This window comes from Vicugna pacos, chromosome 19 (genome assembly GCF_048564905.1).
Source record: "Vicugna pacos chromosome 19, VicPac4, whole genome shotgun sequence".
NCBI classification, from domain to species: Eukaryota; Metazoa; Chordata; class Mammalia; order Artiodactyla; family Camelidae; genus Vicugna; species Vicugna pacos.
In genome coordinates, this window is record NC_133005.1 from 39,633,677 (window position 1) to 40,113,569 (window position 479,893).

Below are 479,893 nucleotides of genomic sequence, written 5' to 3' on the forward strand. Positions count from 1 at the left end.
TCATTGCTTAATCTCCTGGACTAGGGTTCTTGGAAGCTCAAAAGTCAAGGGTGACTGTTTCCTGTTTCTCTCAGCATTTTGGCCATACTTTTCCTTCTCTGGGTGCATCAAAGGCTGTGGTCTAGTCTGAACTTGGAAGGCTGATGAAAGCCAGTAAAGGTATTTCTTTTCCCCTTTGCTCATTTGCTAAGTTAAGTGCATGAATGTCACAACTCCACTATATACTTCTGTATGTTGAGATTTCCCCCTGAGCTCTGCTGAGGGACCTGGATTAGAAAAGATCATTTCAAGCCTTCCTTATATGGAACATCCAGGCTCCTCGATGTGGCAGCCACTACTCACTGGCTAACAAGTTGCCTTGGCTGCATGCCGTGAGAACTACCAAACGGTGGTCAACCAATAGGGTATTTTTGTCTTCACATAAGATGTCTTAGATTCCAGGGCTGGTGGAACACTCCAAGGAAGTCACCACGGATGCAAACTCCTGCCTTCCTGGTCAACCATCCTTTGCACATGGCCCCTAACTTCATGATTCCAAGATAGTGGTTCCATTGCAAGAATGGGGACATACTCCACAGGGGAAGCAGAAGAGAACATGCATACTGGCAGAATCCATGCCTTTTTATCAAGGAAAAAAAAATTACTAAAAAGAGAATAACAAAAATTTGGGGAGAGGATATAGCTCAGTGGCAGAGCACATGCTTAGCATGCACGAGGTCCTGGGTTCAATCTCAAGTACCTCCATTAAAAAAAAGAAAGAATAAGAAAAAAAAAAGTATTACAAGGGAATTTGGGAAATCTTTTTTTTTTTAAGCTGGGCTTAATGGCACCCTGAATAATTTTAAGATTCTGTTAATAAAAAAGAAGAGAAAGTATATTTGCTGAGCAACTAGAAGTGTCTACCAATTACCACCTGACTATTCCCTTCTGCCTAAAAGATATCTATGTTCCTCGGGGCAGTCATGCTTCAGAGAATAGCTGTACCAGCCCCTGGAGGTGGGCTCTGATTAGCTATTAAGCTATTCAGGGCAACCTCCCCTTCCTCTTATCGATGATTAATTGATGTACTGACAGGTGACATCATTTAGGGCAATGAGATTTGAGGGAAAGGGTGCCAAGGGGTCTTAGGGAAAGGGTTCTTTCTTCCTAAAGACAGACTCAAGGAACTGAAGAGTTACTTTCCGCCTCTGGATGTTGCTGTGTGCCGACGTGATGGCTGGAGTGACACTGCACACGTGACGACAGGGAGCTTGGTACAACAAGGCCAATACGCTGGGGCCGGCACTGTGGAAGATGGGAAATTCCCGTCTTATTTAAGAGGCTACTGAGCTGCTGAATTAGCCGGAGCTACTTTGCCTCCAGACTTCTTTTCTATGTGAGACGATAACCTTCCTTATTATTTAGCTTTTTTGAGCTGGATTTTCTGCTCCTTGCACCCAAGGGGATTCTAATTGAGACTTTTGTATGATGAGACCAATGCAATAGGTCAGTATTCGTGTGTGTGCACATGCTTCTACATAACAGAAATGACTCTGACTTGGTTCTCTCTCACTTCCTCCTAATTTGCCGCTGTTCTTCTACCAGGACAAGGGCGCTCCTGCCTCAGGGCTGTCCTCCTAGTGCTGTTCCCTCTGCCTGGAATGCTTTTCTCCCAAATAGGCATTTAGCTTCATCCATCACTTTATTTTGTCTCGACACCTCATCAGAAAGGCTCTCTGACTGCCGTACCTGAAATACGGCGCAGACCCCTTCCCCGCCCCGCCATCGCCTCACTCGGCTTTATTCCTCTTCGCCTCCACCATCAGTGCCCAGAACACATGCTGCCTGGCTCTTTGCTTCTTGACTGTCTCCTTACCCAGTGGGTAAGCTTCCTGAGAGCAAGGGCTTTTTGACTGTTAACTAGATCCAGGTCCTCATAGTGACTGGTACACAGGGGTTGCTCAACATATATTTGATGAATAAATAGAAGTCTGTTCAAAGATTCATTTCTAGGACTTCCATTTTGACAGAGGCCGTAGACTCTGGTGGTGATTAAGAGTGCAGGATTTGGAATCAGACACACTTGACTTTGAACTCTGACTCTGCCACTTGTGTGTAAAGCCTCCATTTCTTTATTGATAAAATGTTTGTTTTTTTTTTAAGAGATCTCATCCACTTGCCCTTAGAGACGAGTAAGCTCATGAATATGACACATCACGGATGCCACGTGAGGTGAGCACGTCAGTGGTGGGGGGTATCACTATGCAATCATGAAAGGCAGTCGCTCTGTACCCGGGGGCCAGTGTCTTTACTTTTCCCAGGTGAGAGCTTTGAAATGAGACTGGAAATATTTCATCAGGCAGAACGTGGGAGGATGGTGAGAAACATCAAACTCAACAAATATCTCGAAACTGCTGTCCGCCCAGGTCAGTGGTAAGAAAACGGGAACATTCTGCAGAAGCAGCTGTTATTAAAGATGAAGTTTGCCAAAGCCGAGGATCGCGAGCCACCTGCCACCGCAAATCCTGCTTCCCTTTGAAGAAAAGCTTATTTCCTCCTCCTTCCCTCCTAAGGTTGACCAGTACAAATACTGCTAATAGCACCATAGTGAAGGAATAATCCCACTCAGCTATTTTCAGTTTCCCCTTGAAGTCTTACATTTCGTATTTTAAGTTTGTTTTCAAAATTCTCTTCCAACTCAAATAAACCCAGGCTCAGGAATGAAAGGACTTAGGCTATTACTTTCTGATTCTCCGGGGAGTAGGCAAGGAGGCCAGCTTCCCTTGGAACCCTCGGCCAGCGTGTCTGTCTTGAAGAGGGTCCTGCCGGCCACACCCGCCACGGCGCCGTGCGGGGCCTCCGTCCCCAGCTGCTCCTGGAGAGGGGAGCCCCCTTCCTCTGACCTTTCACAATAACCCACTACAATATAATCTTTTGGGATTTTCTATTCTGATTCTGTAAAACCTTCTGTTTGGATTTCCCCATCCCCTGCTGATAAAAGGAAGCCCTGCACTTGATACAAAAAAACACAGCATTTCATAAATTCATTCATTCTTTCATTCATTCATGCCACAAATAATGATGAGGTGCCTACTGTGCGCCCAGTACTGTGCTCAAAAGTCCCTGCTCTCAGGCCACTTCTTTTCTACTAGGGGAGCTAGGAAAATGCTAATAAGTTAAAAAAAAAAAAAAGGGAATGAATTTCTAAGTCAATATGGAATTGAACAGATTGCCCTGCTATATTTATTATAACTACAGTGAACAGAACTACTGTATTTATCAGCACGTGACAATCTTGACGTAGCACTTATTATGTGCTGGGTGGTACCCTAAGCTCTTTATACGGTAACTCGTTTCAGGTTTCCCTATTTTACAAATGGGGAAACTCAGACCCAAAAGGTTAAGTACCTTTTAAAAGTCCCAGAGCCAGTTGAGTGGCCAGAGGGATCTGAAGGTCATGTGGATTTAGGGTCCATCTGGTGACCATACATTCCTCAGTCTGATCTTTAAGATGCCCATGAACAAAGGGACGGGACGATGGCAGGAAGTGACAAGTGTCACAAAGGAGGGTGAGCTGGGGGAGGAGGAGTGTGATGGTGGGTGGGCCAGGCAGAGCCCTGCGGGACAAGAGGGACACACGATGTCAGAGAGAAGGCCTGCGTGTAACTGGGACAAGCTAACTTATGGGGAGTCCGGTGAGGGGACGAGTAGGCAGTGGGGCAGATCCTGGTGGGTTTTCAATTCAAATACTGTTCAAACAAGGAAGTTCCTTCCTGGAACATCTCACCCAGGGTTTTGTGGGGGCTTCTGGGGGCTGGCATTTGTCACCAAGCTCAAGGATGTGCAGAAAACCTAATTCACATCATCCCTCGGGGCTGAAAACCTTAAGCATTTTCGAATCTTTCCTCCCTCAGCAAGTCTCTGAACAAAAGTGAGTCACTTGAGTGATTGGCGGTCTGACCTGGGTTACAATTCAGGACCCAGTGACCCAGATTTAGCTCCAGTGAACTTGTAACCATTTGACTGGCACTTACACTCACCTTAAGACTTCCCCGCAGCAGTGTTTCCTTGGTTGTGGTACAAAAATAAATTCTGAAGATTAGGTTATTTTCCTATGATTTACATAATATCTAAAAATGGGGCAAGCGACCCAAAAATAAGAACAAAAGGAGGTGGACTTTATGCAATCTGTTTCCAGTGAATCAGGATTTTTTCCTGTCATTTGTGTGTGCCTTCACAGCAGGGACTCTCTACCGACCTACGGCTTGGGCAGAGAAATAAAAGACTTGAGTTAAAGGAAGATAAATAGCCAGTGACCAAATACTTGGTAACAAAAATGTATGCACTGGCACCGCCTGGAATGGATGCCATTAGTTAACAGTCTGAACGGGGACAACTGGTACACACCGCAGTCCTGTTAGTTAAAGTGCCTTGGCCAAATCCTTCACTCTGCGGGGCAAGAGAAGTCCATTTTGGTTCCTCTTCAGAGGGAAATGCTGGGGGATTTTCACAGAACATTCATCATCAGGAAACGAAGGGTTCAGGCCAAATTCCTGACTCCTTAATGTGTGACATTGGGAAAGTGACTTCACCTCCCTGGGCCTCAATTTCCTCATCTGGAAAACGGGCACCTACTAGATGCCGGTGTCTCCAACCCCCCAGCAGTTGTGGCACCACAGATGTCTCTGGACATTGTCAAAGTCTCCTGGGGGTGGGGGGAACCTCATGGGACATTTAAAATTTATTGTTTTTTAAAAAATCATTAAGTTATATACCCTTTTTGCTTTGGAAAGAGAGGAAGAGAGGGAGAGAGGGATGGAGGAAGGATGCACAGGAAGGAAGAGAGGGAGGGAGGAACTGTGCACAGATAGAGCAAAAATGGAAGAAAACACTCCTATATATCAGCACAAACGTTTTATAAAACGTTCTTGAAAACTAGTTTTCCTATGTGTGAATTTATAGATCAGATTATCTCTGGACCCAGCTACCACACGGATGTTCAGAGCACAGGCTCCTAGATCCGAAACTGATGGGCTTGAATCTTGGCTCCACCCCCAGGAGCCCTGGGACTGTGGCCGAGCTGCTTCACATCCTCAAGCCTCAGTTTCTTCATCTGTAAACAGGAACCATCATAGCACCTAATTCAGCAAAGTGTCCGAAACAGTCCCTTCTCGTGGGCTCTTTATATTTGCAAAATATGTACAGCACATGCCAAGTGCCAAACACAGCCCTGAGTGCTCTTACAAATCAACCCATATGCTGATCAAATAACCGTATGAAATAGGCATTATTTTGTTCCCAGTTTATAAGTAAGGAACCTGACCGAGTAACTTGCCGCGGGCCACACAGCCAGGAGAGGGGAAAGCAGAGCCTGGCAGTCAGATCTCTCACCTGCCCCGCTAGCCTGCTATTGTCCAGAATTCTAAACCTTCTCAACCACAGCAGAAGACAGTTCAGTTTTTCTTCATCTCCAGGATCTCTTGTCTTGTAAAACTCCAGGAATCTTAGGGCACTTTCTCTGTTGACAGGGTCAATTATCTTCTGTTGTTACCTGCTGAAGACAGGCCACTTGGGAAATTCAAGGACATATCCCTCATTCAAAAAGGTGGCAGAATCTTTGGAGATGCCTGTGCCCTGGGATTTGCTGCAGTGGCTTTGATAACCTAATCCTGGAAGGGACATCCTATCACTTTTGTATATTCTGTTGGTCACATGGACCAATCCTGATATGATGGGGAGGGGGTTACACAAGGATGGGGATACCAGGAGGAAGGGGTCCATCTCAGAGGCTGGCTACAGCACCAATTGTACACTGGTATGTAGAAAACCTTTAAAAGAAAACAGAGTTTGGAAAATGGGCTTTTGTGAAAGATTTAGCTTCACATTGTAGATGATCAGTTCACTTGGAAAGCTACTGCTAGGAAACACTGCAAACTCCCTGCATGTGAAAGATAAGAAACACGATATATTAGATTAACCTCTGTTTGAGTTTAGATCTGGAAAAGCAAATTAGCTAGAAACCTTGACGCTGATGAGCAGATACTGAGGCTAACATATGTGGTTCTAGAATTTAATATCTGTTTAAGAATAGAGGGAATTTCTAACTATTGGTAAACCCAAATCCTTTAAAAGTGTATGTTTGGTCGACCTTTGAGATTCTTTTAGAATGTCCAGGGTTAAAGTTTAGATGTGCACCTCTACTGAGAGGAAGAAATAATTTTTTGGAGTTAACACCCTTAATTTTTCATAAAGTATTATTAACCTGCATGATCTGGTGTCTGCTTGGTGGTGAGACATAATCTCACCACTACAGTCTAGTTACAGTGGGCAACTTTCTGATCCTCAAACACAAGCTGTTTCCTACCTCAGGGCCTTTGCACTTACTGTCCCTGTGCTGGGAATGCTGGTTCTGAGGACTACCCATCACTGGCCTGGCCTTATTGGATTTCTGTACATACATGACTTCTCCAGAGAGGCCTTCCTCCAGCCCCCTCAGTTATTCTCTTTTCCATTATCTGGTTTCATTCCTCATACACTCACCACAACTTGATTTATCTTTATTTTTTAAATTGTTCATTGCCTATCTGCCCCTAAAAATATAAGCTTCTCATCAAACATGCTTGATTGTCTATCCCCAGTACCCTCGCACAATATCTTGCATACAGTAGGTGCTAAATAAATTTCCTCTGAATTTGTTTTTGACTCTGAATTTATAAATTGGTGATCAATATTTGGTTGCAATCAAAATTTTGATTACTTCCAGCTGCCGAAGGTTGCCTTGTTTGGGGATGACAATTCCCAAACATTTGCTGTCACGGATGTGAAGCTGAAATGTCAGGTGACAGCAGAGGAAGAATCAGTCATGGCAGCTCTTTAAACACATAAACAAACATATTAAACACTCAGGGCATCGGTACCTGGCTCCTGGAGAATTCCATCCCTTCCTTAGCACAGGACAAGTTGGGGTTTACAGTCAAAGTCCACTTAGCAAATGTTTATTCTACGAGTGCTTTCCTTTTGTTTCCTGTAAGTACAGCTTCACGCCCTGCCAGGATCTGAGGTCAAAGAAACACGAGGAGGTTATTAACATATCAATAGAGGGATCTCTTTGGCATCCAGAATTTGGAATAATATTTGCATCTCAAGCTCAGAAGCTGCCCAGGCAAGCCTGCTTATTGATTGCCTTTAATTTCCCCTTAAAACTGTGTCTGTTTCTGAATAAAAGATTAATAGAGGAGAGCTCCGTTTGTCGAGTGATTTATACTCAAGTTCGGCCTCCTCTCCAATCAGAAGCACGTTGCACACACGTCCCCACCCCCGAGACGTTTGGATTCAGTTCTCCAAGAAGAATAGCTGCTGGTCACCAAAGCCTGCAGCTTAATTGAATTTGTCTTTGTCCACTTAATCTTCCTGCATACAGGGAGTGAGGTGGGTGGGATTTGTGCAGGAAACACACACCTGAGAAATGTAGATGATCACTGGGAGGACGGGCTGAGAAGAGAGACGAAAATGCACTGTAACAAATGAAAACCAAGGATGCCAGTGGGAACGTCCCTGCTCTCTTCCCTTTGCTTTAGTACTAACGGATACACCAGTATCGCCCCAGTATAAACATGGTGACCTAAAAAGTAAACTATTGCACCAACTTGGAGCAGTTCTATCATTTTTGTCTTGGCTGCAAATTTTTGTTTCCTTTTGGGGAAGAAAACACAAGAGAGCAAAGTGAAGATTTCTGTTTTGTGTAACGTTTGGAGACCTCTTTCTATAAATGAATGGTTGTTAGTAACATTAATAGTAGCAATCATTTATCAAGCACTTTCCCCCTCTAACCATTGTACTAAATGCTTTATACTCTTCATCTCATTTAATCTTGGCTCCCACACTCTAAGGAGGTCCTATTAATAATTCCATACAGACAAGGCTTGGAGGACAGGAAGCCCAGTTTGTAAAGTGGCAGAGTCTGATACTGAAGCAGGATGCAGCTGAATTGAAAAATCCCAGACTGTAATCCTACCAAGAGAAGTGCATTCCTATGGGCTTGCCTCCACCTACATTTATTTCCTCAACATAGCAGATGTCACGGCAGTGGGGGCGATGAGCTTTCTAGGTGGGCAGCCAGTTAGGACTCAAAGGCTTGAGCTTTGAACCCCCAATCTGTTTCTTGCTACCTGTTCTTAACCGCTAGGCAGTATTATCTCCCAAGGCCAAGCAGGACTCCTGGAGCCAGCTTTCTTCCAGGCTTTTCCTACCACAGTCACTTTCTGTGCAAGTGACTTATGATGCTGCAGAGATGCGGGGAGCAGGGGGGAAAGCTGGGTCAATAAGAATCAGCATAGGACAGCGACCCACAGCAGAATGCGTCTCACCCCAGAAACAAGAATTACATCCCGGGCTCTGATGAAGGGAATGCCGCTCCCAGGATGTCACTTACCAAGAGGTTAAGGATGTTACTCTAAATAGACCTAATGACATTCCACGCTGGAGTTACGAGTGTGGCTGGCTGTTTCTTAGTTTCCCTCTTTGATCGGATGCATGCAGAACAACTTTTGATCTAGGAATCAACATGAAGCTAGAACAAAGTTTCTGGAAGAATGCGATCGGATTTTGGAAGGCAGGAAGTGAATGTGCCTGCTTTCTAGTTTGGAATGATGACTCCCTAACTTTGTGACTCTCCACACTTCCCTTTCCAATGATTGCTTCCTTGACTCCAACCAAAAAAACCAAAAAGCAAAACAAAAGACATGAGTGGAGCACTGACAATGCACTGGCTCTGTCATAGGCACTGGGCCCAAGACAGTAAGCGAGACAAGATTCTTACAGATAATTAAGTGGAGACATACACTGAATAATTCCTCAAAGGATAATTTAATTGCCATTTCCCTACTTGCTAGGATAAGAAGCCAGCATAGGATGCAGTGAAGTTCTATCTGAGCTGCATCTAAACTTGCATCTCATCTCCTGCCTCCCTCTGCTCCCTTTTCCATTTGCTCACTGCAGGGGACTGGCCAAGTATGTAAACTCTGCAGCCCCACCCTAGGGTTTCAAACCCCGTATTATTGCTAAGTGGCTGTGTGGTCCTTAGAAAAGTTACTGAACCTATCTGAGCCTTAGGTTCCTTAGCTGTAGAATGAAAATACTAGAAGTGCCTACTCTTGGAGTTATCAGAATCAAATGAGACGATCTAAGTGAAGCGCTGAGCCTTAGAAATGGGCAAACAGAGGGGGTCCAATTAAGGCTAGTGATCATTAGCCTCTGAAAATGAGATCTCTGTTCTTCTCTCTCCTGTGCCCAGAGGTACTGGATTGTTTGCTCAAGATGTGACAAGGGGCATGATTTGGAGAATGACTTGCCAGGGTCAGAAGCCTGGACACCCTTCAATAGCTGTGTGTCTTTGGGCAAGTCAGGCGGCCTCTCTGGACCCATTTCCTTCATCTACAAAGGGAAGCTCTCAAATCCATCCGAGAATTAGGGCTAAGGCACATAGAACACTTAGCTCGGTAAACAACAGCTGCTATTACTATTACCTGATTATTATTTTTAGACTTTATATAAAACATAATAATGCCTATCTATGGCTTTTAATCCCACAGTGTTAGTGGTGTTTAGACATCAGTTTCACAGTGGGATTCTTTCCCCCTAGAGTGAATGGTCTTCATCCCCATAACGTTTCCCCTGAAAGCTCTCATTTGGTGAGTAAAATTTACAAGGAAGGGAGATAAGGGATTCATGTGGAGTTTGTCCTTAAAACACTTCTTTAATGTCCACAGTTGCCATGGAATTTGTGTCATTTTTTGCTTGGGTGATTAGATTACGATTCATAAACAATATCCCCTATGTTTAAAAATCTTTAAACAGCCACTTGGAAGTGGCTTGACGTGGACCACAGTTAATGCCTTGTCTGACGTGGATCTTTCACTGTCGACGGGCTGACAACCTACTGTTTATGCCAGCATCGGACTCCAAGTGGAGACCTGTGTTCTTCTGAATATTCTTTTCTTATTTGAAGTATTTCCTTAGTTTTCTGCTATCCTCTTGTTGGGAGAGTTTGCACACACCGACTGTCTCTTGTAACCTTCCCAAACTGGAGTTACTGCTGCCTTTTTAGACTTCTTAACTTCCCCAGTGCTCATCTTCGCTGTCTTCATTCCAAGTTTCAGACAAAAACTGCCAGCTCCCCCTGTTCCATCCTCTGCCTGGGGCAACTGGGGAAAACTGGATATTTTAAACAGCATTTTTTAAAGACTCTTTTTTTGGGGGGTTGTTTTTTGTTTTGAGGGGAGTGGTAATTATGTTTGTTTACGTATGTATGTATGCTTACAGGTGTTACCAGGGACTGAACCCAGGACCCCGTGCATGCTAAGCATGAGCTCTACCACTTAAACTATGCCTGCCCTCACCTCTTAAACGGCATTCTGAAGTTCGGTTTTAACTAAATTATAACTTGCAGATTGAAGGACTAAAACCCCTTTTGCTTGTCGGTGCTTTTGTCTACAGGGTGCTCCTACAGGTGACTCGGCTGATCTGCGCTCTCCAACTAACTCTCTTCTCAACTGAGTCCCAGTGCGTTTTACCTCCCAAAATCTCTCTCAGATCATTTCACTGGTGTCCCCCACCCCTCATTTGGAGGGTGCGTCTACCTGCTTTTCTTTTTGTTAATTTTTTTGGGGGAGGAGGTAATCAGGCTTATTTATTTGTTTTAATGGAGGTACTGGGGGTTGAAGCCAGGACCACGTGCGTGATAAACACATGCTGTACTGCTGAGCTAGACCCTCCCCCTCTGCCTGCTTTTCTTGCTTCATTCTTGCCCTCCTTCAATGCATCATTCACAGAAATGCCAAAATGTCTTTTGAAAACATACAGCTGATCATGCTACCTCCCTATTTAAAATCTTTCCGTGGATTCCCCGCTGAACTTCAAACAAAATGCAAAATTCTCAGCAGGTGGTCTGGCCCCCGCTCCTCCCCGCATCCCCTCCAGCCCCCTCTGCTCACTCTATTTCAGGAAAGTCTCCTTCCTTCTGTTTCTTGAACCAGCCAAGCTCAGGGAGTTGCCCTCCCTTTCCTCTGGGCCTCCAGTGCTCCCAGACACCAGTTTGCCTGGCTCCTTCCTGTCAGTGTTCAGCCAAAATGTCCTGTCCTCAGGGAGCCTTCCCTGACCCCCTCTGCTCCCCCGCCCCAGCTACAATAGATTTCCAGGTCACTCCAGCCCATTCCTGGGTGTACTGACTTCGTAGCACAGAGCAATATCACAAATAGTCTTTTATTTGTTTATTCTAACTTTGTTTTCTCTTTCCCCTTCTAGAACAGGGTAGGGCAGGGGCTCTCAGACTCGGCTCTGTTGACATTTGGGGCCAGATAACTTTTCGTGGTGGGCTGTCCTTTGCATCGCAGGGTCTTTAGCTGCATCCCTGGTCTCCACCCACCAGATGCCAGCTGCATCTTCCTCTGCTCCCCAACCCTGAGTTGTGACAACTGAAACATCTCCAGATGTTGCCAGTGTTTCCTAAAAGGCAAAACTGCTCTCTGTTGAGAAGAATTTAAGAATTTAAGGTCTTGTCTCACCCCAAACCAGAGCCTGGCACATTATTAGTAGTTAAAGGCTCACATGGTGAAGGAATGAATAAACAGCCCCCATTCATAGTACGTAATGATCCCTACGACACGCAGCTTCCCCGAGGACCTGGAATTGACTTGACCTGCTCCAGGTAACACCGCCAGCGAGCGTTGGAGCAGGATGCCACTCAGGCTGCTACGAAATCAAAGTTCAGTCTCTTTACTGGAGGCCACATTAATACACAGAGAACACGGTGATAATGCTACCCAGGCGCCTTCCTTGTTGATCACTTCTAGGTGCTGCCGCGAAAGGCCTCAATTTATACTCCTTTCTGTGCAGGAGATACCACTCCAAGCACGTTATTCAGCTGATTTCATCTAATTTTTAACACAGTGCAGAGAAATAAAGGTATTTTCACATCGAGCAGTAACATTCCCTTAGAAAATTATCATTGTTCTAAACACCTTGATAGCTTTTTTAAAAAATTCAAGCTTTTGAACAGTTAATGCATTCACTTGGTTTGAAAAGTAAGCAATATAAAAAAGGACATCGTGAGAAGTCATGTTCCTGTTTCCATCCAACCCATTACTACCTCCGTGGGTCTCTTTTTATTAGTTTCTTGAGTGTCCTTTCAGAGTTTTCTTTTGTATGTGAAGCACACATAACATTTTCTCATTCAATCTTTCACCTTCTCAAGGCAAACTGTGGTGTAACATACACCCTCCTAGACACCTTGCTTTCCCCACTCATCCTGGTGTCTTTCCACATTAGAGCAGAGAGCTGCTTCCTTCTTTTTTGCAGCTGCAAAACATCCCACTTTGTGATCACACACAAGTTTATTTAACCAGTTCTCTGTTGCTGGATATTTGGGTGGTTTCTTTCTCGTCTGTTATAAACAGTGCTGACAGGAATTGCTTCAATGTACAGTATTTTCCTGAACCTATCAGAGAGAGAAATCTTTGTATGCTATAGAGTTGCTAGGTCAAAAGGACAATGCTCTTGATGGACACTGAGATGATTTCTTCGAGTAGAAGAGTCCAACTATGTAGGTATGGTATCAGCGGGGTCAAGGGAGATGGAGAATTGATGAGGATCATTTCGAACAACAGAATGGGAAGGAGGTGGGATTTCCAGGTGGGTGGAAGTCTCATGAACTTAGGGGAGATAGAGAAAGGAGAAAAGGTCAGAGATGGGAGGGAGTGGTGGTGGTGGCGGGGTGGTGATGGGAGGCAGGGTAATGAGCACCACAGACTAAGGAAAAATCTCCAGCGGCAGAGATGGGTGAGGGGCTTCTGGAAACACCTCCATTTCCTCCAGATGCTTCGAGAATTTCCACTACACTGGGGGTAAAATCTAGCATCTCCGCAAGATTGGAGAAATTGGGAACACCTGGTGGTATGTACAACACTAGTGACCCAGGTTCTATTCATATCCCCATTTTACAGATGAGGAAGATGAGGTTCAAAGAAGCTGGGCTCACTCCACAGCTGAAATCCACCAAGTGGCAGAGCTGAGATTTGCACTGTCTGATGTTGGCTCCTGCTTTCTTAAGCACTTGGCCATAACACATCTATTAAAGGCTATTAGACAACAAATAAACAAGTCTTATTTTAGCATCAAAAAATTAATCAACCTGATAAAAGACGTCCAGGGCTTTTGCTATTGTTACCTATGTCTTCTTGTGTCATTAAAACCAGCCAGTTTTTACTGTTTATATTTTTTATGTATCTGAAGGTTAAAGCAACCTACCAGTTGGCCTGAAAACTGTTAACGCTGAGAGATTTCAGGTTAAGCTGGCCGGAGATGTACAGGACAGCCTCGCCTACAAAACGCCCAGTGAATATCTCCAGTGCCTGCATTTCCTGTTTGCAGGGGGCTCCGTCTCTGGAAATGCTCACCTTCTCTGGGTCAGCATTAAATGCCTGTTTTGTTCTTTTCAACTTGCTCAGGTTCGTATTGCCCTGGTCCTGATTTCTTTCACCTGTTCTTCAAAATTGTGGGTGAGTTCTTCCCTGGTCACAACCCCTTTATCCTGCCACAGGACATCCATTATACCTGAATCAATCTTCACTCTTCTGGTGCCCGGGCCATTTCCTTGTTTTCACTCTAACTTCCAGTAGAACTCTCTATTTTTTGGTTTTGTTTGGTTTTGGTTTTTTTTTTAAATGCACGTGAGAGAACAAATAGGACTCATTATCAGTACAGCACTCAGGTCTGCATCGTAGAATGCTAAAATGCCCTGGCCAGAGGGGAAGAGTGTGGCCACCAGGAAGCTGAGATAATATGCTTGGACTCAGAGCAAGGGGAGGGGTGTGTGTGCGTGCGTGCGTGCGTGCGTGTATGTATTGGATTGTTATAAATTTACCTTGGGGATTTGTAGAAAAAGGTATCAAAACAAATGGCCTTACAAGGTATTACTGCCATTCAGGGCAGCACGAAATAGGAAATGAATGGATCTTTATGTATTTTGAAAGTTGTCAGTCTTGTTGGCTCTGGCTCTGATCTCCATTTAGCCAGTAACTCAAAGTTCTTCAGTGAGATAAACTGACCTACCAAATCAGAAGGCATGATGGCCGAGGATGGGTTAGCAGGCTATGATCCATGAAATCTGGTTTAAAATCCATAAAATCTGGTTTATGTCTAGTTTTGTAACTTAAAGGTCACATTTGAGCTGCAGGTTTGAGTAGGATTTTGCCATGCAGATTTGGAAGGAAGAACATTCTAGGATGGGTTGGTAAACTATAGTCCATGAGCCAAATGGGGCATTCTGTAATTAAGCTTCATCTGAACACAGCCTGCTTTGGTAAATAAAGTTTTATTTGAACGCAGTCACACCCACTTGTTTATGCATTGTCTACAGTTGCTTTCATTCTACAAAGGCACAGATTGTACAGTCCCTAAAGTCCAAAATGTTTGCTGTCTGACCGTTAACAGAAAAAAATTTGCCCACCCCTGGTGCTGGGATTAAGAACTTAGGCTGTGAACCAACAGCCTACATTCAGATCTCAGGTCTGCTGCTTATTCCTGTGCAGCCGTGGCTGCTCACCTGTAAACTGGCAACACGAGCACCTCTGGGCTGATGCGAGAGGGGAGTTCCCTAATGCCAGTAAGCGCTGACTCAAGGAGCATTATTATAATTCTTCTGAATTAAAGACGTCCAGAGGCTTTCCCAGAGCCTCGATGCCCTGGATTATAATCATCCTGGATGTTTTCTGTCCTTACAAAAATTAAACATCAGAAATATCAGAGGAATTTGCAAAGCCACCCTTCCTGTTCCAGGAATATAAGACCGTAAAATACTTGCAGCATGTTTTCAGTATATTCGACGTGGACTAACAGAGCCATGGTAACTGAGGAAGGGTTCGCTGGTGTGCAGTGGGGCAATGATTTAGGTCTATTTTGAGTATCATTTTGGTTCAGGACTGAAAAATGAAGATATACAGATGAAGTTTCTAGCAGACAAAAAATTGATATAATGCGATCAAGATTCACAATGGTCTCCGTAGCGCCAAATGGGGGACTGGAAGAAAGAAGAGAATATTTACCAGGGGCTGATGTGGATTCTGGCATCAATTATTAAAGTCTGGGAATGGGGAGACTTGGCCAGACAGCAGTTCCTGGGAAGTAGATCTGGGGCTTCTAGTTGGCCACAAGCTCAATTTGAGCCAGATGTATACAGCTGCCAAGGAAATGATCTTAGGCTGCATTAACAGAATCAGTACATGCCTTGTGGGTCTAAGGAAGGTAAAGGAAGAAAACAATTTAAATGAGCTAGACAGCCCACGTTTGGAGAAGGGAGGTTAGTTATGGAGACAAATTACAAATTTGAACGAGGATGTTGCAAAGTTGTGCAGGCTGAGGGGGCCGGCGGGGGGCGAGTAGTCAGGTTAATGAGTCATCTGGGAACTGTCTTGGTGAGGAATGACTGACGGGTTTAGGGATGTTTCCCAGGAAAAGAAATGACCACAAGGGAAGAGAGCTTTTTGAAAGCTTCAAAGTTCTTCCACGTGGAGGAAGCTGCCTTACTATCTCTATTGCTTTTTCGGCAAACCTTGGGGAGATAAATGCAGTATCTCTTAGAGTATCAGCTCAGCCCACAACGACTCCTCCGTCGCTCCCCTGTGCACCCTGAGTCCACTGTCTCCAGCGAGATGAGTCTCTGGAAGCCATATTTGTTCTTTGCAGCCCTGCCTGCCTGTTGATAGCCGATCATACAAGGGATGGATGCCTGCTAGAAGCCAGAACAATCCAATCCTTTCTCTGGGGAATGCAGAATTCTCCTTGAGGACTGCCAGGCTGCCTCTCTACACGACTGGGTCTGCAATGAGTAAATCTGGGACAGCTAGTTGCCACCAAGACAGTGGCGTAGCCGAGAAAATCAGTCTACAGAGAGAAATGCAGAGAGGCAGAGGTGGGAGATAGAGGGTCTTGCTTGGCTGGATTATTTTCAGCTTCCCGTTTCTTGGTATTAGTTCTTCCAGAATCTTAACTGCCTTCTTGGACACAGGCCTCATGAGATAGCTTTGTGTCCTTGTAATAGACCCCCCACTCCCCTTTTACTTCCACTAGTTCAGCTGAGCTGCTTCACGTGTAATTAAAAGTGTCTTACCTCCTGCATTGTGCAGCAGAAAGTAGCTCAGCACATGGAAGGCATCATGGTGGATCCTATTCTGCCTCTGAACGAGCAGCCTCGGAAAGTAAGGATATTTCTGTTTCTGGGATTATTCAAGTAGAAGCTGAGTGATCCTAGACAATTGGGAGGTATAAGGAGAGCTTGGACTTGAGCTTCAGAAAGAGCCAGAATTGACTCTGGGCCCTGCCACTCTCTTGCTGTGAGTCCCTGGGCCATGCTCCTAATCATTACTGAGCCTGCTTCTTCTGCAGAATGGGGAGAAGAGGCACACCTCACAGAACTGCTGTGAGGATGAAATAACCTATCAGTTTCCTATTGCCCTGTAAGAAACCGCAATAAACTTAGTGGCTTAAAACAGATCAAATTCATTATCTCATGTTTCTGGAGGTCAGGAATCCAAAATGTGCCTCCCTGGGCTAAGATCAAGCTGTCAGCTGAGCTGTGTCCCACTGGAGGTTCTAGAGGAGAACCCACTTCCTTGGCTCTTTCAGCTTCTAGAGGCGATGTGCCTTCCGTGACTCACAGCCCCTTCCTCCATCTTCACAGAGCATCACTTCACTCTCTGGCTTCCATCATCACATCTCCTTGGATACGGACAACCCCCACCCCCCTGCTCCGCCTCCCTCTTTCACTTACAAGGACCCCGTGATTATACTGGACCTACCTGGATAATCAGACATCCTCTCTCCTTTAAAAATTCTTTACTTCATCACACCTGCAACATCTCTTCTGCCACGTAAGGGACCCTACTCACAGCTTCCAGGGGTTAGGATGTAGACATCTTTTGGGGGCTGTTACTCTGCCTCCCACGTCTAATGACAGAAAGAACTGATTTTTATCAAACGCTTTCTATGTGTTAGGCACTACATGCTAAGTGCTTTTCTGCAGATTATTTTGTTTAAGCATCACCACGGTTCCAGGAGAGACTCAAAAAGGTGAAACGATTTGTCTCAGGCCACCCAGCTAGGAAGCCACAGTGCCAAGAACCAAGACTTGTCATTTCACTCCAGAGTCCTCTCTCTTAACCACCAGTGAGAAATGGTAAACCCACAGGCCTTCCTTCAGGCAAGCAGAGAGCCTGTGGTGAACCAGAAAGGACTCATGCTGTCTTGTGAGGTCAGTGGCCCCACAGCCCCAGCCCATAGGCGCCAGTTTTCTGGGAGATGCCATGCGTTTAGATGATGCATGTGAAATGTCTCAGTTTTGAAATGTCAGAAACCAACTCAAATGTTTAAAATAACATTGTGCAGCCAAATAATACAGGTTGATCAGTAAACCTCACCCCTACACTATCAACTTAAGATAGCTTCAATAATACACTATATATATTTGTACAATATACAATATTGTATATATACTATATGTGAGTGTGTGTGTGTATAGTGTATATATATAGTATTTGAAAATACTGGCTCAGCATAGTGACTAACAGTTGGCAGTTACTATATGCCTGGCACAATGCTACATGCTTTACTGTCTTATTTCATTCCTAGTGTGTGGAGGTTTTCTTTGCTTTGAGTTCTTTATTACTGAGGTATAACTGACATACAACATTATATTTGTTTCAGGTATACAATGTAAGGATTCAATATTGTATATGTTGCAAAATGATCACTGCAATAAGTCTAGTTACACCTGTCTCCATTCTAGTGTGTGTTCTTAATTAAGAATTTAATCCCCGAGTTGGGAAATTATTTTTACTTTTAATAGTACTCTTATTGGCAAGCGTAAGACTTTCATGAAGGGTCTTAGCGAGCAAAGGTTCAGTTGATCTTGGTTTGCAAACATGGCCTCCTCGATTTAACTAACCATGTGACGGTGGGCAAGTTAATGCACCTCTCTGAAGCCATTTCCTCATCAGTAAAGTTTGTTCATAGTTTTCTGGTAGGGTTTCTATGACACTAGGATTGTAGGCGGAAGCACTTGCCAAAGCACCATACAGATACCACTTATGATTCATAGATAATTCACTAAAAGAACTTAATTAGGAGGTAAACCGCACAGAGATGGTGGCCCCCGTTATAAACAGTTATCATTAGATACGAAGTTTTCAGCTAGAACTAGTCACATATCAGGCCCCAGGGCTGGAGGGAGACCCCGTGCACACCTTCAACTGTTCTGGAACAAAGAGGGATATTTGCTGGCTGGGAAACAGCTCCAGTTTCGCCTTGAGACAACTATTACCTTCTTGAGTTTCTAACTCATTGAGAAGGTCTGTTTTCTACAGCAGAGACTTCCGTGCCCGAGGTGGCAGCGAAGACTGGGTCTCAGGGAATCTGGGTGCTAGTTGCAGACTGATCACTAATCACGTGGCCTTAGGACTTTTTCATTTTCTCAACTCAGTTTTCCCACCTGGCAAATGTGGCAAACTGGAAAAAAAAAAAATCATGTAATCTATGCTCTATCCTGTTACTTTAAAAAAATAGACCAAAAGGAGACAAGAGGATTCTTTGTCAATTGATCTTTTTTTTTGTATTTTCTGAAGTTGTCTCTGTTTTGGAGAGTAGAATGGTGGTTACCAGGAGCTGAGGTGGGGAGGGGTGATGGACCAGGAGAGATGTGTAAGGGTGCCAATTTGCAACTAGGAGACAAGTACGTCCCAGTCACCTGATGCGCAGCGTCATGATTACAGGCAACAATGCCGTGTTATAAATAACAAACTTGCTAGGAGACTAGATCCTAGTTATTTCTGCCACACAAAAAAAGAAACGATAATTATGTGACTTGATAGAGGTGTTAGCTAACACTACAATGGCAATCATATTGCAATTCTAAATTAATCAACATGTCGTATATCTTCAACATATATAATGTTACATGTCAAACATATTTCAGTTTAAAAAAGCGGTTTCTGTTTTGAAAGCATCTGGACACCAGAAAAAAAATGTAAATGAAACTGTTTTATAACATTTATGTGTTAAAAGTTCAAACAGGTGAAAATAAAGTTTCCCTTCCTCTTTTGGTCATGGTCCTCTAGTTTTCATCTTCAGAGAAAGCCGCAGTTACAGCTTTCTGGTATATTCTTCCAGAGATGTTCTGTGCTAGTGGTTCTCAACTGGGGGGTGATTTTCTGGAGACATTTTTGGTGTGACAACAGAGGGATAGTTAACTACTGACCTCTGGGGGTCTTAACAATGCACAGGACAGCCCCCCATAGCAAAGAATTCTCTGGCCTCAAATGTCAACAGTGCTGAGGTTGAGAAAGAAACCTTGCTGTATGAATACATGAGCAAATACAAGTGTGCGTGCGCACATGCACACACACACACTTTGTATATACAAATGGTAGATACATCCCACACTTTCATCTTCTCCTTTTCACTTAACCACAGAGATTGTTCTGTCTGCACAGATCCTTTCAAGCTGCAGAATCTCTCTCTGTATAAATGATCATTAATTTACTCAGTCTCCTATTGAGAGACATTTAGATTATTTCCAGCATTGCTGTTCGTAACTGCCCACAGGCTAGCGTATCCATCTGATAATTCCTCTAAGTGGGAAAACCGGATCAAGGAGTATGCGGCTTTGAAACCCTGGTAGGTGTTACTGAAGCTTCTGCAAGGGCAACTCATTTACATTCTCACCAACGATGGAGAGAATCTTGCTGGCACCTAACCAACAGAATACAGCCCTTCAGTCTTCCAGTTGACTTAGCCTCAACTAATTACACACTTTGAACCAATTGTAATTTCTAACCATTCATTTTTCAACAAATATTTATTCTTTGTGTCAGGCACTGGGGCGGGGTGGGCGGGGAAGAATAAATCTTAGTGTCCACTCTCAAAGGAGCTCCCAGGAGACTAGAGGGATGGTGCGGACAGGAGTGTGATACATTCTATGGGCTTCTGGGGGGCTCAGGGTGGGTCCGATCTTCTAATTTTTCAAGAAATGCTTAGAAATTTAGGGTTTTATGTGACAGCTCCTCATTTTGAAGTACAGACAAAAAAAAAAAAAGAAAGAAATGATTTAAAAACATTTTGGGAGACAGAAATCAGGTCTGAAGGGCGGATCTAACTTGTGGACTGTTAGCTGTCAACCTCCAATGTTCGACTCTTATGCTTCTCAAGGAGACTAACGGATGCAAACCTTCCCTCCACAGGGACCAAGGCTGTGGTATGTACGTTTGCATGCATCCAGATTTCTTCAGGATAAATTCTCAGAAGTAGAATTGCTCAATGAAATAAAAGGTTCCAAGGCATTTGAGATACACTGCCAAAGTGGCTTCCAGAAAATGCTGCTAACTCACATTTCTACCATCAGTATTTGAGTGCTTTTCCCTGTTCCCTTGCCAACACTGGGTATTAATAATGAAAACATTCTCCTGCCAGTTTCACAGTTAAAAATATTCTCATTGTTATTTTATTATTTATGATATTCTTGGCAAAAATTAAAATACTGACTTTACCAAACGTGGGTGACAATGCAGAGCTGGAATGCTCTGCCACCACTGGTAGGAAAGCAAAAAAGCAGTGCAACCACTTTGGAAAATAGTTTTCCAGTTTCTTAAAATGTTAAACACACCCAATATCTATGACTCAGCCATTCCATATTTAGGTGTTTATCCAAGAGGAAAGGAAATAGGTCCACAGGAAGACTTGTACAAAAATGTTTATAGTGGCTTTGATTGCAATAGCCCCAGACTGAAAATAACCCCACATAAATGTCCATCAACAAGGCCTGGATAAACTAATTATGGCTTATCCATTCAGTGGCATACTACTTGGCAATAAAAAGGAATGAACTATTGAGACATGGGATAATATGGATGAATCATGAAGTCATTATGCTCAAAGGTGCTAGTCAAAAAAAGAGCTCTATACTCTCTGATTCCATTTAACTCCACAAACGGAAGTACACACTCACCTGTAGTGACAAAAAGCAGATGTGGTTGCCTGGTGATGGCAGGGGGCAGCAGAAAAGTGGGGTCACAAAGAAAATTTGGGAGGAAAGGAAATGCTCGCTGCACTGTTGGGTGGTGATGGTTTCACAGGATATACACGTAGGGCTGAACACAGCAAACTGCACTCTGAAAATGTGCAGTTTTGGGCGGAGGCTCAGGGGTAGAGCACATGCTTAACACGCATGAGGTCCTGAGTTTAATCTTAGTACCTCCACTGAAAAGTAAAGCGAAAGAAAAAGAGAAAAAAGTTTCTTAATTGCAACTCCTTTTCTCCTCCCAACCCCTCAAAAATCTTTTTGAAGTAAAAAGAAAAAAAATTGTGCAGTATATTGTGTCTCAAGTACATGCCAGTAAGGCTGTTTTTTTAAAAAAAAAAACTCCCCCAATATTACAATACTTATTGTTGTTTTGTTACTATTATTGTTGTTGTTCCCTAAGCAGGGACACCGAGTATGATCAAGCTGGCTATGAACTGCACAACTCCGAAGGTGCAGTTCAAATAGGTCAGGGTGTGAGCATCGCCCCCTAGAGGTGTGCAATGAAGGCAGCAGCCTCACTAGTGAGCTGAATGAACACCATGGCGTTCATTAACAGCCTCTTCTACTTCTTATGAGAGTCACCTTTTAAAGCCATCTATGGGCTCTCATTGCAGACTCAGGTTCTTGAAAGAGCGTCTGCCGTACAGGAGGCAAAGCTGTTCTCCAGCTCTGCGTCTGGAGCTCTGTTCTGCTGCTGCTGAACCAGAGACATTTACTCCTGATCTGATAACTCACATCTCGGCAGAGTGCTGCCCTGTGAACTCCTTTCTTGGCACCTAGGAGCATGGCGTCAGCACCTGTTATTTTAGCAAACAGGTTTGTCCAGCAACTGGTATTTGTAACCTTCCTTGCAATTGGTTTGATCAAATCTACTGTCGCTGAAGTCAGGGTGCCGCTGGCTTATAGGTCAAGTGCACTGAGCTTCGATGGGCATTCTGAAGTGGTTACCAAAAAACCCGGCTCTTGCTAGAATAACTGTCAAGGGTGCTTCTTCTTTTCTCTTCTTTCATTTTAATTTCAATTACAGTGATCAGCCTCGTTGATCTTGGTACCATTAGCCCTGTTCTTCTCATAGGACACTAACTTTAGAAGTGAAGAATCTTATTCAGGATCAGATGCAGAGGAGGTGAGGAAGCTGAGCTTTGTACTCACACTGGTTAGACTCCAAATCTCAAACTGTCTCCCATTTACACCCTGGGTTTCAATCTGTTTTCCTTTATCTTGAAAGACAAAAATAGAAACATGCTTCATCTTTGAACCCTGATAACAAACCTAAGGTCTTGTGCACAATAGGTCTTGAGATCGAGTGGGCCTGAAGAGGAAAAGTAACAGTTTGTGTGGGGTGCGGTGAGGGGGGTTTCCTAAAAATGTTTTCATTTCGGTCACACACAACAACATCTCATGGATAAAAGGTAGTGAGACAATAAGCTCCTTTGACCCCACAGGCCTCCAGTGGTCAGATCTTGCGTGATAACAGCAGGAGTGGAGCTTCTCAGCCTCAGCCCTGCTGCGCTTCGGGGCAGATGCTTCTCTGCGGTGGGAGCTGTCCTGTGCATGGGAGAACGTTTACAGCACCCCTGGCCACTCCCTGCTAGAAGCTCTGTTGTGAGTACCCTCGACCCCACAGGCCTCCAGTGGTCAGATCTTGCATGATAACAGCAGGAGTGGAGCTTCTCAGCCTCAGCCCTGCTGAGCTTCGGGGCAGATGCTTCTCTGTGGTGGGAGCTGTCCTGTGCATGGTAGGATGCTTACAGCACCCCTGGCCGCTCCCCACTAGATGCTCTGTCGTGAGTACCAAAATTGTCTCCAGACTTTGCCAAACGTCCTCTGGGTGGTGGGGGAGGAGACTGTCCCCAGTAAAGAACCATTGGTCTGTGATTAATAAAGGCTTCAATGATTTTTCAGAGCTCCAACGAAGTCTCTTTAGATTACAGGGCCGGTAAAAACGCGGGGCATTTCCCTCTCTTTCTCTCTCTCCCTCTCTCCGCCCTCACCAGCAGAACTTCCTAGTGGAAGCTGAATGTTTGATTAGCATACTCAGAAGCCTGAGAAATGTTTACTTAAGCATATGGTTGACTCAGAGAAATCATCTGTATCATCCTTTTCTCATTACAGATGACACTTACTGAACTCCGACTATCAGCCAATCTCAATGCTAAGTCCCTTAATGTGTATTATCTCATTTAATACTCACAGCTTTTAAAAATAGGCATAAACATGATCCCCATCTTACCGATGAGGAAAGAGAGATTGAGGGAGATGAAGTAACTTCTTCAAAGTCACTCAGAAGAATGGGTGCAGCTGGACTCTGCACCCAAATCTGTTTTATGCTGGGGTTCGCTCACCGTACTCCTTTCCAAAATTATACTCATTCACTGTAGGGCATTAAAAAAAACCCAAAATGAAAAGAAAATAAAATCACTGCTAATCTCGTCATCTAGCCAATTGCTGTGCCGACATTTTGTTGTGAATCTGTCCAGCCTTTTTCTCCGTATTTAAGAGCATATGTACTTTAGAAAAGGTGGAGCCTGTTTAGTATTTTGCTTTTCAAACATGATGTTCAGTATTCTCCACCAGCCTCCTTTAAAAGGCCTGCAGCATATTCCAGTGGGGAAAGTGTAAACAATCTCCAGTGTTAAAGACATTCGGTCGTATTTTTTTCTCCTTCCTTTTCCCCTTCTGTCCTCCCTTCCTTTCTCTTCTTCCTTCCTTCCATGAATTCTGGCCAGTTGAATCCTGGAGTAGTGGTTGTCGTGTTTTTAAGGTTCTTGACGCATGCTGCCAAACTGCACTCTCCCCTCGGGCTGTGCTGATTTACAGTTTATCTGCACTATGTGGCGGATTTATTTGTTTCTTCCAAGAAACTCGGGACTTTCAACTTAAAACACACACACACACACACTTGCAGATATCAAAGAGGAAATTGCATTTGGTTTTTATTTGCATTTCTTTGACTACTAGTAAGTTTGAAATTTTTTTATGAACATATGAGAAATGTCTACACTTAAAAAAGACATAGTGGGGCAGCAGTGGTGAAAGGCAGATTCTGTGAAATATGAGTAATATTCAGACCACTTTCAAAGAAAAAAAGTCTTATAGACTCAAAGTGTTAACATATATATTTAATTACACAACATAAGTGCACAGCAACGTAAGAGAAGGCTTATTATGCTCCTTACACTGACACCAGTTCTTAAGATCAAAGCAAATTGACAGATTAATACAAACAAAACTATGAAAACTGTTAAACCCAAATCAGCCACAAGAACTTAATATGGTGGTTGAAACAACTGCACAGAAGTGAAATCTGGAAATCTCGGCAGACAGCATGGACTCCTAGTCACAGGCACTTTCTGACCCGCGGTGACTCAGCCCGCCCACCACTTTTCTCCTTTGGAACCAGAGAGAGAGAAACAAAGCCATCCAGGGGAACAAATGTACCCTTTACACATTCAGCCTGATTCTCTTTTCTTTCCATTCACTCCACAAATAAAGTAATATAACTCCAGGGCCAGTGATTATCAACCCAAGTACAGGAGCAAGCGGGATGCTCAGCTGAACATGGAAAGATTGTTCTTAGATGATTTGTAAAAGGAAACATGAAATGTAACTATTTTCATACAGGCAACTCCAAAATCTCACTTTGCTAAACTTTGTAAGCATAGAGCAAGCATCAGACAGACTGAGAGCAAGTCAGAGCCACAACTTTCTCATCTGTAAAATGGAACAATAGGATTCGAGTGGGTTGAGTGAGAATAATGCAGGCAGGCTGCTCAAAACATGCCAACATGTTCTCAGTTCCTCAGTTGGTTTCTGAGGGATTTAAAAATGACTCAGACTATGTTGTCTTTATAGGAGAGAGGCTGCATTCCAAATTGGGACCATGAGTTATTAAAAAAAAAAAAAGTCCCCAAAGCAAAAATACACACCACAAGGTCCCCACTTTGCCCCAACGCAGCCTGGGGGTAGCTTGCAGGTCCTGCACCAGGATTTGTGTCCATTTTTATGGTACAACCCAATTCGAGCACAGAATGCTCCTTCGTCCCCCTGATCAAACAGCTGGATGCATTCTGAGTGATGTTCTGAGTGAGAGAATCATTGGCTTCTACGCAGCACAAACACCAGGAAACTGATTCACAACTTTCTGCGTGGGGTCTGACTCCTACAGAAAGCTCCCCGCAGATCTCTGCTCTCCCTCCTGCCATGGGACTCCAGGAAGGCGGCGAGTCAGCCTCCTCCTGCCAGCAACCTCCTGGGAAAATAAAACCAGCCTCCCTGGAGGCTAGCTAGCTGGAGTGAATTTACATGCACATTTTGTTGACGTTTCCTGCGTGTCTCTAGAAAATATAAAAGAAATCATCTCCCTTTCTGTAGTTGCAGGAGCAGGTGAGGACACATTTAATGCCTGCAGGTTTCCCTGCGGGCCCCCAGGCCCCCTGCTCAGGTTTCCCTAATGCTGTGACTCATGGAGTCTCACGCTCACAGTGAAACCCTGCTGGTTCCTCCAAACCTTTCTAACAAAGCCTTTGATAGCTTGACTGTATTATTATTGCTGTTGCTGTCACTTGGGGTCCAATTTTCATAAAATAAATTGAAAAGATTTTTAGTACAGTTTTATGAAGTTTGACAAATGTCTACCACCTTGTAACCACTGCCCTAAATGAAACAGAACTTTCCAGGGCCCCAGTACACTCTCTCATGCTTCTTCCCAGTAACAACCCGCCCACCTCTGTGGTTTTGATTTTCTGTCCTCACAGCTCAGGTTTGCTCAGTAGAGCTTCTTGTAAACAGAGCCAGACAAAACTTACGCTTTTGTGTCCGGCTTCTTTCAGTATTACAGCGCTTCTGCGACTCACTCATGCGGCTGTGTGCATCCTTAGTTCGTTTTTAAATTGCTCCTGGGTCAGAGTGCATTGTGTGGATGTACAGTTCTCTGTGTACCCACTCATCTGCTGATGGACATTTATTACTTCTTTTCCAGTTTTTGGCTGCTATGAATAAAGCTGCTACGGATGCATCCGTCTAACTCTTTTTGGAGACATGCATGTCTATTTCTCTTGGATAAATACCCAGGAATGGAACTGGGTTTTAGAGTAGATGTATGCTTAATGTATACATAAGAAACTGCCAACTGTTCTCCCAAGTGGAGAACTTACTTGGTTTTGAGATTCCTGGTTAAACTGTGTGCCCCATTACCTGCCCCTCAGTAACACAAGAGCTTGTATTTTCCTTTGTCTGGGTAGAATGATTGCAAAAAAAAAAAAAAAAAAGGCTGTATCTCTTTACCCCTCCTTACATTCATACCCTTTGCAATATCATCTTTGCAATGCCATCCATCCAGAGGTGGAGTCCACACAGACACAGAAAACAAACTTACGGTTACCAAGGGGAAAGGGAAGAGGAATAAATCAGGAGTTTGGAGTTGGCAGACACAAACTACTATATACAAAATAGATAAACAACAAGGTCTTACTATATGGCACAGGGAACTATATTCAGTATCTTACAATAAACTATAATGGAAAAGAATCTGAAAAAGAATATATATGCAATATCTGTATGTAGGTAGGTATAACTGAATCACTACACCAGAAACAAACACAACATTTTTAAAGCAACTATATTTCAATTAAAAAAAAAAAGAGATGAAGTCCATTTGACACTTCTTGAATATCAGATTTGTTGCTCTGACCAAAATGCAGTGGAAGTAACAGTATGCCATTTCCCAGTCTATACCTCAAGAGGTCTCATCTCTTCTGTGCATACTTGGAACCTTGCTACTGCCATCTGCACAGACCTGGTGTGGCCTGCTGGAGGATGGCAGACCACACGCATCAGGGCTCAGGTGTCTCCATGGAAGCCATCATGGACCAGCCTACAGCCAGCCTACCTCCTAACATGCGAGAGAACCCACTTTGCATTGGGAGGGACCACCTACTGAACACACAGATGACTACAGAAGCCTGAGTGAGTTTAACTTTGAAAAGAAGAACCATTTGACAGAAGCCATAGACTCATTGACAACAATAAATGCTTATTACTTTAAGTTATTGCATTTTGGGGTGATATGTTACACAGCCATGCCTGACCAACACATTTCTATTAGGACAGACCTTCACCTCTTCCTCTACCACTTACTACTTGCATAAACGTGGTCAACTTAGTTAATACCTCTGAACCTTAAGATACTTCATCTGTAAAATGAGTATTGTAATGAATTGTTTTGAAGATTAGATGAGTAACTGAAATGAAAGAACTTAACAGTGTCCAGCAGACAGTAAGTACTCAATGAATTCTTGCTACAGTAATAACAATAATTTTTTAAAAAAATCACCACATGCTCTTTTTGCCACAACACATTTTCTTGTAGCTGAATATTCTGTGATTTTAGAAATGGAAGGGTCTGGACATTCTAAAGATTTGTCCTTCCAGGTTGGAATATGAGCTCTCTCTTTTTTTTTTAACCAGACATTTCAAAGTTACATGATATAGCTGAGCTATTTGTTTTCATTGATTGAGAAAAACACAATGGAAAATGCAGAATTGTAAATTCTCAATCACTTTTACAAGTGGATTTGTATTTTGGGAAATTACAATAGCATTGCCAATACATTGAAAAGCTAGTGGTACATGAGAAACGAGATGATGTATTTAGTTGACAGACACTATTTTGTATATATACCAAATCATGGGATCTTTATACTAATTTATACTAATTTCTATCTTGTGAGTCCATCAACTTTCGCCACCACTGGGGACTGTGGCCAGGTTGTCAGAGATTGGAAACTACTGATCAAGGGCAACAGTGGCCTGTAATACAAGGCCCTGGGTGGCCTTCAGGTTGCTTACTTTTGATCCTTCTTAGGTCTCTGTATTCATTTCTATATTCATTCATGTCTCCCACTTACCATCTTGTTCCATCCGCGCTAGCCTTCTGGCTATTTCTCAACCACCCAAAATTAGTTCTTTGCTTTGCTGTCCCCTTGCCTGGGAAGCTTGTTTTCCAAGTCTTTAGAAAGACAGCTCATCCTTTTATACAGACTGATGCTGAAATATCATCTCCCTAAAGAGGCCTTACTTCCAAGCTAAGTACGGAGACCTCCTTCCCCTCGTTCTTCTGTTTCCTCTGGTTTTGCCTCCTTTGTGCACTTCTCCAGTATTATTTCAGTGGTGTATCTTCTCTGTCTTTTTCTTGATGATTTCACCCTGCTACACAATAAGCCAGGAGAAAAGTCAAGCACCGTTTAATGCCTGACATGTAGTGGTGCTTAGTAGATTTTAATTTAATAGCGTAATCTTGTTTTACAGATGAGGACCCTGAGGTCCAGAGAGGAAGAAGACAAAGTTATATCACCTGAGAGTGATTAAAATTGAGGCTTCTAAATCTCTCGGTAATGCCTGCTCATACTGTCACCCAGCCTCATTCAACCTGAATTAGTAAGGATTCAGTGTAGATGCAAGACAAGTAATAGTTCCAATGATTTAAATGTAGTAGAAAAATACTGTTCTTTCATAAAGAATTTTGAAGGTAAGCAGTTGTTCTGGGTAACCCTGAGATACCCAGATATCCATATCACAAAATGTCTACATTTTGTGGCTTAAAAGAATTTTTTTTCCATGATTCTGAGGTTGTCCAGGCTCAGCTGGACAGTGTTCCTGCTCCATCATGTCAGCTGGGGCTTCAGCCACTGAATACAGAGTTGGAAGGAGATGTGCAATAATACCATGTATTATTTTCACCATGCAAGTAACCTCGAGAGCAAGGGTAAAACGTAGGAAAAGCATTAGAAAGTGATCTTTGAGTGTTTGTTTTCTTAAGTTATATATATACGTGTGTGTGTATTATATAAAACACACATATATTATTGTAAAATACACATTAAAAATGTACTTTAGCCATTTTAAGTCTATAATTCAGTGGCATTAAGTACATTTACAATTGCATAACCATCACCACTATTTCCAGAACTTTTTCATCATCTCAGACAGAAACTCTGTCCCCATCAACTAGTAACTCCCATCCCCCCCTCCGTCCCCCAGTCCCTGGGAACCTCCGTTCTTTCTTGCTCTGTGAATGTACCTATTCTAGGCACCTCCTAAAAGTGGAATCATGTAATATTTCTCCTTTTGTGTCTAGTTTATTTCATGTAGCTCATCCTTTGTGTTTGATATCATTTATTTAATTGTAAGTTTGCAGAATTTAATTTTTTCAAAGGCTGTGTTTAACAACCAGCTTGTGAGTTTCCTGAGAATGTTAACCATCCGCTCTCATGCTCCAGTAGAGACTGGCTGCCCCACAGCCCTGGGCCAGCCCGCGGTCCAGCTGCCACGGACCCAGAACTCCAGCGCAGGACGCGCAACCCTACAACCCTGCTCTTCGTCACTGGCCCCAGAGGACGTCCTGACCCCATTCTGTCTCATCTTCAGTGACTTCATCACAAACCATGGATGGCAGAACCCACGTATCCCAACTCTCCTTTAGAATGTGGCTGAAGAACACGTGGGAATACTGAGGGTGCTGCATGTAGCAAGGCCAACCCTCACCGACTCACATTAGGCCAAATACATACTAACTCCCCAAAGCCATTATGCATTTTTAAGGGAAGAAGATTGAGAAATTGAGAAAATGACTCGTTCTTGAAATTGCAATGTCACATAAGATTTTTCATCACTTAGAAATTGAAGTTTCTCACCAGGAAACTCTTCGCTCATCAGTCATTCACTTAAACCTAACTAGTCTGGGGGAGAAGTCTTTTAATACACACAGACTGTGCATCCACCCTAGTGTTATAAATCTTTGAACAGAAGATGAGGACACAACTCACACATTACACTTTAATTTTTTCCCCCCATTTTCTTTGCAAAGGTTCAGCCACTTTCCTCATAGGAACACACCTTCATAGTGAAATGACTCAGTTAGTGACTGTGACAATGAGATTAGGAGGGATGGACAACCTGTAAGACAGCAAAGGACGGATGACACCCTGCACAGGGGCTGGAACTCAAGACTGGGCACCCACTCAGCACAGATCTTCAAATCGGTGGGGGATTCTTATCCGTGGACTCCAGGCAGGTTTCCCAGCCCCTCCGAGCTTCTCTTCGGTCATCGTCCCAAGGTCATCTGGGGTAAGTGGCGGCCACGCCAGCCTCTCACCGGTTTTCCCTCTGCCCCAGCCACACATGCTCCTTGCTGGTCCTTAACACAACCACACGCTCCTGCCACGGGGCCTTTGCCCTCAAGGTGCCCTCGGTGGACACTCTTGCCCCAGATACACGCGAAGCTCATTCTCTCACTTCATTCAGTCTTGGTTGAGATGCCACCTCTTCACCCAGGAATTTCTTGACCACTTCGTCTGAGAGAGCACCTCTCTCCACCAAAATCACTCTCTCCCCCTTTCCTGCTCTATTTTCTCCATAGTAATTTTCTCTGTGATGGGCCAGGATGTAGTTGTTTTGTTTTTAACAGACTTATTGAGATATAACTCACATACCATATAATTCATCCATTTAAAGTGTACAATTTAATGGTTTTTAGTATATTCATAGCTTTGTGCAACCATCACCACAGTCAATTTTAGAACATTCTCATCGTCTCAAAAAGAAACCCAGTACCCTTTAGGTATCATTCCTTATTACCCCCTTTCTCAGCCCTAAGCAACCGCTCGTCTACTTTTTGTCTTAGACTTGCCTATTATGGACGTTTCCTATACATAGAATCATGTAATATGTGGTCTTTTGTGACTGGCTTCTTTCACTTAGAATGGTGTTTTCAAGGTCCACCCACGGCGTAGCGTGTGCTGGTACTTCACTCCTTTGTACAGCCTAATAAAACTCGATTGCACGCTCCCACTTAATTCTCACAACTGCAAACAAATCTATGAACTCACATCAAGGCCACAGAGACAAGGAGGACAGCACACGATAACCAAGGCCACTTTCGAGCGCTCCACTCCCCCATCATCCACTGCTGGGACAGAGCGGCCTTAAAGCGGGGAGACGTGAACGCCTGCAAGCGCGTTGGCACGGACGGGCTCCTCGCGCTCATTTCTTAGTCCAGCTCCGAGGATCTTCAACCTTGCACGCGTATAAAAAGGAGCCCAGAGCTGCACATGCCAGGCCCTACGCACACCACAGGAGACCTAGGCAAGTGATTTTCAAGCGTAACTTGGCTAATGTGATTTTAGGTTAATCTTGACTCCTCAAAAGTATCTTCCACCCCACATCCTGCCTCCAAAATGATGCCTCTTCACTGTCCCTCCAGAAATGCGCTGGTGCTGGAGATTGAACCCAGGACCTCATGCACGCTAAGTACGAACTATATCCCTCCTACCAAGTCTTTCATTTGTAAGCGATACGGCACCTGCCGGTCACACTGATAAGTGAACTGGCAAGTCTCACGTGATGCACACACAGGTACCAGCAGACCCTCCCGGCACTTTCCCAAAGAATTACAGAGGAGCGGCCACAAGGACGGATACCACTCCCTGAACTCAGAAGGCCCTTTTGCTGTGTAGGATGTGTTCATTTCTTTCAAAAAGTCCTGCTAGCTCGTGCCCTGTGCTGGGCACTGTTCAAGGCATAGGGGAAGTGCAGTCAGTGATTCAAAGCAGGTATATGCTTCAGGGAGTTTACAGACTGATGGAGAAACCGGGCAAGAAACAACTAAATGTGATTTATAATATAGTATCCAGTGGTGACCAACACTGTGAGGGGCAGAACACAGGGTGTAAAGGAACAGGGGGTGATAGGAGGAATACGCTATTTCAGCTGGTGGGACCAGGGAAGATCTCGCTGCAGAGATGTCATCGGTGCTAAGGCTGTGATGAGGACGTCTACAGCAAGTGCAAAGGCCCGGAGGAGGAACGAGAGTGGTGTGCAAGGACCAGCGTGCAGGCCAGTGCTTGCAGCAAAGGGGTCAAAGGGAGGCAGGAGACACGAAGGATCAAGTTGGAGAGGACCCAAGGGCCAGACTGTGTAGGACATCGTAAGCCATGATAAGGACTTTGGGTTTTATTTTAGGTTTTATTTGGATGGAAGTCACTGGAGGGGTGATTATATGGTACTTCCCTTAATCCTTACGGAAAATATTATCTTACTTAATCCTTATAATAATACTGTGGGGGTAAACATTGTTATCCTCACTGGGATGTCAGAAAAGTGAGGCTCAGAGAGAGAAAAATAACACGTTCAGGGTCACACACATGGTAAACAGTAGAGTTAGGATTTGATTCCAGATAGCATGACCAACCAGCCCAGTTTTGCACTGAAAATCCTGCATCTTGGACAAGCTCGCAGTCCGAGGCAGAGCGCAATGGTTGGTCACTCTAATTTCAGGTTTCTTTGCCTCCAAATCCCATTTGCAGTAATAATTTCAGAACCCTGGAAGAAAAGGACCCGAATTTCAGGGGCTGTAAGCTTCCTTTCTGAATTCTGCCAAGGAGGGGAAAATACATTATATTAACTGTCTCCTCAAAAGAATCTCATCAGGAGCTTGGCCACTCAGAGAGAAGGGGGCTCCGTCTCTATAGTGACCATCTGATGTATCACACCAACTGGGATGCTCTTAAGAGTGAAAGGGATGTTATTAACAGGCACATGGAAACTGCAAGCATTAGCCAGGGCAGTGCCAGGCAGGTCGGGCCGGAAAATCACCCAATCTTTATCTGACTGCAGAATCTGTAGGGTGGATCTCCTTGGCAAGGCTCCAGCCCTTGTGTGTGTTTCTCTTTGGCCTTTAAGCTCCAGAAACTCTGACCAAACTGTTTTTCTGATAAAAAGCTCAAAGTCCTTTAGGAATCGGTTGAGACACATGGGCCTTGGTTCTGTCCCATGTTACAGTTTTCAAGCTTCAATGGTCATAAGGATAAGATCTCTTCCTTAAGTCACCATGGATGCAGTTTGATTCTTTTGAAAGCCCTGGAGTTTCCCAGGTCAAAAAGAACAGGCAGAAGTAAACCAGAAATAGTAGCTACTATTTTCTGAGCGTCAGTTACATGTCAGGCGCTGTTCTACATCATTTAAGCATCGGAACGTTTCTTGGAGGTGGCTGCCAGTAGCCCCATTTTACAGATGAAGGCTCTTAGGCTCAGAGTAATTAAGGAACACGCCCAAGGTCACACAGCCTGTAAGAGGTAGGCATAAGAATCTGAATTTGGAAAGGATCTGACAGCAAATCCTGGCTTTTCATCTGCAGGCCTCTTTCTTGTGTGGATATCTTTGCTCTATATCCCCTGCAACCCTTGGGCTAATTGGTGTCTCCACAGGAATCCTTAACCCAGTGTCCGTGGGTCTTCCCAAGTGATACTTGGATAAAATTCAGGATAAACAAACAAACACATAAACACTAACCCGAGTGTTGTTACTATTTTTTCTCATTTTGAAAATGAGTAAAAATGAGCAGTCCTTGAAACTTTGTCAGCAATGGAAACCAGACACTTTCATATCACATCAGATAATCTGAAATATCTCTTATGGTTATTGCCACTTCAAAATTACAGTTGTTAGCAGACTTCCCATTGGATTTTGTCATTTAGTGAGTTAATAAAAAAAGTACATCTATTATAGTATTATACATCTGTTTAAATTTTTTTCAGTAACTGTATTTTAAGATAATTGGTTTTCTTTGCAAGCCTATGCATTTTTTTTGTACATTTAAAAACAATTCTGAGAAAGGCATCACAGGCTTCCCCAGACCCCAACAGGGTCCATGACATAAAAGCCATAAAAGCAAAGAGCTGGAAAGTGGGCATTTGTTTAATAAATGATTCACTCTTTGGGCACAAAATTTTACATAATTTCTTTACAGTGTTACCAACACTTGCACATTTAAGAGGTAGGGAGACTCTTAATGGAAATATCTCATTCATTCATGCATTCCTTAAAGAAACAACGGACACCTACTGTGTACCAAGCCCTGCGAGCGCATGAGAGACGGGACAGACCAGAACTCTGCTTTCACAGAGAGCTGACCTTGTAAAGGGTCAAGACAACAATAAAACAATCATCACACGTATAATTAGGTAACACAAGGGTGATAGGGCCTGGGGTGGGGTGTACTGAGAATTCTCTGAACAAAGACTACTTGGCTGAGATCTGAGGGGTGGGCAGGCATGAAATGGGCAAAGAGGAGGGTGAAAAGTGAGCTGGAGGTGACTTACACAGGCTCACTAGAGCTGACAGATCCACTTTCAGGGATTTTGTGATCTGGCTGTTAAACACAGCCATTATCCAAACTTAAGCTATAAAACTTAACAATTAAATGAATTATAGTTAAAACAAAGAAAAGAAATACCTCTAGCACTGCTCTAGAAGTTATACCCCGCGCGGCCCACTGCATTCCTACGTCACTCAGCGATGGCAGCGGTTAACGCTACTCATTTCAAATGTCCCCTTTCCACCGAGAACCCCCTGAAACCCACCCCACTCCCATCACTTCCTGTTTCACTCTCCGGCTTACCTTACTTTCCCCCATAATTTTCATCACCTTCTAACGTGCTGTATAACTGGATTATTCATTTCCTGTCTCTACCACTCTAAGGTTAAAATCCATGAGGGTGAGGATTTTTTTTTTCCCTGTTACCTTCCTTGTCTGGTCGCTAGTTCTAAAATGGTCCTGGTCTAGAGGAATCTAACACAAATATTTATTGGACAAATGGATGATGGGATCTGAACGCTTGTTTCGAGTTGACTGACAATTTCAGAGTCTTGTTTCCTTAACCCCTGTCCCTTCCTGGCTGACTTGAATTTGAATCCCAAATCTTCATCACCAAAAAACTAAAGATACAGATCCAAAATGCTTTACAGAATTTTGAAGGGAAAAAAAAAGTCAGAAATGTGACCAAATGGCTCCTAATGTCAACTGCTCTTGACATCAGTTGTGCAGGTCCTTAGTTGGAAGGACAGGAAGGACAGGAGTCCGAGGACAGCCTGCCGGGGTTCAAATCCCCTCCATGCTGTTGGCTTTGCAACCTGGGGGAGTGAATTAACCTCCTCCAGCCTCAGTCTGCTCATATGCCAAATGGGGAAAATGATATTATAGTCAACCACTCCAAGAAGCCACCGAAATGCAATATTATGAGCCAGGAAGAAAGAAAAAAAATTGTTCCGAATTATAAAACAACCCACTGACTCTAAGACTTATACGAATTTTAGAAATGTTTTAAGTAGCATTGCCACATAAAATACAGGACGTCCAGTTAAATTTGAATTTCACATAAAAAATGAAGGATGTTTTAGGATCAGTTTATCTCATTTGGGGGTATCCGACTTGGGACATCTCTAGACTAAAAAATTATTCACTGTTTATCTAGATTTTAAATTTAATTGGGATGCTGCATTTTATTTGCTTACTCTGATAACTCTATTTATAAAGACCACAAATGTGTCTATGTCCTAGGCTCAGTGGAACATGGTAGTGTATGTCGCATTAGAAGGTGTGGGTTGAATGGGTTAATGTAGGAAAAATGTTAGAGCAACACCTGGCACATAGTAGGCCCTCCGTAAATGTTAGGCGTCATTATAAGATACCTCCTACCAGTTCAACAGACTCGTTTCCACTCACCTGTAGGTCCTGGAGGCTCCCTGTTCCATCCCCAGGCCTTGGCGCAGGTCTTCTTACCCTGAAAGAATCCAATGTATTTATTCAGTGAAGGGAGACTTTTTTTTCTCAATGAATGGGGGAAAAAAAAACAAGTTAAAAAAATTTAATGAATGGAGAGCTTTCTCTTTGTTTTTCACCTCTTTTTTGTACTGATTCATCCATGGTCTCAATCCTTTGAATGCCTTGAGGGTGGGGCGGGGAGTGCAGTCTGTTTCAAATCTTCTCTGAAGTCTGGAAAGAGAATACTTTTCGATGCGCCCCTGCACTGAGTCCCTCTCCTCAAGGATATCTCCTCTTCTCCAGGAGCCTTCCAGCAGCTCCCTCTGAGAGCTCCGGTGTCTGCTGCCAGGTACACCCCCATCCAACTGGTGAAACTGCTTAATTAGCCTAACTGCAGGCAGCCTGCGAAGGGGTATTAACCCTGTTAATATGCAGGCTCCCAGAGTCCTCTGTGGCCAGAACATACTACAGTTTGTCCAGAGTCTCTTTCAAAACAACAACAGGGGGAGGGTATAGCTCAGTGGTAGAGCACACGCTTAGTATGCACAAGGTCCTGGGTTCAATCCCCAGTACCTCCATTAAATAACAAGTAAGTAATTAAACCTAACTACCTCCACCCCCAAGGAAAAAAACTAAAAATTAAAAACTAATTTAAAAATAAATAAGCAAAACTTAAAAAAAATTCCTGGGAAATAAAAACAGAATCTAGGTAATAAAGTCTAACCTTCTTTTTCCTTTTCCTTGGCGCTTGGTTCCGTCTCACTCGCTCGCCGGCGGCCGCTGCAGACAACCTGCACCTGGCACTTCAGACTGGCGTTCCTAGCGCCAAACGGCCGTGCACGACACTTCTGCCGAGAGGGCCGTGTGCAGAAGCGCCGTTTACGACACTTGGACACCCAGCGCTGTGAGCAGGACAACTGCGCCTGCTCCGGAGAGCTCCGCCCCAGCGAGCTCCGCCCCAGCCCCGCTAACCCTATAAATTTGCCTGCGGGGGACTACATGTGTTCTAGATTGAGAATTTGGGCTTGTTCTTTCATCAAAGAATGAAGCTTTCCTTTGCTTCTGGACCAAACTTGATCTTGCTCACTTGACTCGAAGGATACCAGGTGGGAGGGCTCTTGATGGGGCCTGACTCAAAAGGTGGGTGACAGATGGTTTTCCATTGGTCACTATTACAGTGCAGTTTGGCATTTAAAAATACCTGTTTACCAAATGGAATGGTGCCTGGGGGAAGGCCTCGTGAATATTCACGTGCTTTTGTTTTTGTTTTTTTTTTCTATTTTCATTATCATTATTGGCTCATTCGATCTGTTGCTCTCTTGGCCCTGACCCCATGGGAAGTGTTTTGAGGGCAAATATACTCCCTAATTCCTTCCTTGAGGTCCCCCAACCGCAGTAAGACACTGAGCATAAGGTGGGCACTCCGTGGAGGAGGACAGGTGCAATACCCCCATGGCTAGTAGCTGATTGCTATAGCTTCTTTTTTTTTTTTTAATTAAAAAAATTTTTTAAATTGAAGTACAGTCAGTTTACAATGTGTCAGTTTCTGGGATACAGCATAATGTTTCAGTCATATACTTACATATATATCCTTATCATATTCTTTTTCATTATAGATTACTACAAGGTATTGAATATAGTTCACTGTGCTATAGAGAAGATACTTGTTCTAGCATCTTAAAAACATCGCACAGTGTGTAGTTTTTTTTAAATTAAGAAGTAGGTCATTGAGATAACTATATTTATATTATTTAAACATTTTATTATGCATACATACATTTGATAATGTGTATATATCATAAATGTATAGCTCGATGGATTTTCACACCTGAATAAGCCCGAGTAAAGAACAACCAGATGCAGACATAGAATATTCTAGCATCCTAGAAACCTCTCTTGTACTCCCTGACACTCTGTACATTGGTTTCTATTTGGCTTTGTTTTGTTCTGTTTCGCTTTGTGGTCCTTGTAGTTGCTTTTCTTTTTTTTTTTTTTCCTTTTCTTTTTCCGATTCAACTTTAGCAAATATAATCTTACCTATCGCCTTCGGAGAGCAAGCCCTCCTCGTTGTCACTTGCTGGTTCAGGGCACCCTGGGCCCATCAGGGGGGCTGCTGATGCAAGAAGGCAAAATTTTAACAATAACAAAAAATTAACTCATTTACAAGAGCTGATGAGATGCAGTTGGAGGCTAAGAACATCTACAGGAATGTTGTCCTTCTAACCTCTTAGTGCAGACCTCCGTGGGAGAAAATTTATATTTGGCCTTATATGGTTCTGAATTTAGTAGTCAATCATACATTCATTTCATTTTCATTCATGCATTTCATCCAACACGTATTTTGACTGATTGCTTCCTACAGGTATTAGACCATTTTGCATGCTGGAGAGCGAGCAGGAGTCAAAATCAATAAAGCCCCTGCCCCCAGGCACAGACCAGCAAATGGATAAGAAACGCGTATTGCATGTCAAAAGGATGCGGTGCTACCTAGAACAATGAGGTGGGGTGAGGGGAGAGGGAACGCCAGCAAGTGGCTCTGTTTTCTGCAGGCAGTCAGAGGAGGCTCTCATACAAGGAAGACCTTTAGAAGACAGTGTGGGGCCACACTGGGGAAGAGCATTCCAGGAAGAGAACCCAGCAAGGCACAGGCTCTGAGGCTAGAGCTCCTGGACGTAATGGTTGGAGCCTGGGCTTGAGGTTAGTTTTGTTTTTTTGTTTTGTGTGTACGTGTGTGTGTTTTTTATTGGGTCTAATTAATGGCTGGGATTTCTCCTTCTCCGGAGAGGGGGAGGGTGAAATATGACATCGGGATGTTCTAGGCATGCCTTCAGTGTGAAAGCACAAAGGGAAAAAACTATGCTTCGTTTTGGGGGCTCAAGTATATTTCACTGCATGGGTGGAGAGGCGTATGGTGGCGGTGGGGAGGGTGGGGTTCTTAGAGTTGTTGTGGAGATTTTGTTCGCTCTGAGGAAAATAGGGAGCCATGGGAGGCTTGGGAGCATCACATTTACATGACCTGGACTAGATTACAAAGATCAGTCTGACTGCTATTGAGATATTTATAGGGGGTAAGAATGGAATCAGGAAAACCATTTTGGAGGCCAGTACAACAATCCAGAGGAGAAAAGATATATGTCTTTTTGGTTTTTTTTCCCCAGTTATTTATTATTGTTTAACAAACCACCCCAAAATTTGTGGCTTAAAACATCAGTAGTTTATTATTTCTCATGGTTCTGGGGGCTGCCTGGCAGTTCTTTTGCTTCACAAGTATCAGCTGGGTCCTGTTTTCCTCCATCTTTGCCTGCCTGGCAATTTTTCTTTTTGCTGTTTGCCAATATGCATTTGACCTTGTTGAGTGTGGGTGTTTTTATGTTGTTTCCATGAATATTCTCAAGCTTTGTTCTGGGATGCAGTTAAACGACCCGGAAATAGTTTGATCCTTTCAGGTCTTGCTTTTAAGATCTGTTAGGCAGGATCAGAGCAGCAGTTAGCATCCGGGGCTAATTATTCCCTACTACTGAAGCAAGACCCTTCTGAGTGTTCTGCCCATTGCTGGGGAATTAGGAGGTCGTCCAGTCTGGCTCTGTGAGCCCCAGTATGGTTCCCTCTAATCTAGTGGTGGTTCTCTCCGAAGCCTCGTGACGTTTCTCCTGGTGGGTGTGCTGACCAGCAGTCAGCTGAGGACCTCAGGTGGGTCCTTGGCAGATCTCTGGAGTTCTCTCTCTCTGGCCCCCTCTTCTCTCTGGTACCCAGCCTGCTGAACCCTAATTGCCTCAGCCTCCAAACCTCTCAGCTCCATCTCTTCAACTCAGAGAGCCCACCCTGCTCCTCCTGGGTTCTCTCTCCCCAAACATGTTGACTTTGAGATGCCTCTTAACCATCCCAGTGGAGATTCCTTGAAATGTTGTCTAGAAGAGGTCCCTTACAACGCCCCGTACTTCTCTTGTTTGAGATGAGTCAGAGAGACTCAGGTGGGTCTCCTCTGGAACGGAACGTTTCCTGTCAAGTGATGGCCTTCATACTTCAGATCTGACTTTGGGCTCACACTGGCAACTGTGACTTCTTAAATTATTTCAAATACTAGGTCGATGAGCTTCAAACCTTAGCTTTGTGTCTTCCCTGTTCGGTAAAAGAAAACAATACATTGATGATTCTGGTTATCCCTTACTTTAAATGCACGTGGAAGAGACTTTACTTCTGACTAACGGACTGCAGTGCTATCTGTTAGCAGTAGTAGCCGAAGTACTGCCATTGGTGAGTGATATGCTCTTAAAAACATTGGTTAGAAATTATTTACGATAGTCTTATAATAATATTACTCTCACTTGCCGCCTTCTGCATTAGCCAAGACTCTTACTTGCAAATCACAGAAGTCCACCTCAAACTAGCTTAAGCAAAACTCCTAAGAGAAATCCCTTTATAAAGAATTTATAGGCTCACATAGTTCAAAAGCTTAAGAGGTAGGGAGGCAGGACCTGATTCAATAAAGTCTTTAGATCTCTGTCTCTGTCTCTGTCTCTGTCTCTGTCTCTCTCTCTCTTTTCTTTCTCTCTCCCTCTTGGTTCTGCCTGCCTTGTCCTCTCCATTCTCAGTCTAGTGGGACTAAGATTTTGTTGGCCTTAAGCTTTTGATCTGAGAGAAATAGAGAACACTTTCCTCGTTGTCGTTGGGAAAAGTCCTGTGGGCAAGGAGATCCCAGCTGGCCAGGACTGGGTCCTGTGCCTGTCTTTGGTGTGGGATCAGAGGACAGGCCCCCAGGATGATGGGACTGGAGCAGGAGTCCTGTGCAGCAAGGTTCCTCACCCCCAGCCGCATTGATATTCTGGGCTGTGTCATTCCTTGCTGTGGGGCCGCCTGTGTGTCACTACGTTTAACAGTACCCTCGGCCTCGATCCACTAGACGCCAGTACTAACCCCTACCCACCCGCCCATTGTGACAACCAGAAGTACCCCCAGCTGTTGCTAGATGTCCCCCTGGCAGGCAAAATCACCCCCACATCTATGCAGTGAGAGTAGTTTTCTACAGGAAGAGATGCTGGCTGGGAAAATAGGCCTGAGACCCGTTCCAGGGTGTTTTCTGAACAGAACAGAAGGAGGTGGGCCGGTTGTTGGCATCTGATACTGTGCTGTGAACCACTGCAGTGCTTACAAGTTAGTGCAGTGCTCTGATTCTTACAAAATAATTTTGTGTCCAGGTTCAGAAAAATTGCGGGATACCTGTGAAAATGTGAGCAATGCAGGAATGTTATAGCATAAACAGAAAAAAACCCCTCTGGTGTCATGATAAGGAATGTAAACTAAGACTAAAATACCAAGGTCCGCTCTGGCTCAGCCTAGTGTTAGGTGCGTGATCTTCCTTAAATGATTCAGCCTCCTTTAATCCTTGGCTTTCTTCAATATAAAAGATGATTAATGGTACCAGACAAAACAATTAATAATAGATGTGAAAGTCCCGGATAAACTCTAAATGGCATGAAAACTAGAGGTATTACTTAAACATACTCTTGTATTAATTGAACATGGTAGCTACTGGAGTGACTTCTGAGTTTTTAGACTAGTCCACCCAGATGTTGTCTCTGGGTTGTGTATTCTGTAGCTGTGAATCATTGTATATATTTTTTAAATTTATGTATTTAGTGGGAGGAGGTAATTAGATTTATTTGTTATTTTTTTTTTTAATGGAGATACTGGGGATCAAACTCAGGACCTTGTGCATGCTAAGTATGCGCTCTACCACTTGAGCTACACCTTCCCCCACATTGTATTGGTTTTCTTCTTGTCCTCTCTCTTCCTCCCTCCTTTCCTTCCTCCTCTCTTCGTTTTGGTTGACTGATGTAGAGATGTCAGTGTTGAGATGTCGAAGTTATAAGAAAGAGGATGATTACTTTTACTTTCTAGTATGTTCCAAGAGGCAGAAGAGTTGCTTACCTGGTTAATTACCAATCTCTTCTATTCCTGCTGTTTAAAAAGAAAAAAACAAAAAACAATAGGAAAGAAAAACATTCTCAGCTCACTGAGCTAACTGGTGGGTGAGAGTTCTAGGAACGATACTACCTTTATGAAGGCAGACAGTATGTCCCAACAGAACATGCTGTGTTACGTTTTCAGCTTTCTGGCTCTGTTCCACTTTGGTAATAACCCAACCGGTTAATTCAGTGGGATTGAAGCTTCCGGTCTTTGTCTGAGCAAATCAGAAATTGCCAGAAAATGTTTGAACAAATTGTGGAACCGAGTCGTAGTCAAGGGTAGACTATATCCCAGAAACAAACGAATGACCTAATCCCGTTTCAGATGCAGGGGCGAAGTGATTCATCTCTTAAAAGGGACTTATAGCCAGTGTTTACTTCCCAAGTGAAAAGAGAGAAAATTTGCTTCTTGATCTAAACCAGTTGTAGGAAAATTTCAGAGTGTCACCTTTTGGAGCAAACATGGTTTGACGTTTGGATTAGATTCACCATTTATTATGCAGGACTGTCTTTAGAGTTTTGGGTTAAGAATGCTGTGTTTGTTCCTTTTCTGTTTGTAGAGACAGGCTTTCCTGGGTGATTTCTCTTGTGATCACTATTAGTGGATGGTGTTTTCATATTCTTGCTTCAAATCTAGCAATTGCTGAAATGAACACACAGATTTTTCGGCCAGTCAAATAACTCCTAAAAGATGCTTTCTTCTCTGCAGGAAGCTTTGGAAACTTCCAGACAAAATGCAGCATCAAGTCAGAGACCACACTAATAATCATCACGATTTACATGTGAATAGTATGAACTACAGGAAATCAGAGCGAGAGACCACATGAGCCGTGCGCGCATGCGCACACACACACGCACACACGGAAGAAATTTTTATTATGTGCTTGGCTAGGAGTCTCTGAATGTTTATAGTCTGGGAACGGATACTGCGAAAGTCTTTCTGTTGTTAGGGAGGGCCCACGTTCCCACCCCACACCCTCATCTACAACCTTGGCTTTGGAGTCAGAACAGCACTCTTTCTCTACTTAATAGGACTAGGAGAGATGTGTTTTTTTCCTCTTGGCATATTTCTACAACTGGAAATCAAGGAAGCAAAGAGGCTGATTAATCGCTTTCTAGCTGAGCACGTTAATCTTTCTGGGCCCTTTGGGGTTTCCTTTTTTAGCAGAGGAGGTAATTAGATTTCTTTATGTATTTTTAAATTAACTTTTTATTTTATTTTTTAGTGGAGGTACTGGGGACTGAACCCAGGACCTTGTGCTTACTAAGCACACACTCTACCGATGAGCTATACACTTGTCCACCTTGGAGTTTCTTTTATCCTTATTCTTTTTGACTGGAGAGCTAATCATATATACCTGTGGGTTCTGCCGACACAGGAATCGTGGGCAAGTTAGAAATGAGATATACCAGTGTGTGGTGTGGGGAAAAGGAGGAGTTAATCTGTGTTTCCAAATCAGCCCTCAAACCCACGTGGCTGTCCATTCATGGCGCATAGATTTCCTTATTCCAACTGCTTTCAAGTTTTGAAGGGCCAACATACAGAAATACTAACATAAATCATTCTTCCTATTCAAGGGTAACTGGGAGCTCTGGCCACAACCTAATTTTTAAAAGTGTAACATATTATTGATTAGAACAAAATTAATGCGTCCCTAAATAATGTCTCAAATGCATGAGTCAGTCTCAGGAACTGACCATTAAGCCACTGGCCATGCGTCAATTTTTAAGAATCACTAGGAAAGGGAAACAGTTTGAGAAAACAAAGGAAATACTGTGTTTTCTTTTTTTCTTTTTTGTCCTTGTGGGGAATGAGAAGAGACAGAGTCTTTGATTCATGTACGGCCAAGATCTAGGAATAAAACAAATACAGTAGAACTCTTTCCTAAGTGGTAGGCACGGTCCTCATTCCCACGTTTAGGGATCTGGTCTACATCAGGATTTTAGTGTGTGGGGCTTGTTGTCAACAACACAGTGTGATCTGGGTATGCATACTTAAGGTTCACTCAATATGAAAGCAAAAACTTTGAAATAACTTATTTTACTGGATTTGAATCCACTGAACACAGCACTTGAGTCAGTCATGTACACAGTCTCATTGTTCCATTATCAAACACAGCGTCCATTGTCAAGTTTAATTAAAATACAATGAACCTGTGGCAACCGTAGATGACGGAATCTGTCAACCAGTAAACAGCTCTCTGATCGCGCACACCTGACATTTTAAGGGCTTCCTGATGATCAAAGTTCAACCACGTTTTATAGCTTCAGCAGTTGCACTGCTTCGATTTGTTTATTTTCATTTCCCCTGGGCAGAACTCTCTAATCTGGGCTTAAGTTTTTATACTGTACTTTTGAGAGGGGCTCAAATTACCCTACTTTAGTAATAGCAATACTCTTCCACGGGAGATTTTAGACATGGCTCTGCCCACTTGAAACAGACTGCTGTGCATTTACTCTGTAGATACAGGAAACAGTTGTTGTTTGGAACTGAACTAGGCCCTTGAGGGACGTGAAGCTCTGGTGGTGGTCCCCCCCCAACCCCCATCATCAGACATGAGTTTTGTTTTATCAGAATTAAATAAAAATGGATGATGTGGTTGCAAATAGAGACAGGGAAGGGAAAATCTATTTGTAAGATATTTACTACTTGTGCCCAAATAAGATTGTTCTCTGATTGTTTGCTGACTGTTTGTAAGAGAAAATCATTATTCCTGGCTCCTAAGTTTAGAAGTCATTCATACCAGGAGGAACAAAATATTTCAACTGTTTTTATTCCCTCAGTTTTCCTATGAGTATTCTTTCAATATTTTGGCTAATAATACAATGAAAGAACAGGCTTATCTAAGCAGTCTTTTCCTAGAAAAATCCAGATTTAACTACTACTTTGGATAATCAAATATTACTTCCTCAGAAGGGGGCATTCCATGAACAGCCTTTATGAAGTATTGCCAGAGTCCCCCCTCCCATCTCTCTGCATTTTCTTGCCCTGCTTCACTCCTCTTCAAAGCAGTCGTCAATACAAGCTATTATATTACCACTTGTATGCATCCACTAGCTTAGAAACCCCTCGGACAGCACCACCCAAGAGAAATACGATGCGAGCCACACAGGACATTTAAGATTTTCTAGGGAATACATTCTAAAGGTAAAAAGAAACAGGCAAGATTAATTATGACAGTGTTACCAACCCAGGCCCTTGGACTCTTTAATCCATAGAAATTGATAAGGGGCCAGATGAGAATTCCTGCAACACTTTACTGGGGCTTGTGCTACAGCACGAGGGAGCAAAACCAAACAGGTGCCCTCACTCACTCCCTGAGAGGAGCCCCGTGGGTCCGTAACTGGGGTAACAACAGGGGCAGGTGCTGGATTGGGCAGGAGGGGTGGCTTAGGTGGTCTGTGCACCCCCTTGGTGGTGCCGTGTGCAGGGATCACGCACAGTGCCCTGCTTTAGCTCCTGGCACCTCAGAGATGGCAGTTGGTTTGTGGCCTTTATGTATCCTGTTGTTCATAATAGGTTGCGTGCAGTTACTTTTAGTCCCTTAGAGTTTCTTTATATCCTGTTGCTCAGGGAGACGTTAGTCCAAGTGCAAACACTGTGGTAGAGGGTCCCGGTTCCCAGCCTATCTCAACAGTATGTTTTATTAAATGCAATACATCCATAATATTATCATTTCAACATCAAATCGATATAAAATGATTGCTAATGAGATAGTTTAGATTTATTTTTTGGACTAAGTCTTCAAAATCTGCTGTCTGTTTTATACTCCCAGCACATCTCAGTCCCAAGTGGCCACCTCTCCAGTGCTCAGTGGCCTTGTGCGGCTGCTGTGTTGGGCTGTGTGGCTCTAGAATATACTCTCCAGGTTGTTAGTGACTTTGTTCGCTTTTTTATTTATTTGCTTAGAAAGTAAATACTAAGCACATATTAAGTGCATAGTAAATAGTCAAATAGCAAATGAATATTAAAATTATACAGACCACAATTATTTAGCCAGACGTCTGTGGATCAGATGTCATCCAGCATATTCCAATGCCTCAGGTTTTCTCTTTCTCCTAACATTTCCCTCCTGCCTACTACTCTAAGAGTATCAAAATGCAAGAAATGTCTCTGTGACCATTTATTCCACCAGTGACCTACTTTTGCTGGGGAGAGTCAAACGCTATATCCTGTGGTGACACTCTCTGCCCACACACCCCGCAGAATGGGCTCATTAAAGCCCCATTCCTGCTTGCTTTCTCCCCTCTTAGTTCTGTGCTCCCTCTGTTTAAATCAGTTCTCGAGCTGCCTAATCAGCACTGGTTCAAGACGTCTTAAAAAAGATCACACACCCCTTGGTATTGGGGCGGCACCTCCTTACCTCCTCTTCCTCTGTCAAGTCCGGTAAATAAAAAATGCATTTGGCACCTTCTTTGTGCCAGATCCCATTGAAGGAGGCACCGCACGTACACCTCAGGCAAGCGTAGACACTGGCCCTGCCTTTGAAGAACTTTCAGTCCCGGGGAGGCGGGGAGACAACAGTCATTACAATGAGGACACAGGAGAGTGTGGTGGGAAAGGCATGGGCTCTGGAAAAAGACAGGATTCGAATCTTGGGGCTGCCACTCACTAGGCACGTGGGCTTGGGCTGATCACAACATATTTCTTTGCCTTAGCTTTGTCATCTGTAAAATGGAACTAATGGAAGTATGTACCACATAGGGTTGTTGTGAGGATTAAACTGTTTTACTGTTGTTGTGCACTTTGTTCTTTGCAGATATTGCATTTTTTTGTTGTTGTTTTTGGTTTTTTCCCAAATGGAAGGTTTAAGGCAACCCTGCATCAAGCCTGTCTAGTGGTGCCTTTTTTCCGACAGCTTTTGCTCACTTCGTGTCCCCGTGTCACAATTTTGGTAATTCGGTGATTGTTGCAATATTTCAGACTCTTTCCTGTTTGTATTCATTATGGTGGTCTGTGACCAGCGACCTCTGCTGTTACTACTATGACTTGCTGAAGGCTCAGATGATGGTTAGCATTTTTTGGGAATTAAGTGTTTTTTAATTAAGGTATGTACATTGCTTTTTTAGACAGAATGCGATCGCACACTTACTGGACTACAGTGTGGTGCAAATATAACTTTCATATGCGCTGGGAAACACACTAATTCATGTGACTTGCTTTGTTGCCGTATTTGCTTTATTCCGGCGAGCTGGAACTGAACAGGCAGTATTTCCGAGGTGCCTGGAGATATCTTCATTGCACCATTATACTCTTGTAAAGAGGTGGCCTGGGATCGTTGCCAGCTATGATTAAGAGACATGCATAGCTAATATATTAGACTTACTAGAAGAGTGTCTGGCATCAGTGTGTAGTAAATTCTATAATAAGTAAATAAATGTTAGCTGTCATTATCTATATTGGAGGAAGATGGCCCTTTTGAGAGAATTCAGGGGACACAGCAGCCCTGACAGTGAAGTCAGGTGACATTTCCTGGAGGAAACTTCATCACCAGTGAAGTCTGGGGAGTAGTTTAAGGGGGAGGGAACAACATTTGTAAAGGCCTGGAAGCAAGTGCTCTGATGGCAGTTTGAGGAACAGAAATAAGTTAAAACTGCCTAAAACACAAGCCCAAAGGCCTCGGAGGGCCGGATAGAAAACATTTTAGGGTGAACCGTATGAAACTTGACGCTCAACCATTTTCAAACTATAAAAATGGCAGTTGTATGTGGTTTAGCCTAATAGCTCAGCTAAACAGAGCTAGCTATGCGTTAAAAAACCAAACCATAAACCAATACAAGAGCGAGCTCCTTGATAACACAGCATGTCATGGGGATACACACCGGATCTCGCTGGGACACCTGCTGCCCCTGGCCTGGGAGGGCTTGTGGGGAAGAGGACAGTGTGCAAAGGTGACCTGGGTGCATGGCCGGCTACAGGTGCCCCGTGGGATTACATGTGCTGGGCGGTGCCTATTTTAAAAGAAAAGTCCAAAAAGTGAACTTTCACAGGTTGTCTTTTGATTTTAAGAGGTTAACTCAAATTTTGGGAGGTGGGCATAGTAGGAACCAAAGTATTTGTCAGCTGAACGTGGCTCCTTAACTACTAGCTTCTAACCTTTGGCCTGAGATTAGATGGGAGGTGGCAGGAACGAGGCTGGACTTCCAAGTCAAGGTGATCATTTAGGAGGGCCTTACTGAATGTCTTCCCCACTTTCCCTTACCCTGCCTGCTGCTCTCCTCATTCAAAGTCATTTTCTTCTGAAGCCTTACAGTTGCTTCCCACCCTACTTAGAATCACATTTAGATTTTCCACCTGGTTTATCAGACTCCACCTGACTTGCCACCTCTCAACTTCCCCTGCACGGTGCTCCAACTACACTTAATTTTGTTTTTTTAATTTCTAAAACCCACCAAGCTCATTTTGGCCTCAGGGCCTTTGCACAAGCTGTTCTGTCTGCTTGAGATACTTCTGTCTTAGATCGTCCCAGGGTTGGCTCTTTTCTCATTTAGGGGTCAGCTTAAATGTCACGTCCTCAAAGAGGCTATGTTGGGATCTGAGGACTCGCCAGGAGGACTCCCAGGACCCAGCACGGCCATGATTTACTACAGTGAAAAGATACAAAGAAAAGTCAGCCAAGAGAAAAGCCGTGTGGGGTGAAGTCTAGGGGATCCCAGAAGCAAGCTTCCGGGGTCCTCTCCCAGCAGTGGGAGGCAGAGCCGGCTTAATTTCACCCTCAGTGAGGAGTGACATCCTGTGTGGAGTACTGTCCAACCACAGAAACTTACTAGAGACCCAGTGCCCAGGGTTTCCAGTGGGGGCTGGTTAAGGCAGCACCCTGTGCCTAACAGGTACCCAGGTTCCAGATCCCCAGGAAAAAAACAAGTGTGTGTCACAAGCCACCTTTAGGCACAGCGAGCCATTCTCATTGGGACTCAGTGGGGGATTCTCCTGAAACTAAGGTCCCAGAGGCAGCCCAGGGCCAGCGTGCACACAGGCCTCTGTCAGGACAGCAGTCTCCGCCCTGCCAAGTGAACCCTTCTGCTCCGAGGGCTTTTCTAAGCTCGCCACCTGAAGTTACTGTCCTGAGTCACTCCTTCACGTATAATCTTGTCTCATTTTCTCCTGTGTCCTTGCTAGGACCCAGTGTTATCCCATTTATTTCTTGGCTTACCTGTGGACTGTCTCCCATGTCAGGATGTGAACTTCCTGAGAGAGAGAGCATGCTCGTGTCCACAGCAGTGCCTGACTTGGGCAGCCAGCGAGTAGTCACTGGATGGACGGATGGACAGATGGATGATTTTGCCTGTCCCGTTGCTCAAGGGCACGGCTTGCTTCTCCGTCTTTACTGTCCTAAGACTTGTCTTTCAGGCTTGTCCCTTTGGCCTGTAGGGGTTCTGTCCCAACGCCCGTGCCGAGCTGAGAGGCAGCTTTTGTGAGTGAGAACAGTTAGGTTTTATCCCGTCCCTGACCAGATTTCAACTTTCCAGGCTGAAGGCTTTCAGTGTATTTCTCAGCAGCATCCTAGCATCCCTCTGCCCTCAACCATCCCCTCCTCCCTCATCCCTTTGATCAATGGCATTATCCTGCTCTGGCTGAGTTGCTGACACACACTTTACAAGCACTGAAGCAGTAAAAGGCAGAACTTTGACCCTTACTCTGTCTAAAACTTCAAACTTTTCCTAAGAGATTCAGCTGAAGCCGTTTCTATGAAACTCATTCCTTCCTCCTTTCCTCTCCCCGCCCCTCCCCCCTCTTTTCTTCCCTCCTCCCTCCCATCGCTCCCTCCTTCCATCCTCCACCTTCTTTCCCACCCTTTCTTGAAACCCTCTGAGCCAGGCACCTTGCTGGGCCTGGGAGACAGGTGTGAACAAGACACACACCTGCGGTTTTCATCTTTTAAAATCTGGCTTTCAGATTCTGTGGGCATGGACACTAACAGGTAAGGAAACAGCAAGCCGACATCATTTTGCAGATGGTCCCAGAGGGGATGGAGCTGCTGAGGTTATAACTGCTGGGCCCTGCCCTGCACTGAAGGTAGGGCCACGCGTGTCTGGACTGGCCACGCGAGGGAGTAAAAATAACACCTCTTTCCGGCTGGGAAGCTTAAGCCAGCACAGCTGCCTGCGGCCTGCTTGGTCAGTCTGGGTCCAGAGCCCAGTTTCCCCACCGGAGAGGGGTGGTGCTTTCCCAGGCTGTGTGTGCAGTAGGCTGTGTGGCTGTGTTTCTTGCTTCTTTCAGTGGTGGCCCTAGAATTTGCAATATACACTTATGCACATACACATTTACACACACATATATATACATTTATAATTGATCCAAGTCCAACTTTCAAATAACACTACACCACTTCACAAGCAGTACAAGTACCTCGTAACATGCATAATCCTGATTGCTCCCCATCCCTTGCGTCATTGCTGTCATTCACTTCACTTATACATGAGCATGTATATACATACAGACACATCTATACATTGTTGCTGTTATTATTTTGAACAATCTGTTATCTGTTAAAGCAATTAAGAGTAAGAAAAATAAACATTCTTATTTTACCTTCACTTACTCCTTTTCTGATGCTCTTCTTTCTTGATGTAGCTCTGAGTGTCTGACCTATTTTCCTTCTCTCTAAAGAACTTCTTTTTACATGTCTTACCAGGCTGCTCTGCTGGCAACAAGTCTTCTCAATCTTAGGTTGTCTAAGAAAGTCTTTATTTCTCCTTCACTTTTGAAGGATAATTTTGCCTGGGACAGAATTCTTAGGTGTTTTGTTTTGTTTTTGTTTTCTCCCCTCTCAAACCCAGTATTTCCCTCTACTATTTTTGCTTGCTTGGTTTCTGAGAATGCAGATGTCTTTCTAATCTTTGTCCCTTAGTCAGGTGATTTTCCCTCTGACTTCCTTCAGGGATTTTTTTTTTCTTTGTTTTGGTTTTCTGCAGTTTAAATATGATATGCCTAGAGGTGGTTCTCCATAGAAATATGATGTAGCCTGGACATAGGCACTGATCCTGTTTGATGTCTCTGGGCTTCCTGGATCTGTGGTTCAGTGTCTGACATTGATTTGGGGGCAATTCCCTTCATTAGGGTTCAGATATTTCTTCTGTTGCATTTTCTCTTTCTTCTCCTTACCCCCTCCACACGTTCCCCCTTTTGCAGTTCTCCCGCAGTCCTCAGACATTCCATTCTGGTTTGTTTTGGTCTTCATTCTCTATGGTTTTTGGTCTATGAGGCTCCTATTGATACATTCTCAAGCTCAGAGATTCTTCCGTCAGCCATATCCTGTCTACTGGTGAACCAATTAAAGACATTCTTCATTTCTGTTAGTGGTTTTTTTTATCTCTAGCATTTCTTTTTAATTATTTCTCAGAATTTCTAACTGCATACAAGACCCATCTGTTCTTACACGCAGTCTACCCACTGAAGTCCTTAGCATCGCTTAATCATAGTTGCCTTCAATTCCCAGTCTGAGAAGTCCACCATCCTGACCACATCTGAGTCTGCTTCTGATGCATACTCTCTCTGCAAACTGTCTTTTTTGCTTTTTAGTATGCCTTGTAATTTTTTTTTTTTTTTTTTTTTTTTTTACTAATAGCCTGACTTGATGTGCCAGGTAAAAGGAACTGCTGTAGGTGCTTAGTGATGTGGTGGTGAGGCGGGAGGGGAGGGGGAGCGTTGTGTGGTCCTCTGGTCCAGCCTCAGTCTGTTTTGTGAGCCTGACTCCTGCAAGTGCCTCTCAGTTCATCTTCCTCACACCCTTAGGTGGGGCGGGTGGCTGGAGTGGGCTTGAGTTGGCCATTTCTCTCTCTCCCTGTGGAAAGCTACAGGGACCTGAAGTTAGGTACTTTCCTTTCCCTATGCCAGTTAGGCTCTGATAAAATCCCAGCAGGTTAAGCCCTGCTTAAATAGTTTCTCCCGAGGGCAGGACTGGTTAAGGAGAACAGACTGCCCTGGCCTGGTTCAGCGCGGCCCCTTTTCCCTCCCCTGCTGAGAGCCCGAGGGAGCTTTTCACAGATATTCAGTGTGAGAAGCTGGTCAACTAAGACTCACAAGATGTGCCCCCCCCCAACTCCGTGGCTGGGTACCCCTGGAGCTTTTGAGTCTCAGATTTGTCCACATGAAGCTGCCCACAGTTCATCAATTTCAATTCTGGTTTCCCTACCCTGGCACTGGCTCCCGAGAAGATCGGTGGTCTAGTAAGTTGTGATTTTCTGTGTTCACCTGTCTGTCCCTCCAGTTTGGGGGCAGTGGTTTGCCCTGTGATCTCACTGTCTTGCTGATCTAAGAAGAGCATTAATTTTTCAGTTTGTTCAGGTTTTACCTGTTGCTATGAAAAAGTGGTGACTTCTAAGCGTCTTACATGCTGGACCAGAAACTGGAAGTCTGCTGCCAGTTTCAAGAACCAAAGAAGTCAAAAAAAATGTTGAGAATTTTTTTTAGGAGGCGGGGCATTTGTTGGGTTAGAAATAGAAACTTTAGACTTCTGCTGGAAGTTTCAAGGATGCCAGAAAAAGGTTTTTTGACTAATATTCTGGCCACATGTGGAAAATGGTGTTACTGCAAATCATGTGAGTCCTGGGAATAGTAAAAGGGGAGCTTGAAATCTGCTTCTGTCAATACTCCGTTGTGTGTTCTCAGGCCAGTCACTTCCCTTTTCTGAGATTCCTTTTCTTATCTGAAACTGAGTGTCAGGACATTTACCGGAAGCTGTCAAAGGGATTAGAGATAATTTGTGTAAAGTGCATAGCTGAAGGCATATTCCTGGTTATTTCATACATAACAGAAGAGAAATATTATAGATCCTTATAGACATGAAGTTTTTTCTTCCCTTTACTATGGAAAAAACCCTAAAAGAATGTCCACTTAATTCTCCAAGAACACAGGAAGCGATTCAGGGTTAACATAATACAAGCCACGCTAAAGAAGAGCATGTGGAAAAGCAAATCTGAGCAACATAGAAAGCACAGTTCATGATTTAAATCTGGTGGGAGATCCTGGGCACCTCTGGCAAAGTGTGAGAGGGTGAGCTTTTCCCCTTGGAGTCTCGTCTTCGCTGGGACGTTTTCCCCTTGAGGGAATCACTTTATAATATAGTAATAGACTAGGAAGAGAGAAATCTCTTGCTAAAGCAGTAAAGTAAATGGCCGGGCAGCAAATCTTAATCAGGTATCAGAAGCACCACTAAAAGAAAATTCTGTGTGCTACTAAGCTCCAGGCTCCTCTTTTGTGGCTAGGAGAATAAACTTAGATAAAACACAGAGGTACCCCCTCCCCCTTTAAAAAATCTCCAACTTCTGTTTCCTCCCACTTTGAGGGAAGTGATAGACTAAAATTAAGCGGTGGCTTCTCATTGCGGTTAGCAGCATACACTCGGAGCCAGTCTGTCCTGGATTTGCAGCCAGGCTGGCCACCACATGTCCTCATGTGACCGGGGGTGAATTAACCGACTTCTCCGAGCCTCCAGTTCTCACCTGTAAAATGGCAGTTGTTGAAAAAATGAAATATTGACAATCCTTGAAAAGAACCGAGCTCAGTGCTTGTGAAGGTTAGCCATCTCGATTTTCTAGCTGGTTTAGGACGTTTTCAAAGTCTGAATCCTTCTCTGGGAACAGTGACTCAGAAGGACCTTTGAAATTAAAGGAACGATTCAGAACACACTTTAAAAGCTGGGAAAAGTACGGAATTAGGGATGAGGAGGAGGAAGGAATCTTGCCACCTGGAAGAGAAACGGACATTGTCCTGTGGTTTTACTTTCCTAGACTCACTTCTGCTTCTAGTCTGTAAGTGGACAACGATGGAGAGAGATTGAGGAAGAGCAAAATGAAAGTAAAATTTTCCATTTTCAAGAAGGGGCCAGTAGAATAATGCAGCTTCCCGGTTCTGGGTAAGCCCGGAAATCAGCATGTGAGCAGAGGGCCGGGCGAGGTGCTGCCAGCAAAGCTCCTACAGCAGCGCCGGGCCCCAGCCCAGCCCCGTTTCATACTCTGCTGCTGCCACCACCCCGACACCCACGTTCCCAGGGGACACGCAACTGCCCTCAAGGGGGCCACACTGTTTCTTGATTTCTCAAAAATTATAGTCTTTTTACAGATCACACAAATATGCACAGTACATGAACAGATACACAGTGTATCTGTGGTATTAATGTATCGAGGGGGAGGTAATTAGAAAAAATGTCTAAAACTATTCCTTGGTGGGGGGATGCAAATGAACAACATGTTGAGTAACACTGGCTAACATAGCAGGGTGCGGGGGTGTAGATGTGGGGGAGAGGCAGGTGCCTAATAGAAGACTGAAAATGGAGGAGCTCAGCCGGCCGGAAGGTGGTGGTGGGGATGGGAGGAAGGATTTTATGTGTGCAGGAAGCTTGTTAAATAAAGTGAGAAATTTCCCCTGAGGAAGCAACATCACTCTCCCCGCTGCTGTGTCTTCCCGGTTTGGAAGGCTGTATTGTGTAAAGAGGAGACGGCAAGCATCTTGGAAATTCTGGCTCTGCTATTTATTTGCTGTGTGGCCTTGGGCGAACTACTGACTTCTCTGAGCCACATCTATAACCTGGGACTAGCAATGTGAGAGTCCGAGTGAAGTACCTGAGAAACAGCAGATGTTTGGTAAATGTGACGTCGTTTTCATACCATCCTCCTGGTCCTGTAAAACTGCAGATGCCCTGGTAGTAGTTGAAATTTTTAGGAAGAGAAATTAATTCCTTTGAGGTGAACTCCTCTACAGTGACATTTTATTCTGATTTTAGTCCCTCTCTCTCCTTTCTAGCCTTCTCTTCTAAAGCTCCGGTTCTTAATTTTCTTTTGAAATTTTCAATAATGTGCATTAGGGATGTGTTATTTGCCCCGTATCAAACGCATTATTTTATTTAATAAGACATCAGCCCTATTAAAACTAGCACTTGATATATCCGTTTTTTTTTTAATTTTAACCATTCTGATAGGTTTGTAGTCTCTCTACATAGTGACTCAAGATGTTGAACATTTTCTCATTTGCTTGTCATCAGTAAGTATTCTTTTATTCACGTCTGGTCAAATTTTTTTCCCACTTAAAAATATTAGGTGGTTTGTTTTCTTCTTATCTTAGAAAGTTTCTAAACAGACATTCTGGATACAGATCCTTGGTCATATATGTGATTTGCAAATATTTTCTTTTAGTCTGTGGTTCATCTTTTTATTGTCTCAACAGCGTCCTTCACAGAGCACATGTTTTAAATATTGATGTTGTCCAATGTATCAAAATTTTTGTCTGTGAGCAGAGGTTTTGGTGTTGCAGCTAATTTTTTTAGATTGAAGTATAGTCAGTTTACAATGTGTCAATTTCTGGTGTGCAGCATAATATTTCAGTCATACATATACAGACATATATTCCTTTTCATATTCTTTTTCATTATAGATTACTATAAGATACTGAATATAGTTCCCTGTGCTATACAGTATAAACTTGTTGTTTATCTATTTTATATATAGTAGTTAGTATCTGCAAATCTGGAACTCCCATTTTATCCCTTCCCACCTCCTCCCTCCAGTAACCATAAGTTTGTTTTCTATGACTGTGAGTCTGTTTCTGTTCTGTAAGTTCATTTGTGTCTTTTATTAAACACCACAAGCCAATCAAAATGCATCTGCAGACCATGTTCATCCTGTTGGCCCCACATTTGGGTGGGATTTTTAGACTAAAAGGAACCCCAGGGGACGTGGAAGCCATGGACATGTGCCTCTCGGGGCTCCCAGGGCAGGGGCTGTAATTGCCCGGGGGCCCGGATGCCTGCTCTGAAATCCACATTTGTGCTGAGCCCACGTCTCCTTCAGGTTACTCCTTTCCAGCGGCTGCTTGCGACCCGGGTACTAAAGCAGGCTCCCTTCTGGGAGGCATGGGCTTTGCCAGAACTCTCTTAGAACTGCGCCACAGTCTCAGACTCCCCCTACCCACCGGTTCTCTCTTCTTCTCTCCTCTGCAGGGGTCAGACCAGAGCTGCGGTCTCATTCCTCCCCTCTGGCTCCCTCCCCACGTTCCTGTCCTATGAGTTTCCCCCAGGAAATGTCTTGCGTGTTTTCCCCCAACTTGGCGTCTGCCGGTCTGCTCCTCAGAAGAACCAGCCTACTGCAAGGGGTCATTGCTTCAGGACCACGGCCTCACCTGCCATGCCTGATCCGGGTGAGGCCTGGGGTGAGCGGAAACCCCATCCCTGTTCATGAGGACAGTGTCTGTCTAATACTGATTGTTGCTGAGTAGAATGTGAGCCCAGGGTGGAACATCACAAGACTTTTAAGGAGAAAAACTACAGAAAATTACAATCCCCAATTTAACCCTTGTCTTTTATAGAAGAAGAAATTGAGGCAAGAAAGGGAAATGCCTTTTCTAAGACCACTGATGTAGTTGGGTGGCAAAATGTGGCCAGAGTCCAGAGATGCTAGCTCCTGATCCAGCTCTTTCCTTTCTTCCTCTTTATTATGGGTTGACTGGGTTGGTTTGTATTCGTTATCTTTTGCTGTGTAACAAAATATCCTCCCTGCCCATAGCAGCTTATAACAAGGCACAGTTATTTTCTCACGGTTTCTGTGGATGGGAATCTGGACCCTGCTTCACTGGGTCTCCCACAAGCCTGCATTCAAGGTGTCGGTGTAGTCTGAGGTCTCATCTGAAAGCCCAGCTGGAGAAGAATCTGCCTCCAAGTTCTTGTGGCTGTTGGTACATGGGCTTCCTCGAGGGCTGTTGGATTAAGGACCTCAGGTCTTTTCTTGCTGCTGATCAGAGGCCTCCCTCAGCTCTTTGCCACAGGAGGTTCCCAGCAGGGCCACTTGCTTCATCAAAGCGTACAAGCTGAGCAGATGATGGAATCTGTGAGCAAGGTGGACGTCCTGGTCCTCGGTCCCCTAATTACGAAGTGATGCTCCACCATGTCTGTCTGTTAGAAAGTCACCAGGCCAGCCCTCATCCCAGGGGACATGAAGACCGGGGGGCCACGTTCAAAGACCACAGGTCGTCCTTGGAAATTAGGGAACCGCCGGCTGTGTTCAGTCTTTCTCCTATAAACCAAGACACTACTTTTGAGGGGTGAGATCAGGCATCTATTTTAAAACAAAGTGCTGGTGTAGCCGCAGAACAGGCTTGAGAAGGGAGAACCAGGCCAGTGAGGACAAGAGGGGAAGTGGTCGCAGGGGACAGGGTGGGGTAGCAGAAATAACCTCCCAGCCAGGCCAGCAAAACCCTCTGCTCTCCACCCCCAGGCATCCTCACCGTGTTCTCTTTGCATTTTGTTCTCTGCCGTGGGTACAGAAAACAGATTGTTTTTTAGCAGAATTCAGGCCATTTTGCTTTTGCAGAGATCGTTTGCTGTCGGGTTATGACATATTCCTTCTAGTACCGAGAGCGCACCTAATTGTCGAGAAGAAATACCCAGATCAAAACAAAACTGTCTCCGTTGCATAGAGGGAGGAAATATGGCGCAATGATTACAATAATGGTAACCGTTAATACTCGTCGAGGGCTGGCTGGGCAGCCCACCGGGAGCCCAGCAGCTTTGCCCCATGGAGTCCCCAGAGCAGTTCTAGGAGGTTGTATTAATATTCTCTCCATCACATAGAGGAAGAAACTGAGGCTGAGAGAGACTGTGAGATCTCCCTAATGTCACAGCTAGATGGGGCTGGAGCAGGAACTGACCACCAGAGCATTTCCCAGACTTTATGCATTCATGTATAAACTGTCAGAGTTGCTGCCGTGTCCAGGACGATTTAGTCTACTATCACATACGGGACCCATTTTACTGTTCCCTCCCCGTCCGCTGCAGTGGTGCAGGCTCTGGGCGATGGCAGGGCTGAGTTTAACCCTGACCCTGCATCCTTATCTCTAAAATGGAAACTGAGATAATAGGAGTAATTGAGGAGGCACATTGTTGATGCCCCATATTTTCCTGAAGGGACCCTCAAGGAATGGGATCTTTATTAATTTCCTCTGAAAGATAAATCCATGGTTAGCATATTTCAACAGCATCACCAATATTAAAGAATCCCTCAGCACTTTCTATGGCCGCCCAGAAATCTGTAATTAAGTACTTGTTAAAACTGAAATGTGGATTGAATGTCCTAGAGTTTGAGGCAACATCAAGTAGTCTAGTTACTCTATCTGGAGCGAATACATTTGCTCAAGTGTTTCTGCTTACTAGTGGAAAACCACAGTGACAATGTAACATCATGATGAAGAGTCTAGATTTCAAGGTCAGTTAAATCTGGTTTTTCTTTCGGCTCGCTCCACTCATTGGCTTTGTGACCTTGGCTAACGAATCGTTCTCTGCTTCGATTTTATTAGATCAGTTGGGAATGCCTTCAGATGTAAGTGGCAGCCACCACCACAAAACCCTATGAGAGACTTAAGTTATCTTCCCCCTCACTTAAAAGGAAGTCCAGATGCAGGAAGTTATTGTTATGTTTCAGTGGCTTGAGAATGTCAGAGCTTTGCTATTCTTTCTTCTGTATGCTTCCAGGAAGACTCACCGCTTTCCTCTCAAGGCAAGGAAGACGGGCAGGTCGAACCAGGGACATCTTTTCCTTTGTGAGACAACGGACCTGCCCAGAAGTCTCACAGAGATCTCCTGCTCACGTCTCGCTGGCCTGAAGTGTGTCACGTGGCCAGGTTGCAGGGGAGCCCGGGAAGGGCTCCAGCGTGGAGGTGGGTGAGGGAGAAGGGGCTGTGGTGGGGATTAACTCAGATAATGCACATACCTGGGAAACGGAGGCGTGGTTCCAGCATCCTGCAGTGAGTGAGCATCAGCGACAGAGCAGAAACCTGGTTTTCTACCAGACTGGAAGCCCCATGAGGGGAGGGTTTTTCTTTCTCATTTATTGTTCTAGCTTGATGCCTAGAACACAGATCAATATAAGGTGCAGCTCAATAAATATTAGGTAAACGAATGGATGATGATAATTTGATACATTTATTTAATTTACTGTCATTCATCAATTTCTCAAAAAACGTTTATTCAGTGCCCATTGAACAAACATCAGAATGTGAATCATGAAGCCAGGACTCTTGTTGGTGTATTTATCTCTTGCTATGTAACAAACAACCCCAAAACTTAGCAGCTGAAAAGAACAGACACTTCTTGCCTCCCACACTTTGAGGTCAGGAGTCACTGAGAACAGTCTGGATGGATGGTTCTGGCTCAAGGCCTCTCGTAAGCAGTCACGATACAGTTGAGATGTTGGTCGAGGCTGCCAACATCTGCAGGCTTGACTGGCGTTGGAGGACCTGCGTCTAAGATGCACGCTCACATGGCTGTCGGCTGGAGGCCTCAGTTCCTCCCCATGTGGACTTTTCCATGATGCTGATGCCTTCCAGAGGGAAAGAGCAAGGAAGAAACTGCAGCGTATCTTAGGGCTAGTCTTGGATGTTGCCCAGTGTCATCTGCACGGGATTCTGCTCCTTAGAAACAAGTCCCGAGGTCCAGCCTGAACTCAAGGGGAGAGGACTCTGCCTTTCAAAGGCGTGTCAGCATGTGGACATGTGTTAAGGCCAAGTGTCTGTTCCATTCAGGGCTGTATTTCTAGCATCCAGATATGTCTGGCTCATCTGGTAGGTGCTTAATCAGAGCTCATTCCAAGTCGGTAGGCCTTGAAGATTTTACAATTTGAGGGCTCTCTAAGAAAAAGGACATAGTTATGAAAAAAGTTGTAAAAGTTAACATTTATTTCGAATAAGGAATACATTACAAATTACAAATTTTTTTTATTATAGTGTAGTCAGTTTATAATGTGTCAGTTTCTAGTGTACAGCATAATGTTTCAGTCATACATACACATACATATATTCGTTTTCATATTCTTTTTCATTATAGGTTACTACAAGATATTGAATGTAGTTCCCTGTGCTATACAGAAGAAAATTGTTTATTTTATATATAGTAGAATCTGCACATCTTGAACTCCCAGTTTATCCCTTCCCACCCCGTTTCCCCCCAGTAAGTATAAGTTTGTTTACTATGTCTGGTGAGTCTGTTTCTGTTTTGTAAATAAGTTCATTTGGTTTTGTTTTTTTAGATTGCACATATGAGTGATATCATATGGTATTTTTCTTTCTCTGTCTGACTTACTTCACTTAGAATAATAATCTCCAGGTCCATCCATGTTGCTGCAAATGACATTATTTCATTCTTTTTATGGCCGAGTAGTATTCCATTGTATAAATATACCACAGCTTCTTTATCCAGTCCTCTGTTGAGAGACATTTAGGTTGTTTCCATGTCTTGGCTATTGTACATAGTGCTGCTATGAACATTGGGGTGCATGTGTCTTTTCAAATTAGAGTTCCCTCCAGATACATACCCAGGAGTGGGATTGTGGGATCATATGGTAAGTCTATTTTTAGGGCAGTGATGAATCGCAAATACTCTGAATGATGACACCCATTGACTGGCTGCCACTCTCTTTGTAAAGATGGAGCATTCCTTTTATCTTTGCCAGTATTTCTCTTTCCTGGGTGATCATATCATTTGCTCCTCTTTAGCAGATTGTAACGGTCAATTTTATGTGTCAGCTTGACCAGATCATGGGTTGCCTGTAAACTGGTTAAATGTAATCTCTGGGAGTGTCTGTGAAGGTGTTTCCAGATGAAATTAGCGTTGGAATCAGTGGACCCCGTCAAACAGTGTGCCCTTCCCAGTATGGTGGCATCACCCTACCCAGGAGGGCCTGAAAGGAACAAAAAGGGCAAGGAGGGAAGGGGTCAGCCCTTCCTCACCCATTGTTTGAGCTGGAACATTGATTTTCCTGCCCTTGGTGCTCCTGTTTCTCAGGCCTGCGGACTTGGACTGAACTACAGCACAGGCTCTTGGGGCATCAGCCTGCAGACAGCAAACTGCAACTTTTCAGCCCCCTCATTGCATGAGCCCATTCCCTCATAATCTCTTCCTACACCTATACATCCTATTGACTCTGTTTTTCTGGAGAATCCCGATTAATAGGATGATTAAATAACCCAATAGCCTAGTCATTACTTTTATTCAAAATTACCTCTTGCTTTTACTGGTGTGACTTATATTTTGACAGAACCTACCCGAGTTCCAAGGTCGATGCGTCAAATATAATAAGAGATTACCTGCTCTGTTGGAAATGTACCCAGTGCGACTATCCCATGTGTCTAAACAGACATACGTGCCATTTGTGGAACTGTGAAATTTAAACTTCAGTGTCTGTACATACAGTCTTTTTGGAACACAGACACGTCATCCATTTTTTGTGTACAGCTGCTTTCACGCTACGGTATCAGAGCTGAGTCACTGTGAGGCAGCCCACATGGCCCCCGAAGCTTAAAATATTTACTGTTTGGTGCTTTACCAAGAAGTCTGTTGACCAGTGTCCTCCCACCCCCATGGCAATGAGACGCACTCACCCTGCTGGCCTCTGGAACTCAGCAATGGCCATTTTCCAGTCTCTAAAACACAGCAAGCCGTGTACTGCCTCAAGACCACCCGTCTGCTGAACTGTCTTCTCTCCCAGCCATGTTGCCATTTTGTGTCTGATCACATTCATCCTTGAGACAATTTCACCTACATTGAGAAGCCTTCTCTAGCTGCCTGTCTGAAAGTGTCTCCATTATTCTTAACCACTGTTTCCCTGTCCTTTTCAAACCTGGTCCTGCCCATGGTTTGTAATGACTGACTGCCTCCTTAGTTAAGGTTGCTGCCCCTTTTTACTCTGTGGACTCCCTGTCTGTATCTTACCAGGGTGGGTAAGCATGTGAGCTCTGAACCCAGACAGCCTAGGCTTCAGTCCTAGCTTTGTCAGTTACAAGTCGTGGAAGCTTGGGTGAGTCACTGATCCCCTTGGCTCAATTTTCTCACCTGCAAAATGGGGATAATCATAGTACCTAATACTGAACCTAGTACCACATTAAGTTTTGAGGATTCAGATAGTTGATGTAGATGAAGCACTAAGAACAGTACCTGGCCTCTGGTAAGTGCTTGCTAAGGGTTAGCTATTAATATTCAGTGCTGTGTCTTCAAGGTCAAGCACAGGAGTACAACTAGCATCTCCCTGAACACATTTTTGGAGTGAAGCGTTTGTGGAGTGAGCGCTTAATCTGGTGCTAAGTAAATAAATGAGTGCCTGAAGCCACTTAATCTTCAACCGTATGTTGCTACGTTTAAACATCACGAGCCCCTAGCAGCACTGTTTACAACAGCCAAGACATGGAAGCAACCTACATGCCCTACACGCCCACCTACAGACGACTGGATACGGAAGCCGTGGCATACAGGCACGACGCACTACTACCCAGCCGTAAAGAATGCAGCCGTGCCAGGTGCAGCAACACGGACGGACTGGAGATCGTCATACTAAGTGAAGTCAGTCGGACAGAGAAAGACAGATACCATATGATACCAGTTACATGTGGAACCTAAGAACGTGACACAGATGAACTTTCTTAACACAGAAAGACTCACAGACAGAACACAAACTTATGGTTCCCAAAGGGAAAAAGGGAAGAGGGATAAATTAGAAGTTTAAGATTAGCAGATATAAACTACTAGATATAAAATTAATAAGGCCCTAATGTAGAACACAGGAAGCTATATTCAGTATCTTGTAGTAACCTATAAATGAAAAAGAACCTGAAAAAGAATATATATATATAATTGAGTCACTATGCTGTACACCAGAAACTAACATTGTAAATCAACTACACTTTGATTTTAAAAAAATATAAATCAACTATACTTCAATAAAAAAATAAATTTAAAAAATATTATGGGCCTCAAGTTTGATTTAGTCCATGAAAGGCTATAATTAATCTTGATATACATAACAGTGTCAAATCAGTAAGGAAGGCGTTCAAAGCATCTTTTAAAAATGTTTTTTGTTTTGGTAATTTAGTATCTTGTCTTGGTATGCCCACAGACAGATTAAGACCCGTAAATGTTCTGGGGACTACACCAGTCAGCTATTGCCATAATAATGTCACGTAACAAATCACCCGAAGCTCAGGGGCTTAAAATAGTAATTATTTAATCTCACAAAAGCATCTACAACTTGGCTGGTTTTCAGATGATCTAGGCTGGGCTGGGCTTCAAGGTGTGGGTTGCAGCCAGGTCTGCTCTAGGTGTCTCTCATCCTCCTCAGATGAACAGGCATGTGCTTCCCAGGGCAACGTGGGACCCGCAAAAAGGGGAGACCCACGGTGCGAACGCCTTTCAAGGCTTTGCTTGCGCCCTGCAGGCTGACAGCCTATTAGCCAACAAAGTCACATGACCGAGCCCGGACTCAGTGGGGCAGGGAAGTATGTCCCATCCAAAGCAGGAGTGGGAGGGGAGTATTTCCTGCATCACACACACCATCCAGGACCTGTACCCAAATGAAAATAAAAAACTAAAATGAAAAATAAAATTGTTTTTCAGAGACAAAAGCATATCCATGTTGAAATCTAAAATAGCTTTTCTGGTCCTTCAAGTGTGCGTCTAGCTTTCATTTGGGGTTGGCCAGCACTGATGACTACTGTCTGTATCCTGGTGCCTTGCACACAGTAAGTAAGTGATAAAGTCTGTTGAAGGCAGTTGTTGAATTCTGTAAGTGTATGGAGACGGCATCAGTGCGCAATAGCTCTATTTGCTTTACGGAAATCCAGAGGCACTGAAGTTACTGCACGTTTCTACATCAAAGCTTCAAAAGGAGTTCTGGGGTGTGGAGGTGCACACAGCTTCTAACACTCCGTGCATACCTGGGAGGCCTCCACGCAAGTCGCCGCCTCTGGGTTTTCTGTTTGACTCCCCTGCAATGGAAACGAACTCACTTTCTCATCTGATGTTGCTCAAGGGAAATGCATGCCTGGAAAATAATCAACGGGGAGGAGAGGGTAGGCAAGCAAATAAACAGTCCAATGAATATAAGATAAAACGCAGACTAAAGCCAGCCTTCAGAACCTCACGTTTTCCTTTCATCCACTGTTTATTCGATAATTGCACAGTCAATTACAACGTGCATAACTGATTTTACAGACCCATTAGTCTATAAATATCTACAGCATATATGTATTTGTAGATAAGGAGGGTGGAGACAATCATGGCTGAACAAACATGTTCTGACACAGAAATAACTTTGCAAACACTATCCACTTCAGATTTTACCAATGCTAGTTTCTCCTGGCCCAGAACTCAGTGTTATGAATTTTGGTAATCGTAACTGCCTTTAAGTGAGAGCACAGCATATGCCTCGCATCAGGGTGAGAAATATCTATGTATGTATGATTTTTAAACCACATTACAGTCCTGCCATATTAAAACATCCCCATTGTACAGAAGGGAACACAGAGACTCAGTAAGTAGCCTGAGCCTGTATTTGAACTCAAACACACTTCACTAGAAAATAGGGCTGTTTTGAAAGCTGGCCACTTACCTGTGTACAGACAGGGCCACCCGAGGACCAAGGAGGCACACAGATATCCGGATGACTGTCACATCTTATATCTTGCAACAGGATTAACGTAACAGAACAGCCAGTGTGGGAAGCCACCCTGCAAATCTCTTTTTCTCTCTCCACCATTCTATTTTCCTTCAGTTGTGGAGTGCAGAGCTGCTTTTATTAGCTGACTAGACTAGGCGTGGTAAACATGTCACCTGGATTATCAGGTGCCTCTGGTTTGGAAATGTTCACTCTCAGAGCCATCAATGAAACTCAGAGATGACATCTGACAAGCTGGTGATAAAGCTTCAAGGAGCTCCCACTGGAAGAAGGGCTTAATTACGTGTGATTTTTCAAGCAGTATCTGTAGATTACACAGATAAGATGTCTCCTTTCTGTCTGGTGGGTACTTTGGACTGGTAAGCTTATTGAATCATGACTGTTAGGTCTCCTTGGCTGTGAATTCGGGCACCAGATACCTCCAAATCAGGTTTAGCCATTGTCCACGCAAAGCTCCTTATTGCTCTTTTGGTTGAAATTTGTAGGAAAGAACACTTAGGTAACTGCAATGTCAAGGGAGCAATTTGGTTTGAAAAAAATCTCAAAAAGAGCCTTAAGAAAAAGTCCAAAACAACCTTCTAGGGCACTTCCTGCTTTTTTGAAAACGTTTAGGAGTACAAATAAAATAAGTTGTTTTTTTTTTTAAAAAAATGAAAACAAATATATGCGTGTATATGCATGACTGGGACATTGTGCTGTACACCAGAAATTGACACATTGTAACCGACTATACTTCAATCAAAAAAAAAAAAAAGAACCATAAGAGTTTCTGCCTTTCCAGTTACAAGCAATCTTTAAAGGCATCCAAAAAAAAAAAATTTGGCTCTGTTTTCTGAATTGCTAGTTGGGAGAACAAAAGAAGCAAGGGAAAGTTTGACTTGACTTCCTCTGCAATTTGTTTATATCATCGGAGCAGAAAGAATCTCAGGGCTCAGCTTGCCACTTCCTGAATGAAGAGAGAGACAGAGAAATAAATGCCCAGTGTTGGATTCGCTGAAGAGTGCAAAGCAAATAGCAGAAATCCCGACTAACCCACTGGAGGGGCCCAGAGGGCAAAGGAAGGACATGTGTCCATTCAGCTACAATCTGACGAGATAACTGCAGAGCCCCTGTCACTCACAGCGAACGTCCCCACATACTCCCCCAGCCCCGCCCAGTGGCCACACAGAGGCCAGCTGGGTAGAAGGTGCAGTCTTTCCTGGCTTGTTCCTATAGAGTCGGTTTCATCCGAGACGGTGTTGTCAGTCAGTCCAAAGACAGTAGAGGGGGTAATGGAATAGCATTGAAATTACCAGTGTTTACTTGAAAATCATGTCCAAGTCAGATGTAACTGCCGTGATAAGGTTCTATTTACCTCTCCAGTTAGTAGCCAGGAAACAGCCAAACCAGTTAGGTAGGAAATTTTCTTTTTTGGGGCAGGTATGGACTGAATCACTGGCGGCCAACTTCAGGGATTTCTAGGAGAGTGCATTTCTTTTCTCTCTCGCTTCTCCTGGGCAGAGAGCCTGTAATTCCTCCCCTCCACACACACACTTTTTAAAAAGAACCACTTTGAGGCTGGCTGAGCTCATTCGATTATCGCTGTTAGCTTCCTGCCACTTGTCTTTGTGGGGCTGGAGCGAGGCCTAAGGATTCAGATGAAAAACATCAGGCTGCTCTCCTCTTCGCGAAATCGCCCCAGTGCGGGTTTTCCAGCTTGCCTTTTCCTCGCTCTGTTCGGGTGAGGTCTGCCATGGCTGGCCTGTTAAACAGAAATTTGGAATCAGTGGGTGAAAGGGCTCAGAAAGAGGAAAAATACAGTTGAGCAGTGAATGTACTTGGCTGAGTACCCTATGGGGGACCAATTTCATTGGCCTCTGGAAACGGGAGGGGATTGCAACATGCAGATAGGAGAGGGAGATAGAACGCAGATGGGAGGCAGAGGCAGGATGGGGCGACGCAGAGGTTTTCCTTTCCTCTGAAAGGGTGGGTCCTTGTTACCAAAGTACATTTCTTGGGGCAGCTCAGAAGCCCAGAGAAAATGCCATGTAATAAGGCCGGAGGCTGTTTGAATAATGAATAATGTAACCTGCAGTGATTTCAAACCTCAGTTTATTGGAAGTTTTTCTCCAGTTCAGAGGACAGGTTTCCATCAGTTCTCTCATCTAATTCCTGCTTCCTGCCAAGCTGCTGCTGTGGGTGTTTTCAAGAAAAAAAACCGGGGTCATCATTTGAGAGCTTCAAAAACCTCAGCGTTCAAATTAGCCTTCTTTTGAATCCCTCTGGACAGTTGGTTAAATTTGGGTCCAAAGTGCTGTCCTTAAGTGGAGCTGATCTTCGGGTGAGGCAACTTAATTTTCTGAGGGTTAAGAAACTGAAAAATAATGTTTTAACAGCACCATTGCTAGAAAATTGGAAACTGCATTCTTCTAGGCTGTCCTGTTCAAGTCTATTTTATTGACATCTGAACATTTCCAAGTACAAAGGGCTATTATGTAAAAAGGACACTTGGATATCCTTCTTAAAGGTTCCCTTGTACTTTCATAGAATGTTTACAAGGTTACTAAGCATGCTTTCTCATCTCGGTGTATTTTAAATGGCTCAACTATCACTCCCACGTTTATTTGAGAATCATTGAAACCTGCTTGAATGGACCGGGAGATATCCTTTGTTCCCCATTGATTTGAAAACAAAAGACTCAGGGGAAAAAAAAGTTTCCTTTGCTGTTGAATGCCATATGCAGATGAACGTATTGTTGATTAAATTAAACCAAGGCTCTGAAGACTTTTTCAAGTCTTAGAACAGAAAGAATGAGATTTGCCCCCCAGTTCTGGTTTATCCTTTGGGCTTAGGTCTAACATGGGGTTATTTAAGTCACACGCCCAAGTCTGCAGGAATAATGTAATCAACAGAGGAGAATCAGCGTTGAAAAAGACAAAGTTGTTACGTTGTTTCTTGGGCGGGAAATGCCAGGTGGATAGAGGTCGGCAGCGTCCTCCACTCATTTTCCAATTTCTCTAGACCCCAGGCTCTCATTCTGGCACTGCTGACATTTGGACTGGATCACTCCGTGTTGTGGGGGCCTGTCCTGCACATTGCAGAGTGTTTCCCAGCTCCCCTGGCCCAGACCCACGAGGCCAGCAGCTCCCCCTCCACAGCCGTGACGGGCAGAGGGCAGACTCCTCACCCACAACTGCCAACTGTCCCTTACAAGCGAGGGGGCGAGCATGGGTGGGTTTGGATCACCTCTGGTTGAGAACCACCGTTCTAGAGCCACCCACCCAATCCTGTTTAAAGAAGGAAGAGAAGATTAACCTGGTGCCCAGCCAGTGACTGTGAAGGATCACTGGTTACAAAGCAGTGATTTTAATCAAAATTCATACAGTTAGAACTGAGTATGAGAAAGGGAAAGAGAATGCATCCAAGGACTTAGAATCCTTAGGATCCAGCCCTTCATTTACAGCTGAGGACCGGAGCAGGAAGTGCATTCCGAGGGACGCAATTGGCCAGTGAGCTAAGCTTGGGACTATTTTTCTCTCGTTATTGTAAGAAGCGCATGGGTTCACTTACCTGCCAGCGTGCCCCTCCCGCTGGTAAGCATTTCAGAGCTGACCGGAAACAACGCGTCCCAGCATCCTTTTCCTTAAGATCTTGAAGTAATAGTTACTCATTTAATTTTCAGTAGATAAAAATGGGCACATACTGTAATAATAAAATACATATTTTATGAGATTAGAATAATAAAAACGTAATGAATGTGAATGAGTATGGATAAAGAAGTTTAAAACATGTTTTTTATATATAAAGATGTATCTATTTCTCTAGGATGTATAGTTCACATTGACAATTTTTATTAACTGTTGAAAAAAAAAGCAATGCTCAGAACCACGTAACCTGAGTCCTATATATACGAAAATAATAAAGCTATCAGTGCTCATTTTTACTGTTTTTTTTTAAAGTTTTAAATTGTGTTTAAATGTTTTGAACAGTGTGATAAGTGAACAGAATAAACAGCACAATGGTTGTACTCCTGGCTAAGATGGACAGGTTTCCAGCTCTCCCACTTCAGGGCCATTCCTGGTCCTTTTGGCAGAAAATCGTCTTCCTTCACGTATCTGCGTGATTCATTCCTTCCTTCCCTCCACCCAGGTCGCTACCAAACGACACCTCCTCACTTGGGCCTCCCAACCTGCCTTTAGTGATGCAACTACAGAATGTATTCTGTATAAAGAACAAAAGTACCATCCAGCTCCCCTGCTTACTTGGCACCCAGCTGGACTTTAATTTTTTTTATAGCACTTATATACTTGCATAGAACATACATTATATACTTGGTTTACTTATGTATTGTCTGCTTCTGCCAACTCGAATCTAGTCTGACTTCCCGAGGGCTTTGTTTTATCTACTAGGACTCAGAATAGTGCCCGGTACACAGCAGGCGCTCCGTAAATACCGGCTGAATGACAGTGTTATTGTCCAGGCAGACGTTGTAGGCACGAGCAGGCTGGTAACAGTTTGGTGTGGGTTGATGAATTCTTGCACCCTCGTAAACGACCTTTGTCTTTTCAAGTGTAATATTATATTTAATATTTAATTGGTTTGGCATGACAGGTTAACTATTTCAAGCAGTTAATCATTTATTTTAAATAACAGGTTTTGTTTTTTAATAGAGAAAAGTCTAATGAAGAAAATAAAAATGGACCCTCACCCCATCGATCAGGGAAGCCCTACTGACATTTAAACAAGAACACAGATAATAAAAATGCATGCTTATAGTTACAAACTTCGAATTATATAGAAAAGTTACAGAATAAAAAGTAGAAGGCATTCCCTTATCTGTTTTTCTGGTTCGTATCACAAAAAGAAACCCTTGAAACCAATTTCTTTTCTTTCTTTCTTTTTTTTTTTTTTGCAGGAGGTGTTTAATTAGGTTTACTTATTTATTTACTTTTTTCATGGAGGTACTGGGGCTTGAACCCACAACCTCATGCATGCTAGGCGTGCACTCTACCACCTGAGCTATACCCTCTCCTTGAAACCAATTTCTTGTGAATTGTTTCAGAAAATTTTTCTATGCCTATAGACATAAATTTACTAGCAAAATATACGTTCTCTTAAATTGCTTTAAACACACACACATACATACACACACACATACCAGAATAGTTTCTTCCCTACCACTTGCCGTTTGTACTGAGACATTTATTTGCTCAACTATATGTTGAACGTCTGTCTCTCTTCCACCCGGCCCTGCCTGCCTATCCACCATCCAGTCCCCAGGGCCTCACACACACAGCAAGCCTCATGCCCTATTATTACTGGTTGAGCAATTGGTTAAACTGGTACACACTCTCCAACAGCAGGCACTATGCTTTTATTCATGTACTTTAGCCAAGACAGTCTTCTTACACCACTAGTGAAGTTCTCTAAGATTCATATTTAATGAACATTTATAGATTTTTAAAAATTTTTAGCATTCTAGGTGTTTTCACATGAAATATCTCCTGTGATCCTCGGGCAAATCTCCTGAAGTGATTATTTTCATTCCTGTTTTTCAAAGGAGAAAACAGACTCAGAGATGTCAAAACTGAATTATAGATGAAGATTATAATATTAGGGAAAAGTTCCAGGCTCCATGCCCCATTTATATTTGTAAGTGTCTTCTTTTTTACCAATCTCAACAGTCAGAATTTTATCAACTTTTCAGCTGAACTCTAAATAACACGTATTTCTGTATAGTTTGTCATGTCACAAAGATGTATTTCGTCTCTAATTAGCTCAGCAGATGCAACAAAGATCTGAGGGCTAAATACTAACAAAACAAACAAACAAACAGAAAATTCCTCTAACACGAGAGAAACTTCTTGACAGTGTAAAAACTAACCCACCTGGCTTCTAAGAAGCAGGCCCGAGCAGCTCAATCAAAACACAGGAAGTAAGTTGTAAATGGCAGAATGAATAAAACAACTATTTTGGGGAGTGAAACAGAATCTGCTCTCTGCTCCTTAGATGTCACCTTTCAAAGTGAGGAGGGAGCACATGGGGTCAAACCGTTCACCCAGTGGCTCCATTTTCAAAAAGAAACAGCCTATATACAACTGGGTAAATAAACTAAAAACCATTGAATGACACGCTTGAAATGGGTGAATTTTATGGCATGTAAATTATATCTCAATTAAGGTGTGAAAACAGAAAGAAGGAGCCAAATTAACAGCTAAGAGTTGTTTTATTTTGCTAGCAGTCAGCCAGTACAGATTTAGGTTTTGTGTGTGTGTGGTTGTGTGTGTGTGTGTGTGTGTGTGTGTGTGTGTGTGTGTGTGTGTGTGTGTAAAATGTGGTCTGTGAGGCAGGAGCATACCAGGATGTGGGAGGCTCAAAGGTCTGTGTGCGGAGCCAAAGGGGCCAGAACAGTTCTCTAATAAAAAGACCCTGGGACTGGGGTCTCCTGAGAAGTGAAAATAAACGAAAAGATGAACCTTTTGTTCTGGCCCTGTCACCACGTCTTCCGACGAGGGCGAAACCGCAGAGCGTAAAGCTCGCCTCCCACTTGCCGCTTGCCTGTTGATTCCGTTCCCTCCTAATAGCAGCCTTGTTCCATCTGCTGGGATTCAGAGATTTATGGAGACAGAGTGAGAGGGGAATTATTTCCAAAAGAAATAATCAGAGGAATAGGGAGAGGGGAGGAGGGGGAGAGAGAGAGACGGAGGGAGGGAAGGGAGAGAAACAAACAGAGAGAGGAGAAATTAACTTCCAAGACAGAATAAAATTGGCTATAATGTCATTAAAATATTAAAATGAACACTGCAAGAACTATAAACTGACAACGATGCCTTAAGAAGAACCATCTGTTGGGTCTGGACCAGGAAAATGAAACTCGAGGGGAAGGGGGTGGGCGGGGCGGGAGGAGGACCTGCTTACTGCAAGGAGCAGGCTTTGCACTTAAACCTCGTGGTGTGATCTGATGCCCCTCTGACTTACGGAGGCAGGAGGAAGGCTCCCCGCCCCCTCGCCAGCCTGGGGTCAGGCGAGCCCTCACTCACACTGCTCATTAGCGCCTCCTGTGGGGAGAAGGAAGAAAGGACACACAAGCAAACCTCAAAATTACTAATGAAAAAAGAAAACCCAACAAAACCTTATTTAGTCTTAAAAAAAAAAAAAATGAGGTAATTTTCTAAGAATTACCTAAGCAAGTGCCCCACACGTACCTCTGATTATCATCTCTTAATCGTAGGTTTTAAAATGTCAATAAAACGGATCACGCCAGTCTAGGACAGTGGTTACCTGGGCGAAAGAAGAATGACTGGGAGGGGGCACATAGGGACTTTCGGGGTGCCGATTACCCGGATTTGTCACTTCGGGAAAATTCATCAAGCTGGATATTTCCGATCTGTCTGCTATTCTGTATGTATATTTTATTAACATTAAAAAAATGACAATATGAGCTCCCTGTTGGTAGTTCCTCATCCATTTCAAACTGAATGTGACCAAAGAGGACCTGGATTCTTCTTTTGCTGTGTCTCCCCTCACTTAGCCCACAGTAGCCTTCAACAAGGGACTCCCTCCAAGACTTGAGCAGCATCCTGGACTCTCCCTTCTCTCACCCTCTCAACCGACGTCTATCCTGTGGTCTCTGCCTCCAAGACAGGCCCTGAATCTCCCCAGTTTACTGCATCTCCCCCGACCTTCCGAGTTAATGTCCACTGGGTCTGGACAGTGGTTACCAGACTGACAATCACTCCCCTGCTTGTCTCCCTCTGATGCTAATCCATTCTCCAAAGTTACCTTTTTAAAAAATGGAATTCAGGTGACCGCATCCCCCCTCCTTACAGCTTCCCGATGACTTCCCGTCACACTGAAAGTAAGACTCAGCCATTGGTAAGTCTTCTGGAGTTGCCTTCGTTCTGTTCCTCAAACTTGCTAAGCTCAGTCCTTCCTCAGGGACTTGGCTGTGCTGTCCCCTGGTTTGGGTCTCAGCGCACCTTCTCACCAACCCCCCCCCCCATCACACCTACGACACGGTCACCACTCCCCATCACATTACCTCCGTGGTGCCTGGCCCTGTTTGACATCTTATGTTATCTCTTTGTTTTGCTGCTGACTGGATTTCTCCCTCACTAACATATAGGTTCCCTGGGAGGCAAGGACTGTGTCTGTCTTGTAAATATCTCCACTTGGATGTTTAGAAATAGTTTCAAACGTCAAATGCCTGAAACCCAGCTCCTTGAATTCCCACTCCCCACCATCCCCACCTCCCTGCCACGTGCTTTCCTCTTCAGTCTTCCTCTGCTCACAGCAACTCTGTTCATTCAGTAACTCAGGCCCAAAATATTGGAGTCATTCCTGACGCCCGACTCTCATCCCACACCCAATCCATCAGCACCTTCTGGTGGCTTTACATTCAAAGAGCCTGACAAGTCATGACCACGTCCTGCTCCTGCCCTGGTCCAGGCAGAAGAAGGATTCCCAGCACTTCTCGAGTGTCCCCTACATCTCCCTGGGCCTCCTTCCATTTCAGTCTCCTGTGTGGGATTATTTGAAAATAATTTAAAATCCCACACTGCTTTCCAGATGTGTCTTTCTGATGACTCCCCATCTCGGAGCAAAATCTAAAGTCCTTCAGTGAGCTGCACGCATCTGCTTCTCCCTGATCCCCTCCCCTACCCACCGTCTTTCCCTTGCTTTCTCCACTCTAACCTCAGTAGCCAAGGACACACCCCCTCAGGCCCTTTGCACCTGCTGCTCTTTCTGGAATGATCCCCTAGATGTCCCACGCTGCCTCAACTCGCCTTCAGGATCTCTGCTCAAGGAGGTTTTTTCCAGCATCTCTCTTCAAAATTGCTCCCCTCCATCCTGACCCTATTTCTCTCTTCTACTTAATTTTATCCAAAGCACTTGGGACTCCTCGGACATATGTCACAACGTAAGTTCGAGGAGGGTGGAGATTCTTACCTCCTTTTGTCATGGCTGTTTCCTCATTGCCCACATTAGTGCCTGGCAGATAGTAAGCACTTACAGGTGATTACTTTGAACGAACTAAAGATGAGATTCATCACTGAAAAGTACATGCTAAAGATTTAAGTCCTCACTGAATGAGTGAATGAACAATAACAAAACCACCAAAGTCATTATTCACTCAACAAAGACATATAGAGTTCTTACTGTGGGTCTGAAACCAAGCTAACCTGATTTACAGTTGTATATACAACAGAGAAGATCTCTGGTCACCTGGAATTTGCAGTCTACTTGGGAAAAGCAACAGACGCAACAATTACAAAAGACACACCTCATTACAAACTTGGTACTGCTGGGGAGAAAAAGAATGCTCTGAGAGTGTAGCTCTATTAGAGAGAGCTGGGAAGGCTTCTTGGCGGAGGTGACATTTGAGTGGAGATGAGAAAGTTCAGGTGTACAGGGGAGGGAGGGGCCAGGGAGCTGGGAGAACATTTGTGGAAGAAACTTCCCATGCAAGGGCCTCCCAAAACTTCCAAGCCAATGGGTATGGATTAATCATTTATATCTTACTTTTTCCAGGATCCTAGTGAGGCTTGGTATTTTGTTTCAGATATTTACCATTAGGTTGACTTTTTAGCTGCCGATAGAATGTAGTGATAGTCGTGATTTTTTTCTCTAATGGAGGTGGGAACCACCTCCAAACTCAGGAATCTGATTAAATTCAGAGACCTCAGAGTTTATGCAGTGCGTGGGGTTGGATTTTTACTTCGTCCTTGTTTGTTTTCTTCTTTTTTCCAGTCCTTCAACACTGGCTGGTCATTAAAATTTAGAGCTCACCCTGGGTTAAGTGGATGATTTCCTGGAAAACAGCTGGTTGAGCTTCCCCCTGTATGCCTCTGAAATAAACATCCCCTTTGGAGAAAGGCTTTCTTTAGTGCCTTCCTGCTCAGAATCTTTTTTTGCAATTTACATTCCTGTTTTGCATGACTTCTCAGAAGAAATCTAGAAGAATAATCACTGAAATAACAACCAAAGGTTATTGTGCACTTCTCTGCATTACCAGCCCTGGGAGCTGGGCGCTATTATTATCCTCTATTCAGAGACGAGGACCTGAAACTTGGGAAGTGAGTAATAGGTCTTGTATCCATCAATAACTAAACGCGGCAGAGGTGGGTTTTGTGTCCAGACCAGTGGACTCAAGAACTTGTGCTCCTAACCATCAAGCCTCAAGGCCTCCTTGACCCCTAATTTGAAAGTGTCCTCTGAAGTTTAATTTCTCCAGCTGTCAGATGAAGGCATGAGCCCAAGGTTCTAATTCTTACGGTCCATGCGCAGACAGATGGGTTGATATTTTCTCTTGCTAAGGCAACCAACTCTGACTTGTGCTGAGAAGAGTTTAATGGATTGATAGTGAGTAACTTGCAGGCGGGGATTTGAGAACTAAGAAGGGAAGAGAAGTAGGGAGGGAGGGAGAGACAGAGAGAGACCTAGAGCAGTCCCATGCATCTGGGGAGCAAGCAGACATCTCAAAAATTTTCTTCTGAAGTTGGGGAGCTGCACCGTGCTTCCCACACCCTGCCTCACTGTGGGGAAGACTGACCATCCCAGCACCTAGAGTGTGATGATTTACCTTGGCCGTGGATTCATCCCTCGGATAGGAAAGGGCAGGGTGCCCTGACAGTCCCACTGGGGTGACTAACAACGGGGTGGGTAATTCCTCAGCAGAAAATCAGGGCACTATAACCGCAGGAGCGGGAAATGGATGCTGGGCTTCTCCAGAACTGCTGGCCCCACTCTAGCTTCCTCTTGCTCACCTCCTATAGAATGGCTGGGGGTGAAAACTCCAGTCTTGCCCCCACTTTGAATGGCTCACCCTTATCTGAAGGATGCCTAGTGCAGCACCAGGCCTGGGGTAGGTACTTAGCAAGTAGATGTGGAATAAATAAGTGAACTGAGAAGAAAAAGCACATCCCCAGGGCCGAATCACTGCTCCTGCTCAGAGACCAGACCTCACACCTCACTAAAACTCGCATCCTCTGCGATGGGCTTTTGGGGGGAAGTCCCTTCCCTGCTGGCGTTCTTAACCAACTGAGAAACAAGACAAAAGAATAAGCAGTTTGTCTCGGTCCTTTCGAGCTGCTATAACAAAAATACCACAGACGGCGCAGCTACCAATAATAAAAACGTCTCCCTCACTGTTCTGGAGGCTGGAAGTTGGAGATCAAGGTGCGGCATGGCCAGGGGAGGGTCTCTTCCTAGGGACTGACCTCTCACCGCATCCTCATGGGATGGAGGGCCGAGGGCACACTTGGGGTCTCTTTTATAAGGGTGCTGATCCCACATATGAGGGCTCCACCTTCGTGACCTACTTCTTTCCCAGAGGCCCCCACCTCCTAATCCCGTTACATTGGGGGTTAGGTTTCAAGACACGGATTTTGGGAGGGGAGGGACACACAAAGAGCCAGCCTATAGCAGGGATGGGCGCCAAAATGTCGCCTTTATTTCTGATAAGTCTAGGTATCTGTGGGCTCCTGGGCTTCCAACACTGACCCCAGAATGAAGTGAGCCTTCCAACCCTAACACGGGAGGAGAGAACAGCTCCCTGCCCCACAAGGAGACAAGAGCAGAGGACAGCTCGGTTCCTCCCCAGTTCTCGCCTCCCCGCCTGCAGGGGAGTGGGCGAAGGGCAGAGAGGGCACGGGGCGGGGGGGGGGGGCTGGGGAGGCTGCACAGCGGGTGCTGATCTGGGCTGATAACATCTACTCCACTCCTAATTCCTTGCTTCCCTGCTGATTGCGTTTTTACAGCGCTGGCTAGAGGTTTTCCCCACACTCGGGAGACACCCAAACACCTGGTTTTGAAAAGCGGAAAAGTTTGTCCAATCGCAGTGAAAGTTCTCTTAAAATAGAAATGTTAAAAGCCCCAGAAAGGAAGATATAGTAATTATGATCATCATCAACTCGGTGACATTCGAAGGCCTGTCTCCCTGACGCTGAGGTGACGGGCCCGGAGAACAGCGGACGCTGAGCTCCCCGAGTCTGAACTTCGGCTCGCTCCTTGCTCACCGTGTGAGCTGAGGCTGGCTGGTGCTTCTGGACCTCGTTTCTGCAACTATAAAATGAGACTAATAGCTTCCATTCTGAAGTTTTTTTTTGGTGACGATCCACAGAGATAACGCACTTCAAATACGCAGACCAGGGCCTGGCACAGCGTGAGCTCTTAACACATCGCAGTTAATGCTATTATGACAATTTTTTGGTCGTTGCTGATGACAGTTAGGGTCCTTGTGTTCCCAAGAAACATTCTTTTTATTCTTTTGCACTATCCTCTGGTTGTCTGTTTGCTAACGTGCAACAGAAACAACGCTGGGAGAGGAATCTGGGGGAGTCTAAGTTCAAATCCAACCTCTGACACTTTCTAGCCACGTGGTAATTGACAGAAATCACAAACCATCCCTGTACCTCAGTTTCCTCATCAGTTGTGGGTGACAAAGAATAACAGGAAAGCTTAATCTGAACTTGGAACATGAACTTTTCCTTCCTTGGAACGTTCTTTCCTCGCCTATTCAGAAGAGTTCAGCCGGGGTCTCAGTTCACCCAGCCCCGCTGCGGGCGGCCCTCCCCCGACCCGTCGTATGTACCCATTCACGCCACAGAGTTTAACCCCGTGCGCCAGACACTGCCCTAGAGCCAGAGCGATGACCTTGGGCCTTCAGAATCAGGAGGAAAAAGTCAGGGGACTCTTCTCTGTATTGTGTCCCCCAGGGTAACCCCCTCTCCTGGGTCAGGCTTGCTCTAAGTTGTGGACACAATCAACATGACCCAGATCTAGAAACACACACACACACACTCTCTCTCTCTCTCTGCTCCCTGGACCAGGGCCTTGTAAATCTACTTATTGGATACCAGCTGACAAGACATTGAATTTCCCCAACAACAGGTTCTCCAAGCCTCAGGCCTCCTCTTCACCCTACAGGGGGTTATTCAGGCTCATTGACAAACTTCTCTCTCAGAGTATATCCGGGCAGTCATGATGTTATAGGGGCACCAAGGTCCTGACTCATCCGAGAGGCCTTGCCATAGGCAGACACATCCAGAAAAGCAACCAGAAGTGGGTAGGACCTGTCCTTTCTCACTGTGCCTGCTGAGAGGCCCTGGGCCAGCTTCCCCGGGCAGGCAGGCTGGTGAGCTGAGCTTGGACAGCACGCACTAGGGCTCCCCCTCTCTTGGTGCCAGCGTGACCTTGGGCAAGCAACTGACTTTTTAGTCCTCAGTTGCCTCATCAGTAAAATGGGGATGATGGTATTTACTTCCCCTGATCATCATGAATGTTAATGGAGGTAAAGTATGAGAAGTGTCATGCTTGGGGCACAACTACTCAATAAATATTAGCTCCTATTGCTGTGCAGACACATGGCATTATTCTCACACAGGGAACAGACCAACATGGTTTGCTAAAAATACATGAGGCAAAGTGCATGGCCTGCAGCGAAGCCTTCTCCTCCTCCCCTCAGGGCTGAATCCTATTCACCTTTGAGGTCACAGCTGTAATGTCACCTCCATTATTCTCAACTTTGGCTACACGGTGGAAGCACCTGGGAGCTCTTACAATTAGTGATGCCTGGTCCAACCTCCTGAGGTCCTGATTGAACCAGCCTGGACATGGGGATTTTTAAAAGCTCCTCCAGGAAATTTCCCTTTTTTATGTTACTTCAGGTAAGTAGAATCATACAATATTCGTCCTTTTGGGTCTGGCTTATTTCACTCAGCATAATGTTTTCAAGTTTCATCTCTGTTGTAGCATGTGTTAGGATTTCATCCTCTTTATGGCTAATTGCACTGTATATATATACCTATATATAGGTATATATATACACCTGTATATTCACTTATCTGTCAATGGACATTTGGGTTGTTTCCACCTTTCGGCTGTTGTGTGTTGTGCTGCCGTGAGCACTGATGTACACATATCTGAGTCCTTACTCTCAATCATTTGGGTGTATGTCTGGATGCTGAATCATATGGAAATTCTATGTTTAACTCTCTACTGTTTTCCTTAGGGGCTGCAGCATTTTACATCCCCACCAGCAAGGCACAAGGGGTCTAATTTCTCCACATCTTCCTCAACCTTTTTTTTTTTTTTAATAATAGCCATCCTAATGGGTGTGAAGTGGTATCTCCTTGTGGTTTCGTTATAATTCCTTTTGATCTCATCCAAAGGAGATTATCCGTCCCCTATTATTCTCTCCCCCACAGAACACAGCCCTTTACTTTCACGCTGTTCTCACAGCGTGTCCTTCTGTTTGTTGAACGTCTGTCTTGCTGTGTTGCCCAGGACTTGGCAAACTCTGGCTCGAGGCTGCGGGTCATATCCGGCTACTGTTTTTGCATAGCCCACGAGCTAAAAATGATTTTCACAGTTTTCATTGGTTAAAAAAAAAATAAGTAGTTCGTGAAATGTAAAAACCATAGGAAATTCAAATCTCCTTGTCCGTGATTAGTTTCCTTGGAACGCAGCGACGGCCGCGTGTTTACACATTGTCTACGGGCTAGTGCACTATGCGTTTGCACTATGAAGGCAAAGTTGAAAAGTTGCAACAGGGACCATCTGGCCTGTAAAGCCAAAGACAGTCCCTACCTGGCCCTCTTTCTATGTAAAGAAAAGATCTGCTGAATCCTGCACTCGACCCTGAACTTAGGAACAGCCATTCTGATGTCTGCACAGTGCTGGCCGTGGAATTTGTTGATCCGGATCTCCCACACTAACTCCAGACACACAACTTTGAGATGGGTCGGAGAACCAAATGTAAAAGCTAGAACCAGTACTCTTCTGGTAGAGAAGAAGACAGAAAAATAGCTTTGCAAACTTGGGTCAGGCAATGACTTCTCAGGACACAAAATGCACTAATCATAGTATAACTTGGACAACATCAGAAGTTTTAAGTTTTTGCTTGTTCAAAGATACTATTAAGAAAACAGACCAAGCTACAGATTGGGAGAAAACTTTTATGTCTGCATGTGATCAAGAACTTGCCTCTAGAATAAACAAAGATTTCCGACACCTAATAAAAGACAAAGATAACCTATTTTAAAAACGGGCAAAAGACTCAGGCATTTCACAAAAGAAGATGGAGGCACGGCCAATCAGCACATGAAAAGGTGCTTAGCGTCATTAGTCATCAGGGAAATGCAATCTAAACCCGCAATGAGATACAATCAATTTCACACACGTTAGAAAAGCGGCAAGAAAAAAAAAAAAAGAACACAAAACAGTGAGTGTTGATGATGGGAGAAGCGACTCACACCTTCACTATGGCTCTGTTATTTAACTGCTGCAGGAAGCACGGCGGCTTTGGGGAGCTCTGGCAGTTTCTTACAATTCTACTCCTAGGTAATACTCAAGAGAAATGAAAACAAATGTCCACACAAAAGACCTATACATGAATGTTTATGGCATTTCTATTCACAACAGCCACAAGCTGGAAACAACCCAAATGACATTAACAAAACAGATTTTTAAAAAATAAGGTGCATTCATTGGACAGACCTACTCAGGAATAGAATGGAAAGAACTGATAAATGAAAGGACATGGATGAATCTCAAAATTATGCACAGCAGGAGAAAAAACACCAGACACACAGGAGCCCAGGCTGTATGAAGTCATTTATATGAAGCTCTAGAAAAGACTAATTTTCAGCAACAAAAGCGGATCAGTAGTTGCCTCTGGAAGGTGGGTGGTGGTCAGTATTGCTTAGAAAGGGGGTTTCTGAGGTAATGAGCACTTTCTATCATTAGTTTGGGGTGGATGTTAATTACAGGGGTGTACATAAATCGTCAAAACTCAGACCAGTTAAGATCTGGGCTTAGTATGTAAATTTTACTGCTATTTAAATAATGAGTGGACGGCTGAACTTGAAAGGGAAAAATACCCCTTTATAGTGACCAGTCCCTAAGGGTCAGCCTCTCCTGCCCCCGATGAACCCAGTCAAATCTGCAAAGGAAAAAGAGAACGCCGGTGCCCCGATATCTGTCAGCCCCCACAGTGTCCCAACAGCGCGTTTCCTGTTTTAATCTGAGCTCTCGTATGAAGGAAGTAACAGCCACCGCTCCTCCTCTAAGCCTGGAACTGGGAGACTGGAAAGCCATTTCCTAGTCTTGCAAAAAGACAGCTCCCTGGGCAGGGCTGGAAACGCCGTCCACCTGCTCCCACATGGAAACTGCAGGTGGCTGGGGCCCCACCGGAGGGCAGCCTGGCCGCTCCGGCTACAGAGACCCCCCTCCGCCCCCCAGCGAGCACGCGGGTCCCCACGCGCAGGGCGGTGGGAGAGGCAGAAGCAGTGGCTGTCTCTGTTTTTTTTAGAGGACAAGTGAAACCCCAGCTGCCTCCGGGAGACCAATGGTCCAGACCCTAATAAACCTGGGGCTGGAGTCTGAATCCTTCCTTCTGAGTAAGTTTCCTAGGCTGCTGGAACATGTGACCTTAAACAGAGTCGCTTCAAACAATATCAACGTATTAACTTACATTTCTGGAGGTCAGGCTTCCCGTGCAGGCCTCCTCAGGTTAAAACTAAGGTGTTGGTGGGGCTGCGTTCCTCCCGGAGGTTCTAGGGGAGAATCTGATTCCTCGCCTCTGCCAGCTTCAGAGGCCTCCACATTCCTAGGCTCACCACCCCGTCCTGCATCTCCAAAGCCAGCAACATCGACCCCACCACGACTCGCTTCCATCGTCCCCCCGCCTCCCTCTTTTAAGGACCCTGTGACTACATTGGACCCACCTGGATAATCCAGGCTCCGCGCCCTACCTTCCACCTACTCCGTACTTTGAGCTGATGAGCAAGCTTAGTTCCATCTGAAACCTTTATTACCGTTGCCATGCAAGGCGCCGTATTCACAGGTCCTGGGGATTAGGATGTGGACTGTTCTGGGAGCCATTAGTCCGCCAGCTCCACCTCCTGATGATCAATTCCAACGTCAGCTCCCAGCCTCTTCACTCCCTTATAGTGGTCCTGGATGGATAGTTCAGTTCCGAGATTTACAAGTTGTGTGCATGACAACAGCCACAACAGCAACAGTTACAGCGACCCTATATTGAGAACGTGCGGTAAAGCCGGCACAGGGGACACCAGGTCTCATCTGATCCTTCCAGGACCCCTGTGGAGCAGATAGCACCATCCCATTAGAGATGGGGAAACTCAGGCCCAGGCAGTATAAATAGCCAGCCCAAGCTTTTAAGTGGCAGATCCAAGATTGGTGCTCTCGTTTATCTGACTTAAGTGTCTTTGGTCTTAACGGCAACTGTCTTAATAGCAAACCTCTACTACATCTCCAAGTCACCTTTTCTCTGGGCAAAGATTTTATATGAGGATTAAAGGTGATGTCTGCTCAATGCTTAGCACGTGGTAGACCCATGACATGGAAATTTTACAGGTCGCTCAAAGATAGCCCCGTTGCCTCTTTATGCCTCTCCTATTCCTTCCTTCCATCTACCCAACCACTCATCCATCCGTTCATCCATCCAAGGCACCTTTTAAAGTGGATTCAATGTTGTGTAATAGGATCTAGTCCAGCAATCCCACTCCTGGGCATCTATCTGAAGAAAACACTAATTCTCTGATTTGAAAAGACAAATTCACCCCAATGTTCATAGCAGCACTATTTACAATAGCCAAGACATGGAAACAACTTAAATGTCCACCGAAGATGTGGTATACATAAACAATGGAGTACTACTCAGCCATAAAAAATAATTAACAATGCCATTTGCAGCAACATGGATGGACCTGGAGATGGTCATTCTAAGTGAAGTAAATCAGACAGAGAAGGACAAATATCATATGATATCACTTATATATGGAACATAAAAAAGATACAAATGAACTTATCTACAAAACAGAAAGATTCACAGACATAGAAAACAAACTTATGGTTACCAAAGGGGAAAGATGGGGGGGGAGGGATAAATTAGGGAGTTTGGGATTAGCAGATACAAACTACTATATATAAAACAGATAAACAACAAGATCCTACTATATAGCACAGGGAACTATATTCAATATTTTGTAATAGCCTATGATGAAAAAGAATATGAAAATATATATGTAACTGACTCTGTTGTACACCTGAAATTAACACAACATTGTAAATCGACTATACTTTAATTTTTAAAAATGTTTAATTAAAAAATTTTTTTTAAAAACTGGGATCTGGGCTCAAAGTTTAGACTACTGTCTAGCTTCAGCTGCCAGTTTTAGCTGCTTCCACCTGGGCCCACGTCACCTCTGCAAGCCTCAGATTCTTCCCCATTTATGAAAATTGGCATGTAATTATATCTACCTTATCAAGTTATTGGGGGAATTAGGAACAATCATGCATTCATATAACACACGGTAAACCATCATGATTACATCACTCCCGCGTGTCCACTGCTGACGCAGGGAGTGTGCATAGGGAAAGAAAGTATGATCTTTGTTCACAGGAATCTCTCCCTCTTTCTTTCACACACACACATGCCAGTTAATGACATAAAGTGGGAAGTTAGGAAGGACTTAAAATAGGAGCCCAAGACAGTTGATAACATAGTTCTAATTTGTGGTTAGGAAATCCATTAAGGGCAAGGTTGATGTGTACCCAGAGAAAGGAAGGATTCCGTGAGAAAGAACATAGGGTGAATCACACAGGCCGTCACTGCCTGCAGCCCTTGAAGAGGCCCCTTGACCGTTTTGCCGGGCTATTTTGATCACCAGATGTGATCTAGCACAGAATCTCACACCCAGCCCTTCACATCTGAACGTCATGATTTTTTGCCAGATCTGTCCCTGCCTTGTCTACTATTTAACATTTTTCTTTAGATAATCCACTACTTAATTAACATTTATATCAAAAGGAAACTTAGTCAATGGGAGACTGACTCTCTTGCCACAGGTAGAAAGAAACTGTGAAAATAAAACCAGTGTTAAAATTAATTTAAAAATTTTGTCCATACATCCCCCAGTGTCATATTGTATCCCACCAGTGGCCGGCATAACATCCTTCGGGATGCACCATTCTTACGGAAACACACAGAGGGGAAGTGGCTTGGCCCCATCACACAGCTTATGACCGGAAGAGCAGGAATGTGAAGCCAAGTCCATCTGCGTATTAACTCTGGACTGCCGTGCCTCTCTGTGCTACCACATCCTGGGGGCAAGGAGCAGTCAAATTAGCTCATGCTTAAGAGAATGTCCTGGGAGAAAGAGGGGAGGATATTTATGGGTGATTAGCACGGCCAGACCTCTTCTACACACTTTGAGTATTCACTCATCCCATCCCCAGAGCAGACCGTGATGGAGGTCTTACTGTGGTTCCATTTTACAAATGAGGATGCCAAGGCACAGAACCTGTAATTAACCTGCAACTAGTCCAAGGTGACCCTGGATTGGAACCAGGGGGTCTTGCTCCAGAGCCTAGGATTCCACAATTCTATCAAGGCAAACATCGTGCAGATGGCACGACTGTTTATGTCACTGCCTGTGACAGTTCCCACTTTGCAACTGAACATTTATCAGTTGGCCCCAGGTCTTACCTAGCCCCTTGCCAAGCCCCACCTTGCTTTATTTCCTGTTTAAGGTAGAATTTAGATGACCTTGGCCTTCTAAGAAATTAACCTCATGCCAAGAAAGGGCTCGTTCGTTCATTCAACCCTGTGGAGGCTGACTCTCTGCCTGATGCTGGGCTCTGTGTCTCAGAAACAAGGAAGCAGCTGGGGGTGGGGTGGGGTGGGGCTCAGATGGGAGCCTTGCAATCACAGAGACCCAGGATCCACACGCAGCACCAGCGGTTTGCCAGCTGTGGGGCTTTAGGTTCAAAACCCTCTGAACATCTGTTTCCTCACCTGTAGGATAAGATTACTAGAACTGCCCATACTTTTTTTTCCCCACATAATTTACTTTTTGGAAAGAAATTTTGAAGTGAGTGTTTACTTAATGATACCCCCTTCCTCCATTCTGTTCTGTGGAGTAGAGGAGTTACATGATACTTTTCATGTTTTTGTTTGTTTTGCTGATCATAAAAGTCACACGGGCCCACAGTCTTACGTCCTAGATGGATTGTGTAAGCTGGATTTTTTTTTCCAGATTTGAGGTATGTTCTTCCTACACTGAGTATCAAATAGCACATTAATACTTCTTCAAAAAATATATGCATTTTCACATCACCGGAGACTATCAGAGCCCTTAGGTAAACTCAGGAGAGTTCAGATTTGCTGTCCAACAAGCTCTGTGGATTTTTGAATTGTGGGTGAGGGATAATTTATAAGACCTGCACAGGGCTATGGTGGAAAATTTGGGAAAACACGATGATGTAGTAAAAGCCAAATAATCATATTAACAAGAGATAATGACTAAAATTTCCACCTGTCTTTCCTAATTCACTGAACTATTCAACAATATTACTGAACACCTATTATATGTCCAGGTTTTCCACCAGGGGTGGATTTGCCCCCCAGAGGACATTTGGCACTAACTGGAGGTATTTGATTTGTCACAACTGGGTGGACAGAGGGTACCATCCACTGAGTGGAAGTCAGGGATGCTCTCCACATCCTATATTGCACAGGGCACCCCACAACAGAAAATCACCCAGCCCCAAACATTAATAGCACCACGACTGAGAAACCCTGGTCTAGTCAGGACCTTGATTTGAAAAGTCACATTTTATCTGAGACTAAGTGACAACAGCAATAATATCATGTAGAGTAGGGGTTGACAAATTTTCCATAAAGAGACAGACTGCAAATATTTTTGTGCAGAACTCCAGGCTCTTCGTCAGCTGCTGAACTCTGCCTTGGTAGGCTGAAAGCAGTCACAGACAGGATGTCAATAACATGCATGGCTGTGTCTCAATAAATCTTTATTTATAAAAACAGGCAGGGCCCAGGGAGCCTGGTTTGCTGACCCCTGATCCAGAGATGTGGGAGAGACGCCGTGTATAAGACTGAGGATATTCCAAGAGATCCAGGCTCAAATCCCATCTCTACTACTTAATGGCTGTGTGACCCCAGGCAAGTTGATTAACTTCTCTGAACATCATTTTTCTTGACTCTAAAAGGGAACTCATTGGAGTATCCACCTTATGAGTTTGTTCTCCAAATCAAATAGAACAATGCTTGAGTAACGTCTGGCATAGGCCTGGGCACATAAAAGTACTGTAATAAAAGAAAGGTTAAAAAAAGAAAAAAGAATACAGGGGTTGTTATAGTTCTTATCTCATTGTGTTTGGGTTTGTGTAACTATTTTCTCCACGAACGTGAACGCCTGAAGTTCAAGGACCACGTCTCATTTGAGTGGTCAGTGCCCAGTGCCTTGGCACATCGTGGTCTCTAGAAGCGGAAGTAGGGATGTGGACTTGGGGCACATGGTTTAGCCTGGGAAAGCGCAGAAGAGGAGGGAGGGAGCAGGACATGGCAGGGGACAGAGTTAAGCAGGACTTGGAGTCTCACTGCAGTCTGGTCCCATGGGGATGTCCAAAGTATATATTGCACCACAGTGTCACCGGGAGGCAAAGAGGCTGGCCCTTCACACCATGGGACGGCCAGTTACTGGCTGTGGGCTGTCCCATGAATTGTGAGGGACAATCTCCCGAGTGATTTGTTGCCTGTGGCGCTGACGGGCACCTCCGAGGATAAGCAGCTAAAGCTGCCATCAGCACCACAGCAGCTCGGGGAGGTGTTCTGCCCAGAGGGGAGATCCAAGGGGACACAGACCACCTTCCAGACAGCGCCCAGTTATTGCTGGTTTCGTAAACACTTATGTGTTGTGAGGTTGTGCTCTCAGCCACCTGTGAGACACAGCTGCTCAGAGGAAAAGGGAGAAGGGCAGAGCGGGGGTGACTAGGTCATCATCTGTCACGCCAAAGACAAATTGTTTAGCTTAGAGGCTGAACCCAGTGATGATGAGGACCTCGAAGGGGATGTTCTCATTCTGCAGGGACAGGAAGTGGCTTCTTTCCCAGTCGCCTGTGGCATTTCCTTTGCCCTGAGTAATTAATGAGTGGCATCACCTTGATGATCCAACAGGGTGCTTGGCACAAATGGCAACGACATCACAGTTGACGCCTGCCCAGGGTGCTGATGTCTGGCGGGAGTAGGGGCGAATCCTAGCTATGCCACTGTTGCCGTGGCACCTTGAGCCAATGACTTAGCATTCCTGAGCCTCAGTTTCCTCATCTGTAAAATGGGAATCACAGTATTTCCTAATTCACAGTGTTTTTGTGAAGATTAGAGTTAAAACTTAGAAGATACTTTATAAGCGGCAGGTGCCAGGCATCTAATTAAGGTTTAATATGTGGTATTTTTTTTCTTAAGGTGGATTCATTGTTTTTGTTTTGTTTTGAGAAATGGTACTGTCCAGCTCACTGTCATTTGCAAATTACTTTGGATTTTTGCCATATCTGTTACCACCTGCAGTATTTTTTATTTCATGTACATGAACAGACTCTAAAAAAAAAAACTTAAACACTATGAATTTGCAAATAAGACCAGGGCAATAATGGTTTAGATGAACCAGGGCCTGGCACTCGGCAAGTTTGCTATAAATGAAAGCTACTGTCACTATCCACATCGAGACTGAATGCCTGTCAGTTTGGCTCATTTCATTCCTTCCTTTTAGAATCAAGTCTCTTGCATTCCCCCCTCTGAATGAGGTCACATCTTCACTCCTACATGAGCTCGTCGATGTGATCTTATAGAGGCTGGCCTGGCTAGGAATTTTATGCATAATATTATCAGGGGATTTTTTTATTCCTGTTAAATAACTTGGGCTCCGACAGATTACAAGGAAGTGGTTACTCAGAGCCGAGAGCTCACAACTGACTGGGGGAGGAGTGGAAATTCCCCTTCTTTGCCTAAAATAGCTAGAACTGGAACACGACAATATGAGCTTTGTCCAGGCTTGAAACAGTATCCTTTCCAAGCAAATTTTGTACGGAAATACTCACCAATATATAGTGGTAGTTCTCACCGACAGAAAAGGTTAGTCATTCTGTGTTCGTAGCTAAAAGGGCCATTGTTAGGGACCATGAGTCCCAGGAGAGTGGAATTGAAGGACATGGACGTGGTAATATTGGATTCACCTGACTTCTCTCTGCCCCTCAGCCCCTTTGATTTCTTTCCTATCACACACACACAAAAAAATCTAATTCCGGAAATAGACATGCTCTCCACTTATTTAATTATTTTTATTGCGAGTCTGTTCGTGACAACGTCCTCCCGGATACTCTCAGGCAGATTTGGAGGAAATGAGAGAAGGAAATGCCCAGATTCTTAGAGTGGAGCAGAGTTCAGAGTGGCTGAGTCAGGACACACGTCTGTGAGTTCAGATTCCATTGCACTTTTAATCCCATGCCTGGAGCTGCCTGGGTCAGAAGGTCCGTCATTAGAACGCGGGCAGGTGCTCAGCCTGGGTCCGAGTCAGGAGGAAAAGATCTCGGACTTGGTTTGGACAAGTATCCTAACGCTGAACTGTGATTCTGACTGTTGCAAACTTAAAAAAAAAAAAAGGACTGGGCAGGATCTCAAGGAGTACTTCACTGTCTGTGTTTAAAAACATTATTATCATTTACAAAAATGTAGTAAAGGCTAAGAGGAGAAGGGGGGCAGGAATGAGAGGGGGGCTCATAAATCAGTTTTTTTAGGCTTGAAGAAACTCTGTTATTTCTAGTTGTGTTAGACAGTGTTAAGATTTCCTCTAGGCCTGAAGTCTACTGTGTATGATTTATTAAGATGAAGCACCCATGTCAAGGAAGTTTTCCTGCTGAAGGAAGGAGGCAGAATGTAAAGGTCCTTTGACTCGGTTCTCCTGGCTGAGGCTCTGTCTGCCCACACTCTGGACACAACAGCTCCAGCAGGGTCCCCCTTCCCGCTGGTGCAGGACGGAAGCAGTCAGGACAGGGATTGGCTCCATCCACAAAACAAGGCTCATTGATCTGGGCATTTAGCAGTGACAGCTGGGACTTCAGAGCTCACTCATGCCTTCAGCCAGTGAGATTCCTCCCTGGGACTTTTGTTCCAGGAATTGGGAAGAAGGTGCTTGTGTGTTTCCTTTGGACTCACCAGCCATGAGCATCGTCTAGACCTGAAACTACAGATGATTACGCCACAGTCACATGGAGAGAGTCTACCTGAAAATAATGCCAACATAGGGGAAAAGAGAGTCAAGAAATGGAGCCTGGCACGCTCCTGGTAACTGTATTTGACACCTGGATCCAGCTCTACCTGAAGTCAGCCGTAACTCTGGATGTGTCAGTTACATACAATGATAAATTCCTTTTTATTCTTAAACCAGATTGAGTTATGCTGCTGTCACTTGCCACTGAAGTAGTCTTGGCTATTACCTCATCCTTCTTCTGATCTGAACTCCAAACGGATAGGTAAATACTTATCTTGGTTAATGACCAAACTTTGTAAGAGAGAAAAATCCACGAATCCAAGAATCGTGTTCTTAGGCTTATCTATGCGCAAGGTTGGACTTTCATTTTAAGAAATTGGGCTGCTTCAATTGTAGACAATTTGTCCAAGGGAAACAGAAAGGCATTCTAATTGAAATGTCTACTGAATAGACATGGCGTAATTTGGGATCAGTCGATGTTTGTATCAAATGCTGACATCTGTGATAAGTGCAAAGACTTATCTTTAACAACCGGTTTTCATCACAGAAATATAAACTCACCCACTGAGTCACTGGTTGGCTAATAGTTCTTTCTGCCACTGTGGGATGGCTTTTCACCCAGATTCTGAGTTTATGGTAAACACATGCACTCCCAAATATCTGCCCCCAGTGAGCCTCGTAACGCTCTGGCACGTGGGATGTTGCCTCGTAATCCCACGGCTTGAGTCTAACCAGGTACCCATTTTTCATGGCTGCCCACCGACGGAGTGCTGATTTCACCATCCAGGGCACAAGCCTCTGACTTGTTTTTCTCGTAGAGATAGTGCTTCATGCTAAGTCATCCACAGAACAGCACGTCACTGGGGACAAGGCTGAGCTGTCTAGAGATGCAAAAGGAAAATTGTGTAAGCCAGTTGCATAACCATTACCTCCTGTTAGGGCTTGTGCCTGAGAAGTCTGTCTGTCTTACTCAGCCTCCCAGAGAGCTGTGTGGCCCCCGGCAACGAGGATGACAGGGTTCTATCTGGAAGAATATGGATATTAAATGGGGGTATAGGACTCAGGACCACAGAGAGTCTGGGAGAGGCCAGGCTATGCCTACTTGCTGAAACTTCTGCCACCTCAAGAGATGAAAATGAAAAATTGCCAAAGCAAGGGCTACCAAAAATTACAGAATATTTTCAGGTTTACATTGGACAAAATAAAAGTTTGAATACACACACAAATTACTGTGCCCTGCAATGACATTGTGCTATATATGGAATTATAGGATTTATGAGACATAATTTCTTAGAAAGAACTATAGGCAGCATGATCTGTGGATGGAACACAAGTGCAAAGTTGTCCTATTACCATGTCCCTGTGAAGGCCTGCAGTCTCTTTGGAGATGACATCAGAAGATCAATATGAGGCCCAGGTCGAATGTCCCCTAGACCTCACTGCCAGCTGCACTCCATGACATTGAAATTAATTTTTAAAAATTAAGATTACAAATGATTCAGGCGTGTCTTGCCACTCCTGGCTTCTTAGACCTGGAAATGAGGGCAGCTTCAAGTAGCAGAACCATCACTTGATGGGGCTCCAAAGGAATTCAATGCTGCCTTTGTGGCTTTGCTCCAGCCAGCTGTGTGACCTTGGGGAAGTCACTTAACCTCTCTGGGTCTCCCCATCTATAAAAATGTAAGCCTTGGATGAGGGCCTTACAAGTTCCTTCTACAACTTTATGATCCTACCAGTTCCATGTGAGCCGTCTAAGTACTAGGGAAAGAGTGGCAGGGGGAAAAACCCCCCTCCACCCAGATTCAGTCCCTGCCTACAGGGAGCTTCCATTCTACGTGGGGGTTGGGGGATGAGTACAGGGAGAGGTGTGTGTGTGTGTGTGTGTATGTGTGTGTTGACAATCAGCAAAAATGATATTATACCATGGAAGAGGGGGTGAATGCCATGAGGAGCAACACAGGAATGAAAGGAGAGAGAGAGAGCGGTCAGGGAAGTCCTCTCTGAAGAGAAGACCATCAGAGCTTCCCATCTGATGTGATCCTCCTTCGGCAAGACACCAGTAAAGGATGCGCCGTCCTGGTAGGTGGAGGACTCAGCGGGCAGAGAGGCCACTGAAGGATCTACTGAGACAGGAAATGACTCCTGGTGAGTCAAGAACAGAAGCGAAAGAGGAGAAAGGAGAGCAGTGATGATCAGAGCAGGATTCCTGCAGCTCTTCTGAGCTCACGTGCTATCAGGCAGGTCTGGATTTGAATCCCAACTCTCACCACTTTCCAGCTGTGTGACCTTCTGTCCATCCTTAGCCTCACCTGTAAGAGAGGAGTAAGAAGGTGAGGGTGAGATGGAATCACGTCTCCAAAGGGCTGAGCACAGGACTGGGCACGTGAATAAATGTCCAATCAGTATAGTGCTTGCCAATATGTACTGAGCACCAACCAAGTCATACTTAATATGGATTACCCCTCCCCCCTCCCCCAAACAAGCCTCGAGGCAGACATTACGATGATCCCATTTTACGGATGAGGAGGCCAAGGTCCCTGACTGGGTCAAGGCGTGAGCATTAGTCATTGCTATTATCTGCCCTCTGACAACAGCAGAGGAGGTTAGGGTGACCCAGCAGCTTAACAAAAACGTCAGCAGAGACAGGCACCGGCTGCTGAGGGTGGCGCTTCTCCGAAAATGGAAAAGGGAAGAAATATCACAGTTGCCAGAAATACGTAGTTTTTTTTTTTTCAATCCAGCACGCTTGTATCTTATTGCAGTCTGATCTACATACAACACAACACACCCATGTTAAGTCTTGTTTGGAATTCGGACAAAGACATATCGCTCTGTAACCATCGCTACAACCTTGGCAGTCACTGATTTGCTTGGCCTCTTCTAGAAGGTCATATCATATGTGTCTTGCCCTGAGCGTCTTTTTGAGATTCACGCACGTTCCTGAGCGTGTTAGTAATGCCTTCTCTTACGCTGCTGTGTCCTAGCCCATCGTAGGGATGTACAGCAATCTGTGTATTTCTTCATCAGTGGATGGACCTTCGGGTTATTTCTAGTTTGGGGCTTTCATAAAAAGAGCTGCTATGAATGACGGAGCACAAGTTTTTGCGTAGACAGATGCTCTCATTTGTCTCGGTGACGCCTTGGGAGTGGGATTGCTGGGTCGTGTGCTGAGTGTATGTTCCACTTTATCAGAGACACCGAACTGCTGGAGCAAGAGGCCGCACCATTTTGCATTCCCATCAGCCCTGGATGGAAGTTCCAATTGCTCCACACCCTTGCCGATAGCTGGTATTATCAATCTTTAAAATTTTAGCCATTCTAGTGGGAGAGTGGTGATATCTCAGTTGTGGTTTTAGTGTCCGTCTCCCTAACGACCGATGATACCGATCATCTGTACATGTGCTTATCTGATATTCTTATTTCTTCTTTGGTGCAGTGTTTGCTTAAACATTTTTTCCATTGAAAAAAAATTTTGTCTTATTATTTATATATCTAGAAAATATAAGGCATTCTTTATATATTCTAGATTCGAGCCTTTTATCAAACATATGCTTTGCAAATATTTTCTCCACTTATGACTTGCTTTTTCATTTTCTTAATAGTGTCCTTTGAAGATCAAAAGTTTTTCATTTTTATGAGGACTAATTTATCCATTTTTTCTTTTATATGGGTGATCTTGTGTCATAAGAAATATCTGCCTAACCTAAGGTCATAAAGATTTTTCTCCCACGGTCTTCTAAAAGTTTTGTAAGTTTATGTCTCACATTTAGGTCTATGAGCTCATTGGTCCATTTCAAATTAATATTTGATGTATCCTGTGAGGAAAGGGTCAAGGTTCATTATTTTTTCATACAGATACTCAATTGTTCCAGCATCATTTGTTAAAATGACTACCATTTTCCCATTAAATTGCTACCTTTTTATAACATCAATTGATCATATTTGTGTGGGTATATTTCTGGATGTTCCACTGATCTACAAGTCTTTCCTTTTATCAATAAAAACCCTGTCTTGGTTATTGTAGCTTTATAGTTAAGTCTTGAACTCAAGTACTCGAAGTCTTCCAATTTTGTTCTTCTTTCCAGTGCTCATTTATGGAGTGCCAACTGTGTGTCCAGTCCTGCTCATTTGTTCACTGATTCATTCAAGAAATACTCCAGAGTGTCTGTTATGCCAGGCTTGGCTCTAGGTGCTGGGACACAGTGATGATAAAAATATACAATTCCCTGCCTTCGTGGAGTTTGCAATCTACTGGGGGTTGGGGAGATGGAATGAGAAACAGAAATCTGTGTAGATTATATTTGTCTGACACATACTCCATGTGTGTGCAGTCAGACAGTAATAAGTGCTGGAAAGAAAAATAAAACAAAGAAAGGAGGAGGCTGGTGAGAGAAGGGCTCCCTGAGGGGGTGAGAGTGAGGGGGAGGGGTTGAGAGGCGCAACGTATCCTCTTCAGGGCAGAAAGAAAAAGAAGAGTCCAGAGCCTGAGCAGAGTGGGAGATGTTCAGATAAAGTTTCTGCACCCTATTTGTATGGAGTTTGTTTTTTTTTTTTTAACTGCACATGGGGTTATTTCTATGATAAATGGAGCTGGACAACAGGTGGCATTGAGACTGAAATCATCTTAGAAGATGAAGGCAGTTATGTGAAGCACTGGGTAAGAGCTTCCCAAGAGAAGGAACAGCAGGTGCAAAGGCCCTGAGGTAAGAAAGGGCTTGGTGTGTTTGAGAACCAAAAAGCAGCCTAATATGGAAGAGTCTTTGAGATAAAAACCCAACACAGAAAAAAGACCTATGGGGTTTCGTGAGCCAGAGGTTAAAAGTTTGGATTGTATTCTAAGGGTCAATAGACACCGTTGGGAAGCTTTAAGGAGGAGGAGTGAGAAGATTGATTTCTGTTTTTAAAAGGCTGTGTGTCCTTCAGTGTCACTTAGTGGCCTGTATTTCAGAAACTTCTGGAGTCCTGAGAAGCTGCTGGGATGTGGCTATGCCATCTGGCAGCTTCCTGTAAAGCCCCTGATTGGGGAGAATTTACGAAAATGTTAAAGAACAAACTATATTTTGACTGTTGGACTGTCTTGGTGCAAACAGGAATGCTTCCTTTTATTGAGGTGAGAAGCCCCATGAAAAAGACCAGCAGGACCCCCAGGCAGGGCCACTACTCTCCTGCCAGCACCATCCAGTTCCCTGGCGCAGCGTCTTTATCTCACATTTTGCCTCTAAAGTGGCTTACAACAAGGAAGTGGAACTTACCCCTAAGATTCTATTGGTTCCCTGAGCTAACTCCTGATTGGTCCATTTGTAGCACCTCATTTGCATGTAGCTCACTCCTGGTTGGTTCATTTCTGTCACTCCTGATTGGTCTATTTCTACAAAGCTGGTTCCTAAGTAATCAACTTTGTTACACCTTATTTGCATATGATGTTGCAAAGTGTAAACTGGCAGCCTATAAAAGCCTGTGTAAGCCTACAGACGGGGGCCAGAGCTTGGAGTGTTAACTCCTCTGCGTCCGCTGGTGTAATAAACCTGAGTTCTCCAACTCTCCTAGTGCTCGCCCGGATCCAGGTTGCTGCCACAACTGAGCTGTAACACACTTTGTTGCAACATTATTAGTGGGAAGTCTGACTTTGATACATGGAGAAGGGGGTGTGTGCATGCATGTGTTTGGAATTCTTAATCTTGATGAGTCACCAAGTGTACTTCCACATTTTAACTAAACGAACATTCTGTTTATTGTTTACAGTCTTTCTCTGTCCCCAGCTTTTAAAACATTTTTTACTTGAAAATAATTTCAAATTTACCCACTAAGTTGTAAATATAGAAATCTTATAGATAACCTGTATACCCTTTGTCATATTTACCTATTAATATTATTAATGTTTTACTTCATTTGCTGGATCATTTTGTCTCTCTCTCCACACACACAAACACACACACACACACACTTTTTTCCCAAAGCATCTGTGACTGTTACATTCACCACGGCCTTTACTCCTAAATACTCCAAGTACGTATTTGCTAAAAAGGGGGATCATCTCTCACACGGTCACAGCAGCTTTAACAACTTCACACATTTATACTGGGGTAACTCTTTAATTCACCACCCCTGTTCCAATTTCGTCAGTTAGCCTTACACCATTCTCTCTGACGTGCCCCCTTTAGTCCAGGGTCCTGTCTAGGGGCGGGATTTGCATTTAATTGTCATGTCTTCTTAGCCTCCTTTGACCTGGGACATTTCCACTGCTTTGCTTTGTCTTTTGTGATATTAGCATGAAAACTACAATCCTTCGCAGGCCGCCTGCCCCATTGTAATAGAATGTTCCTCAATTTGTGTTTGTCTAATGTTTCCTCGTGACTCAGTGTAGGTTACACACTCTCAGCTGGAATGAGGGGCAGGGAGGGTGCTGTATCCTTCTCAGGATATCAGCTCTGCAGGCACGTAACGTCCATCTGTCTGTCACTGGTGATGTTAAACACCCACAACCTTTAATCCCATGTTTGTGGACGACATGAGGTGGGGGAGGGAGGAAGAAAGTTGAAATAACAAGGAGGCATATGACTCAGCATTAATTAAGTTCCTGAGTCATCTGTGTGGCTGATTTAATCACCCAAAGCAAGGTTTTGTGTAATTATAAGGGACGAGTGCACACAGACACACACAAGACACAGATGCACGGACACACACAAACCTAAGCTCAGTTTTACTCTGCGTTTATTTTTTAGCTCCCACCAGAGTGGCACATGGGGCACTGGAAGAAATAACATGGAGAGATTTCCAAATTCTGCATCGAAGCTTCACATATAATCGTTTCTTCCTAATAATTCCTTGGGTCTTAAAGGATGTGGTGCTATGTTTAAGAGATTTGTGGGCACCAGCCAAGCGTAAGTATTAGCTTAAAGCAGCAGTTTTCAGCTTTGTGCATTACATTCTCCGGGGTGTCTTTAACACCCACTGCTGGGCAGACCCCATCCCAGATCCACTGAAGCAGAACCTGAGGGTGGGGCTCAGGGATGGAAGAGTTTTAAGGTAAAGAACCACGAAGACAAAGAACCACCAGCTTAAAGATTCTGAAGCTTCAACGATCCCCAGTGGTCTTTAACTTCCGGTCAGCTGCTCCGTTTAACAGCTAAAGTATATCAAGCACTTACTGCATGTCAGGAGCATTTATAGATTTTGTTTACACAGCATCTGCTTTCCATCCTATGGGAAAAAGCCCCCTGGCTTTTCTTTGGCTAACACCACCCTCACCTGCAGCTCACATGGTTTGGAGGGAGGCTGACCCTGAATCCTGACTTCAGGGATGAACGTTATTTCCCAGGCTTGGCAAATTGATCCATTCATGAATGGCCTAAGTTGGTCAGATGAGACCTGGGCTAAGACTTTTGCTGGAATTGTTTTATTTCCACTGGGACTTAAAACTGAGAGAATGTAAATGTGAAGTTACCAGGGACACCCCTAGAAAGGGGACCTACCCAAGAGTGAAGCCAAGATAGAAGAAAACAGAAAAAGAGATGAGCTTGGTGGATATGGTTTGAGCCTGGGTCCTGGATCCAGCAATGCCTGAAGCTATCACTTCCTAGATCTTTAAGTTATATGAGCCAACAAACTCCTACTTTGCTTAAGTCAGTTTGAGTTCAGGTTTAAGAAGCAGGTAAGACAAATCTCGGCTATAAGGACCTGATAACTTGACCTAAGTGAAAAGGTATCAGAGGTAGGAAAGCCTTAGGGAAGGAGGAGAGCTCAGACACCGGTCCTCTGGCCCTTGGCTGTGGGACATAATCGCTCAGTCTCCCTGGGCTCCTGCTTCCTCCTCAGTGGGGCAGGGGTGGGATAATGGCGCTGATCCCACAGTGTGGCCTCAGGATTTGGACCCACAACTTGGTAAGACCATTTTTAGGAGCCTAGTAAAATTTAAGAAGGCGTCTGGGGAATTGGTGAAGCAGGAGATGTGGATGTGTCTGAAATGAAAACTGCTTCCTTCAGCTACTGCCACATCCGCTCTGTTTGAGGGTAAATGTGAGCAGGACACGGGCAGGAGGTCTGGGCTCCTGTTTGCAAGGTCACTTTGTCTTCCCTCCCCCTCCTGTCCCCCAGCGTAGGCAGGAGACATCATGCATTATCCTCACCCCTGTTGCATGGTGTGTGTCCTCCACCCTAGCCCTCTCCCTCTGGGCCGGCTGTGTCACTGGCCCTTTAGATGAACCTAATCTCAGAGTTGAGCCCTAACAATGTGCAAGGCCATCTGAGAGGTACGATGGGCTCCTCTCCCCAACCCCAGATGAAGTTCAAAAGAAAAATATACTAAACCATTGAACAGAATCCTATCCTTGATCTGACACGCAGTATTACATGCTATAATTAAGTTCTTTCCTTTCAAGGTGTTCTCTTTCTTTCTTGGGGAGGTGAACCCCTTCCTCGCTAGCCTTCAGCTGAGCCACTGGTTGCCTGCTGAGAAAACCCGCACTGACCATGCACCAGTACAGGCCAGCGCACCTGCCGGCTGGTCACCCCGCCGGCTCCAGAGGTGGGTACCACCCAGCAATGCCTGGTTTCAAATGGAAAAGTGGACATGCAGAGAGATGAGGTGATTTGCCCATGGTCACGGAGCTATTCAGCTCCGCAGGTACAATGTGATGCCTGGTCCAGCTCTGTTTGTCTCCTGTTTGTCTGTCTCTCTCTCTCATTTATCTATCGATCGATCTATCTATCTATCTGTCTATCTACCTATGTTTCATCTCTCTACCTACCTATCAACCACCTATCATCTGTCTATTTATCTCTCTGTCCATCCATTTATCTATCACCTACCTATTTATCTGTCATTTATCAATTCTCTCTCTCCATCCTCTATTTACGGGTCTTTGTCCCTTACTCCTGACTTTATGCTTATCCAGGCCTGGTATTACATATCCTGTAGGGCACCCTTATTGGCCACCTGGTCGAGCACAGCTGGGGCGTGGAAGGAGGCACAGTTGGTACCCAGGTGAGCCCTGGCTCTGCCCCAGGCGCCCTGGGGTGTGTGGCGGTGAGGAGGGCCCCGGCGGGCGCTTCTTTCTCTCTAGAACTTAGCTCATCACAAGGGCTCCACAAAGGTGTGCTGCGTGTGTTTTATTAGCAGTCTCAGAGGGGTGGTAAGGAAAGAGTGTTTCATTCAGAGAGAAACTGAATCACAAAGCCATGACGCGCAGAGGAAGTCACAGTCACACAGGTGAGGTGGGGCCAAGCCTCTCCCGCAGGTTCCCAGCTCAGGTAAATACAACGCTCCTTCCATCAAGTGTTTGCGGTCAGAAGCCAAGCTCTAGCCTCCTGGAAGGAGCTCAAGGCAAAGAAATAATAAACCAGCACTCGCTGGTGTTCAGCGAATCCATGCCACGCCTTCCGTAAGCGCTTTACCTGCCCTGTCTCACTTATTCCTTAAGGAAGGAGCGATTATTACAGAAAAGGAAACTGAGGCTGCAGCCGCCAGATCACTCGACCCCAGGAGACTAGCCGCAGGCTTGAAGGCTTGTCTGCTCCGGAAAGGCGCAACGGAGTAGTGCTGGGGGCTTGCCCCTGAGAAGCCCCTTCAGAAAGCTTTTCCAGGAATCTTAAAAAGGGCAATGAACGTCCACTCAGAAAGGAGCTTTTTTAATCTCATAAACATGTTCATGGCACCCAAACAGGCAAACAAAATAACCCAAACCCAAACTTGCCTCCGCACCTCTTAGATACAGAAAAACAAATCACAAACTGTGCTCAGTAACGAATTAGAAACTCCGAAGGGCGGAGAGCAGGCATCTAATCGCTGGGAATTTGGGCCCCCTTCCGTAGGGGGAGGGGGACACTGCTGGCAGAGGATGTGGCCCGAAGAATGAGGAGAGAGGGAGATGGGGTGGGGGTGGGGTAGGGAGAGAATGAAACAGAGACTGGGAAGGAGGGGGTGGGTGGGGGAGAGAAATAGATTAAGAGAGACACTGGGGAAGACAGAGAGAGAAATGGGGGAGGGGAGAGAGACTGAGAGGGAGAGAGATGGAGGAGGGAGAGAAAGAAAGATTGAAAGAGACAGATGCTAGAGGACAGAGAGATGGGCAGGTACTGGAATGTTGAGGGTGGTGTGGAGAGCGGCGGCTAGGCCAGTTGCACACAAGTCCACCTCTGGTCCCTGCAGCCACCTCCTACCAATCCCCACCATTTTGTTCCCCGGCCGGGGTGTGAGATGCCAGGCTGATTCCAGAATCCCCACAAGGAGCAAAGCCAGCATCGGTGGGGAGCTCCTGGGGGCGGCCTCCAGCCCTCCAGCCCTCCAGCCCCGGCTCGTGGGGCGGCAGGGACGGCATGGAGCAAAGCCGAGGTCCTTCCCTCGGAGCTCCGTTCTGCAAAATGGTGTCGCCGCGTTTGCACCGCGGCTGCCAGCGCTGGGCGCGCGCCTGCGGTTCCCCAACCAGCCCAACAGCTCTTATCTCCACGCTCTGATGACATGTCCTTAAGGTGACCTATATTATCTGGCACCTCAGATTGCTGCTCACAAAAAAAGTAACACTGGAAGGAAAAAAAAAAAAACCTAATGATTGTGTAAATATTCTTTCCCGAGAATATTATACTCAGATGCCCTCTGCTGGGCGAGCAGGGAAGCGCGCTGCTGGCCGGCCGGGCCCCTGCGCTGCGAGGTCTCGGAAACAGAGGCCGCGCCCGGGGGTCAGGGGCCAAGATGGGTGGGGCCTGCCTCCCCTCCTGGTGTGACCCACCGGCATCACCCGGGGCCACTGGGGCCAACCTGAGCTCTTTCAGGCAAGGGAAACTAAAAACCAAAACTGAAACTGCTTACAAGTAAATCATTCATCTTGGGAGAACTGACAATTTCTTCACGTGAATTTTTTTTTCCTGTTAATAGATACTGTTGAATTTGACAGGTGAGAGACAACTGGGGGAAAGGGCAGGGGGCTTGCTGACATTGCCAACTTTTTCATCAAAGCAAAGGATTTGGGGTCTCAAGGAAGTCCTGGCAAAGGAAGTCCTGGGGGGGGAGCGCTGCAAGGAGATGGTGACCAAGTTCATTTCCATTCTCAAATTATTCTTTCCTAACTTGGAGAGTAAAAGAAAGTGCTAATGATGACACCAGCTCAGTAGGTGGAATCCAGGAGAGCCCCAGTAAGGTCAGACTCTAGCCCAGCACTGTCCAAAAAGAACTTTCTACGATGATAAAAAAAAAAAAAAATTCCAGATCTGTGTTGCCCAGTATGGTAATACCAGCCCCATGTGGCTACTGGGCATTTGAGGCGTGGCTAATGCAACCCTGGAGACGAATTTGTAACTTCCTTTCATCTTTCTTAATTTAAATTTAAATCATTGCATGTGTTTAGTGGCTAGTGTATTAGGCAGAAGAACTGTGGTCATGTTTTTCACAGTAAAAGACCAGAATCCAGACATAAAACTTGCTGAGAAAGATCCTCCATAAGAATTTGTTGAACAAATAAAGTCATTCATCAAAAATCACTCATGCTGTATCTCCGCGGTGGCAGAAATTTAGACTATTTCTTGAAGATTTCCAGGAACTTCGAGAAATACAGCTTCGCCTGGAGACAGCCAAGATCCCAGTGACATTTCCTGTCAAACGTTCAAGGCTAACCCCAGGTCTTGGGTCCACCCTGGCGTGTGGCACTGGAATCAGCAGTTGGAAAGATTATTTGCTGTTGCCAGTGCTTTCCTGGTAGTGTCCCAAAAGCCAGTGGAGTTTCCGCCTGATCAGAAAAGACCTCTTACATTTGGGGTTTCACTAACAACTTTGAAAATTTCTTTGGTTGTCTCCTGGTGTTCTAGATATGGAAAGAGATATTTTTGTTTCTAATTATAAATTCCTGGGTGATGTCATTAGTCCCCCAACACCCACTGGGGCAGTGCTGAATAGGGGAAGACGGCACGCTAACAAGTTATCTGGAGGTGTCAGAAAGAAATGATGGAAAACAGTACAGTTTGGGGAAATGTTTTCCAGGCTGCTTTCTGGTTTTAGCAACTGCACTGGAAGAGATAAGATACACATGGCTCTTATAAGGAGGCAGCAGGAACTCCAGGGGACATGAGGCAGGAGAAAAGAATCAGGCTGAAAACATCCAATCATCACATTTTCACTGAGACACAGATTACAGTATAGCAAAGGAAGCTCTTCAAGAAAGGGCCCCTATGAGGACTTTTGGGGCAAAGATTCAGTGGGCTCTGGGACAACCTGACTTCAACTCCATGGTATTTGAATAATCTGCCAGCGAGAAAGAAGATACAGCACACACGGTCGCATTTCGCGTTGAAACTCTCCGTTTGACTATGAGTAATGTTCAGCCATACCCAGAGGTCAGGCCTACGCTCACTGAGAAACAAGCGGGGAATTGAAGCCGTTATTCAGAAATCTAAGACGTAGCTACTGGCCAGGGCTGCTTCCCTGATTTAGCCCAGAAACAGTAACACCATTATAAGCTGTTTGCGATTCGTAGGGCTATCTTGAATTTATTAAGGAAAGGAGATTACTGAAAAAATCCAGAATGTCGGTGGGACCTCAGTCAGGTTGAGTCACATAGACAGAGTGAAGTGGGAGGCTGAGGGGCTCTTGCCGCTGGAAGGAACATCTTATCTTGCTTTCAGCCAAAATGGGACTAAAGATTTGGGTTTAAATATTTCGGATGGTCAGTTCTTTATATCACTCTTTATTCTATGTGCACAGTTGCTAAATATCCCGTTAGATTGCACTTGGGCCAAAAGACAGAAAATGTTAAAATAGCACATTAAGAATTTGAGATACTATGGGTAAAGGAATATTATTTACAGCTGTCCCTTAATTAGTCCCTTCTGGTGATTTTTTTGGTGAGCTAGCCAGAGGTGGAAATGTTTTTTCTCCCTGCTTTTTCAAAGTAGCTTTGAATAGAATATAGTTTACCTGCCTATGAGAGCAAACCTAAGTACCAGATGCCTAAATAAAATGAGTTTTTCCCATTTAGTGAGAAAAATATGTTGGTGTAGTACGTAGTGTGTTGGCGTAGGATGGATTTTAAGGCTAAAATTGTGGATCCTTTTCCCATAATCACAGTTTTTCAGCTAGCAGAAAAGGAGAATGGCAAAAGAGATCACCTGAGTCTTGACCACACCTCCCCATCCCAAACCTTAAGGAGGCTTATGGGAAGTCCGCCCAATCACTTCTGACTTCTTGTTGGCCAGTGCCATGTTAAATGGCCCCAGGTTGCAAAGGATGCTGGGAAATGTAGTTTTTTAAAAAAATGTTTTTTAAAAAAATTTTTAGAGGGGAGGTAATTAGGTTTATTTACTTATGTATTTTTAGAGGAGGTACTGGGTGTTAAACCCAGGACCTCATGCATGCTACGCATGCGCTCTACCACTTGAGCTATACCCCCCCCCCGGTGAAATGTTATTTTTAATGCTGAAGTTTTTAGTCTCCCCCATCCCCTCCATTAGAGTTGGCATTCTGTTAATAAGAAAGAAGGGAGACTGGATATGGGATAGGCACTGAGTAGACTTTACCACTTCAAAGCATCTTAAAACAAACAAACAAAATTTTAAATCTCGTTTTGTAAAAATAATCCTTACTCAGTCTTTCTGAACGATTTATTTATCACTAATTACCATATGGCAAAACAGTGCCCAGGCCCACTTTTAAATACACGTGTCAAGGAAGAAAATCAGTTAAGAGGAGCGTATGTGTCTCTGTGGGTTTTCTCCACGAGGGTGAGCTGCATTCCTACTGCCCGACAGTCTTCAGGACATTTCTCCTGGGGGTTCACATGAAGTAGTCGTGCCTTTGTCCTTCAGCCCCCAGTCCCCTGCCGACAGAATGTGAGCTGAATGGGACATTCCTGAGAACTGACTGCAGAGCTTCAGTGGGAGTTTCTTCAGCCTGAAACGCACTGTCTACAGCAAGTTCAACTTCATTAGTGATTTGAAGGGAGATTTACTGAACCAAAGGGAAGACCTCAAGTGTGTCTACCTTGGTTTAAGTAACTAAAACAGTTACAGTATTTGAGTGGTGCTGAGTCAGGTCTGAAACAATTTCTTTGTGAGTCGGGAAGAGGGGAAGAAAGGAAGTTGAAAGGAGGGGCTGAGGGAGTCGAGGCAGGGTGAGAGTGGGGCAGAGGGGCGAGATCATCACACTAAAAGGTTGAAATTCAGCCTGTGGTTCAGGGTCAGGCAGTAACACAAGTACATGAGGCTGGATGGGGTGAGAAAGTAGGGATGGGGGCAAAGCCCCAAACTCCCCCCTGCTGGGGGCCAGCCAATTAATTCCATGTGAGACCGCAGATCCAGTGCTGCCAGCCAGTCAGATCTTCCAGGAGAAGCCCAGTATCTGAATGTTTACATGAACTCCAATTTGATAACATTGGGTCAAATCTTATAATGCTGGACCAAGGGCTGATCAAATGTGGCTGCCATTGGCAACTTTGCTTCATGAACAACATGGCGCTAGTAAGGCTGTCTGAGCAGGTAGTGGGGTGTGAACTCTCTAGAATGGCGAGGAGGGTAGCACACGGGTGGGGGCAGTGGGGTATCAGTGGGTGGCAGGAAGGCTGGCTAGAATGCTCTAACACATCGCAGTTACAGTCAGGGTGAGATTTGGTGAGTTCTGGAACTCAGGCATGAGGACAGAAGGCTGGGCTGGATTCCGGCACAATTTCTCAGGCAGAATCAGAGGATTAGTGACAGACCAGGTCAGGGACAGGCCCAAGTAAGGACAAGGGGAATTGGAGAAAGAGAGAGGTTTTATTTGAGGTAGAAGTAATCATCTGGCATCTTGGCAGCTGAATCATCCTCATAGGTGTGTTTTGTGGACCACATGGCACTAGAATTTCTTTTAAATTCCAATTCTTAGAATATGTGAGTATTTGACATTCCAGTCTAGATTTCCAGCTCCTTTTGAAAAAAACATTACCTGAGAATATTATTAAACAGAGATTCCAAGAAAGCAACCACGTCTAGAGCTGGGGGTGGGTCGGGGCCTGGGTGGTGGGGAAGAGGTGCCTGGACTCCCCAGGGTTTATTTTACCCCCCTGACTCCTACACGTATTTGAGTCTGTGACCCCTGAGGGAGCCAGTTGTGCAAGTCACAGGAATACAGGGGATCACTCAGGCAGAACACGAAGTGAGGGATTCCAAGCAACAGCTACATTTTAGGACAGAGAGACTAGAGGAAGATTTCAAAGGGGATTTAGAAAAGACAGGCTGGGGGAACGAAAAAGCAACAGGAATGAGAAGCAGAGTGAAAGGTAGAAGGGTCAGTACTCCCTCACATCACACACAAACACAAACCCCAAATGGTTTAAAGACCTAAATATAAGACACGACACCATAAAACTCCTAGAAGAGAACACAGGCAAGACATTCTTGGACATAAACTGGAGCAGTATTTTCTTAGATCAGTCTCCCAAGGCAAAAGAGATAAAAGCAAAAATAAATAAATGGGACCTAGTCAAACTTAAAAGCTTTTGCACAGCAAAGGAAACCATCAATGAAACAAAATGACATACAGGATGGGAGAAAATATTTGCAAATGATGCTATGGACAGGGGCTTAATATCCAGAATATACAAACAGCTTATACAACTCAATATCAAAAACCAAACAATCCAATAAAAAAAAAATGGGCAGAAGACTTGAGTAGACATTTCTCCAAAGAAGACATGCAGATGGACAATAGGCACATGAAAAGATGCTCAACATTGCTAGTTATGAGAGAAATGCAAATCAAAACCACAGTGAGGTATCACCTCATTCTGGTCAGAAGGGCCATCATCAGAAAGTCTACAAATAATGAATGCTGGAGAGGGTGTGGGGAAAAGATAAACACTGTTGGTAGGAATATAAATTGGTGCAGCCACCATGGAAAACAGTATGGAGGTTCCTGAAAAAATAAAAATAGAGTTACCATATGATCCAGCAATCCCACTCCTGGGCATATATCCAGAAAAGACAAAAACACTAATTAGAAAAAATACATGCACTCCAGTGTTTATAGTAGACCTGTTTACAATAGCCAAGACACGGAAACCACCTAAGTGTCCATCAACAGATGAATGGATAAAGAAGATGTGGTCTATAAATACAACAGAATATTACTCAGCCATAAAAAAGAATGAAAATTGCCATTTGTAGCAACATGGATGGACCTAGAGATGAGCATACTAAGTGAAGTAAGTCAGACAGAGAAAGACAAATATCATATGGTATCACTTATATGTGGAATCTAAAAAATAATACAAACGAACATTCTTATGTAACAGAAACAGATTCACAGACGTAGAAAACAAACAGATGATCTGTTTTCCAAAGGGGAAAGGGAGGAGAGGAAGAGGGGAAGGATAAATTAGGAGAATGAGATTAACAGATACAAACTACCATACATAAAAAAGATAAACAACAAGGTCCTAATGGATAGCACAGGGAACTATATTCAATGCCTGGTAATAACCTATAATGGAGAGTGATCTGAAAATAATATAATTATAACTGAATTACTTTGCTGTATACCTGAAACTAACACAATATTGTAAATCAACCATATTTCAATTAAAGAAAAAAAGAAGTAGGAGAGATAGTATGACTGTGCCATGCTACGGAAGAACTCAGCATAGAAGGACTGAAACCAGCTGTTCATGTAAACTGGTGTCGCCACCTTGGAGGCGGTGATTCATCAGCATGTGTGAACGTTAACGGGAGGAAGTGAGCATTCAGCGGCCTGGAGGTCCGTGTCTCTGCGTTTGCCCTAGGGGAGTGAGATTCCCACACAAGTGCCCAGAGAGACGGGGTCAAGTATACTCTTTCCTGTATCCTTGTTTGTGACAGTAAGGAACTAGAAGCCACCTACTGTCTATTCGTAGAGCTACTGAGGTGGGAAGCCCCATAAAAAGACCAGCAGGACCCCCAGGCAGGGCCACTGCTCTCCTGCCAGCACCACCCGGTTCCCTGGTCCAGAGGCACTCTCTCACTTTTTGCCTCTGAAAGGCCTTACTTACCCCTAAAATTCTATTGGTTCCCTGAGCTCACTCCTGATTGGTTATTTCCTTCACTCCTGATTGGTCCATTTCCCTAACTTTTGACTGGTCCGTTTGTAGTACTTCATTTGCATGGAGCTCACTCTTTATTGGTTTTTTCTCTCCTGATCGGTCCATTTCTACAAAGTTTGTTCTTAATTAGTCAACTTTTGTTATACCTTATTTGCATACGATGTTGCAAAGTATAAACTGGCAGCCTATAAAAGCCTGTGTAACCTTACAGGCAGGGTCCAGAGCTTGGAGTGTTAACTCCTCTGGGCACAGTGGCGTAATAAACCTGAGTTTTCCGACTCTTAGTGCTGCTTGGTCTCTCGCTTGGATCCATGTTGCTGTCACAACTGAGTTGTAACACCAAGCTGTAACACTGAGCTGTAACATTTTTCTGTAACACTACAGGTAAATAAACTATGGTCCACGGTATTTCTGAGCCAAGGAAACACAAGAAACACTTCAAAAGATAAGATACACTAAGAAACTTCCCAACAAAGCAAGTACTACCTGGCACGTACTTTGTCTCCCTCTCTCTCTCTCTCTCTCTTGGTCTCTCTGTATGTGTAGATACAGGACCTGAAGCAGCCCCCGCCCCGGCGCCCACACCACACCTGCAACGCTAGCTATCCTTGTTGAAGGAGAACGGTTCCAAGGTAAGGGATGGGTGGTTACCAGGAACTCTACCTTTATCTTTAATTGATTAAATATTTTAACTAGGAAGATGCCTTTCTGTATCACTTGTGCAGTTAAAAATTAATTGAAAGCATAGTTCACTGCACCTGGCGTTTTGCAACACTGTTAACAGTAGGGCAATGGGTGTGGAAAAGAGATGGCAGCATCCTGAGGGGTGGATGGGAGGTTAAGAGGCAGAAACTGAAGCAAAGGGGAAGAGGAACGCTAGGCTACAAAAAGGCTCGGTCAAGGGAGAGTCACGGAAAGTTGTTTATTGGTTGGCTTTTAACTGGGATGACTGGAAAATCTCAATAATAGGGCATTTTAGTATAGCACAGGGAAATATATTCAATATCTTATAGTAGCTTATGACGAAAAACAATATGAAAATAAATATATGTATATTGATGTGTGACTGAAGAATGGTGCTCTACACCAGAAATTGACACAGCATTGTAAACTGACTGTACCTCAATAAAAAAAAAAGGGCATTTCGACTTCTTACAGGGTATTGCTTCTTCAGTGGAGCATGGGGTTTGCTTCTGATTCAAGATCATTCCTATGATTTTCCCCCCAGCTCTACTGATGTAGAAATGTCTAGAAGGATTTTGATGGGAGATTAAAATTGTTTGGTGGGATTGGACCATGATACCTGTATAAAGCCAAACATTCATAAGAACAAAATGTTGCTTGAAATAGCATAAAAAGGAATGGCCACCAGTGGAGAAATAATTAAATGTTATAATAATCGGTGGGGGTAGACTTGCAGGTAGTTATTAAAAGTCATGTTTTCCAAGTTTTTAAATTTAAAAACATGGGGAAATACTGGTAATGTAATGTTTGATTTAAAAAATGCATGCCACAAAACTTTATATTCAGTTTACAATCGCACTTACAAAAATAAATATATATGCATAAGGGGAAAAAAAAGAAGGAAGCATTCAGTTGTTAACAGTGCTCTTCTCTGGGTGATGGGGAAATCGGTGATTTTATTTTCCGTACATTTCTGTTGACACAACAATTTTCTATTGAAAACATGATTGCTTTTATAATTCCCCATAGGAACCGTTTTTAAAACTGTAGTTTGAAAATGACTCCCAAGGGAAGACAGCCCAGAGAGGATTCCTGTTTGGCGACGGATCAGGAAAGCAGACCTCAAGCAGCCTTTCAGAGACTTTCCTCCACCCCTTGCGCCCAAATGTCAATGTCAGGCATCCACACAGTTAAAAAGGACCTAAAACAATCAACTTCCCTAACGTTGGGTGACAAATGTCAACTCCTCCCCCCCCAACCCAAGGGGCTGTTGTGTGTTCTTAAATTTACAAGAAAAAACACAGAACTTGAGTGGCCTGGAGTCACAAGCTGGCCACGGAGGTCTGGCCCCCTTTCTCCTGAGACTGACCCTGACAGAGTTCAAGAATATGTGGACGGGAGAACGAGGCTCGCTCCCTCCCACTGAATCTCCCTCCTTCCCACCAACATGGCAGGAAGCCATACAGCCTCGTGATGAAGCCTGGAAATTTGGGAATCAAACAAACCCATGTTGGAATCCTTGTGTTTTTTGGGTTTTTTTTTTTTTTTTTTTTTTTTTAAACTCAACAGCTCTGCGGCTTCCGGCCAACTCTGTAACTTCTTTGTACTTCTGTTTTCTCATGTAAAATGAGGATGAAGATCCCCACCTCATTGGCTTCCTTTGAAGATTAAATAGGATAAAAATCCAAAGAGTGGACATGTCATAATCATCAAGTCAGTGGCTTTATTCTCAGGTTACCTGTTTTTATGTTCTTCTCACCCTACCTGAGGGTCACGATTCATGGGATGGAAAAAGACAGGACAGTTTGTGGAGGAAGATGCTCTTGTTAACCTGCGGATTTTCCTGTGAAAAGCTGAACCTCCCAATTCCAGGCTGGCATCCATTTGGAGCCAACGAACCAATTTGTTGAGCCTTACGACCTCCTAGCCAGTGTGCTGAAGCCCCCTTTCAGGTGCACGGCCAGATTCCACATAGCTTGTATTATCCTGTCATGTTTTATTCAAAGAAGTCCTGAAAACGGCCACTTCTCGCCACCTCCTCAGCACCCATGCGAGTCCCAGCTGCCATCTTCTCTCAAGAGGGGAACAACAATAACCTTCTTGGCCTCCCCACTTTCATTCCTCCCCTTTGCGGTGAACTTTGGGATCAACCAAAATAGGAGAACAACCGGTCTGGAGAGAGTAGCGTTATATATGGAAGCCCCGGGACTTTGGAGACAGGGACACCAGGGACTGAACCGTGCCTCGGTCAGTTACTAACTTAGCTTCAATCACAATGTAGTAAGTGGCAAAGGTGCTTTTCATGCCCTTAGGAGCCTGGCTCCGGAGACCCGACTCTGGTCCCCCAGGCTTGCAGTCACCCATCATTGCTGTCGCAAGTAAACACCAAGGTGCGGCTGGCTGTCTCTGCGTTGCTAGGTAAGTGCCTCTCACTTAAATGGACTGCTGTGATTCCTCCTTCCTCCCTGCTTTGCCAGCACCACCACAGGGGTGTATCCACCCATCTCTTCCTAAGACGTGGGGAGCGCTGCTTCAGGAAACATAATACATGGCTGAGAACTTTGTAGCTTTTTAAAGCAGATCTTTGAATCAGCCAGGGCTCTGATGAGCTTTTTTTTTTTTTTTAACATGTATCTACTAAGAGTGAGTGTGTTGTTTTTGTTTATGAATCCATCCAAATATTCATGTCTTTGATTGGTCTGTGTTGGGGAAATTGTGGGTTTTCATACAGTTTTTGTTTTTGCTTTTTTTTTTTGACGTTTTTACTTTTATTTTTTTTTAACATTTTTTATTGATTTATAATCATTTTACAATGTTGTGTCAAATTCCAGTGTTCAGCACAATTTTTCAGTCATTCATGGCCATATACACACTCATTGTCACATTTTTTTCTCTGTGAGCTATCATAACATTTTGTGTATATTTCCCTGTGCTATACAGTGTAATCTTGTTTATCTATTCTACAATTTTGAAATCCCAGTCTATCCCTTCCCACCCTCCACCCCCCTGGCAACCACAAGTCTGTATTCTCTGTCTATGAGTCTATTTCTGTCCTGTATTGTTTTTGCTTTTTTTTGAAAGAGTGAAAAGCAATATTTCAAAATGAAACTAGGCTCAGACATGGTTTTTACCACCTTGTGGAGTTCATTTCATTACAACTTGGTCTTATGGAAGGAATCCCATTTTGGTTTAATTTTCTGGGGGCTCCCTTCTCAGCTAACTTAAAGGTTTAGCTTGGAAGATTTAATTATATAGTCTACGATTGCCTTAGGAAATTTTACAAAAGAGGCAAACCACCTTTTATGTTTACTGTAGTGGAGTCTAAGCAGAGAGATCTGTAGTAAGTCTGCATACGTCAGTACAGCGAGAGAGAAATGGCTTCGCTCAGCCAAAGCTTGCACGTTGACTTGAGATATCCGGGAGCCATAAAAATGATAATCACACAGCTTATGAAAAAACATAAGGGGAATGTACATGCTATAATGATAACATTATCATATATAATTACAATTTAGGTATACAAAGTGTAACACAAAATAGTTTGCATTGAACTGAACAGTCAGGCACTCAGTATGCGTTTTATTGACCACCTGCTATATGCCAGGCACTTTCATAACTATGAAATATAAAAATATTTGAAGGGACTATGTGAAAATAAGACTGGGAAGTCAGGGAGATGGGATTATCATGAACTGTTTAACCTTTATTCTCCCCTAGCACTAAAAATACATACATATATATGGTTTCAAAGGGACTGAATTAAGCTTAAAATCTTTTGCACAGCAAAGGAAACTATCAACAAAACGAAAAGACAATCTACGGAATGGGAGAAAAATGTCTGCCAATGATGTGACGGGTAAGGGGTTAATATCCAAAATACGTAAACAGCTCATACAATTCAACGTCCAAAAAACAAACAACCTGATTTAAAAATGGGCAAAAGACTCAAATAGACTTTTGTCCAAAGAGGACACACAGATGTCCAACAGGCACATGAAAAGATGCTCCACATCGCGGCTTATCAGGAAAATGTATATCAAAACCACAGAGTTATCACCTCGCACCGATCAGCATGGCTGTCATCAAAAAGTCTACAAATAACAAATGCTGGAGAAGGTGAGGGGAGAGGGAACTCTCCCCCACTGTTGGTGGAAATGTAAATTGGTGTAGCCATGGTAGAAAACAGTATGGAGGGTTCTCAAAAAACTAAAAATAGAGTTAGCATATGACCCAGCAATTCCCCTCCTGGGTGTATATCTGAAGAAAATGAACACACTAATTTGAAAAGATACATGCACCCCAATGTTCACAGCAGCATTATTTAAAATTGCCAAGATATGAAAGTAACCTAAGTGTCCAACAGCAGATGAACAGATAATGAAGATGTGGTATAAATACACAATGAAATACTACTCAGCCATAGAAAAGATTAAAATCCTGCCATTTGCAATAACGTGGATGGACATGAAGGGTATTATGCTAAGTGAAATAAGTCAGACAAAGACAGATATGGTGTGGTATCACTTATATGTGGAATCTAAAAAATACAACAAACTAGTGAATGTAACAAAAAAGAAACAGACTTACAGATAGAACAAACTCGTGGTTATCAGTGGGGAGAGGGAGGGGGGAGGGGGAATACAGGGGGAGGGGATTAAGAGATACAAACCATTACGTATAAAATAAGCTACAAGGATATACTGTACAACAGGGGAAATAGCCAGTATTTTATAATAACTATAAATGGAGTATAATCTTTAAAAAATACGATTTCATATTTTTTTTTAAAAAGGAAAGAAATATTTGATACTTGATGAAATACATGATGATACAAGTTGCAAATGCTAATTTTGGGCTAACTTAATCCCAGGCACTGCTCTGAGCAGGCTGTGTATTTTATCTAATTTACTTCTACAATGATGTGATTATCAGTAATATCACTCCCATTTTACAGTGGAAAAAACTGAGACAGGGTATTTTATACAAGCCCAATGTCTCAGAGCTAGCTCACAGGAGAACCGAATTCTAGAATGTTCTTAATTACTACTCCAAACATATCGCACAAGGGTACAGAACACAACTAGGCATGTGGGATTTCCTCCAGTGTTTCTTTGTTATTTGGCCTTGGGAGTGGGTGCTTCCTCAGCTAAACTGGAGTGTTCTCTGCTTGTCTTGTGTCTCTCTCTCCCAGGCCCAGACTCACAACTGATAATCAGTGGGTTGAGCAATACACCAATCCCACTTTGATAAAAGCAGCCAGGAATTCAGGCATCCACTTCATTTTTTCAGAAGCATCTGTCAACTCCATGGGCCTTTCGTAGACATTTTTCTGTGCGCCCGCCATTCCCAGTTGAAACAGGTGATACCAACCTAGTTCACAAGATAAGCAAACACTAGCTGAGAAGACAGTGATCAAATCAGGGACATATTTCACCCTGGGAATATTCCAGAAACCAAGTTTGAATAATTGCTTCATGTTCAGTGGGACACAGGTTCACTCCCAGGTTGACTCATACATATAAATATTCCTGTCTTGTGACTGCTCATACAAACACCCCCCACACACACCCACTCACACACTCTTATCTTTCCAAAATGCTAATTATGCAGCAAGAATCAGTCACTTTTGACTTCAGAGCACTAAGTCCTTCAAGGTCAACCTTGCCTTCTGTCTTTCTCGCATACTTACATTCAATCCAACAGCAAACCCTGCCTGCTCCATCTTCTAAATGTGACACCGCCGGTAAAGGCCAGCACATATCAATTTTGGTAAATATTCCATGCATACTTGAAAGAATATATATATATATTTTATACATATATGCAGTTATTGGTTTCTTTGTTCATAAACGTCAGTTAAACCAAGAGTGTAAACAGTGTTGGTCAAAATTTCAAAATTTCTATTGATTTGCTTTTGTCGGTCTGTCTGTTAGTGACCAGTCTAGGAATGTTGGCGCCTACCAGCGTGCCTGTGGATGCCTCCATCTCTCCTTTTAGAGCTGGGGGTTTCTGCTTTATATCAAAGCTATATTAGCAAGAGTTTGTAGATTTGGAACTGTTCTATCTTTCTGGTGGGACTGATCCTACTTGTTATTATAAAATATCTCTCTTTAGCTAAGATATTGCTTCTCACCTGAAAATCAACTTTGCCTGTTACTATCCTTTCTATACGTTTATATTTCAGTGTAATCAGAATATAGTTATTTTTTTAATTTAGTAAGACAATCTATATTTTAATTGGAGTATTTAGTCTATTTACATGTCATGTAATTACTAATACGTTAGTAACAGAATATTAATATATTACTAGCTCTTTTCAATTATTTCCGTCTAAGTTCCCTTTTCTCCCCTCTTTGACCTTTTACATTAATAAGATCTTTTTCCACATCACTCCGTTTCTCTTCTCTATTAGCTTGTGATCTCCATATTTTCTTTTTTAAAATTACCCTACAGATTACAAGTATGAGCCTTAACTTATTAGAGTCTAATAAAAATAGTGCTTTTACTACTTCTTAGGCAATACAAGGAACTTAGGACATGTTTAATTCCCTTTTCCTCTTATCTTCCTTATTTTGCTGCCATAAATTTTAATTCTGCATATATTTTAAACCTCACAAGACATCATTATTACGTTTTAATGCAGACAATATTCATTTAGATTGACCAACACACTTATCTTTCTGCTGCTCTTCATTTTTTCCCTAAATCTTTATTCTTCCATTTGAGATTATTTTCTTTCTCCTTAAAGGACTTTCTTTAGTCTCTCTTTGGGTTAGAGTCCGCTGGTAATTCATTCACCCAGTTTTGGATCATCTAGAAATATGTTTAAATTCACCTTAAGTTTTGATGAGTATTTTTTACTGGATGCAGAATTACAGATTTGCAGCTATTTACTTTCAGCCTGTAAGATTTTTTGAATTCTTTATTTTTTTTATTGATGTATAGTCAGTTACAGTGTGTCAGTCTCTGGTGTACAGCCCAATGTACATTGCATATACATGCATATATTCATTTTCATATTTTTTTCCTTAGGATTCTTTTTAAAGGGGTTTTATATTTTGGCTTCCATCAGTTTTGCTGAAAGTCAACTTTCCAGTCTCAATGTTGCTTTCTTTTGAAGTGGAGCACCGTGTCTCTGTTCTAGGAGGCCTTCAGACCAATTTTTAATTTTTTTGTCTAACTTTTGCAGTTATTTACAGTAGCTGAGATGGTCTGCAACTAGCCGTTTGGACATTTTTGCAAAGAGAAGTTTGATGTGTTTAATGGCTTTGGTTTTCCCCCAGATGATGCTGGAGATAACAGTTGGAGGTTGAGGGGATACGAGGCCATCAGAGGGAGCAAGGTTAAGACAAGGGTAGCTTTACTTAAGAGGTGTAGACCCCAGAAGATTAGCAGCAGTCTGGGGCCAAAGGAAAGACACAGGGGACAGAATGACACTTCCTGAATATAAGTAGCCCCAGAACTTCAGAGGCTACGATAGCCAACATTACATTTTACTTTCCTCTTTATTACACTGCACTTCCCTGAAGTAACTGAGATCCAGAGAGGCTAGTCAACTTGTCCAGTCTCGCACAGCCAGTATACTTACTGAGACTCAAGCCTATACCAGTGGAGTCCAGAACCTACACTTTTAAACTTCTAAACTATGTAGCGGCCAGAGACTTTTAAGCTTTTTGATTATGAACCAAGGTAAGAAATATCTTGAGTCTATATTTATAGTCAAAACTAACCTTTCTCAAATCAGTATTACCCATATTACCTGTAATACATCATGAGATCTATTCCATCTCCATCCATCCCATCCCATTCTGTATACTGGATCAACGTTACTACGATTAACAACATTGATCCCAGTTGCAGATAAAAACCACTGCTAAAGACAAGAATTAATAAAGTACACAGCTCTGAATTGCCAGGGAAAACTCAGAAAGTGAGAAGGAAAGGTCAGAGGAGCCACTCATTATTGTCTTAAGAGATTCTAACCACAGAACAGGTTTGCTTGGCCCACTTGAGACCCTCCACCTCCAGTGGCTGCTGCGACTTTCTCACCCGGCACTGAGCAAGCGGGAGGTGATTGTGGCCACGTGGGAGCCCGCCTCATCATCTCAGCGCAGTGCCAGGGCAGATGGGCGCTGAGCAAATGTCTGCTGCCTGAGTCAAATAAAGGGTCAGATGGGGGACAACTCAGTCTTTCTGCTCCTCTGCTCTAATAGTCTCTAGCCCCTCCAGCATTTCCCTCTGAGTCAGTCAACAGCAAAAAAAAAAAAAAAAAAAATCTAGCATGGTCATTTTCCCCGAGTTTCTATCCTAGGCTGCCGCGGCACTGAGGGATTAAAGAAAGATCACCCACCCCACCACCCCCACCTCCCCATTCCAGAATTTCCTGTCTCGTTCTGCGGTTGACTTAGAACATTTCAACTCCCGCCTCCCTGTTTCTCACCATCTCTTCTTCATGGTTAAAGAGGTTATACATTTGCAAAGGAAATGATTAAGCAAATCCAGAGATCTTGGCTCGGGGACCTGAGTTTTCAAGGCCCTGGTTTTTGAGAGAAAAGTCTGTCTGATGAAGGGTTTGCACATGAGTTTTTAGCTTTAGTCAGGACTGGTGCATAATTTCCTGTTTTTGTATCCTCAAAACTGCTAAGCTACTTGTGAACGACGACGGGCAGGCCGAAGAGGGAGGGGGTGGGGGCTGCAGAGAGGGGGTTGTGAGCCAAGACGGTGGAGGAGGCGGTTTCTCCTTCAGTTCTGGCAGGACTTCTGTGAAAGTGGAGAAGTTTTTTGGGTTTTTTCTTTCTGTTTAAAGGCAATGAAAGTGGGGGGGGGTAAAAGCTCAGTGGCAGAGCGCATGCTCAGCATGGGTTCTATCCCCAGTACCTCCGTTAAAAAAAAAATGAAGGCAAAATAAAAACTTAACAAAAAATAATAAAGCCAATGAAGTAGAGGCTGGAGGCAGATGCTGAGATTCTAGACTGGGAGTTGGGGGTTTGAGTGCTGAAGAAGAAGTGAGTTTATGCAGGAATTTTATGGGTTTCCAGATACTCCAGTGACAGCTGACTCAAATGTTCCGATAAGAGTGAACATTTATTAGGCACTTACTATGTGCCAGGCGCGGTGCTGGCTGCTTTGCAGGGAACGTGTCACTCAGTCCCCACAGCAGCCCCATGAGGCGGATTCCGTTATCATCTCCATTTTGTGGACAAGAAAGGGAAGCTGGAAGAAGTTAAGTGACTTGGAATTCCAGCCAACAGGCCTTTGGACCCAAAGCCCAGGGTCTTCACCACTCCTCTGTTCTGAAGATGAAGAAGGTGGCGAGGTTGTCCCGGGGACTGGGAGTATGCGTGCTCATTTATCTCGATCCAAGGGAGGGGGTGAGGCCCTAACCAGACTTGCTCCCTGATTTTTTTTTTCAAAGCAGGGCCTCAGATTGTGCTGGGCATTCTCCTATTTGCTCTTCATTCCTCTTTCCATGCTTCCCTGCAAACTGCCTTTCCCAGGTCCCGCTGCCAACTGGCTTTGGGCTCGGTTCAGCCAATGGGAGGCACTGGCACCAAGACTCTTTTCCCTCCCATCAGCAGAGAAGCAGCGCTTCCGGACAGCCCCGCTCTGGTCCCAGCCCCGCTCAGGCAGTCTTCCCCACCTTCCCGCCCCAGGCCCCTACCAGGTGCTCCGTTTCCCACGGGGCGTCCAGGGTCTCTGGCTCTGGTAGCATCACCACTCCCTTTTATCGGTCTGGTCCAGGGGGAGGGTGTAGCTCAAGTGGTAGAGCGTGTGCTTAGCATGCCTGAGGTCCTGGGTTCAATCCCCGGTACCTCCCCCAAAAATAGATATATAAATAAATAAACCTAATTTAAAAAAAAAAAAAGAGAGGAATGAAACCTTCTATCTGTCTGGTCCTAACAGTAATTACAGCTTCCTTCTGTATCTCATCTCTGGTTGCTCACCTTGTCAGCTCTTCCGACACCTTTAAAACTAGTACCCATACGAATCCCCCTCTATTAAACGACTTGGCACCAGCTAGGTGTCCCTGACAGAACCCTAAGAGGGACGCAGATGTGTGTGCTTTAGACACAGACCCTGAGAAAAGAAGTCGGAGGCAGGTAGTTTACTTGGGAAGGGATCCCAGGAGCACAAATGAGGGAGAGTGTGTTCATGAGGGTGTGTTCATAAGGGTGTTACCACAGTGGGCAGCTGGGTTCAGCCTTGCTGGGGACACTTGTGGGAACATGCGGAAAACACCTTCAAATGGTCCTTAAAACAGAAGACATACATTCTACCGTGGGCAGATGTCTCCTGCGTCCTCATCAATAATGCTTACTGAGCACATATTGCCCGCCAGGCACTACACGAATGAGATCTAATTCATTGTCTTGCTTGCTCTTCTCAACAAGTCTCTAAGTTCCATCATTCTCATTCTGCAGAGGAACAAACTAAGGTGACATAACTTAGGGAGGATCTCACAGCCTTGGGTCATAAGTGTTTAAAATCTGGATGGATTTGGGGGCCAAATTCCAAGGTCACACTTATGATACTTGGAAATAAGCATTTAAGCACCCTTTAAGGACCAAAGCCATTCAGAGGTTTTATCTAAATGAATATTTCTTATATGCATTAAAGAGTCTTAAAAATAAAATGATTACACACTTTATGACATCTAGTAAATACTTCAGGTCACTCAGTGAATCCAGTGAAGATTAGTTGAATTGAGTTTGTACTAGATCCTACCTGCAACCAAAATACAAATCTGATTATGTCACCCTCCCGCTCAGACCTCTACCATGGCTCCCTACTGCCATCAGGAGAAAGTTTACACTTCTTATTCCGGGCTCCTCACTGCAGGTCTTTGTTGATCTGGTCTGTGCCTCCTCTCCAGCCATCACCATCTTCTCTCTCCCCCCACCCCTCAGCCTCACTCCAGCCATCCTGAGCGACTTGCTGTTCACTCTGTAGACTCTGGGCTTTTGCATTTCTGTTCTGCTGGAAACCCCTTTGGCCATCGTGAGTTAGCTCAACTGTCACCTCCTCAAATGGCCAGCCTCCGTTCCCAGTAGTCTGGCGGCAGTGCCGTCCGCTGAGCTCCACAATGCCCTGCATTTACTTATCTGACATTATATTATGATGGTCTTTTTATTTGCCTGTCTCTCACACAGACATGAAAGCATGCCTTTAAGAGCTTAAGCTGAGCTTCAGCCTTGGCTCTGACCTGTGTTGTCCTCCGGCAAAGTTGCTTCACCTCTCTGAGCCTTGGTTTCCTCATCTGCAAAATGGGCAGCAAACGGAGGGCGTCGTGGGAAGCACAATATCTGGCATATAGTAAAGTCCAATGTTAGCTGTTATTATCTGTGCATCTTCAGGGCTGGTCTTTTTTAGTGGATGCTCAGTAAATTAATTACTCTACCTAGACCAGTGATTTTCAGTTTTTTCTTTCTGCATCAGAACCCTCTGGAGGGCTTGCACAATTGCTGGGCTCCACCCCTAGAGGTTTTGATCTAATGGGTCTGGATTGGAGCTTGAGAATTTGCATTTCTAATTAGTTCCCAGGTGTAGTGGGACCACACTATGAGAACCTCTGGGCTGAGCACCTGGGGAGGGTGGACATCTGATTATAGTCATCAAACACTTGGACTTAAACTCATACTGGAGCATAAGGCAATCCACTTCCCAATGGATGTAAGCATAGAATATTTACCTATCAATGTATCCATTCAACTGCTACTGATTGAGTATCTCTTAAGCCCTGGCATTGATGACAGAGCAGTGTCCGGAACAAGACGGTCCCTCATGTTGACGAGCTCACAGTCTAACGACCCTGCTTTGTAGGGCAGACATCTTAGTTGCTCAAGTCCCATCAGTTTGAATCGCAGGGGCATGGCTGGTTTGGGGGATGGCGAACTGTAAACATACTGATACTCATAACTACTTTGCAATTGAGTGCATCACCATAGTTGCCTTCTCAATATCGATTTCAGCAAAACGATAAATCAAAACTGACTGTGGTCATCCCACTAGCCCCTTGTCCAGCACCGTGGCCAGCATTCGGCACTGGTTTTAGGATGAAGTCAACTCCCGTAACATGGCAGAGTCCCAGAGAGTCAGAGCCAGGCTGTGACAGAACACCTGTCACATGAAATGATAAATACCCGCACCATTGTCATTATTGGTATTAGCCAATTTGAGGAGGAGTTTTTCCATTACTTGGAGCTAAAATTCCCTTTGCTGCAATAACTCTCCCTTACTGTATGTTATGCACCAGCCACCACACGAAGTGTCTGGCATGTTCCATCTCACTCCACGCTTACAGCAACTCCACCAAGTAAGCCCTGCTACTGCCCTGTTCTTTAGGGAGGAAACTGGCAGGTTAAGTCGCTTGTCCCCTCCTCTGGTTGGCTGCGGAGACGGGAGAGGTTAAAGCTGCTTTGCGGACCATGAGAGGCTGGTGAGGGTGACTTACATGCTTGGCAATGACACCAACTTAAATGGTTTGCAGTCACACCATCCTTCCTTACGCTTCTTGCAAAACTGAGCTGATAAGAATGGAAAAACCATGCAAACAAGCAACGTTATCTTTGTCTGGGGGCCTGGGAATCACAGAAGGCAGTTGACTCACCGGTCTGGCCCTCTTGGCTTTAGTTCTCTTCATTAAACTTGACCGCTTTCTGGAAGTTCATCAACAAACACATTCGTAAGAGTTGCCTCAGCTCAACCTCCTGGTTAGGCAGTCAGGGAAAAGGGCCCGGCCAGGGACTGCGGGACCCCCGGTCCTGGAACGCCCCCACGTGGCCAGATTGAAATGAAAATGTCCTTCAGTTGAGAATCAATCACGTGGGCAATGAGCAATCATTGCCAGAATTGCAGCTGGGGGCCATTTTGTCAAGAAATGTGCCTTTGGGGGAGGGGAAAAAAGCCACACCAGCCCCCTCATAATAAAAGGTAACAAAGGAGGTAATTAAGTTCAGGTGGGGGCATACAGCTTTACATTAGGTAGTGTATTCACAGAGCATCCTGTAGACTGTAGAGTGTGATCATGGAAGGCATTATTATTACCACCCTTAAGTCTGTGAAATCGCATGCGTGGCCCGTGCACGGCTCATTAAAGGGCCAGGGGATGGAGAGGCGCCAGGGAGTAGCTTTCTGGGGAAAGGAAACAGCAGCGAAAGGGTTAAGCTCCCCAGAAAACCAATTTATGCAAAGGGCTGGATCCTGACTGGCATTCAGGCCAGCGCTGGAGATCTGAATTACAAATTTACAGAATTTGCTGCTCTGTAAGTAATTTCTTTTCTTCCTAATGGAGCCGGTAATTTCCAGTGGGCTGGTGCCACTTCTGTTTCCCCCGACAGAGTGAACAAGACCTAGACCACAGAGGAGCCTAATTCTACTCCCCGTGCGAACTGCCTTTTTAAAAGGCTGAAAAAGGGACATTGGGAGGAGAGTTAAGCGTACATTTCTGCAAAATGCATTCCCTGCGTTTGCAACTTGGGCGAGTTAATAATTGAAATCATTTTCCCTTCCTTCTCCTGGAAGTCCTAAGGGTAGGGAGTCTAGCTGATTTTATTTTGTTTAGGCTTAAGATCAACTTGGGACTGTTTGACACAAGAAATGAGACTGGTCAGGTCTGCTCCCTTCCAGGCATTTGGAGAAGACCCAGCTTAGCAGGACACAGATCCTAGTCTCTTGGAATCTAATTTAAGGGGACCCCAGTGCATCTGGACTGTTTGCAAACAAACAAATGCAGTCCTGCTGGAGAGTCTGTGTGTGTGTTTAAAGCCCCGATAATCTGTTTAAAGAGCAGGGGGTACAACAGAACCTCACTCTTTCTTTTCCTTCCCTTTGGGCACTTCTATGCGTGGTATGTGCCCCCTTCCCCAAGATGATGACTTCCTGAGGGACCTCAGGGCTGCTGTGCTTTTGAATGAATTCTTTTCTGGATCTCAGTCCAAAAGTCACCTTTGGCAGGGACTGGAAAGCAGAGGTTTTTTTGCTTTTGTTTTTCTCCCCCCAGTGGCAGTCATTTCAGCTCAATAGCCCAGCGCTTGGAAAGGCACGTCGTCTTGACACTGGAGAAGACGCTCTTCCCTCTGCACCTAAAAATAAATAAGTAAATAAGTGAATGAGTATGTCAATTTAAAAAAAGTACCTTTGCCCCCTCCTGCAGGTTTTAATTTCTCTTTCAGTTTCAGGCCGTTCTTAAGACTGCACTGTGTGCACCTTTGCTACTCAGATGGCATTCCTGGGCTCCGCATCTTGGGGAACTTCAGTCCCACTGTGAATTCGCGTCCCAAGAGCTCTCCTGGGCCCACTTCGGGGGAGGAGCATTTGTTCTTTTCACACTAGCTCAGCAGAAGGCATGGATGTTAGTATTTACTGTAAACGCATCAGGAAGCAGCGCTCCACCCCAAAACAAACCAACCTCACAAAACTCAGAAACACAGTTTTAACTCGCTGCTTAAGCCACAGCTGGCTTTAGAATCCTCCTAACAAGCCATTTTTGAGTTTTTTTTCTGGCTAAAATGTTCTTGCCTTAAAAAAACAATTTTTTTTTTTAAAGGTTGCTCTCTTTTGGCCAAGAGGATAGGAAACCAGTTACAGAAACTGTTGGCATGCTTTGCAGCAAGATTCTCAGCAGAGAACTTCTTTTGAAAAATTTAAAAAAAAAATTTTCCGGGGCGGTAGTGGACGAGAGGGCTCCTTCTGTGTTAGTGACTCAGTCCTGCCCTGGGGACATTTCTCATCAGGGCAAAAAGCCCCTGTGTCCAGTGAGGTGAAACTTGCAAATAACACTGTCACCTTTCTCACTAGACTGGTATGCCTGGGAGCTCAAAGGCCATACTAGGCAACCCCCCTGGTGCTTAGAGACAAAGTAACCAGCTGCCTGGTTTCCTTGAATCATCCCATGTTCTATGATGGTACCGGTGGAGGGAAAGTCACCCCCAGCCAAAGGCTTCCCCAAAGGGTTTTTTTTTCCTGATTTGAGCCCAATTAAGCACTCAGACATGAAGCAGCATGCGGTCGTTCTCAACTGGGTGAGTCACGGACACTGAGGAATCTCCAGGTTTGGACAGGAGGTCTGAAGATACTAACCCAGCTGCAAGGAAAAGGTCTCTGGTCTCTATTTGGAACTCAGCATTCAGCCAGTGCAAACTGGGAGCTATGAGACTCAGGAGCAAAGGGCCCCCCAAGTCTGTTTTTTAGAGATACCATTTTTGTCCCCAACACATTTTCCAAGGGCCTTTTTGCCCAAGCCCTGGTTTGATTTACCTAAGGGACAGACTTGTCAGGAGAGGGAGGTCAATTTTAGTTCTAATCACTGTGATGGACTGTATGTGTGATGGATTTGCACGAGCCAGTGTGTGCGTGCGGGTCAGCTACACATATCTATTTGTATGTGTATGAATATGAACGTGTGCATGCATTGATCTAGTCCTGAATATAAGTCAGTCTATGTTTGTAAGTATGAACGTGTGCACGGTGGCTATAAATCCAAGTCTGGATGTGTATGTGTGTACCTGTGGTGGACCCTGCTGATGCCCTCAACTTCTAGCTGTTAAGGGATCCCAGCTTCTCAGCTCAGTGGGAGCAGCTTGCCTGTCCCAGCCCCTCCCAGGGTGGCCCACGACTCACCAACAAGGGTACAAAGGGCTGGCCCCCTTGCCCATACATAGAACCAACTTTATGGTGCAGTTCATGCTCTAGGGCCCCCTAGGGAGATCAGGATGGAAACTTGACTCCAGCTGAGACCAATTCCTGCCCTGCCCGTCTCTTCCTCCCTCTACCCGGGAGCCCGCCTTCAGAAGATCATGTGCATCTGAATCCCTGTCTCAGGCTCTGCCCGAGGCAGCACAGCCTCGGGCAGGATTTATATCTATGTGCACATGTGCATATATGCAAATATCCTTGTGCACACATTTGTATGTGCATGTTCTACAAGGAAATCTAGGAGGATCTGGGAAAGAAGACAAGATGGTGGGAGAGCACTGATTTTACGCTGTGGACAATGAAGGCATCTCAGACAGAATACGAGAGACCTGCTTTAAAAGTTGAAAATTAAAAGATCCTTTAGATGTAAGTGTATTTTTTTTATTAAACCAAAAAAGAAAGATACAGTATACAGGATATCAGTCAATCAGATGGCTACTCTGAATTACATTTGAATCGACTCATGGTCCTATTTATTCCTCTGTACAAGTATTAAAACAAAAAATTCAGGTATTTGAATAATCTTCTGTAAATTTTTATTATTAACTGGGGTTACGGGGAGGGTTTTATCAGAGCACATCCTGAGAACATTAGGAAATTACAGACAGACTTGAGATAAGTGTCAGACAGAACAGATGAAGCAAGCCCCTCCGCCATCTGAGAAACATTAATAATGTAAGATTGCAGAGACCAAATCTTTGTTAGGGATACAGGATGCAGGATTAAAAATGGAGACCGCGGCGCCCCCTAGTGTTGCAAAGTAAACTCGCCACTTCATTTGTTTTGTTTTGTTTTTTTGAAGTTGTAATCCTCGCCCTTGTCACTGAGCCTCAAAAAAGCAGTTGTTTTCCCAAATAATTTCAAGTCCTCTCCAGTCTCCCTCTTCCCTCTCGTCAGTAACGTTCAAGGACCCTATCTGAAAAACAGCTCTTATTCATTCCTTTCTTGTTCCCCACATATTCCGTTCCAGGAAATTGGCAACCTCCCAACCCAGAGCCCACGTCCTCCCTCCTTTAAACATGAACTTAAACAAACGGGGTTTTCGTCTCTCCTCTTGAAGCTCCGAGGATGAGCACGGATTTACTACAAGGCTTAATTCCTTCCAGCAGGCATTTTCCTTCTGCAACTTGCTTGTCACTGTCATTTTTCATAACTTTACCAGAATGCCTTCCTCCGCCCTCTTCCCCAAAACCTGCTTGGCAACCGCCAACTCTTCTGACCTGCTAAACCATCTTTACAGTTATGTACCAAGAAAAGACTGGACCAGAGACGTAAATTATACACCTCAATATACAACAGCTCAGGCTTAATTTGTAGGCAGAATTTCATTGGATGGCCGTCAGAAGAAAAACTATGTACATGGAGTGGGGCCGGGGAGGAGGTGGAGTAGGGAGAAGGCATCTTGGTGGCGGAACTTGGTGGGAACCGTGGTGATTTGTTTACTTGGATTTGCCAACTGGTCCGATGGAGACGGGGTCTGTTTGCACTTGAGCATCCGACATCCGCTTTGGGCCCTGGAGAAAAATATAAAAGAAGGTGCATCGTAGTGAAGATCTGTAATAGCAGCAGCAACAATGGCCATTTATTTAGCGTTCACTCTGTGCTACATCAATATACCTTATTCACGGTGGCAGATAGGAGAGTGGTCTCCAACGAGATGCCCGAGTTCAGTGCCCAGTTTCACGACGTCCTAGCTTTGTGAAATCTTGGACAGAATACTGAACTCTTTGCGCTCCAGTTTCTCCATTTAGAATAGGGGGTGATAGCATTTACCTCAGAGGGTTGTTCCACGCTGAAGTGAGTTCTCATTGGTAATGCCCTTAGGATGGCGCCTGGGGTGTAGACCTTCCCAGGTAGAGCCCACATCAGTCACCCTCTCTAGTCACTTTCTAACCACATTGCCCTGTTTAACTTTCTTACAAAACGTATCTTTCTCAGAAATGACCTCATTGTCTCTGCTGTTTGTCTAACATCTGTCTGCACGAAAGCCCCGTGGATTCTGTCTGTTGCAACCTCCGTGCCTCACGAGGGCCTGGAACGTCGTAGACGCTCTTTCACATCGACTGAATGCGGCTGAATACACTCCACGAGCCAAGTGCCATCTCTGCTGTTGTTATTATTAGTGTTATTTCTCTTTCTGTGAAGTAATTTACATACAGTAAAGTCAGCCCTTTCTGTGTGCGGCTCTGTGAGCTTCGACTAACACAAATAGTCGTGTAACTACCACCAAAATCAAGATACCGAGCAGTTTAATCACCTCTAAAATCCCCCTTGTGCCGCTCTGTAGTCAACACCTCCCCCCACCCCCGGACCCTGGAAATTACTGACCTGCTCTCCATCCCTAGAATTAGTTCTGCCTTTTCCAGGATGTCAGCTCAATGGAATCACAGAGCACAGCAACTCTGAGTCTAGCTTCTTTCACGTAGCAGGATGGAGCTGAGACTCACCCGTGTCGCATGTGTCAGGGGCACTATCACTGTGGGCCCTGACTCACAGTACAGTTTATATAGTAGAGCATAACATGGGACAGCATAGCATAGCAAAAATAGTCGTCAGGGGTTATAAACAAGGGTCCAACGCTCCCTTGCTTACCACCCTTTCACAGCTTCCCAATTTACGGAGGATTTCGTCAGCATTCTTTGCTCAGCCTGCACAGCCTGCATGAGCTGCCCCCTCCAGCATCACTCCCTTTATTACCCACCTGACCCACCACCTCCCAGCGACTGGGGCTTCCTTTCTCGTCCTCAGACACGCTAAGCTCATCCCCACCCCAGGGCCCTGGCACATGCTGTTCTCCCCCAGAATAAAGAACGTCCCTCTCTTCCTGCTTGGAACCAATCATCATTCCTGTCTCATCTCAAATTATTAGCTCCTTAGAAACAGAGGATCCATCAATTCCAAGGAGCACACATACCCCCTCCTCGTATCCAGCATGACTCTATCACATTGCCATGTTTCTCCCCCTTCCACGACTTCCCACACTTAACATTTCTGTTTTCTAATTTATCAGCTTTCTAGTTCCACCCTTCCCCACTAGAACGTGAGCTTCAAATTGAGGTTCTGCACACATCCTCAAGGGCACAAAGACTAGATAGAAACAGATGACATTCATCACAAAACTTTAAACTTTGGGCCTGAGATTCAGCATTTCTATAGTTCTTTATTCTTTTTTAATTATTTATTTTAATGGAGGTAGTAGGGATTGAACTGAGGACCTCCTGCATGCTAAGCATGTGCTCTCCTGCTGAGCTACACCCCCCCACCCCCATCCCAGATTCTGCATTTCTAATAAGCTCCCTAGGGATGCTTCTGGAGACCAAACCTGGACCAGGGGAACCAGAGCCTCACCTACCTCTATCTATTAGAGGTCACCAATGCCCACAGATAGTCAGAGAAGGAAAGACAAATGAGCAAATAGGTGTAGGACACTTTGCTTCATGTAACTATCTCACCTTTGTTGCAACATGAAGGTTAACCCCAGTGCACTGGCCCCACAGCTGAAGTCAGTATTACCTCCCTGCCTGGCCCTCCTGACTCCACCCATACTCCCGTGGGGCCTAGCAATGACTCCACTTGTCTTTCCTCCTAGTTCACGCTTGAACATCTTGCTTATTATTTGGGTAATGAGTCTTCAGACTCTCCTGGCCAGGATTTCCATTATCCCAGATATAATGAAATGTGTACTAGTGTCATATTTCGCTCCATCTATTCGCCCATCAACAAACACTGCTTGGGTGTCGACTGTGATGTAGCCACCACGCTGAGGAGGACAGCACGCCTGCCCGGGACACGTAGGGTCACTGGCCTCCCAAAGCTACCAGTCTCGGAGAGGAGACAGAGAACAGACACAAGTAAAGAACCTGAAGCTGAACTCATTATTTAATGTCTGGCATCCACTCACCCTTCTGGGCGCCCCTGGAAGAAAGGAGCTAAGTTTTAGCCTCGTCTCTGTACCCATCACCCAGGGCCTGGCTCAGAACAGTTTCCCGGGTGTAAACTCCTCAAGGTTCCCTGTGGCCACAGACAAACATCGGTTTCTCATCATCACCTGTTCCTGCCAACCTCCACCCCAGCACTCCTAGTCTTCCCTCTCCTCCAGCCAGACTGAGCTTCAGACTCGGCCGTGTCTCCTGCACACCTACGCACCTGCTCCATGGCCTGGAACACACCTGCCTTCAGACCGCCCCTTGCCGCCCCGCTGGACAGGTTAATCTGAGGCCCTACCATATAGGCAACCTCCTCTGAGAAGCCCTCCCGACACTCCCCTCAAACCCAACGCCAGGCCGTCCTCCCACCCGGGCTCCCTCCCCGGCCGGCCTCGCCCTTCCCGCGCGCGCGCAGCCCCGCAGCCCCGCACCTGCCGCGGAACAGCGACGCCCGCGGCCCCCGCCCCGCGCCGGGCGCCCGCCAGGTGCTCGCCGCCGAGTACCCGTCTGGCAAACGCCCCCCGGCCCCGGCCCCAGAGCCCAGGGAGAAGACGCGAGCCGCCCACCCACCAGGCCTTTGAAGAAGCCCCCGAGGGACTGCCGCCGCTTCTCGGGTCTCCTCTGGGACTTGTCCCCGTTCTGCAGCGAGCTGGCCTCCGCCGCGGCCGGCGCGGCACTCGGGGCCGGCTCTTGGGCTTCCTGCTTGCCGTTCCTCTGCTTGCTGGGCTCGGCGGCCGCCTTCTTGTCCTTGGAGGGGCCGTCTTTGCCCTTCTGGGCCGCGGCCGCCGGTTCCGGCTCGGGCGGCGCGACGGCCTTCTCCGGGGCCTCGGGTGTCTACGGCGAGTTCAAACAGAGCGCGTGTTTAGTGACTGCAAGACGGTGCTCACTAGCAGCTGAATAAATACGTTAAAACAGAGAAGCTCAGAGGTTGGATGGTGGCTACGTTTTCATGAGCCCTGCGTGAGACGGTTAAAAAATAAGGAGAATGTGTAAAATACTTTTTACGGTAGGAGGTCACAGTAGGGGACACATTCATCTGAAAATTCATTCATTCATTCATTCATGCTTTCCCAGGAGGCATTCTGTAAGATTTCTTGAACTAGAACCTGGATTTTCCTTGGAGAGCCACCCTTCATTCATTCCCGGTAGTTTCACGCCTGGACAAAGGCATGTGGCTCAGGCCTGGCCAATCAGAGCACGACATGTGACTGGGCTGCTGTGATTGGCTTAGGCTGGCCAAACTCACATAAAACTGAGTGAATCTCAGAGCTTTGCTAAAACCACCGAGAGAGGTCTGTTCCCTTCCCTTTGGACTTGAAGCTATGAAGATGGAATCCTAGGGCTTGCAGAACCACCACCATTTCCAGGAAAAATCTGCTTGAAAAAGAAGCCATGTGACACAGAGGAAAGCAGAGCTGAGAGACAGAAGAAGAGAAAGAGCCCATGGAGGGATGGCGTCACATATGATCCTGGATCTAGCCGTTCCTGAAGCCCTTTTTCACATGAGTCAGCTTTGAGAGGATTTCTCCCACTGGCAGCCACATGTGACTCTTCTTTGGGGATGCCTATTCTTGTCTTCATGATTATGCCCATCTTAATTTCTGGTGTGAAAGTGTCCTTTCATTTCATAAAACAGTGGTAAAAGAAGATAACTGATTTTTAGTTTTGAACGTACATCTTTTCATGCTAAAGTGAAATGTTTGCAATCCTACTTGGCACCTAGAATTTGGAGGAATGGGGGCTATAAAATCCAAAATTCTAGAAACTACCAGGTACATTGCAGACAACCAAAAACCTGTTAGGAAGTAAAAGCCTTTTTCCCCATAATTTACATGAATCGAAATGGCTATGAGGGCCAGGCAGATAAAACAAAAACATGAAACAGGTTAGGGGTAAGAATGTGGTGACCTTATTTCCCCAGTTGCGCAAGCAACATAAGGCCAAAGAAATACTCCTCTAGTGTGAAAAACAGTTCAAGCAATGCTGGCATTGATGCTGGGGAGACAATTTGGAGTAGGGGGGATTATGGTGAATTGAATGTCACATGCCTTGTTTAAAGGGTCAGCAGTGGCTCAGACCCACCAAAATATCAGAGGTAGGATTATAGCCCCTGTTCTGTCAGAGCCTCTATTTTTTTTTTCCAATGGACACTTGCATTTGAATTACTTTAAATGCAAAATATGTCGATTTTAAAATACTGACATCAAAAGTTTGCAAGCCCTGTTCACAGCAAACCACCACAGCACAAGTACCCCTGTGGGCTACATTTGGCCCGCTGGATATATTATTTATATTTTATGATTCATAAAAGTTACATATTATCCCCAGGTCACAAAGTTCTATGACAAAGTGGCAGTTCTGAGTGAGAGGGCAGCAAGCAGAGAACTGTCCTTTCACATCAGTGGATCAAACACATCCCTTAGAAATGAGCGAGAAGACGGCGAAAACCCCCCAGTCCTCAAGGCCTCCCCAGGCTGCAGCTCCCAGGAGGGCAGAGTTCCTTGGAGAACGAAGCATCAGACATCCAGTGCACCCCCAAGAAGTGGTCCCATCCTGACTATTTCTGTCTGATCTCAGTTGTCAAAGTTGTAGCAAGTGCTAAGACACAGATGTCAAGTACGACAGACAGATACTCGTCTTAGAAGGGTACAGAAACCCCCACCACGCTGCTCTGCAGGAAGGCCAGAAACCAGCGGCCCCTGTTCAAACACCCTGGTAACTTTTTGTTGGGTGGAAGATTTTAAGACACAGTGAGCAGCTAAGAGCTCAGTGTCTGGAGTCAAAGAAACAGTGTGTGGTTCTGGTTTCATCTCAGCCTTGCTGTGTGACCTGGAATAAACTGAGCTCTCAGCTTCCTGTTCTGTATGGGAGGAACAACAACAACAAAAAAATCATACCTCATGGCGTTGTGAGGATTAAATTAGCAATAATGGGAAGCCCACTGGACATGGTGTCGGATGCCAACATTTAGGGACCAACTACTTCGGTCTGTCTAGGAGTGAGGGGGTTCCAGGATATGGAACTTCGAGGTTTAAAACCAGGCAAAGTCCAGGGAAAACTGAGATGAGCCGGTTGTCCTGGCTTACCACCACCGGCGGTGACTGAGAGACCGTTGGTCCGAGTGCCGGGCACAGGTGAGGCTCTCAAGAAATATCCTGGGGGATCGAGTCCCCCTGCCCCTCTCTAACCTCGTCTCCCACCCGTCTCCCTTCTGCTCTTTCTGTTCCAGCCACATGGCCCTTTTCTCCCTTGAACAAGCTTGTTCTCAAATCAGAGCCTCCTATTTGCTGCACTTCTGCTCAGCATGTCTCCAGGGCTTCAGGACTGCTTCTTCCCTCTCAGGTCTCGGATCCCAGGCCCCTCCTTGGAGATGCAGTCCCTGATTGGATGGTCTAAAGAGGCCTGGGTCCCTTCTTGGGGAACACTGATGAATTTTCTTTGCATTTGCAGTCATCTCAGGGATTCCCCTGCTCACTTGAAAACGTTCTGTCTGACTCTCTCTGATGGAAGGAAGCATCAGAGCCCCAAACCCCTGTCTCTTCCACTGCTGTGTCCTTCGCACCTAGCCCGACACATAGTGAGTCTCCATCAAAATGGGTTGAATAAATGGCCTGCAACTCGCCTTCCAAATGTCGCCAAAATATTTCCCTAGACATTTCTCTCGGGTGAGAAGTGGGAAGTCCCCACAAACCAATGGTGCTCATTGGACATTGATTTCTTCTGAGGGGAGATTTCAATGGATCATGTCCATTTACCACATTGTTACTCCATCCCTATTAGGCTTAAGTTTTCTTTTTAAGGCTTAGAGGCTAACTTCTGAAAACGTACATGGCTGGCTCCTTATCTTCAGAGTAAGCTATGAGTCTAAACTGTGTATGAAATGCAGATGACTTAGAACCTTTGCTTGATCCTGCCTCAAAATTTCCGACAAAAATTATTCCCATGTGAATCACTGGAGTGTATCCTCTCCTAGAACCCAATGACGCTGGCAGGAAGCTGGACAAGGTCATGGGAACATCCCATTTGATTCAGACACTAGAAACCAATCAGGCTGGGAATTCCTTGGGCTTTTTTTTTCATAGAAACATTGACTAAGGCTCTTATAACTCTGACAGGGCAAATCTAAAACGAGATGAGACTGTCTGCTCCCACCCCTCAAAATTAAACTAAGCCTTGTCATCTCCCAGTGGTACACACCAATCTTCTCATGGCTGGATCCAAGGCCCTAGAGAACAGAATTCTCAAAACATCCCTCGATGAGTGTAAATACAATGACATTTCCAGCTCATTCAGATTTCCACTGACTTCATTCAGATCTTGAATCACCAAAATGACTGGTAAAACTGTTTCACTGTCAGATTCCACACAAAATGTACAAACACATTTAAGTGTCTCATGGTAAATGAAGTAAGTTTATCATGTTTCCAAGGGAGTTACCTTTGGGATTATTTGTTCCAAAATGGTCTATAATATGGGTTTGGGGGCCAGGTATAGCAGTCAGTTAAAAGAGAAAAATGAAAATAATTTGAATGCAATTAAAAGCAATATATTCCATGTTGAAGTACATAGGATAGACCAATTATTATGGAAACAGAAATATAAATTATTTAGTCATTGCTGGTGTGTGTGTGTGAGATAAACAACATTACAGGGTGGTAAATCCTTAGCAGCAGCATAATAATAATAGTAATAAAACAACAGCAACAGGTCTGGCTTTATATGTCGAAGCCCTAACCCCCAGTGAAGGTACGTGGAGTAAGAAAGTAATTGAGGTTAACTGAGGTCATGTGGATGGAGCCCCGATCCAATAAGATTAGTGTCTTTGTAAGAAGAGACACCAAAGAGCTTGCTCATTCTCCTTTCTATGGTATTTTGTTATGGCAGCTCATGGTGACTAACACAGCAACTAACAATTATTTATTGAGCCTTCTGTACCAGAAATGTTCTAAGTGCTTTACATGTAGAGATTCACCTAAATATGATAGCTCTATGAGGCAGGACTTCTCCTGGCTCCATTATACAGATGAGGAAACTGAGGCACGGAGAGACTGGTAATTTGCCTTTAGTCACCCAGCTGAAAAACAGCTGTGCCAGGATTCAAACCCAGGTAGTTTGAGTCTGCAACCCAGTCTCTTAACCACCTCTCTGTACTGCCAAAATCAGTAGAAGAATATTTGATGACATTTTTGCAGAGGTATATTTTCAAGCTAAGAAAGAGTATTAGCTGAGACACCGCCTTCCTGGGCTTGTCTGGAGTGGTTCACTTCCGACCCTTCCCTACTTGGACAGCACACTGTGTTGTGTGCTACTTATGTGTAATAAACCAAGTGGTACATAAATTGAAAAAAAAAAAAAGAAAGAGTGCAGATTATAAAACAGAGTGTTGAACATGAGATGATCCCATTGGGGAAAAAGGAATACATATAGTTATAAAAACATCATAGCTGTTTCTTTAGGATAGAGAAAGTAACAGAAAGGAACCATATGATCCCATGTCTTTCACTCACCAATTCCAGAAACGGCTCCTACTCTGTACCAGGCACCATGCAAGGTGCTAGAAAAATAGAAGAGGCCCCTTCCTTGCTCCATACATGCTCCAGATATGGGCAGGAAGGGGGAGGGGAGACAGGTAACTAATGGACAAGTGATTTATTTCAATGAGTAATAAGTACCATGAAGTAGAACAGGATGCAGTGATGCTGAGTGGAAAGGGAAGGGCTCTTTGAGGAGGTGACATTTGGACCAAGCCTTGAAGGCTGGGAAGGAACTGTCATGTGGAGAAGAAGGGAGAGCATGTGTGAAAGCTCTGCAGTAAGAAACAGCTGAGGAACTCTAGTTCGTTCATGCGTGTGTCTGCAGAGCCCAAGATGGTGCCTGATACACAGTAGGTGCTCAGCTTAGAGATGTCAAATGAGTTGGCCGTGATTGAGGACTGCATTGGAAATGAGGATGGACAGAATCAAGAGCATGCCAACTAAACCCACCACCAAACCGAGTTTCCAGAACACTTACTTGGTAGCTGGAGTCTTTCCCATTTATTTCTTCCGAGTGGGTGGTCCCTCCATCCCCTTTCACTGACTAAAACAGCAAACAGACAATGGCCTCTCAGCTACCACAAGCACAGCAACGTGGCGAACGCAACAGAAGTTCTGCAATGGATGACCTCAGTCATTCATTGTTGAGAGTCAAGGGCAAGGCAAATGGGAGACTGACTAGAAACATATTACTCATGAGACATACACTCTCCATGCGGTCTGTAACCAGAGTCTGATTAAATTCAAGTGTTGGCCTCTAAAAATAACAACAATAAAAGTCTTAAATCCTGGAATTAAGCAAATCTGGGATAAATAAATGATGATGAAAATAGTACTAATGTTGGAACCAGAAGGTGGTTGAACATATCGAATGAATGAATAAATAAACAGTTAAACCATTGGAAGCCATCTACTGGCAACATTTAAGTGGTGAGTGCTTTGTTGTAGTGTTACCCACCCCCCACCCTCCCCCCCTGTAGAGAGATGGGCTATTTTCCAACCTTTACCGGCCCCTGTGGCCAGTGGCATCAGTGACAGGGCTGAATGGGGTTGAATTCACAGCTTTGGCTCCTTCAACCAACAATCTAAGCTAATGGTTCTAAAAGTGTGTACCGGGACCAGCAGCTTAGGCATCACTTGGGAACTTGACAGTAATACAAACTCTTGAGAACTACACCAGATCTCCTGAGTCGAAAGCTCTCAGGGGTGGGGCCCAGCAATCTGTGTTTTAACCAGCCCTCCAGGTGATCCTGAGGCACACTTCAGACAAATGCCGACCACTACTGGGGTCTGTAGGTTCAGCTTCAGATTTAGTAATGCTTCTCTATGCTTGATGCTTGATAAGAGACCTAAGAAATTTGGCGATTAATCGTCCAGTTCTTATCAACAGTTCAGACTGTGTTCTAATTCCTGAATATTTTCTCAGTGCTTATTATGGTCTCCTCCTCCTGGCTATGGAGGGAAGGGACTCTAGGAAGTGAGTGTTAAGCTCTGTGGGGCAAAGAGGAAGACTTCAGATTCCACGGTTACTTTCTTGGCTATTCTGCTTGTAGACAGCAAGAATCCATAACACTTGCCCTAAGAACAGTTAAAAACATCAAAGGCACTCAAAACTTTTTTGGCTGATTAATATCACGTGCCCCCGCAATCTTAAATTAGCAGAGGTAATGAAAATTATTATTTATGAAGACTAAGTTTTAGTGGAGTGCTTACCAAGTGCCCAGAAGTATACAAAATGAGACAATAACATGTGTTAGTCCATCTATTTATCATGCCAGAACCTTGAGATAGAGAAACAATTTTACTTCTCTTATTTCACAGGCAAGAAAATGGAAGCTCTGAGAAACTAGCACGGGTCATGAAACTAGCAGGTTAGGGAGCCATGATTTGTCACTATGGCAACGAGTCCGTGTTCTGCACTCTGAACCACCCCTCGATAGTACCCCTAGAAGGTAGGAGGTACCACTCAGTGAACAGATATTTACTGAGCACCTACTACGAAGCTGCCTACCTAGGAAAAATGATCAGGGCTTGGATAAGATGAAGGTTGAAAATCTCAAATATGGATGTTTGTGGGACACACCTGTCAACAGGGCACAAATGTGCTCATCTTTACTGCTTGTTCTCCAGTTCAGAAGTCCTGACTAGGACTGTCAGTGCTTTAATGCAGTGTGAGAATTCCTAAGTCCCCCCTAGCCCTAGAGCAACCTTTGCAGAGCTAGCCATAGGTTAGACCCTCAATACGTACTTCTCCACTGGTCAGGACTGGAAGAAGTCTTTCCTCAGCCCGAACTCCTGGTGTCCAGAAGTTCCACACACTTTTCTTAGCAGATATCATTGCCATGGGTTTCACCAAGCTGTTCAACCCAAAGGCAAATGTGGATCTGTAGGTACGACTGTGACCCGCTCAGACGGAAAGTGGTTTTTGCCCTTCCTCTGGGTCTTCTGCCTTGTTGTAGAAGGGCTCATTTTGCTTGAGAATATTTAGAAAAACAAATGGATTCTCTTGGTGATTCTCTCTCTCGCCACAGTCGGCTCTCTTAGCTCTTACCCAAAAGTTTTGCCACCTCGGGGTTTCACTGGGCTTCCAGAAATTCAGGCTGTGTTGTAATCGTCCCTCCTACTCAGACACGCTCCGGTAGAGTGTCCTTTAGGTCCTGTCCGTGTGAGCTGGCCATTAGGGAATGGCGAATGGCGAAAACCAGCCGACCAACCAACCAACCAACCAACCAGCCGAAATGGCTTTTCAGGCAAACCGAATGCTTTTCAGGGGGCATGCTACTCCCCCCTAAGGGAGAAAGGTTTTTAATTTCCCTTTGATTGTTTCAGTTTGGTATCATGAGGTAGTGGGCCAGACTGAGGTTTAAATTGACTTTCTTCTTTCCTCCTTCCCCTGCTAGGAAGAGGCGAACCTGGATTGAGTCAGAAGGCTCTCTCAACGGCAGTGGATCCAGGCTACCCTCCTGAAAGCAGACCTCCTGCTGCCGGAGACACCACTGCAAAGAGGTTCCAACCCTTAAAAAAATAAATAAGTAAAGGGGAATGCCTCAACCCTCTCCATGATTTTTCTCTGTTGTTCATTTTGAGGCATATAAAGCTACATTTATGCAAAGGTGACGGCTGAGTTTAGTCTAAGGGTCTTACTAAGCCCACCTGAGGTGTCTTCAGCAGCTGTCATTAACAATTCCTTCCTTCCTCCCTTCTTTCCTTGTTCCTTCTCTCCTTTGTTTTCTTTCTTTAAAAAAAAAAATGTTTTCTTCTTTGTTTTCTATCCCTCCTCTTTCCTCCTAGCAGAGCCCTCATTCAGGGACAAATTAAAAGAGTTCACGTTGGGCTTTGTGTTCAAAGGACCATAAGCACAGAAGTTTATTTTTTCCAGCTGTCAAAAATAACAGAGTTGCTGTTGAAAGAGACTAAAAATCCTTTCAGAGACTATTTAGTCCTTTAAAGAACAGTTTGAAGACTATTAAGTAATTTCAGAGATTTCCCAGTGTGATACTGAGCAACTTTCCTTACAGAGTTTATTTTTATTCATGAGAATCAAAGACGAAGCATCTTAGGGCGTCCAGCCTGCAGGGCTGAGATGGGATCTCAGTTGTGAATCCAAGCCTTGCATATTAATGAAGTCACTTCTAAATTTCTTTCATTGTGTCAGGCATTCCTATGGCTTGATACTCTGAAGGGTGTTTGAACCACCTCCCATATGTATCACGTAGATACTCAAAATTCTGGTGAAAGTGTTTGTTTGGTGGCCAGTTCACCTTTCTTTGAAAGAAATGCAAATGTATTTTGATACAGATTTAATCCAACTGAAGTCAAGATTTAAAAGATGAATTGGGATGACATTTCAGTTTACTCTGAAGACCTCAGCACGATTATTTACCAGATTAGCCTTATTACAACAAATCCAAGGAACCGGACCTGCTAGAAATTCCCAGGATAAACAAAGGCTTTGGGTCCAACCTTCGTGCTTTTCCAAGATACTCGCTTGAAATGGAATCGGATGATTCAGACAAAATTACACAGCCTACGTAAATATCATTTTAGTGACAGGCATATTCAGAAAACTCGCGCCCAAGCGCTATGTGAGTCATGTGTTAATTCTCCTCTCTTTTGCCTTGCTGTAATTTCAGGTAAGCCCAATACATAAAAATGATGCTTCCACGGAAAAGGTTAACAAGAGAATCACAAACATGGAGCTATGGTTGTTCTCTGTTTACTCTCAAAGAACACAGCTGGCAATAACGTGCAGAAAGTGGTAATAACATCTGAGTACAAGGGTGAGCTTCAGCACCACTGAAAACCTGAGTCAGAATTCTGGCTCTGCCCTTTACCGGCTCTGTGACCTCGGGCAGGTCACTGAGACACTCTGAGTCTTCCTGAGCTCATCTGCACAGCGGGGCAGTAAGAGTGTTAGTTTCACAGGGTTTTTATCTTCGTAAATGAGTTACTGCCGGCCATGTGCTTAGCACAGGGCTGGCCGCATCATTTGCATGCAATAAACAAATGGGGCCATTATTATTATTATTATTACTATCAATAGCTGAGACGTGTGCCAAATGACTACCGAATCCCCTTTTGGGGTGGGAAGGAATACAAGTCGCTGGTGAAGACAGGAATTGCCCAAACAATTGCTACTTTCAGAAACCTCTACTCAAAGAACAACTCAGTATTCATGTTTAGTACTCAGGGAAGAATCTGAGATCAAAAACTTGGGCCAGAAGACTCCCGGTTTTTGTTTTATAATGAACCTTACAACCCACCTTCTTTTTTCCTCTAGACAGTGCATTTCTGCAGATTTTCTTAGTCTTCTAGATTGAATGTAATCAACAAAAAAAAACTCTGATTTCACGGCTCTCTCATTTGGGTTTTAAATTTGCCCAACATGAAAGCTCACCATCTTTCTTACCTAAACCAGAGAAGGTTATTTCAACAAAGACTTTCTTGCAAAACTATGGTCTAAAGAAAGAGACAGGAGGAGGATTAAATGAAACAATGTGTGTGACAATAGTTTGGAGGAGGAAAGCACTTTTCAAGTGTAAGGTGTTATTAACACTGACAATTTATAAATCTTCATCTCTGCTTTTCCATCTACCACCTTTCTGGTTTCATCTGCCTACCTGGTTTGCGGAAACACGAACACAGTTCTCTACCCACTCACTTTGTAAAAATATACTAGTGCTTCAACTATGCAATTTCTTGACATACAGTTGAATTAATACATATAAGAATCTTTTTCTATTTAGGGCATGACAGATGTCTTCGTTATTCCTTGTGATTATTCCGAAAGTCTGCAGAAGCTCACGGAATCTTTGTGAAGTGCTGTACCTACACGTGTCCCGTGTGATGTTAAGATTTATAGGACCCTACTTCCTTTTCCCTGAAATATAATTATTTGAAAAATGATATTCATTCTATTTTGAATTTTTACGAAAGGTTAACTTTTGGAAAGAGAAAGCTCTCTTTAGAAATGAACTGGGCAATGTATTTATTAAAAAAAACCAAAAACCCACTCAGCCAAGAGGTCCTTTGCCCTGGGAGAGTCAAATATGTTATCTGAAAGAAATTTAAGGGAGGGGAAGGCTAAAAAGTAAGAAATCAATGATCAGATGAATGGAAACACTGATGACAAAAAGAGGGGTGACTCATTTGCCACTGAGTTTTCTCTTCAATTAAATCAATTACTTTAAAAAACTATATTTTGCCAAAAATATCTAAAATTATTTTAAAACATTCACTTATTCAATTATAATGCTCAGGCACATACTCAGAGAAATTTTTTTTTAATCCCATAGTGATGGGGCAGATGCCGTCTCTATTTTCAAGCACTTAGAGCAGTTGTTGTTTTTTTTTTGACCTCTGCATAAATCCAAAGACTAATAAATTAGTTTGGAAGCCATGAAATGTTACCTGAAAGTATTTCCTGGAAATAATTGCTGAAGCTGACTTCCAGGAGTCTACAGGATGGGGATATTAACACATGTGCACAAAATCAGTGTACAAGGATGTTCATGCAGGTTAGCGAGGCAGCTGGGGTCATGTGTGGGAGACACATGGTGTGCGCTCACTGAATGTGGCAGAGGCTTAAAAATAAATCCCTGTTTTCCTAGTTAGGCTTTGTTCTCCATGAGGACAGGGCTCACATCTATTTATGCTCCCTGTTGTATTTCTAGTGCCTGGAATATTGCGGGTGCTTAATAATTAATTATTGGTTGAATAAGTGAATAAATGAAATGCAAAAGGTTGGAAACAAACCAAATGTCCATCAACAGAGCAATGGTTAATCAGAACGTGATCAACCCAGACAATGTGATTCAGTGAAGTTGTTACAAAGAGTGAGGTGGCACTACATCAGGGGCTGCAAACTCAAATACCCACAGGGATAGGACCAGTAACGTAAGTGAGGGAGGTGGGTTCAGTGTGATACCAGGTAGTGGTGGGGATTGTGGTGAACTGGAAAACCCGCGGGCTTTGTGCATTTGAATTAATCACAATGGTAATATAATATTCTAATGAAAACAAAACAGAATGTCAGACAAGAATAATTAGGATTATCTGGGATTTTAGGGGAAACCCCAACAAGCATGGAAGCGTGGGGGTTTAAACCTGAAAAGGAAGCAATAATATTCAAGCTTCCAGGCCTAACCCTTTTAATGGGCAATAGAAAATAAGACCAATGGATATTTGGGGAAAATGTGTCCTTTTTTTAATCCCTATCGCTGTCCCAGGGAAAATCAATTCCAAAGGACTCTTGTTTCCAATTTGTTCCCCTAAGAGTTCAGACTTTGTACACAGTTTCTCCTGCTAGAAAATATCCCCCAGTTGCATACAATGGGTAACTCTGGAGGATGAACTGAAGTATGGAACCTCATTCGAATTTCAGGATTTGTTTTGAATGTATGCAGAGGGTGGTTTGGAGAGCTTTCATGCTTTACTTGGAGTCTCTTATATTTCCCCCTCTTTTAAATGAAGAAGTCTCATGTTGAGTACTTGGAAGAGAAAGTCATTCTGTTTGCTTTTTTTTTTTTTTTTTGTATCCCTCAACTCCATCCAGAAATGAGAAAGCTGGATCATCCTCAATGTTATGATGAGCTATTTGGGGATCCCATTTGTAATTCAGATGGGTTGCCAGAAAGAGGCCAAATGTTCTTTTCTTTCCTGACGTCGTGTAAAAATGGATTTTTAAAAAGTCTCAAACCTTGATGCCCATGTTCAGGGCCAAACTGCAGAGTAAAATGGCCAGGAATATAGACGGGGCTCCAGCCATACGGGTCGCCCACTACTTCTTACTCCACAAGAATCTGACAGCAAAGGAAAAGGATTCCTGTCAACAATTTCTAAGAGAGTGAATTCTAACATGCCTTCTCTCCCACTGGCAAGGTTTTGTTCTGTTTTGTTTTGTGGACTAGAAAGAATTCCTTAACAGGTTGAGCTTGTGAAATGAAGAGAGTTGCTTTCTCAAAGGATAAAATTCCCAAATATTCCTGAAAATAAAGGCCCACAATGATGAAATTCTTGTTTTTCGTTAAAAGAGAATTAAACCAATGATCTTTTACTTGGGTTTTTGGTTTTTTGTCTTCCAACCAATCTGGGTTTTATTGCATAATATTATTTAAGTTCCTGGATATTTAGATACTCAATGCACGTGACTCTTCATAGACACGGAAAGATGTCTGCCCACTTTGTATTCAGAAGATTAAACGCATGACAAATCCACCAACAAAATTACACATACACACTGTTAGAGAATTATGTTGTCATTTCCTTCCTGGAATTATCTATAAACCAGCTTTGCCCAAATTTCTGCCACTCATACGTTCAGAATCTTTCCAACATCAATATATAACTTGAACTATTTATCACTTAATCCTTTAAAAATGCCTTATGTTCTTTATGTAAATAAACATTTTCAAAGGAAACTGCATATCATTACATAACGAGAAAAGCAGTCTCATTTGCCATAAATGGAAGAAAACTTAAAAAAAATAATTACAACTGAAAGTAAACAATGATATTAACTTCCTGGTGGATGCTGTTGTCTGCCGGAGCTCAGGACCCAAAGCCAGCTCCTTCTTTGTTAAAGAGGTGGTCAGCGGAGGTGAGAGAGGTTAGGGAATATGAAACTCTGTGATCGAATCACAGGGAAGAAAGGGGATTTTTCTCACTGCCCAACTCCTACTCCGTTCCTATTCCAATGACACCACCTAGAAGCACGTCTCGCCACCTGTGACATGGGTACTGTGGTCTCGGAGGCTCAGTTCGTATTTCAGTTTCCCTGCCCCGGAGGCAAGGGCTTACCATTTGTCTGAGAAACGCCATCAGGGAGGGTCTCTGCGCTTTGCGTTCTTCTCTCTTGGGCGTCACTTCCGCGGGTTCAGGTGCGCTATCTCCCTCCTCGCTGAGATCCACTGTGTGTAAGGTTGAGTCTACCTCCTCGGACTTTACCTCTACTGCTGATTCACACACCACCTGGATTATTTTGCCAGGTAACAAGACAGTGAAAAGAAAAAAAAAAACACCCCCAAAACATGCTTTATAAAGTCGGGTCCTGGTTGCCCCCTTGTTCACACAGCAGCTACAGGCTGGAGTCTTACGGCCATTTCTCCGCGGGCACATCTTTGAAGAGAAACACTCACATCATATCACGTGCTCTCTGAATACGCTGACGTGGACGTGGCAGCGTGCCTGCCCGACGAAGGTACAAGGCTTAGACCTTAGATCAGGGCGGCCTTTCAGAGCATCCTCAGCACCACTTCCAATCTAAGGGACCCACCTGTTTGGTCTGCCATTCAGGTGAACACACCTGGCCTGTGTAAAAACCGGGAGCAATCACTTCCTTGAGGGTCCAGCCTTAGAGATGGGGGCCGTGACGCCGTCCAATCCTCACCCTGGCTCCCCTGGGGATGCTGGAGAAACTGTGCTCTTTGCAGAAAGGATAATGTGAAAGCAATGGGCTTGACTTCCTTGTGAACTCATGTCCCACCTCTCCCCAGCCCAGTCACTTGCTCTTGTTCCTTAACTGAAGTTCCTGCTTTCAGAAACAAGATAAACTTGGCAAGAAAACTACTGCTAAGTTCCTAAAGGCCCCCAGCGAGCTCCTGAGTGAGCTCAGTGCCCTAACTGTCCGAAGGGATGGCCAGCACTGGTGGGGGGTGGTTAGACGGGAGGTCCGCTTCACCTGCGCTCTGATTCCAAATTTTGTTCGTTTGCGTCACCTCCCTCCCCGTGTGCTGTGCCCAGTCATGTCTGAGACAGCTTTTGTATCTGCGTTGGTCCCTGAAACACGACAGAGTTAACTGGCTTGGAGAGAGTTTCATAATTTCCTTTTTGTTTCCTCAGGCAAGGTTGGCAAACTACTACCAAATTCATCCCAGAGCCTGTTTCAGGATGGCCCCTGAGCTAAGAATAGATTCTACATTTTTACAGGGTTGTAAAATCATTTTAAAAGATGAAAAATAGGCAACAGAGACTATATGTAGCCGGCAAAGTCTAAAACATTCACTACCCGGCCCTTCACACGATCGTTTGCCGTCCCTGCCTCAGAGGGAAGTGCTCTAGAGCCAAAGGCATCTTGGCGTTTGTTTTGGCCGATGCCAGACCCACAGCTTCCTTGGAATCTCATTCTGTGGGGGAAGGGAACGTAGTCATTTCCAAAAACACAGAGTGACTGTAGAGAAATCATTTCCCTTTCCTTCATGCAGAACATACTATTGGTTTGCACATAATCCAGTTGATCTGAATTGAGAAGGACCCTTCATCTTGACACCGTCAGCTCAAGCAGCTCAAGTGTGGCCATCAACACATCAGCAGACAGGAACATCCCGAAACACGGCAATTAAATCATAGCATCCTCTCCCCACCTTCCATTTCTTAAGATACTGACACGACTTCTGGCATTTCCCCTTTGTCATCAAAGGTCTAGGTTGGGGAGTTATAAATTCAAAAGTACCCAGGATACAAAGCAAAGGGAGTGATACCAGCGTGGTCTGACCAGGTGTAACACAAGGCGGAGTGGTGGGGACTATGGCAAACAAAAGTCAAATTGCCCCCATCTCAAGACGTTGAAAGAACAAAGGCACTGGACTGGCCAAACAAAACATGCTTGTGAGGAGGCTCCTGCTGCCCGGCTGCCCATCTCTGACCCAGGCGTGCCTTTAGGAAACCAGGCAGAGACTGGCGCCAAATAAGAAACTGGACTGGTGGTCAAACGTGATCATGGACTTCCCCATCTAGGCCTGATTTAATGCAGCTGCATTTCTGAAAAATAAGCTTCAGCCACGAGAGTCCTGGAGGGAGTCTGAAACGCAGGCAGCCTGGCACAGGGGTTGCGAGTTCACTTGCTAGTGCCAGCCTGCCTGGGCCTAAATCTTGACTCTGCCCCTGAAAGGGGCTCTAAGCCAACGTCTCTACTCAATAGCTCTGTGCCCTCGTTTCCTCATTTTTCAAAGGGGAGAGTACACACATCAGAAAGTTGTTCTGAGAATTAAATCAGGCAATGCGTGTACAGTTCCTAGAACAGTGCCTGACACTTAACAGGCACTCAGTTAACACCAGTGGTTCTTAACGCTAATTGAGAGCCATTTACGCCATGGCCGTGAATTATCTGGAATCACCCACCATGCACATGTCCACTACTTGGAGATGATATTAATAAATATCTCTTACTATGTCAGACGCTGTGCAAGGCATTTTTAATAATTACTTCAGCAAATAGTTACTACTTACTCAAGACAGTTCAGAGTAAATAACATTATCCCTATCCGACAGATGAATAATCTGAGTGATTGAATGACTTGAGCAAAGTCACACCACAGGTAAGAGTCATTTCAATGAGAGTGGAGTTGTTTACCAGTAACTGAATATCTAATCGTGACTTAACCAGTAACAATAAAGAATAACAAGTTCGAAAGTAGGAAGTTGTGGGCTTGGCTCAGTGGCTCCACAATGTTTCCAAGAAGCTGGGCTCTTTCTATCCTTTGGCTCTGCCATCCTTGTCAGGCTGGATTTTCATCCTTTTATTTTCTATCTTATGGATCTAGAGTAGCTGCCACAGCTCCAGGCATCACATCTTTAACGCAATGTCCTAAGAAGGAAGGAAGGTCATAGCAAAGTACCTGCTCCAACTGAACTGTATTTTGATCCTCTACCTCAGGGTACATTTCATTGGCCAAACGTAGGTCACATCCTTACCCCTAGACTAATTATTGGTGGAAAAAAAAGGGATTATTCGTTTAGACAAATCACAGTCAAATATTTCAGGGCTGTGGTAGTTGCCAACCTTACATAAGATCGGGGGAAAAGGGTGGAGGAATGGGAAATGGCCTTTAGGTAGGTAATGAACAGAGTCTGACTCACTGACTCTGTGTTCAGAATTATTCTGTCTTTGAAGCAGCAAGTTCTTTTTTTTGTGTGCAAGGTCCTGAAGGGACAATTACTCATATGATAAAATGACTGTATGGTAATAACTCCGTAAATCAACTTTATTTGAGTGCCAATGGTTTTCTTGCTGGGCCTTTTCAAACATCAGGAGGTGTCAACTTCTAAATTCTAGCCCAGAGTTCATTCTTCAAAACACAACTATTTTTGTAGGCCAAAAAAAAAAAAAAAAAAAAACGGGGGGAGGGAACTTCCAGAGACTCTCATTAGCTTTGAAGTCAGGCCAAGAAGTTGGCTTTCAGCAGCCAAGGAAAAAATCCACCGACATCCAGTGTGGAAATCTAGAAAGATTTGAGCTAAGTGAGGATCTGATTTGCATATACAGACATGAGAATTTGATTTTTATTTGGATAGTTTTCTGATTTCCTTCCAGGCCAGAGCTTTGGAAAAAGTTGTTCCTTATTCAGAATATGTGACTGCATCTGCACATTTTAATTTTGGGTATGAAGGGCATAATGAAAATCCAATTTCAGTGCTGTATTTTGGAACTAAATCTCCTTTGCTTGATGTCAATAGGAGATATTGTATGTTGCATAAAGATGGCTAGGATGATTAACACAGACAATACACATTTCAGCAAAAGGTGTCACTTTTTTGCCTCTAATGATACCATACTTATTCTTGAAATTTGATTTATACAGTTCTTACTAGACCTGAGTTTTTCAAACAGATTTATAGCAAAATAGATTTCCTCCACTACAACGACACCCATGACATGATCATAATGATATTAAAATTTTTTATTTTAGAATCTTTTTAAGATTCTTTTTGACTTGATTTATAACATGATTATTTGATTGCAAAGACAGTGTAGAGATTTTATATTCCTACCCAATGACTCATCCACATTCTTCCTCATTCATAGCCCCCTAGTATTGCTTTGGGGGGAAAAAAATCTTCCCTAACTTTAAGACTACGTGATTTGGATGAAGTTGGTTGAGCGGATGTAAGCCAATCACCATGGTCTGGCTGTTTGGCCAAATGAGTTCAGGGATGGGAGTATGTGGCAGAAAGTACTATTTTCCCAATTATTCACTCTGTGTGTCTTCCTCTGGAGAATGGAGCGTGAGTGGATGTGATGTAACCCTCGACTGAGTGGCTGTTTTTGAAGCCATTCCCTGGCCCACCCACGGCACTGTTTTCTCTGTGTCACTCCAGCTGCACATCCTTGTTGAAGGGGCTGCTTTTTCCATCTAGATCTCAGCAAGAAGAGGCCATGAGGATTACCCACAAGCCAACTTACAGCTTATATGCAGCATCAGTCGGGGGGACAAAGAATCTTTGCTGTTGGAAATCACTGGAATGTGGGGCTTGGTTGTTACTGCAGCGCAACCTGGTCAATGCTGACTAATGGAGCATGTGAAAACACTGAAGTCAATGAAAAAGAACAAATTCCAGGACACACAGGGTTGCTGCTGGACCAGTCTTGCCTTTACTCGGCCCTGGGTGATGTGAAGTTGGGAAGCTGAGAGTGTAGCCAGGCCAGGAAGGCTGAGCCCTGAATCCAGATTCATCTGAAACCAATTCTACTTCCCATTGATGAGCACCAAGAAATTCCATTTTTCAAAAAATCCAGGTTGAGTTGGGTTTTCTTTCACCTGCAACTGAGAAGTTTCTCACTAAGAGAGAGAAACAGCAGAGACACCTGTTTTCTTTGATCTTATCGGTGGCACGGAAGGAAAGCTATTTCCCCCCATTAGTTAGAACATTAACTAAATTAACCAGTGGACCAAACGTTTTCAGATTACAACAAAAGGACTCAATATTTCCTGCCGTCAGGATAGAGAGATTTTTATTTCTGGTAGGACCAGAAGCTCACTCTAGGAAACGCGCTAAACTTCCATGGGCTTCCCTTATTTTTCTTTTCCTGAAAAATTTTTAACATCACACTTTAGCCAGAAGCAGTTGCACGTGAAAGGACTCTTGTAATACGATTAATGACTCCGAATGGTCCTGTCCTGAAGGTCTAGAGTACTGTCCATTGTTTTGACAAATGCCATCTCTCTTATCTGGGAAAAAGAAAATTAAACTAATTGTTTTCCCCACAACTTCACTCCACGTGGACGCTGAGTGAGGTGTGTAACTTCCTGAGGAGATACAGTCACCGATCACAGAGAGGCACACACCTCCTGTCACAACTCCTGTGCACGGACATCACCGCAGGGGCGGCAAACCTCTCCTGCAAAGGGCCCTGCAGCTACTCAGCTCTGCCCCTGTAGCCGCAGAGCAGCCACCGACCGCGTGCAAAGGAAGGGGAGTGTCTGTGTTATGATAAAACTGTATTCATAAACACTGAAATTTGAATTTTGCATAATTTTCACATATCACAAAATTTCTTCTTTTGATTTTTTTTCCAACGATTCAAAATAAAAGAACCATTCTTAGCTCATGGGCCATGCAAACACGGGTGATGGTCTGGATTTGGCCCGTGAGCCATAGTTTACCAACCCCTGCATAACTGAATTCTTCCTGCGTTCCAGGCGCTGAAGTACACACGTTACGGGCATCATTTAAGGAATTCTCACAAGGATCCTAAGGGGTAGGTAATATTATTATGGCCATTTAAGAGATGAGTAAACTGAGGTCCAAGAGGGAGCACAGCCTGGGGGTCATGGGGCCAAGATCACAGCTTTTGAGCCTCATTCTTTCCAACTCATAGTCAGTTAGGAGCCGAAACGTTGAAACTTAAAAATAGAAATGTTATTTGGAGGGCTAGGCAATGTAAAGCAGTTTCTTAAATGCTTCTGTATTTTCTTGACAAAATATTTTGCTTTCACTTGCATCTCATCCAATTTTGTGTTATCTTTTGGTAGCAATCAGTTAACTCTGATTCATGTTATATTTCTGTTTCAAATTTTATACTAGAAAATGACATGCTTTCTGTTTGCCTGCTAGAGATCACCTCTGCATTTTTGCACACGAGCTGCAAGAGACATGGGGTCCCTCAGAGAGACAACGACACAAAAACTTCTGAAAAGAAGTTGTTCTTCAAAAAACTCAGAACCTCAAAACTGACAGATGCTTCGGATTTAACCTGCGGCTCTGACATTTAAAATTCCCGGGAAAAAGACTCATGGAGTCCCTCCTTGGTGGGTTGCTGAAATAGAGACTTAGACTCTCTAGAAAATAGCCAGTAAGTTTATGAGAATTTTCTGGAATTACAAGAGACCAGAGCTTTGTGAGCTACTAAGTTTGGCTCAAAAAAGAGAGAGAGAAGAAAAAAAGAAAGAGAGAGAGAAAGAGAGAGAGAGAGAGAAGGAAGGAAAGGAAGAAAGGAGAGAGGGAGAAAGGGAAGAAGGGAGGGAAGGAAGGAAGAGAGGAAGGAGGGAGGGAGGAAGGGAGAGAAGGAAAGAGAAACAACAGTAACAACAAAACAGATTTCAAAGCTCCTTCTCCCACCGAGAATGACCACACAGCCATTCTAATTTTTATGCCACATCACGGACGACGTTTCTGGAACATATTTGGGTTTTCCATTTCTGCTCAGTTCCAGCAATTAAATACGAGCGGAAACACAAGCGCTATCCATGGCAAGCGAACAATAGGCACCTAGGAAGAGCCAACATATTTTGCTTTGGCAAAATGGTAACCATCAGTTTCTATCTTAAGGAGCCGTGGACTTCCTCATCCCGCTTATAACATTTTCCAAAGACCGCGCTTCGTTCAGAGCAGGAAGCGGCTGTTGTGGGTCTGAAACTCACAAGGCCAATTGATTCATCTCCCCAGAAGATGCTCTGGAATGACACATTTTGGTAGTCTCATAGGGAACCATCTCCTTCAGACGTGAGCGCGTGTCTTGAAAGTTTTGACCATCACTCTTGGGAATTAAAGGCCAAAAAGAGAGGTTCAAGCTAGGTCTGTCAGCTGTCGACCCACACAGTCGGCTCTCTGGCTCGAGACCAGCAGTCTCCCAGCATCTACTGCAGCAACATGCTCCCATGCCTGATGCAACCACCTGTCCTGGGTACCACCCACAGTTAGTAGAGAATCTGGGTTGCCGTGGAAATAAAGGCGAAAGAGCGATCAAAGTGGAATAAAGCAGAGGGAGCAGCATGATTGTCCCTTAAGGAAGTGAAGATGTTTTTACGTTTAGTAGACTCTTTCAGCCCCTAAATGGTAACAAATGTTAAAAATTTGCATGCTCTGATTTTGCGTTTAGTTTGCGTCGACTCAATGAGCCTTACAAATATTCATCCAAAGTTATCCCGCGATGGTCCCTAATCACGTGAAAGGGTGAAAGAGTCTGTAGGGGATGAATCACACTTGGAGCATGCAGGAACCCAGGACCCCAGAGCTGACACGCCCCGGGCCCATCATGCCAGAGATGAGGATGGAGTGATTCTGTCATTTAGTGCATAACTTACATTCTCCTCTGCACCTGTGGGGACTGAATCCTCTTTAACTGACTAAAGGGAAGATAAAAAAAAAAAAAAGTAAGAGTCAGGATGTTACCAAAACCAGGGCTAACAGCTTTCTGGTGCAATTCTTGGATATTGCTTTTGTATACTTTGTTCCAAGAAGAACTTGAAGGAGGTTTACACAAATATAAGAGTGTAGCAAGATAATACAAATTATGTATTTTTAAAAGCAACAAAGGAAAAATAAACATACAGATGCAGCCAGGAGACCAGTGGAGTGAGGAGAGCGGCTGCTACAGAAAACACAAACCACAGTCTTGGCTGTGGGCGAGGAACACGTTGTGTGGTAGCTGATGAAGAGAGGAAAGGATGTCAGTCACGCGATATAGTCACTGTTAGGTGAGCTGCTCAGGAAAATTCTGGTAATAAATTCAGGGAAACTCATCCCCTGGTCCTCAAAGAGCAAGCAGGCACGGATGGAAGAATCAGGGACCCCAGCCTTATCCTGACAGGAGGAAGGTGCCCAGCATCCTAAGCTGCTTCTCACATCAGCCTTCAGTGTGGGCCAGCGTCACCACGCCCAAGTGCAATTTGGTTAAAATACTTCCACGGAGGGCCAGAGGGCTGGGCTCCAGCTTCAAACACTGTTGTTCCCTGAAGTCATTCTGGCGTCTACCATCAGGCCCTCAAAGAGAAGAGGAGTTACCCAAATTCTCTCAAAAGCCAAGGTCACAATCATGATACCAGTTAGCCAAGCTCCAACTTGGGAGGTCACTTTGTGTATTTCCTGCAGTTGTTCTGAAACTTTTCGGGGTGGGTGGCGTTTACAGGCCACTTTGAGACTCCCCTGACAGAGCTGGACTGTCTTCCCAGAAAAGTAAACGTAAGATATTTTGCAAATAATTCCAGGGTGTTCATAGACCCTTGCATTTCTTCTCTTGGATTCCAGGATAAGGACTCATCTCCATCAGCTTTGCTCCACATCCTGCCTTGATTTTTACCTTTAAAACTTGCAGTGAGGTGGGGAGGAGGGAACTCACAGTTACAAATGTATCTTCTCCATTTGGCACTCTTGTTTCCTTCAGTGTCTGGCACGTGGAAGAGACAATCTGCTGAGAATCCAAGTCCAGAGCACCCTGGACTGGGCGGTCAGGTTCAAAGTCACTGTTTTAGCTGTGCAATCTTGGGCAAGTCAATTGTACCTCTCTGTGCCTCAGTTCACTGACTCAAAAGTGGGCTATTCGACTGTCTACCAAACATAGGGTTGTTCTACAGAATAAAGACAATAAAGCATGTGATGGGAAAGTCATGGCTGAAGCGGAGCTGAGACGCACCTCCGTCTGGTGGCTGGGGTCGGGCCACAGAGCTCCTCCTGGTATGTACAGGAAGACCTCCATTTCCAGGGGAGTTAGAGACTCTGGAAGGTGTGTGTATGCTGGGGAGAAACAACTTGAACCATGTTTGTAAAGAGGGTTTAGTTGTATGTAGTCTTTTCTAGAAGTCAAGGTATATGGATGGAGCAGAAATAAAGATTTTAAGAAATGGACAACAGAAAGAATTCACTGATGGAAGGAGGACTCCAGGTGGACCGGATACCTGCAGGGTCAGTTCTGGGTAGGATGCTGTGAGAGCAACTCAGGCCCGATCAGCTCCCCTGGAGTTGGCAGACAGGGGCCATGTGGATGCTGAGAGGGGGTCTGGTTAAGTGGTGTCCCTCTGTGCCCCACGCAGCTGCCCCCGGAGCTGGGCATAACACAGGCTGCCTTCTCCTCCCTGCTTTGTAAGTGGCAGGTGGGCTCTGGCGGGCTTGTGAGGACATCAGTGATGTGTCAGGCCAGGTGGCAGGGATCTTCTCCTTGGTGGCTCTGGTGGCAGTGGTGTGGTCTGGCAGTGATCACCCACAGGGACACGTGGGGGCCTGGACTAATTTGTGACCACTTTTCTTAGCTTCCTAGAACTTTGAGTGGGATGAACATTGGTGTGGATTTTTGTTCATCAGTCTATGAAAACCGCTGATGTTAGTTTTGTACATGTAAAGCACTCAGCACAGGGGGGCCCGCACAGAGCACGTGTTCAATTAACGGTAGCAGTTTCTGTGAATGCCGGGGAGCAGCGCCTCAAGTTACGCCTATGAGGCCTGTTTATGACTTTTCTTGACTCGTTCCACGTTGCTCTCGTAATTTCCTTACATCTGGCCCAGACAGAGTTTGCCCCTGGATCCGTTAAGAGCAGCCTTTTTAACACTGCTCTTCGGTTATGTTCGGTTCCGGAAGCGGAATGGGCACAGGAGGACGCGGATCTCAGTTCCATCCTGATGAGCCGCTCCCTAGAGGACAGCGGCACACTGACCTCTGTAAAACAATAATTCTGGGGCATCCTAGCTTCAGTCCATTGTGCCAGCGTTTTGAGATCTTGATCGTTTATATTGGGGATCACGTTAATGAGCGAACCCAGCTTGCAACCTTGATAAGGCTGCCTCACAGGTCACTGACCAAACAGACTCTGAATGAGCAGGCCCGAGGCCAGATTCCAGAGAGCTGCGCAAAGACGGCTCCTTGCACGTGGCTTTGACCCTTTACTATTCTTTGTTGGCCTGCATCTCCCCATCCCGTGAATGTGCACTCGATGCACTTCCGCAGAACTGAAAAAAAGCAGCAGGACTAACAAAGGTGATAATGGAAACCACCCGGACTCCAGGGCTGTATGCTAAGCAGTGGGTTAGTTTTTAACAATAGTGCTCCATGTCTTCAGAACGGAAGTAGATCTCCCCTCATTTCTAGGCCTCTGCTCCAACATCTATTAACTTCTTTTTTTTTTTTTAATGGAGGTACCAGGGATGGAAGCCAGGACTTGTGCATGCTAAGCATGCGCTCTAGCACTGAGCTAGACCCACTCCCGCTAAACATTTGCTCTTACTCTAAAACCACAGATTTCGAAGACTGAAGTGTGTCTCTATTCTCCCTCCAATCTGACTGCGTCCTGCATCACACAGCACAGCATCCTGCGTCTCACATTCAATGTGTATTTGTAACCGGCGTGGCTTCCATAGTCAACACACAATGACAGACGAAGTGGCCTCGGACAATTGCTTCCTTTTCTCCTCATCCTTTCCGCACAGCAGAACGCCTACGAGCTGAGGAACCAGCCATCCCAGATTCCAACTCCTCACTGCCCCCGCCGAGGGGTACGTGGTGATGGCTAACCTCTGGAGAGGAGAGAGGGCTGCCTCTGCCATGTCGGGAATGGGGTCCTGAAGGGAATTTCAGAGACAGGAAGGAAAATCGGACGGTGCTGCTGACGGAGCAGCTCACTTCAAAGTGAATGAGAGAGAATGATTCTCAAGTGCAAGGTCGACGCCTGCCGACCCAAAGGCATTTCTGAGGTTCTCAGGCCCTGCAGTCAGAGGAACGTGACACGGTGCAGCGGCCGGTCAGGAGAAACACAGAGCGTGTTTCAAATTCATTCAAATCTCAAACCCGGAAACACTTCGATCTGTCTCGGTGAACTGGACGTCTGGCTGTTATCTGGTGAGTCTAAAAACTGTCCGGTCTCATTAAGAACAACAGCAACACAGATCCAGTTTGAAGCCTAAAGGATCTTGTTTGGACACTTACATGCTGAGAATAAAGCTGTGCAGTTATCATATAAACTTCACTGCCAGGAGCGCCTCTCCAGTCAATTCTTAAAGGAATGCTGCTTTAAAATGCTGTCACCTGGGAGCACTTAAGCCAGCAGGCACCCTGCTGCTAGCAGGTCTCTGGAAGCACCATTTTGATCATGTGACCGCTGTTCCGCGTTCACAGATTTCACGGTGGACCTAAGACCTTTTCTATCAAGCCCAGATATTTCAGCCCATCCTTCAGGTGCCTCCATAATCGTCCAGCCATTACGCCAGACTTTCTTAACCGAGATCCCTGTGGACTCAGGGATCAAACACAGGATTCGGGTTTTGAAACAAATAACCCAGATGAGTCAGAGGAATTTTTCATTTATTTTCCTACTCAGTTCTCCCTGGCTTCAGGGCTCGCATTATTTTTCTGCTTCATCATTTGTCTCCCCCGAAGGAAAGCAGGAAAAGCACCATTTTAAAGATGCTCCAAATGGATCATTTACTAATTGTGTGCACGCACACACATGTACACGTGCACATGTGCATGGATTCGTATGTATCTTGTTCCTCCAAATGGATTTCAGTCTTTTGATGCAGCAAATAAGTCTTATACTTGTTTTGTACCGTGGGTGCTGTTGGCACCAGAAGCCACACATGGATATTTAGATCATAACCAGCCATGTCATACTTGAAGAAATGATGGTAAAATCATTCATTGAGCACTTACTATGTCTCAGACGCTTTCTATGTAAATTATTGGATTCTCATAACAACACTGTGAGATAAACATGGTCCCTACTTTACAGATAAGAAGATAAAGGCTCTGAGTGGTCAAATAATGTGTCAGAAGTTACAGAGCCCCATCTTTCTGATTCTGGCTATTTATGCAAACTTGCCATACACAACAGTTTTTTTCAGATCATCTATTCTAATCGTTTCATTCAACAAATGAGGAGAAAGAAACCCACAGTAAGTTACTGTTGTAAGGTCACACGGCAAACGGTATCTCAATTAACCCAGAAAAATAAACGGCATAGTTTGCCCAAGTAACTGGATTTAAACTCTTTTTTGTCACGCACAACAGAATTCGAAATTAATTTTCTCAAAAGTTCTTTGTTATTTTTTGTTTACAATAAAACCACTTCAGCCATCAAGACAAAGTCAAAATACCGTATAATTCCATATTGACAGCCTGTTACAGGAAACGTTAATTTCTGATGTTCATCATTGCAGACTTACAAACGTCAAAATTTGCTTGTTGAAAAGCTTCTCAATTAAAAGAGAAGAAAGAGAGCTTAGGGTCAGTTAGTGGAAATGTCAGAATTTTCAAGGGTTTCTCTTTGTTTCTCAGAATTTTTATAAGGATGGTGTTACAAGCAAAGCTTATTCTAATTTAAAGAAAAGAACACAAAGACTGTCATTTTGTCTCCTACTGGGAGTAAGTGCCTCCAGGAGAATGTATGTTACAAGAAGGCAGCAGTCCTTTTGCTGACGTTTCCTCAAAGCCTAGTGCTTGGGGGACACACGCACCCCTTCGTACGAAGAAAGCGACTTACAGTATTGCTAAATGAGTGACTCTCCCCTATGTCACTTCTTTACAGAGCTTTTTTTCCTGATTGGATGAAAGAAGGAAACAAGCTTTATAGGTGATGTGGTTTTTAGTTTCTCTTAACTTCATTATTTTTATAATCATCGAAAGAAATAAAGGCAGAAAATGGTGAAAAAAACAAAACAAAACAAAACAAAACTGAGAGACCGGAATAAACGAACTTCGGTCATCAGGGAGAGGAATGCATGTGGTCCTGACTTTCCTTTTCAATGGGAATAGCTGGAATTTCAAAGAAACCAACATCTCCTTTATCGACCGTGAGATAAGATAAAATATTTGAGGTTTAGAAGCTTAAAAGCTTCCCCCAAGTGGATGGCACAGAAAGATGAAGTGGACGGGTTAATGCCTCAACCCTCCTGGGCGCACAGCAAATAAACGACGTTGGAGGAGAGATTGCCCACGGGCTGCTGTTGTGGGAGCCCCAGTGTCCGGGGCTTCCCGGCATGACTTAATTTAACCCTCACTTCATTTCCATGACATAGGTACGATTATTATTTGCATCTCACAGATGAGGAAACTGAGGCTCATCCAGGTGGACTGGGACTCAACGTGGGACCTGTCTGACTCCAGACTCTTTCCCCTTATATCAGTGTTCCTCAAACTTCCGTTGTTTGTGGACCTCCTGTATCATTTTTGGTGCACTGTACGCACTACTGGCATCCATTACTGTGTTGACGCTGAGGCCAAGCTGCTCCCAGGAAATGACTGAGCACAGAGGGTGCTAGACGGTTCTTTGTGCCCCATGCAGGACCCTCGCAGTGGGCAAGCCGTGCTCTGCGATTCCCCACCGGCTCAGCATCGCCCTCAGTCTGAGGTTTTTCAGACCCTCTCTTCTTTCCTTCTCTCCCTTCACAGGTGTCAGGCCCTCAGTGTGGTCTGCAGCCTCCCTGCTCCTGCCCCCCCCTTTACCCTCCACAGTCGGCTTCCTCCAATAAATCTCCTGCACATCACTTTTGTCTTAGCATCTGCCTTCTGAGAACACCAACTGACCATTATTTACTTACTGTCAGTACCATTAATTACATAACACTTTCCTTTTAACTGAATTACTTTTTAAACTAAAGACATGCGGTCTCTCTCACCTTGAGCAAAATACATATATTAAATCTTGAGTTTATTGTGCCAGTTCTATCTTTCCCAATACACTTACATCTGTATATGATTATTTAAGTAAAAATATTTGAATGTGAGTCACTTAAGTCATCTCCTTTGTCACCAATACATGCGTGTAACTTACTTAGAAACTGTTCCCTTCATTACATTGCCAGTAAAATATTTTTTTTTAAAAAAACAAAAGGGTGGGGAAGGAGGATTAGAACAGAATGCCAAATGACATCATCCAAAGTTTTCATAAAGTTTTGGAGTTTGTGTTCTGGGCAGGACCTAGAAGGAAGATTTCTGGACAATACAAAACAAACAGGAAAAAGTTTTAGCAATCCAGCTGGATTCTGGACATGAGAATAAACTAATACCACGGTGGCATGGATTTATCACCTTCCTCGCATTGTGTGCCAAGTGGCACGGATGCTTTGTTGAAATGGCTAAATTAGATTTTTTCCTTTCTATGGATTACACCCCTGCCACCCCCAACTCCATCCTTGACTTCTCGCTCATCTTTTGGCCACATTTAAAACGGCTCTGAACGTGTGTGGCAGCTGGAGTTTGTTCAGCAAGGATGATCAAGGAATTAGCTCTCAGAATTACTCAGCCCCGCACACCCCATTTCCTTGCTTGGCAACTTAATTCTACAGGAGGAAAAAAAATCAGGCAGTGGTTTGAACTTTCCTATCACAGAGCACACTGTGTGCTTGCCCTGATGGTGACCTGGCTGACACCTTGGTTTTCCAAAAGGAGAGTGAGACCTAGTGATTATCTCTGGTCAGGGGAGGAGAGAGAGAGAGAACCCAGAGTTGTTTCATCTCGCCAGGAGGAGAGAGCTCAGAAAAAACCAGGAGGAAACCAGAGTAATCCACCATTTTAGAAAGAAAACGAAATCACAAAATACCACGACCCCTCTGTCACGAACCAGAGTAATTCCAAGAACGAAACATTTACTTGTTCCATTTCCTTTTCTTTCCCACGAAACACACGTTTATCACAAGACAGGCATTTCATTTTTTTCCCAGGAGTAAGTTAAAAGTCTTCAACTCAGCGGCAAGCTGAGTCATTCTGGAGGAGAAGAAGCTCCACGCGCTGCTGAGTACACTGGTTGGTCCAACAGAAACCATTTCTCAAGTCATCCTAACCCCAAGGACTCTCCAGATCTTGAAGACAGGACTTACCTTTTTCCAGAACAGTTTTCCCAGAGGCAGAGAGGTGGGCCCGCCCTTCTCCTTGGCTCCTTCCTTTGCTGCTTCAGTGGACGTAGAATTCTTGGCTGCCCCTTGGGGCTCCTGGGGCGTAACATGGCCTTTGTCTGGCTTGATGTCGGCTGGAGTGGTGGGTGACTTTTCGGCACCCTAGAGGAGTTTAAAATTTTTTTCAATGATCTCAGGTTGTCAAAAGCAAAAGGTCTCTTTTTTATACACATGGGCTGGGGTCATGCCTGTTAACTGTCTTCCTCACAATTGTCTGTCTTTTCCAAATATTCTACATGGATGTGGATTTGTGTTAAAATCTTGGAAAAAGTCAAGTTATTTTCCTTTGACAAGAAACACATAATTAGAACCATGACGTATTATGTTTATGGAAGTAACACGTTAGGAATCAAGGTGATTGTAAGAGGCACTTGCTGTTAGAAGGTTAGTTGGTGATGAGCCCATCGGTTGGCAAATGGTTTTGATCATGTTCACGGCAGAAAAAACATTCTGAGCACACACTTCCCATACTTGCATATTTATTCATATGATAAAGATGCATTGTTTTACTCATCCAAATTTGAAATTAAAGACAGGTGACAATAAATATACTTTAAAAGAGAGGTGTCTAAGATTTCCTCCCAAGCTCCACTTCAGAGATCCCTGACCCAATCTGCAGCGTCTGTGTAAGGAACTCACTGAAGAGGTCTGAGTTTGAAGAGCACCCGCATGCCCCGTTTCTGCACTTTTAGATGCAACGCCCACATCTAAAGTAGATGCGACTGAGTGGATTGTAATGGACAGAAAACTACAAATGCTCTTCATTCTGTCCTTTCTCTCTCTTTCTCTCTCCCACCTTCTCTCTCCTGGCCCCAATCTTCCCTTCCCCTCTGGGCGGCCATGCTGGGACATGGGACCTTCTCAGGGGTTGGGCTGTCTCTCCCCATGCTCTGCCAGCTCCCAAGTCATGGGACAAAGGAAGAGTTCAGAGAATTGCAGCCTCTATTTATCTCGACAGGAGGGAACACTGCATTAAAAATTTTAACACTGGGCTCATCTGACCTCACCCCTCATCTTCAGCATCTTCGTTTGAATGATTCTTGCTCCAGGGACTTGGGACAAAAACCCTTCAATTCCCGGGGGTGTCAGATCTTTGACTACATTTTCTGATTAAAAGGGAAAAAAAGATCTGGCAGCACAAACAGGGTGTGGAAAAACAGTACTTTTGACCTTGGAAAGAGTCTGAGCGACCACCTAGTCCAGTGCCACGTTTTCACAGATGGGGAGACGGAGGCCCACGACCTGACCTGCCCGACACGGATATGGGGCACAGCCTGGCCTCGGATCTGACCTCTGGCTCCTCCCTGGCGCTCTTTCCACACAGCACAACGCCTCTCCAAAGGGTGTCCACAAATGACGTGAATTTTGCTGTCTGATGCAAGACGCAGTATCTTCCACGCTGACTTTTTTGATACCAAGAGGGAGTCATTAATTGAGCAGATTCTATGTTCGAATCTGGAGACAAAGGGCCGATGCCTAGAAATTACTTTTGTGACAGGTGATCCTGGAATACTCCCAGTTACATTTAAAAATGGATAAAATCCCATAATGCTGGGGTTTAAAATAAACTCTACCTTGCAGCAACAGTGAAATCAAAATGGCTGAGCTCATACGGTCCTGCATTTATGCATGTCCCAAATGCTCTCGGACACCTGGTGCTGTCTAAGCTCTGAACGGCAATTACACGAGCGAGGGCTGGTGGCAAGGAAGCGCCCTCCACCAACTAGCTTGCTCACTTTTTCAGAAAATATGAGGAACGTATTATTATTTATTTACATACTCATAAAAAATGCATGGAGTGTCTTCTAAGACCTGGGATGTGTACTATAGGTGCTGGGGTTACGTGTCCTCATGGAGAGCAAGACGCTAAACAAATAATTCCACAAATGAATGTAAGATTTCAACTATGATAAGTGCCATGGCGGGGAGGGGAGGGGAGGATCCAGTGCTTTAAAAAACAAACAAACAAAAAAGGCTGAACCAGAGAATCAGATCCGTCATGACAATTAGGGAAGGCTTGACCGAGAAAGGGGGTGCCTGTGCCAATGATCTAAAGGGCGAGCAGAGATGAAATGGAGACGGAACGAAGCACACCCCATGCACAGGGAACAGGATGCTCTCAGAGCCCTCGGCGAGCATCAGAGGGACGTGACGGAAGTAGAAACGGCAGGAGTAGCCCGACCTGGTCCCCAGCGTCAGCTCCCCTGCTGCTTTCTGGGAGAATCCCCGGGTGCGAGACCAACGACCTGGGGGTGGGGCTGAGCTCACTTCCACCTCTCAGAAAGGGTCCTTGTTGGCTTCAGTAAATCATGGATCCGGCTAACGTCACTGCAGTAGGCGCTCCATCGCTTCCTGACCCCACGCTGCTCTGATTTAAATTCTGTTGCTTTGCTTTCTGTACTTTAGATGCTGTGTTATCTGTCCGGCTCATGGCTGCCGCTTCCTAGGTGCTCAGTTTACTCAGCCAGAGCCACAGGGAGTTACAAAAAAACGAAGGCTGGTTCTGGAGTTCTAGAACCCTTCCAGAACAGGTCCAGTTTACTCACTTCCTCTCTCTCTCAGCCCCCTGAAGCTGGGACCATGGTCCCAGGGGACTAGGCACAGAGATTTCCAACTTTTAACTGTGACTGAATAATAACAATAAAAGAGACCCGTGCCAGGCAATGTTCTAGGCAACTGAACGTTCTAACAACAGTCCTATGAGGAAGGAACTAATTGTTACGTCCATTCTATAGTTAGGAACATCTTGATCCCAGGCGGTTAAATAACTTGCTTGTGATCACAGTCATAAGGGGCAGAGCTGACTTCTGAAGCCAGGCAGTCCAGTGCCCAAGCTGAACCCTCAACAGCTACTCCCTCTCTACTGCCTCTAACACACCAAGGTACCCTACTCCATGGGCTGTTCTCCCCATCGGGGATGGACCGTCTACACCACGCATGCTCAGCCAGGGCAATATTAGCTCCAAGTGGGGGGAGAGTTGGAGGTGATGTTGCCCTGCCCTTGGGTGATGTGTTTTGGAAAAGTTTTAGATATTAATATACTCTCTGACCCTACTAAGGGCCACAGCACATAAACAGATAAACAGTATATGTGTTGTACTAAAATTCCATGGGGGGAAGGGCAATTAAGGAGAAAGTATTTAAAAAAGCTTCCCAGTGGAGAGATGAGAATGAGAAAAAGGCTGAGAAACACATCTATACTGCTCAGTTTCACCAGGAAATGGCCAATTTTCTGCCCTGGGAAGATACCCTGAGATCCTTGAAAAACATCACAAGGGCATGCCTCTATCAGGCATATAATAATATCACTCTAATATATCCGTGTAATTGTTTGTTGACTATGCTTCTCCCTGGCCAGGCTGTGGGCTCTGTGAAGGTTCAGGGCTGTGACGCCTTGATCACCGTTACTTCCCCACCTCCCATCGGATTCAGTGTCTGGCATTCGGTAAATAACAAATTAACTGCATGCGAGGGACCACAGAGAGGTGCCCACACAGCATCCTGCCACGCCGTGTTCCCGCCTGCCACCCGCTCGTTACTGGTGGAGTCATAGACCACTGTGAGTCATCTCTCTCCCCGCCCACTCATCTCCTCACTTTCCAAAGAAGTGCTCCAAATGGCATTCTGCCAGCATCAGCTGAATTACTCCTCTTTGCCTGCGTTCGGGAGGAGACTACAGAAATTCTCTCCGTGTTTTTTGGAAACAATCCCCTGAGTAGGGTGGCCAGACCGAGCAAATAACAGGGAGAAAATACGATGTCCTGTTAAATCTGAATTTCAGATCGAAAAAGAATCATTTTTTTTTTGCATAAGTAGGTCTCATATATTGCCTGGGACATACTTATAGTCACACTAAAAAAATTTGCTGTTTATCGGAAATTTGAATTTAAGTGGGTACCTCTATTTTATCAGGCAACCCTACCCATGAGATTCTAATGTATTAGATTAGGGGATTGCATATCAGATAACCCTTATCTTCTTCCACAATAAGTTCTCATCTTGTGTTTATGTCTGGGTGTGGGAGAGGGAGGTGTTAGTAAGATACAAATGTTATACCAAGAACCAAAAAAACAATGAAGGTGCGGCAGAAGCTTATGAATCACATGAGGCAGCTGCTAAGAGTTTAGCTGCCTCACAAGAGAGGGCAGGCACTGAGCAAGCCTGAGTGGGGAGAGGCACATTTCCGGGCATGGCAGACATTCTAAAACAACGTCCTGCCTTGTGTGCACGTGGTCAGGTCCACTGTTTGGAGGACGGGTGAAAAAGTGTTATTCTGAGGCATCGCATGTGATTAAGCCAAGAACCAAAAAAAAGATTCAAATTCAGCAAAGAAATGCTGCTGATTGCCTTATGATTTCTAACAATAAACATTTCATTGATTAATTCCAGGTTCCTCCACTCTTTTAAACTAAGAAAATTCTTTTTATAGAGAGGAATGTTGACAGAAAGAAATGAACCTTGGAGTTAGCCAGAATTGATAACCATTGTGGTTGGTTTTTTGGGGGTTTTGGTTTTTTTGGGGTTTTTTTTTTTTTTTTTGAGCAAAACTAGAAGATAATGCTTGGACGTCGTCTCTTCTGTCCCAGGTTACACTGAAATCAAGGTGGATGTCTCACACCTCCCATAACAAGGTTCATTGATAGAATCTGTCTGGTCAGTTTTAATGGCCCTATTCTCCTATCTTTTTTGGGTGACAGAACAATCAGTCCAGGAAAAGAAAAGCACGGTCCCAGGCATGAAGGTAAAAGCCAATGAGATCTACCAAACTGATGTATAAATGAGAATTAAGAACATCTGAGAGTTGTCCTCTTAACTTTGATGTCAGGGAAAAAAAAAAAAAAAAGACTGAAGATACCTCAAGGCAAAACCTCAGGTCTGTTTTACAGAAATCCCAGAAGGGGTCGCTACTTCTATGTCTTCTACGCCCAGTAGTTCCAGAACCTTCCCCTACGCCAAAATGCAACTCAGTGGGAGGATGTGAGGCCAAGGATTTGGAGAAGCCCCAGGGATGCTGAACTTGGGTGGTCCACTTGTGGGAGGGGCAGAGATTCTGGAAACGTGACACTTTGCAGTGCATGCAATGAATATCATCACGAGACACACATCTGCAAGGTGGGGGGAAGCTGCACACGTCTTGGGCATTCAAGGCCCCCTGCTCACAGAAGCCCCACGTGGAATTCAGCTAGGTTCCTTTGTACCAGATCTGTGACACTGTGTCATTAGCAGTTACCAAACTGTCTCCCACGTACAGTGGTGCCACTTTCTAATGTTGCCTCCCCCACTGCAACGTCTCCCATCCACCTCCTCCTCTCTTTACAGAACAGAATAACTCTGTATGGAAACTGAAGGGTGGCTTCATAACACAGTTTGTTTATCAAATGCAGATTCAGCCACGAGAGCTTTCTATGGAGCGTTTATTTGCATACACAATCCGGGGACTATCACAGCCAGCTGGGGAAGTTCTTTTTAATAAGTTCATTCAACTTAGCGGAGAATAGTGGATATTTCAGGCACATTCAGAAGCATGCTAGCCCATTTCTGGGATCCCTTTAATGGATGGTTTTAGACAAACACTGGCATTTTCTTAGACATTAGAATAGTGAAATCTCCCAAACTGACTTCTCTGCTGCCTTTACTTTCCAAGAACATGGGAGACCTTGCTCTGCCTTCACTCATTGTTTGATTCTGTCTGGGCTTCCGTCTGGGTTCAGCATAAGTTTAGTTAACACAGGGAAGAGGCGGAACAGACCACAGAAAGGCAAAATTGTTATGCTGCAGTTAGCAGAGTATTTCCCAAAGTGTAGAAGGCATACCATTGGTGGTATCAGAGATGGCTTCAGGCTGTGCTGAGATAGCATATTAAATAATATTAAAATCAGGAAAATACTTTTCCCTTTTCAATTCTCATCATTCTAGGGCCATTCGGCGGAGAATCTGAGTCGGGGACTGGTGTATCTGTAACGCGTCTCTACCTCTGGCTAATTGCCCTTTAATAAGGCTGGAAAGGGCAATGGACTCAGAGCTTAAAACGAACGAGGTAGCTAGAATATAATCTCTTTTTAAAATTATCCTTATAATGGGAGCTTCCTCTTATGAAAAATGTTTCTGGTTTTCCAAGGGTGATGTAACATGAAGTTTCTTTTAAAGACACCTTCAAATAGAAAGTGAGTCGACTTCCATATAAAAGTACCAGTCAGTAACAGTACACCTGTCAGAAATGATGCAGGTGGTATGCAAGCTTTCGACATTTGGGAGACACTGGGTTAGAAGGATAACCCCAGAACCCTGGTCCACACGGGGAAAGTAGTCTGAGATGTTTATAACTGAGAACTGAAAGAAAAATCACTGAAACTTGATTCACATCATATTTAATTCCCCTCTAATGACGCCCACCACCCAAGGCTCCGTCTTCACTGAAGAGGAGCTGGGTGGAGGCAGGAAGGCACATGTGTCCTGTGGTGGAGACCAGGGTTCTTTTCTTCCCCCTCCTAGTTTGACAAGATACAGACCTTATGCCTAAAGAATTTCCTAAAGGCGAGTCCTAGCTGGGGGCTATGCAGGTGCTTTTTCTTGGCGCCTTTAGCCTGGCTCTCCGCCGTCTTCTGCCCAGCTTGTCCGTCACAGACACTTTCTGCTTTGGATGCCTTTCGGGCAACAGCAGTCACAGCTTAGAACTTTTGTTTTTAAACAAAATCCATTTTTCGGTTGTTTTTAAGTGCAGTAATCCATTTCGACAGTTAGCTGCAGGTATGTCACCCCCGTCTCCCCATCACGAGACATCATGGGGATGTGCATCTTTTTCGAACTTTCAAAGATGATTTATTACAGAGCATATTCACCATCTATTTCAGGTACACATTGACTTTCGACACAGCAACCTATTTAAATGACCCAGATTAATGCCACTCCATGTGCTAAAGACAATGAAAGATATTTAAGCTTTGTCTAGAGGACTTAAAGCCAGGTGAAAATTTTAAAAATAAAAATGATAATGCAGTCCCTACCTGATAGTTTTTAAAATCTAGATGCCACTGTCACATGAAAAAGAAAAAAAAATACTTGAAGACAAGCAATTTATTTTTGCATCCTGGAGTCAAGGCCAGCACTGCGACTGAGTGACTTCCACTCTCAAATTGATCTCTTTTTCAGTATTAGAAACTTCAAGGAAGCAGTATCACCCACAAAAATTTCAGCCGACTTCTGGATGGGCAGCTGTCCCGGGCAAAAGATGTTCTTAGTGTGAGCCATTCCATTGAGCCAAAGTGGGGGGAGATTGGAATAGAAATAGCCCAGTTACAACCATTGAGAATTGCTGACTCAAGTCACAAGTGTGCTAAAAAGTGCCCAGGGCCAAATGAAAAGATGGACAAAGCATGAATCCAAGTACTTCAGTAGAAAAGATGTTAAAAGGGCAAGGCACGGGAACCAGGTTGGTAGAAAGAGGTCTGTTTGTGGGTGTCACGGACAACCTACATCCACAAAACCATCTTTCGAGATCCAGTTCCACCAGCGTTGGGCCCACAGCACTCTGGGCGGGGCCACGAGATTGCAGCACTAGGTGCGTTCAGCTGGGACCACGTTCTGGGTGGGCGAAGAGTCTTGGTGCATGAACAGCTGGAGAGAGTGAGGGCATCGGGCCACGTGGGAAGCCACACAACACGCCCACATGCCCCGCTGTTTAGAGCCTACTGTGCTGACTATGGGACTTCAAACAATGCAAGACACAGACCGGAAAGAGAAACACTGGGACCCGACCACTCATTGAACTTGACCCTGGCTGCCTGGTAGCAAATAAATGATTTTATAGGAAAACGCATGTGTAAGCCTCAGATATAGACTTTTTTCCATGGAGGGAGAAAATTCTAGAGGAAGCAATCAACACAATACACATGTAATCACGGTGGTCGATCTGTCCTGCAGTGACTGTGGAAACAGGGATCCCCTACATCTGAGCAGAGCTCCCTGGTTTACCAGGCACTGTCAAGACCTTCATTCAGTCTTGGGGAGATAGAATTTTTATCACCTCACTTTTACAGACATGGGAAGGTGGGTCCAGACAGGTTAGGATCACACAGCTATCAAGTAGTGGGACTGAAGCTCTAACACAGAATTTGTCTTCTCTGACAAAGTCTAGGATCCTTCTCACAACTCAGCCTCTTCAAATCTGGGTAGCAGATGCCCCGGGCTGGCCAAGCCATTTGTTTGATCTCAGTGTCTTTCAAAGCCCTTTCTGTTATCAAGAGACGGACACAAGACACTTATCTGTCACCAAGTTAAACTTTCCTCATGATTCCCGTGAAACTTAAGCCACGTGTTCTACTAGAGATGATCAGCTCTGTCAAGCATAAAGGAAAAACATCTCCAGAAAGTAGCCATTCCAAACAAAATTTATTTTGAGGGGAACTGGCTGAGTTTCTTGGATGACAGTGAAAAAGTGCCTGCTCTCGAGGGCATCCTAACTCCTCTACACGTTCCTACATTTGGCAAGTGTCGACTGGTGACTGTTTCGTTTCACCAAACAACTGCCACTGCAGTGAGATTACTTTTTTTTTCAAATTACATGAAAAACAAAGTAAGACTCATTTTTTTAAAAACCAAAAATAGAGCAGCTTACGTCTACTTTAAACTGAGTCTCACCACTTTCTCATTTCCAGAGGCTAATTTTCACTCTATTCCCTGGGTCTCTCCCCACACAACTAAAAAAGACTAAAATGATATACAATGATTAGTATTCTGTTCTTGCTCTATATAAGAAATTGGCTTTTGTGACATTCTTTAGCCAGAATTGGTACGTTTCCAGCTTCCCATCAAAATTTTCATTGAAACACAACTAACGTAAATGGAACGTTTTAAAGACAGTCTAACAGCACTACGAAATCGCTAAATATGTAAACGTGTGTACATATATACACATGCATAAGATTCAAAGAACAAAGAAGCACACATTAGCCCAAATCCAACTCTATACAGAAACCCAAACAAACACGCTACAAGCGACTCACCGTGTCTTCCGGATCTTTCTTTGTTTCAGCTTTGCTGGGTGAAACCTTAAAAGTTTGAAAAAAAACAAACGTTAAAAGCCATAGCTCTTTAGGGTGACTTTATTTCATAAATACATAATTTTTTAGGGTAGTCCAGTCCACACTACAGGTGAGGAATGTAATCACGAGTACTTTTCGTTTAGCAGAAACTCTCAGACTACTGTGTCCTAAGTATACGTAAGTTAACAAAATTAATATTTTATAACGAAATGCATCTGATCTTACACATCCACCAAGAGCTTGGCCCCACTCAAAACCGTCTCCTGGAGGGCCACAGACTTTCTTTTTTCCTTTTTAGAAAACTTACCCCTTTTTTCCCATCTTCTTCTTCTTTTTGGTTATTTTTAAAATTTTTGTTTCATTTTTTGGTGTGGGAGCTATTTAGGTTTATTTATTCATTTTTTTCATGGAGGTGCTGGGGATTGAACCCAGGCCCTCATGCATGCTAAGCGCGCACTCCACCACTGAGCTAGACCCTGCCAGCTATACAGTCTTCCCAACAACTCTACCACTAAAGCAAACAAATGCACAGCCCTTTGGTGTTGGTGGCACATTCTGTTGATGTTTTCTGTCTTGCCTTTTGAAGTCAGTCTTGGTCTTTGGAAATAGCCCAAACACTTGGAGCTATCTGTTTAATTATGCATTCACTCATTCAGCCCTTTATTGAGTGTCTGGCATGTGCCAAGCCGTGGGCTCTGAAGACACACAGATGAGCAGGCAATGCAAGACACGGGTCCCCGCCTCCACCCAATTGAAAGGGAGCTGTAGGTGTAACAGGACAGGAAGAGACTTCTACACTTTGATTTGCCATTTGAGTGGCAAAACTGCTTGGATAGGTCCTCAACTCAGGGAATTATTTTCCAATTATTTGTAGGATCAACCACTGGAGGACATCCAGTGGCAGCAGCGCTCCATTACAACACAGCTCATGTCAGACAGTTAGGGCGCCCGCTGTTCATACCGCAGTTCCCAGCACCAAAGACTCCCTCACTGAAAGCCAACTCCCTTACGAAGCACATCTTGTCCCTATTCTCCAGTGTCCCAGCTGCATCACCGTGACACCCCATTTAGAACGAAGACATTCAAGTGTGCATCATTCTTAGAATTAACAAAACTTTCGAGCAATAGAATAGAATAGAATTTTAAGGAACAGAATAGAGAAAGGAAACTGCTTACCAGGGTTTTAAAGAAGCTCATGATGGAATTATTATTCTCTGTCTGGGGGTCTTCCTTTGCAGGCTCCAGTTCTTCAGGGTCCCCGGGGACAGAGCAACTCACAGTTGTGATTTCCTGTCCTTCCCTCCTCCTGCCGTCAGCTATGTCCTAGGAGGAAGACAGAGTTTTCACAGTCGCGACTTGTTGAATGTGTGGACTCTCAAAGTATTATTTTTGCTTCGCGCCCCTTTCTCCCTTACCGCCTAATTCCAGCCATACTTCTTCTGCCCACGGCCGTGTAGAACAATCAGGAGCTTATGAGCATCCCTCTTCCTTCCCCTCCCCCTCTTTCTAACATATTCAGCATTTGCTGTTAGTTGGAGGGACATTGTTTGGAGCCAGAGGCTCACAAACACAGCAGTGCGTGTTGCATTCCAGACAAAAACTCTTTTCTCCCAGCTCTGCAAAGAGGTTGTGTATGATGCCAATATTTTGTGGTCTTCTTGTCTAATCATTTGTGTATTATCCTCAGAGATGCTTCTATCTGATTTCCCACAATCCCCACAGTGATGAATTGTAACAACGAAAAAAAAAAGTACTGATGTTTCAAAATAATATTTCCGTTTTCAGGATGTGAGAGTTTACGAGTGCAAGGGGTGTGATTCAGGGACTGGTTTTCTCCTCTAGCTCACTCAGGAGGGTAGGATGCATTCTGAATGCTCTCCTTTTTTCATCTCCACTCCTGTGATCCTGGGCCAAGCCAGGTGCCCATCCTTTCTTCAGGCTTGGGCTCAAGTTTACTTCCTCCACTGAAGTCCTTCCGGGTCCCAGCAGCCACCTGTTCCCTTCTCTGAGTTTCTATACCACCACTCCCTGCATGCTCACGTGGCACATGGGTTACCTTAAAGCCAAGGACCAGGCCAGAACAGTCTCCATTAAAAATGGGGCTTTTGTGGAAAGGAGATAAAAATACATAAACACATCCTGGTGAATATTTTAAAAGGTGGTAATAACGCCAGTATTCTGCAGGGTTTCGCTCAGCCCTGGTACTCTCTCTAAATGGAGCAGTGCTTCTTGTGAAATGCCTCATAAAGGGGTGGAACTTCACAAACCAAAAGCAGAGAAAAGCCATGGTCTTAACAAGCTTTTAAGTAAGTTCTGACGATCTAATATACAGCACAGTGACTATAGTTAATAATACTGTACTATATGCTTGAAAGTTTCTAGGAGAGTAGACCTTAAATGTCTTCACCACAAGAAAGAAATAGAAATTATGTGAGGTGAAGGAGTTACTAACTAAACCTACTGTGGTAATCTTTGCAATATATACACGTATCAAATCATCAAGTTGTACAATTTAAACTTCCACAATATTATACTTCAATTATATATCAATAAATATAGAAAAAAACAATACCACTTATAATTGCACAAAAAATGAAATACAAAACAGGTATAGGACTTACAGGCAGAAAACTTTACAATACTGAAGAAAGAAATTATAAACGATATAAATAAAGAGAGACATACAATGTTCATGGACTGGAAGACTCCACACCACAAAGATGTCAATCCTCCTAAGTTGATATACAGGGTTAGTGCAATTCTTATCAAAATCCTAGCAAGATATTTAGTGATAGATGAGATTATTCTAAGATTTAAAGGTCAAAGGAATTAGAATATCTGAAACAATTTTGAAAAGAAAGAATAAAGTGGGAGGAACCAGCCTACCTGATTTCAAGCCTTGTTATACAGCTATAGTATGCAAGGCTGTGTGGTATTGGTGGGTGGAGGCACAGACGCATATTTGAATGGGACAGAATGGAGAACCCAGAAATAGACCCACACAAATGTGCCCAACTGATTTTTGACGAAGATGCGAAAGCAATTCAATAGAGGAAAAATCATCTTTGCAATAAACAGTGCTGGAATAATTTTACATCGGAAAAAAAAAACAGAACTTCAATCTAAGTCTTATGCCTTATACAAAAATTAACTCAAAATGATCAAGGACTTAAATACAAAATGTAAAGTATTAAATTTTAAGAAAAAAATAAAAGAAAATTTCTAGAATTGATGTCAAAGAGTTTTTAAACTTGACATCAAAAGCATAATCCATAAAAGGAAAAAATGATAAATTGGTCCCATCCAAACTGAAAGATTTTGCTTTGTGAAAGATCCTTTTAAAAAGGATGAAAAAAAGCTAGAAAGGGGGAGAAAGTATTTGCAAACCACTTATCTGACAAAGGACTAGAATCCAGAATATATAAAGAACTCTCAAAACTCAACAGTTAAAAAACAACTCAAGCAATCCAATCAGAGAATGGCAAAGATATGAAGAGACATCTCACTGAAGATACAGATGGCAAATAAGCATCTGAAAGATGTTTAGTTTCATTAGCCACCAGGGAAATGCAAAGTAAAACCACAATAAGATACCACCACACACCTATCAGAATGGATAAAGTAAAAAACAGTGACAATTTCAAATGCTGGCAAGGATGCAAAGAAACCAGATCACTCACACACTGCTGATGGGAATATAAAGTGCTACAGCCAATCTGGAAAAGTTAAGCAGTTTCCTAAAGAACTAAATATGCAAGTATAATTTAACCCAGCAACTGCAAACCTGGATTTTTTTTCCTATAGAAATGAAGACTTATATTCACAACCCAATATATTCATGTTCATAAAAACTTTATTTGTAATATCCCCAAACTGGAAACAGCCAAACGTTTTTCAATGGATGAATATTTAAACAAAATGTGGTACATCCATAGCATGGAATACTACTTAGCAATAAAAAAGGAATGAAAGGAAAAATATCTGTTGATAGACTCAATGACCTGGGTGGAACTCCAGGGGATTATGCTGAAGGAAAAAAGCCTGTCCAAAAAAAGCATATATTGTGTGACTCCATTCATATAACATTCTTGAAATGATCTACTTACAAAAATGGAGAAGAGATGTCAGAAGTTAAGAAAGGGGTGGAGGAGGGAGGAAAGTGGAGGTGCCTATCAAAGAGCAATGTGAGGTGGTGTCGCCATGATGGAAAGGTTCTCTTATGCATTATATCCATGTCCATATCCTGGTGGTGATGTTGTATTGTAGTTTTGCAAGATGTTACCGTTGAGGGATGCTGGATAAAGGAATTTCTTTGTATTACTTCTTACAACTGCATATGAACCTACAATAATTTCAAGATTTAAAAGTTTATAGAAAGTATTACAGGGTAGTGTTGAAAAAGGAAGAATGAAGAATAATTAAAAAGTCTCCACTCACAGCAGCACTGTATACAATAGCCAAGATGTGAAAGGAACCTAAATGTCCATCAACAGATGACTGGATAAAAAAAATTGTGGTATATTTATGCAATGGAATATTACTCAGCTATGACAAATAATAAAATAATGCCATTTGCAGCAACATGGATGGACCTAGAGATAGTCATTCTAAGTGAAGTAAGCCAGAAAGAGAAAGAAGTATCACTCATCTGTGGAATCTTAAAAACAAAAGACAAAAAAGACACTATGAACTCGTCTACAAAACAGAAACAGACTTGTAGACATAGTAAACAATCTTACGGTTACTGGGGAAAGGACGTGGGAAGGGATAAATTTGGGAGTTTGAGATTTACAAATGTTAGCCACTATATACAAAAATAGATCTTAAAAAAAGTTTCTTCTGTAGAGCACAGGGAACTATGCTCAATATCTTAATGAAAAAGAATATGAAAATGAAAAAAAAGATCCAAAGTAGAAAAAAAAAAGTCTTCACAATTTTGTAACAGGTAAATAAAGCAGCATGGGGTATGAACATATGAAGTTTACCTAGGACCATGTGACAGAATATTCTGCAGCCATGGATTCTTTGAGGGATGTATAACGAGAAGAAAAACGTCCCCGGTAAAGATAAAAATGACAAGACTCTAGACGTCAGGCCAAGGCTAAGCTCCTTAAAAAGATCTCATTTAATTCTTATAACGATCCCATGAATTGTGGACTATTTGTCATTCCATTTTCACTGATGAATAAATCGATGCATAAAAAAAATAAATAACTTGCCTTTGGTCAGAGAGTGAAACTGGGATTTGGCCCCAATAATTTCAGAGGCGAAACGCCTTTAAGCACCATGCTGCATGGCCTCGGCCATCTCCTTTCCTTTAGGCGTTTACTCAGATATCTTCCCATCAAGAGCTTTCCTAGTTTAATTTTCCTTGGCTCCTTTCCTCTTCCCTGCTACGTATTTCCCCCAACTTTTATCATCATCCACATATAACACATTTTAACCAAAGACATATGAGAATTTAGTGTAAGATAAAGATGACACCTCAAATCTACTGGAATGAAGGAGGACTTTTTAATACAGATGTAAGGACAACTGGGTGGCCATCTGAAAAAAATCAACTTGGTGTCAAAATCCCATACCAGGATAAAATCTAAATGGATAAAAGTACTAGAAGAACACATGGGAAATAAATCTTTTATAATTTTGGATTGAGAAGGCTTTTGTAACTTTGACTCAAAATCCAGAAGACACGAAAGACTGAAAGTCGAAAAATCCAAATGTTGGAAGCCATTTGGGAGGGAGGCTGGGATGAGAAGCATTCACCCTTATACATTACTGACTGAAGTATCAATAACTTCCGTCCTGATGGAGGGCGGAAATTTTGGCATCGTCAACTAAAATTTTAAAAAGAATATATTCTTTCGCCCAGCAATTCCACTTCTAAGAGTTGATTTTAAATCTCAATTCACATCAGTGTGGAATAACAAATATACTAGCTTGTTCATTGCGATGAGGTCATAGCAAATGTTTGGAAACCATCCCAATGTCATTAATAGGGTCCTGGTTAAATAAATTATGGTACATCCATTCAATCGAAAACCATGCAAGTATTACAAATGAGGAAGCTGTACAGATATAGAAAGTGGTGTTAACTGAAAAAAATTTCATGGAATAGAACAGAATGTATATTACATTACCATTTGCTTAAAAAAAGGAGGAATGCGAATCTACGCTTGTCTTTTGCTTGTATACACTCAAAGAAACCTTAAAAAGATTCATTTAAAAATATGAACAGTGGCGTGGGGGTATAGCTCAGTGGTAGAGTGCACGCTTAGCATGCACAAGGTCCTGGGTTCAATCCCCAGTACCTCCAATAAATAAATGAAGAAATAAAAATAAGGAAAAAAATACAAACAGTAATTATCTGCTGGAGGAGGCATTGATAGACAACTATACCTTTTTTCTAATCTCTTACTTTGAGCCATGTGAATGTATTACCTATTAAAATTAAAATTAACATAAAATGTGGGTGACTAATTCCAAACGTTCAAAAACATCCAGAGAGCCAAACAGTTGGGAAGCAGATCCAGTGCGAGGCCACTAGTTTGTGACCTGTGCATTAAATAGTGGCTTATTCCTCCTTAACTACAGATACGTCTTTGTTACTCTCCTCAGGCCCCCAGATCGTTCTCAGCAAACAAACATTTTAGACAGAGACACAGACATTTCCCAGGAAATATCTGGAAACTTGTCTTTAAGCAAACAGGTGTCCATGCTATCAGCTTATTTCTCATCTGTGCGGAAGCAGCCCATATATTCTCTCCCCTTTCTGTTGGCTTCAAAGGGCAAACAGACAGGAACATCAGTTAAGTGATCACAATTTGTCATGGTGAAAAATTGTGCCGTCTTGTAAGTTGATTGTCTATAATCAAGCCCACGTGCAACTTCTGGCACCTTCCTTCAAGTGTAAATTGCATTTGGATTTCATCCTCCTTTAAGCAAGGTCTATCTGCATCATCCAGGTGAAAATATACGTGAAGGCAGGATGACCCAGCCTAAGGAGGAGCCTTGTCTGGAACGACTTGTGATGCATGTCTGCCACATCTAGATTCCCCATCGGCTGTGCATCACTGGTTTCATTTTGAGTATCTGTACCAAGAATCAGTACCTAACATGAGGTTTAACACAGGAAAATCTGTCTCAGAAACATTGACCAGTACAGAAACCCATGACTCCACTCTTTCCCATCTGTTAGAAATTCGAGCCACATTCTGTCCGGGATAAAAGGGAAAGCTATGTTTCCTCTCCCACTCGGTTGCCCCAGCAGCACAAAGGACATCATTTACTCAGCAACAGTGGTCTCCAGACAAATGTTAAGTCTTTACTTTTCTGCTAAAAGCACAGTCACCTGCATCCACCCATTGTTAGATTTAGCATGAAAAATCAGATTTGGTGAATTCTTAAAGGTAAATTTATCCTCCCATTTTCCTAGAAGGGAAAGCAAATTAATATATCAAGCAGGAAGGAACTGCAAGATCCAAGTCTACTAAAAATGGTTTGTGGAATGTCAACATTTCTGAAGCAGTCTGAAAAAAAAAATTTTTTTTTTAACTTTGTTTTGCCACAAAGCTGAAAACCACTGAAGGAGGCTCTATCTCCATAGCTAATTTTGTATTTTTACTTTTCCCACTATTTCTGCTCAATTCACATCAACGGATAAAAATGCACTCACATCTTTTAAGCTTCTGCCAAGAAGAGGGAAAGAACTCAAGTAGCACAACTGTGAGAAATGCCAATAATGAAAGGACTTCGAAAACTGCCCATCCACGAGGAAATTTCTCCTTCCAAAATACACATTAGCAACACGTGTTAAAAGTCAGTGTTATTTCGGAACAAGGAACTGCCACGCAAGCTCTGGACTGCACAGTTCCAGAATTATTTTAAGTGAAAATAACCTCTTATTAAACCTCTTGTTACTACTGGAGTTTCTAACGCAACTCAGGATGCTCAAGCTTCACAGCGCCATCTAGCGGAGGGACCAGGAACGACCTCGGTTGCAGTACTTTCCTTACAGCCCGGTAGCACCCTGTACTTGCTCCATTTATAAAAAAAAAAAAAAGAGAAAATCTAGGTAAGCAAAGGGTAAAAATATAAAACGCAACCATTATCCCATTACAGGAAATAACTACTACTAACAATTTGCAACTTTTCCTTCCACACCCCTCTTTGGGTGGAAGGATAAATACCAGTGGGCAGGCAAGGAAAACATGATTTTTACCCAAAAGGGATCTTTCTGTATATACTATTTTGAAACCCACTTTTTAATTTAACATTATATGCTATTATGACCGTCCTCACATGTCAATCATTCTACTTCTATGCCGTCCTTGTTTATGATGCCCTGTGTAAGGGGTTCCTGAATCAGTACAAAAGCCCTCCAAACAGGTCTTTAGATCTTCCTAAATTTTCTCTTACAGACAATGCAGGACTTAGGGGAAAAAATACCCTTGTGGGTAAAATATTGCCTGTTATCTCAATAAATTCCTAGCTGTCAAAGTGCTCATTCAAATTTCTTAAGACTTCCAAGTTGTGAACCACTTAAGTGCCACGGCGGAAAGAAACTTCCTAGTGATCCAGGCAGTTGAGTAAGATCTTATGACACGCTTCAGAAGGCGATAAAAGTAACCTAAAATACTGAAACATGAAATCTAGCTTTTCATTGTCTTTGGGCATGTTTTCTAAGAGGGGGAATCTGCATGACACAGATCTAAAAATGCTCCACTCACCCAATTTTCCCACCTTGTTTTTTAACTTAAAAATTTTTATACATTTTTTCTCTCATTATTTATTTATTTAATGTTATTTTTAAAACTTTTTTTGGTGGGGGGAAGGTAATTAGGTTTGTTTATTTATTTTAATGGAGGTACTGGGGATTGAACCCACAACCTCATGTATGCTGGGTACACACTCTACCACTGAGCTATACCCTTCCCCCTTTTTTCTCTCATTTTTTAAAACTGAAGTATAGTTGATTTACAATGTTGTATTAGTTTCTGGTGTATAGCATAGTCATTCAGAGAGAGAGAGAGATATATATACACATTCATTTTTATATTCTTTTTCATTACAGGTTACCACCAGCCATTGAATATAGTCCCCTGTGCCATACAGTAGGACCTTTGTTGTTTATCTGTACATAGTAGTTTCCATCTGCCAGTCCCAAATTCCCAATTTATCCCTACTTCTTCCCTCCGCCTCCCGCCCCCATAACGGTAAGTTTGTTTTTCTGTGTCTCCTCCTCTTTTGGGGAGGAGAAAGGCAACAGTGTCCATTTTAGCTGCTTCTAATGGAATGAAGCGAGGCTGGACCAACTGTCCAGTGTGATGCTCTTGATTATTGCTTACAAATCATAAGCTCACCACCTGTTTTAACAGTCAATAGAAATAACCTCAGGGTATTAAAAACTCATCCTACACTTAGGCAGCAGAAGTCTAATACAGCAGCTTTACATGGTAAAGCCTCATGAATCTATGACATTGACCGATGTAGAGATGTTATATTTTTAAGATTAAATAAACCAGTTGTTCATTGTAGTCACAGGTGAAGAGTGCAAAGAAATCTATCAGAAAAAGCAATTCACATTTTCTTCCTATAAATAACGGTTTTCCATTTTCTCTCTCAGCAACTCCTCTGCTTGCGGGGTGAGTGAATTTGTCGACTTGATTTCCAATGGCAAGTGAAATGTGGGTAGAGAATTAAGCAATAAAATGTTCTTTTCTCGCTGCTTCTTCTTTTTTCTTTTTTTTTTTTGGCAGTAGTAATTACTCTGGGGATATTGCTAAGGACACATGAGTTAGCACTCTCTTACTTAAAGTCCACTATGGATGATGGAAAACAGAAAAATCCATTTGTTGTAGGCAGAGAGAGGGTGGAGAGTGATTCCCAGGTCCCATCAACAAAAAAGGATCTGTGGTGGATTCTTCTGGTCTATGATCAGTTCCAGCATGTAAACCTCCAGACTGACAATGACATTTTACATTTATTAGAGGAAAAATATCCAACATTATATAAAAAAACACTTCAAAATACAAAAGCAAATAACCCACAGCCTAGAACAAGTTTCTCATCTGTTTAACAAACACTTCCTATTAGTGAGAAAACTGTTTTGAATACTGCCAAAATTAGGCTGCAGATTTTCTAAGAAATGTTTGGACTCATGTAGAAAAAGAAGAAAGGAAAGTCACACACTTTTTCCTGAGTTTTTAGATTAAATCAGACTCCTTCCTTATTCTGCCCACTCCCCTATTCTAATGATCAGCCTTCTCTCTAAATTCTGTGTATTTCATATGCAGCCCTTTTAATACACTGGAAGTGTTCATTTATTTATTTCCTTGTTTATTATTGGTCCCTCCACTGGTACATGATTCTATCCATCCTGAAATCATTCTGGCACAAAGAAAGCACTCAGATGTTTGTTGAATGAATAAACGAAAAATATTGGTGCCTCTTACTTATTGTTTAACACCAGCCGACAAATTGACTCTCTGGCTGGATTTATAGTTTATTAACCAGATGGTCACCTAAATTGCTTCAAACTGCCTTATGTGCTATGAAGGATGAAAAGTGGTCTCTGATGACAATATTTTATTTTACTCTCAACTCTACCACCAGAAAATAACAAGACAAGTGTTATAATGAAGGACAACTCACATGTTGGCAACTGTTGGGAACCAATAGGGAGGGGTGGGGACTTGGGTGAACTGGAGAGAGAATGCCCCATCTTGAGGGGCAGTCACGACTCCCATCCCACCTGGGGACATAGGATGAAACTTCTCACTTTTCAGAAATGTCTGAAATATGGAATTCTATTGAAATCTCATAATTTGAAAATACTGTCAAGTTTGTCAATTTCAAAATGTTATCAATTAATTAAAATATTATTTAAAACACTGGGTGGGTCATATAAAACCAATCTGTGGCTTGATGCATCCTACAAGAGGTCGTTTTCCAACTTTGGTCTACATGTCTAACTCAGCATTTCCTAGAAGAACTATTCCTTGGAAGATACACCCAACCGGTTAGACAGCTAATAGTTCTATGGATAATTAAGTCTGAGAAACACTCAGTTAAACAAAGTCAAGCTGGTGTGCTTGCTGCAGGACTTCTCAGAGCCTTTAGCAGGCTGACATCCATTGTGAATCTTCAGGAAGGAGTATAAAGCAAGTACGATTTTCAAAAACTCTTTGATGATGGATGGGGCCCTAATTCTAGGCTAATCTTATTGGACAGATGAGCCCACAAAACATTAGTTTGTGACATATGAGCTTCAGAAATTTAAAAAAGATAGAAGATGTTTCAAAAGGTTTTAAGCACTCCTTCTTTTTGAATTTAGAGGCACAGTGGCTAAGTAGCTGGTGACGAATTCCAGTTCTGCTGCTTTCTAGCCACATGATTGTATGAGAGTTACTTCACCTCTCTGTGAGTTAGTCAATGCTCCATAAACTAGGGCTGTTATTATAACCTTGGAAGGCGAGAATCAGACTGAATAACACCAAAGGGAAAGTAAACTCAAAAATCTATTTTGCAAATTCACTGCAAAACACAATTCACTTGATATTCAACCATGATGAGTAACACCAGAACATACTAAAGACTGAGTTAAAAATACCAAATAAGTGGTAGAGATATATGATTCTGCATAGTTTATCTAAGTGGAAGCATCTAGAACATACATAGGTTTTGAAATCACTGTTTATTTAAAGTTATTTAAAGGCAGAGCTGATCACAAGATTGCAATAATACATTCTAACGTTCTCTGAAAAATCATAACATGATGTGTACCATTAGTATTCTTGCAAGATTCATCTAACAAACATTACTGCATGCCAAGGTGTGCCGGGCGGTGCGCACTGGGAACAGCCAGTTGCATAAGAAACAGTCATATCCCTCAAGATCGCTGTCTCCAGACATGAAAAGGGCGATGACGGTAGAAAAGAGCTTTTCAAACTTCAGATTGTGACTATTAGTGAATCGGAACATAATTTAGCGGGTCCCAACCAGCATTTAAAAACCATCAAAAAAAACAGACTAGAAAGACTACAAAGCACCAGCCTGTGTGCTTAAGAATCGTACTATTTTGTGAATTCTTTGTTTTGTGTACGTGCACATGTATCAGGTCAGGAGGTAACATCTGTTTCTCACTGTGGGTCAAGTTAAAGAGCTAGTTTGACGAGTCTATTTAAATAAATTACCATAAGGGGATACCACACCAGCCGCCTCTAGCTCCACCCACTTAATGATTTCCTAACATAAAGCTGATAGACAATAATATGTCTGGTTTCTATCTGTGGCAAGTCATCTTTGCTGGAAGAGCCTGCTTTCTATCGTAGAAGCTTTCTAAACCCTCCAGGCAGACACGTGACTCAGTTTCACCAATGGGTGAATCTCAGGCAACTCCTTTTTCACTTCATGGGACATAATGACCATCTGTATGCACTGCTTGAAACTATGGCAGCCTCCTTAAAACCACAAAGTCAGTATTATGTAATAGCTGTACATGGAGTATGACCTTTAAAAATTGTGAATCACTATGTTGTACACCTACACCTTACATAATGTTGTACATCAACTAAACCACACACACACACACACACAAAATGAAAAGCAAAAGAAAAACCACAAGGGACCAAGCCCGTGAACCAAGCTGATCAGTACACGGAGGGCAGTGGAGACTGACACATCTGGGGGCTGTAAAGACGCCACACCACACTGAACCCCCCTGCTTCTAGAGTTCTTATTATGTACAAGAAATAGTACATTCTCCTCATTAACTAAGACATATTGATTGAGCAGGGTTGTTTTTTTGGTTTTTTGGTTTTTTTACTTGCAGCCAAAGGCACCCTAGATGATACACTACCCAAACTCCATCATGCTGGAAAGCCGTTGGATCTGTTTCATAGTCTTGATTTCTAAGTTTCTGACAATTTCGAAAATGGGCTTTTTCATGTAGCATCATTACCACTGACAGCCCATGTCCTCTCCCCTTGTAGTAGCCCCAGGGCAGGCAGGAGCTTCCCCTTGTGGATGAAAACACAAGGTTTTGAAGCGACTGAGTGTGAAGGGATCTTGATTCCAGTTCTGCCACTAGTGCAGCTGTGTGGCCCTGAGCAAGTAACTTAACTTCTCTGAGCTCTGGTTTCACCATCTGTTAAATGGCAATAAAAATGTCTACCCTGTCGGGTTGTTGTAAGAATCAAAGCAGATAAGGTATGCAGAATGCTTCCTACACAGCCCAGGAAGAGCGAATTATTAAAAATGGGGGCAACTATTATTTGCCTCTCCCACAAGGCTAGTACGTGGTCGAGTCTGAGTTAATTCCTGTGTCACTCAGGCTGCTAACATTTGCACGTTACCTCCGCCACTGCCAACGTTTTTTATCAAACGTTTCTTAGTACTAATTTATAAAGTTCCTAAAGATTAAAGTGTTAAAGCTGAAAACCTTGGTTACTCCCTGACTTGAATAATTTAAGATGGGTTTTTCCTTTGCACTGACACAGTCTTTGGGTGGGCGGTTCTCTTCACCTGTTGAAATATCATGGCCTGCGGCTGGAAGTAAACAAAATGAAATTTTAAAAACCCATGGCTTATAATTCGCTTGACTTTCTAATGTTGGAATGAAGTGATTCTTTTCTTTTTTTCCCTTTTGATTTGAGATTCACTTGATATTCCCAGTTTTGCACATACTATTTGTGCATAGCACTTCTTCACATTAACATTACTCAATTTGGCATCGTTGCAACCTCACTGCAGTTTCAAATAATTGCTAAAAACATAATATTAAGCATGGAAAGCATGGGCGTTGGAGACGGACAATTCTTTCTAAGCTGTGTAATCTGGAATGAGTGACTTAGTTTCTTTAAAGCTTTGACGTTTTCATCTGTAAAATGGCAAAGATATAAAAATGCCCTTCTAAGCTCTGATGTTTCCATGAGATGATTCCTTCAAAGTGGTTTCATCACAGAATTTCATTTAACATATAGGATAGGATACAAAAAATAAAATACTGCAGGGATTTATGTCATGAGAAACCCCTCAGGAGAGGGGACATCTGGTCAGTTTCACGGGGAACTTGGCACTTGAATGTGAAGTAAATTTTTGAGCAACAGAGAGAGAAAGAGCTACAGGCAGAGAAAATACTTTGAAGCAGACAGCATCTAAACAGGTCATATGTTGGCCCTTCTGACTGGGCAAATTTAAAGGAATGGGGGAAAACACAGTTAGAAACACAGATATCGGAAAGTTTGTAGAGATCCTGGAATGTCAGACTAAGAAACTGGGGCTTGTGGGCACGGGCATTTTAATTTATATTGTTTCTAAAACAATTTCACAACTCCTGCACTTTTTTTCTTAAACCCAGATTAGGACTTAATGCCTTTGGTTACACAGTATTCAAATTAGATTCTATTGTGCTGTCTCTGCAAGTTCTAGTTGAGGGTTATAGAAGGGAAAGGTAAAAAGAATAAAATGTGGAGTAATAGGGAGAAAGCCATTCTGCTGATAATTGTTACATCTTATTTTTCTCAAGATGCAGTATCTCTGTGTTAATTACTTTACATGACTTATCTCACTTAACTTTCATAAGTGTAAATAAATGTGAAAATGTGCTCGATACTATTATCGTCTCCATTTTAAGGACAAAGAAACGGAGACTCAGAGAGGTTAAGTAACTTGCCCAAGGTCACACAGCCAGTAGGTGACAGAGGCAGAGTTGAAACCTCGGCGACCTGACTGCCAGGTTTACATTTTAATTCACTACTTTATACCACGTAGAAAAGGACTCTTGAGACCTTGGGTCTTTGATTGCAATTCTACCACTAAAGAGCAGTGGTAGGACGGAGTTGCCCTGAACCAAGACGAGAAAAGCCTGTGGATTAAACAAGTCACTGGACGTGAATGAAGAGGTTGATAGTGGACATATCGCGGTTGAGCCGCTCAGGGAACACTCACATGGAGATGTGGAGATCCAAGCAGACGTGGAGAAGCGGCAGCTAGATCCTGAAGTCTGGGCTTCAGGGGTAGATCTGGGCTAGAGACGCCACGTTGGGACTCGTCAGTAGAGAGCTCTATGTAAACCCCTGGGGCTGGGAGAGCGCCAAGGGAGTCAGTGTAGTTAAAGAAGACATCCAAGAACTGGACTCTGGGGGAGACCAACGTCTAGAGGATAAGACTCAGCAGAAGAGATTGAGGAAGAGCAGCCAGGAAGTGGGGAGCACCCGGAAAACAAGTGAGGACGATGTTTCAAGAAGGAAGACGTGCAGGGCTGCGTCAGCTGTGACTGGCAAGCCGCATAAAGGTGGAAACGTATCCAGTTTGGCAGCTGAGGTGAAGGGTGGCAGGAAGGTGCAACATCGTGGCAACTTTGACAAGAGCAGTTTGTATAGAAGACAAAAGCCTGGATGAAGTGTGTTCGAGAGAGAGAAGGAAAGGAAGAAAATCACCGTTTCTCTTAATATCTGGAGCCTGAATGAATTTGAGGATTAATGCACTTACCACAACCTCCCTAAAACATGTGTCTCTTACTAGATCATATGATCTTTGAAGAACTAGGACCATTTAGTCTTTAAATGCCCTGCACAAAGTTATTTAAATAACAATTGCAGAATTTAATTAAACTTTTAAAGAAAACAAATATTCTTGTTTAAATCTCCTGAATCCATGCCTGGCAACACTTGAAGCCCCTTCCCCTGCCCCTAACACAAAGACGCTTCTGGAATTATCAGTGACGACAGAAATTTCGTGTGGTTTTTTCAAACCAATAAAGCTCCAATTTTCCTTCTGTGATCAATTTGCGGGGGTGGGGGCGAATGAATCTCTTAAATGCATATCTTACAGTTCTGGTGCTGTTGTTGAAGGGCAGAGAAAAATGAAAGAGACACCCACACCCCTGCCAGCACGTTGCTTTGAGTGAATCACAGCTCAGTGAAACCTTTCAGGCATATAATTTATCTTTTCTTTGGCCCATGCAGTAAATGCTTTACTTGTTCATGAATTCTGGCCTTGTTTTAATTATGCCTATGTTCTGAATGTTGTTTTATGAGGCACAAAAATAAGATTGTCGTTCTAAAGACACAGAAGATTTGTGTGTTTCCCCCAGAATGCAATGGTGGCATCCTTCTCCCAGTTCACAGCTCTGTGGGTTTGTGGTTGGAATTCCAATCCAGCAAGGAACACGCAGGGGAACCGGGGGGAAGGGTTTGCGTGCGTGGGTGGGAGGGCAGGGACAGCCGACATGGCTGAGCCCAGGGCATCATTTTACCCTAAGGATTCTGAATCAATACATTGACGGCCACGCATGCACAATGCAGCGCTCCGACCAAGAAAGCCATTGATTGAGAAGTTTCATTCCTGTTACTTTCTGAGGGCTGGGTTCTCTCATTACACTTCCAGAATGACTGATTTCCGCCCCCCCACAAATACAGACTGTACAGCCAGGGATCAGATCAGAAATCTTAACAAACAGAAGGCTATTTTGTTGTTGTTGTTTTTAAAAATCTTTGCAGATACATGTATTTGAATATCCACAAGTTCACAGACGGAAGGAGAAATGAGTGGCTATTTCATAACTTTCCCACTTTTTATAAGCATAGAGTGCAAAGTTGGCATCCATATTTCAAATTCCAAAGATATTATATCAGGGAAACATGTGACATTCAAAAACTCAGAACCTTCAGATGACTTCAGGAGCCCGTGACCAATAATGAGGATGCAACAAGAGTGTCCCCACGCAAAGTGAAGTGGTAAAGCGTTTCTCAGATACTCATGAGTGTTGAGGATCAGTTTGTTGTCCCCAAGATACGGACCTTCCGGGCTCCAGGTTTATACATTTGATGGAAGGTTCCCTGGGCCAGCGAGGCTCTTTCTCCTCATCCTCCCCAGCAGAGCCCTTGCACCATAACTGTGAATTTTTGGTATCTCTTCTCTGGCTAGACCACAGACTCCCTGAGGATAGGGACCCTGTCCTGTCCACCATGGTGGCCTTGCCTCACTGGTGCAGGGCAGTGCCACACTCAGTGAAGATTTGATGCCTGCATACATTTGAAGACTCACTTTGAATTATACAGAAAGCTATTCAGTTGGCTCCTGAACTGACTGGTGCCTTTGGAGAAGGGGGCATTGAAAGGGCATTTTTTCTTTTTTTTAACTTTTGAAAGAAAATTTAAAAATCAGTTCTTGGAGTAAAAGTTTACAGTAACAACAAGGATGCTGATGGCATGAGCCTAAACACATCAGCCTTATCTTTTCCCCAATTCTAACTGTCCAGACTATTCAGCTGGTGTCTAATATTTACAGTATAATTCTTGATACCACCCTGGATGCATTAAAACCATAGATTGGTGGTGGCTCAGTGGTACAGCATGTGCTTGGGACGCCGGAGACCCTGGGTTCAATCCACACTGCTTCCGTTAAAGGCAAAAAAAAAAAAAAATTAAACCACAGATTAATGTGACAGTCATTTTCCTGAAGGAAAATAGTATGTGGACAGTGCTTAGTACACAGCCTGGCACATTGTAAATGCAAAATAAATGACAGCCAGTGTTATTATTAGCAACCTGGCAGGGAAGCTAGTTGTCATTAAGACAAATATATGGACACCCACGATACACCACCATGTAATAAAAAACAGACCATCTAACTTTTCCCTGGGTCTAACCTCAACTAGAGGCACTTTTATTCCCAAGTTCTGAAAAATACTGTTGTTTAAAAGACCATCAACTAAAGAAAGAAGTGCCATAAAGTACAATGTATCTACTTGTATTCCCTTCTTCATTTAAGGAGTTCTTTCCCCCCGCCCCCAAACACAAACAAACTCCCAAGGTTAAAAGCAAATGCTCTTTTTAAGATCAAAAGAACTTGCCTTTCTTTGTTCAGGAAAGAAAGCAACCAGTTCAGATGCCTCCTTAAAAAAAAAGAAAATCCAGTTTTTACAAAGGATTACTCCAGCTTGTTGGAAAATAATTAGTACACAAAAAAAGTCTTTTTCCCAGAGCCGTAAAAGCTCTTGATTTCAACGCACACTTGAGTGAAAAAGACAGTTGAAGATCAATCCAAGCTATTAAAAGTAAGAAATGAAATGCATTCCAATACAAGCCTATAAACATCCTATCCGGGAAGCAGGCTACTGAGACGGGGACAGGTGTTGAAGTCTCTGAGGAACAGTTTTTACTAATGCCTTTCCCTCCAGACTCCATTGATCATACACGCAAACTGTCCACCTCTGCCTTTGATGAATGGAAGGATGAATTCATCTGTGTGTAACTCCCCTCCTCTCTTCTTTTACACTAAACAGATGCCACAGCTGTTACTGTTCCACCAGCAGATGTTTCTGCCCACGGAAACATGGGCAGGCACCGCGCTACAATGTGCTGTTTGTTCTAGAGGGATCCACGGCTTGAGACCCTGCAGGGACCCCCTGGTGACTAGAGAGCCACACGTGTGCAACAGTGTTCCCCCACGAGGCCCCCTGAGCTGGCGTTAAGAGCAAAATGGACCGTCCTTTTCAGCACTTACCCCCTCTGCAGGGACATTGCTCGACTGCGTCGATGATCCAGGAGTTTCGCGCGCCTGGTCCTGATGCTGCGCGCACTTGGCTTCCTGCTGGCTGTCGACTGGCGTCTGTTCCCGTTCCTTGTCCAGTTTGAAGAGTTTGTCAAAGAAGCTGGGGTCCTTCGGCTTGGAGGGGGCTGCTCCCCCTGACTCAGGTCCCCAGGTGGCAGAGAGGCCGAGCTGAGCGGCCGGGGTCGGCCCGGGGGTTTTATCTGGGTCGCGCCCCGGTGCAGCTGCGCGCGGAAGCGCCCCGGGCTCACTCGGGTCTTTGTTCCTCGGGGCTTGATTGGAGCTGACATCAAGCTTCACTGACCCAGTGGATGAATCCGTGGCTTGGTCTCCGGCACGTCCTGGTACAGGCCGAGAGAGTGTCAAGAAAAAACGAGATCTAGCAGCTGGTGCCTCGGGTTTGGCCTCCTTCCCAAGATTCTTTCCGCTGGCATCCGCAACAGCGCTTATCTCCATTGTGGTGGGGGAAGCAGTGGCCGCATTATCCTCCCGGACACTTGTTCCCGAATCGACTGTAAGCACAGACACAAACAGCGGTCATTCAACCAGCGGGGAAAGTCAAGCATGGCTGATGGACTCCGCACGTCTCATGCACAGAGGCGGTGGTGCCGACTGCGGTTCTGTGGTCCTCGGGTCCCGGGCCTCTGCAGAGCAGAAGTCAGACACCGAGAGGCTGCTGGCCCTGTTCTCGGAAGAGAGAAGGGAGGTCAGTGAGGAGGAAAGCCGAGTTACTGGAAAGCACACAGCAGGTGCTGTGCTAGACCTAGGGACACAGTCACCATCTTCTTCTATCTCCACCGCCATCCTGCGAGAAGCAAATTATTGTGATGAAAGCTGGGGGGCAGGGCTGCAGTTGCGGGGTTAGGAGAATAAGGTTTTGCAGCCTCGGGGTTACTGACATGCGGGGCCGGTTCATTCCTGTGCGTCGTGGGCCCTTCAGCTGCACCCTTGGCCTCTACCCGCCAGATGCCAGTAGCACCCCCTAGTGTGACAACCAGAAATGTGTCTGGATGTCGCCAGATGTCTCCTGGGGGCAAAGCTCACTCACTCTTGAGAACCACTGAGCAAGATGATCTTTTTGAATCTGAGTTACTTAACTTTGCTGTGCCTCAATTTTCTGGTAAAATGAAGCAAACAGAACCTATTCCATAATTTTGTTATGAAGATTCCATGACTTAATATTCTTAAATATTCTCAAGGCCTAGACTATAGTAAGGGCTCATTAAATGTCATGAACGTTAGTTATTATCATGATTCGTGAGTGAGAAAACGGACAGCCAGAGAGCTTGATATACCTTCCCATGGCTGCCCAGCAAACAAAGTCTAGTTATGGGCAGAAATCTGACTCCAAAGTTCATGCTCTGTCTTACCGTAGACCTATGTTACATAGGCTGTTGAGAACACTGGAAGATTTCAAAAAGGAATACCAGAAAGTTTCCATTTTGAAGGCTGGAATAGCAGATGTCTACACGGGAAGGCAGATTAGATCTTGGGCTGCGGGAAGGCAGAGGGGTAGGGTCAGCTGTGCAAGATTGTGCGTGGGAAAGCAGGCTCTGCCTCCTCCAGGGAGGGGCGCTGTGTCCAGAATCCCCCCGTTTGTGTTTTGGACTCTGCATGGAGGTAATTGAACTGCCTCCTTTTCTCTGTCCCTTTTATAAAGCAGTGCGATAGGGAAAATATACCACAAAATTTGAAATCACAGTTAAAGCTCAAGATTCTCTACTGATAAGCTGTGTGACCCTGGACAAGTCACGAAAAATCTTTACATGTCCTCAGACGTAAAATAGGAATAATTGAAGCTCCCTTGCAGGGTGGTGAAAACGCATGCAAAGGATCAGGAGCCCTGACATTTCCACAGCAGGTGCTTAATAACCGACAGATACTGTGATGCTGTAGTTTGTAGTCAACCGCTTCTTAGTATCTATTTGCAGAAAGAGAAAGAAGAGAACAGAGGTTTCTTTAGGTCTTCTCGTATTGCCCAGATGAAGTGAGAAAGACACACACACCCCCATCAGCGGTTATCTTTGCCAGACTCTGGTGTCTCACAGTGTCTAGAGTCAAGAACAAACAAAAAAGGAAAGAGAGAGAGAGGCAGAGGGACAGAGCATTGGATTCTTGTGCAGAATGGCGGGCTCCTCATTAAGCACCAAGGAGCAGAGCAGAAATGGTACAGAAGTCCAGTGACAAGCCCTGAGCTTCCTCATAAACTCAGACCTTAAGGAGATCACCCTGTATGAACACTGGTTTTATCTTCCAGCTCTTCCTAGCCATTTTCTCTGTGGTCCTGGAATTCCTAACTGTGGTAAATATCACACTTCGAAGGGAAGGGAAGGGAAGGGAGAGTATGGGAATAAGGGAGTGATGGATGGATGCGTCAGGATGCCAAGTGAGCAAGTCAGGCAGTTGAAGTGTCAGCGAGAATATAAATGAATGGTGGGGACTCTCCATGCCAGGGGAAGAGGAAACAGTTGACAAAAAAGGGAGCGACTAAGATTCAAAACAAGGAAGGGCTTTTCAAAATGCCAAGAACATCAACTGGTCTCTTTTAGCCTTTTGCCTCTCTTGCTTACTCTCTGGCTGGGAACCAAAGGAGCTAATGGTGAGTAAAAGTGTTACACTCAGAGAAAAGTCTTCGGGGAAAAAAAAAAAAACCTTTCCATGGACAGACTTTTAAAAGTGCCAATCTATTGCTTTAATAAATGATCTATTCCTTACAGTCAGGTATACAGACTAGACTTCAGTGCATTTAGAGTTACAGCAGATGCAAACCAAAGCTCTTGATGTCAGAGAATGGGTAAGGTGTTTTTGATAACTTGGAAGAATGAGAACTTCTTAGATAGGACAGCCCATAACAGTGAAGCACCCAAACTTGGGTGAGTGTACCTCCAAGTCCATTGCCTGGAGCTTCTATGTCTCTTGCTAAAATGCTCACCTCCTAGGTAGACACATGCCCTAAGCTAGACTGAAAAATAAATCCAATGACTTTTGCTGACCTGTGAGTAGAGTTACAATCTTTGTGCTTGGGCTGGCAAACCTGTAGGGGGCACACCTGGAGGTGGTGGCCTTGGGTAGTACGTTTGGGAGTGCTTGCCTGAGAACCAACACAGAGGAAAGCAGAGCCAAGAGATCTGTGGGGCACATGTCCAGTGATCACATTTGGACACCTGGATGCAGCTACCCCTGAAGCTGGCTTACTATTACCTAGCCAGCAAATCGTTTTCTTTTTCTTTTCTTTTTTTTCACATAACCCATATGTAGTGACTTGGAGAGAACTTCAGGGAATTGGTCAGGATTTATTTCACTTCTTAATTAAGAGCAATCAATCTTCTCCTTGGAAAGTTGTCTCCAGGCCTTTCAGATATGTTTGGGAGACATTTAATATGGGAGGAAGGAGGGGAAAGAAAATGAAATGAGAGAAAGTGAGTTCTTAGAAGCTCACTTTCCACAGAAACAAAAAACATTTCCTCAGTAAAAGTGAAGGAAAAAAAAATCCACTTGGGAAAAGATATTACAGTCACTTGAGATCTTAGATAAACATTACAAAACAAATAAAATATGTCATGAAACAGTAACTTATACACACACACACACAAATCCAATCTGTATGAACGAGCAGGAAGAAAACCTATTGGAGTTACAGGTTTTCTACTCTTGCAAAGACAGGCATGATTCACATGCCTTCCTCACATTATTATAGAAAAAGTAAGAAGTTCCTTCCTTAGATTATCAGAACTAAGCTTTCCGTTTCTATGAAAAATCTTGGGAGAAGTCCATCTGGAATCTGGTTTCAATAAAAAGTTTTCTTACAAAGCAGACAAACAGATGACAAAGAGATTTCACTCTTCATAAAGAAAAATGTATGAGTTTAAGGAAGATAAAAAGAAATCAAGAATGCAAATGGCAGCTCTCAAATATTCAGGAGAGTTGAAAGTTTTGATCTCCTTAGTGTAGAAAAGATAGTTTTGTAGTGTGTGTGTGTGCATGTTTTAAGAAAGTCGTTTTATCTAGACATGATGGAAAACTTACTTCCAGTGGCCTCTTGGTGTCATTGTTAAGAGCTTAGATTATGGATCAAAGGGACCTGGGTTTTAACTCTAAAATATTAAATATGTGACCTGGACAAGTTCCTTTATATCTCCATGCCTCAATTTTCTCATAAAACAGACAAAAAAAAGTGCCTTCTTCAAAGGGTAACTGTGAGGATTAAATGAAATAGTTCCTACGAGACATTTCACATAGGCTAGCATGTGATGGGTTTTTTAAAATATTAGTTATTTTTGTTATATTTATATATTGTTACTATAATTACTATTTAATTTCCAAAATATAAGTCATAAGGAAAGGAATTATTCCAATGGTTTAACCTGTGAACTTGGGTGCTCTGGAAAGACTTTTTAAAATAGTAATGATGTAAATTAATTTATCTTCAAAAATCTAAGAACCTGCGCCTGAGAAGTTTCAAGAATGTTTTTTCCAAGTACCAAGTATTCTTAGTCAAGACAAACTTCATTGTCAGAATTCTACTGCATATTTAAAACACACACACACACACACGCACGCGCACACACACACACAAGGTTTGTATTACACTATTCAGAACTTCTGAGGAAGAACTGTCTTTTTTTTTTTTTATGTGACAAAGCTAAAATTTTTACTTGGTACAACTGTAAACATAATAGCTAACATTCACTGAATGTTTTCCAGGTGCAAGGCATTATAATAAATGTCATACATAACAAGAAATATTTTATTTACGTATTACAGCAAATCTACAGGATAGGTATGACCATCATTCCTATTTTACAGGTGGGGAAACTGAGGCTTTGAGAGTAAAGTTACTTTGCTAACATCATCCTGTTTGTGACTGGTGGAGTCAGGATTTGAACCCACGTTTGCTTGATTCCAAAGCTCAAATTCTTGACAATGTGTTGTAGTAGAAGCAAGCGCAGAAGAGGGAGGGAGATGAATGAAACAGTTTGGTTAAAAGAATTAGTGGATTTTCAAGAAAAAAATATGCACAAGGGGGACAAAAAGCCCTGTGCTTTCTCATATCTGGGAAACACTAGTGTACGATTTTTGTTTGTTTGTTTTAAATAAAAATTAGATCATATCCTTCCTCTGCATGAAACTATCCAAAGAGGGCTTCACTACAAGTAAAATCAAGTTCCAAACTCTGCCATGTCCACACCCGCCAGAACCTCAGCTCGCACCGTGTGCTTCCTCTCACCTCTCTGCACACCAGCCTTGTTCCCACCCGAAGCCCTTGGCACCTGACCTTTCCACGTGGGAATGCTTCCCCTAAGATTGTCCCTTGTTATCTTTCAGGCCCCAGGTCACACCTTTCTAGACCCTTCTCTCTAAAGTAACCCCTCCCACTCATGTAGAGTTTGCAGAGCACGTCTTGGTCTCTGAAATGATCTCATTAATTCATCGTTTACTTGTTTCTTCCCCATTAGAATGTACACACTGGGTGGACAGACTTGGTCTGCATTCCCGGTGCCTCCAGCAGTGCTTGGCACATCCTAGGATTAAGGCAGGGAACAGGTAAGGCAGCGAGCACAGCCAGGGGCAGACCAAGCGCTCAGCCACCATGATGTTAACAGCAGCCAAAACAGCCATGCGTGTAATCGTGGTGGTGGCAGAGATGGAGTTCTTTCCCTTGGAGAATTCCATTACCCAAATCTTCAGAGTTCTTACGGATAAAGAGGGAAGCAGAGAGAGGCTGAGACCTGAGACCTGGGACCCTTTACCAGAGTGCTTGCACCGACAAACATCTCCAGCAAAAGAGTACAAAGAAACTATGAGGGACTAAAACTAACTGCACACGTTCACGGTTGGGGCCGTTGTGAACAACAAAATACAAAAAGGCCACGAAGCAACTGCCACCTCTGAGGTGCCAGGAGCTAAAGCAGGGCACTGCGCGTGATCCTGGCACAGGGCACCTCCGGGGGGGGGGCAGGCCACCCAAGCTCCGCCTCCTGCCCAAACCAGCCCCTGCTGTCACCCCAGTTAAGGAATCAGCTCGCCCTGCCCATCTCGGGAACAAGGGCACCTGTTTCTTGTGTTTGCTCCCTCGCGCTGCAGCCCCAGCCTCAGCGAAGCCTTGCCTGGATTCCTCACCTGGCTCCTTACCAATTTCTACTGATGAAAAAGTCCAAGGACCCAGGTCGGTAGCATCGTTATGATTTTGTTCACAAATGAAGTGTCTACTGACGATTCCCCACTCAGACCCCCCTTCCTCTGTGACACCATCATGTGTGCCAGTGTGGTGATCCGTCAGGATAAACGTTAAATGAAGAGGAAAGACAAGGCACCCCAACTGCAAAGGGAAACCGCAAATCTTGCAAAAGGCGGAGGGTGCGGAGAGTCATGTAAAAATCACACACGTGGCTATTGTCGGATGAGGATCTGGCAGACTTAAAGCAGTGCACCAGAGGAGAAGGGAAAATAGAAGGGAAGGTAGGTGACGACACGCCAAGTTCTTCAAAGGAGAACTGCATCTGAGGATCAAAGGATTACGACGGTCCCTTGGGAACACTGATGAAGGCCTCAAAATGTTCTGCAAAAATGACCCTGTCTCGCGGTCAGCCTGCAGGAGTCAAATGACACTTCAAACAACTGTGGCTTTCTGTGTTGTGTAAATGCACTTGTTGTTTTAAAGGTCTTGAAATAAGGATTCACGCGGCAGATACTTACGGCTTGGAGGAAGATGTTAGATTTGAAAATTTCACTGAATGATCAGATTTCATGCTTTCCATTTCAAAATTAAAAAGCCAGGATGTCTTCTTCAAGAAACTCTAGCATAAATAAAAGAAAGGAATAGGGTTGGGGGCAGGAGGGAAGAATTCTTGGCTATTGGTTGGACACAACACACCTGAACATTGGTGATGAAAATGCTGGGTTCAAATTATGTGGGCCAAAGGTAACTGCCCACCCCTCGCTCTCGAGAGAGCATCCTCTAAAGTCAGCCATGAGTGTCGGTCACTGTGGGGCAAGACTGCCCTGGTGAGGCTCATGCTTTCCCCTCTCCTCTTTACTCACACATTTCCTATCATTCATATGCCTACAAAAGTCTGGAACAAAGATAATTCAAATGCAGAGCCAGCCTTTGCGCCAACATGAGTAACTATTGTCACTCAAAGACACGTCAGATGCTTGATTTTTTTTTCTCAGTTTGCTCAGACACATTTAACATGTGTTTACTTCCCATATGATCAATCTCTCAACTCTTTTCTTTCCTTGTCTCCACCCTGCACCCTAACTGCAGGATGACCAACACCTGCAAACCGGTGTGGCTTATCAAACTCTGTCCCTGCTCGTACAAATATGTACAAGTATCCCAGATACATGCACACAGGAGTTGCACTTGTCCTTGTTGGTTTTTATAAACATAGGGTTATATTAGATACAGTTTGTGATTGCTTTTGTATATCATTGTTATGGATTGAATGTTTGTGGCCCCCCTCCAAAATTCATATGCTGAAATCCTGACCTCCCACTGCGATGGCATTAGGAGGCGGAGCCTTTGGGAGGTAATTAGCTAATGAGGGTGGGGCTCTCATGAATGGGATTAGTGCCCTTGTAAAGAAGGTCCCAAAGACCCCTCTCACCCCCTCTACCACGTGAGGGCACAGTGAAAAGACTGTAGACTGTGAACCAGGAAGAGGGCCCTCACCAGACGAGGAATCTGCTGGCCCCTTGATGTTGGACTTCTCGCCCTCCAGAACTGCGAGAAATAACACAGGGTGTTTAAGCCATCCAGTCTATGGTATTTCTGTTAGAGCAGCCCAAACAGACTAAGACAACCACAGTTCTCCCTCCCAGTCAATACATCCAAAGCTATCTTATCTCTTTAATAGCTGCAAAATACTCCTTAGTATGGAGATACCAAAAGACACCGAAGCCACTGCCTGATCAGTGAATGTTCTGATAGTTTCCGCACCACTTTTTTCTATTTCCATTACAAACAATGCTGTGGAAGATTTCCATGATCAAAACTCCTAAGCTAGTGCTTTGTCTCTATAGAATAGAGGCCCAGATGTGGAGCTGCTGCACCCAAATTAATGTACGTTTAATTTTTGAAAACAGACACTGCCAGGTTACCTTCCCCAAAGAGGCTCCAAAGACTCACATTTCCAGCGGAAGTGTGATGAGTGTCTCCCATCCACAAGGGTGGCAGGGATGCGAAGCCGCCAGAACATTGATCACAAATATAATATTAAGCACCTTTTAAGTGGTTAAAAAAATTTACCAGGGAAAATCATACATCATTCTATTAGTGCCCTCAGCTGTGAGGACACAAAGAGTAGGCTTTGGAGATGGCAGGTGGGGGCAGGTTGGCGGGTGGGGGGCAGGTGGGGGGCAGGTGGGATTCAGGCCCACAGAACACTGCTAATGAGTGACAGTGACTAGCCTGGGGCCCCGGGGCACTGAGAGGGGCTAGCCAGAAAGTACTGTGAGACAAGGCGCTCTGGCGGAGAAGGCTGGGGAAAAGCAGTCAAATCAAGAAGACGTTACATTCCCCAGGGCGGAGCTACAAATGACCAGTGAGCGCATAACAAGACGCTCAGCATCCTCCATCGTTAGGGAAAGGCAATCAGAACCACAGCAGGGTACCACTTCGCAGCCACGAGGATGCCCGTAATCGAGACAGGCAATAACCAGCGTCGGTGAGGATGCGCAGAAATCAGAACCCTCGTACGTTGCTGGTGGGACATGAAACGGCGCAGTTGCTTTGGAAAGCCGTTTAGCAGTTCCTCAGAAAGTTAAACATGGAGTTACTAGGTGACCCAGCAATTCCATTCCTAGGTACACAGCCAAGAGAACGAAAACATGTTCACACAAAAAACTTGTACACACGTGCTCAGAGCAGCATTATTCATAATAGCCAAAAGGTGGCAACTCAGATGCCCATCAGCTGGTGAATGGATAAACAAAATGTGGGGCATCCATACAATGGAGGCGTATTTAGCCCAATCTGACACTGAAGTACCTCTACCTGCCACAACACGGGAGACCCCTGAAAACATCACGCTAAGTGGAAGAATCCAGATACAAAGTGCCACATACTGTATGAAGCTCTTCATACAAAGTGCCCAGAATAGGCAAATCCACAGAGACGGAAAGTAGATTAGTGGTTGCCAGGGGCTGGGGGAGGGGAAATAGAGACGAACTGCTCGAGGAACTTCTTTGTGCCGTGATAAGAAATGTCCTGGGATCAATAGCGGGGATGGTTGCACCACCTTGCTAATATACTAGAAAGCACTAAATTGTACACTTTAAAAGGGTGAATTTTATGGTTTGTGAATTACATCTCAGTCTTGAAAATGAAGACATTTTATAAACAAACCCCCACACGGTGGGGGATGGGGTGGAGGGGGTGAACACCCAACCCCGGGCGGAGAGTCCACAGGGAAGACAGACGGCTGGCTTTCAAGCCAATGAAAAGATGTTCAGTCTCTTGAACAGCAAAATACAAGCAAAACGAAATTACAGCGGGAGTTGGCAGTCCCCCCACTAAACTGGTGAAAAGGGAGACACTCAGGAGCAAGCAGGGGAGAGACTGCGAGACAGGACAGCCACACCTATTGCTGGTGGGAGTGTAATTCGGCCGTCTCTTTGGAGGAGAACTCAGTAGTATACATCCATATTTAAAAATTCACAAACTCTGTGAGCTTTAGTTTCTACTTCTAGAATGCTGCCCTATAGATGTAAATGCCCAGAGGCACGAAGTTACATATAACACACACTGTCTGCTGGACTATTGTCGTGGTGGCAGAATGTCAGAGACAACCTAATTGCTTATCAGTAGGGACCTGTTGAGACCTGGTTAAATGAACGATCGCTCGTCCATACAACGCAATACTCCCCGGGCATTAACATGAGAGGGAGGCAGGAAGAGGCTGGTGACATTTTCTCCTCCTGTGGTTGCCAGTCCTGGCTGTGTATCGGAATCCTCTAGGAGCTTTTACCAGTTCAGATCCCTGGGCCTCAACCTCAGGGTCTCCTAGACAGAGGCTACAGGAGGGGACCTGGGCATCTAAGTTTTTAATAAGCCACCCAGGTAAGATATTGGGATATAATACAATGAGAAATACATATTTGGTCTTCATCCCTGTTTCTGGGACACGGCTTTAAAACTTAACTTTACGAGCCACGGGGATGACTTTTGTTTTTCATAACAAGCCAGCCCCTTTTTAACCACATCTGAGTTTCTATTAATGAGGTGACTTCTGAAAAGCCCTAAGGGTGGGGGCCCTGGTTGCCAGGAGGACAAGTCATATGATTAAAGGTTGGGACTTTCAGCATCAGCCCCCATCTCTGGGGAGGGGAGAGGGTGGGAGTCTTGAGTTTCATCTCCAGTGGCCAGTGACTTAATTAAGGTGCCTACCTAGTCAAGGATCCACAAAAGTCCCTAAAGGACAGGGTTCAGAGAGCTTCTGGGTTGGTGACCACGTGGAGGTCCTGGGAGGGTGGTGTGTCCTGAGAGGGGACAGAAGCTCCACTGCCCCCAGGATCCGCCCTGCCTCCCACCCCTACAGCTCTCCCCGGGCACCTCTCCCATCTGCCTGCTGCTGAGTTACATCCTCTTATAATAAACTGGTAATCTAGTAAGTACACTGTTTTCCTAGTTCTGTGAGCCATTCTAGCAAGTAACTGAACCTGAACAGGAGGTCATGGGAACCTCTGATTTGTAACCACACAGGACAGAGGTTGTGGGTAACCTGGGGACTCCCCATGTGCAACTGGCAACTGAGGTAGGAGGAAGTCTGGTGGGACTGAGCCCTTAACCTGTGGGAACTGATGCTAACTCTTGGTGGATGATGTCAGAACCGAACTGAATTATAGGACACCCAGCTGGGGTCACAGAACTACTTGGTGTGGAAAACCCACACATCTGCTGTCAGATGTGGTGTGAGCAGCAGAGCGCAGAGAGGGGAAACAGAGCAGGTGTTTTTTTCTTATACTAGGAAAATTTAAAGCCTCCAGAACCGATGATATGATTCATCACCTCACTGTTCAGAAGAAACTGAAGACCAGAAACTTACATGTAAATGACAGCAACCATAACCACCATGTAATCGTGACAGCTAACAAATACAGAGCACCCACTCTGTGCCAGGCACTGAAATATGCTTTCATTGTATTTGATTCCTATACTGCAGGTACTATTATCATCCCACTTCACAGACAAGGAGGCTGAGGTTCAGAGAAGTTAAGTAACTGGCTCAAGGTCACACAGCTGGTAGGTGGCAAAACCAGCAGTCTGATTCGGCGTTCCTATCCTCAACCACTAGGTTATACTACCTCTTCTTATGTAATTTATAGGTATCCTTCACATAGTAGAACTTAGTCACTTTTGATGCTTCTAATTTATAGGCTTCTACTCCAGTATAAAAATCAAATAGGTAAGTACACTGTCCAGTTTTAACACTGCCCTCATGCAGAGAAAATTCTGTTGTCTTCAATACTTTGTTTTTTTTCGGGGGGGATTCTTAAGACGCTTTGGGGGGGGGGGATTCATAGAACGCTTTGTGAATGATTTCCTTGAGTCCTCTCAGCAAATCTGTGATGTAGCTGTTCATATCCCCACTTTAGAGATGGGAAAACTGAGGCTTAGAAAACCAAATGACCTGCTCCAGACCACACAGCTAGTATGTTGCAGAGCAGGGATTTCAATCTTGGTCTGTTAGACTCTGAAGAGGCCAGCCTTAGTTTTTACTTTATTGCTTTTAACTTATCTGTTGTAATCCTCGGCTTTCCAAACATACATACACAAGAAAAGTAAGTATTGTCAAGACTTGAATTGCCCTCCCCCTACCCCAGAAGATGAAGTCCTAATCCCCTAGTTCTTGTTCGGAAATAGAACTTTGCAGATGACCACGTTAAGGTGGGGGCGGTTGGGGTGTGCCCAATTGCATGTGACTGTGTCCTTATAAAAGCAGGAAGTTTGGACACAGCGACAGACGTGCGTAGAAGGAAGATGCTGGGAAGACACAGTGAGAGCACCACTTAGAAGACGAGGAATCTGTGAGGCTCCCTGCAGCTGGGGCAGAGGCAGGGGACAGAGCCTTCCACCTGGTTCTAGGAGGCGCCAACCCTGCCGACACCTTCATTTCTGACTTCTGCCCCCTACCATGGTGAGACAATAAATTTCTGTTGTTAAGTCACCCGATTTATGACACTGTGTTTGCAGCCCCAGGAAGCACACCAGTGTCTTTCACATGCACCTGTGGCTTCAACTCTTCGATTTTGTTTCACCATCAACAGAATCAGCAGCCCCTACCCTTCCCCCACCCCTCATCCCCTAGGAGGAACAGTCCCGGCGTTACACTGACCTTCATCATACTGTTGAACAGGGTGGGGCTGTGAGACCACCAGCATCCCGTTTTGATGACACTCGCTCTCAGGCATCACCTGGAAGAGAACACGGGGCAGTGTTAAGCGAGTCTTTTGAGAAAAATCAGATGAACTCAAGGAAGAACCTCAAGGCCACAAGGGTGTCTCACAAAATTAAACTTAATTTCAAGGCTGCACTTCCAGAAACTACCCCGCTTTCTATCACGCCTCAGAGAAACTAAATAACCTGCTCCAAGGACTGGATTCCTGTGTTGATGAGAGCTTTCCACGGTCGATGTCTCATTTCAGTGAGCCCCCAGCACAGGGAGGACGGTCCCCCTCATACAGCTGGGACACACGGGCAAACTGGGGCACTGGTCTGACCTGCCAGGATCAAGAACTTGCAGATTTCAAACCCTGCGAGGTTCCCTGCGAGGTTCCTTGCGCTCACTGTCCTGCAGCAGGCCTGTTCTGTTGTTTATTGCAGCCATCAAAAAAGAGTGAATGTATATATATACAAAATAGATACATATGTAAAATGTATACATACTCACACAAAAATGTATACATATACACGCAGACACAGACTGGCAAGGAAAGAAAAAAGGAATGCATGTTACATAATGTCATTTTAAAAATAAAATAAATGGTACCCTGAGTAGTTGGCATCAATTGGATATTGATTATATGCTAAGTGCTTTGTTTAGCCTGTCTTATTTTGCTAATACACTTAGTAGTATAATACATGTTAATAAATTCGGAGAGGAAAAAAAAACCTGAAAGACTAAATACCAACCTCCCGATGATGGGAAACTCCTAGGGCGATATGGACGCCTTCTCCTTTCTTTACATTTTTGTAAGAGTTTTGTTTAAAATAAGCCTGTGTTCTTGAATTTATCATTAGTCCTACCAGGAAGTCATAAAATCTAAATATCAAACCCATGTGATCATTTGGCTCTGAGGTCACACTGGCACCCCTGGGGTAGCACTTGGTGTGCAAATTTGATTTCTTTGGCTCACAGAGGGTTTTTTTTTTTTTTTTAGTACTTTGGAATCAGTTGCCAATATTTAAAAATCAAGTTTCATTATCACTGTTTTCCAGCTCCTAATGAAAAACAAGGCCCTGGGACCACGCTGAGGGTGCAGTCGGCCAGAGCCAGCCTTCTTCAAATGCGCTTCACACTCCTGCCTTGCTCATTTCTATTACTCCCTGGCCCCTGGAGGCCAGAGGCTCCCAGGCCCAGAATCATTCGGGGAGCCTGAGAAACTGCTGGTGGCTGGGCCCACACCCAGAGGCGTGTTTTAGTTGGTCTCAAGTGGGGCTGGGCATCAGAAGTTTTCAAAATTTCCCAGGGAATTTTAACACACAGTCGGGTTTGAGACCAACTTTGAGTTTTCAGCCCATGTCTCCAAACCCGACCTTCCATCCTGAGCAGGAATGCCCTGACTTCTGACCAATATTCATGCATAGGGATTACCTCCTCCTACAATGATTTCCATCTTCACCTGGGCTCTAGGGCTGAAATGGAATTGACTGCCGAAGCACTGATGGTGGAAACTTAGGTTTTCTGCAACTTGCTTGTAGATCTATGATCTCAGGGGAAACATTTGGGTGTCCCTGGCCTCGGCTCTCCAGAGCGGTCTTCTACAGGGGGGATCTGCAAACAAGTTCTCAGCCCTGGCTGAACATGCAGCAGCTGAGGAGCTTTGAAAATCGAGATGCCTGCCCTCGTTCCCACACACAGATTCTGAGTTCTTTGGTCTAGGGTACCACGCCAACCTCGCAATTTATTTTGAAGCTTCCCAGATGAGTCTATTGTTCAGCCACGGTTGTAAGTCACTGATAGAAAACTGGGTTTCTCATCCTCTCCACTGTTGATCCTTTGGGCTGGGTCATTCTTTGTTGTGGGAATGTCCTGTGTGTTGCAGGGTGTCCATCCGCATCCCTGGCTCTAGTAACTAGATGCCAGTAGCACTACCCGAGTTGTGACAACCAAGAAGCATCTCCAGACACTGCCCAGGTTCCCTGGTGGTGAGGCAAAATCACCCACAGTTGAGAACCACTGGTCCAAACCCACCTGACACCAGGTATCAAATTGTCCCCATAGGAATCAGTCACCATGGGGGTGCTTAGAGACACAGGATCCACAGGCTCCCAGCCCAAGAGCCTGCACTTTTAACAAGCTCCTTGATGGGTTCTGGAGGTTGGACCACAACTGAACAAGCCATGGGAAAGCAGTGAGGCATCACTCACGTCTGTGTGATGAGCCCTGTTGTTTATCCCGCCGTCATCCCCGACTCCACCTGCTAGTAGCCAATGACCCTGTGGGAACTACGCTACCTTGTGAGTGTCTGTTTCCAACTCATTCTCTTGGTCCTCAAGTCTTTGGGGAACACTCATTTGGTTACCCATTGTCCCTGCAATAGAGAAAAAGAGGGAGAGACACAGAAAATTTAAAACCCAAGACAAACAAAAGTCTCACTCCAAACTAACGTGCAGAGATCTGTCGTGTTACTATGGGTGTGTTACCACAAGCCCAAGGCAGTTGTTTTGGGAAATGAGAGGAGGTTTGAGGCTCATATATTCAACAGAATTAAAGTCAAATGCAGCCTCGACTTTTAACTGCATTTCATTTTTGGGGGGATATTATCATCATGGAAAGTATATTTGGTGCAGATAACATTTTCTCCCTTTTTGGCCAATCACAGCTATGATACCGAGGAGGTTTTAGAATGAGGACAGTTAAAATAATACTTACAATTTCTAGTATTCTCTGACCCTCAAACTAAATTAGGTCCCCTGTTAAAACCTCTCATAGCACTGGCATTTTTTTTTGTTTGTTATGTTTTGTTTTGTTTTTCATAGCACTTAGCACTATTTGTAATTACATATTTATTTGGCTATATTTTCATTCATTTATTGATTCCACAGATACTAAAGATGCAAAAAATATTGAAAACCAATTCTGCATCTTATGCTGTGCTAGGCAGTAGGGTCAAAGTTGTGAATTTAAAAAGATAAGGCCCCCTGACTTCAAGGAGGTACAATCTGGTGGGTTGACAGGCAATAAACAAATAGACAATAAATCCACAAATCAGGCCATTTTCAATAGTTCAAGGCAGCATGGTGCAGTGGTTACAGGCACAGACCAGGAGCAAAACAACCTGGCTTGAACCCTGTCTCTGCCCCTCACTGCTGTGTGTCCTTGGATGTGTGTCCTTAGCCTCTCTGTGCCTTACAGGACGGCTACATGGCCACAATGAGTTAGTTCTTATAAAGTGGTTACAACAATGCCTGGCTCTTAATAAGCAATCTATGAGTGTTTGTTAAATAAAATACGTAGGATTCAATGTTATAAATAAAAGGAAAATGGTAGCGTAACAGGTGGGGGGCCGTGGTGGAAGGCAGGAGGTGGTAGATAAGATGGTTCTGGAATGAAGTAATTGATCCAGAGCAAAACAGAATATTGAACTTCTGTCTCCCTTTCCCAATAGATTGTAAGCACCACGAGGGCAGGAACTGTCTGTCTTTACCCATTGTAATATCTCCTATTCTCAGCACTGCATCTGCGTTAATTAGATGCGACATTATTACTTATTAGTTGAGTGGAGGGAACAATCGTTCGTAACAACCCCTGACCCGGCAGGCGCTGAACTACGCACTTCCCCCCATCATCACTAAACCCTCTCGAGGGCCTCGCTGTAACAGTAAAGAGAACAGTAAACATTTATTCAGCCTGTTCTCAGCTCCAAGCCCTGTCTTCCAAGCGTGTTTCCGGTCTGGTCGCTGGTAGCCCTACGGCGCCTTGTGTAACAGGTGTCACCATCATCTCATTTTAGACGGGAGGGAGGAAGCTGAGTCACAAGGAGGTTAAATTTCTTTCCAAAGGTCAGCCGCTAATGACGGCAGAAGCAAGATTCAAACACAGGCTGCCTGTGCTCCCAACCGCTGGAATGTTCCACATACCGTGGTCTCCCAAACTCACCCAGGACACACATCCAGAAAACAGCCAAGTGAGGATCTGACCCAGCGTACGTCTGGCTCCAGAGGTGGGGCTCTTTTAGGCATGTCAAGCTGCCTTACTACCCAAAAGCTTTTCTCACACACATTCCCAGGTAGCCCCTCTCTAAAGACCTGGCTGCTGGCCCGTCTGCCCTGGTGGCTCTCAGAAGAACAGCCAGGGCTTTTGATTTCTGGCTGAAAGCAGCCAGTGCATCTCCAAGGATTCCCACGGGCCTCTGGCTCACGGTATGAGTTTTTGTGACCTGGTAACAGATTCGAGTGATCAGAAATTACGGAGGCCAGGAAAGGGTCACAGATCTCACCACCTGCTTTCTCGGGGGAACTTGGCAGATGGCAGAATCTGGGGATTTTATATGTGTGCTAATTGAAACATGTAACAAAGCTGAACAGTGCGAAAGCGTACAGGACACTAGTTGTGTAGCAATATTTTGTATTTATAAAATCCAGAATATGCATACTTACAACAGGCTATCACTTCATGTACAAATGGGACATTAGGAATATAATATTGAATAGTCAAGACTGGGGGTCAGCAAACGACAGCTGTGGGATAAATTCAGCCTGCCGCCTGTTTTAGGATGGCCAGGGGCTAATGGGTTTTACATTTATAAGTGGTTGGGGAAAAGAATCCAAAGAATCATAGATTGTGACACATGAAAATGATATGAAATTCAAATTTTGGTGTCCATAAATAAAATTTTATGGGAAGACATCCACGTCCATTCATTTATGTACTTTCTATGTGTGGCGGCTTTCACGTGCAGGGGCGGAGTTCAGTAGGTGCAACAGAGACCAGATGGCCTTCAGAGCCTGAGCTATTTACTGTCTGGCCCTTCCCAGGAAGTTTATCCATCCTGCCTAAGATCACCCCAGATAACATATACCCATTTTGCAAATAAGGAGACTGAAGCAGCTGAGAGATTAAGTGATGCCCAAAGGAAGACTGACCAGGATTTGAACCTATGTGTATAAAAATAATGACCACAACAACTCTAATAACCATAAAATAAAATAATATTAACAACAAACTTGGTGAGAAACTGTTCTTTAAGCTTTACTTGCAGTAAGCTGATTTATTCCTTACAGCAAATCAACAAGACATCACCATTCCAATTTTACAGATGAGAAAACTGAGAATCGTAGGTTAAATGCCTCGCCCAAGGCCACTCGCAAAAATGTATACACACTGGAAGATGCCTCCAGCTAAATCCAACTTCTTATAAAATTAAAAATTATTTACCAATGGGGTTTACAGATTTTTAAAGTTCCTATTATTCAATTTACATTTAATCCAATTTGGGGGCTACTTTCTTTTTTTTTTATTGATTTATAATCATTTTACAATGTTGTGTCAAATTCCAGTGTTCAGCACAATTTTTCTGGGGGCTACTTTCAATACAAATATTTGAGGCTATGAAAAATCCTTGGACTGGGAGAGGTGTCACGTGTGCAGGCAAGAGAGAAACTTTTCCAGCCCACAGAGTTCGAATTCCTTTATCCGGAACATTGCATGTTTTAAGAAGCCCCTTGGCAAATTCGAGGCCAAATGGACTGAAAGAAGGAAAATCCATTTGCATGCGTCTTGCAGGGACAACTTGGATTCAGATAATAATTGCTTTCCACCAGCAGTTATAACATACGTGTTGTGAAATTGCTCCTGCCCTTTCTTCAAGTTTTGTGATGAGCCAGATTTCTGTGTCAGAAACAAATGGTTACTGCCACCTATTGGTCAACATCAGTATTGGCAGAAATGAAAGTATTCAGCCTACAGGGTGAGGTCAAATGTCTTGGGGGGGGGGTGAGTCCAAGGGAATGCTTTTACGTTTAGCAATTAAACCTTCTGTCAAAAGTTGGCAAGAGAGTGGCAAGTCCTTCCTCTAATGCCCCCAAGATGGAACAACTAATAAGACAAAGATAGTGATCAAATCTGACTTGTATGCAGGGTGCCCCCTGTGCCAGCCCAGTGCTGAGAAATCTAGGAAGAGAGTGGGGTGGCAGACAGGACAAGAATGTGGGCTCTGGAGACAGAGCACCGAGCTGGAATTCCCCGCTCGGCCACAAACTGAATGAGTGACCCCTGGCAAGTTGCTGAGCCTCCCTGGGCCTCAGTTTCCTCTTCTGTAAAATGGGGACAATCAGAGCCACTGAACAGGTTGTTGTGAGAGTCAAAGGAGTTCATACAGGGAAGGTGCCCCAAGCAGGATGTGGCACACAGTGAGTATCCTGCAGGTGCTCAGAAGGACCGTCATGATCTGCATGGGCATTTTCCGTCAGTCTCCCACGAAGCGCCTGATACAATCGACTCAAGAACTTGGCAGCACTTCGGATTCTCACTGTCGTCAAACCAAACACGGGGCCTTGGGTCTGTATTTTTAGCAGATGCACACAGGTGAGTCTCAGGATCAGGCATGCATGGGAAACACCGTGGTGGCAGCATGTGTCCAGGTCATCCTGGGCGTGATGCATTCTGGGATGCAGGACTTTCCTGTTAAGCTGGTAAAGTCCCGGGCAAGCCAGGATGTGTGATCACCCCGGAAGCCGGGTCAGGGACTCTGTGAGGCAAGGACTCTTTTTATTCCCACTTAACAGATGGCAAAACTGAGGCTCCAAGTGGTCCAGACCATAATCCCTGTCTGTGATGAAGTTTTCTCTAGTCTCCAATAAAGGAGAAACATAAATCAGATGATAAGTTTTTCAAGAAAAACATTCTTTGAAAGAGCTAGGTCTTATTTTAAAAAAAAATAAGTTTAAAGGTGATGCCAAAATGCCCTTTTTTAATGAACCAGCGGTTTTAGCTGTTTTGTTTTTATGACCTTATCTGACATTAAACACAAGCCTCCAGACAACAGAGCGGTTTTGTTTTTGAAATTGGACTCGTGTCTGAAGGCCTAGTGTCAGGGTAAGTTTTTGGCTGGGGGTCATCCGCCTGAGAAAATCCCTTTATTTCTTCACTTCCCAGCCATGTCCTTGAGGCCAGTCTTCAAATTGGGTTACACACCAGAACCACCAGTGGAGAATTAGATCCCGGTGCCCAGGCCCCAGCCAGACTGATTCCATCAGATTCTCCGGGGTGGGGCCTGGGGACTGGAATATTTTCAAGATCTCTAGGTGACTTCCATGACAGCTGAGGCTGGGAGGCGCGGTTTTGTATATTCTGGAGCAGTGAGCATCTCCGGGCCGGGGTCTCTCCAGGACGCCGGCCACCCTGAGACACAGACCCAGGCTCTAGACCCTCAGATGGGGCAGGACCTCGGTCTTCAAAGCCCACAAATCACAGTCAGCCTCAAGCATCTGAAAACACTCCCAGCCCTTTCAAAGCACTCCTTTCGGGACCCTCTGTTTTGTCAACCTGCATATCAAGACGCTGGGATGTTTGGTTCCAGTTATTCAGAACTATATATTTATATTTCATATTTTAGATCTTGTCCCATTTCTTGATGAGTCACATTATTACATGAAAATGTTCTCTTCAGAAATATGCTTCTCTTTGCTCCTTACAGTAATTCAAGGGTGGTATCCCCAGGGGACATTTGGAAATGGCATTTATGATGGCCGTGACTCAGGGTGGGGGCTGCTACTGGCATCCCGTGGGCAGAGACCAGAGACGCTGATAAGCACCCTACAGTGCACAGGATAGCCCCACAGCAGAGAATGATCTGGCCCCGATGTCATTACTGTGGACGCTGAGGGACCCTGGACTTAGGGACTGTTTTCTTGCGCTGATGGCCAGTGTTGCCCACATTTCTGAAGCATGGGTAGAGAACCAGTCCATGGTGGTGACACAGAGAAAACCCTCCCACCTGGGCAGGTGTCCTGGCTCACACCAGCTGTGTGCAGAAGCCTCAGCTCCTGGTCTGTAAAGGCTGGGGCGGAGAAAGGACCATCAAGTCTACCCTCCCAGTCTCCCATGAAGGTGAAAAGAAAGAGTCCAGGCAGTGTTTAGCCAAGTGGCTGGTGCAGAGCAGTGGAGGAGCAAAGATTAGCTATTACAAGTGGTAAATTAAACATGCCATTCTTTAACCATGATAATACCTAATATTTCTACAGGGTCTTCTTGGTACTGGGCGTTGCTCTAAATGCTTTTTTATATCCTATCACATTACAGCCTCCCAAGAACCTTATGAGGCAGGTATTCTTTTTAATTTATTTTATTTTAGTTTAAGCAGAAGGACTGGGGATTGAACCCAGGCCCTTGTGCATGCTAAGCATGCGCTCTGCTACTGAGCTATACCCTCCCCCTCGGGTATTCTCATGGTCCCCATTTTACAGATGCAGCACTGAGCCCAGGGAGCCTAAGCTCCTAGCCCAGGAGCACGCTGTGGGCCGAGCTATGGCCCCCTCCAAACCCAGAGAGACTGTATTTAGAGACACGACTTGTTAGGAAGTAGGTAAGATTAAAGGAAGTCATATGGGTGGGGCCCTAACCTCACAGAATTAGCATCCTTATAGGAGGAGACACCCAGGAACTTGCTTTCCTTCTCTCTCTACCAAGTGAGGACACAGAGGAAGAACAGAGGGGTGAGGACTGCAAGCCAGGAAGAGAACTTTCATCAAAACCAGAATTGGTTAGGAGCTTGGTCTTGGACTTCCCCGCTCCCAGAACCATGAGAAAATAAATATCTCCTGTTGCAGCCTCCCAGCCCATGGCATGTTTTTGTTACAGCAGCCTGAGCTGACTAATACAGATCATCTGCTAGTAAGTGGGGGCCTCAGGACTTAACCCTCGGCATCCTGGCTCCAGAGCTCAAACTCTTAGCTTTATACTTTCTTACCTTTACTGTCTCCTCTGCCATAGAAGTTATTCTGTGGTTTGTTAAGTATTTGTATATAACGTAATATAACATAGAATATAAAATATTGATTGCGTGTCTGTCTTTGCAGTGTGAGAAATTAAAATCATAACTAGTCAAGGAAGGTAGCCAGATATAAAGTGAGGAATAAAGAGTTGAAAAATCATCTGTAATCTTTGTAAAGATTTTGCCCAAGGGCTCGGCAGTAGTCAGATGAGAAAATGTGACTGGTGTTCATGTGGCCCCATTTGATTTAATAAGTCAATTCATTAATTTAAAATTTTTTATTGAATAACTTTAACATGTGACACTGCATAAGTTTAAGGTGTAACAGGCGTTGCTTTGATCCATTTACATATTGTAATATGATTGCCAATGTAGCAAGTTATGCCTTACACAGTTAGTACAATAGAATTGTCTATAAGCATTATATGAGGTGACGCTATCTGGCTTATTTACTACTCATTGCAAGTTTGTACCTTTAAACACCACTCTTATCCCCCCCACCCCTCCCACCACCTCCTATGTCACCTCATTTAATATTTTAATTTTTTTAAATTAACTTTTTTGGGGGGAGAGGTAATTAGGTTTATCCATCTATTCATTTAATGGAGGTACTAGGGCTTGAACCCAGGACCTTGTGCACGCTAGGCATGAGCTCTACTACTGAGCTATACCCTCCCCCGTCACCTCATTTTCGTTGCAGGTTAACAGTACGCCCTCCTCTGGGAACAGATCAAACACCAAGCATGTTACAAGGTGCCCTGGAGAAAGAGCATTTCTGCAGCTGCCTCGCCAGCTGGCAGCTAAATGACTGCTGAATGGAAGGAGGAGGTCCCCGAAGGGTGGAATGGTGACAGAATTAGTCACTGAATAAACAGAAACACCTTTGATCAATGCAATGGAATGTTGTCGGCAAACTGTGGCCCCTTCGCGCCCCACTGAGGGCGGTGCCCGCACGGCCAGGTGTGGTTTCTGGCTCCCTTATGGAAGGTTGAATGATACCGTGGCCATGTCCTGACACCCTGATATTTTCTGTCTCAGCCCCATGTTTGCTTCATTTACAACTCAGCCTCACTGTGAGTTTGTTCATGAGTGTTTACTAGGTTTTTGCCTGTGTTCCTACCTGGACTATAACCTAGGCACGCCCAGCAGAACGAGCCCTCTGCCCCCAGCTCCCAAGGCAAGGTCAACACGAGGAAAGAGAACAGACCTGCTCTGCCGGGTCCCGGGGCCCTGCGTCTCCCCGTGGGCCGCTCTGTGCAGCCGTGCCTGCTGCCTCCTGCACAAGGGGGCACATGACGACTGAAACCCATCCCTCGCTGTGCCCCCAAGCCCTGTGCTCTGTTCCCTGGTCTGGGTCTGTGAGGGCCCAGGGGAAGGGGCTTCTCTATCAAAGTCGTGCTGAGTGTTTTAGGAACATTTGGTAACCCACGTCTTGCTACCGGAACCCTGAATTGTCTTTGCATCCATTTTATGGATTGCTGTTCCCCGAAGGGTTAGAGCTCACTATCGTATCCTGAGTGTTGTACTGAACATCGTTAAGCTAATAAGGCTAGCAGGTAGCAGCAACTGCAGGCTTACTGTGCGCCTGGCAGGGCCCGAGGTAACAGAAGGCAGGAGAGGCATCCGGGTGCAAAATGCAGGGAGGCCTCCCTCTCCTGGTTGGGCAGGCGCAGAATGGGCCTCCCCACGCTTCCCTCTGAAGATGCCTGGCTTGCTTCACCCTGGGGCCAGGCACCTTACTTCCACTGTCTCCGTTCTCCCTTATGGCAGCCCATGACTCCCCCACTGCATAGATGAAAAAACTGAGGCTAGGTGGTGCCACCCCTCCTCCCTAGTAAACTCCTTCTCCTGCTTGCACAGGGCGAGCCCTCAATTCACACCTGGTGATTAAATGGATGCAGGAGAGTAAAGTAACCCTGATCAGAAGGAAAGCCTTGGAGAGGCAGAGCTAAGGCGGTACCTGCTTTCACATGCCTCAGGCACTCGAATCCTGGCCCAGCTCTGGGCAGCAATAGAAGCTGGGGACACCATGACACTCAACAAACATTTAACACGCCAGCAGCACAGGTGAGCCTGCGTGGGGTGGCGGCGCTGACTCCCCTGGGCCTCTTGCAGCCTCTCTCCCAACCCTCTCTGCATTCCCTGTCATTGGAAACCAGCCGGGAGGGGCTCTTCCCAGCCCATCGCTCTCCTGAAGCACCTGCCTTTTCCCCCAAAAGACAATCTCCCCAAATTTCAGAACCCTTTGGAAAAAAATTCCATCTTGATTTGGGACCCCTTAAACTGAAAACTACGTTAGCCCGCCTCTCTCTTGGTTTTTATTTAGGGAGAGCATGGATCTCTACACCCCTGCTTCAAGGCAGTGCAATCCCAGCAGGGGCGATGAGGGTGGAGCCAGGTGTCCCCTGGTGCCAAATTTAAGGGGGCACCGGAAAACTCAGCCTTCAAGGGAAGTAATATATTTTAACACAATAATTTTAAATAACCAAAATTAATGCCGGGTCTGAGCTGATCTTTAATGAGCACGTTATTGTGTTCATGGTGGATGTTTTGGCCTTCATTTTAAAAATCTTAAAATAGCACCTGAAAATATAATTTATCTTGCTGACTAAGCTTCTTTGTGTCTCTTAAATTCTGCGCCCGAGGTCACTGTCTCACTCATCTCAGTGACGTCCTGGCCTGGACGGGATCCCAGTCCCACAACTTCCTTTCTATGAGATCTGGAAGGAGTCCCTCTCACCCCCCAACCCTCCCCCACCAGCCTCATTTTCCTAACTATCACCCGGAGATGATGATAACAACAAAAATAGCAGCTAAAATCTATTAAGCACACAGGCATTCCCGTGCATCAGTCCCCTCAGCCCTACTGGATGTCACTTTGATCTCAGTACAATTATGATGCCCACTTTACAGATGAGGAAACTGAGGCCCAGAGAGTCAAGTCATCAGCCTTGGGGCACCCAGCCACCCCATTGTGCAGCCAAGGCATCTGACAGTAATTCAGTCAGGCTCTGGACCACCCCTATCCTCTTAACACGTGATTCTTGAAGGCAGGAATCCCCGTTTCTCAAGGCAATGCAAATTCTAGAGCCTTGTTGCTGGCATCTGAATCCTCCCTCAAGGAGTCATCTTGAATGTTAAGTAAGACAATTTCTGCAAAGAGCCAGACTCACAAAAGGCACTCTCAGAGTCCTTCCCCTTGTCTCCATTACTTCCTAGACAATGCCCCTAGACACAAAGCTGACTATACTCAGGGAGGGGCGGCGCTTCTTGTCCTGATGGTGGTCTCCAAATTGCATAGCACACCCCTCCAAATGATGACTTTTCCCCAAGTTTTACACTCAAAATGACACTCAGTTGTTCCGTGCAAATAGGAGCTACTTCTGGTGCTTTGTCACTGAGACGGCCAGCACCGTCATTTAATCCTTGTGTGACCCTTGTAGGTAAGGCTATCTTTGGGTCCATTTCACAGATAGTGAAACTGAGGCTCTCGTTTGACCAACGCTGCAGTGAATCACCGGCAGAGCCGGAGTCAGACTCAGCCCTCTCTGTCCCCTGGCTTACACATTTCACTGCCTGCCACAAACAACAAACCCTCAAGCCATGCTTAAAGGATCTGGAAGCAGTTACCTGTTGAACCCCCGGTGGGAGTGTCTTCAGGCCCCCGGATTCACCTGGAGCTGCTTCTGCTCGGAGTGCCGTGTCTCCAGCTGGGCTGCGCAGTGCCAGGATGCCAACTGAGCGCGGCTCCCTGCCCTTTGCTTCCTCGTCTGGAACCTGAATACACAGAGCAGGGCAAACACAAGTCTGGGTGGGGCCCTCCTCTCCCCTGACAGCCCTGTAGAAGCAGGTTTTCTTCCTGGATTCAGGAGCCGTCCTCACCTCTCCAGTAAAAACCAGGTACCTGGCTTCTCTTGTGCTAATGCCTCCCTGGCACTGCAAGCATCCTGTCTGCTTACCTTCATCCACCCACCACAGCCACTCGAGCAGACCTGGGCAGCTAATCCCCTTCCCCAGTGACCAGGGGTCATGGGCGGGGCCGGGAAAACATGTTCTGTAAGGTTCTGCAGTTCTGTCTGCCTTTCACCTTCATTTTTTCCGGAACACCACCTAACCACCACCACCTAATCGGAAGGAAATAGCATCTCACCCCTGCCCCACCCCTAGTCATGCAAGCTTCATGCCCCAAAGGCTTTGGATACTGGAAAGCAGGTAACTGAAGGGTGGCTTATTGCTCTGGAGACAGAGCACGGCACTGGAAAGAGCATTCTTTTCCTCTGCAGGGTAGAAATTAAAGACAGGCTATTGAATTGATTTAATTCCAGTGAGGATATTTATTAAGGTGTCTTAGAAAGACATATGCAAACATAAATAAAAAAGAAAACAAAAGAAGATAGAAAAATAAGAGTGGGTACATCGAATGGGACCAGGACCACAAATAAATGTGCATGTTGATTTATGAACTTGTTATAAAGGCTTCACAGATGTGGCTTCGGGCTTCCTAATAGCTAATGCAAAAAGGGAAACATGATAAATTGTATTATTCATTGTTCTTGAGAAAACATTCAAGACAAATACAAACCAGCAATTATTGTGGCTTTATTCATTAATATGTGCATCCACACGCCCATCACAGATACTCGTTAAGTACCAGGCTATACATAGGCCTGGATTTAGAGAAGTGAGGAAAAGAGGCCCTGTCCCCACCCTACCTGGGCTCATTATAAACACAGAGTCCTACAAACAAACGGAGAATCACAGGGCAGGAGCCTCATTATGAAACAAGAGCTGAGGTTGCTAAGAGAGAGAAACAGGGAGAGCTAGAGGAGACCCCTTCCAGAAAGCCACATGTAAGGGACAAAAATACTCCTTAAATAAATGCTGCATTTACAATTGGATGCACCATAATTAGGTCTATAAACTCGATTCCAGCTCGGCGCTGAACCTTTAAGTCTGGAATGTAATAAACCCAATTGCTAAGCAGCTGCCAGGCGCACATGCAGAGCCAGCACAAGTGCAGAGGCGATCTGGCCTGGATGGCCAAGGGCTTGGGCTCGGCCCAGCGCTCAGACTGGGATCCTGACCAGCTGTGGAGCGGGAGCCTCTGCCCACCCCCGCCTCCATCTCTGACGCCCCTCCGGGCTGCTAGCGCGTTTGTGTTTCTGTCGTGCTCGTTTTCGTATCCCTGATCCTGCAGAACGAACCAGACAGCCCTTTGCCTGCATTTTACTCTTTGCAAAGCACTTCACCCCCATCCATCTCAGTTGCATCCACACCGTGATTAGGAATTTTGCACCCATTTTACAAATGAGACACACGAGGCTTAGGGCTGCCATGAAGGAATATCATTCCGGCACTTGGCGGCGTGTGTGGCATGTCATGGACTCTCCTCCAGTGTCAACTGAGTAGAAACGTCGGCTGGGCTGGGCTGCGTGATTGGCAGGACCCAGTGCAAAAGGGAAATGCACAGCCCCTCGTTCTAAAAGCAGGCACGAGTCCGGTTAGAGGTCCTAAAATAGAGCGTCTTCCTCTCTTCCGCGATCTCTCTCCACTTGTTATACATTTTATTTGCTATTCTAAGTCACTCTAAGTAAAGAAAAATGAACATTTTAAATTATTAGCTTGAATCCTGCCATTCATTTTTCTACTGTGCAATCCCGATTTTACACGCAAGGAGCTCACATGCAGAATCCCCCAAATCACACAGGTCCTATTTCTTTTTTAGTAAAACCGAGTAAGCCACACAGACTCGGTTGCTTTGATTTCGCTTCTAGACACACACATCCCCGCGACACGCTCCACTTCCAGTGCACCGACGAGGAAGGAAGGTTCAAAAGGCAGAGAAGCTCCTGGCTGCTCCGTCTTTCCTTTTCTAAGTCATTGGTTCTCACAGGGAGGTAACATGAGTAAGAAAGGGTACAACAGGGTTCTTCTGTTGTTCAAGTTTCTTAGAATGCATTACCTTCCTTCTGCATCTGAGACAATTTCTGATTTGAATGGAAACTGTGGCTTCTCAGGTCCACCAGTGTGGCTACAAACTCAGCTATAGATGTAACATGCTTATCTGGTACCCCACCTGAGGCTCACTGAATACCCCACCCATCAGTGTCCACTGCAGCCCTCTGCCCGCCGGGTACCATGATGCTGTGTGAGTGCAGCAACGAACAGTGGGCCTGTGTATTGCACGTACTTCCTCAGCTCACGTACATGCTTCCTTTCTCATCAGATTTTTTTTAAAACTTTTTTTTTAGGTTCCCAGCAAAATTGAGAGGAAGGTAAGGGGCTCCGCCATATACCACCTGGTCCCACACATGCATGGCCTCCCGCATGATCAACATCCCCCACCAGGGTGGTACATTTGTTATGATCAATGAACCTATGTGGACCCATCACATTACCCCAAATCCATAGTTTTGATTAATGATCACTCTTTTTGTTTGTTTGTTTTGTGTGTGTTTTAATATATGTATTTTTATTGAATTACAGTCAGTTTACAGTGTGTGTCAATTTCTGGTGTACAGCTCAATGCTTCAGTCATATAGGAACATACATATATTCGTTTTCATATTCTTTTTCATCATAAGTTACTACAAGATATTGAATATAGTTCCCTGTGCTATACAGTATAAACTTGTTGTTTATCTATTTTATATAGAGTAGTTAGTATCTGCAAATCTCGAACTCCCAATTTATCCCTTCCCACCCTCCCTTCCCTAGCTGGTAACCATAAGTTTGTTTTCTCTGTCTGTGAGTCTGTTTCTGTTTTGTAAATAAGTTTGTCTTTCTTTTTTTTAGATTCCACATATGAGTGATATCCTATGGTATTTTTCCTTCTCTTTCTGGCTTACTTCACTTAGAATGGCTTCATTCACCAGAATGACGATCTCTAGGTCCATCCATGTTACTGCAAATGGCAGTATTTTATTATTTTTATGGCTGAGTAGTATTCCATTGTATAAATAGGCCACAGCTTCTTTATCCAGTCCTCTGTCGATGTACGTTTAGGTTGTTTCCATGTCTGGGCTGTTGTACATAGTGCAGCTACGGACATCGGGGTGCATCAGATCACTCTCAATGTTATACATTCTATGAGTTTGGACAAATGTATGATGACATGTATCTGCCACTGTAGTATCTACAGAACAATGTCCCTGTCCTACAGATCTTCTGTGCTCTGCCTAGTCATCCATCCTTCCTCCAAGCCCCTGGAAACCAGTAACACTTTAATTCTCCATAGTTTTGCCTTTTCCATGTCATATAGCTGGGATCATACAGTTTGTAGCCTTTTCAGACTGGCTTCTTTCCCTTAAGAATTTAAGTTTCACTCAAGTGGTACTTCACTGGCATTAAGTTTCCTCCATGTCTTTTCATGAATTGCTACCTCATCTCTTGTTAGCGCTGAGTAATATTCCACTGTCCGGATATACCTGTTTATTTATCCATTTATCTACTGAAGGACATCTGGGTTACTTCCAAGTTGGAGCAATTATAGATAAATCTGCTTGCTATAAATATCCATGTCCAGGTGTCTGTGTGGACTTAAGTCTTTAATTCCTTTGGGTAAATACCGAGGAATGCACATGCTGAATCATATGGTAAAAGTATGCTTAGTTCTATAAGACACTGCCAAACTCTTACAAAGTGGCCATCACCTTCTGCACTCCCACCAGCAATGTACGAGAGCTTCCATGGCTCCACATGCTCACCAGCATTTGACGTCATCAGTGCCCTAGTCTGACTGTTCTAACAGGTACTCCCATCAGATTTCACTAGGATAAAATTGTCAAAAAAAAAAAACAGATAAAATTGTTAAGAATTTCAAGATGGTGACCACAGAGTATTTTTTTAATTGAAGTATACTTGCTTTGCAATGTTTCAGGTGTTTAGCAAAGTGATTCCGTTATATATACATATACATATATTTCTTTTTCAGATTCCTTTCCATTATAGGTTATTACAAGATATCGAATTTAGTTCCCCGTGCTATAAGTAGGTCCCTATTGTTCACCTGTTTGATATACAGTAGCGTGTATCTGTTAATCCCAAACTCCTAATCCATCCCTCCCCACCAACCACAGAGTATTGAGTCAAGTAGCAGAGAGTCCTCAGAAATACAGACTTCTTGGTGGAAGAACTCACTTCTCACTGTCCACACAGCAGGCGCTGCCCCCGGCCGTGCATACTTTACGTGGTGTTCACCATCATGTCTCCCGCCTGGTCCTCCCCTTAATCTTCTTTCTTGACGATCTCCACCCCTCTTCAAATATTGACAAACTTGTGGAGTTGTCAGCTCCTGTAATCAAACTGCCTTCCTGGAATCTGGCCTGGAGCTCGTCCCTGTGCCCGAGAGTCATCGGAAAGCTGGAATCTGAAGTCTCTCTGCACCTTTTCCAGGCCTTTCCTTCCTCCTACAGGCAGGCCTCTCATGGACCCTGAGCCAATTTCAGCCGTGGTTTTGGTCACTGAGCCAGAGGAGGGCATGACTCAGACATCACAGCGTGGTCATGCATACCCACCCTGCTTCAGCTGAGACAGAAAATCTAATATGCTCACTGTCTTTTCGTTTGTTTTTACGTCATTTTTCAGATCACTTTCTTGTACAGTATCCAATGTGTTCCTTAGTATAATCCTAGGACATTAGAAGTGTCTACTTGGGTAAGGAGGAAACAGAGATTCAGAGAAGACAAATGTCTTGCTCCAAATCAAACCATGAATTGACACTGGAGCCAGTAAAAGGCTAAACCCAGGGCCCAACCTTGATTAGAAATCCAAGCTCTGGAGTTTGAAAAAGAATCTTGGCTTCAGCAGCTGATCAGCTGTGTGACCTTGAGCAGGTGGCTTGCCCTTTCTGTGCTTCAGTTTTCTCATCTGTAAAATGGGAGTCCTGGCAGCACCCAAGTCATAGAGCTGTTGTGGGAATTAAATGAGATGATTCAGAGAAAATATTTCACCGAGAACCTGGCACAAAGTATGGTTCTGGGTTTGGAAAGAAAGGGACTATGTTAGCTTTTCTATGACAGCACTGATGAGAAAGGAGATCTTGACTTTAAGGATCCTGGTCTTGATCTGAGGACCAGATTTAGAGCGTGGACAGGGTCAGGGGGCTGACTCAGCCTAACCCACCTGATTTCGCAGACGAGGCTCCAACACCAGCTTTGTGGTGGTGTCCGCATCCCCTGCTTCCTCAGAACCTACAGGGACATGAAGGCCATGGGCGGAACCACAGCCTTGGAGGGGCCACGGACAAGGCACAGAAATCCACACGGACTGGCTGGAAGTCAAACACCACGCTGGAGTCCCACAATTTTAGTCACTGAGTTCTTTCTCCTCATCATTAGAATCGGTGGCTTCCTGCTGAGCCCTGTTCTTGGCGGTGGCTGGAGGAGAGAGCTCTATTTTCTGCCATTTTCTCGCTTGTTCCACGCCTGCATTACCGTGAACATACGGTAAAATAAAACTGTCCAAATATTGCACTGTTATCAATGGGCTCTGCTTCAGAGACCTCAGTCAGAAAGCTGTTTTAAATTAGAAGCATCTGTAAATCCTTCTGCAAATAGAGTTGGAAATAATGGTATTATGAGGTGCTAATAATTTCCCCTCAACATGTGAATCCTCATGGGGTTTTCCTTCTCACAGTGAATGAAATAAGAGGCAGAAAATGCAGACCCGAGGCCAGGCGAGGGTTGGCTTTGTTTTCTTTTCCTTCCTTCAGGAAAATGGATGGAGTTTTCCTGAGCAGTAGGGTCAGAAAACCACCTCAGTTCTCCCGCTCTGCGTTAGAGCAAGCATGAGCTACGAGACAGACACGCCAACTGGAGACTTCTTTATGTGGAGGCTTCCAGAAGAGAGAAAAGGGTTCTGCGTCAGGGACTCACAGGCAATTACTGTATCCACTACGGCCGTGTGGGTGTAAGATGCATTTGTAGCCCCATAGCTGGGTGCCCCTCAGTCTTCAGTCTAAGATGATGGGCGTGGATACTTCTATGTCAATTATTTCACCTTATTGATATTAACCCTTCGGATTCAAAATGATTTGAAGGCATAGCTTCTACAGTTTCCTTTCCCCTTCTTGGTCAGTGAGCTTAATCCCATTACTGAGGGGAAAGTGTGTGAACCTCCAGGGAAAGTCCTCCACTTTCCCAGAATATGTCCCACAAGAGCCCAGGGTGAATCACACGTGGACCCGCTCATCACATTTGCAAACGACAAGTGGATCAGATTCTCAGCGCGGGAGGAGCAGAGAGCCCAGAGCCGGCTGCCCTCACTTGGGACAGGCTGATGCGTGGATCCCACCCGTTCTCATGCTGTTAACTTAGGACTGGTCCGACGTGGTGGTCACCCACACTGGATGGCTGGATAAAGCCTGAAGAAAGTGTTCTGAGGGTCGCTTACAGAGGCTGTGGAGTCAGATAGGGGGATGGGGTTTCTAACCCCAGCTCTGGCATTGACTAGCCACATGGCTGCAGTGCCCCAGATGCTGCGGTGCCCACCCAGGGCTCCCTCCAGGACCGAGTGCTCGTCCCCCGCCTTTGGGAGGATTGGCTGTGCATAGCTCTTCTCTCTGGAACTTGCCCTGCTGCAGGTCACGCACCTTCCCTGGGCAGTCAGCATCTGATGACAGGTTGACATGAAGACCTGGTCACCTTGCTTCAGTGCGGACAGCCCTGAAAGGTGGGCTCAGCTCCAGAGCTCCCTGTCAGGAGGCCTGAGGCCTTGGTGAGACTGTGAGACAGTGTCCACCTTCTCCCTGCGCCCAGTCCTGCCCCTTTCATGCCCCCACAGGACTGGTTTACGAAGACACACCCCCATAAACTCCAGACGGGCAAATCTCCATCTGTCTTCTTCCCATGGAATCAGTCTACGCTAATGACCTCAGGAAAGTTGATTTTTTAAATTGAAATGCACACGAGGAAAAGTAGAATAAATAATTCAAAAGGTTATTCAAACAAATGCAAACAAACAACAAAAAAAGTGACTCCAACTCTCCTAGGCTGCCGCCCGAAAGCTACGCGCTTCCTTGTGGATAACTTAAGACAGTGATTCTCGGAGTGTGGTCCAGGAACCTGTGGACGTCTCTGACCCTATCAGGTGGTCCGTGAGGTCCTACAGTCTTCATAATGTGGCTAAGATGCTATCTGCCTTTCTCTTGCTCATCCTCTCACAGGTACAGAGAGAATAAAATTTCATTACATGGTTGCAGATTTCACGTTAACCTTAAGAAAAACTCACTTGTCAAGTTTTGGTGTAGTATCATAGTACACTACCACAATTATTTGAAAAGGCTGTTAAAATAAAATACTTCTCCCTTTTCCAACTACAGAACTGTGGGGAGACTGGGTTTTCTTCATACACTTTAACCAAAACAACATCTGGAAACGTATTAAATGTAGTGCAGACAAGAGAATTCAGTTGTCTTCTCTTAAGGCAGAAATTTAAAATATTTGCAAAAATGTAAAACCATACCAATTATTTTTGCCTTTTGGTTCCTGTTTTAGAACAAACTAAATAGTTTTGTTGGAAACCATTGGAAAAGGAGTTGTTTCTCACAAAAATGTTATTTCCATTCACATGGAATGAGTTTCTTATTATGATTTAAAAATGAATTTATAAATAAATACTTTGAAAACTTTTAGTTTTAATTTCTAATGTGATCAACTTCAGTAGCTCTAATCCCCATAAATAAAAGCATTTGGGGGTCCTCAATAATTTTTAATGGTTTGAAAGTTTTCTAGAGAACAATGCTTCAAAAGCTGTTCCTCCCCCCCCCCCCCCATTACAGAAGGAATAGGTGCTTATTATAGAATATGTAGGGAGCAAACAGATAAAGAAATGACAGCCTATAATCCTATTACTGAGCATTCTTCTTTTTTGGTATTTCTCTCCTTCCATATTAATATCACACTTGCATTACTCATTTTGAAATACTATTTTGAAGCTAAGACCTTTTTTTTAGCATCATTGTATATTCTGCCGAACGTGTCATTTAAAATAGGGTTGGGAGTTTCTCTGAATGGCTGTGCCCCAGATAAATTAACCACTGGCCGTGCTGTACCTTTAGGTGTTTGACAGATGCTGCTATTATACACACGGCAGAGAAGGACACTCTCACAGCACTATTACTGAAGCCATTTCCTAGATTTTTCTCTTAGAAGCATTTCCCAGATGCTGAGCATGGGATCAAAGGGTAGTCATGTTTTAAAGGCATTTGATACACATGGCCAGGTTCCTCTGAAATAAATGGCCTTTCGCGAGGCCAGGGACCAGGTCTCCATCAATCATGACTATATTCTGCATTTCCAGAGATGGACAGATGGACGAATGAATGTGTAAGAGGGACGGATTCTTTGAATCCAGGTAACACTGGGCATTAGCAGTTAGAAATTTATTTTGTATTTGCTTAGTGGAAAAATAAAAGATGATTTCTCATCAGTATTCCATCTTGTAATTTTTCCCCCTTGATGACCATGAGGTTGAAAACCTTGTCGCATGTTTACTGAACATGTGTCTTTATTCTTTGTCAACTGTCAAAGCGATTGACTCTTGACACCAGTACTTTTATCTGCCTGGACTCAGCCTCCCTACAGTGTCCATTGCTCAGCCACGGCAGAGGCAGGAACACGTGGCCTGAGGGCTGCGATCTTAGTGATCGCTCTTCCCTGATGTTAGACAAAAGAGTGTTTTTGTTAAAAGCAGGAACTGATGCAATAATCAGGGAACCTCATATGAAAATCCCCCGCTCTAACTCGAGAGCGCCTGGAAATATTTTCTCATCGCTGTGGACAGGTGCTGGGTATTGGCTGCACCTTTTAAAGAGACAAGCTCCTTGTTCAAGTTCCAGTTCACCTTGGTGCCCACTTCTCTCCCCACCACCCTTCCCCAACCCCACCTCTCTCCCTCCCTCTCTCTCCCAGCATCATTTGTCATTTACCCTCACCTTTGTGCCGCCATTTTTCTTAGGGTCAATTGAAAAGAATCATGAACTGTTTCTTATGCACAAGTTTCTATCAAAAGAAGAGCAGGAGATTCCACTGTCTCCATGAAAATGTGTAAGTATCCTTGAGAAAGTGAGATGACATATATTTTTGCCTATGATACACATTTAATGTGATTTAATATGCTATATATTTGATGCAATGCATTTACTATGACATATAACATATTATATATTATGTAAATATAGCTGCATATATATAATACACAAAGTGTGTTTGAAAAAGCAGATATGACTTTTTCATCCAATACATAGCTATTAAAAAAAAAAACTCTGAGAAAATGGCTAGGCATCAAACTCTTTTTAGATGGAGAGTTTATACCAATGTGTGTACCATGGCTCTCTCTGAACCTGGAGACACTTGAGTTGGTGAGTGTCCATCCAGCTTCCTGTTGCGTTTAGGTGGAAAGTTTAAGCTGAGCTTGGTGAGTGTTTTTCCTTCCCTCGCTCGGGAGAAGGCGATTTCCCATCTCACTCCATGCAGTGTTTAGACATCTGGGTTATCTTGGCCTCTCTAGAGAGCCGGGGCTGAGAAAATGGGGGAAGCCATCTCTTAGGAGCTATAATGTACACGGCTGGGACAGATTAAAACAGTCACAGGGAAAAAAAAAACCACAAGGTTTTCCTGGGTGGATTTAAACATTAGCCCTATGGCCAAATGTGTATTTGCTCCCTCCTCCGGCAGGGTTTTCCAGACTCTGTAGTTATTCACTTTTGCTTTTTGCCATACCTCCTATGCCACCCACACTATCACTCACATATTTCCTTTCAATTGACTCGCAATTCTATTTAATGTGTTTAAAAAGAAAATTGGATAGGACTACCATAAAAGGAATTAAAAGGTAACATTAAAAAATAAACCTGCAACAAATATAAAGAAAGATCTTACATTCTAGTACATTCTAGCTAGATTCTGTCACCTAAGATTCATACCTGAGTCTAGTTCACTGTTAAAAGATGTTACAGAAATTCCAGCATCAAACTGAGATTTCCTTCTTGACACGATTAGAAGCAGTTATTCATAACTGAAAGAAAGCTGCACAGGGAATGGCTTCCTCACTTGCTTACTTGGTGAGGTAACGCCATTTAAAGCACATTTGATTTACAATGTGAAACACTGTTTCCTCTATCACCATTGGTAAGCATTCCGTAACGTGTGAAACACTATCCCAGTGTGCTATTAATCATTTATTAATTGAAATTGAAAATATTTGTATTGCCACTTGAGTTACTTCTGCCTACCAACCTCTGTGTCAACCTATGAGGGACTGAGCAATTACAACAGTGTGATTTTTTTCAAACCCCGACACAACTCTCTGAGACAGTCTTTCATACTACTTTTCAATCATTCCTGCTCCCTGCTTTACAGATGAGGAAAGGGAGGCTTAGAGAAGTTAAATTTAGCCAAGTTTTCTCACAATAAGAAGCAATAGAGTTGAAATCCAAATCCAGATCTGATACTCCCCTAAGAGCTTAGAATTACTTCCAATCAATCACCACCTTCACTACAGTTTTGCCCCCTCTCACCCCACCCCCACCCCTGCAACTTAAGAAACCAGTGGTGTTCCAGTGGCTTTCCCCTGCCGGAGAGATGGGACAGAAAAATCCCTAGAAGAGTTATTTTTTTCTTTAGGAACAAGGGCAGACGTGGTTTCAGATCTCAGGATTGATCATGGGTGTGACCCACATTGAACTATGTTCTTGTCCAAGTGAAATCTGTTTAAAATTAGCAACTAGACCACCTTGAAGGAGAACAAGTGTCCTAAAATAAGACAACTTGCAACCTGGCACAGGGGAAGGGTGGCCTGGGCCTTCTCCCACAGGAATGGGTTTACAGAATTCTACGGATCAATTACAGTTGGAGAAGATTTGATTTCTTTGAAGTCCAGAAGACAGAAGCTTTTGCCATTCCCTCATCAGCTACCTCCTAAAGGCATTTCTCCATCTGTCCACTCATCCATCCATTCAACCATCCACTTAACCATCCATTCACCTACCTACCCACCCATCCATCCAAATACCCAACTGTCCATTCACCCAGTTATCCACCCAGCCAGCCAGCCATCATCCATCCATTCAGCCAGCTGGCCATTCATCCATCCATCCTTTTATCCATCCTCCTTTTTTTTCCAACACTTATTAAGCACTTAACACACACCAGGCTTTGTACTAAGTGTTAAGATTACAAGAGGATACAAAGATACAAAATGTATAGTTCTGTCTGGGCCACAGACTAACAGGGAGAAACACGTGTATAAACCGGAGAAAAAACGTGTTCAAACAGACGTCTGCAAAGGGGGAATATGAGACTGAGGAGGAACCATCCTATCTCAGCCTTGGATGGGGAGAAAACCTTCCTGAAGGAAGCATCTTATACATGAGTTGAATAAGAAAGTGGCATTCTTCAGGTAAAAACCAGGGTCAGGCAGGGTGGGGAAAGTTGCCTCCAGCAGAGGGTTGCACGTGCAAAGGCCCGGCACACACAGTGCTTCTAGTAGTGAAGTGCTGGCACAGAGGCCCCAGATTTCAGGTTCTGAGGGGACCACCCAGCCTCGGTTGCCCTTCCTGGATATTCAGGTGCCTGCTTGGACTCTCCCTGCCTGAGGACTTGGATTTTCACTTGCGTTTGCATTCTGATGTTGGCTGAATCACGGTCAATATTGTCTCAGCTTGCTTGGCACCAGGATTAAATGCTAGAATATTACTCAGAGAAACTAACCTTCAGTATTCAGCCCGGCGTGCCCACCGGATCCCTGCCGAACAAGAGAACGGGCGCTTCACCAGCTCATTTCTCTGGCGCAGGGCTGCCTGCTGGTAGCGTTGGTAGAATTATTTTGTCTGCACATGAATGGCATGGAGGTTCTCTCGAATCTCTGAGGTTCAACCATTACCGGGCTAGCTTTTTTTGCATCTTCTTGGCATCCCCACTGAGGCTACGATCCTCCCCAAGCTGTTTGATGGTGAGGCTGAGGGTTAAAACCAGTATCTCTTTCCTTCACCCTTCTGCAAAGAACATAACTTTACGAGGGAGTACACATCACTCAGTCTGGGCAACTCAGAGTTGTCACTTTGAAAGTACCATGGTCCCTGACGTAGATTTCATTTGCAAACATAAGAAAGAGTGGGTTTGGAACTGGAAAGGCTCTGTGATCTTGGGCAAGTTACTTAACTTTCCTGGGCTTCAGTTCTCTCCGGTCAGAATGAGATGATGCCAGCACCTACCTCATGAAGTTTTTATGAGGATTGAACAAGTTAATATTTGAAGCGCTCAGAACATTTCCTGGCACAGGGTAAGCACAGAAATGTTTGTTAAGCGCAATAAAGAATGGTATGCAGTACGGGACAGGTGTTTCCAGCGACGGTGCAGGAGTGGTGCAGATTTGGGTGCCATCTCCCAGCTGTGTAGCCGTGGGCAGGTTACTTAATGTCTCTGGTACTCAGATTATTTGCTGCTAAAATGGGGATAATATTGTTCCTCCCTCTGAGGATTATGCGGCGTTGAAGTGCTCTTGGCACAGCGCTGGCAAAAAATAAATGGTGGTTGTTTCGTTCAGTGATATTACTATTCCTCAACTTAAGCCCCAAGTGAGTTGGCCAAGTAGAGAATTACAAAAGCAGATTTGCAAAGGCAAGCAAACACTGCGCCCCAGCAATTCCAACCTTACCCGTCTCCTGCACATTTCTGAGTGCCCCCATGGATAGGGGTCTCTGCAGGGGGCAGAAGGACCTGGATTCATCCAGACAACAGTCCTGGGATGCCGGGAAGATTGGCTTTACAGTATAACCATGGATTCTGAGTCCTGGTGACTCGCCCAAGCACTCAGTGGCATGGATGGCATTCGAGCCCGTGTCTGCATCCTGCCCAGCCCTTGGTGAGCCCCGGGCAGCCCTGGAACCGGACAGCCCTGGATTTGAGTCCTGTCTTTGCCATCTACCAGCTGTGTGACCGAGGGTGTGTCATTTCACGCCTGCCACCCTCAAACTCCTCATCTCTAAATATGAACAACAGTAGCTCCTCTAAGGGCAGAAGGTGGAGAGCAAGTGAACCTGGGCGCGGAGAGCACGCAGCTCGTGCCTGGGGCACCGTGAGCGCTTCATCGATGTCGCAATAATTAATTTACTTTCACCATCATTACTGCTCTCGTGCTTCAGCACACTCTCAGTGCTGCCCTAAGTTTCCAAAAGAAGAGAGAGAAGAGGATTTTTGAAAACCAGGACCTGCAGTTTCCCCATCCTCTCATGTCACCTGTGATAAACACATTTATGGCTGCTGATTTCCTGGGAATGTGTTTGTCTCGCCCAAGTTGCAGTGTGTAAACTTTCATAAGAGGACACTGCCTTGTTTGAAAGCCAAGAATAGCTGTTTGGAGAGCATGTGCTGCAAAGATCTTCTCAAGTAATTCCACACCCTCGCCACCACGTTGGTCTTCTGGAGAGCAGTTTTGGAGTCTTGACAATTTCTCCTCCTAAAGGGAAAGTATGTCAGTCACTGGACCCTCCCCCGTGGGTTTTCTCCTCCTGTGACTTCGGAATCGTAGGTTCACAGCTACGGGTCAGAAGGGAATTGATGGCATGCTCAAATGAGGACAATTTAAGGGAGATTTATCTGCTGAGAGATTCATTCCCAAGGTGCGGGTGGGGCTTAGCTGAAGAACAAGGACAGCATGGTACCAAGGGGTCCAGCAGTGGGCCCAGAAAGAAAGGGAGCGGGAGAAAGCTGGTTACTTTAAGAAGAACAGAGACTTTCTGTCCAAGGACACAGCACGCCCGAGGTCACCTCACTCACCTCATTTTCCCTAACTTCCTGCCTGGTATTCCCCATTGGCCAAACCCAACCAGAAGCCCGGGGCACAGCACTACATCAATTGTATGTTGATACCGTCTGCCCAGACTGGCCTTGGGAGGCAGAGCGCAGGGAGAGGTGGTGGGGAAAGTGGGTCAGGAGAGGCAAACAGAAGAAATGCCCCAGGAGAAGCCTGGCTAATGAGCTGCCTGGACTGGAAGGCACAGGAGAAGCTGGTCCTGGAAGACCAACTGGATCACTGATCGACTGCTAGGCTGGTGACGCAAGGTACCCTTTAAAGTTGGGTTAAGGCTTTTAAAACAAGAATGTCATGCTGCACTTCAATCCAAGAACTACCACATCTATCTCAGGGATGTATATTTCAAAGCCCAGATAACAGAATGATTGACTGAAGTAAAAGAGATCTTCTGGTTTGCCTCTGGATTCACATTTCCTCCATTCCCTCTGTAAACAGACAATTCTTTTATTTGCACACACACAGCCTGTAAACACACTGAGGATGCCCCTCGCACCTGACAGCTCACGGGAGTGGGTTATTCCGTGGTCTGGGCTCCCTTTGTTCCTACCTGTTGGATTTTACATTTAGCTGGTCTCAGTGATGTTTCTCCCCACACCTGCTTACACCAGTGGTACTTGTAAGTGATCACTGAAGTAAATAACAAATAATTCAGTAAACTAGCAGGATCAAAATAAAGAGAGTCGTTGCTTCAGTGAAAATTAAGTTAAATTACTTTGGGGGAAGAAAACCTCAGCAAAGGATAATGTTAAAAAGGCGACTGCAGTCAAATTAGTTGTGAACAAGGCAACAACGAATGCTAGGGGGGAAGACAAGAACCTGGAAGGATCTATTTGTGATTTATGGTTAGCAGTCTCCTCGTTTCCCCTGGTCCTCAATTCAAGCTAATAGCCAGGCTTTTTATATTCTTGCCTTGAGGGATTTTTTTCAAGAAGGGCAGAAGCTTCTGCTCCGGAGTCATTGGCTAAACCCTTGGTACTTCCCCGGAATCGCCAATATCCCTTTCCTTTCATCCAAAACTTTTCTCATTCCCCTCCCCTTCTTGAACCTCAAAGTCATTTGGAAAAATTTCTTCCTTCGTCTCAACATCACCAAGGATTACTATCCTTCTGACCATTTCTGTTTTATACCCAAATTCTTGAGGGAACTGAAATTTCCCTGGATGCCTTTGAGAAAGAGCACCCCTCCTCTCTGCTCCCCTGGAACCCTCTTCACTTGCCATGCTCTACTTGAGACTTTTTCTTTCCATGCCCATCTTTCCACTAGACAGCGAGCCCCATGGGGACTGGGGGTATGTCTCGGGCACCTGCCCTCCCCACCCTCCCCCCTCCACTGCCCAGCACCCTCAGAAACAGCACAAATGCTTGTGGAATTATCTGGAAAGTCTTTGAAGACTATTGGCAGAGACACAAAGGGACCCAAAGACGCTGCCTTCATTGTTACCCCAACTCTTTAAACTTGAAGAAGCTTTGGGGGCTAAGCTTGTTGAAGATCAAGTCTGAATAAATCGGCAAAGCCAGAAAAGATCAAAACGCTGTTAGGTCAGAGAAGTTGGTACCCTGACGTTTGTTCAGATTTTTCTCATGACTTACTTCTCCTCTTTGCCTGAAGGATTCACGTATCTGTACGGAATACTCTTAGCCACAAGTAGCAGGATGTCCACCAAGCAGTGGTTTAAAACGTTAAGTACACGTATTTGTTACTTAAGAAGTACACAGATTTGCAGCCCCAGGGATGATCTGTGCTTTAATGTCATCGAGGAAAGTACAACTTGCCATCTTCCCATTGAACTATCCTTGAAATGATTTTTTTGTCTTGTTTTTGGGGGGATGGGCTATAATTAGGCTCGTTGGTTTCTTTAATGGAGGTGCTGGGGATTGAACCCAGGACCTTGCGCATGCTGGGCGTGTGCCCTCGCACTGAGCCATACCCTCGCCCTTGAACTATCCTTGAAACATTGACTTTCATTCCTGGGCTATTGCACTGCATTGATCTAGATATCACATCCTGGCACAGGAGCTTCCAAAGCAGCATATGGCATCTTCTTTGTGTGGCTCTCTTGGATACAGGGAGAAAATTATTTCTAAGACCGCCCTCACCTGCAGGCAAATCACTGGCAAGTTGTAACGCGTTGCCACATGTGGTGATTGGCTTGAAGCCAGCGTGGCTCACTCCCTAGGGCTGGCTGCATGGCTGTCTGGAAAAATAAACAGGGTTTTGTTTACAAAGAAGGGGGGGAACCAACAGTGTCTGCTGAAAGTTACTTGTTGCCATGGCTCAGCTTAAATATTGAAATATTCACTTTTAATGGAGGAGTTTTGAAATCATGAAGTCCCTTAAGAAATCAGCCAAACTGTCTGTAATTAGTGTTTGTGCTTCCCTGAGACGTGTTTATTTGTGCCTCAAGCTCAAAGAGAGAGGTTTCTAAACATTCAAAGGATAAGGTTTAGGTTTTGGGGGGAGATGGAGGAGCATAGAGGGTCAGAGAAGGGAGGCCGGGGCTGGTGGTTGGAAAAAGGGTAGACAGAAGGTGATCTCCATTCCAAGGAAGAGACAAGACCTGTTTTGGGAGGTTGCTGTTTTGTCATTGCCAGAGACCAGCCTCACCCTTGCTCTCGCGTTCCATGGAGGGCGGCTGCGGGATGCCTATGGAATTCAGCTTCTGAGGGCGGAGGCTCTAAAAGTAGCAAAGAGGGTTAAGACCCTGAGCCTGGGGTCAGGGGCAAGGTCTGGCAAGAGGAGCATCTTTGAGCCCACTTGAAGCATCGGGGTTGTGCAGATGAAAGTAAAGCAGGTCAGGATGGAGGTAATGAGCAGAAACAGCACTTGTAACTTCAAAGGGGATCCCTGGAGGTGCTGAAGTCCCAGCTCCCCATTCGGAGAATAGAGATTATAAAGTAAGTATCTCTTAAGTAGGACTGAACAATACAGTATGTTTAAGTGCCTAGCACGGCGCCTGGCACAGAATAAAGTTCATAAATTATTATTATTATTTTCTAATTATATTGTATGATTATAGAAAAAAAGCAGAGACCCCAACCGGGACTGAGATTGAATTTCTCAGCCATCAAGCTAGTGATGGTTTTCAGCTGGATTTATTGGATAGAGAAGAAAAGCAGAGATGTGACAGTTCTTGAATCTGAATGCGGTAGAGCCAGTTCTCATTCATCACATTAGGGAATCGATCGAGTCCCTTTGGAAATCATGCTCTCTTAGGACACAGACCTTCCCGTTCCACCGCTAATAGTGCCATTGCTGAAGTGGTCACATTTCATCCAGCTGGTTCTGTCATCCGTGCACCAAATCAGGCACATTCTGCAGTAGACTGCCTGACTCTCAATCTGCCATCTACCTGGTCTACCTGGTGCTTCACATGTGATGTGCACTACAGCATTATCTCACGTTATCCTCCTGAAACCCTGTGGGTGGGAACACAGGCTTTCACTTTGCTGATGGTCACTTACAACTAAGACACACATTTTTCTGTGGTGCGCACACACACACACATCTGGAAAAAAAAATGCTCATACTTACTCTATGTGGCACATTCTACTTCAACTATGTTCTACTGCATTCTGGCCTGGTCCACTTAAAAAAATATTTCTTGTGAGCCACGATACTGATTTTATGAATCATCAATAGAACGAATTCTTTTCCTCGGTTCACAGACTAGAAGTTCAGAGAAGTTGAGGCAGGTTACAGAAAAGGCCTGGAGAAACCCAGCCAATCAGTCAGACTGATACCTGAGCATCCACCATGATGCCTTCCACAGCGCGTCTCCCTTAGGACAGCCTGCGAGAGCCCAGCGTGCGTGGTGATGGAGAGCAGTCCAGCCCCGCCCTCCTGTCTGCTAGCGCAGTAGTTTTTCAGCCCTGGTTCTACACTGAAGTTATCCAAGTTGCCCTCCCAGGGATTAAGTCTCCATAAGTCCTGGATGGGCCTGGGCAGAGGTGCTTTGTATTATTTCAAGGGTACTCCGGTAATTTTAATGCACATCCAGGGTAGGAATCGCTGTGGGGGGAGACCTGTCAGGCTCTCACTTCTTCCCGTTTTGGTGGGGGCTGAGATCGCAGCTTTGTTAGTTTGCTGGGACATTTATAACCAGAGAAGATGAAATAACATGTACAAGCAGAAACACAAAGCGTGTGATTAAAGCAAACGTGTGTGCAAAACAGTGTTCTCTCAGTTGCAGTATTGTTTTCCTCTTTCCTCTGCAAGTATGTAACTCTACTGCACAACCGGCTGGAGGGAGAGGAAAATGGAGTGTGCTTTCCTGATTTTGACTGGAACCATCCACTTTCCTTCAATCTTCCCTCGAGGAGAAAAGAACAAAACCCCCCACTGAACGGGATTTGCAGCTTGAATCCGAATCTGCTTGAATAACTCCAGCTTTTCTGTTTGTGTAGAATTACTTCAACACTCTGGGTCATAAGGTCCTCTTCTAAATTGAAAAGCTGCTTTATTTTTATATTTATGGCATAAAAGGCCCAAAGAATACAGTCAAATTGAATTTCCTCCTCCTAAGGAGACTGAAGAATTTATGAATTCTAAGTGGTTTCTCTGCATGAACAATTTAGTCTTGAAGCAAGAGAATTGACCTTCATGAAGCATGGAGGAGACCATCTTCAATTAGGTGGAGTCCATTTCCATCTCAGGAAGCAGCGTTAAGAATTCATGGCTTGTTTGTTTTCTGATATGGGGAAAAGGATGCACTTTAACAGCATAAACTCCCAAGCCACGTATTTAGAAAATAAACAAGAATGACAACCTTTTACTAATTTCAAAACTTGAAAGTGCCCTTCTACCTATTAAGTTGTGGAAAGACTTTAGAGAATCCATGAAAATGACTTTCTCTAAGGCCTCAGTGTGTCCAGCTGTTAAATGGGTGGCAAGTCCCTCTTCCACAGAAAGATCTATATCCTCAAAGAAAATGATGAAATGGACTAGCCTGGAGATCATGGCTCTTCATTTTTAAAAGATACAATGTAATGCTTCATTAGAGCAATGATTATAGCTCATTTTAATAGCTGGCACTGATTGGATACTTGCTATGAGTGGGGCATCTTGACAAATTCTGAATTATCCCATTTAATCCCAATAATAACTATATATCAAATGGGAAATGATACTAACCCCACTGTTTAGATGACAAAACCAGGGTTCAGTGAGGTTAATAACCCGCCCCACATCACATGACCTGCAGATATCATGTCAAGAGACGAATGGAGGTCCCAAGGCAACTGAGGACCCTGCCACTGCTCCCTAAAACATGGTGGGGTACCACTGGCGGAGAGCAAGATGCTTTTAGGCTTTACACAAACGAATTCTGTGTATTCCAGATGACTGAATCAAACAACAAATTTATCAAGTGATGTCATGCACATGCTTTGACAGATCGCACTTTGAACAAAATAAATGGATTACAGGAAAAATGTTGAGTAAATAATCACCCAGGTAGCACACGTCAAAAATTTTAGTAGCTTAAAGAATTTTAATAGTTTATTTAAATGGCCAGAAAATGATTTTTTAAATGGTGGAAGAGAGAATGTGGTGGGCCCTTGATTATATTTTTTAATGAGTTAGTATGTCTAGAATCATAGTCCCCAAATGTAACCAGAGCCCCCAGTTGTCCAGGAATAGGGGTTTATTTACAATTCTGCCTTTCCTACGGGACACCATCTGGTACTTACCCTAGATGTGGGCAATTTACCCTAAGCAAACGCTGCTACAAGTGCGATATGGCTGAAGGAGCCCAGTGACCTTGCTGATCTGTCATCAAGTTGCTGTGTGACCTTAGGCAAATCACCAAACCTCTCTGTGCCCCCAGGTTGTTGTTTTCTTCTTATACAACAAAAGGGATGGGGAAGTTTGGATATGAAGCATATTCCAGGACTACATTTCTGGGAGGGGGGAGTTAATTAACCTAAAGCATATCTATTGGGCACTTCCTCCAGCTGTTTTTTCGTAGAGGGTAGCATAGCATAGAGACTTCAAGCAGGCAACTCCGAAGGCAGGTTACCTGGTTTGAATTCCGTCTTCACCACTTTTGGCTGTGCGACTTTAAGCAAGTTGTTTAAATTCCCTGCACCGCAGTTTCCGGTAGGGAGCCCGGGAGCAGCAGGGCTCCTGCACATAAATTGTCAAGGTGTGGCTGCCAGGCACGTTGCCAGTGTAAGCTACCATTTCTGCTATTTCTCTGTGCCAGGGACCGTTTAGGTGAGAATTAGGGGACTGTTCTCAACCACGCAGATCATGTTTATGCCCTAAATAAATAAAGGTGAGGAGGATGGTGGTTAGTGTCTCGCATCCTATTGTGTCTGCCAAGATTTATGTGCCGGGAGCTGTTTTCCAACAGGGCGTTCAGACACCTTTTTGCACTTCCTGAGATCACCAGCAGGTGGTGGAGTTGGATCGTATTTTAGACGGTCAGGGCCTGGGGCTCCTTCAGCTGGGGGTTTTGTGAAACAATAAATACTTACCTTTTCTTCCCCCTTTATCAACACCTGGAATCATTAGCATTTGGAATAAATAATGGCTATCTTTCTCACTTAACGTTATGACGTAACATAAAGTTCTGCTACTTAAGAGCACTGGTTCTCGAAATCTCAGCATCATTAGTACCACCTAGGGCACTTGTTAGTCATGCAAATTCTCCAGCTGCAGCTCTGCAGGGCTGAGTCAGAAACTCGGGCATGGGTGGCGGGCGGTTAGCTGGGCCCAGCGATCTGTGATCTGCATGCTTTTGGATAGGAGACCTCCCTGCCAGGGCAATACCTAGAACAGCCAGGTCTCAGGTTGGACTCCAGTTGCACGCGTAGGTAAAGGGGGCACAAGCTGAGTCCAGGGACCAGCGGTTTTGAACATGGGGGTTTGTTAGAAATGCAGTCTCAGGACCTGCCCAGACAAGCTGGACCAGGGTTTGCTTTTTAACCAGATCCCCGAGATTCTGCACAATCGCTTTCTCTTTCTCCTTCTCACCTCCTACCCATTGCCTGCCCTTGGCTATCCTTTTTCAGCAACAGTTCTGACTGTGAACCCCCAGAGTGCTGGCTGCCAAGGCAGGAAAGGACCAAAGAATGGAGGAGAAAAGACCTCTCCACTTCATGTCCAGAAAGAACTTGTTAAGAACGGTGTTCCTCACCTGGAACTGAAATGCTCTCTGATTCTGCTGGCAGGGAGCCGGGGCGGTGGTGACTGCAGCGGGCAGCCGACAGTTTCTGCCCCTGTCTCACGCTGGGGATCTTGAGCCACAATGTGCATCAGAACCTTCTGGGGACTTTGTTGAGCACAGTCTCTGATTCAGGAGGTCTGGTGTGGGCCTGAGAATTTTTAACAAGTTCCCAGTTGCTGGAGGCTGACGGTCCAGGAGCTACACTTTGAGAACCACTGACACATACTTTAGATTCTAAATCATCCTCGTGATGCTAAGGTGTGAGACTCAAGCTGCTCATAAGTGAAAACCGGTGACGTACAAAAAGAGCGGTGGACAGCGAGAAGGAAGCGGGTGATCGTGCAGGGTGACCTCCACTTGGGTTTCCAGATGCTGCCCCACTGCGACCTTCTCTGTGAAGCCTTCGGACATGGATACTTCAGCCCCAAAGGGTCCTTCCCTCCTCGTGGCCTGCAGCTCAGGGCACACGCTGTCCTGTGTTGTATGTTTAGCTTCTGGGAAAGAGCAGACCCTTCCCCTGGCCCCAGGGGAATGAACTGTGATGGGTCTAAACCCTGTTTCTTCTCTGGCAATGACAGGTTGTCGAAGATCAGAGCCCCAAGGAGCAACAGGTGGCACAGTCAAAAGAAAGTGGTTTAGGAGGGGTTTGCTTCAAATAGGATGTTTATAAAGTTGTGAACAGATGGGGACTCCAAGGGATAGCGAAGCGATGAAGACTAGCAGCAATGGAGCTGCTACCTTCCTTAGGCGGAAGGGATCGGACGAACATCACAGAATTTAGGAGAGAATCAAGTCGGGGGGACCCTCCTGAGAGGGCAAAAGTCCACAGCCAGCCTGAGGTCACGCCCAGAGAAGACACCTGGGGAGCTGTCCCCGTCCCCGTCACTGTGTTTTGCCCTCCAGTCTTCTGCTGGGGTGCCCCCTTGGCTGCACCAGTCAGGGAGCACGGGAGCCCTGTGGCCCTCACAGGTAGTGCTGTAGACACAGAGGATGCAAAGCTGAGGGAAGCAGAAGACGTCCAGCTGACTGGGCTGCGGGTGGGCAGGAGGCCCAGCCTGGCCAGTGAGCTGTGCGGGAAGCTCTGCTGGGCACTCCCGGGGCAGACCTTCTTCCCTGACTGTCACAGGAAGGAGGCCCTTCCCCTTCCTTCCGGCCTGGGATGCTGTTGAGAGGATGTGCGCTTTGGACTTCTGCAGCCGACCTGTGGCTATGAGGGGGATGCCAGGAGATGGGAAAGAATGCAGGAGGGGAGGTCGGCAAGGCGGAGAAGGGGCCGGGTAGACGAGACGGGGTCGTGCCTGAATATCTGCTGCTTCCATCCACGTGGGACTAACCTCTCCATCCTCTCTGCCTGCCGGCCCCGGGCTTCTCCACATCGTTGTATCGATGATGCTGCATCCAGCCTCACATCTGTTTCCCCTCCTTGATTGTGAACACCTTGACTGTAGGAAAATCTATGTAAAAATCTTAAGTTATAGTGAAATTATTTTTTGATGGCTGATTCTGCTTCTTGGCCCATGACTCCTCTCTGGGACTGAACCACGCGGGCCATGATTTAATGTGGTTTATTGTGCCGTTTCCATCATCATCAGTACAGACAGTAAGAATCCAATCTATGGTTGGCTCCCTGTGATGCCGACTGTACCACGGGGTGAAAGAATTTGGCCTCTGTGTCGTGTAGACCTGGGGCCAAGTCCTGGGAACCTTGCTGACTACCTGGGTCCTTACTTGACTTCTCTGAGCAAAATTAGGATAATAATACTGCTCCTCCCACAGTTAACGTGAGGATTAACTGTGTGTGGTACATTTGTAGCACAAAAACCCACTGATGGCCCTTCATAAATACTTCCCTTTTTCTCTCCCTTCCTTTCTCTTTTCATTAAGGACACAACAAAGCCCTAAGATGAGCCTTAGAGATTACATAACAAATAAAATTAAAAGCCCAAATGCCAAGTGAAGTCTCACCCAAAAATACAGAAGTGATGAATGTGATATTTGCACCAAGCTTCAAGCCGAGTGAGTTGAGAGCCAACGTCCCGTCAGACACTGTCGCATGAATCACTTGGATAAGCTTAAAACGTTAGAGTAAGCAGATTTTTTTTTTTTTTTTGCAAATTCCAGGCAGGCGACTCCTACAGAACCAGGATCAGCACCGGACAGCCACTGAGTTTTCCTTCGACCTTTGGATACTGGTTGACACTCTGTTTTCCACCTGCAGGTGTGGAGCTGCGAGGCCAGCGAGGACTTCCTGAGGATGGATGTGCTCCGGCTTGAGGGCACATCCCCAGGCAGGGTCACTGAGGGTTTCTGAGTCATCATTTTTTTCCAGGTCACCGAGGGCATGGGTGGTGAAGTGCCCCAGCCTGTAACTGGTCTAGATTGCTGGGGTGAAGAAGCACACCTGTCATCAGTGCCCACAGGCTAGGGTGGAGATGCCAGCTGGCTGGGGCACTGCAGGCAACACCAAGGGGATGCTCCAATGAGGCAAGGATCACCAGGTGCATCAAAGGCGAAACAGCTACCATTTACTGAAGGTCAATTATGCATCAAGCATCACGCTAGGTACTGCCTTTTGCAAATAAGGAAACTGAGTCTCAAAGAGGTTCCATAACTTCCCCAAGAGCACACCAGTAGGACGGGATGGCACCAGGGAGCAAGTCTAGACCTACCACCAAACTCAAGTTGCTTCCACAACGTGATGCTGAACACTGGCCGGGAAGATGGCAACCATATGGCTTAGATGGCCTGTCAGGCTGGTGAAGTAGAACTTCCGAGCAAGAGCCAGGCTGTGCCTTTGATGTTCGTGAAACCTCGGGACTGGCTTCCTCTCTCTGAGCCCTTACATCACCTGAAAATTGGGATGGCATTCTCTTTGCTTGGCAAAACAGCTAATAAAAACTGTAAAGTTCTCTGCCTCTTCCAGAGGCCTCTAGTAGAAGCCTTCCGACCCATCACTAACAAACAGACTGAGACAGTTTTGTGCCCTACAGAGAAGGAGCAGGGCTTGCAAGGAGGCCCGGGAGGAGCTTTAGAGGCCAGCAACGAGATTTTTCTGATTAAGACTTGAGGTTGTTGATAAAGCAAAACCTCTTCATGTTTTCTCTCTGGGGGCCCATGCAATGATTTAGTTCTTTCTCCTCCTTTTGAACCGCGTATGCACAACTCCATCACTTGCTCCTGCGGATCTTAATGGTAGTGGTGCTCGGAATAACCAGTGCAGAGGGTTGTAAGCCAGACTCAGAGTGAGCACCGTCCTGCACAGGGGAAGACACACCGAGACAACACGACGGCAGAATTGTTTGAAACCCTTAGGACAGGGCACCTGTGATGTGAAGGAAAAGCCCAGCTGGGCTAACAAGCTAAGTCACCAATCTAAGTGCAACAAGTGTCGGATTACTGATCTGAGTTCTGCTGGGCTAACTCATAAATCTGAAGTTTAGTGTCAGTCTATTGGGCTAACGAGCTCAGTCACAAATCTAAGTGTGGTAAGTGTCGGTTTACTGATATAAGTTCTGCAGGGCTAACTTGTAAATCTGAAGTTTAGTGTCAGGTTACTGGGCTAACAAGCTAACTCGTAAATCCAAGCTCAACAAGTGTCAGTAACGTGATCTGTTCCAAATTGATAAGCTCCAGTGTACTGATTCCTTGCTTTTTGTTGTTTGAACCTTATTGGCTAATAGCCTCATACTTGTAATTAACCCTATAAAACCTCACGCGCACGTCTTGGAGGTGCTCAGAGCTTCGGAGCAGAAGCCCCTCTGAGCCCGCCGGCGTAATACATCTGAGTACTCCAACCCTCTGAGTGGTGCTTGTCTCTTGGCTGGCCTGTCGTTTCCGTGACAGTGACAGCAGAAGTCTCCGATTTTAGCCTTCCATTTTCAATGTTAAGTTTATTTATAATATCCTTAAGCGACAGAACTAATAAACAAAAACAATGGCAGCTAACAGTAGCTGAAGGGCTCACTGTGTGCTTGTGACTGTTCTGTTTTGCTTGGGTTGTATCGTCAGGTCCGACCTTGGGAGACAGGTCGATTATTTTCCTCCTTTTTGCAGGTGAGGAAATGGAGGCAGAGGAAGTACGCTTTCTCAAGTTACGCAGCTTGTAGGCAGATGGTCCAAACCCCGCGTTCACCAGTTCCTAGCCACGTGGCTCTGGCCAAGTAGCTTATCTACTTTAAGCTTTATTAGGTCCTTCACAAGATTGCGATTAATAATAACAGTATCTAAATAAGGGTGGTGGTGAGGGTTCAAGGAGATACTGCAGTTGCTGAGTGCAGAGAGTTCCTTCCTGACACACAGTCAACCCCCAACATACGTTACTGCTGTTTTTAAATGATTGGTATTATCATGATGTTGCCCTATGTGTTAGAAGGCTGCTGTCTTAAAAAAAAAAAAAAAAGAAGGCTGTTGTCATATTTCAGAGGTGAGTGCTTCTTATATAAAATGTAAACATAATTATGTGTCTATGGGATAAGGGATAAAAGGGATGCTATTTTAAGTTATATGTTTGTATTGTTTTCTTTCCCCCAGTGAATTAAAAGCGTACACTGAGTTGAATGTCCAGGCGTGGGAACTCCCGGAGTATACAGGTGGCAGCCAGGACTGCAACCACCTTAGAGAGTAACCTGACAAGATCTAATCAAGATGAGGATGTGCATCCCGGTCCTAGCAGATCCGTGGTGCCCGGAGGAGCCCTCACACAGGTGTGCAAGGAGTATGCACAACAGGACGATATGAAATGGTACAAAAGTGGAAACAAACTGAAGGTCCAGCAACAAGATGATGGGTAAACAAATTGGGATAAAGTCATCCAACAGAATCTCATACCAACGTGGAAATAAATGAACTGATGCTCAAATGAACTGTAGCAGCAACGCAAAAGCTCAAAAGCATAATGTTGAATAAAAAGCAAATTACAGAAAGATACATGCAGGTTGAAATCTACAAAAAATACCATATATTGATATGAATATGTTTATCTACAGTAATCGTATCAAACATGTTTGGAAATAATGGATCCCAAATTCAGGAATTCAGGATAGCCGTAATTTCTGGGAAAGGAGGAACAGGGGACTAGATTTGCTGAAAAGAAATCAGGGCAATTCAACTCCACTCGTAATATTTTATTTTTTATAAAAGTAGGACCAAAGTTAAGATTTCACCAAGCTGGGTGGTGAATGCTTTTCCATATGCTTGAAAGGTTTCAGAATTTTAAAAATCATGTTTTATTGCTTGTTTTGTCTGCTCGCTCCTCTTTTTCTCTTTGTTTTATAGTTTCCACACGTTTAGCACCTATGCGGAGATGTGCATTTTTCAGAACAGTGTTTTTCTTCCTGCTACGAATCTTCCATGAAAGGTTTTGGGGTTATGGATTTCAGTTCTGAGTGTTAGAGCTTGTTTTCTGCTGGGTTCCGATGAGAGGTCATAAAGTGCAAGCTGCAGTCAGGGTTGAGTTAATTATTCAATACGGCTCCCACTTGGTCTGTGTGAACCCACTCCTTCCCACACGAGGGAGGGGCCGAGGAGAGGGGCCAGGAGGTGACATGGTTGGCCAGCACTAAAGGCTCCCTGACCCATCAGTGTTTCTGCTGTTTGCTTCAAACATCAGCAGTGTTGATAAGACTTGTTAAGGGAATCAGGTGCTGGTGGAGTTATCACTGACCTACTGAGAGGGAAGGTTCAAAGAGGCCAAGGAGGTTTGTGACCTTCCAGTTAAAGTATGACTTCACCGAAGGGAGGTGAATGGACAATGAGGGCAAGAGAGGCACCGAGTTCATGGATGAGATCAGTGTCAACGGGGACAAATCCAGCGGGTAACTACGTGCATGTGTGTGTGAATAAGTGAAGCAGGGTATTAAAATACATGCATTAAATCTAAAGCAGATAACATCATATACATCTTGTAAGTTACCAGCACACATATCGTGAAATGTGAGATGGCTTCCAACGTGCTAACACTTAAGTGGTAAAATGACGCAGCTTAAAGAGCTTACATTCCCAAGAAGCCAGGTAGAAACTCAAAGTCATCTCTGTGGATGGGTTTCCAGTGGGTTGGATTAAAAAAATTTTTTTTAATTGACTTGCAGTAAGAACTTAAGAGGGGATCTACAGTCTTACCAGATTTTTAAATGTATAATAGCACACTGTTATCTCTAGACCCAACATTGTACAGCAGATCTGTAGAACTTACTTATCTCACAGAACTGAAATTTTATACCCATTGGGTAGCAACTCTCCATCTTGCTCTCCCCCAGCACTTGGCCACCGCCACTCTATCCTTTGCTTCGATGCCTAGTTTAGATCCCGGATGGAAGTGGATCATGCAGTATTTGTCCTTCTGTGACTGGCTTATTTCACTTATCACGATGTCCTCAAGGTTCACACATGTTGTTGCATATCGAAAGGAGAATTCCCTCCTTCTTGAAGGCCACATACTATTCCACTGTATGTACCTACTACATTTTCTTTATCCAGTCATCTATCTGGGTGCTTTGAAAATTTTTTCAACTTTTTATTTTTAACAATCTCAAACTGCAGAAATGTTAATAGTAGCATCATGAGCATCTTTCTACGTTTCATATGGATTCTTCAAATTGTTAACCTGTTGCCACATTTCCTTCCTCTCCCTACAAGCTATACTATATATGATGTAATATATACAATATGTAATAATAGAATACATACATACATTATTTTTCTGCTAAGTCATTAGAGAGCAAACTGCAGGCATCATGCTCTTTTACTCCTAAAAACCTCAACAAGTATTGCCTCAGAACGAGAGCATTCTCTTATTTAACTGCACGTGCAATCAGCAAATTCTGAAAATTTATCATTGAGACAGTACTACGGGCAGCACAGGCCATATTCAAATCTTCTCAATTGCTCCCCACCCACAAATGCTATTTAAAGGACCCAGGGTCATATATTGTCTTATTACGTCTAGTTCCCTTTGTTCTAGAATAGCTCCTTGGCCCTGCCCTGTCTTTCTAGATATGGACGGTTTGGAGAGTGCTGGCCAACCCTTCTGTAGCACGACTCTCAGTTTGAGTTTGTTTTTGTTTGGTTCGTCCCAATTAGACTCAGGTTAAATATTTTGACAGGAGAACTCCACGAGTGGTGGTGTGTTCATGTCATGGGCATTGTATCAGGAAGCCCATGATGTCAATTTGTCCCTCAATTGGTGATGTAAATTTGGATCGCTCGGTTAGGTGGGGCTTTGAAAATTTTAAGATGCAATTCACTGGAATAAGTTCATTGCCGGGACTGCTTCCTTGAACGTGAAAGTTGCTTTTGAATATGTCTCTCATAGGGAGGGCCCTTCTCTCCTCTTACAGAAGAGATCCAAGTCCCTGCCAGGCCCTGGTTTAGCACCTGACAGGCTACCTCCTACCAACACCCACCCCCGCCCCCAGGGTTCACCTTCTGGTGGGGAGGGACAGACAGTAAACAAGCAAACGCTATGAATAATAAGTTGATTTGGGTTGTGATACATGCTGCGAAGAAAATGAAACAAGGAAATGGGTCAGAGAGTCGGGCAGGGACAAAGTCACTCTGGATAAAACAGAGTCGCTGCTCTCCTGGAGTGCCCTTTGCAGTGGGGGAGACCAAGGAAAAGCCAGTGAATAAATGAAGAGTGAGTCAGGGAGTGATAAATGCCATGAGGAGATAAGGAGCTGGTACACATGGAGAGAGTGGAGCCTGGAGGGCTCACTGCATGGGGACAGAAAGGACCTGGCTCAGGAGGGGACACTTGAGAGGAGGTTGGGATGAAGGGAGGACGAGGCTATGAGGCTCAGGGGGAGAGTGGTCCAGGCAGAGGGCTCGGCCAGTGCACTGACTCGCAGGCAGGGACCAGCCTGGTGCGACTGAGGCTGGCAAGGGTGCGAGCCAGCGTAGAGGGCGCCAGCTGGGTCAGGTGGAAGTAAGAACCCAGAGGGAGCCAGGGCCAGACTTTGGAGGGTTTCTAGGCCATTGTAAGGACTTTGGATTTTATCTTTGTTGGAATGGGAGCCATTGGGAGGTTGATAGTAAGGAGTGGCATGATCCGTGTTTAAAAGGATCCCTTTGGCAATTTTGTAGAGAAATTGTTTTAAGGGGGCTGGGTGGTGCCCAGAGGAAGCACGGCAGCCAGGAGAACCATGACCTCACTTTGTTTGCCTGTGCCCCCCTCGTGCCTAATAAAGGACTCTCAGCATTTGTTCAATGGATGAGTGGATGGATGAAACTATACCTTTGCTTCTATTGTTATTAATTTTCAAGTATAGGAGTTCATCTGATGGATGGGAGATTTGCACTGTGTCGATTTAGCCAAGGTAGGACATTTCCCTGAATTTGCTTTCCTATGTGTTTCCAGATCAGGATTGTCTGCAAGAGGAATCTGCACACGATTTAGAAGAGAGAGACTCGTTACTGCGCTCCCACAGTTGGATAAAGTCTCATCTCATCCAAAGTCTCTTTTCTAGATCCCTCATCATGGTTCTGCTTCCCTGAACAAACCCTAAATGAAACAGCCTGAATTCGAGGATTTATCCACCTTGGGGCTTCTTGATCTGTTCTAGGTTCTAGGGCGAAAAAAACCCTATTATCTTTAGGTAAATTGATGAAGATAACTGATCGGTCTCTTCGCTACTCTGGTATAAGTCGTGCTCACCTAAACACACAGGAGAGTTTTTAAGTGGATGAGCCCAGTTCTCTGGGTTTTATACCTGCTCAGTGAGAGAGCAGTTTCTTAATTATCTGTCTGCCTAAGGGGCTAGGAGACGTCTCCGATTCGATGTTGTAATATGTGAACCCAGTGACTTCGCAGCGGGTCGTGGAGGTGGTGAAATTCAGCTGGCAATCATTGGCAGATCCTCAGCATCTCTGCTTGGGAGCTGTGACCTTTAAATGAGTTCCTGAGATTAAAGTTCAGTTCCAGTGTGAGGCCAGATCTAAAGAATCCTAATTGTTTGAATTTACAAGAAAAAGGGACGTGGAAGAGGGGAGAAAAGAGGCCACTTGCGATCTGGTCCATCAGGACAGGGGGAGGAGGCCACTGGGTTTTGGGACAGTTAAGGGTCCAGCTCTGTGGTCAGCCACAGCCAGATCCGAAGCTCAGTAACATCGCGTAATTGCTGTGTACCTAGAAGCAATTTACAGCATGTCGTCAAGTCTCAGCGCCCTGATTTATAGCACGGAGTGATAACCCCTTTCTCCTAGTGGTTGCAAAGATCAAATGGAATCACATATGGGGGAGTCCGTATAGTGCCTGGCGCCCAGGGCAGTGGGTAAGAGACTGCTTGACCTAGGTGACCTGAGACAAGTCACTCAACTGTTTGGTGCCTCAGTTTTCTCATCTGTAAAATGGGGCTACTAACAGCACCCACTTTATAAAGTGTTCATAAACATCAAATGAGTAAAGAGTAGTATGGTTAGGGTGGCAAACACTAGATTCAAATTCTGGCTCCAACACTTAATTACTGTGTGACCTTGGGGAAATTACTTAACATCTCTGAGTCCATTTCTGGTTCTCATTTAAAAAGCGTGATAATAACAGTACCCACTGCACTGGGCTGTTGTGAAGGTTAAATGACACCGTGGGTGTAAAGCAGTTAACAGTACTGAGCATTACTAAGTGCTCAGTAAATCTGGTTATTTTTGCTGCTACCTTGTTGCCATCCTTAGCCATATTCCAAGGTCTGAGCTAAGTGCATTGCATGCCTAGTTGCTTTTGACTCTTACAGCCATCCTGCTGGGTAAGTTTTACACTGTTCCCATTTGATGGAGAAGCCACTGGAAGGTTCAGAGCACGGGTCAAGGCTATCTTTTGGACTGTTTGTTCCTCTTTGGACTGCGGAGCTGAGCCCTGATCACTCTGCTACACTGCCTCCAGTGATTTTTTTCTAAGAACGTATCTGGAGGAATGAATGAGCTGAGCAGCTCACTCCCCCAGGGACCACTGATTCTCTCAGAGTGTTTGACAAATGCCTCCAGGCAGCCTGGGGTTTGAGCTGCGGTGAACAGGTTGGGGTTATCTCCCAGGACACATTTGAAAGCAGTGAAGGACAGGGAAGGTCTCTTTGTGTTGGGGGTGGGGGACTCTGCCCGATCTTCTCATTCCTACACTGACAGTGGGAACGCTGCGGGGCCTCTCAAAGGAAAACCGCAAACCCCAACCCTTCGTATGCATGAAGCAAGACTTTAATGAATACTTGCTTTTTGACCAGGGAGGAGAGCACAGCCAAAGAATGGGACCATTCTTCATGGAGGAATCAACTGAAATATGTATCAGTGAGGATGCCTGTTGCTAACAGCTGGGAAAATGAAACAGCATCTAAGCAACAGAGTAACTGTTCTTCTTGCTGGTAAGTAAGAAGCAGATGCTCGGGGCGCTGAGCTCTGTTGATTGCTGAGGCCGACACTGTAGGACAAGAAAGTATTGGGTGGGTGGTTCTTCTCTTGCCAAATTTCACAGCTGAGGAAAACTACAGAGATATTACTTTTTTCTTTTTTTTTTTTTCTTTTTGGAGGTAAACAAATGGGAGCTGGAGTTAAATAAAGGACATGCCCATGGACCTTAACACATGTTAAACCCCGAATGCACAGAAGGTGGGGCAAGGGTTTCAACGAGTGAGGGAGACCGGGTGGGGGGCAACAGGGAATGGCAGACAGTAGGGTAAACCAGAGAGGGCCCGCCCTCCTCAGAGGGGATTCCGTTGCCCAGCTGTGGCCAGCTGTGCCAACCAGGAAGCAGGCCCACGGGGACAGAGCTAACGTTTGAAGAGACAGGGGCAATTTTTGAAGGGAAGATCCCAATTTGGAGGATGCAGTCTCCCGAGTTCCAGAAGCTGTTGACGAATCCAGAAGTTTAAAGCACCCCATGCCAACCAAACAAAGCACTTCTGAGGTCCACATCTGGCTCGAAACCTGCCTGTTTGGGACTTGTGCTGAAGAATCTTCCAGCACCCCACACATTTCCTGGCAGCGTAATTCTCACCTCACTTCCTGTCAAGTGTTGTTTTTTCATTCCAAGGCAGCACTGTTTACTTAGGTCAGGAAACCTCGGTGTGATACTTTCTGAATAAGGGCCTCAAATAAAGACAATATTTTACTTGTATTTCCTCCTGACCATTCACCCGTCTGTGCTTGTTCAGCCAGAAATTCAGGAACTACAAAGAAGGCTATTAAGAACTGAAGAATTTTTAAACTCTCGTCCCACCCCTATTTTTTCTATTAAAGAATCTTCTTTTTCTAGTAAACTAGAAAGAGGATGTGCAGAGTCCGGGTTCACAAGGTACAGGGGTTTCGCTCAGCAAAGCTCAGAAAAAGAACTACAAAAACACAGTTCGGTAAATCTTTAATGCCCAAATACTACTCCTTCCCCTCACAGAAGCAGCCACTGGAACCAGGTCCACCTCTGCACTTAGAACAAGACACTGACCGGGAGGCTAATTCCATTTTTCATGCACGCTTGACTCTATGCCTCCGTTCCGTCTGAGCATCTTTAGGGCAACAAGAAAAATAGCAGCACGACACCCAGCTTGGATGTAAGTCTTTCTCCTGAATCTCCAAGCAAACCCAGAGAGTGAGTCAGAGATGAGTCAGAAACCCATGAACTTCAGTTTCAGGTTAAGTCCTTCATGTAAGATGAGGCAATTCCCCCAGATTATAGTTTTTTCCTATTTAGTGAACAAGAGCGTTTACTTTAAAAGACTAATCAATAAAGTCATCACACAGATAACCTCTCTGGAGGAAATGCTGAAATAGCTTCTGTGTTTCAAACAGTTTAGGAAAGAAAGATACATTATAATAAAATAATGGGGGATAGAAATCTGAGTTTGCACCTATGAAAATTTGGGCGCTAAATTAGACACACACGTGCACACACTTCCAAGACACAAGCTAGTGAGCAAAGATTTCGTGTGACTGGTCACAGCGGTCATTTCATGGCCTGACCTTTGTCTCCTGTGTGGCTCTAGTCAACTTCTTACTCAAATTCTAGATGCCTCTGTTCCTTATCTGCAAAGCATAGGTTAATAATAGTACCTCCCTAGGAAAGTCGTGAAGATAAAATGACATAAAACATGTAGCACTCTTATCACAAAGTCTGACACATAAACCAAGTCCATAGTGGTTAAAAATACCGCTAATGCTGCTAACGCTTCCACTGCTAACACTTCCAGGTACTTTGCTTCCAACCATGAAATAACACAGACAGAACAATCTGATTCCAGAGCTCCGACCCCTCCCTCCAAGCCCATGACCAGGATAAACAGGACAAAATGTATGACCTGAGTCTACGAACAACCTCACCTTGGGAGAGAAAAACGGTGAACCCAGACAATGCTCATCTCATTAAACGTAAATGTTTTTATGCCCATGAAGCCCCATATCCCTAGTTGTATGTGTCCCTATAAAGCACATATTCTCTGTGAAATGCCAGTGGGGAGATGGGTGTCTTTGTCTGAGGACGCTGTGGACCCCAGGGAGGAAACACAGTGCCTAGGGGTGCTCGGTGAATGTTGTAGGCAGCTGTTGCTCGTAAGATTTTACAGAAGCTCTGCCCATAAAGCACAGGAAAGTTTGCTAAATAACCTGGTAGTTTGAAATCAACAAATAGCCCAGCTAATTCACCATTTCTTCTTTGTTGGGTCTGCTTTTTCGTCATAGTTTCCCACTCAGGCTAGGTGCAGCTAAGATGGCAATAAATGAGTCTCTCCCCCTCTGTTGCATTTCAGGAGGCAGAGCAGGGCCGAGGCCAGGAGCACGGGTGCTCAGACCGGAGGCCCTGGGTCCGATTCCTGATCATGTCACTTTTATTGGTTGGTTAACCTGAGGTTGGTAAGCTGGAGATAATGAAAATAGCAGTGTGAGCTCCTAATTTGGTTGGGAGGACTAAATGCCTGGCTCAAGCACCAACTCAAGCAACATGAGCCCTGCCAGCTCGAGCAGTTCGGAGAACGAGCACAGTCTTAAGTTTGAGCCCCTAGCTGTGAACCCTGTCCCGAAAAATCCTTGGGCACACATACACCCACATGTTGATGGTCTTTCCGGAGCTCCAGGGTTCACAGGTCTCCCCTGCCACCGCCTCCCAGGTTTAGAACCTCCGTCTAGGAAACACCCACGAGAGACAGGGAAAGTGTGTTCACACGTGCAAACCACGTCCATTGCTGTCAGGATGCCTTCCGCCTTTTCTGAAGCGTGGCACCACTGGCAGGTACACAGGCGGTGTCGGGGGAGCTGTTCAATGGGGCTTGAGTGTCCCATTCTTGTTTATTAGGAAGGAAAGGACAGGACCTCTCAAGCTGGTGATTCATCATCTGGTTCCTTCAGGGAAAGTAAGGGAGGGAGTGACTGGAAAGCACTCCTCCACGGCTGGAGTGGGGTTTGCCCAGCGGGGACCCGAGGGAGGCAGCCTTCCTCCCCGCGTCTTCCAGCGCTCCGAGCGGGGCCTTCTGAATCATCTCTGTGTCTAGACACATCAAAAGGGGAAAACTGCCTGTTTATCAGGCTCACCGAGCCTGGTTAGGAGACCCAGCAGGCAGGTCTCCGTCTGAATCACTCAGACCAGAGAGCGGGAGTTGAGGTTGACAGGCTCATGGGGCGGCATTCCTCACCCTCACCGGGAGGGGAAGTCAAGCTGCCTCTTGCCAGTCGGGCAAGAAGACACTGCTGATCTTGTCTCGTCTCCTGGTGCCAGAGCAGAACCCACGAGGGCCTGGAAGACGTCGGTGAGGCCTAAGTCTGGAAGAAGAATGTGATGGTAGGTGCTTGGTGGATACCTGGGGCCTGAATTTAAGGACCCAATTGCTGGGGAAAGTGAGCCACTCATTTCAGTTACTTAATTAAAAGAAATAACGTTTACAATCTGATGAGCAGAAAACAGAAATCATGGCTTTGGGCTGTTCTTCAGAGCCTCATCCAGTACACTCTCATGCCTGAGTTCACTGCACTTCATCTTGTGAGCTGATCATCTTCAGGTCAAGGATGAATTCCTGTCCCTACATGAATATTCCAGAGTTGGCCCCAGCGTCCAGGAGGAGAGAGAGAAGGAGAAGCAGTCTCCGTGTTCCCAAGACCAGACACGATGTCCTTGTACGGAATTCCTTGGAGGAGCCACTTTATATGCAACATTTTCCTTACCCGAGGTTTTTCAGGACATTCACAGAATATCCTGCGACTCTCCCAACCTGCGTTTAGGAAACAGCACGAGACACCGTAACATCACCCCACCATCTCAGTTTACTGCAGGCGGTAACCGGCCTTGGGAAGGGGGCCTCGGGATTCCTGTGCGTGGCGGGCTGTCATGAGCCTTTGCCTCAAGAGAAACAGGATTACTGTCAAATCAGTCTTTTTAAGCCTTTAGATGCTAATTTGGTCTGACACCAAAAAAGTCCTCAGCCCAGAGAAGCAGCGGCAAGTCTTTATCATATTGTTTCCCAAAGTAGTTACCTTACTGGTCTTCAAATTTCTCTTCCATTGTCTCCATCACTTACTGCTGGTCAACTGACCACTTTTTGAATTGGTTATTTTTTATTAGTCTTCTCAAAATTACCAGCATAAGGTAATAAACTATTTCTAAGTCTGTGATGTTGTGAACCCCAGAGTTCAAATCCAGTATTACCTGCGGGTGTGGCTGATGTGAAAGCAGGTCATCTAGCTTGTGACAAAATGCTCAGAAGAAGGGATCTGAGCCCCATCCCCAGTGGACACTTCTCCTCATTCTGGCTTTGTGTGTGTGTGTGTGTGTGTGTGTACACGCGTGCGCTGTACACAAAGTTCCTGGTGAGTTTTATCACAACCCCAGTTGGAGATGGTGATTCCTGGGCCATAACTGAACTCAGCAGGTTTGTAACTGGACTATGGGCCCAAACACATGGGAGAAAATCTCTCACCGGTGCACCTGAAGACCCTTGGTTTATGTACTTTGGCAATAAAATGCTCAGCAGAGGAATTCAACGCAGTTCTTCGGTTTCTCTTTCTCGGTTGCTTCTTTTCTTGGCTTGAGCAATGAGTTGGTCTGTTAAGTCTGTGTGTGTGTGGTTCAGAGAAAGGGCCTAGGATTCCACTCAGGATTCATGGAAGAGTGACTATCACCTTTCAGCCTGGGCTTCTAGTTCACTCCTTTGCTTTATTTCCAAGGTTTTTTTTTTTTTCCTTCACCAAAAAGCATTTCTTTCTTCTTAGAGGTCATTTTATCAGAGCTTAAAAGTTCTTCTGTCTGGTAGAATGCTTTGTCTTTACTTAAAAAAATGAAAAGAAATTATCTTGCTGGCTTGGTGCTTAGTGTGCCATTTACCTGCCATTGTAGGAAAAGGGAATTAATTCTTAAAAAAAATTTTTTTAGGGGGAAATGAGTTCATTTCGAGAGTACCTGGTAGGATGTACTTACTCTGGTTATCAGAAACAAACATTTCTTTCTTTCTTTCATTTCTTTCACTGACTTGAGAGGTCTTTGTGAAACACTAGCTGAGCTAATGACGTCACCTGAAGGGGCAGGAAGGTGCCCAGTGAGAGCTGAGACGGTGGAGGCTGGGCTTCCTGGAAGGAGACGTCATCCAGGGGGATGGAGCTCTCAGCAGACACGTGGCCTGAATGGTGACAGAAGCAACACTCTGCCCTTTCTCACTTCCCATCCCCTGAATTTCCTGCTGATGTTTGCCTCCCATTGGCTGAATCCAAATGCAGCCACTGGCAAAGGATCTGGAGGTCAGTGGAGGTGCGCCTCTCAGGAACAGAGGAGGGCAGGGTGGATCTGGTTAAGGAAGCCAAGAGATGAATCAGGGTGTGGGGACCCCAGAGAAGCCTTCCCCATAGGCCATCCTTTCCCAGGAGTCTTCTCCCAGGCCAGCTCCACCGGCTCCTCCCAGCCAGTGGACCCACCCGCGTTCACACGCCAGCTTCTTCGGCTTTGTGCGGCGTCTGCCTGTGCGTCTCCTCTCCTGCTCAGTGTCCCTTCTATTCCCCATTTTTCTTCTCTTCTATTTTCCTATTCTTCCTTTTCTCTCACTCAGCACCCCTCCTATTCTCGGAGCCTTTCTCAGTCTAACAAAAGTCCTGAACTGCCACTGAAAGCCACGAAGAGCTCTTTCATGAACATGTTTTTTCCCAAGTGCAAAGCAGAAGGATTCTTACGACAGTTATTTTGAAACGAGGAAAACTGCTTAAGACTTTCTTTTCAGGGTAGGAGTATTGGTCTTGAGTATCAAAAAGAACCAAGGTTTTGGGTAAAGTTCTTTTAGATAAGTGAATACTACTTACATCATATAGTAAGAGAAAAAAATTTAAAAAATGAAAACAAAAGAAAAAAGAAAACCCCCTAAACATTGCAAATCTTTTCTCAGGTGATGGTCCTTGATCTATTTTCTCATTTCCTTTAATCGTTATTTTTGTGTTTGCTGTATTCAATTGCTAATGTTAAGCATTGGTTACACCACTCAAGTGACTCTTGGGATCCATCCCAAGAGCTGTGTTTCAGGTTGGATAAAATGAAGCCATTTCAACTGCCACACACAATGCCTGTGGCTGATAAAGCTGCCACATAAATCAGCCTCTTATTAAGAATTACAAGAATAATCAACCCCCGTCCCTGAATAAGAAGATGAATTCATTATTGCTCTGGCAACAATTTTCAAAACATAAACTTACACCTTTCATCAGAAAGAGGGAAAACTGCTTCTCTTTCAAAACAGGAATTTACTTCTCCAGTTAGGACATCACCCATGTATTTAACGGTCCTACAATGTGCTGAGATGTCTTCGAGGGGATAGCGATTCATGCAGACATGGAATTGGGTTTCAGACCCTTTGAAGTCTAAAGCTGCCCAACTGTGGACATTGAGCAACACACAGTTGGGCATAGAATCCAAACTATTCCTGGGTTGGTCTTTAATGATTAAAAATGCCTGCATGTGATGTATCAACAGCTCGTAAACTCGTTATTGGGGTGAGGCTGCTGTGGCTCCAGCTGCCAATCATGTGTTAATATCAGGTTCAGAGTGTCCAATTAGGGTTGAACGCCAAAAAATGTGTAGTAGCAAATGAATACAAGATCACTCATGTTTTGGTGGCATTTTCTTTGAAGCTGTTATGTGTTCTACAAAATCGGGGGCATGGCTTCCCAGATCACATTGACTTCACCATGTGGTCATATTCAGAGTCTGAAGAGGAAGTCGTGGTGGAGCGAAAAGTGGGTGCTTCCCCAGATAAGATTAGATACAGGGTAGGGATGGAGGGTTGGTCAAGTATGAGACTCCTCCCCATCTCATCCCTGATACACCTGAACCCTTATTAATGTGGCCGGAGAGCCATTTCCACGCAGAAGCCAGGATCTGGTTTCATTGTGCATGGCTTCCTTCCCAGGAATGAATGGTGAGTCATGAACGGCAGGTTGGATTCCTCCAAGGCTGAAGGTGTCTTTGTGCAGCCTCTTGGCTGCTGCTTCCTCAGTGTTCCAGGTTACAGTCTAACCGGCACTTCCTTGTTTTCAGGACTTGTACTGTTTGCGTAAGTCAGGATTCAAGCTCTTCTTTCTATCTGCCTCTTTTTATCCACCCATTCATTCAGCAGCTCTATATTATGATCCCACTATGGCCAAGGCACTATTTAAGACACTGGGGAACACAGCAGTCAGCAAGACAGGTAAGGTCCCTGTTCTCTTATCTTTTTGTTGAGGAGATATGCAAAGAGGCAAAGAAATAAAATCATTTTAGATAGTGATAAGGAATATGAAGGAAACAAAACAGGGTGATGTTACTGAGTAGCTTAGTGGGAGCAGGGGGTGGCAATACTAGATGATGCCGTTCTCTCTGAATAAGCGATTTTTATTCTGGGTCTTAAAGAATGAGGAGGAGTCAGCAATGTAATGATTTGGAAGGAGCGTGTCTTAGGTAAAGGAATTGCAATTGCAAAAAGTCCTCAGGCAGGAATGAGCTTGGTTTATTGAAGGACCAACAGCATATGACTAGGCTCAGTGAGCAGGAGGGTGAGGAATAAGAGTTTATGTCAGAGTGCTTCAGGGGCTGGGTTTCATACACATTGGTGAGGACTTGCAATTTTATTCAGTTACATCCATCCACTTGTTCTTGCACATGCTTCACTTCCCTCCTTATCCATCTTAGGTTTCATGGTTCATCATTATAATCACTCCCTTGATAACACCTTCCCGTTCTGTATCAGTTATCTATTGCTGCGTAACAAATGACACCAACATATTTTAGTGGTTTTTTGGGCAGTTTTGTCTGAGGGTCTCATGAGATTGCAGTCAAGATGTTAGCCAGCACTATATTTAATCTGAAGGCTTGAATGGGGCTGGGGGATTCACTTCCAAGTTGACTCACTCCCATGCCTGGTGAGTTAGTCTAGGTTGCTGGCCAGGGGCCTTAGTTCCTTGTCACGTGGACCTCTCCATAGGACTTGAGTGTCCTCATGACCTAGTGGCTGGCTCTCTTCCCTCCCCACCCCCCAGAGAGAGTGATCCAAGAGAGAGCAAGGTGAAAGTCACACTGTCTTTTATGATCTAGCCTTAGAAAGTCACACATCCCTATTTCATAATCTCTATTGGTCACACAGGTCATCTTGCTTCCCAGTGTGGGAGAGGAGGGACCCCACAGGGCAGCTCACTTTTCCATATCTTCTAAGTATAAACTCAAACTTATGTGGTGTCTACTATTTTCATGGGTTTTTTTTTCCCAGATAGTCATTAGACTATATACATTGTACTGGTTGTGAGCCCATGCTCTGCATTTAAAAAGAATATTGAGTTCAAAAACCAAATTTACCACTCACCAGCTCTGTGACCTGTGGCACATTTCTTAACCTTTCTAAGCTTCTATCTCCTCATCTGAACAACAGAAAGAATTCTAGCTCACAGCTCATGTTCCATGTGAAAATTAAAGTGAGATAATGCTTATAGACAAACTCAGCCATAATGATTTGTCACACAAATTCTCAGTAGATGTTATCTACCACTACCCTGGATCTTACACTTTTTAAAAAAATTATTACTACAGAATGCAGCTACTCCTTGAAGTGTTTCATAAAGTTTGGTGATATGGTAACACTTTGGGGAAGCCAAGCCTGCAATCCATTTAGATTGGAGGGGTAGGGAGTTTGGTGATCTGGATAATCCCTGATAATGCATATTCAGGATGCCAGGAGTTCAGACCTGTAATAGAAAATTCCCCTTCAGTGTGGTAAAGATTGGCAGGCTAACCATCTACCCGCAGATGAGCTGTGAGTCAAGCATTGTTCCCGCTCTATAGGAGCACCTAAGTTCAACCCCAGTGCAAAATCTAATCAACCCTCAAAGTCAAAGAATGAGCTGATGATTCAGGTATTTATATCAAAAAGTGTTAAAAGATTATTTGGAACATGGTAGAGGAGAGAAACAGGATTTCAGCTCCACTCCAGAATTACATTTCTTGAGCATCTTCTAAGAAAGGAAGCTAACGAACTCTTAAAGATTATTCATTTTTCCAGCTAAGGGTTTTTGAGCACTTACTGTTTGCCAGATTCTAGGCTAGGTTTTGGCAGAGTAGCTGAGAACAAGGCCACCTGCACCCCGACCCTCATGCTGTTCAAACTCTGAGTCAACAGTTAGACTGAGCATACAGCCCTTATTATTGTTTGACAGTTTAATGTTCTACAAGTTGCCAGAAATTGCTAGAAACCTGAAGGATTTCCATCTATACATTCAAATGAATAATAGCATTAGTAGTAGGGATAACATTTGTACCCAGCCTAATTATTCAATAAGAGATAAAAATGCATTATTAACGTGTTGAGGCAAACATGTTTCCCAAAGCCATTGTTCAGAACTGAATTACCAACAACGTGTTTTGAGCAATAGTGTCATGATCACAAGTCATTTTTCTCAATTGACTTTCTGAGGGCTGAGACAAGATCTCTGGGAACCGTTCATATTGCAACACAAATATGTTGGTAATGAACAGAGATTCCCAAGGCAGTTTCAATACTGGCATGGAGATCCATACCTTGCCTAAGCTTTGCTCCAAAGGCAGGTAAAATTCCTTCTGAATTGGGTAAATGGAATGCATTCTGTAAACTGCACCTGTTGTTGCAATTAACTCAATTGCTTCTGTGGTTCCTAATTTGGTCAGCCTAATCTGACCTGACAAGACAATTCTTTGTTCGATTGCTAATCCATAGTGGAGATTTCAATCTCCACTTAATGACTCATTCCTACATATCTTGAAAAGCTCACGACTGCCAATGTAGGCATTTTTACAGTTGTGTGTACAGGTCTCTAGGGAGACAATAAATATTTGTGGAATGAATGCATGCTCCTTTTAATTCTCATTTCAGTGAATGGAATTTGCATTCAATGCTTGAAATATTACACTATACTCAAATGACATCCCAATAGAGAAAAATTCAAGTGAGAGATCTAGTTCTTGACGGGTGATTTCATCCCCCTTCCCCAGGGGACATCCGGCAACATCTGGTGACATCTTTGTTGTCACAACTGAGAGAGGATACCATTGGCATCTAGCAGGTAGAGACCAGGGATGCTACTAAATATTCCACAATGCCCAGGACAGCACCCCACAACAAAGAACTACTTAGCCCTAAATGTCAGTAACACTGGGGCTGAGAAACTCTGATGCACCGCAGTAGGTCTAGATAATTCTGTCGAAAAACTCAGATAAAAGGGAAGACAAATTTCTTAATTTATCTAAACCTGTTTATTCATTTATATCTGGGGTTGGTCATAGTAATGACTTGTTGTTATCACTGTGCATTTAAAATGCAATAATATTCACAGAGTCCTGGTTACATTTTTGCCACATAGTAAGCACTTTGGTAAATGACAGTTACTATTATTTTTATTACTGTTATTACTATTATGTCGCATGGGACCCTGAGCTCAGACAATTGCTAGTTTAATGCCTTGTGCCACTTGAAACTCTTAAAAAAATTTTTTTTAATAAGATAGTCATTTTTACTTTATACTGGACCCTGCAAATTATGTAGCTAGTCCTATTCATACCTGTAGAGCTTTAGAGGTGAGTTTTCCAACTAACTTTTAAGGTACTCATTATACAAAGCTTTTCTGAAAACAGGAAAAGCAAGCAAGTCACCCAGTTCATTTTAGAGTAACTTTTCAAGCTTCCAAGATCTCCTGATCAAAGTCATTCAGAAATTTAGGGGTAACATGTGATTTTGCCAAATCTGTCAGAACATGAGTAACTACCGTGGTCACTCATTACCGAAGAAGCTTGATATTGACTTGAACAAATGAATGGTCCTTTCCTCAAATAATGTTGTTTTTTAATTTTTTTTTTTTCCTGGTCCCAGCAAGGAACATGTTAGACAAGCTTACCCCAAGTTCACTCTGGGCTGGTTGATGAGTTAACTATTTTAAGCTCTTCCGGAACTTGTAGACTTTTAAAGCCTTAATATGAGTTTTTTTTCCAGGTCACTTGCTGGTGAACCTTGGAAAAATCTGGCAAATTCACTTACGTGCTCATCCAAAAGTGGACTCAGCACCTTTCTCTGGAAACTCGAAGAGAAAAAAACGGATGGAATTAGTCTCAGAAATTTCATTAAGAACACATTGGCAACATATTCTGCTATGTCTATGGTTCTGACCTAGCCAAAACTGCCGTGATAAGGCAATCCTGAGTGAATCTTTGTGGCCTTACGATTTTAGATGGTCATTTTAATTAATAACCTGTTCTGTTATTTAATAAAAACCAGAATCCACTTCAGTGATGGCTCAAAAACATCAGTGCCTCCCTTCTTACTCACTTTCATGTTTTCTTCCTTATTTTCATTTATTCATTTTCGTATGTGAATACACTTCATATCTTCATTTTCAATGAGAAGTAAGATAACTCACATGTGAGGTTTTCCCACAGTCAAAATGTACCTGAAATTAAAAATCTTCAAAGTGTTTGAGAACGATGATGGTAGATAATTTCCTTATTAACTTACGTGTCAAAAAAGAACTAATCAATCCAGGCTTGAAAGATGGGATAAGCTTGTCTCCCTAGTGAATTACATTATGGAGAACAGATAATTTCCAGAAGGGAGTAAGTGACAACTCTCGTAACATGAGGATAGAATTTCTTTATCCTTAAAAGGTATGCAATTTAATAGGATTTAATAGCTATTTGTTGTATAAAACAGTGCATAATGCTGGTTCTTCTTTGTAGTTGTTGTCATGGGGTTTTTTTTTTCTTCACTTTTTTGTAATTGAAGTATAGCTGATTTATAAGGTTGTGTTAGTTTCTGGTGTACAGCAAAGTGATTTATATATATATATATATATATATATATATATATATATATATATATATATATTCTTTCCCATTATAGGTTATTACAAGATATTGAATATAGTTCCCTGTGCTCTACACTAGGACCTTGCTGTTTGCATGGTGCCACTTCTGATGGTTAATTTGGGACTTACTAGGTTCCTTTTTGGACTTTCCTTTTTAGTAGGAGGCTGCCCTCAGTTCCTCGCCACATGGGCCTCCCAACATAGCTGCTCACTCATCAAAACCAGAAAGAAGAGAGACTCCTGGGAGAGCAGACGTTCCAATCTTCCGTAATATAACGGGGGTGGGGTGGCATCCCGTCACCTTTGACATCTCTTATTGACTAGAAGCAAGGTACGGATGTTGCCCATACTTATGTACATAGAGGGAGTTATAAAAAAAAAAAATGTGGCTACCACGAGGTGGGAAACAGAGGCCACCTGAGTGTCAGGGCCCTACAGCCAGACTTCCTGGCTTCCAATCCGGACCCCACTGCATACTAGAAATGAAACCTCCAAGTTCGTTTCCTAGAAACGAGTTTATTAATCTACAAGCCTCAGTTTCCTCATACGTAAAATGAAAACTCACAACTTCATCCTGTGGTGACTGAATTCCAGCAATTCCTGACTTCCAGATACTCTTATGCCATTCTCTTGACTGTGGCCTAATTTGTATGCTTCAAGAAATATCACTCACTATCCATCTCCTCTTTAAAATGTAAATCAAGGGGGAACTGTATATAGCTCAAGTGGTAGAGCGCATGCTCAGCACCCGAGAGGTCCCAGGTTCAATCCTGGGCACCTCCCCAACGCAGAACTCAAGGAAGAAACCTAATTACTTCCCCTCTCAGAACAAATAATACCAATATCAACTTATTTAAAAAAGCAAATTTAATAATACTACTAGAATTTAAAACTTTTAAAATCAGTATTACAGAAGATAATTGTAAACACACGTTATCAGTAATGAAAACTATTGGTCTGCGTACCTCCAACATTCCTCCTGCGCAAGACTTGCGAAGGGGACAGATACGCCCTTGAGAGGCAGGGCCACGGTGGCAGTGGAAAGACGCTTGGGCTCCCCTCCTCTCATGAACACACCAAAGTCACAACTGTCGGCAAAACAACCACTGGACTCTGCATGGAGTCGGGACCCACAGCGCCGGGTGGGAGAACCACAAACCGGAGGGTAACTGCACCGCAGAGCTTTGCGCCACGTGTGAGCGCCAGGTCGCGCTCCGCAGCCCGGGCCCTGCACGGAGGATGAGCCCCCGGAGCGTCTGGCTTTGAGGGCCAGCGGGGCTTGACTCCGGGAGCCCCACGGGGCTGGGGAGACCGAGGCTTCACCCTTAAAGCGCGTGCACGACGCCTCCCGCACCCCGCGACCCTGCGCCGAAGCAGTAATTCGACGCGAGCCCGGGCCGCACCTACCTGCTGGTCTCGGAGGGTCTCCCGGAGAGGAGCGGGCGGCCGCGGCTCACCCTGGGGACACAGGCGCCGGGGGCAGGCCTCCTCGGGGGCTCGCTCCCGCGCGTGGATGCTGTTGGCGGCTGCTGGCCGCCATCGTGGGGGCCGCCCTCTGAGGAGACTCGTTAGCGCAAGGCCTGGCCCCACTTGACGGCCTCTGGCGCGGGGCTGGACACCTCACGCCTGGCGACTACCTGGGCGGGGACACAGCGCCAGCCGCCAGCTGATAGGCTGGCCGAGCCCACGGCCGCCTATAGACACGGCCCTGCCCGCCAGGCGGCCTATGACCCAGCTCCATCCACCAGTGGGCAGGCACCTGCTGCCCGGCCCAGCCCTCCGGGAAGCCTGCCGTGGCCTCTGGACGGGCCTCGCCCACCCGCGGGCGGACACCAGGCGCGAGAAAACCACGCTCCCCCAGGCTGTGGACCCCGCCTGCCCCTAGGAGGCCAGACCCCGTCCTGAGACCAGCCTCACCCCAGCCCTGCCCACCAACAGGCCAACACAAGCTTCCGGACACCCCAAACCCCATACTCAACTGGGTAACCTGACACCAGCTCTGGGATCCCTGGGTCCTACAACCAGCCTCCAGGACCTGGCTCTTTCTGCCAGAAGTCCTGTACCAACCCCAGGGCCTGGCTTCACCCACCCATAGGCAGGCAATAGCCCCCGAGTCTTCTCCCAGCCCCAGACCCCGACTCCACCCACCAGTGAACCAGCACTCGCCCCGCGGCCCCCTGCGGTTCTGCAGTCAGTCGCTCTGTGACTTGGTCCCGCCAACCAGAGGCTGGCAGCCTTCACACAAGACAGAGCCTGGCCGCCAGCTGGACCAGGGGCCAGCCAAGCCTGCCTGACCACCCGCGTAGTCAGCCCGCCGCACAGAGGGACCCAGGCAGCCCTCGTAGGGGGAAGCCCTGGAGCACGTAACTCGGGTGGTGAGAAGGGTGCATGCTGCTGGGACACATAGGACATCTAGAGAAGGACACTTCTCCAGCGTCGGGAAATGCCACCGACCTACCAGATACACAAAAATAAACAGCAACTTAGGCAAAGCGAGGCAACAGAGGAATGTGTTCCAAATACAGGAACAAGATAAAACCCCAGAAGAACGAAGTGGAGCAGGGATGGGTGATCTACCCGAGAAAGAGTTCAGAGTAATGTTTTTTGTTTGTTTGTCTGAAACGAGGTAGTGGGGATTGAACCCAGGACAAAGTGAAAAAGCTCGTTGGTGAAGGCAAACATACAGTGAAGGTAGGAAATCATGCACCCACACAGCTAGGAGGAAGGCTAAAAGGCAAAAGGTGTAAAGTCGTCTGTGTCCCTGATAAGCCGTTAAGGGATACACCGAACAATCAGATGTAAAGTATGGAGTCAACAGCAGTGACTGGGAGGAGAGGAGTGCACACACGCAGGGCTGTTAAAATGCATTGGGCAGTAAGAGACCAGCAACTTAAAATAACCATGTGTATAAACCTCATGGTAACCACAAACCAAAAATCTGTAATAGGTATGCAAACAAAAAAGAAGAAGAAGAAAGATAAAGGATATAAATACATCCTTAATAAAAACAGTGACAAAAAATGTAATACATGTAAGACAGTGTCAAGCACACAGTTAGTGCTTAAGATCCAGATTTATCCAGATGTATGTCCCAAATATATTGTGTGTAGGATGAGCCAATGTCTAACACAGGCAATGACTCTCTTCAGGCGCCCGTGGCAGACACTGTTGGTTAATCATGATTCTGTCCTTGGACTCAACTTTACCATCTGGACTCAGCTCTAGAATCCTTCTCGATACTGTGTTTCAGGCAGCCATCACCCGTCCACTGGTGCTGGCCCACACCAGGAGATGTGGACTAGCCTCCGGCAGATGTCACCTGGTGTAAAGAGATGAGGGCAAATTATAGCTAAAGAAGCATCAACAATAAATGAACTAAAGGAAGAAATCACCTTAGTAAAAAGAAGGCAAGTGCAAATGAAAAAAAAAAAAACAATGACAAAGCATGTATCATCTAAGTATGCACGGTTGACTCCTGCCTTCATTTTGACTTCCAGACCTCCTGCCTCCTCAACAGATGTTAAATGTATCTCACATTCGTTTTCACTAAAGCAAAACAAATTTGGGAAGAAAAAGCGTACACTGTACGAATCTTTTAATTAACTCTAAAGCATCAGTACCTGGGCGTTTATGCCCCATGGAAGACTCAGGTGCGAGGCATCCGGATGATTGAGTGCTGCAAATATGTTTTTGCTGATAGAGGGAGGTTCTGCAGGACAGAACAATCGCGGACAGCAATAAAAGATTGTATCATTTGGGTCAATGTCCAATTCAGGAGACTAGAGAAAGCTCAACGAATCAGACTGTAGCATAGATGGGGCCTTGGCTTTCAACCAAAGCTGTTCAACAGGCTTTACCAAATACCTGCTGATAGATTAATTGACTGACCTATTATAAATTCTTTGAATGCCACAAAGTGTAGGGAAATGAGTAAGCCTGTGGAGTCAGAGAGATTGGAGTTTAAGTTTTCTGCTTACTGTGTTTCCCCGAGCAAATCTGACTTCTCCAGATCTATTAAAAAACGGAAAGGTTCCCAGCTCCCTGACAAGGCTGATGGAGGATCAGTTGAGACAAGGTACAGGAAAGGGCCTTGAGCACGCTCAATAAATGTTAGTTGCCCTCATCAGGTTTTTGCGCATTTTAGTGAGTTGGTGAAATCCAGCGAGATTCCCTGAATACCAAAGGAAACACGCAGTCAATTTCTAGGGGGAGCAAAACGGAGTCTGAAAATGAGGTGTGCGGGTAATATAACTGAGTGGCGGCTGGGTCACTATCGGTTTGAGAGAATAGTGTTTTTTAATTGTCTTAGTAATTCTCCATCAGTCTCATGAAAACCCTGAAGAGGGAAAAAAAAAAAAAGGTAGTATTAATCCCCAACCCCTGCTAACCCCTGCCGTCCCAAGTCTCCTAGGGTCTGCTCTACAGGCAGAAAAAACTAACTCCATTTCCAGAGATTGTTGTCTCCCATTTTCCCCATCTGGACCCAGGACATTTAATTTGACCTGCTCTATCCTTATAAAGGGGTTGCTTCATTTTTGCTCCTCCAATCCAGAAGTATGAGTTCTGACACTACCCCTGCTCTGTGCCAAGCACTGAGTTAGGCAAATGTCTGGTTTTCTTGTCCTCACAAGAGCACTTGTACATGAGGTACATTAGCCTCTCTTTAATAGCTGAGGCCCAGAGAAGTTGAGTAGACTCCTGAAGTCACACAGCTAGGAGACAGCGCTGCTAGGATGAAAACCCAGCAGAGGTTAATATCTCCAAATGTGTGTTTATCCCCCTACACCAAGGTGGAGTCTGTGGGGCACGGAACTCACAGGCGTTTCACTAGAGGGAGAGGCACATTGGAGAATTGGGTCTTCAAGTCAACCAAGCAATGCAAATATTGCTTATCGTTCCGATAACCTTCACATCTCTTAAATCATCTTCAGGCTAAAGTGACATAGTACCATCTCTCCTAAATTCCCCCCCCGCTTGCACTCCCTCCAGTGTTGGAAGAAGTGTCTGCCCTTTTGGTTGAAAACAACACGAAGTGCTTAGCTCCTGTCTAGGGGCTGCGTCATAAGACAAATTCACACCTTAACTCCTAGAACCACACGCAGGGCGGCAGGAGGCTCACGCTTTGAGATGCAGGAGAGAGACAAGAGCTGGACCTTGTCCCCATCCTGTGACCCTGTTGAGTGAGGCTGTTGGAATTATCTATGTTACCTTTGCTCGTGGCCAGCCCTCCGGCTCTAAGCATGGTTGGTGGAGTTTGCATGGGTTAAATGCGCATACAATGTAACTCCACTCCGTCACCTGCTAATGCATAATAGTTGCCCCAAAGATGCCCCAAAGATAATTTTTGACTATTCAGGGGAGCAGCACTGGGGGTGGGATCTTTGCCACAATGTCGAGGAAATCCCTTGATCTCTCAGTTCTCGCCTTCCTTCCTTCCTTCCTTTTCCCTTCTCTCCTTCTTCCCTCCCTCTCTTTCAAAAAATTATCTGGACATCGCAAAAGCCAGGTGGACTGCATTCCCAGCCGTGTATCCTCGTGAACTGGTTTCCCATAAACATGTATTAGACTTTTGTTCAAGCTGAAGAATGGAGTCGACCTTGCGGGAGACAGAATCGGGACTGGAGGAGAAATAATAATAAGCCACAGGCCCTGAACGGCAGGTACTGTCTGTGACAGTCACGACAGGTCAGAGCTCTGTGCTGCTCGCTGCCCTCATGGGGAGGAGCTTTTACGACTTGGCGTGAGTCCTGGTTCAGCCATCCATCAACAGGATGATTGTGGGGAAATTTGCCTAGATATGTTGGTCACCATAAAGTTCAGGAGCGTTATTTATATAATCAATTAAAAAAACTTTGAATTGTCAAAAAATGAAAGTGTGTGTGTGTGTGTGTGTGTAAGAGAGGGGCTGGGAAGACAGCCTCTAGAGGATTTTGATCATCCAGGAAGACTTCCTCCAGGAAGCTTGGGCTGGGCTCTGATTGGCGCACAGGAGGAGAAGAACAGGTAAAGAGAGTCCCAGGAGGAAGGACAGCAGGTGCAAAACCTCAGGGGCAGAGAGCATTTAAAGAATAGAGGAGACTGGCAGAAGCCAGCATGGCCAGAGTCCAGAGGCATCCAGTGGGTGGCTCATGTGGGCTGGGGCCTGGGGGTCAGTGGGGCCATACTTTACAAAACACTGAAGTCTAGCTTAAGGAATTTGATCTTCATGTAAGAGCAATGGGACGCCACAGAAGCAAGGCTGAGACACGATCAGGCTTGTGTTTTAAAAAGACCAATAGAGCCAATGGACAAGGAACACTCTGGAAGGAAGATGGACATCCATTGGCAGGTTCTGCAGGGGTCCAGAGTGAAGTGGGTGATGGTAGAGACAAAAGTAAATGGACTGGAGAAATTTTTAAGCAGCAAAAAAGGGAACATTATTTTGCCATTCAAATGATCATCTTTTGGTAAAACTGCTATAAAATATTATTGTAATATTATATTGTAAAATAGCCACAGGAGGAAATTTTCGGGTGAGACAAAGCTTGAATTTTTAAATTTGGTTGTAACAAACGCAATGAAGGGGAAACATCTCTCATATGTTTTAAAACTTTTATTCTTGCTTTTAGAGAATTCAAAGATACACAGATGAACTCTGACAACACATGTGGATATATAATTCTAAAAAAATTTCACAGTGGGGAGAAAGCATCCATCTATTTTTAGTGATATGTACATTATTTGTTCAAATATAAAGATATAAATGTATACTTCTGAAATATTCTAAAAGATATAACCTTAAAAGGAAAATCTCTATCAAATATACAGAAATATATCGTATGCCTTTAGGAAAAGTAGTAGTAAAAACATGTGCAAATAAACTATATGTAAACACCATTTTAAAGAAAGTTTTATAAGTATTGCATAAATCTATATGTTTTCCATTTATGAAATGATATTTTCCCAAGGAATTCACATCGCATAACATGGGCTATGTAGTTAATCTACAATGTATGCACACTTTACTAGTGACCCATTCTATAGTCGGGAAAATTAAGGCATGGAAAGCCACTGAATATGTTTAAATTATGAACTTTAGAACATTGCCCTAAACCACAAGTCCTAAATCAAATACCATATACATATTTTTAAATGATGTAAGCAAATTGCCACTAGAACACAAGCACACACAATTTGAAAACTGTTGGTCCATTCCTTAATGCCACAGACTAAATAGAGTCAAGGCCATAGTTAAATAAAGAATTTCAGGATTTAACACAGTGATGCCTCAGTGAATCATCAAGGTATTCTTACATAGGAGGTTTTGACTTATTTAAAGTACTTCTTAAAATAGACGTTTTCTCTAATTTCCCAGTAATGTTTCTATTTCAAAACGGGAAAAAATACAGTTTCATAGGGACCTGAACACCTTAACCGACACTTAGTTTTGCTTACATTATTAAGCAAATATTTCCCCTAATATTATATTACAAGCAGTTACAGTAAATGGATTGTCAGCGTGACCCGGGGTCCCTGACAAGCTCGCTGTGGTATGTCTCTCACTGTGAAATGTAAACTTTTGAGAAGTAAAGGTTCAAGTGGTGACTCTGGTAAGGCAGGGACAGAAACGTTTACTGACTAACTGGTAAGTGCCCAGCCTCCCCATCATGTCATGAAAGACACAAGAGAGCACAGGAGGACGGGCAATTCTGTAAGTCAGGCGGCCTTGACCACAGTTCCGCGAGCCAGCAGCAGCACACCCTGCAGAGCGCCTCGTGTTCCGGCGCTCAATCCGCGCTCCCTGAGTCGGATACGGTCCTGATAAGTGCCATCATCTGGGTAGGCAGGACTGCTTGTGGAACGGTCGGACAGAAGAAAGACTACAGACACCTGGGCTGAAACATTCTTCACGTGCTGTTTCACGCCCTGGCTTTTGACGTTTGTTTGCTTTCCGTTAATGCACAAGCCATAAGCATCGTTCTTGCAGGAGGGTAAAAATTGCTGCTCTTGGTCTTGCTAAAGAACAACCTGGAAAATAAAGTATACCCCGATGACACATCAGAGAAGTATAACGAAGCAAGAGGAATTATTAGGGAAAAATAAATGCTAAAACAAGTGCCCTGGGCTTTTAGCACAGGTGTGTTTCACCAAGATAACTGTACGCGCTGTCCTTGCTGAACGATGGGAGTTTCAAAATTAAGCCAGAATTCCTTCATTATCCTACTTGATTCAACTCTGTTTGTTGGGATGATCAGAAATCGACAGATTGCCTAATGGTACCAGACACTTAGGGAGGAATTCACTGGGCCTCATTCAGAAGATATTTGCCAACTGGTCCTTTATAGGCAAGTTTGCCCCCCACCCCAATATTTACATGCACTTATGGACCACTCAGTTGATGCCAGGCTCTGGGCTAGCTACTTTGTATTTGTATCAATTTTCTGGATGGATACGATTTTGGCCCCCATTTTACAAATGAGAAGAAAAAATGAAGGCAGAAAGGTTAACTAACTACTAAGGTCACCCCATGAATCGGCAGTGAGCAGGGATTTCAACCCCGGACTGGCTGACTTCCAGGCTTGGCTCACCTCTTGACATTCTCTGCACCCCAGAAGCTCCCCTGAGGCCTCCTATCGCTGGCAGAGAGCGATGGGGAGCTGCCGGCTGGGCACCAGGATGCCCAAGTGAAGCATCTCCACAGGCTCATGGTCTGTGGCCATGATGTCGTATTTGCGGACGATCTGGAACACAGGAGCACAAAAAAGGCAGAATTACCCCTCTTCTCCTGCCCTGAGGAATAGCCCAGAACACACCTGCAGAAACCCCAGCCGGGTCTTACCCAGCAGAGAGCCAAGTGGAGCTGGAGCTCAGCCAGGCGGCGACCAATGCACATTCTTTTCCCAATGCCGAAAGGAAGATGGGCGAAAGGGTTGATCTTCTTCTTCGCCTGAAGCCATCGTTCGGGCCGAAACTGACTTGAATCTTCAAAATTTTCTTCATTGGATCCCAACACATGCGTATTTAGCATCAGCACTGTCTAAAAATACCCAGGAACACAAAGTGCTTAAACAGAAGAAAACATTTGAATAGCAAAACTTACAAGAGCCATCACCTTACAAACGTGAAAGTAGCCCACAAATTTGTAATAATGATGCTTGCTAACACGTATCCATTGCCAGGTAATAAATGAAGGTCAAGAATCTCAACATTTTACTTCGCATTCTCTTAGCAACCCTGGGACATTAGTTCTGTTATTATTCCCATTTTACAGATGAGAAAGCTGAGTTTCACAGAGGTGACGGAACTCACTCAAGACTATACATGAATCCAGGTTTCTCCATCTCCGTAACCATGATTCCTAATATTATTCTATGCAACATGTCAACCATATACTGCAATCAACGTATTTCCAAAATGAACGCTCTCCCAGGAGAAGTGTTTAGAGAGAGCTGACAGATATCTTTCAAAGCTCTATAAGGCACACTCTGTCCAAGTTCTACTTACTCCTTTGGGTAAAGCGTATTCCCCCAGAACCATTGCCTTGTCAAGGGTCCGAGTTGTAAATGGCACGCTTGGGGTAAGCCTGAAAAAATAAAGTCAGAGATGTAAAGGTGAGCACTGACCAAGCTCTAGCTCCAGGGAATGCAGATTCTGGTTAAAAAAATGCTGCCTAAATTCTCAAAAAAGGAACACGATCTCAACCCTTCATAAAGAAATTCTATCCCTTTCCTCCCAGTATTTACACCTCTTGTTTTTGTTCCTTATTGTGTTGGTGAAGCCCCCCAGGACAAGGCTGCTTCATAGCTGTTAACTGTGGTTTCTCCCCTATTTCATTTTAGACTTCAAAAGGGTACGCTTCTGTGCTTCGCCCTTACGCTTGCTGTTTGTTTTAGGTTTCTTCTATCTACCCTTCATGAAGCTAAAGCTATTTCCTTCTAATCCTCAAGTGCTGTGAGTTTTGCTTTCCAGAAAAAGAATTTTCAAAGGACACTTTATACAGAGGCTCAAAAACACAGACGTCTCTGCGTCTTATAATAATACGGTTCCTTGCTGAGCTTTCATCTCATGTCCTTCAAATACGCCCCTCATCTTAATCACTGCTTACAGCATCCGCTCGAGTATTATAATTACTGATTTAAAGGCGAGGACTCTGACTTACCAAGATTTAATAGAATTTGCCCAAATGATTTAGAAAATGAGTAATAGAAGCTTTTTTTTTCCAGTTTGATAAATGCTTATGACTCAACTATGGGAGATGTTTGTAGGAGGGAGACCCCTGATTTTGTACTGATACTGTATCCAGGCAGCCTTGCCTTGCCTTGCCTTGCCTCCCCTCCCCTCCTCTCCCCTCCCCTCCTCTCCCCTCCCCTCCCCTCCCCTTCCCTCCCCTTCCCTTCCCTCGCCTTCCCCCGCTTAGGCACATGTTCTTACCTCATGGATTCTTTCAGACAGGCTTTTAAATACGGCATATTCCTCAAATCCTCTGCCCGTGGCATTTGGTTCTCAGGCAGTACACTCTGAATTTCCCTAAGAAGCTTTTGCTGCACGTGGGGATTACGGGATAGATTGTAGAGAATCCACATTAAGCTGTTTGCTGTCTGAAAGTCAAATGGACATACACTTGAGTTTTCTGCAAATCAACCGCCTTAAAACCAGTATAAGCTCAACAAACGGTGGCGCCTACCACCTTGTTCTGTAAATATATTAGTGATGCTTTTTCCCACGTCCTTGCTGGCTGTGTCTCAAGCAAAGACCATATATGAAAAGTCAGATTTAGTTTATAAAATGCATCAATTAATCATAGCTTATTTCCTGAGGGAATCGAGACAGAATGCTTTAAATGGTAGTTGCATCAGGACACAAAATATGGTTTGGCACAAAAATTGAATACAAATGAGGGCCTGTAAATCCAGTGAAATGAAAGTCAGATGGGCAATTGCATTAATATCAATTTCCAGGTTGTGGCGATGTTTTATTGTTTCACAAGATGTTACTATTGCGGGAAATTTGGTGAAGGATTCAAGGGGCCCTTGCTATTTTTTTCTTAGAACTGCATGTGAATCCATAATTATCTCAAACTTTAAAAAAATTTTTTTAATTGTTTAATGTAAAAAATTAATATGAAAATTGCGCAGAGAGAGAAGGCTGGAGCTCCCATGTGTTTTGCTAAGAAAAGTGGTGTTTCTTTTTAAATTTTACAGTGCAAATGCACATGAAACTGCATTGCTGGATTTTAAAAGAAAGTTTTTTTTTTCTTTGCAGCACCCTAAAAAGTTGCCACGAAAGTAGGAAGACATTATCTTTCAGCCTCATGCAAAGAATCCTGATAGGAGGGAGCTAACATCAAAATAAGAAATTCTAGCATCAGGTTGAGTATTTCAAGGAACCAGCCACAATTTCTGACAAAGACTCATGGCCTTTTAAGTGGCATCCTTTATTCTCTTTCCAAAGGCAACGAGAGGAGAAAAAATACTGGCAGCAAAAGCCTGTGCAGCTTTTAGCTTCATCATATTCACCAACTGGTAGTCTTATACATTTGTTTTTTAGGCCTATTTTTGGTGAATTTAGGCCAAATATTCCCGTAAAAATGGTCATTGTGCCCTCTCTCTGCAGACACGAAGACGCTTTTGCTAAGTGCTATGTGCCACTCACATCAATGAGTCAAGTGCAGGACAATTTGGAGCCAATGGTATTTATTATTTTTGGAAGATGCCTCCAGGCAGCCTTCTTCATGTCGGTGGACTGGCAGCCTCCGCTGCAAATAAACTGTGGATGTCATTATTACAAGAGTCCAATTGACAAAACAGGAAGAGGGCGTAGCCACCAAATTAGATACACCTTCAAATTTCTCTGATTCTCCAAATGTGACTTTCAGCACAGCCAGGACAAAAAAAGAAACAGATTGAACCATATCAGTAGGTCCCTGACCGCAAGTACCAAATAGGGTTTCCAAAAGACAGATAACTGTAGCTTTCACCGAAGCCCTGCAAGGCAGCCCTGGCCTGTTGGCCTAACTGCAGGGGCTGGACAGAGGGGAAGTGGCCTGGGAAACCTCACGGGCACAAAGTATCCCCACTAGACCTCCACGGGGAGACCCATCTCAAAGCTGGCCTTCCTGCTTCTACTCTGTCTCCACTAGGTCCCCTCTCCATCCACCAGCCAGAGCCCACTTTACAAATCATAGATTTGATCATGTTATTTCTTTGCTTAAAACATTCCAAGGGCTTTCTGTTACACGTGTAATGAATCCAAATGCCTTCCTAAGGCTCCTGGTTAACAGGGCTCACTGACTTCTCCAGTGTCAACTCTGACCACAGAGGCTGGTTCTCCAGTCATCCCCGTTTCTGCCCCAGGGCCTTTGCACTTGCTGTTTCCTCTGTGTGGCTTACTTTTCCACCAGATCTGCCATTGGTTGACTCCTTCTTAGTGTCAGCTCCAGGATGACATCCTTAGAGAGGGACCACCTCCCCTACCTCTCTGTTACTTCACTCTGATGGCATCCTCCATGTCCTGAAGCACTCTCTGAAATGATCCTATTTCCTTGTTTGTTTTCATGTCTATTGTCTGTTCCCTATGACCACTCAAGTTCCAGGAGGGGAACTGGTTCATTGGTTCACCATGGTCTCTCGAATACCCAGAACAATGCCTGGCACATAGCAGACCCTTGATAGATACTGAAATCTTTCATTTATTAAACAAGCATTTATTGGGCATCTAGTATGTGCCAAGTGCTATTCTCCACCCTAGGAATACAGCAGGGGACAAAACCAAGTCATCATGGTCATGGAGTTAACATTCCAGTTGGAAAAAAAAAAAAGAATAATGGGTGAAGCTTAATTTTGAACACCCTAAGGAGCCTCTGAGGGTAAGGGATTTAATACGAAAATGAGTTGAAATAAGTTCCCACTTTTGATAGCCTTCTGGAGCATCCTCACTTTGTGTTCAGATCAGAAACACCACAGAAAGGGGGAAACATGAAACAGACACGACCTAGGACACACTCTTCTGAGAGATGATGGGTGAATGAGGGCTATTAATATCATCACTCCAATGACGGCTCAAAAAAATGAGCCAAAGAAAGTTGAGCTCGCCTGACTCCTTGTCAGCGTTTGCGTCTAGAGTCTGGCGGGGTTGTGTACTTACTAGGGTGTCAACCATACTGGGGACAGAATTCTGGTATTAAAATGAACTGTTTCACTTAAATTGAAATCAAAGTTTTCCTGAATTCACTCTGTTGGCAATTTTAAGCAGAAAAATAAATTATTGGACTAGCAAAACATATCCCAATATTTTTAGACTAAATGACAACCACTGCTAAGCACTTGTGGGTAACATGGATAACCATCTAAAATATGTCCAATTTTTAGAAACCTGGATTGTCTGCCTTGCTACTGTGTAGGATTTTACTGTCTCTGAATTCCTGTAGCAGCTTGCGTATTTGTCATGGCACTGATACCTTGCTCTGGAATTTTTCCATCATATGTTGAAGCACTGGGTACCCCCCACAGTCTCGTATGAGACTTTTTATTTTTGCTATGCTAATGCTCAGTGAGTCCTTAGGGAATGGGCAAGTTGAACGACGGTAAGATTCATGAAAAGGATTTTACAGATGGTTGATAGAGCAAACTGAAATCAGACCACCCCTTACCGTCTCCACCGCAGCCAGCTGGAGCTCCGTCACGGCAGCGTACAGTTCTTTCTTTGAAAGCTGATTGTGGTGATAAATATCACACAGGAAATCCATGCTGGGCTGCTCCGCATATTTCTCTAACCGGTGGTCGATACAAGATTTGACTGTTGGAGACAAAAGAAGGGGAGAGGAAGTCAGCTGGAAATTAGGATAGGGAAAAGAACAAAGGGAAGCTAGGATCAAATTCTCCTTGCAACATCCAAAGGGGCTTTGCAAGCAATCTGACGATTTGACAGGTTGTTAGATCAGCTCATACTGCCTCATTCTTAGGTCAGCAAGGACTGATCCAGGCCCACATGAACAGAGCTTCTCAAATATTCACGTGCACAAGAGTCACCTGGGCATCGTCTTAAAATGCAGATTCTGATTCAAGCATCTGAACCAGAACTTGGACCCAGATCTAAGCACCTAGCTGAGATGGTCACTGACACTGGCAAAGTGGGATCTGGCTCCCAAATTTTGGCAACAGAGGAGGGGGGAACCCCTCCCCCATTGCTATCAAACACACACACGTTCAGTGCCCACCCATGTGGACAATGATGGCAAACATTTCTGATGTTTGTAAAGTACATTCCAGGCATGTGTCTCCCTCACTTCAATCCATTATGCAAGCCCCTGCCACAATAGTAATAATAATGGTAATGAGAATGATGATGGCAGTAAATGGTAGAGCAGTTAGAATTTGATTTTCAGGAGCCCTTCTGCCTGGCTTCACATTGGCTTTGCCATCACCTAGCATGTAATCTTGAGAGAGTTACTTAATTTCTCTGTGCCTCAATTCTGTCACTTGGGCCTCACAGAAGGACGCATCTTACATGTTCTTTGAGAGAATTAAATGAGTCTGTGTGTGTGTGTGTGTGTGTTTGTGTGTGTGTGCTCACAGAACAACACGTAGCACCAGAGAGTCCCGCCGTAACGTAGCAGAAATAGCTCTGATCTGTTGAGACGTTGTGCTATGCTAAGTTTTGTGTTATCTATATCAGACCTAAAAACAGGTGCATTGAGGTATGTACTACTACAAATACTATTATTGTTGTTGTTGTTGTTTTAACCCATTTTAGAGACAAGACAACTGAGGATGAAAAAGCACATTTGGCTGAGCCGCCAAACCCAACAGCAAAGCTGGGACTTGAACCCAGGAATCTTTGAGTCCAGAGCTCTTGCTCTGAACCATTCGTACTTCCCAAGGAAGACTACAGAAACCACCTCAGGCCTCTTCCTTCGACTTCCTCGGTACCAGGGCAATCCCAGACCCATGGGTCTGCAAAGCCCAGAAGAGTCAGGAGGAGCAACTCCACCAAAGGATTGGGTGCTGAGGCCAAGAGGATCATCCAGACCTTTGGGCAGCAGCTCCAGAGTCAGGGCTGCTGGGCACGTGGGGCCGGATTACCTGACTTGAATATGGTGTCCCAGGCCTGCGTGTGGGCCTGCCAGACCTTGGTGTTGAGGCTCTTATGTAGCTCGACCGGGGTGACCATCATCCTCCCGAATGTGCTCATCATCTGTGAGGAACACAGGTGCCTTCTCATTCCCGTTTCTCTTTCTCTCAAAGGCAATTTGCACTCTGCAAGGGCAGCGTTCTAAACGCCCGCACCCTTTACTGCCCCAAAGGCTGGAACTGCAGGGCCTCCCCGGGGCTCTCAGCCCCGCTCCCCAGTGATGTGTGAAAATCATCTTTGGGATGCTTTCCCACTGAATATATTTAATTAAAAATTTTGATCTTATGACCTAAATGTAAAAAAAAAAAAAAAAGAAGAAAAGAAAGCTACAAATCTCGTATCTACTTCAATTGCCAATAATTTCCAAACTTCAGCCATTCCTGAAACCAGTTTCACTGCGTCCACTGTGTCCACATACAACCTGCAGACTGTATTTTGATCAGCTGACCTTTAACTAGAATACCCACTTACACCTTGTCCAAACGATGATTTAACGTGCTTTTATATCACATGTGTGTACATGCACACACGTTCATGACAATACATCACCACGTTAAAATGAACACTTAACTATTGCAATAAAACATGTGAGGGCGCCACTCTTGGGAAGCACTGGGGTCCACATTTGTTAAATTCCGTAAGTGATTTATAGGAAAAACTGCTCCCCCCAAGGAGACACTTACTGTCTTGATGGCCACGATGAAGTTCAAAGCTTCATCCCCTGCGTCCTTCTGGAGGAGCCCGAATCGCCTCTCATACAGCACAAGGCAGATGCCTGTTATTTAAAATAATCAACACGATTACCCATTCATAGCAATCCTGGGGCCTATGATTAGCTGGCCACTGAAGACTCGATTCTGTTTCATGAAAGTGAGGTCTTTTTTGAGAACAGATGAAAGGCGAAGAGTCTGAGCGAAAGGGGCCTGATCAGGTTTTCCTCTCTTTCTGGAAACTGTCTCCAGGTCCGATGACTCATCCCCTATAGGACCTCCTGGTCAGAAAAGCCAGCTATGACGATGCAGCCATTTTTATGCATGAATGAATCTCTCCTGTGATGTCTTGCTTTTCTCAGAGTTCACCCTTGAGATTATTAGACATTGTTAATGCCTACCCAGTTCTCATGTTCCTCCATTTCTTTCCTAAGAGAACCCTGATTTTATTGAGGTTGTCAATGTGTCAGTCCATAGGCAATAAATCAGGATTGAACTAAGACAGCCCTGCTCCCTGATTTCTCAGGCTTCTGCAAGAAGCCACACGACCCAGGTCTGGCCAATGAGACCCGAGGGAAACCCTTTTGCTTTCTTGATAAAGGGGAAGGAATAGCTGGCTTAGCTCTTCCCTTCTTGTTTTTGCCTGGAATGCAGACAGAGGTGAGGCCAGGAGGGGCAGTAACCATTCTGCAACCAGCCAGCTAGCTCAGGGTGGATGAGAAAGAAGGTGGAACCGGCTTGGGTCCCTAGTGATATCACCGAGTGCCAGCTGGGGACTGGCTTCCTCAAGACTTCTTGTAAAGCTAGACAATAATTTTTAAACCACCACGGTCAGGTTTCCCTTGACTTGCAAAGAAATGCATCTGATACTCCTTAATCTGAGTATTTACAGTGGACAATTTCCAAAGCATACTCTCTTTTGTCCTCTATAATCATTCTCTCCTTTGACTCTGCTCCTTTGTCCCTTAACACCTTCTGCCGGTTTCTTACTGGCACGGAGCTTTCTCACGTGCTAAGATGACTGTCCATAACTTTAAAGCCAGGTCAGTCTGACAGGGGAGACAGATCAGGGCAGAAGCCTCCATCCTGGGGTGCCCTCGCCAATCCGTCATGTCAGCAGCCAAGAGCAGTCCTTCCAGCGGACCGGACCAGGACACCTTCCTGCTGAAAGTGTGCTGCTGTTGCTCCCAGGGACTCTGGGCTCAAAGCCAAACGCCCGTCCCTGACTGATATGGATTGACACGGGCTGGCCGCTGCCTTTCTCCCAACCTCTGCCCTCGCCATCCTTGACCCTTGCAGGACATGCTCCAGCCATTCTGAACTCCTTTCTTTCCCCTCTGCATAATACTCTCTGTTCCTTCTGCCTGGAACATTCTACCTTCTGAAGGCGAACCTGGCGAACTCCTATTCACCCCCAAGGCCTTGGCTGAGATGGCATCATCTTGAGAAGTGGCCCCTGACCAAGCTCAGCTGAGATGGCCATCTCTGATTAACCCCCAAGTTTGAACCTCCTCAGCTCCGCTTTATTTGGAACCTTCCGTGGCTCAACATCTGACTCAAAGTAAAAGCTCTTGCGAGGACTTACAGGTGGTGGCTTAATCTTTATCAGCTCTTCTTTCCCCTCCCCCTGTAATCCACCCACGCTGGCATCCTCAAATTCCTCGAAGGCATCCACCCCAGGGCATTTGCACTTCCTGTCTCCATTGTCCCAGCGGTCTTCCCACAGATACACTGATGGCTTGCTCCTTGCCTTCCTTTAGGCCTCACCTCAAATGTCTCCTTACCAAGGCAGAATTGCCTCATCTAGGAATCTATATTCTAGAACCCCAAATACATATTAAAATATGTTTACTTGGTGATTATCACCCCTACTAAAATCTGAGCTCCATGTGAGGAAAGATGTTGCCTATTTTGTTCACTGTCGTGTCCCTAGTACAGTGCCTGGCACCTAGCAGATGTTCAACAAGTATTTGTTGAATGACTACATAAACAACTGCTTGTAAAGCGTCATTTAAGTGCCTGAAAGCATTAAGAAGGCTGCTGTGGGTCAGCAATAGTACCTGATTACAGATGAGCTGTTGACAGAGCCACATTTGTCCTCAAAATCACTTGCAAAATCAAACCAACAAGTCAGTGAAGACAACTTACTTTCAAAGGACCATTTGTTCAGCTCACTGTATAAGTCTTCAATGCGGCCCTTCTCATCACAGAGCTCATCTATTCTACTCATAAAATCAGCCAAGACCTGAAAAGAAAGAAATCCCAAAAGCCACAATTCAGTCATTGAAGGAAAACAGAAGTTCAAACCTCAGTAAGCTGGCTACAGTGTATATTCACTCCCTGCTCATAATGTTATGCATTCTGAATCATCGCTAATTACAGATTCTCCCTGGGAGTTTGCCTTCTGCCCCAGCACCCTTGTTCTGGGCTATTTCCTGAGCAGCCTCCCCGAAGCTTAAGTTTCAGCTTTTGATCTAAATTTCAGCGGAGAAAAACATTTCTTCTAATCAAAATGGAGAATAAACCACGTAGGTGGAATCAGCCAGCTGTTCCCGTTGGCACAATGGCTCCAGGACTCTCGCTCTCCTGAGATCTGCCACTTCCACAGCTGAGTGAGCGAACCTCTCTTTACTGGTTTTTATCGTGCTAAGCGTGTTGAATTTAGATCCAGCAAATCTGTAAATTCTGGGCGCAGCTTCCTCACTAAACCGCCCTGTCACTGTGGGGCAAGTCGTGAAAGGCCTATAGACGCTGGTTTCCACAGTCAGAGTTTTAGGTGACTAATGCTTTGCATTTAACGAGGCTTGTATGCAACCAAGCGCTGTACACAGTGTGTTACCTTAGCTGGTCCTCAAAACAACCTCGGGAGGTAGGAAGGACTGCCACTATTCCCATTTCCTCGGTAACAGATGAGAAAGCTGAGGCTGAGAGAGTGGCTAAGGCACTCTCCCTCGGACACATAGCTGATCAGCGGCCGTGCTGGGGTCTGAAATAGGGTGTATGTGACTGCAAAGCCCACGGATGTAACTAAGGGGCATGTTTAGTTTGCTCACATAGCTCACTAAAAAGTGCTTTGAATTGGTTATCAAAAAAAAAAAAAAAAACCCTAGAGATTTCACATGAACATCTGGGTTTTCCTCTTGTTATCAAAAAATAATAATAATTACTAGACCTGGTGACCCTGGGTCTACATTTCCATGTGTAGGCATTTGCCAGAGCTGGGGCAGCTGTGCCCTCTAGAAAGGTCATGCACTATTCTGTTTGCTAAAATCCCTGCTGGATCTGCCTTATACACTTGTATGAATCAGGTGGCCCCTGGAAGCTAATAAATTTTGCAGTCTTTCACCTATACCATCTTATATGGGTTCAGTTCAAAATAAACACCCAGTGTAAACTGGAGTAAAAATAGATCACTGTATGCTTAAATCTCTCCACATTTGGCCCCCTGTTGGCTAAAGGATAATGCTGCATTACCTTAGCGTGGCACAAAAACTTTGTCAAGACCTGCCCTCTGCCCAACATCATTTCAGAGAGAGCGTCACTTCAGCTGCACTGAATGTACTGTTCTCTGAACACATTGTCTCATGCCACCATATTTTCAGGAGGCTATTCTCTCTGCCTGAATACTTTCTCTACCTTCTCTGGCTTGCAGACTCCTACTCATCCTGTAAAACCCAGTTCAAATGTCGCTACCTAGGAATTTTATGGCATTATCTTATTTAATCCTCACAGTAAACCTATGGAGTGGGAATTGTTACTCTCAGTTTATAGAATGGGAAACTGAGGATGTTAAATCATACAGTCAGGTTACATAATTAGGGGGTGGGGGGTTGACATTCAAATTCAAGACTATAGTATGTCAAAGTCTATGCTCCAAAAAAAAAAAAAAAAAAGTCTATGCTCCTAACTGCTCCCTTATGGAGATACTACTTTAAAAGACAGGGAGGAATAAGGGTTTGGGGGGGAGGATGTGGAGAGGAATGAGGAGAAAAGGAGACCCCTGAATCATCCCAATTGCCTGCTTTTTCTTGTACACTTTTAGCTGCGACTTGAGGCTCCATTAACATCCCCCCATCCCCAAGAGAACCAGAAAGGCTAACCCCAGCCTGCAAACCTCATTGATTTTGTTGTCCAGCTTCATGACTTCCACTGGTTTCATTAGTTTCTTTTGAAAAGCACTCCTGACCCTCTGCCAGTCTTCTCCTTCCCTGGGAGAGAAGCAGAATTTAGAGCAAATTGAAAGGAAAAGAACAAAGAAGCAAAGATACTTCTAGCTCTGCAATTGCTTGAACTATATAATCAAATGAATGAAGAATTGTGCCAAGAAATAGCCAGAGAATATTTGCATTGGAACATTTGGGGCTGGTTAGACAGTAGGATGAATAAGCACCTTTCCTCTAGGTCAAAGATTGCGCCTGAAAGATGACGTTCAGATAATTCAGGTTCAGGGCTTTTGAGGTTCTCTTGCTGGGGTTGAACTGGGAGGCCAGTGGCCTCAGTTCCCAGCAGTAAGAATGGGCACCTGAACATCCCCCTCATCAGCAACCCTGACCTATTTGAGGAAAAATCTTGTCTTCTTTCAACCCATTAAAGACACACTCACAGAATACCTCAAATTTAGAATTTTGCCATTGGCTTCAAATAACACACAGAGATTCACTGTTCTCATCAGGAACCCTTTTGCACTTGCCCTAAGGCTGACCACGCAGCGCGTGACGTTCCATGCATTAATACTTTTTTTTTAAATTCCAATAATGATATCCTGAAAAATGTAACTACTAGGCATTATAATTTGGGGGTAAAAAGAGTGCTAACTTGTTAAATAGTAACAATGTTAAAGCCGAGGAATGATACATCATAGCATTTCTCTCTCTCAAACGCAACCTCCTCATCCCAGCTTTCCAAGTAGATCTAGGTCCTAACCTCCCAGTCCCCTTTAGAAAGGTCATTGCCAAAAGCAAAAGGAGCTAATTTCTGGAGTTTGAGCTTCCAAGAACGGGGGGTGGCGTGGCGGTGGTCGCAGAGAATTTTAAGGGATAATTTGTTTGTATAACACGTTTCCCTGGCACGTTAGCTTGACAATCTCATCCTGCCCAAAAGTCTGAACACCACAATTTGTATAACATTTGTTCGGCGTTTCTTTGACGGAAAGGCCTGGCCCAGCCCAGTCCCCGGAGAGAACACAGGTGTTGGGTGCGCAGTACAGCTGCGCCTCACCCCGCTCTAGTCCACGCCAGAGCCCGTGACGGCACCAGGTAGGGGCTTCCGCGTTCACCCTGCATTAGAAGGACCCAACCCCAGGGAACCCTAATTCCCGCCCCTTCCCAGTTTCCAGCACCGGCCCCCATCCTGCCTCCCGGACTCACAGGATCAGCAGCCCGTAGCCCTCCGCGCGGTAGTCGCGGTAGGCCTTCCACGGCTTGATTTCCAGCCGCTGCGGGTACGCGCTCTCTGTGCGGTACAGCGCTTCCAGCATGCACGGCGAGCCCAGGTGCACCGAGTCGAAGGAACCCAACTTCATGCGGAAAATCTTGCCATACTTCTTGTGGTACTCCGCCTGCAGCCGGCGGGCAGGGTGCCAGGTCAGCGCGCACTCCCTGCAGCCCAAGAGCGCTTCTCCTGCCTCCCGCCTCCTTCCTCCCGGGGACCGGGGACCGCGGCAGCGGGGACACCCGAGCGCCCGGTGCTCCCGGATCGCGCACCTCAGGGAGGGTTTAGGAAGGGCTGGGAAGGGAGAAGAAATTGGGACGAGGCGAGGCATTTACCAGTGTGTCGTGCTGTTTCTTGAGTCCCCCTTTCCAGAGAATTTCCAGCAGGCTGCCCAGCAGTGGCCACTTGGTGGGACCGGGGAGAGCTGCCGCGTCCTGCGCCTCGCCACGTTCCGTCACGGGACAGAGGGGCACCTCCCGCGGCCGAGGCGGCGCGCACGCGGTGGATGTCACGGGTCTAGGGGGCTGCCCCGGGCTGCGCAGCTGCTGCAGGAAGGCGGCAAGGGAGCGGCTCTTGCTGATGGAGGAGCTCATGGCAGCGGGAGAGACCCGGCGCGTGGGAATGTGCGGGGACTGGGAAGCGCGAGGTTGCTAAAGAGGCTTGGGTGGGTTTTGGAGGCTTGATGATTGTAGGAAAGAGAGGCAAAGAGGAGCAACAGATGTGATGGAGCGGGCAGAGGAGAGACAGAGAGGACCTCGGCGAGGATGCTTGATGCGGTACTTCGCGACAGGCTCAGTGAGCGGATGCCTGCCGAGCTCTGGCCGCAGGGGCTGGAGGAGCGCAGCAGGGAGTTGGATGTCTCTCGGAAGAAAGGAAGGGATGTGGGTCCGCCTGTTGGTCTGCGGGTCTGACTTCCAGATCTGGAGCCGTGAAGTCGAAGTGTCAAGGAGGACAGAAGAGATGCTGGCGCTGAGCCTTCCTCCTGTCCCTCTCCAAGTTCCATGGCCGGGGACCATGTATTTATGGAGACAGGGCAGGCCCTGAGTGGCCAATGAGCACGCTAAGTGGGGCAGAGTGGGTTGCGGCTAAGGGACGCGGGACCCGGGGGGGGTGGGTGGGAGTGGAAATAGGATGGAGTCAGCGAGGTGAGCGAGGGCGCCCGGGCCTCGGGTGACCGGTGCGCCGCTCTCCGGGCGGACTCCACCCCGGAGATAACCCCCGGGGAGGGCACCCTCGCCGGAGTTCACCGGGTGTGCGCCGAGCGCGCCTCCCCGCCCTCCCCCGGCGGGCAGGAGCGGGCAGTGGCGGCCGCGGCTGCAGCCCCGCGCTTGCACAATCGCCTGCGGGGCGGGCGAGGTCTCCGAGTGCGGCCCCGGGACGGCTGCCGGCGCCAGCCGGGGGCCCGAGAGCCCGCGCGCCTCCCGGAGCCAGTTTTTGCCAGCCTGGACGGAACTGTTTTTGCTGGAAGGCTGGCTTTCTGCACCTCCCAAGGTGGGGAGGGTTTGAGACTTAGTGAAAGGCCGCCGAAGAGAAGATTAACCTGGGGATCGCGTCTTAACTTGGGCAAGGACCTGAGTTTGGCGAATTTCCTCCCTAGCTGCTACATTTGGTTTTTTTTTTCCTTTATTAAAGAACGAATGCAGGTAAAGCGCCTACTGAACTGTTCACAGTCAGCACTCCGCCTGGTTGTTGTTACCTCTTTGGATAGTTGTGAAATGAGCGGCTCAAGCACAGCTTGCAGTCGAGCCCAGGCCTCCTCTCCCCCTTCCACCTGGGCCCTCCCTCTTTCTGGACACCGACCACCTTGTGCGAAAGATAGGCATCTGCAGCTTCAAAACGCGGCCCCCACCCACTCCTGCAAAGTCCATCTTAAGCAAGCGCGGAGACACGCACTGTACACACGCACACACTTCCCAGAGTCCCCCTGGCTGGCAAGACTAGAACTCTCTGAGGAAGAGAAGCCGGAGATTTCTGCCGATTGTTTGGAGGTGGTTCGTGTTCTTTTGTTTTGATCCAATACAAAAAACCCCGCCAGCCAGGGAGGAGGTGAAGGACATTCTGTTTCCCCCCAGGGCTTTTCAGTCACGCGACTGAGTTCTTCTATATATTTTTTGACCCTAATGTTAACATAGCAAATCCTTCCCTGTTTAAGTTATTGTAAACTTTTAGTTTGTTTCTTGAAAACCTTTTGCAGTCCGACTTGAGCATGAACCCTGTCCCAGAAACTCACTCTTCCTCACTTGGCCCTCCTCCCTCGCTCATTACTTTGTCCCAGTGAGTCTTGAGTAAAGAATTATATCTATTTATGTAGACACCTCTATATACAATACATAGTATATACTATGTAGCACATGCCATAGATTATATACTGTATGTAATGCGCACTATACCGAATATACCCTGTGTTACATAGTATACAAATATAAGCTTTCTAGGGCTGTGATAAGCCAGGCACTGAGCAAGACATTTACATAGACTTTCTCATTCAGCACAATGACAAAAAAAAAAAAAAAGTAGAAATTTAGAGGGTTATATAATTTGCCCTATGTCACAGACCTCATAGGAGTCAGACCCAGATTTTCCAGTTTTAGCCTTTGCTATGTACATCCATGCATCATGCTATATTACATCACCTTTTCTTAAACCAGGAGTATCTCAGAATATTGGAAATATTCCTTAAATGGGAATATCTCCAAAAGGGAGGTGGGCAGGAATAGTATGCATGGGGCTGTGGATACAATGTTTTATGTGCTAATGGTGGCAAAAAATAATAATCAAACAAACAAACAAAGAATAAATGGCCCCAAATAGAAGATCCATTCAGTTCACTCCTGTGTGCCTTGCTTCTGGCGCATGGTGCTTGGCACAGAGTAAATGCTCAAGAAATGCCAAGTGCTTTTGTTATGTCAGCTATTGAGTTGTTCCCCTCACCTTGTTTTCTCTTTTCTTTCTCTCTCTGCGGGTGTGCTTAAGCAGAAAATTTCAGATTTGCTAGATTTTCATATGAGCTTAGCATCATGTTGCTTTATAAACTCCAAGTGGATACTTATAAGTGCAGACAATCACTGTCTCATTTTAGCCAGCAAGAAAATTCCTCTTTCGGGGAAATTGCCTTCTCATGACCAGTGGAGAAATAATTTGTATACTGGATTGCAGAGAGGAAAACAGTACTGGTTCTTAGAAACCTGGTTAACATCAACACATATCCTTGATGAGGTGCAGCTAAATTCAAAATGCTATGCCAAGCCCTGTCCCAGAAACTCACTCTTCCTCACTTGGCCCTCCTCCCTCGCTCATTACTTTGTCCCGGTGAGTCATCTCGACAGGCATCCTGCTGGGACTCACTAATGAGAGATCTTGCAGTGCCTCATAAATGCCCAGCATCATTACTGAGACGGGCCCAGGCCCTCTGTTTTCTTCTGGGAAATCTTACCAAGTCCTGAATGGATAATTACACTCCAGCCCGCGCACCAAGCAGCCGCAGATGACAAAGTGTGTGTGTGTGTGTGTGTGCTGGTGTGTGTGCTTGTGTGTGAGCTTGTGTGATGAGGGCAAGGTGGCGGATTCTGAGGAAGGCAGTGGCTGAGTTTTCTGTACTGAAAAACACATAACCCTCAAATGTATCAGATGGTAATATATCGATTTGTGCTTCAAAGCTTTGGCTAAACTTGCGTGAGTCCTAGATCTACCTTCTGACTGTGGAACCTTCAGACAGAGGACTTACTTTCCACATCTGTCAAATGCACAGTGTTTAAAACCAATCTCACAGTAAAGATCACGTCTCATGGAAAAAGCAATAATAAAATAGCCAATGTCATGGGGTTACTCAAAAATAATCCATCTACAGTTCTTAGAACAGTCAAATGCTCAGTAAATATTACTTACAATGTTACTGAATTGTATGCCTTAGTTTTTGCAAACTACGTACAGGAGAGGCAACACAGATGCCTCAAATTATTATACCTAGTGTTCAGCTTAATGTTGTAACCTTGACTCAGGAAACTGCATAACTGAATGAAGCCAACGGAAGACCAGCAAAGAAATGCTGGGGAATTCAAATCCCAGCTCAGCCCCTTGATAGCCAGGTCAACCAGGGGTGATTTCCTTTTACCTCTGTAAGCCTCACGTCCTCATCTCGAAGTGCTGTAATGAGAGTCCCTACCGAGTAGGGTTTTTCTGAGGATGACAAAGCACTGAACGTCCCTGACATAGACTTAAGTCTCTAAAATGTTTATTGTTAACATTATTAAGAATTAACAGGGATTGGGCTCTCAAATAATGGTCATAATCTCTATTACATTTGTGTGGGGTTCTCTGCGTAATTAGGCAAAAACCTTCTTGAAATTACAGACATGGTCTCCTTGTTTTTGTCCCTCCTAGAGCATATGACACGGTGGTGGTGACCTTGGCCAACATCCAATAAGCACATAATAGGCAATTGATTATTGACAATTTCCTCTTTGCTGAATAAAAAGAGAAAGGTTTGTATCACTACAGTCTTTGTTTTCTGAGGAAGAAGTTGTTGGTAAATCCTGGAGGGTTTTTTCTCAGCGTCATATAGGAAGCAATTCTATATCACAAAAATAATAGCTTGGAGTACAGCCAGGGTTTCATCACACACTAGCTGTGTGGCCTCAGGCGAGTTATTTAACCTCTCTGAGACTACTTTCTTCATTCATGAAATTGGGGTTTACCTATGGCTCAGGAAGGTTAAGATGAAGATTTGAAATATCAGGTGAAAAACAATCAACCATTGCCTTCACAAGCATCTGTTTGGCCTCTGAATGCTTGATGATTTCTGAGTAGAATTCAGCCCTGTTGGTAAATTAAAGTTATACTCTGAAAAAATATATATCTTTAAGCCTCCAACATGCAGTTACATGTGGAGAACTTTTGTAAAGTTTCATCATTATAAGAGAAGCTCCATTTCTAAGAAGGTGAAAAACACAGGGTACGCACTCAGGTTTACGAGTCATTTTACTCTCACTACAAATTAGAATTTATTGACGATCTACTATGTGTGTGTGTTAGGTATTTTGTATCTCTACCCACACAATATGTCAGTTAAGTATTACTTCCCACTTTGTGTGAGTAAATTTGTTTCTTACAGAGTTTAAGTCAGACCTGAGTTTGAATCTACCTTGCTACATACACTACATTTTACCAAGTAAGTTCACCTTGTCCTCATCTGTTAAGTGGGGATAATAGTGGCTTTTATATATTATTATAACATTGTAGTTTTATCTTGTAACTTGAGTTCTAGATTGCTTCAGGAGGCCAAGTCCCTGAGGGCAGGAAGACTGTCTTGTTCTCTGCTGTATTCTAGTACCTGTAACTATGCTTGGACCAAACTATGCTCAATAAATACTGTTTCAATAACATGTTGCAAAATTACAAAGATCAAACACCTTACAGGTCTCAGGTGGATGATTTGGTGGATTCTGTGGTTCTAGTGAAACACAGTTGCTGTGTTTCATTACAAACCTTATATATATAGGGACATTTTATTTTGTTGTTTCTTTTTTCAAAATGGGGAAATTGGGATCTGTGTGGAGAAGACGGGCCCTCTTTGAAGTAATAAAGCATCTCCACATGAAAATGGAGGAAATCAATAAGAGGAGTTAGTATTTCGAACAGTACTTTTTACATGGTAAATACTCAGTAAATATTAGCTATATTATTATTAATATTATTTTTAATTTTGGAAGAGCTAAATATAACTGGCTGATCCAGAATCAAGTTAAGCTGGCTAATAAAAAAATCCATTGATTTTGAAAAATTCCATTGGTACCACATATATTTCATAATTCACTTTTAAAATTACATCACCACATAGATACCCATTCTTTGCTGTCTTGCATGATATAACTTGACTAATTTCATCAGGGTGAAAATTGGGGAAATTCCATGACAAGATTATTATTGCAAATTATTCTCTGCCCAAAGTACACTCTATTATGCTCCTGTTTGTCAAGAGCCTGTCTTGACATATCTTATTATGGCTGTGGACTTGGATGAAGGGTTATCGAGCTCTGACTGTGTTTTGCCAGCTCTTTAATGTGAACCACCAAGTGTGTACTTCCATAAGGGACTGGCACCTTAAAGGGAGATGATAGAAAGTATCTCCGTCATCAGGGCGAGTAAACCGCAAGGAGAAGGAAAGTGGATACCTAGGTATTTGACAATGTTCATGAGCTGGGCCAAGTGAGCAATTCTAAAGAAAATTCTAGAAGAGTCCTTTTATCTTTGGGAGAAAAAGTGTTTAGCTAGCAGGGTATTTAAGCAAACTTTGTGTGGCGCAAATGTCAAATAGCCCTTACCTTTTACATCTTATTACCTGATTTCCCCCCCAACAGAGCTCAGCTATGCAGCCTCCTTTGTTGTAGTTCTTGGCGATATCCAGTGACGATGTTTGCAGCCGGGAGGAGGAGGGCAATCAGAGTCCAATCCCGCTGAAACTGGGACAGAGTAATTTGGGATCTTGTATGTCTACATGAACACTCAGATTCCCCCAAAAGAATGGGCTTTTCCATTAAAAAATAATTTAATGTACATTTCCAGGGGTCTCTTGATTTGTTTTTTTATGTTACCCTGGTAGAATGGAATTCTTTGGAAGGAGAGTCATTCAACAGATGGTTACTGAGTACCTACAATTCTTGGCACCATTCTTGGCCCTGGAGATATGATAATGAATGACACAGACAGACTCCGACTTCTTGGAGCTCACACTTTACTGGGGGAGATGGAAGACACACATGTAATCAAAGAAACAGCACAATTTCAGATCGACATAAGACAGGGGGATGGAATGGGGGTATGAATGGTTACCGTGCTTCGGCTGTCTGTCAAGGCCCTTCTAAAGGACCTGACATTTGAGAAGTAGTTGGCCTCATTAAGACCAGGAGGACCAGGGACAGGGGCTCATTAGCTTGACAGCTAACAGCTTAAGGAGCCCTGCACAAAGAATCACACAAAGAATCCTCATCAGAAACACAGAGATATTTTATTCACCCCAAAGACAAAGGGACAGTATTTCCTACCTTTGTCTCTAAGCCTAATTATCAAATGTTTCCTCGTTGCCATGCTCTGGTGTTACAGAGGCGTTTTATTATTCCAAGTTGTTTAAAATACAAGCTGCTTAAAATAAGAATTAAACTGAATAATGCTATGAGGACTACCTTGCATATATTCACCAGTTCACAGGTGGAACCGGCTTCTTCTGTGGATCACACATTTTCATTAGCATCGGAAAGGAGTGAGCTTCAGTCAATTTCTCAGGTCCCCAGATGCTCCACATAGAAGTTACTTGTGAGTCATCTGATCGACCAAACACTGCAGAAAATACTCTTGGGCACAAAGTTTAAAGGCATGGGGCCCCTTGTCTTCTAGCCCCTCAGAAATCTAATTGTTCTGAAGATGTGTTTAAAATAAAACAAAACAGAGCTAAGGATCAGAAAGATGAACTTTGGTTGGTTTGGCCTGCCCAGTCTCCAGGCTGTTATCCGGCTTCCGTTGGGGGCATTGGCTCTCCCACCGGCACTCTGCGTGGTTCTATGGTTCATCTCTTCCTCCAAGGGAAGGCCCATGACTTCAAGGGAGACATGTCACTTGTGGAAGCTTTAGAAAAGGAGGAAGGTATTAAACACGCATTGATTAAAATGATCAAGGATTAGGAAGAGCTTGGAAAGAAACTGGAGATAGAGGTGAATAGGCAGAGAAATTATCTGGGGTTACATTCTGGAGAGCAGAAACAGCACAGGAGAAAAATCATTATAAAAGTAGCAATGGCGTCTTGGATGGAGTGGCTTTCTTGGCAGTGTTAGGCCAGCCTGTTAAGGGGAATGTCTCCCTCACCCCACAGGTCTGGGCCCTTGGCAGGCTCCATGGTGCAGCATGACGATGGGTTCTGGCCATAGACTGACCAGGAGGGGTGGACAATTGACCCAAGTGGGCCATTTGGAGTCTTACTCTGAAGCATTGATTGGGGATTTTGGAAACAGCTAAACACATCACATCAGTGCAAACTTGTCTCTTGACCAGGAATTATGGGGAGACCATCCTATGCCCCCGCATAACTGAAGCAGAGAAGGAGGAGGTTTTTAGAGATAAGGGAAGGTGAAACTGCTAAGCAGGGAGAAGTGACGGGAGGGCCCTGCCAGCCTGACAGTTCCCACTGGCAGGCCTGAGACCAAACTTGTGGATTTGGTCGCAAGTTAGAATCTTTTAGTTATAAGCAGCAGAACTGGACAGGGGCTTGCAAAAGTGTGGCTGGATGGCCAAGCCTGGGGTGTGGACAGATTCCAAAACGGAAGCCCACTGCTAAAGCATCGTCAGTACCAGCACGGCAGGACCCAGCGACCCAGACTGTACTCAGCTGGTATCGCCTGAACGCCCCCAGGCTACCTGAATAGCATTCTTGCTTTCAAATTCTCGAGCCTCCAATCGCTCCGGCATTTTTGTTTCTCAAGCAGCTGTGTGGGTCACAGATTTTCATCCCTCTCTCGGGCACCCAAGATCGTTCACAAAAGTCATCCTGGTTCTCATTCAGAATAAATGATGTTCTGCATTTGGATACTAACCTCGCAGACTTTACCTCCCGTGAGTCGACTCCAAACCTCTTAGCCAAGACAGAGGAGATAACTAAGTGGAGGAGGGTTTATGACGGGTAAGCATTTTCCTTTAAAACGGTCTCGGCTAAGCGTCCTTGTTTTGTTCTAGGTAACTTGGAAGCTTTTGAAATTGGTTTATGTTGCCCAGGAGAACAATGTTATCTCAGTGTGTGGGTCCAAGGAGGCAGCTCCTTTCTGGCGTGAAGAGCATTTGTCCCACAGCAGCAGGCAATATGCTGCTTCAGTATGTGACCATTGATTTTGGAGGAAAGTTTACATGGGATTCAGAAAAAGAATGAAAGCTTTAGCAGCTCATTCCTGGCAGTTCAGAAATGCAACAGAATTCAAAACAAACCAACAAAAATCACCTGCAATCATAACATCCAGGAAAAAAATAGTGAAATTGTTTTAAAAAGAAAACTTAAGTATAACATACATACAAAAAAGGAATCCCTTTTGAAAAAAAAATAAAATCCACTCCTTAATCATGAACTGCCTTCAGTATAAAGCCTTATACTTTTACATATGAAATTAGAGGTTTTTAAATGAAATGTACCTTCGGATTTCATTTTTTTTCTTTTGTTAAATTTTAAATAGAATTGCTTAGCAGCATTTCCAGCAGATGAAGATTCTCCTTTAGAAGTAAAATCTTCAGAGAAGAATTCCTACAGTCTTAATCATTAACTTACTGAACCCATCACAACATAAGCCAAAGTGAGTGTTCCCAGGTAAGAACATGGTAAGAGTAATTCATGTAGCCCAGTGATGGGAAATACAAGTTCCTGTAATGTACACAGTGTCGCCCACGGCGGGAGAGGCACAGGAAGTCCCCGGACACCTGAGTCATGAATGGCACTTCTGGCACCTGAGCGCCCCTTGCGCCTTCCATGGCCACACCTGCCTTTTGTTCTCAATTTGGGAGAACTAGTCGGGGCTGGTGCTGGTTTTGGCAGCTCTCATCCCCTGCGCCTGGCAAGCTCAAGAGGCTGCAGAGAGATGTTCTCTGAAAATGTCTCTGAGGAATATTGTAACTATTAGTGGGCGAGTATCATGGATTTCAGCAGTCCTGGACTCAGAATCTTCAGAGACGACACAGACAGGCTAGCTGTGTTAAACACTTGGGTATAAAGACCATTAGAAGCAGTGGGAACTTCCTGTGTGTTGAACTGGGAGCTCCACGGAGTCACAGATAAACTGAGCAGTTAGGTTGTAAATCAGATTATAACTCAACTGTTGCTAATAGTTAAAATGATTCTTGACAACCCCTTAGGAAGCCGCTCCTTGGAGACCAGCATGCTCCCCAGGGACACACCCGACATCGCTCAGCATAGCCAGGCTGCCTGCCCGGCACCTCCCCTTCCCTGAACTGGAATCTATTGCTGATTCTTCCTCTGAGCTCCAGAGATGGAGGAAGGAGACTGCAGGAAAAAGTATTTAATTACAAGAATCAAACTCACAACAGCAAGTGCTCATACTGTGAAAGATACCCAGGACAGAGTCCTGATGGGGGGAACAGCATGGATCCTAGCCTGGACTTGAAGGTCCATGAGGTCAGGGGCCATGTGTGTTTTGTTCGCTGCTGTTTGCCTGAGACTTAGCAGGATGACTGACCCCCAGATCACGTGCAGGGGTCACATTTGACCTGTGTGGCCACACAGGGCCCCTTGTTCAGAAGATCCTCATACTTGGTTTAACGCTGTGCTGTTGCCGTAATGGAATTTTTAATAATGTTTGAACAACCTTCTCCCCCTCAACACAAACATTTGCACTTTGCACTGGGCCCCGCAGATACGTGCCTGGTCCCAGTGACATTTAATAAAACTGTGGAGAATGAATGAGGGAGTGAATAAGGCCAGGGTTACTCCTCCCACCACCTGACACTCAAGCTCTGGGTTCAGGTGAGAAAAAAAGTTTTTGCTTCACCTGATCTGAAGTTCTGACCTCTTCCAGTGATGAGTGGCAGTACGGCCATCCCTGCATGTCAGGGAAAGCCTGCCTCTGGCCACACACCTGGTCTGACTCAGTCCTTCAGCAGAACAGTTCCCTGAGACTTTAATCCAGGAAATTTCCCAAGGGAGATTATTTAGTCTTATGCAATAATGGGGGGAGTTAGTACTTAGGTGCTGGTTGGGCTCCACCAGATTCAGCCCTGTTCTTTTGTTTTTGCTGTTGGCAAGTTGGACACCCAGGGGAGCCAATGTTTTAGTTCAAGTCTGAAAGCTGGAAAAGACTAATGTCCCAGCTTAAGCAGTCAGGCAGCAGGGAGTTCCCTCTTACTCAGCATTTTTGTTCTATTCAAGTCTTCAACTGATTGGACGAGGCCCACCCTTGTCAGAGAGGGTGATTTTCTTCACTCAGTCAACCAACTCAAATATTATTCTTACCCAGAAACAACCTCACAGGCACACCCAGAATAATATTTGATCAAATGTCTGGGTGTCCCATGGCCCAGTCAAGGTGACATATAAAACTAATCATCACAGGGAGTAAGAGGAAGATCCTTAAATGAAAACCAGGGCTATTGCCCGATGAGGGGAAAGGCATGTGGGTGGGGAAGCAAATGCTGCACATCCAGGAGGAGTAATTCCTCTTGGGCAGACAATCACATGGGGTCTGATGCACACAATTTTGTTTTTTTCCTCTCCCTAAGCAGAGACACTATTATAAAATGAAGTCTTGCAAGAAAGAGTTGCAACTGGATATGAAGCCTAACAAAGAGAATCAATGCATTACATATTAATTATAAATTAATCCCCATTTATGCATCATTCAAATGCATTTCTAATATTTTTCATTTTGTTGGAATGGGATCTTCAAATACAAAGGGAAATTTTCATTGACATGCTGTCTTGTATATCTTGCCAAATTGCACAAAAAAAAATACAGGTAGAATCTGGTTTTATAAACATAACCAGATGTCATAATTACTTGGCAAGTATTAAAATTTATTTAAACAGAGTTGGTTCTATAGTAAATGGGACAGGATTGTTTTTGAGAGGTGTAATACTTAATATTTCCTATGAAGAATGGGAAAATATAGTATAGTTGAAAGTAACCAGGATTTGTATTCTCATGTTATCATGTAATAGCTGTATCAGCTCTAGGAACTTGGAGAAATGACCCATTGGTCCACATCTGTGAAATGGAAATCATACCTGTAATTTGGACAGAATGACTTTGCAGAAGTTAAGAACCCAAAGTGTATAAAGTGCTTAATAAAAACAGCGCCTCTTTTCAATGTCAATGCTGATTTAGGGGCTCTCTCTCTTCTCCCATTTCTTTGCAAATGCAGCTCTACCTCAGCTCTGCAAATAGGAACTCATACATAAGTGGAGATCCACCTCCTACAGGTAACTTTTGTCTGAATAATAAAGCACAAATGGGTTCTTGCGGCATTTAGACCCTTCATAATCTGACTTCACCTAAATAATTCCACTGTTTCCTTAGGTTGAGTTCCTTACGTGATGCTAATATTAATAGTCTTAACTTTTTCCTTCTCGTCCTCACCAACACAGGGCTAGCTGTAACGAATCTTAAATGTACTAGCTGTTACTGTCTCTGGTCATCCTTTTTAACTTAAGAAAGCATATAAGAAAATCAGTTTAATGAACCTGCTGTAATTTACGTGCACATGCGTAAGAGCAATTCACTCTCATGACATTATTGTGGTATTTGTTCCGTGTTTGGACTTGAATCTGCTAGAGGCACCCTTTACTCTGAGCAGTGTATTGGAGAAAACTAGACTCAGGGAGTCTGAAGCTTTCTTACAAAGAAGACACCAGCTATCAATCTATATCTGTATCTCCACATCCTTCTCTATACTATGGGCCTAATTATCAAAAAGAACATCAACTTAGTTACAGGTTAAGTGGGCAAAAGTCAGTTCTTACAACAAACATTTACAGATTAAGCAAATAAATGTAATTTCTTCTAGCAGTCATGCTTTATGAGATTTGTGCTCATCACATTAAGGATTAAATTTGCAGAAATTTTAGAAAAATGTAGTTAACTTCTGAACATCTCAGAAAGCCTCTTGTTCCTTCTCAAAAACTTAGGACAATAATGCTGAGGACTTATTTAGACTTACATCCTTTGCTTCTGATGACTGAATAGCATCACAGATGGGTGGAATGTGAGAATGACCTAACCTTCCTTATCTTTACTGAGAAAATGAATGCACAGTCATGTCTTAAAAAAGAAGTCTCCCAGATGTTATTAAAGTAACATGTAATCATCAAATGAAACCTGAGAAAGTACAAATGAGAAAAAATAATTGCATTTCACGTCACCACCCTGAGAAGAGTTTTACATATTTCTTCCTATATATTCTATCTATGGGTGGGTTTAAAAATTCTAGGTAGAATCACAATGTGTCCATTTTATAGCTTGATTTTATCACTTACTACTATGTCTGACATTATTATACATCTGTTAACATTAATATTGGGGGGAGGGTATAGCTCAAGTGATAGAGTGTGTGCTTAGTATGCAAGAGGTCCTGGATTCAGTTCCCAGTGCCACCTCTAAAAATAAAGAAATAAACCTAATTACTTCCCACCCCCCCAAAAAACTAATATTGATTTCTACCTGAGTAACAAAGTAGTCCAAAAACTTAGAAAATGTAGAAAGAGCTGTAGAGGTCAAGTAAAAAAATCACCTTGAATCCCTGACACCCAGCTATAAAACCACTGTTGTATATTAACATTTTTATGTGTTTCATTTCTATATTTTTCTAAGTATATCCATCTATATCCCTAAAGATATGCTTTTGAGAACAAAATTGGGATTGGAATTTTGTATCCTATCTTTTTTTCAGCTTGGCTTTCCCATGTCACTATTTTCCAAAACCGACATCATGATAAAAGCAAATTACTGTGGGCATCTTATGGGCTGAACCCTTAGGGTTGTTCAAATGTTTCATTCTCATAAACTAACTGATTTAATAACCACACTTGTACAAAGATTCTATTTCTGGTTTGAGACCTATTTTCTCAGAATAGGTGGCCAGAAATAGAATTATCCTTAAAACAATCAAAGTGCCTATTCATTTAATTAAACTGCTCTCTAACCATTTCTAAGCATCCATCTCTTTTCCGAGTGGCCGTGTATGAGCGTGAGGTCAGGGGCTGATTTTTTATTTCTCTTTTGCCCCGAGAAAGACTGAAGAGACATCAGTGATTGACAGCAATGGTTTCCGTGACGCCTTCCATCTCATTCTTCGCTTATGGCTGGACATGAACCACATTTCTCCAAAGAGATTAGTCATGATGCTTTTTGAGGTTTTACAAGCATTAAGCAGCAGTTGAGGGATCACTTCTCTCTGTTAATTGTTTTCTGTCTTTCATTTACATGTGTAACCCCCACTAGCTGATGGTTACATGATGGTGGGGGGTGGTCGTGCTGGTTTGTGGGCTCAAGGCTGACTTCGTTGTGGTTTAAATATCCCCTCAGCCTTGTCTCTTCATTAAAGCCCGTGCCAGTTTGACACAAATGCAGCCTGCAGGTTACTTGAGTATGTGATTTACACAATCCAAAGCCTTGAAAGTCCGCACCAGGTCCGTGATTGTAATTGGTGTGTCCCATGGCAATATGGTAAGGGTGTTTTTTTCCTTCAGCTAGCATTTCGCCTCACAACAGCCTAAGCAATATTGCAGCTTTTTGTTTGTTTTTCTGTCATTCCATCCCTTCCTGATTGTCTTGGCTGAATTTGCCATGACAAAGGAATAACTTTTCTCTAAAAATAACATCTTTTTAGGTTCTTTGTGGCAAATAATCTAATCCTGTACCAGACTCAGCCATTGAAGAATCTGAAAAAGGGGTTTGGAATGCGCACAGAGCCTCTGTGAGGGCTGAGGAATCTGTAGTGAAGGCAAGCATCTAAGGATGACATTGAGATGACCTTGCAAGACTGTTGGCTGCGACCATCTCAGCACCTCTGGGGCTGAGTCACTAAGGCCAGGACCTTCTGCTGGGACTCCCTTCCTGCTCCTCCCTCTGCCAGGCTGCCCCCATCACCGGGAATGGATTCCCCAGGCACCTGGTATCTCTTCTCACTGCTCTCTTAGAGCAGTGTTTCCCTCTGCTGAATATGATTGGCTGGACCTAAATCCTCAGACCTGCATCTCAGCTTCAAAGATGCTAAGAAATTGAGTTCTGACCTCTAGAATGGAGAAGTGACACCTGTGACCTGGAAATTTCCCCCAAGTATAGAGAAAAGTATTCAAGAGAGATTTGGTGGTCACAAACACATCAGTTGCCCACTTCACTGCAAGACAGCTCCTTGTCTGAGCAGCACCTGTGTGAAGAGGCTGCCTGGCTGAACACTAGGTGTGTCCCAGGTTCCGGGCAGATCCTTGCTGAATGAATCACGCTAGGGAATTTATATTTTAATTTGACGATATGCTGTGAATGCTCCTTATAACAAGTTCTGACTCCTTTCTCAAGATCCAAATTACCTTTGAAACAGGTTAGTTTAGTGAAAGTCTCATAAAGACTTTAGAACAATGCATATACACTGGAGGGGTTGGGGAAAATGTGACGCTTTTTTCCAGTAAAAACTAAGGTGAGAATTCAAACTTGAGAGAGATGATTATATTTTGGCTCAGAGACAGAGCGGTTTCCTTGCTCTTGTGCAATCTTGCTTGGTGCAGCATAGACAAGAATGTGGACAGTTTCTGAGGGTTTGCAAAAGGAAAAGAAAATGTCAGAATCTGGAGTTACAGCGCCACCTGGTGAAGGAGGAGAGAGCTATTCAGGCCACGAGTCCACATGATCACTGTGAGGCACATAGTACTAGATCTACCAGCCGGGAAAAAAAAAAGTGAATGGAGATATTCTACGGACTCTTGTACATTGTTACTGAATGAATCCATCAACAGCTATATTGTATCATACATTACGGTGTGAATTCCTAAATACAGTCACTCATTCCGTACACCATTTATTCATTCGCTAATATTTGTACCTACTTCCCTGCGATTATTGATGTTGCGATTACAGAGATGAAGGAACAAACTTTGTTTCCGTGGATGCTCCCAATGTAACAGGGGAGACAGAGTTCAAAAGGAAATGTGCAGGGGGTGGGGGGCTACAAGGGTGCTTAAAGAGGGGTGCTGCTCTTTCTGGGTCCTGGATGTGTTGAAGGGGAGCTTCCTGGCTGGGCCTCCCAGAGTGGAGATTTTACTTAAGATCTCCTCCCTTAGCAAGTGAAGCTGGTTTTCACTTTAAGTCAGAGATGTTTAAATGCTCTATTAAAATATATTTATTCTAAATTTAAAAGACAGATGATTTTTTTTTTAATTTAGAAATCCCTCCTCCTCCCAGCTAAGAGCCCCTCTTCAATCCCTCCATTCTGTTTTTCTCTGTCTCAGCATCTCATTTGTTTTCCCCTTCATGCCCTTGGCACCCTTTGTAATGATTTTGCACTTTTTTTTTGTTTTGTCTCCCCCTCTGCTGTTCATTTCTGCAGTGCCTTTAAATTTTGCTAGTTTGTGAATTTTTCAATGAATGAGTATCATTGATGGAGCTGCCAATATAAACCAGATCCTTTAAAAAGATTTAACCCTGAAGAAACGTCTTTATTCGACAAATGTATACTTAGAGCATATGAGCTGGGCACGGGGAAGACAAAATGCAGCAGGCTTGGCGTCTGGAGCTGGGACCCCAGCAGAACTGGCAATGCCACGTGGGGCAAGTGCTGTGGAAGGGAGAGCAGAGGGGGCTATGAGACCCCGCCCTCCCACTCACCAAAGAGGAAACTGGGACTTTGAGAAAGAAGACTTGTCTAGAGCAGTTCTCAAACTGTGGAGATCTTTTCAGGGGATCCCGGAGGACCTCCCATTTTCAATTACATATCTAGGTGAGATCAGATTTTCTTCATATATGTCAATTAAACAACGTATTGCAAGAGACTGCCTGCAGAAGCAGGCATGAGAATCTAAACTTCCATTAAGCCACACATTACAAAGATCTGCAAAAATGTAAAACTATGCCATTCTTTTCAAATTTCTTTTTGTCCTAGAAAATATGTTTATTTTTAATTTCAAAATGTCACAACATGCAATGAGTTTTTAAATTATTTTTGATTAATAAATACATTCAAAAGTTCTGCTCTAATTGCTAGAATGATAAACATCGATGAATATAGAACAGAAGTTCTTTGGCAGTCCTCCATAATTTTTAAGAGTGTAAAGGGATCTAGAGACAAAAAAAAAAAAAAAAAAAAAAAAAGAGAGAGAGAGAAGAAAAAAAAATCAGGCGGCACATGTGCCAGAGTAGGGTAATTGCTGAATAGTACTGTTGAATAAATTAACTTCTGGGAGTACTTCCTGGTTATACCAGCTGAATTATCAGGGCACAAACAGCTCACATGCTATTGCCAAGGTCATTCGCTCCCAGCTCTTTTTTTAGGGAGGTTTGTGGGATTGACGGAAAGGAATTTCCCTTCCGTCGGCTTGCGGTCTCTGCGCGCTGGGCGCCCCCTGCTGGCCGCTGCAGGAACCTGCGGCCGTCCCCACACCCCCAGTTTCTGTCGGCCCACAGGGAGACGCCTGTCCCTTTAATTGGAATGTACCAAGTCCTTCCAGGCTACATTTCCTCCCCGAGTCCCCAGACGTTAGGAATCACTGATTGAAGATCCAATCGGAGGGAGTGTGGAGGCCGCGTTTTGTTCTGCGGGAGTCCTCGGCCGACGCGGAGCGAGGGAGGGCGCGGGGCCGGGGCGGGCCGTACGGACCCTCCCCGCCTCGCGCCGTAGTCCAGTCCCAAGATGGCGGCCACCATGAAGAAGGCGGTGAGTGGGGCGCTCGGCCGCGGGATGCTCGGCGGGCGGGCGGGGTCGGCCGGCGGGGACCCGCTGCGGGATGCTGGGGGCGCGCAGCGCGGGAGCCCGGCGTGGGGCCCGAGGCCGGGGCTCCCGGCCCTGAGGGTGGCTCCGGGGCGAGGCCCGCCCGCGCCCGGCGCCCTGGGGTCTTTTGGGGCCGAGGCGGGGCGCCCGGGCTGAGACCCTTAGAGGACTCGGGGGCTCCTGTCGCGGTGCCGAGGATGACCCTGCAGAGTCCGAGGATCCCGCCGCCCACGCCTCGTCCTCGGGGTGTGGGCAGCCGGAGGGCCGGGCTGACTGCGGTTGGCCACAACGCTGGGCGCTTTACCTGGGTCATCAGTTTCCCGCACAGGTTCTCGAGGATGGGTGCTCCTCGCACCTTCATTGCAGACGGGGAAGCTGAGGCCCAGAGAGGTGGAGTCACCTGCCCAAGGTCACGCAGCTGTGAGGAGCAGAGCAGGACCCCGCGTCTCCGGAGTGTCTGGCCCCCAAGCCCCAGTGCCTAGTCCTGAGCCACCCATATCCACACCCGATGCCCCTGCGCCCTCCAGGCTGAAACCATGTGCACTGAGGGTAGACGATGGGCCAGGACCCAGAAGCCGCCCGTTTCTTATCTGTGATCCTTCCAGGAACTTAGCAAGGGACGTCCCTCTCCCACCTCCCCCCACCCCCAGCTTTACAGATGGAGAAACTTAGACACGGAGTGGTTAGTGGCTTCAAAGTGACTCAGCTAATACGCAGAGCTGGAGTTCAGACTCAGGTTTTATTTTGTTTTTCCCAAAGCCCACCTTTCATTGTCCTAAGGAACCAAAACTCCCATTTCAGGGCTTATAACTCAGTAATTCTACCTAGATGCGTGAAGGTGTCTAGATAGGAGAGAATTAAAATGGAGAGAGGCAAGGAAGTAGTGACATCGGACACCCGATATTTCTTGAGGCTTTACCGTGCGCTGGGCACGGTTCTAAGCACAGTGCACATACATTATTTATTTTAATCTTATCCTCCTTTTTAGGATGGTGCTGGTTTTATCCTTATTTTATAGATGAGGAAACTGACGCATAGAGGCAAAGTTAGGATTTAAATTTGTAAACATGGGCATTGTCTCTGCAGAGCCTCTGTTTTTAACATCCATGGTGTCTGATGAGAGTCCCCTGGCTGAAGGGCTTTGCTTTGTAGGTTTCCTGCACGCTTGCTTTCATTCCACTCCTGAGATCATCCCGGAGCTCGCTTCCATTGCTTTCCCATCCGCAGCACCTGATCATCTGAGCCGCCTGCTCTCGGTGTAGGGTGACTAGTCCGTCCCAGTTTGCCTGAGATTGAGAGGGTGCTAAAACTGGGAAAGTCCTGGGCGAACAAGGATGCGTTGCTCATCCCACTGGTCTGTCGTCCACAGATTTCTTGCTGCGTTCCAGAGTAGAGTTTAGGGCCATGGTGATTCAGACAGGCATGAAACTACATGAGATTCACCTGGCCTCCTCTGTTTTGTATTTGAATTGGGCCCTCTGTTAGGTGTGGCCTTTCCACAGAAGACAGTAGTTGTGGTTCATCCTCGTTTGACAGATGTAGAAACTGAAGTCCAGAGAGATGCGGTAAGTGTTAAAGAAAATAGTAGAAGAATAATTTGAACCCCGGGCTTGATTGCAACATCTTTGATTACCAGCATTTTTTTTCCTTTTATTCATTCGACCAACTTTTGGAGCACGTGCCACGGCACAGTCTCAGTTTTAGGCGATGGCAATAACATAACAATGTGAGCAGTGATGAAGTTTTCTCCCCTGATCCTCAGAGCTGAGCATTGTAGAACTCAAACGCTCTGGGGAGAGGTGGGCATTGCTCAGTCGTCACACAGAGAACTGCAAAATTGACAACTCCAGTAAGGACTATGAAAGAAAGGTTCTTATGAAATGTGAGGGTTGGAATAAGGTCTGCCTTGAGATCAGAGAAGGCTTTCCCGAGAAGGTGGGATCTCTCTGATTCCCTAAGGAGGAGAAGAGAGTGTTAGAAAGGCAGGGAGGCATCCCAGACGGGGAGCACAGACCTTGATAAAAGGGTGGCCAGAGAGGTGGTGGGGAAGAGGTTGAACCACGGTGATAAAAAAAAAACGTGTGGAGGGGTAGGTGGCGGCCAAAACATAAAAGAACATCTTCTTTATCTCAGTAGGGCTCTCATAGATGCAGCGTCTTCCTGTAGATGATGTTTCTGGTGCTCTGAACAATTTCTGATAGGTTAGTGGCGGGTGCCTTTTCCTCCCTCCCACTCTAAGGGAAAACAGGGGCATGCCAGTGAGTGAGACTGAAATATCCTAGGGCTAGCCAGCCCTTCAACTTTAATAATAAAAATTGTCGGCAATCTGGAGTACCTCGTATTTATAACACATCGCTTCCCAATGGGTCATGACCTTTTCTGGAGAAATGTGAAAGTGAGAGGATTCAGTCCCATCGTCTCTGAAGTTCTGCTTTCTCAAACCTGGTCCTTGGCCGTGAGGGAGACCGAAGAATGATTTCTGTTTGTCATCTGGAGTGTAAATGCCTCCTCCGAGAAGCCCCCTCCACCCCCTGTCCCCCCAGCACTTCTACCCTCTCACCTATTTTACTTTCACCATCAAAGTATCCCATCTAGCAGAAAACCTTGCTTTTTGCTCACCTCCTCTACTGGAATGTAAGCTCGCCGATATTCACGAAGGGAGGACCCTTATGAATACTCTTTTCACAGTGCCTCGCACATAGGAAACACTGAATAATACACATGACTGTATGCATGAAAGGTGAATAAAAATATGAAGCAAAAATTTCTACTGTAGAAACTGGGTAGGTACCTTTAAAAACCAAAAATACAAGCAGGCTAAATTGGCCAGAATTTCCTTTTAGGTTTTTAGAACCATGAGGGACCCAGCTGTCAGTGCAGGCTCTACAGGTGAGACCCCGACTTGGTGTGGAGTCTGACGGAGTGGGGTTCCCTGTCCTCCCAAAGTCCCATGAGAGACTGATTCTCCAGATAAGGGTGCAATCAGGGTGCAGAGAATTTACATTTTCACCTTGAATCTTGAGGAGTCCTATTCCTCTGAGACCTAGCAGAATTTTCTTTCACATCTGGGTCTGTTCTTTTTGATGATTTTTGGTAAATGTCATTCAGGAAATAAAACACATAGCTGTCATTTATTGAAAGGCAAAGTCCATCCTCAGGCCCTGTGCCAGAGGGCTCATTCTGTCACCTCTGCAGGGTAGAAATGGCTTCTCTATTTTTACAGATGACAAACTTGAGGTGGTTTCAGAAAATCGAACAATTTGTGCAAGGTTCCTGCATGCTTGGATTTGAATCCAGTTTGCTCGCTCTGTGCTTTCCCAAGTGCTAAATAACGCCTTGCTCCTTCAGTTATTTTGGCTTTGTGAGCGGCAGTAACTGCATCTAGCTTCTCTTAAAGCAGGAGTTCCTAATCTTTGGGGGTGTGGGTCCCTTTAAATATCCGGTGAAAGCCATGAAGACTCTTCCAGAAGAAAGCACGTACAACACACACCATTTTGCATACAGTTTCAGGGGGTGAGTGGACCTCTCAAAGTCTGCGCGCCCCCCCCGTGAGGCATTAGTACCCAACCCCCCGCCCCCGGCCACCAGCGTGGTGCTTCCAGTAACGCAGGAGTGTTCTAGATCAGTGAGATGAAAACGGAAGCCGCTGCTGCTAGTCATGGAAGGTGCTGGCTCCTCGTTTTCGGGCAGCGTGCAGTGTAAGCGGCGCCCGCGGGTTCGCCTCCCACTCCGACTTGAGCCCTTAACCCCCGTGAGGGAGCCGCCGCCACGGAAGTGAGCTGCAGGGCCCGCGCGTGCTGGGGCTGCTGTCGGGGAGGCCACAGGAAAACGCCTGCTTTGGAAAGATAGAGGGCAGGTGGCCAAACTCTCTGTGCAACTTTTCAGAAACCGTGCATCAGCGAGTCGGATGGAACATGATTTGGATTCTGGTTCAGAAACAATGGGTTAAGCCCCCGTTGTGTTTCAGGCAAGCCCGGTGCTGGGTGCTTTCCCGGGGATTGCCCCGTTAAAGTCTCGCGATGACAAATGCATCTATAAATACATCTTCAGGCTTTCGGGGACTGCGTGTCTAAATTCTGCAGGAGCCGGAACGCTGGAATTCTCTGTTCCGTGTTCCCTTAGGGAACTGAAGAGTCCTTGTGTAGGCAGGTGACTTGAATGCCAACACACCCGGTGCACATGGACCTTACTTTGGCTTCTGTAGTGTAGCTTAGTGTTTCCAACCTCCATGCTCCTAAAAATGATGCACAAGGTTAAACATTCAAAATTATATGTATATTGTGACGTAAGGATTTTTTTGAAGATATTTGCTGAGTCTCTGATGATAATAAGCCTGATGCATATTTATTGGCTGATGAGAGCCTGGGAGAGGGGAGGGCTAAATTCTAGGTGAGTGTCTTTATATCCCGACCACTAACCTCCACGTTGCTTGAGACAACAGGTTGCCTTTCAAAGAAAAGAAACAGAAGTGTGCATATTTTATGTTGTTGATCATGAGAGACCAGGTGAAAGGATGGGGTGTGGTTATTGTGAACCATTACTGTTAAAGGCAAGAGCTAAAAATAGTGCTTGTGGAAGCTATAACTATATATCAACTTCCTCCTTTAAATTATGATCAAGTGCCCTTGTTCCTGTTTTATAAATGAGGGGAGACTCTAAGGTAGTCTGGTATCAAAAAATTGTTTTAAACCATGTGGTCCCTCTTTGAGAATCTGATGAAAGCCATGGACTTCAGCTACCTCTTGCAGATACGCATGATTGAGTGTGAACACACACACACACACATACACACTCACACTCTTTCGCCTTTATTTCCAAGAACTCATGGACCTGTCTGGACTCTAGAGCCAGACTACGCGGATTGAAACTGAGCTTTACCACTTACTGGCTGTATGGCTTTGGGCAAATTACTTAACCTCTCTGTGCCACACTTTCTCCAACTGTAAAATAGTGATACTAATGATCTACTTATTAAGGTTGATTGGAGGATTAGCAGAGATGATACAGGACTTAGAAAGTTCTTCTTACATAGTAAGTGCTCAGTAAATGTTAGCTATTCATATGACTTCATAGATGCTTTGTCATCTCAGCAGCCTAATTTTATTTACAAAGTTAATCACATAGTTTAAAAATATTCAGTTTTTATCATTTTACAATGAGTTATACTTTATTCGTAATTAAGACACATAAACAGGTTCTACATTAAAATGAACATAATTTTTACTATGCGTATGTGGAATATAGTTACGAAAATGCATAGTGACCCTAAAGCCAGTGTATCAGTTGGATTAAAAATGATAGAAGCTGTCAGATTTGCCTCAACAAGCAAAGCAAGTTTTACTTTGAGAGACTAAACTAGTCAGAGGCATTTACCAAACTTAAATACCACATCACTTTTGCTCCCTGGGTTATTTTAAAAGAATGGTCCGATTTGAGAAATTCTGCTTGAGGCCAAATGTTGACTGACTTGATTCAGGACTTATTCTTAATTGTTTTTTACATTTGAAATGTTTTTGCAGCCTAGGCATTATTCCATAGAATATCAGAAGAGGTTATATGTTCATGAACAAATCTTAAGCTCGTGGAGCAGAAACTTAGTAAGGCCTGTGTTTGTGATAATCTGAACTCCTTGTGATTCTGGACTCTCTGAGGGCAAGTAGTTTACTAAGTTATTTCAGAGTTATAGTAAAAACTAACCTATAGCTTCTCCATTAAAATCAATTCTCCAAAAGTTTCAATGCTTTTTTCAGGCTGCAGAAGATGTCAATGTTACTTTTGAAGATCAACAAAAGATAAACAAATTTGCACGGAATACAAGTAGAATCACAGAGCTGAAGGAAGAAATAGAAGTAAAAAAGGTAATTGAAAATATGTATCTTATTTAAGAAAAATAAAAGTTCTTCATGCTATCGCTTTTAAAAACTAAATTCAATGATACGTGATGATATTTGTGGTGGACAACATGATACTCTCTAGTTAGGGAAGGGAGACACTGGTTAAGGGAGGTGAGATGACATGTGGATTGTTGAGGGGTGTGACTGTAGGCTGAGGGTCCAAGAGCCACATCTCAGAGGCCTGGGCTGGTGATGGAGCTGCTGTTGTCAGCCAGCTGCCTCCTCCACGATGTGGATACTGTCCCACCCTGGACGTCAGGCCTTGTGCCCAGCCTCTTCTCGTGCAGCTCTCTGAGCTGAAGTCAAGTTCAAGTGCATTTGATTAGGGGAATTTATGTTACTGTTTGCTTTCCTCCTATCATCAAGCAAGGTTGAGAAATGCAGGTTTGTATTTGTGTTTTTGTTCTGTTATTGGAAGACAGGATTCACAGAAACAAACTAGGAGATATTTTAAGTGGCCATGGGTACCCGCTGTCCACTACAGGAGGCTTACAGCAGTCTGGAACTATGTAGAGGACAGTGAGCCAGTGAGCTCTTAAGTGCTGCCTTATGAAATGCTGTCTAAAATGTAAGGAAGTCTTAGTTTAGTGTGATAATACCTTTGTGGAAGGGTCCCTCAAAGAGTTGATATGCCCAAATTAAAATTGGCTTTTAGCCTCTATTAGGGAATTTTGAATACATTTTTCATAGCTGTTTACTTTTGCATTTATAGAAACAACTCCAGAATTTAGAAGATGCTTGTGAGGACATCATGCTTGCAGATGACGACTGCTTAATGATACCTTATCAGATTGGTGATGTTTTCATTAGCCATTCTCAAGAAGAAACACAAGAAATGTTAGAAGAAGCAAAGGTGTGTTGAAATTTTTTCCTGGGTGATAAAGTCTTAACTCTTAAACTAGGATTTATGTCATTGTAAGGAATGTGTAATTCTAGGTGGGAGGGAAATAAGGTGTGCTAACTAACATGCTATGGGTTCTTACAGTGTCCCAGGCCTGCTCTGAATGCTTTGTAAGCATGATTTTATTTAATCCTAAGGATGACTCTATGGGATAGGTACCAGGAATCCCAATTAAGCATTGAAGAATAGAGGCTTAGAGAGGTTAATGGGTCTGAATCATAGTGACAAAGGGAATGATCTTTTGACTCCAGAAGCTGTGCTCTAAGTAGTAGTATTTAGAAAGTACATACTATCATAAAGTAGAAAAAAAAAAAACCACCTCTAGTCCCATTACCAGGGATAATGATCCATAATGAACGTTTTTATGTATTTCTTTTACGTTCTCTCCTCCTATTTCTCTGTGTATTTTTGCTTACATTTTGGTCAGTTAACATCCCAAGAGGAGTATTTTCTTGTTCCGTTCAATGTTCAGAATTTATCTGGCAGCCCTTCACTGGGAGTCTGCTCTGGGCCAGCCACATGTGCTTTACAAACATCATTTGTGACGACTGTTGAACGTCATGCTGGTGGACGTTGATTCAGCTCACTGTCCTCCTGTTGTTACGTTCACTTGTTTTCCTATAGTAATATATTGTGCTGAGCATTCTTCTACGTAAATCTTTGTTCACATTTAGGCAGTTCTTTTAAGGAAATAATCAGAGGAGTATAATTGCTGGGGGTCAGAGTATGAACTGATAGACAAGCTTTGGGCTTGTTAAAAGTTCAGATTGTTGGGCCCAAGCCCAAGAATTTCTAATTCAGGAAGCCTGGGGTGGAGCCCCAAAGCTTGTATTTCTAACAACTTTCCAGGTGATCTGGAGGCCACCCTTGGGGAACCACTGGCCGGATTTCTAAAAGAATAACTGTGTCAGTAGTAGGCATTCTTCTTTTGTTCCTGATAGTGGGTACATACAGTATTTGTGTGATTTCGTTGTTTGTCATGTTTAGGAAAAAGTCTTTTCTGATCCTGGCCTGGAAGGAATTTCTGACATTCCACATGTTTCGTGTGGCCAATCTGCGCTTTCAAAGTCTAGTTCCGGGAGCCTTGTAGTTAGGGGAAAATGTCTACCAGATTTTGATGATAAGTTGTTCTTAATTAGTGGTGGCAGTGTGAATTTTTACCATTTCCTCTAGTTTCTTAGTTATTTTTGTGGAAGTTGAAAGAGGCTATGCCAGAAGCCAGGCCTGTGATAAACTGTTTACCCCAAGTGTTTGTGTATGGTTCTTTCTTTATTAGGATATGATAATTTAGGAATTCATTTTCTTTTGCCTATTCTGTTTTTCAAGTCAGCCAAAACTGAGAAAAACTTTATTTTCTGTAATAAGCAAAAATAGATCATGAATGAAAAATGCCCACATTCAGACTTTTGGTTTAGATTTAATTATCAGTGTTATTTAGCTGCCTGTCCAAGTTTAGAAAGTTTTTGACCTAAAATTCTCCCCAAATATTATTTCACCCACAGATGCTCAGAAATCATCCAGTTGAATAGAATTAATTTAAACTATTTTTTTTCCAGAAAAATTTGCAAGAAGAAATTGACGCCTTAGAATCCAGAGTGGAATCAATTCAGCGGGTGTTAGCAGATTTGAAAGTTCAGTTATATGCAAAATTTGGGAGTAACATAAACCTTGAAGCTGATGAAAGTTAAACATTTTATAATACTTTTTAAATTTGTTTAATAAACTTGAATATTGTTTAACATGATAATTTCCCTTCTTCAAATGATATGGAAAGCAAAATTTTTTTTAAAATTTTCTTTTATTTAATGGAAACTTGCCTATTTTCACATGTCTTGCTTATTTATTTTATATTTTTAAAAGAAGACAGTATTCATCTATGTATTTTGCATAACAATTATATCAACTGTAGGGGCTTTATGTCATGTTATTAAAATCAGTTAAGCAATCGTTTATGTTTCTATATTATCATTTAGAATATTTGTGCAATTTTTATTTATAAGAAAATTTAACAGTTGACATGCACCATGTTGTTGATGGATGTCTATTTCGGTTGCTATTTAGAGATGGTGAAAGCACCCCAGGATCCAGCCCTTACATCTGTCTGCTTTTACTCACCTCACAACTAAAACTGTGTCGGGTCCTAAAGCACATGTATGTCTTTACTTAAATATGTGTCGTATATATTGTATCTAAACACGTATCTTTCACATATCTCTCACCTTGGTAAAGGTCCGCAAGAGGCAGAGACAAGTTGAGGCATACTGAACTTCATACATAGAGCAGGAAAATGGAAGAATATTTTAGAAACCAAGGGCTATTTCAATAGAAAGAGATATTTAGTGTTTTTTAAATTAGAAGTTTCAGACTTTAGTGCTTTGTAATTAATTGGAGTTTGTACTGATAACGATGTGGAAGTTAGGTAACTGGGTATTTAAAAATAAAGCTTTTTTTCTTAAATGAAGATTATGTTTACTCCCTACTGCCCCCCCACCCCCGAAAGATAAACGGGAATTTGGAATACCTAATTGTATTAACTTTCCAGCAGATGGCACTGATATGCCAGAATACCAATGGAAGCATCATAATACAAACATGGCGGTATTTCTAGGATTAAATATACATAATTTTAGATGAAATGCCATTTTTTAACTTTCAAGGCTAAGTATTGCATATGTATTTTTTGGTTAAGTGTTTAGAAACAGTTCAGGCTTAAAGATAGAATGTTTAATTCTAAAATTCTTCACTACTTAAAGGCAAATTTTCCCAAATAGTGATACTCAAATTCTAGAAAATGACTCTTACAAGGATATTTTTTTCTTGCATTTATTTGGTTAGTGTTCAGTTACAAGTGGAGACTGGAAAAATGGATTAGTCAGGCTGTAGTAGCCTAGATAACACCCTCAAATTAGAAAAGTTGGAGAAAATTTGAGCCAAGATTCTAAAGGTGGAGGGTAACCACTAGGAGTGTTCTGTACCCACAGAGGTCAGGGAGGGGAGTAGCCACCCCGTTCACTGAACCCAGGGAAGGGCTGCCTTCATTTGAAGTGGAACACAGCCAGTCTGAGACATCCCTTCTGCGACTAAGCTCGGGGGCTGGACACCCTGACCTCACCCTCCCTCCAAAACCCAGCTGGTTCCCAGCACTGGCCAAACCCAGTCAGAATCCAAAGATGGCCCTTAGACAGTCTTTTTGTAGGGCCCAAGGGGAGGTGCATGGGTGGATCTGGAGGGCCATTTGGACAATCTAACACGGGGTGGCTAAAGCTGAACCATTTAGAAATGTTAACAATGAAGGCTCACCTGACTTATGAATTTTATATATAACTGGACAGGACTTAAAATTTGTGAGCACATTAGCAAATAAGCCTAATACAAGAAACGAACACTTAGTAGGGGAAGGGCGGGGAATACATTATACATTTTTGCTAAATTTGTACCTTTAAAAAAATTTACCAATGAATTAAATTTATGAATGACATCAGAAACATTTGATTCCCTTTTAAAATTCACTTCTGAAGTCTCCAGAAGCCTTTCCTTATTTTTCTTAGTTGGGCTAGGTGAAGGCTGTGAACAGAAGGTACTGTATCTGAAGAGGCAGCTAACATTCAACTCCAGCCATATAGAAGTTTTGATCTGGATTTGTCACCACTAACTTTTTTTGGACAGGAATCCTGATTTTTATGTTCAATCACTATTTTTAGAAAGTTAAACTAACTTTCTTTCTTTCTTTCTTTCTTTCTTTCTTTCTTTCTTTCTTTCTTTCTTTCTTTCTTTCTTTCTTTCCTTTCTTCCTTCCTTCCTTCCTTCCTTCCGTCCTTCCGTCCTTCCTTCCTTCCTTCCTTCCTTCCTTCCTTCCTTCCTTCCTTCTTTTAAAGCAATGCAGGCTAAACAACAGATATTTGTAGAACAAATTTGACCATCAGGCTGACAGTGTGCAAGCTCATGTGCACAATATGCTACATCTTATCCAGGCATTGATGGGAAGTAAATAGTTGATAATTTCCTCTGGAACGAGGGTCTTAGGAGCCTGTGCTGCTGACTATAATTTTTAAATACTTTTCAGATCTGTCCATCTCCGTCTCCACAACCACCACTAGGCTTGTCCAAGCCTTAAGAGCTCTACTGAAAAGCACCACTAATTAGGGATGGGAACGGGAGGCTTGGGGTTGGGGAGGGATGCCATTTGAGAGAGTTTTGACAGCTTGCAGGTCAGGGGGAATCTAAAGGGCTTTAGAAAAGTGGTGTATATGATTGGAACAGTATTAGAATAATTCGGCGGTTGTTCGGTGGGTTTTACTACAAAGTAATGGAGGAAGGGATACGAGATGTTAACAGCACCTTCTTTGGTGCATCGATCCACCTGGCAGAGGGAAAGAAAGAAAAGGAAGCTGGGACGTGTAGAGGAGGTGAGCTTTGCTGGTCTTGACCGTGACTGGAGAGATGAAGGTGCAGGCAGGAGAAAGCCATAGAAAACTTGGTTTTGGGTACAGGCCAAGTACAACCTGCAACAGGCTTTCTTTGGCTCTTCTAGTTTAAAAAAATATTAAAAAAAAATTTTTTAAATAAAGTTTCTTGCCGCAATAAAATCAGGGGAGCTCACATAAAAATCTAGGATGGGCAACAGTGGGCCGCTATTTCCAGGGGGCGAGCTTCGACGGCTCCCGCCGCGCCGCGCCCCGCCCACTGCCCTCATTTGCATGCCGGCCGCCGGGCACGTCCGGGGTGCAACCCCCGGAAGCCCCCCAGCCCCCGGAAGCGCGCGGGGCTCTTACCCCTGCAGGAAGGGCCCGAGGGGCGGGCTTGTCCCGCGGGGAGGCGGAGCACGAGAGAAGAGCTGGAATGTGACTTCGGACCCTTGGAGACGCCAGGACGCCCACCCGGTGCAGATGTGCCATTGGCTGTGGGAAAGGTGGGTCGACAGTTCTTTTTTACGGGACTAGACGGCGGCGAGGCCCGCAGTGCTGTCGCCTCCCTCCCTGGAGAGCTGCCCCGAGGCGGCGGCAAAACGCCAGGGTTGGGAAGACAGGTCAGCCGAGGTCGAGGCCTAGGGAGCCAGGGTGGCTTTGGGGATCCCTGCGTGCGGTGAGGCCCGCCCTGGGTCAACAGGTAGCAGGGCCACAGAACAGGCGCTGGAAACTGCATCTGAGTCCCTACGTCCCAGATTCCAGGTGAGCCTGGGTCTGTCTCCACTCCAGGCAGGACTGGTGGGGGTGGGGTGTATTTTAGGACCATTTTCATCCCAGAGAAGTGCTTCTTTACGTTTAAGGTACTTACACGTCACAGGTCACAGGGATTTTGTTGAAACGCAGGTTCTGGTTCAGGGACTTCGGGCTGTGACCTGGGGTTCTGCATTTCTAACAAGCTTCCAGATTATTCTGATATTGCTGGTCCGTGGGCCAGACACGGGACAGCCAAGGTAGTTTGTCATGGAAGAGAGGAGGACTTGGGAAAGAAAGAATGCAGATGGGAAGAAAGAACCAGCGGAGTGAGGGGAGTGCAGAATCCTACAAATCTCAGAGATGCAAAGTTTTCCACAGGGCTAAGCCCTGAAGAATAATTTTCCCCGTTGGGCATGATGCTTGAGGGATATGGTGGATGTAATAGTTGGTTGCCTTCAACAACTATTTGTAGAAACTGGGAGTGGAACGAGTGTGTTAACAAGCCCTCCAGGTGATTCTGATTCAGCTAAAGAACAATCTTGGACAACGTTCAGTCTGTGTGGGGGTGGGGGGGAGAAACCGAACATCAACTGAGAATTCTTTTCTTTTTAATTGAGTTATAGTCAGTTTATAATGTTGTATCAATTTCTGGTGTACAGCACAATTTTTCAGTCATACATGAATATACATATATTCATTTTCATATTCTTTTTCACTGTGAGCTACTACAAGATCTTGAATATATTTCCCTGTGCTATGCAGTATAAACTTATTTATCTATTCTATATATACCTGTCAGTATCTATAAATCTTGAACTCCCAGTCTGTCCCTACTCACCTCCCTCCCCTGTGGTAACCACAAGTTTGTGTTCTATGTCTGTGAGCCTGTTTCTGTTCTATATTTAAGTTCATTTGTCTTCTTCTTCTTCTTCTTCTTCTTCTTTTTTTTTTTTTAGATTCCATATATGAGTGATATCATACAGTCTTTTTCTGGCTAACTTCACTTAGAATGACATTCTCCAGGAACATCCGTGTTGCTGCAAATGGCATTATGTTATTATGGCTGAATAGTATTCCATTGTAAACTATACCACAACTTCTTTATCCAGTCATCTGTTGATGGACATTTAGGTTGTTTCCATGTCTTGGCTATTGTAAATAGTGCTGCTATGAACATTGAGGTGCAGGTGTCTTTTTGAATTAGGGTTCCTTCTGGATATATGCCCAGGAGCGTCAACTGAGAATTCTGAACGCACTGTTATTGTGGGGAGAAGAGTAGCAAGATATGGGAGCATCGAAGAAGATGGGCCCATCCTGCTTAGGGGTCAGGTAGCTAGAGATGTCCTCCTTGTCAGCAGAAACTGATTATAAAAGATTAAGCAGTGGATGATTGAGATTTGGAGGCAGAAGTGAAAAGTATTTTTGCAAGAAAGTTAACAGTGGAGAGATGGAGATTGACTGTCATTTAAAGCCATTACTGTGTAAATGGAAGGGCCTTTTTTGGGTTTGTTTTCATTTTTAAGATCAGGGAATATGAATACATTTAGGAGTAAGTGGGAAGGAATTCAGGAGAGAAAGTGACAAAAAAAATCAAGGGACAAGAGATAATGAAGCACAGCAAGGGAGGGGTCCCTGTGAAGGAAAAGGATGACGTGATGTTATGTGAACAGTAAACCAGAAAAACGCACAGAGTTCTATGAACATTTTATAAAAATTCTTCCTTGAGGAATAAATGGTACAAAAAATTCTTAATTCTGGAGCAGGAAGAAGATACGACTGGGGAGGCAGGAGCCTGGTCGTGGGTTCATTTACCCACTATTTACTACTTACCTTCAATGTGTTATATTCCTTGTGAATCCTTCTATGTGCATAAAATCATTCACGATAACCAGTTTTTATAAAATTCTGTAAGTTATGGCACAAATATAAACTGGAAAAAAAAGAGTATGTGTTTAGAGGTTGTTACTGATACTTGACTGCATCACTTTCCACATTTTTGGTGTCATTTGCCATAAACTGAAGTATGGTGACTCTCCATTTTTAAAGGTAGAAAAACTAGTAACAACCAAAGCCACAATTCTTTATTAAAGATTACACACACATAGACACAGACACTCAGACACATGCACATACTGGGCAGGATTTACATTTGCCTTAAATGTAATTTGGTATAAAAACAGAACAGTAATTAGGGCTCGTTTGTGTGTAGATGTTACCCAGTAACTAGTTTTCCCATAGACCCTCCATTCTGATGTCCATTGAGAATAATTGTAATGATACCAAGAACCAGCGTTGAGGGCTTAGTATGTGCTGGCTCTGTTCTGAATACTCTTTAATGTGTTGATTCCTTTCTCACAATAGCCCTTTAGAGAAGATTCTGTTATCACCTCTCTTGGTGCAGATGTGGAGAAAGTTTTGTAGAGGTTAAGCCACTTGCCCCAACTTTTACAGCTTACTTAGCAAATGGGCTGTTAATGCATTCTCAAACTGTGCTTCGGAGATTTATTCTGTTTGGTGATTTTATTTGTGTCCTTTTATTGATGAGAAAGAATTTCAGATAGCTTCTCAAATGTACAAGTAACTGTACGTGTATATGTGTATATATATATATATATATATATATATATATATAAGGTATAAACATAACCTTAAAAGAAGAGGGGAAAGAAAAAGAATGGAAATGAGTTGAATGAGAAAGGGAAAAGCAAGTAGATTGGCCCAGAGTCCCCACATTAGATGCACGTGCTCTGAGCTTCTGGTAGCCAAGGCAAGGAGAGAAAAATGATGAGGATACTGCGTTAGAGAGAGTGGTATGTACCAGTGTCTCAGGAAAGAAAAAGAAAAGTTTTTCAGAGTATTAAACCCTGAAAAAGAGTTTCCCCTCTTGGACACTGAGTTTGAGCAACGTAGTAGATATTTTCCCCAGTGCAAATGCACGAGCAGGATTCACGTGGCCAGTTCTCATAGTAACTCAACAGTTAACCTCAGTCCAATGGCAGTGAGTCAGCGGGAGCCTGATGCTAGCCAGGCACAGTCTGAGCGCTTTATATACATGAACTTGGTCCTTACAACCCTGTAAGAAACATGCTATTATTGTCACCATCTCCTTTTTACAGAGAAGATGGGGGCCTGGAGAAGTTAAGTGCCCTGCTCAGGGTTCCACAGTCTTTAGCAGAGGGGCCAAGACTCACATCCAGGCAGTGGGGCTTCAGTCTGTGCACCTAACCGCTCCATGGCAGTACTGAGATGCAAGTGTAGAATCTTCTAGCAGTCCCCCTAGATTGGTCCAAGGAGAGCCCATAGGTAACTTCAAATTCAGAATTTCCTTTAGAAATAGGTATGAATTAGAGAGCAGAGTAGTGAGAGCCTTGGTCTATGAGCCATTGTTAAAAAAAAAAAAAGCCCATTTACTGGGAACCCGTTTTCAGTGTAATCCTATGAGATGAAGGAAGGTCGCTGGTTAAGCCCATGGGACACCTGGAATCATGACCTCGGCCTTGGGCGCTCCTGTGCACAGTAATATTGGGTACACGGGGAAGGGTCATCTCTGTTGGAAAGGGACAATGCATAGTAGTCACAATTTCTCATTTATTTTGTGGTAATATGTCTAACTTTCACAAGCACATTGCAGTTTGGAGTAACATTGGACTTATCTGCAGCATTTGTCTGGCAGATGTCAGTGAAGCCCATGGTGACACAGATGTAGATGAGCAAACGTACTAGGAGACGGAAGCAGCCCCTCCTCAGGGTGTGCCTGCAGTGGGAACAGCTGGCCTGAGGAGCGCTTGGATGTAATTAATCATCTGTGAATTATTACCTTAAATCATTCGGCTCAAACTTATGAAGTCCCAAATTACAGGAGCTGGCAGTGGCAAGAGAACTGTAATTAAACTAGTATGAAAATATGATGAAGCTTGTGTCCACAATGACTCTTGATTTGGTCCTCATCTCCACCTTGGTCACTGCCATCTTGGCCCAGAGGCCATAATGGCTCATTTGGACTATTGCTCATTTCTTCCAGTGAGTCCCCCTGCCTCTGTTCTTTCCGATACACTCCCTTCTATCTTTTTTTTTTTTTTACCCAGTAGCCAGATAAATTTTTTAGACCAAGATCTGACTCCCCTCCTCCCCCCAAAATTAATGTCCTCTTCTTGGCAAAAGTAGTGGAAAAGTAAACATTTCATGTGGCCTCCTTGATTTGAACCCTCGCTTCTCTGCGCTGACCACTCTGGCCTTGTTCCACTTCCCCAGGTGTGTTGTGTTCCCAGCAGTTAGCAAACCTGTGCTTTCACCAGCTCAGATCCCCCTGGTGGACTTTCACAGCCCGTGTGCCCCTCCGTCGCAGTGCACTGGTAGCTATCTGTGCAGACTAATGACATGTCGTCCTCGTTAGACTGAAGTCAGGGACCCTGTTGATGTTTCACTCACTCTTGTGTTCCCAGCCCGGCCCACCAACCCTAGTGCTCAGTGCTTATTATGACCAGCAGTTCCACTCATAGGTAGGTGTCCATTAGACAGGAACATTTGTGTTCATCAAAAGACATATGCAGGAATGCTCATGGTGACTTTATTCTTAGTAGCCCAAACCTGGAAACAACCCGATTTCCATCAACAGGAAAGTGGATAAATAGATTGTGGCCTATTCATGCTATGAAATCCTATGCAATAAAAAAGAACAGATTATCATGACATGCAAGAAAATCGGTGAATCTCACAGACATAATGTTGAATGAAAGAAACCAAATACAAAGGTGTATATTTTATACAATTCCATTTATATGAAGTTTAGCAATGGGGGAGGGGAGGAAAAGGTCACCTTTTAGAGAAGGAGAATAATTTAAGTACCACTGTGGAGCATTTACTAAATGGCAGGCACTCCATAGAGCCCGTGCCATGCCTTAACTAACACCCTCCCACCCTGTGATGCTGCTTCTTGTACAATCTCCATTTGTCAGATGAGGGAGGCACTGTGAGGGGGGCACCTTGCCGAGACTACACTGCTGCTAAGTGCATCTCTGAGTCCACACCCGCTCCACGTGAGCTCACTGTGTCCTGACAGGTTTATTAGCTGCTGCACCAGAACTGTCGCCGGGGGCTGCTAGGCCGAAAGGTTGCAGGAGAGAGCAAACACTAAGCATTCCCCACCAGGCCTGGAACGCGGTAAGGACTCAATAGATATTGTCTGTTATGATTAGTCTTCTGAAAATGTGGAGGTTCAAAAGGTCTGCTCAAGGCCATATAACTAAGGATTGTTGCATTTGGACAGTTTTGACCATGAATTCTATTGTGTGGATTGATTCTAAGTGACTTCCGTAGTTACCCTGAATGCAGAGCTGTATAACGATTTTCACGGTCGCCGAGCACTTTTGCCTTCCTGAACCTTTTCTTCCATAAGACACATATTAAAAAGTATATTTTATAACTGCCTTGGCATAAAGACAAATGTAACCCAGGCTGGATTAGTACATTCAGTATTTTTTCTGATTTTCAAAGAAATGAAAATGTTTTCAGGAGCTCCTAAGTTACCGTGTGGGCCCCAGGCATTATGCCCACTGGGCCTAATAGAAAAGTGGGCTCCACTGAATGCAGCTGGGATTGTCAGGTGCCAATGATGAAGATGGTGGGTCTCTTTGGGGGAATAAGGAAGAAAAACGCACTTGAAGACAGAATTGTTTTTTGTTGGAAACAGAGTCTACTTCTTTTTTAAATTGCCATAGTTACCATAAAAGATTCAGCCATCAGCATGAAATGACATTTGAGTTCAAATGACAGCGATGACTATTTGATGTAATGAAAAAGCAGAAAACAATCTTGAAAAAAAAAAGAGATTGCAATTCATGGAAATGGTGTTTTGTGTCATTTTATCTGATTTGGAATGGGGTGGGAAGAAGGAATTGAGGAAATGCTACAAAATGCTAGAGGTTAAATAGGCCTTGATATAAATAATGAGTCATGCTTTCAGGCTTTCAAAATACACAATTCTGGTTTCAGGTTAAGTAATAGTTTATTGGAACCAACGTAAACATGTAGAGGCTGATAGCATCGAGTGTCACACAGCATACAGGCCTCCCTGAAAGTTTTACGTTACCTGTTTGCCTTGAGTCTGAGCCAGTCTAGAGGCCTTTAAAGAACCACTGAAGGAAAAGCAAAATCCCTTTAGCAACTTTGATGGTATTTGTCCATGGGATTTGAATAGCTCTTAGCTAGTAACTGGCGTTTGTAACCTTTCATGGAGGTCTTTAAAAGCAAACAAACACATGGGAACAGGGGAGCTGAAGTAATGCACCGAATTAGTCCTGAATTTTACACAGGACACAACAGGGTGCTTACGCATCTCCATTCTGTGCCCTTAACGACAGCTGTGTGCCGCATAGGACAACGGTTGCGTGTAAGATATGGGTTAATCTCGGCATTATAGCTGCTATTAACACAGAACCAAGACAGCACAAAGACAGTAATGTACTTTCCTATTCTGTCAGGAGTGGCGGGTGTAGTTGCTCTAAGGACCAAGTAATGTGAGAATGGACGAGGGTGAGACCAACAGGAAAGCCATTGTGAAGGCAAAAAAAAAAAAAAAAAAAAAGGGGTTAAGCCACCACACAGTTATCTGATGCTTTTGGCCCTTATGATGAATGAGATAATTTTACCCCGAACGAAGGTATGTTTAGACCAGAAATGCTATACCTAGATCTAATCCAGATGTCTCCCTCCCATGAAGCTCCCATAAATGAACAAAGCAGGCTGGGCGAGGAGCAGCTTCTCTGTTTAGAGGTGGCAGAACTCTCTGTTCACATAGTTTATTGTCTCCTCAATGATAAAGTCACTGAAGCTTTTATGGAAGAGAGATTTCTAGCTGTCTTTCATTTTAGGCTAACATTGTCATTTTAGAACATTTGGGAGGAAGGGAGGTGGCAGTGACTGGTGAGGCCATGCTCTTTGTCAAGGAAGAAATGACCCTTGGCTTCAGCCAGCTGTTGCCATGTTGGAATTTGGGCAAGAGTTTGCCAAAGCTTCTGGTTGTTCAAAAAAAAAAAAAAAAAAAAGCCAGAAATCGGAATTTTATTCAGTGTGAAATCTTCCAGTTTTTAACGTTGTCAAATCATTCAAAGATTGAAAAGCCATTAAGGTCAGAACAATAAGGCACAAACCACCAACATCTGCAAACTCCAGTTCACGGACCACCAAATCACAGCCAATTCATAGAGGAATGGGAACATCGGTAGAGATCATTGAGGGCTGACAAAAGCCCTTTAATTATTAGTAAAAAAAAAGAAATCTCACCTTCCCTTTGGAGTTTTACACTCCAAAGTTTGGACACTCTTCAACTATCTGTTCCCTCTCTTCAGCCCCCCTGAAAAAGTTAATAAATATATATGGCAGGGATATTTTTTACAACATCAACAAATTGTTTAAATGTGGTTTTAGTTTATGTCTTAGTTTCTATGATGGGTTCAATATATTGCTCAAGAAAGAAAAGAGTATGAAATTTCTTCAGTAGATGAAAAAGCAGTAGTGGACAGAGAATTTTTTTTTTTAGTAACGGTCAAGAAAACATCTAAACAATCTTGACCACCACCGGAGAGTGTTCACCAGTAAGTCAGTAAAGCAAAAGGGTTATTAACCTCAAGACAGAGTTGCTGTTGTGATCACAAAAAACCATCTGCCATGCACCATTTTTTTATTGACACTTCAGGGTAAGCTAATAAAACTCTCCATTTCAATTAAATTTTGGGAACTCATGTTCCCTTTTTCTCAAATTCTGCAAACAGGCATAAAACTGTAGCAGCCACTTTTTCCTCCAATCTCCTCTTGCCTTAGGAAGTAAAGCCAATGGAACATTCTAGCATTTTCTTCCCTGCAGTCCTGGACAGATGTCTGTGAGACATGATTTTAATAAAAGGGGGAAAGGTTAAAAGCTTTTTTTTTATTTTTGCAGGTGAGCTTATAGAGCTGTTGTGAAATTAAATGTGGCTTTAAAACGTGCTTTCTGATTCTTTTCAAGACCTCCTAGCACCATAGGTTGGAGCTGAAAGGCATCCTGGGGAATTATAATACAGCTTTTATGGGCAGGAGAATCAAGGTGCAGAATGGCTGACTCAGGGCCAAAGAGCAAAACAAAACCCACTTCAGTTCTGTGTGTGTGGTAGGCAGCCTTCTCAGTCAGCTCCCAGTGCCCTTGTCTCCAATATCTGTGCTTTTGTGTGATCCTCTCCCTTTGAATTTGGGCTGGATGCAGTGACATCTTTCTAATGAATAGAACATGGCAGAAGTAATCAGATGTCACTTCTGTGTAGGCTACAAAAGACTGTGGCTCCCACCTTGGTTGCTCTCTTTCTTGCAGGTTTGTTCTTGCTCTCTCTCTCTCCCTCTGTCCCTTTTTTCTCTTTCTCTCTCTAGTTCTTCTCACATGCTTGCCCTGATAAAGCAAGCTGGAGCTGGACGAAAAACTGAGGGCAGCCACCCACCACCAACCAGTCAGGAACTGAGGTCCTTAGGCCAGCAGCCCTGCATGGACTAAATGGACTAAATCCTGCTTACACCAGTGGGCCTAGAATTTGGATGAGACTACATCCCCACCAACACCTTGGTTACAGCCTCATAACAGGTCTTGAGCCACAGGCACCGAGATAAGTGCTGAGTCCCTGACCCATAGAACCTGGGAGGTGAGCTCTGTGTGCTGATTTCACCTGCTCAGTTTTGGGAAAACTTGTTACACAGCAGCAGATAACTAACACAATGTCCGAGGACTTTTGACTCTTAGACCACAGTTCTTTGTCCAGTTGGCTGCCTTTATATTCTTTGCATATACTTTTTCAATTATTTTATCAACACCCTGTTATCAGTCCCTGGCAGGACACTGTACTAGGTAATATCTGAGAGACAAAGAGGAGAATGTCAGAGTCCTTATTCTCAGAATGTTGCTTCAGTAAGAGAACCAAATTTTAAAGTGGGCTTCTTGGTGGAATATAAAAAGACTTCAGTAAAGACCAATAAAGACTGATTTCTTTGCTGGGAAAATGAATGCAACAATGCCTGCTTTCTTGGACTGTTGTAAGAAACAAGAAAAGTTAACAGAAGTAGTGCTCTGAGGCACAGAGATGTTAAACAAGGTCACACAGGTAGTTATGGCAGGAAAAAAAGATTCATGTCTGGAGTGTTTGGGTTCTAGAGTCTGTATTTTAATTACTTTACTCTCCTGTTTCTAGGGAAGTGAAGGATGACAGAAGAACATATGTAAAGTGCTTAGCACAGTCCCTGATACACATCAAGTGCTTAATATCTGGTTGCTATGGTGATGATAATGGTAATGATTATTATAAAAGATATAATTCCATTCTGTCATTGGCTAGCAGCAGCAGATCCCATATATAACAAAAATTTTATGAGTTTTTGATGAAAGCTGACTCGAAACACTCAAATCCTTTAGGAGATCCATCAAGTGAAAGAGGCTAGTATTTTTTAAATGTTTATACCTGAAGGTATTAAGACGCTTTTCTATTGAATGTGATCTTCAAAAAACAAAAATAAAACAACCCAGACAAACAACCAGCCCCAAATTTCCCCTCCAACTGGTTTAAGCTGAAAAGGAAATTTATTGGTGCGTAATCACTGAACATTCAGAGGCAGGACTGGCTGCAGGCAGGCTGGGTTCGGGGCTCGCACAATGCCATTTGGGTTTGTCCTCATGCAGTCTTCTGTGCTGGCTTTATTCTAAGACTCCAGGCAGCAGTGCCCAGCCTCTCCAAGCCATGCCCTTCTGTCATCACAGAGAGATGACCTTGGTGGCTCCATCTTCATATCTTTCCAATTTCAAGCCACAGGAAAGAATGAAAACCTTCTTGGTAGCACTCAAGAAAAACAGATTCCTTCTGAATGAATGACCAGCTTAGGTCACATGCCCATCTCTGACCCAAGCCAGGGAAACATGGTGGTTTGATGGGCTAGGTCTGGGCTATGTGCTCTATGCTGAAGCTGCAGGTAGAGCCACACCCAGGTCCATGAACTGAGGGGCATACTGTCCAAAGAAGTGGGAATTGGTGTCAGGGAGGCCAGTGGGGAATGCACACTACAAAGTGATGAAACCTTGCAATAGCTACAAATTCCACAACCAGTCCATTTTAGATTGAGAATAATTATATGAACCTTACATCATTTTCATCCTTGCTTTTGTTCTGTGTCCTCTCTTTTGATCGGTAATGTCAACAGTCAGCTTTCTTATATGACTCTGCATATACAGTAAGTTATTCTAGTAAGTCCTTTTTTAAAAAAAATACCTGCAGAATAAGAACTGACGGGTTTTTTTCCGGGAATGTGCCCACTGCAGACATGTAGACTTTACACTTATCCCTTAGTTTTCTTGTTTAACCTTTTAAAGTGTCTTACAGCTTTCTCTCCTCCTATATTTATATATCATTTGAAACAAGAGAAGAATGAGATGATTTTCTGGCATCAGAAGGAAGTAAATCTCTAACAAAATTGCATCCCTTTGGGAACTAATTCAACGAATAACCACACTTCGGCTTTTCACAGCACCATTTGTAGTTGAATCCTTTATAAGATTGACATGTCTTGAATGCCATAAAAGGGATTCAGTTACATCTTGTATTAGTTATCTACCGCTGTGTAACAAATCACACCAAGACTTAGCAGCTGGAAACAACAAACATTGATTATCTCACAGCTTCTGTAGGTTGGGAATTTGGATGCAGCTCAACGGGGTGCCTCTGGCTCAGAGTCTCAGTCAAGACTGTAACTGGGGCATCTGCCAGGGGTGTAGCCGTCACAGGGCTCAACTCGGGGAGGGATGCTTCCAGGCTCACTTAGGTGGCCGCTGTCAGGCTTCAGAAGGCCTGTATCCATGCTCCCTCACACGGCCCCTCCACTGGTCAGCACCTGTCTTCTCCCAGAGCAAACAGTGCAAGAGACAGTGGGAGAGACTGCCCAACATAGATGCCACAGGTGTTTGTAACCTAATCTCAGAAATGACGTCCCATGACTTCTGCCATGTTCCATTCATGAGAAGCAAGCCAGTAAGTCCAGTTCACACTCAAGGGGAGGGGATTACCTGTGGGAAGAAATCCTGGGAAACCAGGAGCTGGGCTCACTGGGGACCATCTTAGGATGCTTCCTGGTCACCTCTCCCTGAGAAGACTGTTACGGGACAGTTCCATCTCTAAGATAACTGAAGAATCTAGCCTATACCAAGAGTACTTTTATAAAATTCCAATATTGACTGTATGAGCATTTATTTTTCAAAGTTGGAGTGACATTTTTTTTTTCTGTCTAGCTAACCACATTGACCCAGTTTGAGTAAAACAAGTACTAGCTTAGTTACTGCTTTCGTTTGAAAAGACTTTTTAATATTTGGTAACTTCTACTTATGCTTTGGGAGTAGAAAAAAAGAGAACTGTGGATTCACCTACTGAAGAAATGACTTTCAGTTTCGTAAGATTCACCTTATAGCTTTGTACAAAGAAAGTATCTTGGAAGAACATTGAAAGGAAGCAACTTGGAAATGTCTGACCAAATTAACTCGAAGGCTGTCTGATTTTAGAAAAATGATTGTGTTTAGTTTTATAGAAGGTGGGGTTATAGAGATGAAAAATGCTGTGTAAGTGGGCTGATGTGCGGCAACTATACCATTTTTCACTTTGGCATATTAACATGGTTTTGATTCTATTCAAAGTGTGACTTTTCTAGGAAAGAAAAGAGTAAGAGAAGCTAGAAAGCTATTCATTCTTCTTTATGCTTAGGAGTAAAAGAAGATGTGTTCCAATGCGTTCCTCTTTCTAAATGTGTGTGTATGTGTGTATGTGTGTATGGTTTCCTTTTGATTGAAGGTACTTATCAGGCACGTTGGAAATAATGGAATAAAATTTCCTCCTTTTCTTAAGCTACAAACCTTTATAAAGGTTGCTATAAATGTCATAACTACTTTGTTTCCTGAAAAGTAATTTTCCTGTCAGTCTGATCTGTTCCTTTGAGATACCGTATTATTAGTCTGTGATGATTTCTTTAAAGTGCATCAAAGTATAGCTTCAGTGTACTTTTATCATTTCACTGCCTTCCAGTGAATTTTTCACTAACTTCAAGGCTTGTTTCTAAGTCACTAATTATTCATAAAGATGGTGAAATTGCTTTATTTTATCCTCCAAATGAAATGCATTAAAGTTTAAGGAAAGCCCTTAACAGAGCTTAAAGTGCCAAAAAAGAGCTTAGTAAATGAAAAGTCATTCCCAGCTAAAATGTGAATTTAAAAGGAGGAAGTAGGGGAAGGGGAGGAGGAGAAAGACTTTGCTTAGGAACGGTGGTATGATGAGGCATCTAGGGGAGCCAGAAGAGGGCGAACGGTAAAAGGAAGCTATAGCTGAGCATTTACAGTTTCCACATCATCAGTGTTCGCAAGGTACATTCAGAAACAATCCCAGAAATGAGCAGAAGGGTCAGGAAGGCAACAATGATTGTCATGCTCTTAAAGCATCTACAGATGCGTGTTCTTCTCAATGTCTCTGACGTCAGGAAGAACACTCCCTAAAAAGGAGAGATGCTAATGACAAAAGAAAATCTGATATTTTCAGTTGTGCATCAAGAACTCTGCTTGAACTCACAAAATGCAATCGCATTTTACTACATTTTCCAGTTATTCAAAATTAAACTATAACAGAATCCTTTTAAACAATGTATGTAAATAGAATGTGAACCCTTTGTATTACACAGCTTAATCTAATTGGTTTAGAATCCCTAAGAAAAGCCAGTTTTCCTCTTTTTGTGAGACATATTGATGTAAGACAAAAAGCAGTAATTGATCGTATCTTTGGAGGGCAAAGGTGAGCTTATGAGAGAGAAAACTGACTAGGAGAGAGAGGAAAAAAATATATGAAAAGCTGCCTGCACATAAACATCTATTTCTGAGATTTAATTTATTATCTCCAAATTTTATTTTCCCCAAATGGTTATCTTCAAGGAACAGAATTCATTTAAATTCAGATACACATACACATGCAAAAAATCTGTAAAATAAACAAGAAACATAGAGCTATTAACAAATAAGGTGAACCAAGAATTACAGGCACAAACGCACCGTCCTCTTTTTTGAATGTTTACACTGAGTTTTCTTAAGCACTCAAAACCCTGAAAGGGATTTAAGATGCTGCATGGTGCCATTTGTCTAATTGGATATCTAGGAATGCAGTGACTTCTTAAAGAATACATTAATTCAGACAAAACTCCAAGTTATTTGTAATTATAATGAGTGGGTTTCTCTGCCTCCTTTTGGAATTGATGATGAGCTTGCTGGCACGGTTCCTCATTGTCTGCGTCTTTATCTCTCTTTTAAATCTCCTTCATTATCTCCTTCATTATCTGCTATTTATTTTACCAAAGGTAATCACTGCTTTATTAATCACTGCTTGACTGCAGTGGGATTTAAAATGAGCCCATTTGGACTGTAAAAATTATACATGCAGGTGGTGACTCAAGCTTGGACCTCTTGAAGGTTTTCTTTTCCCCACATGCTCTTGGAACATTCCATGTGCCCTTGGAAAGAATGTGTATTCTGCCCTTCTTGGGTGGAGTGTTCTGTTATGTCAGTTAGGGCCAGTGGGTTGATAATTGACTCAAGTCCTCTATATCCTTACTGATTTTCTGTCTACTTAGCCCATCGGTTTTTGAGAGTGGAGTATTGCAATCTCTTGACTGTAATTATGGATTTGTCTGTTTCTCCTTTCAGCTCTACCAGTTTTCCTTCATGTATTTTGAAGCTCTGGTACTAGGTGCATAAAGATTTAGAACGCTAGGGTTGAAGGTCAGCTCCCCACACAGAGCTAAATTCCAGATAGTACATTAACCCCCCTTATGTTCTGAGACCCCCAGTGGATGCCTGAAACTGTGGATGGTACTGAACCCCACACATACTATGTTTTCACCTGTACATACATACATACCTATGATAAAGCTTAATTTATAAATTAGGCATAGTAAGAGATTAACAACAATAACTAATAATAAAACAGAAAAATTTTAACAATCATATACCAAGAACCTCCACCCAATAACAATTCCTTAAAGATAAACTTCCACTTATCTTTCAAAACGCAGCATGTTTCAAGCATGTTCTTTTCCTGGAAGCCCCTCTGACACCCTCGGGCAGCTTTTTTCTTTTTTTTTAAAATCCTACTAAAATTTTGGCTGATTTTACTTTCTCTTTTGCTGCTTGGCTATTTAGCCCTGCTCAGTGAAAGCTGATGTCAGCCTAAGGATGACACAATGAGGCCAAAATGTATTTCTTAAAAAGCTATATGATACAGTTCAAAGTGAAAAAAAAAATCAGTGGATTTTCTATGGCTCCGTGCATTACAGGATGGGATTTAAACTGTAAGTTTCTGACCATAAGCAGTTATCCAGCTTTTAATGAAATGCAAACCCTCTCTCCAGTTGCTAAATCTCACGAGGTGGTTTCTGTTTTCCTTAGTTCTCAGTAGGGCATTTGTTTATTTTTTTAAAGTCAGGTTTATGGAGGTAAAATTTACACATAGCAAAATTCACCCTTTTAAAGTACATGGTCCTATTTATTCCGCCAAATGTATGCACTGATGTAGCCGTAGCAAAACCAAACTAAACACACAGACTGTTAAGAGTAAATGTTTTATTTTTTTGCATGTATTTTAATTTTTTGTGAGAAGCATATATTCCCTAGTATTTTCTGTCTGATCTTTTGAGGTGTAACTTACACACAGTAAAATTTACGCTTTGCAGCTATAAGGGTTTCAACAAATGTATATGACTGTGTAGTCACCACCACACAATCACGGTAAAGAACATTTCTGTCACCTCTAAAAATCTCCTTTTGCCCACATGCAGTATTCATTACAAATGGCAGGTGCTTTTAAGAGTTCTGTTTTATTGACAAGGAAACTGAGACACAGAGAGGTTGAGTAGGTGCCCCAAGATCACAGAGCCTATAATTGAAGATGCTTAGGGTAGCTTTACTCTTGTCATTGTGGATTACAGTTTAGTACAACTGTTGCTTTGGTTGTCTGAAATTCTTACTAGTTGGTAAACTCTTTGAGGATAGAGATTGTATCTTTTTAACTTTGTGGCCTGAGCATTTAGCCAGTTCCAGCCTCAAGAACATGGGCCACGAAGATGTATAAATGAATGAATGAGTGAATGACTGGATGGAGGAGCAAACGCTCAAGGTATAAACCAAATAGGTGCTTGGAAGATTATGCTCTTCAGAAGCACTGCCACTGGCATCATCCTCAGGGTAAAAGTCTATCAACGGCCTAGAGAGCTAGATCAGACTGACTAACTCAACTGAAAACAGAGACAGTATTGTGCCTGGGACCATTCAGGGCTGGCACATCTGGTCAAGATGTCAATAGATCACCATTCGCGTGCTGCTAGGGGAACGTCCCAATCTCAGAGGCCACCCTGGTGGTCTTCGCCAGAGAGGTGACAGTTGCCAGTATCTCAGGTGGGATTAAGAGATGGAGGCATGAGGTTAATTGTCAGGTGTTCAAAGACGTCCAGGCCGGAGCGGGAGGAGGCGGCAGAATGGTGAGAATCGTGTTGATTTTGTTTTGGGGGAAGAACCGAGGTTCAGGAGTTGGTGAGGAAGATCAAGCTGGTGGTGGCAGGGGAAACCCAGAAAATCCAATTGGCTCAAGGTGACCTTTCTTTGGCCTTTTTGTGATTAAAGCACAGTAGAACGTGCTTGTGGTAATAACTGCCAACAGAAAAGGAGGGTAGAAATTAAAAAGTAAAAGTCCTCCAGACTCCCCTGCTGCCCCAAGGAGAATTAAAAAATCTTGTTTGTTTGATTCCGGAGATTTTTCTGGGCGCAAACAACTGTCTGTCATATATGTCCAAAGATCAGGCACTTTTTGTCGTGGTTCCCCTTACCCCAGGGAGTCCTCTTACTTTCAGGTCCTTCCAAAGTCTCTCATATTTCAGAGAGCACCTTCCCTTATTTTATTTTGAATAACAAAGGGCTCTTGGTTGTTCACCTTAGCTGGGGATCACAGTCACCTGGGCGTTTTGTCCGGTTTTTAAAGGATGGATGTTCAGGCCCCACCCCCTGAATTTGATTTGGTCTGAGGTGTGGCCTGAGCATTGGGGTGTCCCCCACAGGAGTCTGTTGTGCAGCCAAGGTTACGTCCAACCGACTTTCAAGCCTGCTTGTGTCAGTCACTTCATTTTCTGTATCGGTGGCTGATGGGCCTCAGGCCCCACTTTGAGGTGGGGGCAGGGACGTGGTGTTTTGTCAGTGTTCCCAGGTACCTCTGGGCGGAGCCCCACCGCTGTCGGAAGCGTTTGCAGTCCGTGCTAGTGGGGCCTGCAGGGAGAGGGCACCGGTCATACTCCGCACAAAAGGAGGCAGAGTCGTCGAGCCAGGCTGGGTTGTCATCCTCAGTACGAGCTCACGGTTGTAATTAGCGGCTGCTGTCAACAAGCCCTTTAAAGATGGCTTTCATAGGCCGAGCCGGGAGGAGTGGCCAGCGGCAGTCGTGCAGGACGAAGGAGAAAAATAATTTCACTAATGGTGTATGATTGGTCACTTTCGGCTCCAGACCACACCTTGAAGAAAAGCATCCCTCACGTGGATGAAAGTGAAGGTCACCTGCTCTGGGTCACCACGGTCGATCAGTGCTTCTCACTCTTGAATGTGCACAGAAAGCATCTGGAGATTTTATAAAAACACAGTTTCTGATTCAGTAGGGTCTGGGGTAGGGCCTGAGAGTCTGGGCACTCCTGGGAGATTCCAAAATGGGTCCTGGATGACACTTTGAGTAGCAAGGTGTCAGATCACTTAAAACATGGTTCTGATGTGAGAAATTCTGTTTTTACGTATATAAGTGTTTAGGATTGTTATGGCCTATTGATGAATTGACCCCTTTTTCATTTTTCAGTGGCCTTCTTTACACCCAGTGATGTTCTTTACTATGAAATCAACTTTTTCTTTTATTAATTAGCCATTTAAATTTCCTTTAGACTAGTATTAGCATAGTATTTTCTTTTATTTTTTGTGTTTAACCAATTGGTGTCACCATATTGAGAGCTCATTTCTTGTAGTCAGTGTATATACTTGGATGTTGCTTTTACATCCATCTGACAGATCTTTTAGTTGGAATATTTAGACCAATTACATTTAATGTGATTATCGGTATGGTTAGGTTTAAATCTATTATCTTGATATTTGTTTTCTTTTATCCCACCTTTTCTTTGTTTTTTCCCTTCACTGTTTATCTTCTTTTGGATAATTGAATATTTATGTAACCTCTTCTTATCTCCTTTATTGTTTTCTTAGCCACAGTAGTTTGTTTTGTTATTTTAGCAGTTGCTTTAGGGTTTATAGTATACTTCTTTACCTTATCGTGGTCCTCTTTCCAGCGGTATAATCCAGCTTTACATACAGTATGAGAACTTTACTTCCGTCTCTCCAATCCTGCCCTTTATGGTACTGTCAGATACTTAAGTTACATATGTGTTATACATACTGTATGTATAATAAATTTTCTATTTTTTTTACTTTGGTTAAGCAGTTATCTTTTAAGGATAATTAAATAATAAGAAAAATCTTACGTTTACCCACATAGTTACCATTTCCGGTGTGCTTGCTCCTTTGTGTAGGTTGAAATTTCCACTTGGTATCTTTTTCTTTTTACCCGAAGGGTCTTCCTTTACTCCGCCTTGTAGTTTGGGTCTGCAGGTGATGAATTCTTTCTATTTTTGTATGTCGGAAAATGTCTTTATTTCATGTTCATTTTTGGACAGTATTTTTGGTGTGTTTAACATTTACTGAACCAATATTCAAGTGCTTTGCATATATATAAACTCATTTAATCGAACCAGTACTTTCTGAGGTAAATAACATTATTGTCCCTATTTTACAGAAAGGAAGCTGAGTCAGAAAGAGATTAGGCCACTTGCCCGAGGTCATGTAGGAGTAAGTGGGGAAGCTGGGTTTTGAAGTCAGTCTCGTTACAGAACTTGAAGCTAATAGCACTTATACTTTGCAGTCTGAACTGCAACTTGCTTGATTTTACTTAATAATATATCTTGGGTATCTTTTCATGTTAGCACTTAGACATTATTTTATTCTGTTTTTCAGCTACATTGTTTAAATGGACTGGCATTTATTTCTCTAGTCTTCTGTTGACGGATGTTTGTTTACAGTGGTCTGCCCTTAGAATTTTGCAATGGACATCTTCGAATATACGCATGTTAGGTGGTCTTTGGAAATCTGTTTATCTGGAAAATAAATTCTTAGCAGCAGAATTTATTTATTCAATAGTGTGGGCCTGTACACTTTTGATCAGTACTCACCACTATAGAAATGAAATCAACCTACACATTTAAACTTCCGGCAGCAATGTGACAGGTGGGAGAGCGATTTTAAAGGCTGTTTTAAAAGATGCTCTGGACATGATTCACATGTCATTTCAAAATAACAGGTCACTGTTTTTCCTCTAATCAGTTTCTTCCCTTTCATATTTCAGTATGAAATTAAAAAATCCGACTCTAATTAAAAATGCCAAGTAAATCACTAGCCTTTTCTTTTTAGAGACATTGCCTTAATTATCTGGGTGTAGTAATTATACCAACTGGGAACCCGATTCAGGCTGTTGGCTCCTCCATAAATGTTCAGTCGTAATGGGGGAAATAAGAACATTTCCAGTTTCCTTCTGGAGCACAGGTGTTTTAAGAGGAAACTGACTAGGAAGCTGACAGCTTTCCATTTCTGTAACATCTGAAATACAACCCAAAAGAAACTGGGCTCAGAGCTTTGGCCTCCAGCTTAGATGTTTGGAATGGCGACGCCTGAGTCCTGGCTCTGACGTGCGCCCCCCGGGTCCCAGCTGCGCTCTCTTTTCCTTATGTTTTCCCCTTGGACAACTTCTGCGCTTGGTATAGATGAGGAATAAACAGCATGCTGCTCTCCCACTCACAGTGAGTAGACAGAAATATTTCTCCTCTTTTTCTTCTTTCTGAGGTGTCATTAGTCATATTGTTTAAGTTTTACTGAAAACACTTATTTTCCCTTCCTTAAAGTAGTGGAGCATCGGACAGTTCATGCAAATAGGAAATCTGCCTAACTTTACATATTTCTGACACAGCTCAGAAATAAGAAACCTGGCAGATAATAATAACAGTAGAATTGAACATATTTACTCTGAGGGGCACTCGGTAGGGAAATTTGGTAATTATAGTCAGCAAATGGCCCTTTGCCACCAGTATGCCTTTCTTAAAAGCTCCACAAAAATAATTTTGGGGAAATAAAAAGGCATAATCTGTGAAATGCTGAATGCAGACTACACCACATGACCTAATTAAGCGGACCGCCATGGAGCCTACTTCCAAAATATTCAATAAAATGAGCCTCATTACGGCAGTCTGGGGAAAGGGAGCCTGTTTGTTTTGGAGGTGCAAATTCCAGATAGTACAATATGAGAAGATAGATTTAAAAGCAGAAAGTGGTTACTGTGAAGAGAAGATAAATGAAGGGTAAGCACATTTAGTGTTAAAGGTAGATTTTCCCCACAGCTACAGTGTCTGGTACACACACGTGAAGTCGAGGTGTTTTTTTTCCCCCCACAGTGAAGGCACTATGTTTAGATCATATGTTACCCAGCTAATACCCCTGATGCAAGTCAGTAATGTTGGAGACTTGCTATTCAGCAGCCTGAACTTCAAAGTGGATCTCTGACCCAGTCACTGGATTGCAGGATATGGAGGTGTTTATTCATCTTTGTTAAAGAACAAAGTAGATGATGGCTCTGTTGTTCCCATCTGTCTGTCCATCCGTCCATCCATCCATCCACTCACTTGTCCATGATTTCACACATATTTATTGAATTTGTGCTATGTCCCTGGTGCTATTGTAGGTGCTGGAGATACAGCAGGGACTAAAATATACAAGGTCCTGTTCACGTGGTGCTTACATTTAGTGAAGTTTGGGATGGAGAGAGATAATGAACAAACAGATCATGAGTATGTATCAGGTAGAAATAAAAGGTAAGGAGGAAGATAAAGCCTGCTCCAGAGGTAAAGCGTGATAGAAGAGAGAGAGAGAAAGAGAGAGAGAAAGAGAATGTGTGTGTGTGTGTCTGTGTCTGTGTGCGCATGCACGTGCCCATGTGTTATTTCAACAGGAACCAGAATGAAGTCAGGGAGAAAAGCTTGACGTTCCCTTGGGGAAGATCATTGGAAGTGGTGCAAAGGCCCTGAGGTAGGAGTGGGCTTGAGATGTCCAGGAGTAACAAGGGGGCCAGTTTGACTAAAGTGAAGTTTTCCAGAAGGAAAGCTGTAGGAGTCAAAATAGAGAGATCTTATGGCAAGATGTCCTCAGGGCTTAAAAGCAATGGATTTTATTCCTAGAGGGATAGAAAGCCAATAGCAGGTTTTGAGTTTTTAGTGGCTTGATCTGGTTTATGTTTTAAAATACTCCTTCTGGTACTTTTAGAAGTGATGGTAATGTCCTATACCTTGATTGCCATGGTAGTTACGTGATGGTATGTATTTGTCAAAACTCATGGGAATCAACATCTGAAAAGGGTTAATTTTACTGTATGTAAATTATAGCTCAAAAAAAAATTATAGCTCAATATGCCTGACTTTGAAAGTGCTCCCTATCAGTGCTGTGTAGATTATAGAGGGACTAGAGTGAAAGCAGGAAGACTGCTGTAAAAATTCAGATGGTAGGTACCAGAGACTTTGGTGAGAAACAAATGGGTTTGGGTTAAAGCTTGAAAATAGAGCTATTGAGATTTTGTGATAGATGGTATATAAATTCTTCTCTCATTTCTTCACTATTGCAAATCTCAGCAAATGCTACCACTATAAACCAGTTACTCATGTGAGAATCTGGTATCCCTCTTTGACACCACCCTCTTTCTTATTCCCCATGGTCTAATCCATCACTAAATTCTGCTGGCTTTTCTCCCAAAGCAAGGCTTGAAGTCTTCCATTTTTATCCATTCTAACAACTCAGTCCACATCACATCATTTGCCAGAACAACTGCTATAGCCTACTACCTTTTCTCCCCATTTATATCCCTCTTCCATCCAAATCCATCCTCTGTACCAAAGTCAAAATAATCACTTTGAAACTTTTATTTAACAAATGTTTGTTGAATACCTATTGTTTTCCTGGCTGATTGAGAACCAGGAGATCTATTAGGGAACAGATCAGATCAGTCTTCATATGAGCTATTTAAGAGAATTTATGAATTAAAATACCTAGTTAAACTCCTATGTTAACCTTTAAACAATGCGCAAGTGGCTTAAAAATATCCTCACCGAGAAACTATGGTGAGAAGAATATGAATGCAAGTGCAGGAGTATTTCCACAAAAATGCGTACGTAAGTGGTGGACTGGACGGAAAATTGAGTTCACGATTTAAGCATAGTCAGTAATGCCTTTCTATTTGGAGCTGTTTTGCACATGACAGGCATTAAAACAAGTAGTGAAATAAATTAAACTTAGAGTGAGACCCTGGGACGTGTTCTGTCATGAAGTATGAAGCTGAGAGTTCCGAGAAGATGAAAACAGTTTCATTCACATTTGGCTTTAACCAAAAAAAAAGATTTACCCTTCATCTCGTCTTTTATAATGTGTATGTGTGTTTTATAAAGTACATGATATGTTAGTATAGTAAAACACATATAATTTAAAAATAAAAAATAGCGTCGTGTTGAGGGTGTCTGCTAAAACTTTTCTGAATGATGCTACGTGCAATCAGACATGTTTGTAGACTACTTTTTTTTTGTAGACTATTTATTTAAATCACTGTTGCTCCATCAAAGTAACGTCACATTCCCAAGGTTTTTTTTTAAATTTACCATTTAAATCATTTTTAACTGTACAATTCAGTCACATTAAATACATTTACAGTGTTGTACAACCACCACCACTATCCGTTTCCAGAACCTTTTCATCACCCTGTCCTGAAGCTCTGTCCCCACTAAACACTAACTCCCCAGTCCCCTTCCTCCAGTCCCTGGCAACCGCCACTCTGCTTTGATTTCTTTTAGTGGAGGTGCTGGTGATGGAACCCATGAACCTTGTGCATGCTAAGCGTGTGCTCTACCACTGAGCTATACCCACCCCCTCCTCGCCAGGTTTTTATTTTCTAAAATAAAATAGATCTATTTTACATCCCTTTGAATTTTTACATGCGCGAGCCACCCGCTCCCCCCACCAGAGTTCTGGGGTGATACAGTGTGGAGGTTGGGAATCCAGGAGAACCAGCCAAGATATCTGTCAGCATCGACAGGTTCTAAATAGTTCCAAATGCCAGCGGAGTTGAAATTCCCCTGGTGAAACGCAGCAACCTTCATCTCAGACATACGCTATAATTAGTGGATTTCTTAATTACGGAGTGCATGAAGGGTTTCGTGCTGGGGAGGGGTGGCGGAGGAGATGCTGTCGTAGCTGAAGGCACTGGGTGAGCAGAATCTCTCCGTTTGTTTGGAACTGCGGTTCACTCCAAACAGCACAATGCTTGGACGAAGAGGAGGTTCATTGGAGGGTACCCCGTTAATTCTTATTTGGGGGAGAAAAAAAAGAACTTCATATACTCCTGCTCATGATGGCTTCTTTTGCTGTTAAAGGTGCGATGGCAAAGTAAAGTTTCAGTGTGTTTGGTGGGAGAACTGAATTCTTTCCTCTGTCACCTCCCTGTCTGTCTGAGACAGATATGATACCACGTTATCAAGTGTTTTCTACGAGCCAAGCCACTGCCGAACACTTTTCATGCACAGATACTGCTCATCTTAGGAAGTGGGCACTACCCTGGTCTGCCTTTTCTAGACAAGAAAACTGAAATTCAGAGAGCTTTTGCTGGTTTTGACTGGCGTCATCCATCAGGGCAACGCCAAATCTAGAGCCTGTGTGCTTCGTGGGGACTGTCATTATTGTCCTGCTTGGTCCCAGACTTTAACTGCCCCAGGGGTACAATTGTGTGTGTGTGGATATGCAAGCTGAGGGACAGAGCTCATTCTCAGGACAAGAGGGGGCAATTCTGAAAGATCGTGGCACAGAGGAGACAGAGGAGATGGGACATGGCTGGCAGTGGGCTTGGGAGGAAGCTTAGGCTGTGGGAGGACAGAGAAAGTCTACTAAATCTCCAGTAAGTCCTCGGTGAAGTCACTGCTCTTCCTCATCTCCCTATGATACCCTCAATAAAATGCACGTTTCTTGATAAACAACTGAGTTGGATCCTTTTGCAGAGATGTGTTTAAATATCGAGCCAGGGTTCTAATTGGATTTGGGGCGGAAATGGAAAGTACCAGATATTGCCTGACTACCCTCTCCTGACACTCTTTTAGGGCAAGGGTCTTTAAAGTCCTGGGACTGATTTACTTACTCAAGGCACAGGGAAGTGACAGCTCAGACTGCCTGGCTTTCGTGGGATCGAAAAGAGAAACTGAACTGATTTGTTTCTCCTGGAGTCAAGGGCCAGTGCCACAGGTGAAACTTGTTTCTGTAACTTGGTCAGAGTTTGCAAAGAGAAACACCTTGTCTCTCTCTGCACAAATTTCCCTTGACCTTGTGTGGAATTTATGGCTTCTGGGGGAGGGGCAAAGTCTCACAGTGGGAGGAGTCTCATTAGGGGATCACTTCTTCGTTTAGGATTCCACGACCTTGAGGTACATAAATCTGGGCAATGGCCTCGGTGAGCATCCAGTGCACTGATAAATACACACCACACTTATAACCCATGGAATCTCCTGCCCTGAGTGGGAGACCACGCCGTGCCTCTTGTCCTGTAGTCCGCTGGGCTGCAGGAACGTTAGTTCATCAGTTCACTTCCACGTCCTCCATCTTTCCAGCTTCCTTACTCAACCTTGAGATCTCAGCCACTAATGTCACCCAGGCTAATCTTCAGCATGGGGTTGGAAGAATTGGTGTATAATGGACGAGCACCTCTGTCGTGGCCAGCGCTAGGAAGTAGTGTCCATCCATTTGGGGTGTCGAGTTTCATGTCTCCACAACAACCCTTTCCACCATAGCGTATCGCTCCCTTGCCAGCTGGAGAGTGCTAAATTAGGCTGTGTGCTGCAGAGATCAGAGAAAGAAACAGAAAGAAACACCATTCTGTTTGATCCTGTAACTTTTGCCTGCCTTGAAGAGATTTAGCTGCTCACTCCCAAGATTGGACATTTGATTCAGTAACATTTTCAGGTTAGCCAAGAATGTCTTCCTTTTTTTTTCCTTTTTCCTTCTATTTTCTGCAAAAGTCTCATTTCTGTCAAGAACTCTGAGAAGTCTGGGGTTTTATTCTGCTTGCAAGCTAACGACTTAGCCTGCCACAGGTTCTTAGAGGCTGGCAGATGACTCAGGACTGCTGGGTCAGAGACAAAGGGCCGTTACTACTCACAGCACAGCTGGTGGCATGAGCCTCGTGTTCACATCAAGTTCCATTTCCCCAAGTTCCACGGGAGCCGCAGGAAGCAGGCCGGGTAGAGGCTGCACACTCAGGGGGCTTTGCATCACAGCTGAGCAACCCTGAGCTCAGGAAGCCTCAATCCTTTATAAGGGGACTGCTAGCAAACCTGTCCAACTTTGGCTTGCAGGGAGAAATTATCTTTATTATACTGGTCAGGAAATAAATCTGCCCTGTGCCCAGAGGGCTCTGCCATCTCTGTCTTCTAAGCCCTTTTGCTGTATAAACATCCTTGAAAGAAGAGTCTGGAACGAAAGCTGCTCAGACGCAGTAACATGAGACACCCCACAGTCCCAGGAAATGGTTCAGCAAGACCTGTTTCTTAGTATTACAAAACCTACCTCCATTTCAGATGTGAAATACTGACAGTTATGTTTGAATCAAAACAAACAGAAAAACATCTTCATCGGCTCAAGTGTTCAAACAAACAAACAGTAGCATGAAATTTTGCCGAAACAGTACACTCTGGGATAATATCCTGTCATTATATTTAACGTCCCTTCAATTGAAGTGCCAATTAAAATATGATTTATTTCAAATAAATGTCCTCTTTGTTCTCAATTACAGTATGCTCTGTCAGTCGTTGTATTTATATTGGAAACCAAATCATTGAAAGATTACTTGTCTTATACATTGCTAAATAAGGCAAGGCCCCAACGCACAGTTTCCTCTAATTTGAGAGGAGCTGGGAGAAAAGAAAATAATGGGATATTTTATCTTCTGGAAAGTGGAGGTTCATCTAAGATATGGCTATTTGAATTGCTCTCTCATTTTTGTGAACTGCTGCTTCATTTTTACAAAAGAAAAAGAAACATTTCATGAAGAGATTAACAAAGGTCCCGCTTCCCTATCTTTCCTCTTAAGACTTACCTGCACGCCTATTTCTGTGTTGGATATTGTGATCATAGGATTCTTTCAGGCTGATCAGCGTAGCGTGTGAGAAGCACCAGTTTCCTCAAACATCTCTTGAGCTTTGTTCATTTAACTATGATTCTCTCTTTCTTTTTCTTTTAAAACTGTCTTTCTTTTAACAGCTCTAAATTGATCTCAGTAATCGTTTTTATTTGAGAGTCTATCACAAGTATCGACACAGGCACCTTTCCAAAATTCAGATTTCCAAAACGTATTTAATAAGCCTCAAGCTTATTTTGCCAGCATTTAGTATCTTTTTGAAGGATTAATGGATAACTTCACGTGATCCTTTGAGGCACCGACCAAAGAGTTGTTGTTTTTTTCCTCCCGTCCTAAAAACCATCCACAAATATTTTTCCAGCAGTTTTTGGCTCCCTGATATTTTATTTCTCTCTACAGAGATTTTAGAAAGAAGAGAAAAAAAAATCTTTGGAAAGATACATTGTGATTTTTCTTTTCAATATATCTTTGAGCTGTTTGGTGCCACTACCACAGCGAACATGGCACCTGACAATAATATTTGTTAGATTTAAATCTAGTCTAAATCTAGTATGTAACTACAGGACCCCAGGAGGAGCAAGCCACCACCAAGATGTCAGGCAAAACCCCAAGCTCTGGGCTCCTGGTCTCTTCAGAATGTATCATTCAGGCAGTTAAGAGCTTGCTGGGTGTCCTCCCCACGCCTTAGTTTTGCTTCTGTATCTTTTTGTTCACTGAGCAGTGTACCTGAGAATTCAGAGCTATGATAAGCCTAAGAACCAGCCATATCCACTCAAGACCAAATAATTGTTAAAATAATTATCACCATCGTTAGGCTCCTATTGTACAGGAAAGTAATAGGCATGTATTTCGACTATTTTTCTACAGTTATAATGACTTTCTTGAGATGATTCTCTCTCCTCCCCCCTTTCACTTTATAAAAAGAAAAAAAGGTTGAAGATTTCAGATTCACATTCTCTAGGACTTTTAAAGAGCAATTACTTTGATTTTTTTTTTTGAAGGTGTTACTCCTTGCTTTCTTCTATTATTGGACAGTTCCTGGGCAGAGAACTCTACAGTGGCTGCTAACAAGGGTAGCAGGGGGCTGGATCAGCAGTTCCCCGATGGCCATAGTCAAATCATCTTGCCTGGACTGGGGTGGTGGTAGTATGTTGGTGTCTGTGCATCCTGTCTCCTTGTGTAGGTGGGCCATCTCTCAGCAGGAAATAGACCCCAAACAACAAGCCACACCCCTCCCTGCCATACTTGGAGCCCCCCTTAGTTAATGGTGGCTGAAAGGACCAGTGCCCCCAGCTACATCTTGGCACATAAGCTGGATGCAAAAACACCACCACCAAAAAAGACAGTTCTGCTGCTGTGAGTCATTTTCTTGATTGATCTAATTTACCTTGAAGGTTAATGTATTCTAAACTAATTCAGAGATTAATAACCACTTAAAGATATATGAAAGACATTTAGCTCTCTGTGAGCACTGTGTCATAACCTCGTTTATTGCCTCTTCAATGACTTTGGGAGTTATTTGATGAGGTTTAAAGGGAAATTTGATTGTAGGATCTGGAGAGTGACAGGTGCAATGCATAAAGGGCTCTGGAACTTAATTCTTGTTAATAATAAAAACAAGCTTGTAATTTGATTTTCAGTAATGTGATCCTTAGAAGCAAATATTTATTTTCAAGGTGGAAATCATTTTTATCTACGAATGAGATAATTGAATATGCTGTTTTGCTAAAAGGGAAGGATTGCTTTTGGATAAAAAGCAACACCCGTATTTTTATTTCACCTCATTTCATTTCTTTAATCGTGACAGGCAGCCAGTTGCAGAGAGATCCCTGCACGTGGGCATCTTATACAGAGGTTCAGAAAGAGTCTTTTTCTCTCCTTGTTTTCGATCATTTGAAGCGTATTTACTGATCAGTAAATACTAATGGTTAACCTCATTTGGGCATGCTTGAAGATGAGGGACCTAAACCAACAAATGGCAAGATCGTCCTCAGCAGACCTCGTTCTCCTCTCCTTCTGGTATTTTCCTCTCAACTCTTTTTTTTTTTTAACCTTCTTTTTGTTGTTGCTGTTGTTTCTCTTTTTCCATTTCTCTAACTCTACTTGCAGTTCCCAAGTGCAAAGTGAACACTGACACAAGCAAAAGAGATTGCACCAGAGAAGGAAGACGTGCAGGGGAAGCATGGGTAGGGGTCACAGTCACTGGGGTGGCGGGGGGTGAAAATGAGAATATTTCCCTCACCTCCACTTTGAGCTTCGATCTGTAGCTGTCTGAGGAGAATGGAGTTGAACTCAGGCTTTCAGACAGATCAGCATCCTCATTCTCCTCCTCCTCTCCAGTTCACTATACGTGGAAAATTCACTAGACCTTGTTTCTCTTTTGTTATGGAAATCACTTCCACAAAGGAGGTGACTTTATTCTCCCCTATTTTACAGAGAGGGGAGCCGATGTTTCCTGTTTCCCTGCAACTTTGTCTAAGATCCAAAGTGAGAACAGGGGTTGCTGTACATCATCCTGTTCTTTCCTCAACCCGAGCAAGTGAGCTCTTCAAGGGAATCATGGAAAGTATGGTTGCATCTGTAGGAAGAGTCCATTGTTTTATTTCTTGTGTGATGTGTTCAGGCAGTAAACTTTTGGTTTTGTGTTTCCACCCGAAGAGGGTAATGAAGGGTTTGGGAAAAAAGCTCATGGACCAAGCCTGGGGGTGCCCTTGCCCTTGCAGTGTGGGATGCTGCAAAGATGTGGGTTTCTTCTAAGACCTTTGAGTAGTAAGGAAGCCCAACAGGCTTTTCTCACTAGAATTTCTGCCTGAGGGCTGCCGACTGGACATGGAAACTGTGGGAGGTGGTAGGTAGAGTAGATGTCATGGCAAGACCTCACAGAACCCTGTGAAACACCCCGTGAGCCACAGAGGTGGCATTTATTTATTTATTTATTTGAAGTACAGTCAGTTACAGCGTGTCCATTTCTGGTGCACAGCACAACGTCCCAGTCATGCATATACTTACATCTGTTCCCTTTCACATTCTTTTTCATTAAAGGTTATTACAAGATGTTGAACATAGTTCCCTGTACTCTACAGAAGAAACTTTAAAAAAAAATCTACCTTTATATATAGTGGCTAACATTTACAAATCTCAAACTTCCAAATTTATCCCTTCCCATCCCCTTTCCTTGGTAACCATAAGATTGTTTACTATGTCTGCAAGTCTGTTTCTGTTTTGTAGATGAGTTCATGGTGTCCTTTCCCTCCCCACCTTTTTTCTTTAGATTCCACATATGAATGATATCATATGGTGTTTTTCTTTCTCTTTCTGGCTTACTTCACTTAGAATGACAATCTCCAGGTCCATCCATGTTGCTGCAAATGGCATTATTTGATTCTTTTTTATGGCTGTGTAGTATTCCATTGTATAAATATACCGCAATTTCTTTATCCAGTCATTTGTCGATGGACGTTTAGGTTGCTTCCATGTCTTGGCTATTGTATATAGTGCTGCTGTGAACATTGTAGTGCATGTGTCTTTTCAAATTAGAGTTCCCTCTGGATATATGCCCAGGAGTGGGATTGCTGGATCATATGGTATGTCTATTTTTAGTTTTTTGAGGAATCTCCATACTGTTTTCCATAATGGTGGCACCAAAAAAAGGTGGCATTTAGATGCTGCCACACAGAAGGCACTGACAGCCAGTAAAGGATGTCAGATTAGCAGCATCAACCACCGAGGGGAGGGTGGAGCCTGCTGGTTGGGTAATGAGACACTTCATTCTTCCTAATCTTTGTCCCAGCCCCAGTGCCAGAGTGTGCGGCCAAGGAGAGGAGACTGGGGAGGTGTGCACGCCCTTCTCCCCACTTGCCACCCCTCCATCCACAAGTCTAGCACGCACTAGGAGAGGTGAACTTGGAATTGATAGGAGATTGAGGTTTTAAATGGGACTGGACTAAGTCTTAGCAGCCAAAGTGACCCTGAGTTTTTGAATCCACACAAAACTTAAGAGATTTAGAAAGACGGTTTCAGCTACTCAGAGAAAAGGAGTGCTTGTGGGGAAAAAACAGTTTCCTGTTTACACCCACCTTAAAGAGTTGACTCTACCATAAACTGTAAAATGCTGTAGACATGTAAAGATTGGTTTCCTCTCAACTATGGTGATGCCCTTTATAGGCTGTCAGTGTGTGCCAGGCAGCCTGCCAACTGTTACTTTGATACAGTACATGAAATAACATACTTGCAAAGTATATTTGAATCATGAAGTATGATAATAAAATGAACAGCCTTGACCTTACCACCCAATGTAAGAAGTAAAGCACCCCCTCTGTCATTAGACTTCTTTTGTATTCCTTCTTTGGTCTCTTTTCCTCTGCTTAATTTATTTATCATTCTGAACTTTGTGCTTATTATTTCCTCAATGAAAAAAAAAGTAGTTTTACTATTTAGGTTGCTGAGGGCAAGGGACATCTCTGTCCGTGGAAGGCAAGGTGCCCTTCCTGGAATATTATCTGCGCCTCACCTGGAACATAAGTTGTTATCTGCCTTGTTCTCTCTCTCTAGCATCTAGCTTGTTGCCTGGCACGGAGTTGATGCCCCCAGAATATCTGATGAATATCTAAACGTGGGGTGCTGTGGGTTGTGATAAGGACCATGACAGTGGTTGCCTCCATGGAACACATGCTAGAGGCCGGGCCCTGTCTGTCTGTCTGTCTATTTCTCTGTTTCTAATCCTCACAGATACCCTGTAGGTTAATTTATATTAATACTGCTTTACATATGAAGCGGGCAAATCAAAGGAAAGTGTAATCATTTGATTAAGCTACACTCAGGTGGTTAGTGGCTGGACGAGAATTGAAGCCAACTCTTTCAGGTGATGAAGCTCGCTCTCTTTCCATCACGATGAATTTGATCTCTTACATCTCAGTGTCTCTCACAGGATCAGGTCTGGGGCTTGTTGTGTAATTGATATCTAGAGACTTCCACGTGGTCTGATGATTGGCACAAGTGTGACACATGATTCCTGGCACTGCTCTCCTGGTGAATTCAAGATTTTCTGTCACTGTCTTTGCACCAACATAAATTAGATCTTTAACAGGTAACTACTAAAACATGATTTAAAGGAAAAGTTCCTTCAGGCCCTCCAAACTGGTTATTTATCTGCAGCCTTTGTTGCATAAACATCGGATGTACAATGGGAGTTGTGCTCAGGAAATGATTTATCTCCACAAGTTATTGATTCTCTCATGAGTCAGAAATGGTGGAACTGAGCAGAGCTCTGCGTGATTCATGAAGAGGTATCAATAAAGAATAGAAATAAGATGTCTCCAGAGTCAGGCCCATTTTCTGTTCCCTTTTGCTGCCTTGAACCCAGATACATTTCACAATTCAATCAATTATCTAACGGGGGTGCCATGCCCCAGCCACTGTTTAGAAAGGCAGGTTTAATTGTCAACAAGAATAATTTATCACTGACAAGATCCTTTAAGTCATACTTGTCACCTGAAAAGTGTTCTTTAAAAATGCTACGAGGTCTCATATCTCTTCTTTCGCAGTGAGTTATGAGCTCAATTTCTCTTAAGCTTGAGCCTTTTTAATTGGAAATTCTTGTTGCGGGACTTGTAACATCTCCAGGATGTTCCAGTATCTTGCTTCATCTCCTTGAATCTTTGCTGATTTTATGTATAAAGATAATTAGTATTATACAATTAATATGTAATAGTGTATTATATTACTGTGTCAAATAAAATATTATAAATATATAAATATATTCGTAAGTATATAAATACATATTTATGTATTATGTATATATTAACTGTGGGAATTTTATTTTGCCAGTTGTTTTCATTACAACTCTTGGTTGGCAGAAAGCCTCAGCTGGGGTAAATTACTTAAGGAAAAAGCAGTGTCATCCGCTGGAAGCTAGAAGGATTTCTTTTAAGGAGGAATGCTCGACTGGTTTTGGAGTTCCAGGGCTGACGTTTCTCTGCCATGTGACATTGGGCAGAGCCTCACATCTTTAAGTCTCAGTTTGCTTAACTACAGAGGGAGATGATTGTTCTTCACAGAGGACTTCTGTGGTCACATTCACTAGAGCAAACGCATGGCTTGGCTCAGTGTTTGGCCAATAGTGAGCCCTCAGAATGACCGCTGCTGCTGTTCTCGGTTTGGGCTATGATTCTGAGTATCAGCCTTCTTGAAAACATGTGCTTGATTCACTAAGAAGTTCACCTTTGTGTTATGAATGAAAAAGATAGTATGTAAGAGACCAAAAAATAATCCAGGATACAGATTCTCTGACCAAGAGCCAGTAAATAACTGATGCTTACTACCAAAAATGTCAGTGAACTTAGAAGCAGGTTTTCTGGTCCCATTTGAGCCTTGAGATGTCAGTAGAGCCTCTGACAGCTTGACAACCCCTGTGTGAAAGATCCTGACTCAGAACCATCCAGCAAAGCGGCTTATGGGTTCCTGCTTCTCCAAAACTGTGAGGAGTCATTGGTGCTTGTTGTTTTAAGTTGCTGAGTTTGGGGGTAACTTGTTACACAGCAGTAGATATCTCACTGACCATTGCAAACCACACCCTGCCTTTTCCCTTGATATTCCCAGCCTCCCTCCACTGCTTTTTTTCTTTTCTTACCATCTCTCTCTTCCTCTCTCTCACAGTCTTTGTCTTTTCTTTCTTTCTTTCTTTCTTTCTTTCTTTCTTTCTTTCTTTCTTTCTTTCTTTCTTTCATTTCCTTCCTTCTTGTTTTGTAGCACTTGGCATCCTCTGATGTTTACTTATTCATTATTTATGTTTGTATCTATCTTGCTCCTTCTAAAATGTAAGTTTCACAAAGGTAGAGGTTTAGATTTGTGTTGTTAACAGTGATATCTTTAGTGCCTAGTAAATAAGGACTTGATAAACATCTGTTGAAAGAGCAAATAAATAAACTTAAGAGACATGCAACTATCTTCCTCAATTATAGTTTAGAGGAAACTTTCATGTTCAATTTTTTGTTTATTTGTTTAGTTTTGTTTAATTTTGGTTCCAGCTCAGATCTACCCTAGACTTGGGACATTTTTGAAGATTAGGTTCAGAGAGCTGAGAGATACGATTCCTGCTATTTGAGAGATTTCTAAAATAGTCATTAAAAATCTGATTCTTTTTCTTATAGGTGATTATAAACTTTAGCAGATTTGCCTGCTAGGGAAAGATGGATGAAACAAATGGCCTTCTGCTTAAATGACTTCTACCTGAATTTAACTTCATTTGTGCATAGCTTCAGTATAAAGTTGAGTTAGGATCTCTTGATAAGAAGCAATGCAGAAGAAATGGTAGCAGTCACAGTGGGCCATGGGGTGGGGGGCACCCCAGTGGCTTTGGCCTCCCCTTTTTTTCCCTTATTGGCTCCAATTCATCTTCTCTGCATGTCCAGGGATGCTGAACTTTGGTTTGTACCTCTTGGGCACATTGAGTGTGCACCAGGTGTTCTGTCTGCCTTGCCACAAGTGGCTTGCAATTCCTAGGATTAAACCTGCAATTAAGACTCAAAATAAACTACAAGAAATTTCACAACTAGGATGAAGCTGCAACACTGGTGACAGGTTGAAAAGTTAGCACCTCCTATTGGAATCAGAAATGGGACTTTCCTCTTTCAGTGTTGAGTCTGGAAAACCATCTGTTACACGTTACTAACCAGAATCAGATGAAACCAGGTCTCTGTGTCATACAGCAGTTCCTTTCAGGCTTATAATGGATTTACCCAGGGTAATTTTTGGAATGATCAGTAGGCTTCCCGTGTACAAATGATGCAGCACAAATGATACTATTTTAGCTTGTTTTTCAATGTGTCATTGCATCTCTCCTAGCTTGGTGCATTGCCTTGTAAATTTAACAGTCACAGGCGAAATCTCTGTGATCCACTAGGCTGCCTTGAGTTGCAGAGACATTATTGTGAAAAATACTTTCATTTGTCTATATGGCAAGAATTTAAGGGTTGCTGCATTCACTTTTTTTCACCACAGTGTGAGTGCTTAATCATATGGACATTGTTCAGCAAGAAAATGATCTCTTCCTCTCTACCCCATTAGCGATGTTCTTTCAGTCTTAAGAAATATAAATATCGAAGTGTATTAATGAAAATGACATCCAACGCTGATATATTAGAGCTCAAAAAGTGTGATTAAGTATGCTGTTAATTAACTCCTTTTGCCAGAATCATTGTCAACGTGTTCTCATATTTTAGAGCTATTTGAACTGCCGGGAAAAGGTTAGTAGACTGGCCTGAGATAGTTGGGAGTCAGACATCATTAGTTTAATTAAATTCCATTAACATAACAAACCAGAGTTTGCATCTTCAATTTTGAAAAGGACCCTAATAGGGAGAATCGTGGTAGTTATAGTGGCACTTAGGAAATATGAAACTTCCTCTTTTCAACCCACAACCTCCATCACTTCTCCAGTGCTTCTGCCGTCACTGTCATCACTTGTTCAGGCAACAAATATTTATTAAGGAGGTGCTGGGTTTAGGCACTGTTCTAAGTGCTGGGGTTAGAGCAGTGGGTAAACTCTTCAAGGTCCCTCCTTGCATGGCACTTGCATCCTGGTGTGGGTGTAAAACGGACCAGCAAGATAACTAGGGGTGGTGATAAAGGCTATGAAGGGAAAAAAAATAGGTGATGTGATTAAAAAGGGTCTGGGAGATATGTGAAAAAACATTCATTTTACTAAACCATCACGATTAAACCATCCACTCTAGATTAGAAGGTTGAATACCTGCTCTCTGAGGAGGTGACATTTCAGCTGAGACTCTAGTGATGAACTGAATGGAGAGCTTGGCAGAGGAAGGAACGATTAGGGAAAGGGCCCTGAGTGGAGGACAGGATTGGGGTTTAAGGTGGAGAAAGATCAAACCAAAGACTGGAGCCTGTTGACAGGGGTGAAAGAAGAGGGGGCTGGAGGGCAGGAATCTGGGCACACAGGTTACGGTGAAGAGTTTGGATTTTGTTCCCAGGGCAATGGGAGGCCATCGCAGGGGAGTGATACGATTTAGTTTATATGATTTAAGTTGACTTTGGTCTTACTGTTTGGGGATGAACACTGACCGTCAGAGGGAAAGTGGGAGGACCATTTAGGAGGCTACTGCATTATCACAGTAGCAAACAGTAGGGCCCCACATATTTAAATGACTGCCTGGAAGCTGAGCATGATTATCACACCAGATAAACCTCATCATGGCCTGAAGCCTCTCCACTGTTAACCCCCCACCTTTTCCTCCAGCTTTATTTCTCGCCACTGCAGGCCACTCAATACTCCTTGGTGACCTCATGCATTTGTATTCCTCACCTCTGCTCAGGTTTGAGTCCTGCCTGAAATAGTCCACCTTGTCCATGATCCAGGTCAGCGCTCCTTTCAGCTTGCAGTTTGGCCCTGGTCCTCCATTAACCCCCAGGGACCGGGCCAACCTCACATCTGAATCTGCATCAATCCGATGGCAAACCCCCTTCAACCAAAGTCCCGGGATGCTTGCTAAAATCGTACATTTCTGCAGCTCACTCAATGTAATGTGCAAACTCAGGTGTTTAGGTGGGGGTTAGAAATTCCTAAATTAAGTATCCCAGATGATTCTGATACTCACTCAGTTTCCAGAACAAGTAATGATCTCATGTTTCTTGTCTGTTGTTTGGTAGCGTTGGCCGTTTCTGTGATTAAGGTGTTTGCATGGGAGAAGTGTGTGTTCTTTGGGTTTAGCATGATCTGGGTTTGTATCTCTACTGTGCAGTTAGCAGCTGTGTGTTTTCAGGCAGGTCACTGTCTCTGAGAAGGGGTAATGCCCTCCCCGCTCCTAGATTTAAGATGAAATGAAATGGTGTATGTGAAGTCACTGGCACTGCGCCTGGACTGAGCATTTATCATAGTAACAACAATGCTAGATAATTAGTGTATGTTACGTAAGGGCCAGCAATATTCTAGGCAATGTTTTAATTGCTTTATATGGGAAAACTCATTTAATTTTCACAGTGACCCAAGAGGTCAGCTCTATTGCTATTTATTTCCATTTGGCAGATGAGGAAACTGAGGCACAGAAAAGTCAAATAACTAGCCCAATTGCACACAGCCCATAAGTGACTGTAAATAACTGTAAACTGTAAGTAATAATAACCAGCAGCCCATGTTCTTAGCTTGTTATGCCGCCCTGCCTTCTACCAGAGCAGCAGAGAAACCCAGGTGGGGCCTTTGTGAACGGAAGCTTTTGTTTACTTGCTACAGTTCTTCATGGAGGTGGGAGAGCTGTTATGGGATGTGCTTGATATATAGTAGCTCTAGTTATAACTCCTACCAATCCTTCTCCTCCTCTCCCTCCTCCTCATGATACCCTTGAGGTTCTACCTTTCAAGGCTTTTATTTTCCAGAGCAATTCCATGGTCATCTTATCCAAGCAAAGAGGTCAACAGTGTTTATTGGAAAAGAGGATCTGGATGCACCCAAGATATAAGACAATGCCTGAGATTGGGGAAGGCCCTCGGTGATACTCCTTGAGTGGATGATGAAGTTAGTCTTCTCCACCTGCTTGCTCTTGACTTTCCTTACGATTGTTTTACTTTTGACCTTGCTACCATCATCTAAATAATCAGTGAGCTGGACCTTGCATTGAACTTGTCGTCTTTCCCTGACCCCCAGCACACACATACGCACAGTGACATATTATGTGTCCCCCAGTTTTTCATTTGCTAAAACCGAAGCATCAAACACCAGCATGTGTTTTGGAAAGTAACAGGCTTATGTGGCAGTTGATTTTTATTAAGGTACCAAGACGGCTTTAATTCTCTCTCTCTCACCGAATATATCTACCAAGAAGAATTAATTTGTGTTGCTATGAAGTTCTGAAGTCCTGCCTAAAATATATCGCCTCTAGCAGATGGTGACTGCTGTTTCTATATGAAGAGAAATGGAACGCCACTGCTGTACAGATGTATTTAATGGGAAATAACAGGAGTGAGATTTCCAACAGCTTGGGTGTCTCTCTTGGTTGTAAATGACAGAAAGATATCACAATTAAGCTTGAGCAAAAAGAGGCATGTGTTCTAAGATTCTGAGGTATCTCCCACGGTCTCAGGACAAGGATGCGGCTCTGCCTCAAGGGTAACTGGCATAGGGACTAATCCGCCATAGACAGGATGGTCTTGTCCCTCTGTCCTGCTTCCCTCTGAACGCCCAGCTCATTGACTCTAGGCTTCTCTTGGTCTTGCCTTTACCAGCGACCCTGGCCTTTTCCACCTGGTCTCTAGAAGCTTCTCGGGGCTTCAGAGCTTCTAGTCTAAAACTCGTGCCCGGCTTCTCTTTCTCAGTTATAGTTCTCAGTTTCCCCAGAAGGTTCCCCCGTGGTGCAGTCTGGATCCGGACCCCACCCCTGGACCGATGAACCTGAGGATGGGCTACTTAGCACGGCTGTTCCTGTTACAATCATGCAGATGGTTTGAAGAAGAAAGCGCTTCAGAGTGAGGCCAAGGGGCAGCTTGCTGACGGAGGCCCGAGCTGAAGACTGAACAACGCTGGGCGTATTCACGGGTCGTGCGTTACTGAAGTCTACCAGGAAGATCTGATTGGTATTGCCGCCGAAGTAATTTCCTGTGGTAGATGAAGACTGTTGTTTTCTCTAGAAAGGAGATGAAATGCTGTAGATGTGTTTAATGGCAAATGAGAAGACTGAGATTTCAGGCAGCTAGGATGCCAAAAGTCATTCCTTAGCTTTCAGAGAGTCTTTGTTTCATGCAGTACAGAGCCATCTTGATCATAAATTTCCAGGACATAACGCACAAAAAAGTAAGCAGGGCTTTTAATCTAACATGATTATTTATCTAACATGTCTCAGATATGTCTTAGATATGTTATTATGTAACCTTTTCCAGCAGCCCACTGGAGTCAGTTTCATGAGGATTCCCATCACACATGAGGAAACTGAGACTCGGAGATTTGCATTGCTCAGAACAGGAAGCAAAGGAGCCAGGGTTAGAAGCTCAAACCTGTATCAGCACTTTTCAGCAAGGGGCCTGTGGACTGGGGATGGCTCTTGCAGTAGCTGGGAGAGAGCTGGGATGGCTGGAGATCTTTCAGCTCCAGCCTCAGCAGCCCTGTGGAGGGCACTGGGTCCAGTTTACCCCAATGTGCCAAAAAAGATGTCCACATTCTGTGTGTTCAGTGATGTGAAGATATTTGCAAAGCACTGCTCTACCTCTGCTAAGACATTGCCTACCTCTTTTTTATGTCAAAGAAATATCATTTAAAAAAAAAGAATTTTCCAGGTGCTAGGATTTACATAGAGCTTTGGTTTGTGCTAGCTCAGCTAAGGGTATACAGAAACACAGTTACCCCACCGCATAATCAAACCAAAGCTGTCATTTCCAAAGGCCCTACTGTGTGCCAGCCACTGGTGAAGTGGCGACAACCACAGCCACTTTCCCACCTTCTTGCCTTCTTCTCACTCTTAACCCAGTGCAATCTGACCCATGCCCTCACCCCATTCCTGAAACTGCTGTTACAGAGCAAGCCTCACAGAGTAAGAAGGCACCTGGCCTTTGGCATCGGACCCACATGGAGTTAGGCAAAGGCTCTTCTGCTTTCTAGCTAAAGAAAGGAAATGGATGCAGGGCAGCCACAAAGCAGCATTCACTGTAGAGACAGTGATGAGAATGGCGAACAGGACCATCAAAAGGATGAAAAGATACTAGGCTTTTGGAGAGAATGATCAGGTCAGAGAGGTAGACTGAAACAAAAATTACAATGAGCCCGAGAAAAATGCACCACCTTAGGACAGTCAGCAGTGGTGCACAGTGGAAGAACTTAGACGCGAGGAAATGGAAATAATGCCTCGATTCAAAAGGGCTTCTTAACACAAATGTGTTTAAAACCATCAAAGAAATAAAAGAGGGAATCACCTTCTTAAAATGGGAAGAGGCATGACAGGCACTTTTCCTTGCTCACTGTGAATGCACCCATTTTACCCAGTGCTTTCCCAAGTCTGGGAAATCCCGTTTCCTTGTATCTGTGGTTGGTGGAGGTGTCGCCTAACACAGGCTTGGCATGAAACGTAAAGGGCTTCTGAAAAATATTTTTCTTTCTGGAACAAGGGAAAAGAAATGAGAAAAGAGTTCAGTCATTGTCCCCTCTTACATTCAACGTTGAACTTGGTCATATGAATTTTTGAAGCTTGGAATTGTACAAGCCACCTTGTGTGGATAAAACAAAAAGCCCAAGGTTGAAAATCCAGAATACTGAGGAGAGTGGAGAGGAAGAAGGGAAAGAGCCCGGGGGCTTAAAGACATGTTTGGTCCACCCTCTACCCCAAACAAACCCTAGACCCGCCCCGCTGCAAACTTCTTGTTTAAATAGGTGACAGATGGAGACGAGTGGAAAGTTGATTAGATGTCTTTTCTTATTTAAGAAACCATTGGTTGGGCATTTGCTGTTAGGCAAAAGCATCATAATTGAAATAAGTGGATTATTAAATAAGAAGATGCAGATATTTTAAAGATGAAAAATACTGAGAAAGTACAGCTATTGATACAAAAATATGAGACTCCAGTATTGCTAAGATTCATAATGCAGAATGTTTAAGTCCCCTATAAATAACTTCCAAGGAAAATCATTATCAATAGTTTGGTACATATGCCTCTTTTTTTCTCTTATTATTAACCTTTAAATTTCTTTCAATAATTTTAACATACTATCCATGATGCTTTACAATTTCCTTTTTCACTTAATAGCATGTCTTTGTATAAACTGTGGATCTCACTCAACCTTGCAGTGGTTGTGTGATATTCTGTAGTACAGAGTGCAAGTTAATAATCCATCCTTTAGGGATGGCAGTTGACTTTAGATGTTAAAACTGAAAAATGACCATGGAAGCAACCTAAATGTCCATCAACAGGTGAATGGATAAAGATGTGGTGTATATATACAACGGAATATTATTCAGCCATAAAAAAGAATGAAATGTTGCCATTTGCAGCAATATGGATGGACCTAGAGATGATACGATATCACTTATATGTGGAACCAAAAAAATAGTACAAATAAATCTATTTACAAAACAGAAGGAGACTCACAGACATAGAAAAACACTTATGGTTACCAAACAAGATAGAGAGGTAGGGGAGGTATAAATTAGGAGTATGGGACTAACAGATAAACACCACTGTCTATAAAATAGACAAGCAATAAGACTTAACTGTATAACACACGGAACAATATTCAATATCTTATAATAACCTATAATGGAAAATTACCTGAAAAAATATAAATATATGTAACTGAGTCACTTTGCTATATACCTGAAACAAACACAACATTGTAAATCAAACTATTCTTCAGTAAAAAAAATAAAAATGTACAAAATTTGTATTTCTAGGACTATCCTATAAAATATCCCCCCAACAATGTAAAAATGTATGTATCCTACAATATTTATTACATAGCTTTGTGTTTATTATAACAACAACAACAAATAAGGAAACAGAATATGACTCTGTTTTGGTTCTTGATCACATGTTTTAATTACATGTTATGAGTGCAACAGCATACCAATAATTACTATCTTTAAGCCTACTTTTTAACTTTCTTTGAAAACCCGCATTCTGCTGTTGCAGTTGCTGAATATTGTGTCACCTTGATAAGTAAATGCTTTCACGAAGAGAGTGATAACGGAATACTGAATCAGCTGTCCATCACTGTTTTTACAGACTCTGTGATTATTAACAGGCTAACGGACTGTAAGGTTTTAATGAATGGAACATAAATGAAGAGCTAGAAAAAGATATTAGCTTTTCTCCCCAGAGTGATATACCTTAATTACACTTAACTCCTCAGGTTATTAGAATAACTACCTGTGGAAGAACTTATCATCACTCTCTCATGAAACTAATGAATTTGCTTGAACAGCTTGAATATTGTTTTATGATTTACTTCAGAGACAAAAAAATTGACTGGATTTGCTGTGAAAATGATCATTTCACATCCTTTATTCAAATATTAGTGCACCTGTTACATTTAGTCTAATAAATATTTATGAAGTGCTTACTTTGTATCAGGCAAAGGTGCTGAGGTTACAGCAGTCAAGAGAACAGACAAAATCTATCTCCTAAAAGAAATTGCATTCCAGTGCAGTAGGAATTAAATGGAGTTTCCATGTGGATGGCCCTAGCTGAAACTTTGGGGAAAAAAGTTTATGTTTGGCAACAACCTGGGTGTAACTAAATGGCTTAGATTTTTGTTGAATGAGCACTTCTCTCAATTGCAAGTAACTGAGAAGAATCAGTTGCAAAATCAAAATTCACAGCTATGAGTTGAGTGAGTGATGAGAAATTTAGAAACATTTCTGTCTTAATAGATTATTTAAAACTTCAGGTAGGAGGACCCTTAGTGGGATTATCTTGAAATGTGCTTAAAAATCTGCTTTTTGTCAGTTATCTTTTGCTGCATAACAAACCATCTCAAGCTGTAGTGGCTCAAAGTAGCAGTTTCTTCCCTCCCTACTCCACGGGCGAGCACACAGGACTGGGCTCAGCTGGAACGGTTCTTCTCTGCTCCATGTGGTGTTGGTTTGGCTCATTTAGGCACTTGGATTTAGTTTGCAGCTAAACTGGGGGCTGCCTGCTCCGAGATGGCCTCATTCACATTCTGGCATTTGGCTGGGGCCCCCCATTCTCCTCTGTGTTGCCTCTCCCACAGCCATCTTGGACTTGTTCACATAGCAACCGTACTTCAAGGAAATGAGGGTGGAAGCTGTAAGGCTTCTTGGAGCCTTGGCTCAGAAATCAGGCAATTACGTGTCAGCTGCATTCTGTTGGTTAAAGCAGGTCACGAGGCCCATCACCTACAAGGCGGTGGGGAAATAGCCTCCGTGTCTCAGTGAGAGGAGCTACAAAGAAAGTATGGCTGTTTTTGATCGACTGCGTTATATTTTATTCTGTTAGTGAATAACATGTGGGTCGGAACTACATACAAAATAGAACCTAAGTTTTATGATGTTTTGATCATACTTTGGTTTGGCTTAATTTGTCTGAAAGCCAGCTTAGAGTTCTCTCCCTTAGACATCACCATTGTGGGACAGGGAATAAATTTTCCATTCTCTTCATAGCCAGTTAAGCACAACTTATCATTTCTCATAAAGTCCACTCTCTTTCTTCCCAGATGAGTTCTTCTAGTCTGTTCATGTCAGAAAGACACATGAGCAGCAGCTCACCAGGTGGCTAGGTTAATTTTTAATTGTCATGTTTATTCCAGTGAAAAATGGATTTGCCTGATGAGCTGAGAAGAAATGAAAGTGATGTGAAAATGGTGGGCTGAGTTCTCATGGAGCAGTTTACTCTCTTGGAAGATACACTGTTGTCATGTTGATGAGGGTTTGGGAAACAGGTACTCTTATGCCCTGGCCTTGGGACTGTAAACTGACAGCCCCATTTTGGAGTGCATGTTGGAGATTTCTATGACATGTAACCATATGTCATATTTTAACAGTCTTTGCCTGTTTCCTCTTATTAGACCACTGGGAGCTCATTTTCCAAAACGTGTTCCAAAGAAAACTCATTCCAGGAGAAGAAAGTCCATGAATGGTTCCAACAAAAGGCTCACGTGGCCAAACCGGGCTGGGAAATACTGGATCTCCTGGTCGTTGTTTGAGATTTGCATGTCTGTTTGCATTTTTCAAGGCTCTGTGGAGCTGAACAGTAGAGAATCTGTATAACTGTGCCTCACAAACAATATTGAGCTTCCCCAGCTGAAGTACAGGGTATTCGCCTTCACACCTCCCAATATGCACTCCTGTGCACAGCAGCTCACCTCCTACACCTCACCTTCTCAGCACCCACTTTCTATAGAAGGAACACCCGCATCAAGATAATGGCTAAACTAGAAAGCCTCTGTTAGTCTGCGATGCTGTTTCCTTAGCCGGAGCTAGAATTGTGAAATATTCTCCCCGTAGCTTCAGCCTCTTAATGTGCTAAGTTTTGTTATATGTTTCAGCGACTAAATTGTTAGAGTTTGTCAATTCCAGGACAGCATAAGCTGGCATGTGTGTTGGTGAATATTTCTTACTTTCAAGTTTGAACTTAATTCATTACAATTGGACCAGGCAAATACCATCTAAAATCTTGTCGGGGGCGGTAGTTAGCTGGCCCCACTGAGCTCTGCTGCATCTGTTGGTGGTTAAGTACTTAATACGGGTTGTAAATGAAGAGAGTTTGAGCTAGGTAATTTGTCACCTAGTTAGGCATTTTAAAATACTAATTACAAAAGCTAATGACTGTGTCCGATGATGGGATACTTAATGGGAAACATTACTAAGCAATGTCTGGGAAGGTTGAGAGCCTGCTGAAATTTTTGTCCCAGTCTTGAGAGCTCAGTGCTCTAAAAACGCCTGATTTCTATGCATCGTGTTTGTGCATGCGGGAAGGAATACCTTCATGGAAAGAAAGCTATTCTCTCTGAGCTCAGGGGAAGGGAAGTGTTGCTTCTAGTAGTTCAGATTGCCCATACCTTTGAAGCAGGCCAAGGAGCAAAGGCATTCCAGAGGATGTTGTATCGTATCATCCTCCCTTAACTCTGAAGACCTCTTGCAAAAACTGCAAAGCAGGCAAACGTCCACTGGTGTAACACCAAATGCTGACCTTCGGTGGTATGCGGTACCAAATTGTTCGTGTTCTAACAAGATGTAAAAAGTGAATAGAACTGAAAGGTGTAAGTTAAATTGGGAGTTTTGTTGTGAGCAGAATGGGTCACCAAGAATAATTAATTACAAATTTGCCACGAGTTAATATTTGGGTCAAAAATACTTGTGAAGTTGTCAATTACATGCAGTTTCTCTATTATCACAATTACTGGTTCCTTATACCCATCCCACGGCTGGGGGTCAGAGAGCTTAGAGCCTGGGGCAGTTGCTCAGTCAGTCCCTGAATTAATGAAGCCACATCAGCTAGTGCTCACTGAGGCCTCAGACTGCTTTGTGCTGTTTCCCAGTGCACTGGAAGACAGTAGTAGAAATCAGATCCCTGTCAGAACTCTGAGCTCTGCCCTCCGAACGTGTGCCGTATAGTTTTTCATTCTCTCATTTAGAAGAGACAGAACATAGCAACATGATCACCAGTGTAAGGATTACTGTGAAAGATTTTGAAATTTGATGGGTGTCCCTACTAGCTCATCCATCCAGATTCTCTCTGCCTTTGTGTGTCTTCGTCTCGACAATTTCACAGCCCTGTAAGAAAGCTGATGGTAATGCAAAACCATTCCTGTCCCTAGAAGAGCAAACTGTGTTTAGCAGAATGCAGCTGATTATCACACCGTGGATATCTGACCAGTTTTGCTGGTTTTGTGCCCATTTATGAATTCATTTCTGCTTTCCTTATCTGACAGTAAAAATGTGACACTTTGATTCTTTTTGAAGCACTGTAAAAGCTATTGGTTCTCTCATTAGTAAGTTAAATAAAATCTTTGACCCATGTTCATTTTTTAAATTGTGTGTCATGATTGTATCTCCCTTTAAACGGTATCCTTGAACACTAGCATAAACCCTAGAGTCTAATTGCCTGGATTCAAAGCTAGTTGCCTGGTCTACCATTTACTTAGACTTAGCTACTTAGCTCCAATCTACCTAAATATGAGCCTCTGTTTCTTCGTCTGAAGAATGGGGATGATTTCAGTATCTACGTGGTAGGGTTGTGTAGATTGAATGATATAGTGTCTATAAAGTGCTGGCATGTAGTAAGCTCTGAAAAAAATAGATGCTGTTATTCTTTTAGTTATCACTATTGATGGAGCAACAATTCTGACCTCAGGCAGGGAACAAAATACACGTGTCCTCTGGACTCACGGACTTGCAGTCTGCCGACTACTCTGAAAATTTTCCACTTGCAAATCAATTTGAGATATAACTACAAGAACAGGGAAAATGCAATTCATGCCCCTCTGATGTGTTGCTTTCTTGCAAAGAAGTGCTTAGCATGGGCATCTATATTTAGGTTTTTACTATCTTGTTAATTTATTTCCAGTTTAATACCTAATCATGAACTATTTGAATTAAATTCTCATAGATTTTAATCTCATTCTATCTAGTCTTTTTGATAATAGGGTGGCTCTTCCTGAAAACCATGATTAACTGTATTTCTTTAGGGAAAACATAATCTCAATTCTTAAAATCACAGTGCAGGGGGCACTCGAAACATTGCTCCTCTAAGTGGGTAGGGGTGAACATACGGGTTTAGATCCTTCCTAGATTTAGACTTTGTTCCTTACCAGCTTTGTAACATTGGACTGAATTTCTCTGGGCTTCAGTTTCCCCAGCTGTCAAGTGGAGGTTGTAATAAAATTATGTCTTATCTTGGATTCCCTTGAAAGCAGAGCCTGAGACAAGAACTTGGGTGGAGGTAGTCTAAGTGGGGGAGAGGAGATCCTTGGTTTTGGGAATGAGATGGTAGAAAGAATGAGAAGATTAAGAAGAGTCATTATAAGGATCTTTGATCAAGGACCTCCTGAGAAGCATAAGGAATGCCTCCCAGAATTATGTACTGGAAGGGTGGGAGGCAGGTTCCCCATTGGATGAAGGACGTGCCAGGTAGTGTTAACTCCTTTGCAATGGCTTGTGCTAAGGTGAGCATGCACCCAGGGGGCAGAGGCAAAACTCATGGTGTCCTTGAGGCTGGGCTCTGTTGGGACAAGTTGAACCTGCACTTGGGTAGAACTGACCACTGCAGCTGCAGATGTAATCAGAAGCCAAAGGGCTGTGACATAGAGCATCAGCCGTATCTGTTACAGGATGCCACGAGGATCCAATCAGATCAAGCTTGCACGGCCAGGTATATAGTAAGTGTTCCAAAAATGCCAGCAGTGCACCTGCTCAGTGCTGCCCTGGGCATCTTCAGCTCCTTGCCATTTTTGAGAAACACAGACAATTTTGTAGACTCGTCCCCATCTTTACATTCTCTCTCTCTTCTTTTCCTCTCATTTCATATTCTCCAAACTTAAGTTTTTTTTTTTTTTTTTTTTTTTTTTTTTTTTTTTTTGCTGGGTTCTGGATAAGAAGCAGGCTTGATCAGATCTGGGAGATGCAGCTGAAATTCAGAGAATCAAATGGTTGTAAATCCTTTCTAGCCCTTCTTCCAACCTACTGTTTTTACCTCAATGCCAAGAGAAAATGGAATAAATATGGATGTAGATACAATATAGGTATAGATACAGAATGTGTGTAAGTGGGTATGTAGACATACAAACACATCTTTTTTTTTCTTCCATAGGTACCTGATGAGAGTGAAAATTATAAAATGGTTGTTGTCAGGGGCTGTGTGCACTATCCCATCTTTTCTGTGAATTGAAACTGATCTTGCTGTTATAAATGCATCACTCTGCACGCCTGGATTTAGCCTGGCAGGTATGATTCCTGCTCAGAGCCAGACACCTCCCAGCCAAGACCCAAAAAGCTCGCCAAATCCTTTCACCTCTTATTGTCAGAGCTCATTGGCCCTCCTTACATGGCTGTGTTTTCCTCTAATATCTTAAATATATGAACCATAAATCCTAGTATTGTTTATCTCCAAAAAAATTGAAGCCAGGAAGTCATGGAATAGTCATTCATCATGGGCTTTGGCTCAGCGACTTGAAACTGAAAACATAAGAGAAACAAAAACACTGATTGTGTAGAGGTGGCCAAATGCCTGGAGGTCAAGTGAAACCGACTAAAAGAAAAAAGGAGTCCTGCCTACTTTGTGTGGAACTTTGGCAGAGATTGTTTGCTTTTCAAAAGAAGCTGCTTCTCTCTTGACACTTCTGTTTTGAAACTATATGTGGATGCTTTTTTGTCTGTTAATCTGCTAAATATTCATTATACAATCATAAAACAATATTTAATGACAGTCAGACCATTGCTTTCTCTGATAGCATTACTTTAATTTATGAAGATTCTATAAATGTGTTCTAATACTAGTAATTCGGTGTTTGGAAGTGGGATTGTTAAACTAGTGGATGAGATAGAAACCTGAAATTGTTGGCAAACATTATTTTTAGACAGAAAAAGCCTTCTTGAGAATGAAGCCAATACAAGCAAAGCAGAGCCTTGAGACTGATAACACTTGATGACATAATTTTAGCCTCTGGATATGACTATACCTGAAGCTGGTTATTTCTTACCACATGAGCGAAAATGTTCCAGTTTTTTCTTAAGCCATTTTGAGCCAGATTTCTGTTACTTGCCAAAAGGAGCCCTTATTAATACATTTCCCCAACATGTAACCCGCTTTTGTCGTTTTTAACATTGAAGTCATCTAATTCATTGAAAAGTGAAATTTCCAGGAAAAGAACAGTGTCACATATGTGCTACTAGAATGTGTACTTCCATCATTTAAAAAAATTTCATCTGAAATTTTTTTAAACATTTTTTATTGAGTTGTAGTCATTTTACAATGTTGTGTCAAATTCCAGTGTAGAGCACAATTTTTCAGTTGTACATGAACATGCATATATTGTCACTTTTTTTTTTTTGCTGTGAGCTACCACAGGATCTTGTATATATTTTCCTGTGCTATACAGTATAATCTTGTTTATCTATTCTACATATGCCTGGCAGTATCTACAAATTTTGAACCAGTCTATCCCTTCTCACCCCCCACCCCCTTGGCAACCACAAGTTTGTATTCTATGTCTATGAGTCTGTTTCTTTTTTGTATTTATGTTCTTTTTTTTTTTAGATTCCACATATGAGCGATCTCATATGGTATTTTTCTTTCTCTTTCTGGCTTACTTCACTTAGAATGACATTCTCCAGGGACATCCATATTGCTGCAAGTGGTGTTATGTTGTCATTTTTATGGCTGAATAGTATTCCATTGCATAAGTACACCACATCTTCTTTATCCAGACATCTGTTGATGGGCATTTAAGCTGCTTCCATGTCTTGGCTGTTGTAAATAGTGCTGCTGTGAACATTGGGGTGCAGGTGTCTGAAATTTTAATTTAAGTAGTAGACATGTCTGTCTTTCATAATTAAAATAACATTATATGTTTTGTAGGATTATGAAATGCAAACAGAATCAAGATTATTATTTACTATGATTGGTAATCTTGTCAATTTACTTAATATTTTAATTATTTCCCTCCCTACCTGTTTTCCTTAGGCACTGTCATAGTACTGAAAATATTAAGATATAACGGTGAAGAAAAATAGCAAAACCTAAAAGTCTGTGGTAAAGACTAAGTCAGAAAAAAGCCAAAAAAAAAAACCCTTGAACAAATTGATCTATACTCTTATTCAATTATTATTATTGAGCTACACACTTATACGAATGTGTAGCTGAGGTACAAATTTGGCTCTGAGCTTCCAGCAGGTAATGAGAAAATTGAAACAAATTACTTACCTTCATATAAAAATTATCCAATGCTCAGGAATTTTTTACATCTCTTTTATAGTAAGAGAATACAGAAAGTTTCATTTAAGTACCCATGGTTTACATTGAAAAAAAAAAGAGAAGGTGATATTATAAATCCAGTTCTGTGTAACAATCAGGGGCAAGAGTGGAGTGCAAGACAGGAAATAACTGAAGGCTGGTGAGGCCACACAGGCCCAGCTAATGCTGACTCGATTCAGAAGGTCTTGAAAATACCTGAAAGAGCAGGTGATTCAGGCATATCTTTGCTGATTATCATTGTTCTTGCCGCATTTTAAATAAGTAGGTTTGTATTAGGCTATAATCCACACTTCCTCAGAGCCCTGAGGATTCCTATAGTCCATAGGTAACCTATCTTCACAAGTTCTAGCCGACGCTGCAGTTGTAAAACACGCTAAAAAGTTATCACGGGAATTTTGATGTCCTTGGAGCCTAGACCAACATCTGCTGCGTGTCTCGGTGCTTCTGAAGTCATCTCTAAAAAGGTTAAAACTTGGAAATAGACCCATCTCAGCAGGGTGATTTACATTTTGCAGGTGCTGTTTAGAGAGGCCATTGAACCAAGAGACACAAGGTCAGGTGGTGGCAAAGCAGAGAGGTGGAATCTAGTTATTAAAATGCACTGTTTTATTCGTCACTTTTTTCCTTCCCTAAAAACCGAGGAAAGGAAGCTTGAGTGTTTGTAAACAACCTTCTGCATGAACTTCCTCCGTCCGTACTATTTTCTGGCAGTTTGCAGACATTTGTTCTAGTGATGCTTTTCCTGTATCCCACTCTGGTCCCGCAGAGAGAGAAAGCGAGACTGGGCGTATGTCATCCTGGGTGTGGGTTGTAAGAAATGATTAAGCAGTGGTTTGTGGGCATAAAGCATCTTCTGCAAAAGAGAATATTGTGGAGTTGTTTCAGCTTTATTCTGTAGCTCAGACCTTAACAAATACTGGTTTAGAGATTGCTTTCTGAGGTTGTTGGTATGCTAGGTTATAGGATTAGCCATGTGGTTGTGGCAGTTGGTATAATTAACTCCACCCATGGATGGTGAAATTGGTGACAGGTTAAATGCTTGGAGCATATGATCCTACCATGGGGAGCATTTGTGCTGTTAAAAGGCAGTGTTTTGGAAAGGCAAAATCTTTACTCTCATACAGTTACAAGATGACGATGTGTCAAGGATTTTATTTCACTTATTAATTAATGATGGAACAAATAAGAAGTTACAGCTCGTTCAAAGAAGAATCCAAAGAACAGACCAATATGTAGCCTACCAGAATGCTGAAATGAATTTGCTTCGTGGATGCAAAACTGGTCAGTCTCTGCAGAGCAATTATTGATTGTCTGCCACCAGACACAACTGACATTTCTATGGACAAGAATCATTTACATTACTTTCAGTTTTTAGCTCAAAGACAACAAAAGGCGGAGATAACACAGACGTGTGAGCTAGGGAGGGCAGTCAATCAGGTTTTGTTCCTACTTTAAAATATTTTGAAACTTTTCTTGACGATGCGTCAAGAAGATGGGAGATTTTGGCTTGCATTATATTCCAAATAAAATTCCAACTCCTCAGTGTGGCCACAAAATCCTTATGATGTGAGCCCTTCTCTCTGATCTTATTTCTATTAACTTCTCTCTTCTTACTCTGCTCCGCCCCCATTTTTATTTATTTATTTATTTTTTTGCTTTTCTTGCATATGTCAGAAACCTTCCAAAGTAGCACATTTGTTTTCCCAGTTTTATTGAGATGTAATTGACATAGAATGTTGTCAGAAGTTTAAGGTATACAACATTACGATTTGACACAGGTATATATCGCTAGGGTTCATTAACACCTCCATCACTTCACATAATTGTCTTTTGTGCAGGTATTTGGTGAGAAGAGTTAAGATCTAATTAGTTTAGACATTTTAAAACATACAATGGAGTATTGTTCACAATAGTCACCATTATATCCCTAGAACTTATTCATCTTATAACTGGAAGTTTGCCCTCTTTGACCAACATCTCCCCATTTTCCTCACCCCCAAGCCCCTGACCACCATTATTCTCCTCTGTTTCCATGCATTTGGCTTTTCTTAGATTCCACGTGTAAATGGTATCACACAGTATTTATCTTTCTCTGTCTGTCTTATGTCACTCAGCATAATGCCCTCAAGGTCCAACCATGTTGTTGCAATGGCTTTGGGTACTATGAACATTTTAATAATATTAATTCTTCCAATCCACAAATGTGGGGTATCTCCCCATTTATTTGTCTTCTTCTGTTTCTTCCATCAAACTCTTACAGTTTTCACTGTACAGATCTTCAATATCCTTGGTTAAATTTATTCCTAAGTATTTTATTGTTTTTGATGCTACCACAAATGGAATGATTTCTATTTCTTTATTTCTTTTTCAGATATTTTATTGTTAGTGAACAGAAATGCAACTGATTTCTGTATGTTGATTCTGTATCTTGCAACTCTGCTGAATTTGTTCAATTTGTTGAATTGGTTTTTTGGTGGAGTTTTTAGGATTTTCTATATATAACATCATATCATCTGCACCCAGAGACAGTTTTATTTCCAATTTGGGTGCCTTTTATGTCTTTTTTTCTGGACTAATTGTGCCAGGCATGGTACTGGGAGCAGGGGCACAGATGTGAACCAAAGAATCTTTTTTTCCCCTAGAATTCCAGCTGTTTTGAATATTAGGATAAGTTGTTTTGAACAATGATACTTACCAAAAGGTTTTTTAGAGTGGCTACACTTTGTTGAAAAACTCAAATAAGATATAGGACAAGGAATTGCAATTTAATATTTGGGAGTAATAGTTTTAGGCCAAGCATAAACAAAGGATTAGAAAAGAAAACATAGCAGAGGGAATTTGAAAGCAGAAATAGATTGGATTAGAGCTCTTTGCTCTAAAGGCTGAAATCAAATATACTGCTTTAAAAATATTTCAGGTAACTGTCAACTTTTAGACTTGAAATATCTGAGTTATATTCTCTTTCCTGTTTGTAAGCACTCAACTCCGTAATGATACTTGAATCTGATAGGACACAAATACTCATTTTAACTTACACAAAGTCAATTTTATAGACATAGGGTTTACTAGATTTTCCTATAAGAATGATAACATTGAATTGCTTCTTTTGATTCTTTTTCTTATTATCTGTTTAGACTGATATAAGTAAAGAATTTTGTCAATAGGAACATATTAATCCAATTAATTTCTAGTTCTGTAGGGCATTTTTTTCCTTCAAAAGAAAATGCATATATCCACTCAATACGGATCTACTGTGACAAATTAGCATTTATCCTTTGTTCGCAGCTCACAGTAGGAAAATGTAATCAGGTATTAACCACACTTGTTCTTCCAATAGAGTTTAATTTTAATGTCTTGCAATTTGAAGACTTAAAAAAGAAATCACACCAAAGCAAATCATTCCTTTCAAAATCCAATAATAGAACTTGCCATGAAGGTCAAAATTATCTAGGAAAGAGAGGGCTAATTCATGTGTGTAAACGACAAGTGGGCTGTGGGTTAATACTTAGTCTTGGTGAAATATTGACTTTTGGCTCCTGGGTTTTTATAAATTATTAAACAAATCAGCCTGGAGAATGATTTATTTTGTTCAAACTGTGCTTGGGAAGCAACACAGCAGCCAAGCCAAGCCTAACTATTCTGTATCAATCAAGTCTATAGTTTTTGGTTTTATTATCTAAAATGCTTGAAAAACAATATTCTTTAAAAAAATTTGTTTAGGGGGAAGGTAATTAGGTTTTTTAATTTATTTTTGTTAACGGAGGTATTGGGGATTGAGCCCTGTATCTCGTGCATGCTAAGTACTCTACCACTGAGCTACAGCCTCCCCCTGAAAAACAATATTCTTAAATGTTGTTGAGATTGTAGCTGTGTTGAAGTTAGCAAGCAGGATTTGGCCCATATCACACATGGAGTGATAGCATGTGCCCCTCTACTACAATGCTTAGAGCATATTAGTTATCTATTACTACCCAACAAATTACTCCAAAATGACTGAAAACAACAACAAACATTTCTTATCCCACTTGGTTTCTTGAGTCAGGAATTTAGGAGCAGCTTAGCTGCTCGTTCTGGTTGGGGGTCTCTCTTGAGGTTGCGTTTACGATGTCAAATGTAGTTGCATCATCTGAAGGCTTGACCAGGGCTGAAAGGTCTACTTCCAAGAAGGTTCATTCATGTGGTGCTTGTTGTTGGTGGGAGGACTTAGTTCCTCAACACAACGACCTCTTCCCAGGCTGCTTACGTATTCTTGTGGGATTACAGTTGGCTTCCCCCAGAGCCATTGGTCCGAGAAAGCAAAATGGTAGCCAGATGTCTCCTATGACCTTGCTTTGGAAGTCAGGCTTTGTCTTTGTGCAATGTCATGGTCAGCCCTATTCAGTGAGAGGAAATGACCTGCTAGAGGGTGGGGATCACTGAGGACCATCTTGGAGGCTGGCTACCACAAGTTTCTTGTGGAATAAATTGTATGGCATGTTACAATTTTGAAGATCCTTAAATTGGAAATAAATAAATACTACCAAGTAGAAATACAGAATTTAGAGCAAACTGGTTACTATCAGGCAAGCTTTTAATTGGACTTGAAATGATCTAGTAGAAGCAATTACTAATTTTAAATAATTAATGTGCTGGCTCAGAAAAACAAGTATATAATTCTGGCAGGGAGAATAAGACAAAACAATCACTCTAGTTTTTTCTGGAATGCATTGGCAATTGTGTGCTTTTCTGCATTCTTATTTGGTAAGCAACCAAGAAACTATTCAGTTTTCTAGAGAGATGGCAGATCATTGATAGAGTCTAATTCTCAGCTTTGTTGTTTGTTATTGGACTGTCTCAACATTTTCCTACATTTAATGTTTGAAAGTATATTTTCTTAAGCATTGAATATAAAATTTGCTGAATTATCTGCAGATAATTTGTGCAATCTGTACATGGAACCAATAGGTGTGGATATGATGAAAAGATGCAGTTATTCATGGACCATTATCTTTCCATTTGCTGTTGTGATAAACTTTCCAGCTTATCCAAGATTAGATTAATTAAACTTAGAATTTTAAGACCTTGTTTCAAATTAAATGATCTGGACAAATCATTTAAACATCTCCAAGTCTCCATTTTCTCATGTATGAAATCCATTCACTTAATAGGCATTCCACAAATATTTATTGATGCCTAGGTGCCTCCTACTGTTCTAAAAAATAGGGATGCAGAGACTGACTGGAAGAGACAAGGTCCAAGCCTCTCTCATGGTCTTTACATTTTCGTGGAGGACACATAAACACATAAACGTGCTATGTAGCAGATGATGATAAGTGCTCTGAAAAAAAGATTAGCAGGGTCACAGGATGTGCAATTTCAGATCAGAAGTTAGGGAGGGCTGCCCTATTGAGAGCAGAGAGCTGAGGGAAGGAAGGTGTCAGGCCATACCGAAAACTGGAGGAAGAGCATTGAAGGTAAAGGGACAGTAGGGGCAAAATCCTGAGGTAGGAATCTTCTCGATATGTTTGAGGAGCTGAAGGACTGCAGTGTGACTTGAATTGAGTGAGCAGTGGGAGGGGAGATAGAAAAGGAAACCAGGGGCAAGATCATGGGACTTTTCATGTTTCACCATAAGAATTTTGAATTTTAGTAAAAGTGATACGAGAAGCCACTGGAGGATTTTGATCAGAGAAGTGACATAACCTGACAGGTTTTTAAAGGATCACTGTGGATGCTGGGTGAAAAATGGGTAATAAAGAACCAAGGAAGGATGAATTCAGCAGGTCAGAAGATGGAACAATATCCTTACACTAGCCCAGGAGAAAGATGACGGGGACAGGTATGGAGGTTGCTGTGGCAGAGAAATGCTTGCAATCTAGATAACTCTTGAAGATACTGCTCGCTTGTCTCCCAGATTTGTCAAGACCATTAAATAAAATAGCTACATTGGAACATACCTCATGCTCTGTGCTGTTAAGAAAAGCCATCTTTTGTGCCTGTTAATTTGACTGCTGCCTCAACCCCCTCCAAAGGCTCATTTAGTCTTTCCCAAAATAGTTTTACAAACTATTAATATGTATTAAGCTGGGATATTAAACCAAATGTGCAAACTGGTTGACAAGCAGACACTTTATAATTTTCCACCCCTTTTTTATTTACCCAGGGGATTTTTTAGTTACCTTAAAAGCAGAGTGGTGTGAATGCCCTGACATCTGTAACATTTGCTCATGTTCTTTGAATATAAAAATTACTTTATGATGAAGAATGCTGTATCTCACCGGTGATTTAAGGAATAATTTAGGGTTTTTTTTTTCTATGCTCTAGATCAGTACTATCCAAAAGAAATATCATCTAAACCATTTATATAATTTTACATTTTCTAGAGGACAATCAAAAACAATAAAAATAAATAAGTGAAATTAATTATAATGATCTCTTTTATTTAACTTAATATATTCCAAGTAGCATAATTTCAACAAGCAGTCAATATAAAAATTATTAATGAGATAATTTACATTCTTTTTTTTTATACTAAGCCTTTAGAATCCAGCTGGTATGTGTTTTGCATTTACAGTGCATCTCAGGTTGGACTAGCCACTATTCAACTGCTCAGTAGCCATATGTGGCTCCTGGCTACCATTTTGGAGTATGTATCTGAAGACTTTAGATTTTAAAGTCAGTTAAAGAGAAAGGAAGGCCTTAGGCAGTGGTTCACTGGATTCATGTTACATTCCTCTGGAAATGTTTTATAATACCGAAGCTTGAGCCTCACTCCTGATCCATTAATTACAGCCTTTGGTGCTCATGGAGGTCAGACAGGGGGGCTTTAATTTCTCCTGGTGGCTCTGCTTGAGCAGACAGAACCTTCTTCTGTTTAGAAGCCTTGCAGAAGAATGAGTCATTTAAAGAAAAAGTCCCAAAGATGGACTCCACAAGGAGTTTGCATGCTTGGCTTGTTTTGAGGGAATCTTTTTCATGAACCTCAGTTTTCATTTGTTCTCCTCCCTACAGCCAAGGAAGTGCCTTGATTAAAACATCCTGCTCATTCTCCTTTCTTGTCTCTCCTTTAAAATTGCTTTCTTTCCAGCTTACCAAAGAATGGTCTGCCTCAGCCAGAATCTTACTCTTGTGTATTGTCCTGAAGACTAAATTTCTAGAATTCTTACAGAACAAACAAACAAACAAAAGGGATAAAGACAACGTGCGGAAATTGGTCTAAGGGAAGCAGCCTTTAGTCAAATTAGGGCAAACCAGCCTCACTGTGGGTCCAGCCATCCATCTCGTCAAAGAGATGCACTTGTAATAAATTTCCTACTAACATTTGCCAGACATGTATGTTGTTTTGCTTGATCATGAGCTAGTAATAATTGTAATTACAAATCAACTGAGTGAAACATTTTAATGCCACCAGTCTTATGGTCATAGGAAATGGAAACAAAAGTTTAACATTTTAATTTGCCTTACATATTTTTGTTGCAGAGAAATAGGTTGATGATTTTTAAGCATAAAATATCTTATTTTAGAATAAGATTCTGTGGTGGCTATGGAATAGCAAAACAATTTCAAAAAGGCAAAGCAGTTTAAAATTTATGACTGCTGAAGGAATGTTATTGTTCTCACATATTGGAAATGGATGACTGTGGATGTCAAATTGGAATGATATTTATATTCCTTCAAATAAATATGAAAGAGTGATCTAACTTTTTTAAGAGTCAGTGCTTTCAATGTTACAGAAATGATGTCATTTTCAACTTATGATGAGAAGATGTAGGTTGTCAACTTAATATGTCAAGGTGTATAGAGCTTTTCACATTTTTTGGAAGGTTAGGGAACAGAAAGCTACTGAAGACCACGATTTAGTACACCTGCCAACCGGAATTTGAATCAAAGTTCTTTCATTTTCTGCTTAAGTGACTTTTGCCAAATTGTTTATCCTCCTTAAGCCTCAGTTTCTTTATCTGTGAAAAGGGAATGATATTACCTACCTTCATGACGCTGATGTGGGGATGAAATGTGACACTGTACGTTGATGTGTAATAAGTGCTGAAAGTTGGTATCTTTCACTATCATACTAATAATTGCCAGAATGAGTGGGAGAAATGGTGCCGATTGTCACGGTAAAACCCGTGAGAAACTCGTGCAAGCTCCCCAAGAGCAAGTCCCCGATCTCGTCAGCTCTGCGCGCCCCTGGCCGTCGGTGTGCTGATGTGTGACAGGCGTCCAGTAAAACGAGCTGGATTGACAAGGACTAGAAATACCTTGTCTTAGATATCAATTCAGTGGAAGAGCAGTCCACCGTAGACACCCGTGGGGTCTTCTTCACGTTCCCATCTTCACATCACTGACGTGGTTTGCAGATCTGGGTAATTCTGACAAAAAGCACAAACAGGCACTAAGAACAAACAATAGGGCTGTCAGATCAGAGTTTCTTTTAGATACAGAAGATGTTTCTCCTGTTCTTCCTAAGAAGGGAGGGTCCCGGAGCCTCCAGTGTGTCTGCTTCTGGCTGAGAGTTATGGATCTCTTCCTAGTGATTGATTTTTTTTCTCTTCACTGTTGGTCACTTTGCAAGTCTTTGAATGCCTCGTAATTTTTACAGTTGTGTTTAGGATAACGGACCTCGAAGAACAGTGGAGGCTGAAAGAGAATACCTTTCCTTTCTTAGCCACCTACAGTGAGGTATTTAATCCGTTTGACCAAGTCAGGGGTTGAGCACATTTGGGGAAGGATTCTGACTTTAATCATCTAGCAACATCTTAGACATCAAATACCTGGAATCAAAGTAACTTCACTTTAAAAAAATTTTGATAAAATACACAATATAAAATTTATCATCTTAACCATTTTTAAGTATACAGTTCAGTAATGTTAAGGCTGTTCACATTGCTGTGCAGCCAGTCTCCAGAATTCTTTTTATCTTGCAAAACTGAAACTCTACCCATAAAACATTAAGTCCCCAGTCCCCCATCCTACCCTCAGCCCCTGGTAATAATCATTCTACTTTCTGTCTCTAATATTCTGACTATTCTAGGTATCTCATGTGTAGAATCATACAATATTTGTCTTTTTTCTTTTGTGACTGGTTTATTTCACTTAGTGTAATGTCCTCATGGCTCATCCATGTTGTAGCATGTGTCTGAATTTCCTTCCTTTTTAAGGCTGAATAATATTCCAGCATACATATTATACCCCATCTTGTTGATCCATTCATCTGTTGATGGACACTTGTGTTACTTCCACCTTTAGGCTATCGTGAATAATGCTTCTGTGAATATGGGTGCACAAATATCTCTTCAAGTTCTTGCCTTCAGTTCTTTTGCTTATATGCCGAGAAGGAAAATTGTTGGATCACATGGTAATTCTATTTTTAGTTTTCTGAGGAACCGCCATGATGCTTTCCACTGTGGATGCACCATTTTACATTCCCACCAACAATACGCAAAGGTTCCAGTTTCTCCACAGCCTCACTAACATTTGCCATTTTCTGTTTGGGTTTTTTGGGGGGTGGATAGTAGCCATCCTAACAGGGATGAGGTGACTTCTCTGCTTCTGAGACTAGTACTCAACTTCCTGGGCACCCAGAGTAGTGGGATCTTTGATCTTATCAGAAGTTGAGTTCAGGTAGACTCAATTTACCTTGGGCTTCAAACACTTTGAAGCTAAGTTTAAGACCCTCCCTTGAGTAGAGCCAGACCAAGCACCATGTGAATTCTGCACCTTGAATCTGGTAGACCTTGAAAACTCTAGACCTTCTGAAATGAGAACATCCTGGCTCACCTAGGGGGAGCTTACCCCACTGGATTTTTTGACTTCTAGATTTCTTTTATGTCCACACCTCTTTGATGGCTTTAAATAAAAGTATAATTTTTTTTTCTTTGTGTAGCTGATGACTTCTTTTTGATTGGCATAAAAGTCATTCCTATCGTTCTCTTTTTTTGACTTGGTCATGTGTGTGTTTGAAAATAATACATCATTTTAAATTAGTTTAGGGGAAAAAAGTGAATTTGTTATAGGTTTAAAAAATGAATAAACAGACACTTGAATTAAATAGAGCTGGGAGACGTGAGGGGAAGTTCTCACACTCTGCGAGAGTAGCAGAGCCCAACAGGGAGAAGAAATGTTCTTCCTCTCTCCTGGCGAGGACTCAGCCAGGGAGCACCACGGACTCTTTGCTTGCAGCCCTCCCGGCTTCCTTCCTCTCCCTGTGGGAGCGCTCTCCTCCCCTGGCCCTCCAGGGACTTGCACGTGGCTCGCTGTGGTTGCATACCCTGAAATGTCGTTCTCTGCTGATCCCGAATAAGCCCATTGTCACTGAAGAAATATCTGGCAGTCTGTTTGTTTCAGGTCAACAAAGAACACCCAGCTGTCTCAGACTTGAAGAGAAAAGGCAAAGCCGTGTCTCTTGAGAAACAAGAATCAGGAACCAGAAAACCACCAGGAAGCGGGGGGGGGGTGCTTGTTGTTCCTGTTCTTTCTCTCCTTCTTCTTCTTCAACGTCTCATAGCTGTGCACTTCCACTTCCTTTCCTTTCTTGTAGTTTTCTCTGCTTTTTACATGAAGAGAGATGGCGCCCTTGCCATGGGGTGAAATCATTTCCTAGCTCTTGCCCTGAAATTGACCAGCATTCCAGATCCCGGGGAGGGAGCATCTCGTTAGTACAGCTTTGATGAGAGTACAACTCCTGGGCCAGTTGGCTATTGCCAGGAGGTCAGGCTCTTTGAGTGTGAACATGACACAGTGACTCACTCCTTTGGTTAACATGGCTCTTCACATAGGGGGAGCATGATGTGTGCCATCCAGATGTTCCAAAGGGTGATTTAAAAATAGCCCTCCAGAGGCGGAGGATATAGCTCAGTGGTAGAGTGCATGTCTAGCGTGCATGAGGTCCTGGGTTCAATCCCCAGTGCCTCCATTAGAAATATAAATAAATAAACCTAATTACCTCCCTCTCAAAAAAAAAAATTGAAAAGAAATAGCCCTCTAACCCACTTAGCTCCAACCATACACCCTCTAGAAAGGGTCTTAGTGTAAAGTCTTTTTGGGAGATTATTGCAGGAAGTAGTGATACATACCTGTAAAATGTCTGACATCAATTAGCATACATATTAAATGTCAATCTTACTTTCAAAACCTAATTTGGAACTGTCTCACCAGTCATCTCCTCCAATAGCAAAACACCCTTCTTACTAATTTTATTGAATAATCAGAAAGCAATTCTCATTTACTGCCTAATGGTCAGATGATTACGCACAAGTAGAGGTCGTCTCCTGTGTGTGCCTGTTGAAGTTCTTAATATTTCTCACTGATTGATTTTTAATTAAACGTCGAAGATCTACGTTAAATTATTATTATGGATATCTTATGAGGGCCCCAGGGGCAGAGAAGAAAGGAGGCAGGGGTTGTGGAATGAATGGGGAGTGAGTGAGCGATATGCCTTCAAAGTCTCAACGGAAGTTTGGGAGGGTCCGTTTAATAATTTAGTAATAAAGAAGTTTGCCCAGACGTGGGTTTCATCCTTAGCTCGTTCAATGAGGCTCTCTTTCCATAGGGATGAGATGGAGGGCCTCGCCTTCTCAGTGATGAGAGCATAAATTACTCATCTGTTTCTCTTCTCTCAAAATACTTGGCAGGATTGAGCCTACGGGGGCAGTAACTAGCTTAATGGTACCCTAATAAGCTTCCAGGACAGAGAGGAGAGATTTATGCCCACTCACGTTAGCAGCAAAATAATATGTCCATTCAGTCAGATCGTTCTGGGATTGGGACGTTTCCTCCTGGACTCTGGAATGCCCCCATCAATCAGCATGAGGCCCTAAGTACTGAGGTCACTACAGAATTATTGGTGAAACATAGTATTTGAATTTAACGCAACACAGGCCGCATGCGTGTCTCTAAAACGAAGCCCCCATAGTTCAGCAGTCGCAAGCCCCAAGTGCAGTCTCCATGATGCCAATTTCCAAGATGAAATGTTGTAGAACTCAACAATGTACTAAACATACCGAAAACTTAGAGCTGATCTACAGTCCACTGAGGTCCTTTGATTACGCACTTATGTCAGCGTCGCTCTTGAATTATATGTCTGAGGATTCTTCATGAATATAAATTCCGATCTCTGGTACAGTTATATGTCGTTAGATCATTTATGTAATGGCATTTCCCATGTGCTGAAGGGAAAAAGGAGACCCTTTGCAGTGTTTAAAAAACATGAACAGTTTGCTGGCACCAAGGAAATTAGCAAAGGCCCAGAAAAACACAATGTGCCTTCCATCTCCTGCCCTCCTATAATGTGTCAGCTTAAACCCTAACAAGTATTTTATTTCAGATTGTATTTGCTTTCCTTGCTTCTCACCTTCTGCATCATTTCTTGCTAAATTTAGGAGGAAAAAAAGTGGAAGTCTTAATCAGGATAGTTAGCTAACAGTCTTAACTTGATGCACCCTGGTTTATCAGCATAGATCATTTGGGCTCAAAGTGAATTATTTAATTTCTCTTTTCTAGTTTTTAAAACTGGTATTAATAAGGATCTGTATCAGTCAGCATTTGCCAGAAAAATAGAAACAGCAGGAGATAGATAGATAGGCAGACAGACAGACAGACACTTATTTTAAGGAATTGGCTTACATGATTATAAAGTCTATCAAGTCTGAAACCTGTACAACAGGCCACAAGGCTGGAAGTTCTAGGCTGGTGTCCTGAGTCTTGAGGCAGAATTTCTTCTGCAGAGAAACCTTAGTTTTGCTCTTAACTTTTCAACTGATTGGATGAGGTCCACTCAGATTATCAAGAATAATGTCCTTTGCCTGAAGTCAGCTGACTGGAAATGTTAACCACGTCGACAAAATACCTTCATAGCAATACTTGGATTAATTTTTCATGGAATAACTGGAAACTATAGCACAGCCAAGTGGACACATAAAACTAACCACCACAGGACCTCTTAGTTGTAAGTTACAAGACTTCAGCGTGGCTAGCCTACGCTGAAGTGAGTTACATGGTAGGCACCACTCTGACACTTTATATGTGTCATCTCATCCTGAGGTCTCGCAGGTCATCACGGCAGAAGGGGGACTTGACATTAACTGTCTGACTCCAGAGGTGGGACTTTGAGCTGCTGTGTTATATCGACTCCAAGTATTTCTAAAGAGAATTTATTGAATATATACCTGGATAATGAAGGGATAGCTCTGGCTTCAGGCATGGCTGGATCTAGGGCTCCGAGGATGTGATTAGGACTTCATCTCTTTCTCCATCTGCTTTGGCTTCGTTCTCGAGAAGTTCTTCTTTAAGTGACATTTCCAGGCTTATATTTTCTGAGCTCAAAACTGCAGAGGGAAGAGAGAAAAGAGAACTTCCTTTTCTCAGTAGTTCAAAGAGAAGTCCTGGGATTGACTCTGAGAGACTTGCTTGGGTCATGCAGTCATCCCTTAACCAATCCACTAGTTCAGGAGAATGGAATATACTGATGGACCAGGCCTGGGCCCTTGTTCTACAGGCAAGGTGAGCCACTTGAATGCCAACTGAATCACTTAGGATGAGTGTGGGAAAGCTAGTTCCTCCGGAAAGATCAGGGTGTCAAAATCAGGAAAGGAAATAATGCTGAGCAGGCAAGAAAAACAGATGTCCCCTCTAATTTTTGCCACTACAGATTCAAAATGTCTTACTTCCATATTTTCAGATTTCTTAGCAGGTCTCAAAAGATTCTTCTCCATCTGAACCCAGTTCTGTCTCCAGCCTCATTACCCCGGCTTCCTGGAGTTCCCTGCTGTCACCGTGGCTTCCTTCTCCTCGCTCCCCATCAGGCTGGGTTTCTTACAGCCATGCCTTTGCATGTGCCCCCCACCGCCACCCCTCCCACCCCCTGCCAGAAATGATCTTCTCAGACACATCATCTTCTTTTTGCAAACCTGGCTCACATTTCGCCTGTTTAGTGAAGCCTACACCATGCTTTCATTTGTTGATGGAGTTATTCCTTCATCAGTTAATTCATACGTGCCCTTTATATTCCACGCACTGGGAAGTGTTGAGGACACAGTGGGAAAACAGATAGACTAGACCTCTTTCCTTATGAAGCTTATCTTCTCTCTGGTACTTGATCGTGAGCCTGCCAACAGTAGGGTCCATGTCTGGTTCATCTTTGTATCTCTGGAACATACAGTGTGGCCCCAAGGAAGAGGTAAAAGCCTGAGGCCCTGAATCAGATAGACCTGGATTCTTCTGCTGTGTGATCTTTGGTGAGTTACTAAACTTCTCTGAACTTCAGTGTCCTCATTGCTACAATGGGGATAACAATTCCTATCTTGTTAGATGGTTTTGAATATTATTCAATAAGTTAATGTATGTAAAGTGAGCATCATTGTATTTATTATATCATAAACACTCAATAATAGATAACCTTTATGATGATAAATGTTCAATATATGCTTCATTGAACACCTGGATAAATCAACTGCATTACTGTCATGGTGCCTCTGCTCTTGAGGTAGGAAGGAAATATTGCCATCTTTCAAAGTGAAAGTCCTGAATTTTAGCACAAAGTTAAAAAAAAACCCAACTTCAAATGTTATAACACTATAATTTAAAAGCATTAACTCTTATCCCCATAAATCAACTTCTTTAGCAGAAGATGATTGCAGCTTAGGTGAGTTTGATGGGGAATCTGACTATACCTCCCCAGCCAGATTCATTCCTTAGAACAAATTTTCCTTTGTTGATGGAGTCAGGATACGCAACTCCTTTTGAGAATAGGTGAGGAAGCAGAGTTTAATATTTTCTCCCTCAAGCAGTGTAATGATTAATGGAATGTTTAACTGCCTCCTCATATTATCAACCCATTTACCAAGGACACAGTAGCATCCTTTTAATATGATTTCCCACTAAATGATGCATGCCACCCGACATCTGGAGACTTGGATTCAAATCCGAGCTGAAGTTACAAGTGGAAGTGGGTTTAATTGTCTCTAGTTAGCCCACATCAGCAAATTCATCAAAGGGTTGACACCATCTCTGGGGGAAGGCTGAGATATTCCCAGTGAAGGCCAGTGGGGAAGTTTGTGAACTGAGCTGAGGAGAGTTAAAAAGAGAAAGTTCTTGTGCATAAGGAGACAAATGCAGAGCTGTTCATTGCAGCCGTTAGTCATAGCTGAAAATGTGGAACAACCTAATTTCCATCAACAGGGAGACTGATATGTAAACCTCAGTTAATTCACACAGTGGGTTGTGGTTCGACAGGTCTGCATGAGATCTTCAAATGGAACCAGGGTAAATTTCAACAACGTAATACTGAATCCAAAAAAAGATTACCATTTATCTATATTTTTGAAGAACAGGAAACCATATCATATTTTGCCTGAGGATACAGTATAAGGAAATATATATGTATATTATTTGTGTGTATAAATGTGTATATATATGTATAAATCTAAAAATATGTACAGTAATTATTGCTGAGGAAAGAATCAGGGAAGAGTTTTAAGATATGAGGCTTAAGTTAAATATATATTTAAAAGAGAAAGATGAAAAGAGATTTAAATATAAAAATATATTAACTACGATGAAATCTTGGCACTGTGTGTAGGATTGCAAAATTATTTTCTGAATGCTTAACATTTTTATCATTAAAACTTGAAAAAAGAGCAGAAATTTGCAGGAGAATTTTGCGAATATTGGAAGGCCAACACCCACTGTCGTTTCAGAACTTCTGGAAAGCAGACAGTTTACTCCCCAACTTAGTAACAATTGCAGTCATAACATGAAAGAATGTTCTCTGAGCCACTGAATTTTACATCGGCCATAAAAATAATTTCTGGCCCAGCAGGGATTAGAAATTAAGAGTGATCGTAAAGAAAAGCAGCTGGTGGTTCTGAGTAGCTCATCACTCCTGTGTTTAGTTAGAAAGCCTTGTCTGGTGGTAGAAGCCCTTAAATTTCAGACTTCTTTTTGGACAGTTCCCTCTTTTCACCTCTGCTTTAATATCCTGCCTGGTAAATTCACTTCTAAGTCTTACTGTTCTTCATAATGGTCTGTACTCCTAGTGTATTAGTTACCGAGGGTGGCCATGAGAAAGCACTACGAACTGGGGGCTTAAAAACCAGAAATTTATTTTCTTATGTTTCTGGAGGCTGGAATTCTGAGATCAAGGCTCGGTTTCCTCCGAGGCCTCTCGCCCTGGCTTGCAGACGGCCGTCTTCTGCCTGTGTCTTCACATGGTCTTCCCTCAGTGGGTGCCTGTGTCCTAATCTCCTCTTCTTATAAAAAATTGCCATCATATTGGGTTAGAACCCACTTTAATGACCTTATTTCTTACTTAATTACCTCTCTAAAGGCCCTGTCTCCAAACACAGTCACATTCTGAGGTGCTGGGAACCACCACTGAAACATGTGGATTTTAGGGGGACACAACTCAGCCCATAGCATCTGAATTTCTGGATTTTTTTTCTCCTCCTGGCATCCCATCTCAAGCCTTTTCCTGTCTGCTTCCTATTTCTCTCTCTCTTTCCATCCAGTTTGTTTTGAGGCTCAGTTTATTTCCCTAAAACCCTGCTTTGATTATGTAATGACCCAAGACTTGGAGCTGAAGTTCTCATTTTAAATACTATCGTCATTTTAGATGAATTTTGGGTGATGTTTTTATGCCTTTTTTCCCCCTTTCCTTACCTATAAAATAGAATAATAATATTTCCCACATAATAAGTTAGTCAATGCACCATGGATGGTTTACAAAATTATTTTTAGCTGAAGTGTTCAATTTTAATTTGTTAAGAAACTTCTATTATGACAAGAGACCTTTGTTTTCCTTTCATAGCGGTGATTAAAAATTTCCCTCATAAATAAACCAGTAGTTGTTTAAAATGACTCTGACTTTCTGTGATGGGGAATTTTATGGATCAACTTAACCGGGCCCAGGGGTGCCCAGATACTTGGCCAGACATTATTCTGGTGTCTGGGAGGGTGTTTCAGGATGAGATCAACATTTGAATCGATTTGAATGGATAGACTGAGTAGAGCAGATGGCCCTTGGCAACGTGGATGGGCCTCATCAATCTGTTAAAGGCCTGAATAGAACAAAAAAGCAAAATGAAAGAGGATTCTCTCTCTCTGGCTGAATCTTTCTGAGCTGGGGCATCGGTCTTCTCTTGCCTTTGGACTCAGATTTGGCCTGGGTTGTGTATCACTGGTTCTCCTGGACCTCCGGCATGCTGGCTGCAGGTCTTGGGGCTTCTCAGCCTCCATAGCTGTGCGAGCCTATTTATTATAATGTACACGTCATATGTAATATTCCTTATGATGGGCAGATAAGATAAATCTCCCATTGATTCTATTTCTCTAGAGAACCAAGACTAATATAATACAACTTCCATCCTGCAATATTGTCATGAGAATAATTTCTAAAATGCTGCTGTCTGTATTACGAATGAATCTGTTTATTGTTTAAAAATTAGGAAACGTAGGAAAGCAGAAGGATACATAAAAATTACTTATATTTCCGCCTTCACAAAATAATCAGAGTTAAGATGTTAGCACGTGCCCATCCAAGTATTTTCTTCTATCTGTCCTCTGTCTATCTGTAGTGGGTAGAATGGCGTTCCCCCCAAATTCGTGTACACTGGCACCTCAGCATGTCCCCTTATTTGGACGTAGTCTTTGCAGAAGACTCCATTACCTAAGATGAGGTCGTGCTTGAAGCAGGGCAGCCCTGAGTTGCACGACTGATGTCCGTGTAAGAGTGGGAGAGGGCACACGGAGAGAGCCCTGTGCGAGGGTGGGGGCAGAGATGGGGCTGAGGCTGCTCCAAACCGAGGAGCGCCGAGGATCGCCAAGGCAACCTCCAGAAGCCAGGACATGGGCAAGGAGCCGATTCTCCCTCAGAGCCTCCAGAAGAAACCGACCCTCCTGACCCCTGACCCCATACTTCTGGCCTCCAGAACTGTGTGAGAATACATTTCTGTTGTTTTAAGCCACTCAGTTTATAGAAATTTGTTATGGCAGCCACGGGGAATTATCCATACAAGTAGATTTGAAAAATGAGGATGAGACTATATTATTATATAAGGCATACTGTTTTGTAGCTTGTTTTTAGTTAAGATATTTAAATCATCTTTGTGTGTCATTTAATACTCTTCTGTAATGTCATTTTTAATTTCATTTCTTTTATGGATGTACATTATTTTATTTATCAGTCTCCTCTTATGGTTTTGGACTTTAAGGTTTTCCCCAGATTTTCATTATTAAATATACTGCAGTGGTGTATCTTCTCATAGCTAAGATTGGAGTGGAAGAGTCTTATGGTTTGCTTAGGATAAAGTCTTAAATGTTAGAGTCTCATAAGAACTAAATATGCAGGGACCTTGTCTGTCTTGTTTCCTGCTACATCCGTCAAATGATGCTGGACACATAATAAGAAAATTGCCCGTTTGTTTAGACCTGCTGGGTAAAGTAAAATTGAAAGGGTATGTTCATTTTTACAGCTTTGGGAATATATTGCCAAACTGTATATCAGATAATTTTTCAAGTGTCAAACTAAGGGAATAATGTTTCCTTTGGGAACCCATGCAGTCTAACTCTAGCGATTAGATTTGTTTTGTCTCAAAGTTCTCTCCTCTGCAGTAACTGCTTTATGAGTCCGGAAGTCATTTGATATGTGTGCCTCTTGATTTAGTTATTTTAGGCTCTCCATGATGTCATCAATTTTTAAAATTTTGTATTTTCTCCTCCGGCACAAATCATACCTCATACCATTCAATTAGCTCAAATTTAGAATGTAGGCACAGGAGACAGAGATTACTCAACAACTTGGCACTTGTTTTGATTTGAGTCATTTTTTAAAAGTAATGATTATGGATCATGATTCAATGAATATTTCTGTATGTTATCAGAAATATTACTAAGAGAGGCAAAAAAGTGTGTAGTAATAAGGCTGAATTCATCACCAACTATTGAAAACTATTTTCAATGATTTCCATTTTTTTCCCCAAAATAGCAGATGGCTTAATTCCTTCAGCCAGCTGCTAAGAAAAGAAATATATTTGCACGATAAGGAGCACAAAATTTAAGTTTAGCCTTGTAGCACATACAACAAGAAACTCTTAGTGCATGTATTTTATATATAGAGAGAGAGAGGGAGAGAGAGAGGGAGAGGGAGAGGGAGAGAGAGGGAGTAAATTATCAGATAAAAGAAAATAAAACCTAATCAGCAAAGCCCAAGTCTGGACAAAATTCTTTGTATAATTTTTTAGTGGTTGACCTATGAATTGCAATATACATGTATAACTTTAGCAATCTACTTAGAATCAATTTTTACCACTTCACATGGGACATAGAAATTTTGACAACCATATAGGTCCCTGTACCTCCCCACTTTATGTTTTAGTTGCCTTATGTATAACGTTTATACACATTGAAAACTCCATCAGACAGTGTTACAATTTTTGCTCTCGTCATTCAAACACATTTTAAAGAGTCTTATAGGTAAAGAATAGTCAGTTATATTTACCTAAGTATTTAATATTTCTCTTTCTTTTTCTACAGAAATACACTTCAAATAGATGTTAGAAGATAGGAAGGAGTTAATAGAGGTACCCTTCCAATGATCTGCAACAAGTATTAAGAGCTTTTATCACTCAGGGTTTTTAGTTGCAAGCAACAGAAATCATCATTTATTTGTTTTAACAGAAAGAGATTTACTAGGAGATACTGCGTAGCTCATAGTTTCCCTGGAAGGGACAAAGAAACAAGCTTGGAGATTATGCAGCCAAAAACAGTGCCCCAAACTAATCCTTTGGAGACATAGCTGTGAGAGCTGCTTGGGCGGTGATGCTGTAGTTTAACTCCAGCGTCAGCGCTGGTGGCCCTGGGGTGCTGCTGCTGCTACCACCACTATTTGCTGCCGCCTGGAGAAGGGATGTAACTGCTGCTCTCTAGCTCATTTGCCTTCCTTATGTTACTTACCCCTTTCTTATATTTCTGTTTTGATTCAAAGCCTGGAGTGAATGTATTGAAGTCAGCTTAGAACATGTATCCTAGGAGGTCTTATTTGCAACAGAATCTAGAAAAGTAGGTATCTGACATTTTCAGTTTCTTTAATGAAAAGAAAGCTCTGAATCGTAAGATAGAGAATACTCTCCAAAGAAAGAAATAAAAGCTAAAAAAAAAAAAAAAAAGCGGGGCCGTGGAGGGGGGGGACACAAATTCTATTAGATTCAAACTTAGAGTTAGATATTCCACTAATTACAATGCTTATGGTCTTGGTAGGATGAGTTACTCCCTACAAGTTTTTCGAAGTGTCAGTTTTCTATAAGATGGTACATTTCACATTGAGTCTGTGATGATTAACTGGATGTTGATTGTTAAACATTTATTACAGAATCTTGCACAGAATAGGTAATTACATATCATTATAACATACAGCCTAGTGATATCATAATTGGTGTTATTGAATGAGAAGTCATATCAGCAGGAAATGAAGACCTATTTTGCCGGAATAATGATTCATTTGGTTTTGAACCCACTGAGCTTGAGGTATCAGAAAACATAAAGGTCAAAATATATTGCAAGAAGATGATGGCCATACAGATCAGAGTCTTCAAAAAGTTCAAGACTACAGATATTAAATTAATTCTCGCTTTGTGGTGGTAGGTAAATATAGGGGAGAGTCTTCTGTGGAATTAAACCATTCACAACATTTTCCTTTTGTCTGGAAGGACCAAATCAACAACCAAGGAACCGCTTTATTTCCTGATTAAGATTTAAATCCAATATAAAAGGGGAAAGAAGATGATGCATATTTTATGACTTGGTCTCTCTACTGGTGATTAATATTTTTTCATGCCCTGTGAATAAAGCAGAAACCATTTTTAGAGACATTTTTGCAGGAAGAATAAAGCACCCAAAGCTGTAATAGATTGGCTGTGTATATTTATGGTCAGGCTTTACTAAGTTTTCTTAGAGATTATCACAATTTATATATGTAGAGAGAGAGCTCACATTTTGTATTATATATTAAAATATATTTATATTATAATTGTTACATTATATTTTATCTTACTATATTAATATAATTAATATAAAATATATAAATAATCATCAATATAAATGAATAATTTCATTAATATAAATAATTTATAGTATAAATATAAATATATATGTTTATCTTAGATTTATGGTAAGTTATATATGGGCTTTTCTTTGGAGAATGAAGTAGAATTTTCTTTTCATACCTTATTATATATAAAATGTGGTAATTTAAAAAGAAATATCAAGTGACCAATGTTACAGATAGTTTAGAGATATGGCAAAAATTGTAATGAAGATAAACTATGAAATTTAGTACTGTGTGAATGTAGCAAAAAGCTGTGAAAACAGTGTTCATGTGATTGGCATTTAGGAAAACTAAGCTATGTGGTTATGTCCTAGTTCTTTATTTTTAGTTCTTGGCTGTATCCCTAACTTCATTGTGGCAAAGCTACCCCTCACCTTCCTTGGTAACAGAACCCAATTTTCCCCTGCACCAACTGGCCGGGTTCATTAGGGGAAGCTGAGTGAAGCTTGATTGGTCCAAGCCAATTGTAATGTGATGGTCTCACTCCTTTTGCTGGATGACTGGGTGTCAGCAGTAGCATGTGACCCCACTCTAGCCGTCAGACACAGGTTAGTCTACTTGGGTGGTTCTTATCAATTTAGAGAAGTTCTCCTATTTTCCTCTAGCTGTAGCTATGAAAGGAAGAAATGCCACAAACTGTGGGAGCCATCTTTTGACATTAAACTCTAAGGCCTGAGACCAATATCCTGAGGATGGTAATATAGAGAAAGGTGTAAGAAACAGTCTCTACAGATAGTTTTGGAACTCCCAAATAACAATTCCTGGAACTGCCCTGCCTTCAGACTTCTTGTTCAGTGAAATAATAAACTCCTTACTGTGTATGCACCTTATTTAGTTAGATTTTTCTCTTACTTGCAGCTGAAAGCATCCCCAGTGATTCACTGATCTCCTGTCTCTTCTTGCTTCATGGTCTTCCCTCCAGAAGATCATGTACTTGTTATTCCTCTTGCTCTTCATCATATTTCTGGCTTCTGAGCTTTCTTTCCTGTGGCTTCCTCTACCTAGAATGCCGTCCTCCTTCCCCCTGTTGCTCATGGCTAGGCTTCTTGAAAACTCAACTCAGAAGTCGCCTTAAGAGCCCTTCATGATCCAGGTTAGGATGCCTCTACTCTGAGTACCCAGTGCCCACCGTTGCCTTACCACACTGGCTGTGATTTTCTGTTTGTGTGCCCATTTTTCTCACTGGCTCTGCTCCTTGAGAATAGAAATGATGTTCCCTTTTAACTCATTGTCCCAAGATTCCCATTACATTCCAGGGACAGAGCAGATTATTAGAAATGTTTAGCAAGACTATTTCTTCCATAAGCAGTAGTGAATAGTCACTAAGAGCTTGATATTTGGAACCCATGTTCCAATCCTGAATCTATTGCTTATGTGATGTTGAGCTGGACACCGCAGGATTCAGTCCCTTTATTTGGAAAATGGATGCAACAAGAGTATTTACCTTTTACCTTTGCAAGTGATGTAATGATGCACATACATTGCCTAGTGGATGATAAATTCTGTCATCATTCATGATTCATTAGCTTTCCCCCAGGTTCTTAGGTATATGCCAGAGATGTGATAAACAGTTCTGCACTTTATCTTCTACTTGTCTCTGTATCTTGCTCTTGATGAAAGAACTAGAATCCCACAGCCCATTGACATTGTCTTTTAGAGCTTGAATCTTAGCTCAGTACACGACTGTTATATTTGAGAGATATGCCTTGTCTGATATCTAGGGCACAAATGCATATTTGTGTGATTAAAATAAAGAACAAATGTTTGTGTTGGTGGATGCATAATTTAACCTTTTCATCACTTGATATGAAGTCTAAATTAATCTAAGAGCAGAATATCAACATGAGGTAAAAATTTTGACCTTTAATGATGCTCTGGTATCTTGACATTCTTTAGTCATCCCAAAAAACCTTGTGCTAATTTTAAGTGACTCCTTTTAATATATGTTCAGGAATGTTTATTGAAGCATAGTTTGAAAGGGCAAAAAGAGGAAGGAAGGAAGATAGGAAGGCAGGAAGGCAGGAGAGGAAGAATGAATGGGAGGGAGGAAGAAATCTAAATCTTCATCAATAAGTGAAAAGATATTTGAATAAACTGTAAGATATCTTTACATGGAATATTATGCAAATGTTTAAAAGAATGACGTAAATCTCTATAGATTCACCAGAAAATATGCCCATGATCTAGTAAATGACAAGTGCAAATTGCAGAGTAGTATGTATAAATGTGCAAAAACATTTACTTTTTTCTGTATAAGCTAAAGTGAAGATGTACAGAAGAAGACCCCAAACTGTGTAGACCCTTGGTTACCTCAAGGAGGAAGGAGATGGACATGTCTGATGTTTTGACATATGTTTATACTATTTGATTTGTTGCAGTGAACATTACTGAGATGTAAGTTACCATGAAACTCAGCTGTTGAGCTATACAATTAAAAAACGTTTAGGACATTTTCCGAATTGTGCAACTGTCACCCGTAACCCGATTCTAAGACATTTCATCATCCTGACAAAAAGCCTCGTGCCCAGTTACAGTTAATCCCTTTTCCTATCCTCAGCCCCAAGCAACCACTAATCTGCTTTCTGTCTCTATAGATTCACCTTTTCTGTGTATTTCATATAAACGAAATCATACAATATGCGGTCTTTTGTGACCGGCTTCTGTCACTTGGCATGTTTTGGAGGTTCATCCATGTTGATGAACTGCATATCAATGCTTCATTCCTTTTTATGGCTAAAGAGTATTCCATTGTCTGGACATTGTGTGTTCTGTTTATCCATTTGCTGGTTAATGGACATTTGGGTAGGATTGTTACCCACCAGGGTTCCTGGATGCCTTAATTAGTAAAAATTGATAAGAGACCAGAAGAGACACTTAGGCAAGGCTTTACTGGGACTTGTGCTGCAGCACGAGGGAGTGAAAACAAATAACACATGCCCTTGCTCCCACTCTGGGTGGAGGTGGGCTGGTCCTTAAACAGATGAGGGTAGGGGAGTGGGTCGGGCCAGAAGGGTGGCTTAGGTGATAGCCCATCCCTTTGGTGGTGCTGTGTGCGGGGACCATGGGTGCAGTGTCCTGCTTTTGTTCCCAGCACCTCAGAATTGGTAGCTGGGTTTTTTTGGTCTTTTTGTATCTTCTTGTTCTTAATTTGCCCCAACTGTGCATGTACCCAGTAATTTTCAGCCCGTTATAGTTTCTTTGTGTTCTGTTGCTCGAGGAGATGTTTGTCCAGGTGCAGGCACTGCAGCAAGGGGTCCCAGGTCCCAGGTCCCAGCCTGTCTCAGGGTTGCCACATTGAATACAGCATACCAAATTAAACTTGTCCCAAATAATATAGGATATACCTGTGCTAAGAAAAGATTCCCTGTTTACCTGAAATTTGAATGTAACCAAACATCTTATGTTTTCATTTACTAAATGTAGCAACTTGTCATTTGACGTTTTCACTTTTTGACTCTTATGAATCATGTTCCTGTGAACATTCCCTGCAAGTATTTGTGTGGATGAGCATGCATTTTTGTAATCTGAAGAAAAAAAAACCTTCCAAAATGAAATAAAACCTCCCTCTCTGAATGGATGCCAGTAGCGCCAGCAATTTAAAAGTCAGTGAAATAGCTAAAGATATTGTTAACGAATCTGTTGCAGAGAAAAACACATAAATATTGGGCCCCGCTTTAATTATATGTCAGTGTTTCCTCCTATGGCAACTCTGAGCTGCCTCGCTTGATTTTATTACTTTGCCGGATTGCCTGTGGTTATTTAAGAGATCATAAAACCTGGATACCAGACCTGCTTGACATCTAAATAATCTAAGTCCAGCTCATTAAAAGCTGAGATCAATAGCTTACCGAATACTCTAACACAGATTTCGTGGTTTTAGTTTAGGAACGTTTTGGATTTCAGGAGAGAATGAGATTTGCTGTCTTGCTGTCAGAACTATGGAATAAAGCTCCATACAGCCTGCATAGATAGCCCCACCACATGCCTTGACCCATCCTGTTTCCTGGGACACTACTGCCCTGACAGCTGCATGACTCACCCTCTGACTTCACCCAGTTCTCTGTTCAAATACCCCTCATCGGAGAGGCTTTCCACAACCAGCCACTCTGGCCTGCCCAGAACTCGGCCCCTGCCCTTTCTTTCTTTACAATTGGGTTTGATGGAGTTAGCAAATAAAAATACCAGATGCCTAGTTAACTTTGAATTTCAGATAAAGAAAACAAATAATTTTTTAGTCCACGTAGGTAATATTTGGGGGCATACTTTGACTAAAAATTGTTTGTTCTTTATCTGACATTCAAATTGAACTGGGTGCCCTGAACTTTACTTGGCAACCCTGTTCACAACACTCAGTACCACCAGCATAAAGTATATATTTGTCTGCTTATTTATTTTATTGTTGGCCTCATGCCGAGAGAACGTGGCTGTGTTCGCTTCGGAGGGTTGTCACGACTCAGGACTGCAAATGTGGTGCTTTGAAACAGCAGAAATGTGTTCCCTCATGGTTCTGGAGGCCAGAAGTCTGAGGTTAAGATGTCAGCAGGGCCGTGTTCTGTACAGGGTCTCTACGGAAGACGCCCCCCGGCCTCTTCCTGTGGTGGCCCCACTCCGGTGTCTGCCGCAGTCTTCACGGGGCCCTCTTCCTTGTGTCTCTGTCCTCTTCTCTTCTGCCTCTTATCCAGATGCCTGTCCCTGGACTTGCGCCCACCCTGATCCAGGATGATCTCTTCTTGAGATCTTCAACTTTATTACATCTGCAAAGACCCTTTCCTCAGGTGGGGTTACATTTGTAGGTTTTGAGTGGACGTATCTTGAGGGGGACCCTATTCAACCCCTACACTGGCACATTGGAGTTTGGCAAATGTATGTGGGGTGGATGAGTGGGAAAGTCAGTGGAGGGGGACGTTTTTGGTTTTAACTCTATTCCATAAAAATTTACTCAGAAACTGCCGTGTACTGAGGTTAGGAGGGAGCTGGGTATGCTTTTCTGTTTCAAGGCTCCTGAGGGATGTTCGGGTAGAGATGTTCAAAAGCTGAGAGACCCAGCTTAGAGGCATACCGTTGGCACCCACGGCCCATGGAGGACAGTCAAGGCATCTGAGCCTCTACACGAGGAAACGGCAGAAAATTCTAGGAAGGGGGCGGAGGATGGCACCCCAGTGAGCATCAGCCACGCAAAGGAGAAACCGTGGGCAGAGGCAAGTCCACACGCTCCGTTCCTTATTTCAATGCCGAGAGCCCGTTGCTTCCGTGTCCTCAGATGGAGATCATTTCAGCAGCCAGGAGCCTGAGCACAGGAGCCGAGAGAGTCAGCTGCTCAGGACACTTACTCTCCTGGTTTGGGAAAATTATTCTGACACCTGTTCACGCCTGAGGAGCCGTAATAAAAATTTTCTGCTTCCTCTTACAAACTGGAGACCAAATGAAATTTGAAGGCACTAATCACCATGGGAAGGCTGTGCCTGAAATCACCACTGAGTTTTGCCAACATGGCAGTCGTGCTAAAGTGGGTACACAGCGCAGACGGTTAGAGAAGAGACACTGGCTTAATTTTTGATGACGCTCCCCAAACTGATGAGAGCGTCCTCCCTTCCACATTAGTCATCGTGAAAGGAGATACTCCTGTTTCCAGGGCTGTCTTCTCGGGAGGGTGGCTTGGGCAGCCACACAGGGCCGCGTGCTCGGAGGGGCCTGGGGCACCCCTGAAATGCTTATTAGTTTATTGCTCTATTGAGACCATCTTTGAAGTTTTAATAATTTTTAAAAAAGGAACCCCGTATTTTCATTTTGCCCTGGGGCTCACCAGTTACGTAGTCCGTCCTGCGTACTTGAACAGTGTTAGGTTTGCTCTGAATGATGTTGGTGTTTCTCTTAGGGGACTGCTCTTCAGGGAGGGCTCGAGCTTTGCAGGAAAATTAGGGTTGTTTGTATGAAGACGGCAGACGGGGTTGGACTTCAGATTCCAGCTTTTCAGTTAATGAGCTGCCTCTCTGCTTTTGGTCTCAGTTTCCTCATCAGTGACATATAACTTAACAATCTGTACGTCGTGGGTTTGTTGTGGAGATTGAAAATGTGCACGTAAATGTGTAAAGCCCCTAGGTTTGCGCCTGACATAGAAAGGGGGAGCAGTCCGTGGGTGCTCACAGTTCATTGAGCATGGCCAGCCGAATAAAGCCTGGGTGATGTGAACATTAAATCCTGGACCTTCTAGAACTTTCCTTACAGTGGTCGGGGGAGACAATAAAACGAGTATGCCAATAAGTAAATAACAAGTTCAGGCAGTAATAAATGAGATGGAAGAAGGTAAAATAGCTTAAATGGAAAGAGTGGGCTGGGGCAGGGCTGCAGGGAGCTCCTCTGGATACGGGGTTGGGGGTTGGGGGAGACCTCTTTAAGGAGATGACCTTGAAGCAGGGACCTCATGGATGTGATGGAAGGGCCCCCGGACCACATGGAGGGACGATTCTTCAACGCACAGGGAACCAGAATGAAGGTGTAAAATGGAAACAAGTTTGGAAAATTTGGGCCCCTCTCTCATTCATACTTGTGGCTAGAATATGGGTGTGACGGGCTGATTTAATAAATGCCGCTTGGACCCCTACAATTACAACGGACCATCCTGAGGGAGGACCTGTGGTAGCCACAGTCACAGGGGCTGGCAGTATAATGCAGGAGACAAATGTGTATGAATAATCCTGTGAGCGGAGAAAGGAGTGCGCTGGGAAGGGTGGAAGACAGTGTTTAGTAATGTCAAGACTTCAGGTACGAACGTTGTTTGCATGGGGTGAAAGACCTCGTACGTCCTTTCCTGGGATGAGGTTGATGAGATAACTTCTTCAAGGGCCGGGGTGAACAAACTGGGGAGAGAAAACCCTTTAAAAACACTGTTCTCTCAGCACCAGCGTGGGCTATTTAGGAGGGAGTGGAAGGAGACAAAAGATTAATGTATTCCAAAAATACAAATGCAAATATGTGCAACCTGGAAATCACCGGAAGTCACTGTTCTTAGATACAGAAGAGACCAGCTCCAGCCCACCACGTTGTGTTGACCATTCTGTGTCCTGGGGAAGGTTTCTACGCTTGCAGCAGTATTTCTGCAAGTGACGGGTCTTATGTGCCATGGTCATGTCTACCCTTGACTCCTTTTCCTACTGAAGGTCCCAGCAGGAACCTTTTTTCTTTTAGTTCCTGTATCAGCATTTTTTAAAGAAATAGATCAACTACTCCAGTCAGTTTTTAGTAAGATATTTCCCATACCATCATTGTTTGTCTTGCTCTCTCTTCTTTCTCTCCCTTTTTCTGTCTTTCTATATATATTTATACACCTTTCTATCTATAGTTTGTCACTCATCATTTATAATACAATAGCTAGCGTTTTTGTGTGTGTGTGTGTGAAATTCAGGAAAGCGTAAGGAAAGTTAGTTTTTAAAACCTGGGTATTTGTGTTACTGGTTTTTATGATGTTACATAATAACATTTTAAAATACAGATACAGGAGTATGTCTGTAAGTTTATTCACACGTTGCTTTATCTTGCATTTTTTATATTTGATGATCTTATGGCTTTTGGCTTTTTTGTTCATTAAAAAAGTTTCGATCATCCCAATATTAAATTTTCTATTTTATTCTTTTTGGTGAACAAGGCTAATAAACAAACAAAATGAAAATTCCATTGCTTATTGAGCTACAGATACAAATCTCAACTCCTATGAGATTCTGGAATTGGAGATCTATTTCAGAGATTATTTGCTCCAATAAACTTTTTCTGGAGATGCCATATGTGAATTTCTCTTCATCACCGATTCAAAATATTCACAGCTCCAAGAGATAAACAGGCTGATTTTTTTAAAAGTATGCTCTTAGTTACCAATAAGATTAACAAATGAATTTACAATTATCACCTCAGAAAAATAGCAAGAATGACTCTGCATTACCACACAGAATCCTACCATCTGTAGAATCTAGAAATATGATAAAACCATCATCCCTTAGGTGCACATATTCTTACATTTTAAAGTAGCAATTGCCAAGCACTATACTTGAGCATATTTATACATATGTTTACTGCTGAAGAAGTCTAGACCTCCTGTCTAATCACCTTTTGTTTAAGGTGGAGTTAAATTATTACAGCTCAGAGCCCTCACCCAACTCTGAAACTTAACAGCCTGGGAAGAGCTACGTGTTGCAAAACTTCCTTTGACAATTCCTGTGTAGACTTTGTTAGTGCATTGTATAGGACACCTTCTGAACAATACTTGTCATGATTTGTGGTAAGAGGATTTTGTTGTGAGAGATAGCGAGGTGTTTAATAGCTCTGTTCACCTGAATTTAATGGGGGGAGACCATGTCTGTGGATGAGAAAAACTCAGTATTGTAAGTGTACGAATTCCCCCCAGTTAGTCTGTTAATTGACACTGTAGTTGGAATCACAATGAACAGGATTTTCCAATGAATCTAAAATGTGTATTATGGAATTAATTTGGAAGAATGAAAACCTGGTCCAAAACAGTTTGAGAAAGAATATGAGAGAAGGAAGCATTTTCTTTACCTGATATTAATACCTACGACAAGATGTAGTACTTAAATGGTTAAACCTAATAGCTTAATGGTTGGACTTTTTAAAATAGTTCTTTTCATCTTATTCATGTCTTAGGTGCTGCAAAGAACAGAAAGAGATGTTGAGGGTTAGAGAACATGGATAGAACCGGAAATATTTAGATAGTGGACAGTCGAGCTATCTGCATCTTTTCCCGCATCCTTGGCGTTAGTTCCCAGATGTATTAGAAGAAGCTAAGCTTGTCAGTACCGAAGAGTGACATGGATACCAATTACATTTGCTGTGACTTGGGATAAGTAGGAAAAACACCCCTCTATTTCTTCCATTAATTATGATTCTTGACTTTGAATAACTAAAGATGTCCTTGGACAAATCCTTAGGCTGGTACTGCCTTTATCACTGTCAATAGAAAATGAACCTTTTTTGGCATTGTAGATTTTTTTCCCCCGAGAGGGAGCCCTAGCCCCAGAAGTATTCCAGGAGCTAAAGCCTCCTGCTGTCCCCGCTTCTCCAAGATCAGCGGCAGCCCTGCCAGGTGAACTGGGCTGACAGTTCTGATGATCATGTGTTGAGCAGAATGGAATCCAGCCTGTTTCTGTACAGTTTTATTGGCCTTGCAAGTTTTAAAACTCATAAAAGATGTTTTGTCAGTAAAAGGAACCAGCCCACAGGGAACAGATAATTATATAATAAGGCATCATTTCCCATGGTCTAATAACCATACCCTGTTTTAACTGTTACGGATTACAATATCAATAAAGCCTTGGTCATTTATTATCTTCTGCTTTCAGTGAGGATATTAGGAAAGGTCAGAGCTGCTGTCAGATCCCTGTGATAAAGAGCAGGACGGTGCTTTGGAAAATGGCAGTTCTCCCAGCGTTAAGGGCTATAAACTTTTTAAATTGAATTGTAAAAGTTTATAACTAATAAAGAAACTCTTTTAGGTGATTTTAATGTTATTTGGTCGTTTGAAATATTTCACAGATGGAAACAGATGGTAGGGTCATGAAATGGGTGAGTATCCAGCGTCATAAAATGCAAACGCATTTTCTCCATGTTAGAGAGATAGCAGTGTAGTCACGATAACACTGTAGGTCATTATCTAGTTTCTACGAAGATCAGATACTTTAACTTGGCTCCTATAAATAGAGAAGGGGTTGAGAACAGCCAACAGATCTCCTTTTGGCAAAATAAATGCATGTTTCTTATTTTCTCCTTGACCAGTTTCTTTCTTGTGATGGGAAAGGTACAGTTCACCTGAGATAAGGATGGAAATTCATTGTTAGCAAAAGATAATTTTAATTAGAGGATCAATTCTTAGAAGACAAATGTTTAGACTGCAAATTCCTTGAGGGCAGATTCTTGGTATTGCGTTTCAGAGTCATTCATTCATTCATTCATTCATCCAACAAATGATTAGTAAATACCTACCACGACATGCCAGGCATCTCTCTAGACACTTAGGACATATCAGTGAACAAAACAGGGGGGAAAAGTCTCTTTCTTTATGGAATTTACACTAAAATATGATAAGCCAGGCAAAAACAATAAATAAAATAGATAAGTGAATTAGTACATTATTAGAAGTAAAATGGTGTATTTGAAAGTGAGAAGTGCAATAGGAAAAAGCAAAGCAAAGCAGGTTAAATGCCATCAAGAGAGAGTGCTGAGTTGAGTGAGGTCCCCTAGAAATCATCCCTAATTTAATAGGTACCTTGCAGAGCTTTATTTTACAATGCATACGCATGTATATATTTTAAACAATGGTAAAGTCTTGATGAACACACAGCATTATTACTTACCTTTAATTGTCATGAAAATTCTCTGTGTCAATGACTATTTTTCTGAAATGTAAATAAACGAACATGGTAGTTAGGGAGGTCTTCATGGAGAAGGCAGTGTTTGAGCAGCGACTTGAAGGGGGCTGCATGAAAGACATACGTGTCTGGATGAAGAGAATTCCTGGGAGAATTCCAGCCAGTACAAAGACCTGGAGGTAGCGCATGCCTGGCATGTTTGAGGAGGAGCAAGGAGGCTGGTGAGAGAGGAGGAGAGGGAAGCAGAGAGCAAAGGCGGAGGTGGTGCTGGATCATTTAGGAAACTGAAGGTCATTGCCAGGGCTTTGGGTTTTACCTTGAGTGAAATGGGGTGCCTTGGAGAGTTGTAAGTGGAGAAGTGACATAACATGACTTAATGATTGAGAAGAAGCTCTCTCAAAAAGATATCTGCACCCTCATGTTCATAGCAGCACTATTTACAATAGCCTAAATGTGGAAACGACCTAAATCCATCAACGAGTGAATGGATAAAGAAAATGTGATGTGATGTGTTATATAGAGAAGAAGGAAACTCTGACATTTGCAACAACATGGGTGGACGTTGAGAGTATGGCGCTAAGTGAAATACATCAGACGGAGAAAGACGGGTACCATATGATCTCATTTATACGTGAAATCTAGAAAGCCGAACTTACAGGAACAGAAAGCAGATTGGTGGTTGCCAGAGGTGGGGTTTAGAGGTGGGGGAAATGGATGAAGATGGTCAAAAGGTACAGACTTCCAGTTATAAGATAAATAAGTTCTGGGGACGTAAAGTACAGCATGGTGACTGTAGTTCACAATACTGTATTGTGTATTTGAAAATTGCTAAGAGAGTAGCTCTTAAAAGTTCTCATCAAAAGAAAAAAAAGTAACTATGTGAGGTAATGGATGTTAACTAAACTTATTGTGCTAATCATTTTGCAGTGTATACCTAGGTCAAATCATTATGTTGTACCCCTGAAACTAATGCACTGTTATATGTCAATTATATCTTAATAAAACTTGAAAAAAAAAAAGGAATCCTCTGGAAGCTATTTGAAAATACATTGTTAGTAGGCAGGGGCTGAAGCAGTAAGACTGATTCGGAAGCTGTTGCAGGAATCCTGGAGAAATGAGGGCGGTTGGACCAAGTTGGGCACTGGAGGTGGTGGGAGGTGGTCAGATGTTAGGTATGTTCAGACACAGAGACAACAAGATTTCCTGCAGATTATGTGTGGACTGACTGTGATGGAAAGGAAACAAGAATAGCCCCAAGGTTTTGGCTTGACCAACAGAAGGATGAAGCTACCTTTTCCTGAGATAAGGAAGGCTGCAGGAGGAAGTGGTTCATTTCCATTTGTGGACAAATTGCGTTTCAGATGTGTTTAGTCATCCAAGTGGAGATGCCAAGTAGGCATTTGGTGTTTGGCAGAGTCTAAAACTTGAGAGAGAGTTCTGGACTCTCATGTTTTTTTGGAAGTCATTGATATATATGATATTTAAATCTAAATGTCATGTGAGATACGGTATTTAAAGCGAGGAGACTGGATGAGCTCAGTAAAGGCGTGTCAATAAAGAAGAGGTCTCAACATTGACTTTGTGACTTAGTTCAGTCAAGTTGTGCTGATGAACAAAATGAATGAGTCATGATAGCAATTAGTGTACTCCTCCACAAAATGATAGCTGAGACAAATAGCACTAAATGTGTAATTCATGAAAGCAATAACATGGAGTTATTTATAATTTGAAGCGTGGCTTCTTCTGGGTCTAGGCTGGAAGTGGGGACGGGAAGAGGAAGGTCACGGTGAGAGGAGAGAGTCATCACAACTGTGCCGTGTCTCTTCACTCAGTCATTCACTCATTCACTTCAACAGATACATTTTAATGGCCTAATGATGTGCCAGGCATTCATCTCTTATACTGGGTGTTTAGCATTTTTGGCCACCCAGCATCAGTTTCTTCTTTCTGCCCACCCCAGTTTCCTTTCCTGCATTCCTTCTCCCAGGTGCATACAGTCCTGCAAGGGGAGTAAATCCGGAAGCCAGGTCCACATTGGCGCTGCCAGGAGACCAGGCACGTGACCTAAGCTTGGCCAATTCATCTCTTCAAACCAGGGTTTCAGCTTTTCAGCAAGGAAAGAAGAAATGTTTAATGCCCACAAGCCAATAGAATATAATTCAAGTCACAAATGTAGGCTACCCATATAATTTAAAATTTTCTAATAACTGCTAAAAAGAGTTCAAAGAAACAAGTTTAAACAACAAGTTTATACTGATAGCATACGGAACTATATTCAGTATCTTGTAGTAACTTATGGTGAAAAAGAGTAAAGAATACGAAAATGAATACATGCATGTTCATGTATGACTGAAGCGTTATGCTGTACAGCAGAAACTGACACCACATTGTAAACTGACTCTACTTCAGTAAAAATGTATATATACAAAGAAATAGGTTTAATTAGTTTTAATTATATATTTTATTTGACCCATTATATCTCAGATATCATCATTTCAACACATTATTATAAGTTATTTATGAAGCATTTTACATTATTTTTCTTTTTTAACATTTTTTATTGAGTTATAGTCATTTTACAATGTTGTGTCAAATTCCAGTGTAGAGCACAATTTTTCAGTCATACATGAACACACATATATTCATTGTCACATTTTTTGTCACTGTGAGCTACCATAAGATCTTGTATATATTTCCCTGTGCTATACAGTATAATCTTGTTTATCTATTCTACATTTTGAAATCCCAGTCTGTCCCTTTTCTTATTCAAATTCTTTGAAATCTGGTCTGTACTGTACATTTACAGCACATCTCTTTCCAGAGTACTTGCCACATGGGGCGGTTTTACCACATCGCAGCATGCAGGGCTGAGCTCATTATGCCAGCAGCAGCTCCCTGATCAAACAGTACCTTCTACAAAGGTCCTAACAGCAGGTTCTGCTTCCTGTTCCTTCAGAGCTTCCTCAGTTCTTGCAAAGGGTCTCTCCAAGGTGTCCAGCCTCCTGAGAAGAGAGAGTCAGTAAGCACCCAATAGCTTCTAATATAATTCCCTTTGCTTAGGTTGCTGGGGGAGCTTCCTGTTACTTGCATTCAGAGAATTGTCACTGTTACACTGCTTTTCTAACGGAAAAAAGAAGGATTGCGCTGGTTCTAATTTCAAGGGTGGTGTCAAGAAGTAGACTAAACCTTCCAAAAAAAAAAAAATAGCGTGAGTCTGCAAGTGTTGAGGTGAAAAAAATCTCCAAAATAGAGCTTTGAGTGAAAAGACAAAGGTGCATAAAATATGTGTAGTATGATCTTATTTGTGTATTTTTCCAAAATCACCCGTGTGTGTATTTGTGGGCACATATACACAACTTTTAAATGGAAGGAAGCAAACTTGTTGAGTAGTGGTGACCCTTCGGGTGGTCAGTGGACAGCAGGAGTGTTATGGGCTGAATTGGGTCCCTCCCTCAAGTTCACATGTGGAACTTGTCCTAACCCCCAGCACCTCAGGATGCATCTGTTTTGGAGGTGGAGGTCTTTGCAGAGGTAATTAAATTATAATGAGGTCATTCAAGTGAACCTGAATCCAATATGACTGATGTTCTTGAAAGAAGAGGAAATTTGGACGAAGAAACATACAGAGAGAAGATGATGTGAAGGCAAAAAGAAAAAGACTGTCTGCAAGTCAGGGAGAGAGGCCTGGAGCAGATCCTTCTCTCATGGCCCTCAGAAGAAATCAACCTGTGTCTCAGACTTCTGGTTTCTCTGGAACGTGAGAAAGTAAAGGTCTTTTGTCTGTGATGCTTCGGCATGGCAGCCCAGGCACACTAGTACAAGGGAGTCATTGAAAAGGGAAGTTCACTTTTACTTGTCAGTTGAAAGGTTTATTTTTTAAAAAATTGAAGTATAATCAGTTATAATGTGTCAATTTCTGGTGTACAGCATAATGTCCCAGTCATGCATATGTGTGTGTGTGTGTGTGTGTGTGTGTATACACACACACATATTTGTTTTCATATTCTTGTTCACTTCAAGTTATTACAAGATAATGAATATAATTCCCTGTGCTATACAGAAGAAATTTTTTTAAATCTGTATATAGTGGTTAATCTCAAACTCCCAAATTTATCCCTTCCCACTCCCTTCCCCTCAGTAACCATAACATTGTTTACTGTGTTTGCAAGTCTGTTTCTGTTTTGTAGTTGTGTTCATTAGTGTCGTCTTTTTTCTTTCTTTCTTTCTTTCTTTCTTTCTTTCTTTCTTTCTTTCTTTCTTTCTTTCTTTCTTTCTTTCTTTCATCCCACGTATAAGTGTTATCATACGGTATTTTTCTTTCTCTTTCTGGCTTACTTCACTTAGAATGACCATCTCCAGTTCCATCCATGTTGCTGCAAATGGCATTATTTTATTCTTTTTTATGGCTGAGTAGTATTCCATTGTATAAATATACACAACTTCTTTATCCAGTCATCTGTTGAATGAAAATTTAGGTTTCTTCCATGTCTTGGCTATTGTATATATTGAAAGGTTTCTGTTCTAATGTTTTTATTATGTGTGCTTCTATTTAAAAAGCAAAAAAGTGAAAATGTTAAAAATAAAGCCTCCAACCCCTCCCTTACCTTCAATTATCCTTCTTTCTTTTGACACCTTCCCTTCCTGGAATTTTGTCACACATGAAGGGATCTTATGGGAATAAGAGAAACCCTAATAGCTGCAAAGGTAGAAAGATAGAATTCATAAGCTAATTCCGCCTGGTTCAATCTTACTTAATTGTGGGAAGGCCATGATGTTTATTAGAGCGACTATGGAATCATCTTTATTTTATTTCAGTCTCTATTCTTTTGTCCAGTTCATCATTACACTTTTAAGAAGTTCCTGATCTGAAACGATAGACATTACAGTTCCTTGGTTGCAAGCAACAGAAAGCATATCTTACAGTCTTAAGCAGAAAAATAATTCATTGAAAGGAAATAAAGAATCTAACAGGTGCCAAGGGAAAGCTGTAGAATCAGGCTGGGAAAGGAAAGGGGTTAAGAAAGTTTATGGAGTGAGGGGAGTTGTGGTCAGAATTGATGGGCTGTTTCTTTAGGGTGCCACCAGTGAGGTTATTCAACCCACACTTGTTCTCTTTTTGTTTCTGAATCATTTTCTTTAGGATTCCATACTCAAAGGAAGAAGTATCTAATAAGCTTATGTTGGGTCATGGACCCATCCTTACTCAGGGAAGGCAGGACTCTGATATTTTTCTCACAGTCTCTCCAGCAGAGAAGGAACTCACTGCGAAATAGACTCAATGTGCTTTTGCCAGAGGGGATCTCTAAGTAGCCAAAACAGCACAAGAGTTCCCTTGGATGATAGCTGATTTATTTATTCCACAATGTGAAAGTTGTCTGACCAGTGGCAGTGTTCTCTAGGAAGATCTTTCATATATTATAATCTCCCATGGGGCAGAGGTGGATGTATAGTTACCTTATATGGCATCCAAGATGATAAGTGATTAGTAGGTGCCTAGATTTACAATGAAAAATAAATTTTATTCCATTTTGCCAGGATAGCTTTCTTTTTGTAGGGGCCCATCTCTGGGTTTTGGTTCTTACTGCAAATTTGGTTTCCTTTTCCAATGCAGGGCTCATTGGTCTGACCTTACCTTATGCCTCAGGTAATTGAAAACCTATCTAACATCCCCATCAGTGGGAAAAAATGTAGACTCTTAGAGTCTTTTCCTTTCATCTACGTATTTAAAGACCCAGTTAGTATATTTATAGTGCAAATTTTAGAAACACATTTCTTAGAGTTTAGAATCAAGTTATTCAAAGATACATATAGTTATGGCCCAAACCCTGGATTTTATTAACTCTGCTATAATATTGCATTGATGTGGGATGTGGTTGTGAAATTGCTATTTTTTTTACCTAATTAAAATAGAAAATTAAACTGTTGAAGTTTGGGCCTGAACTTGAATCATATTCCTCAAAAGTGACTTTGGTTAAGATTTATAATGCTAGAGAGAAAATGTGCTCCTGGAATCCTGCAGACTTATGTATCCTTGTAAAATCTGTTGTCATTTCAGACGTGAAATATGTATCAAACGAGAACTGGTGTGTTCAGACCTTCTGGCTGAGAGCGTGGGTTAAAAATTCAACAAATGTAAGTTCCCTTTCAGTCATGCCTTCTTTTTGAATGACTATGTCAGGCAGATGAGACAGAGGCAAGATAGTTGTGAGCAAAGGATTTAAACTGACACCTGAATGCAAATCTGGGATCTGCTACGTACTAGCTATGTGGCTTCAGGCAAGTTACTTAATTTCTCAGAGCCTTAGTTTCTTCATCTAGAAAACAGACTTAAAATAACGATTTCTTACTGTTACTGTTAGGATCAGATGAGACACTTGATGTGCCCTTTCCTGGCACATAGTGAGTACTCAATAAATTATAACCACTATTATTTGGCAGCTAACATATTTACATGACTGACTCATTTATATTCATGACAGCAAATACTCTACAGTATATTTAAGGCAGCTTAATCATTGTTTGTTTAATCTGTCTAGAGGATTTGGTGCATATGAATACAGTAGTTGTGATATGAAACCAGAGCAAACTGTATAACTCACAATCTCTGAAAATGTTTCTAGAGCGTACTCCTGCCATAAGATTAATAGATGAGTCATCAGGAAAATATTTTGTGTTCAAACAAGATTGGGAAGTTTTTGATTAACAAAATCCGCAGTACTGTCTTTATCGTAGGACTTTTCAGAGCCTTTAACATCCAGGCATGGATTGTGACTTTCCAGAGACAAGTCATGTAGTCAGAGTTTCCTAACTTTTTTGACCTGTAAACACATTACCATGGGGTCAGGGCTATTCACAAAACCCTGTGAAGTGAGGACATAGTTCTCTTGCCATCCAGTTGTCAAGTGGCTCAGGAAATGATCACAAGACACAATCCAACCCGCTCAGAGCAGCCATTCTGAACGTCATCTAGTTGCTCTTGAAAGCTGGGCTTTTTTTTTTTTTCCCCCTCAAATTGAATTGCAGCCTGTGAGGGAGAAACAAATTGCCTCCCCACTGTTCACACTTCTGCTTTGTCTGTAAATGTTAGGAAATACCCTAAAAAGAAATTTTAATTCCTACAGCAATAAATATGCAAATACGCATTTTTCTCCAAATATCGCTAGGGTATCATTTCCCCCCTTTCACCATCTCAGAGTCCCTAAACAGGTTTGAATCTGTTGACAAAGCTTTTTCCAGCCATCGAGCTGACTTTTTCTTTTGCATGCTAGCAATCTGTTAACCACATTCCCAGGGAACTTGGATGGAGAGCAAGTGTGATCTCTTGTCTTTCCTCCTCCCACTCCCCCTCCATCACCTCTTTCTTCGATCTCTCTGTCTCCCTGTCTCTATCTCTCATTCTTCCTCTCCCCTCTCCTATACTCCTTTCACCCATCCATCCTTCTGTCCCCGCTCCCTCTTTCTCCTCTTTTCTCTATTTCTTATTTCATGGAAGTCTTGTCCCTGGATGGGCAAATTGAAACTCATTTAATCACCTGCATGCCATGCACAGAACTTAGTCTCATTCTATGCCACTGAGATTTGCAATCCACAGTTTAATCCTTTGTTCCCAGCCTACCATTGACCTCAAAGGAGTTTTAACTGCAGATTTAATGTATGAAATGTTCTAGTTTTCTCCAGACTTCTGTACCCAAGTGAACCTTAGGCAAAAAATGTTTTCCTTACGTCTGTCAAAAGTTAGAAGAGCAGTGATGTTTCCATCCAGAGCTGAAGTTGAAGATAGGCAGCAAAGAAAAAAATCTTGTGGAGTAGAGTCAAACCGATTGCTCAAAGCTTGCACTTAAGATCAAGAGGACATTTTTCTAAGGTTTGCATGATGCTACTTAGGCAAGATTTTCTTTAGTGTCTTGTATACTCATTATATTAAAGGATAATAGGCACAGTTTCAGGATGCTAATGGTGATGGGCATTATGATAAGGGATAGTCTTGTCTTTGTACTTCTGGGGATAACTTGAGCTTCACAAAATTGAGACAGAGCTGGGGAACAATGTCGACAAGGTTGATGATGGGGAAAAGCAGTTCTGCATGATGGTGTGAAATTCTTTCTGCATCGCTGACCTGTGTACTTCCAGTGCCTAGGAAAACGATTAGCACATAGTAAGTGCCCAATAGCTATGTGTTTAAGGATCAAATAGACATCTTCAAAGAGGATGCATCAGCCACGGACTCTCATGCCATGTGTTTGTGTAGGGGGTTGTGTGTCATGGCTGAGTTATGCCGTGACTGAGTAATACAGCATGATAGTCAACACCGGCCTTGGAGTCCGAGAGCCTTGAGAGTTATGCCCAGGGTTGGCTCTGTCTCATCTGTGCAGTTTTGTGCAAGTTACTGAGTCCACCTAAGGCTCACTCTCCTCATCTCCACAGTGGAGACAGTGATGGCTACAATAGATTTCATACGCTGATTGATTAAGACAATGTATGTGAAATGCCTTTGCAAAGTATCTGGCATATAGAAGCATTCAGTAAGTATTAATACTATGGCTATAAACTGTGTATCAAGTGGGCTCACATTGGGTCAGTCCCAGGTAGAGTGGTACATAATAGGATGCTATGCAATGTAAATTGTTTATAAAATTTACGAGCACAGGTATTGGCTCCCAAAGGAAAATGTAGCACTATGTTGTCAATTAATCACGGCCCCCCAGCCCCACCAGCATGGTAACACACATCAGTTCATAGCATAGCTCATAGAATGCCTCACGAATAGTTATTTCAAAATGTTGCTCTGAATCAATGGTTCTTAACCAGGGGTCATTGTGTCCCCCACTCCTCTCCCATGTAAGACTGTTCAGCACTATCTGGAGCCATTTTTGGTTGTCACAACTTTGAGAGGGTTGGGGCGGTGGGGTGTGCTACCGGCTTCTAGCAGGTGGAGGTCAGGGATGCAGCTAAACATCCTACAGTGCCCAGGACTGCCTCCAACACAGAATGGAGAGAGAGATCCAGACTGAGAAAGTCTGCTTTGGATTTTGGGTTTTAAAAATATGTGACTTTTTTCAGAGTCTGTCAGAGCCAACCATTCTTGAAGATAAGGAATTTATAAAATTATTTTCAGAGTTTGAAGAAGGGTTAAGTCAAGTGGCCAGTTTGGCTCTGAGAACCAGGTGACAAGATCATTTCAGGGAGCCCCAAACCTGCTCCTCTTCCTGGAATGCGCTTTCCAGGCTGATCAGGGCAGAGAATTACAGTCAGATGAAAATGCCTCAAGCAGATGTCTTGCTTTGGAATGTTTTTAATGAGTTATTTTCAAAAATTCAAATGCACTGACTAGCGACAAAGATCCTAATTAACCCAGATTTCATTAAAAATCAGAAGAGCTCATTGCAGTTATGTGGAATTTTTTCATTAGGTGGTAAAACAACCCTGTGAAGTAGGCAGAGGAAATTAATGCTGGGTAATAATAATAATAATAATAATAATAATAATAATAGCTATTATATGTTAAGCATGAACACTGTGTTAGACACTGAGCAAAATGAGGAGGTTAGGGTCTGGATTTGCATTCCTAGCCCCATCACCTACTAACTGTATGAGTCTAGGCAATGCTTTTCCCTTTCTGCATTTTATGTTTCAATCTGTAAAATGGGAACGTACTAGTAACTGCTAACGAGATTGTCATGAGAATGCAAAAGGGTAAGGCCTCCAAAGCACTCAGCACAGTGACCAACAAACATACTTTCAGTAAATGAGAGTGAATTATATTTGGAATCATCCTCCCCAAAACTGTGTGGGAGGGAGGTATTTAAAGATGAGAACATTTAGAAACTAGAAATCTGTGTCAGAAAGAGCTGAAGTAAATTCCCACAAGTAGTGGGTGGCCAAACTGGATCGAAGTCCAAAGCCCGCTTGGTAGCCTAGTCCTAGAAGAGCGTCTGGCGTATATTAGGACACAGCACACACCTGCTGAATCAGGAAGTGCCCCTAAAGGGAACCGCCCTACACTCTCGGTGAAGATGTAAATTGGTGCCACTGCTCTGGAGAACAGTATGGAGGTTCCTGAAAAAACTAAAAATGGAGTAACCGTATGATCCTGCAATCCCACTCCTGGGCATGAATCTGGAAAAACAAAAACTCTAATTCAAAAAGATATATGCACCTTAATGTTCACAGCATCATTATTTACAATAGCCAAGACACAGAAGCAACCTAAATGTCCATCATCAGATGATTGGATAAAGAATTTGTGGTGTACTGAAATAGGGTGGAATACTACTCAGTCATGAAAAAGAATGAAACAATGCCATCTGCAGCAACATGAATGGATCTAGAGATGATCATACTGTCAACTGAAATAAAATCACACAACGTGAGAGTTGTGAGTTAAGTTTTATTTGGGGCAAAATGAGAGCTATAGCCCGGGAGACAGCATCCCAGAAAGCTCTGAGAAACTGTTCCAAAGAGGCAGGGAGAACACTCAGTATTATATTTGATTTCAGTGAAGGGGACACGTGCAGTCAAGCACATGTTTAGGCAGAGGTTTTTGCTGTTCACAAGGAGCAGATGTCACCATTGATGATTTTAGTGCTTTTCTAGATATGAGGAGATGCAAGAACTGGGGTTGCAAAATCTTCTGAAAATATCTAACTATCTGAAGGTCTGTTCAGCCAGTTTTCCCAGAGCACAGAGCACCTCATTCCTGACCTCCATCCTGATCTCCTTTCAGGGCGTGTTGGAGGTCAGCAGCTGCCGCAGCTTGCGATTTAATCCAACCAGAGATAGATGGCCAGTGCCAACGGAATCCAATCCTTTAGAAGCAGATGGCAAGTGCCGATTTTAGATAGCAATACGAAGTGAAGTAAGTCAGACAGGGAAAAACAAATATCATATGATATCACATATATGTGGAATCTTAAAAAAAAGATACAAATGAACTTATTTACAAAACAGAAATAGACTCACAGACACAGAAAGCAATCTTACGGTTACCAAAGGGGAAAGAGGGGTAGGGATAAATTGAGAATTTGGGATTAACGGATACACCCTTCTATATATATATAAAAATAAGGACCTACTGTATAGCACAGGAAACTATATATATTTCAATATTTTATAATAACCTGTAATGGAAAAGAATCTGAAAATATATATACATATAACTGGATCACTTTGCTGTACACCTGAAACTATCACCGCATTGTTAATCAACTATACTTGAATTTAAAAAAAAAAAAAAAAAGAAAGCTCTCCTGGACCGAATCCTCAGTAATCTTCATTTTAAGCAGATTTGGCCCTGTTTAGTGTACTTCCTTCGTGCTGACCTCACAGGAATGGGTTCTCAGGTCACCAGTGGGTGGGCGCACTAGATTAGTCAAATAATATAAATGGCACACATCACATTTGGAAAATTGCCCATGGAAAAATAGCAAAAAGCGTATCAACGTTTTCACCGAGAGCTAATTCTCCCAGAAGACAGGTCATCCTGAGAACTTCATCTGCTCTATCACGTTGCCGGGATGTTGTTATTGCAGCTCCCTCAAGCATTCCCTGGAAGAAGCCTTGGGAGAGAAGCATCTGCAGGCTGCCTCGCAAAATTTTAGGAAAAGAGCACTGTGTGTGTGTCCCCGTGGGGGTGTGTGTTTTCTCCGTGAGTGTGAGTGGACCTGTGTGTGAGGGTGTGTATGTGGGTGTGAGTGTGTGTATGTGTATGCACCCATGTGTGTGTGCTTTGGTCACAGACCTGGCGCAGCCTGACCACGTAATTACACTGTCGGATGCAGTGGCGTTGATGAGTTTGATGCTGGAATCGCGAGAGTGCCTGCGAGTCGAGCTCCTCCTGGTGACATTTAATTGCACTGCCCTGGAGTCGACGCCGAGCCCTGTTTGAAATGGATGGTGTGATGGGTGGGGTGCTTTCTCCTGGCTTGACAGGGCTGAGGTGTACGCAGTAGCGGGTGTGCATGGTCTACCCCGCAGCCATGGAGACTTCCTGGTAGAGCCTCCCTGGACGCTGAAGGGCCAGCAATCGCAGCGCCCCTGGGCTCTGACAGCGTTGGACTCAGGACCGTGCAGACCTTTGTTTCCTTCATCACATACTCTTTTCTTTTTTCACCAATTGATTTTTTTCTCGTTTATTTTTTGGCCCAGTCGTCTAATGATGGGTGAATCGACGGAAGCCAAACACCCGAAATGACTCCAGTTAATGTACCAGTATCCTCAACTTGGCAAGAACTCTGCTGCATCGTCTGATGTGATTGCCTAATGCTGGGTTCAGTGTGGGCCCCTCCCCAACAAGCATTCTTTACATTTCCTAAGACCAAAGACATTTCTTGTGTTCATTCTGTTTTAAAATATTTGAAATATTTCTGATATTGGTCCCTTGGAGACTTCATATTCTATAAACATATAACTTTTGACCCTCTGAACTAGGAATTCCTTTCTAAAAATGTATTCTACACATTTTTCCCTCAAGTGTTGTAAGGCATCCATTTCACCACTGTTTGTAACTCACTTGTTCATTCCAGCCATGTTTTTTGAGTATTCACTACATTCGAGACTTTAGGAAATCAGCTGTTAAGTAAATGCTTAAATTTGTTTTTCTTTTCCTCATAGGGCTTTGGTTCTTATTGAGAAAGACAGGCAATAAATAGAACAAATAATTAAAATAGGTAATATTAAATTATGAGAAGGGAATGGGAGATTTGCAGGGGGTATATGTGTGATTTTAAATGTGGTTACAGGACATGCCTTACTGAGAATTGAAATTTGAGTAAAGACCAGAAGGAGGTAAGGAGGGGGCTCAGGTGGACATCTGGGGGCAGCGTGATCTAAGCAGAGGAGACAGCAAGTGCAAAGTCCCTGGGGTGAGGCGAGATCAGAAAAGTGACAGGTGTAGGAGCAGGAACAGAGAGTGCAGGGACTGGTTGGCCATTGGGATGACGCTGGCTTTTACTTGGAGTGACTTAGGGAAGAATGGGATGGTTCTGAGCGGAGGAGTGACATGATCTGACTTGTGTTCTATCTGACCTGTCTGGCTGCTGAATGGGGACTTCACTGCATGGAGGTGAGGGCCAAAGCCGAGAGACCAGTGAAGAGGCCATTGTAAACTTCCAGGAGAGTCAGAATGGCAGCTTGGACCAGGATAGAAGAGCTGGAGGTGGAGAGGAATGGTCAGACTGGTTATCCCTGCAGACAGTGACAACAGGATTTATAAAGTACCTACATGTCTATCAAGAGAGTAAGCGTTTAAAAAAATTACAGCATACCCAGTCAATAAAATAATGTGAGTAGAGCTATAAGAATATTTCTATGTATATAGTTGTGTGAAAGCATCAAGATGAGCAGCAGTAAGATAATAAAGTCCCTGAGTTATAAAAATGCATGTATGTGCACAAATATGATACTTTCCTTTTTAAAAAATCTGAATACAGCAAACTTTAACAGTAGCTCCTCTGAATAGTGTAATTGAATTTGGTTGTAAAAGGGAAGTTTCAAATTTATCTTGGTTAGTTTTTGCAGTTTTTTTTGTAAGCAGCAGTCATTGCCTTTTATTATTTTTTTGTAAAAGGGAAAGGGGGAAATATTCACCTTTTGAAGCTTATAAAGAAATGTTTATAAAGACCTTAACAAACCCCATGCCCCATAAAGCAGGAATGTATTTTCAGAAGGGTCATTACCAACGTTCGGTTCAAAATTTGGTTTACTGTTGCCAATAGTAAAATGTTTGGGGGAACATAATCTTTTATCTCTGTATTCGATCCAAGAGTTTTCTCTTCTCTGTGGCCACTGAGAACAATATTGGGTGTTGTCGATTTGCAGTCAGAGTCTAGTCCATCAAGGGAGCAAGTGCTGACAACCTCAACTGACGGCCATCAGAATGGGGGTGGGAGATTGAAATACTTTCAGGAACTCAGCACTGCTCTTAATTCAGAAATTGCTCTCCTGGTGTATATTGGAGACCATGTGAAATGAAACTAGTTTTTCAGGTGTATTTAAGCCTTCAAATTTTCACTTTCCATCATCCGAGGATCTGTGGATGTCCCAAGACAGCACTATCAATAGGTGAATGAAATATAGCTAAGAAAAGACAAAGTGGCCTAATCTCACCTAATCTGATCAAATCTGTAAAGTCTTGCCCCTATCAAGAAGATCGGCATTTTTATAATTTTAGGGAAATCTAATGTCCAAATGCATATCTGGGCTTTATATTTGACTTTTTCTGAATATGAAATTGACAAAAATAGCTATAATCCTACTGTTCGTATTTCTTAAATAGTCAAAGATGATCCATATGATGGAAGTTGTCATATTTTTCAGGAGTAGCAACAGTTACCGTACAATTATTTGCTAACCTTGAGTCCACTGTGACTGAATCATTTTTTAAAATATATGAAATCAGACACTCTAGGGGCTGTCACAAAATGCTACCAGCCTAAATTTTCTTTTGCTTAAGGGCACTAGTGACAAGGTATGGTGCAACATACGGATTTCTTTGAGTTTGGACGTCTGCCATCAGCAGGGATAGGGCTGCCTGTGGATTTGCTGCATCCGACTGGAAAAAATCGAATTATAAAGAACATTGTTCTCTAGTTGCACTTTCCATTGAAATGGCGACAGCTCTCATGAGTTAGTGCCAAGAAGACATTAACTGCATTGGTGTTTCCCAGTGTGAGTGGTACCAGGACAGAAAAGAGTCCACATTGGTGGTTCTCAGTGTAGTACAATTTTCCCCACCTAGGACCACATAGTAAGGTATGGAGACATTTTTGCTTGTCACCGTTTGAGGAGGGTATATTACAGGAATGTAATACTTTGAGAACATGGATGCTGCTAAACATCCTGCAGTGCACAGGACGGGACTGCCCCTTCTCCCCCTAACACACAACAAAGAGGTGTCCTCCCCCAAGTGTCAGTGGTGTTGAGGCTGGTAAACTTTGACTTAGAGTGAACTTGGGTAGTTTCTTAATCTTTGATCCTTAATTTTTCGTAAATACCTGAGATGTCAATAGTAACACCTATTCATATAGCTAACTCAAGATGAAATAAAATAATGTAAGGTGTATTTGTCAGCTTGGGCTGCCATACAAAATACCAAAGACTGGGCATTAAACAACAGTTCTGGAGGCAAGAAGTCTAAGATCAGAGTGCTGATGTGGTCCCATTCTGGTCAGAGCTTTCTTCTTCACTTTCAGACTCTCAGCTTCCCACTGTGTGTTCACATAGCCTTTCCGAAGTATGTGCACTCAGAGAGAGAAAGAGAGGGGCAGTGAGAGAGAGAGAGAGAGAACAAGTTCTCTGTTTTCTCTTCTTATAAGGGCACTGATTCCATCGTGAGGGCCCCAACCCTCATAACCTCATCTAACTCTAATTACCTCCCAAATGCCCCACCTCCAAGCACCATCACACTGGAGATTAGGACTTCTCTGTGTTCTGAATATTTGTGTTCTCCCAAAAATCCATATGTTGAAAACCTAACCCCCAAAGGTGTTGGTTTTAGTAGGTGAGTCCTTTCAAAAATGATTAGGTCACGAGGGTGGAACCCTCATGAATGGGATTAGTGTTCTTGTAAAAGAGACCCCCAGAGCTTCCTAGCCCCTTCCCCTGGGCTAAGGTGCAACTGTGAACCAGGAAGAGGGCCCTCGCCAGAGAATGAGACTCTGCTGGTGCCTTAATTTTGCACTTCAACCTCTAAAACTGTGAGCGATAAATTTCTGTTGTTTATAAGCTACTCAGTCTGTGGCATTTTGTTTTAGCAGCCTGAAAGGACGAAGACAGCCTTAAGTCTGTGAATTTGGGGAGGAGGGCACAGACATTCTGGCCATAGCATGTGAGAAATCTACACAGATGATGGTGGTGATTGCAGGTCTCATGATTGTATTATTTGAGAGCGACATAATGAGGGCACCTCACAGTAAATGAAGAAGGCCTGCAGGGGTCTGTTGTGTACAGCCTCTGCAATGTGAACATCATCGAGTTGTGTATGTCTGTATGTTGGCCAAGCATAAAAAGCAACGTTTCAGTCTCTTAATTGTAAAATAACTACCAGTTCCTCTGAGAGCTCCTCTCTGGTATTGAACTAAAGAAGTTAGGATTCTGAGACAGTACTTAAAGAATTTTGTGGCTAGAGAGATGTTCCCTTGATTTATTTATGAAAACTTGAAACTGACATTTTTTTTTTCTCTTTTCTTTTCTATGTAGTCTGGCATGGGTTTTCCCAGTCACATATAGCTCTTTTTTGGGGGGCTATTTCTGACCTCTTTGTAAAACTAGTAATTCAGCAGTTGGATACTGAATATCTAGTAGGTCTCTATATGCCATGCTGGGTGGGAAATACAAGGATGAATTGTAGCCCCTGCTCACAAGGCAAGTTCACATATGAATATATTTCACGACAAGGCATTTCAAATGCCATGGTGGGAACCAAGAATGCTCTGTGATGGTTTAGAAGAAAGTAACTCGCCAAAGGCAGAATGGAACAAGGCATTAGGGAACCAGGTCCGGGGAGCATAAATGAGCCCTACTCAAGGGCGTCCCCTCTCCTGAATTAGAAGATTGTCACTGTAATCCACGTGAGAAGTGATGGTGGTTTGAATGGAGAGAAGCAGAAGGATTTTGAAGACATATTTACAGATCTCTGAGGTGAAGGGTGGAAAGAAAAAGGAATCAAGAGTGACTCCGATATAAAGCTTGAGCTGGTGTGTGAACGGGCGTTTCATTTACTAAGATGATCAAATCCAGGGAGGAAGCAGCGCTGAGAGTATGTGCTATGTCGGATGGAGTGAGGGCGGGAAACAGAACCTCTGCATCAGATTCGCTACGTGTAAGGTGGCAGTTGGGTGTCCAGGAGGCGGTTGGGTATCGGGATGTTTTTGGAGTTCAGAGGAGTGACTTGGGCAAGAGATCAGTATTTGAAAGTTGTGCCCTGTGGGTAATATTTGGGGATCTGCACTGGGTGAGACGTTTCTGTCTAGAAAACCGAGGAAGAGGGTTGCTGCTGAATTCCTGGGGCACTGCCGTGTTGGGAGGTCAGGTAGAGGAAGAAACTGAGGAAGAAGCACTAGACATGCAGCAAGAAAGCAGAAGTTAGGAAAAGGAGAATGTTTAGGAAGGCTGGAGTGGGCCCACTGTGTGAATTACCGCTGGAGCACGGAGAAAGGCCAGTGGCTTTGGCACCTTGGGAATCATTAGTGAACACAAGACAATTTCTGTAGAGTCTTAGGGCAGGAACCCAGACGGGCATCATTTGAAGAGAAAGTGAGAGGTGGGAAAAGTTTGCTTGGGAATAAATAGTCTTTTGTCATCCATTGGTGCCCTAGACTCTTAATATCAGTAATGTTTGATACCTACGGATTTTGAGACACTCAGAAATAACTAAATTGGAACAAGTAACATTAACAATATGATTTTATTTAAATCAATCAAAATGCTTTTCAGCTGATTTCCGATATGCAGGAAACATACTAGTAGGTGTCTTCCATGTGCTCATTCATTCATTCATTAATTTTTTAAACAAACATATACAGGACATTCCTTACACAGGTTTCATAGTGGGTGCTTAGTGTTACAGAAGTGAAAAAGACACATAGTTTCCCCAGGCTCATGGAACTTACATTCTATTGGGCAAGACACAAAAGAAAGAAGTAAATGAACATGTAACTTTGTAAGTTGTGTAAGCACCTTGGAGGAAACGAACATGGTGCCTAGATAGTGAACCAGTGGGTGGGTTGAATTTAGATGGGTTGGTGACCGAAGGGCTCCCTTAGAAGGTGATGTTTAAGCTGAGACTTGAGTGATGCGAAGTCTGCCATGCTGGTTACTGGAGTGGGGCTGTGCCAAAAGGTTAGCCCAGCTGTGCAAAGAGTACAACAGACACCCACTCAGGGTGGTGGGAGGATACCCTGCTTGAGAAGCGTTGTGTACACGGGGGCAGGTGTATGATTGGGCTGGAGAAAGAGGCAGGGCCACATTATGAGGGGACTTGTTGATGCATTTGAATATCTTTCCAAAGTTGCCTCAACAAGTATTTCTTTAAAAAAATTTTTTTGAGTAACATAAGAATCAGAAAAAAATATTTCCCAGTACAGTATTTCTAGGCAGCATTTAAGCAATTTGTATAAAAAAAATGTTAAACACATGCTAATTTAGGCCAAAGATTCCATTTCTAGGAATTGAAGCCAAGGAAATAATTTTGCATGCTCAACTTTGTATATATAAGAACGTTCACTTAATGTTTCTTAACACTCCTTAAATTCTGTGCTTGAAATTAGTAGGTTTAATGTCATGTAAATTATGACCTCAAGAGAGCTGATTTTTTTTAAAAGAAAAGAATGCCTGATACAGCAAAATATTAAAAATAATCTAATGTTCATCAATATGAATTGGTTAATACATTCTGATCTATTCATACACTTTAATTATAAAACCATAACAATCACTGATACAGTTATTTTATTGACACGAAAAAAAATCCATGCTATTTCTTAGTAAGTAAAGATAAGTCAAAAACAGGAAATATAGCTTTATTTCTATTTAAATTAGAAAGCTGAACATATCCCATATATATCCATATAAAATAGACCATGAATAGTCATCTTTTTCTGAGTGTTGAGCTTATGGGTAATTTTTACTCATTTCTTTATACTTTCCTTTGTGATCTAATTTCTTTTTTATTATGAGCATGAAGTACTTTGTGCTTAGAAACACACTAAAGTTTTTACCATGTTTAAGCAAAACAAACGTTAGCAGCAACAGAAAAACACCTTTTCAGGAGTTAAGTGCTGGAGTTGAAGGGCATCTTTAGAGACCACAGAATACAGCCCGCGTCTCAGTTCAGGACTGAGTGTTAGAGTTAACATCAACTGTGGTGACCACCTGCTTTGGAAAACAGGCCAGATGGTGTTTACCTTCCCCCTGTGATGTGCTTGAAGAGGGTGTTACTGGACTTCTTCAAGGCTTCTCTGTAGCCACAATTACAAAACGAGAAAACATCTTTGCAGTGAGGTCCTTCCAATTATCTTCTAACAGAGATGCAAGGTATTTTTGAAATTTCTTTCTATCTCACAGTTGTCCTTGTGATTGAGAATACGTTTGTCCAAAGGAGTTCATGTTCACATCCTCTGATTTTTCTTAGGTAGGATGCTTTCAGTTTTGCCTCCTTCCGCATTTGAGTAGCAGGTCATGCAGGGGACAGAACACGACTAACCTGCAGTTGTCACAGGTGAATCTTGTGATTATCTGTGTCCACAGGCGATTTCACTACATGGTCGAAGGCACAACTGGGGTAGATTAGTAAGGAAAACTGCATTGCAAGGCAAATAGCATTTCTAAAGTTTCCTAAGAAACCAGTGTACTGAAGGTGCATCACACGTTCACCCTTTTAATTGGCCAAACGTAAGTAATCCTTTTTATTTTTATAGCAAAAAAGAAAAGTCCGAAGACCTCAGTCTGACACCTGTTACCTTCCATTTTTGTTGTGAAAATAATTCTTCTCTGCACAGATTATTTTTATTGTGGATTTTCCATGCTACAGATTTTCTGACTATTGGGGTCTTAGAGATGCTAAATGACTAAAATTAGACATGGTCAAATGGGCAACAGTTCAACAAGTGGTTTCTTGAACACCTCTTGAAGTGGTGTTTGAGTTCGGTGCATGCTTTCCAAACCCTAGAATTTGGTGTGGCATATGTGAAACGGTTAAGCATTAAATTCCAGTTCATCTTTAAAAAACATTTCATGAATTTTCTTCAGTGTTCAGATTATCATAATACAGTGGATTCGCATCTGAGTTGGGGATGAGATTCTGTTCTGAAGTCCATGTCTAAGATGAAAATCGTGTTTTGCACAGCCCAGGTTCTGTTTTCTAGGGTCTGAGACACCTGCCTGTGCAGCGGGGTGTGGGACTTTCTCTGGGGACCCCTAATGTCCCTGACATCTCTCATTGGTTCTGCTTTAATTTCTCCCTTTTTCTAATCTAAAGAAGTATTTTCTATGCTAAGAGGGTAAGGTAGCAGTGCTTTTATTCATCATTTATTTCCCCAAATCAGTGGCTCACTGTTCAATTTGCATTTAGAAAATAATAAAGCCTACTTGATCATATTGTTCCCCATAACGTGTTAATGACAATTTTTAGTTGGAATGAAAAACATGTTTTGCCATGACCATATGAAATTAAAGTTATAATTAGTAAGATATTTATTTTTTCAGTCTTTATCAAACCATTTAAAAGTCCTATTTTTAATTCAGGTAATACAACATTCATATAATATACTGTCATATGTGTATAGTATAGAATAAATGATTATGCATGTATTAAAATGTGCTCAAAATGTTTTAGCTGAGAGAAGTGCATGGATTTTTTTTTTAAATGTGTGTTGGGCTTGGCAACCAGTGACATAGTAATTACATTTGGAGGAGAGTCAAGGTACAAAATGAAAATTCTTGTAGGGTACAGAAAAACAGTGTTTAATATTTCTAAAATATTTTCTAGCCTCTCACATAATATCTGCCCTGGAAGAGTTTGCCACCTTGAGGCAATCCTCCATCCACCACAGGCTTGCCCATTTCATACCCTGAGCCAACAGAGTGCTGCCAGATTGCCTGGCCCTGCCCTTCTCCAGGGTCCCCACGCCCGTCATTGCCTTTGCTCAGACAGGTCACACCACTTGTACTGTCTCCCTAGTTACACTCTGCCTTGCCATATTTCGCAAAACCCTCCCTTGATCCAACCTCAGCCACAGTGACCTCCTTGACCATTCCTGCTGGAAGTGAGATTTTACCACCTTTGAAATTCCAGAGCAGTGGTCCATAGACTGGGGCAGGTCTGGATGTCTCATGGTGATCTGGCAGCTCTTTAGAAACATGGTTTCTTGGGTTTTCCAGCAGAGTCTGATGTAGTAGATTCAGGGAGGGGGCGATGTTGAGCACTGCATGGGGATCTGTATCTCTAGAACCTCTAGAGATGATTCCAAGGATCAGCCATGCTCAGAAATCAGCAGCATCAGAGAGATGTTACTTATTGGGTATTTAGCACAGCCCCCTTGGAGGTGGTCATCATCTTTTTAGAAATTATCTCATCATCCTAATTTGATTGTAAATAACTCGGAGTCGGGGATTATTATTATTGTTCTTTTGCCATAGCAGGCAATCAAGAAATCGTTTATTCATTATGAAATAAGGATTGATAGATGGATGAGCCCTGATGTACTGAACGACTCTATGAGACACTGTAACACACTAATGAGATGAAGGGAGCCCTAAGGAAGAAGTAGATAACCGCAGTAACCGAATTATTTGCAAGTCACTAGGTAGGTTTTCATTTTGTATCTTGAATTTTTGTTTAAAAAGCCCACAATGTTCTAAAATCCCTCCGTGTCTTTCTTCTAATCAAAGCAAATGATCTTTAAAAAAACTTAAAACTATTCCTACAAATTTCTCTCAAGTTATCTCTAACAAAATAACATTCAAAGGACTCTATTTTTAATGAGTGGAGCTGTGAATTGGAAAACAAATATGCAGAAACCCATTAACAGGCCAGTAAATTAGAATAAAAAGAAAGAAATTTTCTACTACCAAAAGAGAGCTCTAATTTACATGCAAATGTGTGGAAGAAAAAAAATGTATGCTGGAATTTATTTTTAATGGATAGCAGATCCAGACAAGAGACAAGACGCACAAATTGATGACCTCTCAAACCCACTTCTGGTTAGAACTGCACAGAAATGGGCCAGTATCCTTAAGGATGGACTATTTTAATAATAATCTTGCCGTATGAGAAAAATTATTAATTCATCTCATTAACATTAGTATGCAAATTATTCATGAATGCAACTATCAGAATAAGAATTTCTAGATTCATAAGTTGTCTATACTTGTCTTCTACAGTGTTAGAAATGCTGTATTTTAGAAGAATTAGCAACTACTTGAATGGAATATAATTACAGATGGCATAAGAATGTAAGGGCATTGACTGCTATAAATCTGCTCTTAGCAAACAACCAAGACACAGTTATTTTGACCTGAGTAGAAGGCTAGGCCTATTGACAGTTTCATTGTGATTTTAAAAAATCTCCCTAGTGCAATGGTAATAGGCTAGTGGTTTTGATATTTGTTAATCAGGGATGTTTACTGTCTCATAAATAGGGCTCTGCTAGCGCTCTTTCTCCCCCCAAACCTCAAGATCCAGCCTTCACATTGGCAACCAAATGATGTCACATGGATGGAACCAAAAGATTTCTCATTTTCATTCTTCCTCAGTTTGGCATCATTCCTTCCTCTGTATCCATCGACAGCTTTACATTTCACTGTCAGTTTAGTGAGAGGCATTTGGCAGGCGGTATTTATGAAAGACTGCAGCAGCTCAGGAATCAGGACCTGACCCAGGAATAACCGTCACTGAAAATCACTTGCTCCAAAGCAGGTTAACCTCTCATGGCATGGAAGGTTGTAGCTCCAAACCACCATTTCCAGCCTGATTGTCGCAAACTAACAAACCAATTTGTTTTCTTTCTTAGAAAAAGTGAGATACTTGTTTGGACAAAAGAGGCTTCAGAATTTATATATATATATATATATATATATCACATATATATATGATCTGATATATATGTAAAAAAAGGGACTGTTACGCTTTATATATGCAATATATATATGCACATGTACACACATGATACATGCATTTCATATGCATTTTATGCATTCTTTGTCTAGTATTTTCAGCCCATGCTATTCTCCTACTCAGAACCCTTCATGGCATTTTATCCCTTTGAGGAACAAATCCAAAGTCCTCATCGTGGCCTCTGAGGCCAGAAAAAAGACCTTCCTCCTCAGCTCTCCAGTCCGGTGCTCCACTCCAGCTTTTGTCTGCCCTACTTCGGCCACAGTGACTGTGTTTTCCTTTTCCTTGAACTCAACAAGATTGTTTCTGTCTTAGAATTTGCACTGGTTGGTGCCTCTGCCTGGAATGCTCTCTCCTTTGATCTTTTTTATGGCTGGCTCTTTTCTTCTGTTTTTTTAAATCCAGCTCTCACCTGAAATGTCCCCTCCAAGAGAGAGCGTCGCTGGTCTCTCTAAAGGAGCTCCCCTGGCCCTCTCTAGCTCAGTTGTCCTCAAGCCTGAATGCATGTCACCATCACCTGGAGAGCTTTTCTGAGACTGTCCTCTGCCTGGAGTGTCTGGTTCAGGAGGCCTGGGGGAGGCACAAGAATGAGCATTTCGAAGAATTTCCTTGGTGCTGACGCTCCTGTTCTGAAGATTTCTCTTTGAGAACTGCCTCTCTGCCACGTTATCTTTTAGTTCCCTGCACGACACATCACTAGCTGAAACTTTCTGTTGTTTGCTTAAATATGTATCTATTATTTGTCATCCCCACCAAACTGTGGGCTCTGTGAGTTAATTACCATATCCCCAGTGCCTAGAATGATGCCTAACATGTATCGGGCACTCTGTAAGTACCTGTTGGCTCATTCATTCAGCAAGTCATCTGGCTACCATTCTATGCCAGGTGCTGGGTGAGGAGCCAGGCAGACCAAGATTAGATGGCATGATCCTTTCTCTGAAGGGCTCATAACTGTTGAGGAATACCAACCCCCAACAAACACACAGTCTCTGACATAACGAGATGAGTGACATAACAAATTCATTGTCATCTGACAACACGAAAGATTCTGGCTAAAGGCTGGCTTTCCAGCATATGGATGGAAATGAGTAAGTTTATGGAAGCACATCCTATAACCTTTTAATACTGCGTGCGCCTCTGGACCTTAACATGGCCTTGATAATTGGGAGATGCTGAAAGTGACTTGGTTGGTAGTCTCTAAACAGAGTTCATTAAGAGTTTGCTATTGTAGGATGACTTTGGATGGAAGAATAGACGAAATTCTTTCCTCGCTTGCGTTTAGGAAGCCTGGCAGGAATGAGCCCTTGAGTGCTTCATTGTTAGCAATGGATTTTTATGTATTAATTATAAAACAAAACAAAACTCCGATTGAAGCCAAATGGGAGAAAAAAAGAAATTTGGAGTCCCAATGTGTGACCAAGAAAAACAGATTTTTTAGACACGACAAAGAGTATCTAGTTGGTAAAGCTTCATCCATTTCAAGGGAGAGATGTCAGTACTGAGTCAAGTCCCTCCTGCCCTTTTTCTTAAAGGTCAATTATGATTTAAACTTGACTACCTGTCCCCACTGGGAAGGACAGGCCTCCTCCTCACATCAGAGGTTACCACCTGCTTTCAGCCTGTGAGCAAGCATTTGATTTCCTGCTCAGGAAGGGCAGACGGATCGCTTTGTAAATAAGCCAAAGAAGTCTGACTCTCCAGTTCTCAAATTAAGACTCTGTTTACTGTTAATTTTCATAAGAACAATGTTGTAATGTTTTGAGTGCATCAGAGGTGAATAAAACCAAACCGCGTTACAGAATAAATTGGTGGGAAAATGCCTCTGTATTTCACAGCAATTAGCTGCATGATTGGTTATTGTTTTGCCTTTGAGTTTTACATTCGAAAATCAAATTTGAAAATTAGGTTGGGAATAATACAAGGCATTTGCTCCATTTATTACCAATTACTTTTTGAAGCCTGTACTTAAGCATAACACTTGTTGAATTTCAATATTTTGAGCAAAATTCCCAGGAAGTTTCATTTAAAATTCTAACCTGCGGAAGAAATTCATTAGTTGACGATTACCTTGTGACTCTGGGCTGTTGTAATGAGAAAGTGGCATTAAAATATTATTTGTTGAGCAATTGCTTTTCAAGGCCTTTGGTGTTTACAAAGCGAAGAAAATGCATATGTTTAATGAAAGATGGTTCACTGGAGATCAATTTAGGTACTCATATATTCATAGCCTCTGTGTTTTGAAAATTCTAATTGCCAACACCAAATTAAAGTCATCCATGTTTTAAAAAATGTTTCTCCTTTTGTTATTGCCGTGTGCTGCACTTTGGATTATAAATATTTATATACCTATGTGGAAATGTGTCTCTTAGAGGCTCCATAGGGTCGATACATAGAAAAGAAGAATGCTTTCAGAAAACACAAAACAAAACACCACCAACAACCAAGAAAACACTCGTGAATCAATCAATCCTTTGAACTCTGTTTTTGCTTTCTAGCGCTTTCCTTTCGCAGCTCCAGGAAACCCCCAGAAGGGAAAAGTGGACAAAGCAGATTTTAAGACAGTAGTGAAATGACAGTCTTCATCTGCCGTAGCTTTGCTCAGTAGTAAATTGTGCATAGTGTTATGAAGATCTGATTTGAAAACCAACTTTCAGAAACATCGAAGTAGCGGTTGTGCTTTCCGTGTAATTCCCAGGGCTAACATTTCCACTCCTGTAATGATGATTGCTTATGAATGTTGCATGTTAATTGTCTGATGTGACTCACTCCTCTAATTAAGTTACCTCAAAAAACTCCTAGACTTCCACTGTAGTTTGGGCCAAATTGATCAATTTGGTCAAAAGCAGGTGATGTGTTTCTGGGAGTGAGGGGATGGGATTCATCCATTTAGAAGGCTGTGGTTCCAGTTCCTCCAAGGAAAAGCTCGTTGAGAGCCTTTATGCCTCTCTGAGACTTGTCACAACAAGCATAATAAGAACTGTGACCATTTATACTGTGTTCACAATGTGCCGGCAACTAGGTATGTTGTTTAATCTTTGCCCCAACCTGAGGCAGTTATGATATTGAGAGCCCATTTTAGGAACGAGAAAATTTGTGTCCAGAGAAGTTGTAAGGTTTCCCATTGTTTCTATGGTTAGTAAGCTGTGTTGCCGGCATTTAAACACAGGTTGTAGCATCAGAGCTTCGTACACACGACGCGGCCTGTGACCTTATATTGTATAACCAAACAAGGGTTTCACTATAATCCAGGGAATTTTGCTTGGGTGATTCTGCATGATTTTCTAACAATTTACACGGTAGGTCTCCAACTTTTATAAAGTTCAGGTACCATATAAAGGAAAAATATCCTCGCAGACCCCCTGTGTTGGCTTAAATTGCTTGTATTATAACGTTACTTAATAAAAAAGCCAAACAATGACAATCTTCTTATCTTTATTTCTCATATACAACTATAAAACCACAATAGATTTACAAGTTAATTTCAAATGAAACTCTAAAACCAATAAAGCTGAAGTTGAAAATGTCAACTTGATAGATGTCATTAAGTTGTAGAATTCAGATTTCTGCTCACAGCATGAAAATGTACTAATCATTAGAACCAGGGAGCATGGTTTTTAGTCATTCATGCCTGGTAATCACTCCATTCTGCCACCATTTTTTCTCTATTTAAACTGCTCATTTCTTCGGTGGACTCTAATGCATTTTATACCATCCATTGGTATGAATGGATCATTTACCTATCAGGTCCACTTCTGTTTTTCTCTTTGTAAAGGAGAGAAATTTTACTATATGTTAAATTATAGTAGCGGAACTTGACCTCAACTCAGTCATACACTCATGCTCTTCGTATCGAAAAGGGGTGACAGTACTTAGATACACAGCGACCAGGACAGCTATGACTGCTGCATTCTCAGTTTCCGCCCCCTTTCTGAAACACACAGGAAGATTGCACGTTCCCTCTTACGCGAAGATAGGTATAGTGATGGACATGCTTTGGCCAAGAAAAACTGTGTGGACGCAGTAAGAACCAGTGCACAGCCCTCCGTGTGCTCTTTCCCAGCTGCAGTCATTGGGGAACATGTTTTTGACATTTCCATCCAACTGAAGCAGCCTCCATCACCGAGCCAGCCCGTGGCCCTGCCGTGAGAAATAAGCCCTGGTTGTGTTAATCACTGAGATTTAGGAGTTGTCTGTTACAGTGTCATAACTTAATGTGACTTGACTAATACAGAAATCACTCACATAATCCAGACTATCCAGTTGTCAATCTGGAGGGGGTGCTATTAGTTAAATGAAAACATGAAATTTTAAAGATCACTTGGGGTCAGCCTCAGTATCCCAGCATAAACTGAGTTCCTCACTTTGCAGTTTGTAAACCATTACGCTCTATAGAGTATTGCTCCTTCTCTTGTAAATTGCATTTTCTGATGCCACCTGGATATAGTTGCCTTTTTTATTTAAAATTCTCTGAGCAGTTATACTCAGTCCCAGGAAATTGCCGGCTGACTCTAAATTGATTGAGTCAAAGAAAATTCAATTTCCTGGCTGGCTCCATCAGCCCACTTCATCTAGAAAGTCCTTTTGTGTCTAGAACTTCAGGAGAACACAAAGAAACAGACAGCTGCCAGGCTCTGAGTTCTCACTCTACTCCCTCCTTGAGTTAAGTGTTTGTGGCCAACATTCAAGGTTGATGGGTTCCGCACCTGTTTCCTACCCGCTCCTCCTTGAAGGCTGTGAAGGCTAAACACCCACATTCACAGCCTCACCTCCAGCTAGGTGTGACCCTGAGGTTCAGTCTGGCCCATCAGACCTAATCTGAGGTCATTTTGGATGGGTTCGGGAACAGCTGTTACTTTACTAAGAAAGCTGTTAGCTTAGTCTGGCCATTCCCCACTTCTTGCTGTGAATACAGGGGTAATAGCTGGAACCACAGGAGCTGTACTTTGAGTCTGAGGGAAAAGCCAAGAGACTGTCCCATGTGGAGCCACTGAAATAACACCAGCAACTGTCTACTTCCATACTTCTTGTTACCTAAGGACAATAAACTTCCATTGAGACTGTCTGTATACTCGTAGCTGAAGGTAATCCCAACTGACATTTACATGCATTTCTTCACTGAAACCTCACATAATGCTAGTCACATTACACTCATTCTAGAAGTCAAAAAAAGAAAATCGATAGATAAGTTAGTTTTCACGTATACTGTCTTAGAAGGTATCACATAGTTTATAGTTTAAACTCCATGAAGAGGGGGCCTTGTTCATCGTGGTCTCATCATGGTTCATCATAACTCATCACCCCTTGGTGATATATCAGGAATATGCTCAAAAATTGTTAGATGCATTCCTAAAGTCGTACAGAATTAAGGAAGAATCCCAGTTCAAGTATGATTCCACATTCTTAACCCCATCTTGCCGACATGAATACCTGGCCTGCTCCTAATTCCCTCTCTGCAGAAACGAGAGTTGTACAGATATGCACAATGGAATTATCCCTTTGGGGGAAGAACCCCTCTTAGGAAAAATCTACTCTACAAAGCCTCTCTTAACATAACAAAAACCATCACCAAACACTGAGAAATTCTAATTAGCAATTTCCTCCTGGCATTGAGCAAACACCCAAAGGAAAGGGAAGAGCCAGAGATGTTTGGAAAATTTTCCTAGGGGAAGAGGTTAGGGAGGAGGAGGAATCTCAGTCTGCTAATTAAAAGAATGAACTTGAGCTAAAGAGCCATGTGGGACTGTTGTCGTAGTAACGGGATCCAAGTGAAAAAGCATTTCTCAGAGTTGCTATTCAGAAAAAAAAATCTTGGTCTAGAAAGTGTTGCTGGTGATGCAAGATGCCAAGTTCTCAGGCCTAAACTTGGAAGATTTTGAAGCATTTATACCGTGTCAGTCACACTACTCCCCAGACACAGGGAAGATTGCTTGTAATGTTTCACAGATAGCCAGGAGGGAGAAATACACAAGGTAATTTCCAAGCATCATTTGTCAATGTTATTAAATGTCATGGAAAAGAAAATAATTGGAAAGATTCTTTCTAACAATTATATCTTCTCTCATTTCTTTTGAGGAGTTGAGAAAACGTTTTAGATTTAAGTAAACATGTCATATTAAAATCATTTCCTGAGAATGCGTCAAATATCAGTTATATAATATTATTAGATAGCTATGGTTGTGTAACAACTGTCCTCCCCCAAACACAATGACTCAGTGAGTATGTATTACTGATTATAAGTCTGTGGGTCAGAGGGGGTGGTTCTGATGCATACTTGCTGATTTCCGCTGAATTTATTGCTGCATCAGATGCAGACCAAGTCAGTGGCTCTGCTGACTAGATGTGTTTTCTCAGGAGTCTAGAGGTTTGTTGGCTGTATGTTGGTCTAGAATGGCCTTGGCCAGGACAGTCAGGCTCTTTTGTTGTTGTTGTTTGTAGTTGTTTTGTTTGTTTGTTTGTTTCATTTTTTTAACTGAAGTATAGTCAGTTTACAATGTTGTGTCAGTTTCTGGTGTACAGCGTAATAGTTCAGTCATACATATACAGACATATATATGTATTTGTTTTCATAGCCTGTTTCATTATAGGTTACTACAAGATACTGAATATAGTTCCCTGTGCTATACAGTATAAATTTGTTGTTTATCTATTTTATATATAGTAGTTAGTATCTGCACATCTCAAACTCCCAGTTTATCCCTTCCCACCTCCTCCCTCCAGTAACCATAAGTTTCTTTTCTATGTCTGTGAGTCTGTTTCTGTTTTGTGAATAAGTTTGCTTGTCTTTTTTTTTTTTGATTCCACATTTAAGTGGTATCATATGATATTTTTCTTTCTCTTTCTGACTTACTTCACTTAGAATGATGATCTCCAGGTCCATCCATTGTTGCTGCAAATGGCATTATTTGATTCTTTTTATGGCTGAGTAGTATTCCATTGTATAAATATACCACAAGTTCTTTATCCAGTCATCTGTCAGTGAACATTTAGTTTGCTTCCATGTCTTGGCTATTGTAAGTACCGCTGCTGTGAACATTGGGGTGCATGTATCTTTTCAAATTAGCATTCCCTCTGAATATATGCCCAGGAGTGGGATTGCTGGATCACACAGTAAGTGTATTTTTAGTTTTTTGAGGAATCTCCGGACTGTTTTACATAATGGCTGCACCAAACTACATTCCCACCAACAATGTAGGTTCCCTACACAACAGTTACCTTTTCTCCACAGCCTCTCTGACATTTATCATTTGTGGACTTTTGAATGATGGCCATTCTGACTGGTGTGAGGTGATACCTCATTGTAGTTTTGATTTGCACTTCTCTGATAATTAGCGATATTGAGCATTGTTTCATGTGCCTGTTGGCCATTTGTATGCCTTCACTGCAGAATTGTTTGTTTATGTCTTCTGCTCATTTTTGGATTGGGTTGTTTGTTTTTTGTCATTAAGTTGCATAAGCTATTTACATATGTATATATACAAATATTTATATATATTTATAATTATATATTATATATATATATATTATATGTTCTGGAATTAAGCCCTTGTCAGACTCATCTTTTCCAAATATTTTCTGTCATTCGTTTTATTTTGCTTATGGTTTCCTTTGCTGTGCAAAAGCGTGTAACCTTAATTAGGTCCCATTTGTTGATTTTTGCTTTTATTTCTATTGCCAGGCTCTCTTGAATGTGATCTCTCATCTGCCAATGGTCTGGTCCAGGCCTGTTCACTTGATGGAGGCAGGACTCCCAGAAAGAGCAGGGGTATGTAGGGCCTCTTGAGTTAGCTTTAGCTTTGTCTGTCTTGCAGCTACTAGTCGTTCTTTGCTCGTCTTGTAGAGCTTTGCTCTACACTTGCACAGTTTATTATTCTGAAAGGATGAATGGGGCCCCTGTGCAGATATCTGGGGTCCTTTCCCCATAGCTGCCTCTGTTCTGGAACCCCACTCTTCTAGGAACCACATCCTCCCTGAGCTTCCGTCTCTGCCTTCCCATCTCAGTGAGATCACCGTGTTCGTCTGTGCATCCTTGAACTTCAATCTAGAATGTGCCTGTCAGCACAGACTCGACAATCAGATGATTCTTCCTGCTCTGTTGGCAGGGATGATTGAGATGTGATTCTTTCCTGTAAACATCCTGGATCAGAATCACATAATCACTCATTTCTGCATCGTTGAGAAGCCATTCAAACGCACAGCATTTTTAAAAGTCAGAGTTCACAGTGGTAGAAACAAACATGGAACCTAATTTTATTGTGTCGTAGTTACTGTTTTTATTATGTTTCGATAAGGAAGCTGGTTACCTTAGACTTTGTTTCCTTATGAATTTTCTTGCATTTGGATTAGAAATATTGTAAGTTTGACATTTCTTCTGGCGCATACGTGTCCTTGCCGATTTGTTCCTTGTCATGGTGCCTGCTGTGGGGGTTATGCCTCTGAGACATTCAGTGATGGTGTGATGGTGCTAGTTCTTTGGCTGTAACTCCTAAAAGGGCACCACACACACACACACACACACACACACACACACACACATTAAAAACATGGGGAGGATAAGAAAACAGTGCTTGTTTTTCTTAATTTCAGATCTGGGCTAAGTCTCTAATATAAGTCCTTATTAACAGAGTTCTTAATGGAAGTGAGCTTAAATATTTAGATAAACTGATTTTTTTCCCCTTAACTCACTGTGGATTTAAAATGATGTTTATGACCCAGGCTCAATTTTTATGGGCATTTTTCAATTCTTGGTCCAATGGAACAGAAATAGAAATCATTTACCACATCAGTGCATTAATGAAATGTTACATCACTAAATTACCCAGAAAGGACTCCATGCAAATCCATAGAACATTACACACACACACACACACACACGCACATGACTGTATACCCAGGCAGAAATCTAAGGCTAAACCTTAACCTGTTTCAATTTCCCCTTTCTGAAGAAGACATCTTGGTCCCTATGGACGAACAATGGAAGTGGCACTTATGGTGGTGGTGGCAATTTCAGATTAATGACCTGGTGGAGTGTGAAGACTAAAAGAAATGATGGCCGGTTAGGAGTATTAATCATTTCTTGACAGCCTGCCCTAATAGCACCGCTTTTATAGCTCTGTGGTGAGTTCTGTCTTCAGACTGCCGTCATTCGGTTGTAGATCATCCGTTGTTTGTAACAGCTCTCCTAGTTTTCAGTACAAAATCCAGAATCACGAAGCTGCCTGGGAGAGAGCTCGGTGGATGGGTCTAGAGCTTTCGTGTCTGCTTTGATTCTGAGTTAAACACAAACATGATGATATTAAAAACGTGACCAAAGAGCATTGCCTTTGAAGTCAGAGACCGAAAGCACATGCAAAGTAAGAGATAAGCTCCCCTTCTCGCTGGTAACTCCTTCTTAACGCTATGAAATGTACGGTTGGACCTCTGGGTCAGCGGGTTCCGCAGGCGCGGGTTCACCCAACCGCGGGGCCTGTTTACAATCCTTGGTTGGTTGAACCCACCAGTTCCGCATCCTTGGACATAGAGGGCCGGCTGTACTAAGTCATCTTCTAGAAGGCACTTGAACATCTGCGGGTTGTGATATCTGGGGTGGATCCTGGAACCATCTCCCCGGGGGCGATTCAGATGGATGATTGCAAATATAAATAGAATTTTTGCTCTAGAGCTCGTTTGATCTGTTGATAGGTTTCTTGATAGCTCGTGTGTGTTTGAATAATGGATAATAGTGTTACATGAAATAATGGATTGAAGACATGAAGGCTCATTGTCCATCACTGGAAAGTCCAAGTATGTGTCTGGAATCATTCATGGTAATTCCAAGCCCAACAACCCTAATTAAAAATACAGCTAATATTTTTGTGCCAAGTCTTTTAACAAGTCTGTTCTTCAGCCTCCTCTTTCCACTGGTTCCCTTGTCACTTACTCTTAACACAACTGATGTGAGTCAGATCACGCCGCTCTGCTGTTCCTGTGCCTTCCCATCTCAGTATAAAAGCCAAAAGTTTCTTAAGATCCATTAGACCCTATGATTGGGGTTGGCAAAACCACTGCCCGAGAGCCAAATCTAGCCCACTGCCTGTTTCTGTACAGCCAATGAACTAAAAAAATATTTGTTGACATTTTGAAATGGTTGAAAAAAATTGGAAAAGAATCATATTTTGTGGGCATGTGACAATTCTGTGTGGTTCAAGTTTCAGTGTCCGTAAAGATTTATCTGGACACAGCTGTCCCCATCCAATTGCATGTTTGCTGTGGCCGCCTTTATACTACAATAGCAGAGATGAGTCGTTCTAATAAAGACCATGCAGCCTAGAAAGCCAGAGGTATTTACTATCTGGCCCTTTACAGAAAACCAGTGTGCAGACCCCTGCCCTCTGCCTGCCACAACACCATTCAGCTGTCACCACCATCCTCCCCAAGAGCTGCAGCTTCAGCCATTTCTCCACGTCTTTTGAGCACGGTGCACCCTCTGCTCAGTGCCTTTGCGTGGCTCCTCCATTGGCTTGAGATTTTTTTTTCTAGTCAGTACCTTCATGATTTTCCTCCTCATTAGCTTCAGGTCTTTATTCAGATACCACCTTCTCCCTAAGCCCTTCGAAATCATCCTCTTTACAAGAGCAACCCTCCTCTTTCCTTTTGTAGTTTGTTTGTCTCCAGAACTTGTCTCACCTGAATTTTCACTTAATTATTCTGTTTACTGTTGGCCTCCACAGTCGAGAATGCAAGTTCTATGAGGTCCAGGCTTTGTTATGATTTCCATTTTTTTTTTTAAGCTGCTGGATTCTCAGGACCAAACCTGTGCTTGGCCCCATAGCAGATGCTCAATAAAAATTTGTTATCTCAAGGCCTGAATATACATTAGACACACATGCGTGCACTGATGGTGCCGTCTGCTTACCATACAGCGAAAGAGATTGTTGGTGGGTAGTTTCTTTATGGAGGAGTTAAATGGTGAAGACAGTGTTTGGAATTAAATTGGTCTTCCCAATGATTCTTAGAGGTCCTGCCTTTGGAGTGGTTTTCGTTCCCCTTGTAAGACCAGCTCTGCTTTCAGTCTCCACTGGCAGGGTCAGCGCTGTCATGCCCGAGCCTGGTGTGGGCACAGCTACTGACAGAGGCACCTGGAAGTCCTCTACATTCTCCTCACTGAATTGGCCCTGAACGAGGCTCTCCTTCCTGTGGCCTCATCATCCTGAATGCAGTTCCTCAACTTCTGTTCAGCCCTATAACTATAATTATAGCCCCCCGCCTTGCTTGGATGCCTTGCTGTACCAGGCCCTCTGCACAGGCACAGACTGACTTACTCCCAAGGGAAATAGCTGAGTGCGGGCGGTTCCTTTGGGAGCTTTCCCAGGAAGCTCTGCAAGGCAGTGGAGGCGTGAGACCCGGAAGGCAGGAGCGGGTACAAAGCGGGCACTGAAGGACTGTTGCCGCTGTGAACCGCTGGGGCTCGATTCTGCAGGAACCCTGTGGGGGACCGTGCAGAACACAGCCCAGGCTGCCCCCCGAGAGGCCAGGAGGCAGAGGTATTGTTTGAGAGTCATTTCTGGGGAATCACTACCAGTCCTTCTGCTGTGTCTCATGCGCATGCTCAGCACATCCCCTGGCCAGAGACTTCCATCAGACAGGGAAAAAAATCCGCTGGGGGTGTGTTGGGCCATAGCCTTCACTGGGCCTGGGGAGTAGCCCAGGTGACATGGTGGGGCCTGGACAGCCTCTGCTCAGGCACGTTCCACCACCGCTTCCTCAGTCTTCCTGGTGACTCTGAGGTCATACTGCCTCCATTTTGCAGACAAGCAAACCAAGGCTGGGACTGATGGAGTCTGCGCAGGAGTGGCAGAGTCGAGACTCACATTTAAGGCTGTCTGATCCCTAAGCTCCTGCATGTACCCACGAGGCTCTTCCACCTCTCCCGAGGCCACATTGCCCTTGTCCAGCTCTGTAGGCACTGCGTCCCACTGCCAGCACACACGTGCACGTAGGTATTTCCTGGTCCTCCGCCTCCCTAGGATCCACCCAAAATTTCCAGAACTCATCCTTACAACAAGTACCATCTGAGGACTTCTCTTCTTCCATTTCCTCCTCAAGATGTCTTTTTTTCCCTCCAAATACCTGCATAGCTCTTTTCTTTGTTTTCTTCTTTTGAATCTTTTTTCAGTTATTGCCTTCTAACTAAGGCCTTCAGAAGCATCCCATTTATTTTTTTAAAAATTTTATTAAGTTATAGTCAGTTTACAATGTTGTGTCAATTTCCAGTGTAGAGCACAATTTTTCAGTTATATATGAGCATGCATATATTCATTGTCACATTCTTTTTCACCATGAGCTACCACAAGATCTTGTATATATTTCCCTGTGCTATACAGTATCATCTTGTTTATCTATTCTGCATATGCCTGTCAGTATCTATACAAATTTCGAACTCCCAGTCTGTGCATTCCCACCCCCCTCCCCCCCCGGCAACCACAAGTTTGTATTCTATGACTATGAGTCTGTTTCTGTTTTGTATTTATGTTCATTTGTCTTCTTTTTTTTTTTTTTTTTTTTAGATTCCACATATGAGCGATCTCATATGGTACTTTTCTTTCTCTTTCTGGCTTATTTCACTTAGAATGACATTCTCCAGAAACATCCATGTTGCTGCAAATGGTGTTATGTTGTCATTTTATGGCTAAATAGTATTCCATTGTATAAATATACCACATCTTCTTTATCCAGTCATTTGTCGATGGACATTTAGGCTGTTTCCATGTTTGGCTATTGTAAATAGTGCTGCTATGAACACTGGGGTGCAGGTGTCTTTTTGGAGTAGGGTTCCACCAGGATATATGCCCAGGAGTGGGATTCCTGGGTCATATGGTAAGTCTATTCCTAGTCTTTTCAGGAATCTCCATACTGTTTTCCACAGTGGCTGCACCAAACTGCATTCCCACCAGCAGTGTAGGAGGGCAGAAGCATCCCATTTAAAAGCATGACCCTCCTGCATGTAAACTTGTACAGCCACTGTGGAAAGCAGTATGGAGGTTTCTCAAAAAGCTAAAAGTAGAACTTGTGACCCAGCAGTTCCACTCTTGGGTACATTATCCGAAAAAGACCAAAAACACTAAATCAAAAAGATACATGCATCCCAACGTTCATAGCAACATTATTTACAATAGCCAACATATGGAAACAACCTGGAAATGTCCATCAGCGGATGACTGGATAAAGCATTTGTATTCCATACAATGGAATACTACTTGGCCGTAAGAAAGAATGAAATGTTGCCATTTGCAGCAACATGAATGGACTTGGAAGGCATTATGCTTAGTGAAACAAGTCAGACAGAGAAAGACAAATACTGTATAATATCACTTATATAGAGAATCTAAAAAATACAACAAGCAGGTGAATATAACAAACAAAGAAGCTGACTCAGATATAGAGAACAAACTAGTGGCTGCAATAGGGGAGAGACAGTAAAGGAGGAGGGGAGTAAGAGGTACAAACTATTAGGTATAAAATAAGCTACAAGGATGTATTGTACAACACAGGGAATATAGTCAATATTTTATAATACCCATAAGTGGAGTATAGCCTTTAAAAATAGTTAATCACTATGTTGTACACCTGTAACTTACATAACATTGTACATCAACTCTACTTCAATTTAAAAAACTCATTATTTTGATGTGTGTGTGTATATTTTTTTTGATGTGTGTATGTGTATATATATATACATGCAATCATTAAATTGAACAAGTGTAATAATAAAAAACTTTGTTGTTAATAAAATGGTGAATTTGATATTAAAAAATAAAATAAAATAGAAGCATGACCCTTCTGCGTCCACCCATTTTGCCTGAACCTTAGGGCAGAAGCAGCTTGGACTGAAAGCATGGGCTTTGGGATTGGTTTCCTCTACGGTTTAGCAGGACAGCCCCTTCCGCTTCCTGTTTCCCCTCGAAGCTTACATGGTTTCCTGTTGCTCTGAGTTGACAATCACATCTCTCAGCATGGTCTCAAGGCCTCACATGTCCCTCTCCCTCCATCCTAAATCTCCAGCCACACTCTCGCCACAAACCCTGTGACTTCCTGCGTGCTTTTCTTTTAGTTCCTCAAATGCTGTGTGCTCCCTTCTACCTCTGGGTCTTTACACCCAATCTTCCCCGTGTCAAAATACTCTTCCCCTTCCCGACCCTTCAGCATCACTCAAGCCTCTCACCTCGAATGTCACTTCCTCAAGGAAATCTTTCCTGACACCTCTGTACCTTCTACTCCTGTTCCGGCTCAGATCCCATCTGCACAGACCCATGTTCCTTTTCGACATGACATTTCTCTCATTTGATGCCAAACCGTCGTTCATGTGGTTATGCGATTATTACGTCTGTTCTGTCATCATCGCTATTTCCACCTTCCCATCCTGGCAGCTGCCCAGCCTGACCCATTTCTCAGCCACCAGGCTCCCAGCAGCGTCAGCACCGCCCTCACCGTGAGCACATCTGAGCAGAGACTTTCCCTGTAGTTGAGATCACTCTGGGGATGTTCGTCCCCACCCCACGTAAGATGTGTGAAGAAGTTTCTGTTTTGTTTTTCAGTGAGATGTTTCCTCCCTCAGCAGAGCTGAGCTGATTTGTTTGATCCTGGCCTCCACCGCACCCATCGGTAATTAAGTAAAGTATCTCACAGACTTGCATCTTTGGATTCTCTTAATTCCTGGAGGAGGAAGGCATTTAATGAAACAGTCAAATAAAAGTCACTTATCCTTCAAAGCTAAATTTCAAAGGGGCTTTGAACCAGCATCTACACCATCGCTAAGACGAGTAACGTATTGGGGGAGATGTGGTAATTGGATTCAGCTCCTCTGATTGTACGTAATGCATTTATCTTCTTACGGAACAAAATATAAGTCGGAAAATAAATTCAGCTTCTCTTGTGAGATGTGAGGTGACTATTTTTTCATCAAGGCTTTCTCTGACTTTATTAAAATCATAGATAGTTGTGTGAATCAAGACAGCTATGTTATGCTAGAGTAACAGATGCTCCCCATCCCAAATCTCAGTGACTGAACATAATGCAAATCTGTGTGTTACTCATGTCACAGTCTCATGCTAGTCAGGCAGCCCTTCTCCGTCTGGTCCAAGGGGTTCCAGGCTTGCTCAGAGGCAAGGAAAGAGGGAGATGCAAGGGGTGCTCTGGCTCTGAACCGCACTGGCCTTGAGGCTGCATGAACACTTCTGCCTTTCTCCAGCGCAACCCGAGGACCACGCCTTAGGTTTTAGTAGGATCGTGCAGACTGCCGTGGGAGACAAGGGTGGAAGCAGGGAACTGGCTAAGAAGCTGCCGCAATCATCGAGGCAGGCACGATGGTGTTAGAAGGCTTGATCTGCAGTGAGTGCCCCGGTCTTTCCGTTGGTTGGTTGATTTCCTTTACCAGGAACATCATTCTCCCTTCTCGCTGAGATAATGCTAATGGCCCTTCTCCTTTGGCCTCACTTCCTGCCTGTGCTTCCTCAGCCCAGTTCCCAGCACTGACTTGGGCTGTGTCTGTATCCCTTACTGAGAGCCACCCTTGACCGTTTCCAGAACAGTTCTTTGTGTCTGCCGTATGGACTATGAGTATGTATCCCACAGATAAATGCAGTGCCATAGACACCCTTTGTTTTGAATCTGCGTTATCCACGTGCAGAATGGGATGCGTTACATTGAACATGTAAGCTGACTGTAATTTGCAGAACCATATGTTTACATATCATGTCTGAAGTCAAGCTGTTATCATCTTTATTATAGCTCAAAATGATCTGGCATTAAATCGGTCCTCCCATATGTTTCTGGTAATAAAACTTGATTGGAATCATACAGTATTTCGGTCTCCGCTGTGAAGAGCTCCCGCTGTGGCCTGCTGGGCACTGAGCACGAGGGGGTTACTTGCTTATCTGTGTATGTGCTGCTCCCAGAGCAGCAAGCATCGCCTTTTAGCTGCACACCCTGTGAACGTCCAGCTTTTGTTTGGGTGGAGAGCCAAATCAATAGTTACAACAAGTGATTAAATACAGCGTGGAGATGCCAGTCATGGGTCAGTTCATTAAACAGGGGGCACTGGGGAAGGCAGCTTCAGAATAATGCAAAGAAAACATTCGTCTGGGAATAAGGAGACCAGGATTCTAGTTCTTGCTTGAAACATGTGACTCTGAGACTTGTTCTTTCTGCTCCTCCATTTTCTCATCTGTTTCATGGGGAGGTAAATCTGGCAAATTCTAAAGCCCCTTTGATCACTAAAATTCTGTTATTATATACAATTTACAAGACATATTGGGGGATTAACCAGCTCTTCTGAATGCACCTAAAAATAAATAGATGAAATTACTTTTGATGAGATACTACGCAGCCACTAAAAGAGGGGTTTTAAAAGAATAATTATGAGGGGCGGTTATAGCTCAAGTGGCAGAGCGCATGCTTAGCATACACAGGGTCCTGGGTTCAATCCACAGTATTTCCTCTAGAAATAAATAAGTAAACCTAATCCCCCCCTCAAATAAATAAAATTTTAAAAAAGAATAATTAATGACATGAATCACTGTGTAGGAGAAAATTCCAAAAACAATATAATCCCATTTTTTTAAAGAAAATATATGTGGGTAGGAAAAGAGGGACAAAAAATTTAACAGTTCTTATTTCTGGATGATTAACTTATGGATGATTCTTATTTTATTCCTAAAATTTATTCCTGTGTTTTTCAAATTTTCTAAAATCTGTCAAAAATTCTTTGATTCCTTCTCTTGCCTCTCAGATCTGAATCTTTGTCAGATGTCCAAAACTTGATCTCAGCCATGCAGACCCAAGCTCCTTCCCACCATTTTTGTAACAAATGTTTGTAAAATCCTCTTCATTATCATGAAATTAGATTCGTTAACAGTATAACCTAACTCTACACATAAGTTAAATATAATGCTGTAACTATGAGGGAGAAATAAAAGCAAAATAAATCTTAATAAAATTACATGCATTTTAAAATATAAATGCTTGACCCTAACTACCCTACATGTCACAATGAAATCTCTTGACGCTTCTACCGTAGATGAAGCATTATGGATTTGGCAGCTTCCTATACAGGCCGATTCAGATGTGTGAACAACAACTCAAATACCATGATCCACATGATTATTGGGGATAGATAAGGTTTTGTAAAAGAGGAAAAGTTAGTAAAGTTCCAGCAAAACAGAGTACAGGCTTCTCTTGATTGACACAGTAGTTTTATATTTGGGAAAGTCACTGAATATTAGGATCCCACAAAAGTACATTGTGTTCCTATGTAAATAAAGTTTAGGCTGTAACCTCAGTTAATTGTAAACAAGTGTTCCACTTGTGAATGGCATGTGAAAGTTGGGCAGAAAGTAAGACAGTTCTTCCTTGGGCAGGATTATTTGATGCATTGTAAGACACTTGCATCTCAGGCCACCTCCTTTCCTCACTAAATGCTTATAGAACCCCCATTACTAGGACAGCTGAGGAATGGCCCTGTGCATTTCCACAACTTCCTTCGGGAAAGCACCGACACTTGCCAAGAAGCCCTGTTGTGGCCTAATTCTGCGTTTGCAGGTTCACCTCTCACCAGTGCCCACTAATCCCTGAAATCAGTTCCTCATTCCCTGAGTACAGCGTGCCAACTCACGTCTCTGTGCTTTTGTACATTCTGGTTCGTCTATCTGGGGCCTCCCACCTCCTTAACTTTCTGCCAGAATGTCTTCCCATTTCATCAAATCTGAAATGCTTTTGACATCTATGTTGCACCATTATTTGTGCCATGAGGGAAAAAAAATGCTGCCAAGAAATCTGTGGCGTGCTATTGAATGTAAGATGCCTCCCAATTCCTGAGATAGAAAATGTGAATAAACATGTGCACTTAGAATGGTGAAATCTGGTCTCTACCCGGCAAAGGCAGGCTACCTTAGGGAGGTTGTATAGCTGAGTAACCATGATCCAGCTTCCGAGCCAGTGACCCAGCTCCAACTCTGGCTCCACCACTTAGAGCTGTGGTGCCCCCCTTTTCTTCACCCTTACATTGAGGCTACTGGTTAAGTTTTTAGAGAATTAAGATAATTTGTGTAAAGCACCAGGCTCGATGTCTGGCATGACAGTAAGCCCTCAGTGATTGTTGTCATGTATTATTATTAATAATGGGGAGTTGTAACGTCACCTCCACTGTGAATTTGTCCTTATTCTGTCAATCAAATTATCCCTTCCTCTTTGTGAAGGCCTTGGGAATCTTCCAGCCCCCATGCACCATACCCCCAGCCTTGCTAGTCATTAAGAAGTTCAACAGGGACCCTAGAAGTCTTCAAGACACATTTGGAAAAGAGTATTGACATTTGTGTGTATACAGTTGTGTGTATACGTATGTACACACACACACACACACACACACACACAATGAAGCCCTGAAAGAAGAAATAACTTACTCAATTTCTAGAAATAGCAGCTAACATTTACTCAGTGTTGACTCTGGGTCAGGCACTGTGCGGGCACATGGCAGGCACGATCTTTGTTAATCCTTGTGAAAATCCTTTGGAGTCGGTGTAGCATATTCCTAATTCACAGAAGAGGAAACTGCAGATTAGCTCCCACAGCTGATGTGACAGAGAATGGGTTATTATCCCCAGGTCTCTGACTGCAGAGCCCCCAAATCTGAACCTGTTGATGTATCTTTGGTTCATTAAATCAGTGTCAGAACAAGTCTATAACCAGCTGGCTTGTCTTTCAAGTTTGTTTGTCTTCTCCCCCATAACCCTGTGAAGAAGGTTTATTTTATGATCTTTCACTTTCAGGGATGTTAGATACAACAACATTTGATCATTTTTTCAGCAGCTTCTTAATGCTGCACAAAGCTATGTTTGAAAGAAAAGATTTTTCTGTCTCTAATTTTGGTCCCAAATAGTGAGCCAGGTAGAGAAGCGAGAGGGGGAAGAGGTGGGAATTTATTAACGCACCAAGCCGAGCCCTGTATTGGGATGAATTTCTGAAAAGAAAAGTGAAATAGTGCTCTGATAAAGCGAGCATGTGGCTTTATTATAGTAGACATGTGGTTCCTCCAGATAAACAACCGAGCTCTGATTTCTCTCCGAGGAGCAATACAATAGTGTGGTTTTACATTTGATGGCTTGAAGTCAGGGAACCAAATGCTAGATTTTTGTTGGGGCTTTGTGGATTCAGCCCCTCTATTTCTTCTCTCCCCAGTGATTCATGGTCCTGAAAAGAGGGCAAAAATGATGAAAATTGTAACCAACAGCTTAGTAAATATGCAGGTCATTTTTCCTTCTTAGAAAAGATGGCATTGCAAATTTGCCAACTCATTTTTTTTTCCCAAGGCAGTGAAAGCAGAACTATCTGTTAAGAAATGTGTGGAGCTGCCAAAACCCCGCTGAGCAGCCCCCAACATCTGGAATTCAAACTGTTGCAAATGCGGGGAGTAAGAAAGCTATTCTCCTGCTGTTCCCAGAAGATAAAGTAATGCTCATTAAGGCTTAGAGTGATGTCCAGGGATCCAGTTTGACTGTGAGAATGCCTATCTTCTTGTAGAAGTCTTGCTCATATTCCTGAAATCTCACAAAAGAGCGCCAGACGCTGTCCAAAATAAGGATGATGTTTCCCTTTGTATATACTTTCTCAGTTAAAGGTACTTTTATCTAAACACACAGCCATTTGATATACAATAAATGTTCTCACTCAGAACTCAGCCAAATCAAAAAAAATTGTATTTGGTCCAACAATGGAAATTTCATAACAATGAGCCTGTTGTCTTAGAATATCTTTACATTTCTCTCTTTCTTTTCTTTTTTTTTAAACTTTTTTCCTTTTTATTCTTTTGTTAGGGATAAAATAAACCTCTCTGAATTTTTAATTCTTTTAATTCTGTTTTCTTTTTTAAAATTTTTTATTGAAGTGTAGTTGAGTTACAGTGTTGGTTTCAGGTGTACAGCAAAGTGATTCAGTTATACATTCTTTACGTTTCTTTTTAATCATCAAAGAAAGATTAAATTCTGCTGAGTGTGTATTTAGTATTCTGCACATGCATTTGAACTACTTCATAAGTTACAGCTATTTAAGTCCAGGATGGCCCTTCAAGCACACTGTGGGCCCTGGTCTTGCCCAGGTGCCCGTCTTAGCATCCTTCATTGATGGTGGAGCTGTTTTCTCTAGACCTCTAGTTTGGCCTTATCATTTGGCCATTACTAAAACCCAAACCACACTGATGCTACAACATGGAGTAACACTTACCTGCTGTTAAATTGACTGATACGATTTTGTAAAAATAATATTCAATTAAGAGCTAGATAATCAGAATTCTGTGGATCTTATGGGAAACTGTATTGCATGGGTTGCATTTCAATATGCTATTGATATGTCTTTTATATGATATTAGTTGTGTTCTTCAGTGTGTGTAAAACGGCAAAACTATGCAGGCTGCTGGCAAACTTAGGCAATGTCAGTAACATAAACAGTCAAATAACAATCCATTTATTTTAAAGGGTTGAAGTGTGATTAAATTAACCAGTTAATTTAACAACAAATATATATAATATTGTAAATAATGTTATGCATAATAGATATTCTATGTGTCTATTATATAGACACAAATATATGGGTATTTTATATATATATATAAGCAAGAGACTGCACCATAATTAGCAATTGTAGCTAACACATGGGATGTATATGTTACATTTATGCAACTCTATGTGTTACTTTTTAATGAACTATAAATATTATAAAATGTATAGATCTTAAGTGTAAAATTCAATATATATGTTCATATAACCCACAAACCTATTAATTTATCAAAATATGATCTATTTTTATTACCCCCAAAGTTTCCCAGTGCCCCTTTCCAGTCAATCCCTGCCCTCCCCACTTTTATCTGCCAGGAACATCCACTGTCTGACTTCCATGACCTTAGATGAGTCTTGCCTGTTCTAGAACTTTATATCAGTAGAATCACACAAGAGATACTCTTTGTGTCTGGACTTTTTTCACTCATAAAAAAATTAGATTAGTGCATTTGGTTGCATGTAACAATAGTCTGTTCTTTTTCATTGCTGAATAGTATTCTATGAATTGGTTTATCTATTTTCCTACTGACATACATTTGGATTGTTTCCAATTTAGGATTATTATGGTTAAAGTTGCTGTGTGAACATTGATGGAAGTCTTTTTATGAATATATATATTTTTTCTCTTGGGTAAGTATATAGGAATAAAATTAGTAGGTCGTATGGTAGATGTATATATAAAGTTATATGAATTTTGCAGACAGGTTTCCAAAATGTGGAACTACTTTTCCATCTCACCAGTAATGTATGAGACTTTTCGACACTCCACATCCTTGCTAATATTTGATGATGTCTGTCTTTTTCGTTTGAGCCATCCTAGTGGATGTGTGGTAGTATCTCCCTGTACTTGTAAGTTGCATTTCCCTGATGGCAGTTCATAGTGAGCAATTTCTCATGTACTTATTGGCTATTCACATATCTTTCTTTATAAAAGGCTGATGAATTTTTTTCACCTTTTAATTGGGCTGATTTTCTTTTCATTATTGACTTGTAGGAATCCAGTTGCTTAGTGGATACAAATCCATTGTCAGGTACCACCTTTACAAATACCTTCTCCCAGTCTGTGCCTTCCTGACTCATATTCCTTATAGTGCCTTTTATTATTTTTTTTATTGAAGTGCAGTAAACTACAGTGTCAGTTTCTGGTGTACAGCTCAATGTCCCAGTGCTGCATGCACATATATATATTCGTATAGTGCCTTTTAATGAGGAGAAGTTTTTCATTTTGAAGAAGCCTAACTTACGATTTTTGTATTCTGCCATAGAAATTTTTGCCTTCCCCAGGTTGCTTTCTATGTCCTAAGAAATCTTCAGCTACCCTGAGGTTGCAAAAATATTTTGTATTTTCTTCTTAAACTTTATAGTTTTGTTTCTCATCATAGATGTTAGACTTGTTGTGATTTTTTCACTTAATTTTTGTCTGTGGTATCAGGTGAAGACTAAAGTTATCCTGGGTGTTCCAATCACTGTTTTTGAAAACACTCTCTTTTTTTTTTCAATGAATTGCCTTTCACCTTTGCAAAAATCAGTTGACCATACGTATATAGATCTATTCATGAAGTTGCTCTTCTGTTCTAATGATCTATTGGATTATTCTGATGCAAATACTGCACTTAATCTAGCTTTATAATAAGTCTTATAAGATCGTTTCCATCTTCCATCTTGATTCTTTTTTTCCAAAATTGTATCATGAATGGTAATAGAGATTGGGAAATAAAATGTAGAGTAACAATACCGTTTACAATAACATCAAACAACATAAAATATCTACGGATTAATTTAATTGCAGATAAGCAAGACTTACTCACAAGACAATGCTGAGAGAAATTGAAGAGCATCCAAATAAGGAATAGGTGTGCCATGTTCATGGATAGAAAGACTAAATGTAGTTAAGATGAACACTCTCCAAAATGTATCTATAAATTAAATGTAATCCCAATCAAAATTCCAGTAGATTTTTTTTTTTGGGTAGAAACTGACAATTTGATTAGAAAATTTATGTGGAAGTACAAAGAACCTGGAAAAGCTAAAACACTCTGTTCATCATTCACTGCTGATTGGATGGAGTCTCAGGCTGTGCTTCCCAACTGGGCAGCGCTGCTGGCTGGACTCTGTGCTCAGGCAGAACGAGGAGCAGAGTTCCATGGTTGCCCAGGGCCTCAGGCCACGCTCTATGATCAGGTGGGGTCACAAGCTGGCCTTCACTATTAGGGAAGCACTTAATCCAGCTTTATAATAAGTTTTATAAAATAGTGTCCATCTTCTAGCTTGATTCTTTTTTTTTTTCGAAAAATATATTTCTAATGCCATGTGATCTGCCGTTGGAAGCACATTTGCTGGCTGGGCTTTCTGGGAAAGAGGGGCTCCAGCTGTATGTCACAGTTGGGTGGGGTGAGAGACTGTGATCCGCAGTGGGCAGGGCTGCTGTCCTGGCTCCCTCACTGGGTGGGGCCGTCAGCTGTGCTCCCACGAGTGGGCAGAGTCACTGCCTGGGTGTAGCGGCAGGCTATCTGAGGGCAGCAGTTGGCAGGGCCCTGAAGTGGGCCTCCCAGGAGGTCTCCCACAGCACTGAGGGAGCTGGATGTCCACCTTGGTCTCTCTTTTCCCACAGGGGAAGCTGTAGTTCCGGGGGGCCGCTCTAGATGTGATGCTGGGCTGACCTGGGGGAGGGTGATGTAGTCAGAGTGTAGCTATTCCTCTTAGCCCCATATTGTTGTTCTTCTAGGTCTCTGTGGTCCAGCTTCATCCTCAGTTCTTGGATTTGCACAATGGTGTCTTATCTATGGATGGCTACTAGTTGGTCTTATAAGGGGAACTGAGGTCAGGAATGACCGATGTCACCATCTTAATGATATCACATCATTTTAATATTCCATAAATATCACATCTTTTCCATAGAATTAACATTTTGATAATTTCATTAAGCAAAACTATATGTATTATTTTGTTTTACTTACCCAGGGAAATAAGAACATCAGAAATTTTCATTTCCAGTTTACAAATGAGGCATCTGAGACACAGAAAAATAACTTCCGCACAATAACTTTGCAGATCAAAATGTACGAATTTACTTATATATAGCTTAACTTAAAAAAAAAAAGAACATAGATCACTACCATAAGTTCATACATTTAGGCTACATGTAATAAAGATCAGTTTTAAGGATGTCCACATTTATAATAGGACAAGAAAAAGTTTATAAATATTAAAATGTAGAAGATAAAATTATGATTATGTTCAGATTCATTCTTTCTCTTCCTAAAAATCCAAGTGACAAAAAGATCTAACTTAAAATAAGTTAGTTCCAAAAGATGGCCAGTAAAATAAATTTGCAAAAATTCAATAGCTTTTCCATGTACTAAAAATCATCAGTTAGAAAATATGATGCAATATAAGATCTCTTCCACAGTGATAAAAAATATATGTATTTATATATATGCCTAACACACACCTGGGAATACATTTTTTAATGCAGGCCAAAGTTTTTAAAAAGCATAACTGTTCAGAGGGACATAAAACAGGAATAAAGGAGAGATATGGCTATTGAAGTAATGCAGATTCAACAGGGTGCTTATTTGGAAAAAGAAACCCATCAACTCCTACTCATTAGAACCTGAGCCCCAATTTGCTCAGCTTACCAGTGTTAATTGACTAAGTGCAGTCTGGGGTAATGAGACGAAGCTCTGGCAAGTTTGTTAATAGGCACGATGTAAGGAGAGACCAGACGCAGGGAGTATGGGAAGGGACACTACTGATAGGATGCGCTAACCTTTAAGTCTCTCTCAAAGGGATAACTTTATTAGTGGATTAAGACTTTATGTGTTAGGCTGGTTTTTTTTTTCCTCCATGGAAATACAAGTTTAAAGAAAGGAAAAACTGCAGTTCTGGGCTGGAAGACAATTTTCAAGATATATTTTTAGGCTCCCAGACCGGAAATTATCAGTATCGTGCTCAGCAGTGGAATTTGTCACTGCCACCGCCGATGCTCTGGAATGAGTCAGTCTCATTACCCCATGAGTTCATTAAGCATTTCTCCTAATTGCACGGTTGGACTGAGATGCAATAGCGACAGTATGAACACAGCATCTACTCACACAGCAGACCTCGGAGAGACGGAGCGGCAGAGTAGCAGCCTGGCTGTTTATCTTGGCTTTGAACAGAAGTGAGTGATATTTTTAAACCTAAAGTGAGAAAATGGCAACTCCAGCTCTGACTCAAACAGTCGGCACCGACAGCTGTTAACAATTTTTGTGAGTCTGAGAAGGACCAAACACGGTGTCTTTGTTTTTCATCACTCTTGACATTTTATTTCTCACAAAGTTCTGATGGGTTGTAAGCGGTCCGCTGAGGCCTAACTGTACTGCACAGTCCGGGTGGGGGCAGGGGTCAGCACACTTGCTGTAAAGAACCAGTGCGTAAATATTTTATGCATTGCTGGCCAGACGGTCCCTATCAGAATTCCTCCAATCTGCCGTCGTATCATAAAAACCACCACAGACAATAAGTAAATGAACGAGCATGACTGTGTTCCAGTAAAACTATTTATGGCTGCTGAAATTTCAATTTCATGTAATTTACATGTGTTACATTCTTTTCTAAAATTTTTTCCCCCAACCATTTAAAATGTAAAAAGAAAAGCCTATTTAACTCCTGAGCTGTATTAGTTAGAACCCCAGATTTGGCCCACAGGCTGTGGTGTGCCAGTCCCAGGATGGTGGCGTTCACCAGTTAGCCTTATGACAAAAACTATTACAGAGCCTGCGTGTTTTAAGTGTATTTGTTGGGAGCCAGGCACTGGAGTCAGACCAGCATCATTTATTGCCTTGCCGTGCCCCTTCCTAGTTGTGTGACCTTGGGTCAGTTATTTGACCTCTCTAACCTTAGTCTCTTCATCTGTAAAATGGGGATGTTACTAGTGTTAACTAACTTGAGGGATTATTGTAGCACACGTGAGAGACTGCACAGTGCCGAGCGCATAGGAAGTGTTCGTTCAGTGGAAGCCTGCATGTTGACGTTGAGCTTAGGTGGGAGGAGGCATAATGGACCCCTTGTGGACCAGACCTGGCCTATGATGTCCGCTGAGTCAAACGGTCACTGAAATAAATGCATCAGTTTTGTTCCAGTTGTTTCGTTAGAGTGGAGTATGCGTCCAGCTTCCATTTCCCGCATACCCAGCCTAGGCAGCTTTCGCTGGAGGACCACTGACTTCAGGGAAGATTCCACGCTCGTGTGCGCGTTCTCTTTATCTGATCATGTTGATAGGTGTCATCAGGCCTTGTCAGCTCATCAGAGGGGTCTACAAACTGTGGACTCATCAGAAGGTTACACAGAGGAGTGAAGGTCGCATGTGCCGCCTACAGACACTCAAGGACCCTGCAGAATGGTGCAGGCTCCTCTGGCTGCTTAAAAGCCTCTCAGTGTTTTTGCACCACAGCTCTTGACTCACATCCTTGAAGCTGGGCGGGCCATTTGTTTGCTTAGAGCAGCAGAGCAGGGAAGCTTAATCATTCGCCTACGCTCTAACAAACAGACGTGTGCACGGCCATATAAGCACTCAACCAAAAGTAGGATAAGACTGGTATTTTTGCCAAAGAGGGGTGGGTGGATGGGGGAAGCTCTAAGAAGAAGCTCTCTCCAATGTGATTTGCCGAGGACTGCGTCTCAAGGAAGGTGTACAATAATAGTTTCAAGCAGAGGAAGTAGGCACAGTAACTAAGCTTTAGAATAAACTCAAGTGCTCAAGATCAGCCTCCGCCCACAGAGTTGCTGGGATTCCCACGCCAAGTCACTCACTCAGGGCGCCAGGGGCTCCCTGGGTCTCCCGCCCTCCTCGTGAATGGCCTTGGCTGTCCTGCTTCGGAAGTAGCTCTCAGCTGCCAAAACGTGTTTCTATTAGCAATTAAAGTTCACGGCAGTTTGTGTCTTACAGGATGTTTTAGCCATCTTTTAGGGTTTTTTTCCTCCAGAGTTTTATGGTGTACCGCGGGTGTGCCTTAGCTGTTTCACCGCGGTGGGCTTGGGGCTGCTGTCTGTGAATAGTGGGCGTCTCCTAGCCTGTCTTGCAGCCGCACTTCAGCTCAGCGCTGGTAAACACTAGGGAACAGACTCCTGGACTTGCCTGCCACGTGATCACCACGGACAGCCCACGGGTGAACTGGGGAGCCACAGGACTCTCCTGAGAACTCCCCGGTCCACTCTCTGAACACGTGCACACTCCCACAGGGCAGGCAGGAAGGGTGGCCCCCCGGCTCTAGGTTCTGTGTCAAAAGAGCTGCTGTAGCTGCTACCAGAATTATTTTGTGGATCTATCCCCTAGTACGACCCAGGCTGGTCATTCAGCAAATTGAATTTTGGCAAACTGATGTTCAGTGTATGGGCCTGGAGTCATCCCCTTTCCCCACTTCTGGCGTATACCCTTTCCTCCATCAGTCCAGCTGCTACTCCTCCTATAAAAACCTTCTCTCTGTGTTGGTTCCCTTCACGGTCTTTTCATTTCCACTCCAGGAGTTGTCACATAGAAGCAGGGAAGAGAGTCCCCTTTCCAGCGGTCATACCCTTGTGTTTAGCATCCAAATAATTCCTTTCAGTGTGTGGTCTGTGCTTGCAGCTGCTGTGAAATAGCCAGAGCCTCTTGAAACACACACAGCCTGAGGTAAGACTGGCTTTTCTGATTCGCCCAGTTCTTCTGAGACCTGGCTTTTTCCACTCTCAGAACTTTGTATTACATGTGTGTGATGGCTGTGACCAACGGTTTCTTCTACATATGTACCCCTAAGCCAGAAGCATTCTCTACTTATTTCTGTTCGCAAATCTACTTCCTCCAGCCATCATTACGGGGTGTCTTAACAGGCATGTGGATTGTGAATGCAGATACAAGTCAGAAGACAGATTGACTGTGGGTGAGAGTGAACTTGCGTACACGCTGTGGAAAAGGTAGAAGGCAGACGTGGGGAAAAGGCAAGCATTTAAATCAGACCTGGAAATATGTCATGGAAATTGAATTTTGCAGCTGTTGGAATTTCACTAAGTCAATGGGGGGTGGAGGGGAGTGGGCATATCATCTAGCTCAAGGATCATCAGACTTTTCCAGTAAAGGCCCAGCTAGTAAATACTGTAGAGCCCGCAGCGTCTCTGTTCCAACTAATTCTGCTGTTGTAACATGAAGCAATGACAGGCGACACATAAGTAGGCAGGTGTGGCTGTGTTCCAATAAAACTTTATTTACAAAAACAAGTGTTAGGCCATATTTGGCCCACAGACCATGCTTTGCTCATGCCTGATCTGTTTTATTTCATATAAAGCAGAAGATATTTGTTTTATTCCACAACCTGAAAAATGTATACCTTCCATATCTACCTACTCTTAAGTTTGATTAGTAGCCTGTGGTCATCTTTGTATCTTTGAATACTTTGAATTCCAAGTTACAGTAACTTGGCCCATTGGACTGTTTTGAAACTGCCAAGTTTGCTTTGATTTTCCTCAGCCCACAATCCTTCCATAATTCCAAAACCTGCCAAAATTCCTGAAAAGAATTCTTTAATTAAGACCTCAATGATGAAACTAAATTCTCGCTTTGAAAAATGCAGCAGTGGCATTAAGGACACTTGGCTGGGATATCAAATGTTAGAAAGATTAAAACTTTATTTTCAGCAATGATAATGTTACTATTTATTTAGCACTTGTTATGGGATTGGCTCTACTAAACCCTTGTATCTTGAAAGAGATGGGTGTCATTATCCTCATTATAAATTTGATGGAACAGTTTCTAAGGTCTTAAGTGATGTGTGTAGTACCCATATATGACTGAACAAAAAGTCCAAGATCTTAGAGATCATGACGGTGTGGGGTTGGCTTTGGGTGTCCCTGAACAAGCAAGTCAGCAGCTCCTGACCTCTCTCTCTAAGTGAGTAAGTAAATGGTTGATCTCACTAATCTTAACATCTCTTCAAATATACTTGTTTAAAATAATATTCAGTCACTCAAAAAATAAGCATGTGCCAAACATTGCTAAATTCTGGCAACACAGATATTTTTCCTATAGAATTTTCTTTGTAGAAATAAGAAACTGTTATTTCTTATAGAACACTGGATATACTTGACTACTCTTTGTTAATGAGGATAAAAATATTCTTATTAAAACATCCTGTGGGTCACAGGGCTTGAATATAACCTGTAACTCTTCTGTGTAGTAACATAGCTAGTAAAAGTCTCCTGAATTTTGGGTGGGGGATTTCATTTAAAAGGAAAAAGCTATGGAAGAGCCTAAAATATTTAATTTAAATGTAAGAGTTGAAAACAAAGTTCCAGCTAATGCTAAAAATATTTGTTTTAGAGTCAGTGTGTGCAGAAGTTTTATGGTTGCAAGCAACAGAAACCAAATATGACAAATGTAAACCAAAGAGCACTTATGAGAACAGTGTGGGGCCATCGAGTTGGAAGACTCACAGAATTAAAAGGAATTGATACACCAGGCTTGGGAATGACCCAGAACCAAGGATACAGGACCGTTAGCAACCATCTTTTATCTGGAATGACCTGGCTGAAGATGCTGGCAATATTTTCTTCTTTTTATCAGTTGTTAAAATTAAAATCCTAGAAGGGAGTGCCTGATAACTGAGGTTTATTCACAAGCAAGCCTCTTTCTCATGCCAAAAGAAGAAAGTATTTTTCCCACACTAACTTACATAGGAAGAGGCAACCCTTAGGATTGTCTTACTACTAAGACGACATACAAAAGTGGAGAGAGGATTTCTCCCCCCAATAACAAATAAAATGGGCCAGCAAAAAATAAAGTGTCCCCTACTAAGAATATTATCTAAGAATGACTAATTTATAAATGAGTTCAAGCCCAGTTCTTGGATTTATTCAGCTAGATACCAGAGTTTATTGTCAAATGAGAGCCAGCTTACTCCATTTGGCCAAATCTGATCTTAGACGATTATCTTTCATGTTTCCAAATTATTCCTAAAATGCAAATTGGATTTCTAATTTCTCTACCCCAAACAGTAGTGAGATATAATTATGTGCTATTAAACACCTGTTAAATTAAAATGAAGTGGGTGGCAGAAACAAGGAGTGTGGAGTGGTTGAATATTGATGTTGTGGGGATGTGAAATTGTTTTTCATCCTATGCAAACCCCATCTGAGGTGGCTGTCTGTGTCTCTGCTCTAGGAAGACTAGCAACTGGATGGATGTGATGTAGAATTAAGTATTTTTATTCCATCCACTGCATTTGCTTCTCTAATGTCCAATGAGTTTCATGCCATGCAAGCAAGGTACTATTTGATGATTAATCAAGAACTTCCTTTACTGCTTCTACTTTTCGGAAGAAGTCTTATATTCATTCAACAGTTGATGAGTGCCTACTGTGTATCAAGGGCTAGATTAACCCTGGGGTGTTACAGGAATGAAGAAATCACAGTTTCAATACTGGAGAAGTATTGAAGTCTACTTGGGAAAACAAACATGCTAAGGTTTATGATGGAAACACACACTTGGTATGTATTAGGTACTACAGAAACACAGGGTAGGGTCACAGCCTAATTTGGGATTCCAAAACAGAGATCCTGGAAGACAAAACATCATCATCCTTCCTCACCAAAAATAAAACACAGAGGTTTTCAAAATATGATCTGCTGATCAGCAGCGTAACCCTCACCTGGGAACTTTTATAAATGCCAAGTCTGGGTCCTTCTCCAGACCTACTGGATCAGAAGCTCAGGGGATGGGAGTCATTGATACATCAAGACAGCTAAGAGTACAGGCTTCCCTGTTAGACCAGGGGATCTCAATTCTGGCTGCACTTTAGAATCACCTGGGGAAATTTTAAAGTTCCTGATGCTCAGACTAAAATCAGCTCTCAAGGGTTGGGGCAGGTGCTTCTCCAGATATGTATGTACATAAATATATATTTGTGAAATGTCCAAGTGATTTGAATGCTAGACCAAAGTTTGCTAGATTCACCCTTTAATTACTGAATATCTTCTAAAGGACAAAGCAGCAGTTTGAGAGCAGATGTGAACAAGGAAAAGAAAGAAAGAAGAGAAATAACGTGCTTTTTGAATATTGCATGCCAGACAATGAATGAGGGGCTAGAAATACAAGAAAGAATAAAAGGAAATAATGAAGGAAAAGAAAGAGGAAGAGCAGGAAGAGAAACAAAGGATTAGTGTACCATGTGCTAGACACTCGACAAACATTACCTTGTTCAGTTCTCATGACACCCCTCCCTTCTAAGAGGTTGAGATCAGACCCATTTTAAAGATGAGAAAACCGAGGTTCAGAACAATAAGTAATTTCTCCAGGCTCTGAGACTAATAAGTAGCAGAGTCAATAGTTGAACCGAAGTTGTCTACCTTCTTGTTCCCAGGCCCTTCTTTGCTTGCTGAAAGCTGATGGACAGGCATGTGGGCTCCAGCCAGACCTCCTACTCTGGAATCCTCGCCCTTCCCTTTGGAGCTGTGTAACCATCAGCAAATTACTTAGCCTTTCTCTGCCTGTTTCCTTCTCTGTAAAGGGGAGACACTAATGACACAAGGATTGTTGTAAGGTCAGATGGGCTGACAGAAATAAATCTCTTGGTGGCGGCAGGGTATAGCTCAGTGGTAGAGTGCATACTTAGTATGCACGAGGTCCTGGGTTCAATCCCCAGTACCTCCACTTAAAAATCAACCAATAAATCAACCAATCAGTCAATCTAATTACCTCCCCCTTGCCCCAGCCAGAAAATAAGAAAAACAGAAAGAAAGCTCTTAGAACAACATCTGTGCTGATGCATTTGCTAGTATAAACTACATGTAACTTTAATAACCTTAGGACTGTTACAAGAGGCCCCTATTATCATAAAATCATTCAGTAAAAGAAAAGATACAAATATAAGCAAATAAGTTGACTATGATGTGATTACTTTACCAAAGTACAAAAGACTTAAGATGAAGTAACGATTGTATATACTGACATTAAAACTTAAAAATATACCTCTTGTCCTGGAAATCCCATTTTTGTGAATCTTTTCTTCAGGAAAAGAGAAGGAGGAGGGGAGGAAAAAGGAGAAAAGGGAAGAAAAATCACTGGGAAAAAAATAACATGAATGTCCACCAATTATGGGATGGTTGAATAAAGTGGATATATCCATAAACAGAATGCCATCCAGTTGTTTAAGAAGTTCACTTTCTCCATATATGCTTAAAAGGATATGCATGATGTTACTAAAGGAAGAAGAGCAAGTTGCAGTGTATGTTATATAGTATGATTCCATTTAGCAAATCAACAAAAAAAGCCCACACAGGTTTGTATGAGTTTACACAAGCATAAAAAAAATAGCGGGGAAGGTACCATACCAGTTTTGTTTATGTTATTGCTTCAGGGTTTAGAATCAGATGAGTAGATGGAGGTTGCCAGCTTTTCATTCTTGTTTCTGTTTATTAAATCAGTGAAGAAGACATAATGTTTGAAATAGAACCAAAATGTTGGTGTGTTTACTCTGTCTCTCCCATCAGTTAAGAGGTCCTGGAGGGCGAGAGTCCCCGTACATTCAACTTCCAACCTCCAGGCGTTGCACAGACAGAGGCACAGGGATAACGAGAAATCCTGTGTGTGTGTTGTGTTGAGCTGCACTGTTGACAGGTCTGTGAGCAGAGGTGATATGTGGTAGGAAGGGAGAGGGGCTGTTTGGTAATTACCAGCATCACCAATAGGTTTAGTTTCATTTTCCACTTCAGGGTCTTTGAGACCCAGTGGTGAGAAAGAAAAATCAATAGAGCCTTGATAATTTAGATTTTGTGTGTGAGTGCCCTGGGGCGAAAGAGCTCAACATTTTGTGATGTGAAGTCTTCATTTGCAAAACATGATGATTTGGGTCTGGTTTGCCAACCAGTCCTTTCCTTTCCCCACCCTGGGGAAATTATGGAGATAAATGAAGTTAAAGCGTGGATGCTCTTGGATTCCTTAGAAATAAGTACATGAAAATTACACAGGTTGTGAATAATGTGCTGTGATTGAATAAATCAGATGTTATTCAACTGAAATCAGAGTTCAGGAACTTCCAGGTATGCAGTTCCTTGAATCTTCCCGCTACAGAAACATCTGCAGTAAGTACAGAATGCTTTGCCAAACATGTGCTTGCAGTCTCAATCATGGTCACCTGATGACTTGATCAGTAACTGACTAGAGTGAAGATGAGGTGAATAACTTATTACAGGGCAATGAAGCACGCTTAGAATTTATTGCCTTATGTCCTAGCAAATGTGAAATATGGGCAGGCTCCTCTGTAACACCGTGAAATCATCTCACAGGTAACAGATCAGGCAGCTTCACTTAGCGAGCAAGCAGCGCTGATCATCTGTCATTTGTACGTGGACTTTTCCTCCTTGTCTGAAGAATGTGGGTGATTTAAGGGGAAATTTAAGCTTCTGGGCTCATTTTCACCCTCATGGACTCTGAACCTCGTCCACAACTGGGACCCAGAAGACTGTGCAGGGCAATCAGATTTCATTCGCCACAGATGGTGCTTTGGCCGTGCTGGCAAAAAGTTGTCTGTCTGCTAAATCGGTATTCCAATCTGGCCTTCTGGCAAAGTTGAGTTGAACATACAGCAGCAATTCAGCCCCCTAAAAATGCAATAAATAAATAAATAAACAGATGGATAGATAGACTTGAATGTGGACTGGAAAATTACTACTTTCTAAACTTTCATTTTTCTTTTGAATGTCTACCAAGCATAGAACCAGAAGGAAAATAGACAATGTCCTGTTAGAGCTCTCGTATAAGATGAGATATTTCTTCAAAGGATAATTTCTTAATAGATGTTCCTGTAAATTCCCTTGACTCTGGCTGAACACCATGGAAATCTTTGCTTAAAGCACTTAATATGAGAATCGCCTGGCCTATTTCTGAATTCCCAAAGTTGAGCCAAGGATGACCAGATAACCATGCTTTGTATCTGTTTGTAGGCTGGCAGTTCTGAAAGACAAAAATATGTCAGACTATTTTCAGTGGTAATTTACTGGCTGATGTAACAGAAAAGTTCAGAGTAATCTTCAGGCATGGCTGAATTCAGGTCTCAGACTTTGTCATTAGGAATTTATCCATTATCTCTTCTCTTGGCTTTGTTCTATTTTGGCTTGAATCAGGCTCTTGAGTCATCACAGCAAAATGTCCTCCAGCAGTTCTCGATGTGCATCCTATTAGAAGAGCAACCTCCACCATAAATGGAATTTTCTTTTATCATGTCACCGAGATCTTAAGGTTGTGTTTCATTGGTCTGGCTTGTGTACGTCCCTGAGCCAAATGTGGTATCCAGGTAAAAGAAGTGCTCTGATTGGACATGCCTTACCTGTACGATTTCTACTGGAGCGAAATGAGTAGGTTCAATCCTACATACACTGTATGCACTAAATTAAGGAAACTTTACTTCCGAAGAACAAAAGATGGGCTATTACTGAAGAACAGAGAATGGGTGGCGGGCAGGAAAAATAAACCAAGCAACAAACTAAAATGTCCATCTATTATGGATGCGGATGGGAGGACCACTGACATAAAAAATCATTCACATCCCTAACATTTCCTTTCCTAGGGTCTCTAGGAGGATAATCAAACTCTGACCACTGTATCAGGCCTTGGGAAAGTGCATCATTAAGCCACTGTTCCATCCTTTACTGTCTCCTAGTCATTGCCTGCCTTCAAAAGAGGGTCACACAATTCAACTCAGTACGTACATTTCACTGAAAATCATTACAAGGTCCTTGCATTTTGTTCTTGATGACAACATTGAAAGGTACCAGTGGCCCCAATATTCTAAAGGGAAAAAGAAGTCCCAGGGTTCACACAAGGCATTTTGAAACTGGAAAGGATTGTTTAAAGAGAGCTTGAATATAAGAGTGCTTACATTTTTAAACACCAGATTGAAAAGACGAGAAATGCTGGTGTTAAGTTTTAATGTTAGGGAAATGGGACTCTGTCAGGAGGTGTAAGGCTCTCCTGCTTGTAAAGTAACGTGAGTGCACTCAGACTTTTAACTTCTTCCTTAATGCCAGAGGATCCATCTTACATTAGTTACAGCGAAGCTGAAGAGGGAGAGAGTTTAAGTTCCAGGAGGAAAACTGTAGCTACAAGTTCTGCCTTCCCCACCCCCATATGGACTCTATATTATGTTTATTCTAAAGCCCAAAAGTTTGTGCCCATGCCACGAGCTTGGATTTTAATTCTCCCTCTTAGAAGATGAATACAAAAGTAGGAGAGGTTGGAGAAAGATGAAAAGACCAGTTGAGTATCAAAGAAGTTGGCCCTGCAGTTTAATACTGTGGCTCATCTTCTAATTAAATAAGGATCCAGATGTATGCCTGTTGTCAATGAGGGCATTTCAAAGAGAGGTGCTTCTCCCTTGAAGCGGGGAAGATTTTAAGATGCCTAGTCCCTGTTATCTATGTTCTTCGCTTCCTTTGTTTGTCCTAAAGGGGGACCGGTAAAAAGTGACCCGCTCAGTGTTCTCAGAGCACTCTGTTCACTTCCGTATCATAGAAATCCATTCATCCATTTACTTACTCACTTAGTTGTTTAAGAAATGTTTATTGAGTATCAGCTATAGTCCAGGGATTGTGGACTCATCAAGGAATAAGACAGAGAAAGCCAGTGCTCTCCTGGAGCTGACAGTTGAGACTCAAATGAAAAACAAGTAGACAAGTGAATACACAAAATAATTATGAAACAACTGGTCCGATTTCCACAATGCTGGTTTTAAAAAGGAGTGGGGGTTGGGTTCTGTTCTAACTTTAAAGTGATATAATCAAATGCAAATTGTGGACCTTGATTTGATTCAGGTTTTAACATATTGATTGAAAAAGATGACTTTGAAACAGTTGGGGAAATTTGAATATGACCTGAGTATTAATGATGTTAAGGACATGCTTTTGTGTCTCTGTATGTGTACTGCAGTTATGAAGCAAAATGTCCTTAGTTTTTTGAGATTTATACTGAAGTATATATAAGGTAAAATGTCAAGATCGTTGCAATTTGGCTTAAAAGTATTCAACAATAAAACAGTAAATTAAAAATGGCAAAATTTTAAATCTGGCTGATGGGTATATGGGACTCCACTATGGTATTCGGATTACTTTTCTGTTTGCTTGAACATTTTCATAATGAACATACAAGTTCTGTTTGTTACACCTTATAAGACAGAGTCAGGAGACTGAGATTAAGTCATAGTGTTGGCCATCTTGAGACTGAGTGGTCAGGAAAGATGTGACTAAGAGGTGACCAGGAGGTGACTTTTAATGGGAGATCTGAAGGAAGAGACTGAGTTGGCTACCTTAAGGGCAGAAAAGTGTTTCTGCTAAAGGAACGGCATGTTCAAAGTCCATGATGATACAGGCTTATACAGCATCCATCCTAAGGGATCCACTAATGAACTATTAGAACTAGTAAATAAGTGAAACAAGGTTGCAGGGGACAGAATCAATACACAGAATATTACATATATTTTTATACATTAGCAGTAAAAAATCCAAAGAGGAAGTTAAGAAGACAATTCCATTTATAGTAGCATCAAAAGGAATAAAATATTTAGGAATTAGTTTAATAAAAGAAGTGCCAAACTGACACTCTAAAAGCTTCAAAATACGGTTGAAAGTAATTAAAGGAGACCCACATAAATGGGAAGACGTCTTCTGTTCATGGATTGGAAGGCAGAATATTAAGACGACAGTACTCACCAAGTTGATCCATAAATTCACTGCAACTGAAATAAAAATCTCAACTAGCTTCTCTGCAGAAATTGAAAAGCTAATTCTAAAATTTGTAAGGAAATTTGAGAGACACAAAATAGCCAAAACAATCTTGAAAAAGAGCAAATTTGGAGTATTCACACTTCGTGATTTCAAACGTTGGAATGAGGCTCCCGTAATCAAGACAGCGAGATACTGGTATGAGAATAGTCATGCAGATTAATGGAGTAGAATGGAGAGTCCAGAAATAAAGGCTCACATTTACAGTCAATTAATTTTCAACCAGGCTGCCAAGACAGTTAAATGGGGAATAATAATCTTTTCAAAAAGCGGTGGCTGGGACAACTGGATATCCGTGTGCAAAGAATGAAGTTGGCTCCCCGCCTCTCACCATGCATAAAAATTAACTCAAAGTGGATCATCGACCTAAGAGATAAAATTATAAACCTTAGAAAAAAACATAGGAGTGCATCTTCATGTCCTTTGGTTAGGCAAAACATTCTTATATATGATAGCAAAAATACAAGCAATGAAAGAAAAATGGATAAACTGGACTTCATCAAGATTCATAACTTTCATTGTTCAAAGGATATCATCAAGAAAGCAAAAAGAGGGGGAGGGTATAGTTCAAGTGGTAGAGTGCATGCTTGGCATGCATAAGGTCCTGGGTTCAACCCCAGTACCTCCTCTAAAAATAAATAATAAACCTAATTACCCCCCCCAAAAAAAACAAAAGTGAAAAGACAACCCATAGAGTGGGAGAAAATCTTATGTCTGATAAGGAACTTATGTCTAGAACACATAACAAACGCCTACAACTCAATACTTCAAAAAAAATTAAGTGGCAAAGGATCTAATATGGACATTTCTCCAAAGATACACAGTCAATAAGCACATGAGAAGATACTAAATATCATTAACCATCAGAGAAATACAAATAAAAACCACGATGAGATACCATCTCACACCCACTAGAATGTCGAGAATAAAAAAGATAGATGATGAGTATTGGCAAAGATATGGAGAAACTGGAACTCTAATACATTGCTTGGTGGGAATGGAAAATACCATAGCCACACTGGGAAAGTCTGGAAATTCCTCAAAAGGTTAACATAAAGATAACCTGTAACCTAGCAGCTCTATGTACAGAGAAATGAAAACAAATGTCCACACAAAAGCAGATAATCATACAAAAACTTGTACACAAATGGTTATAACAGCGTTAATCATAACAGCCCTAAAGTGCAAACAAGTCAAATGTCCATCAACTGATGAACAGATAAATAAATTGTGGTACATCCATATGACAGAATATTACTCATCTATAAAAAGGAACGAAATACAAATAAAATGTGAACACGTGCTAGAATGTGGATTAACCTTTAAATCATCATATTGAGTGAAAGAAACCAAAGAAGACCACATATCATGTGATCCCATTTATATGAAATGCCCAAATTAGCAGATCTATAGAGGTGGAAATTAGATTAGTGGTTTCTTAGAGGCTGGGGAGGTTGAGGGAAAATGGAGAGTGACTGCTAGTGAGTAAGAAGTTTCTTTTTGCAGTGATGAAAACATTCAAGAGTAAAATCCATTTAGTTATATATTTTAACTGGCTGGATGTTACAGTATGTGAATTATATCTCAATAAAGCTATTACATTAACAAGATCTGCAGCAGTTACAGCAAAATGTTAAATCTTGGTTTGTGGTATGTTACGCAGGTTCTTGACTGTATTTTCCCGAATGTTTGTACTATTTCAAATAAAATCACAGAAGAAACTTGGCAGAGATAAGATGGGCTTTATAAGCCATAGTGGAAGCATTGGGCTCTGTCATTTACTAGCTTAGTGATCTTGGTCAAGTTAGTTAACATCTTTGTGCCTGTTTCTGTGTGTGTGTGTGTGTGTGTGTGTGTACTAGTTTACTATGGAAAATTTCAAATGTATACAGAAGAACAGAGAATTGTATAATGAGCATGCATCTATCAATTAGAACTTTCAACTCACGGCCAGATGTATTTTTTGTCTAAGCGTCCTGCTTTTGACCCTTACCCGTAACTTTTGGATTATTTTGAAACCCATCCTGGAAATCATATTCTTTTCATCTATAGGCACTTCCTTAGGGACTTGAAAATTTCAACATAGCTGTAACACTCTCATCACGTGCAAAAAATAATCCTTTTTTAATTTTATAAACGATCCAATCAGTGTTGAAATTTTCCTGCTTTTATCATACATGTTTTCTTTTTAGAATTTTTTTTTTCCAAATCAGGATCCAAAGTCCACACGTCTCCTTTGATTGCTACGTCTTTCAGTGTACAAGTTCACCTCTCACTTCCTCCTTTCTCTTGCCGTTTATTGGTTGGAGAAACTAGATTGCTCTGTCAAATTGCTGTTGTGGATTTGGTTCATTGCTTCCCGTGGTATCCTTCAAGAAGTCACTCTGTCATTTGATGATTTTGTAAGTGCAGTGGAGTTCCCTGTTCCCCACCCCAAGGATACTTCATAGGTGGGAGGTGGTACTTCCCTCCTCATGGGATGTCTAGTGCTGTTTTTTGGTATTGTGATTGACCTATCCATTGTAGAGTTTCTTATGAGCTTTTCACCCAACGTGTTAGCAATCCTTGATGCATTATTTCAATAGGCTTTGAAAGTGGCAGATTGTCTCATCTGACCCGTATGCGTTACTTGGAACTCTTCTGGGCTGAAAACGTCCCCTGATCTATTGTATGGTCACCCTTATGTGCAGTCCACACAGGATGGCAGGAAGAACGCTTAGTGGTTTTCTGTGTTTACCAGGATTCCACAAAGATAACCGACAAGGATTTCTTTGTTTTATTTGATTATTTTTAGTATTTTTTTTTAGTATTAACATGAATGTATTCTTAACACATTTTTCCCATCCATTGTCTTTTTTTTTTTTTAATTTTCTTTTTTCGAGGCTCAATTCTTTTTATCTCTGGCCGAGGGGCGTGCCTTCACATTGCTCCTGGGTCCTTGTGACATAATTTCAGGAGTCTTTTACAGCTTTCTCGGTTTCTTGCACAAGATGTTTGTAGCTCATCGTGTCCTTTGCCTACCTAGACCTGGAATCTGCCATTTCTCCAAAGAGCCCTAGTTCTCGCTAGAGGAAAATGGCATTTAAAGGGCACCACCTAGGTGCTGGGGTTACAGTCATCCCAGGCTGGTCTTTATCTCTGTGCCTTTCTGTGCACAGAGACAGGTTATATGCTTATTACTTCTTAAGAAAAAAATAAATTATGAGTTTATACTGCTATTACCAATTTAAATTTATGGTTACAAGATTCTTAATGTCTTTGGTTTTTATATTTGAATCTCTTTACTTTTATGCTGAAATATGCTAGTTCCTAATGATAGCAACATAATTGCCTCTTGGCTTTAATTTTATTCGTGTTTATACACATGTGTATATCAGAATAATAATGTCGCTATTATCATTAACATACATATGATCAATAATGTATATGTTTATGTGTGTGTGTCCCTGAGAAAAATAATACTGTTATTAAAACAATTTTGTCTTTGTAACCTATCCCACTAAGGAGATACTGTCAAATTGCTGTGTTTTAAAAGTCACTTAAGATAGTTTCTGTCTGTTTGGTTAAGCCACCCATCGGTACTCATTAGGTTGCTGTAATTTATTTTGCTTTCATTTTAGGGGTTGCTTTTTGCTTCTTAAGAATTTGTTTTAATTTTGTTTTATAACTGTGTAAAACTTAAATCAAGAAATCAAGAACTATCCAGAGAATTTTAGCTTCTATCCCTGCCCCTCAACGTATTTTCCCCCTTGCTTTATGGATGATCTTTTATTTTTAACATTTCTGGTTTATTCTTCCATTGTTTATTTATAATATAAACAAACATGCATTAGTATAATGTTCATTTCTTAGCTAAAATGTAGATGTTATGTGCACTGTTCTATACCTTGCTTTTTTCACTTAACAGTATATTCTGGAAAGCACTCCACAGCAGCACATTAATATTAAGATAATTTCTCATTTTTTTCAGCAGTCGCATTGTATCCCATTGTGTGGACGTTCTATTGCTGCTTTAATCAGTTCTCTGCAGATGGGCATTTGCGCTGTTTCCAGTCTTCTGCTATTTCAAATAGGGCTGCAAGTATATTTCTTGCCTTGTACATGTGGGGGTTTTGTTTGGTTTGGCTTTTTTTTTTTGCTTTATTTTGTTTTAGTTCTTGCTGATTTATTTTTGGGGTCGGCCTCTAGAAGAGGAAGCACTAGATCCACGGCTAGATCCCGTGGAATAGTGCTCTGTGCTGCTAAGTGCCGCGTGTTATTTAGCTTTCCTACCGGTGATTATGAACGTGCTTGTTCCCCGCAGCTACACCAACAGATTATTTTTGTCAACCTAATAGGTGAATGATAGTGACGACTTCACAGCAAAACCTCAAATTGTGAGAGCTGACTCAGGCAAATCATAGATCTTACCTAACACTGGACTCCGCTAATAATTGACAATAAAAAAGTCAGTAGGAGCAAAGACACTGCTTCACTGCAGGGACCCGAAACTCTCAGATGCAGTTTCCAGAAACCATTCTCACCTCCACTGGAACACACGTTTCAGTGTCGGAGTGAGACCAACAGAAGAGCGACAATATGTGTGATGCAACTCAGCCCGGAGGAAGCTTCAAGTCTGGGTTTCCTGGTTCTGGCTGTGTTAGTTGAGCAGACAGAGTCTGTGCGACTCAGCTTCTACTTCCCACCCTTCCTTGCTCCACGCAGCAATAAATTCCAGGCGTTTGTTTATGACAGGCAATCTAGGTTAACCAGCTGTCTCTTGGTAAAGGTGTTAGAATATTTAAAAACATTTACCTAAAAATGTTTGCAGTAAACCTAAGAAGAGGAAGAGAGAGTCCCAGGTCTGCTGTTCTCCTATTCATTATCTTGGCAGTTTCATCCCGAGCTAAGGTTGAGCACGTTGCCTTATGTCTAAGGTCTATTTGCATTTTCTCTTGTAAACCATCTGTTTGTATTCATTGCTTATGTTTCTAATCACACAGTTGAACTTTTTTTTTTTTTGGAAGTTCTTCAGGTCTTGTGGGTAACAATCCTTTGGTATAAGTTGAAAATATTTTTTTCCCTGTTTTGTAATTTATATTTTGACTTTGCTTATGGAGCAAAAATTTATTTATTTATTTTTTCTTGTTTGGGTGGGAGGTAATTAGGTTTATTTATTTATTTATTTGTTTATTTATTTAATGGCGGTACTGGGGATTGAACCCAGGACCTCATGCATGCTAAGCAGGCACTACCACTGAGCTATACCCTCACCCATCAAAAGTTTATTGTAAGGAGTTAGTCAGTCTTTTTCTTTATTGCAGCTGGATTTTGAATTATAATAATGAAAGCTTTCTGCAAAATCAAGTTACAGTGAGATTCATCAGCTTTTTTCCTGTTATTCCTAATATTTTTTCTAATATTTCTAATGTATCTTTTTTTTTTTTAACATCTTTGACCATTTGGAAATCTCTGTTGTGTAGAGTGTGAGGACTAGAATCAATCTTTTCTTTTTCTTTATAACAATCTAGTTATTCGAACATTCGAACATTGCTTATTAGAATGTCTATCTTACCCAGTTGAGTTGCCGTTCTGAATCTATTGCATACTAACTTTGCCTATACACTTGGGTCTATTTCTAGATGGTTCTTCTGATTCATGGTTCTTTATGTCCATTCAGGAACCAGTGTCACACCATTTTAATTTGAGAGGCTTTATCTGTGTGTTAGTATCTGCCAAGGCTGGTTAGTCTCCACACCACCATCATTCTTCTTTTTAGGGTTGTCCTGACTTTATTTGCTTTTTTGTTCTGCCGAGGAAGCTTTATAATAAACTTTTCTTGCTTGGGGAAAAAAAAACAACTTTAGTATTTTTACTGAGGTAATGTTGAATTTACACATTAAGTTGCAGAGAACTGACGTTTTTATGATGCCATATCTTCACAGGATGCTGTGTTCCCTTTTGTTCATATTAACTTTTGTGCTCCTCGCGAGTGTTTTTTGGTCTTCTTCATAGTTCTTGAACATTTTTTTGTTGCATTTACACCTAGGTATTTTATTCATACGCTCATTTTTATTTCCCTTCTCTTCCATTATACTTTTTTACAGTTTATGGTCTTATCTATATGGAAAGGCTGTTGGTTTTAGTATGTTGATTTTATACCTGCTACTTTATTAGATTACCTTATTATTTGTAGTATTTTCCTGCAGACTTGTTTAGGTTTTCCAGATAAATAAATATGTCATATCAAAATGGGGATAGCTTTACTCTTTTTTCCCCTAATTTTCATATCTCTAATTACTTTTTATTATTGTGCCATGGTTCCGTAAATTGTAAGATGAAACAGAAATTTTATTGATCTCATAATTTTGTTGTATGTATTAAATGATACAAAGTATGTAAAATAATTAGAGCAGTGCCTGAAATGTAATAAAACCATAATCAATATTATTGTTATTGCACAATTAATTATATGTGTGTGTGTGTGTATATATACATACACATGTGTTTGATAAAACTTATCAGAGATAAGCAATTCTTTCTAATGTCAAGCATTTCATGTCTGCAACTTGGAATTATGTGAGTTAAAATCACTTTCTGAAGAGATCACTATTTGCAAAACTTTGATCATGTGTCACCTTCACAATTTTTGCCATAATCTGTGTATCATACCACTTCTAGTCTTATTTCTGTGGTATTTTTCTTTAAATGGAAAATTTTCTCTTTTTTCCTTTAAATATATATGTAAAAATTATATATATAAATAAATGGATATTGTATATAATGTATCTTTATTTCTCTCTATGTTACATACATTAAAATAATGGCATTCGATTTTTTAAAAGTTTAACACCTGAATGCATTTCATACCCCACATTGTGGGAAACATTGATGGATTTCTACTTCAGACAGACAGGAGCCCTCTTTTCACCATCTCAGATAGCTGACAAGCTTATTTTTAAAGACCTCTTGAGTAGGTTTTATAATCACTCTTAATCACAGCTGGAATATAAACTCTGAAAAGTTGGGATCTTTGGTGTGATTCACTGCTCCGTCAGTGTTAACGGAATTCAGTCATTCATCCAGTGATCCCATCTCTGTCTTCACGTCATCCTCTGGGGGTGAGGTGGGACCTGTCACGATGTGTTTTACTGCTCTGGTTTAGCGGTCGTGTGCATCCCATAGGAAACAATGGCAGAACCGGGAACTTTGTGTTTCTTCTAGAAAACTCAAAAAAATAAAGACTCACACTTTTTTTTTTTTTTTTTGTAGCCACCTGTGTTTAAGAGCTTGTTCCTTGGGTGTTTGATTCTGACACTGGGCCACGTCCTCATTCACATTTCCCCCTCACTTCTGGAAGTTTCCCTATAGACTATTTTTGAGTCATGAGGTTTTAAACGTCTGCAGAGGGTGGTGCTGATGCTGTCGCAATATAATTAGAAATTTAGAAGCGTGGGGTAAAATCCAGCTAGGGTATATTTGGCTTTCGTTAGATCTGCAACTTATATAACCAGCAGTAACTCAGCCCCAAATGCTAAATGTTGCCTATAATTAGAAAGGCCCACTTTTATAATTGATGGTTAAAATGATTATAACTGGTGCGTAATGGCCTTACTTGAGGTATTCTTATCAACAGAATATGTGGGCAGCCTGTTTATACCTTTCAAAGATTCACAAAAATTGCTTCTTTAAGAAAATAAGGTCACTTTATACAGCATGCTTCTCCTTTTGTTCCACTTTGTTAAATGACATAGTTTGTAAGTTTTCAACGTGCCATCTGCATTCTATAATTAGAGCCGTATATTTTTCTTCCAAACATTTGTCAAATTAAGGATCCCAAGGTCTCAAACATAACTTTTCACAGCATGTGCGTAATGCTGGAAGCTTCTGGATATACCAATTCAAGATGAGGATAGGCCATTAGTTGGGAAAGCCAGATTAAAAGAAAAAAAAAAGAGCTAGACTTGGTGTAAAAATATGAGTTAAAGTCACATGACTAGCTTGGAGAAGTCTCTACATTTCTCTAGCCCCCTTTCTCCTCTGAAAAATGGGGATAATCAGAGAGGTAAGAAAAGCGTCTTAAAGGGAGGAGGGTTTAGTTCAACAGATGCTTTCCCGAGTCTCCATTCACATGTCAGTTCCTTCCTAAGTATATGTGAGACCAAAAATAGGATGAAGGAAACTGCCTTTAGGGAGTTCGTAGTCTATTCCACAAGACAGGCATAACAGAGATAATTATGTTATAATAAAGAGAAGGAGAGAGTGTCAAAATAAACGTGGATGAGGGACCAAGAGATAAGTAGATAATCATTTCTTCATTCACTTCTTCACCAAATACTTCTAAGTACTTTTGATGTGCCAAGGAGAGAAGATACTGGAGGCTGACCGCTGAACAAAAATGATGCCTAGCATTCCATTTCATGAGAGGGGTTGTGAGGGCTGTGAATAAGAACCCCACAGGGATAGAGAACAGAGAATGAGTTGAGGGTAGGGAACCCATCCGTCCTTCTGAAGCGCTGGTTGGAGAGGCCCCTGGAATAAGACAGTGCTGAAGCCAGGACCGCGGGTGGTGGAAGTTAAGTCATGTGGCGGCCGAGGACCAGTGCTGGGCAGATGGAGGTGTGTCTGTGAGCCCTGAGGTGGCAGCGTCCCGGGAGAGTAGCAAGGAAGGAAAATTGAGCACGTGTATTTTAGGGCCTTCTAGGATTTCAGATTTTCCTGTGTGTGCAGTGGGGACCACGTGGTGATTTCAGGCCAAGGATGACATGATCTGACTTATGCATTTTAAAAAGATCGGTCTGGCTGCTGTGTGAGGTGAGGAGATAAGCAGGGAGAGAAGGTGGGAAGGTTGGGCAGACCGCAGATGCCACAACTCCCAGAGGAGAGGGTGTTTCCACATCAGGATGTAAGGCAGGGGCTGGGGGGAGGAGACGAGGAACTGGGAGAGTGCCCAGGCGTCCCTTACGCTGTGGAAACTGGGGTGTGGGAGAGGGTGACACCCCTTCCCTGGGCTACAGAAAAGCCCAGCTCTGGAGGAGAGTGAGATTCAGCTGATACCAAGGACCAGAGGGCGTGGAGGACGGGGAGGCAGGTTGAGGAACTTGAGGGGGTTCAGGTAACCAAGGGGGTTCAGGTAACCATGTTGCTGGCTTCCCAAGTTGCTCAAGGGGTTTGGAAGGGAGGCAAATAGAATGAGACAGAAAAACCCAGAACAGTATTTGGAAGAAAAACAATTGCAGGAGGAGGGCTGGCTAGAGGGGCTTCCATCTTTCAGTAGCGACAATATACAGCTGGCATGCAGCAGCTAATGGATATAAACTGGGAGTTAGGTTCCAGTGCGGCCCCATCATGTCTTCATACGACATTAGGGAAGGCAGTTGGCAAAAGCAACCTCTTGGTAAAGTCTAATTAAAAGCCATTTATTTAAAATTTTTCTTACCAGGCATAAATCCTTCAATGTGGCAATCCCACTTCTAGAAATGTATTACCTCAAATAGTTAAGGATATGTGCAAATATTTAAACTAAAAATATATATGGTGCAGCATTATTAATAATAATTTAATTTTTAGAGTCAAAGTGTCTGGTATATACTGTTAGGTATAGTATGGACTCACAGTAGAATATTGTACATACATTTACAAGAAAGTTATGGAAGGATATTTAATAATACGAGAAATACTCATGGTACATTATTAAGTGAACAAAGCAAATTGAGAGCAATAGTTCCACAGTACGCCATTTACATGTGAGGGTCTTCATTATCTGAGATTTCTTTATCTGAACCCTGTGATTCAGGAGAAAATAAAAGTTGTTGTAATATAAAAGTGTATTGATTAATAAACTACTTCAAAAAGTAGTTCTTGTTTAAATATCCCTCCCTGCTCAACACCAGTGTCCATCACAGTAGTGTCCCAGTTGGGACAGTTCTTTTAAAAAGTAAAAGTAGATTAATTTAGAGAGAGGTATTTGGAGTTGGGGGCTGGTGGTTAAAGTAAAGGCAGATACACACTCTGTGGACAGAGTGTGGGTGATCTCAGAAGGCAAGAGAGAGAGTGACCCAAAGTTAAATTTTTTATTTTATGAATATTTGAAAATGACCAGAAAAGGGTTCAAATCTGTTTTTTTGGTAATTGTAAACAATTAAAAAAAAGTTTCTACTTCTCACCAGTTTCAGTCCCAGAACAAGATTCTCCATACATTGTGTCTTTCATGATGTGTGTGGTTTTTGATGGACACACTGATAAGGGTCCCTCCTGGGCCTGGCTCATTTATGGGCCAGAACAAGGTATATAGAAAGCCAGTGGTACAAGCCTTGCATCATGATGAGGGCTCAGGTCTTCTGAGTCATGCTGGACCTCCCTTTCCTCATCCCTCCAGGGAAGTGGTGTAATGTGAGAGGGAAGAGCCAGACTCTGGAGTCAGACTTCAAATTCTTATCATCCCGATGCCCTCGGGTTGTTAGCTGTTGTCTTCAGTCATCGATAAAATGGGGTTAAAAATATTTGGCTGTTTTGTAGGATGGTTGTGAGTTTTCAACAAGATAGACTATGGCAGGTGCTTAGAACAGGACTAGGCACATTCTAGGCTCCAACTGTATGTTAGTCCCCTTCTCCACTCCCTCCCCCAGCCCCACCAAACCTTTGTCAACATCCCCACCACCACCAGCAGCAGTATCTCGTCAACGATGGTAAGTGATAATGCCAGCTTTCAAAATGGACCCTTCTGAGTGATTTGCACTGTTTGATGTGTTTTTTTAAATTACATTTAAGCTATCAGGTGTATCACAATCTCTGATAATCTAATGGCATTTGCAGTATCATAATACCTTCACTGTGCAACATTTAGCATTCAGTGACCATCACCACTCAACAGTAAAAATGATAATATTTTAATTTTACCTGCTACGTCATTTTATTTCCATCTCTCTGGATAAGAACCCTGATTTTAGACGTTTAATTTTTTAAAGAATTTGAGAATAGACCCATCAGGATATATGGATTGAAGGTCATAAATTAGTCCATATCAAAAATTTTATTTTCCATCTCTGATCCTGCACAATCTTACATGTCTGCTCTCCAAAATTAAGGGAAATTGATGCATATATTACATTATTAAGGCAGAAGTTGCCTACCCAATCAATAACTCAACCTTTTTGTTTCTTACTAAGACAAGTCATTATTTTGGTGATGAAAACAACATGCCCATCCAAAGGTCTACATTTCCTATCATCCCCTGAAGACAGGGCTTGTTGTTTGACAAGTTCAGCCAGTGAGATGTGAATGGAAATTTCTTGGTGGGATTTCCTGGGAAGCACCTAAAGAGCTCAACTCACAAGCACTCTTTTGCCCTTTGTTCTTTTTCCTGGCTGGAATGTGAACATAATGGCTGGAACAGCAGCAGCCATATGGCTATCATGAGGCAAACTTAAGAATAAAGCCACCCACTAGGAACAGCAAAACCAAAAATAGAAAGAAACCAAGGCATTAGAGTTCCATAAAATCCCTAGATTGTGATGGGTTATACTAACATATTTTCTTTCATAACAAAAATCTTTTCCTTATGCTTATAACCAGCAATTAATAAATTTGTATTAAAAACTTACTACCTGTGAAGAACTGTGATAAACATCGTGAGAAATGCAGTTTTCAGATTGCTTGTAAACTGGTAAGATGTTTACAGTCCAGTGTATAGTTTCATTATGTTACTATATCTGCAGCCAAAGCCTGAATATTGCAAAGAAGTTATAAAGGACCTAGCCAGATTTCCCGTAGGGTACTAAGGCTATGTATTATTTGCACTTAACATTTGATAAGAATCAAGCCTAAAATTTGCTTCTACAGGACACCATGGTTTCTAAAAGTCCTTCCCTTACTCCCAAAATGCTATTTTCAGATGAAAGGAAAATACTTTAGATGATTATCTCCCAACTAGTCATTTCCTATGGAATAAATGACTATAGATAGGAAATGTGATTGTGAACCATAGAAGTCTAAGAAAAGACCATATTCTCAAAAAAAGTTATTTATCCAAAAGTCAACAACATAAAATGTGTTTTTCTACATATTTTGTGGGCTTTTCTCAGCTCATCATGATGCCCTTCAGTTTCTATGGTGTTTTAGCTTCCACAAGGAGCCTGAGTTCTTGTGGGCATAGTTTGTCAAGGGAATGTTTGTGAAAACAGACCATCTCCAGGGAATTCACTGCAAAGTTCACAAGGGTTACCTTTAAAGCTGAAGGAATCCCTTCCATACTGTATTTGCAAAAAAAATATTAAGATATAATATTGTTCACAAATCACTGAATTTCTACAAATAAACATGGGCTGAGGAAGATTTGAGGATTGTTATTTTTTGTTGCAGTCCTGCCTTGAGACATTAAATGACTATAGACTTTTGCTTCTTTAATATCCTGATACATAAGCATAACATTCATTCATTCATTCGTTCATTCAACAAAATAGCTAGGTTCCAGGCACTCTTCTTGTTGCAAGAGGTATAGCAGTTAACAAGATAGAACTCACATCCTAATGAAGGGAGAAAAACAAAAGTTAAATTCCCAAGTTAGCAAAAAATGATAATTGCAGGAAGTTCTATGAAAACAAAGGGAGTAAAGGAAGAGATTAATTGGTAGAGACAAATCTTGATAGAGTGATGAGAGTCTTTCCACAGGAGTATATTTCAGTGCAGATCCAAATGATGAGCAGTAGTGAGCTATGCAAAGATCCCTTGTGAAAGCATTTCTGGTAGCAGTAATAGCAAGTGAAAATACCCAAACGTTGGAATGAACTTGAATTGTTCAAGGAACACAATGAAAAATAGAGAGATTGATGAATTGGTACACGGAGATCAAAAGATGGGGGGTCCTACTCTGAGGTGGGATTTGGTGTGTGATTCTATTCTATTGGAGAGGTTGGGGGCAGGAATTTGTAAGATGATTTCTGATTTCTAAAGTGTTATTCTGGCTATTATGTAGAAGACAGATTGAAATGAGGCAAGAGTACAAGCAAGGCAACTGATTTGGGGACTGCTACCATCATCTTGCGGAGAGACGGTGGTGGTTTGGTCTTGGGGGAAGCCATGAAGATTATTTGCTTACAGTGTATTAGATGTTGCATTCACCCTTCAAGAATATTAAAACTAACAACATTTTGAAAAAGTATTATTTTTTTTTTCAGGTGAGAAAATTGGAGCTCAGAAAAGTTAAGAAAGTTGCACATAGTCACATATGTGCTGTTGGATTCTGTTTGCTAATATTTTGTTGAGGATTTTTGCATCTATATTCATCTGTGATATTGGCCTGTAATTTTCTTTTTTGGTTGTGTCTCTGTCTGGTTTTGGTATCAGGATGATGATGGCTTCATAGAATGAGTTTGGGAGTACTCCCTTCTTTTCAGTCTTTTGGAAGAGTTTGAGAAGGACTGGTATGAGTTCTTCTTTGTATGTTTGGTAGAATTCCCCAGTGAAGCCATCTGGTCCTGGACTTTTGTTTGTAGGGAGGTTCTTTATTGCTAATTCTTTTTCATTTCTAGTGATTGGTCTGTTCAAGTGATCTATTTCTTCTTGATTCAGTCTTGGTAGACTGTATGTTTCCAAAAACCTGTCCATTTCTTCTGGGTTGTCCAATTTGTTTCCATATAGTTGTTCACAGTATTCTCTTATGATTTTTTGTATTTCTGTGGTACTGGTTGTAACACATAGTCATATAGTTGGTAAATGGCAGACTCTACACAGAGTTGGTAAAATTTCAAAGACTGTGCTCTTAAGTGCTATAGTATCATGACTTCAAAGAAAGTCGCTGTAGATTTTCATGGGAGTTAAGGCTGAGAGTAGTCTGAGGATGTGGGGAAACCTGACTTTTATCTCAAGCAACATTTTGCTCCATAGGTCTGTTGACAACTGTGAAGGCTCTGAGATTTTATCCTACTTGCAAGTGAAGTTTCATTCATGCTGGCAGCAGACATAAGGTTCTTGGGTCAGAGACGAAGGACTTTATTATATAAAGCACAGCAAGCAGCATGAGCTTATGTTTGGCTTGGCTCCCACTGCCCTCCAAGTCCCAAGGGAGGTGGGGAAAGGGGTAGCTGCCACTGCAGAGGGACCCAAGTGGGTCTGCATTACAACTGAGGAGCACTGAGCTTGGGGAATCCGCTGCCCTGGCAGTGAGCTGTAAGCAAGTCTGCTCATCATCTGGAAGAGATGTTTCCTTATCCCTCAAGGTTGCTTGCTGTTAGCAGAGCCCTGAAGAGCGCCCTGGGCCTCACACTCTAGGCACTCCCACTGAGAATATGCAGGAGGGCTTCAGGCCCCGTGACTGCTGCCCACCCTCCTGCCCCACCCGGCCTACAGCTTACCACAGTGGGGGCAGAACCATGTGTGTAAACGCCGCTTCCTTGGGGTCATGGATTTGTCCCACATTTACCCCTCACTCTGTTCTATAAAGGTCAGACAGATGTATAAGAAATCAGAGTATTGGGGTAAGGATTTTGAATGCTTTTTGGCTGCAAGTAAGGGAATGTTTGCTTTTCAGGATCTTAAAGGAATGTTACATTTTCTCACATAAAATGAAGTTCTGGCAAAAGGTGATTTGCTGGTGACGGTTCAGGGGCTCAAGAATATCAGAGCCCCAGGTCAGCATCCCTGCAAGTCTCTAAACTTTCCACTTACAGACGTGATGGACTTGACTCTGAGCATGGCGTCCTTGCCCAGTGATTTCCAAAGCAAGGAGGAGGGGTGCAGAGTATTGCTTTTCCAATGCCATCTTCCTGTCAGGGCTGAAAACTCACTTTTTCAGAGCCCCCAGGGAACTTCTGATCAGCGCTCATTGGCCTCACCTGTGTCACATGACTAGTTGGGTCACATGATCACTCCTAGACCACTCTTTCCTGGGGGATCTCTGCCAGACATTTGAATAAAATTGAGGTTCTGTGACTAAGGGGAAGAGGAGTTTTTAGCCTTTGGGTTGGCATACTTGTACACCAGTTACTCTCTGGCATTTAGACAAGGGCACCGGGCAAGAAGGTTGCATGGCATCCCATAATCACTGACACAAGTAGTGGCTTTGTAGGTGACCTCCCAGGGGTGACGGCAAGGAGGGACCCTGCCGTTCACGCCAGCCTGCTTTGGCGGTGGCTACAGAGCCTGCTAATTAATTTGGCAAAGAACTCCACTTCAGTGAACTTTAAATAAAGAACACAAAAGGGGACAAATGGGAATTATTCTGTAATCTGGCTCGAGCGCTGCATTCTCCTGAGTCACTGAATAGAGCCAGGGGAAGGTCTTCTGGGCATAGCTGTCAACTGGCCGAAGGCAGAAAGGAGCGGAGAGAGAGCTGTTTGTATGCCTGGAACCTGTCACAAAAATCCCAAACAAGCAAAATGAATGCCACGTTTCTCAGTGGGTAACGCGACCCAGGATCCAGCACAGTCTGTTTGCTCGCAGGTTTAGTCAGCGTTATTTCCCTGCCTTTAATAATATTCACCATATTGACAGTAATTTGCAGGGTTTTAAGTTCTGCATATGTTCCCACTGAAATAATCCTTCTTTTTTGCTTCCCTGAGACCTTGCTGAAAAAATGCCTGAGCTCAGCAAAAGTAATAAATAAATAAAAATGTTCAAGTTGTGCATTAATCAGAAGAATGTCTTTGGAAATTCTTCCAGGCTTTGGCACATGAAGTTCTGCACCCATTGAAATGACAACAGCAGCACGAGGAGATTTATTGCTGTGAATTGGAGTCATGATCATGGGATATTTTTTCATTGAGAATTATTTTACACTATTAGGTCTGTAATATATTATTTAAAAGTTTAAAAAAACTTGTCTTTTTTCTTTTTTACTTGAAAAACAGCACATTTATCACACAAAGGGTTTATTATTGTAATTTATGAGAGGTCCTAAGTGTTCTCGAACTGTGAATGTGTTTTATATGGCCAGTTCTGTGTGTGTGTGTGTGTATGTGTGTGTGTGTGTGTGTATTTGTATATAGGAAATCTTAAAGTGACATCAAGGAGGGATTCTGTAGACCGCTGGTTCAAATAGTGACCTAAATAATAATATATTTCCAACAAGATAATTATCATTGTAGATCTAGGGAGCCTGGTGGGTCAGAGTATGGTTCTAAAGTCAGACCCTGGGGTTTCGGTTTCACACCCTGTCATCTGACCTTGGGAAAATTACGTAATTTCTCTGAGCCTCGGTTTCTTCATCTATCGAGTTAATAATTGCAAACACAAGAGTACTATTAACAGCAATAATAATAGTGATAATGATGGTGAGGATGCTAGCTAATGGTTACTGGGTCAGAGACTGTTCTAAGTACCTCTGATGTACTCACTCATTTGCTATTATTAATATTAATAATTAAAGAGGCTTGTGAGGATAAGACGCAGTGTTATGTGCCTAACACTACTTCATATGCTGTAAATATTTTAAAACGTGTATTAGCACCAAAATGATATTAAGTAATTGGTCAAGTGAGTCAAAATGGAACAGACCAGTAGCGCATCTCGACGTGGCCAAAGAGCTCCAGGCTGTGTTAGTTTTCATTTTAATTAAATTTTAGAGACAGTGCCAAGATGTTCTGGGCAGAGGAGTTTCAAAACGTATCCTACCCTACCAGAATTCACAAAACACACGACAGCAAAGGACCCCTTGTCTAGATTCTTTTGAACTACAGCCTGAAAGATTTCCACGTGTTTGTGTGTAGATCTGGATATTTCTGTCTTGAACCTCAAGAGTTCAAATATTTGGACGACGGACTTTTTCAAGAACCTTTGGGGAGGACAAGTACACCACCTGCTGCGATTCCAGACCGGCTCACCGTCACCCGGCTGGTGTTTCCCTTTTCCAGGTCTGACTCACAGCACCGCTGAGCAACATCCAAGGACACCCAGCACTCACCGCAGGAAAGCTTCCGATCGGCTTTCTGTGCCTCCCGGTTTCGGCAAGAGCTGTCAAACCCTCTCCTGTTTGGCTTTTTAATAATGATTACAGAATCCTGGCTACCACTGTTCATTCATTCATCCATTTACTCATCCTTTCTCCAAAGGGCACACAGAGACACTTATGAAGAATGTGAATCAGACCACAAACCCTCTTAAATGTTGAAAACATTCAGCAGTTTCTCATGCATCTGGAAGAAAAGCTCGTCCCCTCACCCTAGCCCATAAGATCTGGTTGATCCCCACCTTGCCTGGCTCTGTATCATTTTGCATCCCTAGTCCCTGTCTCTTGGCTTCAGCCATCCTGTCTTACCGCCTTTCACTGAAGGAGCCAAACTGAGACAGCTTCAGGGTCTTTACTCTGCCTGGCATGCTCTTCTCTGCCTTGTCCGTGACCAGCTCGGTACGCTTCCATCCAACCCAGGCTTTTCTTATCAACGCTACTTAAAGTAATTCTCCCTTCCCCAGTGCCTGGAACCAGGCCAAACACACAGTAGGTGCTAGTAGTTAATTAATTTAAATTACACGAAGGATGCTTCCAGTATGTGCTAATTACTCTCTTTTAAAGAAAATATTTAGGTGGATAATTAAACTCAAGGAGGACTCATGAGATTTTAGGTGATCTGTTGGAAGAAAGATGGTAATAATAACGGGTAACACTTAGCTTGGTGCACTCTAGTTTAAACAGCTACGGGAACCGGGCAGGTAAACAGCGCATGAAGTCAACCCAACGTGAAAGGAAAGAGACAGGGTGAGAGCTTAGTCCCAGCTCGAGAGACATGCCCCACCTAAGATAATTCAAATTCAATTAAAAAAATAAAAACAAATAAAAACTGTAGCCTTTGCCACTGAATCAGCTGACTAATTTCCAACCTTTGTTGCCAAATGCTGTCTTGTACATTCTATGCGTGTTCTTTCATTTAACATGACTACAGCCTCGTTAAGGAGGTCCAGTTCCTGACATCATTTGTACAGCCAAGCCCTCGGTATCTGCGGGTTCTACATCTGCGGATTCCACCAACTGGACTGAAAATATTCAAAAGAAAAAATAATTCCAGAAAGCTCCAAAAAGCAAAATTTGAATTGTCCCCCACTGAAAAATATTTGCATAACATTTACATTGTATTAGGTTTATAAGGAATCTAGAGATGATTTAAAGGACAGAGGAAGATGCATGTAGAATGTATGCAAATACTATGCCATTGTGTATAAGGGACTTGAGCATCCCTGGATTTGGGTATCTACGGGGTCCTGGAACCAATCAATCCCCTGAAGATACTGAGAGACGACTGTATATGTGGTACTTGAGGTGTCTAGAGCCCGGCAGACTCTGTAAAAGCCATGATGGTAAATATTTTAGGCTTGGTGAGCTGTGTGCTTTCTGTTGCAACTGCTCAGCTCTGCCATTGAGGCTCAGAAGGAACCACAGCCATTTCATGAACAAACAGGCATGGCAGTGTTCCAGTAAAACTTGTTTGTAAGAACACTCAGTGGGCTAGGTTCGCTGGCTATCGTTTGCCAACCTCTCTTACAGAGGGTAGGTAATTTGCTTGTATTTAAATAGCTAAGTGGCCACTAGGGTTTGCACTCAGGTTGTGCTGATTCCCGAATGCTACATTCTGAATACCACGTTTCCATACTGCCTCTTCTTCCTGCTGGTGTGTCCAGTAGGTCAGGGCCACCCGTTTTCAATAACTATAATGTGCAATTATTGGCTGTTTACGGCACTTCCAAGGGATCTGTGTATATCCCCAATGGTTCAATCCTTCCAGTGTTGATGGAAGAAACCACATTCAATGTCTGAAATAAAAAGTGTAATTGTTTTGCTTGTTAAGAAGGGAGAACTAATCTAGTTGAGTCTCGCTTTGAACAAGCAGAGAAAAGGCTGACCTTTTTACGGTTTAGAGAAGTGTGGACTTCAAGGACTGGTGGGCTTTCAGAAGCAGAGTTGAGGAGGACGGTTTGCCTCCAGTTCTCTGGGTCTGGGTAGTTGCCTGGGGCCGAGGATGCCCCGGGGAAGGGTGGTGCTGGGTGAGTTGTCAGCCTCGTTTGGGATGGATTAGATGTAGACTAGCAACCAGTGCCATCAGCATTTTTCTCTCTTGAATCTGCATACTGAGAACCTTTTCTGCTTACAGCAATGCAATAAGGGAGATATTCTTACACCTTCAACTTGATGTTTGAGGAAACAAAGATGCATAGAGTTTACATGACTTGCCTGGGATCTTAAGGCTGGTAAAAGGAAGAGCCAGGGTTGGTTTTTTTTTTTTTTTATTTTAAAGTTAGAGCCAGGATTTTAAAACTGAAAGTTTGAATCCATCTCTGTGCTTTTGACAGTGACCATCTTCTACCTCTCACGTCAAGTGTTGGCTTTTGGTGAGACTCACAAGTTGATCACTGACAGGCATTTAATTAATCCTGGTTTGAATTTATACAGTTTATTCATTTTAGCTCATCCTTTTATTGTCATCTCTGTTCCCTTTTTTAGGTAACAAACGGCCACTTGAAAAAGAGCATCCGCATAGCCAAATTCCTTGAGGTGAAGTGCAGTGCCGTTTAAGGTAATTGTTCCTAATATTTTAGCTTCTCAGCAAAAAGTCAGGCTTGCTTTGGCTGAAAGGTTAATAAGCAGAAGTCTTGACTTCACAGCACATCAGGGCAGATAAATGACTCCATGAACAATAATGCAAAATTATAGCCTCATTTAGCCCCACTGGCTTTGTTCTTGACTCTGAGACAAAACTTGCAAAAGGTTAAATGGAAAATTAAGGGAAAGACAAGTTTATCTCTCTGAAAATTCATGCTTCACCTTCTACAACTTTCAAAACACAGTGATCATGGCCAACGTGTTGGGCAGAACGAGGAGAATTATAACTAGAGAGTTACAGTTGTTTGCTACTTGACCGCAGACTGACCCAGGGGACAGAAGACTTGGACGCAGTCCTGTTGTCATCAGTAAATTAGATGCAAAGTCCTGAGATACAGGATGAGTCTGTCCATATGTATTAGTTTCCTGGGGCTGCTCTTACGAAGCACGACAAACTGAGTGGCTTAAAACAACAGAAATGTGTTGTCTCATAGTTCTGGAGACCAGAAGTCTGGAATCAAGTCACTGAAGACTGTAGGGGAGAAGCTGCCATTGCCTCTTCTAGCGTCTGGTGTTTGCCAGCGATCTTCAGCAGTTCTTGGCTTAGAGGTGCATCACTCTAATCTCCGCCTCTGCTGACACATAGCTTTCTTCCTCGTGGGTCTCTGTCTCTGAGTCTCTTCTCCTTTTCTTATAAAGCCACCAGTCGACTTGGATTAAGAGCCCAAGCTACTTTATTTGGAGTCATCTCCACTAATTACATCTACAATGATCTTATTTCCAAAAAGGTCACATTCCGAGGTACTGGGGGTTAGAAACTTCAGGATATCTCTTGGGGAGGGGGACACAGTTCACTCCATAACACCAGGTTTCATGGTCTCATTTGCTTTATGATGTTTTATGACCTTCTTCATGGGAGTGCTAAAGGGAGAATAATGAAATTCAGGTCCTTTGAGGAATAAGGAGATTCCATAATTATTAAACATATCCCTGCCAGATTAATCCAAAAGATGAGGACATATTAATGGGACAACCTTTATGAAATCTATAAATTTTTTTTATTGCACACCCAACCAACTTCCTTTTTACAGGAGCTAATCTCCCCATGACGTATTTTTACCAGAGTAATAAGTAACTTGAAAATAAGTGAGATATACGCAAAAGGATAATTTCTGACCTAGATACGATTCTGACGCAAGTTTCAGAAATTGCTTTCTTTATTTATAAACTGGACATTTCTTGAGAGAGAAACAGTTTCTCCCCAGAGATAACAAAAGGTGTGTTTCTTCTGATTGTCCTGGAAGAAAAGGAAATTTTCATCAACACAGACCATTCATATTTGGCTTTTTCACCGAGCTTGTAGAAGAGAATGTCAATTCAGACAGTAATTGTATGGAGGATGGAGGAAGAATTCTCAGGCTTCTCAAGAAGTTAAGTTCACATGAAATGGAAAAAAAAAGCTCCCATAATCTTTTCTGGGTTTTATGGCTCATTCACTCATTTATTCAACAAATACAGGGTCCACGAGATATCAGGCAGACGCTGGAGGTGCCATGATGTATAAGAGGTGGTCCCTGCCCACAGAGAACCCACAGCTGAGTGGAAAACACACGTAAAGGAATAGCCAAAATATGGTCAGTTCCACTGAAGAAGTATTTCCGAAATGCCGTGGATACAACTAATGCTGTTGAAAGAAATTAGGAAAGGTTTCCTTCAGGAAGAAACAGCAAAAGCAGGGAGTGTGATTGTGCAAAGGCTGAGGGGTATAGATTCCGTATCATTTCCTCTGTGTGGCTGGAGTGTAGAATGTGAGGTGTGTGTGGAGAGGGGGGCAGTGAGAGACGAGGTCTGAGAGAGAGGCTGGGGCCATACTGTGTTTTCTTTATATGCCATCCTGAAGAATTTGAACTCTATCATCATAGAGAATAACTTTCTCCTTAATACTATTTTTTCTTAATCTCATGTTATATGAAACTTCAAGTATAGAAAAGTAGACATATGAAGCTTAAAATCAATTTTAATCTCAACATCCAGAGGTAAGGTTTTGTGTGTGTGTGTTTTATGGATATCTTTTAAAAATAGATTCAATATAATGTGCTTATTTTAATTTTACTTTATTATAGTCTTAAAACAGATGTGATTTTTGTCTCCTTCTCTTTCTCTTTTTTCACTTAAGTTATATTGTGAACTTTGTCCTGAAAGGATTTTTTTCTAGATAGTGTTGTGATATATCTGCATTTTCAAAAGAAGTTTAACTCTGGGAGCAAGGAGAGGTCCTACACTCTAGGATAGCATCCAGGTGGTATGTTTCCAAAACGTGAACTCCTACTGTTCCCAGCTATAAAATTGATTAGGTCCTGACATATTTCAACTCATTGTGGGGTTCACCGAAATAAAGTAAATAAATGGTTCATTTTCCTTGAAGGGGAATTTTAAGTGATGAATGAAGAAGAAAGTCTTGAAAAAGAAAATGTAGATGGGAAAGTGGCGGGTTTGAAGCAGTGCGTTTATTTTCTAAAAATAACCATTTCTCTTTATTTAAACATACAGTCTGAGCATGCTAAATATGCGACACTTTAAGCCTAAGACTTCCGTAAACTGCATCATTGTAAGACAGATGAGCCTTGCTGACAGCATTACAACAATCTCAGATAATCTGTCTGGAGAACAACTTTTAGATCAAAATAACATAGAACACATCAGATTTTTAAAAATTTATCCTTGAAATTTAAGATGATAATACCATTAGAAGGGCTCAAAATAGGCTCAATGAGCATGAAATAAAATAATGGCACAGGAATGTGGGCTTGTACAGTGTCTGTTTGACTTTGTCTAACTCTAAAACGGTTTAATGCTTTTATGTGAAAAATCAGTAGTTTGTTGCATTTAAACAATATTCAGTAACATCCACAAATTCCACTAAACCAGAGAGTTCACAAATAAGATAATCAGAATGATTTTTTGGGAAAATTTTGCTGTGTCTCAAGTTAAAAGTTGTCAACTACATTTTTAAATTCACCATGTCAAAACAAACTAATAACATTCATCTATGATGACACTTTATATCTTCAAGGATAACGAAAAATAACTTACGTATCTAGAGGGAACAATCAAATGATCTATAATGAAACAAAAATGAGGCTAGCTTCGACTTTGGCTTCTGGGAGAGAGGGAATTAGACAGCCCTGACCATTGTTGAAAGATAATCTACAGGAAGAGGTAAAATCATGCCTTACATACAGATATCAAAACGAACAAGTGTATTAAAGACTTTATTTTACTCCTCTGGGGCCCAGGCTGATGTTATAACTGGTTCAAAGAGAAAGCCAAAACTCACAGATTTTTTTCTGGAGTAAAGGAATGTTGAGATGAATTGCAAGCAAAGACAAAAACTGGTTTTTCCACAGGGTAGGAGTGAAGACAGTTTAAACCTCAACTGGATAAGACGTACTTTGTCTATCTGTCAGTCATCTACAGAGTTTACAGAGTTGTGACGTAGCTCAAAGTCAAGGAACAGAGCTAGATTCTAGAAACTCAGAGGGTGTGCTATAGACATGAATAGTCTTCCACTGAAGCACCATTTTTTTTCAATGTCATAATGCCACTGCACCCCCCTCATTGCCCTGTTGTCTTGTTTCCCAATATGCCAGTCTTCTACATTGTGAAAACCCAGAATTAAATGAAATAATGTCTACGGATTTAGTAAAAAAAAGATTTAAAAAAGCAAAAATGAAGGGCAATCACTATTACTGTTCAAGGGCAATGGACAGACACTTTCCCACTACAGTGTAAGTTCGATTAACCCAGGAACTTCAGCTATTTGGTCCACTAGTAGTGATTAATCCTGATTTTTGAGGCCTGAAGTTTTTTATAATGATTAGAGCCCTCTTTAAAAAGAAAATGTATATAAAATAATGAAAACAGAATTCGATACAGGGCAAAAATTTACTTAGAATGAGAAAATAAATCATGAAATAAATAATAAATCATTAAAAATCATAAATCACAATTTTAAAGCTGATTTTTAAAAAGCCCCAAAGTCCAGAAAAATTGTTTTGTTTTGTTTTGTTTTGTTTTTTTAATTAAGTGATTCGCACCTCTGTCGCACTCACTTCCTACATTTTTTTTTTTTGTGGGCATATCTTTAGATCATTCTTTCTTTCATGTGTCAGTGATTTCACAATAATATTTCCTAAAGGGAGAATTGAAAGATAATTTAGTCTTTCTTCTCCTATGGTTGATTATTTCTCTTCTGGGAGCAATTTTGTGTGCGGTTGTGTCTGGTTTCACAAGACTCCTTCAGGACAAGATGTGTCAGAGGAGCTGAGATGTGATTTAATGTGCTGCTACTCTGTACATCCTGAATTTGAGAATTCTAAAATTCTCATAATTCCCATCAAAAGAGAAATGAAAAAGTATGGTGCATTTATCGTTACTCATGCTATATTATCAAGTAGCTTCTCTATCAAGTATGATAGAGACTGTTGGTGTCAGAACTTCCTGTAGACTGTCCTCTGACTCTGAGCATTCCAAGCCTTCTTTCTCCTCCACGGCCCACATACTTGTGAGGGCAGGGGCATGGCTCTTGTGATCCTGTCTTTGCATCTGTGTGTCATGATGCCAGGAGAGTCAGTCCTGTAGGCACTGAGAATTTTTCAGGAAGCAATTCCTACTCCAGAATAATTAGCAAAAATTTAATTGAACACATCAGTGACTAATGAATCACATCATGTATCCCACTAACACTGAACTAAACTAAAACTCAGTGTGTTTTTTTTTTTTTTTGGCTTAAACAATAGAAATTTATTTATTTTCTCACAGTTCTGGAAGTCCAAACTCAGCGTGCCCACAGGATCAGTTTCTTCTGCCGCCCTCTTGTTACCTCTCCATAGGGTTATCCCTCTGTGCGCTTGAGCCCCTGATGTCCAAATTTCCTCTTCTTATAAGGACCCCACTCTAAAACTCAGGGTATTCTAAATTCATCATTCCCTTAGCTAGATCCAAGAAACGTTCACCACCACTCTAACACCACTGGTAAAAGGGAAGTGTAGCAAGCAGGAATTTGATGGGGAAGGAAGCAGCAGTCTAACTTAATTATGCTTAAACATCTTACTCTTACAAAATTTATAAAAACGCAAAAATTCATGTCTGTGTGAACATATTACTACTAGTAACCCTTCCTCGTATCTCACATATCATCAGTGTCTTGCCCATTACGTAGATTATAAAGGGCATTTAATGAATCTATGTTTAATGATTAAATAAGTGATTGACGAGCAACATGAAAGGACGGTTATATTTATATAAGGATTTTTTGGTGTCTTCAAGGGATGCTTGTACATATAGATAATACTATTCAGAAGTATTTTATTTTTTAAAAATAAGATTTCAATTTATCAAAGTTGCAGTTGTAAAAAAAGAAACTAGCTTTTTCTTAGGCTTTAAGCACAGTTCACAAATCTATTATTTTTAAATGCAGCAGATTTTGGCAATCGCTTTTAAGGGATCTTTGAAAAATATTTGGCTCTTTTTTCCAAGTTTAAACAGTTCAAATATTTTAAACAGCTTTTATAAATTTAATATATCTGCTTTCTCTAAGTTCCCTCAAGAGACTGAATTAATAAAAACAACCTTCTGGAATATTTATCAAGTCTTTTTCATTTACTAGTATTTAAACTTATACAGATTTAAAGTTTTTATTTTCTCAAGATGTTTCAAATGTGTATGTATAAAGGGTGTACAAATTCAATCTTTACAGAGAAATATTAATACTATGATTTTGTAACTCTAAAATTTTTAAACTTAATTTTAAAGTTTAACAATTGTGTTCATATTTAAGGAATATGGTTATCATTTCAATTAACTGGATTTACTCATGACCAGAGGTTACATCCAGGAGACTGCCTGGATTTTGAGTGACTACCCTGCTGGGACTCATTCAAGTCTCTTTTATAGTGTCCTTCTCATGTCTCCGTAACTTCAGGATGTGATCAGTTTGCCTATTTCCCCAAATTCAAGTTACCCACGTTTGTGACTTCATTTGTCTATTCACAGAGTCTGTGACTTTGACCCATTGCTTGATTTGGTTTTACTTTTGCTTCCTGCCCCCGCCACCCCACATCTTAACACACGTAACATTGATCCTTGCTAACTCAGATTTATGAATTTGATAGAATTTTAAAGACATGTAAGTATAATTTCTACCCAAGGATAAAGACTTGTCAGTTTGATGAGCTCATTTTTAAAATAATATGTTCTCAAACTCACATAACTGAGGAGATGTTAACAATGCTATCCAGTAAAATTTTGTATACCACACATGACCTTTGCCTGATTTGCATGTAAACTTATGAGGTCATTCTACTGGCAGGAAAATGTAGGCCTTTTCCTAAAAATAAAATCAAAGACACCCTCCTGCTATTCAACAGAATGCATCAAAGAATTTCAGAGAAGGAAAATGACAGTACGAAAAAGCATCAGTGATCAAGGGAGAGGCAGTTTTATAATAGGGTTTAAATGTGAAAGGAGTAGCAAATTTCAGAAATAATATTTGAATGAGAACATGCAGAAAAAATGAATAATAGATCTATGGATTGAAAAATCTCAGGTTATATGGATATTATAGAATAGATATGTATGTATAGAGTGTATGTATATATATATACACACACAAAGAGAGAGATGGAAGATAAAATGTGGTAAAATTTCCATCATGGATGTTTGTATGTTTATAAAATCTAATGAAAATGTCGGAAATTATTGAAAGAACATGTATGATGTAAAATCACCATCATCTTTATCATTATAATTCTGTATTATATCATATCATATGAACAAAATCTAGGAAAAGGGGTCAAGTCTGGGGGAAAAAAAAGCTGCTTACATTTTAACCTCTTACAGAAAGTTAGACTTCAAAAATATTTGATATAAACATGAAAAAAATATGCACACAATTATAAAGTTAACTGCCAGGGGAATAAAAATAAGATGGTGTTGACAGCTGACTCCCCAAAGAGATCATCAAAATAGCCTGCAGACCAAGCCAAGCCAAGTTTCTTGTTTACTGCAGTGAGACAGGGCAGTCTTAGTAGCATCTTTAAAGGGGAAGCCCAAAGTGGGATGTCTGTGAGGTTTTTTGTGGTCTGATTTAAGGTAAATCTTTCAATGCAGACAGCTGATTGGGATTTGGCAACGTTTGTGTTCTAACAGTTGAGGACTGATGGATTCAGAGGGGTAAAGATTTTGAAGTGAGTCTTTAAAGAATAAACAGTAATTTGATGAATCCACTTGAGCAATCTGTTGCTTAATAGGAAGAAAGGACTTTTGTTCCTTGTACTGAAGAGAACAAGGAGAATAGTGTATTGTGCAGATAAATGGGATTTTCAGCAAGTTCCTGAGAGAAAACAATAAAGTTATTGCAACTTCATTTTTCGGGGCAAGAACTTCCTGGCATGATGGAGTCATGTTACTGTAGACAGTGAGTGTGTTGGTGTCGATGGTATCAGTTGTCAACAACACTTTTTTAACATTGGCTTTATTAAAAATTGAAAAGAAAACATAGCTTGTATAGAAAAAAGGAGGAAAGATGAGTAAAAAAAGACCATAAAATCAGAAAACAGAAATTAAGGGGAAGACAAAATATACCAATGAATGTTAAAAATGAAAGTGGATTCAACTACCTTGTGAAATGATGCATTCAATTATATACTAATTGAAGACATATACTTTAGAATGATAAATAATTAAAACTAAAGGGTGAGCTGTGATGTCTCAGACCATCGCAAAAACAGTGAGGGAGTATACGAATGCATGAATTTAGAATTCAGAGTAAAAATTATTAACATTGTAAAAGAGATTCATTTTATTTTGATGCTACACAACTCTGAAAAAATATGGTCATGTGACTATGCATAAAATAAAAGGGCATCAAAATAGATAAATCAAAAACTGTTGAGGAGGGCGAATGTAGGAGAAAGAAGAATTAAGGCTGAAGATGTGGTCTGGGGTTAGGTCACTAAGAGATGCCAGTTATTGAGAGTGAGCTGAGGTGTGGGGGGAAGTGATGGAGAAGAGCCTTGGAGGTCTGCACGGGAAGGGGAAAGATAAGTTTGAGGGGGACTGTGAAATAATCAGGAGAGTGACGTCCTTTCTCCAAACCAAAGTGAGAAAGCGAAGCTCAAAGGGATGCCACTTTAAATATCAGCAAGCGTTGTGTGCTCCATGGAAGGAAATATTACGCAGAAATTCGGGAACCCGGACAACCCCACTGGTATTCAGACTCAGACAGAAAACTGTGACACATCTCGAGGGCCAGAGAAATGCAAATTCCAGTCAAGAGTGCAACCGAGTGGGGCTGCACATTTCTGGGAGCAGATCGAAGAACTGGGATCTTGAATATAACTTGCATCCAGAAGTGCAGCCGAAGTGACCAGACAGATCACCTTGTCTTACCTTCTGCGGTCTGTGACTTAGCAGCTCTGGGGTGGAGTCCACCGTGAATAAAAGCATTGCTGAGATGACTCCGTCCCTCACTGCCCCAGGCATTGGGAACCTTAAGCCCCCCAGAACCGGAAACCCCCCAAAACTAATTCGAATGTGAATGAAGTTGTTTTTGTGTTAGTTGATGGTTACCAGAATCTCAGCACTGAATCTCAGCACCTTCATAAACTGAGCTGATTCTCATTTTCCTAAATTCTATGCCTCCTGAAAACCAGGAAGATTTACAATTGAGTAAAACAGGTTTAACAGAATCAAAACCACAGTACTGACAATTTGTTACATATTAGGTTTTTTTGAGGTGGGTAATTAGGTTTACTTACTTAATTATTTTTAGAAGAAGGACTGGGGATGGAACCCAGGACCTTGTGTATGCTAGGCATGTGCTCTACCACTTGAGCTACACCCTCCCCCTGTATTTAGTCTTTTTAGTAATCTACTTATAAAATTTAAAAGAATTTGGTCTATTGAAGTAAAAGTTTTGTAACTCTACAAAACAAAACAAAACAAAAAGTAAATGAAGAATTCGATTTGGGCTTATGATTAAAGTTTTACTAAGCATCGAGATACTTTAGGCTCATAGTACTTACACATTTTAAATTCATAAAAAATATTTGTATTGGGGAACATGCTATATGCTAAAGTAGATAGTTAAAGTCCAAAGAAGGAAATCAAATATATTAAATTTATAAATAGAATTTAAAATGTGAAAAGATATTTAAGTTTGAAAATGAACCAAGCAATATTCAAAGAGTCCTTAGAAGTGAAAGTCATGTTATGCAAAACCAATAAATACAGTACAAATTTTTTTTTACAGTTGAAGTTAAAAAGAACAACCAGGTTTTTAAAAACTTTTTACTTTGAAAGACTTACAGATCTATACGAAGTTCCAAAGATAATGCTGTACTCTGCACCTAGTTTCTCCCTTATTTTTTTAGCACCTAGGTTTCTAAATTGGTGAATTTTATAAATTGAATATGAGCAAAATAAATAAAAAGCAAACACCCGTATCATTTTTTCCCTGTGAATGTGCATGCTCACTTGTGCACATGTGCGCACACACTGTTCCTCTCAGGACACTGAAAAACTCCCATTGGCAATAGTTCAGGTTGGATGTGAATGGAAAAATATTGCAAGCCATGCTGTGGCCATCATGTCGTCAGCTGCCCTGCACTGCCAGTGAGTAGGGGGACTCAGGATGCAGACATGCAGGCAGCCCAGCCCCCAGTGGGACCCCCAGAGGGATGTGAAAGAACAAGAGACTGGCCCTGGGTAGCTAAGGTGCATATCAAAAGGATGATTTCAGTGAGTCCAGACCTTTGCACCTTCCCCTGCATAGAAAAGCTCTAAAGTCCTGAACTTGAGATGTCTGCTTTTCTTCAGTTAACAGTAAAACATAACTCTCAACTTTCAGGTGGCGCATTTTATTTCAGTCGACATGGGGCACACTGAATTTTGAGATGTGCTGGGGACAGGTAGGTAGAGCTGCCCAGGAAGCAGCGAATCTGGTGACTGAGTGTGAGCACTGTCCTGTCCATGAGTTCACAGCCTTCGTCCCCACACTCGCTGGCTCTGAGAGCTTGAGCAAGTTTCTTAACCTTCGTACACAACAGCTTTCTTGCTGGAGGCTGCGGGCAGTGACTGTTGCACCTGCTACACTGGGCTGTTGGTCGGGTCCGGATTGTTCTTGGCACACAGTATGCACTCGGTGTATGTGGTCTGCTGTTTTTGTACACGTGGTCATGGCACATGGGAGACAAGCCACAGGTCAGACGTGTTTGGGATGTATATGCTTGTAGATGGCAATGGTATCCTAAAGAATAGGTGTGGCATGAGAAAATAAGAGAGGACTTGACTTCACTGAACCCCAGGGAACATCAGTGTTTAGGGTAGAGTGAAAGGAAAAGGGCCTGAAAAAAAAAAAACCAACAAAACCAAAAAAATGCGGAAAAAACCCAAGAAGAAGCTGGCTTAGATGAAGGAGGAAAGATGATAGGAAGCTATAATCACTAAGGGGGTGGGTACAGGCATAAAATTGAATACGCAGAAACTGCCCCGGGTGAGGAAGTCGGATCTGTGACAGATGAGATGTTGTAGACTGATGTGGGGCAGGGCTACTCCAGTGGTTTCCACGTGGAAATGAATAAATTAGATCCCAGTCTTCCAAGGCACCTTTCTCTCTCCCAGTAAAACAAACATTCACACTGAATTGAAGACTTAAATGTGAAAAACAAAACTGTAAAACTTGTGGGAAAAAAATATAGAATACGTATGACATTAGGATCCTGAAGGATTTCGTAAGACACAAAAATGACTAACCATGAAAAGAAATGATCTATAACTAGACTCTAATGATAATTAAAACTTCTGTTGATTCAAAGACACCGTGAAGAAAAAGAAAAGACAACCCCAGGCCAGAAGGCTTTTGTAACACTTAACAACCAACAAATTGTTATCTGGAATACATTAACAAAAAACTCCTACAAATAACAACAAAAATATGTAAAAAAAATTGGGCAAAAGACATGAACACACATTGCACAGAAAACATGAATAGAACGTAAAATTATGACAATGCTCAACCCCATCATAACCAGAAAAAATGAACATGTAAGATCTCATGTTGATATCCAGGGAGAAGAGCATTCTAGCCAGAGGAAGTGCAAAGACCCTGAGGCAGGATCCTGCTTGGCTTGTCAAGAAATAGCAAGAAGACCAATGTGTTGCCTCTAGTAAATCAGAGAGAGGGAGGTGGAAGATGATGACAAAGCCAGGTAAGGGTCCAGATCATTAATGTCTATGTCACCCAATTCAATCCTTGACTTAAGAGGCCAGCAAGATATAAGAAATTAAAAAGAAACATGAACATTTAGGGGACAGCACTGATAGGAGTGGTCAGACTAATGTTGAGAGAGCAGGACAAAATGAGAGCAAAGTATCAGATGTTTTAGATAATTCAATGTTCAATTTAGATAATTTAGACTACATGTATTAAGGCATCTGCCAGACCCTCTGTTAGGAACCGAGGATTCAAAGACAGAGGAAAAAAAAAACCAAAAACCTGCCACAGAAGGAGCCACATGCCTTCCTATATAAGTAATAAATAGAAGCAAGTAGTAAGCAATACAACATGTGACGCTCATAATGAAAACAAAATGTATTTGTAGACTTCAAATCAAGACCCAGTTTTTAGTGCCTTAAATATATTTTTTCCTAATCTCCACAGAAATCCTACATGGTTGATATTGTTTGTTGCCAAGTTACACCTGAGAAAACTGAGTACAGGAGAGATTAAGTAATTCTTTAAAGCAGCATTTCCCAGCCTCCACGCTATTGGCATTTGGGGCTGGATAATTCTTAGCTGGGAGGCTGCCCTGTGCATTGAGGGTGTCTGTAGCATCCCTGACCTCTGCCCACTAAAAGCAAGTAGCTCCCCTCCACACACAGTTACGAGAATCAAGATGTCCCCAGACAAATATTCCCTGGGTGACAGAATCCCTCCAGTGGAGAACCACGGGTTCAGAGAGAGAGTAAGGAGTGGAGGAGGAATTCAAACCAAATCTGTTTGACCCCTAAGGCCAGAGCTGCTGGTTGATGTTACTTATTTATCCAGATTTTTTTCTTTGATATGTGGCACCTTTCTGAACAGGTCTATCTTGCGCACTGTCCATTGATGTTTAACTGCATTCATTTATAGCAATGTGGTAAGGAGGCAGGGGTCTTTACCTATAAATGGCTCACCCCGAAGGAAGCTGTACATGAGATGGCAATGCAGAAATTAATTTAGTTTTCTACTGTTTGTTCAGCATCTCAGGACATGTGCAATATCAAATAATAGCCTTCGTTCATTCACTCACTCATTCATTCATTCACGATGCTGGGGGTCGCACTAGGCACTGAGGCTCACAGTGGACAAATTAGAAAGGTCCTTACTCCCATGGGAGACTGTGAACAAATGGGAGACAGGTTAACACATCATGAAACAAGGTAATTTCAATTTGTGGTACTTTGGGGAAAAAAAAAAACCCTGAGTTTTATGAGGGCAAGTGACTTGGTTGGAAGAAGGGAGCTAATTTGGATTTGGATATCAAGGAAGGCATCTTGGAGGAGGTGATGCAAGCTGAGACCTAAGTGACAAGAAGGGTTCAGCCATGTGAAAATCTGAAGGGAGAGGCTTCGAAAGAGAGGAACGAGTGAATGCTAAGATGCTGAGGGGGGAATGAGTTTGGTGTATTTTGGGAACAGGGAGAAGGCTTTTGTGGATGGTGGGGGGTGAGCAGAAGCAGGAGGCAGATGACGTCAGGGAGGTGGATGAGGACTTGGGGGCATGTCTGACTTCATAGGCCAGTGGATTTTATTCTGTGTGCAAATGGAACATAATCTTGTCGAAGCCACTTCAGAAGGAAAACCAAATGTTATCTTTTTTCCAGCTGAAACACTAATGCATTGTCCTACATCTCCTTGCTTCCATCGTTTGTAGTTACATGTTTACAGCTATTTAAATAGACCCATGTGAGAGTTCACGTTTGAAAATTACCAGGGAAATCAAAGAAGTATTTAAAAAATATTATTTTCATTCTTGCTGCAGAGCTTCTGCACACTTTTTTTTTTATTGCACTGGCTTCTTAGAAGATCTATTGATCATTTGATTTCATTAAAAAAAAAAGCTCACAAGCACCTGTATTCTTTAAGAATTCTGATATTGAGTGTCAATGGCTGTCAGTGATTTTAGATACTTTTTAGAAAGATGATGGCCCTTCATATTTTAGGCATAACAATTTAATGTCTGTTGCTTGTAATGGGCTAAAATAGAAATAATTTAAATGTCTGTCAATGAGAAAGGAGAAATAAAATGTATTATTGTCATAGGATGGAATATGATTCAGTAGTGTAATGACCCGGTGGGCTTAAGTGTATCAACCTGTACGTGCCGCCACAGAATGAAGAGAAGGAAAAGGCAGGCTGTCGTAACAGGCATAGAAAAATACGTTTTCCCCGATTTCTTGAGATACAATTGACACCTAACATTGTATAAGTTTAAGGTACGTAAGTACTGGTTTGGTCCGTTTATATATTACAAAATGATTACCACTATTGCATGGTGGCATGAGACAGCAGGACATGAGGAAACTTTTGGGGGGGTATATTTATTACCTTGATGGTGGTGATGATTTCACAGGTGTAAACCTTTGTCAAAACTTACGACATTTTATGCTTTATGTATGTGCAGTTTGTCATATGTCAATGACCTCAATGAAGCTGTTAAAAATTTTCGCAGTTAGTCACTGGCACCAAAAGTTAAGCTGGTCATCATTTTTCTTCCTTACTAGGGCATCAGGTGGTCGTGTACTTTAAAATTAATGGCATCTTAGATTTCAGGAACTATAGCCATAAATGCCTCTGATCTGAGATCCTGGCATCTGAGCTTTACGCTATTTTCAGCTAAACACGTGCTAACTGATATAATTTGTAAATATTAGAAGGGACAGTGTTGGGAAGACTGTGGCTAAGAGCAGGGCGGTAGGGTGACTAGTTGTCCCCAGTACCTTCCTAACTGGTCAGTCCCTCCTCTCAGGTTCTCCCTGACCCAGTCCCCAACCAGGCAGCCCTTCTGCCTTTGCCCGAGACCCCTATGCTTAGCCTGGCTCTTGGCTGCCTTGAATAAAACCCACATTTCCCCACTCCCACTCCCTTTGTGAAGCCAGGGTCACGTGACCAAGCTCTGCCCATTGAGATACAAGTGAAATTGATGTGTGCAGCTAATTATAGTCATCGGTCCGAGGAAGGAGTTCCTAAGATTGCATAGGGGTCTGTCTGTCGTATTTTATTGTAAATGGGTCTGGGGTTTGTGCTGCCTTATAATTCATCGACACAGAAACTATGTTTTCAAAATAGAAACGTTCCAGGTGCAGTTTAGTTGTATTTTCTGAGTGAAGTTACCACGCCGCCTCTTCGGATGCCAGTGTTGTCGAGCGCTGATCCCCCTTCTCGGAGCAGGCTTCTTTCCGTGTCCCTGGACGAGTCATTTATTCTTTCTGCTTCAGATCCTTCAGCCGCGAAATGTGGATAATATCACAGGGCTTGGGGGTGCTGTGAGGATTAATTAGCATTGGCAGAACACTTTGAACGTAAGACTTTGCCCTCTTGGCACATTTTACCCGGGGACCTCAACAGACTGTACCAATAAGGCTGGTCCCATTTATCTCTGTTTTCCAGATCGGGCTGTGAGGCAGGAGGAATTCGGGGCCTGGCCAGAGTCGCTCAGTGAACTAGGGAAAGGGCTCTGAGGAGACCTCTGGAATACTGACTTCTAATCTTGCAACAACGGCTGGACACATATTTTGTTTGGAAACGGGCTCTCTGAATGCCAATGCCTTTGTCATCTGGGTGCTTCTCTCTGGTCTTTTTCTCATGTGTGGGCCTAGATTTTCCTTGGCTTTGCGTTAGCCTGCAGAGTGGAGGCCTCTTCTCATCAGAAAAGAAACTTGAACATTTGGGAGAAGCCTCTTGATCCCAAGGCTCCAAAATTTGTATCCCAATCAAGTTCACTGGAGGTTTAGGCTTGCTTTGGCGTCCTTGGTTATAAAACTTAAGATGTGAGGTCCACTGTGCAGAAAGAGTCATTCAATTTTTTTAAATTGCATTTGGAATTTATTTTTAGAAAAACACACAGGAGACAATAGTACCTTCAATACTTTACTTCTGCCCATAAATCATAGCCACTGCTAATATTTTAGTGTAGATTTATTCGACCTGGTGTGTATACATATATCTATGTATCTATATCTATAATTAAAAAAAAAACAGGGCCAGACTGCATAGATCACTTATAATTAGTGTATGAGATGCCCTTTCATCTCCTCTGGCCTCCTCTCCCACCACCCTCTTCTCTTCTCCAAGTTCCAGTTGCCCTGAGCTTTCTGCTCTGAACGTACCATGTGCTCCCCTGTCTGGGACATTAGCGCAGGGTCCTCCTCCCCCCACCCTCTCCCTCCCCTGCCCCAGGTAATAGCGCTTTCTCCTTCCCATCTCAGCCCCCACATTTCTCCATCCCCCATCTTCCACAGGGGCAGGTCCTCTCTCCTTGTCCTAACATCATGTCGCTTTCTTTGGTGCAGAATTTTACACTGATTTGAGAATTTTATTAATATCTTGTGTGCCCACTGGACTGTCAGCTCCATGAGGGCAGACTCTGCTCTCTGTTTGTCTGCTCCGTTGACCCTTCAGTGCCTAGCAGGCCTGGCTCCTGTCATGTTTGTTGAAAGAACAAATCAGAAGGGACCTCTTTTACATCTGTTTTAATGGTTGTGATAGGGATTTGTAACAGAATGATAAAACATGATCTTTCCTGATGACTCAGTTTCAGTGGAAGCCTCCCAAAGCCAGGCGAGGGGGAGGTGGTACCTTTAGAAAACATCCCAAAGCAAGATGCTGGGCCGTCTGTGCAGAAAGGGTAGTTCAAAACCATCTGGTCTGCATTAGTTCATCAGATACCTCCAGCCTCAACAGGACATTGTGTGTCAAGAGATTAAAGAAGGAAGACGCCTTGCAGAGAGTTACCCCCCCCCACCCCACGATGGGGCAGGGAAGGGGAGCTTCCGTTACTTCACAGCAAGGGAGGGGTTTCCAAGAGACTCACACAGAAGGCTGAGACCTGAGTCCTCATGAGTGTGGTGGACACGGGGACTGGTGCTGACCCACTCCTTAGTAGTCTACAGGTAGAGGCCTGCAGTCGACTAGCTGCCTTGACGTGGGGCAGCGATGAGAGTGGCGGCTGCCCTGGGAGTGAGCTGACCGTTCATTACTGGGGCAATGCTGGGTGAGTTTCCCCTCAAGCCAGTTGCCCGCACAGAGGGAACAGGCAGGGGTTGTCTCAGAATCAGTCCATCAAGAGGACTGCCTGGAAGGGCAAAGGGGCCAGAACATCGGCCTGGAGCATTGGGATCTGGGGGACTGGGGAGTGAAGGGAGGCCAACTGAGCAGGGATGGAAGGTGAGCTCTCAGCAGGTGTGTCTCTGAGGAACTCACAACAGCTCCAGGAGAGAACGAGCAGACTTTTAAACTCCCGCAGCCCAGAGGGCCTCCACCCGAGGCAGACTGTGTTCTGGCCTCTCCTTTCCCTCTGGGCTCCACTCCTGGGGGGTCCTGAATCCTGTAGTTATTAATGGAAGAGGAGGCAGAGCAGAAAATCGGTGCAGGCTCCATTCTCCTCCCTCACCGCACTCCCAGTCCTGAACTGGGCTGATGGATAAACCCTAAATTGAAAGATGTCGGTGTTATGTAGTTCTTAAGCTGAAAGGGACCCTTTAGTACCCCGGAGTCATCAGAAAGGCCAGTGACCCTTCGGAGTTTTCATTCGGCCTTGGAGAAAGCACTTCTTGATAAGCGGTCTGATGGGGGATGATTACATTTGAGCGATCCGACTGTTTTGGAAATCTGACTGCATGTATGCCCACACTTCCATGTGAAAAAATGCATATATATATATGTATAATCATAAACAACACTGCAGTGAATATTCTTGTAACTAAATATTTGTGTCTTTGGATACGTTTCCGGAACTGGGATTGTTGAGGACCTAGGATAAGCAATGATCAAAGTGTTAAAATTTTAACAGGTAGCGTCACTTATGCTCCAAAACAGTTGTGTCAGTTGATGTAAGTTTACATTCTCATCAGGAAGCTTTATTTCTCTTTTCCGAAAGATTTTTTGGTAAAGTCCTTAGAACTAGATTTTTTATACGGTCTCACCATTTCCGGTCAAGTCCCTTCTAATCCGTTTTTCATTCTTCAGAGAGAAAAATATTTTAAAAATCTAAACCAGCCATCCCGTCATGGTTTCCTCCTCCTGAGTGGGATGCAGTCCCCCCGCCGTGGCTGCCGGGCGTGGGTTGGGTGGTCCCGTCCTTCCTCCGGTGCTGCCTTCCCCGCCGCTCCCTCCTTCCCTGGGCTTGAGACACACCCTCCTCCCCTCGGCAGCCTGAACTGGCCGAGCTCTTTCCTGAGCTCCGGCTTTTCCAAGCGCTCTTCTCTCTGGGTGGAAAGCCATCCCCCTGACCTTTCACATAGCTGCCTCTTCCCTGTTCTTGGCTTAAATGTCACATCCTCAGAGAAGACGTCCCTGACTCTGTTCCCTGACATAGGGCTGCTGACTAGTCCCGACATAGCACTCAGCTCACTTCCTTATCGCCATCTGCAGTGATTTGAATTGTTTATTTGCTCGTTTGTTTGTTCTCTCTCCTGGGCGATAAGCCCCAGGAGGACCTGGACCTTGTTTATCTGGGGCGGGAGTGTGTGTGTGAGTGACAGACTGCGCTCATAGCAGGTGCTCAGTCAGGATCTGTGAACGCAGGAAGGAAGCAGGGAAGCAGGCCTGACTTGGGTGTCACCTCCCAGGTCGTCCTGCTTTAGTGGGTTAAGGCCCGGTGAAGGGAGCCACAACCCTGTCCTCTGGGATAGCCGGATCCTTCTCATTGGCGCCGCCTTACTCCGCCCAGAAAAGGCTGCATATGTTTCTGTGATGCTCCCACTGAGAGCAGCAGGCGACGGGGCCAGAGCTCAAGTTATTTTGGGTAAAGATTTTGGACACATGCCATTTCAGCCTCTGCCCTGGTGCTTTGTGGTGCTTGGTAAAAGTACAGCCGCCTTTGATGAAGCTTGGACACCTGCTCTGGGAAAGTGCAGAAGCCTCTGCATTTTCTATCCTGTTACAGAGAATGATGGTGATGATGATGGTGATTGGCTGGATGGAATGTAGAGAACAAGGCATGAGTTGTTCGTGTTTCAAGCTAGAGTGGATTTCTTCTTCTTCTTTTTAATTAATTTTTGCCGGGGGAGGTAATTGGACTTATTTATTTATTTATTTAATTTTTAAAATGGAGGTTCTGGGGATTGAACCCAGGACCTTGTGCATGCTAAGCACACTACTGTGGAGCTATACCCTCCGCTGATAGAGTGGATTTCTGCTCTGAATATATTGCATTAGGCCACCTTTGGGCTAATTGCTGCCGTGCTACGGTTATAGACTTCTATTGCGGTGCATGATATAGTTTTGTTTCATAACAATGAGATGTCCAAACAGAATACTGCTATATGCAATCCATTGCGAACTGATCCTCCTTTCGTTTTAATTCATACGCTTTTAATAAGAGTAGTGGTATGGGCTGAATGTTTGTGTTCCACCCAAATTCACACATTGAAGCCCTACCCTCAGCAGGGTGGTATTTTGGAGGTGGGCTCTTTGGGAGGCAGATAGATTTAGATGAGGTTGTGAGGGTGGGGCCCTCATAACTAAGATTAGTGCTCTTCTAAGGAGGGAAAGACAGACCAGAGCCATCTGTGTCTCTCTGGCATGTGATAGCATAGCAAGAAGGCCGCAGCCTGCAAGCAGGAAGAGGAATCTGCAGGCACTTAATCTTGGACTTCCCAGCTTCTAAAACTGTGAGAAATGAACCTCTGTTATTTGAACCACACAGTCTACTATTCTGATACAGCAGTCTGAGCTAAGAAAGGCAGCAGTTAGGGTGGGGCCTGGAGACAAGAAACTCCTGGAAGGTCTGATTTAAGGAAGTACTCACCCTCAGGGTCTTGCAAATGGAGGCGCAGCACTCACACAGCCCTGAGAGCAAGTGCCTCCTTAAATTTTGCTCTGTAAGTGCTTCATCCTAGTCCCAGCCCTGGGGAGCATGCTCCTTATAACCCACATCAAATGGGTGCAGATAAATAAGACAAAACAGAAAAAGTGTGTGGCTGAGAAGTGGAAAAGGTAGTTCTGGCTTCAGGGATGGTTGCATCTCTAGCTCTGCCTCTAATCTGACTTTCTCCTTTCTTGGCTTTATTCCCAACTAGGCTCACATTTTGGAAACAATATGACAATGTGCAGCTGCGCATCTCAGTGTTTTCATCTGTTAACCTCAGAGGAGATTTTGATTGGCTCTTCTAGGTCACATGCCCATCTCTGTGCCAATCCCTGTGTCAGAGATGGTGCATTCTGATTGGCCAGACTTGATCAGGTGTCCAACCGGGTGGTGGGTGAGCTGGTGGTGATCTCCATCCACTCCACCAGAATCACAGAGTTGAGAGAGAAATAATTCCCAGATGACAGAGTTTGGACCAGATTGGACCTGAGGTTACTGTCACCTTTGTCTCTAGCTTTATGAGAAAATGCCACAAAAATACTTAGAATTTTCTCAAGTATTCTGGGCCGTCTAGGCATGTCCGTATACAATTTAGTTGAGATTCTTGAGGTTTCAAATCATACCATGGAGCCTTAAACAGGACCCCTTTTGATTACAAGTGACAGAACTTTAGTCTGAGCTGGTTTTAGCAAAAGGGGAAATTTTTTTTTTTTAACCTTATGCAACTAAACAGTCCATGAATGGTCGCAGAGAGGTGGAAAACACCAACTGACCCATCCAATACCGATTCAGTTTTGTTCTCCCTGAAATAGAGCCATGCCAGAACCGAGACCACATTCCCTATTCTCCCTTGGAGACAGAGGTGGCCAAGTGACAATCTGTTGGTCAGTGGAATGCAAGAGAAAGAGAGGTTTGAAATATGGATGAAATTTGTATTTGGAGGCTAATTTCCCTCCATGTGCTCTTCTCCCTTCCTGTGAGGGGCAGATAACTAGTCCCAGGAATGGAAACCATGGCCAGAGCTGACCCACCAACTTGGGTCCCTGGATGACTTATGGGACTGAGTGTCCTATCTGCTTACCTGGATTGTGAGGTAAAATATACTTTTATCCAATCTAAGTCATTGCATTTTGGGGTCTAATTGTTACACCAGCTTCACATGCCTTTGTAACATAAGAGGTTCCTGGGGTGCTGGATAAGGGGGTTCAACAGTTCTAGAGGGGTTTGGTTTGCTTCTCTTTATCTCTTGGCTCAGCTTCTTCTGTGTGGCCTTCACTCCCCAAGCTCCTGGACTCTGTTCATCCAGACTCCATTTCAGCCAAACACAGTATGAATCTTTGCCCCAGCATTCAGCCGAAGTAATGTAATTACCTTTTAATTCACCAGCTTAGGTCATGTGTCCATGTCTAAACCAATCAGTACAGCTGAAGGAAGGCAGTGCACCTGCTGTACACTTGTGCTGGGAGCAGGGGATATGTATACCCCAAGTGACAGTGGTCGTCACTGCTGGAAGAAGGGAGTTTGCATGCTGAGGCAGCAAACAGAAGTGGATACAACAAATAGGAGGTTTCAAGTGTTAAAAATTGAGTTAAAAGCAGGGATTGAAATAATCATTTTTGTGTATCACACTTGATCACTGGTGAAACTAAATTGTGTGTGACTGTGTGTCTGACAGTGTACAGTCATGCAAGTTGTGCACTGTGCGACTCTGTGAGCACTGCTTACATTGTGTATATCTGTGAATTATTCCCTTCCCCCTTTGCAACAGTTGTGTCTTGTACAGACAATGGACACAATATTGCCTGTTCTCTGAACCGTACGACACAGTGTGTATTTTGCATGTATATCAGTTTGACTTCACCAAAAACAAACTAACAAACAAAACCATACACTGGATTCAATCTTGCAATTAAAAAAAGTTCTGCATGTCTGGCTTGATATTTTCTAGTTTGATTCTAGTTTCCTAACTTCTAGCT

At 42.9% G+C, this 479,893-nt stretch overlaps 3 protein-coding genes and 4 long non-coding RNA genes across 28 annotated transcripts; 3 read left to right on the forward strand and 4 right to left on the reverse strand.

The window, feature by feature from the left end:
• Positions 1-4,878: 4,878 nt before the first annotated feature.
• LOC116284318 (uncharacterized) lies at positions 4,879-36,531 on the reverse strand. Of its 5 annotated transcripts, none has more exons than XR_012061850.1 (4): positions 36,427-36,531; positions 35,664-35,721; positions 6,897-7,034; positions 4,879-5,917 (listed from the first exon to the last, which is right to left on the reverse strand). It is a non-coding gene; the product is annotated as an uncharacterized lncRNA (long non-coding RNA). The 5 variants fall into 5 exon arrangements; XR_012061848.1 differs by lacking the exon at positions 36,427-36,531 and adding an exon at positions 35,840-36,362; XR_012061849.1 differs by lacking the exons at positions 4,879-5,917; positions 6,897-7,034 and adding exons at positions 32,311-32,482; positions 35,840-35,933.
• A 50-nt stretch (positions 36,532-36,581) lies between these two features.
• LOC116284319 (uncharacterized) lies at positions 36,582-62,982 on the forward strand. Of its 3 annotated transcripts, XR_012061846.1 has the most exons (5): positions 36,582-36,842; positions 38,252-38,399; positions 55,606-55,802; positions 58,129-58,313; positions 59,479-62,982. It is a non-coding gene; the product is annotated as an uncharacterized lncRNA (long non-coding RNA). The 3 variants fall into 3 exon arrangements; XR_012061845.1 differs by lacking the exon at positions 59,479-62,982 and having other exon boundaries at positions 36,586-36,842; positions 58,129-58,555; XR_004194068.2 differs by lacking the exons at positions 55,606-55,802; positions 59,479-62,982 and having other exon boundaries at positions 36,591-36,842; positions 58,129-58,555.
• LOC107033742 (uncharacterized) lies at positions 55,187-64,211 on the reverse strand. Its single transcript, XR_012061844.1, has 5 exons — positions 64,031-64,211; positions 63,357-63,463; positions 58,367-59,282; positions 56,886-57,023; positions 55,187-56,674 (listed from the first exon to the last, which is right to left on the reverse strand). It is a non-coding gene; the product is annotated as an uncharacterized lncRNA (long non-coding RNA).
• Positions 64,212-122,096: 57,885 nt separating this feature from the next.
• On the reverse strand, positions 122,097-252,024 carry BCAS1 (brain enriched myelin associated protein 1). 16 transcript variants are annotated; one of them, XM_072944446.1, is made up of 14 exons: positions 251,836-252,012; positions 206,793-206,939; positions 196,684-196,760; positions 194,342-194,420; positions 181,959-182,515; positions 181,306-181,347; positions 164,625-164,771; positions 163,410-163,454; positions 154,333-154,509; positions 146,838-146,879; positions 139,336-139,506; positions 131,516-131,581; positions 126,074-126,337; positions 122,097-123,091 (listed from the first exon to the last, which is right to left on the reverse strand). In XM_072944446.1, exons 3-14 carry the CDS (start codon positions 196,753-196,755, stop codon positions 123,017-123,019), a joined length of 1,737 nt encoding a protein of 578 aa, XP_072800547.1. In that variant the 5' UTR covers positions 196,756-196,760; positions 206,793-206,939; positions 251,836-252,012; the 3' UTR covers positions 122,097-123,016. The 16 variants fall into 16 exon arrangements, with proteins under 16 accessions (XP_072800547.1, XP_072800546.1, XP_072800551.1 ...); XM_072944445.1 differs by lacking the exon at positions 251,836-252,012 and adding an exon at positions 207,122-207,221; XM_072944450.1 differs by lacking the exon at positions 196,684-196,760 and having other exon boundaries at positions 251,836-252,024.
• Positions 252,025-257,002: 4,978 nt separating this feature from the next.
• On the reverse strand, positions 257,003-272,741 carry CYP24A1 (cytochrome P450 family 24 subfamily A member 1). Its single transcript, XM_006206646.4, has 12 exons — positions 272,012-272,741; positions 271,613-271,803; positions 270,361-270,454; positions 268,395-268,491; positions 266,220-266,311; positions 265,488-265,599; positions 264,056-264,201; positions 260,839-261,005; positions 259,912-259,990; positions 259,247-259,444; positions 258,996-259,148; positions 257,003-258,435 (listed from the first exon to the last, which is right to left on the reverse strand). Exons 1-11 carry the CDS (start codon positions 272,267-272,269, stop codon positions 259,038-259,040), a joined length of 1,545 nt encoding a protein of 514 aa, XP_006206708.1. The 5' UTR covers positions 272,270-272,741; the 3' UTR covers positions 257,003-258,435; positions 258,996-259,037.
• Positions 272,742-288,842: 16,101 nt separating this feature from the next.
• Positions 288,843-298,386, forward strand: PFDN4 (prefoldin subunit 4). Its single transcript, XM_006206645.4, has 4 exons — positions 288,843-289,076; positions 294,881-294,988; positions 295,737-295,877; positions 297,482-298,386. Exons 1-4 carry the CDS (start codon positions 289,053-289,055, stop codon positions 297,611-297,613), a joined length of 405 nt encoding a protein of 134 aa, XP_006206707.1. The 5' UTR covers positions 288,843-289,052; the 3' UTR covers positions 297,614-298,386.
• Positions 298,387-300,718: 2,332 nt separating this feature from the next.
• LOC140687468 (uncharacterized) lies at positions 300,719-458,759 on the forward strand. Its single transcript, XR_012061852.1, has 3 exons — positions 300,719-300,834; positions 386,366-386,442; positions 458,687-458,759. It is a non-coding gene; the product is annotated as an uncharacterized lncRNA (long non-coding RNA).
• The last annotated feature ends 21,134 nt before the right edge of the window (positions 458,760-479,893 follow it).

Excerpts from the sequence above, each read along its gene's own strand:
- BCAS1 (XM_072944437.1), bottom strand. The coding sequence starts at position 207,193 with ATGACCCCTGGTCACTGGGGAAGGGGATTAGCTGCCCAGGTCTGCTCG. Across the intron at positions 163,455-164,624 it reads TGAGCTTCTTTAAAACCCTG|GTTTCACCCAGCAAAGCTGA; the intron begins GTAAGCAGTTTC and ends CAAACTTTTAAG. Across the intron at positions 123,092-126,073 it reads GGGGCTTCTTCAAAGGCCTG|GGCCCAAAGCGGATGTCGGA; the intron begins GTGGGTGGGCGG and ends ATTTTTCTCCAG.
- PFDN4 (XM_006206645.4), top strand. The coding sequence starts at position 289,053 with ATGGCGGCCACCATGAAGAAGGCG. Across the intron at positions 294,989-295,736 it reads AAGAAATAGAAGTAAAAAAG|AAACAACTCCAGAATTTAGA; the intron begins GTAATTGAAAAT and ends TTGCATTTATAG. Across the intron at positions 295,878-297,481 it reads AAATGTTAGAAGAAGCAAAG|AAAAATTTGCAAGAAGAAAT; the intron begins GTGTGTTGAAAT and ends TTTTTTTTCCAG.
- CYP24A1 (XM_006206646.4), bottom strand. The coding sequence starts at position 272,269 with ATGAGCTCCTCCATCAGCAAGAGCCGCTCCCTTGCCGCCTTCCTGCAG. Across the intron at positions 266,312-268,394 it reads GAACAAATGGTCCTTTGAAA|GCATCTGCCTTGTGCTGTAT; the intron begins GTAAGTTGTCTT and ends TTTAAATAACAG. Across the intron at positions 259,149-259,246 it reads TCCACTTGGCTCTCTGCTGG|ATCGTCCGCAAATACGACAT; the intron begins GTAAGACCCGGC and ends CCTGTGTTCCAG.